This window comes from Heteronotia binoei, chromosome 3, assembly GCF_032191835.1.
Source record: "Heteronotia binoei isolate CCM8104 ecotype False Entrance Well chromosome 3, APGP_CSIRO_Hbin_v1, whole genome shotgun sequence".
Classification (NCBI taxonomy): domain Eukaryota; kingdom Metazoa; phylum Chordata; class Lepidosauria; order Squamata; family Gekkonidae; genus Heteronotia; species Heteronotia binoei.
In genome coordinates this window covers 57,600,739-58,056,707 of record NC_083225.1, presented here as the reverse complement: position 1 = coordinate 58,056,707, position 455,969 = coordinate 57,600,739, and the positions used below count along the sequence as shown (strand labels likewise).

The following is a 455,969-nucleotide window of genomic DNA, read 5'->3' as shown; positions in this document are numbered from 1 at the left end:
ATTGTCTTTTAGGTACGCGGGCTTGCAATGCTCTCGTGTTGACCGCCTGAGCGCTGGTGTGGGCGGGGATGCGGTGGCAGCTTCCGGTGTCCTGGACGCAGGGCTTGGCGCCGAGGGGCTCTCAGCTGGTGGAGCCGGGTTCCCCACGGTCTCTTGCTCTGGTGGTAGTCCTAGCTGCTCCGCTGTCTCGGGTGCTGGCAGGGGTGTTGCTGCTGGTCTTTCTGCTTCCTCTGGCTTGTACAATGTGGCATCTGGCGTGGCTATCGGATTTGCAACGTTCTCATCCCCCTCCCCTCCGGGCGACTCACGTGCCTGTGATAGGTCAATGTGCCGCCTCATCGTGAACCCCTCCATCGGTTGTAACCTTGTACATAACAGCACCCAATACTCTGGAAACTCATGCTGGTATCCATGCTGACCCACCCCCGAAGTTTTTAGCAAACACTAAGTCTCCTGTGTCAAACCCCCAGAGCGCCCGAACTGCTTCTGGCACCTCTTGTAGGTCGGGAGCTCGGTCCGGGTGCATGTGGTCTAGCAGGGTGGTCAACTGCCGACCCATGAGCAGCTCGGCTGGGCTACAGCTGGTGACGGAGCTGGGGGTGGAATGTTATGCCAGGAGGCACTCTGCTAAGCAGCTTCCCACTCTCCATGTATGATGCGGCAGAGCACTTCCTTCGTAACCCGCATCATCCTCTCAGCTTGCCTGTTAGTGGCAGGATGAAAAGGGTTCGACTGTATGTGCTTTATTAAGTTCCGGCCACAGAAATCCTGGAACTCTGCCAAGGTGAAAGCCGTCCCATTATCCGATACTAACGTATTAGGGAGGCCATGTGTGGTGAAAACCCTGCGGAGGGCCCCTAGTGCCACCCATGTGGATGTGGACGCTACCGGAACTACCTCCATCTATTTAGAATAGGAGTCCACAATAATGAAGAATACCTGCCCCGAAATGGCCCTGCAAAGTCAAGGTGCAAACGGGACCAGGGGTTGAGAGTGGACTCGCAATGTTGTGCTGGGTCCATTGAGGGCAGCGGCAGGTGGCTCAGGGCATCGGGTGGCCCATCGCCTTCCCCGGGCGGTACTTAAGGTCATACTGGTACCCTGCGAGGAAGATAGACCACCTCAACACCCACGGTGAAAGCATTTGGGGCGTTTGGTGGTCCGCGACGAATGGGCCCAGTAGGGGCTTGTGGTCCATAAATATGGTGAAGGGTTGGCCGTACAAGAAATCGTGGAACTTTTTAACCCTCACCACGATGGCCAGGCCTTCTTTGTCTTTTTGAGCGCAGTTTCACTCCGGTTTCTGTAGAGTCCTTGAATAATATGCTACCGGAACCTTGTGGCCATCTGGTAGGACATGGGCCAGCATGGCGCCCACCCCGTAGGGCGAAGTATCGCACGCTAAAACGACGGGCAGCCTCTTGTTGAAGTGCGCCAGCAAGCTGTTGGAAGTTAAAATGTTCTTTACAGCCTGAAAAGCAGCAGCTTGCCTGCGACCCCAAACCCATGGTGCCCGTTTGTCCAACACTCTGTGTAAGGGCTCTGCTACCACCACCTTGTGAGGGAGGAAGGCGTTGTAGAAATTGAGGATTTCCAAGAAAGATTGTAATTCCGCCCTGTTGGTGGGCGCCAGCGCATCACAAATGGCCTTTATTTTATCCTGGGCCGGGTGAATGCCGCTATCGTCCACCGTATACCCCAGGAAGTCAATGGAGGGCACCCCCAACTCACATTTCTCCTGTTTCAGCTTCAACCCTGCCCTATCGAACCTCTGCAACACAGCCCAGAGGCGGCTGGCGAACTTCTCTTCGGCGGCAGTGGCTATCAGCACATCGTCGAAGAACGGCTGGACCCCGCGAATACCTTTAAGAAGAGAGTCCATCAGGTTCTCAAAGATTCTTGGAGCCACACTGACTCTGAACTGCAAGCGCTTTACTCTGAAAGCCCCCTATGTGTAATGATCGTTTGCGCCTCTGCTGTGGTGGCGTCCACAGGGAGCTGTTGGTACGCCTGTGCCAGATCCAGTTTCCCAAAAATCCTTGCCCCTGCTAATGATGCTAGTACGTGACTCACCACTGGAACCGGGTAGGCGTGGCCCTGCAACGCCTTATTAATCATGCATTTGTAATCCACACAGATGCGGATGCTGCCATTAGCCTTGATCAGGGTGACGATGGGAGTTTCCCATTTCGCGTTCGCTACTGGTTCAAGGACACCTTGGGCCATAAGGCGGTCCAGCTCCTCTTCAATCTTGGGTCTCAACACTAGGGGCACGCGCCTGACCTTCAGCCGTATGGGGGTTTAGCTGTAGTGCTATGGGGTCCCTAGTGTATGTTCCCAGGGTTCTGTCGAACACAGCGGGAAATTCCTCGCACACAGTTTGGAAGTCTCTTTGAATAGGGGCGTGATGGATACCTGTTACTCGTATCCCTAAGATCTCGAACAAGGCCTGCCCCAGGAGGCTACTCAGGTCCCTCTCCGCTACGATTAGGGGAAGCTTGCCCTTGAACCTTCCGTATGCAACCTGGACCAGGCCCACTCCCAGGACTGCAGCCTTCCACTTTTGAAAATCATGGACTATGAATGGGGATGGTTGTAGTTGGGCCTCACCCCCTGGGCATAATCCCCAAAATGTGCGGGCTGAAATGACTGCCTGGCCAGCCCCCGAGTCTACTTCCATGTTGCAGGGGTTGCTGTCAATTAACACAGTCACGTGGTACTTATCGGGGGATGGAAGGGACAGTTGGCATACCTGGGTCCCTGTCGTGGAGAGTGCCTGGATGTCGGCCACAAGTGTGACCTCATGGCAGCAGCCATTTTGTTGGCCCTTGCTGCTGCGCCAACGACTGGCAGACCCGGGCCTGATGCCTGGCCTTTCTGCACGTGTGGCAGGTCATGCTCTGGAATCTGCAGGTGCATCGCTCGTGTGGCTCCCTGCAACTTGCGCAGGTCTTGGGGGTGGTCGCTTCCATTGCCCGTGCCCGTGGCTTTTGTCGACTCACCTCGTGCATCTCCATTGGAGTTTTCCAACTCTGTGGCCGGTCACAGCGAGCACTGGTGCCCGGGCGGCAGGCCTTCTCCTTACTCACATCCTCGACGGCGGTGGCTATCTGTAGGACCTTCACCAGGGTAGGATCATCTTTCGTAACAATTTTCCTATGTGCCTTCGAGTCCCGGAGGCCGCAAGTGAATTTCACAATCAGGGCATCTTCCAGTTGCATGCGTAGTCTGCCTTCCTCCCCATGTCACGCAGGCAGGCCAGGAAGGTTGCGGCATCTCATTTGGTTCCTGGAATCTGTCAAGGAACTGTAGCCGTCGGGTGAGGCGGGTAGGCTTTGGAACTAAATGGCTGGTCAGCACCTTGAAGATCTCGTCGAAGGAGGATGCTTTGAGTGTTCCTGGCGCGACCAGGCCCTCCATGAGCTGTAGGGTTGCGATCCCTATAATCTATAATATAGTGGGTTCTATGCATGGAGGAGTCATCAGTTGAGTGATAACAAGCTCTTTAATAGACATGATATAGGTGCTACATTACAAGATTGGGAATGGGGGCCTACTGGCCCAACTTATATACATCTCTGGATTCCCGCGCTAGTACATCATTGGATCATTGAAACCGGTGGGGCTTGTGATTGGTCTAGGGCTGCAGAGATTTGGATCCTGCAGCCCTTTGTTCCCAAGTCCCCAAGCTCAGTCCGTATGGCTCCAATGAACCTGGCAGGCACACCCAAAGTCTTCACTTGGGTCCACATATATAACAAAATCTGTGAATCAACATCAAAATATGAGTCAAGGGTAGGGTTGCCAAATTCCAGGTAGAACCTGGAAAGCTTCTGGAATTACAACTGATTTCTTGGCGACAAAGATCAGTTTTGGAGAAAATGGCTGCTTTGAAGGGTGGACTCTTATCGCATTATATTCTGCTGAGGTCCCTCCTCTCCCCACCCTCCCCAAACTTCACCCCCCAAATCTCCAGGAATGTTTTAACTTGGATTTGGCAACCCTAATCCACAGGTACTTTGTTGGTCTTTAATGTGCTGCTAGACTTTAATTTTGTTGTACCAATACAGACTAACAGGGCTACCTACCTGGAAATAGCATGCATTTTTTGTTGGGTTACCAATCTCCAGGTCTCCCCCCCCCCAAAAAAAATCTCCAGGAATCCCCGGTGTCTCTCCCACAAATCTCTATGAGTATCCCAACCCAGAATTGGCAAACCTTATATACCTCAAATAGTATTTTAGCTTCTAAAATCAAATAGCTTTTCACAACATCCAAACAATCTGGTGTGCATCAATTGTGCATAGTGCATGTTTTTAAAGGTTGTACTTCCCAGATTTTTTGTACATGGTCAAAGCCAAATACTTTCAATGCAGAAATACCCAAGATATAGCTATCTAAAATCTACAACAGTTTTCTTTTTCTTCGTGATTTTCCAATGCATCTTCTGCATTTTGTCCAGTTTGTAAATATAGTATGGTGAGAAAAGATTACAATAGAAAAGAAGCTTTTGTGATGCTGAAAAAAGTCTGAATAAAAAAGTCTAAGAGAAGTCATGTTGGATCAGGCCAGTGATCCATCCAGTCAAATACTCTGCACAGCAACATTTGCAAGTGGATTTCGTTATTCCTATGCAGTAAAAACCTAGTTGCAAAGTTGCAAAGTGTGTGTTAACGCACCCAGTGTGTCACACAGTGGCCAAAATACAGGTACCATCAGCAAGTCTACCAGCGGGACTAGAACTCCAGAAGACCTCCCACTGTTGCCCCCCAAGCACCAAGAACACAGAGCATCACTGCCCCAGACATTCCCTGCCATGAAAGCTTATAGACCAGTAGCTTTCATCATAATTTGTATCTAGCAATACATATAAAGTATAAGTGCACAGACAAGCATTTCAGAAAGTTTAGCAGTGACCCCCAAATAGCAATCACTTCCTACTAAATATGGCCATATGAAGCACTTGCTGCCAAAAAGAAGCTTGTGCAATACATTTTCTTCCATCAAGCAAATTAACTTGCCTAAAATAATTTGGTGGCCAGTACTGATCCCAGCACTTGGCAATTCTAATGTGTACATCTTTCCAGCATGGTTGGCTGATTGCCCTTTGTGCTGGTTCTGCTACTTGTCTAACTTTAAAAGACCTGGGACCCTCCCATCTGTAAGACCACCACCTCCCAGATGTGCCCAGGCAGCTCTGATCACAGACCAGGGATTATTAATGACTCCTGCACTGAGGTTGTAGAGAGGAACTGTTTCTGCGTGGACTCAGACTTTCTAAATGGTTGCACCTGTTTTATGGAATAGGCTTACTGTAGGGTTGCCAACCTCCAGGTGCAGCCTGGAGATCTGCTTTTACAACTGATCTCATCAGCTTTCCTGGAGAAAATGGCTGTTTTGAAGGGTGGACTCTATGGCATTGTATCATGCTGAGGCCACTCCTCTTCCCAAATCCTCCTCTCCCCCAGATCCACCCCCCAAATCTCCAAGTTTTCCAACCCAGGCGTGGCGATTCTAGTTTCCTGAGAACATCAGAAAGACTCCAACCTTGCACAATCTGAGTCTGTCTAAGGCTGAGTTTTGCCAATATGGTTTTAATCAAAAAATACAACAGAGAGAATCACGGAACAGGATGAGAACCCAAAGGAAAACCGTGACAAATAACGAATACAATCATAAAGTCTCTTATAATTATTAGTATATGAAACTTCAATGTATTTGATTGTCATGATCCATTTCAATAATTAGTATTGTAAGGTAAGTACATATAATTCATTTACAAAATGCATCTAAGCACAATTACATTAGAACAAATAGTTGCCAACTTGTTTGTGGCAAAACTGGAGGAAGAGTATATCAACCATCCCCAACTCAATTTGTTTTTCACTGATATTCTAATTTATTATCGTTATATTTATGACCTTTTTTATTTTAAGAGATAGGTCAAAGTTTGAACCGTTTGTGGAGTGGCTGAACAATATTCATCCAACGATAAAATTTTCTGGTAAAACAAATTTTGAGTGCGTGCCTTTTCTATACCTTATGGTCTATCGAGATTTTGAGCACAAAATAGCTGTAAAACCTTATTCCAAGGACATGGACTTGGGCTCATATTTACATTTTTCTTCTTTTCATCCGTACCACCTGCGGGCAAATTTGCCGTACTTACAGTTTTTAAGATTAAAAAAAAACTCAACAGCTGAGATAGAGTATAAACAGCATAGAGATCTCATGACTGAGAGCTTTTTACAGAGAGGGTTTCCTGCTGAAGTTATTGCCAAGGCAACTTGCAGAGCACAGGGTGTACAGAGAACCACTTTATTACAGCGGAAAAATAAATATAACCATCATGGTATTACTTGTGCTATTGATTATACGCCACATGTGTTTGCAATTAAAAAAAATCATTATTAAACATTGGCACCTCTTGTCGGAAATGCCGGGCTGTAAGGAATTGCCTTTCGTAGGCTTCCATAGAACGAGATCCTTTAAGGACATTCTTATCCATTCGGATTTAACAGCACCTGTGGTGCCATCTGGTGGCCCTTTGGGACATTACTGATGTGGGAACTGTACTATGTGCCCTATGGCAATTCAGACAAAAATCATTGCACCACCTGACAGAGATATACAATATAAGTTACCTCATTTCAGTAATTGCAACTCTGCATATGTGATGTATGCAATATTGTGCAGTTGTAATCAATTTTTTGTAGGTAATACCACCCGCCCCATTAGAGTTCGAGTGGCGGAACACCATTCTCATGTGAGAATGAAAAATTTTGAAGCTCCTTTAACTAATCATTACATAGAGATGAATCACAGCATTGATGACATGAAATTTACTGTTTTATTTAAGTATTCTGGCCGCATAGATGACTCTGCTAAGAAGTGTCTGCAGCGGGAAGAAACCTTCTGGATCTTCCAGTTGCAATCACTGGCCCCTAAGGGGTTAAATAATTACATAGATTTTTCATGTTATTTATAAATGATATTCATAATTTTTGTAGTCAATAATTTCTGTAGTGTTTGCATTGTTTTCCTGGCTTGTCAAATCGCATGCAGGTGTTGAAAACTTGTTGGTAAATGTACCTTTAAATATTGCTTGTAGTTTAATGTACGTTGCGGTAATGTGCTTGGGAATGGTATTGCGTGCTTGTATTAGCTTCAGTCTTTGTCCTTGTGTGGTGTAATTATTGCTAATATGAATTTTGTATTGAGATAAAAAAAATGTTATTGAAGATGTACATGTCTGCTTTATGTAGCCATTGTGAAAAACAACTTGTTGGATATCCCTCTTTGATAAAGACGGTGGAAACGGTGTGACAAGCATCCTGCTGGTTCCAGGCTCCGTCAGATGGATGTCAGGGAATCTTCAGATATATTCCTTTTGGAAGATAAATCTGCACAGGCACTTTGACTTATAAGCACTTTGTAGCACTTTAAACTATTTGTTCTAATATGGTTTTGGTGGCTGGTGAGGGAAGGTACTATAAAGGGATAAAATACTTGGTCTTTTAATTTATGTTTTGGTTCAATGAAATTTTAGCTGGTTTTAACTATTGAAGTTGCTTTGAGTCCTGTTGGTCAGGAGAGGAGTAGTATATAGATATTAGCCTGTAGGTAAAAAAAAAAAAATCTGAAGAAAGCTAGACAATATCTCACAAAAGAACAGACACATGGAGACTACCTGAAAAGGATACTATTTGGCAGCTAATCAGTTGTATCCTTGCCACACAGATCAGCCGCCATCATATAGCTGGTCTCCATGTTGTCATTGGATTCTGTGAACAATTTTTGGTTGTAGCAAGATTATATCACATGATTATAGTGAGCTGGAACATGTAAGCAGCTAACTGCTTGGAGCACCTACCACAGGGAGGCAATTCCAACTCTCTTCCATGTGCTGATCAATCCTATGCACATTTACTTGGAAGGAATTCCTGGTCTGTGTGGTAACCACCTTAAGTGGCACAATGGATGGATTTACTTCATAATGCACGTAGTGAATTGTTTTATTTCTTTAATTCATTTATATGTAACCTTTCTTGCCAATGGAGACCCTAAAGGCATTCTCCCTGCCTGCATTTTATCCTTTCAACAACAATCCTATGGGGTAGGCTAGACTGGGAGTGTGTAACAGGCCCAAGGTCACCCAGCAAGCTTCCTTGACAGAATGGGGGTTTGAACCTGGCTTTCCCAGATCCCAGTCCAAAACTCTAACCACTACAGACTCTTCTGTGTGGCTCTCTAGTTTTAAATACTCCCCTCTATAAACAAACTCCTGCAAATTAAAAAAGAGAGTGTAGTTCTACAAGCAGAAAGATTCTCATGCAGCCAACTTTCTATTCTTCCATTTTCAGAATATTTAAATAGAAAGCATTTATAAATGTGATTCCCCCACCTGTGTATTCTGTCATGTCAGGAGTCTACCACCTCATTCTACTAAATATGTAGATGAGGTCTAAAAGTTTATCATACATCTTGGTTAGTGTCCCACATGTATCAGTTCCCTATGGATCTTAATGACACTTGGGGCTTTTTTTCTGCCAAAGCCCACAGGAGCGGAGCTGCACCTGAGCTGGCCTGGGCTTCAGCTGGCTGGATCCACCATGTGGCAGTCACATGCTCCCAGACTAAGCTGTATGGCCTTATATGCAAATGAGCTCCTGGGCTTTTTTCTACAAAAAAACCACTGATGACATTTAAGTTGTTTATAAGCTTTTGCTCCATCTTCTTTTCCGTTGGGAGTTTATTGTATGGTTATTTGTCCCCTCTTCTTCTTTTTCAAGATAATCTGCTGTCCCTAGAACAACGTTCCCTCTAAGCTGCAGAGTCTTGTGAGCAAAAATTCCACTTTGTGAGCCTATTGGCATTAAAGTTGTGAGCTACTGCATAGTTTATTGTGCTCCGGGGGTCATTTTTCCTGAGCTAAGACAAAAATGTGTGAGCTGGAGGCTAAAAATCTGTGAGCTAGCTCACACTAACTCAGCTTAGAGGGAACACTGCCCTAGAAGTAAATTCCTGTTCAAAGTTTGCCTGTAAATAGGCAAAAATAGCAGCAATTGCCTTGGTGAGTTTTCTGTTGCACTTTTTGAAATCTAACAAAAGATGACATTATCTGCAGGACTGGCACAACACATAAAGAACATGGGTATGATTATTCCCACCCATTGCATCTAAAGGAGATAATCTAGGCAGGCATGATACCTCAACCATGCTTTTTAAAAAAAAAACGCTCTCATGTAGCATTTATGCAAAAAACCTGATGAACCAGTAGTTCCACAAGATAATCTTGTTAAGTGAATCTAAGAGCACAATCCAAAGGGGTGGTGGTGGAAAGTCTTTTGGGAGCAGACGGTCCGCTACATGGCAGGAAGCATTTGCGGCCACATATGGCTGGCGCCACCACAGCGGAGGGGAGTTATGTGAAAGTGGGGCCACCAGAGTGCTGCTCCGCCTGAGAGCAGTGGCGCCTGAGGGCAACGCCCGAGCGTTAGCGGAAGTGAGGCGGAACGCAGAGCTCAGGTGCAGGAGGGGGTGGAGTTGGTGGCACTGCCAGGCTTAGGCAGCTTCCTGAGCAGTTTGGGCCATGACACCCCCCCCCCCCGAGAGACGCAATGTTACGTCTGCAAAAACAGCAGCGTGTCCCATAGGCACCCCTTGAAACCAAAAACAAAGGTTGGCTCCGTTGCTCTGCCGCTGCTGAAGCTCACAAACCACTTAGGGGAATGGTGTGATTGCCTCACCAATCCCCTCCTGCCTCGGGCTGAGCCCCCTCCTCAGCACCCAATCGCGGCCCCCCCTCCTAGAAATACTTCCACTCTGGCCTTGCACAACTCAGTTATTAGGGAGGAGAACTCGTGGCCGGAAGCTCTGCCGGCGAGCTCCCTGCCATACAGACTTAGAGTGAGGGACAGGCAGGCACGTTGGTGATGGGTTTTGCACTGTGTGGTTGCTTCTACAGTATCTTTGACTTGCGAGGGGGAGAGAGGTCTCTTCCCTGAGGCTAACTGCTTTTGTTTCCAGGTCTCCACAGGTTCCAGGCTCCTGGAGGCTCTGCATGCGAGGACTGTCACCCATGGCTGGGTAAGTTGCACTGTGCCCCCTCACTGTCCTCCCCCTCCCCTCGCTCTCGACCACTCGGTGTGCGTCTCTGGCACTTGAACCTGGCAGTGGGCTCCGGCAGGGGGCGTTTGCTGACTCCACTCCCCTGTGCTGCTGCCTGCTCCCGTACCTTGGTCTGCCCTCTGCCGCTTTCCCAATCACTGGCAGGGCACGGTGTGTGTGTGTGTGGCAGTTGCCCCGATGTGGGGAGGTGGGTCAGAGAGTGTCCCTTTAAATGAGCAGCCAGCTGAAACACAGCCTGCTCCTCCAGCTGCCGCCCCTGCAGGTGCTGTTGATCTCTGTCTTCGTTTTGCAGGTGGGAATCCAACACAGAGGCTTCCGTGTGTGTTGCTCCACCCCCCCTCCACTCCTTCAGCTGTTTCTGCACACCGCTTGGAATGAAGCCCCGCCCACAGCGAGACTGCCCAGCGCACACCAGGGAAACTGTTGTACTCTGTTCCGGAAAAATAAAGTCTGATCTGTACCGTCTGTTGTCTCTCCTGCTTGGCATCTGCTGCACATTCCCTGGGCAACCGCCCCCCATCTGTCAGTGGCCTCTCTGAGGGAATGCCTGGGAGGGTGGGCAGACTTGGGTCTTGGGGGAAGAGCGAGCTATGAGTCGCCACGCTGCCCCCACATGGCTGGACAGGGGAGGGGGGTGCCGCCCCTCAGCCTGCCCAGCCTGACAGCCTACCCGACCCCACAGGGTTGTGCGCAGGGCACAAAGTGTGTGGGGGGGCTGATGAAGTGGATGCATGCCCACTGGCTCGCACTCTGAGTTCTGCAGCCCTCGGGAGGTGTTCCTTGCACATAGCGGGGGGCAGCAGCAGGGCAACATCGGGGGGGGGGCTCCTGGTGGTGGTGGTGGGGGGTGTCTTTTGGACTTGGTGGTCTGCCCGCTCCCAAACACACATTCCAGCCACTGTTTAAAGCAGCAAATTCCTACACTTTATGGTTCTTGTTTGTCTGTGCATGCTTCTGCCCATCTGTCTGCTATTGGCAGAGTCTCTGATAGCAGGAAGGTGTGTGGAGATTGACGGCTTCTTGGGTGCGGGCTTTCCACCCCCTCTCCCGGTCACATGCAATGGGCTGGCCAATCCCATGGTCCCGCGTGAGCCTGTGCCTCTCCCACCCCCACCTCGGCAGCGGACCAATAGCGTGTGCATGGGCAGAATCACCATGGTGGCGGGTTCTCTCTCACTCGTCGGGTTCATGCTCCCACTCCATGTGTGGCGTAACGTTTCCTCTTTGGGAGCCGACTGGGTGCCTATGCTAGTTCTGCACTCGAGCGCAGCTACACGGTGGTTCTCTGGATTGGGCTTCCCGTCTCACAAACTTCAGTAATATCTTATTCCAAATAAGCGGGCATAGAATTGCTGCCCTGCTCCCACTGGAATCAATAACACTGTAGAATACAAGCTGATTTAAATGGAATTTGGTAGATAAAATTTCCTCTGAATCATGACCTACATGTTCCCTTCCCATATCTATTCCAAAAAGGGCTTGGAATGGCCAGAAAGCTGCCTTGGAGACTGGAAAGAAAATATTTCATGCCTTTGTTGCCTCTTCAAGAAAATGGGAATATTGCCTGTTTAAAAGGGAAAGCAATATAAAATGGTATCTAGATATCTGCCTATGAAGGGAATTTGCATGGCAGCCTTTAGTCGCAGGGTTGTGATATATAATATACACACTATGCATTCTGCACAGTCATATAACTCTGAAGAGGATTGCCCTGCATGTGCAGTCCTTTAATGTGTCTTAAACAGGCAACATCAATTTTGACCAGTATTATTACACAGTACAGACCTTGGCGGGTTGTTCTCTCAGACTCTTTTTCTGAGTCCAATATGCTGATCAAGTAATTTTTCACTCCAGAAATTTGTTCTAAGTTTTAGCCAGATCATTTTCATGACGCAGGGAGATTTCACCCTGATATTTGTCATTGAATATTTGAAAGTCATCCAGATGTAGTGCATGCATCACCACTTTATCAAATTTTACAAGCCCTGATAATTTTGAAAATATATCATCTTGAAATAAAAAATTGAGTGGATGATGTAACTGAAAACAACTCACGTAAAAAGCCACTGGATCATAAGACTGACATATATTCATTTGACCTTTCTATCTATTTATTTTATTATTTTATTTAAAACAGCCATCTTTTGCCCTTGCAGAACTCAACGCAACTTAAAAACACAATGAAAACAAGAGTTATTAAACCTATAAAAGTTGCAGATTAAAAATTCCAATTATAACTGCCAATAATAAATGCAAAATAAAATATATGTACTGGAAGTCCTCCTAGTCATATTTGTTTACATAAAACTTTGTTTTTGCTTCCAAATAGGAAGCTAAAGGACGCAGCAACTTAATGTGTATCAATAGTAACCAGGGCTTCTTTTAAAAAACAACAACAGGAATGCACAGGAATGCAGTTCCAGCTGGTTTGGTGTCAGGGGTGCGTGGCCTAATATGCAAATAGGTTCCTGCTGGGCTTTTTCTACAAAAAAGCCCTGATAGTAACTATCAAAGCAAAACAATATTCTTTGTCAAGAAGTGGGACTTTATTAATTTTAAAAATCAAATCCTAGCTGTTTTTATTAAAAGCCAAAAGCAACTAAGAAGTTTTCTTCTAGACCTCCCTAGGGATGAAGTTTCATGGTTGTAGTGAACCAATGATGTTTTCCTGCTTCATGAAATCACAGATAGGCCTAGATAATTGCTTAGTTTGATTCCAAACATTTTTAAATGCACCAAATGTAATATACATAATGAACAATACAGTAGAACTCAGCTAAATATCAAGTCTGAAGAACATGGTGTATAGATGTGTATAGACCTTTTTGGCATCAGCTTTTGTGGAAGGTGATTGTTCCAGGGACTGGTGCAGGAGGAGCGATGGTTTTGGGATGATATAATTGTGCACTTTATTTCTAGAAAAATTGTGCACTTTATTTCTACTCCCCACCCCCCTCCACACACAATTTTTTACTTTAAATACAAACCTACTTAAAACATTAACAATTTTGCAATACTTTGTTGCTGATGCCCCAGTGCTGTGTGGAATGGGGGAGTCTACCAAACTAAACTGGAGTGTTTGTCTACAAAACTAGTCTTCCCCAGAAAAATAGCTACAACTCCTAAGAGGCAGTACAATAATAGAGAGACAGCTAGGTATAGTGGTCAGTATGAACCTACAATTTGGAAGGCTTAAAATCAAAATCCCCAGGCTATAAAACAAAATGTGCTGGGTGAACTCACATCACACAAACAGAGAGAGAGGGAGGGAAAGAGAAAGACTCCAACTTTCCCTTGCAAACAGAGATGGGGGGATGGGAAAGGAAGGGAAGGGCCACTGGGCTCCAATTTACCTTTGCAAACTGAGACGGGGAGGGGGGGAGAGGAAGGGAAATGGAACTTAACTCTCAAGTTTTTCACAAGGCAGGAAGCCTAAGCAGGACCAGGAGCTGAGGCCAGTGCTTGCATAGCTTTCAAGCATTGTAGTACTCCCCTAACCACACTCAGGCTTCCTGTGACCTGGGAAACTGAGTGGGGCCAGGGTCGGCACTTGCATAGCATGCTCCTTGCAAGGAACGCGCTACGCAAGCGTCACAGCACCCCTGACTCCTATCAAGCTTCCTGCAATGCAGGAAGCCTGAGTGGGGCCAGGAGCCAGGGTCAGAGTTTGTGTAGCATGCTCCTTGCATGTTATACAAGCATTGTAGTGCTCCCCCGACCCCACTCAGGCGGCTCTAACTTTCCTTTACAAACAGAGGGGGTGGGGAGGAATATCAGCTCTTGTGCGGCCCAGTTGCCAACAGTCCATTCCGCGGACTGGGGACCCCTGCCCTAAGATACTGTGATTCCGGGACCTTGCATTTTGTTTTTTAGCTCTAATAATTTCAGAAAAATTGTTGTATTTATCCAAGAACAAATTTGTCGCCTACACTTCCTGGAGTCAAAAAGCTGAACATAAGAGCAGGCAAGAAGCCTGAACAGTGTTAAACATGGGCTGTTCAGAGAAAAGAGATATGGTAAAAATCAATATTATCTTGGTGCATAAGGACCAACATGAAAATTCCAAAATTGTCATAGTTGTACTAGCATGGAATTTATTTATTTATTTATTTACTTACTTTGATTTTCAAACCGCCGTCACCCTGAATATGGTTTAGTGTGGGAATCATGCACCTAAAAGGCTACTTGATTCCTGGGTCCCACAAAGGCCGCAGACAGGAACGTGGGCGAGACCATGTGTCTGGCATACCAGCCTGGAACACCTAGGTTCCCCATTGTGTCCGAAGAGCCAAAAGGGCACAGGCATCTCACATCCATGTTCACTCACATTCTCACTTCCTTATGCTGACACATGCACTATTGACAAATTGATGACTGTATTGAATCCTGTAAATTGTATAGTCTGCTTCGCATTGAACAGATGTTTCCTGTTTAAGTGATATGTACTAGGGTAAATTTAGCTTCTAGACAACATGTATAGCATGTCACTTGCATATGTCCCTTATGTGTTTTAGAAATTGAGATGAGTTTTGTATTTTTGCATCATAGCTCGTAATGTTTATTGATAAAAGAATTGTCAGTACCAAGACACATAGCTTTCCCTCATACATGAAGAGCTTACTTTTTGGTGGTTGACATTTCTAAGCCCTTTCCCCTGGTCCCAACTGTGTCTCAACCCTGGTTGTATGAAGTCTGAATGGCAGCACATCATGAAAAAGTGGCACACATCATCCAAGGATTAGGCAGTACAAAAATGGGGGGGGGGGATTGATACCAGAGCGCTGTCAAATAAAGAGGGTAGCCCTGAAAGCCATAGTGGGCCCTCTCAAACTAGTCTGTGCGCCCAGAAAAGTCTCATGATGGAGACCAGGAAACTCCACACTGAAAAGCTGGCATGCCTCTGAGTGACTTTTTCCCCTCCACACATCCACATATCTTTTCTAGATGGAACAAACACATCTTCTCTACATGGAACACTCCTGAACTGTGCCAGTGTAAGTGAATAATCCTATCAGTGTCTTTCCTCCTGTGGTCCATCTTTACCCTGTCTTTGTCTTTACCCTATTGTAGTGTCATTTCAGTCTTTCCGGGGAATGTCGAAAACCAAATTGTCACTTAACTGCCCTTCCTGAGTGGTCACACAGAATTATGATCACACAAAATTGCCTTAATAAAATAAGCTTTCAATAAATAAAAGAAAAAAGAGTGGAATGTGGGAATCATGCACCTGAAAGGCTACTTGATTCCTGGGTCCCACAAAGGCCGCAGACAGGAACGTGGGTGAGACCATAATAATAATAATAATAAATTTTATTTGTACCCCGCCCTCCCCTGCCGAAGCAGGCTCAGGGCGGCTAACAATACGGTGCCCAATGGTGCACCAACAATAAAACAGTTACGTTGGAAACATTACATTAAATTAACCTTAAAAGCCTGAATTAAAACAATTAACTAAAACATATTATAACGCTATCCTTGACACTCTTCTAGTTGATGCTGATGGCGGATTTCCAGTTATTCATAAGCTAATTTAAAAAGGGTGGTCTTGCAGGCCCTGCGGAACTGATCAAGGTTCCGCAGGGCCCGCACCTCCTCTGGGAGTTGGTTCCAGAGATGTGGGGCTGCGGCCGAAAAGGCCCGAGAGCGAGTGTTCTGTAGTTTAATTTGTCTTGGCCCAGGGGTAGTCAGTCTGTTCTTTCCTACTGACCTCAGTGCTCTCTGGGGTTCATACGGGGAGAGACGGTCCTTCAGGTAGGCTGGTCCTCGGCCATATAGGGCTTTAAAGGTGATAACCAGCACTTTGTACTGGACCCGGTATACAATCGGTAACCTGTGCAGTTCGCGTAGCCCTGGCCGTACATGTTCCCATCTTGGGAGACCAAGCAACAGCCTGGCCGCCGCGTTCTGCACTAGCTGTAACTTCCGGGTCCGGCACAGAGGCAGCCCCATGTAGAGGGCGTTACAGTAGTCCAATCGTGAGGTGACCGTCGCATGGATCACCGTTGCTAGGTCCCGACGCTCCAGGAAAGGGGCCAGCTGCTTTGCCCGCCTCAGATGGAAGAAAGCTGACTTGGCAGTGGCTGTTATCTGGGCCTCCATTGATAATGAAGGCTCCAGTAAGACACCCAGACTCTTCACCTGCTGCGCCGCCTTTAGCTGCACACCATCGAAGGTCGGGAGGGATATTTCCCCCCCTGGAGCGCCGCGACCCACACAGAGAACCTCTGTCTTTGCCGGATTCAGCTTCAGCCCACTCAGTCTAAGCCACGTTGCAATAGCCTGTAACGCCCGATCCAGGTCTTCCGGGGGGGAGGCGGGCCGGCCGTCCATTAGCAGATAGAGCTGGGTGTCATCTGCATATTGGTGGCAGCCCAGCCCAAACCTCCTGGCAATCTGGGCAAGGGGGCGCATATAGATGTTAAATAACATCGGGGAGAGGACTGCTCCCTGAGGCACCCCGCAATCTAGTGTGCGCCTCTGGGATCGTTCACCCCCGATCGCCACCCTTTGTCCCCGACCCATGAGGAAAGAGGAGAGCCATTGTAAAGCAGACCCCTTAACCCCAATGTCGGCGAGGCGGTGGATCAGTAGCCGATGGTCGACCGTATCAAATGCAGCCGACAGATCTAATAACATCAGCACTGCTACACCGCCTCGATCCAGTTGCCGTTGGAGGTCATCTGCCAAGGCGACCAAGACCGTCTCCGTCCCGTGGCCCGGTCGGAAGCCAGACTGGCACGGGTCTAGGACAGAAGCGTCATCTAGAAATCTCTGTAGCTGCAACGCCACTGCCCTCTCGATGATTTTACCTAAAAATGGTAAATTAGACACCGGTCGATAGTTCGCCAATTCGGCCGGGTCTGCTGTTGATTTTTTCAAGAGGGGGCGGACCAAGGCCTCTTTCAGAGGCGTTGGAAAACGCCCCTCTAAGAGGGATCTATTTATGATGTCCCGTAAAGGACATCTAAGCTCCCTCTGGCAAGATTTAATCAGCCAGGAGGGGCAAGGGTCCAGATCGCATGTTGTTGGGCGAGCAGCGGAGAGAATTGTGTCTGGCATACCAGCCTGGAATGCCTATATTCCCCATTGTGTCTGAAGAGCCAAAAGGGCACAGGCATCTCATATCCGTGTTCACTCACATTCCCACTTCCTTATGCTGACACATGCACTATTGACAAATTGATGACTGTATTGAATCCTGTAAAATGTATAGATATGGTCTGCTTCGCATTGAAGAGATGTTTCCTGTTTAAGTGATATGTACTAGGGTAAATTTAGCTTCAAGACAACATGTATAAATAAAATAAGGGTTGGCTGAAGAGTCAGACCTCTCTGCTTCCTCAAAATACATGAGTCGACGGATCATTCCTACAGTTTAGGGTGGTGTACATAATAAAAGCATTGACATATTTAAAACTTATTTTTAACTGTTGTCAGCCACCCTGAGTCTGTTGGGGGGGCGGGATATAAATCTGATAAAATAAAATAAATATACATCAGTTTAAATAATAACATTCCCAATATATTAAAACAGTAGTACACCAATAATGTGATAGCATAGACTGAATAAGCCCAAGGCCTAAATGAGTGTTATTTCATAGATCTTTGGGAAATCTCCTGGACCAGGATTTGGGCCTCTAGAAAGCAGTTGACAACAGTAATTAGCTGTCCATAAACTATACAGTGCAACTCACTTATGAGATGTTAAAATGGGAAATTTATGGTTTAATTTTCTGAACAGACAAAATTAACTTGGCAAAATGCTCTTTCTTTATTTGAGGGGGATCACAGTTTCAAAAGGCGAATTAAATTTTAAAGTTCCTCAATATTGCTTATAGCCCATAATATTTTAATATTAGCTAAGAAATTTGTTGCTTATAGTTTAGATTGTGAGAAAGTATATAAAATAATAGTTTTGAGCATTATGGATTAAAAGAAATTATATCCAATTAAAAGTCTCTGAATCAGCAGGCAACAGGAGAGGCTTTGCTAGTTAATATGATTTATTAGCACTCAAATGTGGAATAATAAATTCTATAAATTCTTCTACCGCATGTTTATCACAAGGCTTCTAAATGTTTAATACTGTGTTATATTTGTTAGAAAATTATTATATTTAGCTAAGGAAATGCATGGTTTGAGCATTTTTGATCATTTAATCCACTAGACTCTATGATGGTAGCAAGAAATTAAAAAGCTTTGCAATCAGCATTATTATTTTAACAAGCAAAGGTAAACCTTGTTATTGGAAAGTATTTTCAGCCAAGATGCCAAGGCCAGTAGACTGGGACTTTTGCCAATTAAAAGATACTTCTAACAGAATATTTATGGTTCCTATCTAGAACCTTTGAAATACGTGAAAATAAATTATCAAGTTTTGAAGGCTAATTAAAATAGTAATTAGAACATCAGAAATGATTTCTATACAAAGAGTGGTTAAGAAGAAAAGTGTTTTATTTACAGTTTTTGCAGAAAATATAAACTTAAATATCTTGAAAAATCAGATAAGAAGAAGAAGAAGAAGAAGATATTGGATTTATATCCCGCCCTCCACTCCGAAGAGTCTCAGAGCGGCTCACAATCTCCTTTACCTTCCTCCCCCACAACAGACACCCTGTGAGGTGGGTGGGGCTGGAGAGGGCTCTCACAGCAGCTGTCCTTTCAAGGACAACCTCTGCCAGAGCTATGGCTGACCCAAGGCCAATCCAGCAGGTGCAAGTGGAGGAGTGGGGAATCAAACCTGGTTCTCCCAGATAAGAGTCCGCACACTTAACCACTACACCAAACTGGCTCTCTGATCAATTAGAGAATAAACAAGAATATGTATTCAAGAGAGAAAAATGAATTATTTCAGCATATGCTATTCTGAAGCTGAGAAGTCCATATAAAAGTTCAATTTTTCTAAGATGAGGGGCTCATCTTCCAGTGCCGTATCTTTTGTTACTGTCCATGGGGTTTTCTTGGCAAGGATACTGGTTTGCCATTTCCTTCTCCAGTGGATCAAATTTTGTCTGGGTTCTCAGCTGTGGCCTGTCCATCTTGGGTGGCCCTGCATGGCATAGCCCACAGCCTCATTGAACCGCGGAAGACCTCTTGCCATGTCAAGGCAGCAATCCAAGAGAAGGACTGTTATGATACCCATCTTAAAATACTTGAAGGGGTGTCATATAGAGGATGGTGCAGAATTGTTTTCTGTAACCCCAGAAGGTCAGACCAGAACCAGTGGGTTGAAATTAATCAAGAGTTTTAAACTAAACGTTAGGAAGAATTTCCTGACAGAGTGGTTCCTCAGTGGAACAGGCTTCCTTGAGAGATGGTGAGCTCTCCTTCTTTGGAGGTTTTTAAAGAGAGGCTAGATGGTCATCTGACAGCAATGCTGGTTCTGTGAACTTAGGTTCACAGAAGGAGGGCAGGAAGAGTTGCATTGTGCTTAGTTCTTGTGGCCTTCTTACATGCCTCAGGAAAATGCTGTTCACCAGTCTGGGGTCAGGTGACAAATTTTTTCTAGGCAGTTTGGTCAAGGATCTTGGAGTTTTTTGTGGGTTTTTTTGCCATCTTCTGAGCATGGAACAGGGATCAGTGGGTGTGTGGCGGGGGGCGGGGAGGCATTTGCGAGTTTCCTGCATTGTGGAAAGGGTTGATGACCCTGGGGGTCCCTTCCACTCAATGACTGTTTCCCCTAGTAGGGTTAATAGTAGATTGAGAGAGGAACAGTTTCTATTGGAAAATGCAGAAAGCTCCACCTCCAGTGCCTTGGCTTTGATCCAGATTGGCTTTCCTGCAGTTTTTTAAAACTTATACATTTTGCTGCTATAGATTGCCAATGTAATTAGTACTCCACTTACTCCACTAGACTCCACTTATTTTACAATACAACCACAGGATGTCACCAGAGCACAGCCTACCTACTAATGCTAGTACTATTTTTAGGTCTCACAGCTTCCAAACATTGACAAAGTTATTGGAGGAATGAAAACTTTAACCTGAAGACTTTACCTAAGCAAATTTTGCTCAGCCTTTAAAAATTCTTTAAATAAATACTGATGTACAATGCATAAACAGTTTGTGTATACTATAATTAAACAGAAAAAAATATTCTGAGAGTCAATCAACAGAAGGCTTTTTTCTGATTAAGTCACATATAGTAGATAAAAATGAAGTTTAAAATAGGCTTGACTAGAAAAAGCAGGCTGGTGACAGAAAAAAAGAATCCAAATTGTATGAGGTATGGTTTGATTTTAAAACAATGTATTTGAATGGTCAGCTTAATTCACCAAAGCTAAACATATTTTCAGTACTACAGCCATTATTTGATAAGGAATTCCCCCCCGAACTCTGAAATAATTTGCCTTCAACAAATCTTGAAAAACTGAACTCACTGTAGAGTATTACATTAGGAAAGTTTGTAGATGTGCTCAGAAGAGCTACACTTGAATCTACAAGGGCATCAGTGTGAAGAATTTTATGGATATCTGAGAAAAACTCTACCTAAAGTTTTTGAACTTCTGGGAACAGGATATTTGAAAATACATATTTTTCTATAGAGACCTGCTAGACCAGGGGAGGTCAAACTTGCTTAACACAAGAACCACATAGAATAAACATCAGATGTTTGAGAGCTGCAACACATAAATGTCAGATGTTTGAGAGCTGGCTGGCTGGCTGGCAGGCAGGAAGGAAGGCAGGCAGGCAGTCAGGCAAATAGATGGGGAGAGGGAGGAGGGGTGGAAAGAAAGCAGTGTTAACTTTAAATGCATTTTCCAAGCTGTCAGCTGGCTTGGCTTAGTGATTTAAAGAGACAAATGCCTTCTCCAAGCCAGCTGATGGGGTGGGGGGCTTCAAGAGCCACACAATATGTGTGAAAGAGCCACATGTGGCTCCCAAGCCAGTTTGGCCACCCCTGTGCTAGATTATGAAGATCCTCTTTGGAAGTGCTGTTCTGGGGTTCCTATATGTTTACTCTATTTCTGCCTCGCCCTGTATCCTGTCCCCTGCCATTTGCCTAGTACCTACTCTGTTGAACTTTAAACACAGGTAAAACCTTTTGTTTTACATTTTCAATGCCTTTTTGACAAATGAGAATCTTTTTACTGATGCTGTGGTGGTTTTGTGATGCCTTGTACTGGCATCAGAATCCTACTCAGTTATATTCAACAATGCTGAAACAAGGCTTACTACCAGAAAATGTTCTCTTAACAGTGCAGTCCTAAACAGCTGCACCATTCTAAGCCCACTGCATTCAAGGGTGTGAAGAAATGCATTTTTCCTTTGAAGGTTTAAAATGAGCAAAATCTTCACTCTGAGTTTTAAAAGGTTTTGTCCCCTGCTGAGCCAAGAATAGGCAAGAAGGGGGGGAAATAGTTTAATCGCTTTCCAGACGTACTTCAGCCCACCTTAATGCAAATGCTAATAGATCTAGCAGGAAAGAGACTGGTGGGTCAAGCTCTCCCCCTTTTCCAAGCAGGAAACAGAGATTTGGAGGACTTCACTAGAATGACTCCAGGAATGATCTCCAGGAAGACGCTCCAGGAAATGCTTTGTTGACCAGGCCTGACCTAATCAGTGGGAGGGGAAAGGGAGAAGATAACTTACTGCAGCAAAGAGGAGGGCTCTTGCATGCTGGGTGCATCAGTGAGACAACTCTTAGCTGAGGTCTGAAGGAGGCGGCCATTGACTATGCGGTAGTCTAAAGAGCTGCAAGAACCTTACAGGTAATGAAACTCTGTAGAGATTTCTAACTTTCTAAACTTTAGGGGCCTGCCCTATATTTTAACAACTGCTATAGCATGTATAAAAGAACAGAGGATTTATGTTTAACTGTTTTTTTTTTTTAAACCGTTGCTCAATCTGGTGCTGTGCTAAAAGTATGCTTGTGAACATTTTCTTTTAAATAAACACTTTGTAAGTTTTGATGCTGGTAGCAGTTCACTGTACCAAATAGATCTCCTCCATCTTGGACATGCTATTCTAGGAGTGCCAGGGGGAAGACTGGCAGTTGACAAGTGGCTACTTGTCCAGGGGTGCACAAGGCAGTAAACAGTCGCCATGGTGACTAAGGGAGAGGGACGGTGGCTCAGTGGTAGAGCATCTGCTTGGGAAGCAGAAGGTCCCAGGTTCAATCCCCGGCATCTCCAAAAAAAGGGTCCAGGCAAATAAGCGTGAAAAACCTCAGCTTGAGACCCTGGAGAGCCGCTGCCAGTCTGAGAAGACAATACCGACTTTGATGGACCAAAGGTCTGATTCAGTATAAGGCAGCTTCATATGTTCATATATGTGCTGGGCAAATAGAGGCACAGAGGCAAGGCCTCAGAACTTGGAAGAGAAGCTGGGAGCCCTGACTCTCCCAATGGGTAATTCCTGCAAAGGTCAGGTGGTGGTGCCAGGCTACCCAAGAGAGAAAGAAAAGCCTCCCCAGGTGTTGGGAAAACCTTGGAGGCAGGGTGGAACATGGCCTGAAGGCTCGTCCGCCACAGAAGTTATAATTCTACTTTGGGTTGTACTGCTAGTTCTTTTTATTGAAACTATTTTTTAAAAAATGTTTGTGAGCAATGCTGGCAGGTGTGTAGTTTATTACTGATCTAAAATATTTGCAAGCCCCCTGAAGACTAAGATGCTTCACCAGGACAAATCTACACCATGTGTTTTGCCAATACTTTTCAAAACATTTTATACCAAGGACATCAGTACGAAGCAAAACTGAGGACAGTGATCCCCATGTACTAAAATTCTTTATTTTTTAAAAGTCCAGCTTTTGCATCCAGAAGAATACAAATGATTTATGAAAACATTTATACCCTGCCTTTCTTTATGGTTCAGGGCACTTCAGCATTTATAAATCTTTGTTCTTCAGTTTGGAAGGACAAGCACTCGAACTTAAGTTTTCTTTCCTTAGTTGTAAACTTTCATTTGTCTCAATGTATATTTTTGCTGGGGGAAAAAAAAGAACAGAAAATTGAAAGACAAAAGCTGTAAAATCTCTTACAATCTAAAGTTCACCTTTCCCCAGTGTTTCTTTCCATAGGAACCAGTGCATGTTTAAAAACCTCATCCACACTACTACAATTCTGATGTAAAAATTAACAGAAGTAGGCTAATATCTAAGAGATCTCTGAAAGCACTCAGTTTGGAAAACAAAGCTGTTGTTAAAAGCGGATTAGGCCTTGTTTTAAACTTTCTTGTCTTTCTAACGTTCCCCATCCCCTTTCTGTTGTTAGCATAATGGCATCGACTCAAAAGATGTATATTTCATGCACCTGATAAAGAGTTATCTTACTCCCTAAAACTTACGCCGAAAAAGTTTTTTAAACTACCATCACACATGCTAAATAATGCAGCTTCAATGCACTTTCCAACTGGATTTTGCCAGTTCACACAGCAAAATCCAGTTGGAAAGTACGTTGAAACGGCATTGTATAGCATGTGCGATCGCAGCCTTAGTCTCTAACGTGCCACTGGACTCCAGTTTAAATTGGCTGCCACAGATTGTCACCAATCTGCTTTGTATTTTCATCCACCCAGCCTTCACTTCTCCTCACCGCAAAGCACCAAAACCTCTCACCGCTGAAGCGTACTGACTCTTCTTGCCGGCTCATCTCTATGATTTCTCCGCGAGGAGGAGAAGAAATATCCCGCCTCCTTCTCGCTTGGATTGGTGAAACCTGGACGGCCTGCGGTGTTTTGATTGGCCCGGAAAGGGACAAGGGGTTCCACCTCTATCCGGTTTGGCTGGGCATTGGGGGAGGGGAAGAGTCGGGGAGGGGGATTAGCTGGTGGGCGGCTGACAGGTCGCTCCTGGGGCCGCCGCCGCCGCCGCCCTCCCCTCACGGCCAAGGGGAGCGGGCTTGGTGAGTACATGAGAGACCCTCTGCAGGAGGCCTCCCCGAATCGGTGCAAGGAAGAGGAGGCGGCGGCCCCCACAGACCCCAGGGACGGGAGGCCCCATAGACCTCCTAGCTGTCTACGGGAGCCTGTAGGGAGCTGGGCCTCTCTCAAGGAGCCCTCGTTCTTCCCTGACGGGAGGAAAATCGGCGAGGGGGAGGAAAGCTTCTCGCTGGGAACAAGGCGTGTGTGTTTCTGCGCGTGCATTGTGTGCTCGGCCGCTTGGGGAAATGATTCGGGGGAGCTCAGACCTGAGCCTCGGTTTCCCTTTCTAATGGGTCTCTTCTGCTTTGGTTTTTTTTGGAGGGGGGGTTGGGTTTCATGTTTGCAACTGTGTTATCTTGGTTTTGGGGTGGCGGTTGCCATGTGTGAGGATTTCCTGCCTGTTTCTGACGGTGAGCAAGATGTTTTGTATTTGGAGCTTGTTCTGTGAGCTTGAGTAGGAGCCCTTACGTTCGCTGAGTGGGGAGAATCTGCTTTGATGCAGAGTGGTTTTTCCTAATCTTGGCTCCCTCCCTCCCTTTTTTGTTTTTAGAGATGCTCTGCAATTAGGCAAGCAATGTACTTTGAGGTTTGGGCCTTGCAGGTTGATGCCCCGGATTGCAAATCTCTTTCTTCTCCTTCCTTTTTGCTGATGAGCAGAAAGAAGTTTTTGCAGCTTGAAACAGTATAAAATCTGTGTGGTGAGAATATATTCGTCTCCTTTTGCAGTGTAGATGGTGGGACTGGAGAAGGCAGTGAAAATCTGTCCTTTTCTAGAGTTAGCTGTATTGCTTCCCTCTCTTTCATAATGGTTTTTTCAGGGTTAAGTAGGGTAAATGGTTTAGATTAGTTGACTTGCATAAGTATTAATCAATTATTTATTTTATGCACCAGTTACAAGTCTAAAGGATAGCACTGAAGGATAGTTTCTTAAGGAATGGTGCATCCAAGAGGAATATTTTTGATTTTAGTTCTTTGGGGAGGACATGAGTATAGACTGAATGGCTATATTGAGGCTGCTGTTTACCAGCTGTCAAACATTGAGTAGGTGTATGGTGTGTAGCCTGCTGTAGTAGCTTCTTCATGAGAATAGCTTTTAGGTCAGGTGGATATCAGCCGAGACAAGAGAATCATCTGTAGATTGTAATATCACCTTAATAATACACATATTTTTGTAACAGGTTGTCCAGCTAGCTGAAAAGTCTGGCTGTGGAAGGGAAGATGTCTTCTGAATCTTTTTGTTTGGCTGCTCAGACTAGATTTGACTCCAAATGGCTGAAGACAGACTTGCAGGTAAGAACTCCTTTTCATTGTTCAGGATAATATGGTGCATGATAGTGTACTAAAAGACACTGTTAAATACAGCCTGTTTTCTAATGAAAGAAAGTGACTGGAGTATCAGTACTGATGAACCATTTGAAAGCATATTGATGTTACAATTGCTCAACGCAACAAAGATGAAAAAATACAGTTGTGAAATGGGAGTACTTGAAATGTATTCAAAGCCATATTGAATTACATGTAATGTTCCTATTAAGCACCCTAGCTCATATTTAGACACTATACTATGATAGTTTTGGGAATATTACTATAAATAATTTTGGTCCATTGCTGATGTATTAATGGAACATTTATATTCTTCCATGTTATGGCTAAAAAATAGGTGAGCACTAGTGGCAGTGTATTTTGAATTGGTGGGTAGTGAGTGAAGGAAGGGTGATAAATAGTCAAGGTAGTCCTTGAACTTGTTGAGATCACTGTAACTGTTTACCCACTCCAATCATCTGAGACTTTGAAGTGGAATAACTGAGTACAAGTTTGCTGTGTCAATCTTCCTTTAAAAGTTGGTCTTTTTAAAACTTTTAATTAGATGGAAGCAGTGATGAAAAGGGAAATACATTTATTTTCTGCATGGATATGCATAATGTAAGCACACTAAGGTGGTGTTTATGCAGATACATTCTAATTATTACAGGTGATGGTGGAAGCAGATGTATTCTGCTTCCTGGTACTGGGCAAGATGGGGAAGGGGACAGCTTTTACAGCCACAGAATGAAATTAGCCAATTGTTTTAGGATCTATTTCTAAAACATCAAAAACTGTGTCTCATGTAGCTCGACCAGGGGAGTGGGCAACTTCTTTGTATCGTATGTTTACTCTTAGTAGGGTATAGTATAACTTTAATTCATTTATAATCTGCCTTTCTTGCTGAAACTGAACATGAATTATGCTATACATATCATTATATATTCTGTTTTCAACACTAATTATGGATTTTCAGTGCATTCTAAAACTCATTGATTTCAATGAACTTAGACATGAGTAATTTTGCGTACGCTTGCACTGTTAGTCTCTTTTAGTACAGTTTGTTGTGAGCCTGTTGAAAAACAAGACAGTTTTGATTCCTTCAATGTTTTTGCACTTTGTGGTGTCTAAAAAGACTGAAGGTACTTAAGGCTAGTTGGCTTTTCCATCTGACTTTAAAATTTAGCAGGCCTTGTGGGATGAGGCAACTGTGGTAAATCCTTCCCCCTTGAAATAAATACATAATGTCTTATAATGGTGCTGATGGGCAGCCCAATCCAGACATATGTGGCTGACGGCCGCTCGGGCATGGATGGATCTACAGCGCCACTCATAGGTTTCCAAAGGGGAGACATTACGCCACGCTTGGAGGGGGAAGAGCAGCCCGATGAGCGAGAGAGAACACGTTGCCATGGTGATTCCACGCAGGCGCACGCCATTGGCCCACTTCCGAGACAGGGGTGGGGGAGGCGCAGGCTTGCACGGGACCACGGGATTGACCAGCCCGTTGCACATCACCGGCGAGGGGGCGGAAAGCCCATGCCTGTGAGGCTGTCAATCCCCCCACTCCCTCCCGCTGTCAGAGACTCTGCCAATGGCAGGCAGGCGAGCAGAGGCATGTGCAAACAAGCAGGAAGTGCCAAGTGCAGGAGTTCGCTGTCCTAGACAGCAGCTGGAATGTGTGTCTTGGAGTGGCCAGACCAAGTCCGAAAGACACCCCCTGGAGCTCCCCCCGGTGTTGCCCTGCTGCTGCCCCCTGCTAATTGCAAGGAACACCTCCCCTGGGGGGCACAGAACTCAGAGTGCGAGCCGCTGGGCATGCATCCACTTCAGCGCTCCCCTGCCAAGTACCCAGCGCACAACAACTCTGTGCAGTCGGGTAGGCCATCAGCCCGGGCAGGCTGAGGGGCACCACCCCCCCTCCCCTGTCCAGCCATGCGGGGGGCAGTGTGGCGGCTCATAGCCCATTCCCCCCCCCAAGAACCAAGTCTGCCCACCCTCCCAGGCATTCCCTCGGAGAGGCCACTAACAGAGGGGGGGGGGTTGCCCTGGGAATGTGCAGCAGATGCCAAGCAGGAGAGACAACAGAAGGCGCAGCTTAGACTTTTATTTTTCCAGAACAGAGTGCAACAGTCTCCCTGGAGCGCGCTGGGCAGTCTTGCCGTGGGTGGTGCTCCATTCCAAGCGGCAGGCAGAAGCAGCTGAGGGAGTGGGGGGGGCAGTGGAGCAACACACGCGGAAGCCTCTGTGTTGGAGTCCCACCTGCAAAACGGAGACAGAGATCAAGAGTACCTGCAGGGGCGGCAGCTGGAAGAGCAGGCTGCATTTCACTTGAGTGCTCTTTTAAAGGGACAGTCTCTGACCCACCTCCCCACATCAGGGCAGCTGCCATACACCCCCTCCCCCCATGCCCTACAAGGGGTTGGGAATGTGGCAGAGGGCAGATCAAGGGGAAGGAGCAGACTGCAGCACAGAGAAGTGGGCTCAGCAAATGCCCCCTGCTGGAGCCCACTGCTGGATTCAAGTGCCAGAGACACTCGCATATTGAGCGGTTGAGAGCGAGGGGAGGGGGCGGATGGGGGTGGACAGTGAAACTTACCCAGCCATGGGCGACAGTCCTCTCATGCAGAGCCTCTGGGAGCCCGGAACCTGTGAAAACCTGGAAACGAGCAGTTAGCCCCAGGGGAGAGACCTCTCTCTCCCTCTCACAAGTCAAAATACTGTCAAAGCAACCGCATGGTGCAAAACCCGTCACCAACGTGCCTGCCTGTCCCTCACTCTAAGTCTGTATGGCAGGGAGCTCGCAGAGCTTCCCGCCATGTGAAGCTGCCCCTAACAACTGAGTTGTGCGAGGCAGAGCGGAAGTATTTGTGGGGGGGGGGCCTGAGATTGGGCGCCGGGGAGGAGGCTTGTCAAGCTGAGACACGTGGGGATTGGTGAGGCAATCAAGCTGCTCCCTAAGGGGTTTACGATCTTCTGCAGCAGTGGAGGCGACCTTTGTTTTTGGTTTCAATGAGTGCCTATGGGACATCCCGCTATTTTTGCTGGCATAACATTGTGCCTCTCGGGGGGGGGGGGGGCTGTCATGGGCCAAACTGCTCAGGAAGCCGCCTAATCCTGGTCACGCCCCCAACTTCACCCCTTCCTCTGCCTGAACATCGCGCTCTGCCTCACTTCCACCCACTTTTGGGTGCAGCCCTCAGGTGCCGCTGCCCTCGGGTGGCCCCCTGCCCACATAATTCCCCTCCACTGTGGTGGCGCCAGTCGTACGTTGGCGTAAGCCCCTCCTGCGCCCACGTAGCGGCTTTTCTGCTCCCAAAAGACTTTCCGCTCCCTCCCCCCTCTGGGTTGTGCTGTTAGTATCACCTTTACAAACAGAAGGCTTAGTATAAATGAGTACCTTACAAGATGCTGAAGGTTCAGTAAGGCTACATCATAAAGTTGAATAGCTAATTAAAAGTTTGTATGCATAAATAAAATACCGAACCTCCTTCCCATTTATGTCTTTTGTCTGTTCTTGTTTTTAAGAGTTTCATTTTTATAAATACATGTAATGAAAACAATTTTAACAATTTTAAATTAAAATATATGTACTTATCATTTGTTATTTTGTGTCTTCTGGGGACCCTAAGTTTAGTATAAAGATGGCATAAAACGTTGAAATACACAAGAAAATATGAAATTGGTTACGGAAGAGGTTGTATACCTGCATATTGGAAAAAATGCTTAGAATAGCGCATAGTTTCTAGTGTTTATTGTAGTGGAAACTGTTTTAAATATGATAGTATAAAATAAGGTGACCACTGCAAAAATCAAAAAAAGTTGTACAAATGCTGGTAAAAATGGAGCAAAATCAACATGTTATCTTAGGTGTTCCAAAATATACAAATATATTTCTCTTTAATTAATAGAGAAATGGTTTGAGTGTTGGTGGCATTCTCCTCGAAATGTAACTGGTAATGGTCTATTTAAATGTAGTAAGGACTGAAGATTCATATTAAGTAAAATGTTGTTGATACTTTGTTTAATGGTATACAGCTTGTTATTAATACACTTCTATAAAGATACCTTCTATAATGTATGCTGTATACTATCAAAATTGTCTTGTATGAGATACAACTTTTGTGTGTTCTGTTTTGTTTCTGTTCCTTGTATTGATTTTTTTTCTGTTCATAATTCACATTACCATTCTGTTGTCTCAATTTGATTATATTCTGGCGCTGATCTTATGCATTACATATCATGGCCAACCACAAGAAGCTGTGGCACAGAGGATTGCTCAAATTTATTTTGATAATGCATAAGTTTAATAAAAGAATGGACAAGATACTGAATAGTTATAGAACAAAATTTGAGTCCAGTGGCACTTTTAAGACCAATAAAGTTTTTACGTGCACGCAAACTTCTTCAGATACATTGAAATGGAAGTCATCAGTCTGTATATATAGGTAGAGGGCAAGCAGAAAAATTAGCAGACAACATGAAGATTAGCAAGGACCAAGCAGGAATAGCAAACTTAGTTTATATGGTCACCATTCGTTTGGATTTCATTATGGGAGAAAAACATAGTGAAGCAAATAAATATATCAAAATTGGAGATTGCTGTGTAGTTAGGTTTGTGCTGAATAGTGCTAGAATAAAATATATCATCAAACTACCATGCACCTGCTGTCTTGCCAGCTACCTGGTGAAATTCCATGTTTGCAGTTGTGGGCCCTGGAGAAGTCAGTCAAAGAATTTTAGATTTCAGATTAAAAGCCAACATGAAAATTGAGACTTGCTTTCATGCTTGTGATTTTTTGTGTGTGTATGTGTTAGGGTTGCCAATCCCCAGGTGGGGGCAGGGTATCCCCCGGTTTGGAGGCCCTCCCCCCGCTTCAGGGTCGTCAGAAAGCGGGGGGAGGGGAGGGAAATGTCTGCTGGGAACTCTGTTATTCCCTATGGAGATATATTCCCATAGAAAATCATGGAGAATTGATCCGCGGGTATCTGGGGCTCTGGGGGGGCTGTTTTTTGGGATAGAGGCACCAAATTTTCAGTATAGCATCTAGTGCCTTTCCCCAAAATACCCACCAAGTTTCAAAAAGATTGGAGCAGGGGGTCCAATTCTATGAGCCCCAAAAGAAGGTACCCCTATCCTTCATTATTTCCTATGAAAGGAAGGAATTGAAAAGGTGTGCTGTCCCTTTAAATGTGATGGCCAGAACTCCCCTTGGAGTTCAATTATGCTTGTCACAGCCTTGATCTTGGCTCCACCCCTAATGTCTCCTGGCTCCACCCCCAAAGTCCCCAGATATTTCTTGAATTGGACTTGGCAACCCTAGTATGTGTGTGTGCATCTTTCTGGAGTTTCCTTGACAGTTTTACATTGTGATGTAACTCATTTATATTACTCTCTTGCACTATATAATCTACCATTTTTGTAAGGTTGTATGAAACTTTTAATAGTTATTTTTTCAAATATTTTATTTAATTGCAGGAAAATACGTTCGTGCCATAGACTGTCTTACTATGGATTAGTGTAGAAGCCAGATTTGTTTTTGGGTAAATAGTGACCTTTCAGCTAAGAAGTTATTATTTGGTGGTAGTAGAATCTGCACACAGCACCAGAGTGGATGTAGGTGCTGAAAATTATGTCTCCTGATAAATTATACTTTAAAATTACTGAGCGCCCAGCTAGAAAACCAAAGCTCACTGAGCAATTGTTCAGTTTTACCAAGAAAACATTTTAAGTATGTTAGATGCTATTCTCAAAATATTGATGTTCAGTGATAATCTTATGCATCTTTGCTGAATATTTTTGTCTATGGTTAATGCAAATGTAAGTGGTTGTCCAAATATGAACAGGGTAAGGAAATTTCTAAAGGTCTTTAGGTTTCGTTTTCCCCTTCACTTTCATGTTGGGAATCTTTACTTAAGCAAAGCAATCATAACTCAGTTTTGCATTGAATTAACATTATTAGGATGAAAAAGTATGTAGTTGGTTAATATTGTTGGGGGGAAAAAGAGTTGCCTTTGCTGAGGTGTATGCAGGATTTTAATACCATTTGGTAAGAGGTTTTTTTTTGGGGGGGGTTCTCCTTGGTAACAGCTGGATCTGTCTTTGTTTTAAAACAGTTGGGTAGGCAGATACAGAAAAATGAAAGACTGTACTAATATTCATTTCTCCTTGCCTTCAGTTTACCATTATTGGGAGTATGGTGGTTCTTGGAATTGCTAGCAACTAGTTAATTGTTGCAAATAATACTGTACTTGAGTCTAAATGGAAGTTTAAATGCTTAAATTGATGATATTCATTATACCAAGGAAGAAGGAAGCATATTTCTAAGTGTAAGCTTGTAAAATTTTAAAAATCACACTGGATTAACGCAGTATAAAACTGAACAAAATACTCATTTCTAAGTGGAAATAAAAGTCCATGAATGTCTCAAACCTTGGGATATATGTGATTCTTTTCAGTATTCTGCATATCTGGTATTATGTCAAGCAAGTTAATTCATTCTGGACTGTTTAGTTTAAATAAAAGACATTTCATTCTTGACTCACTTCTTTAACATGAAATTAATGTTGTATATAACTGAAGATGGACCCCTTTTGATGCTCAATGTCACAAACACCTCTTCAGGAGATTCCTTTGCTGCTACTGCTTCCTTGGACTCTTCTCAAGGGAAGGGGCTGTAGCTCAGAAGTAGATCATATGCTTTGCATGCAGAAGGTATCAGGTTCAATCTTGGGCATCTCCAGTTAACTATGTCAAGTAGTGGGCAATGTAAAATACTTCTTGAAATCCTGGAGGCCCACTTCTAGGTAGAGGGGATAATTCCGACCTTGATAGACCTGCTATAAGGTATCTTGTGCAAGCATTTCCAAACACCATCGTATTTCCTTGACATTGTAGCCTTAATGTTAAGAGAGAGAGAGAGCGCCAATACTTACGACTGTAAAGGGCGCAATCCCATGTTAAACTAGAATTCCATATGCAGATTCCATTGCCCAAATGCCTAATGTGCAAAGAATGTGCATTAGACAGAACTATCCTGGCTTTTGATTCACCGTGGCTTATTAGATAAGTAGCTACTTAAAATGCTGCAAAACCATGGAACAATTTTCACTATTGTATTTATTTTTGATAAACCTGCTATATTTGTTACATTCTTCCTGTGAAATTTCCACTAAGAAAAGCACTAATTTGATGAAGCATTGCAGTGTAATAAATGAATGCCAGTATGAAGTCAGGCAAATTGGGCAGCTTCACAATTTTAATTAACATTATTTAGGTGGTTATCCCTAGGAAGTGCATATGCATTTGTATTGCCAACCCCTTTGATTTGTTAAAAAGGAGATGGGAATACAGTAAAACCAAAAATACAGATCATAATTCAAACTAGAACTTGAATTATGAATTCACTTATGCAGATCAAACAGAAATAACACTAAAGTTTTTATTCCATCTTGGATTGCAAATGGAATCTAAGCTGAAACTGTATGTGGTGTTCTTTTAATTTCCATCCAAGACATTATTTCATTTCTTTTGTTGAGTTTCAGGGGATGTATAAAATATATTGCCTTTTAAAGTGTAGTTGGCTATATTAAGATAGCATAAAAACAAAAGAACCTGGTATGTGACATCATTGATTCTTTTTGCTGGAGAATCAGCAGCCATAAGCACAGTTAGTGAAAAGGATGAAGTGTGCAGTAAGTTGTCCAGACTTTTAGACTTCTTAGCAGTACTCTCCTAGAATGTGGTTCAAGCAATTCTGAATCAGTTTTTGTGCCATGGTATCTAAAGAGAACCTCCATGTTCAAAAGCAGTAAACCTCCGAATGCCAGTGCCAGGAGGCATTGTGTGTCCATGTATGTAGGCTATTTATTTATTTATATCCTACCTTTCTCCCCAGGAGGACCTTCAAAAGCAACAAACTGTTCTCCTTTCTTCCATTTTATCCTTACAACAACCCTGTGAAGTATGTTATGCTTAGGGATTTCAGCCCTAGTCTATATCGCTTTCTCATCCCTTTCTTACTGGACACTCATATCATAGTTAGGAACTGCCAGAAACAGGACTTCAAGGGACATTTTGAGCTTGCATGTCGGTGGGAGCCAAGAAAGTTCTGCTCCATTTGTGGAGTCAGCCTTGGTTGGTATGGAGGAGGAAGAGGGAGAGGAATGTACACTCCACACGTCAGCTCTTCGCAGAAGTACATATAAAATGACACATGTAGGTAGATGAGTGCTCTTTGAAAATAAACAGGAGCCTTTTACAGCTCTTTAAGAGAAGCAAATAATCACATCAAATGAGAGTTTAGTGTTGCTGAGGTATATTATATCTTTATCAGTTCATTTTGAGTAACGTGTTGATACTGGCTTCTAAGTTTTGGGGATGGCTCCAAGTTCTGGACTAGGTTTGTTTAAGCATGGTAGTGTGGGCTCCCACATAATACATCCCAGATGCAGTAATGACTTAATTGCTGTTTGTGAAAGCTTGGTCTGAGTTGCTGCTGCATCATGGTGTAACATGTTTATTTTTAAATTCTTTGTTGTTGAGCTTAGCAGAGCACATGTTATCCCGTTCTTTGGGTGCCAGTTTAAGGTTCCAGATTACTTAATTGCACAGTTGGTTAACATCAGCAGATGCTTTAGTAACCAGAGGACTGGAGTCCAAAAAAAAATTGTTTGTAGTTTTCTAGGATGCAGGAGGTCACAACTCTTAATAGTTGATGATTTTTTTTCTCCCTCAAAAAAGCTTGCTTTTACACGGGATGGACTCTGTGGCTTGTGGAATGAAATGGTGAAAGATGGAGAAATTGTATACACTGGTTCTGAAATTTCCCAAAGTGGTGAAGCTTCTCCACGGAAAGGTGGGTCCCCTTTTCCTCCTCTACGCCAATTATAGAGGGAAAAAGTTTATTAATTAAGGAATTGTTCAGTTCAGCAGATACAAATGAGTATGATTTTTCCTGGAAGGTTAATTTTTAATGAGTACTGAGGATTCTCTATGATTTGCAATTTCCTGGGTTGGATTCTCATCTGTGAGTGCAGAGAGGATTTTTGTTGCCTTCTCCTTCCTTCTGTAGGTCCTTGACTCCACTCCCCGCCATAGCTGATTTGGTAGTAATAGAGAGCTGCTATTAATCTTGTGTTTAGAAGTTAAGTATCAAATACTTCTGCCTTCACCAATTACATGTGTATTGCTGTTTACTGTTATAGTTTGATTCCTTATATATTTGAATTTCTGTATTATAAATGGGAGTTGTTCTTTTGGGAATTAAATTCTTAAAAAAAAATCCTAATGCAGTGGATGTTTGTAATAATAATTGGGCGTATACTTCCATCACAATCTAAATTCATACGAATCTGTAGTTATTTATGCAGAGGTCTGAGGAGGTAAGCTGTTGCAAAACATTTGTGGGAGTCCAGTGGCAGGTTTTCCCTCTCTGCCTCCTGCATTGTATCACAGAGTGTTATTGATTTTGCTTTCCAGTCCAAAAGTAGATAGATTACGTAGAAATCTTTGACTTTCAGAACATGGCTTTAACAGTGTTACAGATTTTTAAGTAGAAGTGGTTGCAGAGTTACTCAGTGAAACAGGAGATGAGGCATCTGTGGCAGTAAAGTTAGTGCTTCTCTCTCCTTACTCCGTCCCGCTCTTTAGAGTGGATCTAAGGACACAAAATGACCTTTTCATTACTGAAGGTGAGAAATTCTTTTCTGCAAAAAAGCTTGCTTTATAAAAACAACAATTTACTTGGTTGCATTTCTTCTGTAGATGAAAGCACTGAAGGGCAAGCTGGATCAAAGAAAGAAGAACAGAATGACAAAGAAAGAAAAGATGACGAGGATACTCCGTTACCTACCTACAGAGCCAAATCAATTGTTGAAAGCTGGGTTTGGGGCAGACAGCCAGGTAATGTAATGTCTTCCCAGATTTTCTTCTTATGGAGTAGAGTTGTATATTATATTGTGACAGCCATATTGATCACATATCTGAAGAAGTGAGCTGTGACTAATTAAAATAAATGCTAGTTTTTAAGGTGTCAATAGACTGTTGCTCTACAATATTAAGTTGTGCAATTTAAGACCAGACATACTTGGTAGTATGATCCTCCATTTCTGCAGAAATGTTAGGTTATGTTAAGAAGCAGGACTTGGCTCTTGTACAAAAGTGTTGAGAGCCATGATGATTGTGTACAAGTGCTTGGAGACAGGAGGTGAGGTGCATGCTTTCTCCTTTGGGTGTGGGTTTCTAAGGTAGCCTTTCATCTGTAGTGGAAAGAACCAAACCCACAGCACTGATGTTGGACTCCAATGGGAAAGGGTTGTTTTGGTGAGATGATTAACTTGTGTTCAATATTGTTAAAAAGTGTTATATTATTTTATTGTATTTTTATCTCACCTTTGAGCCGAAAGTGATCCATAGGAATCGAAACATGATACAAACAATAATTAAAATTCAACGAAAAATGTTTGTTGTCATAAGGATTCTCAACTGAGCTAGATTTAGTCACACAGGCTAGAAGTTATTCTCTCAGCTTGATGTCCTCAACAGTTTTAGTTGATACTTAATGAGAACTGCATACTGTCACAGATCTTTTTCTGAGTATGGTGTAGCATGTTGAAGGTTGTAGAGGAACTCCACAACCACTTTTTCGAAGTGCCATGTGCTGTGTCTACTACATATATGGTGATGACCAAAGGTTACCATATGGTAACCTTTGAATGTGTATCAGCAGTGAACATGTACTAGAGAGCATGGACTGATTCTGGTTCCCTAGCTTTGGTCCTCTGTGTGCTTGTAGAAGTGTGTTTCCCATTAAAATATTATAATGTTTATTCTGTAGATTTATACTGTCTAGTCTGGTTATTCTGAGTCCCCTGTTCTTTCAGATTGTCAATAGCACTATCTTCTGTAAAATAACATTCTGACACCTTGGCTCATATAGAATGCCCCAAATTCAGTGAGGAAAGATAGAGATGGGTTACCTCGATACTTGAGGAAAATGAGCTCACAAATATTAATCAGAGCGTTTCTTTTCTTGTACAAGATAAGGACCCATATATCACCAGGTTACTGGAATCCTACCTTTTAGCAACCCAGCTTAAAACTAAAACAGTTTTGTGACTGCAGTGAGATTCCTTCCCCCTCCCCCTCATGTGGGATTAGGCTGAAGGCTGTGGTCAAAAGAGCCTTGTTATGAAAGGGAAGGAAATAGCATTCTGGCTTCGTTGGTTCTAAACTATTTGCCATCTTTCTTTATGGACATTTTGAAGTAAGAGGTCAGGGAATAGGTATTATAGTGGTACAGAACTGCATTATGATAATGGTTTAGATATGTCCAGAGCATATTTATGCATGAGCTCGAAAGACACATCATTAGATTAGTTACTAGTGTGCATGTATTTCTTGAATGCTCTTCAGAAAGAGTAGAGTCATGAGACCTGGTTGTATGGTGATCACATGGTGAATGTGTAAGTTTTTTGTGATACTTGAATTATGTACGCAAGATTTAAAAAATTAAGAAATATGAGTTATCTTTGGTTCAGTGGAATGTTATACTGCTTATAAGATGAACAGACTACATTAATAATTGCAGTTGATGATTAAGGCATAATTGGAAGGTATCACTGTGCTTGACATTTTGTGAAATATGGTAGTATAAATCTTAATCCTTTTTTGCTTCACTCACTGTTATAGAAAGTTTCAAAAATTTGTTTGAGGCATCTGTTTAATTTCCCTAGTGCACCTAAAAATTGACAAAGGCAGGCTGCAATCCTAAGAACATTTTCCTGAGAGTAAGCCTCATTGAACAAAATGGGACTTTATCCAAAGGGATAGGATTTTGCCCAGAGACTTCCTTTTGACAGTATGTACATATCGGAATTTGAAGTTATTAGATGGCATTGTATGAAAAACCTTCAAACTCTATAGGCTTTTCTTGTAGGGAATCAACACACAATGATCATCTTGGTTTCCCCATTTTTTGCACCGTTTCTAGTTCAGTAGTATCCTTTTTGAAGAGCCCTGTGGCACAGAGTGGTAAAGCTGCAGTACTGCAGTCCTAAGCTCTGCTCACGACCTGAGTTCGATCCTGGTGATTCAGGTAGCCGGCTCGAGGTTGACTCGGCCTTCCATCCTTCCGAGGTTGGTAAAATGAGTACCCAGCTTGCTAGGGAGAAAGTGTAGATGTCTGGGGAAGGCAATGGCAAACAACCCCGTAAAAAATCTGCTGTGAAAACGTTGTGAGAGCGATTTCACCCCAGAGTTGGAAATGACTGGTGCTGGCACAGGGGATTACTTTTACCTTTTAGTATCCTTTTCGAGATGGGCTGACTGAACCTATCCATTGTAGTGCAAATATGACCACACTGTAGATCTGTAAAAGGGCTTATTGACAGGCTTGTCTCTGTTTTTTTCCTGATAATTCCTAACATCTATTCATTTTTTTCACTGGTGCTGCACACTAAATCAACTTTTTAGTTGAATTATTTATCACAGTATTAAGGTCTCTTTCTTAGTTTAGACCCCATCAATGTATATGTAGCCTTAGTATTTTTGCACCAATATGCATCCCTTAAAACAGTTGCTTACACAGAATCTCATTTGCTATTTTGTTGTCTATGAACTGAGTTTGTAGAGTTCCTCTTGGAGCATTCTGCAACCTGTTTGTCTTTCACTATCCTGAAAAATTTGGTGTTATTTGCACACTTGGCCAGCTCAGTGTTTACCCCTATCAGAACATATATGAATAAATAATATCACTCGTAGTAATACCAATTCCAGGGAAATGCTGCTGCTTTCTCCTCTACATTGTGGAGATTTAGTTCTACCTACTGATTATTAACTAATCCATGAGCAGAACTGTCCTCTTCTTATTTTGTGGCATGTATTTTATATCTGCACGGTCATACTAATATATTTAAGAACAAAGAACTTCAGAAAGTTAGTGAGGCAGCACTACTATTTGGAGAAGCCATATTGATTCTTCTTCAGTAGGGCTTATTTTTTTGTATGCTAAATAATTCTTTCTTCAACTGTCTGATCAATTTACCCAGCACAGACTTTAGGTTTACAGTTCCAGATTACCCCTCTAAATCCCGTTTTAAAAAATTGGCACTCCATTTGTTGCTTTCTCATCTTCTGGTAGTGAGGCCAACTTTAGAAACTAGTTGAAGGTATTCATTGATAATACTTGAGCACTGCCTCTATACATACATGTGTTCAAGGTGGTTCACAGTATAGTGAAACATAATATAATTCCATCATCAGATAACCAGAACAAAAAAACAGGATAGCTATATGAATCAACTAGAGCAATAGCGGTACCCCAAAACTGCATTCACATCAGACCACTGCGAAGAGATGTGTAATTTTACATTTGAGTTCTTGAAATCATTGGTCATATATGGGAGTAACTCTACATTGTATTTTATTGCCAGAACTCTTCAAGAGTATGCTATCTGTACCAAGAGACTTGTTACTTTTTATTGGTTAGACCTATATATGTTTAGTCACATCTATTTGACTTAGTTCTTCTAGCTCCAAAAGGAGCGTCTCCATTGTGGGCAAGTACCCTGTATCTTCTGTAGTGAAGATAGAGAATGTATTCAGCTACTTGCACTTTCCACACCTTCCTGTATCAGATTTCATTCCTTTCTCATCCAGGGTCTCAACGGCCTTGCTTGATTGACTTCCTACTTCTGATCTGCCTAAATATAATCCATTATTTTTCCTCTAAAGGTAAAAAAGGTAGTTGCCTGTGCAAGCACCAGTCATTTCCAACTCTGGGGTGACATTGTATCACAACGTTTTTATGGCAGACTCTTTTTACGGGGTGGTTTGTCATTGCCTTCCCCAGTCATTTTACCAACCTCTGAAGGATGGAAGGCTGAGTCAGCCTCGAGGCAGCTACCTGAACCCAGCTTTTGTCAGGATCGAACTCAGGTCATGAGCAGAGCTTGGACTGCAGTACTGCAGCTTACCACTCTGTGCCATGGGGCTCTTACATTTTTCTTCTGCCTCCCTATAATAACCTTATCTTTTGTTTTCATCAGTCTGAGAGTGTACTGTTTTGCATCTTTTTTTAAAAAAATGAGAGTCTCTAAATTGCTTGCCACACATTTTGAAAAAAGATTTAATGCCCAGATTAGCAAGGGGAGATACTTGGTTTGAGCATTTTTTGTGGGTATATATTTTGGAGAGTGTGTTGAAGGAGAGCCCCTGAATAATTAATTAATACCCCTATAATAATGAAAAGAACATGCTTTGCCCCTCCAAAATTAAAATGTCTGATGTAACTTTTCCATTGAAATGCTGACCACCGCTCGGTGGGTGTGGGCCAAAGCTGGCCAGCTAAGAGAAACGGCCTCTTAGAGGCGTATTGCTATAGTAGATAAGTAAGGGAATGATGTCATGGGGAGGCCTCTGAAATCAGGGATCTTGAAATCAGATAAGCTTATGTGCCTGCCTGCTCGCTTCTGTGTGAATAAAGCTGTCTGTATACAGAATGACTGGAACTCAGTCTTTGGGGCGGGCAAGCCCGACTGGGTCCTACTTTTGGTACCAGAAGTAAACCTTGCTTCAAACCAGAATTCTGTGCGGCCCTCGCTATTTTTCTGCTACAGTGTGTGGCCCTTAAGAACAGCTTGATAGAGGCAGTTTGGTGAAAGTCTTGGCTATCAGATTAAATTGCTAATTAGGCTTGGACTGGACCATATAACTTCCAGGCCCCTGTGAGTTCAAAGGCAGTAAAGGCAAAAAAATACATTATATACATTTTAAAAAGTACATTATATTATTTTGGTTAATAGACACAAGGCAGTTTTTCTAGTTAGTGTTATGACTCAGCAGCCCATGAAATTTTTGATTTGTGAGATTGGAGGTGGTTTTCTTTATATTATATAGCACTTCTTGTAGCTGTTAAAAGAAATTGCATCAGGAAATCACATCAGAAGCCATGCTGACTATGGTTATAACAATTTCCAAAGTGGCTTTAGTGTGACATTGTAAACAATTATCTTAGCAGCTATAATAGTATATTTTAAGGCCTCCGTGAGGCAGACTTTCCAGAAGGTCCCTAGGTAACTAGTACAGCCTATTAATGGATTGAGGCTACAGTCCTAAGCACACTTAGAAGAAAATTCCACTGAAATCAATGGCACTTGCTTTCAGGCAAATGGCTTTTAGGATCATGGTCCAAGTTTGGTGCTGCATATGCATCCTTATATAGCTGCTGCCTAATTACATAATTTTTCACATTAAAAACTTTGATTTCCTATGGCGAATTTATCCTGCTCAGGAGAAGGGAGAGTGCATGAGCAAGCCTGAAGCTCTTTGCCTAGCCTGAATCTGACAAAAGGGGGGCACTATTTTCTAGCCAAGTGGATTTTTTGGGGTGGGTGGGCAGTTTCTGGCCTCTGTTACAATGTGGTGCAGAGTCTAGGAGCAAGCAGATAACAAGATCATACAGGGTAATGACTAGTACTGCTGGAAAGCTTTCCCATATTCATTCCCCACTTTAGGAAGATAAGGTAAGAGCTGAAGCTGTGGGACTTGGCTGGAAAATGCAAGGCAGGGTTATCAGCATATTGATGATGACTCCAAACTTCCCTAATGTTTTGTTCACTGATCTTGCATATGTCCTGAATGATAGATATTTTATCGTGAAAAGTAGTTAAATTGCATGTAATTTGAGTGATGGCCTTTAATATTTGTTTGGAGTCAAGATTATACCACATATGGCATGTAGTACTGAATTAGCACGTTCCTTTCTCAGACAGCTTACAGTCTGAGGCTTCTTGCTGAGTGTTGTTGGAACCACAGTTCTTGTCACTGGTAAATTTTGCACTGACAAATGAATATGCTCTGCTGTTTGGTGGCCATTAATATGTTAGAGAGTGGGCTGAAGCTAAGTATGTGTGGGGGTTGAGAACTGTGTTTGGACTTAGGAGATGGGGTAATATGTAGATAGATGTCTGAAGTATTGGTTAAAAACTTCAGAATGTAGAATGGTTATTGCTGGATGTATAATATATAGAGGTCTTTAAATGATAGCATATTTGTCTTGGGAGGTCAAGGGGAGTCATTACTGATGCAGCTGTTCACACTAGGCATCAGTGAACACATCCAATGGTCATCACTGTTATGAAATACTGGCATGCAGATGGCCATGTGCTAAAGTATGTTCCCTAGGGCTTTTGTTTACAAAGTAAAGTGCTATGGTTACAGTGACAAATAAGCTGGCTGTGTTGTGTCAAGTGGCCTTTATACAGCTTACCTTTTTACATTTTAAAATGCCTCTTATAAAGGAGCTACGTCAAATTTTATTCATCTAAGACGCAAAGAAAGTGGGGGAAAGCTTATTCTTGTGGGTTTCCTAATTTGGCTTAAGTAGATGTTTACACACTATGCCATTTCTGTTATGTTTAGTATGTATCAGTGCTTCATGTTGTAAAGGTTCCTCTTAATTAAAAAGAAATCACGTAGCCTTTTAGGTTAACTTGACACGCTGGTTGTGCTTCGTTTCACAGCATAGGAAAGATTAGTATTGCATAAAGCTTGGAAATGTTGAGATGATAGAGAGGAATCATTTTGTCATTTGAAAAATCCTAGGGGGAAAGGAAATAAAGAATTTTGTAGTTGAAAACTTTGCCCAGGGTTTGAACATTTTTTTACAGTGATAAAGCCCTATGAGGCATCTCTATCAGTTAACTAGGTTCTTGCTTGCTAATGTTACAGCTGTTGTGGACTGATACTGTGGGGTATGTAGCTGCTAAAAAAAGTGGCTCAGTTATGTATAATCAAATGAGATGTTTTCTCATGTTTCCAAAAAGCAAGTGCTTCAGTTTTCCCAACATTAGTTCAGAACAATACTGAATTTAATATAGAGTAAGTAATGTGGGCTGGATGTTTTGATGTACACTTGTTGTGACAGTATTGGTACTAGAGGGGGACGGTCAAAAGGTTGACTGATCCTTTGAGAAGTTCTGGAGGAAGATTGAGGCTCCTTTTTACCCTCTGTTTTCAAGTACTCCAAGCACCAGTAGTTTCAATATTTAGCTGTTCGTGAAGTGTCCATGTTTAAACTTCAGTTTGAAATATAATTGAAACATACTCTGCAATCTATATGGGGGTTGCTAGGTCCCCCCCCCCCCGGGTAGAGTTATCAGATCCAGGTTGGGAAACTGAGGAGGACAGGGACATCAGTGGGGTAAAATGCCACAACGTTCACCCTCCAGAGTATCCATTTCCTCCGAGGGAACTGATCTCTGTTGTCTGGAGATAAGCTGGAATTCTGGGGGATGCCCAGATCTCAACAGGAGGCTGGCATCTCTAATTCTGTAGCTTTTAAGAGCAGCTTTGTAAGGGTAAACCCCCCCCCCCCCCACCTCCCCTTAAAATAATACCAGTGGATAAAATGAAAGTAATGCTTGCTGTCCTTGCAAATGTGGTCTGTGGGCATGATTAGAATGTAGTGCTCATGGTCTTCCAATGATAAAAAAAAAAACCTGCTATGTAATTTTAGAGCAATCTAGGATGAGGTGGTTACCAGAGAGAGAAAGAAAAGAAACAAAAGGAAAGACATTTTAATCTTGAGGCTCTACTGTGGATTAGTTCAAAGTTGAATCATTTAGCTTGCAAGTCTATATTGAAGGCATCTGTGACCCATGTTCTATCTTGTAAACATCTGCCATATGGACTGCTGTCTGTTTGGTTCAGATGGTACCATTTGGGACAGATTTCCCTATTAAAGTGTAGTATAGTAGAAATATTTAAGGGACAGAAATTTGGCAATAAGAATGCCCTTAATCAGTGTGAATACTTTCTTTTGGTCAATGTGGGCAATATGTATGTCTTAAATAATAGCTCATATGTTCTGTTTGGAGCAACCACGTAATGACAAACAAAATCAAACACCTTCAGTTTCTAATAGAAATTTTGGGCGTTGCTTAGGATAGTAAACTTTCTCAATATCTCCCACACCTTCTGAACAAAGAAAGTGTAGTTCATAAATGACCAACTTCCACAGCACAGCTGAAGCAGATAATAGTAGGAGTTTGTGTTAGACCTGGACAGAAGCTGGAAAGCCCATGCACCTGACCAGGAGAGAGTTGGGCTTACAGTCCTGCTGTCTTCACTAGTACTTAAATACTTCTTGTTCACTAGAGGTAAAAAACAGCTCCAAGGTCGAGGACCAGTGGCACAAGCACTGCAGTATGCTCTGAGTGGCAGTGGCTTGAATGCACCAAAGAGATAGAGTTTTCATCCATGGAGCATGACTTTCTCATTTCACCCATTGTGTTGCAGCCCAAAATGCGTCCCAAAATTCTGCATTTTGTGAGGTATTTTGGGCTGCACTAGAAGGGGTTGAGATGAGAAAGTTATGCTCTGTGGTGGAAATCCTTCCAATCCAAGCAATTGTCCCATACTGTTAATTACTTTTCATGCATAGGTACTACATGCTTTGGAGTGCCTTTGTCTCATTCTATGGATAAATTGTGGTAGCCTTGCTAAAAGGGGAGGCCATCACTGTTTAATTTAACATTCTTTGTCTTGGCAAATTTCCTTTGTTATGATGAATTATCCAAATACTGCACATGAACAAAACAAGTTTTTTGTTTGGTGTGATATTTTGTGCCCTTCAAATGAACATAAGAACATAAGAACATAAGAGAAGCCATGTTGGATCAGGCCAACGGCCCATCAAGTCCAACACTCTGTGTCACACAGTGGCAAAAAATGTTATATACACACATACACTGTGGCTAATAGCCACTGATGGACCTGTGCTCCATACACTGTGGCTAATAGCCACTGATGGACCTGTGCTCCATACACTGTGGCTAATAGCCACTGATGGACCTGTGCTCCATATTTTTATCTAAACCCCTCTTGAAGGTGGCTATACTTGTGGCCGCCACCACCTCCTGTGGCAGTGAATTCCACATGTTAATCACCCTTTGGGTGAAGAAGTACTTCCTTTTATCCGTCTTAACCTGTCTGCTCAGCAATTTCATCGAATGCCCACGAGTTCTTGTATTGTGAGAAAGGGAGAAAAGTACTTCTTTCTCTACTTTCTCCATTCCATGCATTATCTTGTAAACCTCTATCATGTCACCCCGCAGTCGACGTTTCTCCAAGCTAAAGAGTCCCAAGCGTTTCAACCTTTCTTCATAGGGAAAGTGCTCCAGCCCTTTAATCATTCTAGTTGCCCTTCTCTGCACCTTCTCTAAAGCTATAATATCCTTTTTGAGGTGCGGCGACCAGAACTGCACACAGTACTCCAAATGAGACCGCACCATCGATTTATACAGGGGCATTATGATACTGGCTGATTTGTTTTCAATTCCCTTCCTAATAATTCCCAGCATGGCATTGGCCTTTTTTATTGCAAACGCACACTGTCTTGACACTTTCAGTGAGTTATCTATCATGACCCCAAGATCTCTCTCTTGATCAGTCTCTGCCAGTTCACACCCCATCAACTTGTATTTGTAGCTGGGATTCTTAGCCCCAATGTGCATTACTTTGCACTTGGCCACATTGAACCGCATCTGCCACGTTGACGCCCACTCACCCAGCCTCAACAGATCCCTTTGGAGTTCCTCACAATCCTCTCTGGATGCCTTTTTAATGTCTGGATTGGGTTAGTGTCTGAATTCTGCTGATGCTGGTGATACTGTAAATAAAAAACAAATAGATGCCCTAGTATGTGTGTGTACGAGCACACATGGAAATGCTGTCTAGCACACCAGATTTCTACACCAAAGGACTTGGTAAATGTTAGATTAAAGCATAGTATCATAGAGTTGGAAGAAATCTTCAGGATCATCTAGTCCAACCCCCTGCACAATGCAGGAACTTCACAAATACCTGCCCCGCTCCGGTGACCGCTGTTCCATGCCTAGAAGGTGGCAAAAAACCTCCATGATCCCTGGCCAAAATGGTAGGGATAAAATTGCTTCCTGACCAAAGTGGCATTCAGCAGTTCCCTGGATGTGTAAGAAAGGGCCACAAAAACTAAGCATAGATGGAACCGTTTCTGGCCTCCCACTTATGGAACCAGCATTGTTGTCAGATGGCCATCTAGCCTCTGTTTAAAAACCTCCAAAGGAGGAGAGCCCATCACCTCCTGAGGAAGCCTGCCCCACTGAGGAATGACTCTGACTGCCAGGAAGTTCTTCCTAATGTTTAGTTGAAAACACTTTTGAACCATTAACAAACACTCTTTGGGTGCGATCTGTCAACCAGTTACAGATCCACCTAATAGTAATGGTATCCAAACCACATTTTACCAATTTGTCTACAAGAAATATTGTGTGGAACCTTGTCAAAAGCCTTACTGAAATCAAGATTAATTATGTCTGCAGCATTCCCCTGATCCAGCAAGGTAATAACTTTCTCATAAAAGAGCTAAGATTAGTCTGACATGACTTGTTCTTGAGAAACTCATGCTGGCTCTTAGTAATCACAGCCATCTTTTCTAAATGCTCAAGGACTGATTGTTTGATTATTTATTCTGAAACTTTTCCAGTTATAGATGTCAAGCTGACGGGCCAGTAGTTACCCAGATGCTCCTTTTCCCCCTTCTTGAAGATGGGGACATTTACTTGTGTTCAGTCTTCTGGCTCCTCACCTGTTCTCTAAGAATTCTCAAAAATAATGGCCAGCGGCTCAGAAATTACATCCCCAATTTCTTTTAGTACCCTTGGAAACAGTTCATCTGGCTCTAACTACTTAATTTCGTTTAAGAAACTAGGTGTTTATGTATTACCCCGTGCTAATCCTAGACGGCAACTCCCTTCCCTCCTGTGTTTTGTTTTTTGCCATGTTGGGCACTATTTCCCTCTGTGGAGAAACGCCATTTTAATCCATGTTGGTGCTTCATTGGGAGGGATTGCTAAACTGCCAAGCAGGCTTGGGCCTAGCCTTCCCCTCCTTCCCCCCCCTCCCTTCCAGAGCCAAACCAACAACTCTAGGGGGAAAGTCTCCTAGAGAGGCAGGAAGTTCTTTTGTTCTCTGCATGTGAGTTAAGAGGAAGAGTTTTCAGTTCTCAGCTGCAGCTCGAAGGAAGAGGTTGCCAGTGGGGGAGCTCCTGCCTGTGCATGCGGCCTATTCAAAAGAGAATGAGGCCTCCAGGCAGTAAGACAAAGTAAGTCATCCAAAGGGGCAGGGCATGTTTAGATCAGGGCCAGCAGGATGCGTTTATAATCAACTTTTCTTTGTTATGCTGTGTGCTGTGCGGGTGCTGTGCTAACTTTTTAAATGCAACTGTTTTTGTTTTGTTTTTCTTTCCCTTTCTTTTTCTCTTGTAAATAAATTTTTTTTTCTGTTTTAAATGCTGGCAGTCAATCTCTGTACCACATAGATCCCCAAACCGCTTTAGACCACGCTGTTTTATAAAGGGGGCCCCGGGCAAGGGGGAAGGCATGCAGTTGGATAAGGTGCCAATCCTCCAGGGGTGCCCCAAAGAAGTGCTGAGGTCTCTGTGAAACCCAAGTACAGAGTGGCAGAGGACCTTGAGGCCTGGCCTCATAGCTGGAGAGGGGGATTGGGAGTCCTGTTCCTCTCAATCTGAACCCCTAGACTGAGCAGGTGGTGGCAGCGAGCCCAAGGGGCAGGAGGAGAAATAGCTCCCTCCAGGAGTTGGCGACTCAATAGGGAGCTGACGGGACCGGGTCTGAAGGCAGAATCGGGCCGGTTCCGTCACACCCTCACAAGAGAAGATTGAAGAAAAGTAAGAATCGAGCAGTTCTATCTTCTTGTCATTACCTGTTAAAATTTCACTTTCCTGTCCCCACAATGGGCCTACATAAGGAAACATAAGGAAAAAAACCTTTCTTGTTGCTTTTAGCATTTCTCACTAGCCTACATACTGAGTTTTAGCTTTCCTAACTCTCTCTCTACAAGCATGGTTATTTGCTTATATCCATCCTTGGTTATAAGGCCCTCCTTCCATTTCCTAAATGAATCTTTTTTTATTTTTAAGTCCTCAGAAAGCTTTTTATGAAGCAACCTTGATGACTTTAGGCTCTTCTCATTTTTCCTTCTCATAGGAATAGTGTTTGTGCCTTCAATATTTCATTTTTTAAAACTCCCACCCCTCTTGAACTCCCTTCTCCTTAAGTGTTTCTGGCCATCGGGTTCTACCCATTTATTTATTTATTTCATTCGATTTATATCCCGCCCTACCCCACCGAAGCAGGCTCAGGGCGGCTTATAACTTAGAGGCCCTGTTCACACAGTGTGTTGAGTCCGTGTTAAACTGACCTGGTTCTGTTCCGAATATTATCAATCAGACTGCCATATTGCAGTTCGAATCACTCTGCGGTGAAACTGTCTTCTGCCGTGCACACGATGTGGCATCATGCAGTTCTTTTTTTTGTTTCGCCCACTATTATGCATGTAAGCACATAATGCGCATAAGCACATTATGTGCATATGCACATAGGTCAGAAAACATTATGCGGTTATGCGCATCTCGCTAAGTAGTAAAAAAAATGATGACCGTAAACTGGATGTCTGAGGCTCCTTTTGCTCTGGGACAGCTTTCAGACATCCGGAAGTTGGTTAATATTGCAGCAGAACTATCCAAACAGAGAAAACTGTGAGGTGAAACCGAGGATGGACAACTCAGAAAACACAGCAAAGGAGTAGGTAACAAAATAATCCGGTTTGGAGCAGGATTGGAGGGGGGCGACAACGATTGACTACCGGGAGGCAGATATGAAACAGCAGTGACAAACTGTGTGTCTGAACAGGCCCTAAGTTTGTCAGAATTTGCTTTCCTGAAATCTAAACTATATGTCTGACTACATACAGCTTTCCGATGCCCCAGGTGGGGTTTTTTTTTGGTTTTTTTGTTTTGTGTGTGTGTGCGTCTGTGCCTGGAAGTCATGGAGTCCTCTGGCAACTTCTACTGAGGCATGGAAGTGAAATGGCTTAATAGCCTGCATCTGCCTCCTGACCCTGGTATTATCTGGAAGTCTTCCATCCAAATACTTGCCAGAATTGGCCTTGCGTAGCTTCTGAGATCTGACAAGATTGGGTTTGTCCGGCCTTTACAGGTCAGGGCAGCTTAAAGTAATATTTATCAATATATTTGTAATATCTTATGCAAGAATACTGAAACTTTCTCCTTCTAAGGTGGATTTTTTTTTGCATCTTAAAAGAAAAATAGCATGGTAACTCTAGTATGTTCTTTTGTGCTCATTTCAACTTTACACTGCACTGTACCCCAAGTATTCAGATGTTATTGTTCCTGAATAATAGAGTGGCATTGATGCAGTTCTCTTTTTAAATAAAACATCAGGTTATTTCAGTTATGTTCAGTTTTTGAATAGCTGTGTGTGTTGTGCCTACATTTTAGAATAGTAACCTTTTTCTGTTTTTCTTCTTTGCAGACGTGAATGAGCTTAAAGAGTGCCTTTATGTACTGGTAAAGGAGCAGCAAGTGCTAGCCAAAAAAACTGCCACCACCACTCTGTCTGCTCTGAGGCTAAAGCAGAGACTTGCCATCTTAGAACGCTATTTTATTGCATTAGATAGAGCAGTTCTACAGGATAATGTCAAGGTGAAATGGAAAAGCAGCAATATTCCCCTGCCTGCGGTGGACAAAAAAAGGTATTCTGGTTTCTTCCAGAAAATCTACCCCCTCTTTGCCATTTGCCCACTGGGTACACTTACTCAGCAAAATCATATCTCTAGTGGTGATTGTGAGTATGACTGTATACTAATATCACTTTATAATCTTGGTTTTGTACTAGCAAGATTATCAGTATTTTATGTAGCAACAGTTTAAAAAAATGGGTGTTAGAGCTTGGCTCTATGCAATTCCTTGGATCCTTTTGGGGTTTTTAGGATAATTCCCAAGTCTTTAACATCTAGAAAGAGACTGTATACTTTTGATCAAGAAATAGATACATTTTTCCTTAACTGATTTGTATTTGTTACAGCCCCAGGCCTGTAGGCAAAGGTGTAGAAGGTCTTGCACGTGTAGGATCCAGAGCAGCCCTTTCATTTGCATTTGCATTCCTACGTAGAGCTTGGAGATCAGGTACAGTAGAATGATTCTGTATAGCTGATAGGATTTGTGTAGTAATAGAATTGTCATTTAGCTATTGTATGTCCCTTCAGTGACTGTAGATGTATAAATTTAATCTTAGGAATTTTATTAATCAGTTCCTAGCTGACTCACTTTTTGAAGTTATGGCTCTGAGAGAGAATGATTTATTGTGCATGTGCTGCTTTTACACTGTGAAACAAAGAGGCATGTTTGAGACGTTCAAGGAGATGTGCAAATCCAGTGGGGTTTGACTTTGAACAGCAGATTTGCATGCTTTTGCACTTCCCTTCAGTTGCAACATCAGTTTGTTCTGAGGCAGGTAGACTGAGAAGCACAAGCCCAAAGCCTCCTTTGATGCGCAGAACTGGTTGCTTGAATATTTCATTTTGCAAGCGCCATATAATTTTATCTTTATTCTTACCCTTTTTTAGTTGTTATTGTCCCCCCTCCCCCAATTTTATCAGTATGGACTATAGCAGTAAGACTTCTGTTTATTCCATTTTATTGATATAAATTATAGCAGTAATGTTGCTTTGTAATCACCCAAACCTGCAGACCAGTTTTGATGAGATGCCTTTAACTTAAGTTGTATCGTATCTCCTATAATGCAAAATATTCTAACAGGACTAACACACACAACATTAACGTTAGGTGAGGATGCGGACCTTTGCAGCGAATTGTTACAGGAGTCACTGGATGCCCTTCGAGCATTGCCAGAAGCATCTCTCTTTGATGAAGGAACAGTATCATCTGTATGGTTGGAAGTTGTGGAGAGAGCAACTAAATTTCTAAGGTCTGTTGTAACTGGGTAAGTTACTTTAAATGCTGCTTGAGTGTTGCTTAGGCCAGAGTTCAAGTTTCACCTTGAAAAATTCCAGTCAGTAGTTGTAGTATGATGTTTGTTTGCATAACCCTCTCAGCAAATTGAAATTAGATATTTTAAGTGTTGCTTGGAAAACAATAAAAATGAGGAAGTATTCTGCTGTATTTTTTTCCATTTTTTTAATTGCACAACTGACGTTTAGATATGGAGTTTATTTTGTAAATGCAGCTCAAAGTAAAAGAGTAAAATGTTTGATTAACAATATGCTCTTGAAAAAATTAGGAAAGAGCAATCAACGGTTGAGGTAGATTTTGTGTGGCAACATTATATTATACACTGGTTTTTACTTACATGTATAGAACATTAATTATTTTCCTTTTTTCCTGTTGTTAAATTAGAGACATCCATGGAGCCCCAGGTTCAAAAGGATCAGGGAACATTCCATTGCAAGATCAGCACTTGGCACTTGCTATACTACTGGAATTGGCTGTCCAGAGAGGCACTCTAAGGTAGGCTACTGAAGAAATCTGTTGCTTCCTAGTCTGCGTAGGGGAATGTAAGCATGCCAGTCTTTATTACCTTGTCTTGAGGGCAAGCAGGGACTTTTAACCTCTCTGTTTGTGACAGAAATGGTAAAAAGGGTTACTTTCTCAGCATAGTCAATCTCGGTATGATTCTGTTTTCCAGCCAAATGTTGTCTGCTGTTATGCTGTTGCTTCAGCTTTGGGACAATGGCACTAGGGAAACAGACAATGAACGATCAGCACAGGGAACCAGTGCCCCTCTCCTTCCTTTGCTGCAAAGGTTTCAGAGTATAATTAGCAATAAGGACATGAACAGTACCGAAGAAGACCTTCAGGTATTCACTTTTATATTGAAATTAATTTAGACTGTGATCTGAAGCACACTGGCAGGCAATGACTTTTCACTGATGTTGATAGGATATGCTGCAATGAAATGTGTTTATGTGAAGATTGTGATGCCCACTGCAAGTTGCAACTTACTGTAATGCTATCCCTGTTAATGGTTATATCATGTGATGTGTCTTTATTGTGCTTGACCATCTGTTTTCCAAGAACAATAGGAAAAAACTCTTTAGTGTGAGATTGAAAATAAATTATATTTTAAATCATGCATTTCGTGCTTTCTTTCTCGCATCATTATGAACATGAGTGGAGAAAATTAGCTTAACTTGCATATTTGCATTGTCAGTTGAAATGAAAACTGAAAATGTTTTAATAACTATGCTGATAGCCAGAGAAAGACTTTCTTATGCTGCTGTGTTAATTACTGGATCATGTTATTATGCTTATTTTCATTTGCAAAGTGGAGGTTATTAGCTGTTAGCTGTTGTATCCTGTATTAAAGCTTCAAAAAAACTGAATTACTCTGTTTTAATGTTTTAACTGCTTAAATTATTTAACTGTTTTATATTTGAAATTGTTTACTTTTAAGTTTGATTAATTGTTGGAAGCCGCCCTGAGCCATTCGTGGGAAGGGCGGGATATAAATCCCAAATAAATAAATAAATAAATAAATAAAAAAACTTTTGAGTTGTGACAAGGAATTTTTGGAAGAATAAATAGTGAAATGTACTGTGGGTTGGAAATTCTGCCTGAAATGCTCTTAATATCTTTTAAAGATGTTGACCTACCCTCTGAGCCCCAATGAAAACTTTCTAAGATACCTAATACTGCCACAAGACAACGAGCTAGCAATTGATTTAAGACAAACAGCCGTTGTGATTATGGCTCATTTAGATCGCCTGGCAACTCCTTGCATGCCTCCACAGTGCAGCTCGCCTACATCTCATAAGGTAATGTGCACGAGTTGTGAATTTTGGTAATAGAAGATATTAGTATAAAACAGCAGTCTCTAAAGATCAGGTTAGAGCCTCTTTAGGCTGTGTTACAAAGTAATTTTTTGACATCTTCACTTTCAAAATTGTATCATATGGCATGGCTATATGAATATTTTGTATGTTTCCATCTACAGCAACGTCAAACTTTTTGTTTTTACGTGCCTTTCAATTTTCAGGGGATAATATGCTATTGAGAAACAACTTCTCTGTTAAACTGATACAAAAAGAAAATGTTAAAGCTTTTGCCCCATTATACTTCTACATGGCTTTGGAAATCCATCAATTCAGATACTTTTTACTTGTCTTGCTATGTGTGCATCCTTATCTCATGTGTTTCTAATTTTAATCATGTTCATAAAGCTGCATGTTGAAGCAGAAACTTGTAGAAACAAAATAACTCTTAATCTAGAATATCCTTAAGAGGATGGTTTTATTTTGAAATGTGTTCTAAAACAAATATTTGCCTTTCAGGGTTCTTTGCAAGAAGTCATAGCATGGGGGTTAATAGGATGGAAATATTATGCAAATGTAAGTGGCCCAATTCAGTGTGAAGGACTTGCTAATCTTGGGGTTACACAGATTGCTTGCTCAGAGAAACGCTTTTTGATCTTATCTAGAAATGGGCGTGTTTATACACAAGCATACAATAGTGACACACTGGTAAGTTTTTCTACTTGTTTCCCAGTATTTTCTTATTGTAGCTGTTAAAACTGTAGCTAATAAAATAAATCTTTGTATTGCAGGTAATATAATAGGGCTATGCTAACAAAATAACCAGTAGTTTGGTAATCTTGTCTTCATATCTGTTCTGTTAAATAGTGTTTCAGTAGTGTAGCTAATGAATTGTACTACAAATTGCTTTGGCAGTAGCTTGTTGTATTGTTTTTGCCTCCTTAGTTTATGTTAGAAATACTTGTAAAGTTTGTTTTGGCTAGTGGAAATGGTTGGTTGCTGTTTTCAATACACTGTTAGTGGAAATGTTAAACTGTAGAAAGGTCATTTCATTAATTTAATTGATTTTTTTTTATGCCTAGCCTATAATTTCTTTAAAGTAACAGTTTTCTTTGTGTTTATCTCCTCCTTTAGACATAAGACATGTTTTGATTGGGGTACATTGTATATTTTACACTTGTAGGTTCCACAGTTGGTACAGAGTCTTGCTTCTAGAATTATTGTGAAGATTGCAGCACATTCAGATGGTCACCACTACCTTGCACTGGCAGCTACTGGAGAAGTTTTCTCTTGGGGTTGTGGAGATGGTGGGCGATTGGGCCATGGAGATACTGTGTAAGTGTACTAAAGTTATAGTGACTAGGAACATAAAATGTGTTTCCCATAAATTTACATGCCAGTTAAGTAATGGGTTGTACTATGGCTATTCATGATGCACCAGTCTCTGGGAAGAAAAAATGCTTAAGATGTGTAAAAGTATGAGTTAATAAGTATATTGCATATTTTAAGTTCAGTAACATATAACCAGTTATGAACTTGCTAAAATCCTGCTTTCTGAATCTTCTTCTGTTTGCTAGGATACTCTTTACTCTTTTCCCTCCCAGCAACTCCTTTAGATATAAAGTGTGTTAAATCACTAATTGTCTCTTCGCCTTGGCTCCCTTGCATTTCTGGCACACACTGATACAGTCTGCTCAGCAGGGGAATCTCTTGCAACATGCAACTATAAGCCAATGTTTATGTCAAGCTTGTATTTGTGATATAGAGCAGGGGCAACATTCCGGAATCCAGCTTGCTGAGAATATCTGTATGTAGAAATTAATAGCTAAACTAGAGAAAGGATGAGTGTTTTCAGGAATTGCAGTGTATATTTCAAAGGGTTATGGGAAATTCTTCAGTTTAGAAAAGGATTTGGTGATGGATGGTCCAATCAAGATTTAAACTCACTGACTGCTTAAACACACTGGGTGTCTGGAAAGGTCTGTCAGCAAAATATGATCCTCAGTACGTGCATCAGTACTGAGAATGTATCAGTACTGAGAATCAGTACAGAATGTTAGTCCTATATATGCTTCTTGAGAGAGGGTAAATGGCTGAGGATATGTGGTAAGGCATAACTTGTGGCATTGGATAGGTTAGTGCTGCCTGGATGGCCATAGGGCATGAGATATGTACAGAAATTTACTGAGTGTAATACAGTTACTATTAAGGATACAACAAGAAAACAAACCAATATTAAGGAAATATAATTTTATAAATCCCTGAGATACTTATGGTTTTAAAAAATTACTGCTTTTCTGAAAAGTAATCCTCATTTTTGGCAAAAGGCTCTGCAGACTTCTAAATACTTGGTTTAAATCTTCATATATGAGGGATTGTAGAGAAAAATATGTGGTGTCTGTGTGTAGGCGCTGGATCCACCTCTGGCCTGGAGTGGGGAGGAGGGAGCATGTGTGCTCACAGAAGGCTGGGGTCTCCATGTCCCCCAAGTAAGGCACAGGGTATAGTCAACACTGCTTTTATTGCCAAAGATTGCTCTTGCCATCTCCTCCCACAGGGGGGAGTTATTTCACTTCTTTCACTGGCTGCATGGTGCTCTCTCACTGTCCTCTGCGTATCGTGTTAATTTTATCCTCCACATCCAACTCCTGTGTATTCTCATCTTTAAATACCTCTCCAACTGTTGCAGTGATCCAAGATACCAAATGATGGGGCCTTTGCTTCCCCCTGCCACCACTCCCACTAGCTCAATGGCACATCCTCTTCTCTCAGGATTGCAGAAGCACCCATCAGCCAGCTGTGTCTTGCTGGTTTAACCTTACTCTGCTGCCACCACCATGTCCTCACCCTGTAGGCATCTTCACTTGCCACATTATATAAAAAAAGAAATGTGGCACTTTGAATGCTGAAATGCACTCTCGCTTCGCTAGTCTGCTGTAGTGTATAGAAAAAAAATCAAAATGTTTCTTTAATTGGCATTTCTTTCAATTTCATCATCTTAATAAATGATTCTGCCATGTAATTTATGTGACCTGTTCAGTGCGATCACTTTTGAAACATTTGTACTTTTTCTTTTTCTTTTCTGAATAGACCTTTAGAAGAACCAAAGATGATTTCTGCTCTGTCTGGGAAGCAGGCTGGAAAGCATGTCATACATATTGCATGTGGAAGCACTTACAGTGCTGCAATCACTGCTGAAGGAGAGTTGTACACGTGGGGTCGAGGGAACTATGGCAGACTGGGCCATGGTATGTTGGAGATGGTTCCTTAACTGATCTTATGAAGTTATAGAGCTTAAATCTGACTCAGAGTGACTTGAACAAAGAAATGTAACACATATTTTTGTTTTTGCTTGTTCTGAAGGTTCCAGTGAAGATCAGACAATCCCAATGTTAGTTACGGGGCTGAAAGGACTCAAAGTTATTGATGTGGCCTGTGGGAGTGGTGATGCTCAGACTCTTGCAGTGACTGAAAATGGTAAGTTGCCCAAGCAAGAACATAATTAGGCCTGCCAGTTTTAGTTGCCCGTGGAATCATCATGAAACTATTTCTTTTGAATCTGTGTGAAATTTTGGGAGCTAGTCCAGCTGACACAATTGATGCCCTCAGCAGTTTTGAGAGGCTGTTATAGGAAAATCCTAGAATATATCGAACAATCTGATTTGGTTAGGAAGTATTCTGTATGCCACTGGAAGGCACTTCTGCTCATGTCAGGATGGTGGTGATGGGGGAAATGGCACAGTTAACTAAGGTCTCCCCTAGAGCTGTAGCTTCCACGTTGCATCCAGTTCTCATGTTCTTCTCAAGATTTCTGGTCAACCAAATGTATGTGGTGGAGGAATCATGGTATATTATGTTTTATGTTAAGCATATAAGATTTAAATAATTCAACCACTCATTTATGGAAAACTCCAGTGAAGTTATAAACTCCTTTTAATAATAATAATAACTTTATATTTCTATCCCGCCCTCCCCTCCAAGGCAGGCTCAGGGCGGCTCACAGCATAAAACTACATTATACATCAAGTTATACTTATAAAATCATGGTTAAAACAATTTACAGATTATATTAAAATTAACATTAACAATAACAATATGGTGCTATAGACATTAGATCTTCAATAGAATTCAGTAACTAAAAGCATTTTCAGCGGCACTTCCTAGCTTGTCGTTAGTTGAAAGGCTATTTTGAAGAGATGGGTCTTACAGGCCCTACAGAATTGATCTAAGCATCGTAGGGCCCGTACCTCCTCTGGGAGTTGATTCCACAGCAGTGGAGCTGCAATAGAGAAGGCCCGATCCCGGGTGGCCTTCAATCTGGCCTCCCTTGGCCCAGGGATATTCAGCTGGTTTTTTCCAGCTGACCTCAGCGCTCTCTGGGGCTCATATGGGGAGAGACGGTCCCTCAGGTAGGCAGGTCCTCGACCATATAGGGCTTTATAGGTAATAACCAGCACTTTGTAACGAACCCTGGCTGTATGTGCTCCCACCTTGGGAGCCCCAACAATAGCTTAGCCGCCGCGTTCTGCACCAGCTGCAGCCGCCGAGTTCGGCACAAGGGCAGCCCCATGTAGAGGGCGTTGCAGTAATCCAGTCTCGAGGTGACCGTAGCATGGATCACCATTGCTAGGTCACGGCGCTCCAGGAAGGGGGCCAACTGCTTCGCCCGTCAAAGATGAAAGAACGCGGACTTGGCAGCGGCCGCTATCTGTGCCTCCATTGATAATGAAGGCTCCAGAAGAACCCCCAAGCTCTTGACCTTATGGGCTGCTTTCAGCAGCACACCGTCAAAGACCGGCAAGGGGATTTCCCTTCCCAGGGGACCGCGACTCAAGCAAAGGACCTCTGTCTTCGTTGGATTCAAATTCAGCCCGCTCAGCCTGAGCCAACCTGCCACGTTTAACAAAAACGGATAGGAAAATTGCTGAAAGTGTTGCCTCCCAGCACTTTCCTGTTCTTGTAACTTTATTTTGTTAAAGTCAAAACAAGATTACTAAAACTTCAGATGAGATATCTACTTTTTCCAGGTCAAGTGTGGTCTTGGGGTGATGGAGATTACGGGAAATTAGGAAGAGGTGGCAGTGATGGCTGCAAGACTCCCAAACTAATAGAAAAACTGCAAGATTTGGATATTGTTAAAGTGCGTTGCGGGAGTCAGTTTTCAGTGGTTCTGACAAAAGACGGACAGGTCTACTCCTGGGGAAAAGGTGACAATCAGAGACTTGGCCATGGAACAGAAGAACATGTTCGATATCCCAAATTGCTTGAAGGTCTGCAAGGTAAGTAAAAAGGCTCCTACTAAAGATGTTAAAATGCATTGTAATTTTTTAAAAAAATTAGTTTAGGGAGAGAATATTTTGTATATTTGGGTTCCTGCTGGAACAGACTCAAGGGTTTCTTGCTAAATTTTCACTTTACTAAACAGTTCAAGGTTGGAATTAAAATTAACCTGTCATTATGACTTGGCTTTAATATTGGGCCATTCTAATCATTTGTGTATGACACTTGTTTTTTCCTCCAGGGAAAAAAGTAATAGATGTAGCAGCTGGATCTACACATTGTTTAGCACTCACAGAAGATAGTGAAGTATACAGCTGGGGTAGCAATGATCAATGCCAACATTTTGACACCCTGAGGATCACCAAACCCAAGCCTACTGCTCTTCCTGGGTTAGATTCCAAGCACATTGTTGGTATTGCTTGTGGGCCAGCTCAGGTAGGCTTCTGCTTAGCATTCATATATCTTTTGGGACTGATTCACACCATATTTTTTACTAAATTGCAGCATGTGGGAATGGGTCACCAAGGAACATTAGCAGTGCAGTCCTAAGCAGAATTTCATCTTTCTAAGTACATTGAAGTGAGTGGGTTTAGAAGGGTGTTACTTTGCGTAGGGTCGTGCCTATGGTATTTCTATATTATATATACTAAGGGGAGGGATGGTGGCTCAGTGGTAGAGCATTTGCTTGGTAAGCAGAAGGCCCCAGGTTCAATTCTCAGCATCTCCAACTAAAAAGGGTCCAAGCAAATAGGCGTGAAAAACCACAGCTTGAAACCCTGGAGAGTCGCTGCCAGTCTGAGTAGACAGTACTGACTTTGATGGACCAAGGGTCTGGTTCAGTATAAGGCAGCTTCATATGTTCATACTCTAGTAAAATTTTGCACTGCATATTCTAACTAATTCATTTTGTTTGCATATTATATATGCTTGTTTTAAATCTTGTGTGTGTGTGTGTGACTTCCAGCCTTTTGTAAAAAAATTGGTGTTGGTTGTGGAATATTCTTTTATATCTTTCGTTTGAGGACACTGAGGATTCAGTTAGGACATAGTCAGCTAAGGATGCATATACATGAAATGCTGAGTTGTAAGAGTGTTTCCTTGGAGTTTCTTTTTTTACCCAAAGATTCCATTTTGTGTAATTTATTTACTTCCTATATACCCTGCCCCTTTCTCCACAGAGGCCCAAAGCAGCTTGCATTGTTCTTTCCTCTATTATCCTCACAACAACTCTGTGACTGTGAGATAGGTTAAGGTGAGAGTGTATTACTGGCCCATGGTTATCCAGCAAGCTTCTATGGATGGGGAGTCAAATCTGGGTCTCCCAGATCCTAGTCAGACAATCTAACTACTACACCACTAATGCTTTCCTACAAAACTATCGCGTGTTTCCCTTTACATCACATTATTTTTCTTTCTGGACTGGAATTTGCAGTAACTGCCTTGTGTGAGTGACAGAAAAAACATTCACAAAGATTCATGCGATTGAGCATTATTTGAGGCCAGCAGCCTTCATTATATATTTCTTTTGTTTATCATGCGTTGGAACTGTTATGCTTGGTGGAGATGGGGAGAACTTGTGCTTTTGGGGAATACTGTTCTATGTTCTGAGCTCAGCAGTGGGAAGAAGTGATCCAGTCCTTGAACAGACTGAGTAAGGAAGAGGCACAGAATGTTTGCCATGCCTCACATAATTATTTGTTCCGCTTGGAACAAGTTTCCCTAAACTGGGTGACTTTCAGTACCTGGTTACTTTCCCTAAATATTCGTTTTAGGCTCTTTTTGAATAGGCTGTTAAGGGATGTATGTTTGATTATGGCAATTGGATTTAAAACTTCCTCTCATCTATATTTATATTAATTCTAGATTTTTATTAACTATTTCATTTAGAGCTTCGCCTGGTCCTCTTGTTCAGAATGGTCTATTGGTTTACGTGTGCCTTTTGTGGTAGATGTTTGTCCTATGACATTTGAACAACTGGATCTCTTACTGAGACAAGTGACTGAAGGAATGGATGGCACTTCAGATTGGCCACCCCCACAGGAGAAAGAATGTATGGCTGTGGCTACCCTGAACCTTCTAAGGCTACAGGTAGGTTGCATTTCAGCCAGTTGAACGATTCCTAAATAAAATCAGATCTAAATGCTTAGAAAAATAGCTCTGGCTTTTAAATATATCACAATCATGATATTTTCTGTAATTATATTTTGCATCTCCTCTCCACAATGAAGAAGGGTACATCTGCCCATCTATCTCCAATTTTTATATAGTTATTTCCTTTTCTATGGTTCCCCCTGGAATTAAACCCAAACAAATGGGGACCGTATTCCAGTTTGGTGCTTGCATCTTTTAAACACCTTTAATTATGCTTGTGCTGATTTGCTGCTTACCCTCTAATTATATATATGGGCTGGTAACTTCCATTTTCAGTATATCTGAAGAAGTGTGCATGTACACAAAAGCTTATACCTTGAATAAAACTTCGTTGGTCTTAAAAGTGCCACTGGATTCTAACTTTTTTCTGCTGCTTCACACCAGCATGGTGATCCACTTGAATCAATGCTGTTCACATTACTGCTCCTTACTGCTTTGCAATATTCAGCTATCACGTACTGATTAACAGCTTGCCATCACGGAATGTGTATCTTGATTATTAATCTCCGGTAGCTGTATGCAACTCTCTGTGAATACTATCAAATAATGGCTTTTATCTGTTTGGGCTTAGTTTGTTTCATTTTTACTACTGTTCAATTAAACTTTGTGATTTTGTCTTTCAGCTTCATGCTGCAATAAGTCACCAAGTAGACCCAGAGTGTCTTGGTTTGGGATTGGGCAGTGTTTTGCTGAACAGCTTAAAACAGACAGTGGTGACTTTAGCCAGTAATGCTGGCGTATTGAACACTGTTCAGTCAGCTGCCCAAGCAGTGTTGCAAAGTGGGTGGTCTGTGTTGCTCCCAACTGCTGAGGAAAGAGCGAGGGCTCTGTCAGCACTTTTGCCGAGTGCAGGTATGTTTCAGAAGGAAAAACGTGGTTGCCTAAATTTAAGTTTATTAAATTTATATCCCGCCCTCCGCACCAAGGCAGGCTCAGGGTGGCTTACAACAATAATCATAATAACAATAAGAAACTAACACATTAGTGCATCATCATAATAAAATTGAATTAAAATTTTTAAACAATTTAAAACAGTTGGTGTTAATAATACTTTGGTGTCATTCAATTTTGATGACATCAGTGTTTCCTAGAGTCCTCCTGCTGTTATAAGTCTCAAAATCAGCTGAAAGCAAGCCGGAAGAGTGTGGTCTTACAGGCCTTTGTGGAACTGGGTGAGGTCCCACAAGGCTCTAACCTCTTCCTGCAGCTGGTTCCACCAGTAGGGGGCTGCTACTGAGAAGGCTCGATCCCTGGTAGCCGTCAGTCTCACCTCTCCCGGCCCAGGGATCACTAAAAGATGTTGAGCTTCCGATCTTAGTACCCTCTGGGGAATGTGAGGGAACAGACAGTCCCTCAGATAAGCAGGTCCTCAGCCATAAAGGGTTTTGAAGGTAATGACCAGCACCTTGTAGTGAATCCGGTATACTATTGGCAGCCAGTGCAGTTCTTGCAGCGCCGACTGTATGTGTTCCCACCTGAGCAGTCCCAATAACAGCCTGGCCGCTGCGTTCTGCAGTAGCTGTAGTTTCCAGGTTTGTGACAAGGGCAGCCCCATGTAGAGGGCATTACAGTAGTCCAATCTTGAGGTGACAGTTGCATGGATCACAGTTGCCAGATCGCTATGGTCAAGGAAAGGAGCCAACTGTTTCACCTGCCTAAGGTGGAAAAAGGTGGATTTGCAGTTGCTGCTATCTGGGCCTCCATTGTCAAGGAGGACTCCAGTAGTACCCCCACGCTTCTGACCTTGTGTTTCATTGTCAGTGGCGCACCGTCAAATGTTGGTAGGGGAATTCTCCCACCCAGACTGCTGCGACTCAGGCAAAGGACCTCTGTCTTCATCGGATTCAGCTTCAGTCGGCTCAGTTTAAGCCATCCAGCCACAGCTTGCAATGCCTGGTCCAAGTTTTTTGGGACATTGTCAGATCGGCTGTCCATCAGTAGATAGAGCTGGGTGTCAGCATACTGGATTGTCATGCTTATATGCAAGCATTTGTTAGGTTTCCAGGCAAGTAACTTCTTTATGTATTTTCAGTTTCGGGGAATGAAACAAACGTAAGTCCTGGTCGTAGATTTATGATTGATCTGTTGGTTGGAAGCTTGATGGCTGATGGAGGTCTAGAGTCTGCATTGAATGCTGCTATCACTGCAGAAATTCAGGTATATTTTCACAGTGTACTGATACAGAAACAATAAAAACAAAATAGTTGGCAACATCTGCTAAGCAAGTTTGTTGCCAATAGGCCTCATTCAGTGGTAGAAGTTTGGACCAGAAATGTAGTTTCTTTATAGGACGATTAGGCAAGGCATATATACAGAGCATTAGTATGTGTGGGGTATTATAGAATGTATACTTTTGTTTAGGAAGATCAGATTTTCTCTCAATGTGGAGTTCAGCATGGTTTAGAACTCTGGGTCACTATATTTTAAACTCTTGAAAGTTTGTACTAACAAAGACTAGGGGAAAATAGTGGCCATTTACCATGTGTGTTGACTGTTGGAAACATAAGTTTATGTGCTAACTAAATGTCCTAAATATATTTTCAGCCAGTGGAGGGCACTTGTGGACTGATAGAGGTTACTGATCTTCACAAGTTTTCCCTCCTCCTCCCTTGCACTGTGCTGTTTCTGGGGGTTAACTGACCCCAAAGACAGGATTCCATGGATGTGATAGGCTGTGTCCTTACAAAAGCACTGCTGTGTTTGGGTTGCATAGAATCCAAGCCAGTGACTTGAATCCACTCGTGTATTTCTGTGCATAGAAGGATTTCAGCCTGTGGACTGCAGCTTTCTCATTTCTTTCTTCCTGCTGCAGCCCAAAATACTCTTAAGGAACAGTGTGTTGGGGGGGGGGGCGCATTTCAGACTGCGGCAGGAGGGAGAAGTGGGAAAGTCATGCTCTGAGTAGAGATTCTTCTGGCTGCAGAAATGCTCTGGTGGATCCAAGCCACCATTAATGCAGTCTTTCTGGCCAAACATTACTGTATATATCTTATTCAGTGCACAATTCCATTACTATGTTGTAGAAATAAAATTAATGTTTACTGTGAACTTCAAATTTTGTAGGACATAGAGGCAAAAAAAGAAGCCCAGAAAGAAAAAGAAATTGATGAGCAGGAAGCAAATGCATCATCACTTCATAGGAGCAGAACACCATTGGACAAAGACCTTATTAATACTGGGATTTATGAATCTGCAGGAAAACAAAGTTTACCTCTAGTGCAACTAATCCAGCAATTATTAAGGTAGGTTTTGTCAAGGCTCTGCCTGAGCCATTGTCCTCCTTTAGTTGAGATGCTATGAACAGTGTCTTCAGATGAATTCAGATAAATTAATAATCTAGGTGACTACGAACGCAGCCCTAAGAAAAATTACTTTAGTCTAAGCCCATTGATTTCAGTGGATTTAGACTGGAACTGTGGCACAGAGTGGAAATGACTTCTAGTGAAGGGGGTGATCCCTATTAAGTGATTAAGAAGGGTGTGTCTGAATGCTCCTGCCCTCATCCACTTAAGTGTTTTGGAGACAAAGGCATTTATGCTTGTTTATTGAAGCAGAAACTGCCAAGAAATCTTTCTCCTCAATTCAAAGACCTTTCTGAATAACATAAAAGCTATGTGGTTGTGACAAACTATCTATTATGTTTATACAAAGTTACCTCAGTCTTATTGCTTGTTCACCTCCTAAGCTCGAAACCTGATGCTTCCCTGTTTCCCCTCATAAGTAAAATAAAACTGTTTGATAGTTTTAAACTATCAGCCTCTCATATGCCATGTCACACTAAGAAAAAGAATTGTAGTTGGTCCCTCAGATACCTTGACTGGATTACATAATTCTGTATACATTTGAACAACTGGGTGGGACAGACACAAAAATGAAGAAGAAAGAAAAGGGGCTGCGCAGTCAGGAAGAAGATAAAGGGATCCTGGGGAATTTGTTATAGCTAGATATTCTTCTGTTGTATGGAAAACTGCTTTTGAAATTGAAAAGACTCTCAAAAACAGATTATGATACAGCAATGGGGAAAGCAAGTTTGTTGTTATCTTGGGCATAGCCAAGCTCTATGTCTTGCCTAAAGTAGCTCTTTGAATCCTGACCAATATTGTAAACTACCTCAATTAGATTTTTTTTGTACCTATCAGCAGGTATTCAACATTACTGTAAAACTGTAAGAATATCTTGTTACAAAACATTTCAGGATTGTACTTTCCAGTGTTTTATGTAGTCAACTTTGTTATTTCCAAAGGGGTCAGGGGGAAATTGCAAGCACTATATAATGATAATTTTTAGAAAAAAAAGATTATTTGAAAACATGGGGCTGTATTTACAATCATTACCCAAATGCTTGTGCTTTCTGACTTGTAAGAAAAAGCACAACAAAAGCTTAGTCAGTGTTCACTTGGCTTGGTACTTGTTTAATTGAGAGAGGTTTAAAAAGACTTTCTTTAAAAATTTCATTCCCATCCAGGAACATTGCTTCACAAACGATAGCTAAGCTTAAAGATGTGGCCCGTCGCATTTCTTCCTGCTTGGATCATGAACACTGCAATAAGGAAAGATCTGCTTCTTTGGACTTGCTGCTGCGTTTTCAGCGCTTGCTAGTTAGTAAGCTGTATCCAGGAGATGGTGCTGGTCAGATCCCTATTACTTATAGTAAGATGTTAAATTTTTTTTAACGAAATGAATATTTCTTGTATGTGACTAAAAAAAAATCTTAATTGATTAAGAAAGCTGTTTAAATGGCTGCTTTCCGTGCAACTTTAAGTATGGGTAAATGCTGTCTTTCTGAAATTAGCATTCTCCTTTCCCCCTTTCTGACAGGTCCTGAGCTTCTTGGAGTTGGTTCTTTGCTGAAGAAATACACAGCCCTTCTGTGTACACACATTGGAGACATACTTCCTGTAGCAACTAGCATTGCATCAACTACTCATAGGCATTTTGCAGAAGTATCTCGTGTTGTGGATGGAGACCTAACAGGTATAGGTTTGTCATGTTTACTGTTGAGCAAATATTAGAGAGATCTAAATGGCAATGTGTTAACAAGAATGCACGTATAAGTTCTTTATGGAGTACATTTTTCCCTCCTTTAGGAGTGCTCCTTCCAGAGTTAGTAGTATCTATTGTACTCCTCCTCAGTAAAAATGCTGGGCTAATACAGGAAGCGGGTGCAATTCCTTTGCTGGCTGGCCTATTAGAACATCTGGATAGATTTAATCATTTGGCTCCTGGAAAAGAGAGAGATGACAATGAAGACTTAGCTTGGCCTGGAATCATGGGTATGTTTTTACATGAAAATACATATAACACTTGCTAATTTTTTAGCATAAATTTTAGCTTATCTTTGTACATTCTGAGGCATGTAGACTAAATATAAGATTACAACATGTCACAAGAAAAACTACACTGTTGGAATTATCACATCATTTTGTGAACCATAGAAATAACATATTTTCTTTCAACTGTTAGGTTCCTTCTTTACAGGACAGAATTGCAGAAATAATGAGGAAGTTACACTTATACGGAAAGCTGATCTGGAAAACCACAATAAAGATGGCGGCTTCTGGACTGTGATTGATGGCAAAGTGTATGACATAAAGGATTTCCAAACTCAGTCATTAACTGGGAGCAGCATACTTGGTGAGATTTATTTCCCCAACAGATATAGAAACAGAGGACATTTATTTGAACACTGCCTTCTGAATATTTTTCTCTCTCTTGTAGCTCAGTTTGCAGGAGAGGATCCAGTTGTTGCTTTGGAAGCCGCTTTGCAATTTGAAGATACAAGAGAGTCAATGCATGCCTTCTGTGTTGGCCAGTATATGGAGGTAAAACTTAAGGGAAGCAGTCTCCAGTTTGTGTAGTTTGTTCCTGTCTTTGAGAACGCTGGGACACAAATCTTAAGGGATGACCTGTTTCTACTTCTTTGTGATGATCTCATTAGGTTAAGGGATAGATTCAAGTGTGTATGAGTATGCATTTGAAGGAAGTATCTGCTTTGATGTGCAGATGGTTGAAAGATCCTGAGTTTGTAGCAGATAATGCTGTCAGGGGCCTGGACTCTGTCAGTGCAGTTGTTCTACAGTATATGGACAGTGGCATCATATGCTACTTCGCAGTATCCTAAGGATATTGATTTTCATTTTTAAAGCAAATTCTGATAATTGTACTTGGAGATAAGAATCTGAAAACCTGTATTTTTAATGTCTTGCACTCTCTCTCTGGAGCAATAAACTTAGACTAGGACTTCCAGTTCCGGCTGACGAGGGAGGACATCTGAGTTGCAGTGCTGCTTGTTTGGAACTTGGACTGTGGGGACTTTTTCACAATACAACTAACAGCTGCTCTCTGTGGCCCTTACTAACCTTTTCTGCAACCTTCTTTCCTGTTCTTAATGTGATCCAGAGTACAAAGAATCTCAAGCAAATTGAATTCAGTTTTTTTTTTCCTGGTCAGTAATAGTATTTGATAGGTTGTGGATATTTGGTTTTAATCTTAAATCTGATGTTGCTTCCATTATAGCCTGACCAGGAAGTAATCACTACACCGGATATTGGTAGTCTGTCATCACCGCTCATAGATACCGAAAGAAACTTAGGGCTGCTTCTTGGACTGCATGCTTCCTACCTTGCAATGAGTACACCACTTTCTCCAGTGGAGGTTGAATGTGCCAGTAAGAATACATTTAATTAAATATATATTTATCAAATACAAAATCTGGAAAGCTTTGTCCTGTTTTTGTGGGCCTGTGGCTTAAAGTCACTCTGGCTAGATGATAGCTATAACTTCTGATAAAGGTAAAGTTACATAATTCCTGTGAGTGGATATAAAACTTCAGAACTGACCAAGCATGTTACAGCAATTTCTCCATATGTGCAGGGAAAATCACTGCAGGTTAAAGCAGTGAAGTGAAAATACAGAAGCAAGGGGTCAGTTAACCTTGAGCAAGTTAAATTCTTCATTAAACCTTTAGATATGATGCTAGTCTTTGATTGTGAAAGCAAGTAATGCAGTTGTGCATAAAAATTTACCATTCTTGGAAAATAATTGCCCTATTGCACTTAGTATATATTGATGACACAAAAGCACCCTACATGGAAAATGAAAGGAATTATCCATGCATGAATGGCTAAGTGCAGGGTTGAGTGAAGGATTAATAAAGGGTCAGTCTTCAGAATATGGGCTACTTGTAGACTGCATGCTTTTTGTGAGGTTTATTCCTGGGATGCGCATGAACCGACTTACAAACCAAAGTCTGTGACAAACTGGGACAGTTCGTTGGTTCTTGAACCACAATTTGAGCAGTTACATTGTTCGCAAACTGTCCATAAACTGCCATGTTTTTTGCTGTGGTTCATTTGATTGCTAGCCCTCTTTAAATGCCTTCCCTTCCCTTGCCGAGTTGCACCACTACAGCAGCACACCTCAGTGATTTTAAAATGCTTTCCCCCCACAAAAGTTCCCCCCAACTCATGAATCAATGACCCACAAATCAGTTCAGGAAACTGAAAACTTTGTGGAGGTTTTCATGAATCACTACAAACCTTCCTGGTTTGTGCCCATCCCTAATCCTTGGAATCTTCAGGTTAAAACAAAATAACCTTAGATATTAGAGCTGGGAGTGATCCCTGACCAAAAATCTGGAGGCCTTCTGCCATCTTCTTTTATTTAAACAGTTCATTTGATTTTTTTTGTACATATATAGCCAGCAACATAAAACACATTGACCTGCTACCATCTTGATAGATTGTACTGGATTAGTGGTATAAAACAATATACTTATGGTAATGTAAACAAAAATAATTATTTTAAATGACTTGAGACAAAAGTGATGTAAGGCATTTTTAGCCTGTTCCTTCTGTAACAGACTCAAGATGAGCACTGCCACAAGTGTAACGATCTTTGAAGGACTTCCATAACATTTTTGTGCTGGTCTTTCATGTAAGTTTGAAGATACTCAATGTTCTGAATAGCTTAATACCTTTTTAAACTGAGAATGGCATTGTCACCTGTGAAGCAATTTAGAATAGCTAATGTAGTATGATCAGATTTTCCATTCAGTGTACTTTGCTCCTTTTTGTAGAATGGCTGAAGTCTTCTATTTTCTCTGGAGGCTTGCAAACTAGTCAAATACATTACAGTTACAATGAGGAAAAGGATGAAGACCACTGCAGTTGTCCTGGTAATACCACTCCTAACAAATCAAAGCTGTATTCTCATCGACTCACCCTGAGTGACCACTCACAACCATTTCTGCAAGCTATAGCAGACAACAGTATCCAGGATCACACTGTGAAGGTAATGTTAAGGATTGGGGCTCGCAGACTGGGGACTTTCTCCCTTCCATTATCATGGCCAATTTGTCTAAAAGGTTGTATCATTCAGCCAGTGGGAACGTTGGTATCTGAAAAGACTTCACATCAGAAAAATCCATCCAGTTATAGAGCACACTGGAAATGATCCCCACACTGCTTCTCAGAGTCCAAAGTGGGAGCTGATTGAAGGTTATGGCTTTTAAAGTGTCGGCAAGGAAGGATTGGAGCTGCTTACCCCCACAACAGGGAAACAGAAGCTTCTCTACAAAAGCTGACAGCCAGTAGGAACCTAAGTTAATTGGCAATGTGGCTCTTGTATGGTTTGCTGAGTGTGTGGAAATGCTTCTGCTTGCCAGTGTAGATAGGTAAGCCTGAACAATGTAGAAAGCAGTGTTGCAAGTTAGGCAAGGTGCCAATGTCTGACCTCCAGTGTTTGTTCTGTTTCTCCTCCAGGCATCTGTCAGTTTTTTCTTTGCCTGGCTGCTCCTTTTAGTTCTGGAAGCATGGCTGGTTCTGGCCTGGTCCCATGCTATTCACTGATCAAGGTGGAACAGCAACAGCAGGCTTGATTCATCCTTCTCATACCCTGACTATGCCAAGCAATAGGCTAATGGCATTTGCTGCTTTTTTTTTAAAGTAGTACTGAAAGGGCATAAATAAAACTAAGATTTTGAAGTGTGCTGTTTGTTTGGCTGCCTCTTCTAAAACAATTTTTCTTTGCACCATTTGGTGGTTTTATTTATCTACAATATAGAATTAGGCAGTTTTCAAGTAATGATCTGCAATAATCAGCCTTATTCATGAGACAATCATGTTGTGGTCAACAAATAGTGAAAACAGGTAGGCTGTATGTCAAGCCTTTAAATGATTATTGTTAGTTTCCCATATACTGTGCTCATCTGGTATACTTCCAAGAAATAATAACCCCTGGGCTAATACTCTAAAAGGTGAGGAGAGGTTAGTGGAAGGATGAGAAAAATTAGATTACCTGGCCTAGAAGGATATAGGGTATTTAACAGGAAGAGATTACAAACTTTATTATTTCATAAATTTGCATAATTTTTTATTTTTTTATTTTTTAAATTTAATTTATTTACTTTGGACCTTTATTTGAATTCCTGGCCCTGGGCCACTTGAATTTCATGGCCTTGTCCCTACTGTTTACAATTTTATTTCTGTATGCATGTGTATGACTATGTAAGAAGAATCTTTATTGTTTAGGTTGATCTAGTGGATCATACACACAGCCTGGGTAAAATTGGGGCACAGTTGAGGATACTTGTTAATTTGTTAGCACAGTTAGGTTTGAGATGGTGATCAGCTACTTAGCCTGAAGTAGTTGTGTAAATTAAATATTTTTAAATGTGTATGATTTTATTTAAAACTGTAGTGTGTGGTTTATTAGACTCTAGTGATGTATTCTTTTAAGTGTACATTTTTTTGTTCAGGACTTCCTATGTCAAGTGGAGCGGTATTGCAAACAGTGCCATTTGACTACGCCAATTACATTCCCTCCGGAGCACCCAGTAGAAGAAGTTGGACGTCTGTTGTTATGTTGCTTGCTGAAGCATGAGGATTTAGGTATCTGTATTCGGCACAAAAATATTTTTCAGTTCTTACCTTAGTAGCATTAGTTATTTCTTTGACATTGACACTTATCTCTTTCTCCTTCATAAAGGTCATATAGCGCTGTCTCTTGTTCATCCTGCTATGCTAGGAGTTGACCAAGTTAAACACCGAACACTTCCAAAATCTGTAGCAGATGTATGTCGTGTTGTTTACCAAGCGAAGTGTTCACTTATCAAGGTAAGTATCAGATATGTAACTTGTTTCTTCAGCAGTATTAGCCATTTTAGTCCTCTCTTCTATGGTCTTTTTTTAAAAAATTGTATTTATATGTTAATGTGAGTATGTTTGAACCTGGAAGTCATGACAACCTCTGGTGACTGACCCCTGCTAGGTGCCTGGAAGATATTCAGTGAGGTGGCTGGATAAAGCCTGCCCCTGCCTCCCAACTTCTGGCATTCCAAGGAGGTCTCCCATCCAGCTACTTGCCAGAGTTGACCTTGCTTGGATTCGGCTATTTGATAAGATTAGGCTTGTCTGGGATCTATAGGCCAGGCCTCTTCTTTTCTGTTCTTTATTGTTTCCTTAGTGATATGCGACTTCTTTGCTCTATTACTTTAAGACTCACCAGGAACAAGGAAGGTCTTATAAAGAAGTCTGTGCTCCTGTTATTGAACGTTTGAGATTCCTCTTCAATGAATTGCGTCCAGCTGTATGCAATGACCTCTCCATTATGTCTAAGCTTAAAAGTCTAAGTTCTTTGCCTCGATGGCGAAGAATTGTTCAGAAGATAATTAGAGAGAGAAGAAAAAAGAGAGGTAAAAATATTTTTAAATGCACACTATATATTTTTAGTATAATTTTGTGGTGGAATGCACTGGATACTTGTTTTGTTCTAAAGCAAGAAGCTTGTAGCTCATTGAAAAACTGTGACAGAATTACAGGATTACTCAGCGATGGTATGTCGTTTTCTTCTTTATGTTACTAGTACCCAAAAAGTCTGAATCTTCTGATGTGGAAGAATCCAAAATTGGTAATGAGGGAAGTGATTTGGAGGAGCCGTGTGTCATATCTCACAGTCCTGTGGCAGTTGATAAAAGACCCTTGCCAGTCAAATCACCTAAGGTAGCATTTCTTGGTGTGGAATATACATAAGCCTTACAGTAGTCCTTGTACATCTGGAACATGTATGTGTGACAGGACAATATCATGATGATCATTCTGGTATTCCTTTTAGGAGTGAGTTGGATACACTGTATTTGAGGGCCCACGTTGGTGTTCATTGAGCTTCCCCTAAGCTTTTATATAAAAGAGTGGGGGAATCATGTATGCAAGAGTACATATGGGGAATCCTTGTCGCGAACTAGTGTGTTTTGTGTTGGTATGTATGATGGGTGGGCAGCATGCACAACTTATTCCTTCACTGTGTGAGGAGGATAAGAACATAGGAGAAGCCATGTTGGATCTGACCAATGGCTCATCCAGTCCAACACTTTGTGTCACACAGTGGCCCAAAAAACCCAAGTGCCATCAGCAGGTCCACCAGTGGGGCTAGAAGCCCTCCCACTGTGCCCCCCCCCAAGCACCGAGAATGCAGAGCATCACTGTTCCAGACAGAGAGTTCCAAGAGAGTTTCAGGATCTTGGAATATCTATGTGAACTGAGCCTGGATGGCTTTCCTTTTATGTGTTATAAAGATAGCTTTTAAATGTGAATGTTGACCTTTCCTTATTTGTAGCTAGAAATAATAATAGTTCATGCTGGCCATTAAATTCTAATTAAAAACTAAAAAAATGGAATAAGTGTTGGAGCTCACAGAAGTTTAATTCTGTGCAGCCCTTCCTAGGCCTTGGACTTTAAGGTTCTAAAGGTTTATATCATATGTAAAAGCACTAAAATGGAGCAAAAGCTATATTCTGACTGCTGGGATTATTAATTTGAGTGTGAATATGAATTTTCTTCTTATTTCCTAGGATAAATGGCAACCACTGATAAATACAGTCACAGGTGTTCACAAGTACAAATGGCTGAAACAAAATGTCCAAGGCTTATATCCCCAATCTGCTCTTCTCAACACCATTGTTGAGTTTGCTCTGAAAGAGGAACCTGTGGATGTAGAAAAAATGAGAAAGTGTTTACTGAAGCAGGTAAGGCATGTCTGGTGTCAAGCGAGGGGGGCCTTACTTCTCATGGCACTGACATCAATATCACAATGTTATGTCTCTGTTACCTTGCAGCTAGAAAGAGCTGAAGTTCGTTTAGAGGGGATAGATACAATTCTGAAGTTGGCAACCAAAAACTTTTTATTGCCTTCTGTGCAATATGCTATGTTCTGTGGATGGCAACGTCTTATTCCAGAAGGAAGCAACATAGGGTAACTTCCTCTTCTCTCTTCTCCAACCCTGGTCTGTTTTGTGGGCTTTTGCTATGCAGTGCTGGCAGAGCACAGGGTCAACTGCAGAGGTTGGGGAAATTTAAGGTCCTGCAAGGAAGGGGAAACTTAAGGTCCTAGCATAGCATTTTCTGTGCCACAGAAACATCTTATTAACTTCAGGGACAGTACCAAATTTGCACCAGTGAGCTATTATGGAGGTTGGGCCAGGGGAGGGAAGCCAAATCCTTTTGTCTGGTTTGGGATTCTCTTACTGGGCTATCATTTTTAAAACTTTGCAATTACCTTTTTTAATCAACAAAAGGGAACCTCTAACAGATTGCTTAAAGGATGTTGATTTGATTCCACCCTTCAATCGTATGCTGCTGGAAGTTACCTTTGGAAAGTTGTATTCATGGGCTATTCAGAATGTTCGAAATATACTGATTGACGCTAACAGCAGGTTTAAAGAACTAGGTGAGTACTTAACAGGTCTGTGTTGTAAACCACCTTTTGACAACTCTGTTGATGCAACTGTGTGTTAGTGAGATGCAACCTATTGGAATTCTATTATGTTACAGAAGTACTTCTGTATTTAATTTATGTGGTACCTGGTGTTTGATTCTTTGCTCCATAGCCAGTAGGTAGATGCTAGCAGAGAGCTGATACGTGTGGATTTGTCTTTGCTCTTCTACACTACTTATGAGGTGGATGAAGTAAGGCATGGAGAAGTTGAAGGGATTGTCATTCTTATACTGTCACTCTTATGATATGTCATTCTTATATCCTGAGTGGCGTCAGTGGCTTTGACTAATAATCATTTGGGTTGTTACTAGTTAATAAGCATGGGTTAAGAGAAATGTATTTTTTAAAAACTGCAAGCTTAATTCAGCTGAAATGCTATTAGGTGAATCAGTTTCTTCCATAGATTCTTTGGGAATGTATGAAAGCAGAAGAAAATGGCACCCACTTAGAAATAAACACTGGTCTTCTAAATAGGCAGGAGTTAAGTGTGTGACATTTGGAACAACTGAGCTCATAAGCAGCTGCTTGATTATATTTGTTAAAAGCTATTCTCTTCCGCCTCCAGGGATCCAGCCTGTTCCTCTGCAAACAATTACCAATGAGAATCCTGCAGGACCAAGTCTTGGGACCATTCCCCAAGCACGTTTCTTACTGGTCATGTTCAACATGTTAACCTTACAGCATGGTGCAAACACCTTGAACCTACTTCTCAACTCTGGCATGTTGGCACTGACACAAACCACACTGCGGCTGATAGGTAAAGACTTCAGAATACTTCCTACATGCCTATTTTGATAGTTTTATTTTTTTAAAACAAAACTAGCATACGCATCATTGTAGAGACTTTGCAGAAAGACTAAATAGTATGTGTGAAAAGGATCTAGGAGACCATGCACTGAATACAAGTCAGTGTTATGCAGTAGCTAAAAAGGCAAATGCAGTATCAACAGAAGTATAGTGGGCTGTATCAACAGAAGTATAGTGTCCAGATCATTAGAAGTGATGGTATTGCTTTATTTTGCTCTGGTTAGACCTCACCTAGAGTACTGAGTTTAGTTTTGGGCACCACAATTTAAAAAGGTTATAGACAAGCTGGAATGCATCCAGAAGAGGGCAATGAAGATGGTGAGGGGTCTGGAGGCCAAGTTGTATGAGGAAAGGCTGAAGGAGCTGGGTACATGTAGCCTGAAGATGAGATGACTGAGAGGTGATATGTTAATTATCTTCAAGTACTCAAAGAGCTGTCATATAGAGGATGGTGCAGAGTTGTTTTCTGTTGCCCCAAAAGGTTGGCCCAGAACCATCAAGGTTGAAATTAAATCAAAAGAGTTTTTGGATAAGCATTAGGAAGAACCTGACAGAGCGGTTCCTCATGGAACAGGTTTCCTTGGGAAGTGATGGGTTCTTCTTTTTCGGACTTTTTAAACAGAGGCTAGATGCCCCTTTTGACAGCAATGTTGATCCTGTGAACTTAGGGGGAGGTATTTGTGAATTTCCTGTATTGTGCAGGGGGTTGGACTAGATGACCCTGGAGATCCCTTCCAACTCTGTAATTCTATGATTCTAAATGCTTGCAAAACTAAAACAAGTTGAAGCAAGTGGTTCTCATAGTCATTCCATTGACAGAAATGGGAAGAGGAAGGATCTTGTGTGATATGCCTCTTGTGGCAGCAGCGTAGGCAATGTTGTTTCATCCTGTGGCCGCTTTCTGTTTGAGGGTTTTTGTTCCCTGGCAATGCTTATTTTAATGGTCACTTACCATGTTAATTCTAGTCTATGCCAATTCTTTGTTTTTTTCAATTGTATATATGTTGTGCATATTTTACAGTATTGTACTAGCTTATTGTTATAGGCACCTTTGTTTCAATACATCTTTTACTGAATCAGGGCCTAGTTCAGACAACATTGAAGAAGACATGCTTGCTTCATCCCGTGGTGCTTCTGCTACGGTCCTAGAAGAGTCAAGGAAGGAGATCACTCCAGTTCAGCTCCCTGTATCAGGGCCAGAACTGGCAGCCATGATGAAGATTGGCACCAGAGTAATGAGAGGTGTTGACTGGAAATGGGGTGATCAGGTACTCCTTGTTTTATTTTATTTATATCTCACTTTTCTTCCTTAGAATTTCAGGCATAGTATGATGGGTTCCCTAAACAGTCTTCCATCCAGGCACTGACCAGACTCAGAGTTGCTTTTAGCTATAGCAGAGTTGCCACGTCATGTACTTTGGCCTGTTTGGGTTTGGCCCTGTTTGGGTTGCTATAAGGGTGAGGTTTGGCTTTCTAAACAGCTGGGGAAGTTGTTGAGAATTTCTGAGTTTGTGTGACTGTGTGATTGTTGAAAATTCTGAACTGAGGAACTACTGTTTGGCTGGGGAACTACTGTTCGTTTGGTTTGAGTGGGCTGAAGGTGATTGTTGCTGATTGATTAGGAGTGGCTGTGTATGTCAGGCAATGTTTCATTGAAGTCATTTATGCTTTATAATTGTTTTTAATACATGCTTACCAACCCTATTGCTGAATAAAACTGTGCCATTAATACCTATGCCCTGCAAGAGAAAGAGGAGGGGTGGGAATGGAAGCTGCCAAAACTCCAAAGGCCAGCAATGCCTTTGAAGTGCAGAGCACCAAGCTAGCCTCCCTGGCGCCTCCCAAGAAAAAGCAAGTACATCACCAGGGGGGAGAAAGCAACCATCACCGGTGGGAGATAAGCGGGCATGAGAAAGTGTTACTTGCAGGGACAACTGTAGTTTTATTATGAGAAGTAGTTTAAAGCCCCAAGCCTTTGAAGTGTATTCATTAAAGCCAATGGTTCAAGCTACCTGTTCAAGACTGAGGCCCTACCCTCTTTGCATTATTAAGCTGCGCTTTGCCAGAGGCTGAGCACATTTCAAGAGCTCTGAGAGAGAGCAGATAAGAAGTGCTATAAGGATGAGGTTTGGCTTTCTAAACAGCTGGGGAAGTTGCTGAAAATTTCTGAGTTTTTGTGACTGATTGCTAAAAATTCTGAGTTTGTGGTTGCTGGGGAACTGCTGTTTGTTTTGTTTGAGTGGGCTGAAGGTGATTGTTGCTGATTGATTAGGAGTGACTGTGTTCCTGAGGCAGACTGAGACCCCACCCTCTTTGCATTATTAAGCTGTGTCTTGCCAGAGGTGCAAGCCTTTGGCGTGAGCCGAAGGGTGAGAGCTAAAGGGCTCTTGGCCTGGGGGCTGTGTAAGGACCAGGAACCCAGATCCCAATTTTCCTTGTGTTCTCAATAAGGTAAGTAGACCCTCCAGAAGGAGAGCCACATAAACAAATAGGATTTAAAAGGGGACTGTATAGTTTAAAAAAGCTATTATGAAGGTAGAATGCCAGCAGGGGGGCTTTCCAGTGTTTTGCACTGAGTCTCACATGTATGACTATCTGCCCACAGGACAGAAGTCTTGGGTGTGTGCTCGATGCAAGGAGCTCCTGGTCCTCAGGGAACGAGTTCATACCCTTGAGGCCGAGGTGACGAACCTGGAAAAGCAGAGACAGTCAGTTAGGCACTTGGAGAAGACCCTTGGGGACGTATTAGATGAGCCCCACTCTGAACAAGGCAGCCCCATTGCTGCCAGGGAGCATGAGGGTCGAGAGGGAACAGGGCACCGTTCTGAGGATAAGGGAAATGCGCCCTCAGAAGGGACCTCTTCAGTTGGTGAGCGGATATCCTTTCATGCCAAGGAACCATCCCTGGGCAGGGAGGGAGGGGGGGGGGTCTTGGTAGTTGGTGATTCGATTCTTAGGCAAGGAGACAGCTGGGTGACAAAACCGCGTACTGACTGTATGGTGATTTGCCTGCCTGGTGCGAAGGTAGTGGACATTACGCGTGTTGTAGATAGGCTGATAGACAGTGCTGGGGAGGAGCCCGTGGTCGTGGTGCATGTTGGCACCAATGATGTGGGGAAATGCAGTCGTAAGGTCCTGGAGGAAAAATTTAGGCTGCTAGGCAGGAGACTTAAGGCCAGGACCTCCAAGGTAGTCTTCTCAGAAGTGCTACATGTTCCACGTACAGGGCTGGAGAGACAGGCACAAATTAGAAGTCTCAATGTGTGGATGAGACGATGGTGTAGGGAGGAAGAGTTTAAGTTTGTTACGCACTGGGATGCTTTCTGGAACAAGCGGGAGCTGTACAAAAGAGACGGTCTCCACTTGTCCCCAGATGGTACCAGGCTTCTGGCAATTAAAATCAAAAAGGTGGCAGAGCAGTTTTTAAACTAAATCTTGGGGGAAAGCCGACAGGAGATGAAATGTCTCTGGTTTGGGAGGACTCATCTCAAAGAGATGAAAGGTTAGCTGTTACTTTTCTACCGGGTAATGGATCAGAGTTGTCCACTGAGATGGTGACAAACAGTATGGACTGTCTGCCAAAGTCTTGAGGCAGCAGGAGGAAGGTTGCAGGCCTAACTTGCCTGGGAAATTATAGATGTTTGTATACAAATTCTAGAAGTGTTCAAAGTAAAATTGGTGAGTTGGAATGTTTAGTGTTGGGGGAAAACATAGACATTGTGGGAATTTCAGAAACTTGGTGGAATGAGGAGAATCAGTGGGACACGGTGATTCCTGAATATAAATTATATCGGAATGATAGGGAGGGAAGGGTTGGAGGTGGGGTGGCTCTGTATGTCAGAGAGGGTATACAGTCCAGTAAGACTGAGGTCAGAGAATTAGATTCCCTTCTAGAAATGCTTTGGGTTGAAATAGAGGGCCCAAAAAGAAATTTAACTGTGGTAGTTATTGTCCACCAAATCAAAAGATAGAGGACGATTATAATATGATGGAAGTATTAAAGATAGTGGCTAAACATAAAAACTGTGTCATAATAGGTGATTTTAACTACCCGCAGATTGATTGAGTCAATATGTGTTCAGGTCGAGAGAAAGAGATTGAGTTTCTAGACACCCTCAATGACTGTGCTATGGAGCAGATGGTCACAGAACCTACCAGGAGTGGGGCGATCCTGGATTTGGTCCTAAGTAATGCCCAAGACTTGGTGAGAGTTGTAAAAGTGATCGCACCGCTTGGGAGCAGTGACCATAATGTTATTGATATCACCATTTGTATAAATAGGGAGTTGCCCCAAAAGACCAGCACAACCACGTTTAACTTTAAAAGGAATAAATTCTCTAAGATGAGGAGGCATGTGAAGAGGAAACTGAAAGGAAAGGTAAATACAGTCAAAACCCTTGGAGAAACTTGGAGGCTATTTAAAACTACAATCCTAGAAGCTCAAATAAAATATATACCACAAGTTAGGAAAGGCACAAACAGGTATAAGAGAAGGCCTGCATGGTTAACAAACAAAGTAATGGAAGCTGTAAAAGGTAAGAAGGACTCCTTTAAGCGGTGGAAAGCTAGTCCAAGTGAGTTTAATAAAAGGGAACACAGGCTGTGGCAAATCAAATGCAAGGCTGTGATCAGGCAGGCAAAAAGGGACTATGAGGAGCATATTGCAAAAAACATAAAGACCAACAATAAAAATTTCTTCAAATATATTAGAAGCAGAAAACCAGCCAGGGAGGCACTGGGGCCCTTGGATGACCAAGGGGTAAAAGGATTACTGAAGGAGGATAGGAAAATGGCTGAGAAGCTGAATGCATTTTTTGCCTCCCTCTTCACTGTGGAAGATGGAAAGTGTTTGCCTGCTCCAAAACCACTAATTTTGGAAGGGGTGTTGAAAGATCTGAGTCAGATTGAGGTGACAAGAGAGGAGGTCCAACAACTGATTGAGAAATTAAAAACTAATAAGTCACCAGGTCTGGATGGCATACATCCAAGAGTTCTGAAAGAACTCAAAGTTGAACTTGTGGATCTTCTGACAAAAATATGTAATCTTTCATTGAAATCTGCCTCCGTTCCTGAGGACTGGAAGTAGCAAATGTCACCCTCATCTTTAAAAAGGGTTCCAGAGGAGATCCGGGAAATTACAGGCCAGTCAGTCTGACTTCAATACCAGGAAAGTTGGTAGAAACCATTATCAAGGACAGAATGAATAGGCACATTGATGAACACAAGTTATTGAGGAAGACTCAGCATGGATTCTGTAAGGGAAGATCTTGCCTCACTGACCTGTTACAGTTCTTTGAGGGGTGAACAAACATGTGGACAAAGGGGACCCAATAGATGTTGTTTACGTTGACTTCCAGGAAGCTTTTCATAAAGTTCCTCATCAAAGGCTCCTTAGAAAGCTCGAGAGTCATGGAGTAAAAGGACAGGTCTTCTTGTGGATCAAAAACTGGCTAATTAATAGGAAGCAGAGAGTGAGTATAAATCAGCAGTCTTTGCAGTGGAGGACGGTAAGCAGTGGGGTGCCGCAGGGCTCAGTACTGGGTCCCATGCTCTTTAACTTGTTCGTTAATGATTTGGAGTTGGGAGTAAGCTGTGAAGTGGCCAGGTTTGCAGATGACACTAAATTGTTCAGGGTGGTGAGAACCAGAGAGGATTGTGAGGCACTCCAAAGGATCTGTTGAGGCTGGGTGAGTGGGTGTCAGTGTGGCAGATGAGGTTCAGTGTGGCCAAGTGCAAAGTAATGCCAAGAATCCCAGCTACAAATAAAAGTTGATGGGTTGTGAACTGGCAGAGACCGATCAAGAGAGTGATCTTGGGGTCGTGGTAGATAACTCACTGAAAATGTCAAGACAGTGTGTGATTGCAATAAAAAAGGCCAATGCCATGCTGGGAATTATTAGGAAGGGAACTGAAAACAAATCAGCCAGTATCATAATGCCCCTGTATAAATTGATGGTGCGGTCTCATTTGGAATACTGTGTACAATTTTGGTCACCGCACCTCAAAAAGGATATTATAACATTGAAAAAAGTCCAGAAAAGGGCAACTAGAATGATTAAAGGTTTGGAACACTTTCCCTATGAAGAAAGGTTAAAACGCTTGGGGCTCTTTAGCTTGGAGAAATATCGACTGTGGGGTGATATGATAGAGGTTTACAAGATTATGCATGGGATGGAGAAAGTAGAGAAAAAAGTCCTTTTCTCCCTTTCTCACAGTGCAAGAACTCGTGGGCATTCAATGAAATTGCTGAGCAGTCAGGTTAAAACGGATAAAAGGAAGTATTTCTTCACCCAAAGGGTGATTAACATGTGGAATTCACTGCCACAGGAGGTGGTGGCAGCTACAAGCATAGCCAGCTTCAAGAGGGGATTGGATAAAAATATGGAACAGAGGTCCATCAGTGGCTATTAGCCACAGTGTGTGTGTGTGTGTATATTTGGCCACTGTGTGACACAGAGTGTTGGACTGGATGGGCCATTGGCCTGATCCAACATGGCTTCTCTTATGTTCTTATGTTTTTATGCCCCCACCATCTGACTCTAAATGGGCTTTCTCAGTTGTGGCCAGGGAGATTAGTCTGTCTCTCTCTCTCTATCAGTGTCTTCCACCCGTGAGTGAAGATTTTTTTGTTTCATTTGGCAAACCCCCAGAACAGTTATTGGCCCTTCTTCTTGGTTCTAGTGTTGTACATTTATGTGTTTTTATTGAATTATTTTAAATTTATTTATTTACCTATCTTAAATTTGTATGCCGCCCACTCCACATGGACTCTGGGCTGCTCACAACAATAACAATAATAATACCTCATGATTTTAAAAGCACACAACAATAACAATACCTCATGATTTTAAAAGCAAAAACACATATAAACAATTTATAAATTTAAAATTTAAAAATGGTGCTATAAAATTTCTTACAAAGGCAGTCTAAAATTTCTTAGAAAATGCTGTTTTTAGCTGTTTGAATGTATTAATGTTTTCATGTTTGCTGCCTTGGAGACCCTGAATGAATGGAAAATGGCATTAAAATGTTTTAAATAAATAAATAAATGTGCCTTCCCTGCGTGGTATGCACTCATTTTGCTAGAGATCCGTAAAGTCAACTTTAGTTCTTACCCACATATTCGAAGCTTTATTGTTTTTCTAGAAGATTTTTTTTTTGCAAAGTAATACTTAAAGCCTGCTCCGTCACTGTCTGCATGCCTTTGATAGTTGGCCAGTTCACTGAATGCTGGCTATTGCAGTTTTTTGTTGTTGTGAAATCCTAATGTAGCTCCTAAAGTCATTCATTGACTTCTTTTGATTGTTGACTTGGTGTACTCTTCAGGATGGACCACCTCCAGGCTTGGGTCGTGTGATTGGAGAATTGGGTGAAGATGGCTGGATTAGAGTGCAGTGGGACACTGGCAGCACCAATTCTTACAGAATGGGAAAAGAGGGAAAGTATGACCTCAAGCTGGCTGAACCACCACCTGCTTCTCAGCCTGCAACAGAAGACTCGGATACAGAGGATGACTCTGGTAAGCCAGTCCCAAGTTGAACGTGGGGAAAGTCTTTGCCAGAGGCCAATCAGATTGTATCTCTATGCCCCCCCACTGCCAAGAAATAAGGCCTAATTATTAGGTCTGGAAATGCATGGGTCAGTGAAAGCTGTGTTATCAGGCATGTAGTTAAGCAGCACTCCTGACTACTGCTTGTTCTTGCTTGAGAGCAGATGGCACAAGAGTGGGCTCTAAGTCCCAGCTGTGAGCACCACCAACTCACATTGTTGCTGAGTAACTGATTCCTATGTTCAAGACTTGGTCTGTTTCTACTCCGTTTGCTCTCCTGCAAAAAAAGTCAGAAAATGCTATTAAGTCATAGGGCTGGTCCTAGGGTGTGGGGTGCCCCAGGCAGGCTTGCCGCCTCCCTGCCCCCCACACCCTCCCTGCCCACCACATTCCACAGAGCCTGCGCGCTGGCCAGGCACCCTCCCCGTTCGCTCTTTGATGATTGGAGCAAGTGGGGAGGGCACCCGGCTGGCGTACAGTCTCTGTAGCATCCTCTGAGCATCCTCTGCCCAAAAGCGGAGTCATCAGAGTGAGCAGGGAGGTTGCCTGGCCGGTGCACAGTCTCTGTAAAGTTCTCACAGCTCTCGTAGGAGTTGTCCTTGAAAGGTGCAGCTGCTATACGAGCTCTCTCAGCCCCACCTACCTCACAGGGTGTCTGTTGTGGGGCAAAAAGGTAAAGGAGATTGTGACCACTCTGAGACTCTGAGATTCAGAGTATAATGTGGGATTTAAATCCAATATCTTCTTCTGAGTGCCCTCTGCCCAAAAGCGGAGGACGCTCAGAGAACGTTACAGAGACTGCACGCCAGCCGAGCGCCGGCCCCACTCACTCTTTGATGATTGGAGTCATCAGAGAGTGGGTGGGGAGGGTGCCAAAATTTGGGCATTTGCCTATGGCACTGGGCCAGGTGGGCCCAATTTGGCGCCCTCCCCAGTGGTGCCCTAGGCAAATGCCTAATTTGCCTAGGGGGAGGGTCATAGGCTTGTGCTGCTGCTATGGGAACAGTGCGCATTGGTGGGAGGTAGCTGAGAAGCGCTCCTCGCTCAAACTTCCCCTGCTGTTAGGAGAGCACTAGGAAAGAGTGCTTCTCAGCCATGGGCAGTAGTTACTTGGCCATAGCACAAGCAGAGTGAAGTTCTTGGCCAAGAAGGGGTCCTTGCTGTTCCACTGCTTGCTGTTGTACAAAAGCAGATGGAGAAGGAGCAATGAACAGTCTTTGGCCAGGGATGCCACCTGCGCACACTGCGACCAGGTGGGTTCCTATGGCAGAAAGCCAGCAGGCTTGCTCTACCTGCTCTTTTTCCACCTGCTCTAATGGGAGGACTTGTGCCAGAGAACCACACAGTGGGTTCCACATGGTCCAGCCACAACTGCTGCTCACTCAACACTGCTGGGTTGTCTCGGCTTGGCTTCACGAACGAAGATTTAAGAAGGGTGCAATAGTCCATGTCTGCTGCAGGCTCGCTGGTGGCTGACAAGACCAATGCGGGACAGGCAGGTCCGGCCACAGTGGCTGCAGGGAAAAGTCTGATTTAGGGTTGGTGCTGTAGCAGTGCGATTCTTCCTCAATCTCCTTTTGTCCTCAAGACCAGCTATGCGTGCATTCTCAAAAGAAAAGACAGCCTGGTGGATGGTGTGCCTCCATGCTTTGCGATCTGAGGCTAGGTCAGACCACTGGTGATGGTTGATGCGACAGGTGCCAAGGGATTTCTTCAAGGAGTCCTTGTACCTCTTCTTTGGTGCCCCTCTATTTCGATGGCCGGTGGAGAGTTCGCCATACAGGGCAATCTTGGGAAGGCGGTGGTTTTCCATCCTAGAAATATGCCCTGTCCAGTGCAGCTGCGTCTTCAACAGCAGTGCCTCGATGCTGGTAACCTCCGCCCGCTTGAGAACTTCAGTGTTGGTCACAAAGTCACTCCAGTGGATGTTGAGGATGGTGCGAAGGCAGCGCTGATGAAAGCGCTCAAGGAGTCGCAGGTGATGGGTTGTAAAAATTATTTAACCAGCATATTGGCTTAACTGGCAACCCAAGATCCCTGTGGGCAATGAAGCTTTTACTGTATATATATCTAGCTATTATTAATCCAGGAATAGATCTGTTTACTTATAAAATGAATTTTAAGAGGTAAAAGATACAGAAAGATTGGAAACGTCAACATTTTTAATCATGATGGATTGTTTTATGTACTAGCTGTTAATGAGGGAAATAGGTTTATGTTCTGTGTGGCCTACAGAGGCCAAATACTGTTTACTTTTATTTCTGTGTCTTCTAATCTGTAATTGTTCACTTTTATCCATTAACTCTTAGTAAGCAGTAATGTTCTGCTGGTTAAACATCGCATTTAAAAGTGAATTTCAGATTGTCACATTTTCCTAGGCACTTGATTTCTTTATAACACGTTATGTTTCTTAATGCGCAAACGTCTTGTTCTCCCAACAAGAAATTAGAAGAGCCCTCCATCCCAGGAGACCATCCACACCAAATCCTGAGCCACACACAAATGTAGTTACAGCCTTCCTGCCCTACATAAAAATATGTCACCGACTGCATTGGCAAAATTCTCAAACGCCACAATGTTGACACAGTCTTCAAGCCCACACAACAGATCCGCCACATGCTGCGCTCGGCCAAAGATATGAGAGATCCACTTTCAACCCCTGGAGTCTACAAAATACCCTGCTCCTGTGGTGCAGTCTACATTGGCACTACCCAACGCAGTATCAACACCCGTCTCACCGAACACAAGAGACACTGTCGCTTGTTTCAGCCAGAAAAATCAGCTGTAGCTGAACATGGACTTCAAGAAGGAGACCACATCATCCACTTTGAAAGAACTGAAGTCCTTTCTATGGTCTCACATTATCATACCCACCTGAACAGAGAAGCTATTGAGATTTACAAACACCAGCACAATTTTAACAGAAAGGAAGAAGGCATTTTCATCCACCAATCTTGGTACCCAGCTCTGCAAAACACCCTACAGACTATAAATTGCAGAAAGTCACAGAACAACCAGTACATTACACAGAACAATCAGCACAGTCAACAACCATCTTCCTTATCTTCACACCCCTTCCAACCCTCCCAGCAATTAACACAGAAAAATGGTCACATTCAAAAGCCAGTTTCCTTATCGCTACCCTTTCAGGAAGCCCCACCAAACAGTGGGCACATCCACAAACCAATTGCCCTTTCACCACACCCCCTCCAGCCTAGAAATAGCAGCTCTCCAGCAGCCCTGGCCCCACTCAATGCACAGCAGCCAAGAAGGTCGGAGCGCCTGCTCCGGCTGCAACGCCACTGAGGATGTTCTCTGCAGCCTTTGGAAAATGTCTGGAAGGAAAACTTTCTCCAGTAGAACACGGCACTTGAGCCTGAAAGATTCTACAAACCTTAATGATGTTACCAGCCGTGAAAACCTGAAATCTTTGTTTGGGTGAAACTTAGATGTTTTCTCCTTTAACACTGCAAAGATATTTTAATAGTTTGCTTTCCCTTAAATGCGAGTCCAGTTGGACCTTAGAGACCACAAGTTTTTGTAAGTATAACTTTTGAAGAGTCAAAGCTCCCTTTGTTTGACAGAGAGAATTGTGACTCTTGAAAACGTATACCCTCAAATTTGTTGAACTCCTAAGTTGCTAGTGAACTCAAGTCTAGCTGTTCTACTGCAGACAAAAATGGCTGCCCTCTGAAACTGCTTTCCTTTAATCAACTCCATTACTGGTACAAGCACCTGAATGGTTTGTTCTTTACTACTATACTATTCTTTACAATGCTGTTCTTTAGTACAATATTCTGAAGCTGTGGCAAGTTTACCTGAGCTTGCTGGTAGGAGGGGTGGGATATAAATCAAATGAAATAAACGGATATTAAACAAAATAAAATTGAGTAGTTCCACTTCTTCTTTGACTGGCTCATTCAATATTGAACACATTTTGGAATGTCTTTATTCCAGATGTAGAATTGACTACAGCTGTAAAAGATATATTAATATGATTGTAAAATACTATGTAATGCTTTAACCAGCAATGTATCTAATTGCCTGCTGTCATTTATTTTGACTTTTGCTTCAGAAGGAGAACAAGTTGAAAGAAATCTCCATCCTACTTCCATGATGCTGACAAGTACAGTGAACCTGCTGCAAACTCTCTGCCTGTCTGCCGGAGTCCATGCAGAAGTCATGCAAAACGAAGCTACCAGAACTCTCTGTGGGCTGCTCCGCTTGCTGGTAGAGAGCGGAACTATAGACAAATCAAGTAAGTACTTGTGTGGGCTGCATCTAATGCTTTATTGTAATATCAATAAGACCCTTTTTGGTTTTTTAAGTTGAAATGCCATTCTGTGGCTGCGATTGCATACTTAGAGATCCACGAACTGAGTGCCCCCTTAAAAGCAAGCAATTGTTTGCATAACAAGTTCTCGACTATTTCACTTGGATGAACTCCTCCCCTCCCATTATTATGGTTGGCTAAAGGGAAGAAAGTATAAAATAGAATACAACAAACAATACAATGGTAAAGGGCCATTTTATTGGAACTAGTTTTCTTAAAAGCATTATTTTACGGGAAAAGCTTTCAGATGTCATATTGCATAAATTTAATACTGCTGGGCAGAGAGGAGCATTTAAGAAGACATTCTTATTTTTATTATTTATTTCTAGGTTCCTTGCCAAATGCATTGGTTAATAAAGAACAGCACAGGATTTGGTGTACCTTGGGATTCATCCGAAGTATAGCACTTATGCCTCAGATGTGCAGCACTCTTAGTACATCACAGTGGATAACTCTGCTAATGAAAATAGTCGAGGGACATGAATCATTCACTGCAGCTTCTCTACAGCGACAGGTAGTGTTTTACTTTACTGGAGGTACCCACTGAATTTTTAACAGTCAGTAGTTGAGTTACATCATAGTTTTAAAGCTCCGGCTTCTTGTGGACTCATCTAAAATAGTTACTATTCCATCTTTCAATCAGTAAAAGATATGTGAAACAGCTTTTAAAGTACTATTAAAAAAACAATACAATATGTAAAGTTGAAATGCATTGAAATCAAAAAGCAGCATCTGATAACCCGATACCAGTCAGAGAGCAGATGGAAACATTTGAGGCACATCTTCAGTTTGGCAGTGAGATTGCCAAAATGCTAAGCAGGCTGAATTTGATGTTGCTGCATTTAGCCCCCGTATGAAAAAGAAGAATATGGTTTATGGGGCCGAATTTTGCTGGTTGAGAAAGCATAGGCATTGGCCTGACCACATTATCAGTTCTGCATGCCCAAGGTAGTTTGATGTTGTTTCAGTAGCAGCCTCAATGTTGTTGTGGCAAATATCTCCTGAAACTCAGGAAAGTTTGGAAATCAGTTTTGGCATGGCATAACAAGTCTGCCATAGAAAGATAAAAAGTAAGGAATTCCACTGGTAAAGTAGTTTTTAAGATTTTTGCCATTATTCTCCTTATATGAAACCAAACTTGTATGCATACAACACTCTGTTTCTTCCAAATATGAGCCTTAAAATTAAACCTCACCATCTATAACCCCCTTTCCCCCTCAAGACTCATTTTTTTTTATCTTGACACCTTGTGAGGAAAAAGGGCTTAATTTTCTTTTTTAAAAAGAGGCGAATTAGAGGCCATTTTAGTAAGTTTATTTAATCTACTATGTAATACAATGTTTTTATTCTTAGTTAATTGGCATTTTCCCAGTAATTGAGTGTGTATCTCTTTCTCCCCTCTTCCTGCTTTAGATCCTTGCAGTTCACTTACTACAAGCAGTGCTTCCCTCCTGGGATAAAACTGAAAGGTCAAGGGATATGAAATTTCTTGTGGAAAAATTGTTCGGTTTCTTGGGTAGCCTCCTTACAACTTGTTCTTCAGATATCCCACTGCTCAGAGGTAAAAGAGAATTTAGTTTGTAACACTGGATTTTATTCTCTCTCTTAAATTCTGTTAGTGTTCAGGTTTTGCTTTGTTTCCTTCCTTTTTTGTCAGAATCTACTCTGAGGAGGAGGAAAGCCAGGCCTCAGGCCTCTCTTACAGCAACTCACAGTAGTACTCTGGCTGAAGAGATAGTGGCACTGCTGAGGACGTTGCATTCACTGAGCCAGTGGAATGGCCTCATAAACAAGTACATCAACTCTCAGCTAACCTCCATCACCCACATCTTTGCAGGAAAACAGTCAGAAGGGGTAGTTCTGGCATTTTCAAAATAAACTCAATTTTTAAAATTTAAAACAAGTAACTTGTTAAATCAATAAAGCATCCTTTTATTTTAATGTATTACAGATCCTTTCTGTAAAACGATTGTTTTAGTCAGTGTTAAATTGGCTTTAAATTAAAATATACCTTTTGTTTTTCAAATTGTATTTTAAAAATTGTACTTGTGTATATGACAATGTAAAGTCCACCCCACAGTTAATTCCACTGTTCTCCTTCCTCACTACTAGGCTGTGCTGGAAGACTTCTTTCCAGACTCTGAGAATCCAGAAGTAGGAGGTCTAATGGCTGTCCTGGCTGTGATTGGTGGAATAGACAGTCGCTTGCGGTTAGGTGGCCAAGTAGTTCATGATGAATTTGGAGAAGGCACGGTGACGAGAATCACCCCAAAAGGGAAAATCACAGTGCAATTTTGTGATATGCGAACATGTAGAATCTGTCCTCTTAGTCAGCTTAAACCAGTAAGTTTGCATTTATGTCATGTCTTTTGACAGGAATGTGAAAGGAAGAACAACTTTTCTTAAAATGTCAGTCTTCCACAAATACAACCCTTCAATCTTTAACTGGAGAGAAGAATCTTAAGTGTTTTCACCCATCTGCTGCCTTTTCTTCTTCAACTTGGCTTGATGCTTTGCTTTATACATTTCTAGAAATGTTAGCGATGGTTTCCAGGTTGTAAAAGCAAAGTAGGACACAATTTGCTCGCTAAGCAAAAGGAACCAAATTATAAACATATGCACTTTTCTTTCTAGCTTCCTGTGATTCCTTTTAATGTGAATAACTTGCCGTTCACTGAACCCATGCTATCTGTTTGGGCTCAGTTGGTAAACTTGGCTGGAAGTAAAGTAGAAAAACATAGGATGAAATCTCCCAATCAGGGTCTTTCAGGTATGTCTTCTCATTGTTCTCAGTTTCAGAAGGTAGATGTATTAATCTGCAGTAAAAGAGCTAGATGTCAGTATCTGACAAAACAATTTTCTTCTGGAAACAATTGAAGTACCATTTGTGCTTATCTGTTCCATCTTTCAGTTTTCAGGCTTCCTTTTAAGCTCTTTGACTATGAACTAAAATGTATTCGGTATCTGATGGTAAATTAACTAGTGCATGCTCATTTGTTGTACTGATATACCTATAATATGTCTTGAACAGGCCAAATAGATTTGGATCTGTTGAGATGCCAGCAGTTAAAATTATACATACTAAAAGCAGGTCGAGCTCTGCTTTCTCACCAGGATAAATTAAGGCAAATCTTATCTCAACCTGCAGTGCAAGAGACTGGCTCAGTTCCAACAGGTAATATCTTCTGCTCAATATAGTCCTCTTTTCTTCATGACAAAACTAAAATAATTTTCCATTTTAAATGACTGAAATGGCAGATTAATCAAAACTGAAACGTCCTATTGAGAAAGGAAAAAAAAAAGATTAGTGGGTAAGGGCCCAGATCTCTCCTTTCTCTACAGTCAGAATAATAGTTTGGCTGTGGTGAATGTACTTGAGCATTATCATCCCCAGCAAACAATTGTTGTACTATGCTTAGATTTTTAAAAAAGAAACTGTGAATGCAAGTAAGTGATTTCATTAGTAGTTAGGAGTATTGATTGTGAATAAGTCTGTTGTTTAACTAAATCTCTTAAGATATACAGACAATTCATATATAGGCTATGTCTTGAGACAGACAGGTAGACAAAACTGTTGTGCCTCTTCAGATGAAATCTGATTTGTTTTGTGGTTCTGTAGAGATAGAAGAAATTGATGTAGCCTTATTATATAATGTACAGTAAAAGCCACCGTGACATTCCTGCAAGGCTCAGAAAAAAACAGGACAGTCTGAGTTTTGCCCATAATGGGCTTGTTAGAAGGAGCTATATATACCTTTACTTATCCAGAACGGACCTATACCTGCTGCTCATATTGAAAATAGTAAGAGAGGCACATAGGTTTCCATTGAAGAATGGCTTCAGTAGTGTTCTGTTGCTGGAGTCCACATCATCCAGCTAAAGAACATGCAAGGGAAACTGTATAGTTTAAAGCATACTAGCCAGTGTAAAATAAAAGGAGTAAGAAACAATAGTGATATTGTGATGGTGGTCTGCTGTAGACCACCAAGCCAGGCAGACGACTGGATGAACAGATTACAAAGTTCTCAAAGAGATGGTACATGGTGGTCATAGGAGATTGCAAGGTCAGACAAATTTCTGTCGTCTCTTGCTGACAACTTCATTTTCTAGAAAATGCTATCTTGAACTTGATTCTCACCAACAAGGAAGAACTGGTTGATGAGGTGAAAGGACTCTGGCTAGTAGTGACCATGTCATTTTGGAATTTACAGTCTTGGGGAAGGGAAAAAGGTGTATGTAGTCAGACAAATAGATTGGACTTAAGGAAAGCAAATTCTGACAAAGTTATGCTGGGTAAAATACCATAGCCAGAAATACTTGAGAAGAGAATTCAAGAGAGGTGGGAGTTTCTTAAAAGTGACATATTGAAGGCACAATCAAAAATTATTCCAATTAGAAGAAACAATGGGAGAAGCCTAAAGGAGTCAAGGTGGCTCCATAAAAAGCTTTCTGAGGATTTAAAAATAATAATAAAAAAAATTAAATTAGAATCTTAAATCTAAATGTTATTAGTCAGTTTAGATTCAGGTAGGTAGCTGTGTGGGTCTGAGGTGACAGAACAAAGTTTGGGTCCAGTAGCATCTTTAAGACCAACAATGAAGTGTGCATTCACATGAAAGGTGCTACTGGACTCAAACTTTCTACTAGTATGTAAAGTATGAACCTGAGTTCTAGTATGAGCCTGAGTGTTTTCCTTGGGGTTCGTCTTGTCTGATTCTGCCACAGTGCTTTTTTCTTTTTCAATGTTAAACTCAATCAGTCAATCAATCAAAATACCTTTAATGGCATAACAGTATTAAAAAAGAGTACATTGCAACATACACTTCCAGCAATTAAAATTCATCCAAAAGAACAATTCATATGAAAAGCCTGTGTCTAAGAACAGCTGCTTCTGCTAAAAATTTAGCTACCATATAAGTGGTTTCTGTGAAAGTATCATTAAGCAGATATCGAACTGTACTATGTTGATTTCTAAATAGGTCAGAATATAAGGATAAAAGTTTGTTACGAGATTCTGTGTGTAATTGGCAATCAATTAGGCCCTCATGCAACTCCCCTGCTTCTATATGCAGTGTTAAACTTCTTGCCATAAAGTTCTGTTTTTGAAATTCAGGGAAAGGTTCTTATAATTCCTTTCCTTGAAATATTACTTCCATGCAAAACAAGACATGAACAAATGCACACTGTGGTAATTTGAAAGGTTTTTGTTTTTCTTTTCTGTATGGTAGCCTGTACAACTAACATCTGTTTTTATTGGCTTAAGATGATGGTGCAGTAGCATCACCTGATATAGGAGACATGTCTCCAGAAGGCCCTCAACCTCCCATGATCCTCTTGCAACAATTACTAACAGCAGCGACACAGCCATCACCTGTGAAAGCAATTTTTGATAAGCAAGAGCTTGAGGTAAATAGCTTACCTTTATTCCCTTTAGTTCTGTTCATATGAATGAATTGTATTGTTCTTGAGTGGTATTGTTCTTTGCTTGAAAGTTTGAACTTTATTTTGACTATGAGAAAACTTCTAGTTGTCTGCATAGATTACAAGGAGGGTCTTTTGTATTGTGAATGAACGCTCTTAAAGAAGTTTCTAAGAAGACATCTTTTAGTTATTATTCGTTTGATCCTAAGAATTGCAACCAGAGCTTGGGTTGTAGAATGGATTCTTTTCACCTCCATCTGCTGTTACAGTCCTCTTAATTTCCTGAAAAGTTGGTCCTGTTTGTTGAGGGATCATCAGGCATGTTAGGACATAGTGAGAGGGACTGAAGCTGGACGAGTGATATATGAAAATTGCTCACAGAGGGATGGGGCTTCATTGGACCTGTATATATTAAAACACAATATATTTACGATTGTTCGTCTCCTCTGCTAAGGATACATGAAAAGTCATATAGGTTTGTTTTTCAAGAGCTATTTGGCATTGTAGGCTATTAAAATAGCAGTAATGTTTTCTGTACTTGATAGCTTATTTATCTTAGTATGTTATTAATAAAAAAGTTACCAATATAAACAAATTACATGGAGAAAATGCAGCAAATTTTAAATGGAATTAATTTTGTTAAATAGTGTTCCTTAGGACACTAATTTTGAATTTTGTTCTGTGGATATTCTGATTATTCTAATCTAATGATACATTGGTTAAATACAAAATGCTGGTCATGTTGCATTCTGAACATATTTCAGTTACATAGAAGATGTCTGTGTCTTCTGTTAGGCTGCTGCACTGGCTGTGTGTCAGTATCTTGCTGTAGAGTCTGCACATCCTTCAACTCCAGTATTTGAGGAATGTAGCTCCAGTGAAGCTACTACCCCTGTTACAGTCCAGCATATTAGACCTGCAAAAGTGAAGAAACGTAAAGTGTCTCCTATTCCACCACTTCCAATTGTAGTACAACTTATGGAAATGGGATTTCCCAGGAAGAACATTGAATTTGCACTTAAATCGCTTTCAGGAACTTCTGGAACTGCCTCTGGGTTACCAGGTATTTCATATTTCAGTGCTAAACAAGAAATTGATGAAATTCCTGTGTACTTGACAGCCTTAGTTGAATAATAGAGTAGTAAGCATGAGGACAGTAGTGAAGTTGTGATGGTTCCATATAGTTGTCATAGAGATTTTGAGGAGATGGAGTTTCTTGATTTTTAGTGGAGCATCTCACCTTCAGGATATAGAGGATAGGCTCAGAGGAATGAAAGGATTTTAAACTCCAGATTTCCAAAATCTCTGTCTAGGAACAAGAGGAAAAGATGTTGAAGATCTTTCCAGGTTTGCATCCTTAACACATCAAAATGCTTGAGATTCAGAAATGTAAAATGAAAGTGTAGGAGCAGAGAGATTTCTGTAGAAAAATTGAGTTTTTTGATGATGATTTTTTGATGATTGGATGATGATTGAAGGCTAGGTGGAGTTTAGAGATGTGGGATTAAACAGAAGCTGATTAGTAAAGCAGGGTTCAATATTGTTGGTAGGCCAGTAGCTTTGAAAATCCAGAGAGTGAATTGAAGCACCTAAGGCTTCAGTTGAACAAAACACAAAAAGGGGCACTAGGAACTCTGTTCTGAATGTCAAAATGATAATGTTGTTGACAGCCATATCTGCCTTGTTCTGTTCTAGGGGTGGAAGCTTTGGTGGGCTGGCTTTTAGACCACCCTGATGTTCAGATTACTGATCTCTCAGATGCTGACACAGTATCCGACGAATATTCAGATGAAGAGGTAGTGGAAGATGTTGAAGAAGCAGAAGCTGCATATCCTGTGGTAAATGCTGGAGATAGAAATCATTTAAAAAAAAAAAAAAAGCCCGCATAGCCAGTATTTTCTTAACCTTTGGGTCAACAGAACTGTGCAATACATTTTATGCTAATAATGGAGAGATTGTGATTATGGGAGGTTTTTTTTTTTTCTTTCTTTCTTACAGTCCATTGGCGCTGTTGTAACTGAAAGCCAAACTTACAAGAAACGAGCTGATTTCTTAAGTAATGACGATTATGCTGTGTATGTGCGAGAAAACATTCAGGTAAGCTTGGCTGTGAAGCACGCATTGAATGGTGCTATTTCCTGTTTGCAGGGGTTTATGATGTTGGAGTAGAAATACTGTCAAGGGAAGACCTGTGCGAGAACAGCTCTAGAAGTTATGGATTGCTTTGATAACTGCCAAGATAAAAGCCGGCTTATGTTGCTCATTCCTCCATCCTTGCTGCTGCATTTGTTGTCACTTTGCTTAGTGCAGCTTCTAGTTATACTGAGGAATAATCAGCCCAGATAATCTTCTCTTCGCTTTATGTCCTTTGTTCACCCTCTCAGTGCAGTGGTAGTATTGTCCAGTTGTCAGATTAATACCTCTTCATTCCTGCTTTGATACCAGAACATGCACCTGTTCCATAGATAAGTATATGCTAAAAGTGCAGGTGCACTTTTGACAAATGTGTTATCCAATAATAACTTCTCCTAAATAATAGCAATTTGTTGTAAAGGAAACTTTATTTATCATGTTTCCTTGTTTACTCCTGAGCTTTGCTGAAAGTTCAAGTGTGCTGAAACTGAGTCTTTCCCTCCCATAGGTGGGGATGATGGTTAGGTGCTGCAGGACATATGAGGAAGTTTGCGAAGGTGATGTGGGCAAAGTTATTAAGTTGGACCGCGATGGACTGCATGACCTCAATGTTCAGTGTGACTGGCAACAAAAAGGTGGCACATACTGGGTTAGATATATCCATGTTGAGCTTATAGGTAAGCTGAGGGTTTTATTACTGTAATAATATCTTCACATATTCATAATCCAAGCAAATTAATCTTGTTCTTGTTTAATTTTAGGGTTTCCACCACAGAGCTCTCCTTCTCACATAAAGATTGGTGATAAAGTACGTGTAAAAACTTCTGTAACTACTCCCAAGTACAAGTGGGGATCTGTTACCCACAGGAGTGTGGGAGTTGTAAAAGGTAATTATTGAAATAAAATGTTGGTGGGATCAGATATGTGCAAGACTGGATTTTGCCATTGTTCTGTTGAGTCATCGTTTGGAAGAAGTGTATGATAGGTGCTATATAATGAACAGTTCACTTTATATTCTACCTTAAACATTCAGTATATCTGAACAAAATATCTTGTTCGAAATTACACTAGACAAGTATTCCATTGTTTTGTTATGGCTTCCTCTCTGGAGAAATCTTTCACCCAATTATTTTAACTTCCCAAATGTACAGTGGAGGGGTGAGTTAGTTTGCAGGGAGCTTTCAAACAATTCCTCCTTATGTATTTTGAGTTGTAATGTCTGCCTCACAGTTTTTATCTCTAAGAAGACATGATTATAGTTAGGTGTTTAAGATATAGTTGTTTTACCATGTGTAACATATGCAAGTTAAGGATAGTGTTAAATCTCTGTGCTACTCATGATTCAATTAAGCTGTTTCTTATACATATGTAAAAGTAATTTCTTACATATGTAACATTAATCTTTTACATATTACAATCACTCATTTGAAACCTGTGTACCAAATACCAGCATCTCAGAATGATTTGGTTGTGCTTATATCCCTTCTTCAGAGTTAATTGTAGTTTTCATACCTTTCCTCACAGCCTTTAGTGCCAATGGTAAGGATGTCATCGTTGACTTTCCTCAGCAGTCTCATTGGACTGGGCTATTATCAGAAATGGAACTGGTTCCCAGTATTCATCCAGGAGTTACGTAAGTTTTTTTTAAAAAAACATTTAGACGTTTTTCCTACTTTTAATAAATTTTCTTTTCTAAAGCTATATAGCATAAAACTTTGCTTGAAGTTGCCTATAGGGTGAAATCTGGTGAGCCTTTGTCATAACGAGACTTGTGAATAGAGATGCTTGTAATATATTGTTATGAATTTTAATGTAATAGATGATAGAATATTTCTTTTTGTTAAAATTAGGTGTGATGGCTGTCAGATGTTCCCGATCAATGGACCTAGGTTTAAATGCAGAAACTGTGATGATTTTGATTTCTGTGAAACCTGTTTCAAAAACAGAAAACATAACACACGGCATACTTTTGGCAGAATAAATGAACCAGGTATATTTTGGTTATAATTTTAACTCTGAAACTGCTGATGGAGGAGCCATTTATTTATAACTGTTTTAGTAGACTGGTATGGTAACCTATTTTTAATGTTTTAATGTTAGTATTTTATAATTATTTGTATTTTTATGTTGTTTTTACCTTATTGGTTGTTGTAAGTCACCATAAGACCCTTCATGTGAATGGTAGCACCCCCCAAAATCTAAGAAATAAGTAAATAAATTTTATGAAAATCTTTCCCCTAAAACTGCTCCTTGTTTGTATATATTGACTCTAGCAAACTTTCTAGTTGCTCAGAATTCTTCCTATACATAACTGTGCAACTCAGAGCTGCAAACCTCCAAACAAATTAGTCCATGTCAATTTATTGGGTCATTCCAGACTTAATATGAAACCATGCCTCATTTGTGCTTAGTGAAACTAGAATTTGGCCCACTCATAATCAGTGAATCATGTCTTGTTTTGGCAAATCCTGGTTTCAGTATTGTCATTCTTTTCTTCCCCCCTCCCAACCCAGTTGCTATCCCAGCCTGCTTTGCAGTGGCCAGCTGTGAGCAAAGCCATGATCACCTACTCACTATTGGCAATGGCAACACAAGATTAGGGGAACTTTGGTTAGTTTCAGAGTGGTAATTGTTAAGGCACATACCCCTGTTCATAGACTAGTGAAAAAAGCTAATAGGCTTTCTCTTTAACTGTTCTCAGTAAAAACTCAGGAAAACAACCTGCTGCTGCCAATTTCAGTGCCTTACCTACCCACAAAAAAACTAATCAAGTTCCTTGTCTCTGCCCTGTGCCGTACTTGCACTTGAAACAGATGCTGTATCCGTTCACCCATCAACTGAAGAAGAAGAAGACTGCAGATGTATACCCCGCCCTTCTCTCTGAATCAGAGACTCAGAGCAGTTTACAATCTCCTATATCTTCTCCCCCCCACAACAGACACCTTGTGAGGTGGGCGGGCTGAGAGGGCTCTCACAGCAGCTGCCCTTTCAAGGACCACTCCTGTGATAGCTATGGTTAACCCAAGGCCATTCCAGCAGGTGCAAGTGGAGGAGTGGGGAATCAAACCCAGTTCTCCCAGATAAGAGTCCACGCACTTAACCACTACACCAGACCATGACACTGTCATACCCTAGAAGACTTTTTACTCCCCAGAAATCAACCACAAGCTTACAGTGTTCACATGCAAAGTCCAAAATCCCAACAAAGCTTCTGAAAGAACCCACATCTTTCCCCATGTGTTAAAAAGGTGAAATGTGCTTTACTGAATGGAGAAAGCAGTCATAGTGGTGCATACTAACTTAGATGAGGGTCAGTGTTCCCTCTAAGCTGAGTTAGTGTAAGCTAACTCGGAGATTTTTAGCCTCCAGCTCACATTTTTGTCTTAGCTCAGGAAGGATGACTCCAGAGTACAATAATTTATGCAATAGCTCACAACTTTAATGCCAGTAGCTTACAAAGTAGAATTTTTGCTCAGAAGACTCTGCAGCTTAGAGGATGGGGGTAGCTTTACTTCAGTAGAGACTGAAAGGTAGCAAGTTTGCTTTTCCTCCTTACAACCTCCCCAACCATTTTAGTGTAAAAAAGGTGAGTAGGATGCCTGTGCAAACAGCTTTGTTGCTGTAACATTTAAATATACACGCAGTTAAATATACAGGGAACTATCAACACTGCTGTTGACACTGTTGTTTTCCATTTAAGATGCATGGAAGGAGCTTGCCACATTGTGCGTCTTTAAAAGGTAGTGGAGGTGGTTGCAGCGACAGGAGACTGTTGCCAGGCAGACTCAGGCTGAGGGTGAGAAGCAGCTTTGACGTTCAGTGAGAGCTGGCTGAGGGCAAAGAGTGGTTTTGTTTTTGAGCCATTGTTATCACGTACCTCTATAGGTGGGGCATGCACAAGCATAAGCAGGATAAAACCAGAGTACCACATCCCCATGTAAGATGAAATTGTAGTTGAGACTAATTATGGTAGGTTAAACCAGTGTCAAAATACCTGAACTAACTCCCATCAATGTAGTGTTGAATGATCAGTTTACTGGTGGAAAGAGCTGTCAAGTTGCAGGCATCTTCATACGGTTTTCAAGGGAAGGGAAAAACAGAGGTGGGTTTTTTTGCCATTGCCTGCAATTTACTACGGTAGGGTTATTAAACCATGGTTTCATGTTACCTCTGAACCAACCCATTATATTTAGACTTCTTTAAAATGTGTTTTTCTTTGGTACTAATGCAGCAGCCTATAATGGAATTAGAGAAATGTTGTAGCTCCTAAATATAGAACATCTAATGGGGTGGTCCTCCGGTAATGAACATATGAACATATGAAGCTGCCTTATACTGAATCAGACCCTTGGTCCATCTAAGTCAGTATTGTTTTCTCAGACTGGCAGCGGCTCTCCAGGGTCTCAAGCTGAGGCTTTTCACACCTATTTGCTGGACCCTTTTTGGAGATGCCAGGGATTGAACCTGGGACCTTCTGCTTCCCAAGCAGATGCTCTATCACTGAGCCACCGTCCCTCCCAATGGCTCCTTCTGGGAGTGGACACCAGTGAAGCCTTGGGCCTCCTGGCCCACTCAGGGTGCCCTCCCCCACTCAATTGGCCTGCTGCTCCTTGGTTCTTGTCTTGGAGCCCTGGCCCAATCACTGCTACCTGTGAGCCACTGCCGGGGAGCCAGGTATGAACTTCTTCCCAGGCTCTCTGACTGCAAAGACAGCCCCTGGTGAGTCTGAAGCTGTTGCTTTGCTCAGTTTGAAATTTAAATGAGTACCTAATAAAAATATCTCCTACAAGATTTCTGAAATAGGTAATGTTTGCACATCTTTAGGATTTAGATTACATTTTAAAAATCATAGTCTAGCTTCAATCTGCCAGTGCCTGCCCCAAAGCTTTGATACCTTCTCTGTCAGGCTTAGTTGACTTGGGGTTGATTGAGGCATAAAGATTCTGTATTAGTTCCTTTCCAGATCAGATTCTGTGGATTTCAGAACTTGCCTTTGTTTTTACTCACTGCTGAGTTCACAGCTGTAAACTTTCAATGCTAACTCCTTGCAAAAGGTCAATCTCCAGTATTTTGTGGCCGTTCCGGAAAGCAGCTGAAGAGACGTCACAGTAGCCAGCGAGGGATGCTACTAGATGATTGGTCAAGAATTGTTAAAAATTTGAACGTGTCATCTTCTGTGAATCAGGCCTCACGTTTGATTGATGGTAGCGAGCAATGTTGGCAGTCTTCTGGCTCCCAAGGAAAGGCAAGTTCAAAACAAAACAAAACTGTAAACATTTCTTCCTTTAAATGCTAACTTTTTGACACCACTTGTGTTCAAAGTATTCACAACTGTAGGTTTTTTAAAAAAAGACATGCAGGTTTTGATACTGATTTAAAACTACTTGAAATGCTTGAATGCTAAGAAATATCACATGTTGTTGTAGTTCATAATATGCCAGAGAATTTGAGAATTAAATAGCATCAATATTTTTTAGCACTGGATTCGTCTGGAAATTTTCCCTGATGTACTGGTGCACAGACTGAAAATGATAGTGGATCCTGCAGACAGCAGCTACATGCCATCTTTGGTTGTGGTTTCAGGTATGAGAATAATGTCATTGCCAAATAGAGAGAAAATAATTTTTGTTACTGATCTTTCATAATATATTTATCAATATAATACTGGAAAACTGACATGCCCTCTGTCGTACATAAAATAGATATTACATGAATCTTATTTAATTGTTATGTAGGTGGAAGTTCTTTAAACAACCTCATAGAGTTGAAGACGATTAATATTAATCCTACAGATACTACTGTTCCACTTCTTGGTGACTGCACAGAGGTATGTAGCTGTTGGCTATGGAAAAAGCTTGTGAAAAAGGTGCACAGTTTCTTCTGATTATGCAGCCCTTTCAGCATGAATAGCTCATTATCTAGCACAACAGGAAGCTTGTATTAACTACAAATTATAACTATACAAGAGTTGGCATTTCATTTCTTCTTACTTTGCTAGCAGGACTGTTAGAAGATGCTGCCGCAGGACAACTTATACAAAGTAGAAACCACATTTATCCCTTCACTGATCATCTAGTGGAAGAATGGTAGAGGGTTTGGTAGTCTGATTATTCAGTGGAGGTTTCGTTATGGTACACTATTTGACTGGGTTCAAGTTTTTTGCTGTCTTGAGCTCTTCCAGTTTAATTACATCCTTAATAGTTGTTCATTGCATAAAGCTTGAGAAAGTAAGCATTATACGCTTGGTGTTTCATTAAGCCTTCCTGCACTGTTTGGAACACAGATACGTCATAGTAAAGGCTTATAGCTGTTCTTTATTGGCTATATTAAGTGTATTAAGAACCATGATAGAAATGTATGCCATTTTCCTTTTTAGTATCACAGGTATATTGAGATTGCTATAAAGCAGTGCAGGAGTTCTGGAATAGATTGCAAAATACATGGTCTCAGCGTATTGGGACGTATCCGTGCAGAGGATGAAGATTTGGCTGCAGTTCCATTCCTTGCTTCTGATAATGAGGAAGAAGATGATAAAGCCAACACTGGAAGGTATGGAATATTCAAACCATCAACAAATTTTCCCCCAATAGTAGCTCTAGATGTGACTTCTGTAACAGCATCTTGGAAAAATCTGTATTTGAAAAAGGATGGGTATTTGAAGGGTAGGCAACCTTCTCTAGCTTGAGTGCCCCTCACTGCCCAAATGTAACATCTGTACATGAACATGTGTGATGGCAAACAAAATGAGGCATACACACAGCCCTCACTGTGTCATGATGCTTTCATATGTACATAATCAGCACAGAAAGCAGTTTATGTACAAAAACTTGCAATGCCCAGCACTTCATGTTTTTTCGTGGTCTTAGGCTTAGAGCATTGAGCATGAGATTACTGTAATGAATGTCAGTAAATCAAAAGTAGGCTTGCAGGTTATAGATACACACCTGAACAGCATGTTCAGGATTGCTACAGCACTGAGATTTTGATGCAGTAATTCAGAGCAAAGAGGTGTCAGTTATCAGAGACTGTTAAATAAATAAAATATTGTAAAGGTGCTAATGTTAAGCATATTTTAAGTTTTCTTTAAAAAATCTTTGTTTGTCTGTGTCCTCTATAAAGTTTATATCTCTGCTACCTGGCATTACATTTTATAAGATACGTGGCCTGGCCCAACAAAGACTCATTTATGTCATATCCAGCCCTCCTAACAAATGAGTTTGACACCCCTGGCTTAAAAATCCCCGGTTTAAAAAATTCCTCCAAAATTATGAGGGCCAGAAATTAAAGAACCTGACAATCTTCATCGTGGTCTCTGTGCAGTCCCACACATGAGTCTTGCCTTCGGCAACGGATCCTAACCTTGGAGACTCCAAAAGCTCGCTTGAGCATTATTTTTGGCGTGCTTTCCAGCTCGCCCTGGGGAGCAGGCACCAATTGCGCATGCCTGGAGTGAGCGGAAGGCGCCCCTCCCGCTCAGTTTCCTCCTAACCGCCACTAGGACAACACCTACCTTGTTGCGTTCCTCTCTTCAACTGGTTCTTCTCTTTATCTCCTGTGGTATCATATTATTCTTTCTTCCCTACTATTTTGTCCCTAACTGTTTTTTTTTTTAAAAGGAGCCTAATTCTGCGCTTTTCTTTTCTTTTCCCCTCCCCCCTCCTTGTCCGGAGTGTATGGAAGGGAAAACCACATTTAAAAAGTTCCGCCACTGCAGAGCTAAAATCTCATCCACTGATGGTCATTCCCACTATCTTTTCTGCCTTGGGAAAGCCCACAGGGTCGACTCTCGTACCCATTGTGCTAGTTTTGGCAAGCAGGCGCGAAAGAACAGGGCCACCAGACTTCAGAGCTTTCTCCTTGAAAAGTCTCTCTGGGCTATGCCCACTTCCAGCAATTCGCTGCCTCCCCCATCTAGAGAGGGAGATTCGGCTGCGTCCACTGCTGTGGCATTGCTACGAAAGCATAAGTCCGACAGATCTGCTTCTGGTCACAAGTCTAAGAAGTCGAGCTGTCACTTGGATTCATCTGCTTTGGTGCCCAAGAAACATTGGCAGTCTTCAGCCAAGACCAGCAAGCCTTCTACTAAGTCTGCACCTTCGGCTTCGATGGCCTCGACTTCGATGCAGCGTACAATTCCAACACTGTTGCCTGCAGAACTCACAGCTCCCACTGATGTCATCACTGAGATGCCCCAGCTCGCTCAACCTGCAGATGTGATTCCGATCCCATCCAGATCTCCATGGCTCCATGGTTCCCTGCTTCTGGATATCCTGGAACCGGACCCTAGGCATCTTTTGGATCTGAACGCATTCCGGGACATCGGGGTTTCTCCCCTGTATAGAGAACTGAGCACATATTGACACGTCAGGGTTTCTCCCCTGTATAGAGAGCTTCATGAGTCATCCACCCAAGTCTCAACCTAGCTTTATAGAGAAATGTCGACTCAATTCTCGACTCGGGACTACAGGACACCTCTTGACAGGACACAACTTTCTCACCGTTCTCGCTCACCCATCCGCACGGATCTCCGCCATGACTACCACTACCGTAGCGACTATTCTTCGGCCTTGAGATTGCTTTCGCCTCGGTACTGTAGGGCTTACAGGTTTTTCTCCAGATCTCCTTCGCATGAAAGGCTTCAGCACTCTCGGTACTATGATTATGTTGAGTACAGGCACTCTAGGAGTTAACATGCTTCACCCACATATGTACCTCAACTCCAAGCCTTGGCCTCCACCTCGGCTCAGCCTCCTAGGTCTCCGAACCGAGCTCCTCATTCACCGATCGTGGCAACTTCCTCGGCTCTGATCCGAGCCCCTCGCTCACCGGTGGTAACCATGCCCTTGGCTCCTATAGCGCATCTGATAACTTCGAACCAGCCTCTGCTACCTCCAGATGACTCCGACTCAAAAACGGTGAGTTCTAGGTCCTCCGGCTCCGATCAACCTAATTCTCCAGCCTCCCCCGGCTCCGACACGCCTCGCCCCAACCGCCTTTCTCCATCCGATGGCTCTAAGGCCTATCTCAACCTAATTTCCACCATGGCGGAGGCTTTTAATGTCACCTTACCCTCTGACACCCCGGCGGTCACTGATGTGGTGCATGACTTAGTGCAATCCAATCTGCCTGCTGGATCTTTACTGCCAATGCTCCCTGTACATCTTGAGGGACTTAAGGAAGCCTGGGACAAACCAGTTTCCATTGCACCTACTCCTAGGAGGTTTGACTCCCTTTATCGAGTCTATGCCCTGGATTCGAAGTTTCTCTCAGACTGCTTCCAATTCTATTATTGTTCACTCGGCTTTGAAGGCAAAACCCTCATGACACCCTGTTCCACCCGACCGGGAAGGGCGTAAACTCGACACCCTAGCACGAAAGATCTATGGCCTGGCTACCACCAACTCTAAGATTAATAATTATTTGGCTTACCTTTCAGCTTATGTTTTCTACCTTGCCAACCAATTCACACCCCTGATTCCAACTTTATCAGACGCTTCTCAAAAGTTGGTTCATCAACTGGTTTCAGAACTCACCAGAGTCAGTAAACAACAAATAAATACAGTTCTGCATGCAGTGTCCTCCAGGGTCTTTGCATCATCAGTAGCGCTTCAGCGCCATGCATGGTTTTGCTCATCTAACCTTCAGACTGACATCAAGCAAAAGATTGAGGATCTACCGTTTGAGGGTCAACGGTTGTTCCACGCATCCACAGATGAGGTCCTTACATCCGTTGACGATGGCCGTAAGTGAGCTAAACGCCTAGGTGTCACCCAGCAACAGCAGTCCCAAACTTTCAACTGCTCCTGGTCCTGGAAACAGCCTTTATTTGAAACGTCAATGTTCCCCTAAGCAATCAGAATACTGGTGTCGGAAGGGACCCCAAGGCAAGCAACCCTACCGGTCCTACCAACAAAAAACATGCCTGCTTCCGAGCAAGAAGACTACACCACCCTCCAAACAGTCTCTTTGACTTTCCCCTCCTGCTCTCTCCAGGCCACACAAGGCTTTCTCCGTTTCTCAGAACTTGGCAGAAGATCACCACAGACACCTGGGTACTCACTATAATTCGAATAGGCAACTCCATAGAGTTCATTTTGTCCCCTCACCATCACCGTTTCATCTTAACTCCTCCGTCCCCGTTTCTTCACGAGGAAATCCTAGATCTCCTTCACAAAGGGGCTATAGAACCCGTTCCCCTCCACCTTTGGAAGACAGGGTTCTATTCCAAATACTTTCTTGTCCCTAAACGAGATGGAGGCAGACATCCAATTCTAGATCTCAGGAAACTCAACAAACAGATAACTTACAAAAAAATCAGAATGATTTCTGTTCAGTCAGTCCTGCCGTTAATCCCCCAGAACACCTGGATGGCATCCCTGGATCTTCAGGATGCCTACCACATATCAATAGGGCCTCAACACCGGAAATATCTGAGATTCGCCATGGGTCACCACCACTTCCAATATCTAGCCCTCTCATTCAGGCTATCCACAGCCCATCGCATTTTCACAAAGTGTATGGCAGTGGTGGCTGCAGCTCTGCATTTTCGAGATATCACAATCTTCCTGTACCTGGACGACTGGCTCCTGACTGCTCAGTCAGCTCAACGGCTTGAACGGGACATTCAAGTCATGCTATTGCTTCTAGTATCACTCAACCCTGCACATCTTCACCACATCTTCCGTTACTTCAGGAGCACCAGTGTAGATGTCTTTGCCACACGACTCAACACCAAATGTCGTCACTTCTACGCGAGGGGGAGCAACGATGCATTTTTCACGTTTGGATGGGAGGGCTCCATTACCTGTTCCCTCCATTTCCACTCATCACACGCTCGATCCTCAAAATTGCCCGAGATCAGACAGACTGCATTCTCTTCACTCCGCGGTGGCCGAGACAACCGTGGTTCACGAGGCTTCTTTAGTCTCCGTATGGTACCCCACCAACTCACTCAACATCAAGGTCAGGTATGGCACCACAATTCTCAGATTCTACGCCTCACAGCGTGGAAGATCCGACCATAACACTGCCCCTGGAAGTGCAACAGGTTATCCTCAATGCTATGAAACCATCCACTAGACGTTCCTACCTTCTCAAATGGAAACGCTTCTCCACATATGTACAATCTCATGACATTAATCCTGACATCGCTCGTATCCCCTTTATTCTACAGTACTTATTGTCATTAAAAGCGTCAGGACTTAGTTACTCTTCACTAAAGGTTCACTTATCTGCCATCTCACTGTTCCATGTTCCTGTTGATGGTCAGACAGTTTATCTAAAGCTTTCCTCAAGGGACTTCTATGTCTACATCCTCCAGTTAAACCCATCATTCCTGCTTGGAGTTTATCTCTAGTTCTAGCTCAGCATGTTAAACCTCCTTTCGAGCCCTTAGTGTCTGTTGACATATGTTTACTTTCTTGGAAGACTGCCCTTTTGGTTGCCCTTACCACAGGTAAATGAGCAAGTGATTTGTGCGCCTTCCGCTCTGATCCTCCTTATACTGTCTTCCATAGTTCCAAGGTGGTCCTTTGGACGGACCCCACCTTTCTACTGAAGGTCGTCTCCCCTTTCCACCTTTCAAGTGCCACCTCCTTACCAGCTTTCTTCCCAGAACCCAAGGACTCAGGTCAAAGAATATACATACTCTCGATGTGAAGAGAGCCTTATCCTTCTATGTTGCACATACACAACCTTTCCAAAAGGACACTGTTTGTAGCCTATGGTAAGCCCCATAAAGGCTCCAAGATATCCACCGAAAGACTTTCCAAATGGGTGTCTAGTGCAATTCGGTTGTGTTATGAGACTGCTAAACAACCGTTACCTGTCGGACTCAGAGCTCATTCTACTAGAGCCGTCTCAATTTCTTCGGCATTTCTGCACATAGTATCCTTGGAGGACATTTGTGCTGCTGCAACCTGGTCTTCTCCGTCCACGTTCGTTGCTCATTATGCCCTGGACATTTGTGCTAGACATGACGCCTCCTTCAGCCAGGCAGTCCTCCACTCAGTCTTTCACTAATTCTGCTCCAGGTGAGTGCTCATATGTGAACTATTATATTTTGCCACCAATTGCCAGCACCCACCTCCTGTGTTTAGCTTGTGAATCACCCATTTGTGGGACTGTACAGAGACCACAATGAAGATAAACAGGTTGCTTACCCGTAACTGATGATCTTCAAGTGAGCTTTTGGAGTCTCCGAGGTTAGGATCCATTGCCGAAGGCAAGACCCATGTGTGTGACTGCACAGATGACCACTCGAAGATCATCAGTTACAGGTAAGCAACCTGTTTTTTTCAAAATGCCAAGTTAGTATCAAATACCAGATCTATACCACAAGGTACATATCAAATATATGATGAATATGCCTTCTCAATATTTAGCATATTGTTCTTTTAGCAGAAACAAAGTGAGAATACTAATCCCTCCTCAAACTATCTTACTTACAAAATTTCTTCTATTATACTTGGAGGCCATCATCTTAAGCACTTTTTGTGTGCACCTACATTTAATTGCATTTTTATGTTCTTTCACATGATACCTTTTGGATATAGACTGCTAGTTACTCAGGAAAAAAATGCTGAAGAAGTATTTGCAAATATAAATCAAGATGCATAGCTGAGTTAGTCTTTCTGTAACAGTAGAAAAGAGCAAGAGTCCAATAGCATCTTAAAAACTAACAATTTGTGGCAGGGTATGATCTTTCGTGAGTCACTGCTCACTTCAGATGCACTTGTATTTTTAGCAGATTATTTAGCAGATACACTTGTATGTGAAGAAATGAGCTCACGAAAGCTCAGGCCCTGCTGCAGATTTTGTTAGTTTTGAAGGTGCTACTGGACTCTTGCTCTTTTCAACTGCAAATATAAATGTTGGGTGGGATTCTGTACATCTTTCCAGTGGGGGAAAAGGGTGAGGAGGCAATCTGGCATGATTCCCCTCCTCACTTCACCCCATCCCTTGTGACCTTTTGTTCACATGAATTCTGTAGTCCCTGGCATAGGGTCAAATGAGGCCTTGGAGAAGTGTCAAAAGAGGCTTCTCTTTGTTGTGCCAACTGAAAGGCTGGTAGATCCTTTAGCTTAAGATCTAAAATCCTAGTGAATGTCCCCATGCTTCCTAGCTGATTTACTGTTTGTGTATTTAGTCTTGTCAGAAAGAAGACTGCAGGCTTGGAATCAGCAGCTACAATAAGGACTAAAGTTTTTGTTTGGGGCCTGAATGATAAAGACCAGCTGGGAGGATTAAAAGGTTCCAAGGTATTGGTTTTGTGTGAAAATTAATACATTGTGTGCTGTCTTTGACATGGGTGAAGAGGGATTGGGAGGAATGAGCAGTTTAGTGAGCAGTGCATTAAATGTCCATCCGTTCAACATGTTGTTTTGTATAGTAGGCCACCTTCTTATGGCAACAAATTGCAGGGGGGTTGGAACCCCTAAAACAGTTTCTGATCTACATTCAGAAATCTATTCCCATTTAGGAATTAGCATCAAAAGTGCAGAAAAGCTGAAACATTCTTAAATTTACAATATGAGATAACAGGACAGACATGCATCAGTTTTTTATTTTTGGATAGCATTGGCTATCTGCTGTGTGTAGGCTGCAAGATAACAACTTTAAAAAGCATTATTTCTACTGGCCTCTTTTTCTACTCCTGTTATGCACCTCCAGTCCTAAAGCATTAGCTCTTGGAACCACATAAGTGGAAGGACTTATGCAGACTTTATTGACCCAAAGAGGCGACCAGAGAGGATGTATCAATTTAACTAGTAAATAGATGTACCTTAGTATTATCTAGAAATGCCATTTGTTACCAAGAAAGTGAAAGATTGACTTTCAGTCATGAGCATATGTGCTAAATCAGATAGTGGAATGCTATGTAAGTTAAAATTAGTCTGTTGAGTAACATATTCTTGCAGTGAGCACTCGTGGTAATTGGAGAGTGGAATGGTACATGCATAGTGGCTACTCTCTTTTGACAGACACCTTACATCCATGCCTCAAATTGCCTTTCAAACTCCTTCAGTTTCAAAAGCATTTTGCCGTGTGCTATGGGAACCTTCTGTGACAGAAATGCAAAGGTAGTGCCTGATTGGAAACTATAGTTCTTTAGATCCTTCCTGGAAGTGAACTGATTTATGCATCTGGATAGCACACTTAGAGATGTCTAGAGGCCATATTTTTATTTTGTTTTCACATTTGTTTAAAAGAATGCCTCTACTTGATAATGGCTTTTTCATGGTCCTGTATTCCTCAGATTATTAATTTGGGGTGGGGGTGGGATTAATATATACAAATATATTAAACTGGACTGTGTTGTCAGTGTTCATTTCTGAAGGCATTAATGGGTAAACATACTTAAAAATATATTTCCATTGGAGCTACAGTAGCTGCTAACTATGTAAACTATCTGAAACCTCCACATTAGTGGTTAGAGGCAATCAGATGTCAAAGACAATAGATAATTTTGCTTTCTGCAAGCAGCATTTTCTAATCAAGAATTTTTTTTTTTTATTTACACTTTATAGATAAAGGTTCCTTCATTTTCTGAGACCCTCTCAGCCCTGAATGTGGTACAAGTAGCTGGGGGATCCAAAAGCCTTTTTGCTGGTAGGCATGCTCTCTGTTCTGTAGTAATCAAACATACCAGTGTATAAAGTATTAGGTTGGAGCCGAAGTTCATTTTCCATCAGTGGAAGGAAGAAGCTGGTTTCTTTTTGCTGACACCCTTCCCAGTTTGCATAGATCCCCAATTTGTTCCTGTTCTGAGGTTCCCTTCTCTTTCAGGAGTAGTATTTCAGGGAGTTCAGTGAGAAGAGGGAGGGAAAACTGAATTCTGCTGACAGAAATTCCTTCGGCCAGTGAAAATGAAATTTTGGATCCAACCCATTATTATTTCTTTTATTTTTTAAAAAGTCTTTTAAAAAGTGATTGTAGTTTTGTCTGATTGTTTTTTTTTAAAAAAATAACACTGTAAGCATCTATGTATTTTTAGTGACTGTGGAGGGTAAAGTGTATGCCTGCGGAGAGGCCACTAATGGAAGGCTGGGATTAGGCATATCAAGTGGAACTGTGCCTATTCCTCGACAGATCACAGCTCTCAGTAATTATGTAGTGAAGAAAGTTGCTGTTCATTCAGGTATCAATTCCATATTTTCTTGTGTTGTTGATCAAAAAGCATTTTGTGTTATTTCCTTATTTGTTCTGTTAGCCTCTCTCAATCTGTGTTAGTTGAAAATACTTCACTATCTGTGCCTAGCCGAAAGCACTTCACAGTTCTCACTCTGCACAGGGAACTGTACCTGTGAAAGGAGAACACCACATACCTTTTTTTTAGAAATTTACGTTAGTAAAGTACTTTCTCTGACTAGGTACAAAGAACAGTGTATAAAAATAGATTTGGTTTTGCCCTTTGAATATATGCCTCTGCATGATGGGGAGCACTGTACAAAGTGAATATAACTTCAGAATATATTTGCAGAGTTCTTGTCTGTATTGTTGTTTTCTTAAGTGTAATATTCTTTTTTCACGAAGATATTTCTGATTGGTTGAAATTTTGTTGACGTAAAAAAAATAAAACACTCAACATTATCAGAGATTGTTGCCAACATATTTGAACAAGAAACTGAATGGTTGGTTCTTTCCAAGGAGAGATTGTAGCTCAGTAGTAAAGCAAATGCTTTGCATACAGGAAAGTCCCAGGTTCAGTCCCTGATATCACCAGTTAAAATATCTTAGCAGAATTCTGAAAGATCACAGCCTCTGTAGATTTTGTAGATCTTCTGCCTCTCAAAGTAGATGCCATTAAGCTACTGTAACCAGTGGGTGAAGGGTGGCACTGTGTACTCATGTTTTTCCTATTGTTTACATTTAACTAATTTAATCAAAATGTTAACTTTGGGGGTATGGTTCTTGTTTGGGTTTAGTTATGATTTAAATTGTTTAGTTTGATGTGTTCAGTGTGGCACACATTAGTTTGACTAGGGTTCAGGTGAGAAATTTTTTTATTTACTATATTTGTATTCTGCCTTTCCTCTGAAGAGCTCAGGAGTGGAATACATTAGTCTCTTCCCTTCCAGTTTACCCTCTCAACAGCACTGTGAGGTAGGTTAGCCAGCGTGTATGTGACTGGCTCATGATCGCCTTGGGCCAGTCATACTCTCTCAGTGTAACCTACCTCACAAGGTTGTTGTGAGGATAAAATAGAATAAGGGAGAATGTTGTAAACCACTTTGAGTCCCCGTTGGGGAGAAATGTGGGATATAAATGAATTAAATAATAAATAAACAAATCTGGTTTCCCAGATCCTAGTCTTACATTCTAATAATGTTGACTTCATTCATTATGAGGTTGACTTATAAAGTAAGCCCACCTGCAGGGAAGGTGGAATAGAAATCAAATTAATAAAATAAATAAAAATAATAAAATAAGTAGGGTGGAGCAGATTGATGGGTCTAAACAACAAGTTCTCTACAAGTTAGATTCAGGGACAATGGATGGCAATTGCACCTGGCACTGTCCAAGATCTGTGTACAGTCTCTGCTTATTAAACAACGAGTTCTCTATATATGATGAACGCCGTGTCGCAGAGTGTTAAAGTTGCAGTACTACAGTCCTAAGCTCTACTAACGACCTGAGTTCGATCCCCGGTGGTAGCTGGGTTTTCAGGTAGCCGGCTCGAGGTTGACTCATCCTTCTGAGGTCGGCAAAATGAGTACCCAGCTTGCTGTGGGAAAAATGTAGATGACTGGGGAAGGCAATGGCAAACCACCCCGTAAAAAGTCTGCCGTGAAAACATTGTGAAAGCAACGTCACCCCAGAGTCTGAAATGACTGGTGCTTGCACAGGGGACCCTTTCTCTATATATACTTTGATTTCTTGGTTGGGGGAGAACTTAGGGCAGCTTTATATAACAGACATCATTGCTACAGTTTCACCAGTGTTTCCTGTAGCAAGCAAAGTTTGCACTGTATACATCAATCTTGAAACATCTCTGTAGCCATGTTGGAGAGCTGCCAATCTGTCAAGACACTTTGTGATGTATGTTCTCAATTCTTTGTTCTGTAATTGGAAACTGTGAGTTAACTGCAGCAGTCATTTTCTTTGCTGCTTTTTGAGTCAGAAGAAAACAACGTGCACAAGTTAAGTTCTTGAAAATTTGCCCAAAAATTGGCTTATGTTCTCATGATTCCTTCTGGTGGGGTCTAGTAAATGTACCACCCACACCTGTGTTCTGTTTTTAATTTAAAAAGCTAATCCTTGTTCTGAACCGAAAATCTTTTCTGCTCTGTTTTTGAGTTCATCATCTGAGACTTTCAGACATTGTTCACTGGTTCCAGTTCTTTTATGCTTTAAGGAAAGCAGTGATTCAGTCCAGTATTCACTGAGTTTCAGGATGACTTTCTGATTTGAAGCCATGGTGGAGATTAGAGTCATGTTGGAGATTAATATTAAGATAACTAGGTAATGCACATATCAAGGAACTTTGTTTCTAATGTACAGAGTAAGCTCCTTTGATTAGGCCTGAATTAGAGTGAATAAACTTTAAGATTGTTCTCATAACCAATTTAAAAATTTGTTTCCACTGCTGACCTTCTCAAATTCATGTCCAGGTGGCCGCCATGCTATGGCTTTGACGGTTGATGGGAAGGTATTCTCTTGGGGTGAAGGAGATGATGGGAAACTTGGACACTTCAGTAGAATGTAAGGATTTTCCCACGTACTTCTGAGCTTTCTAGATTTTGGAACACCCTTTTTAGTTTTGTGTGACTTTTAAATCAGCTAGTGGTAAGGTGTAAATATCTATATAAAAATACCAAAACAGAATTATTGCTAGATATAGCTTATTGGCCTTATGATTCATTGGGTTATGCTTCAACAGTGAAACTGGTTTCTAGTTTTCCTGTATTTAAAATATCTGACAGAGAAATATCTAGTTTTCCAAGTATTTAAAATATCTGACAGAGAAAAAAGCTGTTCTGTGGATGAGTATTTAGATTAAGTTTAAAATAAATGTTCATTGAGGAAATTCTTGATTAATAATCCCTTTTTCATCTTTCTGGGTTTTCAGGAACTGTGACAAACCAAGGCTCATAGAAGCACTGAAAACAAAACGTATCCGTGATATTGCTTGTGGCAGTTCTCACAGTGCTGCCATCACCTCTAGTGGTGAACTGTATTCTTGGGGCCTTGGTGAATATGGTCGGCTGGGACATGGGGACAATACTACGCAACTTAAACCAAAGATGGTAACATCATTAGCTGTTTCCTCTCTCTAGTGGAATGATTTTCTTAAATGATTGAGGTATCCGGCTGTTGATACTTACGGAAGTGTCAATCAAGATTCCTTCTAATGCTATGGCCAAGTTTTGCATTAGCAGTTTGTTTGTTTGTTTCCATGCCTTTTGTTTGTTCACAAATTTCCTTATGCTCAGTGAGTCTTGTTGATTCTGAGTCCTGAGACCTGAAATCAGAGCATGCTAACCTTTTGGGAAACTCAAAGCAGTTTTTCTGTTGATTTTTCACTGTGCCATTTTGATACTCTGGCTTGAACTATTTGTTAACTTAAATAAAAAGCCACATATAATTTTAAAGGGATATCCATCTTTCTGTTGTAGGTTAAAGTGCTCCTTGGTCATAGAGTCATTCAGGTTGCTTGTGGGAGCAGAGATGCTCAGACTTTGGCATTGACAGATGAAGGTAAGAAATGTCTATCTTATCACAACTTAACACATTGTGTCTGCTGTGCAATACTAAAGCTGGTTTGTTTTATTAGGGCTTGTGTTTTCCTGGGGAGATGGAGACTTTGGAAAACTGGGTCGAGGAGGAAGTGAAGGATGCAATATTCCTCAGAACATTGAAAGACTCAATGGCCAGGGAGTCTGTCAGATTGAGTGTGGAGCTCAGTTCTCTTTAGCTCTTACAAAGTCTGGAGTGGTGTGGACATGGTATGATATGTTTTGACTGAAAAGTTAAATGTGTAACTGCTGTTGTGACTAACTCGTAGTTTCTTAACTATTACCACAAATTCAGACAAATTGGTAGGTAAAATATAATTGAATAATAACTGCCTCATAACTAAATAAATCGTTTGTCAGATTTCAAGTAACTTTTAACATTGGATGTTCTTGAAAGTAAAGATATTACAGGGATTTTTATCTGTACTGAGAGAGCTGGTAGTCCCTTGGCCCAATATGTCCCCTTCATTATCCTTTCCCATTGCTGTCCCATAGGTAGAAGGTGTGCCTCAGTTTCTCCTCTTAATGTTATTGAAACAGCCTGTGGGATGGCAAAGAATAGGAGACATGAGAAGAGAAATTGTTCTGTCAGAGTACTCAGATCTCAGCTGACCCTAATTCCTAGTTTCAGTTCCGCTCAAGTGTAGATGGAAACTGTTTTCTTACACTTATATTCTCTTGTTAGCTCTAGTACCTGGTTACACATTTTGATTGTTTAGAGCAGCTTTTAATTCAAATATTTGCCTTTTTTAAAAATTCAGGGGCAAAGGTGACTATTTCAGGCTTGGACATGGTACTGATGTTCATGTGAGAAAACCGCAAGTAGTGGAAGGATTGAGGGGAAAGAAGATTGTGCATGTGGCTGTAGGTGCACTCCATTGTCTGGCTGTCACTGATACAGGTCAGGTAAGAACTTGTCGACTTTATGCTATCACTGTTACGAACCTTTTGAAAATAGTGGGATTTGCTGTTCAGGACTGAATGTTGAGAGCCTGCTAATAGGCAAAAAAACTACTAAATGCTGCAGTGGAATAGTGTAGCGAACGTCTTAACAGTATTAGATATTGTTGCTGTATGCTTATGCTGTATGCATCAAGTTTTTAAAAATAAACTGTGGGATATTTTTCAACCTGATTTTCATATTTTTGGTGACAAAATGGAGAGGCAATTGTTTTTGTACTGTGTCTCACAGTTTGTGGTAGATTGCTCATTATATGAAATGATGGAGGCCAAGCAGATCTGTTTTAGCCAATGGAATTTTTTTCCTTAGGCAGAAGAATAGAACAAATAATGTATTATATAATTCTCTTTAGTCAGCAAATGCCTCTGATATAAAATAGCAACCAGGAAGCTATGCTTTGAATTTGAATGAAATTATTTCGCTGAGAATCCACAATCAAGCACAAAAGCTACATAATACTTTCTATTAGGTGACTCCTTCCTTTGTTTTATATGGTGCCAGTCTATACCTCACCTTTTGCGAAAGAATATTAAAATAGGTTTTTTTAAAGGCATTGCATGGCTTTTGTTCTTGTTTTGGGGTTTTGCCTTGGTCTAGTGTGGTTGACTAGAACTTCTTTTTGCTCAGATAGTTTTAGGTTAGGAATTCTGTTCCAGATATGCTAAACAGTTCTTTTGTTTTGGTCCTGGCATTGTTCATTTTTTCCTGAGTGGAAGAAGATATTGTGGTGAGGGCTGCTTCTTTCATTCAACTTCATTGGCCAGGCTGTGCAAGTTAACCATTGTCCTTTCCATTCTACCTCTTCCTTTGCTACAATGCTGGAGCTGTTTTGGAGCTCTGCTCTTTTTTCAAAAGAAGAAAAACACCAGAGTTATTCTCTTCCCAAACCAGTAGACTAGAAAGGAAGACTACTCTTACATCAGCAAAATGCTTATCATGGCCTGCTCCTGTTTCTACCCAAGTGGCAACATGTTGGGAATCCTTGGGGACTCCAGGAAGAATGGCAGAAATTACACAGAAGAGTTATGGAGGGGCTTGTAAAGATGTGGCAGGAGTTGATTCTAGAAAAGACCAGGTGGTGGTGTTGGGGACTGTGTTGATGTGACCACTTGCGATCCCCATCAGACAGAGAAACTCTGACTCAGTTTCACTGCACTGCTCTGAAGCCTCAGCATAGATGATGTTCAGTTTTGGTAAAGGAGCAGGGGCTTGACATGGTGGCTGCTCTTCCAGACAAGGTAACCACCTATGAGGGCCACTTTCTCCTGCTAACCCACCCCTGGTTCCCTGGGATTCTTCTCCTACCCACAAACAGAAGTAGCCTCTCTGTATGCCAACTTCTGTTAATGGATTAAAAGAAAACTAGGCATCCAAACGAACTTCATAAAATGGGGGAAAGAAAAGGAGACAAAAATGAGGTATCAGAGGGAAGCTTTTTTCTTACTTTCATTCCAGAGGAGGAAGAGGAGAACTCATCAGATGCTAAAGTGAGTTTCTACTCATTCCTGGGTTTTGCCTTATCCTCATGAGACTGCTAGGGCCAGCTAACACAATATTCAATTATGTCCCACCTCTACCCATCTTTCCCAAACCAAATCATAACCACTTTATCAGTCAGGAAGAAGAAATGTTTTGGCCAGCAAATACAGATCGAATGCTTTATTTGTCTTGCTTATTCACCATGGGCCAAAAGGCTTCTAGAGGTACTGTCATGGCTCAGATTCATTGGGGCGGATACTGTCAGATTCATTGGGGGGGGGGGGGATACTGGAGAGCCAGTTTGGTGTAGTGGTTAAGTGTGCGGACTCTTATCTGGGAGAACCGGGTTTGATTCCCCACTCCTCCACTTGCACCTGCTAGCATGGCCTTGGGTCAGCCATAGCTCTGGCAGAGGTTGTCCTTGAAAGGGCAGCTGCTGCAAGAGCCCTCTCCAGCCCCACCCACCTCACAGGGTGTTTGTTGTGGGGGAGGAAGGTAAAGGAGATTGTGAGCCGCTCTGAGACTTTTCGGAGTGGAGGGCGGGATATAAATCCAATATCATCTTCATCTTCTTCTATCCACCAATGAGAAGAAATCCTTTTAGTAAGCAAATGTTTCAGTTGTTTAGTCTGCATTTTGGCTTTGTAACTAGCAGTTATTAAGTAAATTCATTGCTACTCTGCATTCTGTTTTAGTGAAATGGAAAATGAATAAAAGTTTCTCCGGGATTGGTTTTAGAATTACTTAGCTCCATTTTCCTTTAGACTGAACAGTATGAAGGTGTTTCTGACACTGGTTATTGGATGGTTCATTTGGCATCCACTTAACTGTAAACTTAACTTTTTAAATATCAAATTTCATCCCTAAAACAATTAATGGGCACGCAAATGTCAGCAAACAGCCTGGACCAAAAAAAATTATAATGAGATTTAAGGCATGATTCATATAAAATATTACAGCAAATATATTCTCCCTTTGATTTGGTATATCCTATAAGCTAAATGCTTGTTGAAAAGAGTAATGTGCAGCATTATTTGGGTTTCATTGGCAGGTTTATGCTTGGGGTGATAATGATCACGGTCAGCAAGGCAATGGGACTACTACAGTGAACAGAAAGCCCACCCTGGTGCAGGGTTTAGAAGGCCAGAAAATCACTCGTGTTGCTTGTGGATCTTCTCATAGCGTGGCATGGACGACAATGGACGTAGCAACACCATCTGTGCATGAACCAGTTCTCTTTCAAACAGCTAGAGACCCTTTAGGCGCATCCTATCTGGGTATTATAAATATAGCATTTTTTTTTCTGCTTTTTTAAAAAGTTGTGTAAATAGGGAAAGAAATATGGGAGGATCATGAGAGAATTACTGGTGTGTTTTTGGGAAAGGAGAGCGTATGTATGACGGGGTTCAAATAAGGCCCAAGAGTAACTCCATCTGGCCTACAACATAACTCCCGATCCCCACTGACCTGTCTAACTGTGAGCCCCAGCTGCTTTTCCTGTATGATCAGGAAAGGGTTTTTAATCCCTCACACGTGCTTGCACACATACACAGTAAACGGTATAGTAGCCATAGGTAATTTTTCTGGGTTTTCAGTCTTCATTTATAGAAAGCGTTTGCTGACCAGTGCCGTACTGGTTATCAGAATTTAAGTAAGGAAAGGGAAACCATACCAGTAATTATATCATAGGTGTGTTTTAGGCTGCATTTGGTGCTTAGATGTCTTGTTCAAAAGAGATTCCAGCATTAGTAGTATGGGTTATATGAATTTTGATGTGAATAGATGTTTTTATTCATAATGTGGCTCACTGTGTGCTAAATTTTTGTTTGGATCCTTTTAATATGTTAAGTGTTCAGCATAGTTAGTCAACTTATTTTAAATGGGAAGCATTTGGACAGTTTATTGTGTTTGGCAGGTGTTATTAATCTGCTGAGTCATTCTTATGCACAGACTCAAAAGCCCAAACCCTTTTTGAGCTTGTGGGCACTTTTGGACTTTTGACATGGTTTGGTGGGTGCAATCACAAAATGGCTGCTAAAAGAGCCAGAGCAAACTGCAAAATGTCAGGGAATGAGTTTATGCACAACTCTAATAGTAACTCTTAACATTTCAAGCAGAAGCTTTGTTTAACAAGATGGCTTTTAGAATGAACATATTGGTTTGAAATATTTTCTCTCATACACACATTCTTGCATAAATTCAGTTATATAGTGAAGATGTTTGTGTTGCAGTGGCAGCTGCTGCCAAAACAACACTTTTAAAAATCTGCATAGCCAGTCAGATCTTCCCTGGTTTGCCTACTGTTTCATTGCTGAGAATCCTGAATATGATTTTTTAATGGAAACTGTAATTTTAAAAATTTCCCATAGGTGTCCCATCCGATGCAGATTCTTCTGCTGTTAGTAACAAAATCAGTGGTGCAAACAGTTCCAAACCAAATCGCCCTTCACTTGCCAAAATCCTTTTGTCGCTAGATGGCAACCTAGCCAAGCAGCAAGCATTATCTCATATACTGACAGCATTACAGATCATGTATGCCAGGTAAGTTTGTGTGTCATCAGTATCAAACCAGTCTCAAGGTATTATAGACTCAGCTTTCTTGATCTCTTTTGGAGGTTCTGATAGACCAAAATTTAACAGGAGCGCCATTTGGAGTGAAGAAGTTAATTGACTCCATCTCATTTTCTGAAGGAGTATTCTTTTGTTAAACATTCATTTGATACTGGTATGGCTTTGCAGGCTGATGGCTTTTCTGCCACTTATTAACAAGGAATGCTTTATTGTTTTTTGCTAAAAAACATACTTGACAATGCAGAGTTCTCCTTAGCCAGCATAGACCAAGCAAAATACATAGTCAAGATCTTTCTGTGTTTGAAAATATCTATCTTCCTCAAATCCTTTGTGTATTGCTTGCTTGTAGAGAAGATGACGTTTTTCTGTTATGTGGTCTCATCTAAGAGGCATACTTAGATCAAGAGAGTCCTTTGTTAGTGCCAATATTGGATGCGTGCTTTAATTCTATGCCTCTTGCAGTCAGTTTAGTAAAAAAGTTTTTTGCATAATTATCGTCATATTCTGCTCAGTCTGGCAGAATAATACATGAGCAGTATAGCAGAAGTCTATTCTGAACAGTTTGGTTTGATTTAGGGATGCTGTTGTTGGAGCTTTGATGCCTGCAAGCATGATTGCACCAGTAGAATGTCTGTCATCGTCTCCTGCGCCACCTCCAGACATGTCATCCTCAAGCATTGCTCCCAGTGAAGAAGAAGGTATGCTAGCAGTGGACCTAGAAGAACGACTGAGTCCAACTCCATGGCAAGACAGGAGGGCGGAGGTAAATTCCGTCTTTTTTACTGTTAGAAATCTGCTTGCTTTACCAATTTTTCATAGCCCTGATATGTTAATTACAGCCATCTTAGATCAATAGGTTCACAATCCAGTTTGCTAGCTCTGAAAAATTGTTGACTGGGGAGTGTATGTATGTTTGTGTGTCTTGAGAGTAAAAGAAAAACATCTGGGGAAAAAACTATTTGGGACAATAAAACCATCAGTGGCTGAAGCAAGCCTACCAAAATGATGCTAAAATATGCTATACTTTCTATATTTCATTTATTAACTTATATCCCACTTTCCTACTGAAAGACTACAAGTTAAGAATGCAAAATCACAACCATAAATAAAATAATGAGCAATGAAAATGATAAAATTCCTTTTAGATTTATCCCTGTCTTGGAATAAAATTCTAATAGAGAAATTCTACTGAAATGCAGCCTTGCATTATTTGGATATTACTTCTGATGGCTGCATCTTGGCAAGATGATGGTCTTCTAGAGCAGGGGTGGCCAACGGTAGCTCTCCAGATGTTTTTTGCCTACAACTCCCATCAGCCCCAGCCAGCATGGCCAATGGCTGGGGCTGATGGGAGTTGTAGGCAAAAAACATCTGGAGAGCTACCGTTGGCCACCCGTGTTCTAGAGTATTGAGCATACTTTTTGGAATAGCCTCTAGTCCAGAGGTCCCTAACATGATGCCTGTGGGCACCATGGCACCCACCAACACCTTTCCTGGTGCTCACTTAGTGTTTTAAAAAAGTGGGATGGGCCAGATTGGGCTTTTGCCCAGCAAAACTGATTGGCCACTGGAGATTTGATTGGCTGTACACATTTTTAAAACCATTGCTTTGGAAAAAGCTGCCACCATACAAGAAGGATCTGCGCTGTGTGTTTAAAGGTAAGCTACAGCAGCCATTTTGTGGCTGTACCCACTACCCTGTATTGGCAGGTGCCCACAGACCCAAAAAGGTTGGGTACCCCTGCTGTAGGTGCTGTTGTAAAGTGTTTGTCTGTGCTGGTCATAAATTATACTCTTAAGGACATTGACAGTGCTTGAACAGAGTTAGCAGGTTGTATTTGCAAAACTCTCTTGCAGTTGTGCTGTTCTACTTGATTTAGGTGGCTTCTACAGAAGATGCTGTGACTCCCTCTGCTGTGACTCCTTCAGCTTCTGCAGCCTCCTCTCGTCCTTTCATTCCTGTCACAGATGATCCTGGAGCAGCCAGTATAATAGCAGAGACCATGACCAAAACCAAAGAGGTACTGTTGCTCGTTCTTACTGATAGAAGTGGAGATTAATGATATTTCTTCCAAAGTTCCTGAAAACAGGTGGTGATTCAGAGGCTATAATGCACATATTGGGTTGGATACAGTGTGGACATTTTATTTCCATTAAAGCACTTTAACAAGGCAAAATGCAAGAAGAATATTGTGGTGACCAGTTGGACTAAGTCAGACTTCTTATATCCTCACTTATTTTCCACTTGTGCAAGATTTTCTGTAAACAGTTTCTGGACACCATAATATACAGGGAGGACAGTGGTAGGTGTTGCACAAAATCTTGTGCAAGTGGAACTACACTAAGTCCATTTATATTCTGGTTTGTGCATCACTGGATCCAAACCCCTGAGTTCAAGGGTGTTTGTAGGGTGTGTTGCTGCTATAGAAACTTTCAGTAATTAGATTTTCTTAGGCCAAGCTTGTTGTGGACTAGTATTTTTTAAGAAAATCTCATTTTCTTTGTAGAAGAAAGGAGTTAGGATATATTTATCATTGCTGCCACAATGGTCTGTTAATAAATAATGTAACAGGAGGAACACTTGCTATTTATTTACCATCATGAAATTTTCACTTTAAAAATTCATAGCTTCATATTTTGAAGCACTAAAGGGGTACGGTGAAGAAAGTCTATCTAGTGGAACTGTAGCATTCATAGCTGTGGATGTTTGTTAGTTAATACTGCTTGGTCACATTACTGGTCTTTCACATCTAGAGCAAGTTTTGAGGCACCTGAACTAACTATAATATAGTAATATTATTAGTATAATATTGATATAATAATACAAGTATAATATTATTGTATAATATAGTAATATAGTTTCTTTCATACCCTCCTTTCTATTTTGCTTTGAAGGATGTGGAAAGCCAAAGTAAATCCTCTGGTCCAGAACCCCAGTACCTGGATGAGTTCACTGGCCTTTTGGTACCAGATGACACCAGAGTCATGGTTGACCTGCTGAAGCTTGCTGTGTCTAGCCGTGCTGGAGAGAAAGGAAAGGAAGTTCTTTCAGCTGTACTGTCGGGAATGGGCACTGCTTATCCCCAGGTTGGTCAGATCTATTGCCGTTTTCATTCATTGGTTACACCTTTGAGATTATTGACATTTATTCTAGCCGAAATTTTCATAAATGAGAGCTCAATTAATCAAATGCATGTCTATACCTGTAACACATTCTTAAGCATATTAAAATAAATACCCACTGGTAAAATTGCTTGTGACAAGGTAAAGTGTGGTGGTATGTTAATCTTTCACACTCATTCCCAGCAATCCATACTAGTCTGGTGGTCTTATTGGTATTTCTTCTGTTTTCTTTCCTGTGTGCGCTCATTATTGTTTCTGTAATACCATGTATTAGAAATTCATTTCCCCTGGTCTGGCACTGGGATTTTGGTTAGGCTGAGGGAAAACCTCTTTGAGCAGCAGAAGTACATTCTGAATTCCCAGTCAACACTTATACTGTGAAATACCAGAAGTTGCTGGGGGAAGAAGGTGATACCTGAACAACATGACTTCAATTCTCTCATCTTTCATGAACAACACTTTTTGTGTACTGTTACACAATATTTGTGTTTTCAGGTTGCTGATATGTTGTTGGAACTGTGTGTAACAGAGTTGGAAGATGTGGCTACGGATTCACAAAGTGGCCGCCTGTCTTCTCAACCAGTTGTGGTGGAAAGCAGTCACCCATATACAGATGATACTTCTACCAGTGGCACTGTTAAAATACCAGGTAATAATTTTTCAATAAGGTATACTCTGAAAGGTAGAAATATTTTCTGTGCCCTTACTATGGAATGCAGCTTTGGGGCCTTCAGTTTCCTTTAATTTTTTTAATATAAAGATTAATGGTTCCATCATAGTGATGTTTGAGGCTGCTGAAAAATCTTAAGCTTATTGATCAATACAGGCTACATACTATGTGAATTGTTGCTGAGATCAGGTAAAAATAGCTTGATTGTCCTTGAACACACATGTAATGGTTATCAAGTGATAAAATGATGATAGTTTCTCATTATGTTGCCAGCGTTTATGTAGTAAAGCGGTTCTAGTATTAGTACATGACTGAGGGATAGATATTTTGAACCAATTTCAATGTATTTGCTTAAAATCCCTTTTCTTGAAAATGGCAGATGTAATTTGCTGGGTTTTTGTTTGTTTTTTAAAACCCCATTCTTAATGCTTTAATAAACCTCAGCAAACACAAATTGTTTCAATTCAGAGTACAAGTAAGCTCAGCAGAAACATCTGTAAGAGCTAAAGTTCCAGCATGTTTTTACTTGTAAAGCAGTGCACAAATCTATAAATGCATTGATGCCTTCACCATATAAGATTGTCAGTTATCCTGCTAGAAAAGACTGAATAATTATGTGTGTTCAGCACCAAATACATGATTAAAATCAAAAGAACGTGCCTTGTTGAGTTTTACGAAGCGCTCTGGGGCTGATTTATTTTGAATATCAAACTACTATTTCTGTGGTTTTTAATCTTTAGGTGCTGAAGGACTCAGGGTAGAATTTGATCGGCAGTGTTCGACAGAACGACGCCATGACCCGCTTACCGTCATGGATGGTGTCAACAGGATAGTTTCAGTCAGATCTGGTAATGAGACCACATGTCAAAGCATTTCATTATGTATTCAATATTATTAGTCATGGACAAAAAGTGTGTAAGATCTGTTTTGTAGACTAATTTGAGGAAAACAGATGGAAAACAAATGTAAAATTAACAGTATGACAGATCAGTAATCATAATTTTAATTAACTAGCATCAAATTGATAGTTTTAAAGTAATGAAGTCAGACATATCATTTCATTGGGTATAGATAAAACCTTTTTACATATGTCACTACTTTATCAGCTACTTTGTCCAGTCTTTGGCATGCATACTGCTACCTTTAATTTGAAATTAATCATTTAGCACTTTCATTGTGCTTGCTTATCCAAAACTCATGTTTTAATATAGTTGTGAAATAGGACAACCGTTTGGATAAAGAGATCAGCTACTAGGTTTTCTAATACTGTTTCCTCTTTTTTTCTGTGTGTCTCAGAAGCAAGATCTAATACCACTTATTTTCTGCTTGCTTTAATCAATGTTCTGTTGAGGTAATAAAGCAACTAGTATCAAAGTCATGTTGTTTTGTATTTAAAGAAAGCACAATAAAAGGAGAAGGTGTTTTTGTTTATACAAGAAGAAATCATGGATGTCTGTGGATCTCCTACTCCTCTCATGAAGCCGCTCTGTCTCTTTTCATGTGATTCCATCAACCCCTCCACCCTCAAGAGTGACTTTTTAACAGGAACAAGAGAGTGGGAAGGTCAAGTTGTATAAGCCAAGCTCATCATTGAGAGCCAGTTTGGTATGGTGGTTAAGTGCGCAGAGTCTTATCTGGGAGAACTGTGTTTGATTCCCCACTCCTCCACTTGCACCTGCTGGAATGGCCTTGGGAGAGCCATAGCTCTCGCAAGAGTTGTCCTTGAAAGGGCAGCTTCTGTGAGAGCTCTCTCAGCCCCACCCACCTCACAGGGTGTCTGTTGTGGAGGAAGAAGATAAAAGAGATTGTAAGCCGCTCTGAGACTCTGATTCATAGAGAAGGGTGAGGTATAAATCTGCGGTCCTCTGTGGTGTTCTCCATCTCACTTTTGTTGGTACATATCAGGTTTTATGTATGACTTGTATAGTCATCGTGAAGTTGAAAACATAATATTGCCCATTACATCCCCTGCGTTCCCTTCAGTCATCCTCTAGGGGCCTCTTGCAGGTGCCTGGCCCCAGGACGGCTCAGTTAGCTGACACCAGGGAAAGGGCCTTCTCAGTTACAGCCCCTACCCTGTGAAATGCGCTCTTGGATGACAACTGTGGCCTGCCGGACTTGCTGTTTTCCACAGGGCATGCAAGGCCAAATTGTTTAGATTGGTCTTTGGAGGGTAACCACATGTTTGGCCTGCTTTTATTAGTGGTGTGGTGATAGCCACATGTTAATATTTTATATTGCTTTTTATATTGTTTTTACCTTATTGGTTTTAATGTTGTTCGTTGTCACAAGACTAAAAAAAATCAAATCCATCAATAAATTAATGTACATGGTACTTTATAGGGTACCAAAGAGATTGCAATCTAAATTGTGTATCTCATCCCAATCTTACAGGTCGTGAATGGTCTGATTGGTCTAGTGAACTGCGTATTCCAGGTGATGAATTAAAATGGAAGTTTATCAGTGATGGTTCTGTAAATGGATGGGGTTGGCGTTTCACTGTTTATCCTATCATGCCAGCTGCAGGTAAGTGCTATATTTGGCTTCAGGACTGATTCGTTTATTCAGCATTAACAAATATCTTTTACCCGAGCCTTGTTTTCAGAATAAGTTGTGCAAGCACTGTGAGAACTGGGGAAATAAGAGCTTGAATGCATCAGTGTTAGAGAACAGTTCCCATAATAAGTAGAACTACAGTGAGATTCCCCCCCACCCCGGCCCCGTTTTGATGACAGTCATATTCATGGGCTGCGAAGTGTATCACTGGAAGAGCCAAGACAAAGAAACCTTCAAGTGACCTAGTTATTATTTGATAATGGTAATTGTTACCGGAATAGCAACAGTCATATTAATCTAAACCAAATACAAATGCTTTATTCAGTAGATGCAATTAGAAATATCTGAGGAAGATCTCTTTGTGCTTACTGGAGCTACTATTGCCATTTTCCCTTTCTATGGAATATTAAATTGTGTTCAGTTCTGAAAGGTGGATGAGGTGAAGGAAGGTAACACTGTTCTTTTCATATACATAAAGGGTTTTGTGATATACAAATTCTGCAGATCAGATTTTTGTAGCTGAGGTTTCCTTTTGTGAATGTCCTCTGATAGTGTCCCTGTACATAAAATGCACTCTTGCCTTGTTACCTAGCCCCTGCCTTGTCAATATTGTCAGTATTTTTTGTCTTGCCTTTGTGAACTGTGTCAGTTTTGAGGCTCATATATGTGAAAGCAAAGAGATTAGCTGGCATCATCATCTCAGGATAAAGCACTCAAGCTATGCCTTGATTTTCGTTGTGTGTATTTAGATTTTTACTTTTTCCCTTCCCAGTGGCTCAGGATGAGTTACCATTAGTACTAGTTTGTTTCTCTTAACAGATATTAGAAGAATAATTGTTCATCTTATTATTTTCTGCCCACAGGGCCAAAAGACCTTCTTTCAGATCGCTGTATTCTTTCTTGTCCCTCAATGGATTTAGTAACATGTCTGCTGGATTTCCGTTTGAATTTTGCTTCTAACAGGAGCATAGTTCCCCGCTTGGCAGCTTCCCTGGCAGCATGTGCTCAGCTGAGTGCTCTAGGTACGTGCCAAGTCTTTGTGGAGAAGTTTCTGACCATTTATTTTAAAACATTTATTTAAGGCTAATTGTGTTTCTTTTTTCTTCCTGTGCATTTTTTTAGCTGCTGGCCACAGGATGTGGGCCTTACAGAGACTACGTAAACTGCTAACTACAGAGTTTGGCCAGTCTATTAACATTAACCGAATACTGGGAGATAATGACAGTGAAACACGAACTGTGGTAAGTTCAGACCTTCCAATGGACTGCTGAGGCTTCTGTAGCATTACTTAAATTGTTACTGGTTAAATCATTTTAGTCTTCCTATGCTAACCAGTCACATAATGTCATACATATCTTAAGGCTTTTTCAAGTCCTTGAATTGCATAATGTTTTGCTTCAAGAAATGCCATGTCATATGGATTTTTGATTGATGAACTTCATGTAGGTAACTAGCTTGTAGTCAGATTTTAGTTTTACTAAGGATGGCATGAGTATTTTTTTTCTGTACTACCATAAATTGTACTGTGTGAAGAAACAGGAAATAAACCAATCTGGAGTTATCTGTAGTATTTAGGTGGTATTAGATAATTTACCAAGCACTTCTGGTTTCCATGGTTATATTGGTGAAATGTATTATTTTCTGTATGCAGTGTAGTTTGCCAGTTAAACTAACACCTACTGGTTTCCATGGTTATATTGATGAAATGTATTATTCTCTGAATGCAGTGTAGTTTGCCAGTTAAATTACTACCTATTGATTGCAAAGTGCAAACATTATCAGGAACCATTTAGGAGCTATTAAAGATTTTTTCCCCCGAATACTTTTTCAGAGTTTCACAGGCAGCGCTTTAGCTGCTCTGGTTAAAGGCCTTCCTGAAGCTTTGCAGAGGCAATTTGATTATGAAGATCCCATTGTCAGAGGTGGCAAGCAGCTGCTCCACAGTCCTTTCTTTAAGGTAATATGATCAGAGATGCAAAAAGTTTTTGGAGTTTCGCGGCCAGAAATGGTGTGCACTTCATAATTCCTTACAAGAAGTTGGAGCCACAAACATGGAAAATTTTGTTTAGCACAGTCCTAAAAATATTGCGTGGGGTAGCCAGAGAGAGGGTAGGAGATAGGGAAGTGGTTTTATAGCAGATAAAGTAAGCTATAGGTCGAGGTTCTTAGCCTTTTTGAACTCATGGGCACCTTTAGAATTCTGACATAGCATGGTGGGTGCAGCAACAAAATGGCTGCTGCAGGAGGTAGAACCAGTCATAAAATGGCTGCCACAGCTTAACTTATGTCACACAGTGATTGTACTGTGGTGGCATCTACTGTAAAGCAACTTTCTAAACCCATACAACCAATAAAATCTCCAAGGACCAAGAAGAAACCTTGCTGAGCAAAAGTCCCACCTGGCCCTACCCACTTTCTAAAAACACTTGTTGGGTGCCAGTAAAGGTATTGGAGGGTGCCATGGTGTCCACAGACATCTCATTGGGAACCCTCACTGTAGGTTTATATTTTAAAATGAAATATTCATTTTAAAAGATTGACATTCAAGGGATAATTTTTAATCTTATTTCATGGTCCAGAAGAACCTTTGTGTTTTTGAATTATATTTCTTTTATCTGTAGGTTCTTGTAGCTCTTGCTTGTGATCTGGAACTGGATACTCTTCCCTGCTGTGCAGAGACACACAAATGGGCTTGGTTTAGAAGATACTGCATGGCCTCCAGGGTTGCTGTGGCCCTTGATAAAAGAACGCCATTGCCCCGACTCTTCCTTGATGAGGTACTGGAGAAATAGAGTACAACAATAACTGAATATGTAAATCTTAGTTTAAAAAAGAACTAAGCTGCAGCTTTCCTGGGAGATAGTCAAGCTTTACTCTCTTGAGACTTCTAAATAACACCTAGCCTTGCACTTGTAAAAGGTTATCCAAAAGAGTTATGTAAAGTATGAGAAAATTAAATATGTTGCTGGCCTCCAGTCAAAAACATTACCAGGACATAGCTTGAGCCTTTCCTGCTGTGACAGCCCTTCTCACTCAACCACACTCCAGATCTCTCTCTTGCAGGTTCAGAGTTATAGGTAGGTTAGCCAGTCATGTGTTGCTACCTTTTTTGCCTCTTTTAAAATATATAGAAAGCCATGACCATTTCACATCCCTAGTCTTGGTCTCTCACTCACAGAGACATCACGTGACAGGGGAGCCTAACCCTCTTTAATAATTGCCCCTTACCAGGGGTGGAAGTCTAGCAGGAGCTCCTTTGCATATTAGGCCACACACCCTTGATGTAGCCCATCCTCCAAGAGCTTACAGTAGGCCCTGTACGAAGAACTCTGTCAGTTTTTGGAAGATTGGCTTCATCAGGGGTGTGTGGCCTAATATGCAAAGGAGCTCCTGCTAGAATTCCACCCCTGCCCCTTACTTAGACACTGCACAGAGCTATTGGGGTTGGCAATTCAAACATTGTTTCATTCACATGCTATCACCATTTATATCCTAAAATGTACACAAACTGATACCTTTGCTTTCCTTTCTTTCCCACAGAGTTAAATAAATAAGGAGTTAACTTTTATTTATGGCTTGAATATAACACTCAAGAAAGTTAGCTAAAGGTTACAAAATTTCTTTTGAATTGAATTTTTGAACTGTTTCCCTATTCTAGCATTTGAGATTATTTGTTACAAACTGATCATTTTCATTCAGCTTTAAGCTGTGCTTTTCCATAGTTTTGCTCAGCTAGACTCACTCTCAATTCCATTAACGGCTGTTTTCAACTGTCTCCCTCACCAGCATCCTGTCAGTTCCCATTGGCCACTCTTAGGGAGAAACAAAACCTAACTGACATGTGACACTCCCATATGTGGTCTGGTTACCATTTTCTACATCATTCATTACTGCTCCAGCAGTCAAACAAAATGCAACAAATGGAGCAAGTTATACTGTGCTTTGTTTTACTAGCAGTGAGTTGTAGTGTGGTTTTATTTGTATTGTAGGTGGCCAAGAAAATTCGAGAATTAATGGCAGATAATGAGAACATGAATGTTCTGCATGAAAGTCATGATGTTTTTAAGAGAGAACAGGATGAACAACTTGTGCAGTGGATGAACAGGTAATTTTGGGGGGCTAGAAAGAACTACAGGTTTGAAGGGCTTATGAAATGTTCATTGGCAGTTCACTGGAGTATGCCACAAGGTTGAGGATGTCATGAATTTTGTTGCTATGCCACCTGTGGTTGTCTCAACAGGCGACCTGATGACTGGACTCTTTCTGCTGGGGGTAGTGGAACTATTTATGGTTGGGGCCATAATCATCGAGGACAGCTTGGAGGCATTGAAGGAGCAAAGGTCAAAGTTCCAACTCCCTGTGAAGCCCTTGCCACACTTAGACCAGTTCAGTTAATTGGTGGTGAGCAGACCCTTTTTGCAGTGACTGCTGATGGAAAGGTAAGGATATTTAACATGTTCAAGTAGCAAACAAAACCTGACATGGTCTATGAAAGGAAGATTTTGGTCTTTTAAATCTAAAATGGTTTTTAAAGACAAGGTTATTCATGTGGCAAGATTTTCTCTGTTGCAAGAATTCTGTAGCTGTTGTATTGGGGATATATCACCGTGACATACCATACACAGCACCTGGGATTTGCTTATTTTTATTAACAGCCCTTGAAACTATTCTGTTGATGTGCACCCTAAGGTGTCCTATAAAAAGATCTCAGCACCACTTATATAGTTATCAGTATGAATAAATCCAGAGACTGGGACCATCAACAGACAAGACAGAGCTTTCTGCAAACCTGAGAAAAGCCGCAGGTTTGCAGAAAAATCTAAAATCTTAAAAAAACACCCCAAAACATAGAGAGACCCCCCCCAAATAATAGAAATAGCTCTTGTAGCTTTAAGAAATGTCCTCAGTTAGGCAGATGAGAAGGAACAGTGTGCTGCCAGGAAGAGGAAAAGAGGAACTAGTGTGGGAAGGTGCACATACTGGTGAGATTGCTCCCATGCAAGTCTTTGGTTCTTCACTGTGCAACTTGGCCTATCTCAGCAGCTGGCACTACCAACTAGTTTTCTCAGAAGAGGCTGTCCAAGGATGGCAAGGAGGGAAAGCTGATGACAGGAAGGAAAGGAGATAAAGATAGATTGGCTTGTCGGTGGGAAGGAAAAAAGGAATCAGGAAAAAGGGGAGAGGCCAGGGGTCGTTTTGTAGAAAAATAGGAGGTGGAGCTCATCCAGGAATTGTTATGCAGCTGCACCTACTATTCAGTGAACTAGGTGGGGAGGAGGAGGGGGAACCTTCAGAAAGGTTCAGGAGCTATGCTCCTATGAGCTCCTGCTGAATCCAAGGTCATGGGAACTTTCAGGGAAGCAAAAGAGGAAACAGTGTGTGGGGGAGGGGAATAAAAAGTCCTTGAATGTTCTTGTGGGGCCTCCACTTCTATAATAGTTGCTTAATTCTGATGTTCAAATTATATGTGCTATTTGACTGTTCAGACCTTATGTGACGTCAGAGAGCTAAGCTAGCGGTTGTCTTGGGGGCTGTAAAACCTCCAACTTCCAATCCTGTTAGTGACATTAGAGACTGACCATCCTGTGGGGACTATCGATGCTGTTCATGGCTTCTGCACCTGTTAGTGGTGATATATGAGACTATGCTAATAATTTCATTCTGTTAGAATTGCTTGTTGTTGAAGATTTTCTGCTCATACTACATACATCTAACAACATGGGACCTAGCTCACCATATAAATTTATGCCACAGTACATTTATTGGTCTTTAAATATGCCATGAAACATTTCGGCTGGGTTCAGACATAATGAAAACTCATAATTTAATTAAACTAACCACAGTCAGTGTGACTATCTGAATGTTATTTTAGGGCAGGGATCCCCAACCTTTTTGAACCCACAGGTACCTTTGGAATACTGACACAAGGTGGTAGGTGCAACCATAATATGGCTGCTGTTGGAGGTAGAGCCCACCACAGCATGGCTGCCATAGGAGTAGGAGCCACACTCACTGAGAGGAAGACCAAGGGTAGGCAAAAAGAGGGGTAAAGAGGAGTAAGAGAGAATAAAACTGATGTTGTGATGGTAGCTCCCATTAGTTTAATCTGCAAAGCCAATCAAATCTCCAGTGGCTAGTCAGAAGCACTGTTGGGCAAGAACCGCACATATCCCTACCTACTTTCCAAAAATGCTTGGTGGGCATCAGGAAAGAAGTTAGTGGGCCCCTGATTTCGGATCTGTCAAACCAGGATCTGAAAACATAAAGTCAATTTATTTAATAGCAGATGGTCTTAATTATGGTTTAGGGATATGGCCATCTTGGTATACTTTGGCATCACTCTCATTTAGTTCCCAAGGCACTGATTCATGTGGCCAGAACAAAGGTGACAAAGCCTTCCTTTGTCCAAGCAAATCAGAATTTAAGTGTCCATAAAATGAATCCTGGTTTCCGGAACAAACCATCGTTCAATGTATGCTTATCCATTATGTCTGAACCAAACCTGTGTGGTTTCAGCCTGGAGTATGTCGAAGACGAGGTAAAGGCTGAGAGGTTCTGAGTGACACTGATTCTATTGCTGTCATGGCTGTCGTTTTCCTGTTGTCTGTTAGTTCTGGTCTATGTTGAATATTTTATATTATTCTGCTTGAATGTCTGACAGTTACTGGAGCTTCCTTGTTCTCTTTAGTTGTATGCCACTGGATACGGTGCAGGTGGAAGGCTTGGAATTGGAGGGACAGAGTCTGTTTCTACTCCAACATTATTAGAATCCATACAACATGTCTTTATAAAGAAAGTTGCTGTGAATTCTGGAGGAAAGCACTGCCTGGCACTGTCTTCAGAAGGAGAAGTCTATTCCTGGGGTGAGGCAGAAGATGGCAAACTAGGTCACGGGAACAGAAGGTAATTAAAAAAACACTTTTAAATAGAGAATATATTATATTTGTATTAGCATGTGAGGATCTAGAAACTCTAAAAACAAAATAACTGGCTTATTTAACAGATCGCAAGGTGGATACATCAAAGATAAAGTTTTAATATTTACATCAGTATTGCTGGTAATCTCATGACAGCCCAGTTGACTATCGTGAGTACGCTGCCAGTCATATTGTACTGGGATAACAGACTTGCCCCCTCCCTTCTCCTTTTGTCAGACTTCATCCACAGTACATAGCATAGTGGTGACGTACCCCTTCGCGGGCAAAGCTGCATCTAGAACTTTTGATGGATGTTAATTGGGCTCCTGCCTGCTCTGCCATGCCACTTCACAGATTTGGGGATGGAGCAAAATACTGAACTAACTAGCTGATAAAATGTTTGTTAGGGCTGTATTGCATGAGGTTTTAAAGTTGTGGTTTAAAGGGTCCTATTGGCTTTAGCTGTAGTTGTGTGGTGCAGAGTATAGTCCTGTGGCACAGAGTATAGCCCTGTGGTGCAGAGTGGTAAAGCTGCAGTACTGCAGTCCAAACTCTCTGCTCACAACCTGAGTTCAGTCCCGGTGGAAGCTGGGTTCAGGTAGCCGGCTCAAGGTTGACTCAGCCTTCCATCCTTCTGAGGTTGGTAAAATGAGTATCCAGCTTGCTGGGGGGGGGGGGGGGGGAAGTGTAGATGAATGGGAAAGGCAATGGCAAACTACTCCATTAAAAAGTCTGCTATGAACATGTCATGATGTGACGTCACCTCAGATTAGGAAACGACTGGTGCTTGCACAGGGGACTAACTTTACCTTTACGGGCTTTAGCTGCAAAATAAACGTTTGCAATACATTTACTAAGACACGTTATTTAAATAGACCAGGGGAGGATCAAAATTATTTTTCCACTTTTCTTTAAAATTGTTCTTTTTAGCCCCTGTGATCGTCCTCGTGTTATTGAATCTTTGAGAGGCATAGAAATTGTAGACATCGCAGCTGGTGGAGCACACAGTGCCTGTATTACTGCTGCAGGGGATCTTTACACGTGGGGCAAGGGAAGATATGGACGCCTTGGCCATGGGGACAGTGAAGATCAGCTAAAACCAAAACTGGTAAGGTGGTCTTTGAGTTAGTAATGTGCCTCACTTGTCTTTTTAATAGGTGCAGGATAATACCACTTTGAGATTTGGAAAAATATGGGTTGACTCCTGTAATGTTCTCCCACTAATTGGAGAACCTTGCCCCATTAGATGAGGAGGGGGAGCTCACTTGCTTACTTAACAAAATGGAATTGTAGGATAGAACCCCATCTCATTGAAATGAATTGCAGTGACAAACAAGAAAAATTGTTCTGCTTTATTTTTTTTGTTTTTGTTTCAGTGGTGTTTTTGTCTTGCAGACATTTGTAATAAATCACTATTGTCAGTTTGCTCCGGACTATAAACATTTGTGATGCAGCAATTAATTTCATTTAAATGCAAGACTCATGCCTGTATGTATGTTATGATAAGCAGGAGCAGGAATCCTTACGTATTCACTGGGAATGTGAATACCTTTCAGAAACAGAGAGCTCATTTTTTAATTTTTTGGTAGATAGCTGCATCTTAAGCTAACAAGAACATAAGAGAAGCCATGTTGGATCAGGCCAATGGCCCATCCAGTCCAACATTCTGTGTCACACAGTGGCCAAATATATATATAATTTTCATGTATTAGTCCTCGTAGTTTAATTTTATAATAAGCAAGTGCTAAAGTGTTGTTTGGATTCTGAGTTGAATCCAAAGGTTGCTTTGTTTTTTGTCAACAAAGTTGCAGTCCCCCCTCGCCCTGACCCCCATGATATTCCTGACCATATAAGTTCCCTAGAGAAGCACATAGAGTTTTAGAAAGGTGTTGTTAGTTACAGTGCCTTCTTTCAGTTTTACAAAATGCAAGAAGATATGTTTTGGTCCAGAAATTCAGTGGTGATGCTTATTATTCTTAGCATAAGTTAAACTGAAAGAATAGTGTCACAAGTTTTGCCCAGCGATAAGAGGATCTGCATACATTTGTGAGCTTCCTACTTACCTTTTTAAAGCTAATGTAACTGATTTACAGACAGGCTGTGTCTGTTCTTCAGGTGGAAGCACTCCAGGGCTACCGTGTGATTGACATAGCTTGTGGCAGTGGAGATGCGCAAACACTCTGCTTGACAGACGATGATACAGTCTGGTCATGGGGTGATGGAGACTATGGAAAACTTGGAAGAGGAGGCAGTGATGGCTGTAAAGTGCCAATGAAGGTATTGAGGTTTCTAATTCTCTTGTATTAAATCTATGCATGTCTGACAAACAGAGAATCAGCATCTTGTAAATGTAGAATTAGTTCCAAAGTAACATGAGCTTTACTTTGATTTTGGATCAGAACTTCCCTGAATTCTTATAGCTCCTGTTTCAGCTCACTTCACTGAAATGTGGTCTCAAAGTGTCCGGCAGAAGTGTGGGTATGGTATAGGGACTTGTAATGGGAGGGTAAATCAGTGAAAATGTCTCCCCCTCTCATTGGCAGAAATATCCTCCTGCCAATGGATTCAGCTTGTGCAATTCTCAAATTTTGAGTGTGGTGGGGGTGTTGATTTTTTTTAATGTTCGGCATTAGATGGCCAAGTAAGGGTAATGATGATTGCCATTGTTTTGAATTAGAATTAACATGGCAAAGAAGATGTTTCCTTATTGAGCATTTTTAAATTAAAAACTTCAGAGGTTTTTTATATGGGTGTTTGAGTAAACTGTTGTGCTCCTAAGAACCACAAGTAATCAACTGGTTGATATCTTGCTTTGCAAAGGGAGATTCTGCCTCACCAACCTTTTGGAGTTGTTGAGAAGGTTTGCATTTTATGAGGGTGATCTGGTAGACGTTATATACTTGGACTTCCAAAAAACTTTTGAAAAGATACCTGCCCAAAGACTCCTCTCATTTCAGCAGTCTTCCCCTTATAAAGTAGAAATTGGTTAAACAATGAAGCAGAGAGTAGGAATAAATGGAGAGTTCTTAAGGATCACTCTTGAGAGTGATGCTATTTAACCTGTTCATAAGTGAACTGGAAATGGGGGTGAGCAGTGTAGTGGCCATGTTTGTGGGTGATACCAAATTGTTCAGGATGGTAAAAACCAAAAATGGAAGAGCTCCAGGAGGATCTCTCTAAACTGGGTGAATGGGAAATAGTATTGCAAATGCAGTTCAATGTAGTCAAATATAAAGTGATAAACAAGAAATCCTAAGTCCAAATAAATCCTGATGGGATCTCAACTGACTAAAATGTTGTGGATAGTGTGATGAAAATATTGACTTCGTGCATGGCAGCGATGAAGAAGGCAAACTTCCATTCCAGTCAAAAAAACTCAGGTGCCATCAGGAGGTCCGTCAGTGAGGTCAGGATACTAGAAGCCCTCCCACTGTTGCCCCTCCCAAGCACCAAGAATACAGAGCATCACTGCCCCAGACAGAGAGTTCCAACAATATTCTGTGGCTAATAGCCACTGATGGACCTCTGCTCCATATGTTTATCCAATCCTCTCTTGAAGCTGGCTATGCTTGTCGCAGCCACCATCTCCTGTGGCAGTGAATTCCATGAGTTAATCACCCTTTGGGTGAAGAAGTACTTCCTTTTATCCATTCTAACCCAACTGCTCAGCAATTTCATTGAGTGCCCACAAGTTCTTGTATTGTGAGAAAAGGAGAAAAGTACTTCTTTTCCTGCCTTCTCTATCCCATGCATAATCCTGTAAGCCTCTATCATGTCACCCCTCTGTCAATGTTTCTCCCAGTGATGTTGATTGACTATGGGTTCAGAACTGTGTAATTAAGTTGTGGAATACGCTCCAGTAGACATGGTGATGGCCACAAACATAGATAGACTTGAAGCGGGATTAGACAGATCAATGGAGGCAGTAAACCTCTGGATACCAGTGCTAGGAGGCACATCAGAGGAAGGCTGTGGCCCTATTTAGCCCTGTGAGGTGACTTGTTAGCTCCTTGTGAAACAGGAAGCTGGACCAGATGGACCACTGGTTTGATCTAGAAGGAAAGACTCATCACAGATCTAAAATTAGTAAGTGTCTGTTGGCACCAATATTGACACACAGCTTTCAGTCAGAATTGTTTATATCACAGTGTCATCATGTTTGTTTAGCTCTAATTTCTGAAGCAGAACACATGGTATATGTCTAAACTGAAAAAGGCAAATTTAATATTCATTTCTTCAAGTTTGCCTCTTCAATTTCTTTCCCGTTTCTTAAACAGTACGCATGGGATAAACTTAAGCAGTGTTTGCTGTCCTTTCCATCACAGAAGTGTCTGTATTGCAGTCTGTTCTTATTTGAATAATTTCTAAGTGACAGATTCATTTTGATCCTATTAGAAGATGATGTGGAATGTTATAAGGCTGAAATGATTTGATTGTTCTGAGAGACTGTTTTATCCATCATCCTTTGTATTTAGATTTTTTTTAAAAAAAACCTCTTCATCTCTCCCCTCAAAAACTTAAAAACCAGAATGTCAAAATCTTCTAGATAGAATATAAAAAACGTTGAAGTCTTTGAAGACAAAAGCAAAAAAACCCTCTCCCCTTTCCATATTTTGGATTCTTTCTTCTTGATATTATCTCTTCTACTTCTGCAGAGTCAAATATATCCTTGTAGTTTTAAATCTCCAAGATACCATACCACATGTTATTACTTCTGACTTCTTGTGAGATTCACAACATGGCTATCACCTCCTTGCTTAGAAATCGCTTTGGTGAAAGAGCACTGGAGGTGCCTTTCCAGAAGTTGCTTTCATTGTCTCCTGTTTATTTTTCTGAGGGTGCATAAATATTGATTTTATAGGTCATATCCTCTTTAAAAAGAGATTACCGTAAGTAAATTGATATTATATGTAAACAGTAAGAGATCAGTTTATTTTAAATAACTTCTCTAAGCTGCACTGAAAATGAGTTTTGGTCAATTTTAAAAGTCTGATTAGATTGTAAGCTAGTTTTTATTTTAAGATATAAATCTATATACTGCAAAGGTCTGGAGTTGTCTTCTTTTTTGAGTTATGCTCAAATTGTCTTTCTAGATTGATTCTCTCACAGGAGTTGGTGTAGTTAAAGTAGAGTGTGGCTCTCAGTTTTCTGTGGCCCTTACCAAATCGGGAGCTGTGTATACCTGGTAAGGACATTTGCTGTTGATTGCAAACATATTCTCATTTTAAAATATTAAAGTATCTTCTTTTTACAAAGTTCATAATTGGGTTTTTTTTTTGATTTGAATGTAATAACCTGCTTTGAGAATATTTTATGGAGTGAGCAGGGATACTTAGATCTAGAGTCTGGAGTTCTGAGCAGGCAAGACAGATCTTTCTACAAACCTGAAAATAGCCCAAAGTTATCAGAAAAATCTGAAATCTAAAAAAAAAAAACCCATTGAGTTTTTAAATACAAGGTAATAGAAGCAGCACCTGTAGCTCAGTGGTGGTTGCTGGAGAAGGGGCAGCACTCCTTTGCCTTTGAGGGGAGGAGCAATCAGCAACAGGCTTGACAGCAACCACTAGTTGACTTGCATAACTCATCCAGGCCCAGCTGCTTCCTGCTGTTCAGAAGCTGCCCACTGCATGAAAGCCAGCATGGTGTAGTGTGTCAGGCTAGGGTCTAGGAGACTCAGATTCTAATACTCTGCCACTAAAGCCTCCTGAGTGACTTTGGGCCTGTTTGATATTGTCACCTTAATTTACCTCACAGATGAGGAGAGAAGAATGATATAAGCTGCTTAGGGCCCCCATTGTGGAGAAAGGTGTGGTATAAATGAAGTAAATAAATATACCTGAAGATGAGGGACAGATAACAGGATGGAAAGGAGTGAGGGAAGCTGAGTAAAGGGCCAAGAATATGGGGGTTGCTAGGGGGAGAGTAAGGGGAAATAGTTTGGGGGGGGGTACAGAGGAAAATGAGGTACCCTTCCAAATTTTGGGTTTCTAGCTATGAAACTAGGCCCAGTCTAGGAGACAGCACTGCACAATTGGGCCACAATTTTCCTGGGTAGAGACTATTCTGGAGAGAGAAGGAGGAACAGTTGAAGACAGGAGTGCAGACAAAAGTGGGTTGGCTCGTGGGGTTAGGAAGGAGAAGAAGCAGGAAAAGGGGAGAGGCTACTGGGGCTTGCAGGGAAGGGAAAGAGTGTGGGGAGGCAAAAATTATATGCCACTGCAAGTTGTTGTAAGGCTACTGCTTGTTGTAATTTAATGCGAGGCATTACATTAGTAGAACTCATATTTGTAATAGAAACTAAGAGGCACGGTGTGGTTACCCTTTTCTAATATTTGATGTTTAAATATATGGAGTGAATGCTTATAAAAAGTTAGAATTGTAAAAATTAAAAATTGTCTATCAATTAATGAAAACAAAACAATAATGTTTGTGTATTAAATGCAGGGGCAAAGGAGATTACCATCGACTAGGCCATGGATCTGATGATCATGTTAGGAGACCACGACAAGTCCAGGGATTGCAAGGAAAGAAAGTCATTGCCATTGCAACTGGCTCTTTACATTGTGTATGTTGCACTGAAGATGGTATGTAGCATAACTATTGTCCTCCCCTCTCCCAGTATTTAAATCTTTAAAGTGGGTATTTTGATGTGGTAATGGAACAAAGGAAAGGAAAAGGAATTGGAGTTAATTGGACTAAAAATGTATAGAGAGTAGTCATGCTTTATTTCAGACACTGGGCCAAAACATTTCTGGACACCCAGGCTTTTAATTGAGGAGTTGATTTAAAAAAAACAAAAAACAACTACTCTAGCTAGCCTGTAAACTGTTGTTTTAAGCTGCTTGTGGTCTGTTCCTATGTGTTATATTTTTATGCTGGGCTGGTTTACATTTAATGCTGGTTTAGGTAATATCTTTTAATGTTTTTACTATTTTTATTTCATAATCTGCCTGGTGCAGGTTCCTGGAGGGACAGTATAAAAATGTCCTAAATAAATAATGTGGCTTTTCCATTGGTCAAGTACTAAGACATATTTGCATCAAGCCCTGAAACATTTCATACCTTAAAAAATATCATGTCAATGATTGTGAAAGGATTTTTCTAACAGCCCCCTTTAAGTGTGAAAATTTCAGAACTGGTGACTTAATAAAACCTTAAATGCTGATGTGTGCCACAAACAGATATTTCCTTCTATATATGCTGCTGTGAGTTCAATACAGTTGACACAACCTTATAAACCTTATAATTGTCTCTTATTATTTACTTCTTCCTCTTTGCTATTTTTTTCTTCCACATTTCTATGTACCTTTGTTAGACATGTAATCCTCTTTCCCTGGCTGTTTTTTCTGTTCTCCATTCAGTATTTTCTTGGCCACTTCTTTCTCTTTGCTTTTACATCCTTTTTAATGTGCTCCTTTCCCCCTTTTCAATGTTTTCCTCCCTAGGAGGTTAAATTGAATCAAGAATTTTGAGGCAGTGCTAGTGTTCACATCTCAAAAATATGAAGCAGTAATTACCGTGTTGACTTTGAGTTTATTCTATTTACATTTCTTCATTACTCAATCTTAAACTGCAACCATTCACTGGAAGGGAGGACTCCCAGATCAGAGGCCACAGTTGTTGGATAGGCTTGAATGAGCCATAGTATTTCTCAATTAAGTACTGGTTCAAAAGTGTGGAAGAGATCAGAATGCCCCAGTGAGACCAGGATCTCTTGTAGACTGTTGTATTCAGTTCTCCATCAGCGGAGGAAGATACCCTTGTATAGGTTGTGCCTCCTCTTCCTCTATGAATGAGGCATATGTAAATTTTTGGAAAGACTTCCGTTATCCTGAGGAGGTGCCTGCCCCTCCTGAGTCAATGCTGTGTCCAGTCTCTGGATGGATGAGATTCCATAGTTGTCACCTCATTTGGGAAGGGGAAACAGACAAAATTGCTGAAACACCTTAAGAAATTAGCAGCTCTCTCTTGCACATCCACTCACTAACGATGGCCCATACAAGGATACCTTCTAATCCACTGATTAATAAAAACCCTCATGGTAAGTCCATTGTTTTGATCTCCTCCCACTCAGCTGGCGAAGAATGTGCCTCTCTTATAAATATGGAGCTGTATTTGTAATGTAAAGAGGAAGAGTGCCTGTGAATGCCAGACACTGTAGGAAAACAGTAGAAGAGTGATGCTGCCATGGAGCCCTTTTGGTGCGTTCCTTGGAAACATCTGGTTGACTGTTGTTTGAACAGGATAGTGGACTGAACAGATCCTTTGTCTGATCAATAGACTTTGTATTGTTTTCTTATACTTTTGATGAGGGGAAGACAAGATACCATGCAGCAGATGGTATCAGTCTCCTGACTTGACTTAAAATAACAAAATAAAAAAGTTGGCTTTCAATCACCCTTTCCCTACATTCTTTCACCTGTTGGGGAGCAGAAAAGGGGGGAAGCAGCTGAGGAGAGCAATTATAAGCAAATGTTGAGGGGAAAGGTTAAGATGTTCCACTTCCCGTCATAGTTTCTGAACGGTGGTTTTCATTTTTGAAAAGTTGAGAATGTGATCTTAGGAACAGCTGTGTTTTTATTTCAGCCCCTCATGTTAGAAATATAATTGATATTTTTAACTACCTGGAGAGCTGTCCATTAGTAAGCTTCCATTGTATGGAACTAAGCCGTATCAATGCTAATCCTATTTCGTTGTGACTCTCTGGGTTGTTATGCTGTGCTTCCCATGTGGCACACCTGGAAAGTGGCTAATTTTAATGTAGTTGCCACAAAGTGTTTTGTTTGGTATTCTGCCTAGTATACTGTGGGTTAAGTGAGATGGCTTCAATAGCTGGAGTAAGGAGATAGATAGGATTTAGAGCAGATTTGCAAGTGAGGAATGCTGCTGAAGAAGTGGAATTGGAGGGGCTGTCTGTGTATGCACACATTGAAAGTCACTGAAACATCAATAAACCATGGCCCTTCTTTATTTGAAAAATTTCCTTGACAATTTCCTAAGTGGATACCATTAATATTGCTTCTCCTATTTCTTAGGGTCCCTAGTCTTTTCTTCCTGTTCCGGTATTCCCACTTGTTTGTTCTGCATGTAATGAGATATTAATGCATAGGGACTATGAAAATAAACACCTGCGAGTTTTTAGCCAGTTTTCTTTTAAATTCAACCAAACAAATTGCATTTTTCTTGTCGGCCTTTCCTACAGATAGTTACAGTTTGGAATGGTGTGTAATGCTTTGTATGATTCAGCATTCCAAAGCTGTATTTGTAATCGCCGTCTTTGACATCTTATCACTCTAATACAACCATTTTGGTTGATTTAGGTGAAGTGTACACTTGGGGCGATAACGATGAAGGTCAGCTTGGCGATGGTACAACTAATGCTATCCAAAGACCACGGCTGGTTGCAGCACTTCAGGGTAAAAAGATCAACAGAGTGGCCTGTGGCTCAGCACATACCTTAGCCTGGTCCACCAGTAAGCCTGCTAACGCAGGCAAGCTCCCAACCCAGGTAAAATGCTCTCTTTATGATCAGGGTTTTTTAAACTCATGGTTGGCAAAACATCCTGTTGAGTACATTTTAAAGTAATTGGCTGTGTAACATTATTGTTAGGGTTGTCCGGCTTCAGTACAATTTGTAGTTTTTCTTTATTCCAGGATCATTTATATGGGCAGTTCTCAGTATTGGGATGTTGACTGATCTAGGATCATCATCATCATAAAACTGATGACTGTTGGGATGACATCGTGATACCATGCGGCCATCAGATATGGTGATGTGACGAAGTGGGTGGGAGAGGAGGATCCAGGCAGGTAAACAGGGAGCTGAAGTGGTATAGTGTTTGAAGTATTGGGTTAGGAGCTGGGACAACTGGTTTGAATCCCCACTCTGCTGTTGGAAGCTTGCTGACTGACTCTGGCCCTAACCTACCTTACAGGGTTGTTACAGTGAAGATGAGGTGGAGGACGGGAAAACAGTGTGATAAATCTCTTTAGATCCCAGTCAAAAAATGGATAGCAATAAAAAATGAACATAAAATTTTTTTGCAGGTCTTGCTGAAAAGTCACAAAATACAGAGAATTTGTTCAAGCTGTATTTGCTGTGCCTTGCATTTAGTTCTCTGTGTGCAGATGCAAGCTGTAAAATCACAGAAATGCCTAGAAAGCTTTAGTGGTTAGTATAGTGAGAACTACTGTCCTTCTGGCTGTTGTTAAATTAAACTCTAATACGAGGATGCTCAAATTTTACTGCAAAAGGGAGAATTATCTTCATTATGAGATGGAAATTGGTGAGAATAGGTATAAGGAGATTGGTTTCTCTTCTTTCACTTTTCACTTCACTGGCTTCCAGTGATATACCGAGTCCGGTACAAAGTGCTGGTTGTTACCTTTAAAGCCCTATATGGCCTGGGACCTGCCTACCTGAAGGACCGTCTCTCCCCACATGTTCCCCAGAGAGCACTGAGGTCGGGAACACAAAACCTCCTCACTATCCCTGGGCCAAAAGAAGCCCGCTTGAAATCCACCAGAGAAAGGGCCTTCTCCATTATGGCCCCTACATGGTGGAACCAGCTGCCGGAGGAGGTGAGGGGCCTGCGGGACCTTGTTCAGTTCCGCAGGGCCTGTAAGACGACCCTCTTCCGGTTAGCCTACACCTAGCTAAGATGAGAACTCAATGTAGCTTACCAGACGTCTGTTTTATATGTAACTGGAATGTTTATTGGTTTTAAGGTTTTAACTGTTTTAAATATTTAATTGCCTATATATTTAAAAGTGTTTAATTTTATGTTGACCAATTTTTGGAAGCCGCCCTGAGCCACTTGTGGGAAGGGCGGGATATAAATCCTAAATAAATAAAAAAAATAAAAAAATTATCTAAAGTGGCATTGCTGTCCGGCTCTCTAGGCAATGTTGACAGAAGTCCTTATGGCACAACTAACTAGACTTCAGAAATCCTATATGTCTGTGTCATGTGTAAAGCTTTGTTAATACCAAACAACAAACATAGTAAACTGAATTCTGGTAATATCTTATATAGCAATTGCATATTAATGGTTAAGCACACCTTAAACCCAAATAATGTGATTGTTCTAGGTTCCTATGGAATACAATCATCTGCAAGAAATTCCTATAATTTCCTTGAGGAACAGGTTGCTGTTGCTGCACCACATCTCTGAACTCTTTTGCCCTTGCATTCCCATGTTTGATCTTGAAGGACGCCTTGATGAGACTGGCCAGGGTCCATCAGTGGGATTTGATACATTACGTGGAATTTTGATATCTCAAGGAAAGGTATCTGTCAGACTTTAGCATTCCACTAAAAATCACATGCTAAGAAACTTTTGTTTGTTGAAGTAACAGTGTGTGAAGCTCTCAAGAGAAAAAGTATTATGTATAAATCCTAGGGTTTTCTGCGTAAGCTCCTTGTTGTAGCGATGTGGACTCTGATAATAATTATTAATGAAATTCCACTAGCACACTTTTGCATTTCTGGTCTTTTTACATGATCCAGTCTACCAAGGTGATGTAAACATCCATCCAGTGGAACAGCAGGGATAATAGCCTACAAGAGGTGTCAGGGGCTGTGGGGAGATTCCTTTTTACCATCATCAGAACAGATGCAGCAGAAATGACCACTGATTCACTGGTGGAATTAATTCTGACACCATCACAAAAGAATGAGATAGTCAACCATTTTGTTCTTGCAAGGTGTCTTCTTTTATCAGCTGAAGAATAACTGATGCAGCTGCTCCCATCAGTGCCCCTCTGTGCTGGGTGATGCTACAGCAGTTACAATACAGTCTGCAATAAAACGAACCGGGAAAAGCCCTGCTAGGGCAAAAAGAAGGCAACCCTATGAAGGATCCGCTACTTCCTCATTTTCAGTGGCAAGGCAGGGAGGGAATATCTTTTTCTCAGTTTGTTGAGTAGTTGCCTGGTTGCTTGTGGTGAGAGGCAAAAATGGCACAAGAACAGGAAATGATCCAAATGGCAGCAGTTGCAACTTGTGACAAGCTGCTTGTTAGGATTTCTTTTCAATGATGTTTACTACAAAATAGTAGCAGAACTAAGAAATCACAGTAATAAATAAAGCAATAAATCCTATAACGAAGAGGATACCATTACAAAATAAATTACCAACATAATCAACCAAAACATATCACCATCAGCTTTTGCACAAATCAACTTACTTGCAGTTAATGAGGCCAAAAGTTTACAAGTAGAGAATTTTTTTTAGCCTTGCATCCCTTATAGCATGAATTCTGTTAATTCTCAATGAATCCTTACAGGATACTTTGGAGAAAGTGCAAGACAATGCTGTTGCTTATGTGCTCTTCTGGTATGCCTTCAGGCATAGGTTGCCTTCATTTGCTGCCCCCATCCTGCCAGCACAACACTCTTGATCTAATTCTTTTGTCTCCTGCTTTGTGTCCCATTGTGCTCTGCCCATTCAAGAGACCATTCAAGAGACCTGAAAAACAGGCCCATACAGTAGAGACACACTTTTTTTTGTCTTCCTTAGGAGGCAGCTTTCAGAAAAGTTGTGCAAGCAACAATGGTGAGAGATCGTCAACATGGGCCAGTTGTAGAACTTAACAGAATACAGGTAAGAGAGTTGCAGTTTGAACCTGAGGCTGCTGTTAACATAAACACTTCCATTCAGTCTCCTGGTGTTTGATCTTGGGGATTGTCATGCCAGTGATTTCTTTTGCTGCCTCCTTTTGGAAGAGTGCAACTTCAAGTTCTCTCATCCACTCAATACTACTGAAGTGATATATTTTTATTAGGAGCTTAAGCCAGTCTTGAACTTCTTCTTTAACCAGATGCAAAAAGTAATCTGGAGTTTGCTGGCAAATTGCTCTCTACAATATTTTTATTAGAATATTAATACTTTTGATGGCAAATATGCTCTCATCCTCTCTACAACTTTATTTATTTATTTTTATTTGGAGCAAACCATTCCTATTTGACGGCAAAATGCTCAATGCCACTTAAGTTTATAATTTTGGGCAAACCAGTCCTGTACCTCTTCTCTAACTGGATACAAAAAACCCTCTAGAGCATGTTGGCACAAGCATACTCCTGCATTAAAGGAATGGCTTGCTTCTTATAAAAATATTGTAGAGAGCAATTTGCCATTAAACTCCAGAAGGCTTTTATTCTGGTTAAAGAAGAAGTTCAGGACTGAAGAAGAGAACTTGAAGAAGAAGATGCTGCAGAAGAGCATTTACATTGAATTGTTACAAGAGGCTGACAACTCAGAAAGAAATGGGAAGGACTACTCCTGAGGAAGTTCACTGACGAAATAAGCCTATATCCAGGTGCTCATTGACCTTTCTTGTAATATTGTAATAGGAGAATGGACCTTTCTTGTGCTGTTGTAATGTATAAAAGATTATAACGTTTTTCTAAAAAGGTTTTACTAAACATTGTTAGCCAGTACATCACAGTGGTTCTTATTAGGTCCATGCGTGGTAGAAGTCTAGAATTGTACTTTCCTTATTTGCGCATGAGAGCCTAATTTGTATAGCTGTGTCATTTGCCCCTCAAAGTTGGACCAGATGTGGCAGTAAACCTTGCTTAGATTGGGCACATGGAAATTCAACTCTGTGACTTTTAGAGGCAAGGCCCAGTTAAATCTGAATGCTTTTTCATCTGGTCTAAGCAATTAATATTGTAAATCTCTCTTAATATGTGATTTCTCCTTTGTTTTAGTATGATTGTTTTAAAAAGAGACACTAAACCTGGGGGAAAAGAGGAAGTCATCTGAGTGCAGCATAAAAAGGTCATTTGTTGATACCAGTATAATACATTTGTCTGTATTATACATTCATTAAAACACAAAGTAGGGATATGAAAAGGAAACTATGCTTTATTGCCATACCTTCTCTCTCACATGATTTTGATCAGTCTTTGCTTACATGACTCTGAGCACATCAAAATGGCCTCAAGTACAATTAAAGATCAGGAAACTGAACTCTTAGGCATCACATGTGGTCACATTGGTGAAGGAAGTGGTTATTATAAGAACTTTCTTCTCCATTCACTGACGTGGAAAAGTTTAATGTCAGGCCTTAGGCCAGAAGTGCCTTTTCAAAAAGAATTTCTTCAAGCCTGAATATAAAGTATTGTTTTATCATATGGATTGCACTTTGTAAAGGAAGCTTGGCCTGTTTCTATCAGAGTCATGGTGCATGTAACCAGGTTTCCCTTTATCTCATTGTTAGTTTTCCTAGTAGGCTGTTCTTTTTTTTTTCTTGGAGATTGGTTTTTCCTAGTATGCTGTTCTTTTTCCCTGGAGATTGAAAGAGGTGGACTGAGGGACAGAAAGGGAGAATGAAGTGCAGTTATGGAAGAGACAAGATTTTGTTAAGGCCAGAGAGTATATTGTATCCGGCATTGCATTCTTGAAACTTCTGTATATTTAAAAAGATAAAGGTAGTCCCCTGTGCAATCACCAGTTGTTTCCGACTCTGGGATGATGTCGCATCACGATGTTCTCATGGCAGACTTTTTACGGGGTGGTTTGCCATTGCCTTCCCCAGTCACCTACACTTTACCCCCAGCAAGCTGGGTGCTCATTTTACCGACTTTGGAAGGATGGAAGGCTGAGTCAACCTTGAGTCAGCTACCTGAACCCAGCTTCTGCTGGGATGAAACTCAAGTCATGAGCAGAGTTTGGACTGCAATACTGCAGCTTACCACTCTGCACCACGGGGCTCTTTTTTGTATATTTAAGAAGGTTTAAAGATCACAATAATGTTATTATGGAGTTCAAAAAGAGGACTAGGTAACACTATATTTACTGTGTCTTGAAAAAATAGAAAATGATATTTCCAGAAGGAAATTCTTAAGGAAATGCCTAATACAAAATCAGGCCAATAATCTATCATGTCTGAACACAACCAGTTTTCCTGGATGTATGAGAGGGGTCTTTTCTGCTGTATTTCAATTAGAAATGTTGAGGTGTAGAACCTGGAACTCAAATAAGTGCAATGTGTACATTACAGAAAACTGTTACAAGGAAGTTGCAGGGTTAAGGAGGCAGGAGACCTTGAAGTCCTTTGACAATGTGGACTACTGTGCTGTGAGACTAGACCCTTTTATGGGACTGGATAATCCTGTGTTGGTCCTGATTGGCTGTGTAGTCTGTTATGAGTTTTGCTCTCTTTTATTTATTCATGTATACATACCCCGCCTTTTTTGCTAGCAGGGATCCAAAGTGGTTTACATTGCTGTTCTGCCTTCCTTGTGAGATAGGTTAGGTTAAGTACGTGTGACTAGCTCAAGGTCACCTAGCAAGCTACTTTGACAGAACCAGGATCTTCTAGATGTCTAGCCTAATGCCACACTGGCATCAATGTGTGTGCCTTCAAAAATTCCTGCTGTAATGAGTGACTGGTAATTCATTGGACTAGTAACACGTAAGAGTTTTCTGTTTGTATAAAAGTATCCCAGTGCTGCAACATACAAACTTGCGTTTGTTGAAATGGCATTCTTCCCCCCACCCTCCCCAATCAGGTAAAGCGTTCTAGAAGTAAAGGAGGATTGGCTGGTCCAGATGGCACAAAATCTGTTTTTGGACAGATGTGCGCTAAAATGAGCTCATTCAGCCCTGACAGTCTTCTTCTACCTCATCGTGTTTGGAAAGTCAAGTTTGTCGGTAAGCTCTTTATTTTTCATATATTTTGCTTTTCTAACTTCACAATCAAAACAATTGCATGTTTGTCACATTGAAGGAGAAAGCCGTTCCAGCTAAAGTACTCATAGAAATTGCAAGTCAAACGTCTATAAGGTTAATTATGAGCCCCCTTCATTTATTTGTACCAAATAAAGTGTTTTCTGATTTCTTCTTTCACTTCGTGGTAATGGTGAAATACAAAATTGAATTTCAGATTAATTTGAAATAATATAACTCAAGGTTATATCAGCATTCTTGTAAGCATGCTGAAATAAATTACTAACACTGTAAAGGTTCCCGTATTTAATTTTCCATAATGCATTGTTAGGCTGGGTGTTCTCTTTTCATGGTAGTAATTTCTGTCCTGTGTCAGATGGGGGAAAATGCATCTCAATTATTGTGGCATTTGAAAGATGGAACATCTCTGGAACGTTAATTGAGATTGAGGGGGGAACTGTGTTTTTGAATATATAATGCTGATGGCACAGAATGTCTAGTTCTGTAGTTGGAGCACATGTTGTTGGGTCTAATGAATTCTTAATGAGCCACCAGTATTTTGAAATGTACTGCCTGTTAGGTTCCTTGAGATTAGCTGAGTGGCAAAATAAACACATTTGGCAACTATTCATTTATACTGAACATAATGGTTTTGACAGACACGGTTGTTTAATAGCTTTTAAATTAATTTGTCATTACCATTGACGTTCCCATAAAATATTTTTTTCCCTTCCCTTAGGTGAATCTGTAGATGACTGTGGGGGTGGTTACAGTGAATCAATAGCAGAAATGTGTGAAGAACTTCAGAACGGCCTGACGCCACTTCTGATCGTGACTCCCAATGGAAGGGATGAATCTGGCGCAAACAGAGACTGCTTCCTCCTGAACCCTGCAGCAAAATCATTGTTGCACATGAACATGTTTCGTTTCCTGGGTAATTTTTGTATAAACATTGCTGCAGCATCTTTACTAATTGTACAGTTTCGTAATGAATGGCATACCAATCTATATAAATGTTTTGTTTTAAAACACCCCAGGAGTTTTGCTTGGAATTGCAATTCGAACCGGGAGTCCTCTTAGCCTCAACCTGGCGGAACCCGTGTGGAAACAGTTGGCTGGAATGAATTTGACAATTGCTGATCTCAGTGAGGCAAGCCTAAAATTTAAATTCCTCCATGTAAAATTAGTAAAGTTCAAGATCAAGCCTAGTTCTAGCTTCTGTTGCTAGAGGACAGTATCCCTTGACAAGAAATATATTTGGTATTCAGCTACAGACAATGATTATTTTCTACCTGTGGTAAGGAAGGTAAGACAAGTGGAATGGCCAGTTGAGGACATGTGTGAGCCCATAGTCTTCTTCCTCTTATATCTCATTTACAAAATAATATCAGATCAGGGCATAACAGCACAGCCCTAAACATGTTTATGTTAGGGAATTTAGAAGTATAGGAACCTTTCCTAGGACTTCCATCCCACCTGGCTTGAAAAGGGCGGGGGGGGGGGTGAAACTGGCAGGAATCCCATAATTTGAGAGATAGAAAAAACCTGTTCCAAAGTATCTTTGATTTATTGAAATAAAACCATACTGCACAACTGTTCAAGCAAGAAGCAATTTCAGTATTCAGAAGGGAAAAGACAAATCAGTATAAACAAATAGTACAGTTATTATTCATGTAGGGATTATTATATATTTAGGAATGCATTCTGACTGCTCTGACAAGACCTAACCACAGTGTTGGCAGAGGGCCCTTAGCATCTCAAACACTGGTGTTAGATAACTTTAGAAGCCAGATTAGCTGTCAGTCTTCCCTTTTCTGACCAGTCACTCAGTTAAAATCACCCTCCCTGTCAGTGCAAGAGCTTGGAACCACAGACCCTAGATGTTTTGACTTTGAGGTTGGAACTCAGAAGCTTAAGCAGTTCTTTCAGAGCAGAATGCAGGGTGCCTTGTCAGGCTAAAGAGCCTCTTTTAGTGCCTTGTGGTAGAGAACCAAACAGAGAGGCCTGCTGACAGAACTGCCCTGTCTTGCCTATAATTCCTCCACAGTCTGTTTGGAAATAAACCATTTAATGGGATTTACTCACTAGACCTTGATAGCCTAGGCTAGCCCGATCTCAGAAGTTGAGCTGGTCAGCCCTGGTTAGTACTTTGATGGGAAATCACCAAGGATATCTGGAATTGCTTGCTATGTGGAGGCAGGCAATGGCAAACCACCTGTAAACATCTTTTGCCTTGTAAACCCTATGAAGTCGCCTTAAAGTTGGCTATGACTTGATGGCAAAAAAAAAAAGCTTAGAATTGCATACCACAAATGACAGCCCTTGTAAGAGAAGAAAAGTAGGATATAAATTTTGTAAATAAAATGAATAAATAATCGAATACAGTTTTTATGTTTGGATTTGGGTCCTGTCATAAGACTCCAAAGGCCCCCTCAGTTCACCAGCAGAAACATTCAAGCGTCAGTCATATTGTTTATATAATCACTGGTGGAGTTCTGGGTAAGAAGATAGAAACTGTAAAACCTATGTGTTATGTTCTGAATCCTACACATTAGAAAATAGGTTCCTTTTGAAAGATTTATTGTTAGGGAAGTTTCTTCTTAACCCATTGCTATGTATCTTTTCAGTCTACTACAGTTATCACTTAATTTTAGCTCCAAAGGATTAATTTTATATTTCTGTGCTGATTTTCTGTGCCTCAGTGGCAGACCATGTTCTGATTCTAACCAGGTAAGGTATTTTCATTTGGCTTGCAAAAATAATTAAAACTTGATGATACCTTAAGAAAAGCCCTGCTGGATGACTCCACCTAGTCAAATTTCCCACAGTGGCAAACTGTGTGTGCTCTGAGGGTCAGTGGCTGTTCCTTGTTGTTGCTGCTCCCAAGCAAGTGGTGCTTGGTAAAAAGTTAAAGGTCCCCTGTGCAAACACCAAGTCATTACCGATCCATGCGGTAATTTCGCATCATGACATTTTCACGGCAGACTTTTTATGGGGTGGTTTGCCATTGCCTTTCCCAGTCATCTACACTTTATCCCCAGCAAGCTGGGTGCTCATTTTACCGACTTTGGAGGGATGGAAGGCGGAGTCAACCTTGTGCCAGCTAGCTGAACCCAGCTTCCATCAGAATTGAACTCAGGTCGTGCGCAGAGCTTGGACTGCAGTACTGCAGCTTACCACTCTGTGCCCCATTTTAGCTACATGAGTAATAGCCACTAGACTTATATACTGTGTGAAGTACTTTCTTGTAGCAGCACTGAATCTGTTAGGGCATGCTAAACTTGTTAGGTGTATCCCAACCCTAAGCTTTTCTGGATGCTGGCTGGATTATGGCATCATAATAGTGTCATTGAAATTCCATATATACAAAAGGTATTCTGTGGGGAAAAAAAGCTTTATTTTTTTTTTTAATTTGAAAGGTTGATAAGGATTTTATTCCTGGGCTCATGTACATTCGAGACAATGAAGCTACTTCTGAAGAATTTGAAGCCATGAGTCTGCCTTTTACAGTGCCGAATGCCAGTGGTCAAGACATTCAGCTAAGTTCCAAGTATACCCACATAACACTGGATAATCGAGCAGAGTATGTGAGGCTGGCAATAAATTACAGGTTTGTGTAATTTTTAGAATGCAATTGTGTTGAGATGAAAATTGCATGATTTTGCTACTTGGACATAGTCCATGATTTTGCTACTTGAACAAGATTTTGCTTCTTTATTGAGAAGGGGGGGTATAGGTCTGAAAATACTATGGTAGAAAAAAACAAGAGAGTATCTAGGGGTTGAGATAGTTGATAGTATCTTGCTAGTTTGAGACCATTTTATTCTTGCATTTGCCTTTTCAACAGAAACCTGTAATTTTTTTTGTGATATTTTTCTTGTCTGGATTATCAGTCTTTATTTATCATCCTAATTTATTATGAAGACTTTCTCCAAAACTCATCTAAATAAATTTCATAGGAAATGCAGTGACCTTCTTTAGGTCTCTATAAGAGATTCTCACCTCATTGACATGCATTTTTTTCTGCAGACTCCATGAATTTGATGAGCAAGTTACTGCAGTTCGGGAAGGCATGGCTCGTGTTGTCCCTGTTCCTCTTCTTTCCCTTTTCACAGGATATGAACTGGAAACAATGGTGCGTATGTGTCACTTTCATCTCTGCTGCCTGGAATGATCAGATCATATGGCTTTACATCTTAGTGTCAGATCATGTACTTGAAACTCTTAAACTGCTTGTAGCAGGGCTTTTTTTGTAGCAGGAACTCCTTTGCATATTAGGCCACACATTCTTGATGTAGCCAGTCCTCCAAGAGCTTACAACAGGCCCTGTAAGAAGTGCCCTGTAAGTTCTTGGAGGATTGGCTACATCAGGGAGGTGTGGCCTAATATGTAAAGGAGTTCCTGTTACAAAAAAAGCCCTGGCTTGTAGTAAACATGCTGAATTTAGCAGGGGTCCATCAGTGACTATTAGCCACAGCATATTGTTGGAACTCTATCTGGGGCAGTGATGCTCTGTATTCTTGATTCTTGGGGGGGCACAGTGGGAGGGCTTCTAGTGTCCTGGCCCCACTGATGGACCTCCTGATGGCACCTTTTTTTTTTTTGGACACTGTGTGACACAGAGTATTGGAGTGGATGGGCCATTGGCCTGATCCAACATGGTTTCTCTTACGTTCTTATGACAAAAACATTACCAAACAAATTGCATAAGTGACCTATCCAAACATTGTTCAAGAACTGCTTGTGCATAAAAAGGGTGGGTTGAAGTTGGGAGGAACCTGGTGATTCACTTCTTTGAGAACTTTGCTGCTGTATCTTTAGGAGGATGAGAAATTTGCTGACATTTCTTTTATACTTGCCATGTTTAAGGGATAGTGAATGTTAATTTCTCTATGCCGTGTTCTTTCTGCTGCATAGGCCACTCTCAGTTGCGAGGTATGCTTTACAAGTGTAGAAGAAGGAGCTTCTTGCTAAGAGTCTTAGGCTGGTACCAGTGAATTACAATTCATACATCTTTAAACCTAAACACTAAAAAAAGAGGAACAGTCAGCATTATGGTGCATAGAAAGGGATGCTTGCACAGGAAATCTTGAATTTGGATCTCCAAGTCTTGTCATTCAGTAGTCTGCATTAAACACAACTATATCCACCTTAAAGTGTATGATTTGTGAGATCTTTTTCAGGACTAAAACATGCTTCATTTACTAGATTGCTGAGCCTATTATAGGGAAGGGTGGACTATAAATCTACTAAATAAAATAAAATAAAATTAATAGATTAGTAGCTATGAATTGGATGACATTACACAACATAGAAGGACCAAACTAGACAATACTGAGTCTCCTAGTTCTTCATGAGAATGTGGTGCCATTTTAGATCTTGTAGCTATGAATTGGATGACATTACACAACACAGAAGGACCAACTAGACAATACTGAGTCTCCTAGTTCTTCATGGGAATGTGGTGCCATTTTAGATCTTGTTCTTAAACTTTTCAAAATGTTGCAGACCTGTGGCATGAGGGGATGGCTCTTATCTGCACCCCACCCTGTCTTCAAGAGTAGTTAAGATAAAAGCCATCCCTCTCATGCCATGGTCTCCAGCAGTATCGTGGCCCCCATGTTTAAAAGCTTAAAAACAAGACACAAAATGGTTGGTGCCATGCTCCCTTGTTGGACTTGGAGAGGAGGTATAATTTAGCATGACCCATAGTGTGCAGACTGAATTTCTATGTCAAATGAGTAGAGGGTGTGGCCAGTAAATATTCCATTGCTGCAGAACTGAAGTCAGCTGGGAAAAGCTGTTGGGTTTTTAGTCTGTTGCAGAAGGTTGTCTTTGAGGAAACTAGGGCGGAATTGGTTGACTTCAAGGAGAGGTATGTAGGTGTTAGAATAATAATCGATACAGTAAGAGACATTGGTGTTTATATTTTATTTTATTCATCTGGTGACTTCCTATCTTGCTTTATATTAAATTCCTGTATTTACTTTTTCTCCCATGTGGGGGTTTGTCTCACCTGGCTACCTGGGTATGCTATGGGCTGCTATCTCTCTATCAAGAGGGAGCCTGTGGAAAGGGATCCTTCTGGTGCAAATCACAGAGAGGGAGGAAATCCAAGGTCTCCCTCTGTGCTATAAGTAACCCCCCCCCCCCCACAACCCTGTTGGTGGCATGTAGGTTTGCCATCTTCGGAGCTGAAAGGTTGGGTGTTAATGGGTGCCAGGGCAGGGCAAGTGGGGCCCTATCACACAACACTGGCAACGTCCCCTTAGAGAAGAGGCAGTGCTGTGTACCAGGCTACACTGGTTTAGTTTCGTTTTTTTGGCCCGGACCTTCACTTCCAGAGTTGTGACACTTCAGCACTCAAACTCCAACCTTCTCACTGTGTTTAACTCTCTTCTAATTGTTTTCCCTTCTGTTTCTGTTATATTCCTGTCTGAGAGAGGGATCCCAGTTTGACTAGCTGCCTCTTTAATTTCTTCATCTTTCTGCTTCTGTCCACTCTTATTCATTGGGTTTCTTTTCATCTCCTTGGCAGCCAAGTTGCTTTGCATTCTCTTTCCTTGTATCAGACAACTTTGTTTCCTGTTCAAGTTGGCATGACTTTAAACTCAGGATGTGCATAGAGAGTTTGGGGAGAGGGTAGTGGAGAGAAACAGGGCACGCAGAAGCAAATGCCAGCTCTAATAGATGTAGAGCCCAATGTAGAAAGTTCGCTGTAGATCCCTGAGCACTTATTAAGGAAATGAATAATGGAAAAACAACTTTGCATAGTGATACAGTTGTCAATACCTGTTCCTGATAATTCAGGGCAGTGGCAAGTGTAAGTAAAGCTCTGTGTGTGTGTGTGTGTTTTCTTATTGCATCAGAGGGGACCAGGGGTTATTTAATAGAAAAGGAGGTGCTGGAACTCATTTGCATAACTCATTTGCATATGCCACATCCCTGGCATCACCAGAAGGTATACTAAATTATATCAGCTCAGCAACTACTTTAAAAATGCTTCTTGACTTATAATTGTCATAATAAAACCTTCCTCCCATCATACTTTTTAAATTACTTTCTCCTCTGTGGCCACAAGTGGCATGAGGAAGATTTCCATCTGTCTGCTTTATATGTGTCCCAGGCAGGACTGCCTCCAGCACCACTGATGCCCCCCACCCCAGTGCAGTACCCCCACCCCAGGAAACAATGACCCCCCCCCACATACGCTTACCGGGGAAGAGGGGGAGCTGGCGCTTGCAACTCCATGGAACAGCAGGGAGGCAAATCACTGGAAAGAAGCAGGTGCCAGAAGTAGCCTGGCAGGAAGGTGGGCCCAGCCCTGGATCTGGGCGGCATTTCGCCCACCCCCCACATCAGCTCTGCAGGCCAACTGGGCTGTGTAGCACAGGAAGGGCCTGAGCACCAGGAAGCCCAGGAAGGCATGGTGGGAAGCCGAGGGGCTGAGGGTGAGCCCTCCCACGTTGTGGCAGGTTCTGCTGCATGGCCCAACAATGCTGCAGCAAGAGGTGGCAGGCCCAGCTAGTCGTGACCCAGGACTTGCTGGGTGTCCCACCTTAAATGGCGGGGGGCAGGATAGCAGCCAGTGGGGGAGGACGAGGGAGTGGGGAGGTGCATAAATGGGAGGAAGGGTGGCCACAAGGGAGGTCTGTGAGGAGGCTGGAGCCGGAGTATACCTGCAGGAAGCCAGAGAGAGAGCTCAAGAAGCAGGACCGGCTGAGACGAGCCAGCTAGAGGGGCAACAAGGTGATGCAACCAGGCCTGCCACCCATTCTGAGACCTCCTGGCCGCCCCAGGGTGGGACCCTGAAGCCAGTGGGGCGACTGCCGCATGAGGGATGGGGCACCCCAACGAGGCAGAACATGACTGTATGTTTTGGTTATTTTCCCATTTTTTTCTGGTGGAAAATTCAAATCTTAAAGTTCAACAAAGTTCTCACAGGGCGTTTGAACAGTGGAGCCCAGAAACAAGTATGAGGGAGGGGGTAAAAAAGAAAGAGCACAATAAAATGTATAGGTTCTGTGAGCTCCTGCCCAAAATAAGGCCTGGAGGGGACAAATCTGATGTTAAGAGAATTCCATTTCCAGGGGGTATTCCTGTTAACAAATTTTGTCACTTGAAGTATTATTGAATTCCATTAAAGCAGATGAATTCCATTAAAGAATACAGGTGATGTATTCCTCATTTTTTTTGTTCTGTATTATTTTTCAGGTGTGTGGGAGTCCAGATATCCCCCTCCACCTTCTGAAATCTGTGGCCACTTATAAAGGGATTGAGCCTACTGCTTCTCTTATACAGTGGTTCTGGGAAGTAATGGAATCCTTCTCCAACACAGAACGTTCTCTCTTTCTGCGCTTCGTATGGGGCAGGACCAGGCTACCTAGAACTATTGCAGATTTCAGAGGCAGGGACTTTGTTATCCAGGTAAGATGGTGAGCACTTACAGTTGGTGATATGTTACATCTAATTCATACATTGCAAGCAAATCCATTTTCCATCAGCCTCAATTCATATAGTCAGTTCTACCCTCAAGTTAGCAAGACAACACTCTCCATATGTAGAAATGCTTGTGTGTGTTTGTGTGTTATGTAATATTCAAAGAGCAGTAAAACTTATTTACATGAAGAAACCCAGTTTGGATTGTATTCATGGAAGAAATATACAGCTCCAAGCATATCTTAAATATACATTTGTAAATATTTTAACCTGGGCATTTCTTTCCTAGAGACAAAATATAATATTATTATGTTCATTGGTCTCCTTTACAACCAGAGCACACTAATATCCAAAAATAATTCTGGAGTGCATTATTTGTGATCACAACACTAAATTTTTTTCTTGATACTGATTTTTCTATGAATAAGTATACTGAATAGATTACTATGTGGCCTATATATTGCATTTAAATAAATATTGTTAAGGACTCATACTTCTAGTATTAATGGTTTAAATCAACCAGTAAAAAGAAAGTAAATTGTATGAAGACATCGGCAGGAAAAGTTCTTTTTCTCAACAGGAAACAAAAATAACATTTCTAGAGATTTTTAAGGAAAATGTGCAATATATACTGTGTGAATACTACAGCGGAAGTCATTTCTAGGGGAGCAGCTGTTGTACTTCCAGAAAACAGCACCTCAAAGAACTTCACATTGTATGATGAAGTCTTTTACATGGTTTAAAGATATTTGTATATTCCAGTTTATGTCAGCTAAATAGTGCAATTGAAACATTTCTCTTTTGATTGACAGGTTTTGGATAAATACAATCCTCCAGACCACTTCCTCCCCGAGTCATATACATGCTTCTTTTTGTTGAAGCTTCCCAGGTATTCTTGCAAACAGGTGCTAGAAGAAAAATTAAAATATGCCATCCATTTCTGTAAATCTATAGACACTGATGATTATGCTCGAATAGCCCTGACTGGAGAGCCCACTGCTGATGATAGTAGCGATGACTCCGACAATGAAGATGCAGACTCTTTTGCTTCAGATTCTACACAGGACTATTTAACGGGGCACTGAGGAGGAACACCCTTGTGGAGGGGTCAAGGTTGCAAGCACTGAGGCAAAATGCCACAAAGTAGCATTTGAGAAATGGACAGTTCAGCAAATAGAGTACAAAGTTGTATAATGAGAGAAGTACTAATTATCACTGAAGACAGTGTGTGTGTGTTACTTATTGTAGGAATAATGTCTGATAACTGAAGGTAACTTTCTTTAGGGCAAATTGGTGCCATTAAATGGGCAATGAACATCTATTTTGACAGCTGAGGGTTTCCTTCTTTTCGATGCTGCACTGCAGGTAGAATTTTGTGTTTTACTGATGTGTTGTAAATGTTTATAAAATATTGTTAGTGTGGAATTTAAACAAATGACATCTTTTAAATTGTGGGTGCAATAGATTTCTTTTTCCCAATTACATGTTGTGTTATTTGCATCTTCTTGATTGTATATTGGAACTACTGTGCAATGACTGAATAGTATTATAAATATTTCAATTAACTTTATTAGTTGTTTTATTAAAAAACTTTTTGGAACACTCAGTTATCAGTATTCCTTACATTCATCACTAGATTACTAACAAACACCTCATTAAGTTATCTCCACCTTTCAATGTCTATATTTTAGCATATGTATATATATATTATGTATCTTGAATTGATAACTTTCTGTGAACAACAGAATTTTTAACATGGGATGTATACTGTACATAACTGTGCCATGTATATGCAGAAATTAAAATTTCCTTCTGAATAAAAGATCTGTCACAAACAATTTAGTAAAGCTTTTTATGGTGAGAAGTATTCCATAGGGATTTTGTGTTTTCTGGCTTCTGAGCAGTCAGTACTTATGTTAGATAAATGTTGTGGCTTAGAGTGTCTAGACTTGTACAGGTATGAGCTTGTTGTTACATTCACCTCTCAAGTAAAACTCCCAAACTGGTTTTGAGTGATAGCTATGAGTGGCTGGACTTCTTCCTTATTTTTGTGCGCATTAAGGGGGAAGGGAGATTTACAAAGGAGGCTATTAAGGGAGAGCTGTTTGGAAAAGCTGCCAATGCCATTACTTTTTTTTTTAATTCCCAAGGAAGCCTTTTTTCAGTTTCTATACATTGACTTGTGCTTTGATTTATCCTTCACCAAAAGATACTTAAGTAAGCAGGTAAAGTGACGATGCTGAGTAATAATTTTATATAAGTCTAGTCTGAAACTCCCATAGCCACATGGCAAAATCACACCTCACAACTTTATCCTATACTTTAAAAAATATTGCAGGTGGTAGTGAGCCATTGACTGTGATGTGATCTTCCAAATGAACACTCTCACCATAGTGCTAAATATGCCACGGTGGCTTCATATCAGCTGTGTCTGAATCCTCATTTTCAGTGACATCGCCTTTCAATTTTCCATCTGCAGTTTGAGCACAAGAATAATTTTGATAATTCAAACTTTGTTCTGATGAGACTTATTACTTCAGCTGTTGACTGTGGGAAGCTGGTGAGGTCAGGTGTGCTCTGCTTTGTTCCATAATAGAACTGGAAACTATTCTGCCCAGTAGGATACTGGAGGACACTTATGTCTGGAGAATGTTAGCTGTTGTGTTGCTGGTGACATTGTGACAGAGAAGAACAGGGGTTAACTCTGTGGCATTTAGTAGTGTAAAATACCTTTCCAATTAAATGTGATTGAACTAACAAAAGAGTATTTTAAGCAGGTTCATGGTTAAGTCAACCAGGTGAAATGATCTTGATGTACTATAATGTGATGCTGGGATTTCAATTTAAGTCAAAGAATTTTTATCAGCATAGTTTATTTGTTAAGTTTGAGAACTGTCACATATATTTGAAAAAAGAAAGCTCTTTCCATTTAAAAATTGCCTTAGGGACAGTTCCTCTTATTGATAGAACTTCCCTTATCATAAAGCAAACTGCCTTATCCTATTCTGAAAGGTTAATCCTTAATTTGAGTTCATTGGCAAATTTCTGCTTTAATAATCCCTGACTTGTTCACTTCTGGAACATTGCAGTGTGGACTCAATGTGCTAATCAGTGCTTATTCTTCAATTTGTCTCTGTATAAGGTTTGGAAGGAAAAAGGCCCCGTGGTATCCTTGCTAGCTGAACTATGTAAATGGTGCTGTAAGGCAGGGGTAGCCAACGGTAGCTCTCCTGATGTTTTTTTGCCTACAACTCCCATCAGCCCCAGCCAGCATGACCAATGGCTGGGGCTGATGGGAGTTCTAGGCAAAAACATCTGGAGAGCTACCATTGGCCATCTCTGCTGTAAGGTTTCTGTTAACAATATTAGATTATCACATTCTTGTTTCTTTCCTGTTTTGATGTTTGGCCAAGCAGTGTGAGGCCCTTGCATTCACTATAAGGGCAAATTCCTCTGGCTTTTCTAAATGCATTAACTTTTTTTTTTAAATGCACACTTAGTTGAAAAACTAGAAGTGGCAAAGGGATTTTAATAAGGCTAATAATGCTAATAAAAAACAAATGAACGGAGGAAGTTTGGTGGCAGATGAGCTAGCAATGGGCTTCAAAATGTGAAGCTGTCTTGAACATCAGTAATAAGAATTCAAGACTTTCTTTGCTGTATTAGCCTACAGATTTAATTTATGTAGCAGTCAGCCTCTAACCATGGTTAAACTAGTCTAGAATAGCTCACAGGCATAGCCATCCCTGTTAGTTATTGTCCCTTATGTACATTTACCATATGCCAAGCTCTTAGGCCCACAGCTACTTCCTGAGAAAAAAATTTCAACATGGCAAAATGTGAGTAAAATAACTTCATTTTTTCCCCCTGAGGTAGGTGTGTTGTGGCTTTACTACAGAAATAAGATCCTTGTAGAAACTGCATCAAAATCGCTGGGGAGTCAAGTTTCTGTTGTGTTGGAGCATATACTTTGCATGTTACACCTGTCATCTGCAATTAAAGAATCAAGGATACTGCATACTATCCTTTTTTGTGCTGTACATCCTACAGCAGGGGCGTCAAACATGTGGCCTGTGTAGGCTAACCAGTCTCCAGGTCCCAGTGGGAGATCCCCCAGTTTTGCAGGCTCCTCCCCACTGCCAGCCAGCTGGCCAGTGAGGGGGGGGAGCCCCACCCCAATAGCTACAATGTGCCTTTCCACCTCCAAAGGCTTAGAAGAAGCTTGGAAACTAGGAAGGGTTGTGTACCTTTAAATCTCACTAGAAGCAAGACTGGATGGGGGGTGAGGTGAGCTGGCAGAGCCACCTGGCTGTTCCCATAGATGGTAAAGCTGTGAAAAAGGCCATCCCAGTCCCTTGTTTGTTTTACATTCCTTTCCGAAGTCATTTGGATAGTAAAGGGTAATCTAGAATCTTTCATTTTTCCTGATAGTTTGGAAGTTGCTGGAAATTCAGCAGATGGTTACATTCAACAGCTCGTGAGTAAATTGCTCCAGTGAAATCACAAAAGTGTGTGCTTGCTGTGTTTATTGCTTTGTAACTGTGTGTAAGTGTGTTAATGGAAGAGTAGCCAGCTGTGGAGGGATGAGGACATGGAGACTGTATTCAGGGGAACTCCACTGCTGTATTTTTATTTATCATAGGGAATGGGAAAGTTTGGCTCCAACCTCAAAGTCCCCCGCTATTTTCTGAGTTGGACCTGGGAACCCTAGACCTGTGGGATGCATCTGGTCTATGCAGGGTTACTGTTCAGCCCTTGAGCAACTGGCTAGTTCCTGCTTCCCTCTCCAGTTCTGCTTCCGTATTGCAGCTTGTTTTGCCAGACTCTTTCAATCACACAGGAGAGACAGATAGGCAAGCCTCTGTTCTTTGCTCTGGCTGAGGCTCCTCTCCCTTCTCCCAGGGGGAGGGAGGGAATAAGTCAGAGGTTGCTTGATGGCCAGGTTCCCTCAATCTCATAGAGGACAAAGGCAAACCTTTCTTCCTTTCCACTGGCTGAGGCTCCTCCCCTTCCTTTCCTTTGCTCAGCTGCCTCAATTGAATGGAAGAAATACAAAGCACCTTTAAGACCAACACAGTTTTATTCAAGGTATGAGCTTTTGTGTGTCTTGCTACTGTGTGTGTCTGTGTTTTGTTAGGCTTGTTATGCTGTAGCTGTCCTGGATGCAACTGGGTTTGCCTTCTCTTTTTCATTTTATTCATGCCCTCATGAGCCAGGCTTTCTCAGTAGGAAAGCAATGTTTAGGAATAACAACAAACCAAGGAGGTGGATTAGGCTGAAAGTGTCTGTCCAGAACAAGCCTAGCTAGCCCATTTCCTTTGTAGACTGGAGTTTTTGATCCTAGGCTTCTCAGATAGCAGGCTCACATTGACCACTATACATGGCTGTCTATTCTTGCACTGCCTCATAGGAGTTGCTGTTATTTTTCTGGGAAGTCTCTAGTTTTGTAGACGTACACATAGCCCTCACTCTGTGTCATGATACCTTCACATGTTCTTGACCAGCACACAAAGCAATTTATGTACAAAGACTCTCAGTGCCCATAAATCAAAAATAAGTTTGCAACTTACAGATGCCACCTGAACAGCATAGTCAAGATTGCTGCAATGTAAACATCCTTGGGCTAGATGGATTTACTGCTTGCCCAAACGTTGTAAAAGGAAGGGGGGCGGTGGATACTAGCGGCCTACTTTCTATCTAAGAAACCATCATGGCACTTAGAAATATGCATGCTTGACACTTTGTGTCCTTTATAAAGTTTATATCTCTGCTACCTGGCATTACATTTAGTGACACACATGGCCCAGCCTGACAAGGTCTCATTTTTGTCAAATGAGTTCAACATCCCTGCCCTACAGAGCTGCTGTCAGTCAGAGCAGAAAATACTAAATTTATTCTTTACAAAGAAGCTTCATACATTTCATATCAGATGAGCAGCTACAAAGACTACAGCTGCTTTGTAGTTTCTGTATTATCTAAAATGTAATTCTGGTACATTTCTTTCTGATATGAACAGTGATCCAATGGCTGATGGATTTCAAAGAAAGAGTCCCTTTGGTATTTTTGTGGTTAATTGAATGGAACCAAAAGAGTGAAGACATTCAAGTCATTTGAATTCTGAAGTAGTTCAAGTCCTGTATGAGAATTTAATATCTGCATATTTTTTCATGCTTTATTGACACAGGAATTAAGATCTTTGCGGTCTCTATACAAGCACAGAGAAGCATGCCTCCATATTCTGATCCTTCTAACCCTAGCGTCGGCCCCAGGAAACATTTCTGTTTTGCTTATTCTATAAATACAGGAAGTGCCAGACTCACCTCAACCTAGAGCATGTTAATGAACATTCTTGTTGAATTGATGGTACACTTTACCTTGCAAAGACTGGATTTCTTCTTTAATCAGAAGATATCAGTTCTCATCCAAATAAAAAGGAATAAATAATATTTAGACCTATTGTGTCAACTTCAGAGTTATTTCTACATTATCCAGCTGGCTAAAAGCACTGTTCCTCCTAGGTACACATGGGATGCTGGACTCCGGACAAAAGTGTGTTGAGAACATTCAAGATAACAATATGCACCAAGATTTTGGGCACAGCAAGATTTTAGAGTGTTAGGTCAACCACAAAGGGAGATTGTTTCTTGACAATCAGTGTGGTCTGACATTCTCATGGCTGCTTCATTGGCTTCTTCTAGTTTGTGATTGCAGAGCATTTATGCATGCAGGGTTTGGTCACTACCAGTGTGATTTTAACAACACTTTCTTGAGAGTAAGTTGCATGACTAGAGTAGGATTCTGAGTAGACCTGCTTTGGACTACTCTCTACATCACTTACATTGACTGTTCTAATCTCTGTTTAGCATAGGAATATACACAAGAACTTTAAAGACATGGAACTCACCTTCAGGAGTGGTTTTCTACAGATGTAGCAAAGAATTAACAGACATTAAAAGCAGCAAAGTTAGTGATCTAGGCTTCCAGGATCTCTTTTTTGCTATCAGATCACAGCTGATTTATGGTGATCAAGGCAAGAAATGTCTAGAAGTGGTTTGCCATTGCCTGCCTCCGTGTCACAACCCTGATACTTCTTGGTCTCCCCTCCAAATTATGGCTAAGGCCAACCCTGCTTAGCTTCTGAGAACTGATGAGACTGGGCTAGAGACTAATAATGGCTCTTCATTGGGCAAATGTCTGCAAAGGCCTATATCAATCACTGGAGAAGTATTGAGATCTCATTTTACAGTGCATAGCTAGGGAGATACATTTATCCACCTTTAGATAAATTTACCTAGTGTTATTTATTTAGAAAATGTATGTGTTCAAAACCAAATAAGCCACTGAAAACAAGACAGGACATAAAACAAACACTGAGCAGCCTGAAATGATTTCATAGAACACTTTTCAGATTTCTTGCAGACTATAAAATAGCTTTTAAAACAGAATGAAAACAATGGAAATGTGATTACCTCAGCAAATGGGCCATTCAAAGAAAAGTAGATGAGATAGAGATAATGAGTTTCTTTTAGAGGTAAATTTCAGGTGTGTGTGGCTTCAGTCTGTATCTTAAAACCCATATGTCTGGATAGATGTCGTACATTTTGATTTTCACAAAACCTGCACTTCATGGAAGGCACATGCAAAAATATATCTTACTGTTTCCAGGGGCTGTATTAGTCTACCATACTAGATTTTCAGTCACTAGAGTAGGTATGTTGCTCCTCAGGGAACTACTTGTTGGATTATTTGCCTCTGCAGTTTTAGGTGCATGTGTAAGGCAGCTGTTACCTGAATACATCTTTTCAAGACACCCTATGATGAAGCAGAGGTAGATAAGCTTATTGTTGGAACTCTCTGTCTGGGGCAGAGATGCTCTGTATTCTTGGTGCTTGTGGGGGGGCACAGTGAGAGGGCTTCTAGCCCCACTGGTGGACCTCCTGATGGCACTTGGGTTTTCTTTTTGCCACTGTGTGACACAGAGTGTTGGACTGGATGGGCCATTGGCTTCTCTTATGTTCTTATGTTCATAAAACAACTCCTTGGCCAAAGTAGCATTAAACAAAGTAGATGACAGTGATGCCCAGTGGTTAGAGCATCAAACTAGGATCTGGGAGATACAGGTTTGAGTCCCTGCTCTGCCACGGAAGCTCACAGGGTGACCTTGGGCCTGTCACACTCTTAGACTACCCTATCTTACAGCATTCTTGTGAGGATAAAATGGAGGCGAGAGGAATGATACAAGCCACTTTGGGACCCGAGAAATGTAGAATATAAATAATTTCAATCAAATCATTATGAGATCCACTTCATTGCTGATAACTGCTTGCCCCTGCCACCTCAAGAGAAAACTGGGCTTACCTGAATATTTCTGAGCTCACAGGGGGAATGCAGTTGTCCTATCCTACTGTGTGTTCAGTTATGAAATTTAGGGAATATCTTTCAGTTATGTCTTTGTTTTCCTTGAGTGTTTTTTATGGAAATATACTGTTGGATATGTTTTAAAGGCTTGAAGGTTGGTCTAGGAGAGTGGGTATCCCCTTCATTTGGAATTGTAGCAACTTTGTCCATACCAAGAATGGATATTCTCTACATAGCAAAATTACTTCTCCATAAACCTCTTGGAGTGGGAGATTACAAGTAAACTGATGAGGTATAGGCAGGGCTTTTTTTGTAGAAAAAGCCGAGCAGAAATTCATTTGCATATTAGGCCACACCCCCTGATGCTACCATTGTTTCACAAAGGGCTTTTTTGTAGAAAAAGCCCAGCATGAACTCACTTTCATATTAGGTCACACCCCTGATACCAAGCCAGTGGGAACTGCATTCCTGTGCATTCCTGCTCAAAAAACCCCCTGGGTATAGGCAAGATCACACAAGAATCACTGCAGTACTTCAGTGTAATGAAAATACAAATACTGTTGCAGGCGAAAGAGCAAAAGCTCTTGTGGTATCTTGGAGATTTACAAATATATTATTGATCTGACAAAGTGAGGTCTGGCCTACTGAATTTAGAAGATAAAAAACCTGGAAGTTATGTCTTCATAACATCACCCAAATAAGGTATAGAGTGTATCGCTTGGAACAGATCCAGTTGATAACACATATACGGAATTGTGTGCCCTCACAACCTATGTTTTCATTGATACCCTTTTGATCTTTGCAGGAGTTCCTCTCCCTTTCCTTGGTTGTCACCCCACCGAACACTTAGATTGTAGATAGCCTTCAGCTGTGAAGAGAGTATTTTGTTTCAGTAGGATGTCAAGGTCTCAGAACAGAATATAACTCCACTTTTTAGTTGAGAAATACTGTTCTGAAGCATTGGGGTACAGCAGACTGAAAATCAAAAATAGAAGTCCTTCAGTTTATTCTCCTTGGAGATGAGAGCACTGGAGAGCACAAGTGGAGGCAAAGAGGTTTTCTTTCAGGACAGCAGATTCCCTTCCCAATAGCATAAACCAAAATAGAGAGGTCCTGAATTCCCAAGACACTTCAGCCAAAGCTTCACAAAACTCACAGCACTGTTGCTACTAGACACAAATTGCTCTTCTTTATTTGAAATGCCACCCCCCCTCCCTGCTCCTTTCTGCTGGGCATAGACTGTCAACAGCTGTTGAAGAACCATCTCTGAATAATTAGGCCCTGTTGGGAAGTTTTAGCCAGTGTTCTGAGCCATTTACCTAACAAGGGAATGGCTAGTCAGTCTTCTTAAGGAGCAACTAAGGACAGAAGAAGAGTTTGAAACATGTAAAAATGCCAGAAAATACCTATCACTTAAATTAGGGCAAATGGAGTAGAAAGCTTAATCCTGCCAGGCCTGTCAACTGGGAATAACGCTAACCCTTATATTATGGCTTTAATTCAGTGTGTTTGAAGAAGACTATGCTATCTTGTAGTGGCTTTTACAAGCACACTCTGTTATGCCAACATCTTGGAAAGTGCTGCTCTTGATTGCAGAATGCAGGCATGAGAGAGCTCTAAAGTAGGGTCCCCCCTCCCCCTCCTCCCCCTCCCTCTGCTTTATCCCTTCTGCTTCATTGCACAGCACTCAAAGTCTGTCAGGAATGCAGACAGAGTTTTCTTTTGGCTCTGCTCACTTTGTGTGGTTCTCATAAGGTAGAAACTATAGTCTTAATATTGACTAAATGTTCTGAGTGCCTTTTCTCTCCCCACTTCCCAAACGGAAGCATTTCGGGCAGTTTTCTGGGTCAGGGAAAATGCTGTTCCAGTTTTGGAGACTTCTGCTTAGAAGTTCATTATGTCTTCTCACTTTCATTCCCCTCTCAATGCAACTGTGAGAATGTGTATTATTATGGGTAGGGTAGATCTGCTTATGTGGTAGAGAAAGTTGTCTGTCCTGAAAGAAGAGATGAAGGTATGTCATAGATTCAAGTCAGATTCTGTTTCTGTAATTTCGGCTGGCTATTTTAGGATCCCATCATCCCTCAAGACTAACAAACTAAATAAAAAATGGCAGCAAACCTTAAGGGCCTTAAAGGGGCCCTCACTCCAGTGAAATTAAGAAAGGGATGGGAGGTGACTTGGGCATGATAATTAGACTGCAAGTAGCTTCAGGAAGGACTCTGTATGTTATGCAGAAAACAGGGTAACTCAAGAAAGTGAATCCAGCCGCAGGTGAAATGATCTGCATACTTTACAAGGAAATAAGCACATAGAGAGCCTTTGCTCATTTTATAATGAGTAAACAATGATACTTTAAAGCATAAGCATCCCCTCTTATGGATCTTTGTTCCTCAGCAACCCATCTTCACTCAGAGAAAGACAACATGAAGACATCAGGGATACAAGGTCAGAACCTTCACAAATTCACACAGACATATTGACATTAACACAACAAAAAATGCAAGCTAGTGACCAATTTACTAAGAAGTATATAGAAATCAGTCCAAATGTCCAAAACATGTATATTCAAAGTCCCAAAATAGAGTGGTGACAAGCCGATCGATTAAGTACTTGTTTCTTTCTTCATCAGACCTGGGACCACTAACAAAAGAAAATATTATACAAAAATATCAGAAGGACATTCAGACACCACCAACCCTCTTCCAGTGAAAAAATATTTCATACTTAACATATTGATTCAATTATATGGATTTTTTACACAATTTTCAAAAAAGAGGGACGCGGAGCGTCTCCAGCATCAATTTCACCTCGGCTACAGCTTAGTATGTGGCTTCTTGTGCACCCTAATGGTGCAACTAACATGTTTAAAAAGGCAAACATCTCATTTACAGCTGCCATTACACAAACCTCTTAAAGGTAAAGTAACATATTTCTAATATAACATGCTAAAAGACACAAACACCACAAACTAGTATATCACAGCAGATACAACATACAAAATATTTCATACAAATAATGTCAAATCCCATAATTTATACAAAATTCTGTTATCACAAGGCAAATTATGCACAGCACTCATAATATTATAAAGAAGGCCATTCATAAAAAGCATGTCAAATCATTGGTCATATTCAGTCCATATGGAGAAATGCAATTCAACTGGTGTATCCAGTATGCCTCTTTTTACAGCAGAATCTTGTGCACGTCTTCATTTCTATCTGTTTGTTCATATTTGCATAAGGTGAAAAAACAAAAATCTTCACAGTCATGATTCATTTGCATAAAATGGCTGACCATAGGAGCTTCAATCACATGGTTCCTAAGTCTGCTCCTGTGTTCCAGAATACGTACTCTAAGGGCTCGAGTAGTGCTGCCAACATACCGTAGGCCACACCCACAAATGATCAAATACACAACACAGCGGGTAGCACATGTACAGTAATGACTTAGAACAAATGGTCTAGTCTTTTCAGCAAAATAATACTCTTTGACATTCATAGATAAATGACAAATTGCACACCTTTTACAAGCAAAGTGCCCTTTAAGAGTATGCTTGACCGATTGGTATTCTCTAGATCTTACCAATTTATCCCTAATGGAATAAGTGCGACACAATCCTATTTGTGGTGGCATTTCACAACCTCCAATATCACTTACAATGTGCCAGTGCTTCCTTACCACATTACAAATTCTGCTAGACAATCTGCTAAATTCTAGTCCCCATTGTAATCTAGTACTTCTCATCCTGGGATTCTGCTTTAGTAACTGTGTTCTATCTAGATTAGCAGCCCTTTTTCTGGCAATCCTAACATCTTTCTCTGGATAGCCTCTACCAGCAAAATGAGATGCCATTTTATCACTATCCTCAAGATAATCAGACATTAGGGTACTATTTTTTTTCAACCTTACAAACTGGCCATATGGTATATTCTTTTTCAAGGTACGTGGATGGAATGATGAATATTATAAAAAAGCATTCCTATCTGCTGGCTTTCTGTAGGTTTTAGTTACCAACTTATTCTCAGTAGTTTTGTATACAACTGTATCTAAAAAAGGTACATCATTAGTGCTTTCCTGGTAAGTAAATTTCACCTTGTCATGCATTGTGTTCATCCAGTTCATGAGCTCTGTCAGGTATTTTGTGTGGCTTATCACAAAGAAACAATCATCTATAAATCTGGTGTAAAAATTATCTGTTTCAAAAGAAGATTGCAATTTTCATTGAAAAATTTTTCCATCTCATGTTTGTTCATAAAGAGATTTGCTATGCTAGGGGCACAACTTGACCCCATAGCTACCCCAGACACTTGCAAATAAAAAGAATCTCTATATTGGAAATAATTCTTATCCAGGATTATGTCTAGCAGTTCCATAAGGAAATATGTAGGGGGCTCTTTAATTTTCCTCAACTCCAAAGTTTCTTCAACCACCAGCCTTGCATCTTCATGCGGTATAATTGTATATATATTTTATATATTTTGTATGTTGTATCTGCTGTGATATAGTTTGTGGTGTTTGTATCTTTTAGCATGTATTAGAAATATGTTACTTTACCTTTAAGAGGTTTGTGTAATGGCAGCTGTAAATGAGATGTTTGCCTTTTTAAATATGTTAGTTGCACCACTGGGGTGCACAAGAAGCCACATAATGAGCTGTAGCCAAAGTGAAATTGATGCTGGAGACGCTCCGCGTCCCTCTTTTTTGAAAATTGTGTAAAAAATCCATCTAATTGAATCAATATGTAAGTATGAAATATTTTTTCACTGGAAGAGGGCTGGTGGTGTCCTTCTGATATTATTGTATAATATTTTCTTTTGTTAGTGGTCCCACGTCTGATGAAGACTGGAAAGAAACAAGTACTTAATCGATTGGCTTGTCACCACTCTACTTGGGACTTTGAATATACATGTTTTGGACATTTGGACTGATTTCTATATACTTCTTAGTAAATTGGTCACTAGCTTGCATTTTTTGTTGTGTTATCCATTATAGTGACCTCTCTCAGATTGTACTCTTTTCCATATTGACATTAACAGCAGATGTTGCCTTATACTGAGTCAGACCATTGGTCTATCAAGGACGTTTATCATCATGTCAGGGCAACTGTAGAGATTAGATTTGCTAGCTTCTAGAAGTCAGAGTCCAGTGGCACTTTTAAGACCAACAATGTTTTATTCTAGGTATGAGTTTCAGATACCCAACTGGATCTAGCTTCTAGAAGGTTCGGCATTGTTTAGGAGTGCTCTCTGTCCCTCAACACAAGCCATGGTCAGGTCTTTTCTTGCCTAACTGGTTATGTGACAGGGTTAGGAAGGGTGTTCCTCCCTCAGTTCTTTCTTTGCTGCTATGGTGAGGATGCCTTGCTTCTAGCTCCTCTTCAACCGGAGATATTTGTGGTACCTCCTTAGAGCCGAAGTCCACTGACCCAATGCCAATCCCCAACCCTGCCTCAATACCTTAAGTTTCCTGATGTTGAAATTTGTCACCATTCAATGGGAAAGATAGGCACATTCAGCTCCAGGGGTTGGGGAGCACACTGGTTGTTTTCCTGTAACAGGACAATATTTGGACAATGTGACTAGACTACACATTCATCTATTGGAGCTCAGAATGATCAGGTATGCTATTGCCTCTTTTTTAGCCATGCTAGAAAGGAATGTCTGCTATTGGCCATGGACAACATGACAGCGAAGTTTTGTATCAACAATGGCCAAAAGGGTATGATTCATGCAGGGGCGTAGCTAGGGCTTTCGGGGCCCGGGGCCCAAGATTTATGTGGGCCCCCCTACGTGTGTGCACGCCGCCGGAAACAGGAAGTGACGTCACAAGCAAACAGACACACGCAAGGCTTCGATGAGCCTCCTCACAGACGTTACATGCCTCTTTTTTTGTAGCAAGAAAACTTTTTCTGGCACGCGCTTGCGCTTCTAGAAGGGTCACGCCGGGAGTCTTCCTCCCAGAACACTCCTGTGCCAGCTTTCAAGACCCACGGCGGCACGGGGTGGGGAGAAGAATCTATGGCGGAGGCCGATTCCATCGCCGAGGCTCCCTTTGGGCGCTGAAGAGCGAGGCAATGCTTTCCTGCGAAGAAGGCATCTCCCTCCTCCTCCTCATGCCATCACAGGCCACGTCTATTCAGCGGGTCCCTTGCTAAGGGCGTCAGGGAAGGCAATCACTTCCACGCCGCCAACCTTCTTCCCAGGGTGCAAGGGGAAATGCTATTTACACCCTCCAGGATTAGACAAATCACAGCGCCTCTCTTTGATGACAGATAAAAGCTAGCGGAGAGCGCTCAGCGTGGGTGGGAAGCGTGTTCCGAAAGGGGGCTTGGGGGAAAGGCTGGCAGGCTGACGCTGAACGCCATCCTGTGCAGGTCTCAGATGCCGCTAGTGAATGGAACTTGACGCCCACACAGTCCGCTCGCAATCAAAGCCGCCCCAATCAAGGGCTGCCTGCGTTTCAAATGCAGCAAACACCGTGGGTTCGCCTCCCCCTCCCTGCCAGCAATCGCTCTCCCCTTCCGTATCCCTCAGATCGCCGCTTTCCAGAAACTCAAGGGCGCCGTAGCCAGGTAGCTCTGCAAAAAGTGGGGCGGCCCCTGCGCCACACCCTCTTCTCCCCGGCTGCAATGTTAACTCGCTGGTTTCAAAGCCGATGGGAGGCGGCGAGGCCGCTGGAGCGCCTCCAGCGACCAGCGCCGGCTTCTCCGACGCCCTTCCCGGCCTCCGCCTGCACTGGAGGCCCGCGCGCGGTGCCCTGCGGCGGTCGCGGAGCCGGGGAAGCGTCGGAGAGGCCGGCACTGGTCGCTGGAGGCCCTCCAGCGACCAGCGCCGGCCTCTCCGCCGCTTCTCCGGCCTCCGCCACCGCCGCCGGGCCCCGCGCGCTGGCGGGGAAGGCGGCGAGTGCAGCCGGCTTCTGAGGGGCCCCTTGGCATTGCCAAGGGGCCCCCCAGACCGCCCAGACCTGGGGCGACCCGCCCTCCCCGCCCCCCCTCCTTACGCCACTGGATTCATGATACTTTGGGAACTAGCAGAAGGGGCATTCAAGATTCTTCCACCAGAGGAGGACTTACTCATAAACAGTCACCTCCTCCATCACAATGTGAGCTCCCTCCATCTGACTGCATGGTTAATTTGATAGTATTTTAGTGGTTGGACAGGGTGGCCAATGTGCCAGTACAAGACAAGAAACCCACTACACAGAAACAAGAGAAGAAACCCACTGCACAGAAACTGTATCGATCTGAGTGCTGCTATTTTATGCACTTGGCCCTTCAACAAGGACTTAGACCAGACAAGAGGACATTACCTGATGTTTTTGAGTATCTACTATCACTTAAAGATGCAGGTTTATCAACATTTTCAATAAAAGTTCATCTGGCTGCAATTTTGCCATTTCATATAGGATTAGATTCCTGCAATGTTTTTTCAGACTCATATTCAAAGAAATTTTTGAAAGGTCTTAATAATTATACTCCCCTATAAAATCTCCTGTACCTCAATGGAGTTTATCTTTAGTTCTATCACAGCTTATGTATAAACAGTTTGAACCCTTAGCATCTTGTGATTTGTTGCTTTTGTTATTTAAGAAAGCATTTAAGATAGCATTTTTAGCTATCACATTGGTTTGAAGGGCAGGAGAGCTGCAGGCTGTGCAATGTGACCACTCCCCCTTACCAGGATCCACCACAACAAAGTGGTATTGTGTCCTAGTATAGAGTTTCTTCCCAAGATAACTTCAAAATTCCACATAGTACAAGATATAAACTTGCCTGTGTTCTTCTCTGATTCCCAGACTGCGGCTGAAAGAACTTTACACACATTAGTACCAGAAGGCCATTATTGTTTTATTCATATTGTACAATGACTTTTAGAGAGGATAATACCTTTTCATATGCTTTAGGGTTCAAAAGAAAAGGGAGGCGATTTCACCCCAAACTCTGTACAGGTGAGTGGTGTCTACCAGTCTATGACAAGGCACAGTAGCCTGCCCCCTACCACTGAAAGCTCATTCCACCAGGGCCCAGCTTCCACCACAGCTTTCTGTCCTAAAACTGATCTATGAGACCTTCATAGAGCAGCAGCTTGGTCATCGCTTTCCACATTGATGAGGCACTATTCAATTGATGTAATTCCATAAATGAAGCCAATATCAGAAGAAGAGTGTTATAATCACTTTTTCAATGACTAGCCCATACCCATCTCCATGGTAAGTGAGCTTGTTTCTCTCCCATGTGGGACTGCACAGAAGACATGACAATGAAAACAAGATAGCACTTACCTGTAAATGTTCATATGGTGTCTTCTGTGCAAGCACACATCCCCGCCTCCTTTCTAAGCTATGGGCTGTATGGTTGCTCAACTGATACTTCCTCCTCCATGTGGTGAAGGGAGAACTGAGGGAGGAGCACCTTCCCTACCCAAGTCACATGATCATTTAGGCAGGAAAAGTCCTGGCTATGGCTTAAGAAAAGGGAGTGGGAGTGCTCCCAAACAATGCCAAACCTTCTAGAAGCTAGCAAATCTCCATAACTGGCCAGCACAGATGACACTTGGTGAAAAACTGTTACAGTTAAGTGCAACCCTGTTATATTGTCTCTTTTCTGACTTTTCAGGGATTCTAACATTTTTATGAGGTCTTTCCATTTCATCAGGGTCTACAAGGCAGTGAATGTAAAAAAATATCAAAATATTTAAACAATTAAAAACACAGTAGCCATTATTGGGGGTATGCCAGATGAAACAAAGAGGTCTTCACCTGCTGGTGACACTGATAGAGGAAGACAGACACATCTCCCTGGGGAAAGAGTTCCAGAGTTTTGGTGCTGTGACTAAGAAGGTCCTTTCTTAGGTTATCATCTGTCTAGTTTCAGTTGGCAGGGACAACTGAAGTAGGGTCTCCAAAGGTTGCTGCCTGATAGTTTTCACTGAAGATACCAGGGATTGAATCTGGGACCTTCTGTGTGCAAAGTAGATACTTTGTCTCTGAGCCACACTCTCTTCTCTTCTCATTCTCAGATCTGGAAAGGCAGGGATTACCTACTGATTAACATGAGAACTCTGAAGCAACAATCAAGCATAAACGTGGGTTTGCTGCCTTCCCCTCCCCCCCACCTGGGTTGTTGTCTCACCCTCACATCAGAGTTGCTATCACCATGACCTCTGTGATACAGTGTGATAACAGCGCCTCCTCACCAGCCACCACCATCCTATTACCACAATCAGAAATCTGAGAGACAGTGGCAGGTGGCATTTGAAATATATCTACATGCAACAGCCTCTGCACTTCCCTTGCCCAGTATAAGCATATATGCATGATAAATTAAATAGCATTTAAAAATAAATGTATTGTGAAGAGGAAAAGAAAGTTTGTGTGTGTGTGTGTGAACTTTCTTCCTCTCTTGACTTGCACATGGCCTATAAAGGAAAGGGGCCTGAGCCCAATTGTGTAAGATGAAACTAAATAAGCTAAGTTAGCTATCCCTTTACCTGTTTCACTTCAGTTTCTCATTCTGTCAACTGAAATCCAGGATTTCAGGGTTGCAGAAGGACTATGCATAGCTAGAATAATATTGTCAGGCAATTTACTTTTTTTGGTGGGGGGATCTTAAAACCTAAATACAGAGAGTTCATACCTGAAAAGCAAACATTCTTACTAAATGTTTATTATTTTTCTGTTCAGCCCCTTTTCTGTTTCTTTTTTTGTAAATAGTTTCAGAAGTGAGCTTCAGATTCTTATGGATACCCTAAAGGAATTAAAGTTCCGTCTCCAACACACTTTTACTTCAATATTAGAGATCAAACATAACTGGCTCCCCCCACCCCACCCCCGCCTACAGAATCAGCAACGGCTCATTTGCTGTGTTCCGTCTTTGCGCCTTTGTAACAACTGAGAGAGGATTAAAAGGAGCTTTATTAATGCACTGAATACAGCTAATAGCAAGTGCTAGCTTCTAAGTTCTGATCACATGATGGCAGACATAAGAATTCTTGTTTCATTTGTGTGTTGTTAATGCAGAGAACATAAAGAATACATGTAGATTTATAGATGCTGAACCAAGTTTGTCTGTGACCTATTTCTTCACTTATACATCAGCCTCTTTTTTTAATGGAAAATTTCTAACATTTTTATTTAACTTTGGGGATCTGATTGTGCTTTATACAATCCATTTTAAGAAGATTGGAAGAAATCTACAGAAACAGGTAAAAACACCTAGGAATATTATTGCATTGCTTAGTACACTAGATTCTTTCAGATGTGTAGTTAGAAATTGTTGTGAAAGTTAACTCAGAGGCACTAAAGCAACACTTTCAAGCATATGCTGTCTTTTTTGTGTTTGATTGTCAGATGTCCTTTTGTAAATTACAGTGTTTCAAATGAAATTTCGTTGATCATTGTATCTGTTCTCCCTATATAACCCAATAGGAAAAGTAATTCGCTGACTGTTTTTTGTTTGTTTTTTTAAAATAGAAATAGGAATTTATCTGGAAAGTGCATTCACATTCTAGCACAGCTATTTATGTACCTTTTTAAAGCATTACTTGTGATGCTGAGGGCCAACCAATTTTTAAGGTTTTCTAAAAATAATGTGCATATAATAGGATTGTGGAGCATTATGCACATTAATGTCTGGCTTTTAGACTTTCACACTAATTTACTTGAGTTAGACTGTACTGTTTTGAGCTCAATGTCTTGCTGTACTAAGCATTGTGGCCGGTACCACAATTTGACTTAGAAGCCGTGAAACTGAATGTATCTTTAGCACAGTACATTACTACCTGAGTCATCCTTTTAATGTGTTTGAGTTCTCGAGACAAACGGGGAAATATATTGCAAAGTTGTACAGTTATAGCAATGGCTATTTCAAATTTAATAGGAAAACATTCCATTTTAAGACAGTTGTTTGGGCTTTTTTAAAAAGTAAATCCTTAAAAATAAATCCAACAAAAATCAGAAGTCCAATGTGAACAGAAGCATTGGAAATGAGGGTCAGAGGATGAGGCTCGCCAGGTGCCTTTGGCTACAGTACACACACTATTTCCTTCTCTGTGTCTCACTTCTCTTTATAGTTTAGGAACGGCATGCATGAAACCATTTTGCTACTGCAGATTATAGCTGCTATATTCCCTAAAGAGAATTTGCTTTCTTTCCCCCATCTGAGCAACCAGATATGACTGGAGCATGTTCTAGGGGTGGTTGGTGGGCAGGGAAGACGCGAAAAGGCAATGACTAATCTTGTAAAACATGGAAAATATTTCTGAATTCCCAAACTCAGTCAAAATCATGTTTCCCTATACCTTTGTGCTGGCTATACCATGAATCTAGTCAACGATTTTAGCGCAAATTACTCTGACTTTCAAATCCACCTTGTTCCAAGCTTGACTATAAATAATGAAATAAGTCTTTCAATGCACTCAAATACTGGGCTGTATATTTGAAGTCTTACAGGGTAATAATGAAAGAGATTACCTATTGGGGATCTGGCCCATTATAACCAAGAGATTACCTTCACCCCTATGATCCACCATCTCTAAAAGTGGCACAAAGTGCCTTCTTAAACATATATTTCAAATGAGGGCTGTAATAGCATTCAGGAAACATGTTGTCTGAAATTTATCTGGAAAGTGCATTCACATTATATCTAGTACAGCTATTTATGTACCTTTTAAAAGCATTACTCAAGATGCTGAGGGCCAACCAAATCTGGAGAGCTATCTTGCTACCCTGAAGACCTGCCAAAGGCAAATTTTGAATGTCTTATGGAAATCCCAGGGGACTTTTCTATTTGTTTATGGTGGCTGGCCAGAGATAGTGTTCTGTGGGTTTTGTTTAACTATTTGTATGCCTTTTGCCTATTCATTTTTATCTGGTTTTATTTTTTCCATTGCTAACTACCCCCAGAGCCTTGAAATGATAAGGTCTACAAATCAGATAAATAAACTAATAGTATTGTTGCAGAACTAAGTTAGTTTGCAGAGGCTTTCTATGGTTTCTGAACAAAATCATTGCTGACTGTATTTCTTGCCTCGTTATTCTTTACTTACAAGTGGGGACCTGTGAGAAACTTGTGGGAGTAGCCATTCCTCTTTTCTTCTTCTGCTTTTCTCAGTGTCTCTCTATTTTAACCCATCCCCTCTTACTTTCTATATAGAATCACAGAATTGGAAGGGACCTCCAAAATCATCTAGTCCACTCTCCTGCACAATGCAGGAAATTCACAAATGCCTTCCCCCTTCACACATCCCTGGCCTCCCTGTTCTATGCTCAGAAGATGGCAAAACAATTAAAATCAATATATTCAAGAAATATTGGAGAAATATTGCTGCCTGACCCTAAAGTCGCAATCAGCATTTCCCTGTGAGTGTAAGAAGAATAATAAGAAGAATTGCAGATGTATATCCCGCCCATCTCCCTGAATCAGAGACTCAGAGCAGCTTACAATCTCTTTTATCTTCTTTCCCCACAACAGATACACTGTGAGATGGGTGGGCCTGAAAGGGCTCTCACAGCAGCTGCCCTTTCAAGGACAACCTCTTGCAGAGCTATGGCTAATCCAAGGCCATTCCAGCAGGTGCAAGTGGAGGAGTGGGGGAATCAAACCCACTCCTCCCAGATAAGAGTCCATGCACTTAACCATTACACCAAATTGGCTCTCCTTACACCAAACTGGCAATCACCTAGTTTCCCTGGGTATGTAAGAAAGGGCCATGAGAACTAAGAACCAGGGCTTTTTTTCTTCTTTAAGCAGGAATGCAGTTCCAGCTGGCTTAGTGTCAGGGGGTGTGGTCTAATATGCAAATGAGTTTCTGAAGGCCTTTTCCTACAAAAAAACCCAACTAAGCACTGATGCAACCCTTCCTGCCCTCCTTCTCATGATTTGCCTAATTCACAGAATCAGCATTGCTGTGAGATGGCCATCTAGCCTGTTTAAAAACCTCTAAGGAAGGAGAGTCCACCATCTCCTGAGGAAGCCTGTTCAACTGAGGAGCTGCTCTAACTGTCAGGAAGGTCTTCCTAATATTTAGCTGGAAACTCCTTTGATTTAATTTCAACCTGTTGGTTCTGGTCTGACCTTCTGGGGCAACATACAACAATTCTGCACCATCTTCTATATGACAGACCTTCATATACTTGAAGATGGTGATCATATCACCTCTCAGCAGGGCTACTTTTGTAGAAAAAGCCCAGCTGGAACTAATTTGCATATTAGACCACACCCCTAGGGTTGCCAAGTCCCCAGCCTTCCCCGGCCGGGGACTTTCACACACGTACAAAGCATGCGCATGATGCAATGACATCACCTGGAAGTGACATCATGGCACCAGCAACGTCATTCGCGGCCATTCTAGCCATTTGGGAGGGGGAAACTCTATGGTACCTATTGGGCTGGTGGGGGGATCCTCCCTTGATGTCTTCTGCATGATGATGTCACCTGGAAGTAATGTCATTGCGCCAGTACTGAGAATCTGGCCTCTGTGATGCATCCAGTGGTAACCTCTCGACTTGCCTACTGTAATGCCTGTTTCTGGGGCTGCCCATTAAGAAGTATGAAATTTTTCAACTGTTCCAGAAAGTGGAAGTTTTGCTCTTCTCTGGGGCTTACCAGGGCAAATAACCTATTTGAAAATGGCTAAAGTGTGTGACACTTAATTCTTCATGTGTTGCACTGTTTGCCACGTTATTTCTGGGCAAAATTCAAGGGAGTGGATTTTACCTTTTCAAACCTTAAATGACTTATCTAGGATACCCTAGCAAGCACCTTGTCCTGTGTGTACTTATTTCCTATGAACTGGGATCAACAGCAGAGATAAGGCTTTGGTTGCTGCTGCTATCTCTTAAGGTATGGTGCTCTGAAACAGGTCTCTTCCAGTGGTGCAGCCTGGTTTGTGGAATTCTTTCCCAGTAAGAATCCTCAGGTCCTGTCAATGTATAGTTAAGTTTCCGTTTACTTTTTAAATGAGCAATAATTTTGATGCTGATACTTAAAAAAATTCTTAAAGCAACTGATTTTAAAATGAAATGTTAAATTGTAATTGTTTTAAAATGATTTTAAATTTTTGCTTTGAATCAGTATTGATTAGGTAGAAGAAGGTACACAAATCTGAATAAACATAAATACAAAGCTGGATGATTTTTATGTAAAAGGAAGGCTTGGATCCCAATTGCAAAAGAAACTCTGGAAGCCATGTAGGCTAGAATCAGCTTGAGACCATTTCTGCAGTAGTGAAATTCTCCACATTGATGTTTTTAAAACTGTGTGTTATGTGAAATTTTCTGTCATAGATTTTTCCTCACCAAGTGCAAACTTGAAATTTTCTCCTTCTTAATCTGCACTTTCAGAACTTGCTAAAACTGAGGGTTTCAAAAATTGCAGGGTAAGAAGAAGAAAACTTTGGATTTGCACAGGTGAGGAAAAATCTACTGTGGGAAAATTTGATATAATTTTTAAAAGCAGTTTTAAAACATCAATGTGGGAATTTCACTTCTGCGGAAATGGTCTGAAGAAATGAATAGCTGGAATTTGTCAAGGGCTGACAATTCACATGCTGAAATTAGACATTTTCAAACCACAGTTTTAATTCACACTATGAATATGTCAATATCATTAGACTTATTGTCATCTATTGATGGTTTTTAATTCAACAGGCTTCATCATATCAGCCTGATGTTAATCATTAGAATGTCAAACTAAGATCTAAGTTTGAATCCCTGCTCTGCCATGAAGCTCACTGAGTAATCTTGGGCCAGTCACACCCTCCCAGCCTAACCTCTACCTTATAGGGTTGTTATGAGGATAAAATGTAGAAGGGAAGAATGATGCCATAAGCTTCTCTGGTCTCATTGAAGAGAAAAGTGAGGTATAAATATTTAAATAAATAATACCCTGCAAACCAGGGTATTGTGGTAGCCTGGATACTATAGTACCTGCTGAGGAGGCTTCCAGGTGTTCTTCCTAAAGAATCTCTTCAACAGAGCAGTTCTAGCTTTCCTCCACTTCAGAACTAGGAGGCAATGTTCCCTCTAAGTTGCAGTCTTGTGAATGAAAATTCTACTTTGTGAGCTACTGCATAAAATAGTGTGTTCTGGGGTCATCCTTCCTGAGCTAAGACAAAAATATTTGAGCTGCAGAGTAAAAATCTGTGAGCTAGCTCATGCTAACTCAGTTTAGAGGGAACACTGCTAGGAGGTACTTTAGAAGAACCCAGGAGGCATTTGTGCACAGTGCATACAGGGCATCCATTCAAGAACAGCTGCCTGCTCCATCTTGTATTCGCCGAACATTTTGTGAATGGTTCTAGAACCCCATAGCAGCTGATTTGTTGGGGGTTGCCAACCTCTAGGTGGGCCTGGTGATCCCTCAGAATTACAACTGATGTCCAGGCTACAGGAATCACCCCCTTCCCCAGAGAAAACAGTCATTTTGAAGGGTGGAGTCTATGGCATTATACTAGGGCTGTCAGGTCTGACTTCAGAAATATCTAGGGACTTTGGGGATGGAGCAGGAGCAAGGTTGTGACAAGCACGATTGAACTCCAAAGGGAGTTCTGACCATCAAGTTTAAAGGGTCCAGAATCCTTTTAAATGCCTTCTCTTCATTAAAAAATAATGGCGGATGGGGGCACCTCCTTTTGGGCCTCATAGAATGGGATCAACTGATCCAATTGTTTGAAACTTGGGTGGTGGTGGTTAGGAGAAATACCAGATGCTATGCTGAAAATTTCATTCCTCTACCTCAAAAAACAGCCCCCTCATCCCAGATACCCATGACTCAATTCTCCATTATTCCCTATGGATAGCAGTCTCCATAGGGTATAATGGAGTACCCAGCAGACATCCAACCCCCCTCCTTTCTTATAACCCTGAAGCAGGGGGAGGGTCTCCAAACCAGGGGATCCCCTGTCCTCAACTGGGGATAGGCAACCCTACATTAATATCCCACTGAGGTCCCTGCCCTCCCCAAGCCTCCACCCCCAAATCTCTAGAAATTTTCCAACCAGGAACTGGCAACCTTAGCCCTGTTTTCAGAACTCCAAAAGTGTCCAAAGGCTCACCAAGATTGGGAGCACTGCTATAAACTGTCAAATCCAAAATACAGCTACAAAATGTCATTGCAAGGAATAGTACAAGTTAAAAATTCTGTTACTTGTCATATAACACATACTGTTACTGTTGCATGCCAGCCATCATACTTTCTATACCAGTGGTTTTAAAATTGTCTTCATGGAAACTTATCAGGGGTTACTCAGTGAAAAAGGACAGCTGAAAGATGCAATGTGTAGCCACATGGGAATGTTGGACATATTCCAGGATACACTGTGTGTTCATAATGGGTCGTGGTGAGGGCAACAATGCTGTGTATGAATCATGTGCACTCTAAATGATGAATTCCAGATTCCTCTGCAACACATAATGTTTCTATTACAGACTCGTGGGCTCCTTGGCCAGTGTTAATGTAGAAAGTGTTTTCTGAGAGTAGAAAGTCTGAAAAGTATGGCATACCCAGTAGTATTGACAAATTGTAAATGCAACTGTAACACCACCAAATTAGTAAATGCAAAATATCAAATGTTGAAATCAAATGCTACTGGGCGGCAAGTGCAGTTTTCAGATAGAATATCTGCAGGACACACAAGCAATCAGAGAATAACTGGAGAATACTGAACATAAAGATTTGCAAAGGGAGACTTGCGGGAGTGTTTTGGGAACAAATTCATTTCACCTGTAGAATCTTGCTGTAAACCAACCCAGAGTCCATGTTCTATGACCTAGGATAAATTTTTTCCTGGGCAAATGACCTCCTGGCAATCTAAAAACAACAAACTAACTAGGCCAGTATATGTAGATCTATGATGCAATCTTCATTTAGGACACTGCTTCAGATAGAATGCATTTTTCTTATTTCTAAAGTTTAGGGCTTATGTGTTCTCAAAATAATATGTGTCTTTTACAGCACAATCCAGAAAGGGGGGGGGGGTGGAAAGACTTTTGGGAGCAGACAAGCCTCTAAGTGGGCACAGGAAGGGTTTGCGCCGACATACGACCAGCACTACCAAAGCGGGAGGGAGTAACGTGGGCGGCGGGCTGCCCGAGCGCTGCTCCGCCTGAGGACAGCGGTGCCTGAGGGCTGTGCCCGAGCATGGGCAGAAGTGAGCTGGAGTGCGGCGTTCAGGTGGAGAAGGGGGTGGAGTTGGGGGCGCAGCCAGGCTTAGGCGGCTTCCTGAGCAGTTTGGCCCATGACACGCCCCCCCTGAGAGGCGCAACTTTACGGCTGAAAAAACAGCGGCGTACCCCATAGGCACTCGTTGAAACCAAAAACAAAGGTTGCCTCCGCCGCTGCGGAAGCTCACAAACCCCTTAGGGAGTGGCGTGATTGCCTCGCCAATCCCCTCGCGCCTCGGGCTGATGAGCCCCCTCCCCAGCACTCAATCACGGTCTCCCCCCTCCTAGAAATACTTCCACTGGGGCCTCGCACAACTCAGTTGTTAGGGAGAGGAGCTCATGGTGGGAAGTTCTGCTGGTGAGCTCCTGGCCATACAGACTTTGAGTGAGGGAAAGGCAGGCACGTTGGTGAGGGGTTTTGCACCTCGCGGTTGCTTTGACAGTATCTTTGGCTTGCAAGGGGGAGAGAGAGGTCTCTCCCTTGGGGCTAACTGCTCTTGTTTCCAGATCTCCACAGGTTCTGGGCTCCTGGAGGCTCTGCATGTGAGGACTGTCACCCATGGTTGGTAAGTTCCACTGTCCCCCCCCCAGCCTCCCCCTCCCCTTGCTCTCAATCACTCGGTGTGCGAGCATCTCTGGCACTTGAACCAGGCAGTGGGCTCCGGCAGAGGGCATTTACTGACCCCGCTCCCCTGTGCTGCCGCCTGCACCCTTCGTCTGCCCTCTGCCACGTTCTCTGGGGGAGGTGTTCCATGCACATGGCAGAGGGCATCAGGGCAGCACAGGGGGTCTCTGGGTGGGGAGGGGGTGTCTGCTGCTGGGCTGCTCACTCCCAGACACACATGCCAGCTACTGTCTATGACAGTGAACTCCTGCACTTGGTACTTCCTGCTTGTCTTCTTGCCATTGGCAGAGTCTCTGACAGCAGGAGGGTGTGAGGGGATTGACCGCTTCTCCGTGGTACCGTGCGGGCCTGTGTCACCCCCACCCCCACCTTGCCACCAAGCCAGGCTTCTCATGTGCGCATGTCACTCCTGTTCCCTCCCCGTGTTAGTGGGACGTCTCTCCTTTGCCTGTGATGGTCTGCCCATCATTGGCTCCATTTTCTGTTTGGGGGCAGGTTGGGGATGGCTATCAGTCTCTCTGGGTCCGCCTCTCCCCATTCCTGACTGTCATGAGCCGCGGTGGATGCGCCAGGACTGGCCGATGGGGGGGTGGGGTGGACTGGCCCTCCCCTCCGGCTGCCTCCTCCTCCCTTCCATGCCTCTACCAGCGGTGTTGTCATGGTGACTGTCTTTCTCACGGCAAGCTACGCTCTCCCCTCCCCACGCTCCAGCGTGACAAAGTCCTCAGGAAGTCTACTAGTGGTGCGGCAGCTATGCCGTGGCCAGCCGCCCCTTATCTCTGGATTGGGCTGCCCAGAACTGATTTGTGATCCCTTTCTAGTTCTATTTTGAAATAAGGTTGTCACCCCTTAATTGCCTCTACTACTTAGGTGGATATAACCAACAAAACATTACATATGTTAGGATGTGAATAAAGAGACAAGAAAGGGCTCTGCATTTAAAATGGGAATAAATGCTTTGGATTTATGTCAATTCCAGATTAGCCCTTTTGGCTGTTAGCTATACAGGAATTGGTAACTGGCATCAACGTATTAGGTCGGGTTGTCTGTCTAATCTTTTTAATTTTTTAAACACCTCTGTGCATGAATGGGACTTGAAATGACTTGTTTTAGAAACTGGTCTTAATGAAAGTGACATGTATACTTCTAGTGAGAGAAATCTAGGAATACCTGTTAAACAGTAAAGTTACCATTTATGTTATATACTTTGTGACAGGAGGAAACATTGCTGTGGTAACATAGCCTTGCAGTATGAATCTAGATCTAGTCACTGGATTTGTTGGAGGGTATATTAGACATATTGGGGAGGCTGAATCAAATGCCCAAACTCCAAAATGAATCTGATAAAGAGCTAAAATTGTAAATTGCCCTCAAAAGAGGTTGGGGAATTAGTCTGATGGGCAAAGATGGCCAACTTAAGTGGGGTCAGAAACCTGTGTATACAGGAAGTGAACTCCCAAGAATTTCCCTATTAAATAATGAGGAGAATTTTGGTAAACTATAATTCATTTTATTAGAAAATTATTCAAACATAACAGAAAATAAAATCACTCACCAATCACACCGTTCCTAAGAAAAATAGAGAGGAAAATTACACAGAGAAACATATAAGGGAAAGACATACAGGGCTTATACTTTATCTATCTTGAAGACTGCAAAAGGAATGGTCCAGTAGTGAAAACAATAAGGGGAGGGGGAGCCAGAGATTACCAGCATATAGTAAGGGCCCAATTCAGCCATAATAGGACCATATTAGATAACTGGGGATGGCTCAGACAGCAAAATGGGGTTACTGTAAGAGACAAACCTGAGTGGTCAAGCACATGACTTTTTATAACCCAAATCATATCCTCAGGCCATGATATCAGGTGATACATGACACAGCGATCAGATGACCCATTACTATTCCATGTGGCCCCTGACATCACAGAGAGTCAGTCATGTTTGGAAAAAAAATTAGGAGTGTTGATGAACTTAACTTATTTAAACAAAATCTGATGGGATAATAGTGGGCCAAATCGCAACCTATGGTGACACCCGAGCTGAACACAATGGGGACGGTCTCTGTGGCTGGAGTTGTGTTGTGTACGTAACTGCTTTGGCTGTCTGGCAATAGCAGTCTTTTGTCCAGGTGAGAAGACAGAATTCACAAGTCCATGGTTCACCTAGATTTCCCCCATTTGCACCTCCAAGACATATCCTGAATAGTGGGGCTCCTGCTTGGCTCTCATGGCATCCAGAGAGGCTTGATGTTGTTTCAGGACAACACAGGCATATGACTTCTAGACGGCTTAATGGCTCCCAGGAACAGGAACGCAGTTAGGATCTGCAGGGCTGAACAGCTCAGAGAAGCACAATCTGGAGTCCTTTTGGGGGCAAGGGGGGCATGCAGTCACAGCAAGGGCAGGAACAGGCAGGAGGTTTCCCTCGGCTTGGAATATTTGTTATATAGCCTAGCTCAGAGTAGAACATCCATAGGGGCTGGTGCTCATATATTTTAATTGGACTCAAATATGTCTGAGAGTCCAATAGATCAGGCCACAAGTGTTTATAAGGATGCATAGTCCATAAATAATTAGGAGTCCAGACATCTGGCACCAGGGTCAGAATGAACGTTGTCCATTAAAGATGGAGGAGGGGGCTTGGGCTTACAAAATGGTCCAAGGGCTTTCCTCAGGCTTTTAGATCCACTGTACACACCTCATTAAGAAAGAGAGAAACTGCTTTTAATTTTGCCCAGGTACATTCCTCTGTGTCCATGTTCTGGGGTTGATGTTAGTGGAGGATGAATGACAAAGTCCTGCATGTACTTCATGATTGCCTCTGTGAGATGACAATCACAGATCAAGAACTACAGATGCTGCTTTACTATTGCCTAACTCTGATACAACTTGAAATGTGAGGGTTTTTGACAGAGGCAGTTGATTGATGAGTTAGCCCATAGTGTTTGAGAATGAAACCTTGTACACTGCCAACAGAAGTTAAAATTAACAGTATGCCACTAAGTTTAGAAAGGGCGGGGGGAGATTGAATATAAAAAGTCATGGGGAGCAAATGGAGGGTGATACTGGCCTGATCTATGTATGCTGCAGAATGGTATGATCCTGAGGTGATGGAGTGGTGTGTACCAGCAGGTGGGTGATGCCATTTTTGAATGCTTCCCTACAGAGCTTTTTTGGTATCAGGAACTCCTTTGCATATTAGGCCACACCCCCTGATGTAGCCAATCCTCCAAGAGCTTATAGGGCTCCTAGTACAGGGGCTATTGTAAACTCCAGGAGGACTGGCTACATCATGGGTGTGTGGTCTAATATGTAAAGGAATTCCTGCTAAAAAAAAAAGCCCTGCTACCCTATATAAATGCTGCCATTCAAGCAAAGAACTAGCACATCAGACAGACTGATTTTTTATTTACTTCAGTGCTAATTTTGTACTTCTGGAGATTTTAAAAAAATAGGGGACCATTTTACAAAGTGCCATTACACTAGCACTCTGAAATAGCACAGGATTTACTGTCTAAATCCATAGTGTCCATAGGCAAGGTTAGTCTGATAGGATCTTTACAAAGACCTGGAGAAAAGAATTAATTCAGTGAACCATTGCTTCTGAGAAGCTTCTCCACATTAATTCAGGACAGTAAAGCAATGCTGCAGTACTTATTGATAGGGCAGTAGTGCTACAGTTACAGAGTTTTCTGGAGAATGCTTCCGTTCTGGACCCCCATCAGTCCAGTTTTCACCCAGGTCATGAGGTGGAGACAGTACTGGTTGCCTTGGTGGATAATCTCCAGCGGAACCTGGACCAAGGCGGTTCAGTGATACTGATGTTGTTGGACCTGTTGGCTGCGTTTGACATGGTCAACCATCAGTTGCTGATTCATCCCCGCTGACACAGGGATTCAGGGGTTGGCCTTACAATGGCTCTCCTCTTTTCTCTGTGGTCTGGGACAAAGGGTGGCAATCGGGGGACAATTATCCACCCTGAGCCAATTTGGGAAAGGGCGGAATATAAATCCACAGAAATAAATAAATAAATAAAATCCCAGAGGCACCCACTTAACTGTGGTGTGCCTCAGGGGGTGGTGCTCTCCCTGATGCTGTTCAACATCTATATGCGCCCCCTTGCCCAGATTACTAGGAGGTATGGGTTGGGTTGCCATCAGTATGCTGATGACATCCAGCTCTGTCTACTGATAGATGGCCGGTCTGCCTGTACCCCAGAAAATCTGGATCTGGCATTGAAGGCTGTGGCAGGGTGGCTTAAGCTGAGTCGACTGAAGCTGAATCCAACAAAGACAGAGGTCCTTTGCCTGAATCATGGTGGCCCAGGAAGGGGAATCCCACTACCAGCTTTTGATGGTGCGCCACTTGCAACAGCACCCAAGTTCAGACGCTTGGAGGTGCTACTGGAACCTTCATTGACAATGAAGGCCCAGATAGCAACCACTGCCAAATCTGCCCTTTTCCATCTTAGGCGGGAAAGGCAGTTGGTCCCTTTCCTCGACTGTGGCGACCTGGCAACTGTGATCCATGTTACGGTCACCTCGAGATTGGACTACTGTAACGCTCTCTACATGGGGCTGCCCTTGTCTCAAATCTGGAGACTGCAGCCGGTGCAGAATGCAGCAGCTAGGCTGTTATTGGAACTCCCCATGCGGGAGCACTTACAGCCTGGGCTGTGGGAACTGCTCTGGCTGCCAATAGTGTACTGGATTTGCTACAAGGTGCTGGTTATCACCTTTAAAGCCCTATATGGCTGAGGACCTATGAACATATGAAGAACATATGAAGCTGCCTTATACTGAATCAGACCGTTGGTCCATCAAAGTCAGTCTTGTCTTCTCAGACTGGCAGCGGCTCTCCAGTGTCTACCTTAGGGACCGTCTCTTCCCATATGTTTCCCAGAGGGTACTTAGATCATGGACATGGAACCTGTTATCGATTCCTGGGCTGAGGGAGGCAAGATTGAAGACCACTTGGGAGAGAGCCTTCTCTATAGCGGCCCCCTATTGGTGGAACCAACTTCTGAAGACGTAAGAGCCTTGCGGGACCTTGTCCAGTTCTGCAAGGCTTGCAAAACAGCTTTATTTCAACTTGCTTTTGATTGATAGCTACATATGAGGATACTCAAGAAGACTGAAATTATTGGAATTTACCATTAGCACCAAATTGTTTCAATATGTTTTAATTGTTATACTGTTAAAGTTTTTAATTAGTTAATGCTCAGTATTTGTAAAAGTTTTTATTGTTGTAAGTCGCCCTGAGCCTTCTTTGGTGGGGAGGGTGGGATATAAATCCAATAAAATAAATAATAGAGAATTCCTGCAGATGGTGAGGGCCATTCCCAGGTGGCACCTCTTTAAATTGTTTGTGAATGGACCCCAGTGAAGCTGTAAACCTCCAGGATGCTGATTGGCCCCATTTTGGAGCCAAGGCCCACCCACTGCTGCCTGAGAGCTGCCACTGGGGAGGCAACTGAGCACCCCCTTCTCTTCCCCTGTTACCAAGTTCCCTGGCTACAGAAGCAGCCTCATTTCAGACTGGGGCTGTTACATTCTGTTGTTTGATACCCTCAGTAAGAAATTAGTGAACCATTGCTTCAGCAAAACTTCTCCACATTTATTCAGGACAGTAAAGCAATACGGCAGCACCTACTCAGCTCCACAAAAAGAGAGAGAGAGAGAGAGAGAGAGAGAGAGAGAGAGAGATGAAGTGGCGGCGGGGGGGGGGGAAGCCTTTACAATTGGGTGTTTTTTCTACTCCTTTTTCAGCAGATGGATTAAGTCCAAATCATGTGTGCATAAGTGCTGTCAAGTCAATTCTGAATTAATGACCTCCAAATCTCCTAATGTTAACAGCCTTGCTCAGGTTTTACAAACTGAGGGCCATGGTTTCCTTGACAGAGTCTGTCCATCTCATGCTGGGTCTTCCTTTTTGGCTGTTGCCTTCTGCTTCTCCTACCATCATTGTCTTTTCCAGTCTTGTCTGTAATCATTCTGCCTTGAGTGATTCTGTCTGGAGTTTCGCTGTCAGCTTTGCTGATACACCCAAACCCCCTCACCACATTAAAGGTATGTGTCCAAGGGGGGAGGGAGTCTGAATTAGAGTTAAATAGTAAATAAAACAATTATTAGTTAAAAGATAAAAGAGGAGTCCAGTGGACCCTTCAGAGACTAAATAAATTTATTCTTCCATAAACTTTTGTGAGCCAGAGCTCCAAACATTGTTGCTAAATCCTGTTAACAGCAGAAAACAGTAAGGAAATTAATCTTGAAGATTTAACAAATATCTTTCACATAGCAGAGTCATTTTCTCCCCTCCTGTCCCTCCCCCTGCTGATCTTTTGTAATGTTTTGCCTCAAAGACACTGAAATGTGCTTGTACTTTAACTAAGTTTAAGTGGATTGTAAAATGTGAGAAGTACTCTTGAGCATTACTTAAAGGTGGAAAAGAGGTTTTTTTAAAAAAAAATAATCCGCACTGTCTAGCAGTTTGCATAATGACTTTCTCTCAGAATCTTTCCAAATCCATGTAATCCTGTCATGCTTTAAGAGAATTTTCAGGCAGCAACATTTGTAAACTAAAAACTGAAGCAGTGGTTCATCCAGCTATTTTTCTGTCCCCTTTAATGCACATTTTCTTTTAGAAACTTTCCTAACTCCAGGTAACAGGACTGAGATTAATGACTTTGCTAGTTCCCTCCCACTCTTACCAACCCTCCTTTTCCCAAGTGTAATCTATGTTATTTGTGTTTATATCTGATTTATACACTCAGTATTTAATACTGAGGTTTACTACTGGGAATATCCCCATTATAGTTCCAGTATTTGCAACCCAACTAATGAATGTGCTCAAGTAACACAGAAATTTTGTTCTTCCTACTCATGTTTTGCACTGCAGTCTTGCTAGGAGTGCAAGAAAGACCCAAATAAATTTGAATTGAGCTCATTTGGATGTCTGAACCAAATTGCTGTTCATTCTGTATAGTAACTAGAGTAACTAACTGCAGTCAGCAACCCACCAGGAAGAACTGGAGCTGGAGACAAGCATGCCACTTCTGCCACAAAACAGCAAGTGACATCATCACGTTAGGACAACTCCCTAGAACTCACCCAAAACTCTATGGCTAACCACAGAGATGGCATGCCTCCCCATTTCCCGCTATTCCCTTCCATTGTCCTGCAAAATGCTGTCAAGGAATGGGGGAAATCTCCAGGATGTCTCCCTCTATAGTGGAAGATCTGCCCCTCCCCATGTGCCCCACTAGTTACAAACGTTCTTTCTTTACATGTATGCCACCATGTTTATTTCCCATTTAGTATCGTTACTAATCCAGGTGGCTGTGACAGCAACAGCAACTGCTAGTTGCTGCAAGAAGTAGGATGGACAGACAGCAAAACATCCTGTTGCTGGATACAGGGGCTGGGCATGATGGGTAGAGAACAGAGGGCAGCAGACCATAATAAAAGCAACTCACTGTGTAAAGTAGGGCTACACCAATGTTCCCTCTAAGCTGCAGAGTCTTGTGAGCAAAAATTCTACTTTGTGAGCTACTGGTATCAGAATTGTTAGCTGCTGCATAAATTATGGTGCTCTGGGGTCAATTTTCTTGAGCTAAGACAAAAATGCGTGAGCTGGAGGTTAAAAATCTGTGAGCTAGCTCACGCTAACTCAGCTTAGAGGGAACACTGGGCGACACCCACATGATTCTCTACTTTCTTGACACTTCTGCTAGTACTGCTTTTGTAGTAGCAATAGAGCACCCAATGAAGACTTTTTGTGGACTTCTCTTCATCAGCTGCCATTTCCCTGACTGTACCACCAGAGAGTTGGTTTTTCAAAAAAATCAGCAGTTGCTGTAGTTCAGCATCATAATGTATTTCAGCAATCTAGTCGTTCCCCTGAATTCCCAAGCTTTGATTTTTTAATGAAAGTTTACAGCCCTTTTCACTGTGGAACTGCTTATTGAACTATATAGTATTTAGGACTGGTAATATAGACAAGCAGCTTGTTTCTTTTGGAGATCTGGTTGTAACAGTGTGATCAGACCATGGTCTTAATGTGTTTCAGGCCATATGTTTGCCTTTGATTTTCATACAAACTGCCCATTGGTGTTGGTGGAATTCCTGCCTCAGTGTGCCATAATTTTAATTGAATTCAATAAAGTTGAATTTTACCACAGTTATTATCTTAGACTATTGACTTTGGTTAAAAGAGTTAATTCTTAGTATACTGGTTCTGAGCAATCACTTACTTACTTGGGAAGCCAGTATTGAATGTAAAGGCATTTAAACAATTCTTAGGATAATCTACAAAGAAGTCTTTCTTTATAATTTTCCCCAAGTAAGTTTGCTTTACAATGTCATGCTTTCTGGCTATTGTATATTTAACAATGCAAATACAGTTTTCTGTTGTAAACTATTTTCCATGGCAGATTAAAACTAAGAAGTGGTACAGTGGAATACAGATCTGAAATGAATGTGCAAATGAACAATCTGCTTTTGTCTGAGTTTACGTTGGCAGGGAAGGCTTGCTGTTTTGGATGACTCCACATGTGATAGTTTGGTCTTTTCAAAGGAGGTAGTTTCAGTGGTATGCAATGAACGTACGTGTGTGAGGGAGAGGGATGTGAGCACAAGACAAACCAGCTAAGGCTCTCATGAAGCAGTTTGAGTACCCAGCTGTTACTCAGAACACTCTCTTGTCTAACTGAGAAAGCTAATTAAAATCTTTGGCAATTTTATTTAAGTCCCAAGCTAGTCAGCTGAGAGCCATGGTCAGCCAAAAATGTTATATCTACTCTGCTATCAGAGCTTTTTGTCAGGCTCATTTCAGCTTTCTTTGAATGCAGCCTTCTGGACAGATTTGGATTCTGATTACTAGCCGCCCCTGCCCCCCCCCTGATAATACACAAACCTTTTTTTGGGGGGGGGGGAAGTCTTATTCCAGATCCAGCGAAACTTAATTATCCTCTAAACTGCACACCATATTTGCTGTGTCTTCTATGTAATCTGTAATGAGTGAATGTTTGTAAAAGCAGCATTTGTACCTTTACAAATGCCTTCTGCAGTAGCTGTTGTGAAGGTCGCTAGGCAAGACCCACTGAGTGAAGACCCACTGGAGCTAGGCATAGCAGAAACTACTGGCAAACCTAGTTGCTTGTTACTATTCAACAGTAGGCACCTCATGAATGCCAATGTTATGTGGTGGTTAGAATTTCAGTCTAGGATCTGGGAATCCCAAGTTTAAAGCACCAGTCTGCTCTGGAAGTTAATTAAGTTACCTTGGTCCAGTCAGGCACTCCCAGCCTAACTTGCTTCACAAATAGAATTATGCATTGTAATATTTTGTCATATTTTGTAATATTTTGTCATTGGCTTCACCTCCTGTGGCAGCCATTTTGCAGCCACCTGGCAACCAGAGGGAGGATGTGGGATACAGTGTATTTGGAGAAAAATTAAAAAGAAAAATAAGGCATCAGTTTGCAGGAAGTTCTTACCATAGAGTTACTGCTGATTCCTAGAATGATCCTGATGACAAATAGTAGTTCTAGGAACTGCTGGAAAATGCTTTGTAAAACTGAAAGTTCTTATATCATAGCATTTCCAGTGATCCCAAGAATTAGTCTTTTCACTTTCAGGTAGCTCTAGGAATTGTCAGGAACTCTAAGTAAATTTTTTGTAAGTAGACTGTTGTGTCTTGCTATGCAATCCGGAAGTACTGCACAGCGAACGCTACAGAGGTGACAAGAGGAAGTCCCTGGTCACTGGATGTAGCGCGCGAAACTACTCTGCCAATTAAGTTCTGTGGCGGGAAGTTTAACTGGCCAGGATTGGACCTGGCCAGTTCGAGGGTTGTTCCGGGCTTTGTATATAAAGCGGAACCCGGCCCGCGTTTCCCCCTCTTGTGATGTACCAGCTAATAAAGTATGTTGCCTTCAACTCATCTCGTCACTGAGTACATTACACTGGCAATGAAGGTGGGATCTAGCTAGGTAACTCCCCAAGCGGGAAGTTGATGACCTGGCTGGAGATGAGGAAGGCACGGAACGGCAAGAGACAGAAGCGCTCGCCGCCATGGCGAACCCGAGTGTAATGACGGGCCACCTTGCTGAGTTCGACCCAGCCAACCCCGAGAGGTGGGAGACCTACATGGAGCGGGTCGAATGCTACCTACGTGCAAACCTGATTACAGACAACAGCCGCATGAGAGACATACTCCTGAGCGTCTGTGGGGAGGCCACCTTCGAGATCGCCAAAGGTCTCTCGGCCCCCGCGAAGCTCACCGAGAGAATGTATGGGGAGATCGTCAGACTCCTCACCAGGCATTTCTTTCCCCAGCCTTCCATCATCGCCCGCCAATTTCTCTTCCACAAGAGAGATCAAGGGCCAGGAGAAACGGCTGCCGTATACCTAGCCGCTCTCCGCCAGATTGCAGAGAACTGTGGTTTCAACAAGCGGGAGGAAGCCTTGAGAGACCGATTCGTCTGGGGCCTCCGAGACGAAAGGCTGCAGCAAAAGCTCTTCGCAAAGGAGGAGCTCACCCTTCAACAAGCTTTCAACGAAGCAACCGCATTCGAGAGAACCACCAAAGCGTACAACAACCCGAGAGGAGAAGCAGTCCACCAGGAAGAGATGGCGCCTGGTGACCCAGAGGACAAAGAGGCATTCCAGCTCCGCTGCCAACAAGGAATGGGCCCGAGAGCCCCCACGCGGCAACGAGCAACAGAGAGACTGGCCAACAGCAAGTGTGCCAGCTGTGGCGACCCCCACGAGAGACGGGACTGCACCTATCACAACATGGACTGCAGGAACTGTGGGAAGGTGGGCCACATAGCGCGGGCTTGCCGGGCTAAGGCCAATTGCAGACACCAGACCTCTCACCACGATTCGACCGATGCTCACACGACAGCATCGACCAGCCTGCCGGTAATGAACTTGCTCCTCACCGCCCCTGACAAGGTCAGACTGTCGGTCATAATCGAGGGCGCTCCATGCCAAATGGAGGTGGACTCGGGCTCCTCCATCTCCATAATTTCGGAGGAGACCCTAAGAAAACTGTGCCCCCGTCGCTGGCTCCAATTGAGCCCAGCTAATTTTGTACTGCAGGACTTTCAGAAAAACCCCGTACACATCTTGGGTTGGGCCACGGTACAGGTAGAGAGACAGAGCTTCAGGGGACCACTGGACATTCTCGTGGTAAAGCGCCAGCTCACCACATTACTGGGACTGGTCTGGTTTCGACCGCTAGGTATTCAATTAGTGGGGGTGCAGCAGATACAAAAGACCAACTTCAAGAATGTGTGTTGGGAATTCCCCGAAGTTTTTGATGGGTCCCTGGGGAGTTACAAGGGGCTGCCCATCACCTTACCCCTCGATCCCCTCGTTAGACCAATCAGACTGAAGGCCAGGTGAGTTCCGTTCACTCTAAAACCTAAAATAGAAGCGGAGCTGGACCGACTCATGGCCCAGGGAGTTCTAGAACCAGTGTCCTATGCAGCCTGGGAAACACCCATAGTCATGCCAGTGAAGCCGAACGGAGATGTGCGAATATGCGCTGACTACAAGTGCACTATAAATAAGGCGCTCCAGGACAATCCCTACCCCGTTCCGGTGGTCAGCCACCTCCTGGCGGCCTTAGCAGGCTCTAAGATTTTTGGGAAACTGGACCTGGCCCAAGCGTACCAGCAACTTCCGGTAGACGCCAAGACAGCAGAAGCTCAGACCATTGTGGCCCACAGGGGAGCTTTTAGGGTACGGCGGCTACAATTTGTGGTTAGTGTAGCTCCGGGGATCTTTCAGAGCATAATGGACTCTCTCCTCAAAGGGATCCCCGGAGTGCAACCATTTTTCGATGACGTTCTGATCACAGCCCCGGACGCGGAGGAGTTCAGCAGCCGCCTGAGAGAGGTACTCCGCCGCTTCCAGGCAGCGGGTCTAAAAGTAAAGAAGGAAAAATGTTCACTAGGGGTGCCGAGGGTGGAGTTCTTGGGCTTTGCGGTAGACGCTGCGGGAATTCATCCGACAGAGGACAAGACCAGGGCGATAGTCCACGCCCTGCCCCCCATGTGCAAGGCGGAGCTACAATGTTTCTTGGGGTTATTAAATTTTTATCATTCATTCTTGCCCCACAAAGTGACTATCGCGGAACCCCTCTACAGGCTGCTCGATAAACAAGCCCTGTGGGTTTGGGGAAAGCAGCAGGCCACCGCCTTTCAGGCAGTCAAAGACATCCTTGTTTCCAATGCGGTGCTCCACCATTTCGACGAGGCCCTGCCACTGATTTTGGCTTGCGATGCTTCCCCGTACGGAGTGGGCGCTGTTCTGGGGCACCAACTCCCAGATGGGAGGGAGGTTCCTGTGGCCTACTATTCGAGAACCCTGACCCCTGCAGAGTGCAACTACGCTCAGATCGACAAGGAGGCTTTGGCAATCGTGGCGGGCGTTCACAAATTCAACGACTACCTGTATGGTAGGCGTTTCACAATTGCCACGGACCATAAGCCGCTCCTGGGCCTCCTTGCCCCAGACCATCAGACCCCGCAAATTTTGTCACAGCACGTCCTGAGGTGGAACCAGTTTCTGAACTCGTACACATACACCCTGGTGTACTGCCCGGGCAAAGCCATGGGGCACGCTGACGCCCTTAGCCACCTGCCGCTTCCCTCAATGGACCAAGATCCTGCCCCTGCCCACCATGCTTCTGGAGTCTTTGCCCGAGCGGCCCCTCCACGCCGCTGAAATGGCTCGGGCCACAGGCAAGGACCATATATTCGCACGAGTTTTGGACTGGGTGGGAAGGGGGTGGCCTATGAGCAAACTGGACACAACATAGACAATGTGTTATTTTTCTATTGAATTTCCCCCTTTTCTGCCACTTCCAGTAGTGGTGGTGTTGTTTCTTGCATTTCGGCCTCTGAATATAGTGCAACTATGGGTGTTGAGGTGACCAGCGGGGAACCCCAGATCACCTGATGTAAGGAACAAACTGCCTATGAAGATCTTTGGTGGGATTGGACCTGACCAGGAAGAGGGTTGTTCTGGGGAATGTATAAAATTGGGGACCCGGCCCCACCATGTTGTGTTTGTGATGTACTAGCTAATAAAGTATGTTGACTGTTACTCGTGTCCGAACACTGTACATTACAGGTGGGCAGCAGGACTTCAGGGCAGTGGATTCCCCTCTGGGTGGGGTTATTGTTAGGATAAAATAGAGGGCAGGGGAACAACGTAAGCTGCTTTGGTCCCTATTAGGGAAATAGATGGGGGATTGACTAAGTAAATAATATAGCTGGAGATGGGGGGAAGATTAAGGGTAGGCTAGCTGATGAGTGAGACAGAGAGAAGGAAGAAAAGAAAGGGGAGAAGATATGGAGACTTACACAAGAAGGGAAAGAGAAAAGTAGTTGGGTAGGGGAGACAGAGGGGGAAATTAGATGCCCTCTGCGAGTTCTTGCAGATCCCCTACTTGTTTTTAGTAATATTTGATACAGTTTTCTCCCTAAAGGGGATTCAAGCAGCTTACAACACTCTCCCCTCTTTTATCCCCAACCAACCCTGTGAAGTAGCTTAGGATGAAGGAATGTGACTGGGCAAGTTGACCCAGCAAGCACCATGGCAGAATGGAGATATGAACCTGAATCTCCAAGTTCCTGTCCAACACTTCAACCACTACACCATGTTGGTTTAATTGAATATGTGTGTGTCAATAGTAATTAGCTATGATCAATGGTGATCAGATATTGGAGGCAAACAATTCTTATACTTGTGACATCATGGGCTAGTATACCTAGGTCAAGATATAGCTCCAGCTAAGGGGGTTGCTGCTGAAGCCCAAGCATATGTTCTCACTCATTCTGTCACCATCAATGGAAGGGGATAGGGATAGCCTCTTGGTAGCCAAGGATGCTCATCCCCTCATTCCCAGTGAATTATTAAATTGTGCCCATGTTTCTAAGGTCAGCCACATTCCCTGAAAGTTAGTTTTCAAGACCTGTTACCTAGGGAGAGACAGAGGCAATAGGAAAGGAGAGGCTTGAAAACCTCAGTGAAGTGGTTTTCACTGAGGGAATCCAAAAACAAGGAGACATCATCCATTCTGGTTGGCTATGATCTATTAAGATCATAGCACCAAAATATTTTATGTATTTTATGTTTTATATTATTCTATGTTTTATGATTTTAATGTCATATCACTATGTCTACTCATGCATATGCGTGTCTATGTAAGCCGCCCTGAGCCTGCCTTGGCAGGGAGGACGGGATATAAATGGAATAAAATAAATAAATATTGTTAGTGGGGTTCCTGGCCTGCTCATCCTAAGCCCCTAAAGAAATGGTGAACATAACTGCGAACTTCACTTAGTATGTAGGTCAGCTGAGTAAGCCATCACAAAGTTTCAGCAGCTATTTGGGACTTCTGTGCCTGTGTCTTTATAGAGTATTGCACTATGGCACAGCCCAACTGCTAGGGAATGTCTTACATAGAATGGGTGTTTTCTTCACTGCTGTTTCTGGATATAAAGAACCATGTTGTGCGGATCTTCTCACTGTCTTTATAGTATCCACCGTAACTTTTCATGATATTTTAATGGTGTGATTAGATATTCTCTTTTTTTAATCCCAGGGTATGCAATGCTGATTTACTTCGCTCCTCCTGTTCCCACTGTTTAAGAAGAAAGCATAGTTACTAATCACACTGTGAAGCTCTGCTAAATCTGGCAATTTGGCCTGGAATGTTTCCCAGCTTATTGATGCTTTGCTCAGACACAAAAATGGGGGTACTCTTTTGCTTCAAAACAAAAATAATGTATGAAACAGTACTTGAATCCATATTCTCTTGCTCTATGTGCTAAGATAATTTAACAATCTCTCTGTGGTTCTGTTTCATGAAATACTGTTGTAGATTTTATACACAGCTGTTCACATTTATTTTAAAAAGAAATAATTCTGTGGGAAAATTTTTTTAAACAAAACTTCAGATGAAAAACAACAGACATATAAATGAAACCACTCCCTTCTCCTGGGGAATGTGGTTCAGTTTGTCTTGGTCATGCCAGCTGACACTGTGGTCCCATTACGTGGGCGGCTGCTGCTAATGTTTGTATTGGCATAACTGAAATTTGATCTGAAATTCAACAGGTAGTACAGAAATTCATCAGTCAGGTCCTGAAGATGAGCATTAGAAAGCAAAGTTAATGGAGCAACATCAACAGCTATTCCCACAGTGTCCCAAGCAACACTGTTGCCCTCCACCAATCAAAATGAAGCATCTTGATGATGGTTCCATATTGACCAATCAATACACAGTGATTACACAAATGCCCTGATGACATTATGGAACTCAGCCTCATGTTTGTCCTTTACCCAACATTTTCTTCTTGCAATGGCTGTTTTCTGCCCATGTTATACCTAATACTAATGCCTTAATGTGGAGATTCCCCTCAGTCACCATGGATAGTAACCATTGATAGACTTAGTAACCATACATAGAATTATAGCCTCATGGGTCAGAAGGCTGCTATGGAGAGGGGGAAGTAGGTGAAAATGATCCCTTCTGTCTTTTCCATCAGCAGAGCTCCAATTACATAAGAATCAGGAGGCAGGATTTCATACCCTCCCTACTTCAGTCTCCCATCCTGCATGACTATTATTACATCACAGGATCCAACCCATGGAGTTACTTTATTTTACCCTTAAGTTAAACTAGGCTGTGAAGACATTCATTAAAGACCCAGGGAAAAGCATAAAACAGCTGGGCATTGTGAGCTTTTGTACATAAGTTGCTTCATGTGCTGGTCAGCCAATGGAGAAAGTAGAGGCTTTGCTCTGTAGCTCTCGTGCGATTGAGCAAGCATGGCAAAGAAAGCTGTGATGCAGAAGGAAGCAAGAGAGAGAGAAGGAAGCAGATGACAGTGAGTTGCTTACGGACCTGATAGGAACCCCCATGGGCTACACATCTGACACCCTTGCAGCACTATGCTGTTGTCACACTGGCATTTTGGTTTGATAATTTTGACTTGGTAAGCAACTGCAGAAGAATTGCAACGGGTTGAAATGTTGTAACTAACCATTGAGCAGTGACTCTGTAAGCTCCAAATGGAATCTTTCTGAAGAAGCCTAATTATTTAAAATATTTATACTCTCCCCTTGTGGCTTAAGGCAACTTACAGTTCCAAAAACATACCCAACCCCTCTCAAAATTAGTCATCTTGCTAAGTTACAGCACTTATTTGGAGCTTGGTCTTTCCACTACTGCTCCCAAAACCTGATCACCACCACCAGCTTGCTACAACTTAAACTCCTTTTATAAGAGTCACTGTAAGGCCATTTAAAAAAATTTGTGAGGACTATTAAAATTGGTCCCCCTCTCAACTTGTCATGTAGCTTGTTCCACAATATATAAAAGGAATGAGCGACTATAAAAAAGGAACAGGCTCTAATGGATGCCAAGCGAGTCACCTAAAGTGGGGGAGCAGCTGGAAGATGGGACAACAGAAGACTGTAGTTGGCAAATGGGGACATATAGGGAGGGACAGTCTGTCAGAGTTGCGGTTTCTAGACTGTGGAAAGCTTTAATGGTTATAACTTGTGCATGGAACTGAACTCCAAAACATACTTTATTTTGTTCCAGTACTCTTCTCTGACAATTTCTGGGAAATACATAATTTTTATGTATGTTTATAGATGCATTTGTGTGTAGGTATGTATACATGTACGTGAAAGTGCACATATATGCATATTGCTTGTAATGTGTTCAGGGAAAATATGCAAATGAATCCTCACCAGAGCTTCACCATTGCCAAATATTGTGTGTCCCTATTTGTCATGAAGTGATGATATTTGTTATCCATTCTGATGTCCTGTTTTCAAATCTGCTTGAAGTCTTGTGGTTTAACTGCAATGCAACTCAATTCCTTGTATAATACTTAAAATACAAATTTCAGTTGCGAAAGGATTCTTCTTCAAGAGCTGATCTTATTTGCTCGTGTACGGTGGCAAGGGAACAGCATAGATTTATGCTTTAAACTTTGCTTGATTATTACCAAATGATATCCAACATATAGTACTAACACATAACTTAGTGACATACTACTAATTTTAATTTATGTTGACAGTGTCTTGTGGCTCTCAAACATCTGGTATTTATTGTACGTGGCTCTTACATTAAGCAAGTTTGCCCACTCCTGGCCTAGAGTATTCACATTTGTGAGCATTCACAAGATGGTTGCAACCTGACTTATGGGCTGCAATAGTGGTATCACCACCTTTTTTTAATGAGGGAGAGAAAGGCCTGTGGGAAAGGGAGATAGGGTTATTACACTTCAGCGGACACAATCTTTTCTCACCCAAGCATAGCAATCAACCCAAATTCCCTCTACTGGACCACTATATTATCATATATTAGCTGGACCAAGATTGGAATATGGAAGTTTTGATTTAAAAATGTTGCATGTTGTAGTTAAATATACATTTGGGTCTGAAAAGAATGACAGCAGATTCCTCAGTGACTTAAGCCATTTGGGATAAGTAGCCCACTTAAGCATCTTATTTTCCAAGAATGAAATGGAGGCTTTGGAGGGCTGGAGATGTGCAATACAAACCTTTTATTGCTCATTATTATGCTGCTGTCTCTGCTGCAAACTTGAAACACCTGCCGTTTATCAAGTTAGACATAAGGAAGATTGACACTTCAGAATAACAATAATCTGGAGGTGTCACTCTGGGTACAATAACACATTTTTCTTCGATGTATTTTAGAGAGCTTGCTGCTTGGTTTGAAAGGCTGTTGGGGCGTTTTTTTCAAGCCTTTTGCTTCTTTGTGTTCTCTCAGAAGCTTGAAGCAAAAAGGAAATAAGAGAGTGTCTGGGCAAGTGCTGCTGATTTTATATTTCTTCAGTACTTATTTTCTAGAAAACAAGATTATTGAAGGTCTGAAGTTTGTCTGGAAACACCACCCTCTATATCTGGAAACTTGCTGCCTCAATCCCTTGTATTTGCATTTATTCTTGATGAAGAAATGCCTGATGGGTACTGACAAGTACACATAAAGTTGCTATATGAGTCAGACCAGGCTCAGAGCAAAGTCTGTATTGTCTACTCTGACTGGCAGTAGCTGCCCATAGTCTCAGGAAGAGACAACCACTGCATTAAAAATGTTTTATTCCATCTTTACCTATGGCTTTTTTCTAGGCAAGGCCCCTTCTACTGACATGTGCCTTGTTTCAGTGGAAATTGAGTCTTGTACTAAAGACTGTGGGCATCAACAGAACAAAATAGTAGGATTCAGCACAAAATAGTAGGATTCAGCAAAAGTTGTTGGTAGGCTAGGATGAAATGTTTAGTGTACATTAATTTATTCATTTGGCTGTTCAGGGGGGTTTCTTTTCAGCTGGTGAATGGAAGTGCAATTTTAAAAAAATTCACCACCACCTCACCAGATTTTACAGCTGGCTTGGGTGATAGAGCACTCTTCCTTGGTGAGATGCCAGATAATTTCCATAATGTTAATGATTCACAATTAAAGACAAATGATTTGTGTTGGTTTCTGCAATAACACCAATGTGAACATGGTTGGTGAAGTGATTGTCCAAGTTAATGTGCCTGGAGCATGGAAACAATGTGTGATGCCCCCTGCAAGCAAGGTGACGTCATATTGTGGGCATCACAGGGCCTGAAAAGCAGAGATGTTCCTCCAGGCTTTCGCTTGAGGACAGCGATGGTTGCTGGGCTGGCACTCCTGTTCCCCTGTTCCCGATGCAGTGTAGAGAAAGCAGAAACTGGTAGCACTTCACAATAGACATCATTGGGTTAATAATTTGTATTTTAGTCAATTGGTTATACTGATTATTATATGTATTTTATTATTGTACATTGCCTAGATGCTGGCACTAGCCAGGATGAGGTGATCATAAATCAAATTAACAGCAACAACAATGTTAATGTCACTAGAACTCTTTAGGGGACCAGTCCTTCTATTGGCCAAGAGTTACAACTGAGGTAACTACTTAGCTCTGACAAGTTTCCCTTAGCTCTAATCTCTCTCTCTTCTCTGTGTGCTTCCCCCTGACCCTCTGTTCCAGGGTGGTTTCAAGAATGTCTCCTCCTGACAGACTCACTTTCCACTAGGTGTAGAAGAAGAGGACTGCAGACTTATACCCTGCCCTTCTCTCTGAAACAGAGACTCACAACAGCTTACAATCTCCTATATCTTCTCCCCCCACAACAGACACCCTGTGAGGTGGGTGGAGCAAAGAGGGCTCTCACAGCAGCTGCCCTTTCAAGGATAACTCCTGCGAGAGCTATGGATAACCCAAGGCCATTCCAGCAGCTGCGAGTGAAGGAGTGGGGAATCAAACCCGGTTCTCCCAGATAAGAGTCCGCACACTTAACCACTACACCAAACTGGCCCTCCAGTTCTTTGTGGGATATGCCCTTTGCTAATTATGGCATGCACTTAAAGAGTCAAAGTTCTATGGAAGGATGTTTTGGGACATCAGGAGATGGGGCCATAATCATAGTCTCTAAACTGGGGGTCATGGAATGGAGCAGAAGGGATAATATGGTGCACGTGGAAGAACAGGCTTCACCTACAACATGGTCCAAGGTGTAGACAGCCAGAATTCCTGTTGTTGGAAGAGGATATGGAAATGTTGTATGGGGCTGAGGCTACAATATGTAACTTCTGGGTTTGTTATATTTTCGTAGCACACCATAATGATAGCAGCAGTCAGCATTAGTAATATGTCTCAGTGTACTGTGTTTGAAAAATATATTATTTTTTTGTAAGACGACTCATATAATTGCAATTGAAGCTATTTTTATAGCATTATAGAAATATTACTTTTCCCTATATAATGCAAAATGCTTTCATGCATTTCAAATAGGAATAAAATCTGGTTATACAGTTGAGATGCAGTGAAAAGGAGATTATTTTTGTGTCTAGTCCTGCTGTGGCTCCTTGATCCTCCATAATCTTCAATATGGTATTCAGAGCAGGGTGTATACTTTGAATAGCTCAAGCAATACATTTGTAAACTGTGTCATAGGGAGCTGTTCCTTGTGCTGTCATTCTATAGGAATGTGGCTGTGTGGAGCTGTGTTCCCGTGTATACATCGCTGTGGAACCTTGTGCCTGGTGCCTCTCTCATTTTATTATTAGGGTTTACTTGATGTATTATACCCATGAAACTGATATGACTGTGTCCAATCACTGGTAACTTGATAAATATATACTTGTAGCAGGGGAAAAGGGGATAAACAAATTGTGTAGCAAGCCCCCCCTTAATACCTCTCCTGGTTCCTAACTACAGCACGTTGTTCTAGTCAGGTATAAACATATAGTGTTATGAAATTAACTGGTCCTGTCACTATGATTCCTAAGAGAAAGGCTCACTCCAATTCTAACCTGAATAAATTGAACTGTTTGAGGATAAGTTGTAGAAAAGCTCATTGTATTCATGTTGGAATATGAGCTCTCAAGGAGCTTGGAAGACTATGCTGTGCCTGATGATGTCACTAAGATGTTCACCCTGAATTTGCCTTCTCTTCTTCCACCCTACACCACCACAACATCTGCCCTGCATGTGTAACTTTAGCTAACTCTTTGGCCCCCTACTAGTGAACTCATGGTTACACATGCTGTGGAGTTAAGTCATACTGCAGTGAGACTACTGAAGCTGTCTCCACTTGTTCCTTTCTCCCAAGTGTATTCTGGGAATTGTAATGTTAAAACTCCTGATAGTTAATGCCAAACTGCAGACCATAAACTAGAATTCCCATAGTTAGTTAACCAGGAGAGCCAATTTGATGTAGTGGTTAAGTATGCAGACTCTTATCCGGAAGAACTGGGTTTGATTGTCCACTCTTCCACTTGCAGCTGCTAGAACGGCCTTAGGTCAACCATAGCTCTCGTAGGAGTTTTCCTTGAAAGGGCAGCTGGTGTAAGAGCTCTCTCAGCCCCACCCACCTCACAGGGTGTCTGTTGTGAGGTGGGGGAAGGTGTAGGAGATTGTGACCTCTCTGAGACTCTGAGATTCAGAGTATAGGGTGGGATATAAATCCAATATCATTGTCATCATTATCTTCTTCTTCTTCATTATTTATTTTTCAAAGGGTAAAGGTAATCACCTGTGCAAGCACCAGTCATTTCTCACTTTGGGGTGATGTTGCTTTCACAACATTTTCATGGCAGAGTTTTTACAGGGTGGTTTGCCATTGCCTTCCCCAGTCATTTACACTGTACCCCCAGCAAGCTGGATATTCATTTTACCAACCCCAGGAGGCTGGAAGGCTGAGTCAACCATGAGCCGGCTACCTGAACCCAGCTTCTGCCAGGATTGAGCTCAGGTCATGAGCAGAGCTTGGACTGCAGTACTGCAGCTTACCATTATATGCCATGGGGCTCTTCTGTGCCATGAGGCTCTTAGTTATTTATTTAGTATACTGTTATTCCATACTTCCTACAAGAAACTCAGGGAATTGAACATCACTCTCCTCTTCTTCATTTATTCTCCCAGTAACCCTGTGAGATAAGTAAGGCTGAGAGAGTTACTGGCCCATGGTCCCCCTGCAAAATTCATTTTAAGAATGAGGATTTGAACCTGGGTCTTCCAAAGCCTAGTGTGAAACCATGGGGCAGTCTGAGAATGTAGTTCCCAGGATGCTTGACTGTTAATGTCAGGCATTGTGCAGTTACAGCTCCCAGAATACACTGAAAGGATGGAAGTGGAGGACAATTTAAAAACTGTGGGATGGCACTGTAATTTTTTCCTGCTCTCTGCTATCTACACAACAACATACAATCAAAAGTGAACGAACTTACTTTGGGGTGGAGTGAAAATTGAGGGTTCGTGGTGAATTTTTCTCTTGCTCAGGTTTGCCATGGAGGACATTCTGCAGCTGGGAAGTCTGTTTCCCTTTAAACACAGGTGTTTTGGGTGGCTGAAGTAAAAAATGTGTGAACTTCTGTTCATCATGTCCTGAAGAATTATTTGGAAAGAGACTGCACTATGAAGAGGAATTATGGTACTGCTTTCTCTTTTTTTTAATAGTCTACATGTATGGGTATGTGGATGAACAATTAATCTTCTCACAGATTGGAAATATATCAATGTTTGAAGCTGCTTTATGTGGTCAGGTGATAATACTGTTTAACCTTATGAACAGCTGAACACTGGGGTATCAGGAAGAGGCCTTTTTCCAGAACTGGCAACTGAGGTGCTTTTACTTGGAGATGACCCAGGATTGCACCTGAGATCTTCTTCATGCCTTGTATATAGCACTGAGCTATGCCCCCCAGACAACCATTCTTAGCATGGTCCTTTGCAGGATAAGATTTCTATAAAACCGAGTTCCAAACCAATTCAAAAACTGCCCCAGGCATGATGGTGCCAGCCGACCTGAGTATGTTGGGAAGTAAGCACCTTGCTTGTCATGGACACTTTCTAGTCAATGACAGGAAAGCCTACATACATATTTCTTTCAATAGTTTTACTTTTGGGAACTCATTTTAGCTTTTTCTTGTGTTGCTTGTCATCCTACGGCAATCTGCAGAATCATTTTGATTAGAGACTCTCTTGGGACAGAAAGTCTGTCAGTGTACATTACAGACAATGACACTTCTAAAATATTACTTCTTTCTCCAAACAGCTGTTCCAGCAAGGGAGATTCATATAGGCAGCCAATGCAGATAAGGAGGCATGTTTGGTTGTAGATGTTAATTTGAAGTGTGATGCTTATTTGGGCCTCATTTAACTTAATGGATGCATCTGTTGATGTGTATGCGCATCCACTATGGGTTTTGCTCAACTAATTTTTTTAACTAGAGCTAGATTAGGGCCACTGTCTTCAGAAAGCCTGAACTGTCAGCTTCTATGGCTCCAACTGATGATATTCAGAGTAAATGTAATTAATAAGTCGTTGGGGTGTTTTTTTTAAGGTTTTCAAACTTTTTTTATTGAAATAAAAACTTACAAAAACAATATCCAATAGAGTGACATAAACTATTACAAAGAAAAAGTAACTGTACGGTGAAAGTAACTATTCATTTACATCAGCGTAATTTTCATGTATAAAGAACATACATTTATATAGTAACAATAAATATTCTGTATCCTAAACTCTGATATAACTCTTACAATGACTATACATCAAACAAATTATAACTATTCTTGCAACTGAGACCATTCATCTGAAATGATTTTTTGATTTGCCAAATATTGTAGTACTGGATAACATTTTTTCATCAAAATTTGAGTTTTAAGGAAATTGCATTGCTGTATTAACACGGTCTGTAATATAAGTGTTTGCGATGGACAGGCTGGCGCTAAAAATCTTTAAGGCTAAAGTGATACCGCAGCTTTTATATGGGGTCCCAGTGTGGATCACAGCCTTGGATAATAACATTGAAGGTGTCCAATCAAAATTCCTACAGAAAATTCTGGGATTCCCAAAGTGCGTACCATATGCAGTTTTGTGTTTAGAAACAGGGACGAATCTTGTGGAAACACAAGCATGGCTAATGTCACTTAAATACTGGCTACGGCTACATTTCCACTCAGACTCAGAGAGCCTTTTATATCAACTGCTCTCAGAATTTAATTTGTCAAATTGGCTAGTATTTATTGAGAGGAAAATAAAATCTATGGGCATTGATTTAGATTCACTTCTTATGCTATCCTTAAAAGAAGCTTATTTGAAACTTAAGCTCAGAATTCTAGATATTGAAATGCAAACGTTATATAGCCTGGCCAACAAGTCCTGCTCCCCGCTGAAGTTCGAACTTCCTCTCTCAGTAGGGAAATTAGCGTCGTATTCTCCTCTCAGCAACGGCGTGCGTTCTTGTTAACGAGATGTAATGTATTACCATCTGCTATCCTATTTGGTAGATTTAACAGGATTGAGTACTCTAATAGACACTTTCTTTGTAATTCCAAGTGTGTTGAAACTATTTCCCATGTATAACTGAACTGTCCTCTTTATGATGATATTCGTTGTATATACTTGGAAGATATCTTAGCAGATATGTTGGGCTGTGCTGATTCAGGCAAAGTCCACAAACTTTTAAATGACACTTGCGCTGAGGTAACTTTAATGGTGGCTAGATTTCTCCAACAGGCCATGGAAATACGACAGAGAATGGTTCTGGAATGACACATTTTATTTGTTTTCATTATTTAATTTGGCTAAACTATTTTACTTATTTTATGTATTTTAGCTCTCTATGTACTCTATAATCTAGGATTTTATATTATTTATATTGCTATTTTACTGCTAAATCTGTTTTATGCCAATAAAGGCTTGCTATTTGCTATTTGATAGGCTGGGTCCCACCTTTCACTAAAAGCAACCAATGAGAGTGGATGGAATGTTGAGAGGAGACTTGAAAAACAGGAGTTGAAAAACAACAGTTAGAGAGGGTAGCCGCAGAGAAAAACTGACAGCTTAGGGGATAAGGTGAAAACATTTTTTTTCTGGCTGAGGGGAACTCTATAGAAGAGCTGCTTGGAATAGGCTGAAAAGTGTAAATTTGCAATTGAAGGGTCCCAATTGTAGGTATAGGATCTCAGTTCAGAAGTTCAGTGGAAGTGAAATGTTTCTTAGACCTTACTTTCCTCAATGTTCTATTCTTATGAATAAAAGTTTCTTGTTTTGATTAACACTGTGGCCTCCATGTCTAAGGGAAGAAGCACCTACACACAATTTAATATCTTGGTCTACCTAGGTATTTTACAGGATGTGAATGAATGGTGGCAGTGGGTGATTGGAACAGTGTTTGAGCCCCAACCCCAATAGCTCGTGTGAGTGAGGGCTGATTATTAAAGGGGGCTAGGGTAATAATAATAATAATTTTTTATTTATATCCCGCCCTCCCCGCCAAGGCAGGCTCAGGGCGGCTTACAAGACATGGAATGAACCATGATTATAACAATACATTATATAATAAAATACAATAAAAAAAATTAATAAATTAATTAAAAAACCCCCACTACAGTTAAAGGTGCTACCATACAATGCGGTGTATATGTATATATCAGATGGTTAGGTGTCACTTCAGGATTCCATCTTATAGGCCATTTGAAAAAGGACAGTTTTGCAGGCCCTGCGGAACTGATTATAGTCTCACAGGGCCCGTACCTCTTCTGGTAGTTGATTCCACCAATGGGGGGCCGTTATTGAGAAGGCCTGCTCCCGTGTTGTTTTCAGTTTGGCCTCCCTTGGTCCAGGGATTTTTAAGAGATTTTGGGAGCTAGATCTCAGTGCTCTCTGGGGGATATATGGAGAGAGGCAGTCCCTAAGGTAGGCAGGTCCTCGGCCATATAGGGCTTTAAAGGTAATAACCAGCACCTTGTAACGAACTTGGAACACAATTGGCAGCCAGTGCAGCTCCCGCAGCCTAGGCTGTATGTGTTCCTGCCGAGGTAGTCCCACTAACAGCCTGGCCGCTGCATTCTGCACTAGCTGTAGTTTCCGAGTTCGGTACAGGGGCAGCCCCATGTAGAGGGCATTACAGTAGTCCAACCTCGAGGTGACCGTTGCATGGATCACTGTTGCTAGGTCTCCGCGTTCCAGCTGCTTCGCCCTCCTAAGGTGGAAAAAGGCGGCTTTAGCAGTGGCTGCTATCTGTGCCTCCATTGTCAAGGAAGGCTCCAGTAGCACTCCCAAGCTCTTGACCCTGCGCACTGGTATCAGCGACACACCGTCAAAGGCTGGTAGGGAGATCTCCTCTCCTAGCCCGCCGCAACCCACGCAAAGGACCTCTGTCTTCACTGGATTCAGCTTCAGCCCACTCAACTTGATCCACCCTGCCATGGCCTGCAATGCCCAGTCCAGATTTACCGGGACGTCGCCAGTCCGGCCGCCCATGAATAGATAGAGCTGGGTGTCATCAGCGTACTGGTGACAACCCAGTCCATGCCTTCGGGCAATCTGGGCAAGGGGAGTACACTGTTGGTAGCTGTCTCTGGAAGTAAGAGAGAGGACCCTGAGGTGTGAGATGGTAATAACTGTAGAATTAAAAAGAGACAAGAAGGTGGTGTGATATTCTGACCTGCAGATAACCTATAACCTGAAAAAGAGAGGTTGCAGAGGGCAGTAGGCACTGTGTGACTGAACAAAGGGAATCACAGTGGTGTTTATGAATTACCTTTTCTTCTGGATGTTTGCTGGTGATTTAAGAGGGTTCTACGAAGCCCTGAAGGCAGTATATGGCCTTCCTGTTGATCTCTGAAGAAGTCCTCGGGTTCTCCACAAGGAAAAACAAGGACTGGTTTGATGAGAACAATCAAGAGATCCAAGAATTACTAGCGAAAAAGAGATCTGCCTACCAAGCACATCTTGCTCAGCCCTCCTGTCCCGGGAAAAAAGCAATCTTTCGTGCTGCATGTAGCAACCTCCAGCGCAAGCTTCGAGACATTCAGAACGAGTGGTGGACCAAGCTTGCAGAGAGAACCCAGCTGTGTGCAGACACTGGTGATTTAAGAGGGTTCTACGAAGCCCTGAAGGCAGTATATGGCCCATCATATCAGGCTCAGAGTCCCTTGCGTAGTGCAGACGGCCAAGTGCTCCTCACAGACAAGGCATCCATACTGAACCGGTGGTCGGAGCATTTTCAGGCTCTCTTCAGTGCCAACCACGTAGTTCAAGATTCAGCAATCCACCTCACCCCACTTCAACCAGTGAAAACAGAGTTGGATGAGAACCCCACCCTAGAAGAGACTGTTAAAGCCATCAAGCAACTGAAAAGTGGCAAGGCAGCGGGAGTTGATGGAATCCCACCAGAGATCTGGAAGCATGGGGGCACAGTACTACATAGCACACTTCACAAAGTACTTGTCACCTGCTGGGAACAAGGCAAACTACCACAGGACTTTCGCGATGCAATCATCATCACTCTATACAAGAACAAAGGAGAAAAGTCAGACTGCTCCAACTACCGGGGGATAACCCTGCTCTCCATTGCAGGCAAAATCCTTGCCAGAATACTCCTGAACAGACTGGTGCCCACCATTGCAGAAGAACTCCTCCCAGAGAGCCAGTGCGGCTTCAGAGCTAACAGGAGCACCACCGACATGGTATTTGTTCTCAGGCAGCTCCAAGAGAAATGCAGGGAACAGAACAAGGGTCTATATGTGACTTTTGTCGACCTTACCAAAGCTTTCGATACTGTTAGCAGGAAAGGCCTGTGGCAAATCTTGGAACGTTTAGGATGTCCCCCAAGGTTCCTCAGCATGATCATCCAGCTACATGAAGACCAGCGAGGCCAAGTCAGACACTGCAACGACCTCTCGGAGCCCTTCCCAATAGGCACAGGTGTAAAGCAAGGCTGCGTTCTCGCGCCAACTCTCTTTACGATCTTCTTTAGCATGATGCTTCAAAGAGCCGCAGTAGATCTAGATGATGACGATGGTGTCTACATCCGCTATCACACTGATGGCAGCCTGTTCAACCTGAGGCGACTAAAGGTTCACTCCAAGAAAATGGAAAAACTTATCCGAGAGCTACTGTTTGCTGATGATGCTGCACTCGTCTCCCACTTGGTATCAGCTCTGCAGCATATGACATCCTGCTTTGCAGAGGCTGCCAAGCTATTCGGCCTAGAAGTTAGTCTGAAGAAGACAGAAGTTCTCCACCAGCCTGCACCCCAGGAAGATTATCACCCTCCCTGCATCACTGTGGGTGAATCAGTTCTGAAGACAGTCCAGCAGTTCAGCTACCTGGGGTGCATCATCTCCTCAGATGCCAAGATCGACAAGGAGATTGACAACAGGCTGGCAAAGGCAAACCGTGCATTTGGCCGACTGCACAAAAGAGTGTGGAGCAACAAGCATCTGAAAAAAGGCACAAAGATCAATGGCCGTTTTCCCACTAGCGTTTGCTCCGGCGTAGCGCCCCATTTACCTCCGGATCTTCTCTTGGATTTCGCACATGTTGCTCCGGCGCTGCGCTTTGCTCCGGCGCTTCAGGGATTTTACGCCGGAGTATGTTTTTCAGCAAGTTGCCGGAGTTTCCGAAAACCTCCGGATCCACTCCGGATCCACTCAGCGGAGTTTCCTGTGCGAAATCCATCCACGCCGGATCGACTGCTTTGGGGGCGTCACCCTCTCCCTTTCCGTCCTCCCACCCCATCCACCCGCTTGGCCAATCATCAGCATTTCGCGGCGCTTCCCCAAAGTGCCGGCACGGCCATTTTTTTTTTTTAAACTTCACAGTTTTGCGTAATAGCGATATTTCGAAATTAACAAATAGAAAAAAAAAAAACCCTCCTGGAATAGCCTCAATTGGCACTTCAATTGGTTTCGTTAGAATTTTTTTTTATTATTGACTTTAGTTGCGTTATTCCGCTGTTGCGTTATCTCGATAATGCGAAAACGACCATTGCTGGGGGGGGGGGGAATGTAGTGCCGGTGCGGGCCACAGCGTCCATGTGTGTGTGTTTTAAGAAGGGAATGCCTCCCTCAGCTGTGCCACCAGGATTTCTGGACCTGCACAAAATCGCCATGTATAAAATGGGAAGTTGGAGTCCTGCATTCTTCTCCCTGGCTACATTCCGCTCGGTTAGAAAGTAGACGCGACCGAGCTCCTCACACGCGCCACAGAAGGGGAAGGAGAGAATGGAGCGGGGGGGGGAGCTCTGGCAGCAGGAATCAGTCAGGTCCCCGTTGCAAGCGCCAGCCGGGGAGGGGAAAGAGAGCGGAGGAAATTTGGGGGGGGGGGATCTAGTGCTTCAGAATTTGGGGGGGGGGGAATCTAGTGCTAGGATTCTCCACTGTGAATGCTTCCGTTAATACATAAAGGGCTGTGGAGGATTCTACAGCTGCAGCCAATCCATAAGCAGCAGCAGCACACGTGATGCGGTTTGTCCAAGAAATGAAGGGGAGGCAGCAGCTCGATGTTACGTTAGTACGTTAGTACGTCATTACGCGACCAGACTTGCGCTTAAAAAAAAAATGATTGACAGGGCATCGGACTCAAGCCGATGCCAGTGGGAAAACGATTTGAGCCGGGGCTTCAGGGAAGGCGACGCCGCAAAGAGTCACTAGTGGGAAAACGAGAAAAATGCTCTGGACATAATTGCGCCGCGGAAAAAGGGGAGCAAACGCTAAGTGCGAAAACGGCCAATGTTTACAAAGCGGTTGTGATGACAACCCTCATCTACGGCTCCGAATCGTGGGTTTTATACCGTCATTACCTGCGACTCCTTGAGCGCTTTCATCAGCGCTGCCTTCGCACCATCCTCAACATCCACTGGAGTGACTTTGTGACCAACACTGAAGTCCTCAAGAGGGCGGAGGTTACAAGTATCGAGGCACTGCTGTTGAAGACGCAGCTGCGCTGGGCAGGGCATATTTCTAGGATGGAAAACCACCGCCTTCCCAAGATTGCTCTGTATGGCGAACTTTCCACCGGCCATCAAAATAGAGGGGCACCAAAGAAGAGGTACAAGGACTCCTTGAAGAAATCCCTTGGCACCTGTCGCATCAACCATCACCAGTGGTCTGACCTAGCCTCAGATCGCAAAGCATGGAGGCACACCATCCACCAGGCTGTCTCTTCCTTTGAGAACGCACGCATAGCTGGTCTTGAGGACAAAAGGAGATTGAGGAAGAATCGCACTGCTACAGCACCAACCCCAAATCAGACTTTTCCCTGCAGCCACTGTGGCCGGATCTGCCTGTCCCGCATTGGTCTTGTCAGCCACGAGCGAGCCTGCAGCAGACGTGGACTACTGCACCCTTCTTAAATCTTCGTTCGCGAAGTCAAGCCGAGAGAGAGAGGATGTTTGCACCCACCTTAGTTTTCTAAATCAGTAGTAGTTATTTAACAGTGCTATCCTAAACAAAGTTATATGTTTCATTGACGTTACTAGGCTTAAAAAGGTATAGCTGTTTAGATTCCACTGTGTAAAAGTGTTATTTTCTGAGTTGTTGGGTAATCAAAATTCAGAACCTAGACAATACTAGTAGTACATTTTAACAGACATTAGTCTAATTTTAAAAAGTAGCTTCTACATCAGTCTTTAAAAGCAACAGATTCAGTTTAGTATAGAGAGTTGTCATGCTGCTGGTTTGTTCTGCTGACAGAAACACACCCACTTACCTATTTTCTTCACCACAAATATACATTTAAATTGCAGACTTCTGAAAGCAGAGACTTATCTTGCTTATGCCGCTCTATAAAGCACTATATAGCCTGACAGAGCTGCATTAAAAATAATTTAACATGGTCACATGTTGGCCTGGACAGGTGCATTTTGCATAAGCTCTTTACCCAACATAGCAGTTTGAACATCTCTGTATGTTTACCACAAGAGGTCAGTGTATACTTGTTTGGTTTTTAAATTTGCCACACTGCTTGATGACATTAACAAATGAAACACTGTAAAGCAGGAGAAACGACAAATTCTAAATACATAGTATTTCTTGTTCTTCAGAATGCTATGATAATACAAATTACTAGACCGGTAGCACATTAAAGACCCACAGATTTTCCCAGGCCATAAGCTTTTACAGGTCAAAGTTCACTTTGTCAGATAATTGATTTGATGGCTCTGAGATGCAAATGGACTTGAATTTGTTTTTCTACTTTAGGCTTATATGGCTACTCATCTAAAACTACAAATTGGTAGCATGCTTATGCAAATATGTTTCCAGGCCAGTGCTGAAGGCACTTCTGTATTAACCATGGAGGTTCTAACAACTGTAGCAACATTCATAGGGGAAAGTCATAGGGACAAGAACTTTAATGAGCTAAGTAAAATGGGGAAGCTTCAACTAAGAAAAGGTGAAAGATAACAACTGGGTTCTAAAGAGACTGGAGGGGATGGGGGTTACCCTAATGGCCAGTTATGCTGCAATGTCATTTCCAGCTGCACAACCAGAACTGACATCACTGTGCTTCAGGGCACTCTAAGATCCACCTGAAAGACTATGGTGAATCCTTTGGACACCGTTTCTCCCATTTCTCCCCCACTGCCCCATTGAGTGCTGATGGGAGAGTGCCTACTGGCATTCCTTGTCAACAGCGGGCAAATGCCTCTTAGTTTAAAGGGTGAGCCTTCAACAAAGCCTTTTGTGCTTGCCAGTTAAGTAATAAGAGATCACTGACTCCAGGCCCTTTTTCCTTTGTTCTCATTACACTGTCCTTCTTAAATCTCTAACTGGAGCTTCAGTCTAACAGCAAGACTCTAAGAAGTTCTTCTTCAAATTCCACTGATGTCCTTCTGGCTCTTCCTGACTGCAGTCTTCCCACAGTCCTCTGTTTCTCTCATCTCCTCAGAAAAAGAGGCAACTCCACAATGTACCTAATTCCAGAAAGACAATTAGAGTTTAGAGAATTTGTTAATATTTAGTAACTATGCAACTTTAGGGTGATAAAATCTGAGGATGAGCTGTAGCTCATTGGTGGAGCATCTTTTTTTGTGTGAAGATGGTCCCAAATTACACCCCCAACAACTATTGCATATAGTACATAGCCTCTATGTTGGAAGAATTGCAGAATGAAAGTGGATTACATACATTGCTGAACTCTTTGCCCCCAAATCTGCAACTTCTGGGAACCAGTTTTGGAAGAATTAACTTAATCACAAATCTAGATACTAGTTTCAGTCCAGATCATTGGGGGAGGGCAGATTCTGGCAGATTGTGCACAGTACAAAAAAAGAAATGGTTTCCTTCCTCCCCGCTGCCTGAACAGCAGTTACCACATGGTAGAAGTCAGAGCTATCTCTTGACGTGACACTTTGGCACACACAAAAAATGTGGGATGCCAATTTTATGGCTTATATAGCTGATAATATTAGATGTACTGAACATCCAACATCAACATCAAATTTTAGTGCAGTCTGGTGGTTCCCAATTCTAGAATACTTAATGGAACAAAATGAAATTCCTAAAACAATAGATCAGGGGTGGCCAATGGTAGCTCTCCAGATGCTTTTTGCCTACAACTCCCATCAGCCCCAGCCATTGGCCATGCTGGCTGGGGCTGATGAGAGTTGTAGGCAAAAAAACTTCTGGAGAGCTATTGTTGGCCACCCCTGCAATAGATGATATGTCTCTTTGGTAGAATCCTGGTTAACCTTTATTTATATTGTTTCATTTTTATGCTTCTGCTTGATATATAACTGAATATATATGTACAAGGAACATTGAAGTATATCTAGTCCAAATTTATTTATTTATTATATTTTGCTTCATTTTGCCTCATGTATACAACATGTGTGGTGGAAATGCTTTTGTTAAATTCTAAATGTTATATTTGAATGCAAAAAATAATTAAAATGTATTTTAAAAAATGATGGTCCCAAATTTAATACTGGTATCTCCAGTTAAACAAATCAGGCACTATATAGCAGTCTGACTTGCCTAGAGAAGCAGATTCTTTCATCTGGTTTCATAACTAATATGGTGTGGAACAGCTGGTGTGGAAGAACTCTGCTTAAGATGCTGGAGAACCTCCACCAGTCAGAGTAGACAGAATTTGTCAATGGTATGACTTAGTGTAAGACAGGTCCATGTGTTCATGTAAACATTATATATTTCTGTACTTGTAGACATACAAGTTCTGTTCTTATTGACTCCTTTGCTTTGTATCCTTATTCAGGCAAGAAAACAGAATCCATCAAGTAATAGAGCTATGTACTTAGACAATAAAGATGACAGCGCAATCTCTAGAAAAGTAGATATGGAGTTGACGCAGGCCTCAGTCCCTCACCATGTGGATTTGCTTGGAGACATGGCAGCAGAACCCATTTCCAACAACTTCCGTGAGCTGAAGCTGCTGAAGGAAATGATGGCTGTTCAGGGAGAACCACAAAAACCCTATCCAAACAGCATTCATGAACCAGACTGTTGCATTACGCTGGGGAAAGATTTCAGTCCACTGGCTTTTCATGGGAGGTAAGACACACAACAAACAAAATCTGTTTCTTCAGATTCATCCTGTTTTTATTTTCAGACTCATTTATTAATAAATGTTTTGCTTAATATATCTTCCTGTAATATCAGGCATGGGGGGGGGGGAGTTTAGATAGGAAGCTACCAGCAGTCTGACTTGCCTAGAGAAGCAGATTCTTTCATTTGGTTTCATAACTAATATGCTTTTATGGCTTCTGTGGGTACATTTTTCTGTATTTTTCAATATCTCTTTTAAAACTGATCTTTTAGTTATGCACACAGAATCTTGCTCTGTAAAATTAAACAAATTACTGGTACACCATAAGTCTGTGTTAACAGAACAAATTCCATAATTGCTGTTGACTGCTCTGAACATAAGTGACCTATAATATTACAATTCAGACAGCAAGAGTAATACATGATGTTTCAAAGTTCATTATTTGCAGGGGTCATTTTGTAGAAAAATTGGTGGTGGCGCTCATCCAGGAATTGTTATGCAGCTGCACCTACTATTCAATGGATAAGGAGGTGCAACTCTCAGAAGGAGGAGGTGAAACTCTCAGAAAGGCTCAGAAGCTGTACTCCTGTGAGCTCCCACTGAATTTGAGGCCTGTTTATTTGTCATAATGAGAGTCTATGGGAGGATTCATAGTGCTGTCCACTGTGGATACTGAACAAGATTTCGCTCAAACCAAGTGTACCATTTTAATTTAATATTAGTTTTTAACAAGACAATCAAAATTACTGTGATTGGATGAGAGTTTGTAATCTGTGGAATCCCTCTGTGGAATAAAAGATTATAATTTCCTGGAAGGCTGAGTCTTGGAGCCTACCAGCTTTTTGCTGGAAGAAGCGGGTTATTTCCCACTTATCCTTTCTCCCAGTTAAGGTTGCCAGATGGTTTCAACCAAAATAATAGAGCATTACCAATTGTAGTCTTCAAGGAAGGCTCCATTGGTGACGAACGAGGACTAGGGGGAGGGGACCCTCAACTGATCAGGAATTCGGGGATGTATCTAGACAGCGGAACTGGGATACTGCTAGATGCATACCTGTGGGGAGCTGGGTCACAGGTTTTAAGGACTACCTTGAGCCCTTAGGGGATGGGAGGTACAGGGGCGGATGACAGTGGTCAGCTGGTGCATGACCTCAGAAAAAGGGGAGGCTCTGCAGTGACCATAAGGGCTGGACTTATGCAGTAGCCAATAGCCAGTTAATTGGCATTCCCTGATTGGATGCTCATAGCTAGCCAATGAGCAGACTTGGCCTTAGTTACCTAATTGGACTACCAGGTAACAATGGGCCAAGGGGGAGGCTCCAGGATGACCATTAAGGGAAAGAATGGGGAAAATTGTTAAGGTGGGGGGGTACTTAAGTCTATCAAGCTTATCTAAAAAGATGACAATAGATGGCCACATTGCTACCTAGGTAACACCCGGTCTATACAAAGAAACTTGGCTCTGGGTGAAGATGTTCTTCCTCCTCTTCAATCTTCTACTGGCACCAGTTTTTGTCTTGAGTTCACTGTGATGGAGTCTGGCACTGCAGGAAGATAGCTGCTGGTGGTGTTAGCCTCCCAAGATGGATTCTATGGTTGAGGCTGGAAACCGCTTGCCTGGACAGTTCCCAGCGGCGCACCTTCTTCTGCTGCTATGGCCAAGATGGGGGTTGCATGGAACGACTGGAAACCATCTGTTCTCCTGGTTAGCACTCCTCAAGAGACATGCAACGTTGTGGCTGTTAGTACTCATAAGTCCCTTACAGTTTGGTAGACAAAACCCATCCTCCTGGCAGATGCGTGTGAGTTGAGTCTCCAGGCACCCTGGCAACCAGGCGGGTGACTATGATGTTCTGGAAATAGGGGTATTATTCTCACAGCACACACTGGGCCTATATGTGCACAGGCCAGCCATGGAAAAGATTTCCAAAGCTTTCTAGTTGACTAGTAGCGTCCCTCCTCCATCTGGTGCTTTCTCGCCAAAATGATCACATGACTAGGATCAAAGATGCTACCTGCTCAGTTCTCTCCATGCCACCCCTGAACACCTGAAGAAACAAGGGTTCCATAGAGTTTGCAAAATGGCAGAAGACTATTCAATGAACAAGAGTTACAGGTAAGTACAATCCTGTTTTCATTGGAAGATTAGCAAGTTCATTGAGTGAAGAAGATGGGTGTGAAGCTCTCAAAGGAAAAGATCATGGAGGACTGCCTTCCCAACAATTATTTAGTGTCCCATATTGACCTTCACCCAGAACTGTTTTGTTGTGAGCTGCCCCGAGCACGCCAGAGGAGGGCAAGATACAAATATAAATGAATGAATGAATGAATGAATGAATGAATGAATGAAAAAAAGAGCAAAGGACTGTCTACAGATGCCCCAATTGAAATACTCAAGGCAGAGTGTGGTAGCCTCTACCAACACAGAAGGATTGTGTGAAGACACTTGGAGCCTATGATAACAATATAAAGTAGTGTTGGGTCTTTAGCAAACTAAAACCAAAGAAAAGGAATGTCAGGAGTGCACAGATGTTTAGCATCAGAAACAAGCATAAAGATAGCATTGTGCAACATGAGTACTGGGAAACAATCCCTGGGGCTAGGGCACTAGACACCCTAACCTTGTGAAACTTCATGAGTGGAGGGGACATAGGTTAGAATCCACAATGTACTCATTCTCCAGTTGGTTGTACTGTTTACTAAAAAATCCCTTTCATAAATGAAGCACCAGGGAAGTACAAAAAAATCAAATTGGGTTATGCTTCTCTTTCTATTATCTTTAGAAATCCAATAAGTTGTTTACTAGATGGTATTTAACCTCTTCAGTGTCATATTATTTTATTCACCAATAACTGTGTCAAACATACCAGTTTTTTCACCAAACTGTGTCAAATAGTGCAGACAGATTGCTACCTTTGTACACTCTTGGGGGTCATGCCCCTTAGTCCAACAGTATTGGACACAAATAGTACCAAACATAAACCAAATATTACAAACATGCCTTTCAAACCAGAAGTAATTTTACTGGACAACCGGAAATGTTCTGAAACTGACATATCAAAAAGAGAGATAATAGCAAAAACTTTGTTAGCTAATAAATAGAAAGACAGAATTATATCAAATTAAAACAAATTTTGGCATCCCCTGAAGAGTGAAATACACATCCAAATCCTGTTATTGTGTCACCTATAGATATGAAAAAGCCAGAAATTGCTGCTGATAAGGCAGGATAGGCATGGCTTACATAAACAAAGAAATATTAAGAGGCAGTATACTTCATTGATAGGTTCTCAATGACAGCAGCAGAGCAAAATGTTGGCCTGCAAATCCTGCTTGTGAAATTTTTAGAGGGCACCTGTCTACTAGAAACATAATTCTGGACTAAAAGAACCATGGGTCTGACCCAGGAGGGCTCTTCTTACGTTCTGAAGACACTTTCAATTAATGGGATAGCTGATAGTTGGGGAAAAAACAACCTTTAAACACAAGTCTTTTTGGCTGTTTGTTTTTAAAATAAGGGAGATGCTCCTCTTCAGAAAAACATACCCCTTCTCTCTCTCACTTTGAATTTTAGAAAAGGCACTGCTCTCCTGTTTCACAGTTCTCTTTCAAGAAGGCAGTGCTACAGGTGCACATGATTTGCAAACTAAATGCTCAGATGTGCATGGTTTGCAAATCAAGTAAAGATGCTTTTATCTCCCATTTGGGGAGAAAGGAAGGGCATAAATGAAATAAATAAATCAAGTATTATTTTATATGCAACTCAATGCAGAGTTTGTCAACTAAAATGTCCACAAGTAATCAGGCTAGCAACTAGTATTTCTACACATTCTCCTTTTGCCTCTCATGCAGTGGGAAAGAAAACATACCTTCCCCATTTCTTCCTCTGTCTACAACATGGGAGGGGGAGACAGAGAATGCAACTTGTGGCTATCTGCACCTATGGCTGATAGGGTTGCCAAATCCAATTTAAGAAATATCTGAGGACTTTGAGGGTGGAGCCAGGAGACACTGGGGGTGGAGCCAGGAGCAAGGTTGCAACAAGCATAATTGAATTCCAAAGAGAGTTCTGGCCATCACATTTAAAGGGACTGCACACTTTTTAAATGCCTTCCCTCCATTGGAAATAAGGATAGGGGCACCTTCTTTTGGGACTCATAGAATTGGACGCTATGGTCCAATACTTTTGAAACTTGGCAGGTATTTTGGGGAGAGGCACTGGATGTTATGCCGCAAATCTGGTGCCTCTACCACAAAAAACAGTCCCTCCAGAGCCCCAGATACCAGTGGATCAATTCTCCATTATACCCTATGGGAATCGGTCTGCATAGGGAATAATGGAGTGCCCAGCGGACATTTCCCTCCCTTCCCACTTTCTGATGACCCTGAAGTGGAGAGAGAGCCTCTAAACACGGGGGGGGGGGGGAATCCCCTGCCCCCATCTGGAGATTGGCAACCCTAATGGCTGAGCACCAGCATTAGAAGCCTTTTCAACCAAGATCCCCACCTGTGCTGCTGTGAAACAAGAAAACCACCACTTTCCCTTTCTTTTTCCTTACTTGGGAGCATCAAAGCTTACAGTCCACAGCTGCTGTTTTGCACTTTCTCCCTGCCACCTTCTTCACCTGCTGGACTCCTTCCCTGGGCCTGCAGCCATCTTTGGTTGGCAAGGGCTGCCAGAGCAGGCCAAGCTCCTCCACCTGCCTCCCTGCACTTCTCCCAGTCTGCTATCTACTGGCCCGGGCAACCCTAATTTTTTTTTCAGCTTTTGTTCTGGACAGTGAGTGAAAAAACTGGACTGCCTGGGACAATATTGGACACCTGGCAACTCTACTTGCAGTATCACTTTTTGACTCCCTCCCCCAAGAAGGGTAATTTTGAATCTTGTCTTCTAAACGTCAAGCTTGTAGGAAGAGAATCCCAGTTGTATAGAATATCAAAATAGCAGATATGGCAAGGATAAACAGATATGACTTGACTTGTGAGAGAGCTTTCCCCTCATTCCTGACATGATACTTGAATGAGATGCGGTGAGGTATTTGGAGTGCATAAGCAAGGGCAGCCAACCCCTGTCCTGCTTTTCCTTGTTGTGATCAGTTTCTTTTTCTCTCCCAGCTGAATGCTGAAACCAGAAGTCAGTCAGACTAGATGGGGGTGGTGGTGGTGGTGGCTTCAAGCACTGGAGTTTAGAGTTGCCAACCAGCAATGGGTGGTGAGGAAGAGGAGCAACTGGAGGGGCAGAGAGTTGGGGAAAAGGCATATTGTGATGCTCTAGGAATTTCCCAGATCTCTATGGTAAAAAATGTAGAGATATGGGGAATTCCCAGAACATCGCACAATGCTGTGCCCACTCAGTTTTGCTCCTGTTGCTCCACTGAGGGAAAGTGGGGGCTGAAGTAGCGAGGGAGGGAGCTTTGGTTGCAACATAGTAAGTCTAACTGGAGTGTGATGTGGGATGGGGCAATATTTAGTCTTCAAGATCCAAGCACTTTGTTTTTGCTTTTAAAAAGATATTACACATCAATGTGCAGGGTTGCCACTTCTTTCTCCTCCCCAGGGCTAACAGCAGCTGGGAGGAAGGTTGTACTGGGGAAAAGGTGCAGCTGCTTAGTGCTCTTTTCTGAAATTACAGATGGATCAACAGTTCTTTCTTGCCTAGAGAGATGATTTAATCCTTTTGTATCACTTAATATATCTAGTACAATGTGGACTGTGAAGACTGGCAGTGGATGTCTCCAAATTGTATGCATGGACATAATAGAAAACAAGATTCAGTGTGATGTACACTGATAAACATTAAGACATCAGGGCTTCTGATGAATTTTTCAGTGGTATGTATCATGATGCTTTATAGAAACCTACAAGTAGGGGACCTACAAGAACTTGAGGACATCTCATTTTCCCCTGAATCTCCCCTCCCCAACTATTCCTTTTTCCCTCCTCCAGGCAGCCCCCTATATCCTGTCTCCTTTCCCTGCTTCCTTTACTCATTCCCACTCACAAGACAACCTACCTTTTATCTGCCCCACAATCTCCAGTATTTATTTATTTACTTTATTTACACCCCCACCTTTCTCCCTAGTGGAGACCTAAAGTGACTTATATCATTCTCCTGGCTTCCATTTTATCCTCACAGCAACCCTGTGAAGTAAATTAGACTGGAAATGACTGACTGGTTTAAGGTCATTGAATAGGCTTCCCAATCCCCAGGTCCCAGCGGCGGATCCCCTGTTTTTACAGGCTTCTCCCCGACCCCAGGCAGCTGGCCGGTGGGGGAAGCCCTGCCCCCCACAATCACCATGTAGTTTTAGAGCTCCTGCAGGTCCGTTTTTAAAATATGTGCCTTTAAGGCTGAGCAGGAAGGGCTTTGGAGAACGGCCCCTCCCTTTGTTTTGCTTTTGTTTTCAGATCAAGTAAAGTTCTGCAGGAGCAAGAACCAGTAAGTATTTGTGTGTGTGAGAGAGGGAGGGGGCAGTGGATTCCCTGGTTTGGAGGCCCTTCCCCTGCTTTAGAAAGCGTGGTGGGGGGAGGGAAATGTCTGCTGGGTACTCTATTATTCCCTATGGAGAACGATTCCCATAGGGAATAATGGGGAATTGATCCACGGGTTTTGGGGGCTCTGGAGGAGAATATGTTTTGAGGTAGAGGCACCAAATTTTTAGTATAGCATCTAGTGCCTCTCCCCAAAATACCCCCCAAGTTTCAAAACGATTGGACCAGGGGGTCCAATTCTATGAGCCCCAAAAGATGGTACCCCTATCCTTCATTATTTCCTATGGAAGAAAGGCATTTAAAAAAGGTGTGCTGTCTCTTTAAATGTGAGGGCCAGAACTCCCTTGGAGTTCAATTATGCTTGTCACACCCTTGTTCCTGGCTCCACCCCCAATGTCTCCTGGCTCCACCCCAAAGTCTCCTGGCTCTGCCCCCAAAGTCCCCAGGTATTTCTTGAATTGGACTTGGCAACCCTATCACTGAATGAAGGCAGAGTGGGGATTTGAACTTGGATCTTCCCCACTCCTAGTCTGAAACCCTACCCACTGATCCACACTGATTTTTGTGTGGTGGCTCCTGTTGAATAGTAGCAAGCTAGATCTGGAGATGGCCCACCTGCTCATCCTCCCCTGCCTTTTAGAGACAAAAACCATGGTGTGAAAACTCACAGTATTGTTGTAGTTACCTAGCAATCTCCACAATACTTGCTGCAGAGAGTATTTTCTTCTTAAAGGTACAGGTGCTGCTATTATTTTGAGCTTTTAACCGCCAATAATTTTTTTTAAAGATTTCAGATTTCATGATAAGGAAACACGATGATAAAACTAAAGAATGGGGTCTGTGTGTTAGTTCAGAAAAAATATAGCTGGCAGGGTGCAATAAAAGTGTATAAAATTATACCAGTATTCAGCCAGTGAACAGAGGTCTCCCCCCCCCACACTCTTTGAACACTAGAATTTTGCAATGCAGTCCTAAACAGTCACACTTTCTGAGCTCATTGGCCTGTATGATGTATGTGTGTATCTATATATATATATATATATATGTGTGTGTGTGTGTATACCTTTACGTGAACCCTAGTTTCTTTTTTCTCTCAAAGCCTCTGTAGGAGGGACCTCACTTAGGTCTTGTGGTTGCAGCCTCCCACTGGGTGCATATTTATTGGTCCCACCTGTAAATGATTTCTCCCAGCTGGAACCTATAAAGAAGCCTGTTGGTGGAAGTATTGTACTTTCCTGTGTGCTGGCTAGTGGCTACAGAGCAAGAATGAAGGGTGATCAGAAGAAGGATAGGTATGTTCCTTTCTACTACAATCTCAATGGACTTTGAAAAAGCAAAACTCTGTTTAGGAATGCAATGCCAGACACCCAGTGATATTAACCAAAGGCAAACCCAAGAGTGTAGCATTTAAAAAAAAAAAAATCAAATAATTAGTAATGGACATGAGGGAACTTACAAAATTTGCAGGGGACATCTCACCACCCCTGTTTCTTCTTTTCCTTGCCTAAAAGCCCCTACGCCTCCTTATCCTGGGTCTCACTCTCAGCTTAATCTACTTCACAGTGTTCTTGTGAGACAAAATGGAGGAAAGCAGAACAATGCAAGCTGCTTTGAATCCTCATGGTGGAGACTAGAGGAAAGTAAATTAGGTACTGTATCTCAGTGCCTTCCTGATATGAACTAAATTAAATTAATGAACTGGATCCAGTACGTGAGGGAGTAGCCAAAATAATCCAGTTTATCCTGGGATCATGAGAGCATGGGAGCTAAGCAGGGTCAGCCACAGTTGGTACTTGGGTGGGAGATAGGGTTGCCAGGTTTGTGTTGGAAAATACCTGGAGACTTTGGGGGTGGAGCCAGGAGAGGGTGGGGTTTGGAAATGGGAGAGACTTCAGCATGGTACAATGCCGTAGAGTCCACCCTTCAAAGTAGCCATTTTCTCCAGGGGAACTGAGCTCTACCAGCTGAAGATCAGTTGTAAAAGTGGGAGATTTCCAGGCCCCACCTGGAGGCTGGCAACCCTAGTGGGAGACCACCAAGGAAGACTGGGGTTGCTATGTAGAAAAAGGCAATGGCAAACTACCTCTGCTCATCTCTTGCCTGGGATGGGGTTGCTATGAGTTGGTTGTGACTTGATGGTACCTTCTTCTTGCCCCATTAGAGTCTCAGTTTTTGGGTTCCATCCAAATAGTCACAATGACTCAATTTATAAAAAGTCTCAGGCTAGTTCCTTTTATTCTAATAGCAAAGTCATCCGAATCTTTGGATACTTAAATCTGGTGACTGGAGCTGTGAATGGGCAAGACAAATCTTTCTGCAAACCTGAACAAGGCTGCATGGTTGTAGAAAATTATGAAATCTAAATATATATATACATTGAGGAGTTTAAAAAATGCAAAAATGATAAAAGTGCCTGTAGCTTTAAGCAATGGACTGCCTCAGTGGCTGCTGTTAGGCCACCACAACATTCCGAGGCTGGGTTTCAGTGATTAAAAATCCAGGGGAAGGGGGCAAGGCCCTTTCCAGGCCTATTTTAACCTTTAAGGGGAGGATTCATTGGGACTAGGCCTGATTAGGCTTACCCGTTCCAGGCTGGAAAATTCCTGGAGATATTGTGGCCAAATTGGAAGCAGATAGGTTTTGGGGAGAGGAGCCAAATATAAATCCGCAGAGTCCAACCTCCAAATCAGGCACTTACTACTTTCAAGAGTTTGACTTTCCAGGGAACTGAAATGGCATCCGAAGTCTCATGAGAAGAGGTCTCTGGGGAGTTTGGGAACTAGCATGCATGGTTAGATATTTTTGAGAAAGTATGGGAACAGAAGGAAATAAGAAGGATGATCTCATTTGGCTTTTGGGAGGAGATGTCATTTAGGCAGGTAGACAGATAGCTGATGATAATAGGGTTGCCAAGTCAGACTCAAGAAATATCTGGGGACTTTGGGGGTGGAGCCAGGAACAAGGGTGTGACAAGCACGATTGAACTCTGAATGGAGTTCTGGCCATCACATCTAAAGGGACTGCACATCTTTTAAATGCCCTCCCACCATTTGGAAATAATGAAGGATGGGGCACCTTCTTTTGAGGCTCATAGAATTGGATCCCATGGTCCAAACTTTTTGGAACTTTGGGGGCTGTTTTGGATGTGGTGCCTCTACCTCAAAAAACAGTCCCCCCACAGATCAGTTCTCCATTATACCCCATGGTCTCCATGGATATAATGGAATACCCGGCAGACATTCAAGCCCCTTCCACTTTCTGATAACCCTGAAGAGGGAGGAGGGCCTCGAAACCAGAGGATCCCCTGCTCCCAAGTGGGAACTGGCAACCCTTGGTGATAAGCAAGATGGCAGGTTGCTGCCCCCAAATCTGCTTCTTGAGGTGACCTGAATATAGAGCTGACCCTGAATAGTACACCCACAGAGGCATATTTTCTGATTATTAGGTGAGGTAAAGTATATTATTTGTCTCTTGTTTGTAGGATGTGTTATGCAGTAGAAAAGCCCACGGTATCCTACATAAACCAGAAATAATGTATTTTTTCTAAATTCTTAGGATGATTACTTCACCCACAATAGTTGATTTATGTAATGTGTTCTTTGCAGGTTTTTTTTTAAATAAGCAAGCTCTGATAGATTCAGATTTTAATCTTTCTAGGAGTGATAGGAACAACTTTACCTCTTCAGTTATGCCAGTGACATGTGAAAACCAATCCTCTTCATTGACAGCTGTTTTCATCATGCAATCCTGAGACAGAAAATCACGGACCTGATGTTAATGAATATGCCTGAGAAAATGAATTGTGCTAATTGTCCAGTCCAGTCAAGGTGGAGTGGGGGAAAGGGGAGAAGGAATAGGGAAACAGGCCTGTGTTTACCAGATGTTTTGGTGTTCTTTATGAGGAAAAAGTTCTGCAGATTGTCAAAGTTGTTCAGATTTTTTAAAAATAGATATTTTACAGAATGGTAGTGTTTTTGTTTTTGTTTTGCCACGGGCATAGGATTGCTAGGTTTGCTTCAATTTACAAGAGATAGTACAAAATAGATAAAACACTGTAGAGATTGAAAGCTTGTATTCTTTCATTAAAAGAAGTCAAGAAAATCCCTTTTCTTTTCATGCCTCTTGTCTAAAATATACCACAGTAAAAGGCCCTTTTAAAAGTTCCAGTATTGTTGGGGTTTTTTTTTTTACTTGGGGTCAGTTAAAGCTTTATAAACGGCAATAATTGTGCCCCACACTTGTCAGGCAAATTTACAGAAAACAATTATTTTAAATGATAAATTCTATACCCTCAACTCCCCCCCAGCTATTAAAGAACTCATGTTTTTATCACATGTTAATAGTAACATGTATTCAGGAGGTTGCCATTAGAAATCTGTTCGTAGTTGTATAACAGTATTAAAAAAGATTATAGAGCCAGAAATATTTGTTCCAGTCCATTTCGCTAGAAAACAGAATATCTCCATACAGCAAGAAATATGGGCAGTTTATACAGTTCATGCATTTAATCTATAGGTAGTACTTTCTGCCCTCTAACAGAAGTACCCTGCATTAACTTGAAAAAAAAAGACATGCAAGACAGTTAAAAGAAAATCAACGCAGGGAACTTTTCAGACTTGTGTGTATCCTGCTTATGAAAGGAGCATTATTTGTTTGGCTTCAGATCTTGGACCTATTATTTCAGATTAGAACATGTGACATAATTATAATCTGTCTTTGAGCATACTAGAGAGTGCATTTCTTCTCATCTTGCTTATTGCAAATTGTCCCATTTGGAATTCATTGTAAGGACTTTTGAAGGGGAGACCCCTGAATAATTATGAACACCCCTATAATAATAATAATAATTGAAAATATGGTTGTGCCTTCAAAAGAGAATGTCTGATGCAACATTTAGAGTGACTGTTAAGAGGCCCCTCAGAGGAGCTTCTGCTAAACTGTTAAAACCAGACAGCCCAAATGGGTGTGAGTGACAGATGTGTATTGATGGCAGACACGTTTCTATAAGGAAACTCCTTGCTGAATAGATAAGCAGACACACTGGAAAACTACCAGGGAGAAAGGGGAGGGGGGAAGTGAATCAGATAATGTGTAAGGGGCCAACCTGCAGGTTTGCTTTTGCTTAAAGCAGATGGTCTGAGAAGTATGCGGGGTTCATTATTTTTGGCAGCCTTGATGCTCAAATGAACCTTGCTATTGGTGCCAAATAGTAAAATACCTCGTTTTCAATCAGTAATGTGCGCCTCGTTATTTCCCTGCTACACTTTCTGTATGAAGCCCATGATATTGGCAGACATATGTTTGCACTCTGAGTTCTTACTCAAAGTGTTCTTGGTGAAATGACATTCAATCTTCAGAATTTTAGTCAACAAACTGCTCTCTTGGATCTAATTTGAGGCTCTAGGGCTTTCAGAACATTTCACTGAGTAGGGATAAATAATGTGATATGTCCTTAGACCATTCAGTCTGAGGAGGGGGAAAAAAATACCACCATGGTATGGTGTGACTGGAAACCTGAAGGCCTATAATATGTACTAGGTATGTGTAGGGACGTCAGAATTTGATAATTGGGAATTTACTTGGGAGAACTTGGGAAGAGAAGAGTTTTGAGTATGAATGTTTTATAACCAGCACATTTTGTAACACTGAATGCCTGTGTTGCCAGTTCTCTGGTTGTTCCATAAATAAATACGAAATGTTGAGGACGACGATTACATTGAATCAGCTTGCTGCTCAGTCCCTTTTTTCAATCTGTTTTTTTAGCTCACTTTTCTGAGACTTCCACCGACATTAATTAGATTTGTGTCACTGATACTGGAGATGTGACTTTAAAGCAATGACTTGTGATTTAAATCAGTATCTTGCATCTCTTCTGAAAGGAGAATATACCAACTCTGGCACCAAATTATTTAAGAAATAGTAGATATCTAATTCAACTTTTAAATCCTCTTTTAACAATTATCTGAAGCAAAAGTTCTTCCTGCACCCCAGCTTTAATACAGTTATATCTGAGAACAAGCAGTTAGGTTGTCAGGCTAAGATAAGGGATCCACCTTTAACACCCAGGGATATTTTTCAGTGAGTCTAGATGACCCCTGGTGGCCAGGAGCAGGCAGTCAAATCCAACAATTTTGCCGAGGCCTCATGTGTCACTTGACTTGGTTCCACCAGAAGGAAAGGCTGTCCTGGGCCCAGTGCTGCTGCTGGCACCCAGGACCAAGCTAGCACCCTACTGACACCCTTGGCCTTAGAGCTGCTGCAAGAACTGGAAATGAGTTTGAACCTGAGCCATGCCTTGCTGCCAGGTTCAGTTTAGACAGAGACTGGCTTCAGCAGCAGTTAGCACCTGCAACAGCCTTGTGTTGTTGGCTGATGACATCATCAGCCTGCAGTAAGGAAATCCCAGCCTCCTTAGACAAGACGAGAGCTATCCAAAGGAATTTAGTTGGGCAGAGCTATCCAAAAGAATGCTGCTGCCTCCATCTGGTCTGCAAGTTTGGTGTAGTGGTTAAGTGTGCGGACTCTTATCTGGGAGAGCCAGGTTTGATTCCCCACTCCTCCACTTGCACCTGCTAGCATGGCCTTGGGTCAGCCTTATCTCTGGTAGGAGTTGTCCTTGAAAGGGCAGCTGCTGTGAGAGCCCTCTCCAGCCCCACCCGCCTCACAGGGTGTCTGTTGTCGGGGAGGAAGGTAAAGGAGATTGTGAGCTGCTCTGAGACTCTTCGGAGTGGAGGGCGGGATATAAATCCAATATCATCATCATCTTCTTCTTAATTGCGTCCCAATTAACTTGCTGACCAGATGTAGGCAGCAGCATTCCGATTATGCATGAATTTGTGAAAGAACTGAACATTGTGAATATTTTCTATACGTATCCTGCATGTTTTGCAAGATGCTCCCTGGAGGAAGGACCTGGCGGTCCGAAACGGGCTTTACTCTGCTAGTGGTCCATTGGAGCTCTTTTCTGGACTTATGATGTTTTGGACTTTTTGCACAATGGTGTATATATGTGCATAAATATGCACATGCAGTATGTAAAATTATGAGGTTGCTGAAATGCACTTTTTCTTGTTTGAATTATATTTTGTAATAGCATTTTTCACAGAGTGGTTTGTTTCATTTCGTCCCACCTGGAGATTGGCAACCCTAGCCTCCACAGAACTTGAGGTGTTTGTCAGTGGCTGGCAACCCTAGTTTTCCTTAAATCATAAAAAGTCCAAAGTGAACTACTGACATAATTTCGCTTCCTAGCAGTTGCACACCCCTGGAAGTAACTTAGTCTAATATCAAGTGAGTTAATATACTCTCTTCAATATATCGTTTTAGGAGGTGATTGCAGTTACGCTTAACTATTTGTTTTCTTTGTTTTTAAAGGTACCATTTTAGTTTGCCCAAATTCTTCTGCACAAGATCTAAAGACAGCTCTTTTACAGAAAGAACACCTCTGTTGAAAGTTTCTTCTGAAGAAAATGGGTAGGAAAATTGTATTTGACGTTAAGGTCTCAATATGTGTTAATCTTGAATGGTAAATTTCTGATTGCACATCTCTGATTTTATGTCCTTTTTGCCTATTTTGTAGACTTAGAGTCTCCATTCTGAAAATCTTTTCTGCATGGTGGTGCTACATGCATTTGAGAAGGGAATAATATATGTCTCATACTGTGAGTGATGGTCTGGAAACTTTCCGTGCTAGGACCACCAGAGCCACTAAGAGTATGTGGTATAGGGATGCCAATTTTGGATTGGGAAATTTCTGGAGATTTGGGAAGGGGAGGGACCTCAGCAAGGTGTAATGCAGTACAGTCCACCCTCCACTGCAGCTGTTTTCTTCAGGGAGCTGATCGATGTAGACAGTTGTAATTCCAGGAGATTTCCAGGCCCCACCTGGAGACTGGCAGCTCTATCTGCTTTAGCAGATAATGTTCATAGGCTTATAAACCCCATTTGGAATGTTGTCACAATGAAGTGCTTTTCAACATCCTTCATGCAAAGGACCTCTAGACAACATGAGCAAAAGCACGTTAAGGGCTTGTTAAAAAGAAATATGGTTTGTATCAGGCATAAATTTCCTCAGCTTGAAGTGATTTTTGTTTCTTCTAGAACAGTGTTCTCTTGAAATGAAAGAATTTATCAGGAGATCAGCTTGAAGCACACTGAGAACATTTTAACTGATCCTAGACAAATACAGATTGCCTTGCTAAGCACTCACGTCAAGGTTGTTCATCTTAATGCTAGTTATGAGAGAGGCTCTCCCACCCCCACACTCTTATGGAATGCAATATGTTTTTGGTTGCTGCTCTACTGTGAAGCAAATGAGAAGATTCCTGTTCCACAGTAGTGGCTAAAGTGTGGGCAATGTAATTTCAAAACTTTAGGAAAGACATTAAATAAATAAATTTATATACTAAGAATTGGTGTACTAATATCAGTAGTGTAAAAACATAGCAAGGAAATACTACTTCACCAGAAAAGATGGTGAAACTAATTTTCTTCCTAAAAGGTACTTAGGAAAGGAAAAGTCCCCTGTGCAAGCAACAATCATTTCCGACTCTGGGGTGACGTTGCTTTCACAACATTTTCATGGCAGACTTTCTACGGGGTGGTTTGCCATTGTCTTCCCCAGTCAGCTACACTTTCCCCCCAAGCTGGGTACTCATTTTACTGATCTTGGAAGGATGGCAGGCTGAGTCAACCTCAAGCCGGCTACCTGAAAACCCAGCTTCCGCCGGGGATTGAACTCAGGTCGTGAGCAGAGCTTAGGACTGCAGTACTGCAGCTTTAACACTCTGCGTCATGGGGCTCTTAAAAGGTACTTAATCAATGCACAATTCATTCCATAAACTCTTTCTACAGGTCCCTTCTTGTTTTCTCATCCCAGAATTCTTTCCTGTATTGTTGCCAATCTCCAGGTGGGGCCCGGGGACATCCTGGAATGAAAATTGATCTTCAGATGAAACAGCACCCCTGGAGAAAATGGCTGCTTTAAAGATGCCAGACTCCATATGGAACCTGGGGATCCCCCTGAATTAAAGCTCAGCTCCAAACTACAGAGATCAGTTTCCCTGAAGATGGATGCTTTGGAGGGTAGACTCATGGCATGGGGCCCTGTCCTCCCCAGACTCCATCCCCAAATCTCTCTACCCCACATCCCCCATAGGTAGCAAAGAGGGACCTGACAACCCTAAGGTGGACACAATGGCATTAAACCCAGCTGAGGCCCCTCTCCAGTTCCACTCCTCCAATATTCAGGTATTTCTCAACCTAGAGCTGGCAATTTACTCTCTGGTCATTTGGGTTTCTACCTTACTAGGTAAGCTCATTGCTGAATTGTGGTGGGCATAGTTCTGTTCTCAAAAGTGTAGTATCCTTAATCTTTGCTGTGTCCCAGGTTGTTAATACTACTGACGGGTCTGGTTTTAAAAAGTGGTGTGCACTGATGTTTGCCAATAATGTTTTGCAGGTTAACATGCATGGCTGTTCATAACACAGATTTCACCACAGATGATGATTCTTGGGAAAACAGTTCTGCTGAGTTTGAGCAAAGGTTTCAACCAGGAAGTAAAAGGACCAGCTTGTCCAAATCTGCTACCTCCTCAGAGAAATGTGAAATCTTGGACACCTTTCATGGCAAATTCAATTTACATAAAATGAGGTATATGTCCGCCTTATGTTTTTCCATTAATATTTCTGCAAATGTCAACAGCTAAGGGAAAGAGTAATGAAACTGATTTTTCCTTCAGCAAATGAGTAAAGCAACACTCCATATTTTTTGTCTTATCATGCCATTGATTTTCAGGCAGAACATCCAATGAAATAGATGATAAAATCCCTTCAGATTTATAGCCCCATGTAATGCTAGGGGCTAAGCAAACAATCCTCTTAAGCTTTCAGAGTTAGTTTATGTGAAGGGAAAACATGTCTATGTTTATAACCTTGGTTGGTCTTACAATCACTTATTTTTAAAAAATCCTATGAAACCACTTCCGTGGTGAACTTAATTATTGATGCTTGGGTAGTTTACTAAACCTTATTTAAGAAAATCTGGTATAGTTTCTGCATTTCACTTTTAACATATAATATAATATTAATCCTTAGGGTTAGTAATTTATGCTAAAGACTTTCTGGGTTCTTAACTTCCATGTAGAATTATGGCTGGAGAGAAAACATATTTCTGGCTTTTCTCTGTTACCTTTTATGGGTTACTGCACTATGGTAGCCACTTTAACTCTGGTCGCTCCCTCAGTGTTTCTGTTATGCACCATTGTGGGCAGTGTCAATTGTGAGGTTCTTTTCCCTGGAAATGGAACCCCTCCAATGGTTCTGAACCCTTCTCTTATTTTAGAATTTGATCCTAGCTTTCACACATACTGAATAACACATGGGCAGCCAAACCCAGACATATGTGGTGGCTGGCCGCTTGGGCATGGGCGGATCTACGGCGCCACTCGTTGGCTTCCAAAGGGGAGACATTATGCCACACTTGGAGAGGGAAGAGCGGCCTGACAAGCGAGAGACAACCCGTCGCAATGGTGATTCCATCCAGGCGCACGCCATTGGCTCGCTGCCAAGGTGGGGGAAGTGCAGGCTCATGTGGGACCATGGGATTGGCCAGCCCATTGCACGTGACCGGGCAAGGGGGTGGAAAGCCTGTGCCTGAGAGGCCGTCAATCCCCCCACTCCCTTCTGCTGTCAGAGACTCTGCCATACCATACCATACCAAACCTTTAATGGCATAATAGATTCAGATAAAAATACACAGAATATAAAAATTTAAACATTGGAGAGACTCTGCCAAAGGCAGGCTGGCGGGCAGAGGCATGCGCAGACAAGCAGGAAGTGCCAAGTGCAGGAGTTCCCTTGTAAGCCGAAATGCCCTCAAAATGAGGATGGGGAATTAGTCAGGTGGGCACCTGGCTCACTAGGGATCTTTTTCCAATGTATACAAGATTAACCATCCAGAGAGTAATGCTTAAAATAATAGGGACTCTAATTAAGTAAAACAATTACAATTTATTCTAGAAAATATAGGCACACATACAAGATAGAATACTCATACAATCATACATACAGTCCTAGGAAATATATAGAGAGATATAGAGGAACACATGGGTAGACAAACAGCGTGATATTTACCTATCGTAGTCTTCAAGAAGGCTCCAATAGCGACGTAAGAGGATGGGGGAAATGGACCCAAAACTGTGGCCAGAATTGGGGATGGATCTAGACAGCGGTACTGCTAGATGCACACATGAGTGGAGTTGGGTCAGAGGTTAAATAGACTACCTTAGACCCTCAGGGGCTGGGAGGTATGAGGGAGGAGAAAGGGGAGGCTCTGCAGTGGCCATAAGGGCTGGACTTCTGCAGTAGCCAATAGCAAGTTAATTGGTGGTACCTAATTGGGTGCCCATGACTGACCAATGAACAAGCTTGGTCCAGGAGTACCTGAGTAAACTTTCAGGTTGAAAAGGACCTGGGGGAGGCTCCAAAGTGACAGTTGGGAAGAAGAATAGAAGTGATTACTGGGTGGGGAATACTTAAGACTAAATGGACTTATCTAAAAGGGTGACAACAGAGAATCAAATGCTGGCCTAGGTAACACCCAGCTCATACAATGGAACTTGGCTGTGGCTGAAGATGGTCTTCCTCTTCTTCAGTCTTCTTCTTGGCACCAGTCTTTGTCTTGAGTTCTGTTAGACAAAGGCTTAGGCAGTCTGGCAGGATCCATGCCTGGTTAAGCTTGATTGCCTTATGTAGAAGTTGAAGCAGCTGTTGGATATGGAGTCAGGAAAACAAGATGGATTCTGGTGGTGTTAGCCTTTGGTTCATGGAAACAGGCTGGAAACTGTTTGCCTGTACAGTTCATGGTGGTGTGGCTTCTTCCACTGCAGCGGCCAAGACTGGGCACACAAGGAGCAGCTGGAAGCTCGTCTGTAGTTCTGGCTAACACCCATCCAGAGATGTAGAATGCTGCTGCAAAGCTGAGGCTTATAGTATCCACATAAGCCTTAGCAACCGTGGGCAAAGTCCACTTCTTAGAGCAGATGTGTGCAAGTCAAAACTCCAGGCACCCTGACAACCATACTGGTGATAACGATGTCCATGTGTATGAAAAGTAGGGGGCTTTTCATTACACCCTGACCTAGACAGTGGCTGGAATGTGTGCCTGGGAGCTATTTTTGCAGGTATGACGTTGCGCCTCTCGGGGGGGGGGGGCGGTGTGTCATGGGCCAAACTGTTTAGGAAGTTGCCTAAGCCTGGCCACATCTGGCCAAACTGCTTAGGAAGTTGCCTAAGCCTGGTTTGGAGGCCCTCTTCCTGCTTCAGGGTCATCAGAAAGGGAGGAGGGAAATGTCTGCTGGACACTCCATTATTCCCTATGGAGAATAATTCCCATAGACTTGAAGGCATTTAAAAGGAGCACAGTCCTTTTAAATGTGATTGTCAGAACTCCCTTTGGAGTTCAATCCCTGTTCCTGGCTCCACCCCCAAAGTCTCCTGGCTCCAGTGTTCCCTCTAAGCTGAGTTAGTGTGCGCTAGTTCACAATTTTTTAGCCTCCAGCTCACACATTTTTGTCTCAGCTCAGAAAAAATGGCCCTAGAGCAAACTAATTTATGCAGTAGCTCACAACTTTAATGCCAGTAGCTCACAAAGTAGAATTTTTGCTCACAAGACTCCACAGCTTAGAGGAAACATTGCCTGGCTCCACCCCCAAAGTCCCCAGATATTTCTTGAATTGGACTTGGCAACCCTGCCCCTACATGAGGCCCAACTTTCTAAGCACATAGTCAGGTGCATTCATTAAATGAGTAGTTCCAGGGATAAATGGTTACTTTCCATTTGATAGAAAATAACTGGAAGAATCCTCAGGTGGAAACCCCTGCATTAAGGGCAGAGAGAATTGGTATTTGCTGATGAAAGGAGGAAAGGACAAAAATGTTTGTGTGGTGATTAGGGACAGAGCCCTATGAACAGTTGCTACTATGTGATCCTAAGGTTTACTCAAGGATCATGAGAAGGACAAATGCTGTATATATTTCCAGAACAAGCATATGTGAATTCCCAAGGATTCCTAAGGGCTGGAACCCCTACATAGAGTTGGCAATCCTCAGGTGGGGGCAGGAGATCTCCTGGTTTGGAGGCCCTCCTCCTGCTTCAGAGTAATCAGAAAGCGAGGGTGTGGGGGAGGGAAGGAGGGAAATGTGCCCCTGGGGGGGGGAAGCTCAATTAAAATCAACCTCATTCCAAGTCTGGGACGTTCAGAAGTGGGAGGTTGCAATCTGGGGAGTGGCTCTGGTCCATGTTCGGTATGGAAAGTTCAAGGGCGAGAACCCCCTCATCATCCTAGACCCTTGCCAATACGGCTTTCGCCCGGGTTATGGGATGGAGACAGTACTGGTCGCCCTGGTAGATGATCTTCAACGGCATCTGGATCAGGGTGGTGTGGCGGTGCTGATGTTGTTGGACCTGTCGGCTGCGTTCGACATGGTCGACCATCGGCTACTGACCCGCCGCCTCGCCGACGTAGGGGTGAGGGGGTCTGCCTTACAATGGCTCTCCTCCTTCCTCGAGGATCGGGGACAAAGGGTGGCAATTGGGGGCGAGCGGTCCCAGAGGCGCACACTGGACTGTGGAGTGCCTCAGGGGGCAGTTCTCTCACCAATGTTATTTAATATCTATATGCGCCCCCTTGCCCAGATCGCCAGGAGACATGGACTTGGGTGCCATCAATATGCAGATGACACCCAACTCTATCTGCTAATGGACGGCTGGCCTGACTGCGTCCCAGAGAATTTGGGGTTCTTGTTTTAGTTTTTGTTGGTAAAAGGACTAGAGTCCCTTTACTTGCCCAAATTTGGGTGGGTGAGTACTGGGTGGGTAGCCTATTTGGGGTTGGGGTTAGGTTCTGCTGGGGGTGGGGGCCTGGGGTGGGGTTTTTTTGCTAATTTGCCCATATCTTAATTTAGTGAGAGGACTTTTAAAAATGCAGTGTCTATTTACTTCTACTGATTTGGGTGGCTTGGATTTCTTGGGGTTAGGGTGAAGGGTTTTTTTTGGGGGGGGGGGTTGGCAAAGTTCCTGTATTGTTAAAAGTTGAGGGTTTTTTTACTGTTTTAAAAGTATTCAGTGTTTGATTTGTTGCTGCTGTGTTGTGCTGCTGCTGTTACTTTTCTCTTCAGGTTATTGGGGGGGGGGTGCTGTTTGGCCTAATTTTCATTGTTTAAAAGGCCACTTTTGTCCCACTTTTCCTGGTTCTGGTTTTAGGGGTGGGGGTGTTGTTGTTGACTGATTTGGTCTGAGTTTTCTTATTGGTGAAAGGCCACTTTTTAAACACTTGAGTTGCTTGGCCTTTTTTCCTGTTGTCCCTTTTCCTGGTTTGGGGGTGGGGGACTGGGGGTGGGGGTGTTGTTGATTTATTTGGCCTGAGCTTTCTTGTTGGTGAAAAGGCCACTTTTTTAACACTTGGCCTTTTGTGATTCTACTGGTTTTGTTTTGTTTTTTTAAAATTACCTCTGGTTGGTGTGGGGGTTGGCGAGGGTGTGTGTGGGCTGTGTGGGCTGGGTCACTTTCTTGTTTTTTATAGAGTAGATTGTGTGTTCTGTGGCAGGGAAGCTGGCACCTGGGTGAGAGACCCAGAACCAGCAGGCTTGTTGTGGTTGGCCAGCTCTCCCCGTGTTGTTTGGGGCAGGGCTGGAGAGCTGGCATCTGGGTTTCCTGCAGCCAGGTCTGCAGAGCAGACCTTGAGCCGATTGTGTTTTCTGTGGCAGTGATATTGGCAACTGAGTTTATATTGGTTCCAGGCCTGCAGGGTTCATAGAGTTGATAGAGGGATGTAGTGCATTTGGGTCCTATAGAGATTCTCTGGTGTGAAGTTAGGTTTGGCTTTGGGTGCCCCAGGAATTGGACCCCCTGGTCCAATTTTTTTTTGCCTTGTGGGTTTTGTGTGGGACAGTGCCCTGAAGCTGCACAGCAGTTTGGGGGGCTCTCCTCAAAACACCCTGCTCCCCAGAGCCACTTTCCCCACGACAATTACAGTGAGGAAGTGGCTAATTGGGCTTTCCCCATTATTGTTGGCAATGGGCCTTTTGGGGAGCCCAAAGACAGGGACCCTCTGGCCCAATCTTTTTGGGACTTGGGGGTTTTGTAGGGGAGAGTCCCCTGTGGGCTCCCTGCAGTTTTTGTGGCTGGGTTCCCCTGCCCCCCCAGTAGCCTCTAATTATGCCCTATGTTGCCATTGATGTCAATGGCCCATAGGGTATAATGATGGAATAGGGGCACCCTCTTTGGGTGCCCCTGGAATGGGATCCCCTGGCCCAATCTTTTTGGGACTTTGGGGGGTTGGAGGGTGAGTCCCCTGCAGGTCCCCTGCAAATTTGGGGGCTCTCCCCTCCAGGTGGCTTCAAATATACCCTATTTGCCATTGCTTTCAATGGCCCATAGGGTATAATAGGGCCGTATATTCGGAAATAGCCGCGCATCTACCGTATATGCGGCTATTCCGAATGTGGTATTCAGGAGTATATGGGGATTCCGAATCCCCCCCCCCCCGTATACTTCCGAATCCGTGTAATACCGAATTTTTTTTTTTGCACATCCCTATGTGTGACTCACACTTCTGGGTAATGTACACAGAAAGGTATTCATTTGTTTTTGCAAGATACATAAATTCCACATACATATTTGGTTTTTGTGTATGTGGAGATATACATTGTTACTCCTTTTTCATATACTCAGATTATATTAGTTACTCAGATTGTATTAGTTACTAAGTTTTTCCTGTTAGAAAAGGCTTGCAGGATGCTATTGCCATAGTTTGTTCAGGTGCAGAAGGTCTATTGTCTGCACAATCAAAGTTCACTGTACTGAGGATTCAGTGTTTACGAGAGATTATTTTAGCTTTTCTTGTAGAAGCTACTGTTGTGAAGAAACTAAAAGCTCTTCTTGTTAAATAATTCACTGATCAAAGGATTATGTGTGGAGAGACAATGTGAACCTGAGCTATATTCCTTAAACATGCCTCCGTCCCCCAGGCTATTGACTTCTTTACTAAGTTTTCAAGCTAATGTGTAAAGATGCTGGCCAGGGGGAATTTTTTAAATAATAAAAAAGGTGCCGCCTTTGTTTTTTTCAGATCAGTATTCGTTGAGCTGGTCTTTTATTTTCTTTGAGCATGTCTATGTAACCTTAATATATAAACCTGGAATTTCAAGCTAGTATATATTTTGGTGCCAGAAACATGGGGGGAAATGAGTATTTTTCTTTTCTCTGCAGTGAATATTTTGAATTATCTTTCAGAAACTTTTATTTATAATGTTTAAGTGGCTGCCTGCTTTCTTCACTCTCTCTCTTCCTACAGAGAATTGAAGAAACCTACTCTTGTAGAGCATCTTGCTATGCAGAGACATACAAGTTGCCATCTTCCACATTGCCCAGGAGAATGAAAAATGGAAGCATGAATCACTGGCACATCCATTTTTTGTCACATTTCTTACTGTGTGAAAGGGTTTTTAGATAAAGTGGAACACATTATTTGAGGTTTTAAATTCCCATCGCTTTTGGCACAGAATGACATTACTATGTCAGATTAGAATTGCAGTGCAAGGTTATGGGTCGGTAAATACGTATAAGTCAGGCCTGAACATGGCTGGTTGCTAAGCTGTTAAAAGCACTGATTTCCGTAAATCTAAGCATCCAAAGGATAACAAGGGAGGGTGCAATGCTGTAAGTGCTGAAGTTTATTAATAAAATAATATTTCCTCTGTACTATATCATGCCAGCTTACTAAAATGGGTTAGTTATCTAAGGACAAAACACTTTTTGACTTCTAAAGCATTTGTTTAAAGGTTTTTATGGTCCATTCTTGGCCTTTATAGCAATCTTAATTTTAACCTTATTTTGAAAGAATGAAATTAATCTGTTTAATGCACTGGATACTGTTGTACAGAATTTCATTTTCTAAAACAAAATTATAACCTGTAACAATAATACAGTTATAGTAGGAATGTCTTTAAATGTGGAGAAGGGAGCCATAGGACAAACAAAAGCAGGTAGACAGGTCTATGATTAAAAAGTGCTATAGCAGATACTTGGAAAGACAATAATGCTAGGAAAAGTTGAAGGCAATAGGAAAAGAGGAAGACCCACCTTGAGAGGGATTGAGTCAATAAAGGAAGTGTGGCCTTTAGTTTTTAAGACTTAAACAAGGCTGTTAATTATAGGACATTTTGTAGGTCATTAATTCATAGTCACCATAAGGCAGAAGTGATTTGATGGCACATAACACACACACACTTGGTGGCACACTCCCTGCTATCAGCAATCCTATGATACTGGTGATCATCCCCTAAATTGCCTTTTTTATGGGTCGTGGCTGTGGCTCAGTGGAAAAGCCTCAACTTTGCATGCAGAAGGTCCCAGGTTCAATCCACAGCATCTCCAGTTAAAAGGACTGGGTAGTAAGTGATGTGGAAGACCTCTGCCAGCCTGAGTGGGTAATTCTGACCTTAATGGACTGAGAGTCTGATTCAGTATAAGGCAAGACAGCTTCATGTTTATTTCTACCCCATAGTGACTGATTTGTTTTTCAAATGACAGGAGAGTATAGTGTTATCAAACATACAAAGCTAGAATGTTAATGTATATTATATATACATGTACATAAGATACAGTGCCATATATCCAACTGCAGACTTTGTAGAGAAGGACTTACCTGCTTACCTTCCAGGTACAGCTCACTGACCACAGCCCCCCAACTGGTGTTGTTCCTGAAGGTCATTTGACTTTCAGTAACAGCATAAAAGGCAAAGTGGGGCTATTCATTCAAATCTGTCCCACTTTTCTGCAAATGAGTTGCCATTTGGTCAGAGAAGCTGCATTGTTGGATACATGTCACTGTTTTGGGGAAATAACAGCAATGAGTAGATCATCGATATCACCAGGTGAAGTTCAAACAAGACCATTATGTGTAGTTGTGAGGGCTGTGGCTTTAAATGCCATTTAAACAGAGGTAGCATGCTGTGCAATTTGACCAAAGTTGGACTATTGTGGTTAAACCACCTCTCTCCTCCCTCCAACCCTGAAGTTGAGTGATTTTGAGTTTTTGTTGTCACATTGTAACAATGGGCTTAGCAAATTCTCTGAATTACCAGCTTCCATTGAAAACAAGCAAATCTCTAACATCCCCCTTGTAAGAATATGTCTTTTCCCTTTTAGTTCTGCTCATCTTTTGAAAAGCGTACTAAGCATGTTGATTTGCCAACTGATGAAGAAAAGAGACTGAACTAGTAAAAGACTGTATGTGCAGAAAGCTGACAAATCTTTTTTTTTTTTGCAATGTGGAAATCAGCATTGATGTCTGAAGAGCAAGGTGCTCTTAAAGACATAGGAATAGTGCCTGATTGAAAAGTTAGCAACCCTACGCTAACCTGCTTTCCTACAAAAAGCAGAGTAAGACTTATAAAATCATCTGTGAAAGGATGAAAGAGTGAGACTTATAAAGTCACCTGTGAAAGGATGAAAGTTTATGGTAGGAATGGATGGAATACAAAATTTCTGCTTTTTTTCTCTATTAAGCTTTTTCTCTTTACATTTGCAGGTGCTGTTTAAGATTCCTAAAAGTTTCTGGCCTTTTCATCTTTGTAGTTGTATGCTCCGTAAGTATTGGATTTCTAAAATCTTGGAATTGTTATATAGAAGTTGTCCAAAATTAGGTCTCTGGTAGTATTTAAATAGTATCTGCTTTGCCAGATGAAAGTGACGCTAGTATCACAGTTTCCCACATTACTTATTTAGGTGAGCATAACTCAGGAGAAGGAAAGTGTCTCTTTTAAAAAATTTCCCCTTTGTTCCTGGACTGGTTTTTATTCTTTTTTATGGGTGCTGAGAAAGATCAGTAGACTGAAGAGTGGCATGTTTCATGTCACCTACATGAGGCGTATAGCCTAAAACTGCTACTTCTTTTCCCCAAAGGTCCCTCTGTGTTCCTAGTCCAGCATAATATATGGGATGGGCTATCCTGCAGCTACTCATGATTACTCTGGAATATTGGCTAGGAATATGGAATGAAGACTGCACAGAGGATCTTTTTACATGCTTTCAGAATACTGTAGCTGCTGTTTTTGCATGGTTATATTGCATGACATTCTGGTAGCAGCCCTTAAGGAGGAATTCAGTTGGTCAGGTGATGGATGTGGTAGCTTCCCACTATGCCAGGCCCAGATAATAGTTCCATGCTAGTCACCTATCAGGGCTTTCCTTCTCTCATTAGGCTTTACTGGATCAATCTGAGGCTTAAGCATGTGGAATGTGCTTCCTCACTGCTGTGGTAATATACGAATTAGATCTCTAGCAGCATAAGCTGCACTGCTTGAAATGGTCCTGCCACTGTTCCCATTAGTTAAGTAACCTGCGAGATAGATGTTGGTGGGCATAAAGCACATTGCAGTAATATACTGCGGAAATGGCTTCTGGAGGGTTAGCCATACTACTCTACTGCACCTTGATGGATCAAGAGTCTGATTCATGATAAGGCAGCTTCATATGTGTTCATTTTTGAACTACTCTATTGAAACTCAAATAACAAAGAGCTTGTTGTTAAAGTGTCATAGGACTCTTCATTGTTGTGCTGGTTTGCGCTGAGATGAAACAGATCTGTGAGTTAAATCCAAAAAGCTACACTTTTAGATCTATTCCAGATAGGAATACACTTAATACAAGTTAGCTGTAAATCAATCACTGTTAAAATTAACAGAGACAAATGTGTTCCTCAGCCTAAGAACATGGCTACAGCTGCAATCCTAAAAACACTTGTGTGATGAACAGCAGCAATATGCATGCTAAGGACCATTGAGGACAGCAGATAGAACTCACTCTCATTGGTGGACTGCTTTGGACTGTCAAAGGAGAGTGGCAGATAGGCAGTTAAGAAAAAGTCAGTTACAGAGCTGAGGAGAATTGAAGACTGACTGGAGAAGAGAGCAGAGGTCTTTTAGAAATGCTCTCAAGAGTGTAATGCAGAGCTCATGAAGTGGGGTTGTAAATCTTAGAGATTCTTGTGAGAGCCTGCTTTCAGAACAGCCTCTGTATCTGTCAATCAAATAAGCACATCTTGAGGGGGGAAACAGTCCTGTTATGAAGCTTAGTGTCCAAAGAGGGAAAAGACTGAAAGGCTGGAAAATCAGTCTCTGGAAAAGGGATTTTGAGGTGACAGTACAAGGTCCTCAAAAGGAGCCAAACACCCAGGTTATTAGTCTGAAGGGGCAGATAGTAACGATCGTGCTACCAGGAGAAGGTCTAGTGCAGAGACCGTGGTCTTTTACCTATCAGCACTCAAGTTTGTGTGAAACTGTGAAATGTAAATGTTAACCAGAAATATAGTCCAGTCATAAAAAGTTTAACCAGTGACATTTGTGAATCCTTGAGAGAAAGTTTAAATAACTTTAAGGGAAACACTGTATTGTGTGTAGCCAATCACCACAGAAGTGTTCTGTGTGCAGTTCTAAATGCTAAAGCCCAAACACCTGTGTATATATTAATCCCCTTTCCTGCCAGTCTGTTTTAATAAACCAACTTTTGTTTAATCCTTTCCTTTGTCTGCTGTGCCATTTTCTAAGGCATTATTTTTTAAAACAGAAAATAGTGATAGGGTGATTGATTTTTAGTGGAGTGCTGGTTAAATTGATTATGCCTGTCTCATAATTGGTGGCAGCAGTCGGGATTCAAAATCCCTCTTGTCATAATTGGTGGCAGCAGTCAGGATTCAAAACTCCCCCTTTGTCATAACTTGCCTGGGAGTAAGCCCCACTGAATAAAAAGGGAATTACTTCTGAGTAGAAAAGTTTAGGATTGCTTCCTATATGAACGTTCTTACTTTAAACATATCTTGTTTACGTGCGAGATCTCCCTATATGTGCCCTGCCTCGGCGGGGAGGGCGGGGTATAAATAAAATTTATTATTATTATTAGAGATTGTTGTGTTCTGCTTCGCAGCATCTTTTAACCATCCCTGACCCAAAGGATGTTCGGCTTGCCTCGACCAGGGCCAGGGCCTTTTTGGCCTTGGCCCTAGCCTGGTGGATTCAACTCCCTGTGGAGATCCAGGCCCTGCCTGATTTGATGCCGTTTCATAGGGCCTGCAAGACAGAGCTGTTTTGCCGGGCCTTCGGTTGAAGAAGTGGACATCCGTATTTCCGTCTGCTTGGCCTCCCTTGCCTGTCATGATGCTATCTTATCTTATCATTATTTCATTTCTGGACCTACTGCTTTACTTATATATAGAATGCGCCTAATGGAAACTACCGCCTGTGATATATGTGCTATTTGCTTTATTGTATTTTATGGTTTTAACTTATAGTTTTTAATTGTTTTAACTTGTGTTGTTATCCGCTCTGAGCCTGCTTGCAGGAAAGGGCAGAATTCAAATTAACAAAAATAAATCTTTAGAAATGTGAATGAATGGGAGTAGCAAAATTCCTTTGACTGAATCCCTTGACACTCCCGTTAAAGACTTTCTGTGGTAGAGAATGACTTCTCCAGCAGATCAAAGTCTCTCACTGCTGGAAGAAGTCTTGGTGAAAGGGAGTCATAGATCTTAGCCCCTTGCTGATTTCATAGACTGCAATTCAAATGTAAATCTCAAACTGACTAGAATGTACATTTAGTATAATCTTTCTTTTAAAATACCATATTAGCAACTGTCATATGTAGATACAAGTATCATGTGAGAGACTTATGGTGCAGAATAATCATAAATCGAGTTACATCTTTCTAAGTCTTTAGATGCCAATGGGTTTAGATTGGTATAACTGTTTTGGATTTTACTGTTTAAGGAGCTCTAAGTTTACATAGCAGTTCAGTGGGTATGGGCTTGGCATGCAGAAATCTGCAACAGGATTCTTGCTGTATGGAATCACTGTAGGCAGGCATTTAACTGACTTCAGAATTTTGCAGGTCATAGTATTTTTAAGATAAATTGTTTAATAGTTTTCTATTTCACCATATAATCACCTTATGCACCATCTCAGATTTTATTTAGCATTCATCCTGAAAGTGGAATGCTTTGGCAGATGCTGGCAGTGTCACCGATGGACAGCTACAGTATCCTTTATTTATTACTTGGTTTTTAAAAAAATATTGAGCAATGTAGTACAGAATCACTGATAATAGGCTGATTTGAAATGGCTGACTCGTTCACTAAATTAAATACTGACAGTGATTTATTTCTTTTGAACTCCAGGTACTGTCTCCTGGGATTACTTTATAGTAGTAAATGAATTCATTTGCAAATCTGTTTCCCAACTTTGTTATCTAAGTGGTAATGAAGAATACAAAAGGTCTGGTTTTTCTTCTATATCTCTTTTAGACATTTCCTGCTTATTTTTTTGAAAAATGAATTGGGTGCAGTCTGCATAATTTCCAGAAGCATAAGGAGGTATATGAGTAAATTTGGATGAAAAAGAGACTTCCAATTCAAATTGGAACACAGGTTACTTTTTAATATACCATCCAGGACCTTGTCCTGATGGTGGCATGTGAACAGCATAATGGAGGCTTGGTATTCTTGCATTTGAGAACACAACACAAATGGAACCCTATGTGCCACTCTATTTGTCCTTGACGATTAGAAGACCATCCTAGTGCACAGGAGGCCATAACATTGCATCTCAAGGCACTTTGCTATCCTAATCTAGGATCCCAGCTGCTGTACAGACTACTCAGGAATAGGAATAATATCTGTGCTCTTATAGTCCCAAGAGGCAGGTACTGGCCATTCAATGTAGACCATGCACAGCTAGGCTATCATTGCTAAACACTGATGAGTGGATGAAAGTTTGTACTCAACCTGGAGGCTGCATGATAATAGTGTGTGAGGGGTGGGGGCTGTGATGCCACCAGTGTCTAGTATAGCTCAATTACAACACTGGGTTGCCTTCCTTTGCTGGAGAGTCTGGTATTCAGCGGTAAGGTCTGTGCCACATGGCAAGGCTTAGCACCCTTCCTCCCAGCCCATTTACTAAGCAACCATAGCAGTGTTTTGCCCCCATAGTCAGAAATAACGAGGCAGACAACAGTTATTGGGAGAATCAGTTTGGTGTGGGAGAACCAGTTTGGTGTAGTGGTTAAGTGCGTGGACTTTTATCTGGGAGAACCGGGTTTGATTCCCCACTCCTCCACTTGCCCCTCTGGAATGGCCTTGGGTCAGCCATAGCTCTGGCAGAGGTTGTCCTTGAAAGGGCAGCTGCTGTGAGAGTCTTCTCAGCCCCATCCACCTCACAGGGTGTCTGTTGTGGGGGAGGGAGATAAAGGAGATTGTGAGCCGCTCTGAGACTCTTGAGTGGAGGGTGGAATATAAATTAAATGTCGTCGTCTTCTATAGGGCAGCTTTATTAAATATAACAGCAGCTGTTAACCAAATAAATGAAAGGGAGAAGCATGGGGATCCAACTAGGTCCCCCTCCTGCCCCAAACAGGGCAAGCATTGAACCCCTGGTGTGGGCCAAAAATTTGCCAGGCAGCTCACCATGTGAGTTGCCCCCAGACCAAGCCCCCCTCAAGCTGCAGAACTTGAGTGAGGACCTAGCCGGGGGGGGGGGGTGGGTCTTGCAGGCTACTAGCATAACACCTCTGAGGGCTTATCCACCAGATGGTTATTTTAAGATGGCCCATTGTGTGTGTGTGTGGGGGTTGCTACCCAGTGCTCCCCACCTTACCAATTCCTGTCTCCTTCCTGCCAAAGACCACTTATTTATTGGCACCACCTAAGCCTATTGCCCAAACTACTGCTCACAGAAAAGGTAGGCAGAAACACCTCCAGCTCCAGGCTAATTGAGTTAGAGGCAAAAATGTTTTACTCAACCCCAAATATGACAACCAGCATAAGCCCATTCTATTACATGACAGGCAGGTGAGCTGAGCGATCAGCCAAGATTGAAGTAAAATCCTGGGGGCAGAGCCACCAACTCTCTGCCCTGGAAATAGCCATGTATGTGACTAACCCAACAGTCTCGATCCTTCCATAGAGGCAAAGGAGACACTCCGTACTTAACAGCCTTGGGGCTGTTGTCTGGTAGGGCCATATTCCATTGTGCATCTGCAGTGGCACAGGACATGGGTACAGCTTGCTATTTGCATTTGCTAGGCTCATGCAGCCATCAAGTTAATTTGAAGCACCAGCAGATGGCCTTCCTCAGAACCCAGTGACCTCCATCTTTCATCCTAGACTGTGGTTTCCACAGAACTTTGAGACCTCCACCCAACCTAAAATCAGTTTCCTTCAGTCATGATCTCCAACCCTTTTCTATTTGATGTGTGCTGGGCTAGTTATTTCTGCTTCTGCTAACTCTCTCAGTGCAGTTTGGTATGAGAATAGGAAGGCAGAAAAAAGCCGATGAAAAGGTCTGTGTTCTTGTACTACATGGGGAACATAGAGAAAAAATGTGTTGTTAAAAATGTTTTGTCTATTTTCACTTTTGTTACTTAAAAAAAAACCTTTAGCCACAAGCTCTGGAATGTTGTATGTGTGTACTGTAGTTGATTTGGCAAAGCTTCATATCCCTCTGAATTTCCTTTTCTCTTTTCCTCTTTTGTTGAATATTCTCATCTGCCATCTCTCTCAACCATGCTGAAAGGAAGGCCATAGACAGTCTCAGGAGCAATATGGATATTACAATTAAAGAGGCAGACAAAGGAGGAGCTGTTGTCATCATGAACACATCAGACTACATCAAGGAGGCTCAAATACAACTCTCAGAACACTTCATTTTACAAACCACTGGACTCAGACCCCACACAGGAATATAAAAAGAATTGAACAAGATTACAAAATAATTACCACTGAGCATTCAGGAACATATCCTGTCAGACACATCACAGGAACCTCAACTTTTTATCTTCTACACAAAATACACAAACCAGGTAACCCAGGACGTCCCATTGTGTCGGGGATAGGCACTATCACTGAGGGGGTATCTGGATATATGGTCTCTGTTCTAAGACCCGCCACCAGTGTGCCTGGTTATGTCCTTGACACTACAGATTTTCTGAGGAAAATACAATCTTTGAACAACCTTCCAGAGAATACTATCTTAGCCACCATGGATGTGGACTTTTTATATACCAACATCCCACACCAAGATGGATTACAAGCTGTAAGTAATATAATCTCTGATAAAAACATAGCTGACTTTTCCACCAAACTGTGCCATTTTGTTCTCACCCATAACTACTTCAGATTTTTCAATGAACTTTTCCTACAGATCAATGGTACAGCCATGGGCACCCGCATGGCCCCACAATATGCAAACATCTTTATGGCTGACTTGGAGCAGTGCTTCCTAGACTCCCACCCACTCATACCTACCTTATACCCGTGTTACATTGATGAAATCTTTATGGTCTGGATACATGGTAAAGAAGCCCTGGATGCATTCCACCAGGCTTTCAATGACTTTCGCCCTACCATCAACCTGACAATGAACCAGTCTATGCAAGAAATACATTTTCTGGACACCACTGTAAAATAAACAATGGATGCATTGACACCACCTTATACTGGAAACCTACTGATGGGCAAACATACCTGCATGCCTCCAGCTACCGTCCCAAACATACCAAACGATCCATTGTATACAGCCAGGCTGTACGCTACAGCTGCATTTGCTCCAATCCTGCTGACAGAGATTCTCACCTGAGGGATCTACAACAAATGTTTTTGGAACTAAAGTACCCACCTGATGAAGTCAGGACACAGATTAACAAAGCCAGAATGATACCCAGAGAAAACCTGTTACAAGACAAACCCAAAAGAGATAATAAGAGAACACCACTAGTGGTCACACACAACTCTCAACTTAAAACAGTTCAATGTATCATCAACAACTTACAACCTCTATTGGACAGTGACAACTCTCTTTCAAAAGTACTGGGGGGGGGGGTAAACATTTTCTTGCACACAGACAGCACCCCAATCTCAAACAACTCCTCACCCACAACAATACAGCATCTCATCTGAACATGGACACCAGTACCAGAGCTTGCAGTAAACCCAAGTGCCAACTTTGCTGCCACATACACCCAGACAACACAATCACTGGGCCTTACAACATTAACTATACCAGGGGCGGCCAACGGTAGCTCTCCAGATGTTTTTTGCCTACAATTCCCATCAGCCCCAACCAGCATGCCAATGGCTGGGGCTGATGGGAGTTGTAGGCAAAAAACATCTGGAGAGCTACTGTTGGCCACCCCTGAACTATACCATCTCAGGCTCATTCACTTGTTCATCTTCTGACATTATATATGCCATTAAATGCCAACAATGCCTTTCAGTTCTCTACATAGGGCAAACAGGACAAACCCTACGCCAAAGGATAAATGGACACAAATCTGACATTAGGAATTACAGAACTGAGAAATTTGTGGGAGGACACTTTAACCTTCCAAAACATTCAATGGGTGACCTCAAGGTAGCTGTTTTACTGCAAAGGAACTTCAAGAACCAAATGGAGAGAGAAATTGCTGAATTACAAATTATTATGAAACTTTGAACAAACACCTCCCCAGGACTGAATAGGGATATTGGTTTTTTAACTTATTACATATGCTAAACCCACTCTCAGTGATTATAGCTATAAATCCACAGTATTCCAATGTATTTCTTTTATAATAGTGTATTAGAATAATGTTTTATATTGAAATACGCAAATAAGGGATATTGGCTATTTATCTCATTACATATACTTAATCCATTTTCATTTTATGTATTCTTGTTTTCTAATGGCAGACTAGAATGATGTTTATAATGTATAGATTGATGTTGATAAGTAAATTAGGTGGACTACAACTAGGAAATACATATCCTTTTTGTGATTTACCTAGATTTGCAGAAACACCAACTGGCAGGAAACTTTATTACCTTTTATGGCTATCCAGACCAAATGGCCAAGCCACACTGTTTTACCATGTGATCACAGTCAGTTTGCCCCCTTAATCAACAAACTGCATATATTTCAGCCCACTGTACCTGATCCTCTCATCTAATGAAGTGTGCTTAGAGAGCACACAAAAGCTTATGTTCTGAATAAAACTTGGTTGGTCTTAAAGATGCAACTTGACTCCTGCTTTGTTCAACTGCTTCAGACCAACATGGCTGCCCACTTGGATCTATCTTCCACGGTTAGTTCTCAGTACTGAAATGGATGGGATGTGGCTATTGACTGCAAAGCCAGCAGACCATGCCTCCCGCTATCCTGACCTTGAATTAATAGGAATTTTCCATGTCTGTTAAGATTTACTCTAAGGCTATTTTTGATCACAAATGCATTTGCTTTCAACACTGGCAACAATTCAAATTAAATAGCTTTAGTGCAATTTTCTGAAATGGCAAAGTTGCAGTTCCTTTTTCAGTCTGTGTCTTATTGGCTTAAAAGCTCAAAGTGTTTACTATAGAAGGTGTCTTGTGCCAGTACTCCTGGAGGCTTTCTTTGATTGGAAGTGAAGTTCTGTGTGTTTGGCTTGTTCTTGGAAAAGCATTTTCAGATACTTCATTCTGAACATAGACATTTGGATGGAACTATCAGTAATGAAGGAAGAAAACTTCCCTAAGTTTTGGCTCATAGGAACTCCCACCACAACCTTGTCTGTGCCTTTGGTAGGATCGAATATTTTGCCATATATCATCATGTGATTGTCTCCTACAGGGTTGTCATCAGCTCTGGGTTGGAAACACTTGGAGATCCATAGGTGGAACTTGGGGAAAGTGAGGTGTAGGGAGGGGAGGAACCCCAATGTGGTAATTCATCCCAGCTGGCTGGCAGCCTTGGCTCCATCAGGTGGAGTCACAGCAGAGGACTCTGGTCCAGATGCTATTACCTCACCTAATTGCATGCCAAAGACTTTACTCAAATGAGTGCAGCAGCTGTTACACAGGGAGCATATTTGGAGAGGTGGTCCTGCAGACAGACAGATCTTAAGTGCCCACACTCTCACCTTGCTAAGGTTGCCATTTCAGATTGAAGAAATTCCTGGAGATTTAAAAGCGCAGCCTGTGAGGGAGGGTGGGTTTGGGGAACAGAAATATGTTGGCAAAGTATAACACAAAGCAGCCATTTTTTCCAGGGAAGCTAATCTTTGTAATCTGGAGCGCAGTTTTAATTCTGGTAGATCTCCAGACCCCACCTGGAGCGTGGCAACCCTGTGTCATGTGGTGAAAGATTGCACAGTCAGAACATCTCCATAGGGCTGCTGGCTAACACTTACAAGATTGTAGATGGGATAGAGGGTAGAAGCAGGAAGAAAAGGGGAATTAATAACACAAATAACTGATGAAGGGGAAGGGACTAAGAAAAGTTGAACATGTTTGCTTGTTATCCTATATGTTTTGTCTTATGTTAAAGAAACCAGGACTGTAATTATAAGCGTATTCATTCCATGGAGGCTGATAGTGGAATGTTTGCTTTAAAATCCAGAAGTAACATTTGACACTATTTTGTAGACTTCTGAGTGCACTGGCCTAATTTAGCACATACGCCAAGTAATCTTCTGGTTAAGTGCTTACAATTAGTTTTACAAAGGATGTCACATTCAATGTGCTATATAGAGTAGGAGTTTCCAGCTAAAGCAGTACTGGCTAACTTTGTTTTATATGGGTATATATCTTGAAAGTAAAGTTAGATTTTCTTCTTAAAATTTTAAGTTTCATTTGTAATGGCTTCTGAATGGGCCATTTTGTGTAATTATAGGGTGTATTTTAGTCATAAAGGAAGCAGCTGTAATTATGTGCACCTGAAGCTTTTTGCAGTTAGAAATTATTGGCTATACTCATAAAATAGTCTACAGGCTGTCAAAGTGCTGCAGGCCATTAGGTTAATTAATACAGGTCAGCAAACCCTTTGAAACATAACCGTTCAAAATTGAAATAGGATCGAAATGAAGTGGGTAACTCATTTGATTACATTGGAAAATATAGTAGCCATCCTACTGCCCACCTCAAATTGCAATATAAAACTTTTCTTATGAACAATTTTCTTAAATGGATACAGTTATTGTCCTTCAGGATTATTAATCTTTCTGTGCATGTAGCAATTCAATTAGAAACAATTAAAAATGTAAGAGAATTGTGGAAAGGTCAGGCAGGAAATTGCAGGCTGTCTTAACAACATGTACTGTGAAAGACAGTGTGCAGTTCCTAAAATGCATACTATGAAAGGTCCTCCTGACATTAAAGCAAAAAACTCCAAAAACCCAGATCACTTCAAGAGCCAACTTCTGAGTGATAGCAGCCTGTGACAGGTAATGTATAGGTCAGCTATTATTTGAAAAAGCATCTGATTGGTAACTTGTACTGGCCACCTTTGTGAACTGTCATACTGTGAACCGTCATACCATTCTCCACTACATACACGATGAATTTCCATGCCAGCTCCATCTGTCACCAGAAACATGATGCTCTCTCATGGAAACTCCCAATAACTGTTGATAGAAAGTCTGCAGTTTGCCCTATTAGTAATATTGTGAGCACCAGGTAGTACTTAAATTTACTCTGTCTCATCTTGTGAAGCAATCATGGCACATGCCAATATCCTGCATTTATTCTGCTCAATTCTATTTACTTTGTAGTTTTCCCACATTAATTCAATAGCATTATGGGTATTATTGGTTGTGCTTCATTGTGTTCCTGTAGCAAAAAGCATTCACTTTTATGGGAGTGAAGGGGAAAAACTTGTCCTGTTTTTCATGGAAGTGACAAATATCATTTGTAAATACCATGTGATGTAGTCTTGTGGCTAAGAGTATGAACTGGGAAATCTTGCCTCAGCCATGAACTCCCTATCACTTCAGCTCCCTACCAAAATTATGCAGTAAAGTGGAACTTTTTTACAATGTTAAGGATTATATGAAGCACTTTGAACAAAAAAGTATAATGTAAAAACTGATATTATCCATGATCTCCTGCCTGCAGATATGGGGAGGGGTAGGGAAATGTTGATGTTGTGTTAAATGTCTTCCCATACTCCTAAATCCAGATCTTCTTTGTGGTCTCTGTGCAGTCCCACACATGGGTTTTTCCACTGGGACAAACCTGACCTTGGAGAATTCAAAGCTAGCCTAGGCATTTATTTTGGCACACATTCCCTCCCGCTCTGGGGAGCAGGCATCCACTGCGCATACCTAGAGCGAGGGGAAGGCGCTCCACCCACCCAGTTTCTTTCTAACTGCCGCCCGGGATAGTCCTTCCTTGCTGCGTCTCCTTCGTCAACCTAGCCTATTACCTCATCCTTGCGTCATCCCTGACTGACCTCTCCGTCTGATCTTCGCTTCTTTCTTCTACTTTCTTTGTGTGTGTGTGTGTGTGTGTGTGTGTATGTCTGTCTGTCTGTCTGTCTGTCTATCTATATCTATCTTTACCCGCTTTTCTATCGCTTTGCCTCCCTTCCCTCCCCCCTGGCCATATGGAAGGAAAAGATCTTAAAGTCACTTTTAAGAAGTGTACTCGTTGCGGGGCGAAAATCCCATTGTCCGACGGCCATTCTCAGTGTTTGTTCTGTTTGGGGGAACCCCACAGAACAGACACTTGTACTCACTGTAACCAGTTCGGAAAACAGGCAAGAAAAAACCGCGCCGTGAGGCTGAAGAGTTACCTCTTGGAATCCTCCTTGCGACCTGCTATGTCGTATGCTTCTGGGTCCCAAAGATCACCACCTTCCCTGCCTCCTCAGAGGGACATGGCGAAACCGGCAGCTTCAGTGGCCTTGGTTCCCAGCAAGCCCAAGTCCGGCAAACATACAAAGAAATCCCACGAATCCAAGAAGAAACACTTGGAATCGTCATCTAAGGGACATCAAGAACTGAGAGTTGTATCAAAGCTGACCCTACCAGATCCCAGAGCTTCTGACACTACGGCTACAACACCGACTTCTGTACCGAAATCGTCTCCAACTCCAGCCGTCTCAACGCAACTGTTGATACCGATGGACAGCATCGAAGAGGAAGTTATAAGGATTCGATCCCGATCACCATTGCCATCCATTCACGAATCCATGCCTGAACATTTCTTAACCGAGGAACTGACAGAAGTGTCATCTCATATCCAGATGCAGGAAAACCAACTCGACTTGCACTCCTTCTAGGATGTGTCGGCGCCAAGGAGATTTAAAGATGCTACTGTATCCCCACTACATATGGAATCCTCTCGACACCTAGAGCCCCGGACCTATCGGTACCGAGAGAGATCTCAGAGCCGAGGGAGAGATCGGGATTTACATGCCTGTCGGTACCGTGAAAGATCTTCGAGTCGGGAAAGAGATGGATATTGTTACTACAGCCGGTCTTGATCTCCATACAGACGTCACTATACACCTTCGAGATCCCCTTCTGTTGAATATCATCGTCATTGAGACTACCCTCGGCACCATATCGATCGATACCAAGATGTGGAACCTCAGTACCGTGGAGATTCTTCTCAACCAAAATATAAAGGAATGGTCCAGTCTCACCAGGATCCGATAAATATGTCACCGACTCCTTCAACATCGACTTCAAAACAACCTCCTCAACGGCCGAGTCAACCCACGACGAAGCCTCTGGCTACGATACCGATACTACACACCACACCACTTGACGCTCCAGAGGAGGAATCTGAAGCTGAAACTTCTGAATCATCTCATTCAGTCTCCTCTCCAGCATCACCAGCGGAACTGTCTCCATCAGAAGCCAAATCTTATTTCGACTTAATTTCTAACATGGCCACCACACTCAATATCAAACTAACAACTGACCTTCCAAAAATATCGGACATGGTCCATGACTTGGTTCATGCCGATCTACCTGCAGGATCTTCTTTACCTATGTTACCAGTCCATCTAGAAGCTCTGAAGGAAGCTTGGGATAAGCCAACCTCCATTCCTCCAACATTCAAACACGTTGAATCCCTATACAAGATTCATGCACCAGAATCCAAGTTCCTGTTTAATCATCCAGCTCTTAATTCGATGATCGTGTATTCGTCATCAAAGTCTAAGCAAACGCGTCATCCTGTACCACCAGAGAAAGAAGGAAGAAAGCTGGATACACTAGGCAGGAAGCTCTACTCTATCTCAACAGCCACAGCCAAAATAAATAACTATTAGCTTATTTTGCCGTCTACTCCTTTAATATCTCCTCACAACTGAGTAATTTGGTAACATCCCTGCCAGAAGCATCCCAAAAACAAGCCTCTAAGCTCCTACAAGAGCTTAATCGTCTAAGCAAGCAGCAAATTAACACCGTAAGACACGCTGTGGGCTGCTCCTCAAGATCGATGGCAGCCTCCGTAGCATTACACAGACATGCTTGGCTACGCTCATCTTCCCTCCAACCGGACATAAAATTCAAAATTGAAGATCTTCCTTTTGATGGACAAGGCTTATTCAATGCAACCACTGATGACATCCAAACCACAGTGGACGATAGTAGGAAAAGAGCCAAGAGATTAGGAGTTAACCAGCAACAATCTCAAACTAATAGACAAAGACCATGGAAGACACCGTTCTACAAGCGCCCCCGCTCTCCCAGACAAACCGACTACTGGAAGCATAAGGCCCCACCGGCTAAACAGCCATTTCACCAACGCCAACGACCTCAGCCAGCCAAGAAGACTGCTGCGGCTACGAAGCAGTCTCTTTGACTTGCTCATACTGCCACCACCACTAGTACGTCATTACCATCCAACTGCATTGAGGCTACTTCCCTTTTACCCCATGTGGAAGTCAATAACAACAGACTCATGGGTTCTAGCAATTGTCCACAGGGGCTACTCCATAGAGTTCGCTTTGCCCCCGAAGCACCATCACTTTATACCTACCCCTCCCTCCCTACCTCTCCAAGAAGAAATTGCCCCTTTGCTGGCCAAAGCGGCCATAGAACCAGTTCCACCTCAATACCATCGCACAGGGTTCTACTCCCGATACTTTCTCATTCCAAAGAAAGATGGAGGGCAGCACCCGATACTGGATCTTCACAAACTCAACAGACACATCCAATACAAAAAATTCCGCATGATCACTTTGCAGTCCATCCTCCCTCTCATTCCCAAAAATGCCTGGATAGCACTCATCGACCTCCAGGAGGCATATTTCCATTTTACGATCAACCATTGCCACAGAAGATTCCTGAGGTTTGCTGTCGGGAACAATCACTATCAGTTCCGGGCCCTTCCCTTTGGCCTATCCACAGCACCAAGGGTTTTCACGAAGTGCATGGCAATGGTTGTGGCGTCCCTTCGTCAACAGAAAATTGCAATTTATCCATATATAGACGACTGGCTCGTAGTGAGTCAATCAAAAGAACAACTAAAACGGGAAATTTCGACCATTCTGGAACTTTTGTCATCTCTAAGTCTACAAGTCAACCACCAAAAATCCAACCTTGTTCCAACACAAGACATTCAGTTTATAGGAGCACGTCTATCGACTGTAGATCACAAGGCATATCTGCCAGTGGACAGAGTCAGCAATATTCAAACATTGGCCAATGCTATCATATTTCACCCAACCCAGACAGCCCTTACCTTCCAATGCATGCTGGGTTTGATGGCGGCCACAACCTTGGTCCTTTATCATGCAAGACTTCGCATGAGACCCCTACAACTGTGGTTTGTTCCATCCTCATCATCAATCTCAGCGAACCCTACTGACAGTTCCACGTCACATTTTACCAGCTATAGAGTGGTGGACAATACAAGATCATCTCCTCATAGGGATGCCATCCCTAAGACAACCTCCATCAGCCATCATCACCACGGATGCCTCGAGATGGAGTTGGGGAGCCCATTTCGACACACTAACAGTGCAAGGACAGTGGACAGCATACGAGAAATCTCTCCACACCAACTGTTGGAACTCCTAGCAGTCCACAGAGTGCTCAAATCCTTCCTGCCATCACTTCACAGTCGACACATTCAAGTTACATCAGACAATGTGGCGACTGTGTTCTATATCAATCGACAAGGAGGGACCGCATCCACCCGTCTCTGCAAAAGAGCTCTAACCCTTTGGTATTGGAGCATTGCACACAACATACACCTGACAGCTGTACACTTACCTGGGGTCCAGAACATCCAAGCGGATACCCTAAGTCGACAACTCGTCAACGATCACAAGTGGACACTCGAACAGTCATACCTCCAACCAGTCTTCAAAAAATTTGGAGTTCCCCTTATTGATGTGTTTGCCTCTCCAGACAATGCCCAATGCACCCAATTCTATATGCGAGGCCCCTCTTCAATCCACTCTGTGGGAGATGCCTTTCTCCACCAATGGGACGGACCACTCCACTTTCTGTTCCCACCCATTCCACTAATAACAAGGACACTCCAAAAGATTCAACTGGATCAAACCAATTGCATACTAGTCACACCATGGTGGCCCCGTCAACCTTGGTTTACCACCCTTCTTCTTCTCTCCAACAGCTTATTCCACTGCTTCCCTCAAGCTCGGGACCTTCTTTCACAATAGAATGGCAAGGTCCTACATCACGACCCAGGTCGCCTACGGCTGACCACATGGAGGATCAATTTTTAAACTTTCCTGTGGAAGTCAGACACGTCCTGTTGAATGCCAGAAAACCATCTACTAGGAAGTCTTACTCCCTAAAATGGAAACGGTTCACTGAGTATGCTACTCATCACAATTTCCAACCTACATCATCTTCTATAGCTCAAATCCTGTCATACACCCTTTCTCTTTCTGAATCTGGTCTTACCTATTCCTCGTTGAAAGTGCACTTAGCTGCCATTTTGGCTTTCCATCCGCATATAGAAGGACGCACAGTATTCTCCCATCCTGCTGCAAAATCATTTCTCAAGGGCATTCTGTATCTCCGGCCACCAATCTGTTCATTACACCCCACTTGGAGTTTATCTTTGGTTCTAAGCCAACTAATGAAACCTCCCTTTGAACCAATGGCATCTATCCCACTGAATCTTTTATCGTGGAAAACAGCATTATTAGTGGCACTTACATCTGGCAAAAGGGCCAGTGATATATGCGCCTTTTGGACAGACCCTCCTTACACCGTTTTCCACCATGACAGAGTAGTTCTACGACCTGACCCTGCCTTTCTCCCGAAGGTTGTGTCACCCTTCCATTTAGGGAAACCGACTACCTTGCCTTCTTTTTTCCAAAATCCTACCGACAAGGGCCAACGAACTTTATGCAATCTTGATGTATGTCGAGCCCTTACTTACTATATAGACAGGACGGGTTCTTTTCGTAAGGACTTGAGACTTTTCATAGCCTACGGAACCCATAAAAAAGGACAAAGAATCTCTACACAGAGACTCTCTAAGTGGCTGGTGGCTGTCAACTGGCTAAACAACCTGCCCCAGAACATCTACGAGCCCATTCCACGAGAGCTCTTTCTACGTCCTCTGCCTTCTCCAGAGGCATGCCTATAGAAGACATCTGTGCTGCTACAGTCTGGTCTTCAACATTGACATTCACCACGCACTATGCATTAGATGTTCGTGCATGGCGAGACTCGTCCTTTGGACAGGCTGTACTCCGCTCTATCTTTGATTGAAGCCTACAGTCTCTCCACTGGTGAGTGCAATTATTTTTGTGTTTATGTGGATGTTTTTAACTGATATGTATAACCTCTGTAGTTTCTTTTCAGAACCAGCACCCACCTCTGTGCAGTTCAGCTTACTAGTCACCCATGTGTGGGACTGCACAGAGACCACAAAGAAGATAAACAGGTTGCTTACCTGTAACTGATGATCTTCGAGTGGTCATCTGTGCAGTCACACACGCCCGCCCAGCCATCCCCGCTGCTGGTTTTTAAGATAGTCTACACTTATACTACTATTCTACAGCGGCTAGAAGAAACTGGGTGGGTGGAGCGCCTTCCCCTTGCTCCAGGCATGCGCAGTGGATGCCTGCTCCCCAGAGCGGGAGGGAATGCACGCCAAAATAAACGTCTAGGCTAGCTTTGAATTCTCTGAGGTCAGGTTCGTCCCAGCGGGAAAACCCATGTGTGGGACTGCACAGATGACCACTCGAAGATAATCAGTTACAGGTAAGCAACCTGTTTTTATTGCTATAGGTTTATTTTATTAAAACATTTATACCCTGCCTTTCCTCATGGTTCCCTGAGGTTTCACTTGTGTGCTTCACTTCACAGCCAGGTAGCATCCATGGAAGTGAAGGTGAACATGCAGCTGTTAGCCTAGGCTAAGCTTAGCATTTGTGGTCGCTGAGGGAAATGAGGATGGGGGAATCCACACTATATTTTCTGCTAATGGAAGGTATTTCCATCACTGAAACTTCCCTTCCCCTGCCTTCCTGCTGCGGCATACTGATCTCCCTAAAATGCTGTTCCTGAGGAACAAGGGGTATGAGGCACAAATTGAGAAGGATTCAACAGGAATCGTCCCCCTCCTTCTGTGAATGGAAGACTTAGTGTAGATCCAATTCCCCATTTTGCTCATCTCAGCCAACATTAACACAGTAAATCCTTTCTCCATCAGTCTCATCAGGAATTATGAGATGTTAAGCCATCAGCTACATTATCTTGAAGCCCAAATTCCTCCTCAATTGTTACAGTGAGGGAAAAGGAAAGTTGAGTGTTCTCCTTCAGGTATGTGCGCACGTGTATGTGTATTCAGCAAAAAATGTTGCCCTTAACTGTTTGACTTTCAGCAATAAACTTTACAAATGCTCATGATTCTGCCCTTCTAAAGATAGAACTAGGAGGGCCGTTTGTAGCGGATGTGGTTGATCGGCGACCGGACGAATTTATTTTACTTCAGATTGGCCAAGTAGAAGACTTTGGGCCTAAAAGGAGACATCAACAGCAGGTAAAGTTTTAAAATGTGTTTTCCATTTTATATTCATAAAAGTTGTTAGTCCTTTTTAAAGGTAAAGGAGAAAAGATTAAGATTTCATTCTGGTTCCAACTGACATGAGTGTGCTGTCAATTGTCCAGAGCTGGCTCATACTGGAACTGCATGTTACAAGATAAACACAGAGTTCTGGAACCCAAGATTCATTTCTTATGCTGGAACCCAGGTGTTTGAAGTTCTGGTCAGAAACTCCAAGGTTTGCAGCAATCCCAAAAACTATAATATGCAAGTTCCAGGTTTGCTTAGAAGAAGATTTTACAGAAACAGAAGGCCAAGCTTCCATTTTCTGAGTCTCAAACACACACAGCAAAGTTAGCCAGAATCTGAGATAAGATACACAGCTAAAACTAAACATCTTATATCCTAATTGCTGGCTACAAGTCAAGAATATTGTCATCAAAGTTACATCCCTAAATGCTGAGAAAAGCCAAGCTATACCTTGCCCCTAGTACCCAGTGGCAGAGGAAAACAAGTTAGCTTTCTTAGGTAAGAACTCAGTAAAATACTAATGAAAACAAGCAGAAATATTCTCTGGAGAGTGGCCTGTTGGCCATCCTACCAGACAACCAGACATCCTACCAGGCACTAGCAAAAAAATGAAAATGGAATTACAGAGGTTATACAGTAGGCTGTTTTTAGAACTGAAGGGCTGGTGTTTCAGGAATTTCTTAGAGTACTCCTTTCTAATCAAGTATAAAGTTTGGTGATTTAGCCAACTTTCTCAACAATATTGCCTAAGGTAGGGTTGCCCGACATGGACTGGGAAATGGGGGAGGCAGAAACATATTGAAGGGATCATTGTCCCTTTGCAATGACACAACTTCCAGTGTGACCCAGAAGCAATGACAATGCATCTGGGGTGACACTCTAGCACTTACTCCCAAACTCTGTGGTTTCCATAAAGTCTTGGGCCAAGAGCTAGAGTGTCTACTTGGCACAATGCTATCACTTCTGGCTCATGTTGGAAGTCGTATCATCATGCAGGGATGATGATTGCTGCCCTCCATTTCTATCCATCAACCAGCTGTCAGTGGGCAGTGATAACCTAATTTAGGGTCAGAATATGGTTCTATTATGAAAAACACAAAGCAGTGCAGTGAATATTATTTTGCTGAGTGCATATAATTTATTTGCATGGTTATTAAAATTTATTTGCTGTCTGCATTTTATTTTGATTTTATATACTGAAGAATTGCTGTCAAAGGATCTGGTTTCTGAAGCAGCTGCCTCAGCTTCAACTTTTTGAATGAGTGCAGAGAGGTAGTGTTGTCTTCTCTAAATGGTCAACCAGAGAAGGCAGCTTTGGGGGTTTCTGGTTGGCAGCCAAGATCAAGCCTGCCTGGAGTGGATCCCAGCTGTAGGAGCTGCAGCCTGGTAACAGGAACAGAGAGCTAGGTAGCCAGGATCCTTTCTGCTGGAGCTCGCAAGGACTACCATGAGCTACGTTGAAACATTTCAGGGTTGAGCTCAACTGAAGGCTTATATAGGGTACTGATAATTCCACATCTTTCTATTCCAGAGTTGAATCCTGCAAAGATCTAGAGAGTTGTGCTTTCCTCCTGCATGTAGTGCAGTTTGCTTTGAGATGCCAGGTGTATGCTCCTTTGCTTGGCAGAAGCTTCACTTTCTTGGGTTTTGGTTCTGAGGGAGGCTGTGGGGGTGCTAGGGGTGGACAGATCCACTCAAGGGATTGTTGCTCTGCCTGTTCCACTGACCTTCAAATGAAAGCCAGTCGTGGTCTTCCCCTGGAGGCTCTGAGGAGTAGGGAGCCTTAGCTATAGTGGGGACCTAAGCCTTTGATGAGTCTTTCTCTGAAGAGTTTCCCAGTTGCTGGTGAACCACGGCTGATCCTTAGTAGGTGAAGGTTTTCTGCTCACTTCCCCTACTCCACAGCTCTTCTATCAAGCAATGGCAGCTTGTTGGCATTTTTTTTCTCTTAAAGGTTTGCAGGGAGCTATCTAAGAAGCCATTGTGGTTCTTCCATTCCCTGGTTATACTGAATATTTCAGAGTACATATTCTAGGGCATGGACACACTGAACATTTAGTATCATCAAGGAAGGAAAGTTTTGTACTTTTTTTTAAACTATTACTGGCTGTCTGCCATAGTTTAAAGAAAAATCTCTGTTAATAAGGATACTTATCTATCAGATTAGTAGCAGGTAAAGTGAATAGCAGAGTAATCAAGTAAAATTTTTCATATCCTTTTAAATTGTTGATGATGTGTAATTTTTTTTCCAGATCTTACACAACTGGACCTTGCCCTTAAATTCTAAAAAAAGTGAACAAATTATTGTGTCTAGGACCTTTGAGATGTTTAACAGGTTAGTCCACAAATTATAGAAAACCTAGAAATATTAGTTTTTGTACATTTTGTAGATACTAAAATGGTGAATATAGTTCATATCTAGATTTTTCTTCATATTCTATTCATATTCATGTGTACAAGAGACTATAGTAGGGCAATATATCCAAATAGTTATTCAGAGTTCTATAGTGCAATCCTATGCAGTTACTCCGGTCTAAGCCCACTGAAATTGTGTTTAGAAAGGAGGAATTCTGCAGAGAGTTGCACAGTCAATATAGGAGTTTGCTCAAACAGCAGGAGACTGTGTACTTGCTAAAGACTTTGTGGAGCCTGTGTTCCACTGTCCTTCCTGTTAGGAGGAAGATTGCCTCTCAGGCAACTTCTCCTTTTCTTACCTCATCTTAAAGTATTGTAATCTAACAACATGTAATCTTGCACATGGCAGAAAAGAATAAGGCAGAATTTTTCACAAGTGATGTTAGCTGGCTTTTTTACATTTACCACATCTTTTCCCTTTTAAAAGGACCCCCTCACAGTTTTGCAGAAAAATCTGAAAGTTTTAAGAATACATAGGAGGTTTAAATATCTCCCTCCTCCTCCAAAAAACCATGCTGCTGACCTCCAGGTACCTTCCTCCATCTTTGCTGCAGTTGTACCTACTGATGACCAGGCTAACGCTGCTGGTGCAGTTTGTGGGGACCCTGCTGGTACCATCATGGCCCCCAGCTACAAGACTGTGGTGGCAGTTCTCAGGGGACCTGTGGCCAGTGTAGTGGCTCCCAGGGGAACTGTGGCCAGTGCAGTGGCTCCCAGAAGCCTGGGAAAGGTCAAAGCAGGGCCAGAGAGAGTAGGCCTGGCACAACCAAACTGGGCAACAGTCTAAGGTCTATCATAGCCAGTGAAGGGGAGACAGCTGTGGGGTGCTGAAAATGTGGTGGGAGAGAAGGAGAGAGGGAGGAAGATTGACAAAGAAGGGGTGAGGGACAAAAAGAAGGGGGTAAGGGAAGATTGACAGAAAAAGTGTTGGGGAGAAAAAGATGGGGGAAAGGGAAGGAAACGAAGGTGGAATGGGATGCCCCCTCTCCACAAGTTCCTTATGGGCCTCACTTGTTACTCCTAAAATTTTGCAGTTTTTTTTCTAACATTAGAGCAATCTAGCTATTGCCATTTTTGCCTACCAAGCAGAATTTTTTCAACTCTCTTTCAACAGTAAAGAAAACTACATAAGTGTTCAGGCTTTTCTTCAGGAATCACAAATAGTTCCTCTTTCCATGACATATCGATACCTTCATGCAAACGTAGAGACGCAAGTAACGATTGCATCAGTCATCTTAGCAGGTGTTTATGTGCTGATCATATTTGAGGTAAGCCTGATATTCATCATTTCTTTTTTATTCAATGCCAGTAAGAAGAGAATTGTTTCTGACAGAATATATTTCAAAAATACTAAGCAGAAAAATAAAATAAATGGCAAGCTTCTTGCTGCTAAGTAAATGTACTGTGTTCCCTCAGTCTCAGCATATGATTGCTTTTCATTCTATTTTTAAATCCCACATTTTTATGGAATTGGAAGCTGACTGATAAGATCTCAATTCCACAACAAATTTACATTTTATTTAAAAATTGCTGGAGTCCCTAGTTTCTCTATGAAAACCCAAACTGATTGAGTGTTGAACTGGGCGAAGCAAAGTAAGCATTAATTTTAGGATCATCAGTGCTATACTATGCTGGCATGACAAAATGTTCCATGGGTAGTTGTTAGTACACTTCATCTGAAGCCTTTATTTCTTGGTGTAGGAAGTCACCAGACTAAGTTTTTATTCTGCAGCTCTCTGGTTCTTGTGTCATGGTGCCAAAATAAACTCTGCCTTTCTGAGTTCCATGGGGATAAAACAGGAACAGAACTTGTAAAAGACTGTAAGTTAATAAATTTCAAGCCAAAACCCTCCAACATAGAGAACAATCCAACAGGATTCATATAATGAAATAAAAAAGTGCGACAAAGAATAGAAACCTGCAGCATATAATGTCTTTGAATTTAAATAAGCCACTGGTGATTGCTTGATACAACTTCTCTGTCCACCAAGTGCTAGGGTCTTCTGGCACAGTCCTCTTCCTTAAAGGAACAAAATAAACACCACAGAAACCAAGTTTCAGTCTTCAGCTTGATAAGTACAATAATAAAATGATTCCAATAACACACTCACGTGAAATGTACCTGCCCTCCCAATTAACATTTCACCCGTATAAATTTCAGTTACCTTATGCAAGGTCATAAGAACCCAGAATTACATTTAGTTCCCTAGCAAACATACATTCACTGAACTGCTAGCTTCCATTCACAGACTCCACACTTACTGGGCTAAATCAATTAGTTCCTGGGATATACAACATGTAATCTCTGTAGTGATTGCATAATGTATATTCTATGATATGAATGATGCATCTGTTGGTACACTAGGGTACTATATAGCAAGGAGGCATCCAGAGCTAGGGTATGTCCACAGGAAGCAAGACGAGGAAGGCCAAACCAGCAAGTGTGGAAACAAAGCATGAGGAACTCTGATAAATTATACTTAAGTGAATTCACTCAGCCAGATTGAACTTGATAGCTGACCTGGATATGTGGCAGGCTAAAGTAATCAAGGTTTTGTGAACTCTTAGGGTGGAGAGAGTGCTATTCTTTAAGTCTAGAGCTGGAACTGGCTATTAGACAGTATTTGAATGTCTATATGGTTTTTTGCGCACAAACTATAGAAATTAAATGGGGTGCTGCAAGTAGCTTTGGCTGCTTTTAAAAACATTGGAAAAAACTGAAGATTTGTGATGAACACATAAGAAGAACTTCAGTGTTTAGAAACCATTTGTTCCTATTTTCTGCTCATAATCAATTGGATATTGTAACTGACCTCTTGTCACTGCCTTTTGGGAACCCACCTTTGGTCACTAAGGCAGATTCATCGAGGAAGGCCCAATGAGATAATATACCAAGGCTTGGCTGGGCATTTAAGAAGTGGTGTGAAAGTGAGCTGCTCTGCTAGCAAGTGTCTGTTCAGGACCAGCTTATACATGCCTGCATGCATACCTGACTTATGCACACCTGCAAGGATAAGTCTACAGTCTATACCTTCAGGTTTTAATGAGCCCCCGGCCTGACTTTGCCAAAAAAAGTATCCCAGAAACAGTAGGTGGAGCAGGACCTAAGGCTCCAAGGATGCAACAATACTGATAATTTGGCCCTGTGATGACAAGTCTTAAGAGATGGAAAAGAGCAAGGGTGGATTCCAGAGCTCTCTGAGGTAGTTGGGTGCACATTAATTCAGCTTCAGGAGTAGCAGTGGAAAAGATACCTAAAGAAGATCATTCCCTTTCAGTCATATAAATGAATGATGTTTTCCCCTCAAGAAGATAGGGAGTCTCTCCCTCCATGATCTTTCATCTTCAGAGTACAATCCATTTAGTATTGCTATTTTATTGCATCTCCAATTTCCCCCCTCTAGGTTTTAATTTTTTGAAATCATTGCCTTTGGATATTTCATTAATTCTTTTAACCATCCCATCCTTTCCCCATAATGTTATTTTCCCATCTATAATTTAGTGGAAACTGTAATTGGGGCTGAAGAATCAAGAACATTTTTGATATTTAGCCACTGGATGGTGCTGCTTGTTATTTTTAGATTTGGATACTCCTGCTCATGCTTTTGCCTGGCTTTCTCACACAGAGGGTGTTGTTTTCTAGCTACATTCAGCGTGTGATGATGCCTCTTCCCCCCACTCCAATGTAAATCAGAAAACCAACTTCCAAGGCTCCCCTGTGTTTGTATTTTCACCCGCCTCATAAAATTAATTTTCAGTTGTGTCATGTTTTCATAGGAGCTGTGCACGTGCCCTATCTTACAAAGTATTTGTGTTTTCTTTCTCTGTATAGAGGCAGGCAGTAGAATATTAAGCTAGGTTAATTGAATGCTACTGTACAGCTTCCAGTATGCCCAAGGCAACCAAGGGGAAAGAGAGCCATGAAGTTGTAAAAAATTTAATAAGAAATATCCCCCCCCCCAACAATATATTTGCCATGTATCCAAACTTTCAGCACCTTTTTATTCGACATAAGATTTCTTCTCATGAAGAACAAATGGTAGTAAAAGGAACTGCTGCTAAGGAAATGAGGTGCTAAAAGAGAGAACAATAAAACTACAAAGAACATAAAACTGTTTCAAAGAATAAGGTGAGACATTAAACTTTCCTTTGTTTGTCTTTTCCCTGGTTTGTTAATTTTTAAGAAAAAAGAAGAATGTACTTAGAGGTGAAAACTGAAAACCCAAGGTCAAGGATAGGCAGCCTTTTTGGTTAAAATGCCCAATGGAAGTTCACTCTGTGAAACAACAGAATGTGCTGGGACACAGAGATTAGGGTTGTACTGACCATAGAGGTGGCTCCCTATAAAGAGCAGTGGTGATAGCCATGATATCAGTACTCCAGGTCTAGAGACTGAAAGCTGTGCTCCAGCATGGCCTGGCTTCACTACCCTGCACCCCTACTTTTGGAGTGGCACAAGAAAAATGTGTTGTATAGGATGGTCTGGCATACTATTATTTGGCTTGTGTCCATGGTTGCCCTCGGTGTATGTTACTGGATTTAACAGGGGTGGCCAACGGTAGCTCTCCAGATGTTTTTGCCTACAACTCCCATCAACCCCAGCCATTGGCCATGCTGGCTGGGGCTGATGGGAGTTGTAGGCAAAAAAAACATCTGGAGAGCTACTGTTGGCCACCCCTGATCTAGAGGATTATATCTCACCTTTGCACATCTCCATCGACTGCAGGTAACACACGAAATATAACTAAGAACAAGTGTTAAAGTAATATTTGAAATGTAATAATAATAAAAAGAATAAAATCTGAATCAGGGAAGAGAGCAGCAAAATCAGCTAGCTACCCTTTACTATCTGGTACTTCGGCGGTGCTTCATTTTTTAAGAAACAGGATTAATTTAAATTTCTCTGGAACATATTGTTTTAATTTTGGCTGATTTTGCACTCTTCCTTATGAGAGCTACCAGCAGAATTTTGATTGAGAAGTAGTTCATGTTATCTTGGCGGGGTGGTGGGAAGCATGTCCTGAAAGTAAATTTACTGGTCTTGCCATATATTTACTGTTATAATTAATGTTGTTTTCACTGAAGTGGAAGAGCAGCATTCCATTCCAACAACAAATATTGCAGGTCTACACAATTGTTTACCATTCCACTTGCAACTCACTAGCTAAGGACTGTGTCTTGCCAGGTGTTTGATCACTACATTTCTTTGCTGTCAGGCTGCTTTTAACTGGGAGTTTCATACCTGTTGCACACTAGCTTCAAATGGCAGCCATGTATTCAACATTCTACTGTTGGAGTCACTTTAGATTTCTAGCATTGTACAGCTGCTTCTAGGATTTCCAGTCACTCTGAGAAGTAGGAAGCTGGACTGGATGTACATTTGGTCTGATCCTACAGGACTCTTCCTGTATTCTTACACGTTTGTCCACTAGATCAGCTCGAGAGATCCATTATCTGTCCTGTTTGCAGAGAGGCTAACATTGTAGGATATAGTGTTATATAAGATGATGGAAAAGAAAAAAAACCCTATGCTGGCAGAGAAACCTGATTAATGCATTGTTATGTGCAATTTGGGGACAGAGCCAGAACAGGATCTGCATCGATACAAGTACTATTTAACTTGTTCCTAAATTAACTGCAATCAGTGGTAAGCAGTGAAGTTTGCAGGTGATTCTAGATTATTCCAGGTGCTGAAAACCAAAGTGGATTGTGGTGATCTCCAAGAGGGTCTATCCAAACTGGATGCAAAGGCACCATGACAATAATGCTCAATTTAAGTCAGTGTAAATTGGTACACATTTTGGAGGAAATCCTAGCTTTACATATACATTGATATCATGGTGGCCACCCACCTGAGAAACAGGATGCTGGATTAGATGGATAATTGGTCGGATCCAGTATGAATCTTCTTATATTATAACAGCTATTCTAGATCTTCTTGTGATGTGTTACATTTATCATTATTTGAGATCTCACAGTTAAAGAATGTAACCGTATAACAGTGTGATCTCCCCCCCCCCCCCCCCAGTATTAATTTATTTATAGGTTAACAATGCCATTTTAAATGGATTTCAGCAAAAATGATCAGGCAAACAAAACAATAGGCATTTTCACTAAAATCTCTGAAAAGTACAACACTAATTCCTTAAGACTGATACAGCAGCAGCAACAACAAAAATTAGACTGTACTGGGTGAAATTTTTCAAGTATTGGCTCAACAGTCTTAAATTGATGCCATGTATAAAACTGTAGCAATACAAAAAGCACTTGTCAAAGCAGAACTGGATTCCTTAGGCTTTGTTTCTATGACTACTACCTCAAGAGGACTTCCTCAAATGTTTGGGGTCAGCCAGTTGTTTCTGTATCCAAAGACATCGTAAGAGTCTTTTCTATGCAAAGCTTCATTGCCTGTAACAGAAGGACTGAACAAAATTTAGCACAACACTCCACTGATGAAAACTATTTTAAAAATCTCATTAGGCAATGTTCTTTATCTGGATTAAAATCATTCTCTACTTATGATTTTGACTCTTAATGCTATATTACTAGCCACTTAGTCTTGCATTTAGTGCTCTATTTTTAGGATGCAATCAAGATAGTTTTGCATAGTCATGGACACCTGTTGAGGCCTCATCCATACATTTTAAAAAATATTTTCTTCCAGAAAAAGGTTACCCCTACAACTATGACAGTAACATCAAATGCCAATTAGTCCCCCTGAAAGAGATTATACTATTATTGCACTTTTGAATTTAGGCATTGAGGACATCCAGAAAGGCTGTCATACTGTGCAGCTAGAGGTAAAGGGGGAAGGGGACTGGAAGTCATTCCTCAGTGTGAGCAGTGGAGTTGGGAGTGTTTGGTGCTTACTCAGGGCTTTGAGGAACCTGTTCTTCTGCTCATACTGAGCTGAGAGGCTTAGCTTCATTGGCTCTTTGGCTGAGGACCCCCTCATTGGTCTTTGTGATTAGCACTTTCTTAGGGCACCTCTAGCCCACAGAGGGGCATTCTGTCACATCACAAATCTCACAAAATGAGCCAGTTTGGTAATTGTGAAGGTTCATGGTTTGTGTGGACTCACAAACCACAAACCAAAATGAACCTCTGTTTTCCCAGTTTGTGCCCATCCCTAATACAGATATCTGAAACCACTTCTTAGTAGCAATGCTCCTTTGAGATGAGAGCCTAAAAGAATTTAAATCAAAAGTAACAAAATGTTATACTTGTTTTTTGCTTTTGAACTGTCATCTATCTGAGTTACTTTACTTCACCGAATCTAATTTTCAAATAATTCTGACAGAGCTTCAGTCAGTCAGAACCTTTATTAGGCATTAATTACAAACTTATATAAAACAGTAGGTTAAAAGAGAGGGAGTTGGAATATCTAATACAGTATTACAAAGTAGAATATAAATTATCTGGATTTTTCCCCCAGTTTGTTGTTCAGAAAATTTAAAAGAAACTTAATTTCAATCAGATAAAAGGTAAAAGACAAACTGCTTGTCAGGGTGACTGATAAAATTACAATTAAAAGATTCTTTGCTCAAGATGATAGTGCTAGTAGAATAAAACATGGTTTCAGGGATTCTAACCTGGCATGGGCAGAGCCTTTTGGTATGAAATGTCCACAAGTATCTGCTGTAGAGAACCGCAGTAGGTGAGATGTCAGCCTTGGCTAGCATGAAAGCTCAGTGGATTTGTGTTGCTCTGAGATAGAAGAAATATTCAGCCAAAGTCCCATAGTCTGGGCCAATATCTAAGGCCAAGAGAGAGCAAGTTCTATTTGCTACTGCATACAGGGGACTGCCTATCAATATCCTTTAACTTCTGGTTCAGCAAGCAAAAGGAAAATGGCCACCCACAGTCCTGAAGGTAGGCACTAGGCTGTTCATAAAGAGGTTGAACAAGTAAGGGGCCAATCTTCTTCATGGTCCCTGTGCAGTCTACACGCTTGGGTTCATGCCCTTTGCTCAAAGCTGACCTTGGAGCGTGTTTTTGGTGGGCTCTTCCTCCGTTCTGAGGAGCAGGCACACAGTACACATGCCTAGAACAGGGGAGCAGCTCCGCCTCCCACTCAGGGTCTTTTTGCCACCGCCCTTACTGGCAATGTTCCCTCTAAGCTGCAGAGTCTTATGAACAAAAATTGTGCTCTATGAGCTACTGGCATTAAAGTTGTGAGAGACTGCATAAATTGACTGGGGTCAACATTCCTGTGCTATGACAATAATGCATGAACTGGAGGCTAAAAATCTGTGAGCTAGCTCATGCTAACTCAGCTTAGAGGGAACACTGCTTATCGGACCTCATTGCATTAGCTCCTTCCCTCAGTGTGCTCTTAACTATTTTTCCCTCATTGTCATTGTTCCTTTTTTGACCCCTCCCCCAGTTGGTGAGGATCTTGCTGATTAAGTCACCCTGGCCACTCTAGTACACCTGGCAGCTAGTTATAGAATACAGTTTGAAAATAAGAAAGAATAGTCTTTTGTCCTTGAGAACCTGATCCAATTTGCTAAATGTCAGTATATCAAATCAAAGACCTCCTTCAAGTTGATTCCCCCCTATCTTCATATTTCTCTGTTAAGTGGACAACTGTAATACAATGATAAAGCATGGATCTATCAGAGCAGAACCCAGACTGTTAAGGACCCAAAACATTTGGGTCACAAAGCCAAGAGATTAGTTTGTTCAGCAGGTGGTTGGTGTAGAGTTTGCCAACAATTGAAAGAAGGCTTATTGGACAATAATGCCCAGGATTTTTTATTATTATTTTAATTGGGACTACTATAGCTTTAGAGCAAAAGTCATGTATCCTTCCAGTTTTGCCAGTGAGAGTAAAGAGAGTCACTAAGGGGAGAGGCTCACCATTCCAGATGCTTCTTAAATAATCTGGGGGGAAGACCATGAGAGCCCTGGGGCTTCTCCATTTAGAAGTTTACTGATTTAGAAATTTAATTTGGAATGATGGAAAGCCTTTCGGGGAAATCATGAATGATGATGTTTTGGTTATCCAAAACTGTTTACTGTTGGATCATAGAATCAATCTGAGAAATCTGTTGAGGGACTGAAGAATCAAGAGTGCAACTTTTCTGACAAAATTTACAGGTTACCATCAGGTACCAATGGGTTGAAGTTAAATCAAAAGAATTTTCTGCTAAACATTAGTAAGAATTTCCTGACAAAGCAGTTCCTAATGGCTTTCTTGGGAAGTGGTGGACTTTGGAGTTTTTCAAACAGAGGCTAGATGGCCATCTGACAGCAATGCTGATTCTGTGAATTTAGGCAGGTCATGAGAGTTAGGGCAGGAAGGGTTACATCAATGTTTAGTTCTTGTTACACTTTCTTACATGCCCAGAGAAATGGTGTTTGCCACTTTGGAGGTCAGAATTTTGGGGCCTATGATTTTGTGATTCTATTATTACTGTTACAGGATAATGTTAAGCTTAATACTTATGTACTTTTTGGCCTGCCTATCTGAAAAAATAATTGGCTGCTTAAAATGAAACATTCTGAAGTGTTTAATAGTGACTGAAGAAAATGAAGCCAGGCATTCTCATGGTAAATCTCTAATGCTAGGGTATTGCAGTTCTTATCAATTAAAAATGAATTATTTGCTGGGAAAAATGCAATGTACTGAATACAGATTCTTGAGAATAAAACTGATAAGATATGGCTTTAAATGCATTTGAAACACTACATCAAAGTCACTGACAGACAATTTTTCATTGGCTCTTTATCATTGTTAGAAAGAAAGATGGATGGACAGAAGTTGTTTGATCCAATGCATCTTTTATCCAGAAGCACTGGAAAGCACATTAAAGATAAAAAGGATGCTCTGGTTTTTTTCCCTGTAAGACACTACTTTATGTATGGGAACCAGTATCAATTTAGAATGTTAATCAGACTTTTACAACCCAAGTTTTAACTTTGATCTATGAACTTTACAAGAAACATTCCTGAAAATGTATCAGAGCTTACCCAAGAGCTGATGAAATTGCGTTATATATTCTAAGTCCAACCCTACAGCAAAAACACAGAAGTCAGCTGCTTTTTCTTGCTTTCAGTCAGGAGATATTGGGGAAATGATGAGTCTCTGGGTTTTCATAGTGGTGAGGGTAGAACAAAATGGCTTGTTCTCACCTGATCAATGAAAAGAGAACTAGAAGTGACTGATACCCAGGCAGTACAAATCCAGGTACATTATGAGAGATTAAATAAAATTTGGGGGCATCATGAGAGGTATTTATAATTGCTTCAGCCCAGTCAATTGGTTCAGGTTGTGTTTAGGCTACCTGTTTAGCTGAATATTTGGAAGCAGGCTCTGTACACCATTGGTTTTTAGTCACACATTTTTGGGAGGAGGGGCAAGGAATGATAGAAAAGACAGAATTCTATTGCTCTGGGGATCACAGTTTTATAAATCCAGGTTGTTATACTGCTGTGGTTACATGAGGGCAGAGGACCCTAAAAGTACAGACAGGATAAATTGAACTATGTGAACAATAACTGTTTTGCTCGAGGAAGGGTTCTAAAGTGGCGTTTCCCATTTGCCGGGGTGTTTAAAAGAGGGGGGGTGGGGGGGAGAGGAGATTGCTGCCCTTTGCCATCTCCCTGCCAGGCAGGGAGATGGCAAAGGGAGCTCCAGGCTTCCCTCCCCCTTTTAAACACCCTGATGGAATGTTTAAAAGGGGGGGGAGGAGATTGCCTGCCTTTGTCGTCTCCCTGCCAGGCAGGGAGATGGCAAAGGGAGCTCCGACGGGGTGTTTAAAAGGGGGGGGGGGAGATCGCCTGCCTTTGCTGTCTCCCTGCAATGCAGGGAGATGGCAATATGGAGCTCCAGACTCCCCCCCCCTTTTAAACACCCGGGTGGGGTTTTAAATGGGTGGTGGTGGTGGGGAGAAGATTGCCTGCCTTTGGTGTCTCCCCACCAGGCAGGGAGATGGCAAAGGGAACTCCAAGTCCCTCCCCCCTTTTAAACACCCCCGGCAAGGTGTTTAAATGGTGTGTGCATGGCAGATCGTCTGCCTTTGCAGTATCCCCAGCACGTGGGAAGATATCATTTATTGTCTCCCGGTTCCACCCCCAAAGTCTCCTGGCTCCACCCCCAAGTTTTACTGGGCCAGGAAAGAGCAGTATAAAATAATCGGGCCAGGAATGGGAAAAGTTTGGGAAACACTGTTCTAAGGGAACAGACTTCAGTCTCTCTGGGCCTCCACTGAGCAGTTCAAAAAAGCCTTTGTTAAGAGCACAGCTGTTTGTTGATGCCCTCTCTGTAACAGGAGATCTCTTTAAATGACTATGGGTAGACACAATAAAACAACCTTCTGCCCTGTTGATCGGGGTAGAGATATATTAGCAACACGATTCCACCCCCCAGAACATTAGCAGTAATTTTGTGGGTTTATTAATTGTCATTAATTGTATTTATTTATGATAAATAGAGTTTATTATCAGAATCTATTTCTGGAGTGCTATGGGAGGGGGGTTGGAATAGAATTTAGTGGAAGGTTTAGGCAAAGTTAGATGTGTTTTTATAAAATGGGTTTTTTATTGTTGATAGGTTAAGGGTTGTGTTTCATACAAGCCCCATAAGATGTTATTGCAGCTTCATCATGAGTCCACTGCCATACTTGCTCTAGTTATCTCAGCTCCTGTTCATCCTCTGTAGCTCTATGGTATACCAACAAGTTTGAAATGGGAGCAAAGAGGGCATTGGGAGCTGATTTCATCAATGGCTTCAGAGAGACAGCCATGCTGTGTAATTGTGTAGACTCTTAAACAGCTATTGTGATCTACTATGGAAATGTGAGTGAAATGGTGCTGGGGAAGGCCATGATGGAATTGGGAATCCCAGTAATTGAGGGATGTGGGAGGATATGGTGTAATAAAGGAAGGAGGTGAAGATATGGTTATGCTTGATCTCCTTCCAACCTTTATATCATCCTGAGACATATTGGGAGTGGGGCTAGGAAAAAAAATCTTTCTCCAACAGGTCCTTTAATAATAAGATCATAATGCTGCAAAATTATTTTGCAGTGCAAATGGTGGACTTGGTATGTGTAACCAAGACTTGGGTGAGGGAGGATGAAATGATAACCCTAAGAGAGCTGTCCCTCTTGGTGCTTCATCAGTTTTAGACCAAAGGATTGGGGGGCGGGGAGTTGTGATGCTCATTCAAGAGTCTTTCTCCTTCAGGCTACTCCCTGCACCAAAGATTGCTGACATTGATTGCGTAGGCTTGGCATGGGAGGCTGAAGAGAGTTTGGCTATTTGGCTGGTGTACTGACTACCTATTGCACCAGCAGGTACCCGGCCAAACCTGTTGGAGGTGGTATCAGGCTGGGCTTTGTGGTATTCCAGACTCATAGTATGGGAGACTTCAACGTCCATGTCGATGAAGCTGCCTTTTCACAGGCAGCAGACCTACTGTCATTGATGGCAGCACTGGGACTGTCAGATTGTATCCGGCTCCACATATCAAGTAGGGCACACACTGAATTTTATCTTTGGGATGGGGATAAAGGTGGACCTTGATGCTATTGATGAAGTGCCATGGTTGGACCACTATGCCCTGAAGGCTCATCTGAGCATCTCAGTTCCATTATGTCTAGATGGCGAGCTGATTTATGCTTGCCCATGGAAACTGAAAAATCCAATTGGCTTCCAGAATGCTCTGTGAGATACAGTGTCCCCTTATGACTTGTTAGATGTACTGGTAGAGAACTGGCATGGCTGTCTCTCTGAAGCCATTGATGAAATCAGCTCCCAATGCCCTCTTTGCTCCCATTTCAAACTTGTTGGTATACCATAGAGCTACAGAGGATGAACAGGAGCTGAAATGACTAGAGCAAGTATGGCAGTGGACTCATGATGAAGCTGCAATAACATCTTATAGGGCGTGTATGAAATCTTATGAGATGACAGTGAAAGCCACAAAGACTTCCACAGCATCCACTAGCCCCTTCAGAGCCCCAGATACCAACAGATTGATTGAGTGTCCTGCAGACATCCCCCCCCACTTTCTGATAATCCTGAAGCGGGAGGGGGGGGCTTCTAACCCTGGGGATCTCTTGCCCTCAACTGGGATTGGCAAACCTACACTGTTCCAATGAGATCAGGTCTTCTGCTCTCCTAATACCTGCCTGTTTTGCCTACAGCTCAGCTGGGTGTAAGTGGGAAAATGCCAAGGAAATTCTATGGTTAAACCTAGAAGTTTAGAGAAGTGCTAGAGCATCTCCTGTATCAATGACATTACTGCTTGAAATGATGTCATGACACTAGTGTGACCAGAATCTTCTGCTAGTTACCAACCACAGGCTAGCAATCCTGTTCTGTTCAGTCTGTTGGAAATAGTGCTACTCAGATATGTTATACCAGCATGGTATACTGGTTAGAGTACTGATCTGGGAGACATAGGCTTCAGCTCCCACTTTAACATGGAAGCTTGCTGGATGACCTTATTGAGCCTGTCACTCTCTTTAATCCTAACCTACTTCACAGGAGTAAGAGGTAGGAATGGAAAATGACATTGTTAGTTGCTTTGAGTCCCCATTAGGGAAAAAAATCGGAATATATCTAAATAAATAATATTGCAACTTGATACCCAGTGGCCATATCTTTCCCCTTGAGGCCCATCAGTTGCCTTATCAATCATACCTTCATAACCATCTCCTTATACAAAGTCAAATATTTACTCCATCTTGCTCAATATTGTCTGCTTTGACAACAGTATATTTCTAGGTCCTCAGGCACAGAAAGCTTGTTTCCAGGTTTGGGATTCTTTTAACAGCAGTTGTGTGGGTAAAAACAGCTGTGAAACAGTGTGGGGGGCTCTGGAGATAGAGGGTGGACAGTGGGAAGGCTTCAGCCTTTTCTGTATGAAATTGATCCTTATCCTTCTTTTTACATAAAACTTTCCTCCCCTGTTTTATTCTTTTTTACATGACCCATGCTCTAACATAAAGCTGCTCAGACTTCTTCCTGATGTGATAGCAGTAAACAGCATATCCTATGGAGACTGGTCTCCATAGGGAATAATGGAGTGCCCAGCAGTATAACTTTTTCTTCAGCCAGTGCCATTTTAATGAAATTAGCAGTGAATGAGATTTTGTGAAATGATACTTTGATCAGAAATCTAACTGTCCTCTGAGTAATATTTTAATCATTCCAACTCATTTGAAGGCAATTCACTGACAGCAGTGAGTTATTTCAATTATATTAAACCTTTCACAATTGCATTTTGTTTAATGAGATTACATATTTCATGGTCAAAAGTGATTCAATTTGTAGAACCATTCTCCTGGACATAGGGGGAAGTAAGTCAATTCTGGGCATTTAAACAACAGACCATTTATTGAGACATTGTATCTTCCTTCTTTCTTCTCAGATATTTACAAAATGTGTCAAAGTAATGAAAATTCCAAGAAATTAGTTATCTTTGTTTTATGACTTGAACATCTGCAGCAGGATTATCAATTTGCAACTAAACTGAAGTTCTGTTTTTAAATTCATATTGTGAGAAATAAGACATGATCATGAATGCAACAATTTAATGTGCACTCCAAGGATATTAATGTATTTTATTCACTTTTTAAATGTGCTTTAAGATTTTTAGAAGGAAAATTTTATTTTGAGCATTGAGCAACTTCATACAGCTTCAGAAGCAGTGACGCAGAAAGTATGGCTTGTGTAACTTCTCTCCACTTCTTCAGGATTTGCCCAATGAAAAGAATGACTGTATCCCTTAATGTGGGAAGATTCTGGTGTGAGGGGCAGACCTCCACACTCCCTGTAGATGTAACCAATACATTTAAGTTACTCTTTTTTCGTGTCATTGAGCTTTTCCACATATGCAACTTCTGATTTTCTTGGTAGGTTCACAAGGATTGGGTTGGGCATGGTTATTTGGCATGTCTGGCCTCCCTCTGCATTTTCAGTTATTGAATCAGTTTAATTTTTGTGCATATGATTTTCAAGGAAGGCTGCTGTCATTGGTGGCATCATTAGTGGTGACCCAGCACCCCCTTCTATTATGTTGTGCAAGTTTTAATTGATATATCAATATAAAGGCTGCATTTCTTTAAAAAGGTACTAAAATATTGATATACAGTATAGCATTGTAATTAGGTGCTTAGCAGGTTCTCTGTATTCTCAACTTTCATTTTAAAAAAGAGTAAGTCTCTATGCTCTTCCCTTGTAGAGATATAAAGAAAAAGGCACCTCTCCTCTAGGAAAATGACTAGAGACTAAAAAAAATAAATTGAAAGCTGAGAATTCAGAGAACCTGCCAAATCTACCATCAGGGGTCATTTTGTAGAAAAATTGGTGGTGGCGCTCATCCAGGAATTGTTATGCAGCTGCACCTACTATTCAATGGACAAGGAGGTGGAACTCTCAGAAGGAGGAGGTGAAACTCTCAGAAAAGTTCAGGAGCTGTGCTCCTGTGAGCTCCCACTGAATTCGAGTCCTGCCTACCATTATAATACTATATCGATGTATCAATATTTTAGTACTGTTTAAAAATTGAAAACAAAACCACTCATCCTCATGGAGAGAAGGGTCGGGGGAGAGTATTTTGACAATAATGGCAGTCCAACCATGAAAAAGTGGACTGGAGATGTGTGAGAGTGAGAGGGACAAAGAAAACCAGCAGAAACATTCTGCACAAGGAAAGTGGCCTCAAGACAGAAAAATGCATGGAGAATTTGGTGGATAAACCTAAAGCTGGAACTGGAAAAGAAAACTGGAAAAGCCCATTGTTTGCTTTGAATTTCTGAAGAAATTCCTTTGAACTTCTGAAGAAGCTCATGCTTCACTTTTCCTCAGTTTTAACCACCCAACACTTATACAGTGTAGTGTTGCTTATTTTTTTCCCTATTTTTTTTCCTACTAAGAACCCACATTTAGAATTGTCATGTATCAGAAACTGCTTTTGTAGTAGCCTCTAATACTTGCTCAGGTTTTCCTCAGTCAGAAATTTGGCTTTTCCAAGCCCTTTCCGCCTTCTAAATACAGTGGCAGTCCTCTTCTCTATTTACATTCCAAATAATGCTTTTATTTTTTTTTCTGATTAACACACATGACATCCAGTACAAGGAAGTTTAGTGAACCCAACCACCAGTGTTCTGCAGTTTAGGTTTTAAATTGGTCTAAAAAATAAGAGTTCTTTTTGACTCATTTTGCATGGGTACTTTACATAACTTTCTTGTCAGAGTTCCCTCGGGTTTATTCAGTGGTTCTGCATCTAGTGCTGCTGTCAATGCACCTGTCTTGCAGGGCTCTGCATTCCTCTTTTGAATTTAGCATAAAACACACCCTCCACCCCTGTTTTATGTGGGTTAAACAACAGTGCTTTAACGACGAATTAAACCACTCCTCTGCTTAAGGATCACTGGAAGCAGACATGTTATTGCAATGTCTTCCCTCTTTTCATGCCCCTTGGTTCTCAGCCAATCCCTTGTGAAGCTCCTCCTCTTCTTCCATTCACTTGCCCTCCTGCAATTCACAAAAGGCTGATCTGACACCAGGGGGCAGCCTCGCTCCCCCTGTTTTTTAAAGTAACTTTTTTATCAATACAAGTTAATCAATAAACTCAGATGGGTTTACTGTATGCCTGCTTTACTATCCACACTTATCTCCAGCAAACCTTTCCCCAATCATGCAGACAGTACGCTGGCTGCTTTTCTCCCCCCTGTCTGGTAGCTGAGTTCAGCAGAGGTGATGGAAGTCGTACAATGAAGTGGGTGCATGCTGGCTGCTTTCTCCCCCCTCACTGGCAGAAAATCTCAGTGCTTTCAACACTGTGCAGAGTAAACAATTCCCTCTCAGAATCAAGAAAACCTTAAAGGGACACTTTCATGCAGAATGGTAGTGTTTAATGATAAATAAAATGAGACGAATCCAGAACTCAGAAAATCAGGAATACAGAGAGTGCAAAATGGGCCTTAAATGCAAAGTCTCCTGTGTCTTAACTACTCAGTGACTGTCTTTACTCATTAAAACAGCAATTGCGTTTAAAGTTATGTGATAATCTTAATTTTTCTTGCGTTTAAAGTTATGTGATAATCTTAATTTTTCTTGTGCATAGGGTTGTTAATCCTCAGGTGGGGGCAGGGGATGCCCTGGTTTGGAGGTTCTCTTTCTCCCCCCCCCCCCTTCAGGGTCATCAGAAAGTGTGTGTGTGTGGGGAAAATGTCTTCTGGGCACTCCATTATTCCATATGGAGACCAATTCCCATAGAGTATAATGGAGAATTGATCCATGGGCATCTGGGGCTCGGGGGGGGGCTGTTTTTTGAGGTAACATCCAGTGTCTCTCCCCAAAATACCCTCCAAGTTTCAAAAAGATTGGACTAGGAGGTTCAATTCTATGAGCTCCAAAAGAAGGTGCCCCCATCCTTCATTATTTCCAATGTAGGGAAGGCATTTAAAAGGTGTGCAGTCCCTTTAAATGTGATAACCAAAATTTCTTTTGGAGTTCAATTATGCTTGTCACAACCTTGCTCATGGCTCCACCCCCGAACTCTCCTGGCTCTATCCCAAAGTCACCAGACATTTCTTGGATTGGACTTGGCAACCTTACTTGTGCATAGGGTTGCCAAGTCCAATCCCAGAAATATCTGGGGACTTTGGGGGTGGAGCCAGGAGACTTTGGGGTGGAGCTAGGGGGAAGGGGGGGAACGGCGCTGGGGAGCGTGGCGAGCCGCCCGGTCTCGGAGCGGGCGACGCCGCCGCGCAGCTGCCGCCTCTTCTCCGCTCGCCGTGGCTGCTCCTCCGAGATGGGCTCAGCCTGAGCCCATCTCGGAGGAGCAGCTATGCTGGGGCGGGGGGGGGGAGCAGCGGCATGGCGGCCTCGCCGGCTCCGCTCCGCCTCTGGGGTGGAATCAGAGGGGGGGGGGGTGGAGGCAGGCCGGGGGCGTGGCGAGCCGTGAGTCTGGGTCCTAGAAGGGCCCGGATTCGTGGCTCGCCATGCTCCTGGCCTGCCTCAGCCCTCCCCTGGTTTTGCCTGCGCTGCTGCCGCCTCTTGGCTGCTCCTCCGAGATGGGCTCAGCCTGGGCCATTCTCGGAGGAGCAGCTGCGGTGGGCGGGGAGGGAGCGGCAGCAGCGGCGCGGCGGCCTCGCCCGCTCCGGGATGGGGTGGCTCACCATGCTCCCTGGCGCCGTTTCCCCCTCCCCCGCTTCTGTCTTTTTGGGGAGCGGGGGAAGAGGGTGGAAATCCTGGGGTCCCCCACCAGGGCGGGAGGGTTGGGAAGCCTACTTGTGCATTTGTGCTTAGGATTTCCCCCAGTGTCGAATAACTATTTTCAAAGCTATTACAGGCCTAATAAGTAAGTGAAATGAAAGTTCAGTTATAATAGCTATAAAATAACAGGTGTTCTAGTAGACATTGTCAATATTTGCCTTTAAGGCCTCATGAGGCAGCCTGGTTTGCTGCTGTGCTGATCTAACAGAGGTTCAAGAGTCTTAACAGAGAAGGTCTGAGCAGCATCTTTATATAATATTGAGAAAGGATTGGAAGATGGAGGGGATAAGCAGCCAGGCTGAATGCACAATTGGACTTTGGACAAAGGAAATCAGTAACTCCATGCCTTTTTTTGTAGATTGTTCACAGAACTTTAGCTGCGATGCTGGGGTCCCTGGCTGCCTTAGCTACACTGGCTGTAATTGGAGATGTAAGTTTAAAAAGTCATGATTCCTTTTGTTTTTATAGGTTTTTAGTTGGTTATCAGCACTGATACTTAGGCAAGGCAATAGCAGCAATATAACAATGTTAGTAACAACACTGACACACTTAGATGTCCCCACTTGCTCCCATTCCCTTAGTAAGAAATGGATTTCCACCTCCTTTTTTGTGTGAAACTTGTCATTTTTAAAACATTCTTTAAGCATGGTATAGTAGAATTCTGATGAACAGTTTCCATTTTTTAGGAAAACAAATTGTATATTGAAAACTAAAGTATTGTGCAGTTGGGATTTAATGCGGAGCTAGGCTGTTCATTTATTTGTAAGATACAGCTGAGCTCCTTTTTAAACTCTACATGCTCAACTGAATAACTTAGTTTTCACTGCAAAAAGAGAAAGAAAAAATAAGGTAAATGGAAAAAAGAAAATGAAGACCCACACTGTATTTATTGTTTTATTTTCATTTCCCCCCTTTCATTTTCTTTATTATTTTCCTTTCCTGCCTTGATGCTTAAGAGTCTGGATGAACCAAACCTAGCTTACATTTACCCATACCAGATATACAAAACTGATTCTTGTTCGACAAGTTGGGTCACTGTACGCTTCTTGTCGTGTACTTTTTGCTCCTTCTCTTCCTTGTTATTGATTATGTTCCAAAACTTACATTAAGTCTTTTATGTAGCAAAAAGATTTCTGTTAAAACTACTTAACTGTTTGAAACTTTTTAAATTTTTATCCTTTGTCCCTTTACCTTTCGAAATGCTGCTTCTATGAATTCCATCCAAGCATCCATGGAAGAAGTTGTATAGTATTACTGTATCAGCAGAAAGGCACCTAAACCAGTAATCCAATTTTCATCTGTTTCTATAAAGGTGGAACAACAACAGAATAAAAATTGCTTAGTGTAGGTATGCTGTAAATGAACCCTTCAAGTTGTCAGCATTTTACGGTGTCAATAGAAAAGTGCCTCCTTTGGGCTCCTTGTAAAAACACTAATTAATTTCATAGAAAGGAAATTTCATTGAAAAAATCAGTGTTTGTATTTTCAAAGCTGAAAGCTAGTTAGGAGATCCATGGGATTAAATTATAATTGCAGTCTTTAATTGCAGAAGCCAAGCCTGGTCAAAGTAGTGGAGTGGATTGATTTTGAAACTCTGGCATTACTTTTTGGAATGGTAATTAAAACTCTTTATGTATATCTTGTGCCTCCAAGGTCTAAAATGATTTTATAGAAAATATACTGGTATTGTTCACATTTGTTATTTTTGAGAGGAGTTGCAACAATGTTAGTTCCCATTATGTTACTACAGTACATCACTGGGATATCAAAACGTCATTTTCAGATGACTTTTAAAAACGGGCACCTCATCTGGAAGAGCCACTTAGGATGGAGGAAGGCTTAGTGGAATGGTAGGACAGTGTTTTTACTATAGTTGCCAACTTCAGATTGGGAAACTCCTGGAGATTTGGAGGTAGAATCTGGGGCCAATGAGGTTTGGGGATGGGAGGGGCCTCAACAGTATATAATGCTATAGAGGCCACCCTCCAAAGTTAAACCCTTTTAGGAAAACTGATCTTTGTAGTCTGAGAATCAGTTGTTATTCTGGGAGATCTCCAGGCCCCACCCAGAGGCTAATCAACCCTGGAGTACCACAGAATGGAGTAGAAACATCAAATATAGTTGTGGAATATTAACGAAATGCACTCAATGCAATACTTAATCAATATTAAATATACTTCTTTAATGTACTAAATCATAAACATCCAAAAATCACAACAACATTACAATATCAAAATAGAAATGTGTATTAAAGTTTTTACAATCCCATAATCAGTTAAAATGTACCAACAATCTTCCCAATTCAGACTTCCAAAACATCACAGAAACTTCACAGCCAATCTGCTTGCTCCTGTGGATGGATTTAAAGTGCTAGTGCTTGAAATTGAGTCCGTCATAGACAGTTACTTTCTGGTTCACAAAAACATTCGCCATTTTTCAAAGACATAATTTTGAACTTCTCACTTTTCCAAGATATTAAATTACATCAAGGTGGGAATCATACAGAGCCTCCAACGGGAAGGCTAGCCTGTGTTCAAAGAGGCATTATCCCACGTCGCCACTAAATGGACCATTCACAAAAACAGTAGTCATGGAGATAGCTCCCAGAGGCTGGCAATCATAGCTCTTGCTCAACAATTTTCAGTGGACTTTTCCTCCTTACTGCATCTATACTTTAGAACTGAGTGGATCCTGGGTACCACTCTATCCTGCCAGCATTGCATGAGTGCTTACATTGAATACATTGCAAGGGATTTAGGGAACCTTTCTCACCATGTGTAGTATCTTAGGTCAGTCTTGCTGTCTTTTTCCTAGTGAACATAGTGAGCAATTGCACTACAGAGGTACTTCCAGGAACATGGTTTTACAGAACTTGTAACTGGAGTGTATCTGCTAGTAACTGTAGCTTACTGTAGCAGGGCTTTTTTTTTTTGTAGAAAACTCCCAGCATGAACTCATTTGCATATTAGGCCACATACCCCCAACACCAAGTCAACTGGAACTGTGTTCCTGTGCATTCCTGCTCAAAAAAAGCCCTGAGTAAGAGAAACATGATTTTGAATTTAGGGGTGAAGGGGTTGGGTGGGATAGGAGGAGGAAGGCAACACATTATTTACTTTTTTGATTAAAATGCCTGCTTTCATTGCAAAATAGTTTTTATTTTCTTTAGATGCTTTTAGTTGCAATCTTCTCAGAAACTGGATTTTTTGATTATTGTGCAGTCAAGGTAAGTTAGCTTCTTTTTTAAAGTAAGCAGTTATATCCAGTTTTATCACTTGAGCTTAAAAATGCTCTGTATCTATATTGTATTGAAAAAAATAAATAAAAGCACACTTTAGTATTCCTCTCAAGGTTAATTACTTGCTTCGGCTAACCTAAGACATTAATGGTACATAGAACTTACCTGTTCCAAAAAGCCATTAATATCACTAAGATTAGAGATTGCTTTACAAATTAAGTGGTGTTGAATGGATCACTACATATACACTGGTGTATAGTCCATTCTAGGCTCTTTAAAAATCCAGGTGATACTTTGGTCCACCTGTTGCATTCTAGTATTACTTCGGCTGTTTTTCAGATCTGATTTAAATTTTTTTTAAATACAGCTGCAATATTAGCATGTGGATAGTAAAACAGTATTGAGACTTCCCAGAACTACTGCCACTTTCATTTTTCTCCTTTGAGCAGTTGCCTGGTATATGAATCTGTATAGCACTCATTTGCAATATTTTATATGTGTTTACAAATATGTAAAGTTAAGAATGCCTCACTTTCCCTAGCTAGTATTTCATAAATATATCTGAGCCTGTTTCTCATTAACGAAGAGGCATATCTTCTGTTAAGTAGTCCTTTTGCAGAAAGGAGCTGAACTCGCTAAGGGCTGATTCACTTAAAAGTCTCCCCCAACATCCAAGCAGTCACAAGGATTCAGTAAAATGGACAATCTCAATGTGACCAAGTTGGCTCAGAGAGCAGATAGATATTGCCATGCTGCCCCTACTTTTTAATAGTTACTGTTATAATGGGTCTCTCTCTATACCTCCCTTCTCAGGGCCAAACCTGATGAATGTTTTATGTTCAAAGCTTCCAATTATTTTTAGCTTCATTTTCAGGCATGTGGCAGTTTTCCATGCAGCGTGGGAATGGGGCTTAGTCTCTCCTGATATGTCCCCAATGAGTCATTTGGGCTAAACTTAACAGATACATTGAGAATAGCACTATGGGGAAACTCCCAGGTTGATATCCTGCTTCAGGTCAGGAAAACATCATAGAGGGAGAGATTTGAAACCTCCTGTCTCATAAACTGTGGTCCTGATCTCAGATGGCCTTCCTATGTTTGAAAAACAACTTTAAAAAAAATCACTGGGAGCTTCAGACATGGAACTGCCAGTGCATGTCTAGTTTGACCCTGTCAAAAGAATAAAAGTGATGAGAGATGCCAAAGGCTATAATTATTCCAAAGTTCTGACTTCTATTCAGAATGGAGTATGAGTTGCTCTTGTAGGCAGGCTGAGATAAAAGCACACTGAAGACAAGAGTGCTGGCATGAGCTACCATTTTTGTCTTCATCCTTTTTGTATGTATTTAAAGTATTTTCATTAATCTTGAGAAACTGACCTGATTTCTTTGAAACTGATGATTCTTAATAAATGGGCATTTTTTTTGGACACAATATGCAGCATGGCTCTTGATGTGAAATGATGCCCAAGGAAAGCTCCATGTTTAAGTGGCTCACCAAGAACTTGTCATATGTTGTTCACTCACTTCACCAATTTAATTTCTCTATGCCTGTTTTCATTAGGCTTACAGACTGTCTCGAGGCAAGGTGTGGGCGATGATTATCATTCTTTGCCTTATTGCTGCAATCCTTTCAGCCTTTTTGGACAATGTTACCACCATGCTGCTCTTTACTCCAGTAACCATAAGGTACATTTTAATGCTATATTTCAGGGGTGGCCAACAGTAGCTCTCCGGATGTTTTTTGCCTACAACTCCCATCAGCCCCAGGCAGCATGGCTGATGGGAGTTGTAGGCAAAAAACATCTGGAGAGCTACCATTGGCCACCCCTGCTACATTTTGTTTTATACTATGAGTAATCCAACTTGAGTGCCTGTGAAAAAGGTGGACTATAAGCAACTCAAATAATAAGATAATTAAACTTAGTAATGAAACAGTATTTATATTCTGGCTATCCATCTGGATGGGAAGTTCTGGGTTGAATACACATCGAAAGTACACAATATAACATAGTGTTAAAAATCTAAAACACATCAGTGGCAATCTCACCAGTCTATTTCACCAGTAAAATGTTTCATGTGTTTTCATTGTAGTGAGCAAGAGGTTTTACTACCAAGCATTGATACCATGACCATGGAGCAGAGAGGTTGATGAATTTGTGATAGTTAATCTGCTTATAATAGCTTGGATCCAGCAGTAACTTCTACTCACTGAAAGAATTTTCATTAGCAAAATGCAACACTCTCACCCCCTTCCTCCCTTGACAACCCAGAATGCCTCCTGAAACACTGCTTAAGGGAGCAAGGAAGACAGGGGATCCCTAGGAAAGAGCAAGAGCGGGGGTGGGGTGGGGGGACTCAGAGGAGGGAATCAGCAAAAATCACCACCCTTCCATCCACAAAAATCCTGCACTGACTCCAAACCAATTGATGAAGTTGGTTTTAATAATGTGGCTCCTTTTGTGTTTTGTGACTAAATGATGTTTATCAGAAGTAGGTTCAACCCTATCAAAGTTATTTAATTGAATTGTCACCAGAGAGTGTCATTGTTCTTTCAGTAATACTAGTTATATTATGTTTTCTGCTCTTTCATAACTCTCCTGCTCTTTCATAACTGTGTTTTGCAAGTTTGGGTCCTACTACGTTTTGTTTTTTATTCAGCACTTTAAAACTGCTCTGGAGATTTGGATAGCAATTATAGTAGGAACTGATAAACGTTCTACTAACAGCACTCTGCCTGAATGGCAATCACCATATCCCATACCAATAATAGATGGACCTCCTTGTGGCTGTAATAGGAATACTTATCTGTCAGTTTCTGATTTGATTTTGATTAAGTAGTTGCTAGTGCAACTATTCAGATATGCATCCTCACAGAATACAAATTACAGCAACCGTCCTTTAAAGTATGAATCCTAATACTTAACAAAAAGGATGAGTGTCCTTCAGATTAACGGATTTAGATGTTCACTGGCTTTCCAGTCCTTAAAAAAATACAACCTTTTATTCCTAAAGAGTTATGGTGGGTATTTACAGCACAGTTGTTCTAATAGGGCCTTGATTATTCAACAAAATAGACTTCACAAGCAGGGGACCCTCAAGGAAATGAGCAGGGTGGTGGATCTCATTCCCTCCACTATTTTCCCTTTCCCTTCCCTGAAAACTCCTACAGTCTCTCCTCCTTTCTTGTCCACACATAGTGCAATCACTTTTACCTGCCTCCTATCTCCAGCTTTCCCTCGCTCTTGCATCCTCTGCCTGGGACCACTATGGACCACTTGTGCAGGGTTGGCCACTGGTCTATTTGCATGGTAGGGAACCCGCAAGAGTTTGTTAATGGTATCTCCTTTCCCCCTGCATCACACTCCCCACACTATTTCCTTGTTTTCTTTTCCCCACCAACCTCATTAGTCTCTGCTTCTATATTCCCTGTTTTTAACTCTTCTCAGCTCCCCATCTTTGGCTACATTGCGTGCTCTCACTCTCACTCTCTCTCTCTCTCTCTCTCTCTCTCTCATTCATATATATCCTGCTTTTCTCCACAGTGGAGACCCAAAGCAGCTTACATCATTCTCCTCTCATCCATTTTATCTTCATAACAACCCTGTGTGAGAGAGGTTAGGCTGACAACATTTGGCCGGCCCAAGTCACTTAGTGAGCTTCTATTGCAGAATGGGAACTTGAACCTGGGTCTTGGTCTCCCAGATCTTTGTCTGACCACCATGTACACTGGTTTTCTGGTGGTGCCTGTTGTTGAATAGCAGTGATCAGCTGGACCTGGGTGAGTCATGCAAGTTGCATGATATCAAATTGCCTGATAGAGTTGCTGCTGTTCTTGGCCCTGTTGAGATCTCCTTCAAAATCTAAAACAACCCTGGAAAAGTCCCTGCCCCTTCTCCCCTGCCTTTTTCTGACAGAAACCAGGGCTTCAACTGGCCATACTGTTTTTGTTGTCTAGCAATGGCCACTGGGGCATACATTTCTTAAAACTACAGGTATCGTTTCTCTTATGGGGGGGAGGTAACACTCAAGACTATTGTTTTTAGATTTCAGTTTTTTTTCCAACAAAACTAGGGCTTTCCTCAGGTTTGTAGAAGGACTTGTCTGTTGATGCTTTCAGTTTGGACTCTACCCTCCAAAGCAGCCGTTTTATCCAGGGGAATTTATATTTGTAATCAGAACATAAGAGAAGCCATGTTAGATCAGGCCATACACACACACACACTGTGGCTAATAGCCACTGATGGACCTCTGCTCCATATTTTTATCTAACCCCTCTTGAAGGTGGCTATGCTTGTGGCCGCCACCACCTCCTGTGGCAGTGAATTCCACATGTTAATCACCCTTTGGGTGAAGAAGTACTTCCTTTTATCCATTTTAACCTGTCTGCTCAGCAATTTCATAGTTGTAATTGTAATTGTAAGATAGTTGTAATTCTGGGAAATTGGGCCCCACCTGGCAACCACCAAACAATGTACTAGAATTACAGAATTAATTAAAAATGCAACCAATATAACAATTCTTATTTATCTACTTTAGAGGCAGCAGATTACTTTCTCTCCATCCATCCAATACTCCTATCTTTGCAGTTCCAGCCTTCATAGCCACTCATCCTAGTTTCTGGAAAGGCAGAACATAACACAGATACAAGAAAATAATTAAACATTCTGTCTTCCTGCTTGCCTGATAGTGGGAAAATTAGTTAGGCAAAGGGAAGGGATAGAGGAAGGACCTGACAGGTCAGCCACAATCCAGGGGAAGGTGATCAAATCAACTTTAATGTAGTGTCTCTAAGTCATGGTGCTCTTTGTGTGCACTGACAGCATTTTGGACCTGTTTTCTTAAATATCAAGTGCTAAAAATTGTGTTTCAAGCTGAAAGTTTGTGTCCTGTGTGACTGAATATGTTGCAGTGAGTAACATATCTCAGTTTTTCTCCATAATTCTGGCTGATTGCTAACTTCCACATTGATTTTCCACTCACCTTACGCTGCTCTCACATTCCTCTTCTCAGCGGGGCTTCCTTCTGATTTCACACTATCTGCCCCAGGGCTGCAAGTAATGTCAGTATTTTTGCGCAGCAAACAAAAATCTCTAAAACCCAGGTTTTTTGCTGCATGAAAACACCAACGTTACTTGCAGCCCTGGGGCAGATAGTGTGAAATCGGAAGGAAGCCCCGCTGGGAAGAGGAATGTGAGAGCAGCTTAAGGAAGTGGGAAATCAATCCCAGTTAAAATACAGTTGATTGTGGGTTATATTCAACCATAGATGTTGGAGGCAAAACTTGCAGTCATAGAAAGATACATTCTGGTTTCAGAATGGAAAGGGTTCAGAATGAGTGTGGGGGGGGGGGCAATCTTCACTCAGTTCTTCTCTCACCACTGTGGAAGAGGAAGAATTAGTGACAGCTTTGCTCTCACTACTGGATACTTTGAGAAGAAAATTTACCTCAGATTATACCTTTTTATTTGCGATGGCATTATTTTAGAAATGCCTGGATTGTGACACTAAAATGGCTATTAACGATGAGCATTCACAATACCTAATTTGCTTAGATGAAGGGCATAATCTTGCTGTGCGTAAGGCCTGCACCCTTTTTATTTCCAAGGCCTGAAAAGATTGTGCCTTACGGTTAAAGGCTGCCCTCTGGGAGTAATCATTAGGGGTTCCGATTCATAGTTCATTTCAAACTCGTTCATTTGCTTGTGCCATGCCTGAAATGGAAAATAAGCCCCACTTTTTCTTTGTGCTTCATTTGTTTTGTTTTTGTGGTTCATTCTCCCAGACAGGCTAGTGCCATTTAAATAATTTCCTAGGCAGTGCTGGGGGTAGACTTCTGTGAGCCCTAGAAACACCCATAGCAATTGTCCGTAGCTTGATTGGGAACTCTGGGAGCCAATCACAGAGTCCCCATTCTGCTCTATGGGAACAGACACCCTGACTCCACTGCTTTCACTTTGCACTGCATCACAAAGAGAGAAGAGTTAGTTTTCATTGTAAGAGCTAAAGCTGAGTTTTCCTGGGGGCACCTGCTTTGGCGGGCTATAACTCAGACATTCAAAATCCAATCTTCACCAAACTTGGAGGTTGGGTGGAGGAGAGCCTGCTGAAGACTCTCAGTGAGTTTTACACCTTCTAAACAAAATGAAACTATGAACCATGAAGTAGTTAGAGCAACTGGAGAAATAATGAAATGAAACAATCCCATAGTTTGGAAAAATCACATGAACCAACACAAACCACCATTTTTGCTAGAGGTCCCCCTTTTTCCCCCTCCTCCTTCCACTGCTTGCTCATTCTACCTAGTGTTCCCTCTTTCTCTCATTGTTTACTCATGATTTTTCTGTGCTGCTTCCCTCCTCCTGCCAGTGCTGTTGTCGTCTCTTTTTCACTGCTGTAATCCTTCTCACCACCACCTTTCTGCTCCCATCCTTCCACCACTACTACCATCACCTCCCTGCCACCACTTTCTCCTTTCTTCTTTACCTTACCCCTTTCTTCCTACTGTGGCTCCACAGTTTCACCAGTGTTTATGGGCAATCCTCAAATAGTGATCTCATGATACAACATTGTGTAAGTTCTTTGCACAAGCCTGCCTTCCTATACCATATCTGTGAACAATATTAGCACCCATTCCCTCATGGCCTTTACCTTACTGTGGTCATCTCTTGTTATTGTCAACACCTGCTGTTTAGGAGGGTTTTATTTGTTGCATTTGCAGTGTGAGAAGAAATACAGTTTATGCAAGGGAGCTTTTCCCTCTTGGTGCTCTGAATGGGTCTGTGAGCAACCCTGTCAGAGGCTTTACTTGGGAGGGCGACCACTTTAAATTTCTCCCAGGTCACCTTCCCTCAGTCCCTCAGATACACTCTCCGAAATCCTGTCAGAACTCTTAATAATTGGCACCAGATGGTTTTAAAGTTAAAACCCACAAAATATTTATTAGGTAACAAAAGGCAAAGGGGGGGGGGGATGAAATAATATTGATTATAACTGTTCAATATTAAAAGGCAAATCAGTTGGCAGCTGGTTGACAGAATAAAATAATTACAAAGAGTAGAGACTTTTTCAGGCTGAGATAAAAATATAACAAGACTTTGGCAGAAGATCTTTAAAATAAACAATAAACCAGGCAAGTTTCAGAATCCCACTGGATTCTACTTCACACAGGCTGTGCCTTCTGGGCACTCCGAATGCTGTTCCTTCAGTTGTTTAAGCCCTAGCTTTGGCAGTGGTAAATCATATAAATAACAAACTTCAATCACTCTTCTACACACACATAGAGAACTACTGACTGGTGTCAGTATTCTCCCTCACAGACCCTTCCACTAGCTATCTTCCAGGACTCGCACCCCTCAATACTGATGCGTCTCAGCCCCACAGCTAGTCCTCTGGTCTGAGTCTTGGGTACCTCTGCTGACCACCAGAATACAGTTCTCCTCTCAGTGTGTATTTGTGTGATCTAGTTTGTACCTGGAGATTGCCTGATGCACTGGCAAAATCTCCCTCAGAGTTTCAAACCATCTGAAAACTCCCTCTTCCAGACAGAATCTACTCAGCTCTGTCTCCCACAAGGAGCTCAGCCACTCTGGCTACTCTCAGCCCCTTGTCCAGTTGGTTTTACAACTGCCCGGCCTAATCCCACTGTCTTCACTTCAGACTGGTATTCTGAAGACTTTTCTCAAAGACCCCCTGGCTAAGACGAAAAATCCTGAGATGATTTTCTGCTGAGCAAACCTCAAAAGGATACTTTTCTGTTGCTCAGGCAACGTTCCAGCCAATCGCTGTAAGCCTGTTTCTCAGCTACTCAGGCTAAGGGCCTGAGTCCATCACAGGGTCCTTTGTGATGACAAGGTGACCTGATAGAGCATTTTACACTGTTGCATGCTTGTTTTAAAAACAAGAGTGGGTGTGGTGTGTTGGGATCAAGGTGCCATTTTCATCTTATTCAAATAGGCAGAGGAAAAAGCAGCACAATAAATGTTGGGTACTGAATGCTGCACCCATAAAAAGATCTGCTTTCAAGTACTTTCCACCTGATAGTAGAAACAGCTCATCATCCCAACACATTTGGTATCTGATTAATGCAATGGTTGGGTCAGAAACACAAAAGTTTTCTATCTATAACTAAGCAAACAAAATGTGGATTTGTTTGGTTTCAAGCATATGTGGGTCCGGCACCTCCTGCATTGTCCCCAGTTTTGTGGCATCTACGTCTCTTGCATTGGAAGCCCTACAAGGTTGCCATAAGTCAGCTGCAACTTACAGTTTCTACTACTACCACCACAACCTGGGAGTTCTGACCATAGAACAAGTTGTCTTAGCATCTATGCACAATGCTGTGTGTGTGAAAATGCGGAACACAATATTACAGTCCCACTAAATATCATGGAACACTAAATAGTGGAAACCTGTACAAAGCTACTGTAGTCTAAGTCCATTGCTTTGTCAGGGCAGCTGTTACTATGTGGAGAAAAGTGGGCCTGAACTTAAGGGGTCCTGAAAATGTCAATAAGGCCCTTTTTGATGCATGTAGATTAATGGATGTTTGAGGCATGTGAAGAAAAGAAACAGGAAGATTTGCATAGAGAACCCAAATAAATAAATGGCAGTGCAGTTATTTTTAACTGTATTTTCTTTTCCTCCCTTTGATTACTAGGTTCTGCCCTTCAGCTCATAACAGAGCTGTTTATCAGTTGTTAAATATCAGTCATTAAAGACATGCTACAAAAAGTTTGTCCATTTAATCAGCAACGTTAAAAATACATAGATACCTTTCTATTACTTTGCATAGGCCACTGTGACATTACATTGTAATAATTTTTCTATCTGAATCTCACTGGCTGTATAGATATATTTTTATTTGCTTTGTTTCCAATACATTGGATTTTTTCCCTATTCTGTTATACAGTTGGGTAAGAGTCACTCAATTTATCTTGCTGCTTCCTCCTTTTGACCAATTTTGAAATGTGGTTCTAAGCTGCTATTACCATGGTGATGAAGCTTAGTAAACAATTTTACTGATTCTTTGACAATAAGACTTTAGCCTTTTACCAGCAATACATGAAAAACGATCTTATTTTCTTGTCACATTCGCTGATTAACTGAGATTTATATATTTTAAAAAACTAGCTTATGGCTTGTATTTTAAAATATTTTTGTTAAAAGAACCTACTCCCACGTACATTTATGGGGTGTTGTTATCCAGAATTGCTTCTCAAATGGGAAATAGTAAATCTTACCTAAGTGTAAGCATAACAGAGCCCTATAGCATCACTTAGCAGGCAAAATTTACTCCTCTTGTTAGTGTTGCTTTAGTTTAGACACTGATAGGGAATGCCCTTTTGCAAAATATGTCTATTTAAATGCCATCAGGAAAAGTCTGAGTTTTAATGAAAACAATAATATTAAGTCACACATATAACCACCATCTCTTGTAAGCTGGATTAGTCTCAAGAGGGGTGTGGGGGGAATTATTTATGTGGGCAAAGATGATAAAATATACAGGGTTGATAACATATGTATACAGAAGTCAGTCCTCCAAAGGAGCCCCTTTTAAATAACAAGGAGATTTTATACTAAATATAGATTTTTATTGAAAAACCACTCAAGCTCACAAGAAAAACACAATTATCAGCAATCACACAAGTCTAGGAAAATAGGCAGGAAAATTGATAGGGACATATAAGGGTACAGACAGGGCAATACTATACCTATCAACAATGGATGAAGGATGATCCTCCAGTGAAGATGGGGAGGCAAGAGATGACCAGTGTCACTTGCAATAATGGGCCCAGAAATTGGGGGTGGCTTGGGCAGCAAGTTAGGGTATCATCAGAGACACACCTGAATGGCCAAAAACCTGTCCACCTTATAGCCAATTTCATATCCTGAGGCAGGGTCATGTGATGGGTAACATCTACCCAGAGATGGGTCCCAGGAGATAAGACAAAAAAATTTGATGGACGATGATGGTTTGCTGAGTGCAAACCATATTCTACACAATGAAACTGGAGTGTTCAATTTAGGGCCAAATTTTCCTATTGTAACACCTTGGAGGGGAACAATGATAAAACAAAAGAAAGGGACATGCAGCAGGATGTGACTGTTGACAATCATCTTCAGTGATGCTTTATTGTGTAAGAAGCTTGTCTTGATGGGTGACAGGAAGATTCTTTCGTTTGGTGAGGAGATTTTGCAGCAGTTTATTTTTGACTGTTATTCCACAGCATCTGCATTTTCAAAGCATTGGCTGAGCTCTGGAATGTAGTACATGGTGAAGAAACCATTTCTGTCTGGCAGTTTGCTAGAGAAAGAGGTCTTCTTGGAACGTCTCAGGAACATGGCTTCTCTCAGGGCTGCTTCTGGTACTGTCTTCTAGATGACAAGGATGCAGTTGCTGTTCTGCAGCGCTGAGCAGCTTGTCAGTTTAGCAAAGTCTGGTATTCTCTTAATGTGGCAGGCCTAGGAAATTCATACAATAACAGGCAGGAAACTTGCTGAGGCCTGGCTTGAAGCAGTGCTGTAAGGTCCATAGAAACTAGATGTCCATAGTGAGGTTAGCATAGGAGCCAATTGATTATAGCCCATACTAGTTGGAGAGGGGGTCCAGGGTTAACTATCTTTGAAGAGTTCTATATTGCATTTCCAACTTAACCTCAAATTGTTTCCTAAATAATAAAGCTTCACAAAACAACATTTGTATATTTGCTTTTCTGTACTGCTTCAGTCTTCCTAATGCTGACATTAATTATCCAAATACAATAATCTTGCAGGGCAGGTTAGTAGCAATGTCTCCATGTTGCAGATGGGGAGGGCTGCTCTGAAGAGAATGACTTACTCAAAGCAATCTGGTAGATTCATTGCTCAAGTGATATTTGAACAAAGAACTTCATGGCTGGAACTTATTCAATAAGCTACCCTTGTCTGAAGACCAGAACTGAAGAGCTGGATTGGATCTAAATGCTCTTCTGTTTCACTGGTGCAAGTTTCTCCATATGAACACTGTGTGATCATGCAGATTTTACTTTGCCTGATGTACTTTGTAGGAGTACTGCCCTAAGCAGAATTTCACCTTTGCAAGCCTATTCACTTCAGTGGGCTTAGACCAGTATAGCTCAGATGAGAACTGAAAGAAGTAAGGTTAGGCTTTCTGGTGGATACTGGAACAAATAGATTAAAATGGAATTACAGACTCAGGATAACCCTGACCTGGACAGCCCAGAATAGCCTGATCTCAGCAGATCTCGGGAGTTAAATTGGGTTGGCCCTGGTTAGATCACTGGTGACTTCATGGCAACAACAAAAGACTCAGAAAAGAGCCAGTATAGGTTAAGAAAAAGGAGATAGAAGCACAAGAAAGCAGATTTTAATGGATAAGCAGGTAAAACAAAATAACTTCTTGGTTGATTTTTACAACTGAATTGTGTGTACTGTTCAATGCATGAAGTCTGCAATCCACTATTCAGATAATGCAATGGCAGTCCTCAGTAATTTATTCTGGAGAAGCCTGACAACATGATGTAGTGGTTAGAGTGTCAGATTAAGAGCTGAGGAACCTAGGTTTGAATTCCCCTTGGACTATGGAAGCTTTTTGGGTGGCCTTGGGCCAGTTGCTTTCTGTGAGCCTAACCTACTGCAGAGGGTCATTGTGAAGATTAAATGGAGAAGGGGACAATGGTGTTGTAAGCTGCTTAGAGTCCCTATTGAGGAGAAAATCAGGATATAAATATCAAAGAAAATAAATGAATAAAGCATGTCAATGGAACTATTCTGAGGATCCTCCCCTTATAAGAAAAGAGTTAAGATGATAGTGTTGAAATAGCAACAATTTCAGTATGTTTGCATTTGCTTTTATAGTTTAATCTTTAAAAAAAATCAAGCTAGTTGTTTGAAGAGAAAAAAAAATTAGATGCCATTTGTTTTGCTTTTAGGTTATGTGAAGTGCTTAATCTTGACCCCAGACATGTCCTGATTGCAGAAGTAATCTTCACAAATATTGGAGGGGCTTCTACAGCTATTGGAGATCCACCAAATGTGATTATTGTTTCAAAGCAGGAGTTGAGGAAGGCGGTACGTATTACTGTCTCTTGTGTTAATGAAAGAAATACAGATGTGTTCTCTGGTAATGCTGATCTGTTTTTCCTACTGTGTTGAAAATGAAAAGACAGTGTATTTGTTCTTCTGGCACAGAACTGTACCTCCCCACTCATTCTGTAAGGGACAAAATCAAAATGAATCTCTCCCCTCCCCCGCAATGTATAGTTACTTTCCTTTCATCTTTGGTGATTATTAATCAGCTTTAAATTAAACAATGGGAGTTGTTATGGAATTTTGCTTCCCAGAGATTGTGTCCAAGGGCATGTGATTCTGGCTTCCAGTTAAACAGAAGTGATAGTTTTATTGAAGATATGTCTGCCTTCTCACTTTCCTTCAATATCTTGATGTACTATTGATCTCAGAAGAGATTCACAATATATTGTTTAATCAGACACTCTTTACTAGGTAGATCAACACAAACTAGTTGTTATGACTTTTTGGTTTTGTTGAATATATACAAGTATACACTTTACTTATACTGAATACAACATGCACATGGGAAGATTCTTTGTTGTCCTGGGATACTTCCTTGTATTTACTTGAACATACATATGAACATATGAAGCTGCCTTATACTGAACCAGACCTTTGGTCCATCAAAGTCAGTATTGTCTTCTCAGACTGGCAGCGGCTCTCCAGGGTATCAAGCTGAGGTTTTTCACACCTATTTTCCTGGACCCTTTTTTGGAGATGCCAGGGATTGAACCTGGGACCTTCTGCTTCCCAAGCAGATGCTCTACCACTGAGCCACCGTCACTCCCCAACTGAAAATATGAAGTTGTCTTATAATACCTTTGATCTGTCTAACTCAGTAACATCTATGCACTGCACTCTCCAGTCTCAAGCAGGAAAACATCTTTCTTAATAGCTATTACCTGAATTCTTTTTAAGCAAAAGAGCCAGAGTTTAAATCTGCATTCAAAGCAAGTACTCTGCTGCTGAGACCTTTCCATGGCTGAGTATATCATGTGGGTGGGCAGAAATTGTGGGAAAATATCTGCCAGCTGTTTGTAAGATGCAGGCTTGAGGATATGTCTCCTACCTGTTGCAGGTACTTAGGTATTTAAGCCCTGGGCATGGCCAGAAGTGAGCTGAAGGATAGCTGAAGGATAGCCTTTGATGGACCAACCCAGTGGATATCAGACTAGGCCAGGGTCTTTTGCTTCTCTTTTTACACTGCATTTTGTTTGATTTAATAAACTATTTTTGTGAGGCCTTGGGTCCCCATTGGGGAGAAGAATAGGATAAGAAATATGCAAAAAAAAAAAAATGAAACAAGGATTATTTTTCTCATTTGCTTGAGAATTGATGGACCACAGCTCAGTGGCAGAGGTCTGCTTTGCTTGCAAAAGGTCCCATGGTTGATCCTTGGCATCTCCTGTTAAGTAGCTCAGAGTCTGAGCTCAGTAACAAATGGGGAACCAGTGAAAGGTCTGCTGAGTGGGAGGTAATATGCATGCTCTGTCTAGCTCTTGCTAAATAGTCAAACTGTGGCATCCTGGACCAGTTGGAGTTTCCAAGTTGATTTTGAGAGGAAACCAATGTACAGTGTCACCTCTCATGTGAGAACAGACCCTTTAACCAGTGTGATTCATGAACAATGGATTAAATAATTAGTGCTAAGTATACATGTGTCACATTAAATAATGTTATGAATGGTTCCTAAACTGAAATTATGGTGCATTGGACTGCTTTTTTTGTGTGTCATCGAGTCATAGCTGACTTATGGTGACCCAATAGAGTTCCAAGTCAAGAGACATTCAAAGCTGGTTTGCCATTGCCTGCCTCTGTGTAGTGACCCAGGTGTTCCTTGATGGTCTCTCATCCAAATGCAAGTTATGGACAACCTCTGCTTAGCTTCCGAGATCTGATGAGATCAGGCTGGCTTGGGCTATCTAGGTCAGGGTCTCTTTGTGTACATATACATAATTCTCATACCCTGATAGTTCCCATAGTTATACTTCTAAAACAACGTCTGATTGTTTAAAAGTTCTCATCAGAAAAACTAAATACCATGTCAAAAACTCTGTTTATACAGGCTGAAATCTGGAAGCAGTTTACTTTAAAATTAAATTAAAACAAAATGATTAAAAATGCATTTTCTGCTATGCTTGGAAGGACTCTTTCTTGTTTTACAGGTTCCACCTCATGTTAGTTTGAAAAAATATATGCTCAAAGCCTGTTGAAATAAATTTGGATATGGCACAATTTATTCATTAAATTACAGTGATAAGGATGTACTTTGTAGAAATACACAGATGAATTAAAGTGGGAAATATTTCCAATGGTGATTAATTTGTAATAGCCCCTTTCCCCCAGTCTACGAGGAAATTAAATTGTGGGCATCCATTTACATAACAGAAGAAATCTCTTTTTTGTGCCTTTTAATAAGTTTATAGCTTAGACTGTGATATGCTTTAAAAAGAAAGACTCTGAGACACTGTTATAGTTGTACTCGGACCGTTTTTTTCTGGGGGAATGCAGCAGAATTGAGTTTTTAAAATTTTATTTATTTAGATGATTTCCCAGAATGGGCTCAGGGTGATTAACATCATATTAAATAACAATTCAGATTATACGGTTAAAAACAGATAAAATACAGTTAAAACAGATAAAAATATATACACTATATTGTGGATGGTGGCGTGGTTTAATACATTTTCAGCATGCTAAGATCTGTGACTATAAATAAAATAAATGATGGTAACATAGCAGAACTTCTTTGTGGAAATAAAATTCTCAAAAAATGTTTAAAAGTTCATGAGGGGCACATGTGAGTTTCTCCTTCACTTCCCTCTTGAGAGTCCTGGCACTTCTTTTTCCAGAAAAAAAGCCCTGGTTGTACTAACATTATGAATCCAGAATGCTGTGATGAGGTGGTATTGCTACTCAACCAATAGCCACTCTTATTAGATGTGACACAGTATCCTTGTGAAATCTTGTTGTAAAGCATAGGATAGAGAGCCAGTTTGGTGCAGTGGTTAAGTGTGCGGTCTCTTATCTAGGAGAACCGGGTTTGATTCCCCACTCCTCCACATGGAAGCCAACCATAAAGCTTGTTATTAGCAATAGGTTATCCCCTGGGATTTTTCCTCTGCCCAGCTGAGTGGTTGCAAAAAGACTGGCAGGAAGTGAGATACTTGGCTTCTCTGAGTGCTCACCTGTTGAGCCTGTTAGTCATATAGTTAGGCATCACTATTCCTAATTGCTGTAAACACTTTTAGGTGACCAGGGAATAAATGTAGTCATACACTGGTTTATTCCTAGCATGGAGTACTTAGAAATATATTGTTTTAATAGGATTGTTTCAGCTGTCCAGGGTAAAGATTATGACATGGAAACCTGGAGGACAGTAATATCTAGAAATGCTCTAAAAGTTATGATTTACATGATGCAATTTCTTCATGTGGCTGACAAGTGCAACTCAGTCAGAAAATTGTAAATTTAATGCTGATGTTGGGGTCCAATGACATTCTTAAAAATTTTCTTGTTTTTCTCTAGAATAATTTGTATACTTGGAGAATCATAATGAAACTTAAAATACCACTGTGAATCCTGCTGTCCCTTACAACATTTATGTCACTTCCCCCAGCAAAAGTTAGAAGGGCGAAACCTTGTTGAGGTTGACATTGTAAATTTCAAGATATCTATTTTTCAACAGGAATTTATTTATTAATAGATTTACTTATTAAGTTTGATTTTAGACTCTCCCCCCCCCAGAGACTAGGCTCAGGGCAGTGTACAAGTTATAAATATCTTGAAGTCAGTGGGCTTATAACACTGAATGGCACAAATTCCTGACTTGTCTTGCTGACAACTTCATTATTGAGAAAGTGGAGAGGGAAACAAGGGGATCTGCTATCTTGGACTTGATTCTCACCAACAGAGAAGAACTGGTTTATGAGGTGGAAGCAGTGGGCTCTGTGGGTTGTGGTGACCATGTGATTTTGACATTTACAGTCTTGGGCACGGGAAAAGCTGTATGTAGACAGACATAGATGTTGGACTTCAGGAAAGCAAATTTTGACAAATTTAGTGTTTTGCTGGGTAAAATCTCATGGTCAGAAATATTTAAGGAGAAGGGAGCTCAAGAGGGGTGGGAGTGTCTTAAAAGCAAAATATTGAAAACACAATCACAAACAATTCCTAGGAGAAGGAAAACTGGGAGGATCCTAAAGTATCCAAGGTGGCTTCATAAACAGCTCTCTAAAGACTTGAGAAATAAAAAAAGACTCATTTAGGAAATGGATGGAGGGCCTTATAACTGGGGATGAATATAAACAAATAAATCAGCGCTTGTACAGAAAGAGTTGGGAAAACCAACTCAGTATGAGCTTTTCTTATGTACGAAGTAAGAAAAAGAACAAAGGCATGATAAGCCCATTGTGAGGACAGGAAAGTTAAATCATAACAGGTGATGAAGACAGGGCAGAACTGCTCAATTCCTATTTTTTCTAGTCTTCTCTTGTGAGGGAACATGCCAAAAAAGGGAAGGGAGTTGCAGTCTACGATCTGCGTAGGCGTAGTACATAAACACCTAGTTTGCCCCCCAAGTCGGAATGAAGAGACTGACACTCTGTTTTGGTCAAACGGGCCATTTTATTAAACCTAACTTTATTATAACTTGTACGGCAAGGGTTACCTGAAGCTAAACAAGCCCCGGGGTCATCACATGACCCTTCCTAGTCCAAGTATGGGCGAGCCCCACCAAGAAAATGGACCACTGTAGAACCCTGGGTGACAACTAAATCCTCAGGGCCATGGTCACCGGAATCAGCAGGAGCGGCGCTTGTGGTTTTCTCTACAACTTGCACACTCTCGAGCTGGTGTGTTTTTGGTTGCACGTGGCGGCTGGTGATTTGTGGTGGCGTGGTGGAGCTTGAGAGCATCGTCTCCCCCTGAGTAGTCCGGTTCTGAGGAGGATGAGACGGATTGGTGAGCTGCTGCCGCCATGTGGTCTACCCATGATTTCTCATAGGCGGTAGCTGCTTTGATTGTCTTGGGTAGGTCCATCTCATATTTCCCAAGCAACTTCCTCCTCAGCTGCTTGTCCCGCAGCCCAAAAATAAACCGGTCCCTCAGTCTTTCCTCCAATCGGTGAAACTCGCAGTGGAGTGACAGCCAGCGGAGGGCAATGTAGTCAACAGCAGACTCATTGGCAATTACGGAGGGCAATGTAGTCAACAGCAGACTCATTGGGCTACTGCCTGCACTCGGAAAAGTTGAAGTGATGGGTCAGGACTGACGACTGTGGTGCGAAATGGGTCGTCAGGGCGGCGTTGATGTCCGTGTAGGAGGCATTCTTGAGGACGGTGGGCGCTATTAGCTCCTGGGCTAGCTTCTGGGTGTTCATCCCGCACAAGCTGAGGAATAGCGATCTCTTTTTATCCCCCACAACTCCGTGGTAGCGGATGAAGTTCTCCAGTCGATCCAACCAGGTCTCTCATCGCTCTGGGCAGGTCACATCGAACTCAGGAGTCGTTCCTGGCATAGTGGCCATTGTCAGCGCTGGTGGTGCATGTGTAGCTGCTGGCCTCGCTTACCAGAATCCCACTTTCGTTGCCACTATAATATAGTAGGTTCTATATATTAATGAGGTGAGGTGGTAGTGATCATAGCTCTTTTATTGAATACAGCATGGTATAGCACTGCCTACGAAGACTGAAAACTAGGGCCGCAGGGGCCCCTATATATACACACCCAAAGTTCCTGAGCTGCCTGTGACTGGACCATTCAAACCAGTTGAGGGCTCTTGATTGGAGCAGGGCAGCAGGATTTGGATCCTGCTGTCTATTGTTCCCGAGTCCCCCAATAGGCAGCAGGCCCCAGTGAGTCAGGCAAGAACTCCAGCTTATAGATACAATTCTAAGCACATATACAACAGATGGCCATATGACAGCAAGGCTGATTCTGTGAATTAGGTAGATCATGAGAAGGAGAGAGCAGGAAGAGTTGCATCAGTTCTTAGATCTCATGGCCCTTTCTTACAAGCCCAGGAAAATCCTGATTGCCATTTGGGGTAAGGCAACAAGTCAGATGTATTTATTTTCATGATGTAGGATTAGCTAGGAAGAGAGTAATAAATAGTAGCATTGTGTACTCGTAAATTTTCAGTGTCTGTGTCTTCGAGGCTCCAGAGATTGTAGCAATTTCACATCATAGTTTAACCAATCCTGAGGGAATAATAAAATACTGGGCCAATAAAGCAGAAGTGTCAACTAAAGTTCCAGAGCATTTTTCCAGGATAACTCCATAATACTTTCAGCAACTTTGTAGATCCATTATTTATTTTTAATAGGCTGGTCTAGAACAGTCTGACTTTTTTAAACAGGCTTTGTGCTATTCATGATTTCCATTTTTCAAAGAAGCTGCAATGATTACTAATTCATTTCAAATGATTGCATCACTTTCCAAATTAAATATTCTCTGGTACATTGCCCGTTCTGTTCCACTTGACAACAAGAACTGTTTCTTTAATGCTAAAAGTTTAAACGTCTCCATTCTGTGTGAATGATTCCTGCAAAATATAGAGAGCATGGAAATGGCAGTCGCTATGCATTTGCCTTGCTGATACACAATTTAGAAGAATGCAGGGCTTTTTTGAGCAGGGATGCACAGGAACTCAGCTTTGGCTGGCTTGGCATCAGTGGGTGTGGCCTAATATGCAAACAAGTTCCTTCTGGAATTTTTCTACCAAAAAAGCCCGGTGTGAAACAATAGTGATGTTGGGGGTGTGGCCTAATATGCAAATAAGTTCCTGTTGGGCTTTTTCTACAAAAAAAGCTCTGGAAGAATGTCTCCAGTGCACAGAAAATGAATTTTCTAGAAATTTGACTCATTTCCTTATATGTGGCAGAATTACAAGCTGCTGCTTTTCTCACAAAATGCTCATTTGTATTAAAATGTCAAGGACATAATCCTTTTAAATGAGATGCTTGCACACATGGAATTCAATCAATACATGAATTCAGCTTTTACCCCTACCTGTTTCTGATAGTCATTGTCCCCATAGAGACTATAGTAAGCCATAACTGACAAAAAATCCCATTATATGTAAGTCTGAAAGATTTAATCACCTTTACTGATTCTAGACTGTAAATTTATTAGTTGACATCCTTTTACTTCAAGAATTCAGGCTTCCACTCTTCTTCTGCCTACCCTACTTTTTTTTTTACCAAGTCTGTAGTATCATAGGGATGATTAATGTCAAAGGTGAGCATCATGAGGTTTGCATCTTCCAAACCCCTTCCCTCCCCCCACCCCAAATCCAGGGTTAATATAGAAGATAATTAGGGATTTATTTGCTCTGATAATTTTTTTAGAAGGATTCCCCCCTGTGATTATTTATGTTTATTGTATATTGTGGTTAGCTTTGAACACTTTAAGCAAGATGTGTTTTAAAATACATAGAATAAATGTAAAGTGATTATCTTACAAAGTAGAGTAGAACTCTCTTGGCTGCTGTGCAAAGAATGAATAGTGAATGGAGGAGGTAAGGTGAGATAGTTTGTATTTCTTAGAAAAGTACAGTCCAATTATGTGCATAGTTACTTGGAAGTAAGTCCCACTGAGTTCAGTAAAGCATGAACTCAAGCGTGCATAAGATTTCAGACTTGTCTGGGTTTCATATATTTTCCTTTTCAGCACAGATTTATTTACTTTATAGTCCTCCTAAGTCCACCTGACTTAATTTTTATAGCCCTTCCTGAGTCCAAAGGCAAATGGTGAAGATCCAGACAAAAAGAATGTGCATCTTCTCAACTCTGAGTTTTTCAGTGTTGTCATATTTTCATATGTTGTTGTTGCTTTTGTTATTTGGCTCACAAAAAAGATCAGCATTTCCTAAATAGCAGTTAATTCTTATAAACAGAATAATTATATATGCTTAGTTTTAATAAACTTTTGACATATAGCCATATGGATTTCTATTCCAGTTTATTAATAAAAATGAATAAAGAGGAAGGGATTAAAATCCCTGTAGTGTTGAGATTCCAAGCAATTTTGAAAAATTGCAGAACTTGTCTGAATACAAATGAAAATTCAGTACTGTACTTTGTAGGGATGAAGAATTAGAAAACATGATCAATTCAAAGCACCTGGAAACCATTGAGTTTAATGGGAAAGAGTGAAGCAGTTGCTTGACTTTACTACTGGTAATTTTTTCTGGACAGTGGCCTGGGTACAAAATGGCAAATAACCTGTTATGATATTGTGCATGAGAAGCACTGCTTTTCACTGATTCTGCTTCCACCATGTTTTCCCTTCATCCCTCACAGGGACTGGACTTTGCAGCATTTACAGGACACATGTTTGTTGGAATTTGTCTCGTTCTTCTGGTCTCCTTTCCTTTCCTGCGGCTTCTCTACTGGAACAAAAAGCTTTACAACAAAGAGCCAAGTGAAATTGTTGGTAAGTTTATATATGAAATCTTCTGATTGATAGTTGTACATAAAAATGAACACTACTGAGATTTTGTTGTGATATTGGATAATTGCTAAATGCCTTCTGTCCCTCAGTGATCATATTTTCTTGTGCTTTTCTCTGTTTATTTTGAATTTTTTATTTTACATTATTAAATTATTCAGTTTTGAGATTTGTTATTGGCAGAAATGTGGTATACTGTGTGGAATGCTTCTACAGCAACTGGCCTAAAGCCTGAGGTTTTGTTCTAGGGTCTACTTCAGCTTAGATGAATGATGGCCTTTGAGATTTGCCTTTCTGGGACTGAATTCTTCTCAGACACTTCATAGCATGTTAAGCTATGATGAGAGAGCCAGTTTGGTGTAGTGGTTAAGTGCACAGGCTCTTATCTGGGAGAACCGGGTTTGATTCCCCACTCCTCCACTTGCACCTGCTGGCATGGCCTTGGGTCAGCCATAGCTCTGGCAGAGGTTGTCCTTGAAAGGGCAGCTGCTGTGAGAGCCCTCTCCAGCCCCACCCACCTCTCAGGGTGTCTGTTGTGGGGGAGGAAGGTAATAATAATAATAATAATTTTTTATTTCTATGCCGCCCTCCCCGCCGAGGCAGGCTCAGGGCGGCTCACAACATAAAATACACTGTACATCAATTATACTTATAAAATCATGGTTTGATTCCCCACTCCTCCACTTGCACCTGCTGGCATGGCCTTGGGTCAGCCATAGCTCTGGCAGAGGTTGTCCTTGAAAGGGCAGCTGCTGTGAGAGCCCTCTCCAGCCCCACCCACCTCTCAGGGTGTCTGTTGTGGGGGAGGAAGGTAATAATAATAATAATAATTTTTTATTTCTATGCCGCCCTCCCCGCCGAGGCAGGCTCAGGGCGGCTCACAACATAAAATACACTGTACATCAATTATACTTATAAAATCATGGTTAAAACAAATTACAAATTATTAAAATTAACATTAACAATGTGGCGTTATAAACATTAGATCTTCAGTGGAATTCAGTAACTAAAAGCATTTTCAGCAGCATTTCCTAGCTTGTCATTAGTTGAAGGCTATCTTGAAAAGGTGGGTCTTACAGGCCCTACGGAATTGATCTAAGCATTGTAGGGCCCGCACCTCCTCAGGGAGTTGATTCCACAGCAGTGGAGCTGCGACAGAGAAGGCCCGATCCCGGGTGGCCTTCAATCTGGCCTCCCTTGGCCCAGGGACATTCAGAGACCTCAGTGCTCTCTGGGGCTCATATGGGGAGAGACGGTCCCTCAGGTAGGTAGGTCCTCGGCCATATAGGGCTTTAAAGGTGATAACCAGCACTTTGTAGCGAACTCGGTATGCCACTGGCAGCCAGTGCAGTCCGTGTAGCCCCGGCTGTATGTGCTCCCATCTTGGGAGCCCCAGCAACAGCCTAGCCGCCGCGTTCTGCACCAGCTGCAGCCGCCGAGTTCGGCACAAGGGCAGCCCCACGTAGAGGGCGTTGCAGTAGTCCAGTCTCGAGGTGACCGTAGCATGGATCACCGTTGCTAGGTCACGGCGCTCCAGGAAGGGGGCCAACTGCTTCGCCCGTCGAAGGTGAAAGAATGCGGACTTGGCAGCGTAAAGGAGATTGTGAGCTGCTCTGAGACTCTTTGGAGGGAGGGCGGGATATAAATCCAATATCATCATCTTCTTAAGCTAGGATTAGGTAGCAAAAAAGGAGTCAACTCATTAGCATAAGGACTAGTTGTCAGTTCCCAGTTAGATGCTTCATGTATTCTCTTCCATTTCTTTTTTATTATTTATGTTTGTGTACAATACAACAATAAAATCATTAAAACATGATAGGTCATATATTTACATAGTTATAAATACATAGAAGATAAGTGATCATCAAAGCTTTTTTTGAGTAGGAACACAGTTCCAGCTAGCTTGGTGTCAGGGGGTGTGTCCTAATATGCAAATAGGCTCATGCTAGTTTTTTCCTACAAAAAGGCCTATGTGAAACAATGGTGACATCAGGGGGTGTGACCTAATATGCAAATGAGTTCCTGCTGGGCTTCTTCTACAAAAACAGCCCTGGTGATCATTAATCTGTCCTGTTCATTGATATGATGTGGAATGGGGAATCCAGAACATTGTAATATACTTTCAATTTCAATTTTATAACATTCCCCCATCTTAGCCAATCACCCTTAACCTGGATGTATCAAGTTATCCTCTACTTTCATATATTGTCTAAGAAGCTTCCAATAATTTTAATGTTATTTCCTGTTATGACTATAACTCTGGTTATCATAGAAGGACTAGTAGCCTATGTCACAAGTTTGAAGTGAGTTGCTTCCATGTACTCTCTTTCATTTCTGATCCTTACTCATACTTTGATCCCTCTGAATACTTAGGTCATTCCAAAGTCTTGGAAGCCAACAATCCACAATCCGACTTCACAGATTTCTTACCTTGATTTGAGCTAGACTTTGAACTGTATAATGTTCCATTTTCCTCATAAGTGATATAGTCAAACTTATTTAATTCAAACTTATCTTAACTTATCTTGGTCTAGAACAGGATGAAACTCACTTCTAGCTAATGTGGTTCTGATCTGACCAAAAATATGGATGTCTACCAAAATGCTATATTTTCATGCCAACCAATCAAATTCATATCTAGAATAATATTTTTCCCCAATCAATATATGTCACTTTATATTTGGAGTGATCACTGGGATAATTATGATAAGGATATTTTGTGGGATTTTCTGCTCATTTCCTATGCTTTATAACCAGGGCTTTTTTTGTAGCACAAATTCTTTGCATATTTGGCCACAGACCCCTGATGTAGCCAATTCTCCAAGAGCTTACAGTAGGCCCCATATGAAGAACCCTGGAAGCTCTTGGAGGATTGGCTTCATCAGGGGTGTGTGGCCTAATATACAAAGGAGTTCCTGCTACAAAAAAATCCTGTTTTGGGAAATGTTTATCTTTAGATTCAACCCTCTTATTACCATTCATTTAAAAATGAGATGGTCTTCTCTTCTAGACAATGGCTTCCAATCTCTTCTGCTTGTACTAAAAAAAGAAAAATCAACTGCTGTCTATGGGGAATAATTTCACTATCAGAGAGTCAATATATTATAGCATACTTTACAAACTGACTTCTCCCAGAGGCCAGTTCACACAGTTTCGCACTCCAGTAAAGTAGAATAATGGGTTAAAAAGTCCTTGCACACCCTAAAAGATAGGACACGGTATGGCAAGTATACATTTCTGCTCAGATTTTCAGGATCCTTCTAATCTTTTTAATGAAACATCTATGAGAATTGTATGTACATAGACATTGCATTTTAGGTGGTATAGGAGCAATGTAGTATTGATTCCCACTCCTTGTATATTTTAATGTAAAGAACTGCGATTGTTGCAACACAACATTCATAACTGTTGTGCACAGTCTGCATTTTGTGATTCAGTAACTGTATCTGAGAACAAAACTATTGGGAGAAGTGGTCTAAGACACTTGGGATTGAGGATTCAGTCCTGCAAGCACATTCCCCTGCAGAGCTGACTCCCCCGCCCACTCAGTTTGAGGTGTTTGATAGAAATGAAAAGTTGTATGATGCACTATTAGTTAAAATAGCACAATCATCCATTCATAGATGTTATATTTAACACGCCAAAAATTTGCAGCCCTTCAAAAAATAATAAAGTATATTTGTTCTCAAATTAGCTCTGCAATATATGGTACTCTTTCTCCCACTATCGTCAGATTCACCAGTTCTCATAATTAGAAAATGATGTTCCTTTTCTACAATCAACAGCAGCTACATCATGATGAAGCTAATCAGTACCTGCTCAATAAAACAAATGCAAAAGTGCTCCTTCTTTTAACATTTTCAATGAAATGGGATGAGAAGAGGTGATCAAAGAACATTTCATTAGAGGGTGTTGGAGTAATTTGGCTTTGGAGATGCAACCAGAATGTATGCAAGATTCCTTAATGGGTCTTTCTGATCTTTAATTGCCATGGTTTTGTGATAACCTTCAGTGGATTGTTTGAAGCAGCTGTTTTAATCAACTCAGTGGCTGTCATGTTGCCCTCTGATTACCAATCAAACAAGCACTGAATGTATATAAAAAGCACCACTTTACTGTTCTCCATTGCTATGATTTCTTTGCTTGTTATATCTTTTTTGAGTGTGTTGCTGTTTAGCTGCTTAAATTGGAATGGGTTCCCAAGAGCGGTTGTCTTGTGTGCTGTGAGAGATGTTTCTATGTACCTTATGCCTTTTCTTAAAATAATAATTTATTGAAAGTTTTTTGAACTATTTCAGAGTACTCTGTCACCATCTCTTCTGCAAATGCAGAGGTTGCACTCCCACAGATCCTCATTTATCCTAGTCCAATTTAAATTACTGTAATGATATAAATCTATGCGGACAGAATGAAGGGGAGAAAGGAGTGAGTGGAACAGTGTACTGTTTTAGATCAGTGAATACTTTCCTGGAAACAGATATTAATGCATCACAATAAACAATTTTTTTTAAAAAGTTGCTGGTCACACATTCCAGGTTTGTGTATGTATTTAGAGTAAAATCTGGGATTCAGCAGTCTTCAGATATTAAGAGTTTACACTGACTTATTCTAATGTATGTCACATTTCCGTCATGCTCAGATAATTTCTGCTTTCCTTATTGGGGTTTGATTCCCAACTCCTCTACATGCACCTACTGCTGTGACCTTGTGTCACTCACAAGTTCTCATAGAGCTGTTCCTCTCAAGAGCAGTTTCTGTCAGAGCACTCTCAGCTCTACCAACCTCACAATGTGTCTGTTGTGGGGAGGGGAAGGGAAAGGAGATTGTAAGCCATTCTAAGACTCCTTCGGGTAGTGAAGAGCAGGGTATAAATCCAATGTCGTCTTCTTTAATTGATTTGAGCTTGGGGGGGTTGGTACATTTTCCCTCTCTCTGCATCTTTCCAGTTGCTAACCCCCCTTTTATGTTACACACGGGCATTCCAAGCCCCTCTTATAACATGTGTAACTAAAATATTGCTATTAGATGAGTGTGTTTTTATAAAAATGAAAAATTGCTGACAAAGGAAATAAAAATTCCTCATTACCGAGGTAGGGGAAAGAAAGCAAAGGGTGGAGTTCAGTTCTCTCACAGACTTGATATAGTTAGAGGAAAGTGGGCAGGAAGTATGAGGAATCACCAGGAAACATTTTACATGTGAACACATGAGACTCAGATTTGATTGCTAGAAAATGATTGAGGTAAAAGTGGTCTCTAAAGAACCAGAAAAAAGGAGGGGGGGAATGCAAGGCGAAAGGTAGTGGCTCCAGATAAATGTGTAGAAGGCAGGAATAAACTGAAGGAGTAAGGTGCCAGAACTGGGGTCAATGATGCTGTGATAAAATCCCTTTTGTTTATAATCAGTCAGTAGGCCAGGATGCATGTACCTATCCATTATCAGGTGACAGCAAAAAAAGCCCTTTTGGATGGGAAAAAATATTGCAGGGAACAGGAGCAGGCACTGGGAGATCCTCCTATTATCAAAATATTCACAAGCTTTGCCTTTGTGGTAAATCTAAGAATGCATATTTGCTGGTAAAATATTTATATAAGAACATTGGGAAGAATGGAAAGAAGACTAAAACTAGTGATGGATGACCGCATTTGTGCTTATCTCAAATCAGAAATGCTACTAAATTTTGTAGTTCTACGATTTCAGTGTGAAAATTTCAGGTTTTGTTTTGCTTCTCCTTTGCACCAGTTGCACCTACAACTTTATTCTTCTGTAATTTTCTGTCCCTCAAATCATTTTTCTTTTTACTTTTCTATTATGCATTGTTTTTGTATCCATTGCATATCAATGGCATAAAAGAAACAAATGACTGAGGAACACTAACTACAAAGATGGGCAGATGAAAAGGTTCAAAACAATAGAAAAATAAAATAGGAAAAAGAGAATGTTGGTGGATCCCTACCTACCCTAACACTTCATATTTTTGTGAGCATCTTCTTGTCCAAAATGCAAAAATTGCCAGAAGGCATTTGTGATGTTTGCCAAATACCTCTATGTGTGCACTTTCTCTCATACTCACAACTTTGGAGGAAGTCTGTTTAAACACAGAATTTGATGTAATTAACCTCCAGCAATTTATCTTCCCAGTCTTCTCTGGCTACCTATGTAGGAGATTGATGAGAACTGTAGTGTTCATGGCCTCCTTCACTGAACTAGCATCCCAGCAGTTCAGTAATTTCTAAGTATGTGCCAAAAAACCACTATGAATGTGTCCAAATGTGCAGATGGGAAATATGCTCGAAATACTGTTCATTTTATATGGTAAATAAATAATCAACATGAGCATATATTGAAAGAGAAAAGGCAATGGCAGCTAAATAAGGTCAATTTTTTTATTCTTAACTGTAAAGTCTGTATTACTAGTTAAAAGCAACGTTAGGTTTGATGCTGCTTGTTTATTACTTATTTAGGTATTATATTCTTATTTATTTCAATATTTATTTAGATATTATGCCCCTGTTTATATAGGTACTACCAGGACTTTTTTTGTAGAAAAAGCCCAGCAGGAACTCATTTGCATATTAAGCCATACACCCAAATGTCGCCTTTTTTTCATACAGGGATTTTTTGTAGAAAAAGCCCAGCAGGAACTCATCTGCATATTAGGCCATGCTCCCTGATGCCAAGCTAGCCGGAACTGTGTTCCTGATCAAAAAAAGCCCTGGGTATTAAACCTCTGTTTTCTCCATAGTGGGGGGCAGGCCTCAGATTCAGTGTGAGCTCACAGGAGCTCAGCTCCTGAACCTTTCGAGAGTTCCACTTCCTCCTTCCTGCCTTGTCCACTGAATAGTAGATGCAGCTGCATAACAATTCCTGGATGAGCTCCACCACCTATTTTTCTACAAAACAACCCTTGGTGGGGGGGCCTAAGCAGCTCACAACATTTTATCCTCATAACAATGACTCCTTTGAGGTAGATTAAGGTCAGATACAAAATGGCATCTATGGCCTTCTAACCATGGCTGATAGGACCCTAGAGCTGAGTTCTGGGCCTGTGAGCCTTGTATCCAGCAGAGAGTCCCAGGCAAGTAAACTTTAAACAAAAATAACTGACAAATCCTATGTTGGCCTCACTCACACCTACCATCACCCAAGATTTGCCAGACCTAGCTCTATGTCCATGCTGCTGAAGCAGGAGAGTTCTTTGGCCTGTCTTTTGTAGGGGTGATAACATGATGGGATGGGTGGCTCTTCTTCTTTCTTTGCTTCCTTTAGCCTCCAAGTGAAAATGTGCCTCCTTCTTGCTAGATACCAGATGATCCTTATTGACAGCCAGATCATTGGGCTCCAACAGTTTCAGCTGCTTCAGAGTTGTTTCCTCCTTATCTTGCAGTGCTGTCTAGGGGGAGAGAAGGAGGCTCTCTCCTTCTCCCAGTGAGTTTTCTTGATACAGTAGAGATTTAAATGTGGGCCTCGCAGATCCTAATCAACACTTTAGCCATTAAATCATGAAGCTGGGTATCTTACACACACACACACAGCTCTTAAAATTAATAAGCTTCAAATAAATGTTCTGATTTCCTAACCTGATTATTTTTCTTTGCTGAACTAAAAGTAATAGCCTTGCAATTGTCTAGAAAACTGGGCAGCTGGTGCTTTCCTAGTAAATCAGAGTTTTTAAACTTGCTATATGCTTCAGCCGCCTTAGTGAATGTATAATGATTAGGTCTCTCTTGTACATCTTTTTCCTGTGATGTTTTCAGATTCCACCAGGGAATACAAAGTCATCTTTTGAAAAATAACTACATGCCTTTTGCAAAAAGACAACAGAAAAGCTTTCAGGATCTTTTAAATGTCATCATTATTGGAATATTTGCTTAATATAGCAGAGTTTACCTAGTCCTAGAAGCTTGATACTGTGCAGTAAATAAATTTCCTAAGAAATCTATCCTCCCCCCCCCCCCCCAAAAAAAAGTCAGTTTACACTTATTCAGGTAGATCCAATTTACATTCAGGTTACAGTCAAAAGAAGAGTAAAAAGCCTAATCTAAAGAGTACTTTTCCTATCACAAATGGCCAGCTTGTCCTGCATCATGTTTGTGAGAGTATGAGGGCACTGTATCTAAAGGAGAGACTTGTGTCTCTATAATATAGTGGGTTCAGTGCAAAGAGAAGATGTGGTTGCAGTGATGATAGCTCTCTTTATTAGTTACAGCATGGTAATGGGTGAACGAGAAGACTGCTTTACTGGGCCAATGGAGCCAACTATATACAGATCAAAGTTCCTGCGCTAGGGCACCATTTATCATTCACTGTGTAAACCAATTTTATTGTTTTGCAATAAATTGAAAAATATTAATCAAACATATACTTAAAAGTATTAACCAATACACTACAAAGTTCCCCCCTCCTCCCACCTCCTCTTTTTCATGACCTCCGCCGGTGTTCAAAACAATTAAAAAAGAAAATAAAGGTAAAATTCACAATTATAGAATCTTTACTAAAAATTGCAGTTACCTTAACACAAGATGAACCAAGACTATGTAATAATTATTACTATAATTAACCCTCTATTTATCTCATAATCTAGCCTTCTGCTAAATAACATATTAAAACAAGAGTCAATATATCTTGCAGCTTTATCTTCTCAATAAAAAAATCAATTAATGTTATCAAAAATCACTAAGTGTCTCTTCACTTTCCATTGTTTTTCAGTATATTTTTGAAATTTCTCCCAGTCATCTTTAAATTTTTCTGAATTAGTCTTTTAAGATTCTAGTAACCTTATCCATTTCACTCCAGTGTAGTACTTTTAAGATCCAGTCCCCATTTCTCTGGTGTTTTATCTCACTTTCACATTTGTGCATATAATGCCCTCGCAGCTGAAAGCAAATACCACACCAATGTTCTATCTCTCTTCAGAAAACTTTCCATTTGTAATCCCACCAGAAAGATCTCTGGTGCTCTCTTGATGTTATAACCCAAGATTTTTTGAAGTCTCTTGTTTAATCATTTGCCAAAATTGCTTTGCTTTTTTGCAAGTCCACCACATATGGTAGAAAGAACCTTCATGTATTTTGCACTTCCAACACCTGTCTGATACTTGGTTATTCATTTTTGCTAATTTCTTAGGTGTCATGTACCACCTATACAGCATTTTCAAACAGTTCTCATTTATATTGTAACACATCGATATTTTCATAGAGTTCTTCCATAGGTGTTCCCATGTCTCCATTTGTATTTCATCATATTTATTGCCCATTTTATCATTTGAGGTTTCACTACTTCATATTCTGTAGACCATTTCAATAGTAACATACATCCTCAAAATCAATTTTTAATCCTCGCCCAACAGCATTTTTTCCAGTTCTGTTTGATCTTGCCTTATCCCTGTAGTTCTAATATCATGCTCCACCAAGCTTTTAATTTGTCGCAATTGGTACCAATTAAATTTATCCTGCAATTCTTTCACCGATTTTAGTTCTACCTTGCCTCCCTGTATTTTTAGCAGTTGTTTATATGATAACCATTTATCTTCCTGTGGATCTGAAGACAACTTTATAACTTCTGTTGGCACAATCCATAATGGTTTTCTCTCGTCGCCATATTTATTATATTTTTTCCAAGTATTCAACAAGTTTCTTATATAATGATGTGAGAAAAATCCATCCATCTTCTCCTTTCCATAATATATATAAGCATGCCAACCAAAAATATTTCCATGGCCTTCTAAAGCCAATAATTTTCTATTAAGCACAGTTATCCAGTCCTTAATCCAAACCAAACAAATTGCATCATGATATAACTTAAAGTCAGGCAATTGGAAACCACCCCTTTCTTTCGCATCTGTCAGAATTTTCATTTTTATTCTTGGTTTTTTACCCGCCCATACAAATTCTGAAATCTTTTTTTGCCAAAAATTAAATTGTTTATTGTCTTTCACTATTGGATTGTTTGGAAAGGAAACATCATTCTTGGTAGAACATTCATTTCGATTGCAGAGATCCTACCCAGCATAGACATAGTCAGTTTGTTCCATTTTAACATATCTTCTTCAATTTTACGCCAAAGCTTTTCATAGTTATTTTTATACAAACCAATATTTCTCATCGTAACCTCTAAACCTAAATATTTTACTTTTGAGGTAATTTCACATCCAGTTAAGCTTTGTAATTCTTTCTGCTTGCTCAAGGACAGATTCTTACTTAAAATTTTCGATTTTTCTTTATTAATATGAAAGCTTGCCAACTCTCCATACTCTTTAATTTTATTTAATAATAATAATAATAATAATAATTTTTTATTTCTATCCCGCCCTCCCCGCCGGAGCGGGCTCAGGGCGGCTCACAACATAATGATACATTACATCGGTTTTACATAATAAAAACATAAAAGCATAATTAAAACAGTTATAAATTATTAAAATTAACATAACAGAGTGGCGTTATAGAACATTTCCAGCAGCATAACTAGCTTTGTCACTGATTCTGTCACTAGTTGAAGGCCATCCTGAAAAGGTGGGTCTTACAGGCCCTACGAAATTGATCTAAACATTTTAGGGCCCTCACCTCCTCAGGGAGTTGGTTCCATAGCATTGGAGCGGCGATAGAGAAGGCCCGATCCCGGGTGGCCTTCAGTCTGGCCTCCCTTGGCCCAGGGATATTCAACTGGTTTTTCCCAGATGACCTCAGTGCCCTCTGGGGCTCGTGTGGGGAGAGACGGTCCCTCAGGTAGGTAGGTCCTCGGCCATATAGGGCTTTAAAGGTAATTACCAGCACCTTGTACCGAACTCGGTATACCACTGGCAGCCAGTGCAGCCCGCGCAGCCCCGGCTGTATGTGCTCCCATCTTGGGAGCCCCAACAACAGCCTAGCCGCCGCGTTCTGCACCAGCTGCAGCCGCCGAGTTCGACACAAGGGCAGCCCCATGTAGAGGGCGTTGCAGTAGTCCAGTCTCGAGGTGACCGTAGCATGGATCACCATTGCTAGGTCACGGCGCTCCAGGAAGGGGGCCAACTGCTTCGCCCGTCGAAGATGAAAGAACGCGGACTTGGCAGCAGCCGCTATCTGTGCCTCCATCGATAATGAAGGCTCCAGAAGAACCCCCAGGCTCCTGACCCTATGTGCCGCTTTAAGCTGCACACCGTCAAGGACTGGTAAGGGGATTTCCCTTCCCAGGGGACCGCGACCCAAGCAAAGGACCTCTGTCTTCGTTGGATTCAACTTCAGCTCGCTCAGTCTGAGCCAACCTGCCACGGCTTGCAATGCTAGGTCCTTTAACAAGGGCGTCACTTGTAATGGGTTTTCATTAATGAACATCACATTGTCTATATTTGTAAGAAAAGCCTTTCAATTTTAGTCCCTCTATTTCTTTGTCCTCTTTGATTTGCATCAGCAAAATCTCTAAAGTCATTATGAATAACAACAGAGATAGAGGGCAACCTTGTCTTGTTCCTTTGCTAATTGTCATTTGTTCTGTCAAGTCTGCATTTACACAAAGTTTAGCTTGTTGTTCTGTATAAATTGCCTTGACCATTCTTATAAAATCATCTCCCAATTTCAATTTCTCCATCACTGCAAACATAAAGTCCCAATTCAGATTATCAAAAGCTTTCTCTGCATCAGTAAAGAATAATGCAACCTCTTTTTCCAGATGCTTTTCATAGTATTCTACAGTATCTATTACTGTTCTGATATTGTCTCTTATTTGCCTTCTGGGGAGGAAACCTGCTTGCTCCTCTTGTATAAAAATATTCAAATGCTGTTTGAGTCATTTTGCTGGTATCCTAGCATATATTTTATAGTCATTGTTAAGTAGCAGAATCGGTCTATAATTCTTAACATTTGTGGCATCTCTATCTTCTTTTGGTATCAATGAAATAACCGCTTCCTTCCATGTATTAGACACTTTCCCGACTTGTCTGATACTAGTCATACAAATGTCCCATCACCTCAGGGTTGTCTCCCATAAACTCAGCAGTGATTGTTGAAATGTACTTCTTTAAGTCCTCTTGATCTTTTTCAGGCACACCTCTTAAGCGAATCATGTTTTCCATTAGCTTACAGTCTTGTAATATTGCTTTCTCCTGCATCTTTTTAATAGTAGCATCTTGGTCCTTAACTTTAGCTTCTGTCTCCTATGTCTTCTGTGCTGTTGCTTGTGACTCTTTTCTGAGATCATCAATCTCTTTTTTAATCTCTTTCTTGACTTCCTCAGCACTGGAGTTTATTTCTTTAGTAAGTTTCTTCTCACTTCCAGTTATTAAATCTTTCATCACCTTCACCAGTCCTGCCTCCATAGCATCCAGTTGTTCTTGCACTTGTTTGAGCATTTTTCCTTCCCCCACAGAGGCTGCTCTCAGACGTGTAAGCCTTGGTCCCAACTTCTGGTCAGACATCACTGTCCTCCCATTGCATAAAATGGGTTCTTGAGTTGACTTCACCAATCAGCAATCTGATGACAGAGTTCAATAGATTAGAGCATGCCCTTTCCAACAAGCCTAAAATCACTGTCCTCTGAGCTTCCTAGCTTAAGATATTAATTTTTAAAGTTCTTAATTTTTCCAAAATGGCAGCCACGACTTTTCCAAGCCCCTTTTAAAAAAAGTTTTCCTTTTTCCAATACCCTTAAATTTTAATTTCAAACATATGGTCCAAAATATTTCATCTTTTTGGGATAACTTCTGCCGGTTTTATAAATGTTTAAAGTCCCGTTCTATTTAAAAAAGTTTAAAACCTTTGACCCTTCTTTAATGGCCGCCGCTGTTTGTCTATGGTTTTTGGTTGTAGAGGTGTCCAAGAGGCTTAAAGACTTCCCTTCTTTCAATATTCACTTCCTGACTTTCTGGCTGTGAAGTCTCATTCTCAATGGTTGGTAATCCCATGATAGTTGTAAACGTCACTTCCTGTGTTGTCTTGAAGATCAGCAACTCTGTTATGTCGGGGTTTTTTTTTCCAAAGCCACAGGTATTTCAAACATCAATTATTTTTCTGCACTTTCCTGCTTAGCTTAATTCCCAAAAGTTCCAAATTTACCCTCTTCTTCTTCTTCTTCTTCTTCTTCTTCTTCTTCTTCTTCTTCTTCTTCTTCTTCTTCTTCTTCTTCTTCTTCTTCTTCTTCTTCTTTTTCTTCTTTTTCTTCTTTTTCTTCTTTTTCTTCTTTTTCTTCTTTTTCTTCTTTTTCTTCTTTTTCTTCTTTTTCTTCTTCTTCTTCTTCTTCTTCTTTTTCTTCTTCTTCTTCTTCTTCTTTTTCTTTCTCTTTTTCTTCTTCTTCTTCTTCTTCTTTTTCTTCTTCTTCTTCTTTTTCTTCTTCTTCTTCTTTTTCTTCTTTTTCTTCTTCTTTTTCTTTTTCTTTTTCTTTTTCTTTTTCTTCTTCTTTTTCTTTTTCTTATTCTTTTTCTTTTTCTTCTTCTTCTTCTTCTTCTTCTTCTTCTTCTTCTTCTTCTTCTTCTTCTTCTTCTTCTTCTTCTTCTTCTTCTTCTTCTTCTTCTTCTTCTTCTTCTTCTTCTTCACTTGCAGTTAGTTCCAGATCTTAATCTTTTTATTTTAAAAGTCTTATTTTAGTCCCGGAGTGATAGATAAAGATCTTTTACCTTAATGACAGTCTATTCTGCTGTACACCGTTCCGTTCATTTTCAGATGTTATTGTAATCCATAGAAAGTTGGAGTCTTGATGAATTTAAGCCAATTTAATGACCCCAGAGACCCTTTGTAGATGATGGAATGCAATTTTTCATCAGGGACTCTTCAGAACTGGAAAGAAACCCCACTGGGACTCCTCGCCAGCCAAAGTAAATCCCCTCAAAATTCTTCAAGCACGTCTTAGACAGTTTCCTTTCTGGAAAATGTAGGCAGCAGGTGTTAAGATCACCTTTTATGCCCAAAACAAAGGCTCCAGTCTGTTCCTCCTAAAAGAAGCGGGTCAATTCACCATCTTCCAACTCTGGAAGTCAGGCACCATTGATCATTCAAACCAGCAGGGGGCTCATGATTGGAGCAGGGATTTGGATCCTACTGCCCATTGTTCCTGAGTCCCCAAGCTCAGTCTTCAAGGTTCCAATGAGCCAGGCAGGAACACTACTAATAACAGATACATTAGTCCACATACACAACAGCCTCCATGGAAGGCCATCTGAAATGAGAGAACAAAAAGAGAGAAGAGAGAGGTTAGAGGGCAGCTCCCAGGTTAAGACAAAGAGAGGCATTCCATTAAAAGAACTGATACCTATAAACACTTAAAAATGATGTAACATACCCCCCAACCTCGTCCAGGCATCCTGAATAACTCACTCCAACAATTCTGAGTAAAAATAGTTGCCCAGGGGAACATTAAAAATTTGCCACGAAAGGGAGTGAATGCATAAAGTGAACATGTCATCCCAACACAATTCCTTAGTTCCCTTCAGGGTAGCAAAGGGTGCTTATCCTAACAAGAGAATCTTTCTCCCAGACCGAGTTGACTGAAGGCTGGAACATATGCTGTATGGTACCAGAAATATTCCTTGGCAGAACAAGAATTAGAATTCAACAGAATGTTAAACCAATTTTGTGGGTTTGGGAAGAGGCAGGGCTCGTTCTGACCACTGCTATATTTCTGCAAGAGTAGGAGGTATCTACTCTTACAGCATTATTAGGGGTATAAACACTAAAGATCCTCCTCTACACTATCATTGCTATTTAAATAGATCCTTTAGTATATTAAGGAGAGACTTCCAGTAAATAAGTTAGAAACCGAATTCTTATTGCATAATTATCAGTGTTTTAAAGTGCACATGATTCCAGGGGGCTAACGAAGGCAGTTTATTGCAACAAAAATGAACAGGAGTCTAGATGCATCTTTAACAGGATTCTATTCTAGTATAACTTTCCATGAATAACTCACTTTGTCAGATGTTCCAGTCCATGAAGACTGGAATAACATCTTTTTTAGTTTTTAAAGTGACACTAGACTCTATTTTGAAATTGCATAGATAATAATTTAGTGACAGAAGACTGCAAATCAGGGTAGTTTTTTTTTCTGGAGAATGTGGCAGAACAGAGTTTCAGAACGTCTTTGTGAAAACAAAATTCTCAAAAAAAATGTTTAAAAGTTAATGAGAGGCACCTGTTTGTTTCATCGTCATTTTCCTCTTGAGAGTTCCAGCACCTCTTTTTCCAGAAAAAAAGCCCTGAACACAACTATGGTTTGGATCCAATAATTTCAGGGTCCAGAGACTCTCTTCTAAATTTATTTAATTATTTAATTGCCTCATTTATACCTTGCCTTTCTTTCCAATAGGGACTGAAAATAGCTTACTTCAGTCTCTTTTTCTCCATTTTATCCTCACAACAACTCTGAGGTAGGGTAGATTGACAAGTGTGTGACTGGCCCAAGGTCAGTCAGTAAGCTTCCATGGCAATTATGCAGACTTTATGGTGATGTTCAATTCCACTCATGTGAACAAGAGCTTACCAGTCATGCATTTTGGAAACATGTAATATGTGGTTGCCTGCCATATGGTGAAAAAAAGGGCAACAAGTGGATTTTCTACATGTATATCTTCCATTCATGTGAACCAGACTTCTGATTTTCTGGATTTCTGTTTTATGTGAATACACACTGTACATGCAAGAAAAATCCATGCATTTCCCAGTTCATAGGTTATGAGAACTCATGTATTGGGTGCATTATGGGGACCCATGTGTTTCTGATACACATGATTGGTGGTCTTCTGAGTGTGAACTGGAACACCACTATAATGTATGAAGAGGGTCTGTATCATCTTTGAAATTTTGGCTCTTCAGCTCCTTCATGTTGCCAATCCATTGATTCCCATTAACAAGGAAGGTAAGTTGGATGGGAACCAAGAGAAAAAGGTGAATCATGGGGGTATCTAGAACCCATTGGTACCCCTGATCACTTCACTAGGCATTCCCAAGTGTTCTGAGTTCTTGGATTTCAGCTCTAATGAAAAGCTTTTAAAAACAATTTCTTCTCAGAAAACTAAATTTGTTTCAAGTTTGAATCCAAGGTTAACTGGGTGAATATGCACATTTCTGCAAGTATCTGTTGTGTATAAGTAGCACATGCACAATGTAATGTCTAGAGAAGAAAATGCATGGAAGATTAATCAAAGATTAGAAAAAAAAACTGTAACATGGAGGAGGATCCATATGTTGTTGACCTCATTTGCATGAGTAGCGATTTTCACAGCTCAGTGGCAAGTCTGCTGCAGTAACATCCACACTACTTTTCTGTGTCAGACAGCTGCTTATGTCTTGTATCTAGAGGTATATCTCAGTAATACATTGAACACTATATATATAATTTGTTTCCCTAGAATGGCAAATCTAATGAAGTTGATAAAACTGCTAGAGGTGCTTTTAAATTGCACTCACTCTATATCGTCAAAGCAATTTTGATGTTGGATACACATGAAAGCTTATTATGTGACACAGACAATTTATTCTCTAGATAGAGATTGGAGTTGATACACCAGATTGTATGTGATCAGTGTCTGTAGGGTATTTTTCCCCCATGGATTAGACAGTGGTGTGCTAAAATCACCTCCAAATTTCAACCTTATGAATAGAAAACCCAAAAGGAAATATTTCATATAAAGAGGTAGTTCTGGTAGCAGAATATTTTGGCTGCTATAGCTGTCCAGGCACAGACCCTGCTGAATGTATGTACAGTGAACTAGGAAACTGACTATAAAAATGGGGAACCCCTCTCTTTGTTTCTGTAATTTATGGGCTATCAGAGTATGGATTTACAGGTTCATCATCCAAAAGTTGTGAGACCCAGAAGAGTCTTAAATGTTTGGAAAAGGTGCTTTTTCACTGGAAAGAAATTAATCTCTGCTGAACTGGAGAAAACAAATGACTGACATTCATTTGCACTTTTAAGTTTTACATGTATGTTGTAAAATCTTAAAAGTGTTTAAAAGAAAAGCAAACAAACCAGGAGCTCTATACACCAAAGTTCTCATCTGTTTTCAAACATTATACTGGAAATGTGAAAAATAGGTCAGCAAATAATATAACTACTTTCTATGCTGTCAAAACCCAATTTAAATGAAAAATCATGTTTGTGAACATATGAGAGACAGAATAAGATTACCTCTCCTGGCCCCATCTTGACATTTCTACATTGAGCTAAACCTGTACACAGAAGCTATCCAGTATAGGCTGTGTGCATATATCCTCTCTTTGTGTGATTCAGTACCCTGAAAAATCCAGTCAGCCAAGATGATAGAAACATTACTTCAGAAATTAAATTGCAAGATAACACACACACACACACACACACACACAACCTAGTCCATAGGGATAACATTGGATGAACAGTTGGTTATAATGTAGCTGTGACAGTGATTTCAAGTTACTTTAACTGTATTCCCTAATAAAATAATAAACTGGCAAACATTCAGAATAATTAAATAACATCTCAGTTGGCTATTGTCTGTACTTTATACAAATATAAATTTGGTAAATATGGAGAGGCTGCTGTTTCCATCTCATACAGAATACAAAGACTGTTACCATTTAGGTCAGCAAAAATGCCCTCTCAAATAGTAAAAGAAGAGTACTGGCTGAAAATTTCGGTAACACAGTTCAGCAAATCCTTGCTGATAGGAAGTAGATTGAGTTTAGATAGCTGATTGCGTCAGTTTTTCTTTCTTGACCTCTGTAGGTGCAAATATTTTTTCCTTTGTAGAACCGGGTTTGATTCGCCATTCCTCCACATGCACCTGCTGATGTGACCTTGAGTCAGTCACAAGTTCTTGAAGAGCTGTTCCTCCCAAGAGCAGTCAGAGTTCTTTCAACTCCACCCACCTTACAGGGTGTGTGTTGCGGGGAGGGGAAGGGAGATTGTAAGATGCTCTGAGACTCCTTTGGGTAGTGAAGGGTGGAGCATAAATCCAATCTCCTCATCCTCCTCAGCAGCAAATTAAACCATATAGCAAGAAATACAGTAAAATAAAATATTACCTGGGATACTTGGGAGCCATAGTGAAATGGCTCAGGCAGAGTCGACTGAAATTGAATCCAGCAAAGACGGAGGTCCTGTGCCTAAGTCTCAGTGGCCTGGGTAGGGAGAGCCCTCTGCTGGCCTTTGATGGGATGCCATTAGTGCCAGTTTCAAAGGTCAAGAGCTTAGGGGTGCGCCTGGAGCCTTCGCTGACAATGCAGGCCCGGGTAGCAGTCACTGCCAAATCTGCATTTTACCTTCTCAGGCAGATAAGGCAGTTGGTTCTGTACCTGGAGTACAATGACTTGGCAACAGTGATCCATGTGACAGCCACCGCAAGAATAGACTACTGCAATGCCCTCTGCATGGGGCTGCCCCTGACTCAAATTCAGAGGCTGCAGCTGGTGCAAAACGCATTAGCCAGGTTGTCAATGGAGCTACCTGAGTTCTTGGATTTCAGCTCTAATAAAAAGCTTCAACCTGTGCAGGAAACATTACACTGGCTGCCTGTGGCGTTCCAGATTCGTTTCAAGGTTCTGGTTATAACCATTAAAGCCCTATATGGCCTGGGACCTGTCTATCTTCAGGACTGCCTTTCTCCATACATACCTCAGAGAGTACTATGTTCGGGGTCCCAAAATCTTCTTAAGATCGCCAGACCAAAAGAAGCTCGATTATCTGTCACCAGAGCCAAAGCATTCTCGGTAATAGCCCCTGCTTTGTGGAATGCCCTCCCCAAAGACATCGGCCCTGCGGGACCTGCCACAGTTTCGCAAGGCCTGTAAGACTGAATTGAAAGAACCGAAACCAGAAACATCAGAATAATCAAAATTTCAATGTGCATCTTGAATGTAAGGATTGTAAAATTTATGAAAATGATTATACTGTATATCTTGTTTTAAAATTTTAAGTTTGTTTTTAACTGTTGTGAGCTGCCCTGAGCCCGTTAGGGGAGGGCAGGATATAAATTTGATTAAATAAAATAAATACTCAGATGTAAAGTAAGGATGATAAAATAGAGGCAAAATGGAGGCAATTAATTTCTGCAACTGAATGGAGGGGATAGTTTACTTGTGCAGAGACCATATGATGTGGGCATACATATTTTATGTGCTTAGGTTGTGGGCAATACTTCCTCTAAGCTGTGGAGTCTTGTGAGCAAAAATTCTACTTTGTGAGCTACCGGCATTAAAGTTGTGAGTTACTGGTTGTGGATACTGGCTTGTTGGGATGGGCTGGTAAAGGGAAAGGCAGGTGATTCTGTTCCTCAGCTCTACACATTCAGTGGATGATTCTTATTGATCTGAACAGGGTTATGAATGAAAAAAATTGACTTTAATCAGATACACTCGAGCACTTTCTTGATTTTGCCAGCTTGTTTAATCAGCATATTTTGAAACTGTTCATGCAATATTATTAATTACTGGATTTTAAAAAAAATCCTGAATGAATGTTGTTTTTAGCAACCTCAAATGACTGGCATTAGGTAAAATTATTCATTTCATGAGTTATTACTGAAACCATTTTTGAATCTTCCTTTCCCCCAGCACGTACATACTTGCTAATAGGAAGCATATTGAGTTTAGATAGCTGATTGCTTCTGTTATTCTTTTCTTGACCTCAGTAGATACAAATATTTTTTCTATGGTGAAAAATATATAGCCATTTCTGAAAGGAGTGTAAGGAATTGCAGTGACCCCTCCCCCTTTAGCTAGTTGTCAAACTGTAACCTTATAGTTGAATGAAAAATGTTAGCTAACTTGATTTCTAAATGCTGTGACCTAGAAGCCTGACACTTTGAGTTACAATTTCTTGGTAGGGAGTAAATGGGAATTGTTTTGATAGATTTCAAAGCTTATTCAATTTTCTGAGCAATGAATTACATTTTGAGGATTTCAGTTGAGTGAAGAATATAGTAATTTATGAGTCTGAACTTGCTCTGCTTGTGATGTTAAGGGACACAAAATATATATTACATTGTGCAAGTAAGAGGTAGGCAAAGAAGTGATGAAATTGTGTATCGAGCTGAAATATTAGATGGGATCATTTGTGTGGTTTTTTAAAACCCTTCATTAAAGGGAAAAGTATATTACTTACAATTAAAAATGGATTTCTGTGCAAATGTGATTATCCACAACAAGATGAAAGGCTCTGTGAAAAAGTTGGCAGCTTAGTTAATTTTTTTGTTAAGATCTTTGTTTTCCTTCTCTGTATGTTGGTTAAGCAAAAATCTGGATAAGTTGTGCAATAAGAAACCTGCTCATCTGGGAAACTCACTGTAGGGAGCCATGATCAGATCAAGTTAAACCATAGAGTTAATTGAGGGGGGAGGAAATGATAATTGTTATTGGGAATTGAGCAGAGCTTTTGGAAGGGATATTTGTCACTGGAATGATCACCTTGTCGTTGCTTCAGGTGTCAAAATTTACCTTTCAGAAAATGGCACAGTAGGCACAGGTAGCAATTTAAAACAAGTTTTGGTTTATTTAAACAGACTAGGATGGGATATTTACATATTTTCGGAATTTAGAAGATGTAGGCAGACAGTTAAAACTGAACACAGAACTACTTCTGAGGTAACTGACTTCAAAAGGTACAGTGTAACCCTTCAGTTGGTTTAACTTGATGTTAAAGGTTTCTCTTTTTATAGCTGTTCTAGATTTCTGGATAACTTTCCCACTTTCTGATCACACAATCTTGAGTGTACCCTGCTTTGTCCCTTGAGTTATAAGACTAAAGCCTCCCCATTAGACCTCTTTCTCTGGCAAGATTGTTACTATCTTCTCTTTAAGATAAATAACCTGGGCCTTTAGCACTGTTTGAGGACCTTTCACTGCCACCTCAAACCCCTTTGCCAAAGTCTGATCTTCCATACTTTCAGTCTTCCCCCCCCCCCATTTGGACACTAAGCAATACAGGAAACTGTTTTCCTTTTCAAGATGTGATATTTTGCTTTACAAATACAGAGACTGTTCTTAACTCCTGGGAACAGCCTTCTACCAGAGTCTCTACTATTCAAAGCCACCCCAAATGGGCTCTGAATGAGAGTCTGCTTTGTTTTTCTTGTCACACACTAGAGAGCATCACAAAGACCACCACTCTTTTCAAGTCGCTCTCCAACTCCCTCAGTCTGTAACTGCTTTCTCCCAACTGTCTAACTGCCACCCTCTTTTGGCAGTTAGAAGCAGATCACCAGTCAGAGTGAGTTCCATTAACTGTCACTCCCTTGCAGTTCCATTAGCTGTCACTCATATGCACTGCCTTTCAGCATGCATCTGATTGCTGCCTGTCACAGTAGCTTAGGCTGAGAATGTGTGAACGACCCAAGGTCACCTAGCAAGCTTTCATGGCAGTGTAGGCATCCTAGTCTAACACTCTAAACACAACCTCTACATCACAGTGATACTATAATTTCTTTTTCAAAAATCTACATGGCACAAAATTTGACCCTTTCAATAGAGTTGCCAAGGTCCCCTCTGGCCACTGTCGGGGGACTAAGGTGGGTAGGGTTGCCAGATCCAGGTTGGGAAACTCTTGGGAATTTGGGGATGGAGCCCAGGGGTCACCTCACTAGGGTACAATGCCATAGAGTTCACCCTCCTAAGCATCCATTTTCTCCAGGGGAACTGATCTCTATAGTCTGGAGATGAGCTGTAATTCTGGGGGGATCTCCAGGTCCCACCAGGAGGCTGGCATCTTTGCCCTCCCAAAATGCCTTTCGCTATTCCTGTGGCCTTTAACTTTAACCTCCATAAATTTGGATGTGGGAAAACTTGTGGACTTTACAAAAATTTGGAAATGGTTAATTTTTAAAACAGAGGTTACTTAAAATTCACCAGGAAATATTTGCCTGTCAACATTGCTGAACACAAATCTGCTTAAAGACTTCTGATTTTTCAAAAAATTAAATGCAGAGAAGAAACATTGCTAATATATATAAAACATCTCATAGAAGACCATATCCACTATCCATTATATCCACTATATCCATTATAGTCTGCATTTCCCCCTGACACTCATGGCGGATTACATAGTGTTAGTCAGATCAAGGGCAGCCATGTTGGTCTGAGGCAGTAGAACAAAGTTTGATTCCAGTGGCACCTTTAACACCAACAAAGTTTTATTCATGGTATGAGCTTTCATGTGCACATACAGTTCCTCAGATCCATTGAAATGGAAGTTAGTAGTCCATGCACATAAGCAGATAATAATAAAACTTTGATAATAATAGGCAGATAATAATAAAACTTGAATAAAACTTTGTTGGTCTTAAAAATGACATCTAGACTCAGACTTTGGTCTGTAGTGTAAGTCAGTACAGTCAACAGGGTGGGACATCCATCCAATAAACAATATAAGTAGGTTAGGATTACAGAAATCAAGCAGAAATCTGAGGCAAGGGTAAAACAAAGCATAAATATTAACGTGGCATTGACAATGCAGAAATTATTTATTTTAGTAGTATTTCTATATTACTTCTATTTTAATGGTACTACTTTTCCACTGGAAACTATATATGCTATTGTTTAAATTTGCTGTGCCTAGAGAAACATATTTATGTGTCATATCTTCATCTCCAGCCTAAATAATTATATTTCATTTTAGAACTGAAACATGAAATCCATGTATGGAGACTGACAGCACAACGAATTAACCCTGCCAGCAGAGAAGAAACTGCTGTTAAGTGTCTTTTAATGCAAAAAGTTCTTGCACTAGATATCTTGCTGAGGAAAAAATTGACAACATTTCATAGGTAGGACTTTTCTCAGTTCCATTCAAACTATCTTTTATATAAAGCCATGTACATAATTTAAATAATAAATGTGAATAAAAGTTTAGCGTTTAGAGCTATGTAAAAAGCCTAGTTCACTTATAATGTTTTACTAGCCCTGAAATGTAATATGTAAATACATTGGAAGCATGTATTATAAAGTTAAGAGTGACTTCTGCTTAAGGTGATAGCTGTATGAGCCGTACTAGATAGATAGAAGTTAAGAGTGAGGTACCTGTGAAAACTTTTGTATGGTAAAAATATAATTCCCCCCAATACCTTCCTGTGCTACCTACACATTCTCTTCATCTGATGGAAATCAGAATGGAATGATTGGTGCACTGCCATTATGAATATGTTAATATTATTTTATTAATTGTTTTAAATGTTTTAAAATTGTAACTGTAGCTATAGTTTTAATTCATTTTATGTATTTAAATTTGCCTGAGCTTGCTTTGGCAGGGAGATCGGGATATAAATAAAACTAAACAAATAAATCCATCTTCCTCACAGCCCCTTCTACTAGGGATAGGAATGAACTGGCTCTCAAACCGAATTTTGTGTCAAAAATTGCCTGGTTTGCGGTTTGGGAGACAAGCATCGTGCAATTGTTCCTGTGAACAATGAATCTTCATGATTTTCACAGAAACGAAGGTTCATGTTGGCAATTCATGCGCGAGTGAAGTCCAAGCAGTTGGTGAAGTACAGAAGAAAGTGAAATTACTGCCTGGACTTCACTCATGCGTGGTGTGGCATATAGAAGCTATTTAGGGGAAATGTTCTCTTAAATGGCTTTTGCAAGATCTTCTCTCCTTTAATTCTGTTGGCCTCAGGGAGCTGCTGCCAGCAGAAAGCAGGGAGGAAATATCTCAGATCTTTCCCACCACTGTATCACACACCTCATGAAATGAACCAGTTTGGTTAAGGAGGAGGCTCATGAAAGTTTGTGGTTTGTGTGACCCCACAAATAGAGACAAACCTCCACTTTTCTGGTTCATGCCCATCCTTATCTTCTGTCCTTTCCTTGCTTTCCCTTTCTCAGTCCCCCATCTGCTACTTTTCTTACAGAACTTCATCTCTTTCTGCTTCTTCCTTTTTTGTTTTTTTCCCTCCCACCTTAAATTCCCTTCTATCTTCCTTTCCCCCTTTCCTGCTGTTGTGTCTTGCATTTCAGTCCTGAAGTTACAACGCAGTGAACGCTACAGAGGTGACCAGTGGGAGTCCTCTGGTCCCTGAATGTAGCTTGCAAATACGCTCCGCCAATCAAGATCTGTGGCGGGAAGTTTAACTGGCCAGGATTGGACCTGGCCAGGCTGAGGGTTGTTCCGGGGTATGTATATAATCGGGACCCAGCCCGCGTTTCTCTTTCTTGTGATGTACTCGCTAACAAAGCATGTTGCCTTCAAAACGTCTCGTCACTCAGTACATTACATTGGCGACGAAGGTGGAATCCTAGCCAGGTAACTCCCCAAGCAGGACTTCGCTGACCTGGCCGGAGACGAGGAAGGCACGCAGAATGAAGAAACAGAACAGTGGACAAAAAGGAATACATTGTATTCACAAAACAAAAAGGAATACATTGTATTCACTCTATGTACCCTAAAGTGTTTCGCTCAGTGCTTCCTCAGAGGAATTGATATAAACATTTCTATGGGATAACATCTTATCATGATGTGAGACGGCCAGGCTGGACAATATGCGACGATATGGAAAATATTCTGAGTGCTATTGAATTGTTTGTTTATAAAATGTTTTTATTGTATTTTATTGTTTTATCATATGTTGTACTTTTGCCCTGAGCCCTACAGGGAATGGGCGGAATAGAAATATACTAAAATAAATAAATAAATAAATAAACAAACAAAGACATAAGATTTCCTAATACTAAAAGACATGTTAAAAGATTATATGTGTACAGAATTTTTAAATTGTAAATATATTTAATAAAGACAAGGCTCTTGAGCATGTACAAAGTGCATTATGATGTCTTGAAAACTTGTACACTAAGCAAAGGAAAAAAATTAGGAACAATAGATCACTCAAATTACATCTGACTGAGTACAGTCATCCAAGACTAACAGAAAAGTTAGCAAAACTAACCTGCACAGTTTTGAAGTGTCACTATTATTCCCAATCAGCCAGGTGTAAACAAAAAAATCTTTCTGTCATTGTACACATTTATTTATGTCAGGGCAGGCCAAGTAATGCTCTCAATTAACCCATGGGGTGCCATAGTTGTCACCTGAAAAATCCACTTAGCCTTCTTTCTAGGGAGGGCCCTATCTTTATGGCTGTGTGATCTATAAACTGCCCAAAAGGAAAAATTGGAGGGAGTATTGTTCTGTTAAAAAAAATGGTACCCCAGTTTTTAATGCAAGATGTTATGCTTGTGTTCACCAACACACACCCCTGATTTCTTTTTAGTTTGGTTTTAGTATAAATTTTGTTGTATTTACATTTGATTAAGTACACCAAATATAATATGAATTGCATTTTGTGAAATGGTTAGTGTATAATTTACTATCAAACAAAAAGGAATTTAAAAGTACATATTGGTCCTCAATGACTTGTGGGTGCATGCATTTCCTCTTGTGTCCCCTCTTCCACTATTTTCCTTCCTCCTGGCAGCCCCATATTCTTTCCCCTTTCCCCACATTATTTCCCCTTTTTTTTGTTTCCTTTTCTCTTTTCCACCCACCAACTAACCCACCTTTTATCTGTCCCCATCTGTCTCCTCAGTGGGAACTCAAAGAAGCTTACATTGTTCTCTTGTAGTACATTTAACCCGCACAATCACCCAAGAGGTAGGTTAGGCTGGGACTGTGTGGCTTGCCCAATATCATACAGTGAGCTTCCATGGTAGCATGGGGATTTAAATGTAAGCCTCCCTGATCCTAGTCTCAAACTCTAATGACTACATCGCAATGACTTTTGTGTGGTGGCTGTTTTTGAATAGTGGCAATCAGCTTAGCTATCCAGCTAGATTTCAGTTTCTCCTCTGGAAACTCATGTGTCATTCAGGTTTGCAGAAAGATCTGTCTTGTCTGTTCATGGTTCTAATAAAGTATCCACAGATGGAGCCATGTTGAGAATTAGATATATTGAAATAGAGCAGGTATCCAAGATTATGCTGAATGAAGCACCCAGTGTCAAACTAGCCATTGTTGCATGTGCATTATGTGGAATGGCCCTGAGTTAAGGACCTTAAAAATCATGTTCAATTTAAAATGGGTGGATGAGTTTGAACTATACAGGACAAGTGGGAACCTCTATGAATTCCTAGGGGAATATCATCCTCCTTTCCCCACTGTTTCCTCTTTCCCTTCCCTTAAAAAGCCCCAATAGCCTCTTCCCTTTTCCTCCTTCCTTCTTTCCTTGCCATCCAGCACCTAACTGACCATTATACAGATACTTTTATCTTCAATTTTCTCTCCCCCTATAGCCTCTACCTAGGAAAACTGTGGCCCAGTTGTGTGGTTCTTGCTGCTAGGCCAGCCCACGTAATGGTAGGGAACCTTAAAGGAATTGTGGTGGGGGATATCACTTTCCTCTGTATCCTCTCCCCACATTATTCCCATTCCCCCTTCTCCTGGCAATCTTCATTATCTCCCCTTTCCCAGCCTTATTCTCTCCTTCTAAGCCATTCACCAACCTCCTGTTTATTTGCCTCCCATCTTCATCTAGATTTATTATTTATTTACTTAATTTATTTCCTGTCTTTCTTCACAGCAGGGACTATAGCAGTTTACATCCTTTTTTTCTTGACAACAACCATGTGAAATAGGTTAGGCTGAATATATGAAACTGGCACAACATCACCTAATGAGCTTTCATGGCAGACTGGTGATTTGAACCTGGTTCTCTAACACTCTAACTGCTACACCACACTAGGTTTCATAGGATAGCTACTGTTGAATAGTAGCAAGCACCTAGGCCTAGATGAGTCAAGCAAGTCAGGTGGTATTAAGTTATCCAGTGGCTGCTGCCAGACCTGGCTCTGTTGAGTGCTTCTTCAGAGTCTGAAATAGTCCTGAAAGGGCTCTGTTTCTTCCCACTGCCTTTTACTGACAGAAACCAAGCCTAGAATGCTATGGTTGCCTAGCAAAGGACACTCAGGGCTTCAATTTCGTAAAGTTACAGGTAGTCCTTTTATCATTTTGGGTTTTTTTTTAACCCCCAGTGGGGGTTTTTTTGAGGGGGGGGGGGAGGTAGAGTTCAGATTTTTCTGCAAACCTGCAGTGTTTCTCAGGTTTATAGGAAGATCTGCTTTATCTATCTGCTTTATTCACAGCTACAACACCAGATTTAAGTATCCTCAGATCTGACTGACTTTTCTATTAAAATACACAAATGAGGACCCATAATAAAATGTTATTATGTTCTGTTGTGGTTAGTTAGTACTATAATTTTGGGGCGGGGTGTTCCTCTTTTCTGTGCTACTTTTGCATTGTTATGTTTTAGAGTCCTGCTTAATTAATTTTGACATAACTGTATACAGGTTTTAGAAAGGGTTTTTCCTGGCTCTAGTGTCTTACTGTTGCTGCTAATTCAGTCAGATAGGAGGGAAGGACGAGAGATGGAGATTCTTTCTTTAAATTGTTCCCAGATTCTGTGACTGGAGGAAGGAGGCAGCACTGTAAGAGCCTTATGGATGGAGAGCAAGGGAAAAGCAGTAAAGCCTAGAGCTGATCTCTACCTTTCCCCTTTTATTATGGTTTGCTTTGGGCACAGTGTTCGTTTGTTTTATCTTGCCCCTATTTAAAGAGTTTTTTGCAAGCCTGGGGTGTCCCCCAGGTTTGCTGAAAAGTTTTACTTCTGCATAAATGGCCCTGATCCACAGATTTTGGTATCCACAGATTGGGGTATATACATGATTAAAAGAAGGTGGAAGTATTGAACAGAGGCCATTGCGTAATATATGCAGTTAAAGTTTCCGAATCCTTTCCTGCTGATCCATGTAGCTACCCGGGGCGGGGTGGTGGTGGCGGTGGTGGCAATTGCCATATTCCTGAGGTGCCTCCCCTCTGTTGAAGTTTTCAGGATAGTTTAAAAAGGTATTGTGCCTAGCAACCTGGAGTTAAAAGAATGTGTTATTCGTCTATGGCTAATTACTAGCCTGGTTCTGCCTTTGTCCATAGCCTCTGCTGCTTTCTGTTGCTTGTATTTCGGCGCTGAACATCTTAATGATAGTATTATATCAAATGCTTTCTACTGATAGTTCAGTTTGGGGGCTCCTTTCAATCTTTCCTTCTTATTGGATCCCAGGTGGAAGCCAGCTGCAATCCTTTTCCCACCCAGCAAACTCCTTCCTATCTCCATGTTCTGACTCATGTTATTCTTAGTCTGGAATTCTAAATAATTTCTGCAAGTGAGCAAAAAGAAAATGCATTTTGATAATGAAGCAGAGAAATAACGAGGTCCGCACACATTACTGGTATGAAACGAGATTTACTTTGGTACCAAAGAAGAACTTAGCCGGCCATAAGCCCCCAAAATGACTAAATTACAATTATCCCACATGCAGCCAGTTTTATCCACATCCAAAACAAGCAGGCAGCCCCCCCAGGCTTATCTGATTCAACATTCTCCACTCCCTTGTAACTCTTTCTAATACTTTTCCATACCTCCTGTCTCCATGCGTTATCAGCTCCAGCAAGAAGCTTCTCTGAGACCCCTTTGTTATCTAATACATATCCAGAGCCTCAATGAAGTCACTGTCTCTTTATCTAATATGAAATCTTGAATTCACACCCTCTTGGGGCTGTCTGTGCTTCTAATGAAGGGTTGCATCAGACATCCTCTTTTTAAAGGCATAAGCATGCTTTTATTCTTTATTATAGGGGTATTTATTAATTATTCAGGGGTCCCCCTTCAATAACTGTCAATTAACAACCAGTCCATATTTTCTGGTTTGTGGTCTTTTGAATTCCTGAGAGTCCCCTCCCCCCTTTTGCAAACTGGATAAGAAGAGTAGAACAAAATAGGAGTTGATGGCACCTTTAAGACCAACTTAGTTTTATTCAGAACATAAGCTTTCGTGTGCATGCACACTTCTTCAGACGTGGAATGAGGTACAGTAAGCAGAGCCACATATAGCTGGTGGGGTTTGGAATAGTGGTACAAAGTTAAAATCCAATAGCAGAATAGTAAAATTAACAAATTCAGAAAACCTTTGATCTGGGTTGCATTACCGAGGGGAAACCATAAAAACAGTAACATGTCAGAATGTGAGAATGCTGCCTACTTGGTTAAGAAGAGTGTTCCAGTTGTTATGTTATGGTTTCAAGTGATCTAATGGTTAAGAGATATTTTCCTGAATATTTCAATTTTCAGCCAAATGTCTGTTCTCCATTTTATCCTCACAACATATATTCTACCTGCGTGTTGCTTATGTGAGTGCGTTTTGGATTAATGAAAATTAATGCTAGCTTTAGGCCAGCTGGTTATGATGCCTCCTGGGCATGTTTTTGCTTCTTGGGAACTATTACCAAAATTAGCACTGTGTTCTGTTTTAACAGTCCTCTGAATCAAACACCCAACACCATCTCTGGAAATTCTCAGTTGGAGAAATGGGGAGAACTGAGCTTCCTTTTTTGTAATGATATTGTCTGCCACCTGATTACTGTTAATGGATCACTTTTTAACAGTGTGATTTTTGTCTCAGATGTCACTGGTTGGATATCTGGGCCATTGACATAAGAATACTAATGTTCTTTAATGGCTGTAGATTTTACTTCACTGGGAATGATTAAGAGATGATTTTCTTTAATGAAATACTCTTACCTGCTGGATGTCCAGGTCTTTGATAAAAGAATATTGTGGATCCAGAGGCAAGAGGTAGCAAGGGGAGAACAACGTAACATTGACACAGTGCTAGAGTAAACAATGGCCACAGCTTTATTGATTAAAGCCACTGGAGCATTGGCAAGTCATGAAGGACAAATCATGCATCAGGCAACCCACCTGCTGTTTGATAGCAAACCCTCCCCTCCCCCAGCCTAGCTGCTAGGTGAATGTCTGGTCTTGATATTCCACATGGATACAAGCCACTGTGTGGTTCCCCTGCTATCAGGGAGTGAAGCAGGAGAAAAACCCTGAACTCAGCATGCCCCCTAATGGCACCATCCCCAGGATCCCCAGGTGGAGGGAGATGGGCATGCAGACAGTATTCCCCCCCCCCCACAATGAAGCTGGCCCCATATCCAAAAAGTCTACTACAGAGTTGTGATGAGAACATAAAAACTGTATAATCAGCAAAAATGCCCTGCAACGTCCACAAATTTAGAAGGAAGGATGGGGAAGCTGAGAGAAATGACTGTGGGCCCCACGGTGGGGAGGGCTAAAAGGGGACCAGGTAAACTAGAGGGGGAACCTTGTTCTTCTAGTCCACCTGACTAACCCTGCTCCAAGTTTGCAGTGCCATCTATTGTTATGAGGAAGACAGGAGAGGTATCTCCAGCTCCTCATGTCCCACTCCCTGTCCCATGCTTCAAGACACCCTCCAAGTAAGTCTTGAGAGCCTTGCTTAATGTTCTTTAATAGCTGTGGATTTTACTTCAATAAGAATTAATTATTAACAGATAGTTTTCTTAAATGAAATACTCATCAGAACCTTAAGCAGGTGTCACCCTTCAGCTTAGGTGAGGAAACATGTTTTGTGTGTATGCATGTTTGTATGACAAAGAGAGAAGAAAACAGTTGGAACAGATGGTGAGAGAAACAGGCTAACAGAATTTTCAGTGGGCTAAATGCAAGACATCTTAGGGAGTATATCTCTTCAGAGAGGCAACAACAAAAGAAATAAGAACAAAACAAAAAGAACAGTCAATCTCGGCCAACATTACTGTATTAACATCATGAGTGCCATATCTGACAAGATCTCGGATAGTACTGACGATGCTATTGTTTACTGACTTTGTAATTTTAATTGATTATTTATTGTATAGTATTTTGTCGATTGTTTTAAGTTTTATGATCTGATGTTGTGTTTTTATTGGTTGTTAGCTGCCCCTGAGCCCATTACAGGGTGGACAGGACATAAATCTAATAAAATATAAACAAATAAATACATTTTCTCTCAGGGAAGCCATTTATTTAATTTTATATATCATATATTCAAGGAAATTTTATATAATTTTATATATTAAGGTCATATCAGTATCTTTTTTTTCTTGTGGGAAGTCTGTTATCACCATCCTGAAATTCGTCTTTCTTGATGGAATACAGTTGTAGTGGAACACAAGCCCTAAGAGAATGAAACAAAAGGAATGCAGACATCTCTAGCATTATTGTTCCATGACAACTTTGACAGAGCTGTCTTTTTATTTGTGCATATGTGGACTTTTCTTTCAGACAAATATCACAAGAAGATAAAAACTGGGAAACAAACATCCAGGAGCTTCAAAAAAAGGTAAATGAATTCTTTTCACATTTCTGAGAAGCAGCCCACTCTAATTGATTATTCTTCACGCTACGTTTCTGTCACAAAGTGCTGCACAGTTCTTACAATCAGAACTGTTCTAGTAGTTTAGGTTGAATGTTACTCGAATTCATGATTTAAGCATAATCTTCCATTTTGAAAGGCAGGAGGAAGCCCGTTTCAGGCCTGTTTGGTCCTTTTAGGGTCAGTACTAGGGGGCCAGGCTCACTGGCAATCACTAGGAGCGTTTTCGCACTCACCTTCAGCCAGCGCGACCCCCCTCTTCACTGCGCAGGATCTGCGCGGATTTCGCACTAAACGCCGCGGAGCAGCCTTTTGCGCCGGAAACTCCTGGCGCAAAAGCCGCTCAAACAGAAACTGCTTTTTGGCGGTTTCCATTTGAGCGGCTTTTGCGCCGGGAGTTTCCGGTGCAAAAGGCTGCTCCGCGGCTTTTAGTGCGAAATCCGCGCAGATCCTGCGCGGTGAAGAGGGGGGTCGCGCCGGCTGAAGGTGAGTGCGAAAACGCCCTAAGTGATTTGCTACCACCTGACTTGCATGACTCACCCAGGACCAGCTGTCTGCTACTGTTGAACAGCAACTACCCTACAAAAGGGTCTGGGAGACCCAAGTTTGAAATCTCTCTACCATCACTGGTTGACCTTGGGCCAGTTACACATTCTCAGTCTAATTTATCTTCTGGGGTTGTTGAGAGGATAAAATAGGCAAGACAGATGGAAGCTGTTTTGTGTAATGATTGTGGAGGAAGGTGGGATATAAATGAAATAATAAATATAGCTGAAGATGGGGTGGCAGGTAAAAGATAGATTTGCTGGTGGTAGGAAGGAGACAAGGAAGCAGGGAAAGGTGATGATAAGAAGTTTGTCAAGAGGAGGGCAATGCATGGAGGAGCATGGAGGATACAGGAGGGAAATGAGGTGCTCTCCACAAGACTTTACAGGTTCCCCACTGCACATCTGGGCCAAGCCTGGCAGCTGAAATTGAATGACTGGGTCATAGTTTTCTCTGGGAGAGGCTGGCAGGGTGGAGTGGAGAGAAAGCTGGATGGCAGTAGATAAAGGTAGGTTGGCTGTTGGGTGGGAAGGAGAGCAGGAAAGGGGAACAGGCTATTGGGACTTTCCTGAAAGGGAAAGAAAAAAATAGGAGGGGAGGGGAAAATGAGATGCCCCTCAAGTCCTTGCATGACTGCCGTTTGTTGTTTCTACTTAATATTCAGTAAATGAAGAGGCAGCTGGGAATTAACAAATGGAATCAGGCATATGCCCATCATAAGATGTTTTTTTAAATCATTTTTTTTTTGTGGAACTCAGGGCATTGTACACCCCCCTCCTTCAGAAATCCCTTATATATGTTATACTGAGAAAAAGTGATTGGCACAAGGTCAGTCAATATACTTCATGGCAGGGTAAGAATTTGAACTTGGATCCTTCCAGTCCCATACATCATCTTGGGCTCCCTAAAAGAAGGCAAGATAAAAATATAATTGATATACAATATATTTTCTTCTGTTAACATGAGCCATATATTTGTTCTCCTCAACAGCACAGAATAACAGACAAGATGCTTCTCATCAAATGCCTGACTGTTTTGGGATTTGTCATTCTCATGTTCTTTCTCAATTCATTTGTTCCAGGCATTCACTTGGATCTTGGTAAGCTCAGTTTGTCTTTGTTGTGGTTGTATATTAGAAATACAGTATTTAATGGACTGTTACACAGAGGGTTTGGAAATATGTAGTTAGGTAGTGATGCTGTATACTGGGTTGGATTCTAAAGTGTTCTTTGTTCTTCCCACCCCAGCAGCCATTTTTGACACTATGAAAATTTATTCTTGGGCTTGTGGGCCCATTAGGGGAGCGTGTGGGGCTAGAGGCAGGTTGGAGAAGGGAACACTAATTAAAGACATTAGGGCCTCCTTCCCCATCCCCACTTCAGTTTCCTGACCTATAAGGCTGTTATTCCATGAGGATCCCACACCCCTAGGAATAAACTTTCTTGGTGTCAGAAATGGCTTCTGGGGGAGAGAGCCTGGGAGTGCAAGGAGTCCTTGAGTACACCTCACATTGCTGCACTCTCAGTGAAATACTGAAATCAGAAAACGTCCATGTATCTGATTGAAAAGCAACCTTGAATAGCTTTGCCTATGCTACCCTACACAATGTCTTTCCAAACTTGGGTTGGTTTTTTCTGTACTTAGATTGAGCAAATGCTTCAGCCATTGCAAAGAGTCATTGTAGGAATGAAAATAAAAAAGGGAAAAGTCAGAAGCATTTTTCATTATTCTCTACCTGTGTATGAGAGGTGGAAAATATGTGTGAATGAATGATCATATGCAATTGGAACTGCCTTCCTCTCACACAGAGAGAGCCATCCCATAGGTATTTGTTGGGAACAGAGCCCAGACTCCAACATGACAAATCAAAGACTTAACCAATTAGTTGCAGTCTGATTTGAGGGCTCTACTGGCACAGTGCTGCAGTACTAGACAACTCAAATGCATGCAGTCCGCTGCTTCAGTGTTTTTTGCATACTGGTAAACAGATTCCCAGATGTCAGAGTGCTGTTCTTACAGTCAGCAACTTAATGAAAAAACAACTTCAATTACATTCAAAGAAAAAGAATGCCATGTATTATTCATTGCTATGCAGATTTTTAAAAATGGAGCCCTGCATTCAGAACCCCATTCTCATAATCCTAGGCCATACACATTCATCACTTGTTGACTGTGGCATAATATGACATCTTATATTCAGGAATCGCCCATCAGAGATGTATCACAGTACTTTTTGACTCATTCCGTAATTCACAGTGCTCCATTCTTCTGTCTGTCTTTCTGTTTGTCACATTTTATTCCACCCTTTCTGCAATTAGCACAGAGTGAGTCTCCCCCCAGTCTGTTTCTAAAGTAATGTTTGATATAGGGATGTGCCAAAAAAAAAAAAAAATTCGGTAGTACACGGATTCGGAAGTATATGAGGGAAAAAAATACGGAATCCCGTATATTTCTGAATTCTGTAGTCGGAATAGCCGCATATACGGTAGATGCACGGCTATTTCCGATTATACGGCCCCATTATACCCTATGGGCCATTGAAATCAATGGCAAATAGGGTATATTTGAAGCCGCCTGGAGGGGAGGGGGTTTGAGGGAGAGCCCCCAAATTTCCGATTATATGGCCCCATTATACCCTATGGGCCATTGAAATCAATGGCAAATAGGGTATATTTGAAGCCACCTGGAGGGGAGGGGGTTTGAGGGAGAGCCCCCAAATTTGCAGGGGACCTGCAGGGGACTCTTCCCTACGAACCCGCGAAGTCCCAAAAAGATTGAGCCAGGGGGTCCCATTCCAGGGACACCCAAAGAGGGTGCCCCTATTCCACCATTATACCCTATGGACCATTGAAATCAATTGCAACATAGGGCATAATTAGAGGCTACTGGGGGGCAGGGGGTTTGAGGGAGAGCCCCCAAAACTGCAGGGAACCCGCAGGGGACTCTCCCCTACAAAACCCCCAAGTCCCAAAAAGATTGGGCCAGGGGGTCCCTGTCTTTGGGCTCCCCAAAAGGCCCATTGCCAACAATGAAGGGGAAAGCCCAATTAGCCACTTCTTCCACTATAATTGCTGTGGGGAAAGTGGCTCTGGCCAGAGGGGAGTTTGAGGGAGTGGCCCGAAAACTGCAGGGCAGCTTCAGGGAACTCCCCAGCATGAAACCCCCCTGGCCCAAAAAGACTGCACCCATCTGTGGGCACCCCAAAAGGAACACTGCTCCCAATGGTGAGAAAAAAACAATTAGAGCCACTTCCTCACTGTAATTGTCATGGGAAAAGTGGCTCTGGGGAGCAGGAGGTTTTGAGGAGAGCCCCCCAAACTGCTGTGCAGCTTAAGGGCACTGTCCCACACAAAACCCACAAGGCCAAAAAAAAAAAAAATTGGACCAGGGGGTCCAATTCCTGGGGCACCCAAAGCCAAACCTAACTTCAAACCAGAGAATCTCTATAGGACCCAAATGCACTACACACACACACACCCTCACCAACCCCCACACCAACCAGAGGTAATTTAAAAAAACCAAAACATGACAGAAAGAAACTTAACTTTTAACCTAACCCCCCCCCCCAAAAAAAAAAACCCCAGCACAATCAAAAAAGACCAAGCAACTCAACTGTTAAAAAAGTGGCCTTTTCACCATTAAGAAACCTCAGGCCAAATCAGTCGACAACACCCCCCCCCCCCCCTAAAAACAGAACCAGGAAAAGGGGGACAACAGGACAGGAGGATGCAAAACCTTCAGCAATAGAGAATAGATCCAAACAGAAGGCCAACACAAACTCAACTGTTAAAAAAGTGGCCTTTTAAACAATGAAAATTAGGCCAAACAGCACCCCCCCCCCCACAAGAACCAGAACCAGGAGAGAAAAGGAACAACAGCAGCACAACACAGCAGCAACAAATCAAACACAGAATCCTTTTAAAACAGTAAAAAACTTAATTTTTAACAATACAGGAACTTTACCAACCCCTACCCCCCAAAAAAACCCTTCACCCTAACCCCAAGAAATCCAAGCCACCCAAATCAGGAAAAGTAAAAGGACACTGCACTTTTAAAAGTCCTCTCACTAAAGTCAGATATGGGCAAATTGGCAAAAAAACCCCACCCCAGGCCCCCTCCCCCAGCAGAACCCCCTAACCCCAAATAAGCTACCCACCACCCAAATCTGGATAAGTAAAGGGACTCTGAGTCTTAAAAAGTCCTTTTACCAACTAAAATAAAAACAAGAACCCCAAGACTGTCTTACCTTAGACGTCTTCTCTACTCCAGGCAAGTCTGGTAAGGCTGAGAGAGAGCAGCAGCAGCTGAGGCCAAGGGCCAGCACAGCACACACTCTCACACCAACACACACCAACACAGCAGCAATGGAGGAGTCCAGCCAGGCAGACTCCTTAAATCAGCTACACAGGGGGATCAGCTACACAGCAGCCCTGCAAAGCATGCATATGCAATTCATTTTGCAAATGTATGCTTTGGATTAGCTGCTGGGGCTTCTCTTCCCCCTCCCCCCCTCCCTGATCCCAGGGAGGCTATGGGAGAGGCGGGAAAAGGCTACCAAAGGCGGGAAAGTAGGCAAGCAGCTTCCCTGAGGCTGCAGAAGCCCCTTTCCCGCCTTTTCCATTGACTTCCGTATACTTCCGAATATCTATACGGAAGTATACGGGGAGCCATACTCGGCTCCCACATAATGGGCCCCAATTGGATTTGGCTGTATGCGGTTCCGTATACAGCCGAACCAGGGGTGATTCGGTGGTTGATTCGGTTCGGCCGAATCAAATGCACACCCCTAGTTTGATAAGCTAGGCAGAGAGCAAGAGTGGGTGTATGCATGTGATGGGTCTGAAGTTACTAACAGTGCCTTGCCATCCTATGCAAAGTGGTACCCATCTTAGACCAGTGATTTCAGTGAGTTTAGAATGAATTTACAGAGGAAGACATGTGTCTTTAGTTAAAGGAGAGTGCTGAAATTCTCCTGGAAACTTTTCCCAACCCAATGTGGTCTTTCTGCCACATGTAGTCTCTATGCAAAGCGATTGTAACTAAATAGCAGCTTTCTTGATCATTATAGGGGCTGAAACTAAGGGATAACAACAAACATACAGTTTTGCTTGCTAATCAACATCTCCCTGGCAACCTTTGCTGCCTGTCACTAGTGTATCACCCAGTGGAGAAAAAATTAAGGGGAAAAACAGGGAAGTGAGCCTCTTTAGGAATCACTATGGTAAAGCCTCTCTAGGTTACAACATAACATTTCCAGTGGCTTAAAGAGAGGCATGATGTCACTTCTGAGTTTTCACCCAGAAGTGAGGTAACACCATTATGCTGATAGAGCCCCTCCTCTGGTTGCCAGTTGCTGGCTGGCAAAAAACTCTGAATGCAGCTGATGAGGAAAAATAGCTCTGAAGGCCTGGGATATCCATGTTTAATCCAGCCAAAATTCTGCTTCCCCCATGCTAATCTAACCAAGCTACCAATAAATATAGGCAATCTCATGAGTTAAATGTGAGTGTAAGCATGATATCCTTTAGACACATGTTTTGTTATAGAGAAAAGCCTGAGTAAACAGCAAAACTAAAGGCTTCTTTAGGTCGATGCATTTCTTCTCTGCTTTGATATGATCACTAAGAAAGGCTCAAAATGTGCAGTGTCAAAGTCATTTGTATAGGGCATATCAAAGAGACCAAAATGGAAGTGACTGCTTAGTTTTACTACTCACGGCACTAAAGAGTTCCAACTAAGCTATATGTCTTGTAGGCATCAGGTAGACTTATCAGGAAAGACAGATTTCATATGTCTATCCTCTTAAAATAACATCCCACCTTGGCAACCAGAGCAGACCTTCATGTCACCCATGACTTTGGAACACTGAGAAAATCGCAAAAACTGCTCTGAGCTGCCTAGAAGAGGCATAGAGAGAATTCGAAAACTTGTTTCCTGTAGTTGGTAGACTGCTGACTATGGTGGGATGCATCAGGTTAGAAAAAGGAAATGAAACATGCATTCATATGCCAGTGTGGTATAGTAACCCAGAATAGTTAGATTTAGCATGAGAGCCTATGCATTCCATCTTTGCCTTCTGACACCCTTTCTAATAGCTGGTGAGATTTCTTCAGACTTCAGAATATGACACTGGATGGGACTGGTGGGGAAAGCCGATTTTAATTGTTGTTAGCTGCCCTGAGTCCGTTAGGGGAGGGCGGGATATAGTTATGATAAAATAAATAAAGTGCCTAGATATTTCATTGTACTAGGTTACAGTGCTAGGTTTGCTTCTGGCTGCTTCAGTTAGGGTTGCCAGGCATGATTTTTGTGCCAGCAGGGGGATTTGGGTGGCAGTCCAGGAGTCATCGCATGAGAGACATCATGCACCAATACTGCTGTTTGGGGTGGGGCTTCCCCCTCTGGCAAGCAGCTGGTAGCAGACAAAAGCCCTGAAAATCAGGGGATCTCCCACCTGGATTGGGGATTTGGGAATCCTAGATCCAGTTCAGACCTGCACACATGAGTGTTTTCACTGCCTAAGGGACTGCTTAGGCTACCAGAGTGACAAGGAAGATGTGACTTCTGCCTGCCATTGCCTGCCACTGGTTGGACTGCCTTCTAGGATCCAAGGGGCTTCCTCTGCAAACCTTCCTTGGATTTTGCTAATGCAACTGCAGCAAGAGAGGAGGGATGCAACTTGAATCCATGCAGAGCATGCTGCACCGAAGTGGCTAACAGGCTTGAGCCATCACTGCATGTACAATCCATCACTCACCATTCTGAATGTAAACTATCCATCACTTTTAGTAGCCCATTGGAATTCAACAAATTTCCCAGCCTGCCTGATGATGGCATAAGACCATGGGTGGGCCATTAGACCTGTCTGGAAGGTTGCTTTTGTCTTTGTGGGTTACAAGTAAAATTGTTCTCTATGTATGTATGTACCGTCAAGTTAATAGTTGACTTATGAAAACTCCAGCAAGGGCCTTTCAAGGCAAGTGAGAAGCAGATCTGGGTTGCCACTGCCTTCCTCTGAAAAGCCTTCCTGGTAGTCTCCCATCCAGGAACTGATTTCGCTTAGCGTCTAAGATCTGACAAAATCAGGCTATATTCCAACCAGTTTGCAAACCCATAATATGATCTTATCGTTGACATATTCCTTGTGTAAGAATGGGATATAGCACCATCTGAAGTATAACTTTAGGTGTCCTTCACAATGCATGCACATCATTAGATGTGTTGAATAATGTAGCTGATAGTTTTGTGATTGTGCCTTATTATTTTACTGTGCTGTTTTCTGATGTCTTTTTGGAGTTGTTTCAGTTCCTGGTTTGGATGCTTCTTATTGGTGATTATTTTTATTAATGACGTCTTTTTGGTTCCACTTGCTTAGATTTAGTTCAGTATTTGCTTAGTAGTTGCAGCTAATGTTACGGTTGTTGCTGTTTTTTAATTCTTTTTTAATTGTTATTTTATTTTGTGTGGGTTTTTTCCATTTGTATTTTGCATTTTTGTGTTTGGCAACTCCTATTGGGGCTTTGATAGCCTGCCATTGCCTCCCAACCCTAGTATTTTCTGGAGGTGTCCCATCCAAATACTTGCCAGGGTTGACCCTGCTTAGCTTCCAGGATCTGATGAGATCAGGCTTGCCTGGGCCTGTTCAAGGTTGTTGTTGTTTTTAAAATGTTTTTATTATTTTACTGGTCACATTGTGAGATATTCTGAGGACTGATTTTATTAAGAAGAAAGGCAGGATGGATACATGTGAAACAGAGGTGAAAATTTCTTACTAGACTGTCTTTCTCAGGGTGCTCAACACAGATGATAGGAGGCAACACTAAAGCTTCTTTCCTTCTGGAACTTCATACTGGCCTGTACTGACTTACTGTCATCCCTGGTTTTTCAAATAAGCAAAATAAAAGTAGCCAAACCTGATTATCTGTGTTGATTGAAAACCATTTTAGAGATGATATTAGGAGGTATGAAAACTCTTCCTGAAGTATTTGATCTGTGATCTACAAGTGTTTCACTTGGATTTGTTTGATTTATAAAAACAGAGAAGCAAACCTTTATATATGAACTGATTATGCCATGGACATTCTTCAAAAGAGGTAGGAGAAAAATGATTAATTATGAAACTGACACCCAGGTGATGGAATTTTTAAAAAGCAGAGATAGCAAAACAAGTTTTCTTTGGATAGAGGAGAGCAGGCCTCAAGGGAGTTTGTTAATTGGTAACTAATGTGTATTTATACCAGTTGTAAACAATCCTCTGCATATAACATCTTACTACAACCGGTCATATTTGATGACCTTACATTTTCTGAAACATTTTGTACTTGTAGACTGCATTTCTAATATGTGCCCTAAGCACTGTAAGATGTCTTTATGGTACTTAATCTGGTAAAATATATTATATAGGTATCTGTGTTTCAATTAGAAATAGATTCAATTAGAAATGGGCTGAAGTACTATGATTAGGATGTCCCTGGCTTATATTGTTACTTGTTTGGAAACCAATTGGTATGTTTATTGATTCATTTGCATAATCCCCAAGATTTTTTGGAGAAAATTCACCAGAGAAATTAAACACTGTAATTGCAAAGGACACCAACAGACCTGTTTGGCAGCAATTTCTCCCTCATTAAACAAATGATGTTGAATACTTTATGTTAAAAATAAGGAGTGAGGTGGTATTTTGTCAATACACAAATGAATGCCAGAACAACAGCCAGCCCTACAACCACGGGCAGCTAGATAGCACATTAAAGCTGCTACAGGACACAGTTCCCCCTTTGAACGGGCACACAAACTAATAGTGTTTCCCCCGCTGCAACTGGTCAGTCTTAGAATGACACACTGTGGTATATGCTGCTCCATCAGCAATACGAATATCTTGGACCAATAAAGCCCTTCCAGAAACATCCCCTCTGGACTGAGTTACCAGCTCACTCACCTGAAGAGCCCCAAAAATGCCACCAGGGAGGCAGCATGAAAGAGAAGTGTTTCATACTCCAACCAACATACCTGGCCCCAGACTGACTGTAAACCCCTAAGAATTATGGGTGAAATCGGCTGCCTTGCATCCGACCTAACCCCAGCCTATCTGGCCCACCATTGGAGCATCTTCCGAATGCGGAAATCACTAGTTAGTTTCTGTAACCCCATGGCTGTACTGGCAAAAGCCAAAGCTGATAACTGGCCAGCCCCGAATGGATTGAACTGCCAGGCCCCTGCGCTGCAATGATATGCAATAGTGGAGTAAATGCTCCACTGGAAGAGGCCATTCCATGCTGTAACCTACGGTGCTCCTAAAGTTCTCAAACTGGCTCACTGCCCTTGTGTATGATTTTATAGTGCTAGGAGCAATAGCGATACTTATTGCTCTGCCAGCCTCGACCTGCCAATCGTCCAAATCTCCAGGGGCATCCTTGTAGGAAGAAGATCTGCGTCTGGGGCGAGTTGACTAAACCTCTGCATCTGTTTGTGAGAGAGAGCATCAGCCATCCCATTATCCACCCCAGGCACATGCCTGGCAAAAAATTAAAATATTTCGCCGCAGGCATTGCAGTGTGAAAGCCTGAACTAACCTCATAACCCTGGGTGGTTTAGAAGTAAGGGAATTGATGACATGCACCACAGCTAAATTGTCACACCAAAAGTGGACTGTATGGTCCGCCAACTCATTTCCCCACAACCAAATGGCCATCAAGATCGGGAAGAACTTTAAGAAGGCCAAGTCCCTGGTCCACCTGGCATTTACCCATTCCATAGGCCAGTCCTCCGCGCACCAGTGGCCTTGAAAATAGACACCAAATCCCAAGGACCCTGCAGCATCGGATGTAATTTGAAGCTTGGCTTCCAACCTCAAATCCTCCCTCCAAAAGGAGACACCATTAAATGAGGTCAAAAACTTCTGCCACAAGAAGAGGTCCTCCCGTATGCAGCTGGAAATCCTAATTCGGTGATGTGGCTGACGTAGACCAGCCATTGCATCACACAGTCGCCTCAAGAAAGGATGACCAGGAGTGACCACCTTACAAGCAAAGTTTAGGTGTCCCACTAACTGCTGCAACTCCTTCAAGGTTGCTTTCTGCCACAACAAAACCTGGGCAACCAGCCCCTGGAGCCTCAAATCCCCCCCCCCCCCGGAGGCGAGAGGTTTGCTGCAAGGAATCTAGTTCAACACCTAAGAATGTCAGTTGCTGGGTAGGCACAATGCCCAAAGGAGAGACCTCACAGGAGGTGCAGGAAACAGACCAATCACCCTGCCCTCAGCCAATTCTTTCCCTATTTTTTGTTGAACTATATGCTCCATACCTGTAACTGACTTCAGGTTATTGGCCTTCTGGGTCCCTGACAAGGAATTCTGAAACCGAACTTAAAATCGTTGAACAAGTAAACTCTATCCTCAACCTTAGGATAATTACGGAGCCAGGCCTCAAGCACTGTCACCCTTATTGGGCTGGGGCCCTTTTCCAAAAGGCTTATTTGTCCCACCTGAGCCCTGCCTGCGCAGCCCCCTCCTGGGTTTACCCCGGGAACAATTCGTAAAGGAGTGAGACCCTCCGCACAGAGGGCACTTGTGCTTAAATGGGCAGTTTTTCCTTCCACACACCCCCTGTGATGCAAACTCCCAGCAGAGCAAGCAGGGTTGACACGCCTGCCCCGCATTACTGCGGGAGCCGGAAGCAGCGGATGTGTGCTGCACAACATGGCCGCTGTCTGACCTATCTCCGAGATTAGGTCTCTCTGGAGACATAACCTGCAGCCACAACTGTGGCTGAATTTGATCCCATTGAAGGGATGGGTTCAAGGTGGCCCTCATCCTGAATTCCTCGTCGTACTGAAGCCAGGCAGGGCAACTAAAGCTGGTGTAGTTCTTGCATATGATATCAAAATACTGGAAAAGGGAAGTGACCCTCCATGGATGAGACCTGGAAATTATTCCGGCATAAATAATGAAAACGGGCACCCAATTTGCCCAAGTCCTATCAACTTTATGCTGTTTGATTTTCTCCTTTTCCCTATCATCAAGGTCCTCCTTATCTTTTTTTCTCAAGCTCCCCATAGAGCAGAGAAAAAAGGTCCACAAATTCACACTTTAATATTTTATCCTTGGTGGCTGGCAACAAGTGATCCCCTAAGGGAAGAACCAGATCACCAAAAGGTAAGGCTGTAGCAGGAACCAAAGAGTAAGGGGCCGAGGACAGTCCAGGAAACTGGCCAGGCAGGCCAACCCAAGACACTAGCTGAATTAAAACCCCAAGACCAAGGCTGAGGATTAGTAAACACTGCAGACTGGCTATTGGCCACAGGCCCAAATGTATCTGACTGCCCCCACGGCCCCCAGGGCCAAGCTACATTAGTGCGGTGTACAGACTCACCCCTACCAAACTGCACACCTTGCCGGGCGTCCACATCAGGAACTTCCACGGGAGAGGTGATGCTCCATCCATCTCAACAGGGCTGAACCTGCTCTCAAGAGAATACAAGCGGTTAAGAATCTCTTCTTGCAACCGTTTCCTATCAGCCTTGACAGCTTTGGATGAAATGCCCTTCTTACCCCCAACCTTTGTGATATGGGGCTTGCCACTAGAACCCTCCAAAGCAGCCAACCTAGCTAATACAGACTGCTCAAAGGAGTCATTGTCCTCAGATGACATAGGCTGAGGTGCCAGAAGCTTATAAGAAACTGGCCGGCGAGGCTGGGATTTTGGTGCTGGGCTCTTGCCCTTTGATTTTCTTTGCCCCTTAGACATGGCTAGCAAACCCAATATCTAGCCTGCAAAAAATGGAGGGGGAGGGTGGCTCTAAGCAGAGACAAACAAAAAAATGGTTGCTGCCCTGTCTAGCAACAGGGAAGTAATAAGCAGAGAAAATGGCCACCGCCCTGCCCAGCAACAGGGAAGTAATAAGCAGCAAAAATGGCCACCGCCTCGCCCAGCAACAGGGAAGTAATAAACAGGGAAAATGGCCACTGCCCCTCCCAGAAACAGTGCAGACCACCCCAACAATAGGTTGGGGGGACCTAAGAGGGCCCCAAAGCTAGACCCAATATTTCCAGCTACACAGGGGGAAAAACCCCTGGGAAAAGGCAGAGAAAAAACATTGGCTGAGCTAAAAGACCCAGCCAGCAGCAAACCGCCATGCCAAAAAGTGCTCCCGCCGCCTCCACGCAGCTGAAAACCGGGTGCTCTCTGTCCCTTAACACCGAAAAGTGGCTGTGGCCACCAGGAAACTGCCATCACTAAGCTACAGGCCCCTCCTCTGAAGCTCAGCCGAGGAATCGCTGCCATGGCACGAAAAGGCCTCATGCCGGGCAGGACAGAAGGAGCTCATCCAAGCTCTCGCTCCCCAAGCACGAGGCGAAGACTGGGAGGCAGAAGGCATGCCTGCTCCACCCTCACCTCCCATAATGCCCTGCCTGCTCCTCCTCCTTACGAAGGGGCAAAACAGCCTCTGGAGACAAGGCTGTGCAGCCTGCCTCTGGTTGGGAGCCGCATTCCATGCTTAGTTGAATAAACATACTAGCAGGTAGCTAAGTAGTCTTGTGCAACCCATGGCAGCAGGAGCAGTGCTGAGTAATGATAAAGTGTTTACTCTGGGGTGCATCATACTCCTGACTAGAAATTATTTCTGAAGATTTGAAATGGGGTTTAGTTGTAATCTGCAGCAGAACTTTTCAAGTTTAGAATTAGTTCACTCCCACAATCTATATTGTAATGTGGCTTTGAAGGAAAAGGAAAGGTTCCCTGTGCAAGCACCAGTCGTTTCCGACTCTGGGGTGATGTTGCTTTTATGGCAGACTTTTTACGGGGTGGTTTGCCATTGTCTTCTCCAGTCTTTTACGCTTTCCCCCCAGCATGCTGGGTACTCATTTTACCAATCTCGAAAGGATGGAAGGCTGAGTCAACCTTGGGCTGACTACCTGAATCCAGCTTCTGCCAGAATCTAACTCAGGTTGTGAGCAGAGAGTTCAGACCTCAGTTTTGCAGTATTGCTGCTTTACCACTCTTTGCCATGGGGCCTTGAAGCCTACCTATAAATTGTGTGTACATGACCAAGGCTAGATGCCTCCAGCTGGGAATAGTGGAAAGAAAGTGCAGCAAAAATGTGACCCTTTCACTTCCTCTATGAGGAAGGTTGTATCCTGGATACAGTGAAAATACTCAAACTGCTCTCTTCAGCTCCCTTGCATGTCTTAGAGAAGGATACTGATAACCTTGTGCTTTGCAGTGAAAGCACCTTCTCTTCTTACTCATCTGTGCAAAGCAAAAGGCTTCATCAGCCTCGTCTACCTTTAGCTTGTGGGGGAAAGGCTTCTAAGAACATAAGAGAAGCCATGTTGGATCAGGCCAATGGCCCATCCAGTTCAACACTCTGTCACACGGTGGAAAAAAACCCCCAGTTGCCATCAGGCTGTCCATTAGTGGGGCCAGGACACTAGAAGCCCTCCCACTATTGCCCTCCCAAGCACCAAGAATACAGAGCATCACTGCCTCAGACAGAGAGTTCCATCTATACCCTGTGACTAATAGCCACTGATGGGCCTCTGTTTCATATGTTTATCCAATCTCCTCTTGAAAGCCATCTATGCTTGTAGCTGCCACCACCGCCTGTGGCAAGTGAATGTCATGTGTTAATTACTGTTTGGATGAAGAAGTACTTCCTTTTAGCCATTCTAACCTGACTGCTCAGCAATTTCATTGAGTGTCCATGAGTTCTTGTATTGTGAGAAAGGGAGAAAAGTACTTCTTTCCCTACCTTCTCTATCGCATACGTAACCTTGTAAACCTCTATCATGTTACCTCTCAGCTGATGTTTTTCCAGGCTAAAGAGTCCCAAGTGCTTTAACCTTTCTTCATAGGGAAACTATTCCAACCATTTAATCATTCTAGTTGTCCTTTTCTGGACTTTTTCCAATGCTATAATATGTTTTTTTAAGTGTGGTGACCAGAATTGTACACAGTACTCCAAATGAGGCCGCACCATCAATTTATACAGAGGCATTATGATACTGGCTGATTTGTTTTCAGTTCCCTTCCTAAAAATCCCCAACATAGCATTGGCCTTTTTTATTGCAGTTGCACACTGTCTTGACATTTTCAGTGAGTTATCTAAGATGTCTCTTATGCCATTCCTAGCTATAGGTGGAGGAGGGCCACTGGAAGTGACTAACAGGTGAGCAAGTGAAGCGGAAGAACTAGCCTAGGTCACAGGGTACTACGGATAAAGCTTACAGAATGCTTATACTTCCCACAGCAGAGATTAGCTTGAACCCTTTCAATTTCCAACTGTAGCCCTTGAGGGATAGTGAGACAATGTGTCCCACTTGTGGGTGTGTCAGAAACACCATCTTATTCTCCTTCCAGATGAATAGCCAAGCATTCTTCTCAGTACACAAATAGTTGTGCCTTATTCCATGCAATGTTATTAATAGCTAGCTAATAGATAGGAGAACAAGGCCATTGAGATCAGTAGAACATCATTGAGCTTAGTAGACCACTGAGATCAATAGAGCTCCATTGAACTTAGCAGGACTTCACTCTAAATAAGCGTGTGCAGTACAGTCAGAATGTTACTTATTTTGGGATTGATGATTCTTGCCACAAATCTTTCCTTTCCCCCTCTGGGCATGTAGTACCTTGTACTTCCTCACCATTAAAGAATTCATTTGTTCTGGCAACTGTAGTCTAAGGCTTCAACACTCAAAACAAAATTTGTGAAACTCTGGGTCACTGACTATAAAGAGGTGGACTGCAGCTGGAGGAATTGGATTTTGATTGTAAATTCCTAGCAAAATATTCAGCTGTAGCATTTAATTTGTTTTACAACTCTTGGTAGTAGCAGTGTTCTTTTAGAAACCAGGACTCAATGAACTGTATTGCTATGTATGCTGTAGGGTTAGAGTGCTTGCCACATGTTTCCCTTCTGTTGGTAATTAACTGAGAACACTTTTGTGAGAAGAAAGAAACCTCATTCACATTACCTTCTGATTCTGTGACTGATACAGGTTTTTATGTCCAGTCATACTGTCAAAGAATGAGCTAATAATGTGATTGCAGCCTGGACGCACTGAACCCAGTATAGAAATAGTTGGACACATGAAATTAACTTTATATCAGAGTTTTGGTCCATTTTGTCCAGCAGCCAACTGATCTTTTGTTTTGACACCATCATACTGAATATTTTCACAACAGTCTTCAGAGCGATCATGATGATAGGGATATGAGGTGAATTGAAGATAATATTATGGAGTGGGATAAGGAGAACTTGGCATGGACTGTCATTTTCAGCGGTAGGTCTGTGTTTTTGTAGTGTGTGGCTCTGTTTCTGTTCTTTGTAGGATTCCTATGGGTTGGCTTACAAGGTGTATTTTGCGCAAATGTGATCAACATCAAAGTACTTGAGATAAAATCCATACTCTTGTTACAATAACATTTCTTTTACCCAGGCCTCAGATTCAGTGGGAGCTCACAGGAGCACAGCTCCCGAACCTTTCTGAGCTCCACCTCTTCCTTCTGAGAGTTCCACATCCTTATCCATTGAATAGTATTGCAGCTGCATAACAATCCCTGGATGAGCTCCACCACCTATTTTTCTACAAAATGATCCCTGCTTTTACCTGGTCTTTGTGCTTGTAAGCAGAAGCAATTACAATTTGCAATTAAACAAAGCAGGAGTCAAGTTTTACCTTTAAGACCAACCAATTTTTATTTAGCAAGCATGTTGTAAGTGTGAGGAGAGAAAATGAGAGTCGCTATGGAGCAAGTTTAAATACTATTATGCTTTGTGCTACAACTCTCTAGAATATGTGGAAACCTGTCTGTAGATATTTACTAAATAAGCTCCTGTCCAGTTCTCTAATTTACCAAGTTCCATGGGAATATATTAGCAAGAAAGATGGTGCCAAATGGAATATCAGTACTTAACAATTCACATCCCATTGAGGATTCAGTCCTTTTTGAAAAGTTACTTTACAGTGAAACTCTGTAAATTCACTTCTGTTGGAGATCATACCTATTATACCCCTTGATACCTCAAAAAGAAAGTCTTATATTATGTAAAAGATTAAAGAGAGTATATCACTTTGTATGTAACCTGTATATTGGAAATAGGATATGAATACTGAATGAACCCAGAGGATTTTTCACTTCGGCAAAAAGCCCTCACCTTCTTTAACCCATGTCAAACTGTAAGAATCACTACAAGCTTTTACAGAATATTTGATGAAAACCCATCCTATCCTACCTTCCACAAGTTTAAATAATTTATTTCAGACTTCTTGCTAAACATTTTAGAGAACGAAATACAGGCTGGCGCAATCCTTTTTGTTATTTTTTTATTACCTTAAGAATTTTCTAAGCTTGGAAATAACATTTGTGTTTAAAATTACAAAACTACTGAAATTCCACAAACTCAGTTCAAAGTTGCATACATCATTAAAAAAAGAAATGCATTATACCTTAGAATATTTTCCAAGTAATTCAGCTACATTTGTTTTGGGAAATACTGGGCATATTATATGTATTGGCTGACTAGCATTTTTCAAGACCTTTAGACAGGAACAGACAGTTAATGTCATAAATAAACTTATTTTCTAATATTTATGTATGATATTTTTATTTTGCCTCTTCAGTCTCATGTTCAAGGTGGCTTACAATTAAAAACTATAGTATAAAAACAAGACATATGCAGCATAAAAACTGTCTATAAAACACAGCAGAGCATTAAAAATCTGATAAGATTCGAAAGCTTATAAAATACAGTTCCTAATTAAAAGCCTAGGTAAAAAGATGTGTTTAGCCTGGTACCTAAAGGCAGGGCCTTTTTTGAACAGGAATGCACAGGAATGCAGTTCTGGGCTGGCTAGCTTGGCTTCAGGGTGTGTGGCCTAATATGCAAATAGGCTTTGTCTACAAAAAACCCCCTGATAAAATGAGTACCCAGCTTGCTGGGACTAAAGTGTAGATGACTGGGGAAGGCAATGGCAAACCACTGTGTAAAAAGTCTGCCATTAAAACATCATGATGTGATGTCACCCCAGAGTCAGAAATGACTGGTGCTTTACCTTTTTAAAGAAAGTACTGTAGGCACCAGGCAAGCCTCAAAGGGAGGGCACTCAAAGGCAAAGTATCATGACAAAAAATGCCCTGTCTCTAAGTTGTCACATACCTCATCTCTGAAGGGTAAGGTCACAGAGATCAGGGCTTGAGAGGCAGATCTTAACCTGCAGGTGAGATAGTATAGGACGAGATGGTTCTTCAGGTACCCTGGTCTCAAGCTGATTACAGTCTTAAAGGTAAGAACTAGCACTTTGATTTGTACCTAGAAACAGATGGGTGGCCAGTGCAGATTTTTCATCACAGGAGTGATACAGTCCCTCTAACCAGCCCCTGTCAGAATAATTATTATAAATAATTGCCATTGTGTGTTTGTTCTACATGCATGAAGAGTATAATGTCTGAGAAACTTATTCATCCAGAAGTAGCTTCCAGGGACAGGTCACAGAATCTACCACAGTCTTCAATGGGTAACGAGTTGTAGGGCCGCCAACTGAGTGCTGGCCAGAGATGTTGGGGAGCAGAGATAATGAAAGTAGCTTTGCATCTTTTTGATTTTTTGGTGAACCGTAGGACACTGCCTCATGGTGGTGATGTCATTTCTACATTTGTGCCTTAAGTGGGTTCACTGTAACACTGGGATCCCCCCCACAAAAAAAAATTGGCCAGGGCAGGAAGTCTCCCATTCTAACAGGAGGCCTGGCCACCTTAGAGATGCACAAGGCTCTGAACAGTTATTTTTTCCCCGTCTTCCAAGAGGTCATGAGGTCATGGGGGTGTATATGGTCCCCATCCTTTTGTCTTTATAAGAGGCATGATAACCTTGTTCTGAAAGATCATGACTGGTCCAAGGAGAAATTGGGCGCCCTTTGGGTGGGTGGGAGGGAACTGGAATTTTGATTTATGTATTTTAATAATCAGCTACCTAAGACAGAGCTTGTGCCAGTATTGTGTAGTGAATAATGATTAAGAGTGGTGGAATAGTATTTGGGAGACTCAGGTTCAACTCTTCACTCACACCATGAAATCTTCTGGGTGTTCTTGGACAGGTCATACTCTTGTAGGCTAACCTTGCTCAAAGGGTTGTGGTGAGGGTAAAATGAAGACGAGAACAATGTAAGCCACTTTCCCCACTGGAGAGAAAAGTGAGGTATAAATGATTTAAATAAAAAAATGTAGAAAAGTAGACTTCACAAATCTTGGAACAGGAACAGCTAATTTGTGTGCTAGGAAAGAACTGTTAAGGAGCCTACCATGGCCTGGGCATAGGGTTGGCAGGTCCCCTTGCAGGTTCTTGGGCCGACTCTATGGTTAAACTGGGGTTCAGCCATAGAGTTTGCCCCAAAACCAGAGCACCACAAGCAATGTTCCTGAAAGGGTGATGCTGTCATGTTGAGGATGTTAAGCAGCAACATCCCTGTATTGGGGAGGGTTTCCCCCCCGCCAGCTAGCTGGTCCCCTGCTGGGACATATATGAACATATGAAGCTGCCTTCTACTGAATCAGACCCTCGGTCCATCAAAGTCACTATTGTCTACTCAGAGTGGCAGCGGCTCTCCATGGTCTCAAGCTGAGCTTTTTCACGCTTATTTGCCTGGACCCTATTTTAGTGGAGATGCCAGGGATTGAACCTGGGACCTTCTGCTTACCCAAGCAGATGCTCTACCACTGAGCCACCATGCCTCCCCAATCGACCTGGGGGCTTGTAGAAACACTGCAGCAGTATTTGAATCTTGTTTCAAATCAATTTTGCATAAGTTGCCTTCTGTAAAGTACATTTGATCCCAGTTCAACCTGGAATGAATGTATAGTTTAATTGCTTTAGTAATCCCTTGCCTGATGAAAGAAGAGTCAAGTCAATGGTCGTTACAACTAATTTGGGATTATAAGCTATTTGGAATGAAAATCATGAAATTGAACTATTTAAGAATACATTATCCAATGGAATATTGATTATTTTGGAAGAAACAAGGATTTTGTACCTGTTTTTTGGATTCTTCTGTGTAATTGCTATTGAAAACTTTGAAAATTGGATTCTCTTAAATGATTGGTATTATATGTAAAATTTTTGCATATTTTTATGTACTTTGCAGGTAGTACTTTCTTGTTGTAGAGAGTTATAGTATCAGTTCTTAGTCAATACAGTCACAGTGTTATTTACTTTCTACAAGCTTGGTTGTGATGACTCTCCTCATGTTGGGACCTGGGGGCTGGCAACCCTACTTGGACAACCCCAATCAGATATAAAGTGGTGAGTGGGAAGCATCTAATTTTAAAGGCAAAAGAAATAATATGTGTGTGTATATGAGGAGGAGCTGGGAGATCATTTTGCAGGAACTGTGTAAGGGAACAAGCAAAGAGAAAGTAAATTGAGCAACACCCACATATTTTATTCTTAAAAGTGGATTCTCCCTCTCTGAATAAAGTAGACAAGATGGATTATTTGCTGAGAATGTTTTGCCTCAGTATCCTCTTTGACATTAGAAGCGGGGAGGGCTTGACTTTACTGCAGCCCAACTTTTGCACACAAGGAAGTAGAGGAGAGAGTTGGCTGGAGACTGGGGGCAGGGCATAGAGAGATGGGGAAATTGAGCCTTCTCTCTCTCCCAGGGTCCAATTGCTAGGTCTCAGGGTCCCTGCAGGTGGGCTGTGAAAGGTGGCTCCTGCTGTGGTGAGGTTCATCCACCCATCCCTCCCTAGAGCTCTAGCTTTACGATACTGCCAGTCTGTAAAGTGATCTAGGGCAATTTGATTTAATCATAGTTAGTTTGATATTGTTAGCCGAATGACATTGTTTGATGCTTTTCTCTGCTTTATTCCTTGTGACACCTTTTGGTGGTAACAGCATGGAAACCTTTTGTAACAGCATACATTTATGGAAATTGGCCTGTGTGCCATTTTCTGGTTATGGGGGCCCCCTTACAGGGTCTTGGTGTGAGGGCAGTGTGCAGGCTTGCTCTGGGACTGTCAGTGATTGCCCTCACAAGCAGATGGCAGGAGAGATCACTGAGGGGCACTTGTCCATGTGGGCTCCTGGAACCTGCCATCCCATGGTTCTCTACTCAAGCTGGCTGGCTGGGTGTGACGATGTACATCGACTGGTATGAGCCAGCTGATGTTCTAGATCTGGGGGGCCCATGATGTGCCAATGCTTCTTACAACTGTTACCAATAAAGTTTTATTTTATTCCACAAAATTTTACAAATCTGGTGTGAGTCTTATTTATTTTTCTGGGGGTCTGTTACATGCCGGCAGGACAACTCTCTCTATACCTAAAAGCTGTGGCTGCAATGCATTCTGGAATATTTGTATTGAAATATTTTCATTTGCATTGGTAAAGCTAATGTCCCCAAATGACCACTCTGATATAAGGTTCCTAATAATTTCCTATTTTCCAAGAGTGTCCTGATGGCATGTGAAATAATCTGACCTTGCTGTTAATGTCATCAAGGATGGCAACAAGCAGGGATTTTTTGTAGGAGAAACTCCTTTGCATATTAGACCACACTGGAGCTTACAGTAGGCCCTGTAAGGATTGGAGGATTGGCTACATCAGGGGTGTGTGGCCTAATATGCAAAGGAGTTCCTTCTACAAAAAAAAGCCCTGGCAACAAGCAATAGAAATGGCATGCCTTTTAAATATTCACATCAAAAATTAATTTCAAATTGTAGTGGTTTCTAAGGGTTTGAGATTTAGATTGATTTCTTTTTTCAGCTGTTCAATTTCGATGTAAACCAAAGAAGAGTTGGTATATTAAAGAAGGCAGCCTTTTCTTAATTAGTCATTTTGAAAGACTCCAGCTGTTAGTATAATCTGTTGTTCCATTTTTCTTCTGTATTTTATCCTTTCCTGCTTTCATAGACCAATGTTTGAATATTCCCTTTAGAAATTGTTGATGCTGGCTACAATAATTTTATATCTTATCTTGAGAAATCTGTCAATTTCTTTTTCTTCTGGGTAAGAACACGACAGCTCCTCCCCAACAAAATCATAGCACAGCTGTTATTTTTGTTACATATATATTTCCTTTGAGCCTGCAATAAAATATACAAACTATCTGCACTGGAGATATTTTAAAATTCACAGAAAGGCACAACATAATAAATTTTCATGGAATCCCTCTGCATCTAGTGCTCATTATAAATTGTCACTGAACAAAAGAGATATTTGCACTCTAGTCTCATGAGAAACCATATCAGCAACAGCATACGAAGAAGTAATACAGCAACATAATTTGGGGTGGTGGTGGTCAGGGCATGAATTTGGCTGAAGGGTATCAATATATTGTCATCAATCTGCTACCATCACTGTGAGTGGGTCTATCACTGCAGTTTTGCCTAAAGTGGCCCTAGGTGATAAACAGGTTCTCTAAAGTTTTCTTGTCAGAGTTCTTTGTGGGTGTGGATAGTTCCTGAATAGGATTTTCACTGGTAAGGCTGGTGTTCAAGATAAACATTGCTTGAGAAAAAGTAGTTTGGAATAGATCAAAAATAGGGGTTATGGGGCCAGGGGGGATTAATGTGTACTGATAGTTTAAGTTTATCAGATTTAAGGAGCCCTATACCATTAATTCCCAAATAGTAATTCAACATTTTTTTGGTTTGTAGAGGCCTCTCTTAATATGAGTAGCTGCAGCTTTCTTAGCTTGTGCCTAAACCTAGCTCTGTGATGGGGCTTAATTCCAATCAGGGTGATAGCACAAGTTCAAATAACCTTAACACTAGGGTTGCCAAGTTCCAAGTGTTCCATGGTGGGGGACTTTTGTGCACACACACTGCAATGTCGTCACCCAGAAGTGACATCATCGTGCCAGCAACATCACTTGCAGCCACTCTAGGCATTTCTGGGAAAACTCTATGGTTTCCCCAGACGCTCTAGCCATTCAGAAGGAAAAAAAATCCAAAATGCCTAGAGCGGCTGTGAGCAGCATCGCTGGTGCGATGATGTTACTTCTTGGTTATGTCGTCGTGCTAACGACATCAGGGGAGGTTCCTCCCCGCTGGCCCAATGTGGTGGTGGTCAGAGCATGGATTTGGCTGAAGGCTGGGTGGGGGAATCCCTGCCTGGACCGAGGGCTTGGCAGCCCTACTTAACACTTCGCCTCTGTTGTTTTACCAACCTCAAACAATCCCTAGAGCTAATGTTTACAGTACAGGGATTGGCTTCAGTGTTTTACTCAATGGAACAAATACTAGTTTGGGTGTGAGAAAAAGGCATGCCATCCTACACTGCAATCCTGTAAGTTAGAATCCCCCCGTAGCTACCTGCCTTAGTAGTAAAATTATATTAGAGGGGCCCATTCACAGATTTTTCCACCATTTCATCAGGTTTGACATAGAGAAAGCAGAAAGACAGCACTGTGAATTTGCTGAAGGTAAAGCACTTATAGGGAATGTCTACCCTGAAGGAATCCCTCTTCGCTTCCGCTTAAACTCCACTTACTATAAGGACTGTAGTTTCAGATGGGTAGCCATGTTGGTCTGCAGTAGAAGAGCAAGATCCAAGTCCTGTGGCATCTTAAACACCAACAAGATTTCCAGAGTATAAGGTTTGATGAGAGTCAAAGCTGATGAAAGGCACTTTAACTCCTGGAAGCTTATATCCTGGAGTTCTTTTTGATCTTTAAAGTGCTACTGGATTCAGATCATGCTCAAAATACCTCAGTTTTCTCTCAAATGAAATTAAACCACATTGGACTCCACTGGGAATTCATGCAACACTTGGAATTGGTTTCAAAGCCTTTCAGCATGTCTAAGGACTAATTTTTGGGAATGCAAGATACGAGTCTAAGGCTTTGCGGACAATAAATATGTTACAGACAACATAATATGTGCAAGATATCTCTGCTATCTTTTTTCCCAGCTGGATGCAGACTTGAAATTATTATGTATACTTAGCACTGTTTATTAAAGACAGCTGTCTTGCCACAAAGTTTCCTTCAGGTCTGTTTAACATATATTCTGCACATCTGGAGTTTTTATTTGTGAACCAAACTTCAGGATAAGGATGTTTCCTTTGAGATGTTGAATTTATCCCAAGCTGCTCAGTTTGCCTTCTCTTGCTTCACTAGTTCCAGTGCAAAGATTGATAGTGATGGCGAAATCTGAGCATCTTTGTGGAAGTGCTGCCTAATTGAAGCAGCTCCATGTTCATTTTTGGCTTACATCTGAGAAATTTAGTGTTGGATGAAATACAAAGTTAGAACAAATGTAGGGCTGCTGCTTTTTTCATGTTTTGGTAGCAGATGACAGGCAACATTCAACGAGTGCAGTTTCTTCCTAAAGATGCAGAACTTCTACTTGTTGTAATGTTAGTTACTAAAGCCACTAGAACCTTGTCAGGAAAATACTGCATCAAGCATAGGCTGATATTACTTCTAAGCATGTACTGTGTAGGCAATGAGCAAGTTGTCTATGTTAATAAGATGCAAACAGGTGTAAAAAGTAGACAAGGCTGTACTGATGCTGTTTTTTCCCTCCTTTTGTGCAGGGTGGATTGCTATGTTGGGGGCTATATGGCTTCTTGTATTAGCCAACATCCATGATTTTGAGATGATTTTGAACAGAGTGGAATGGGCAACACTCCTTTTCTTTGCAGCATTGTTTGTTTTAATGGAGGTAAGGAGAATGAAGAAAAAAGCATATTAAAATCTTGCATCCTAAATTTTGGTAATTTAAACTAAGACTCAAAAATAGTTATGTGGATGAGATAGAAGCCTTTGTACACACTCAGTAGTAATAGAATCAAAGGATATTCTGTTGGCATATAGAGTTGCCAACCTTCAGGCGGGGTCTGGAGATCACCCAGAATTACAACTGATCTCCAGACTTCAGAGATCAGTTCCCCTGGAGAAAATGGCTGCTTTGGAAGGTGGACTCTGTGGCATTGTACCCCACTGAGATCCCTCCCATCCTCAAACCCCAACTTCCCAGGCTCCACCCCCAAATCTCCAGAGTTTTCCAACCCAGCATTGGCAGCCCTATTTCAGTCTATCCTGTGCTTAGAGTGGCTGTTTTATTTTGAATGTGGGCATTTCGTCTAGTAACAATTTGCCTCTTATCCAGCCAAGATTTCTCATTCTTTCCGAAAAAGTAAGTTTTCTACCTGATTTGTGCACTGGAAACAGACCCATTTTGCCTCCCCTTTGTTCTAGCCAGTGAGGGAAGTCGCAGCTGTGATTTACAGATATAGAAAGCTCAAAGGAATGCTTTTCCTATTGCCAGGAGCTACTACATCTGAGCTGGTAGAAGGCCTGCAGCTCTGTCTGTGTTTTCTGCTTCTTTGGCTTTAACTGGCTTCTTAAAAGTAAGAAAGTCTAAGGAAAACAGTCTCCTTGTGAATTTCCAAATATTGCAAGAGAGAAGAAGAAAACAAGCAACACAAACAAGCTCCCCCCCCCCCCCAAAAAAAGAAATGTAATAAAAATTGAGCCTCTCCTTTCGTAAAATATAGAGGCAATGTGTCAGTCCTTTTTCCAGGTCTACCTATAAGTCTTAAAGTAGCAGATCTTTATGTTTTCAAACTGGAAAATAATTTTAGATGGCCCATTTGTAGGCCAAAAGGAGTAAAATTGGATAGATTGGCATATAATTAGTCCAGACTTTCAACTGCCTTTGCCTTTAGAAGCTGTGGATATTTGAGAGAATCAGCTTATATCTAAATAAAAGTGGCCCTGGTCTGGATAGCCAAGGCTGGCCTCATCTTGTCAGATCTTGGAAACGAAGGAAGTATTTTGATGAGAGACCACCAAGGAATTCCAGGGTCACTCTGCAGAGGAAGATTACAGAAGTCCACCTTTTTAAGACTCTAAACTCTCTAACCTCTGTTAGTGTTGTGAAGTCACCATAGGTCATCTGCAACTTGATGGCACTTCACACACATAAATAAAAGTGAGTTTTTAGCTGCCTCTACAAGATACACAGGGTTTTGGCCAGTATGGGATGCAAAAAGTTCTTGCGTTAAAGGGAATGTCCACATTACACATTAATTGAATACATGATTCATGCAATTCCCAGGGCTTTCTCCTTTAACTATACAGGGGTAATCATGTTAGTCTGTTGTAGTGAAATAAAACCCATTTAAACTGGAGAAAAAACAAGTAGAGCTCAAAGGGAATGATGCAGAGTGGTTGCAGGGAAAATGAACGCTGAGGAGAAGAGGTGGAACTGAAATGGCAGCCAACTCTTCCCATTTACTTTTTAAAGGGCTCAGTCACTTTTTTTTCTGGGCTGCAGTGTAGAGCTCCTGCACCCATTGAGAGAATGGGAAGGCAGGGACATGGAGGTACAGTCAACACTGACATGACATCATTTCCGGGGAATACTCAGAAGTTATGTCATTCTTTTCTAGGAGTCACCATGAATTCTAAGGTAAAACCATAAAGTTTCTAGCAATTCATGGAAAAAACTAGTATACTTCAAAGTTTCTCCTGGAAGTGACATCACACCTTTGCTCAGTGATGGCAGGAAAGGAGAGTTGGAGGCTGGAGCTTCTGTACTCCCAGCAGATAACTGCCAACTCTGCTGATATAGTGTGTCATATTTCAAAAGAGGGGGAAAGGGAAGGTTCCTTTGCTGTGGGATGTTGCAGTGAAAAAAGGGAAGGAGTGGCAGAGGGAGATGACAGCCGAAATGAGCAACAAAGGAATTCCTACTTGTCCCTGCACCACTTGCTGCTGCTGTGGTGCAGGCATATTTTTGCATCCTGTAATTATTTTCCTTTTTTTTACAAAGCCATGTCTTGTTTCTTGGGGGAGGGGGAGCAGGATTCCATAACCCAGAATGCTCACAAAATCTATAAGATTCAGATTAACCTTTCTGCACAGTGGAACCCTATTCCTTCTAGCTGTATATTGAATATTCTGGAAAAAGAGACAGAAACCCTCTCCAGGTTGGAATTTGGCCACCATTTATAGACTTCATTCTGCAGAACAGGAGCAGAGACATAGATTGACTATATATTTTACCCGGATATATCCCAGTGAGCAATTGCCCTGGAGGGCTACTTGTTCCATAGACTTCACTGTGCACTGCGGTGCAGCTGACAAAGAAAAGCACAGTAGTACTTGCTTTGCTGGACACAAAGCAGCCAATGAAGAAGAGTCCAGAAAAGCCTGGCTTTGTCCTGCCACTCTAGACAGTGTGACCAGTGAGGAGGAGCCAGTTCTTTGGCCCTCCATCTGGTGAGGGAATGTTGAAGCTGAGTGGGGGCTGAGGCTGTTTTGGCCTCTGAGTCCACCTTTAATTGGTAACAATATTGCAGCTCCAACTTTCTGCTAGGCACAATGGGAGGAAGAGTTCTTTAAGTGGCATTTGTATTGTTTGCACCAACAGCTAACTTGGCAATTTAAAAATCTGTATAGGCCTCTCAGATTCCAGGCAAGTCGCAAACCTAGTTTAGAAACAATGATTCTTAGACATTTTTCTCCATTATCTGTTTACTTCTGGGGTATCAGTGCCACAGTGCTTCTTCTGATGCAGAGTTCCAGTTATTAGCACAAGATATCCTGACATTTATTAGCTGTGGCTTGAAGACAGTTTCTCAGTATGGAACATAATGAGATAGTGTTTTAATGTATTGCTTTAAGTTCAGCTTAGCAGTTTTTAGTATGTTGTGATTGCACTGTTGTAAAATTAGATGAAAGCTATTTTGTCTCTTATTGCCCCTTCATTCTGCCTAAAATGATTAGCTTCTTGCAGTGTTCTGAAATTGTTTCTAGGAGAAAATAGTCAACATGGGGGGATGTCTTTGTTGTACTAGACCTTTGTTGTACTGGACCTGACCTCCTCCTTACAAAATAGAATTGAACATAGTGAGACAGAATACAAACTGAAGAATTTATGTATGCATAATCTTCAAAACTGACCTTAGAATACCTGCAAGAAATTTCCCTTGTCTTCTGGATGCCATAACTTTTTTCTTCTGGATGATATAACTATAAAGGGAAATTGTTTAGGCATTTTTATAGAAGATAAAATACAATCTTGTAATTTTTTGACTCTCAGACATGATTTAGCATGCAATAGATAAAAAGCAAAGATTCATATCCTGACTGTAGAAATAGGCTTCTACCAAGAATAAAAGTAGATATACAAGGATGGAATACAAAGCTATATTTACAATAGATATGTAGACTTTTTATTCTTATCAGATTAGAACCGAATAGCTTTTATCCATATAAGACTCTCCACAAATTTCATTGGATGAGTTAGCCCCTTATGATCAATGGATTGTAAAACTGGCTGCTCTGTCCAGCAATGGGATTTGTTTCAGACTTGTGGGGGCAACTTGCCTTGGCTGAGATAACCATACACAGCTGGCAGCTGCAGCAGGATGACAGGGCTGCAGACTTTAGGTTAAGTAATGGAGTTTGGGGCCAGATAGAATCACTCACATTATCAAGCCCTGTCTGGGACAGGAAACAATCTAGGATACAGCTGCAGATGAGACAGAGACTCCTGGTTGGATAAGAAGGTGAAGTGAAGGAGTAAGCCAGGGAGGGGATTGGAAGGGTGGCCTATTTAAGGAGGATCTGTAGCAGATTACAGATTATTCCTACTTAGTGTGTAAGAGTAGAGGGTATGGAGAGGAATAATAATACTGATGATAATCAAGTGGTGCAACCCCTTTTCCAATAAGAGGCCTTGCAGGGAAGACTACTTCAGGGGAGGTTGTACCAGAGCAAGGACAATGCAGCCTTGACCAGGGGAAGCAACCATCACACCCTCCAATGTAGTGAATGAAGCTGGAGTGTGCAGCAGCATTACCTTCTGAGCATCTGGATTGGTGGTTTCGTGCATACTGAAAATCAGTTCCCCTTAGTCAAGCAGATATATATTTTAAACAGCATTTTTGACTATGTGGTTAGGGATGTAGACTGCATGTTTTAAGCAAGATGGGTAGCTGTATAAATCTGTCTGTAGTAGTAGAAAAGAGCAAGAGTCCAAGTATCTTAAAGAATAACAGAATTTTCAGCAAGACATGAGCTTCCATTTGAGCAATGATTCATGAAAGCCTCACATTTTTAGTCTTAAAGGTACTACTGGATTCTTGCTCTTTTCTATTGTTTTAAGCAATGTTTTTAAATGCTTATTTAACTTTTGCTCTTAGCTGTCCTACAGTGCAGTCCTAAACAGAGTTTTAGATAATCTAAGCCTATTGATTGTATAGGATTGCATGGTTCAAAGCTTACTCAAGAAGGTGAGATAATAAACTTAAATGAATTGCATAAATGTCTCCTGTCTTGGGTATTAGGGCATTGTCCCTTGGGAGAAATAGAGTACTTTTCCTAGTGACAGCAGCCCAACTAAACTGGGATAACTGCAGCATGACTGCTACCTCTCTTTAGCCTTCAAAGATTGGTTTGGTCAGAATAGATTCACCTGTCCTAGTGAATGTTATTTACCTAGTTTTATATCTGGCTTAGGAGCCCCGTGGCGCAGAGTGGTAAAGCTGCAGTACTGCAGTCCTAAGCTTTGCTCACGACCTGAGTTAGATCCTGGCAGAAGCTGGGTTCAGATAGCTGGCTCTAGGTCAACTCAGCCTTCCATCCTTCTGAGGTCGGTAAAATGAGTACCCAGCTTTCTGGGGGGAAAGTGTAGATGACTGGGGAAGGCAATGGCGAGCCACCCCGTAAAAAGTCTGCCGTGAAAACGTGAAAGCAACGTCACCCCAGAGTTGGAAAAGACTGGTGTTTGCACAGGGGACTACCTTTACCTTTTAAAAATATCTGGCTTACAACATAGAGGCGTTTTCCCGACTGCAGTCGCCTTTAGGGTTTTTGTGGATGTTGTGCTGGTTCTGATGATCATGTTATTGGTGCAGTCAGTTTGTGTTCTCTCTCTCTCCAGTATGTCACAGAAGTGAGTACACCCTGTCACATTTTGTAAATATTTAAGTATATCTTTTCATGTGACAACACTAAGAAGTGACACTTGGCTACAATGTAAAGTAGTGAGTCTGTAGCTTATATAACAGTGTAAATGTGCTGTCCCCGGCACTGGGGAGTTACAGTTCATTGAGGGAACCATTAATGCCAACATGTACTATAACATACTGAAGCACAGCATGATCCCCTCCCTTCAGAGACTGGGCCGCAGGGCAGTATTCCAACATGATAATGACCCCAAACACACCTCCAAAACAACCACTGTGTTGCTAAAGAAGCTGAGGGTAAAGGTGATGGACTGGCCAAGCATGTCTCCAGACCTAAACCCTATTGAGCATCTGTGGGGCATCCTGAAATGGAAGATGGAGGTGTGCAAGGTCTCTAACATCCACCAGTTACGTGACGTCATCATGGAGGAGTGGAAGTGGACTCCAGTGGCAACCTGTGAAGCTCTGGTGAACTCTATGCCCAAGAGGGTTAAGGCAGTGCTGGAAAATAATGGTGGCCACACAAAATATTGACACTTTGAGCCCCATTTGAACATTATCACTTAGGGGTGTACTCACTTTTGTTGCCAGCAGTTTAGACATTAATGGCTGTGTGTTGCATAATTTTGAGGGGGCAGCACATTTACACTGTTATGCAAGCTGTAGACTCACTACTTTACATTGTAGCCAAGTGTCATTTTTTCAGTGTTGTCACATGAAAAGATATACTTAAATATTTACAAAATGTGGGGGGGTGTACTCACTTCTGTGACATACTGTATAAGTGTGTGTGTAGTTTTTTTCCCCCTGTCACAGACCCACCTGTTCACATTAAGGATTTGATTTTCTAGGTTTTTTGTTTGTTTGCACATGTATTGAAGCATTGAGGCTGCTGAAATGCTGCAATGGGGCTGAGCAAGCCCTGTTAAAATATGTTCCCTTCCCATCACACTACAACTGAGGGCTGTTCCTGGTATATGTGTCTCACCCCTTATTAGTTGCCTCTTTTCCCATGTTTGAGTAGTTTCTCTGATTAGCACCCCCCTCAAAATTCTGTATTTCTTTATCTGACTTGAATCAGGTATACAGCTCTAGTGGTGTATGTAGTGTATTTGACACCCAGAGTAAATCATTTTTCATACATACAAGCACACCTTTCTCTCTACAACCAAATTGTCCAGATCCGGGCTCGTGGACTTACTCTCAATGGGGCTTATGCTTAAGTAAGCATGTGTGGAGAAAGGCGCTTTCAGGATGAGCTTGCCCTGGTCTCCAGCCTGTGTGCCCTTTCTTGGATGAGAGGCTCCATGAAGCCCCCTCCTCACTTTGCTCTACCTAGCTGTTTTTGCATGGAGCAGTGACTGACCTCCCAAGAGAAACTCTGCATTTATGCACACAAACATGCACCCCTCTGGATGGGTCTGTGGCCAAACAAGATTCTTTCATGCTTCCATGAGGGCCAAGGACCTCCAGGCTTTTGATGCAGAATAGTCCCACTGAACACCTTGAAATCTGCTACCGCCAATGCATACATAAGATAGATCGGGCTGCGAAGAAAATAAATAGGCAATGATTGGCTGCTGGTGTCAGGCTTCCCAGTGGGACTGACCATTTGTTTCAGCACAGGTGCCCTCCAGCTCTGAAATGTTTCATTGCTGGTTTGCAAATAAAGATACAGGTAGTCCCCTGTGCAAGCACCAGTCGTTTCTGACTCTGGGGTGACATCACATCACAACGTTTTCATGGAAGACTTTTTTTATGGGGTGGTTTGCCATTGTTTTCCCCAGTCATCTACATTTTACCCCCAGCATGCCTGGTCCTCATTTTACTGACCTTGGAAGGATGGAAGGCTGAGTCACATACACACAAATTGCTGCCCAACCCCTTCCTTTCTCTGCAAGCTTTGGGTGGCAATCCATGAGGCTGGAAAAAAAAATCCAAGCAAGAGGCTATCTTGTGAATTCATTCCTTAATTTAAAAAGAAAAGTACAGGAAAAACTAGTCTAGAAAAGTATGGGAAAAAAACAAGGAAAGGCTGGGACATCACGGGGATGTTAATGAGGTTGTCTGTACACAAAAAACAACAGTAACGCTGGGAAATGAAAATGGAACATTAAGGCAACTTGGAAAATGCCAGACTTTAGAGACAAGTGATATTGGCTATAGTAAAAGAAAACAGAATTAACATTAATTAATTAATGTTAACAGAACAGTAACATTAATGGAAGGCACTCTTCAATGAGCTCTATTGGTTGCCTTTGTTTCTCACAATATGAGCCTGAGAGGCAAGTCACAGAAAGGTGGAAAGCCGTTAAGAGAGGAGAGGCTCTGCATCCATTAACTGAATGTTACTTAGCAGTAGTCCTTATGCAATATGAATCTCTGACATAACTACTTGGGTAGTTCAGAGCAGTTTTCCTTTTAATGTTTTCTAAATGGAAAGCTTTATATTTTTAATTACCAGAAAACTGTTTCCTTTGATATGTCTTGTCATTACTCTCTTATTTATCAAACAGGGGTATGTAGCACCCTGCAGTCTTTAATGAAGAACATCTGATGGACTCCCTCCTAATTAGGACTCCCTCATTTAGTACCCCCTTTCAATGACTCTGCCTCTTCAGCTCCTTTGTGGTGCACAGAAACCCTATTGAACTGATATAAAGAGGGAGAGGTTGAGACATGCAGAGAGGAACATTTATGGGCAGGTAGGAGTAGTGCTTAATCCCTCTGGTACCAGCCTGCCAACAGGGCCAGCCCTAGAGTGTCTGGCACCCTAGGCAAGGTTAACTCCCCCCCCCCCCACTGTTAACAGCACCAAGTCACATGGGGGGCACCCAATTTTGTGCCTCCAGAAGGCTGGTGCCCCTGGCAATCACCTAGTTTGCCTAGTGGCAGGGCCGGCCCTGCCTTCCAATTCTCCATTCCAGTTCATCTTTTCTTACTTTCACTTCTTTCCAACTGTGAAGCCTAGTTAAGGGGAAAGATTGAAATGGCATGATGGTTGCTTGCAGGTGAGAATCAGCGGTTTAATTTTCCCACCTGCATTTTATCCTTTAATTTGCCCCTCTTCAGTTCTTGCCTTGACAGTAGAAGATGAACACTATGCTAATATCCATATTCCCTTCATAACTAGAAATATGTAAAAAGTAAAATAAAAACTGGTTTGAGATCTGATCATATGTCATTTTAAAAAATTGAATCTGATTCTTATGAATGGATTTAGAGCTAGTAGTAGTAACAATAAATGCATTTCTAGGTGCAGAATTTATCCCATTATACTAAAATACTCAGGAATTGTAGCACTCCCATCCAAGCTATCCTTCCTCTCAAATTTCAGGCAGGCAGAAAGCATCCATTGTTCAGTGAGTTCAATCAGGCAAGAATTGGCAGGATACATTTCCCTTTCTTTGCTGGGATCCTCAACTATAGAGTTTTTTTTTCAATTTTTTTTTTTTTACAAAACTTCAGCATTTATTTGGATGAGGAGGACTGAATACTGCCTTTATGTCCCACTACTTTCTTTCATTCAGCTTTTTTCTTCAAGCCCAGCTATTCTCCTTTACTAGAACTTGTCCAGGTAGGGTTGCCAATCCCTAGTTGGGGGCAGAGGATCCTCTGGTTTGGAGGCCCTCACCAGGGATGTAGTTAGGATTTTTTGGGTTGGGGGGCACTCAATTTTTTTTAAAAAAGGCCTCCTGACCAAAAAAGATGGGCTAGCAGGCAAGCAAAGGAGGGTCCACTAGGAAGGGCAGCTAACTGGCCGGAAGACACCCAGAGCACCTGAAAGGAGCATGGCCTGCGACTCATAGGGGCAACTTGGAGAGGTTTCTCAATGGTTGTGGCATGGTGGGGTGGGCATCCTTGGGGCAGTCGTGCCACTTCCCTGCCCATCAGTAGCAGTAGAAAAGAGCATGAGTCCAGTAACACCTTAAAGTATGAGAAGATTTGGCTCCACCCCCCATAGTCTCCTGGCTCCTTCCCCAAAGTCCCCAGATATTTCCTGGGAAGCCTCTGGCCAGGAGAAAAATATTTCTCATTTCAGAGTGAATGCCGTGGTGAACTTTGGCTCCCCTAACTGCAAACACTTCAGTTTTGTTTTAAAATTGACACCCCCAGCTTGGATAAGAAGGGCTGCCACTAGGATTGCCAAATCCAATTCAAGAAATATCTGGGGACTTTGGGGGTGGAGCCAGGAGACATTGGGGCAGAGCCAGGAGCAAGGGTGTGACAAGCATAATTGACCTCCAAGGGAGTTCCGGCCATCACATTTAAAGGGACAGCACACCTTTTAAAATACCTTCCTTCCATAGGAAATAATGAAGAGTAGGGGCACCTTCTTTTGGGGCTCATAGAATTGGACCCCCTGGTCCAATTGTTTTGAAACGTGGGGGGTATTTTGGGGAGAGGCACTGGATGCTATACTGAAAATTTGGTGCATCTACCTCAAAACACACCCAAGCCCCCGATACCTGCGGATCAATTTCCCATTATTCCCTAAGGGAATCATTCTCCACAGGGAATAATTGCCCGGTAGACATTTCCCTCCCCCCTCTCTGCTGCTTTCTGATGACCCTAAAGTGTGTGTGTGTGTGGGGGGGGAGGGCCTCCAAACCTGGGGATTGGCAACCCTCTCTCACACACAAACTTACTAGGTCTGGTTCTTCCACAATGACATCTGAAAAGAACAGGGGCTACACTGCTCTCTCCTTCTCTCTCTCTCTCTCTCTCTCTCTCTCTCTCACACACACACACACACACACACACACAGTTGCTCTGAAACGAAAGCAAAACAAACCTAGGGACTGTGTTGCCCATAAAGTACTTCCTGCTCAACTTTAAAGGCACAGAGACACACACACACATTTTGAAAGGGACCTGTTTGCAGGTTTCTAAGCCTGCCCAAGATCTAGAGCTGCATGCTGGCTGTAGGGGTGGGGCTTCCCTCGCCAGCCAGCTGGCTGGGGGCTGGAGGAAGCCTGTAAAACCACGGGATCCCCTGCTGGGACCTGGGGATTGGGAAGCCTAGCTGCCAGTCTTTCACCTACCTTTCTAGTTCATATGCAGGCCCAGATAGAACAGCTAAAGCTATAATCCTTGTATAGGATTAAAAAGAGCATAACTAAGACAATGAGCCAGTATAATGATTGGTAGAAACTGGAAAGCTGAACTCAGAAACAGGAGTTGGCAAGATCCTGTTGTATGTCCTTCCATTGCCTAGGAAAATAAAGCCAGACGTTGAGACACCAGAACAATAATTCAGATCAGAAGATTTCAGAGCACTCCTGAATGTCAGAAATCACTCCCCCCAGCCCCCAGTTTAGGGTACATACAATATTTATTAATGAATTTTACTTGGGCCAAACTTTAATTAGTAAATTTTTATCTAGAAATCTCTACTTGTAAGGTCTCATTTCTATCCTAAGATTTATATGGGATTAAGATGTGAAATTGGTACATGTCTGTGAAACATTCTAATTAGTGAGTGCCTTGTACCACAGAATTCATTTGCCCTTATCTTTCAAAACAGCATTCCTTTACACAGGCACTAAAATACTGAACACCCATATCACTTATTTCTGGCTAGGAATTAGCTCTACTACAACAGGAGCACATCAAGTAGCAGTTTTAGTAGGAAATTGCCAGTGCTAATATACTTGTAATATTTGCAAACCAGTAAACTGTTTTGTTGTTATTAGAAATTTTCCTTTTAATAATGTCAGTGGGTTGATTACAACACTTCCTTTGGTGCTTTGTGGCAGAAAGTAGAAGAAATATAGATCAAACGGAGTGAGAATATAATTTGAAGAAATCAGACAGTAATGGAGCCTCTGTGAGGTAGCTTCAAATGAAATATAGTCATCAGAGTTAGGCCACCAAGATTCCTGGAGTGACAGCATGAAATAACATCTTCGGATTGACTCTGCCCATTTTTGTAGTAATTCTTGCATGTCAGCATGTTTGCCAAGTTCAATTTCCATCTGGAAAATTGAACATTCAACCTCTTGTCTCTGTAGGGATTTTATTACCAGCTGAGCCACACAAATACCTTCCAGTTGAGTTGTATTTCTCAGGTTGTGTTGCATAGGCTTGACTGATTGTGGCTTCCAGTTGTGATGGTGTTCTTAAAGTTATGCGTTGTTGAGTATTCACTATCCTGATTTAATGGGGGAAACTGAGAAAAAAGCTTCAACAGGTTAGAGCTGTTGGGAATTAAGGTTATGTTTGAGTTTACTGTTCTGTCAGAAGCATATTCCCTCTGTCTTTTATATCACTGCTGGTATGATGTTTGCTTTTTTGCTTTCTGTGCTCTTTCAGTTACCCACTGGAGCAGTTAATAGATACAAAATGATAGTTGGGTTTGGACCATCTACCAAAAAATATAATATTTGAGAATATATAAGGATACACTGTGTGGGTCTTCATTGTAGGTGGCAAGCTGGTCCATTGGCGTTCCACTGATATTTTTAGCAAAGAACACACAAAGTATCAATGAGAAATTTACATTTCAAAAATGTTGGTGAATGTGTGCCTTGGAATTGGGCTACCTGCCTATCCTTGAATGTTTGGAGGCAAACATTAGTGGCTCTAGGTTGCCACATAAAATACGAAGTAAATGACTGTGGACAGTTCAGTGCAGGAAAAGATCCATGCTAATTCTCACCGAAAGTCTTGGGTAGAGAACCAGTTATTGACTACATGTGACTACCACATTTAAACATTAGCAGTTTATATTTACAGAGATTAAAAGGCCAGTTTTAACTATGTAACAGGAATTGTCTGAGCTTCTGAAGTGTTACAGAATGATCAAATATATTCTGCTTCAGGTGGAAAAAAAGGCTAAGTATGATAAACCTGGGAATCAGTGCAGCTTGAAAGTTGCTTCTGGAGTAAGGAAAATTCACATAAGGCCTTGAAGACAAAAGATGTTATATGTGTTCTGTGAGAAGAACTGAATACTACTTCAGGAGAGGTAGCCAGATTTTTGACTGTCAAACATTAGTTTACCTTATAAAATGGAAATTTTGAGTTAAGGTTATTTAATAGCCTCAATTTAATTTTAAAATTTAATTTAATAGCCTTGATTTAATGTTGAGCTAAGGCTATTAAACCTTTTAAATAGGCTGTTCTGCATTCCTATTTTCTTCACTTGTAAGTTCTTGTTTCTTTATTCTGCACCTGTTTTGTTCCCTTGATTTGATTTGATATTATACCACTATTTCACTGGTTTAAGTCCAGCATAGTTCCCTATAGATTTAAAATGTAGGTTTTTATACTGGACATAAATTGGTGTTTCCCCTGATTAAGTTTCAAGCTGTGACTTGGAAAAATATATTTAGTCCTAGAAAAGACTTGATTTTTAGACTTTAGAATGCTGCCCTAAATGGGAATAAAATACTTGCATTATTACATTTTTTTATAAAATGTGGTTTCTAGTGTAGCAGTTGCCAACCAATGTATTTACTACTGTAATTTCTGGTCTAATGAACTTTCCTGGTGATTCAAAATTCTTGATGTTGTCCTCTGTGAGGTTTTCTTTCCTTCTGTGAACTGTGATAGCCAAGATTATTCCATAAGTGGTTGTAAATTTCTTTCTGCTTTATGGCAAATCATTAACCTGATTTTATAATTTCTAATTTATGCTCAAAACCAAATACCAATTTCACACTAGACCTTTAATCCTGGTTTTAGCTCTCTCCCCAAACTGACATTCTACACCAGAATGAGAGAAACCAACTCTATGACTGTACGATTCTAAGTTTTCAGTGCAGAATGTCAGTTTGGGACAGCACTAAACTAGTATTAAAAGTCCAGTGCGAAATCAGTCAGAGTTAATGGCTTTGTTCAATGTCACTTGTGAACTGCATGTTTTGTTTAGACTCTTACCATTCTGAAATGTAACCAGATTTTATAGCCCTTTAACCTACTGGATGTACATTTTGAGGCAGAACCCTCTGCCCTGAGCCTCTCTGAAGATGTTATTAAAAACTGGACATGGATGGGCGCATTTCAGACCTGAATTGAACCTTCATCACTCAAGTGGTTTTCCCTGAGAGATTCCCTGTCAGGGGGGCAAAATATGCAATTTGACCCCGTTCAGGGATGAAAACTTGAGTTCTTTGCTGCTCTGTTTGAGAAGAGGAACTCTGGCAGCCATCAGAACTCTGGAGCTCAATTCTTTGTCAGATCAATATCTTCCTTTCCTAGAGGCTCCTACTGCAGAGTCTGATGCAGATGCATAAACTTGTACCATCAACTATTTTTATTTTTCAAGAAGGAAGGATGGACAGACCTTTTTTTGTATGTCTTTGACTCTAGCTAAAGATCTGATTTAGTAGTACTCTGTGGCTCCTGAACTGCAGGGTTTTTTTTTTTTAAGCTAATGATTGCTATCTTTGGATGATAATGGAAACAAGCCCCTCCATAAGGAAATGTGGATATGAGAGGGTTATTCTCACATGATATGTGCAAATTTATGTCTTTCAGTGAACCAGTTTATCTTGATAAGTAATAGTGTGTGTGTGTGGTGGTGGTGGTGGTGGGGAGATACTGAAGAACATTTTTAGGAGACTAATTTTAGGGGACTTATTTTAACTAAACTTTTTTTTTTAGGCTTTGGCGCACCTTCACTTAATAGAATATATAGGAGAACAGACTGCTTCGTTAATAAAGGTATGTTTTTAATAATGAAATCTCATCACAGGCATAAGTTGCCAGGTCTGGGATGGAAAATACTAGGAGATAATAATGGCTGATAAGTGTGTTATATAATTATAACACTCATGTATTAAGGATTCATATAACAACATTTCTAACAGGTTTGTTTCTTATTTAAATATTTCAGCTGAGAGACAGTTATTGTGCTGCTTTTACTTTTTATACATTATATTATTTTTGCTTTTTATTCATTTGGATTTTCAATTGGTATTTGAAACACTGGGGTTAGCTTATATGGAGAATCCACACAGTTTTCATCCCAGCAAATAAAACTAGCAATCAACATGATAATTTTACTTGGGAAAAAAGACAGCTTCCAGGACAGAGAGGACTCTTATTTATTTGTTTTTAATGCTAGGTGGTACCTGAGGAACAACGCTTGACAGTTGCTATTATTTTAGTACTCTGGGTCTCTGCTCTAGCATCATCTCTAATTGACAATATTCCATTCACTGCTACAATGGTAAGTTGCTGTGCTGTTGTTTCCTTTTGTTATGGATAAAAAAAATGTGACCCCACAGTATTTTCACAGTCCTAGCTACCAAAAATTCCCTCTTCCAGACCTCCTACAGTTGCTTTGCCATCAAGAAGGCTCTTTCTTCTCCGTGGAAGGAACAGGAAGGTAGCTGTGGTGGTCTGAAGTGGAAGAGCTGCAATAGAAGTCCCAGAAGCACCTTCGACATAAGAACATAAGAGAATCCATGTTGGATCAGGCCAGTGGCCCATCCAGTCCAACACTCTGTGTCACACGGTGGCCAAAAAACCCAGGTGCCATCAGGAGGTCCATCAGTGAGGTCAGGACACTCGAAGCCCTCCCATTGTTGCACCCCCAAGGACCAAGAATACAGAGCATCACTGCCCCAGACAGAGAGTTCCAACAGTATGCTGTGGCTAATAGCCACTGATGGACTTCAGCACCTTAGAGACCAACATGTTTTTCAGAATATAAGCTTCTAAGAGTTTGATGAAGGGAGATTTGAATCTTGAAACCTTATACCCCAAAATTATTGTTGATCTCTAAGATGCTACTGGACTCAAATCTAGCTCTTTAGAAGGCACAGTTATCATTAGTGCTATGCGGGGGGGGGGGGGGGGGGGGGTTGTAGCAGGAACTCTTTGCTGAGCTCGATTCAGGTTTTTTTTTTTTTTTGTGGCAGGAACTCCTTTGCCACATACCCCGAGGTAGCCAATCCTCCTGGAGCTTACAGTAGGCCCTGTACTAAGAGCCCTGTAAGTTTTTGGAGGGTTGACTACATCAGGGATATGTGGCCTAATATGCAAAGGAGTTTCTGCTAGAAAAAAAGCCCTGACTGGATCCATTTAATCCAAGGCTGATGATCCAGAAATTAAGATTTAAGTGAGCTCTAACTGAACACAGTAAGTCTGTCATAAACCGCCCTGAGGATAGTGCTGATGTCTGAGGATAAAATGGTGGAGTAATAGGGAACTTAAGCAGAGCTCTGAAAGAAAACAACGAAAAATAAGGCCATGGAGAGTTACTCTTTTGTTCCAAGGAGACATTCCAGTGTTCCAAAAGGAAGATGATGAGGAGGAAGAGTTTGGGTTTATACCCTGCCCTTCACTCAGTCTCAGAGTGGTTTACAATCTCCTTTTCCTTCCCCTCTCCACAACAGATATCCTGTGAGGTAGTTGGGGCTCAGAGAGCTCTGGAGAAAACTGCTTTTGAGAAAACAGCTCTAATAAGAACTTGTGACTGACTCAGCAGCTGCATGTGGAAGAGTGAGGAATCAAACCTGGTTCTCTTGAATTAGATTCCGCACTCTTAACCACTCCACCAAACAGACTTTCAAAAACAATGCTGGTAATTTCTGATTTAGTGGAGGAATGAGACTACCAAACTTTTGACTGGCAGAGAAGCAATAATTATAGGAGCCAGCACAAGAAATCATTGGGAAAATAAAGACATTCAGGGTGATTCAAGTCCAGTAGAACTTTAGAAACCAACAAGATTTGGGGAACTGAGGAGGGCATCCAGATTTCCAAGCCCTTGAAACTACAAATAGGCATGTAAATGCCCTATCAGTGGGTCCAGAGATTTTGGCTACTCATTAGTGTAACGGAGGGGAGATAGCATGCATAGCCTGATTAAGGAGAGCCATGATTTCACTGTCTACAAAGCGACGCATTGGAACTCTTAAAATGGTTGCCAAGATGGAGTAGGAACTGACAGAACAAGTCCAGGAAAGGGATCACTGATAATGTCTTATACTGTATTGTATTTTTATATACTTTGGGTTTTTTTTTTAAATTATGAACTTTGGACAGTGTCTCTCTAAAGCCCATTGGAAAGGCCACAAAATTATCATTCGTATTATATATAGAAAGTTGGCTTAGTTTTTTTTTTAAAAAAGGAATTAGTGTTAGAGTTCATAAGAGAAGCACTGTCTCTGTTCAGTGTTAATAATGGATGAACTGCCAACTGCCACTAGAGCAGCAGTGGGTAGAAGGCCACTCAGGAGTGATGAACCACTCTCCAAGCAATTAAAAGTAGCTCTCCACCCCTCCTCCAGTGCTGCTGTAGTCTCTTTCTTATCCTTTTATTTAAACTATCACAGGAGTTTCTGTCTTTGTGGAAATGAGAAGACACATGAATTTGTGTTTGGGATGGGGAAATGACAGCACCCTTCCCTACCTGCCTCTCCTCCACCTCTTTCACATGCACACATGTACCCTTGCAATGGACAGGAGAGGTGTGTGCTATTGACACTTCTTCCACTGCATCAAAATTGCTATTTGCCTCTTCCGAGGAAAACACAGATGTACCAGTGTGATTGTTCACCTTCAGGGAAAGTTACAGTTTGGGGTAATAGTGGTGGATTGCTTGGTAATATAGCAGCAGAAGAAAGGTTTTCCCATTTAAGCACTGTAGATCTGCCCTGAAACATGGAATTTTTTGTACAAGCTGCCTTCTTATTATTGGCTCCACCTATTGGCTCCAGTTTTGTAATTGGTAGCTCCAAAGGCTCTTAAAAAGTTGTTCCCAGAAGATAAAGTCTGCCCTACCCTGTACTAGAGCACAGGTTAGAATAAGGGATTGGTTCAAGTAGAATGGAATAGAAATAAAAAGCACTGTAGATCAGAACAAGGAAATCAGAGGTTATACCTATTCATATGGTAATTAGAGTCAGATATGCAGTCATGTATCAACAGTGCAATTCTGAGAACATTGAACCGGAGTCTTCTGTGGGTGTGTATGTGATGTCTACTGATTCCTCCCTCTCACTGCAGACCTTCACTCTGATACTGATGTTGCCCCAGGAACAAATGCATGGGTGGCTCAAAGATCTGGGGTGGGAGGAGGAAGTGGGAAATACTTGCTCTGGTTTCATACAATTTACATATGGTTTCATACAACTTAGTAACAAAAAGTCAGCTATGAAAGATGTAAGCCAAAATGCCCTCAAAACGAGGTTGGGAGAATTGTCAGGTGGGCACCTGGCTCACTCAGGATCTTTTTACCTATGTATACAGGATTCCATGTCCAGAAAAGTAATGCTTAAAATATTAGGGACTCTAATTAAGTAAAACAATTATAATTTATAAAGAACAATATAGGCTTCCATACAAGATAAAATACTCATAAAAACACACATTTAATCCTAGGAAACATAGATAGAGAGATAGGGGAACACATGGGTAGACGAACAGGGTGATATTTACCTATCGTAGTCTTTGAGGAAGGCTCCAATGGTGACGAGCAAGGAAGTGGGAGAAGGGACCCAAAACTGATCAGGAATCGGGGATGGATCTATGCAGTGGAAGTTGGGATACTGATAGAAGCACACCTGTGGGTAGCTAGTCTACAGGTTGTAAGGACTCTCTTGAGCCCTTAGAGGATGGGAGGTACGAGGGAGGAGAAAGGGGGTCAGCTGGTGCATGATCTCACGAAAAGGGGAGGTTTCACAGTGACAATAAGGGCTGGACTACTGCAACAACCAATAGAAAGTTCATTGGTGGCACCTAATTGGGTGCTTGCTCTTGACCAATGGACTGGCCTGGATCATGCATACCTGAGTGAACTTTCAGGTTGAAATGGACCAGGGGGAGGCTCCAAAATGACAGTTGGGAAGAAGAATAGAGAGATTACTGGGTGGGGAGATGATTATTACTAATGGACTTATCTAAAAGGGTGACAATAGAGAGTCAAATCATGGCCTAGGTAACACCCAGTTTGTACAAAGGAACTTGGCTCTGGCTGAAGATGGTATGCCTCTTTTTCTGTCTTCTCCTTGGCACTAGTCTTTGTCTTGAGTTCCGTCAAACAAAGAAAGTGGTGGTTGGATGATTAACCACTACTGGGGTGGGTAGGTTGCTTGCAGGCATAGGTGACATTTGGTGTGTACATGAGCTGTCCACTTCGCTGGAAGGGAGTCAAGCCTGGTAGGAAGATGGTAGGAAGATGGCAGGAAGATGGCTGCTTGTGGTGTTAGCCCTCCACGGTGGATTCCATGGTCAGAACTTCAAAACCGTTCTCCTGGATAGCTCCTGGCGGCGCAGTCCCTTCCGTTCCATGGCTGAGATGGACATCATACGGAACGACAGGAAGTCTCCGTTCTCCTGGTGGGCACTCTTGTACTGGTCTAGAGTGCCTTTGTAGCGTTATGGCTGCTAGTACTGCATAAGTCCCTTTTGCCCCTGGATAGGTTTACCCACACTCTCTGGCCAGACGTGTGTGAGTCACTTCCCAGGTGTTCTGGCAACCAAGCTGGTAATCACGATGTTCAGTAAGGGGGTTTTTCCTCACAAAGGTGTGAGATTGTTCTTCTAAATACAATGCCCAGAAACACTTCTTTACATGGAACAAAAGCATGGAGGATGCTAATTGAACATTTATTTTATGGAGGAGAAAAGTTGTTGCTCTGAATCTGGAAACTAGTCGTATTGTTTCTAACTGTAAGAAGAGTTATGCATTCAAGGGACCACTGTAAATGCAGCTGAAGCGTTTGTTATGGTATCTGCCAAACAGGGTTGTCTGGCTGCCAGTGGGGGATGGGGCAAGGTTGCCAAGTTGGGAAACTCCTGGAGATTTGAGGGTGGATGCTGGGCAAGACAGGGGACCACTGTGAGGTACAATGCCATGGAGGCCATCTTCCAATGCATCCATTTTCTCCATGGGAACTGATCTCCGTAATCTGGAGATGAATTGTATTTCCGGGGGATCCCTAGGTCCCACCTGGAGGCTAGCATCCCTACGTCCCAAAGTGGATCCCACTGTGGAAGAGGGATGATGCTGTTCAGTTTAAAATTAAGCTTGCTGCTTCAGCAATGGCTGTGGTAGAAAAAGCTCCCAAAGTGGTATTCTGTTTTAAGGATCCTTTTGTCTACTCTTTTAAAATAATATTTATATGGATATGCTGGAAGTGTGATTAACACATGGAATTCACTGCCACAGGAGGTGGTGGCGGCAACAAGCATAGACAGCTTCAAGAGGGGATTGGATAGCACACTGACATTGATCGATTGATATTTTAGTTGTTTTAATTATGTAAATTATTATGTATTTTAATTCTTAAATTCTATTGTTAAAACTTCTATGTTGTAAGCTGCCCTGAGCCCACCTCGGTGGGGTAGGGCGGGATATAAATGAAATGAAATAAGCATATGGAGCAGAGGTCTATCAGCCACAGTTTATCATTGCAACTCTCTGTCTGGGGCAGTGATGCTCTGTATTCTTGGTGTTTGGGGTGGGGGGGGGGACAGTGGGAGGGTTTCTAGTGTCCTGGTGGACCTCCTGATGGCACTTGGTTTTTTTGGCCACTGTGTGACATAGAGCGTTGGACTGGATGGGCCATTGGCCTGATCCAACATGGATTCTCTTATGTTAAGTGATTGTTGAATTTTTCAGTGTAACTCAATTTGATTGAACACCAAACTACCATTAATGAAGTGGGAACCCTGCCATGGATTATTCTACTAGTTTTTCAGCATCAAACTGCCAATGAAGTGGATTATGTGGGCATAGTTAGGTCTCCTTTGTAAAGGTGCCTCTTGTATTTCTATATTTACAACTTTTGCTTTTACAATTAGCATTTTAGGTTATGAAATGTTATCATGTATTTAAGTAATTTCCTGAATGTGTTTGAGATTTCCACTTTATAATTTTTTTAATGCTGGAGAGGCCCTGAACCTAGCTTAAATATTGTATTAATTCATTTTAAATTATGGGTTCTTGACAGTAAAAGCTTAATTGTCAAATAGTGCTGCCTTAAAAATGTTAGGTGACAAAATTTTATTTTCATCACGTTCTTCATTTTAATAGAACACTGTTATGGGCTGCATATGCTGAGCCATCTGTCTCCTCCCCCCTTTTCATTACTAGGGCCTAGCAATTGAGTCATAATAAATTAATGTTTCATGCTTTCTCCTTAACACTGTGTAAGAAAGCATTGTGGCAAACAGCACTGTGCAGTACATATTCTTTGGCTAAGTGGCTTCTTCTTTCTGTTTTCCTGCATTTCCACTTTAGATCTAAATCATGATTGCATACCTATAGTAGAGAAACCTGCAGTTTCAGATTATGGTTGTATTTCACCTGAATGGTTGCAAGGTAGAAACTGCAGTACTGAGACAGTGTAACTATGTTTTTTGTATTGCTTTTAAACAGAGAAAATGGGATAGAAGACAAATATAAACTCATAATGCAGAATCTGCACAGTGCTGTTACTACAGAAGGGGGAGGCATTAAAGGCTAGTAGTGCCAGACAAAACTAATATTCTATTGATAAAGTACCCACATAATTACAGTGTGGCATTGTTAGAGCAGAGAACACAGAGCTTTTGTGACTCAGAGGAAAGTCAGTTTGCTGGATTGAGGTTGATAAATTCATATAGAAGTAAATTTTCTGTCTTACAAGAACAAATTGTAAAAATAGGGCATTTCAACTTCATTTTAAAACAGAGCGCTCCCTTTACATCAAGTATATTATTATTTATTATTTTCATTAAATGATTATTTTGTCTCTTTGTAAGGTTTACCGTATTGTTTAGTCCCAGCAAAGGCCTGTTTTAATGCAATCAAACAGGTAGACTTATGATAGTCCTAGGTTCTTCTTTGTGATTTCCTTTACCTGCATTTTTATATAATAGCTATCAGTCAAGAAAATCCTGTTATCAGTGTTGAACCTGTCCCACATTCTGATCTTTATAAAGACAGATAAAGAAAAATATAGGTCAAGTGATGGGGAGGAAGAATCTGCAAGCTGAAATTTATACAAAGCTCTTCACCAGGATTCATTGTTATCTCCTGTCCTTTTTAGTATTTTGTGTTAACAATATGTTGATGGCACTAGCTGTTATATGTATGAATATGCCTTCAGATGCAGTGGCTTCTGTTCTGAACCAGTTGCATATGGCTGCTGTGATCCAGTGGCTGATCCAGAACAAGCTGATAAAAAATCCTGATAACACAAACATAATCCTGATCAGTAAGAATAAAGTTTTGGTTAGGTGGGCACATTACCTATTGTAGAATTGGTGAATATTTTATTTGGTAGTCTCAACTCAGAACTCTTTTGGATATCACCCTTATGTTTGTGAATACGTTTGTGCTTGGCATGGAAAATTTCTTGGCTTGCCTGATCCAGCTACTGTAATCCATGCTTCAATAACTTTGAGACTTGACTACTTTAAAAGTGCTATTTCTATTAATTTGTTTTTACAGATTCCTGTTCTTCTTAACTTGAGTCAAGACCCTGATGTTAACTTACCTGTGAAGCCTCTGGTTTTTTCACTGGCCATGGGTGCTTGTCTTGGAGGTAAGGGATAATATTATTTATTTCAGTGGCTGCTTTAAAAGTATGCATCAGTAATTGTAGTGGAAAGTGCCATATTTAAAACATATAAATTGTAGTTGTAACAGACATTCTAAACTATATCCATTAAAAGAGGTTGAATCTTTTTTCAGATTCATGGAGTGGGCATAAAATTTATTATATAGACTTGAGTAGGCTTCTGAGTAGACCTGCTTAGGATGGTACTGTTGGATTAGTAAAATACTAGAATTAAATTATTAACAGAAGGTACAACTGCACCAGAGATACATAAGTTACCCAAATATTTTGGTTTATTCTTTGGTTTTGGAGCTATTATAATGTTATGGTTGAAAGCATGAGCTGTGAACAGGAAAGACTGATTCACAAAACATATTCCTCTAACGGGGGGGAGGGGTGGGCTCCCTCTGGGGTATCCTGCCCCCCAGGGAAAGTGTATGCGCAATACATAGCCTCTCCTTCCCGGTGTAGTGAACGCCGCGTGGTCACTGTCCGGCTATGCCTGGCAGATGGTCACTGCAATGGCCTCTCCTGCATTACTGCATCCGTGGCAACACCTTCCCGCTGGTCCCCCCTGTTTCTCATAGAGTTTGCCACGTCATGGTGCGACCGAATGTCCGGCGGTATAACCGGATGGGCAGGCTGGGCTCACCAACCACGCCAGCCAAGAGAAGGAAAACTCCAACATCAAACCCGGGCAGATAGAGCTCGTTAATGTAACACCTACCACCTGGAGGACTCGCTGCCGGCGTCCCGGCTTACTGGGCCATGGCAGATGACCCCAAGGTGAAAGGGTGGAGTCAATACCGCGCACACTGTGCTTCACCTAAAAATTCCTCTGCGCAGGCCTGAAGGGCATATCCACATCCACAACCCACAACACACCAAGTCCTGCAGCGATGGGCAAGGGGCAAAATGGCAGGTGGAAGATGCCACTGGAAGCCGCAGTCCCGATCCTGCATGTAGGCGGTTCAGGGTATTGGTCGCCTGATGCTGACCCGGAGATGAAAGCATCTTTCGGCAGCACCCTGAATGACCAAGCAGCCTTATCTAGGGTCAGCGCTGCTTGCTCCACACAGAGAGGGGCCTAGAAAAGGTGGCCTAAACAAAGCTCGTCTCCCCCACCCCAGTTGGCTAGCCGCGGTCAACGGGCATCCTTACTTGCGGTCAAAAAATAACAACAAAGAAAAGGCATGCACCTGCCTCACAAAGTGTGCAAAGACCTAAGCTTGCATGTTGGAACATCAGAACCATGCTTGACACAGTAGACAGTGGTCGCCCTGAACGACGCTCTGCTCTAGTTGCCCACGAACTTCTCAGGTTGAATATTGACATAGCAGCTCTCAGTGAGGTCCGTTTCCCTGAGGAAGGTAGTCTTCAAGAACATGGTGCTGGCTATACCCTCTACTGGTCGGGTAAGTCAAAGGCTGAGAGCCGCCTTTCTGGCGTTGGCTTCATGGTCAGGAACTCCATTGCCTCCAAACTCGAAAACCTGCCAACAGGTCACTCAGATCGCATCATGTCCATGCGCCTCCCACTTCAAAACAAGCAGCATGCAACACTCTTCAGTGTGTATGCCCCAACCCTTCAAGCAGATCCTGCAGAAAAGAACAAGTTCTATGCTGATCTACACAACCTTGTACGGAAGACCCCTACAGAGGACAAGGTGATCATCCTTGGCGATTTCAATGCCAGAGTAGGTAAAGACTTGGAAGCCTGGAAAGGAGTACTTGGCAAACACGGCATTGGTAACTGCAATGATAACGGGCGCCTTCTGCTAGAATTCTGCACGGAGCACCAGCTCACCATCAACAACACTATCTTTCAGCAGAAGAACAGCCTGAAGACAACCTGGATGCACCCACGGTCCAAGCACTGGCACCTTATCGACTACATTCTGGTGCGCCAGAGAGACCTTCGAGATGTCTTACACACCCGAGTAATGCCCAGTGCGGAATGTCATACGGATCATTGTCTTGTACGCTGCAATCTCCGTCTTCACTTTAAACCCACACCCAGGAGAGGAGGTAGCCCTCGGAGGAAGCTTCAGGTTGGCAGCCTTCAGTCAGCCGAAGTTAAAGCTGCCTTCCAGGCAAAACTCCAGTCAAGAATTGAGGACCCCAGTTGCCCCACAGACCCTTCTCCAGAAGCACTCTGGGAACACCTAAAAACTACCATCCTGTTGATCTCTGAAGAAGTCCTCGGGTTCTCCACAAGGAAAAACAAGGACTGGTTTGACGAGAACAATCAAGAGATCCAAGAATTACTAGCGAAAAAGAGATCTGCCTACCAAGCACATCTTGCTTAGCCCTCCTGTTCTGGGAAAAAAGCAATCTTTCGCGCTGCATGTAGCAACCTCCAGCGCAAGCTTCGAGACATTCAGAACGAGTGGTGGACCAAGCTTGCAGAGAGAACCCAGCTGTGTGCGGACACTGGTGATTTAAGAGGGTTCTACGAAGCCCTGAAGGCAGTATATGGCCCATCATATCAGGCTCAGAGTCCCTTGCATAGTGCAGACAGCCAAGTGCTCCTCACAGACAAGGCATCCATACTGAACCGGTGGTCGGGGTATTTTCAGGCTCTCTTCAGTGCCAACCGCGTAGTTCAAGATTCAGCAATCCACCTCACCCCACTTCAACCAGTGAAAACAGAGTTGGATGAGATCCCCACCCTAGAAGAGACTGTTAAAGCCATCAAGCAACTGAAAAGTGGCAAGGCAGCGGGAGTTGATGGAATCCCACCAGAGATCTGGAAGCATGGGGGCACAGTACTACATAGCACACTTCACAAAGTACTTGTCACCTGCTGGGAACAAGGCAAACTACCACAGGACTTTCGCGATGCAATCATCATCACTCTACACAAGAACAAAGGAGAAAAGTCAGACTGCTCCAACTACCGGGGGATAACCCTGCTCTCCATCGCAGGCAAAATCCTTGCCAGAATACTCCTGAACAGACTGGTGCCCACCATTGCAGAAGAACTCCTCCCAGAGAGCCAGTGCGGCTTCAGAGCTAACAGGAGCACCACCGACATGGTATTTGTTCTCAGGCAGCTCCAAGAGAAATGCAGGGAACAGAACAAGGGTCTATATGTGACTTTTGTCGACCTTACCAAAGCTTTCGATACTGTTAGCAGGAAAGGCCTGTGGCAAATCTTGGAACGTTTAGGATGTCCCCCAAGGTTCCTCAGCATGATCATCCAGCTACATGAAGACCAGCGAGGCCAAGTCAGACACTGCAACGACCTCTCAAAGCCCTTACCAATAGGCACAGGTGTAAAGCAAGGCTGCGTACTCGCACCAACTCTCTTTACGATCTTCTTTAGCATGATGCTTCAAAGAGCCGCAGTAGATCTAGATGATGATGATGGTGTCTACATCCGCTATCACACTGATGGCAGCCTGTTCAACCTGAGGCGACTAAAGGCTCACTCCAAGACAATGGAAAAACTCATCCAAGAGCTACTATTTGCTGATGATGCTGCACTCGTCTCCCACTCGGTATCAGCTCTGCAGCATATGACGTCCTGCTTTGCAGAGGCTGCCAAGCTATTCGGCCTAGAAGTTAGTCTGAAGAAGACAGAAGTTCTCCATCAGCCTGCACCCCAGGAAGATTATCACCCTCCCTGCATCACTGTGGGTGAATCAGTTCTGAAGACAGTTCAGCAGTCCAGCTACCTGGGGTGCATCATCTCCTCAGATGCCAAGATCGACAAGGAGATTGACAACAGGCTGGCAAAGGCAAACCGTGCATTTGGCCGACTGCACAAAAGAGTGTGGAGCAACAAGCATCTGAAAAAAGGCACAAAGATCAATGTTTACAAAGCGGTTGTGATGACAACCCTCATCTACGGCTCCGAAACGTGGGTTTTATACCGTCATCACCTGCGACTCCTTGAGCGCTTTCATCTGCGCTGCCTTCGCACCATCCTCAACATCCACTGGAGTGACTTTGTGACCAACACTGAAGTCCTCAAGAGGGCGGAGGTTACAAGCATCGAAGCACTGCTGTTGAAGACGCAGCTGCACTGGGCAGGGCATATTTCTAGGATGGAAAACCACCGCCTTCCTAAGATTGCTGTGTATGGCGAACTTTCCACCGGCCATCGAAATAGAGGGGCACCAAAGAAGAGGTACAAGGACTCCTTGAAGAAATCCCTTGGCACCTGTCACATCAACCATCACCAGTGGTCTGACCTAGCTTCAGATCGCAAAGCATGGAGGCACACCATCCACCAGGCTGTCTCTTCCTTTGAGAACGCACGCATAGCTGGTCTTGAGGACAAAAGGAGATTGAGGAAGAATTGCACTGCTACAGCACCAACCCCAAATCAGACTTTCCCCTGCAGCCACTGTGGCCGGATCTGCCTGTCCCGCATTGGTCTTGTCAGCCACCAGCGAGCCTGCAGCAGACGTGGACTACTGCACCCTTCTTAAATCTTCGTTCGTGAAGTCAAGCCGAGAGAGAGAGAGAGATTCCTCTAACATTGGTCTAAAATAGGACTGGAGACTGGAGGGCACGTAGACTTAACCCAAATGGTGTCCCATGACTCTGTGATGTCAATTCCGACTGCATAGCTGAAAGATTTTACCATATTGTGGGAACCTCTAGGATAACCCTGAAACTCTGGTAAAAACATATTATTTCAGAGGAATTGTAGAGCATCCCACTATACAGTGATTTCAGTTAGAGTTATGCTGATAGATGTGATGTTGCGGTGGCATGGGATACTGAACCCCCATTCCCTCCTGCCACCGTATTGAAGTGACAGGGCACTAAGGCTGAGTGCCAAAGTTGTTGATCTGGCCTCATAGATTTACTATGTGGTCTTAGGCAAGCCACTATCTGTGCAACAGGGCTGCTTCCCAGACTTACGTTGTTTCTCAGACATGTTGTTTTTCACACATTTTCTGTTTCCTGTCTTATTTACTGCTATATAGCTCAAGTTTTGTTGTGCCATTGCTCATCTTATTATGTTCTGACTCTATAGGAATTGATTTCTCTGATGTTTTGAGATCCAGAAATACGATGTTGTCTGCTTGTGTTGGTTAGCTGCTTTAAATTGCTTCAATTTGGTGGATATTTCTAACTCATCATTTTGCTTCTTATGAACCCTTAATCTCAGTGTACTACCACATGGTCTGCCTACTGCTAAGAGTTATACTTGGGCACATGCTGCAGACCCAGCTGAGTGCACAATACAGTATATGGTTAAACCATAGAGTTTTGAGTGAATCCTAGAAAGTCATCCTGACAAAACAATGCCACTTCCAGGTTTTTGCCAGAATCATGTCACATGTCAGTGCTATGTTAGAAATCTGCCATTAAATTAAAGGGAACTGGTTGCTGCTCCACAATGCCATATTTGTCAATGAGGTTTAGTTTCACTTGCTATTAAAATACCCTGTGAAAATGCTGTGAAGATAATCAAACCACTTCTTTCTTTTACTTTACATATTGCTTCTGGGTCAGTAGAAAAAATGGCTGCACTAGCCCACAACTTGATGTTACTCAAACAGCCTCTTGGGACAGTTGTGCAGAAAGATTCTTACTATCTGGAAATTAATAAAATTGAAGAGGCAGTATGCATAAGCCCTAGCTGGAATGCTGGTTGGAGAATATGGAGAGCAGGGACAATCTAAGATGAACAATATAAATGTGCACAAAAGGCACTTTAATAATCCAAAGCTTCTACCTTAAATAGACTGCAGTATGAAACACAAGAGTGCATGCAGGCACTTGGACATCACCTCTATTCTCAAAATGCCCTCAAAATGAGGTTAGGGAATTGACAGGTGGGCACCTGGCTTAAAAAGGATCTTTTAATCTATGTATACAGGACACACATCCAGAAATTATTTCTTAAAATTACCAGGGACACTAATTCTTAAAATTACCAGGGACACCCCTTCAAGAGGGGTTTAGATAAAAATATGGAGCAGAGGTCCATCAGTGGCTATTAGCCACAGTGTGTGTGTGTGTGTGTATTATATAATTTTTTTGCCACTGTGTGACACAGAGTGTTGGACTGGATGGGCCATTGGCCTGATCTAACATGGCTTCTCTTATGTTCTTATTTTAATTAAGTAACAACAATTAAAATGTATTCCATAAAAATATAGGCACACATACAAGATAATAAACTCATAAAACATACATACAGTCCTAAGAAAAATAGAGAGAGATTCAGAGACAACACAAGGATGGACAAACAGGGTGATAATTACCGATCGTAGTCTTCAAGGAGGGCTCCAATGGTGACGAACGAGGACTAGGGGGAGGGGAACCTCAACTGGCCAAGAATTGGGGATGTATCTAGACAGTGGAACTGGGGTACTGCTAGATGCACACCTGTGAGGAGCTGGGTCACAGGTTATAGGGACTACCTTGAGCCCTTAGGGGATGGAGGTACAGGGGCGGATGACAGTGGTCAGCTGGTACATGACCTCAGAAAAAGGGGAGGCTCTGCAATGACCATAAGGTCTGGACTTATGCAGTAGCCAATAGCCAGTTAATTGGCGTTCCCTGATTGGATGCTCATAGCTAGCCAATGATCAGACTTGGCCTTAGTTACCTGATTGGACTACCAGGTAACAATGGGTCAAGGGGGAGGCTCCAGGATGACCATTAAAGGAAAGAATGGGAAAATTGTTAAGGTGGGGGGTATTTAAGTCTATCAAACTTATCTAAAAAGATGACAATAGATGGCCAAATTGCTACCTAGGTAACTCTCGGTCTATACAACGAAACTTGGCTCTGGGTGAAGATGTTCTTCCTCCTCTTCGATCTTCTACTGGCACCAGTCTTTGTCTTGAGTTCTGTTGGACTAAGGCTTAGGCGGTCTGACAGGATCCATGCCTAAGATAAGCTTGATGGCCCTTATGCATGGGTGACATCTGTTGAGTACGTGAGCCTCCCGCTTCGCTGTGATGGAGTCTGGCACTGCAGGAAGATAGCTGCTTGTTGTGTTAGCCTCCCAAGATGGATTCTATGGTTGAGGCTGGAAACCGTTTGCCTGGACAGTTCCTGGCGGTGCACCTTCTTCCGCTTCTAAGGCCAAGATGAGGATTGCACGAAGCGACTGGAAACCATCTGTTCTCCTGGTTAGCACTCCTCCAGAGACACGGAGTGCTACTGCAACGTTGTGGCTGTTAGTACTCATAAGTCCCTTCCAGTTTGGTAAACAAAACCCCCATTCTCCAGGCAGATGTGTGTGAGTTGAGTCTCCAGGCACTCTGGCAACCAAGCGGGTGACTACGATGTTCTGGAATTAGGGGTATTTTTCTCACACCTGCACCATAATGAATTCAAAACAGTCTGCAGAATAATAAATCCAAGTGCACACAGGTACTTTTAAAGTGCACACAGGCACTTTTAGAAAGTTAAGAGTCTGCGGTTGACTCATAAACCAAAATCATAAGAGAACAGTCTGTAATGAATTCTACCATCCAGATTGCACACAGAAACGTAAAGAAACAAATTATTCCACTTCACAGTCTTGCTTGTTCAGTTCGCTGTTTTCTGAGGTGTAGGATAAAGAATTAGTTAATCCACATAAAGTCCACGTTAGCTGGGGTCAAACGTTTCGTTGCCTTTTTCAAGACTGATGACTTTTAAGTGGAACCCCAAAATCCTGTTTCTTCCTCACAAGGCTCTAGCTCATTCTTTATAAGGACTGAGTGGGATTTACATATTGCCAAATTTATTATTCAAGAAGTTCTACAAAAGAGTGTTGTAGTTTTATTTTCAATTTATTAGAACAGCCAGCTGACCTCTTTAATTCATCTGTACGCTGATTATTCTGTTCTATATTCCACAAATATTGACTATGAATAAATTACAACAAACAAAACTTGGTGGGAAAAAAACAAAGGGTTTTTTTTCCCATTGTCCAAGCAAGAAGTACAAATCTCTTGCCAGTAGTTTGCAGTTTGTTGTGCTGTTTGAAGTGTAATCCCTGGGTATTAATGATATAAAGATGTTTGCAGTCAGTTTATTATTACCACCCATTTAATTTTGATGCTTCACCTGCACAGCTGTACCTCCAACAGATAGCAAGAAGATCTGAGCCCCTGCTAAACACCTCAGCTTTTATCAGCTGCCTTGGCAGTCAGTGCTTGTGCATTATAACCACAGGAGGCTTGGAATTTGTTTGTTACTTTATTTTTCTTCATATGCCTAGCCCTATTTTGGTAGAAAATCAGACTCTTATTGGGCTGGCTTTCCTGCTACTTATGCCAAAGAAACCAGCTACAATCCTGAAGTAAATTTCCTCCTGAGGGAAGCACACATTGGGCTGCATTTGTGAAATAAGCAAATTATTTCCTCATTTGTATATTATAAACATCATTGCCTAATCAATGAAATAAATGTTTCCTGCCTTGTTAATGAAATCCAAGGAGGTGTTTTGTTCCAGTTCCTGAAACTGAAGTGTTTGTTCTAATTAGGCTTCCCAAACCTCCTACTCTGGCGGGAGACTTCTGGATTCGCAGCCTCATCTCCCGCTCTTCAAAACTCTGGAAGCGGGGGTGGGGGTGGAGGGGGGGAGAACATACCTTTAGGCTTCATGTTGTAGAGCTCCTGAGCCGTTTGCAAAATGTCTGCCCCTTTAAGGCTGGGCAGGAAGCAGAAAGGGCTTCTGAGAACGTCCCCTCCCTTTCTTTTGCTTTCGTTTTCACAGGAAGTAGAGTTGTCCGGAGGAAGATCTGGTAAGTGTGTGTGTGTGAGAGGGAGGGGGCAGAGGATTCCCTAGTTTGGAGGCCATCCCCCCCTTTAGAAAGCGTGGGTGGGGGGAGGGAAATGTCTACTAGGCACTCTATTATTCCCTATGGAGAACAATTCCCATAGGGAATAATAGGAAATTGATCTGTGGGTATTGGGGGCTCTGGGGGGGCTATATTTTGAGGTAGAGGCACCAAATTTTTAGTATAGCATCTAGTGCCTCTCCCCAAAATACCCCCCAAGTTTCAAAACGATTGGACCAGAGGGTCCAATTCTATGAGCCCCAAAATATGGTGCCCCTATCCTTAATTATTTCCTATGGAAGAAAGGCATTTTAAAAGGTGTGCTGTCTCTTTAAATGTGATGGCAAGAACTCCCTTGGAGTTCAATTATGCTTGTCACATCCTTGTTCTTGGCTCCACCCCAAAGTCTCCTGGCTCCACCCCCAAAGTCCCCAGATTTTTCTTTAATTGGACTTGGCAACCCTAGTTCTAATTCATGATGCGAAAACTCCTTTACTTTATTTTATGGACAAGCCTGCTTCTTTCTTGAATTGGACCAATTTAATTTCTCAGGCAAAGTACAAATGACTTGTGTGATTTAAAAATTAGGTAGGGACTTTGCAACTGGGGACTTCTTAGGAGGCAAGTTCAATTGTTGGGAGATGCATCCATTTTGAAAAGGACAGAGAATGCCTTATGCTTTAGGTACAGAACTGAGTTTGTGTGATAGATATCACTGATCTTGTGACTTCCATAAAAAACAAAACTACTCAGGTATGTGACTAATTTGCTAATCATATGCACACTGTTAAAGCTACAAAAATGTAGCTTGTACATACCAATGTATCAAAGTGTGTGTGGGAGTACTTCAGTAAAAAAAAAAAAGTCTTTATGCAGTCAGGTATGTATGCACACATTTCTTGTGCAGCATTTCACCAACCCACACGTGTATCAGGATTACAGAACCTAAGAATAGGCAGAAACCACCTAAAGCAGAGGTGGGGAACCTCCATCCTGAGGTCACTTGGTGTGGCCCTCGGGGATTGCTGGGCTGAATAGAGCCATGTGGCCATCTCCCTGGGGCCTGGCTGGCCAGTGAGGCTCGTGGGGCCCAGCCGTGCTGTGCAGCAGCCTCCCTGGGGCCTGGCTGGCTGGCCAGAATTGCTGCAGGGCCTGGAAAAGTTAATGTCACAGTTCAGTTTGCACTTGATTATCCCAGATGGTGTGACCTAATATGCTATTGAGTGTGTGACTTAATATGCTAATATTAGGGGATGTGGTCTAATATGCTACTGAGTTCCTGCTGGGCTTTTTCTACAAAAAAGCCCTGGACCTATGCATTTGCCTAGGGCGGCAGTCCATGTGTGTGTGTGTGCCAGATTAGGCTCTTCCCACATTACTTCAAATAGAAAAACAATTATTTGCATTAATTTTGCTGGCTTGAATCATTCTTCCTTGATGGAGCACTGTTTTTTAAGCTGATAATTTTTATGGCCTGCGAATGATGTTATAAATATCCATATGGCTCTTGGCAGAAAAAAGGTTCCTTACCTCTGACCTAAAGGATCTGAAAGTGGAAGCAATCTGCACCCACTTCAGCCTCCTATCCAGAAATCTGGTCATAGCCCAGCATGGCTTCAGCTGAAAGAGCCAACTCATTGGTCTAGATGTGGTTATCTCAGCTAGATCATGCATTTTGAATAGGTCAGGCTTCACTTCTTTTGAACAAGCTAATGTTTTTCTAATCGATCTCTCAAATTCTGAGGAGAACAATGGGCAGAATGTTTTAACTTGATAAAAAAAAAAATCAGTTTATAAGCAAGAAATGTAAATACCAGTTTGGTAAGGCCATACCCCCTCTTAATTTACTCTCTTGAAGAACTTTTAACTTAATCCTTGGCTTCTTATTTTGCCATACAAAAGTCATAATCATTTTATTAAGCTTTTGAAAGAACAAGTTGGGTAGTTGGACTGGAATCATCTGAAATAAGAATAGGATTCTGGGCAGAATGTTCATCTTAGTTGTGGCTACTCTTCCCAGAAGGGAAATTTGCAGGTCTCGCCATTTCTCCAAATCCATTTCAATTTCCTTTAAAATCTTCTCATAGTTGTCACAATAGAGAGATTTCACATCATTTGTTAAGTAAATTCCCAAATATCGAATTCTTTTCTCATTTTTAAAGCCCGACTTATCTGCTAATTGCTTAATTTGCTCTTTGGTCATATTTTTAGCTAGGAATTTAGTTTTCTGTGTGTTAACTTTAAATCCAGAGACTTCTCCAAATTGTTGCAGATTCATTTTTAGTTTATCAATCGAAGAGATAGGATCCTCCAGAAAGAACAACAGGTCATCTGCAAATGCTTGAATCTTAAATTCTTCGTTCTTTATCTTCAAGCCTCTAATTTCAGTATCCTCTCTTATTTTTTGAATCAAGAATTCTATTATAGTCACAAAAAGAAGAGGGGAAAGAGGACACCCTTGTCTGGTCCCCTGTTCTATTTCCACAAATTCTGAGTTGTTCCCATTAATATTAATTCTTGCATTTTGTTTGGTATATATAGCCTCAATGAGCTTCCTAAAATTCTTGCCACAACCAATAGCCTCCAATGCTTTGCTCATAAAATTCCAATTCACATTGTCGAATGCTTTTTCGGCATCCAATGAGATTCCTGCAAATTGTTTATTAGGATGATCCTTATAGTATTCTAAGATGTTCAAAAAATATCTTAAGTTCTGCCGCATCATTCTTCCCGGTATGAATCCAGTTTGATCTTCCTGTACTATATTGGTTACTACTTTCTTAAATCTATTTGTCAGTATCGTTGCAAAAATTTTGTAGTCTGCGTTTAGGAGAGAAATTGGTCTATAATTCTTAATTTCCGTTAACTCCGTTCTTTCTTTATGAATTAATGTAATCAACGCCTCTCTCCAAGAAGTTGGTATTATAGCTGATTCCTGAATTTTCTCCAACAATTTTTTATAGGGAATTAAAAGTACATCTTCAAGAGATTTATATACTTCCACCGGAAGACCATCCAAACCGGGCGTTTTGTTAGGTTTCTGTTGCTTAATTGCTTCAATTATCTCATGGATTGTGATAGAGCTATCTAATGAATCCTGTTGTTCTTTCGTAATTTGTTTCACATTAACGCTTTGGATATATTCTTCTTGCCTTTGCTCTTCAATTTCCTGTTTTTTGTATAGATTTTGATAAAAGCTTTTGACAATTCGTTCCATTTGATCTTCTTGTGTGGTCTCTTCACCTTCTTGATTCTTAAGTGATCTTATAATTTTTTTCCCCCTCTCCTTTTTAAGTTTGTAGGCTAACCATCTACTTGTTTTATTGGCATTTTCAAAAAAGTTTTGTTTAGTCCATTTCATTTTCCTTTCCAATTCTTCTGTTAGCCATAAGTTAATTCTATGTTGCGTAGCTTGTATTTTTACTTTTATCTCTTTCGTATTACTAATTTTCTGCTGCTTCTCTTGCTCTTTTAGATCTTTCACTAAATCATTAAATAGCTTCATACGTTCCCGGTTTCTTTTCGCCGAATAGCTAATAGCCATACCTCTAAAAAAGGCTTTGAAAGTATCCCAAATATTCTGGATGCTAGTATCTTCTTCCACATTACGCTGAAAAAATTCTTTTATTTCTTTTTTCGCCCCTTCCAGAAATGCTGTCTCTTTTAAAATTTGGGTATTCAAAGTCCAACGACTATTCCTTGATGGATGATGTATCATCACTTGCAATGGATTATGGTCAGCAAATGTTTTCGGGAGAATATTGGCTTGATTAACTTGCGGAATCAAGCTTATCGTCATCCAACACATGTCGATTCTAGACCAACACCTGTGAGCTTGTGAGAAATGTGTAAAATCTTCTGTTTGTGGGTTCTTAACCCTCCAGATATCAATAAGACTTAATTCCTCTGCCATCTTGAGAAAAGTCTTAGGCAAGACATTGCGTGATGGATTTTTCTTTAGCTTTTCGAATTTTTTTATCTTTTTGAGCATCAAATACCGCATTGAAATCTCCTACAATGCAACAAGTTTCCGTCTGTAACTCCACTAATTTCTCATGTACATTTTTATAGAAATTTTCTTGTTTGTCATTCAGGGCGTATATGTTTACAAGCAAAATCTTTTTTTTGTTGATTGTTATTTCTATTATCAGGATCCTTCCCAATTCATCTCTATAGATCAGTTTAGCCTCTATATTATGGTGAACATATATGGCTACTCCTCTTCTCTTCCCTTCATCACACGAACAATATAACTGCCCCAATTTCTTATTTTGTAGAAACTTAGTATCACTTTCCTTTATATGCGTTTCTTGAAGACAAATTATTTGGGCTTTAGTTTTCTGAAGCAGTAGAAAGGTCTTCCTTCTCTTCTTCGGTTCATTTAAACCGTTCACATTTACCGATATAATCTGCAATCCCGTCTTTTTGTTCATCCTAATATCGTTTTACTTTCTTCTATTGTTCTTTGGTTCCTTTTAGTGAATTGTCTTGTCCTGACTCCTTCTCTTCTGAGCTTGCAGGTATCCTCTACTTCCTTTCCATACAAGTCTGTTTCTTCCTCTTGATCTTCCCCTACATCAGAACTCTGGTTGCTTGAAGCTGCAAAACTGTCCCAGAAGTCTTCCATTTTTCCCAGGGTAGTAATATTGTACCTCTTTGCTTGGTAAGTAAAAAAGACTCCTTCTGGCACCAGCCATCTAAATTGAATTGACTGCTTTAATAGCCAACTGGTCAACTTCTTATATCCCTGTCTTCTTTGGCGAATTGTCCAGGGATCATCTTTCAAAACTTTGATGTTGGTATTTTGCCAAGATAAACCTTCATCTCTTGCCTTTTTTTGAATCTTTTCGCAGATCGCTATTCGAACAAACCTTACTAAAACTTCTCTTGGCAGATTATGTCTTCTGGAGTAGGAGGAAGATATTCTCCTAACCCAGTCAATCTCACTCTTTCCTCCCTCCAGTAATTTCTCTTCCTCTGTATTTAGTATCTCCAGGATACTTTTGTCCTCTAAGTTCTCTCCCCTAACTTCTGGGATATTCTGGAACCTTAGTACATATGCCGCTTTTTCCATTTCTAATTTCGCTACTTTGTCTTCCAAATCCACTAGTTCAGTTTGATTCTCCCGCACCGTCACTGTGGTGACTTTACTTTGATCTTCCAGTCTTTCAACTTTGGCAACCAAACTATGCACTTGCTGTGTGTTTGCTAATAATTGTTTTTGAAAATCGTCCATTTTATCATTTGTTTTTTTAATCTCCCCCATCAGTTCCATTTTCATCCCTGCCAGGGCTTCTTGGTTTTGCTTAAAGCTTGCCACCATTATCGCTTGCAGTTTCTCTATAGCTTCCTGATTATCTGTTGGTGGTATGGGTCTTTGACCTCCCGGTGAGGTGCCCTGGCCCACTTTTTTGACTTTGGCCTCCATCTGTCTTTCTTTTTTCTCTTTGTCTCCCATACCCTTGATACTTCTAATCACTAAGACAATGTAGAATAACTTTCTCTTGGCTTTATATTGTTTCTATTTCAGTTATTACCCACAACACACACCACTTACTTCAGCGTATTAATAGGTATTGACCACTCAGAAGTTATAAGCCACTTTAACTATTACTACTAGTAATTACCTGAATCAAACCCCACCATTTCATTTTGTTGTATCTCCCCCACAATCAATAGATCAATCCCTTGGTAAATCAATTCCACATTTCATCAATACCTAAACAAATAATAAATAATAAATCAATATCTCTTCCCCCAACCTTTCTTCACGTTAACAATTCATTCTTTGGCACTGATATTACTCTAAATTCATAAGACACAACTCTGAATTCAATATAATCATTACAGTTAGGACCCACAATTATTTTAAGGCTCAGTCTTATTAATTTTACTTTGCTTTCTTTCTTCTTTCTTCTTATTAACTTCTTTCTTCTTCTTTCTTTCTTCTGTCTTCTTTCTCCCTTTTTATTTAACCGCCTACGGTCTGTCCCAGGAGAATTTCTGTATATAGTCTTAGTCTCTGTCTCTATTTCACTGATTTTTACATCCTTTTGTTTCTCACCCCTTCTTCAAGGGAGGGACAGCCGCAGACTTCCCTGCTAAGAACTGTCTCTCCCTCTCTTTATTAAGCCTTAGTTCTACTTCTCCTTCTCTTTCCGTCTTATTATCCGTTCTTCTCTTTCCAGCCACCGTCTATATTTCCAGTTACTATTCTTTGGCTCTTGGCCCGCTCTCTATCACCGCTCTCCCCTTCACTCACCACTCAGCGCCATCTTCCGCCATGCTGCCTCGCTCCGGTATTTATACTATAAAGCCTCTTGTCTAGCCTGGGCGAGAGATTGGTGTCTGTTAGAAAACAAAAGATTACTAGTATTAGAGGGGGCAGGACTGACTAAAGGCTGGCATGCATACATTTGGTACCAGACTTCGCCAAAAAGTACCAATTTCCAGACGCATGAAGTTCGCAAGGCAATTTATAAGATTTGGTTGGAGACTAAAAAGAAAATTTACACATATACTCCATTGTGGGTTTCACCAGTGGAAGCAGCTACCCACCCTAACTTATATGACTGGAAAACTCCTCAAAATTATGCAACACTGCTAGATACCAAAAACAACCTAAATCTGGAAGTAAACATAATCCCGGACTGGTGGGTCAGGTGTCAAATCAAGTCGACGTACCAATCTGACAAAAGCGTGGGCTTTCCTAAAGACGCCAAAGTAAATGAATTTGATACTATGATACATGAACCCAAAAATCTTATTTCCAAAATTTATAGCTGGTTATTAGAGATGGAAATGCAGTCGGAAACGGTTAAAGAGAGCTGGATAAGATGGCTACAGGACTTTGGCTATTCGATCGAACTGGAGGAATGGGAAAAGATTTGGAAATATAACATCAAATTGACTAAATCGATAGTCTTTAAAGAAAACTTATACAAAATGATGTATAGGTGGTATCTGACTCCTGCGAGATTAGCCAGAATGAACCCAACCTATAATGACAAATGTTGGAAATGTAAAAAAGTTAAAGGGACACTCTATCACATTTGGTGGAACTGTGAGATTGCTAGAAAATTTTGGACACAAATAAGTATATGGGTCCAAAAGGTATTAAAGAAAAGGCTGAAACACTCCCCCGAACTATATTTGTTGAGTGTATGTAGAGAAAACTTAACTCAGGGTGAGAAAAAACTGGTAATATATATGATTACAACTGCCAGAATTCTCTTTGCAAAATATTGGAAATCCCCCCAAATCCCGTGTAAGGAAGAATTTTTGTTTAAATTACTGGAGTCTGCCGAAATGGATGTCTTAACCATAAGGTTGAGAGACGGAAATTGGCAAGAATGTATAAAAACTTGGGAACCAGTGTATATATGGGCGAAAAGTATGGGATATGATATGAGACAGTAGATTTAATATTTCTATATGCTCCTAAAGCTCCTTTCACATGTGGTGGTGGTTGATGGGTGGGTAGGGGATATATGTATTTTTTGTATTTTCTCATATTTTTTTTTTGTAATGTTATTTCTTGGTGGTGTCTTTGGTGTCTTTGTTTTGTTTGTTTTGTTTGTACTTTTTGTTTGAACTTCAATAAATGTTTAAATAAAAAAATATATATATATAAGCAAGAAATGTTCGCATTCTTGACAGAGGTTACTGCAGAAGGAGGAAAAAAACCAAATTGGATGTAATCAGTTTTCAATTACTACTGGGATTAGTGCCATTCAGGAACTGTCAGACTTTCCTCAAGTACAGCATGCCATGCTAACCTTTTGTTGGCCACAATGTTCCAATCATGAACTTGTGCAAAATGAGATGCTGTTGCTGCCTGTCTTTCTAGGTCTCCTGTCCTATGCTATAAACTGCAGGTTTGTGATCCAAGTCCGCCTTGTTTGTGTCAGGATGCCATTTATCGCAGGTCTCGCAGTTTTTGTGGAATTGATTTGAACCTAATTAAAAGCTGATTTTAAAAAAAGCTTTGAACAAATGACACATAATTTCACTGATGGGAACAGGAGTTTTCCACCAGTAAGGAGAGGATGATGTATGTAGATATTGTAACTAAGCATTAGGATAATTTCCATTAATTTTTATTATGTGATTTTTTTTTTCAAAATCTCCTATGGGATCCCTGGGACAGGGGATGCTTAAGTCCCCACTCCCAACAGCAGCCATGCTAGTGTGTTTCAGTTCTGTAAAGAAATGCTTCAGTAACTTGTGAATTGTTCTTGACAAACAATACATCTGAGTGCTTTAGCCATATTACTCATGCAGAGATATGTGCTTTATGCTACACATGTGCATAGGATTGAAATACAAGACATAAACAAGAGTGATCTCTCCTCAGATATTCCTAAATGCAAAAAGTTCTGTTCTGAACAATGCCTATGCTATAGCATTTTGTATTTAGTGGGTGTGGGTGTGGGAGTGGGAGTGGGGAAGGATAGTGATTGTACATATACATCAAGGACACATTCAGAAAGCAACTTGTATTGGTCTTGCATGCATTTCAGGAAATAAAAACCCATCTGTTTTTATTGTTCACTCAATCAGTAGCCCAACACATTTTTACTACTTCTATATTTCCTCACCTTGGTTTCATTTGGCTTTCTGCCACCTTTTTTGTACATGAAATAAAATAATCAGCAAATTTCTCTGAATACAGATGGAAAGTGTTATTTTGACAACACGATACTATATTTCTTTTTTCTCACTGAGATTGCTTTGCCTTTGAAAATGTCCAGCTATTTATAGACAGGGAGGTTATTGTGTTCAGGCTATTTCTTTCAGGTGTATGTAAAATGATTGATTTCCCCCCTCCGTTTGTGTCATTTCTGCAAGCTGATCTAATAGAGTGGCAAAAAGCAAAAATATCAGTTGGAATTTGTTTTTTGAATTGTAGGTAATGGGACATTGATTGGAGCATCTGCAAATGTCGTCTGTGCGGGAATTGCTGAGCAACATGGTTATGGCTTCTCCTTCATGGAATTTTTCAGGTACATTTTACAGTTATTTTAATTAGCCTTTGTAGTATGAAAGCTCATTTGTGATATTAACCAAAACAAATAAAGCAACAGGTCTATCTGGTATTTGAAAGAATATTGAAGAGATATAATTCAGCTTTAGTGGCACAAATAATGGCTTTATTTAATGGATTTGGCTCAAAGGAACAGAATTTTCAAATCTACCCTGTTCAGATTAAGTTATTTCCCTATCTTCTAGGAAAGTCTTCATCTGGGACAGGATGTGTCTGTGTTGCAGATCTAAAATAGATCCAAGCATGCTTCACTGTCATGTTTGCCATTCAGTGATTTGATTGAAGGAGTCACAGTTCTGTGAAAAAGCTGGGAATGCTGATTTTAAAAAAAGCTCAGTTCTTTCACTAAAATGAAATGTCCTACAGTTCTTCTGGGGGAAAGTCATAATAATTAGACTACTTCAACCACATTTATTCATTAAATTGTTATTTAGCAAACGTATAGGTTGTTTGTGTACTTAAGATCTATCAAGGGCTGCATAGGAAAATCAAAATTAAAAACAAAAAAGCAGAAAATTCATAGAAGATTAAAATACAATAGACTAGCAAAGCATAAATTAATAGCAAAAACCATGGGGGGAAAGTAAAGGCTTAACTTGATGCCCCAAGTAATTTAAAATAGGAATCTTATTAATATGTCTGCAGAGGGTGGAGAATCTCCATAAAAAGGCTATCTGATGGGTTTCTACCTATTTGATATCAGGGACCCTGAAAAGACTTTCAGATAACAAATTTGTAGACTGATCAAGTTCATAAAGGACAAGGTGGTACTTTATGATTCCAGGCACTTTGTAGGGCTCTATAGTTCAATGCCCATACCTAGAATGTGCAGAGAAACATACTGGCAGCCTTTTCAAAACTTTCAGCACTGGAGAGAGATGCTGAAAACAGCCTAATCTAGCTAATAACATGTATTAAATCAACAGTTAAATCAGCAATATGGATTTCCTTTACCAGATTCTTATCATACTGCTTTGTGAGTGTGACTCAAAGACTGACATCTAGGCTGACATGCAAGGGAGCTACTGTTTTGAAGCCAACTTTTTAATCCCCTCCCCTGCTTTAAATATCTGCCCATCAAGATAATTATGAAACTCCCCTGTGGTCTTGGAAGGCAGAGGAAAACTATTACTAGAGGAGAACGTTCTAACAATGCTATTCTATCCAGGGTTACTCTAAGATAAGATAATTGAAAGCTACTCTAAGCTAAATTACACTAAACTAAGCTGAAAGGTTTAGACTAGAGTAGAGGTGTCAAACTCACTTGTTACGAGGGCCAGATCCAACATAAATGTCACTTTGTCTGGCTGGGTCATGTGTTCCATAAAAAGTAACAATGAGGTACCAGAGATATAAACTTTATAAATATGATTTCAGATGCTGAATGACTGTAGCAGGCTTGATTGGGATTAGGTGCGATATGCAGAGGGGTAGTAGGCCTGGAGATATCAGCATTGGTAATGACACAGGAAACCTAGGTCTCAATTTGCTCCAGGAAGATTATGGGCAGGAAGATGCAAAGAAAAATGGAAATAAACCTAAGCAAGTGAGCAGTGACTAAAAAAAAAACACATACCCTATCACAAATTTTGTTAGTATTTAAGGTGCTAATGGAGTCTTACTTTTTCTACTGCTATTAGAAACTGCAACATTCAAAAACTAGTGGGGGGAATTTTAATCTTTCAGGACATTAAGTTGTTGACCTAAGAGTAGCAGCTCTCTTACATAGGAATTTCAAAGGGAGATTAGAGAGACTGCTGAATTGCAAGGTTTCTTTTCTCATTACCAATGCCTGCTATTGTCATTCAACATCTGAAATCACTTCAAGATATAAGTATAGATGGACTCACATTCTAACTGTATCTGAAGAAGTGAGCAGTGACTTATGAAAGCTCATGCCCTGCCACAAATTTTGTTAGTCATTAAGGGACTACTGGACTCTTGTTCTCTTCTACTAATTTATTTATTTACTTTCAATTTATATCCCGCCCATTCCAAACGGATTCAGGGCGGCTAACAATCAGAATAAAACCAACATCTCAATTTCAAGTATAAAACAAGACATAAACAATTTTCAATTTAAAACAATTTAAAACAAAATATTGGTGCTATACAGAATGTTAAAACATAGGCAATCAGGTCATACTAAACCTTCCATTTATCCTTATGGTAGAATTGCCAAACAGCATAAAAGCAGCAGCTTTCTCCCCTAGTTGTTATAGGCCTGTTTAAAAAGTTCAGTTTTACAAGCCCTGCAGGGCTCTTATGGCCTCAAGGTGAGCATTCCACAGCATTGGTGCTGCCACTGAGAAGGCCCTGGCCTGTGTAGCGCCCAGTCTGGCCTCCCTGGTCTGGGGATGGATAGTAGATTTTGAGTTCCCAAACGCAGTTCTCCCTGGGGAACATATGGGGAAAGGCGGTCCCTTAGATAGACAGGTCCTCAACCATATAGGGCTTTAAAGGTCAATACTAGCTCTTTGAAATGGACTCAGTACACAATAGGCAGCCAGTGCAGCTCTTTCAACACTGGTTGAATGTGCTCCAATCGAGGGAGTCCCATTATCAACTGAGCTGCAGCATTCTGCACTAGCTGCAGTCTCTGAGTCAGAGTCAAGGGCAGCCCCATGTAGAGGGCATTACAGTAGTCTATTCTCAAGGTGCCTGTAGCATGGACCACCATTGCAAAGTTGCAGTGCTCCAGGAAAGAGGCCAATTGCTGTACCTGCCGCAGATGGAAAAAGGTGGACTTGGCAGTGGTTGCTACCTGGGCCTCCATAGACAAGGAGGGCCCCAGGAGCACTCCCAGGCTCTTGGCCTTCAGGGCCAGAATAAGTGGCACCCCGTCAAAAGTTGGCAAGGGGACCTCCCTTCCTGGGTCACCATGGCTCAGATAAAGAACCTCCATCTTCATTGGATTCAACTTCAGTCAACTTAGTCTGAGCCAAGATGTCACGGCTTGTAATGCCAGATCCAAGTTGTCCGGGGCGCAGCTGGATTGGCCACCCATCAATAGATAGTGCTGGGTGTCATCCGCATGTTGATGGAACAGGAAGTAGGAAAGGCTGTAATCTCAAAGGCTGTACAACAGATATAAGTACAGATGGTTACAGAAAATTTAGTGCAGTGCTCAGTTAGGATGTTTAGTCTGTGAACAGACAACAACTTTTCTAAGGTCAAATATGCAACCAACTTTTTCCAAAGTACACTTTTTTGGGGGGGGGAGGGGGTTCTGCAGTGATCAGTGGTCAGATAAATTTTGCTGATTTTGTGTTTAGAATTTCAAAAACCTAGGAGTAGAGTAGAACAGAAAATCACAAATGTGTCACACAAAGATGTACTACATCATACTCCTTTATGAAAAACATTCATCTGTAGATGTATGCTGAAGTGTGCCAAACAGCATTTATAATAAAATCTGTGACACAGCATGTGATATGTGCAATTACCAGTATTTTAATATGATGCTTCCCCCCCCCCAACAAGTTGAACAATACAATTTCTTTTATACATTCATTTGTTCATTCAACGTGACTCCTAAATGAATCAGTTGGTAATGGAAAGCTGTCCCATGCTAATGTTGACACATTTACCACATCATCCTTCCTGAATACCCTTCACCAGGGAAAATGATTTTGACATTACATTCATCATTTCTAGAAACACTCTTTTTTGGGGAAGCAATAAGTATCTGTCTTTCCTTTGTTCTTTCTACTATCACATTTATTGTTTTGTTATGCTGGAGTTTTGTAATAAGAGTTTATTAATCATGATACTTTGCTGACTTTTAAACTTCCCTGTATGTGAAAACGGTAATAATTGGGCAGAAAAGTTAGACTTCATAAAGACTTAACAATTAATTGTATCATGAGCTTTTGCAGGTTTCATTCTCCATTATAAAATGCACAGGGTGGACATGACGTCCAGAAAGTGATTTCAGAGTCATTGAGTTCACATTCACTGAGGATGACCATACTGTTGATTTCTGGTTTGTCATATATCATCTATTTTAGCAAACAATGGGAGCAATCCTAAGGAGATCTACTCAAAATTGGGGCTTATTCCCAGGAAAGTGTTCTCAGGATTGCATTGAAACTAATTGAATAGGGTAACATTCTGTTCTAGGCTAATGCCTTAATTATCTTATATGTTTTTTAGAGACATTTCTGTGATTTCTATAGAGGTATTTACATGGAAGCTGTGACATTATAGTTTAATATTGTTTTTCCATGAACATTTTTTTAAAAAAGACAGGAAAGTGTAGTAGATCATGGCTAGTCTCTGCTAAATGCCCTTCCTAAATGAATAATAAAATCTGTGCAGAAAGTGAATTCTGTTGTAACCTTTTCCACAAGACTCCATGGGAGTCTTTCTGTAAGCACTCCCAAGAAGAAAAGCATTATGCTGTAAAAGGCAGAGCCTTTCCAGTGATCCCTGATTTTGAGTAAACATGTTTTTGCTAAATGCTTTAGAGTCAAGCAGTAAAGGTCATGTGGATCATTATGTTGAGATACTTGTCATTACTGTAGTAAGGAAATTCAGAGAAAACATAGTTGAAAGAGGGGTGTTTGCTTTTAGCTAAAGGACATCTTTTAGATAATCTAGGTTCCATCAAGTGGTTTTCAAGAAACGTTTGCTATCAATGCATGTATGTGACTGTATGTTGGCAATCTGGATCAATTCTACCATAACGTTACATGGTTGCGTTATTGTTGTTGTTAATTGTCTTATCCTTGCTTATGCAGGGCTCTAGGCGATGTACAGCAAGAGGCATAGAGCCATAAAATAAATATACAAAAACATTAACATTCCAATGTGACAAGATTAGAACAAAAGTTTTAAAAGAACAGATTAAAAAGAAGTTCAAGATGGCAGAATTGAGGAGGGAGAAAGAGGCAGGGTGCCAGCAATGATAGAAAACTGTTGCTGTCCTCAACCAAAAGCCATTAATTGAGGCATTAATTGACACATATACCATCAGTCTAGTGGAATACACTTAAATAATTACTATAAAATGTGTTTAATATAAATAAGTCATGAAACGGACTTGTTGTAAAGCATTATTTTTCATTGATGTAGGGCTGAGATGAGATGTAGGGTTGAGATGTAGGTGGGTGGGCGCTGCTGGTTCTTCTTGGCCTATCAGCAGCATTTGACATGGTTGAATATGATCTATTGACCCACCGCCTTGCCGTCACTGGAATACAGCGGGTAGCCTTGCAATGGTTATTCTCCTTTCTCCAGGGATGGGGACAAAGGGTGATGTTTGCTGAGCAAACCTCCCTGCAACAGCCACTTATGTGTGGAGTGCAGCAGGGAGCTATTCTCTCACCCATATTATATAACATCTATATGTGCCCACTTGCCCAGGTTGCCTGAGGTTTTGGACTGGGTTGCCACCAGAATGCTGATGACACCCAGCTCTATCTGCTGATGGATAGCAGACCGTCTTCCGTCCCTGAATGTCTGTCCAAGGCATTAGGTGCCGTGGCAGGATGGCTGCAGCAAAGCCGATTGAAGTTAAATCCAACTAAGACAGAGGTCCTGTGCCTTAGTTGAGGGGGGTGGGTAGGTGTGTGCACCCAACTCCCAGCCTTGGACGGACACCTGTTTTAGTGCTGACGCAACAGGTGAAGAGTTTGAGAGTGGTCCTGGATGCCTTACTTTCTGTGGAGGCCCAGGTCACGGCGGCTGCCAGGTCTGCCTTTTAACCACCTATGGCAGATCAGACAGCTAGCACCATATCTATTCCCCCAAGACCTGGCCACAGTGACCCATGCAATGGTCACTTTCAGGCTAGAACTCGCTCTGTGCTGGCTTGCCCTTGAAACTGATCTGGAAACTGCAGCGGGTGCAGAATGCGGCAGCTCGCCTGCTGGTGGCATCACCTATATGAGTGAGCATACGGCTGGTGCTCCGCGGCCTACACTGCTGCCTATAGAGTACTGGATCCATTTCAAGGTGTTAGTTTTGACTTTTAAAGCCTTAGACGGCCTGTGGGACTGTCTCTTCCCATATATGCCCAGGAGGTTGCTTCATTTGGCCTCCCAAGATAAGTTGACCATCCCCCAGCCCAAGAGATGACCGTCTTGCCTCTACCAGGGCCAGGTCCTTTTCGATCCTGGCCCCAACCTGGTGGATTCAGCTCCCTATGGAGATCTGGGCCCTACCTGGCTTGTTAGCCTTCCATAGGGCCTGTAAAATGGAGCTGTTCTGCCAGGTTTTCAGGTGAGGCAGTGGGCATCTATCCATTAGATCGGTTGACCTCTCCTACTGTACTATCCTACTGCACTGATTTACTGTACTGCTTGGACTATCCTGTTGCACTAAATATTGTAATTGGTTTTCATTATGACGTTGTGATTTTATTATTTATGATGTACTGCACTCTGAGCCCCTTACAATTGTGTTATGGAGGTTTTACACTGGAATTGCAGGCATACACATGGGTTTCTAATTAGGCTGGCCATGTAGCAAGCAGAAGAATTTTGATGTCAGAGAGAATTGACCAGGGGTGGCCAAACTTGGTTAATGTAAGTGCCTCATAGAATAACTCTCAGATGTTTGAGAGCAGAAGGCAGGCAAATAGATGGGGGAAAGAGGTGGAGAGAAAGCAGCTTTAACACCGTGTCTGAAAGCAGAATGAACTGCAATCCTCTTTCCTAAGAGTAAGCCCAATTGAACAAGATGGGGCTTAATTTCGAGTAGATCAGCTTAGGACAGCACTCTTAGTCCCCAGAAACTGGAATCACAATCCACAGAGTAGAATTATAGTCGCTGGGCCTGGAATGAGTGCTTTTTCAGGACTGCTTTGGCCTCCCAGTCCACCCTTAAGCTGGTCTGTTCATATATGTCTCCTGGTATTCAGTGAGTTCCTTATTCTACTCGTAGACACTTTATTAGACTCATTCCCATGATTTTCTTGTACAATTCTTGTTATAGAGGAAACTAGAACCCCTATCATATTCTTGTTACAGTTATATCATTCTCACTCTTATCTTCTTAGCTGCAATGTTGCAGTTATATAGTAAACTGGAACCTCCTTTAGCAGCACCAGCTGAAGATGAGCTCCACTGAAGAACTGCAAAGGAGCAAATAAAATGAGGAATGAGTCAAACTGTCCCTGACAGTTGAATGAACTGCAGTCCTCTTTTCTGGGAGTAAGTCTTGTTGAATACAAAGGGCCCCAGTAGGTTTTGCTCTCAAGGAAGTATACAATAGAATTGCAGCCAGCAGCATAGAGCCCACCAGAATTCAAAATGCCCAATCCAGTTGAAGCAGCAAGCATGCTTGCCCCAGGCTCCTGCTTCTGTCTGCTGCCAGCCTGCTGGGGTGTGTGTGAGAAGGCCTCCTCCTCGGGACCAGTGTTCCCTCTAAGCTGAATTAGTGTGAGTTAGCTCACAGTTTTTTAGCCTCCAGATCACACATTTTTGTCTTAGCTCAGAGCAAATTAATTTATGCAGTAGCTCACAACTTTAATGCTAGTAGCTCACAAAGTAGAATTTTTGCTCACAAGACTCCACAGCGCAGAGGGAGCATTGCTGTGGATCTCTCCTGCCCACACAGCAGTCCAGCCTTTGCAGGTTAATCTTGGCTGTGTACTACTTTGCAAAACTGCAACCACGCTGGAAAAGCATGCCAGGTAGTCAGCTGAGATCTGTTTTAAAATAAGTTCATTGTAGAAGACATTGAGATTGCTTTAAATGTTACAGGGAAAAGAATTATGAGGTAACACCATAAAGCTGTAAGAGGCAACAGACATGCCTGAAAACTGAGTGTTTGTAAGCACTGTTGTGCAGTCACTGCAACCAGCAAACTCCAGTGAATGATGCACTGATTAGCTGATCCAGCTGTTGAAAAAATCAGCAGTGTATTTGCACCTGGTGATTATGAGGTGATCCTAGCCACAGAAGTTCAGGCATCCCAAGTTCAGTTAAAGATACTCAGGTAGCAAGTCTTGGGAACAGCCTGTGCTGCTGCTAGTGACAATATAGGGCTAGATAGGCTAGTGATCTGATTTAATTAAGCTTCATATGTTCACAGATCATCTCCTAATTTTAAAGGTTAGGTCCCATTGAGAAAACATCCACAGCATTACCAATCCTTTGTCATGATCCTAGTCCTTTCAGGTCAGCCATTCACATTAATCAGACTAAACAAAAGCTGCATCTGCACATTGATGCATATTGTATAGCCATTTTATTATCAATTATTTGCTACTGGATCAACTTGCCAATACAGGAAAATCCAGTTACAAGTGATTTCTATAATGTGGTATTAGCACAATACCCAATGACATAGATGCAAGTTTACCAGTGTATCTTGGTTTGAGGAAACAGCAAGAGTACCTTATGGGATGCAATATATCACATTGATCAAAGTAATTAAAAAACCTGACTATGTTACATGTATTAACAAAAGACAGCAAATATATATAATGGTACTTTTGATGAATGATTGAGCTGAAGTTCATTAAAACAGAGTTTTAATTACTTTGAAGGAAAGCTAATCCAACCCACATCTGTCTTAAAATAACTTTAGATATGAAATTCATCTTCTAAAATATTTAAACATAACAGGAAACTACAAATTAAATGCATCTAAATGAGACAGCCACCTCTATTCTTCTTTAATAGTTTTCTAGATAATATAATTAATCAATATCACAATTAGTATAAGAGCCATTTAATAGCTTGCCGTGCTGTTTAGATCTTAATGGAACTGAATGGCTATATATTTCCCTCTAAACTTCAAAAAATTTAGTAGGGTGCATCTTAGTCAGGGAAAATAATTTATGCATAGGTGTAAGATGGCTGAGTTCCTGGAAACCTATTTTGAATTTTTAGAACACCAAAGTTTCACTATATAACTTCATATGTTTACAAATGGTTGGCAGCTGATTCTTTTTCTGACAATGGTAATCAATTGTTTTAAATACAAGTGAAAGCTTTTTATGGGAAGAGATTTTCCACAGTATATATGCCAATACTTGTCTGAAGAATGTGGCACACAGAAGCCTGTACAATGAGAATAACTGTTTTTACACACATCCAGCTGTGTATATGCATTGCAAATCTGTCATAAGTTTGATTAATTGTATGGCCATGTCAGAAACACTCTTGGTGCTGAGGAATAATGCTTCAGGTATGGTTCTTGTTCAAACGCTCTTCCTGCTGTGAATGGTAAGCTTTTTCTTTCCTATATTTGGTACAAATGTTCCCAGAGAGAAAACTTAGGAACCTAAATTGAGATCAAAGGGGAAAGCAGCTTTTATCAAATGGAGGACCAAGAGAATGAAAGATCCATTTCTGTAGCGAGCTAGCTGCCTGCTTTTGTTCTGTGGGATAAATTTACCCGAGAGAGGTTTATGGGATCATGATAAAGATGAGTTGTCTAAAGCAAATCTACACACAATCACATAAAAGGGAAACATTCGAAGTAGCCTGTTTTGCAAAAAAAGGCTAAAACCAAAATATTTTCTATAATAAACTTTTTGCAGACCAGAAGTCTCCTAAAATGAATTCAGTCCTTCAGCAGTTTACAGTGTGTCTAAAATAATTCTGTTTCTAGAGGTCTTTCTGTTCAGATTACTAGTTGTTGTAGAGTCTCTGCTTAGTTGATTAAAATTCATAGGCAGTAGGATTCACAGATATTCACTGAAAAGTGTATCACTTAAGATCTGTCCTGAACAATGTCATTCATAAATATAGCAATTACTCTGAATCAAAATAGAATTATTTATGACACACAGGAGTGGTTGGAAATCTTCTGAACTGACGTTTAACATAGTGTCTGACAGTGTTTCCCCCCCAAGCCCAGAGAAGGGACATCAGTGGGAGAAAATGACTCAGGAGGAAAGTGCCTCTCAAGGACATCGCCATCCAGAATTCCCATCTTCCCCCTGAACAGGCTCATTCCAATAGGCATTTCTGTGCACAATGTTTCCAGTTTCTGCCAATTATTGCACTGCCACTTGGTGGTTTCCTGATGCCACCTAAGTACAGGTCTTGTGTGTGTGTGAGCCGTTTCATTATCTAGGGCTGCACCTGCTAGGCTGGGGCTTTGCTTGCATACAGTGGCATATGGGGGGGGGATAAAGGGAGAGGCTTATGTTCAGCCCACATTTATCCCATCCTCCATCATAAAAAGCCCATCATCTGCACAATCTTTTTCTAACTTTCTCTGACATGCCATCTTCTGTCCATCTGTGTTGTGATCATAAGAGTGTGGGAAAGGAATCTGGGAATGATATCTGCAATTAAAACATGTAATACATACAATAAACAACACAGTAAGAGCTGATTTACAAAATTAGAATTCAATGTAAAAATAGCAAGCAGTGGAATAAACTGGGGTGCAAAATTTGGAAAAAATACAACGAAGACAGGACAGCACAGAAAACAGAGGAATAAAAACGGTCAGAAATCCCCCCATACATTAAAATGCTTTATAAAAATGCCCTCATGAGCTTTCCATCTTAAACATTCTGTTGACTGATAGAAGCATCTTCCCAGACTCATAGAAGCATCTTCCCAGCCTCATAAGGCAGGCTATTTCATCAGGTGGTGGCCCCAACAGAGAAAGTTTGGGTGTGAGCAGATACTGATTTTTTTTTTCAATTACTGGTTTTAAATGGCCAAGTTGAACTTGCAGATGCTGCCTAAGGTTTGCATAGTTGCAATCCTGTGTGCCACTTCTGCTGCTCTCCTGTGTCATGAGCCCTGAGAAGGGGGAGCTGCAAAGGTTAACAGACCAGGAAGAATGGCCTTCCAGGGCCTCAGCCGAACAACCAACAGCTGGCCCATCATTCACTCTCCTCACATTCCAGGCATCAGTGCAGGCTGTTGACGATCTCCTCCAAGCTTTCCCCCTCCCGTTTCAAGAATGTGGAGCCAACTTCGGAAAACACTCTCAGAATGCAGGCATGAGGCGCACCAGTGCTTCCGATCTCTTAGCCTCGAGTTCTAGGAGAATTACGGCCACCCAGGGAGCAGGCTGATTGAGACCCCCATATAACTCATACCTGGGACTTGGCAACCTCATGGAAGCAGCAAGTCAATTCCCTGGCTTGCATCCGTGCTCTTTCCTGATTCCAGCTCCTGACTGGTTTGAATTCCTTGGTGTCCTGACCCTTTGGCTTTGACTTCTGCTTCTGGTTTGCGATTTTGCTTTGGTGACTCGGCTCCTGTTTGACTTCCTGGACTTTGACCTCAGACCAGCTTTGGACTCCTGCCTGCCTGCGCCCCGAGAACGTGACATCCTGCACTGGACTCAAAAGTATCTGCATCCTCTAAAACAGGGGTGTCAAACAAGCAACCCTGGGCTGAATCAGGCCCTTGGGGGGCTCCTATCAGGCTCCCGAGCAACTGGCTCTTGTTTGCTTCCTTCTCCCTCTCTCTTGCTTCCTTCTGCATCACAGAGGATACCCGGTTAGTATATGGCAAAAAATATACAATCTGAGTAGCACATACAAACTCTATTGCGATAAAAATCACACTATAAAGACACAAGCACAAGAATTTGGACTGAATAGTATATTTAGTGTACTGGGACTTTTGGAAAAATTTTGGAAATTTATGTGATGCTGTGTCTTTATAGTGTGATTTTTATCACAATAGAGTTTATATGTGCTACTTGGATTGTGTATTTTTTGCCATCCTTCTGCATCATAGCTTGCTTTGCAAGGCTTGCTCAATCACACAGGAGCTACAGAACAAAGCCTCTATTTTCTCCATTGGCTTAGGCTCTTCCCTTGGGGAAGGGGGGGGGGGAGGGAGAGTTTGCTTTGCCAGGCTCTCTCAATTGCACAGCAAAGCTACTGAGCCAAGCCTCTCTTCCTTCTATTGGCTGAGGTTCCTCCCCCTCCTGGTTCCCTGGGGAAGGAAGAAAAGAGCCCAAGCTTCCTTTGCCCAGTTTCCTGGATCCCATGGGAGAGATACAAAGAAAGCCCAATAAGTGCTAATGTTTTAATCAGTTTTTTTTAAAATTGTGTTTGTCTGTGTCCTTTAAAAAGTTTATATCTCTGCTACCTAATCTTACATAGGTATACAAATGGCCTGGCCTGACATGGCTCGGCCCAACAAGGTCTCATTTATGTCAGATCCAGCCCTCATAACAAATGAGTTTGACACTCCTGCTCTAGAAGTTCATACATTTGGATAAACTCTTGGATATTTATTCAAAGTATTTACGTCTTGCTTTTCCCTATGAATTTTGGCAAGGTGGCTTAGAACAGTAAATTAGCAAAACATTAAGATTAACAACATAAAATCAACTGCAGAAACTGAAATAAAGAATATTTCAGCAAATCCAACAGGGTACAATTTCTATGCATGCCGAGTAAGCAAAATAAAATATAGCCTATTATCTGAAGCCATCCTTGTCTCACCAAAATAAGACATACTGAAATACTTGTCGATTTTGCTCTCTCAACTTTTTTTGCTAACCCCAATCTTTTCTAGATATCAGTAAACTGAACAGTGACAAAAGACATACTTGAAAATGGGGAAAAAAAGAGTCTATCTTGATAAGGCTTTCTTCAAGCTTTTTCTTTAATGCTTTCTCTGCCTGGAAATGCTTAATAATATCAATGTGTAGGAAGTGCAAATTTTGAAATGTTGTTTTGCTCAATTGGCATCAAGGTGTCAGATTATCTAATATATCTTTAAAAAGGAGAAAAAGAAGTCTTGTTTCTGAATTGGTTGACAGTGATCATTTATCTTGTTTATGAGACAGGCTTTGAAAAAGTGAGAATACTGGAGCATCTAATAGAGTGATTAATGCCTTTGCAAATCAAATGTGTTTTGCTTACTTTAATGTGCTATTGTGTATCTTAATAGCTGTATATTTCCAGCTGGTACAGTTGAACATCCAGGTAGCTGAAGGGAAATCCCGGGTCACAGAGAAACCAACACTGAGTGTGTTTCTGTCCAGCTTTGGTCAATTTTGTCTTCCAGTAGCAGTCTGAGATGCAGGAAACAAAGACTTACACGTCTACAGGATAGAAATTAGTATAGTAGCTGTTTCAGCATATGGTTTCCAGAGGGATTGAAAATATATTTTTTTATAAAGACAGAAAAGCATGATGCCTAGAATATGCATGGGGTGCTTGCCCACCCCTCTTCCTCCAAATGGTCTTTGACCAAAATAAGTGAATGCAAATTTTTGGAGAGATGAGTGAAAGACCTTGCCTTTACAACCATCATTAGCTAAAGGAACATGCCAATGGTTTTTCTGTGAACCCATGGGTTAAAGTGGATTGTATTACTAATCTAATAATGGGAAGAGAGTTGATATAATATTTTTTCTTTTAGTTAATCCTTACCAATTTAGCTTTAATTTGACTGATCTGGCAGGCAGTTCCATAGTATGCTTTCATTGATTTATATTTCTCAAAAGTTGTTCAGCAACTAGAACTGTAACATAAGCAACAAACAGTGGCCTGGATCCAGTGGTAATTTCTGCAGATGGAAGAGATTTCCATTGACAAAGCAGGATTTTTGCACTTCCCTTTTACACACTGCAAAGCCAAAATGCCTCCTCTGAAATGGTGCTCCTGGAGGACAGGAGATGTTTATGAACAGCATGAGGAGAGAATTGGTGAAAATTGCCTCCCTTGTCCATTCACAGAATTTATTTATTTATTTAGATTTATATCCTGTCCTACCCCACCGAAGCGGGCTCAGGCCGGCTCACAACATAAAAATTCTAAAAATAAAATTAAGAATTAAAATACATTAATAATTTACACAATAAAATAAATGCAATTCATCAGTGTGCTATCCCACAGTCTTCCTTAAAATATTCAGATGCTGGTCAGTTGTATGCCAACCGGAAGAGGACTGTCTTACAGGCCCTGTGGAACTGCCCAAGGTTCCGCAGGGCCCTCACCTCTTCCGGCAGCTGGTTCCACCAGCAAGGGGCTGTGATCAAAAAAGCCCTGTCCCTAGTTGACTTCAGATGGGCCTCCTTTGGCCCGGGGATTGTAAGGAGATTTTGAGAACCCGATCTCAGTACTCTCTGGGAACAGATGGGGAGAGATGGTCCCTAAGGTCCTAGGCCATATAGGGCTTTAAAGGTAATAACCAGCACCTTGTACCAAACTCGGTATATTATTGGCAGCCAGTGCAGTTCCCGAAGCCCCGGCTGAATGTGCTCCCATCTAGGGAGCCCTAATAACAGCTGGGCGGTGGCGTTCTGCACTAGCTGCAACTTCCAGGTTCAGCACAGGGGCAGCCCCATGTAGAGGGCATTATAGTAATCCAACCTTGAGGTGACCGTTGCATGGATCACTGTTGCCAGATCGTCATGTTCCAGGAAAGGGGCCAACTGCCTTGCCCACCTGAGATGAAAAAATGCGGACTTGGCAGTGGCTGCTATTTGGGCCTCCATAGTTAGGGCAGGCTCCAATAGTACCCCCAAGCTCCTGACCCTGTGTGCCGCTGTCAGGGGCACACCGTCAAAGGCTGGTAAGGGAATTTCCCCTCCCGGACAATGCCGATCCAAGCAAAGGACCTTTGTCTTCGCTGGATTTAGTTTCAATCCACTCAGCCTGAGCCATCTAGCCACGGCTTGTAATGCCAGGTCCAGATTTTCTGGGGCACAGCCAGGCCGGCTGTCCATGAGTAGATAGAGCTGGGTGTCATCAGCGTACTGGTGGCAACCCAGCCCATACCTCTGGGCAATCTGGGCAAGGGGGCGCATGTAGATGTTGAACAACATCGGAGAGAGCACTGCCTCTTGAGGCACCCCGCAATCAAGCGTGCGCCTCTGGGACAATTTACCCCCAATCACCACCCTTTGTCCCCGACCATCAAGGAAAGAGGAAAGCCATTGTAAGGCCAACCCCTGAATCCCTGCATCAGTGAGACGGCAGGTCAGCAACCGATGGTCGACCGATAGGTCTAACAACATCAGTACCGCCGAGCCGCCTCAATCCAGATGCCGCTGAAGATCATCCACCAGAGCAACCAGCACTGTCTCTGTCCCATGACCCGGACGAAAGCCTTGCTGATGGGGATCAAGAACGGAAGCATCCTCCAGGAAACTCTGCAACTGCAACGCCACTGCCCTCTCAATAAGTTTACCCCAAAAGGGTAAATTCGAGACTGGCCGATAATGTGCCAATTCGGCCAGATCGGTTTTTTCAAGAGGGGGCGGACCACCGCCTCTTTAAGAGGTGCTGGAAAATGCCCTTCCATCAGGGATCTATTTATGATATCCTGTACAGGATACCTAAGCTCCCTCTGGCAGGTTTTAATGAGCCAGGAGGGGCAAGGGTCCAAATTACAAGTTGTAGGGCGTGCAGACAAGAGGATCCTGTCAACTTCCTCCAGACTGAGAGCATTGAAACCATCCAGAATACAATCCGAACAGAGCCTCAGGTTCACATACTGTCTCCAATGTGGTGGGGAAGTCGCGGCGGAGTGACGTGACCTTATTTGCAATAAAGTTCGCAAAAGCCTCACAGCCAGTCTCCAATTGATTAAAATTTGGACTGCCCTGTGGCAGCGTTATAAGAGTCCGAATTGTGTTGAATAGTTGTGCCGGGCGCAAAATTGCAGACGCAATCTTAGCCGCAAAGTATGTTTTCTTTGCGGCTTTGACTGCCATCTCATAGGACTTCATAAATTCTCTATAAGATGTACTAGTCATTTCATCTCGAGTACGCCACCATTGCCTCTCTAGTTGTCTGAGTCCACGCTTTAATTGCCACAACTCCTGGTTGTACCAAGGTGCTAGCTTTAGACGAGGATGCCTAGGTGCGATCTCGTCGATGGCCCTGGAGAGTCCATCATTCCAAGACTCCACCAGGTCATCCAGGGAATTGCCAGAGGGCCAGGAATCCCGTAGAGCCATCTGGAACCATTCAGGGTCCATCTGGCTCCGCGGGCGAGCTAAAATACGCTCGCCGCTTAAACGGGCTTGGGGTGGAGCATCCACATGAGCCTTGAGGGCATAGTGGTCCGACCATGGCACTGCTTCAGCAGTAATATCGTCCACTAAAATTCCCACCACGAAGATCAAGTCTAACATGTGCCCTGCCTGGTGAGTGGGCATTGTAACAATTTGGGAGAGTCCTAGCATTGCCATGGATGACACCAGGTCTGTCACCTGGAGGTCGCGTCATCAGCATGGACATTGAAGTCACACAGGATCAAAAGCCTTGGGTACTCCAATATCCAACCTGCTACGGCCTCCATCAGGGATGGTAAGGCGCCAGCTGGTGCATTAGGCAGTCGGTACACCAGCCAGACCGCCAACCCATCCCCAACGTCCCACGCCAGACCGGTACATTCAATGCCATTGATCTCCGGGGCCAGGAAAGCCCAGAAGGAGTAAACCTCTTGTATGAATAGAGCCAAACCTCCCCCCTGCCCGCTAGTCCAAGACTGGTGAAAGACTGAGTATCCTGGGGGCGCCAACTGGGAGAGAGCTACAGTCTCCCCATCGTGCACCCAGGTCTCGGTCACACATGCCAGGTCCATATCCTGTTCAAGCAGGAACTCCCGAAGGGTAGAGGTCTTATTATTTATGGACCTGCCATTGAATAACACCAGTGACGGCGGTGAGTAATTTAACCTGGTTCCACTAACTGCCACTGTTGGGATGAGACACAGGCTGGAAGGGGGTCGAGCACTGTCATGAAACAGGAGAGAGAGATAGAGGCAGTTGTCCCATCGGCAGCCTCAGCCACCTTGGTACTTCGCCCCGTTGCCTCTCCCTGCACTCGACCGTCGCCGCTCCCACCAGCTCGGCCGACACCGCTGCCTCCGCCTCCCACTGGTGTCCTCCAGCTTCTCAGCTGTGGTTCTTAGACTCCGGACAAGCTCTCCTCAACTCTCGGCACTCGCTCGGCTCCCCCATCCTCGGTCACACCCAGCCCGCACTCCCAACGCAAGCATGGCTCAAAGCATGGCTAGTAGCAAACCATGCTGTCCTCTGCTCCGACCCAGGCACAGCTGGTAAATACTTACTTTTTTCCGAGGGGAAGACGGGGCGAAAAGGTTCTAAAATCGCCACTTGCCTCCCCCAACAGCATATCATTCAGCATAGGCAGCTAAAGGAAGTATAATATGTACGGTGGTAAAAAGCTGTTATTCGAGGATCACTAGCACTTCTGGGTCACTTATTTGTTTTATTTTGCCAAACATATTTCCTGCACTTATAACTTTAAAGTTTTGTAGTCTTTTTGCAGTGTTGTGCATTCCATTAACTCATGAGTAAGAGAGCATTCTCCCTTTATGGTTGGACTTTTTCATCCACTGGAGGACTGTATTCTGTCACTCTGTGTCAGTTTAATAGAATCACATAACCCAGGAGCTACGGCCATCAGTTTAAGAGAAGAAATTCTTTTCTGCCAGAGGAAGCAGAACTTCATTAGTAGCAAATTGCCTGAGCTGCTTAAAATTCAGCAGGCAGGTCTCCTGGGCAGCTGTCCAGGAGCTGTTGTCTAGCTCAGCAGTATTGTAGTGGCAGTATTAACACTGCTTTGTTCACAGCTGGCACTTGACAAATGTTTTGTTTAGAAAGACACTAGAACATTACGTGTGCAAGGGTGGCATGCCCCATCGCTTACCACCATTCATATTTATAATGCAGTCATTTGTAGGCCTTGGCATCTGTTCTAATTATATCTGAACTTCTGTTTATCCAGCAGTGGGCTTTTCCCTGCCAGAAAGACTGTCCCAGACTGACGGTTTGTGTTGCTTTCCTGATCAGTTAGTCAAGGCTTCCCTTCATCTGTCATTCCAATAAGTATTTCTTTAAATTAGTTTTTAATTTGTGGATAAATTAGGGAGGCATGAGAGGATGGAAGGAGACAGAAAATTTATTTATTCATAATCACAAAACTTTTCTCCCTAATAGAGACCCAAAGCAATTTACAGTAGCATTTTCTCCTCCTTCCTTTGATCTCTACAACAATAACCTAGTGAAATAGGTTAGGCTGAGAGAGGGAGTGACTTGGTCACCTATTGAGCTTCCAAGGCAGAGTGTGGAATTGAATTTGGTCTTTTAGATTTTGTGCAGTGCTTTATACATGCTGGGATGTATCCTATGAACCATTCCTCTTTCCTTTATCGAAAGATTCCTATGCCAGTGCAAGAGACTCTTTCACTGGCTCTGACATTTGTAGAACAGAGCTGTAGGATAAAATTTTTGTCTTTGCCAATTTGGAGTGTCCAAAATTATGAGCTGTGCCCCCCCCCCCTCCGGAACACATTGATGTTGGCTTTAGGATATAGCATCAAAAACATTGGTTTTTTAAAAAAAGAAAAGAGAAAAGAAAGGAAGAACAAATACAAAAGAAAGATCAAATACAAAAAGGAATATTCATTACAGTATCAAAAACACAAAAACAACATAATTAATCGTATCATTCCTTGACTTTATAAAGAAATCCCATCTTTCTGTAGCTTTATCGAATGTTAAATCTTCTTGATTTGCACTTCAGTATGTAATTTTGGACGTGGTAAGAGCAATGTCCATGCTATCAGAATCCACTCATATTGGGAACCTAGGATTTCCAGCAGCACTTCAATGTCACATTGTTTTGCGGTAGTTAACAAGTTTATTTAAAACTATCTGAGGCAGGTACATGGCCTTTTAAATGCCATAATAAAGCAACCACAGGATCAAACAGTAAATCACAGCCTGTTGATTCAAAAATACAAAAAAAGATCAGGTGCTAAAATGATTCCAATTTGGAACAGTGCCAAAGAGCATGTATTATGTTTTCCTGACTTGTCTGACATGCCCAACATAAGTTGTGGTATCCAAGATATATACAAAATCTGTGGAGAAAGATAGTTGTCACAATATGTTTTTTTAAATCAGTTTAAATAAGTGTTTGATACACCTATGTCCAAAACCATTCCCCAAATGTCTTTTGATAACTCTAAAGATTAGTTTATTCCAGCTCTCAGTTTTCTAGGCTATTATCTTCATTTTCATCAATAATTTATAGAATCCTGAAAACAGCCCTTGAGGGAACCACTAGTTATCAGTACTTCAAGCTCTGTTTTATTTCAGCTTCCTTATATTCCTTTAACAATTAAGTTATTACACATCTAATTTGCAGAAAATGGGAGTCGTAAACTATTCATTAGGTGAGTTATCTCTTCATAAGGTAATATTTCACCTCTATTCTGCAATTCTATGCATGCATATAAAAGATTGGTCATTTTCTTGTTCTTAAGGGTTGGTAAATAGGGAAAGTCCAGGATTTACATGTGTCTTTAATTTATATTGTATCTTTAAATCTTCACTAAAGGAGGAAATATCCCAGCTAAAATTTCTTTGTTCATACCACAGCAAATCCATAACTCCACATTTTAGCTTTTTAGAGATAGCTAAAGAATGCTTCCTTTGGGTAAGCTGTTCTTTAAAAGAAGTTAACCTTGTTATTTTATATTATAGTCTAACATTTAGAGCCCCTAGGCTTCCTTGAGAAATAACTGTATATGTAATGTTTGCAGCAACTCTAGAAGCTTTTCATTGCACATAAAATTTAAAATAATTTGCTGCCACTTCCTTAAAGTATCAATCTTCACATGAAGAAGAATATTTCAAAATAAAATAGTTTTTTAAGGTAATAAACCATTTATCTGATAGCTATTTTGCCTAGCTGTGAAATAGGGAGAGACAACTAAAAGGATAATAAGAATCTCAGACTGCATTTTAACATTGTTGTAATCTGACATTGCTTTAATTCCTTGGGGGTGTGTGATCTAATTCTCTAGATAATGTATCTGGTTGCTTTAAATTCAGCATGTAATACCACTGATAGTTCTTACTGAGGGGATAATAAGTGAAAGCTGGTCCCTTTGGATTTTTAAAGATTTATTCTATAATCTGCTAATTTACTAAACACTTGAAGAGTCTGAATAACTTCTTTATCTGATAAAAACAGCTGATTTAAAATACAAGTATATATTAGATGCACATAATGGTAATTTTTTTTAAAAAATGTAAATGAACTGCATACTTTTAATAATACTATTGTTTCTAGTGGCAATAGCAAGGGGCACAGTAACCAATGCAAACAAGAAAGGAAATAATGGCCAACCTTGTCTAGTGCCTCTTTTAATTAATATTCTTTCAAATAAGCAACTATCCACTGGGTCACTTGTTGAAGTTTTATCAATTTTAACCAGTTTTAAAATCAGACTCCTATACCAAAAGACTCCATTAACTACCACAAGTAGTCCCAGTGAATTTGATCAAAGGCTTTTTCAGAATCCAGAAACAACAAAGAACATGTTACGTAGTTTTTAAAAAATAACCTCAGAGAGTCTGAAACCTGACAATCTTTTAATTCTTTGGTAAGAGATTTCTCATTTTTATTTTCTCTATCTACAAAACAAATCCATCCTTCCATTTGCTTCAAAAATACTTGCTTCTGATTTTGTTCACTTTTGAAGGTGCCTTTTGTGTATCAAATATCTTAGATGTGGCTTCACATAGTGAATTGCTATCCAATCAATATAACATTGTTTAGTCTGAATTCTCCCAAGATGTACATATTAGCAAAAGGAAGCATGCAGAGGCTGCCAGATAACAAAACAGGAAGAGACTCTTAAGACTCAATAGGATATAGACTCAGGAGATGATATTAGTTACTGAAACACAAATGTATGGTCTCAAGAGCAGAAACGTGAACTTTGTGTCTTTTGCAGAGGTCTAGAGCAGGGTGTCAAGTTCATTTGTTATGAGGGATGGATCTGACATAAAATGCCATAAACTATAATGCCAGGCAGTGGAGATATAAACTTTAAAAATTATACAGACAAACACAATTAAAGATTTTTAAATTTAAAATACAAACATGCTTTAAACTCTTGCAGTATTTTGTTTAACATGGAAAGGTGGAGGAATAGCAGGATCTGGCGATGTAATTTTTAAAAGAAAACATAAAGAAAAGTACAAGAATCACAGCAGAAACTAAAAATATAAAATGTTCTGAGCCTAGGAAAACATGAAATGGCTGGGCATTGCAAGCTTCTCCCCCACCCCTGGATCTACTCAGATTGGCAATGGGTCTCCAGTGTAATATCCCCCTTCAGCTGTGGGTTCCCAGGTTAGAGTACTCACTAGGTACCAGTTCTCAGGTCCATTCAGCAGAGACAAGCTGGCTCAAATCATCAACCCTTTATTTGCAAGGAGACAACTTCAGCAAGCAATAGCTTCAGCTGGCCATACAGACACTGGGAAAAAAACCCTACTTGAGTGCCACTCAGTTGAAACTACTTGAGCTCTGCATCCACTACATTGCAGCACAAAGTTGCAAGGAAAATGTGGAATGGATTTTCATTATGGTCTCTGGGCCCAGATAGACTACTCCCAGAGTAATCTTTCTGGGCCAAGAGACCTGAATGGAAAATCCATTTCGTATTTTCTTTGCAAGCCCAGAAGAGCCTCCTGTTGAATCAGGCAAAGACAAGGTAGAAGGAGCTGGGAACTTTGGCAGACTTGGAGCTTCAAAAGGTTTGGACAGGAGGGGGAGAAGCAGGAAGAAAAGAGCCATGGGCCTGATTAAAGGCTTGGGAGGGGCAGTTGTGGCCCGTGGGCCATAAGTTTGACACCCCTAGTCTAGAGGTTTTCAACTGTTTCTAAAAACAGAGAAACCTTAAATGATCCAGTGCACAACAGTAGGAAGGAGCAAACTGCTTGCATTTTTATTGCGTAAAGCACTGGAAATTTTCATGACATTTTGGAACAGTTCTCTGGGTTTTTTGAAAGGAGTTTAGGTAAGGCTGGCCTACAAAGAGCTGGGTACAATATACAGGGAAGGAATATTCTCATTCTGTCTTCTGAATATTAGTATTTTAATGATATGTTTCTGTCCAATGATTCTCATATAATGGCAATATTCAGAAAACAGAGGGAAAACATTTTAATCTTCTAAGATATTCTGTTATGACCTGAAAGTCACCATTGCCCAACAGAATAATTTCATTGGGACACTGCAGTGTGACACTCCAGAATTAGAATTTATCAAGCAATGTGATTACATTCCCTGAAATTTTAATAAAGATTTGGGATTCCTTAGCCATTGCAAGTGTTAACCAGCTTACCCAACCTTGGAAGACTAGCAATAGACTTTAGTCAATAGAATAGCATTTACTGCTATTGTAAAATGTCACTGTATTTCTCTTAACTATATGTGAATTCTACATAATAATAGCATGCCATGTATTTGCATCCCATGGGGTTTTTTGCTGTGCTCTTTTGACTTTTTCATCTTCATAGACCTGACCTGGATGGTTTACAAGATAATGCATGGAATGGAGAAAGCAGAGAAAGAAGTACTTTTCTCCCTTTCTCACAATACAAGAACTCGTGGGCATTCGATGAAATTGCTGAGCAGACAGGTTAAGACGGATAAAAGGAAGTACTTCTTCACCCAAAGGGTGATTAACATGTGGAATTCACTGCCACAGGAGGTGGTGGCGGCCACAAGTATAGCCACCTTCAAGAGGGGTTTAGATAAAAATATGGAGCACAGGTCCATCAGTGGCTATTAGCCACAGTGTATGGAGCACAGGTCCATCAGTGGCTATTAGCCACAGTGTATGTGTGTATATAACATTTTTTGCCACTGTGTGACACAGAGTGTTGGACTTGATGGGCCGTTGGCCTGATCCAACATGGCTTCTCTTATGTTCTTATGTTCTTATGTCCAGAGTTACCTGATCTCTTCAGATCTTAGCAGCTAAACAGAATCAGCCCTGATTAGTATTTGGATGGAAGACCCCTCAAAGAAGTCTAGTCCAGTGTTGCTATGTAGAGGTGGGCAATGGTAAACTACCTGTGTTCATCTCTTGCCTTGAAAATCCTACAGGGTCACCATAAATTGGCTGTGACTTGATGGTGCTTTCCCCCATCAATATAGATTTATAGCATTTGTTCTATTTCCACCAATGTTAATAGTTTTAGCCTGGAATTCATTTTTTGCAAAATCACATGGCAGCTGCATCTATTATTGCTGTTAAACAAAAGTTTTTAATTTAGATGAAACAAATACTTTTCCAGCTATGCTTAACCAGATACAGCATTTTGTTAATTTGCAAAGTTTTAAAGACATAGAGAGCAGATGCATAATAACATCCTGTACTGTGGTTCTTTTTGCAGTTCAAATTTAGAAACTTCTTCCTCAGATGAAGCTTCAAATGTACATATAATAGCTGCTATATGCCAGAATTATAATTACATAATCACACCAATCTTAGCCTGAGTGTATCTAAGAAACAGTTATTAGGAGACCATAAAAAGCATGCCAAATAAACAAGGGAAAGCTTGTAAACTTTGTTGTTTTATCTTTTCAGAATAGTGTGATGCAATAGTTAGGTTGCCTTCAAACAAAAGTTAAAAAAGAGGAAAATGTTTAGGGGAAGGTTGTATGTGCACCTTAACATATTAGTTTGGCACCAAGCAAAATATTTATATATTTTATTTTGTTATATATTTATAATATATGTAGTTTACTGAGTGTTTTTATTAGGTGACCAGCCTGAGAAAGGAAGTTGGAGAGCAGATAAAGGCAGGTTGCCTTGTGGGTGGAAAGTGGGAAAGGAAGCAGGAAAAGGGGAGAATCTATGGGGCTTGTCAAGAAAGGGAAAGAAGAAATAGTGTGGCAGGAGATAGAGGGGAAATGAGAAAAATTCCACAAGTTCTTTTTGGTCCCCTGCTTTTTCCAGTCCAAGCCCTTGGAAATCAATGAATTTAATTTAGAGTAACTCTGCATAGGATTGCAATTTTGGGTAGAATAAAGCTCCTTCCAGATATCATTATCATTGCCCAGTTCTAGGAAAGTAGTTCCTGGCAGCCCCCTAATTTGAATCGGCAATGTTAACCCCCCCCGACCTCTGAAGCAATGTTTGATTTTCCATCTCCCAATGGTTGGGTGCATGTTCAATGAAAACCCCACAGCAGGAATCACCGTTTGATTGCTTAACAACTGAAAGTGATGACTTTGGATATGCTTGATCAGTTGTGCACATGCTCCAAGAAAAAAGCATGATAGCATTCAATGCCTGATCATTCAACAACAGGACGAGATCGGGATAAGTCTCATTCTTGGATGCTCATCTGATCGGCCCCACATCGAATCAATATTCAGCAGTTCAAATTTGAGTGTTGCATGCCCGCTTTTAATGTGACATGTGACCACACCCTCACTACTACTACATTGCTGCTGCTGCTGCTACTACTATTATTACTTGAATTTATCTATAATGCCTCCCCAAGAAAGCATTATACCATCTGTCAGGTAGAAACAGTGCAAGGATTATTGTCCTTAGTTAGAGACCAAGGTTGTGGTGGGATTTGAACCTGTGCAAGAAACCTCACATTACAGAAGTACAGTTTATTCATATAATGGAATGTAACAAAAATATAATAAATAAAAGGAAAGAATGTGGCTGGTTTGTATCAAATGGTAGATTTTACATTTCCATAACCTTCCAGCAACAATTATGCTTTTTAAATGCAAGTCTACTGGAACCTATTCAAGGCATTTGATTCAGATCTTCAGTTCACAACCAGGACAGCATATTTTCAGTATATACAAATTACAAATGTACATGTTCTTTCTCTTTCAACTATTCCAAACACTTATTCTCATTGCTCTTGTATATTTCTTGGCTGCTTCCTAGTACTGTTGTTGGATTGACCAACCTTTATGTATCATTAAAATGTCTGCCTATTTTTAGCTTCTTCTATCTGATTGTTGGACTTCAGCATTCATTTTAGCAATGTGCTTTATCACTGAATTCCTCTAACAGTATTTTTATTTCATTCCCTTTTTAATTCATGTTGCCACCTACCCCTGCCTTTTACTACTGAGCCAAGCAAATGGCCATCTTCTTCAGCAGAAGTAGCCTGTTGTCCAGGGGCGCAGTCCCAACACTCTCAGACTCACTTAAGGGATCCAGGTGGGCAAAAGCAGGAGCCAGAATGCGGGTGCATGAGTGGTACTGTCCCTGGAAACCTGTTTAAAAAGCCACTGTTTTTTCCCCTGAGGTCTTTTATTCCGTTTTTCTGATGGGAAAAATTGGAACACTTTGGAGAATGCTGAAAAGAAACCGCTATGCAATATTTTCTCTTTTAGAATGAGCTTAGTGCTTCTTAAGGCAAGGTTTGTCACATTCAAAATGCATGGCATGAAAATTCCCCAACAGAAAAATTGGTTAATGTGAGTAGCACTGAAAATAACCTCCTATGAAATATGTTCTCTTTTTGAGAAAAGAAAAATGTTGTCTTACAATGCATTCCACTCATTCCAGAAGTGTATAGCATGAAAAGTTGGAGCACTTTCTCATTTTTTCCTGTGAAAAAATAGGGAAATTCCAATGAGCATTGGCTATTTTTAAAACCTCATTTTTTTTGTTTAAATGTAAATAGTTCTGGCGACAATTAATATTACAGGAGTCAATTTGCACCTTTAAGACCAACCAAGTTTTATTCAGAACGTAAGCTTTTGTGCGCTCTCTAAGCACACTTCATCAGACGAGGGGATCAGGTGTAGTGGGCTATACCTGATCCCCTCATCTGACGAAGTGTGCTTAGAGAGCACACGAAAGTTTACGTTCTGAATAAAACTTGGTTGGTCTTAAAGGTGCGAATTGACTCCTCCTCTGTTCAACTGCTTCAGACCAACACGACTGCCCACTTGGATCTAATTAATATTACAATTACAAACAATATTACAATTAATACTAATGTGCACATTATAGTATATTAATTGTTCCATAACTATTTACATTTAAATAACAACAAAAAAGGAAAATATTGTACATGTCTCCTGAAGAATAATGCATTATTAAAGAGTTTTGTGTTCTTGATGTTTTAAAGTTTAGATTAATGTTCAACCGGGTTGGCATTTTGACCTATTGTAACTCTATGAGAGCATTTCTGTACAAACAATAAACTTTCAGTATACTTTCTCCATTCAACTTTTTCTTTCTGCCTCTCAGATTCCAAAAATTAAGATACATGTATTGCGGTAGTTTGCAATTCAAGTACTGGGTATAATTGTGATTTTTATTATAGAAGATGAAGTTATTTGTACTTCTAAATTCCATAAATACACCAAATGGTACAGTTTTATATGTTAAATTACAAAACATGCAGTTCATACTGTTTGGTGGGAAAGCAAGTGTTGCATATGTTTCATTGTTTCCCAAAATGCCAATTTTTTTCTGAGAAAAAGTGGGGGAATCTCTCCTGGTCCCAACTATTGAGGAAAATCCAACCAGCAAGCAAGTCCCAGGGTGTCAGTGCTGCTGTCAGGGTTGGGCAGGCAACACTGCCACCTTCACTCTGGATCTTCCAAGGCTGTCACTGGGCTTGAAGAAAAGCAACACCTTTCTTTTGTGCACTTGTGGGACTGGCAACCCTTGTAAAGGGCAGAGGAAGCAGACAGAGTGGGTGCATCTCAGAACACTAGCTTCATAAACACCTGGGACACAGATTAAGGAAGAGCTGCTCCAGGTAGCATCAGGAGGGAACAATGGAGAGAAAGACCCCCATTTTTGTTTTTGTATTTCGCAAAAGTGGGAAAACTTGTTTTTTTAGAACATTCAACTGAATGAAGATCTAGAAACAACTAGATATAAAGCAATGCTGTTTTAGAGGATAACATAGATTTTTTTGCAAAATGAAACTCAGCAAAAGCAACTTCTAACAAAAAAAAAAATGCCTAGTAACATTCCTTTAAAATTCCTAAAGCTAGAGACCCTAACTTTTAACTCCTTCCCCTCTTTGGACTGAGACCTGATCTGTCTTGCTGACAGCTTCATTTTCCAGAAAGCAGATAGGGAAACCAGGGGATCTGTTATCTTGGACTTGATTATCACCAAAAGGGAAGAACTGGTTGATGAGGTAAAAGTAGTGGGCACTATGGGTAGTAGCGACCATGTAATTTTGGAATTTACAGTCTTGGGGAAGGGAAAAGCTTAACATAGTCAGACATATAGGTTGGACTTCAGGAAAGCATTTTGACAAACTTAAAGTTATGCTAGGTAGAATCCCATGGTCAGAAATACTTAAGGAGAAGAAGGTTCAAGAGGGGTGGGAGTTTCTTCAAAGTAAAATATTGAAGGCACAATCACAAATGATTTCTATGAGAAGGAAAAATGGGAGGAGCCTAAAGAAGCCAAGGTGGCTCCATAAACAACTTTCTAAGGACTTGAGAAATAAAAAAAGACTCATTTAGGAAATGGAATGAGGGCCTTATAACCAAGGAATAATATAAACAAATAAGCAGTTCTTGTAGAAAGAAAGATAGAAAGCTAAAGCTCAGTATGAGCTTAGGCTAGCAAAAAATGCTAAAAACAAAAAAGTTATTTTCTTATGTTCAAAGTAAGAAAAAGAGTAAGGACATTATAAGCCCATTGCAAGGACAGGAAGGTGAAATTATAACAGGTGATAAGAGAGAGCTAAACTGCTCAATTGCTACTTTTCCTAAGTCTTCTCTTGTGAGGGAAAAAGTGCTCAACATGGCAAAAACAGAATACATGATGAGGGAAGGCAGCTAGGATTGGCGTAGGGGTAGTACATAAAAACTGAGAACAAAGTTGTAGTCCAGTAGCACCTTTAAGACCAACAAAGTTTTATTGAGAATGTAAGCTTTCATGCACATGTGCACTTCCATCAGACAATGAAATGGGGTACAGTTAGCAGTGCTACACGTAGCCTGTGGGTAGTGGTTATGCATGAAAAATAGTACAAAGTTAGAATCCAGTGGCAAAACCTAGTTTCTTTAAATGAAATATAGTCCTCTAGGCTGGATGAACTGCATCCAAGGGTACTTAAAGAACTTGCAGATGTAATTTCTGAGCCTCTGGCCATTATTTTTGAGAATTCTAGGAGAACAGGTGAGGTGCTAGAAGACTGGAAATGACCAAATGTTGTCCTCATCTTCAAGAAGGGGAAGAAGGAAGATCTGGATAACTACCAACCCATCAGCTTGATGTCTATTCCTGGAAAAGTTTCAGAACAAATAATCAAACAGTCAGCCCTTGAGCATTTAGAAAGGATGACTGTGATTACTAAGAGCCAGCATGGTTTTCTCAAGAACAAGTCATGTCAGACTAACCTTATCTCTTTTTTTCTAGAAAGTTATTACCTTACTGGATTAGGGGAATGCTGTAGACATAGTTTATTTGATTTCAGTAAGGCTTTTGATAAGGTTTCACATAATATTCTTGTTGGCAATTTGGTAAAATGTGGTTTGGATCCTATTAGTGTTAGGTGAATCTATAATTGGTTGATAACCACAACCTATTTAAACTGATTTGTACTGGTCACATACTGAAATGTACTATTTGGATTTGGACAGTTCTCACCCAAAGACTGCTTGTTAATGGTTTTTCATCCTCTTGGAGAGGAGTGACAAGTGGAGTGCCTGTTTTGTTCAACATCTTTATAAATTATTTGGATGAAGGAATAGAGGGAATGCTTATTAAATTTGCAGATGATACTAAATTGGGAGGGGTAGCAAATACAGTATAAGACAGAGACAGGCTGAAAAACTAGGCTAACACAACTAAAATGAATTTTAATGGGGATAAGTATAAAAAGGTAGGAAAAATCCAATGCATAATTATAGGATGGGTGAGACTTGTCTTGGCAGTAGTATGTGTGAAAAGGATCTAGCGGTCTTAGTGAACCATACACTGAACATGAGTCATGTTGACTGAAAGCAGTTTGCCTGGGTGAGTGTGTAACAACTCACTCTGATTGGCTGAGCCATTTCCATGGATATGAATGTATAGAGTGGAAGGAGTCTGGCGGGGGAGAAATCTCTCTTCAGGGTTAGTTCAGAGGGAAATCTACTGAAGAAAGAAGCTAAGGGCAGTCAGTTAATGAGCTAAGGGCAGTCTATAGTTTCTGTCTCAAGGAACTGAGCTGATAGACTGCCCCTTAGCTTCTTTCCTCAGTTGATCTCTCACTGAACTAACTCTGAGGAGAGATTCCCCACCCCCACCAACAGCCTTCTTCCACTTGATACATTCATATCCATGGAAGCTGCTCAGCCAATCAGAGTGAGTTGTTACACACTCACCCAGGCAAACTGCTTTCAGTCCATCACAGATGTGGTAGCTAAAAAGGCAAATTCAGTTTTGGGCTATATCAACAGAAGTATAGTGTCCCGATCAAGTGAAGTGATGTTATTGCTTTGCTCTGGTTATACCTGACAGAGTATTGTGTTCAGTTTTGGGCACCACAATTTAAGAAGGGTATAAGCAAATTGGAACATGTCCAGAGGAGGGCAAGGAAGATGTTGAGGGGTCTATGAGGAGAGGTTGAAAGAGCTGGATATATTTAGCCTGGAGAGGATATGACTGAGAGGTGATATGTACTTCAAGTACTTGAAAGGCTGTCATATTGAGGATGGTGCAGAGTTGTTTTCTCTTGCCCCAGAAGGTCGGACCAAAACCAATGACCTGAAATTAAATCAAAAGTTTTTGAATAAACATTAGGAAGAACTTCCTGACAGAGTGGTTCCTCAGTGGAACAGTGGGCCAACAGTGAGAGATGGTGGGCTCTCCTTTGGAGGTTTTTACACCTCTCTTTTGGAGGTTTTTACACCTCTCTTTTGGAGGTTTTTACACCTCTCTTTTGGAGGTTTTTACACCTCTCCTTTGGAGGTTTTTAAACATCTGACAGCAATGTTGATTCTTTGAACTTAGACAGATTATGAGGAGGAGGACAGGAAGGGTTGCATCAGTGCTTTGTTCTCATGGCCCTCTCTTACATGCCCAGGGAAATGCTGATTGCCACTTTGGGGTCAGGCAGCTATTTTTCTCCAGGCAAGTTTTGCCAGGGATTCTGGAGAGGGTTGTTTTTTTTTTTTTTGTCATTGGAGCAGGGGTCACTATGTGGGGGGGGGGGGGTAGAGGTACTTGTGAATTTCCTGCATTGTGCAGGGGGTTGGACTAAATGATGCTTGAGGTCTCATCCAACTCTATGATACTATGAAGTCCCATAGAGAGAAGGCTCTGGGTGGTGAACTCTGCCAACCTCTGTGAGACTCCCCTAGTTCTATGGCTAGAATTACTTTGTTTATAGTTAACAATGTTTTCAAAGAATCAGCTATATTATGACATAATGTAGGAGTTTAAAATCCATTGTAAAGACTTGAACTCTTCAAAATCTAAGGATATATGTTTGTTTTCTTTCTGCTTTGTCATAAATATACTGACAACTAGAAAAGTCAACAAGTTTAGCCTTCCAAGCTTTTTTTAATCAACAAATTTGACATGTTTTTTATTATAGTAAATATCAGTAATCCAAAATACTACTTGAACTCCAATCTTTTTGTTTTTGTAAGTATGTTAGACCCATGGCTCTTAACATCTTGCTCATTTGTTTTTTTAAACTAAGATTTTCTTTCTGCAAGCCTGGGCACTATTCTTGATTTGCAGAATTCTAAATAGTTCTTTGTGGAACTAGAGAAAGTAAAGTACTGAAGGAACTGGATACAATCCAGCAAACTATAGTTTGTGTTTTCTCTGCACCAGAATTTCAAACAGTGGTTTGATCCTGGTTTGGAATCCTGGTTTCCAAAAGTCTGCTGCTTTGGATAGTTTGCCAGACAAGTCTGCTGCTTTGGATAGTTTGCCAGAAATGACTTTTAACTAGTATTGTGCCATGGAAAGGGAAGTAGGGATCGTGCCCATGATCTGGTCCTTCTTAAACAATTCTTGTTTTGTTGATGCTGAACACTGAACTATATTATGAAATCACCATATATACTGATGTAGCAAACCTATACCATGAAATAACCATCACATATGATTTATCTATTTTTGTTTGTATGCACAGACTTCTGCTTCTAGTTCTGTAGTCCTTGGGTGTGCATCTCTGATAACATGACAAAAAACTGATTCAGTGGCCAGAATGACATACAATCTAACTATATCTTTTGTGCAATCAAATTCTTGTTCTTTATACCTCTTGGCTTGCAAATTTCTGTAAATTTTCTGACCTCATAGATGTCAGCTGAAATTATTTACTTTGCATAGAACTGTGGATTTTAATTTTGACAGCAAGGTCACAGGAGTCACCAGCTGCGGTTGCTATTTCATCATCATTTCTGCTTACTCTGCATTACTTGCAATTCTTCAGCTGGGCATTCTTGTATATGTCACAGAAATTGTACATGGTTTTATTTTTCTTCCTTCTCCAGTCTTTAGAATAGCTTTAAGAGTAATTATTTTGAAGATGTCTGACATCTAACATGCATATTTTGTTAGAAATCCTCAACAGGATTCTAACAATTGTAAACTCAAGCTCACAAAAAAAAATCCTGTGAATATTCATATGTGATGAATAAAGTCACTGTTCAGTGACTTTATTCGTTATGTGGCTGATCTGTTAATGTGCATGCAAAGAAGCAGTTGATCTTGCACCCTTGCTTTCTATGCATGCCCACCACTTGAAGTCTACAAATGAGATGAAAGTGGTGAAAAGGGTTCCTCACATCAGTTGTCTTGGTGCTGCAGGAACCAGAGAAACTGTACATAGTAATGGAAAACAATCCATGCTCAGTGTCACATCCTGGAAAGATTGCCATGTGAATACACTTTCAAGATCTATGTAGAAGTGAAGTGGGTGATTATTTGCCCCCCAAGTCGGAAGGAAGAGTCGGACACAAAGTATTGTATAACTAAGGGCCACTTTATTAAGTATAATAATAAACGGCAAGGGCAACAAGAACTGCGGCCTGGTTGGGGCCAGGGGTCTCAACAGACCGCTCCCCTGCCATTAGCTAGCTGCTGGAGGTCAAGCAATGTGACCTTTTCCTTAGATGTGAGTTTTATGTATATTTATGTATTTTATATATTTTATTGTATAATCATTAATGTATTTTAAACTGATTTACTGTTAGCATTCTGTATTGTAAGCCGCCCTGAGCCCGCTTTGGTGGGGTAGGGCGGGATATAAATCAATCGAATAAATAAATAAGGAAGGAATTAATCCTACTCTTCAAATCTTTCACTCTTTTTTTTTGTTTAAACCAATTTTATTTACTGCAATATATTGTAATAATATTTATCATTTATTATTAAAAAGTTAATACAAATACATTACATTTTTCTCTTCCCTCCCCCCTTTTCATGACCCCCGACGGTGTATTTTAATTAAATTGCTAAAAATGAAAGGTAATTTTATCAATTAAAGAATCTTCATAAAAAAATCTTAAGAAAAAGGAAAGAAAAAACCATATGTTATAATCTCTCTTCATTATAATCCTTTAGTCCTTATCGGGGAAAAAATATGTTCACGTAGTCTTGCTTTTTGACTGTAATCCATTTATTATTCCTCTAAAGTTCAACCATTGTCAAAAATCGCCAAATATCCTTTAATCTTCCATTGTTTTTCAACATATTTTTGAAATTTTCCCCACTCATTTCCAAACCTCTCTAGATTATATTCTCTCAAGATTCTTGTAAGCTTGTCCATTTCACTCCAATGCATAACTTTTAAAGTCCAGTCCCACTTTTCTGGTATTTTATCTTGCTTCCACATCTGCGCATATAATGTTTGTGCAGCTGAAAGCATGTACCAAACCATCACTCTATCTTGTTTTGGAAATTTTATTAGTTTACAGTCTTTTAGCACTGCTTTCTCCTGCATTTTTTTTATAGTGGAATCCACTATGTCAATTCTTGAGTCTTGGTCTTTCACCTTTTCTTCAACCTCCTGCACTTTCTTTAACGGTGCTTGGGAGTCTTTTCTGAGATCGTCAATTTCTTTTTTAAATTCTTTTTTAATCACCTCTGCAGTGGTTTCAGTGTCTTTTTTTAAATTCTTTCTTACTCTCTGTTATTGAATCCTTTATTACTTTTACCAATCTTGCCTCCATGGCCTCTATTGCCTCCTGCCATTTAGACATTTTTGCTTCTTCAAGTGTTTTAACCCTCGTACGTATCTGCTTTGCTTCTGATTTATACACAGACATCACTGCCTGCCCATTGCTGAAATAGGCTCTGAAGTTGACCTAATCAAATTAATTTTCAATATCAGTCTTATAGATTAAGGCATGCCCTTTTAGATGAGCCTAAAATGGCCGTTCTCAGAAGCTCCTAAGTCGAGATATTATTTTTTTTTAAGTTTTATTTTCTTCAAAATGGCATTCGCGGCTTTTCTGTTCCGTTTTAAAAAAATGTTTCCTTTTTCTCCTGGAGTGCTTCAAAATTAATTCAAAACATATAGTCCAATAGATCTCACCTTTTAATGATGATATCTGCTGGCTCCACTATTTTTTAAAGTCCCGTCTACTTTTAAATCTTTTTTAAGTTTTTGACCTTCTTTTAATGGCCACCGGTACTTCTCTATGATTTATAGTCCAAGAGAGGGCTAGGAGGCTTGCAGTTTTCCCTTTTCTTAATGGCCACTTCCTTCCTTCCTTGCCACGAAGTCTCATTTTCAATGGTTGAGAAATCTCGCGTTAGTTCTATAATGTCATTTCCTGTGACATCCCACAAGTCAGCAGATCTGTTTCGGAGGGGGTTGTCTAGCCCAACCACAGGTAATCAAAACAACAGTTGTTTTCCTTCTTTTAACCTTATTTCTCCAAGTTCATTACTCCCAAATTTACCCCCTCCTTTATCTTCCTTACTTTAACATAACATAGTTGGATCCAGACCTTTATCTTTATTTCAAATAAGTCTTATTTTAGTCCCGGAGTGATAGATAAAGATCTTTTACCTTTAGAATTGCGATCCTTTTAAACACCGTTCTCTTCAAAAATAGATGTTATTCGGTTCCAAAGAAGCTTTGAATCCTGGTGAATTTAATTCAATTTAATGAGCTCAGAGATCCTCTGTAGACGTTGGAATGCAATCCTTCTCCGGGGACTCTTCAAAGCCAAAAAGGAACCCCACTGGGATTCCTTGTCAGTCAAAGTAAATCCCCTCAGAATTTAAAATGCATGTCTTGGCCTTTTCCCTGCCTGGAAGAAGTAGGCAGCAGGTGTTAGAATCACCTTCTCTGCCCAGAACAGAGGCTCTGGTCTGCTTCTCTACTGAGATGCACCTCAATCCTCCATGACTCAAAACCAGAAGCCTGTAAATCTTTCACTTTTTGAATAGGAATTCTGGACAATTGCGCCAGGGTAGCCAGTTTAATCCCTAAAAAAATAAATTTTTGGGCCAGACCTTCCATTTTTTCCTGCACCAATGGAACCCCCAGTTCTGCAGTCAGCTCAATGAAGCCAGACAGCAGCCATGCGCAATGCCCAGTCCCTGCAGGACTCACAAAGAGGAAGTCATCCAAATAATGAACAACATCCTGAGATCCAACTTTTTCATGAACAGCCCATTCTGAGAACATGCTGAAACACTCAAAAGCTGCACATGAGACAGAACAGCCCATTGGCAAAGCTCTGTCCATGTAAAATTGCCCCTTAAAGGAAAATCCTAAAAGCTCAAAATCAGCTGGATGGACAGGTAGAAGGCGAAACGCAGACTTAATATTGCATTTAGCCATCTCTGCCCCCTTTCCACAGCGTCGTACAACGCCCACGGCCTGATCAAAGTTGGTATACCTAACTTAGCATAAATGCTCAGGAATCCCATCATTAACTGACGCACCCTTGGGGTAGGAAAGGTGGTGAATCAAACGAAATTCACCAGGTGCCTTCTTTGGCACCACTCCCAAGGGGGAAACCCTCAGGTTAGGCACTGGAGGATTAAGAAATGGGCCCAAAATCCTGCCCTCTGCTAACTCCTTGGCAATCTTATCCTTAACTACATGCTCTAAACCTTTAAGAGAACTAAGGTTCCCAGACCGAAATGCAACCCGGGGACCCTTAAAAGGAATTCTAAAATCAAATGTGAAACCATTTAACAAGTAAACCCTATCAGCCCTTCGCGGGTACCTATTCAACCACTGCTCAAGAGGTCCCACCTTTATCGGACTGGGCCCCTTTCCAGTACTTCCACCCCCACCTTGTCTCTTTTGGCCCTTACGTGGCTGGGCTCTGGGGCAGTTACTAAAGGAGTGCGGGCCATCACACATGGGGCATTCATGCTTGAACTGACAAGCTTTCCTGCTGCACACTCCTTGGGAGCCAAACTCCCAGCAAAGCGAGCAGGGTTGAACCACCTGCCCTGCAGAACTGCCAGAAGAGGATGACGAAGCAGAAGAAGTAGCCGATGTCCTAGCAACCAAATGACCACTGTCAGAACACTTACCCAAATTTGGTCGTGCCGGAGACATGACCTGAAGCCACAACTGCTGGTAGATGCGATCCCACTGAAGGTAAGGGTACAAAGCGGCCCTCATCCTGAATTCTTCATCATATTGAATCCAGGAAGGCCCACTAAACATCGTGTACCCTTTATAAATGATATCCATATACTGGATGAGCACAGCCACCCGCCAAGGCTGGGCGCGTGCAATCACGTCAGCATATATAAAAAACCTAGGCAGCCAATTGGCCCAAGTCTGGTCCACTTTGCGCTTCTTCAGTTTCTCTTTTTCTTTGTCATCCAACTCCTCTTTATCTTTCTTCTCCAACTCACAGAAGAGGAGGGAGAAAATGTCAACATACTCACCCTTTAGGATCTTATCCTTTGTTGCAGGCAACAAATGATCGCCTAAAGATAACACTACGTCCCCAAAAGGCATGGCAATAAATGGGACCGACCCATATGCAGCACCGAACTGAGGGGAACAGCCCCATCCCCCCGAAAGTGGAGCGGAGGCTGCAGGCCAGGGTCCATAGGGGCCAAACTGGCCTGTTGGCCATGACCAAGCTTGCTGCGGAACAGTGCCCATGGACGGAGAGGTACCTGAAGCCCCAGCAGCAGCACCTGGCACCGCTTGAGAAGCAAGGGCCCAAGGACCCATGGCCAAGCTATGCCCGAGTATGACTGTGTAGTGCTCCCAGCCTTACCCCTGGATCCAATCGACACCAGTGCTGACCCTGCTCCAGCATCCACTGGAAACAAAGCTGCACCTCCATCTGCACTGCCGGTGCCTCGACTCTTCCAGCGCCGAGTCCTGCAGACCTGCCCTCAAGGATGGACAACCTAGTTAATATATCAGCCTGAAATGCCACCTTAGAGGTTTTTCCCAGGCCCAAACCTGACCTCTGCGAGGAAGGAATGCCCACCACCTTTTCCAATGCTGAAAGCCTTTGCAGAATAGCTGTATTAACCCCCTCATTGCCCTCCACATCGAAAGAAGATGAAAGGGGGGCTGGCCTTTTTGGCAGGGCCTTAGGGGCCTTGGGTGCTGGCTGCTTGCCTTTAGGCTTCCCAGACCCTTTCTTCCCAGGCATTTTGCAAACCGAGATAAAAATAAAAACTAATAAAATGCCCATAAAAATGGTTGCCCTTGAATTAACTAAAACTGATCTAAAATGGCTGCTGCCAGGCACCACTTAAAATGACTGCCTACACCTTCACAAAGAACAACCACCAGAAACTGATCCTGGATGCCTATATGAAGCTGCCTTATACTGAAACAGACTCCCAAAATGGCCTCCACTTCACTGCCTCCAAAATGGTTGCTGTCCTTATGAAGAAGAACAAATATGGCCGACCCAGCCTGAAGCAGCTCAGAAAACAAAATTTTGTCCCCGTACAAAATCCCCCCCCTTGGCCAAACTAAAAGGGAAAGGTGCGCAGAAAAACACCACCACCCTGAGAACCCTCAGTGGGGGGGGGGGAGGAGAAGGGGAAGAAACAACAGGCCATGAAATGGAGCTCCTCTTCCAAAATGCCACCAGTCCAACACTGAGAAACAGCCAGCCGCGGGGCCTTATCAGAGGCCTGATCACAGCAGCTGAACTTGAGACAAGCCCCTACAGCCTCCGTCCAGGCCGCTCTTCAGGAGTGTGCCTTATCTATGATCCGATCAGCCAGTAGAGGAGCAAGCAAATGCGCTGCTCAGCCTCCCAGCCCTGAAACTGACAAACACAGCAGAGCTGCCAAAGGAGCTCCATCTGCCCCGATCTCAGCCTGGAGACTGAGGTAGGGGGCAGATGGTGCTGCTGCAAGCCCCGCCCCTTCAAAAAGCACACCCAAATGGGCTGCAAAAGTCCTCCCTTTCCTCCCAGGGAGGCAAAGACGTTCCAGCAGCCTAGCAGCATGCTGCTGGCTGCTAGAAATGAATTCCCTGGATAGAAAATGGCCTTATGAATTCTTAGCCCCAAAATTAAATTGCAGTGGTAAATAGAGAGGTCCTTCTATTGCTTTCTCTGGAAGGCCTGTACAATATTTAGTACACCTGTTGTCTAGAAAAAAGTACAGATTTCAACAAAATAAATCCCAAAGGATTCTGCAAATGCCAAGAGTAAAAACTAGCTTTTAATTTGGCCGTTTTCGCACTAGCGTTTACTCCGGCGTAGCACCCCATTTACCTCCGGATCTTTTCCTGGTTTTCCCACCTGTTGCTCCGGCGCTGCGGTTTGCTCCGGCGCTGCAGGGGTTTCACGCCGGAGTATCTAGATCCACCTCCTTCCGGAGTTTTTGAAAACCTCCGGATCCACTCCGGATCCACTCCGCGGAGTTTTCTGTGGGAAATCCATCCACGCCGGATCGACTGCTGTGTGGGCGGCACCCTCTCCCTTTCCGTCCTCCCACCCCATCCACCCCCTTGGCCAATCATCAGCCTTTCGCGGCGCTTCCCCAAAGTGCCGGCACGGCCATTTTTTTTTAAACTTCACAGTTTTGCGTAATAGCGATATTTCGAAATTAACAAATAGGAAAAAAAAAACCCTCCTGGAATAGCCTCAATTGCCACTTCAATTGGTTTCGTTAGAATTTTTTTTTATTATTATTGACTTTAGTTGCGTTATTTCGCTGTTTCGTTATCTCGATAATGCGAAAACGACCATTGTTGGGGGGGGGAATCTCGTGCCGGTGCGGGCCAAAGCGTTCATGTGTGTGTGTTTTAAAAAGGGAATGCCTCCCTCAGCTGTGCCACCAGGATTTCTGGACCTGCACAAAATCGCCATGTATAAAATGGGAAGTTGGAGTCCTGCATTCTTCTCCCTGGCTACATTCCGCTCGGTTAGAAAATAGACGCGAGCTCGCTCTTCACACGCGCCACAGAAGGGGAAGGAGAGAATGGGGCGGGGGGGGGGAGCTCTGGCAGCAGGAATCAGTCAGGTCCCCGTTGCAAGCGCCAGCCGGGGAGGGGAAAGAGAGCGGAGGAAATTTGGGGGGGGAATCTAGTGCTTCAGAATTTGGGGGGGGATCTAGTGCTAGGATTCTCCACTGTGAATGCTTCTGTTAATACATAAAGGGCTGTGGAGGATTCTACAGCTGCAGCCAATCCATAAGCAGCAGCAGCACACGTGATGCGGTTTGTCCACGAAAAGAAGGGGAGGGAACAGCTCGATGTTACGTTAGTATGTTAGTACGTCATTACGCAACCAGACTTCCGCTTAAAAAAAAAATGATTGACAGGGCATCAAACTCAAGTCGATGCCAGTGGGAAAACGATTTGAGCCAGGGCTTCAGGGAAGGCGACTCCGCAAAGAGTCACTAGTGGGAAAACGAGAAAAATGATCCGGACATAATTGCGCCGCGGAATAAGGGGAGCAAACGCTAAGTGCGAAAACGACCTTTGTGTTTCTTGAAATCTGTCCCCCTCAACTCATTATGTAAATAGACCCGCCAGTTTTCAGGTGAGGCCTGGAGATCTCCTGTTTTTACAACTGATCTCCAGATAGCAGAGATCAGCTCCCCTGGCTGCTCTAATGGGTAGACTCTATGGCACTGTATCATGTTGATGTCCCTGTCCTCTGCTGGATCCACCCCCCAAAGTCTCCAAGTATTTCCCAATACAGATCTGGCAACCCTAGAAAGGTTATCGCTGACAGCAGTTGCATAGAAAAAATGTGAGCACAGTCTCAAAAGACAGAAAACCAAGAAAAGCAAGTCTTATAATTTTCTCTAACAAAATAGGATTATAGATTTTATTCAGTGATTTCAATTCACTGGTGTAGTGGTTAAGTGTGTGGATTCTTATCTGGGAGAACCAGGTTTGATTCCCCACTCCTCCACTTGCACCTGCTGGAATGGCCTTGGGTCCGCCATAGCTCTGGCAGAGGTTGTCCTTGAAAAGGCAGTTGCTGTGAGAGTCCTCTCAGCCCCACCCACCTCACAGGGTGTCTGTTGTGGGGGAGGAAGGTAAAGGAGATTGTGAGTCGCTCTGAGATTCGGAGTGGAGGGTGGGATATAAATCCAATATCATCTTCTTCTTCCTTGGTAAGCATTATGTATGTAACTAGTAGGTAAGCACACAGTATTCTAATGCAAATCTCTGCTTTCTGGCATCCATAGCAATTTTGATGTTACATTAATGATCACAAAAGAGCTTCAGCCACTAGCAATATCTGGCAGAACAGGTGTCTAAAGTTTGATGATGATACAGTTTCATCAAAAATGTCAAAACCAATTGAACTGTAAAGGAAGAAGGGGGTGGTAGGAAAGGGAATATTTTGGATGAACACATTGGAGTTGCTTGTAGGATTTTTCAGATAAACAATAAATCAGAAATAAGTAAAAAATAAAACTTAACCAGAAAAACCAGAAATAAACCAACTTTTTTCTTTTTTAAAATACTCGTAATAATTTCAATAGGTAACTGCCATTGATTCAGTTTATAGTTGCATGATGCTATAGAGTATAGATATTGCAAAGAAGTGCCTTAAGGAAAGAGAGTGAGTATTCATTCCAGGCAAAGCACCAGGGCTGCTGTTGGGGAGGAACTGGGGGGACAAAATTCAGGTAGCTCAAGTCAGCCGTACTCAGCAGCTACTAGGAGCACAGTAAAATTTATTCTGACTATGAACATATGAAGCTGCCTTATACTGAATCAGACCCTTGGTCCAGCAAAGTCAGTATTGTCTTCTCAGACTGGCAGCGGCTCTCCAGGGTCTCAAGCTGAGGTTTTTCACACCTATTTGCCTGGACCCTTTTTTGGAGATGCCAGGGATTGAACCTAGGACCTTCTGCTTCCCAAGCAGATGCTCTACCACTGAGCTACCGTCCCTCCCCTATGACTAGATTGCCTTTCTGCAAAACTGAAGCAAAGTGGTAGCGTGTTGCAGCAAGATAAAACAACCTTTCCCTCTTTTTCTCATAATTTCTGACCCTCTTTCCCACTCTTTTCTCATTAATTTCTTTCTCCTTCCACCTGATTGTTCCCCTGTTCCCCATTTTATCCTCAAAGCAAACCACCCAGCAGCCTTCTATGGTGGGTTAGGTACTGAGTATTAAGAGGCATGTGGAAAAGGAAAGGTCCCCTGTGCAAGCACCAGTCGTTTTTTACTCTGAGGTGACATTTTCATGGCAGACTTTTTACGGGGTGGCCTTTGCCTCCCCCGGTCTTTTACACTTTCTCCCCAGCAAGTTGGGTACTCATTTGACTGACCTCGGAAGGATGGAAGGCTGAATCAACCTTGGGCCAGCTACCTGAATTCAGCTTCTGCTGGAATCGAACTCAGGTCGTGAGCAGAGAGTTCAGATCACAGTACTGCTGCTTTACCACTCTGCGCCAGGTTGCTTAAAGGCTCTTGTGCCTATTGTGAAGATAACCTGTTTCTAATTCCCTTCATTTTCCCCTTTATTTTCCCATCATCATTCTGGTATTGGCAGCCAGTTTTCCCTTCATTTTCCCATTATTATTCTAGAACTGGTGGCCAGTTTTCAAATGTAGGGTATTATTTTATAATGCCACAAACAGACTCTTAGCTTCCATTGCAAATAGCACCATGGGTGGGGCCAGGGCTGGCCTGTCTCCTAGGCAAACTAGACATTTGCCTAGTGTGCCGGCAGGGTGGGGGTGCCAAATTCGGCCCTCACCCCACCCCATCTTCTAGACAGATCCCTATTTGCCTCCCCCTCCCTTCCTTCCCTGAAGAGCCAGTTTGGTGTAGTGGTTAAATGTGCAGACTTATCTGGAAGAACTGGGTTTGATTCCCCACTCCTCCACTTGCAGCTGTTGGAATGGCCTTTGTAAAAGTTGTCCTTGAAAGGGCAGCAGCTGTAAGAGCCCTCTCAGCCCCACTCACCTCACAGGGTGACTGTTGTGGGGGGAGAAGATATAGAAGATTGTAAGCCACTCTGAGTTTCTGGTTCAGAGAGAAGGGTGGGGTATAAATCTGCAGTCATTGTCTTCTTCCTTACAATTTTAATGCCCAGAAGTGCATTAAAGTGCCATGCTCCTCTGGCTCTTTAACGGTTGCCCCCTGTCGATCAGCTGATCATTGGGTAAAACCACACCAGAGGCCACCAGCAGCTCCTATGCTGGCCCTCAGGTGCGCTCATGATCAGGGTGGGGCAGCAGTGATGGGAAGGACTAGCGAGCCACCAGACGAGTGAGTCGCTGCCTTCTCCCCACTTCCTTCCCATGCAATCCAGGAAGGAAATGGGGAGGAAGCAGCAGTGGCAGCTCGCTCTTCCAGCTGCTCGCTCGTCCTTCCTGCTGCTGCTGCCCCTGTGCTGGTTGTGAGCATGCTTGAGGGCCACCATGGGTGGGGGTGACCTTTAAAGAGCCTGCAAGCGTGGCACTTCACCACCCGTTCTCAGGCATAAAATTGTGAGGAAGGGAGGGAGAGGTAGGAGGTACCTTGAAGGGAGGAAGGGTGGCGGGGCACAATGCAGGGGGGTGGTGGGCACCAAGGCTGCCTTGGGCACCATGCGCCATAGGGCTTGCCCTGGGTGGGGTCAGGATATTCCCATGCTTTTCAGTTTTGGCCCTAGAACTCCCACAATCAACCTGAAGTTGGTGGCTAATTCTGAATCTCGCAGCTTTATTCTCTGAGTTATGTCTAGTATAAATGTACAGATGGATAGACAGGCTGATTCTTTTTGTTACTCTAGATTCGTGGTAATAGCAAGCAAAGTGATTTGTTATAATATTTGGTTTGGATCAAGGTCATATGGAGGGCCCAGGTGGCCACTTTGTCCAGAGGCCCATGGTAGCTCTTGACTGCCGAGCAAGGCACAAGGGAGAAAAGGGAAATTGATAGCAGGAAAGATAGGAATATTCCTTTATGGGACAAATTTTAGATGGTTTATGAGTTTAACTTGTATGCATTGTTTCAGCAGTAACAAGCTTACAAATTGTGAAATTAGATTCAGGTGGATAGTCATGTTTGTCTGAAGTAACAGAACAAAGTTTGAGCCCAGAGGGACCTCTGACCAACAAAGTTTAATTCTGGATATACGCTTTTGTGCGTATGCACACTTCATCAGCTATCCCTCTCCCATAGTGCTCTTTGCTCTGGAAGCAAAGAATTGCAGCATGGTTAACTCATCAGAAAATAGCGTTAAATGTTCCTATAGAGAACTAGCAGACAAGGAAAACAAAATGAGCCTTTTAACGTAAAAAGATTTGGTGTCATATGAAGCTGTTTATATTCAAAGATATCTCCAATTGATTCCTGCCGATAAATCTAGTGTTTAAACCCAAAATAATTCAGTTCTGTAACATCCTTTCAAGCATTTAAGTTGATAATATGCAGTGATTCTGCTTATGATTACATGATGTTATAGCTCATGTTTAAAGTCTGTAGATGGTTGTTTCTGTTAACACTTGAACACATATTGCTGTATTAACCATAAGTGAGATTACTGATGGATCAGATGACAAAACAACATAAACAAGCAAAACGTGTGTGTGTGTGTTTGTCTGTAAATGACACTTGCCAGGATGGCCTAAGCCATTTGCTTTTGAAGATTTGTTTGCTCTTCTCAAATGTTACATATGTTTCACACATCAACTGAACTGTAATATGCATATAAAATATCAACATATACCTGTTGTCCCCTCTGTTGTAGTGTACATCAGGTTGCGCTATGGTACATCAGGTTGCACTACAGGTAGCACAAGAAACATACATGCGTAGAACTTGTTCAGGAAAGCAAGGATATAATTTTCTTGGATAGTCAAGAGCACAGCGAGGCAGAAGCAGAAAACTGTGGAATGAAAGGAACAGGTTTTGTATATTACTAGCTTGGATCCACGGATGATTTCTACAAATGGAAGGGCAAGCCGTTTTCAGAAATCCCCCATCATGCTTTTCCTGGGGAACCCCTCATCCCCTGGAGCAGCATTTTGGTAGGTATTAGGAGCTACAGCAGAAGGGGCAAGGAGAGAAAGCTGAAGTACATATATGGAGGTTCTTTACTTGTGCAGAAATCACAAGTGGGTTAAAGCCATAATCTTCCCTAAATGGTTCCTCAAAAATTTTTCACTTGCCTGTTATGAATAACCTCTGGCTTATGTTCAAGCTATTTTGCAATAAATTAGAGATGTAAAATGATTTTGAACATTTGCTGACTTGAACTTTAGTTTGAACGATTCTTTTATGCTGATAGATGAAATTGCTGTTGCCAAACATGTTTGATTCAGGGCCAAACTAGAAATAATGCTGTAAATTCTGTGAATGGGGCTCTCAGCATTTTTTTATTTAAAAGCAGCAGTCTTTAAAACACTGATTCATATTAAGATCATGATGTGTTTGTAGTGGAGGGGAAGTAGAGCTCTCCACTGTGCCATTTTCCTTACTGAATTTACTATTTGCATCAGTGGAGTGAACATAAAAAGTGTTCATATCAGTAGTTGTGTTTTCATTAATTGAGCAAACAGTACCTCTGCAGGACAGCTTCAGGTTGTGAAAATGCTACTGGGAGGCGACTTAACCTATCCTGCACATTATACTGTGGACAGTATTTATTTAAAAGATTTATACTGTTCCTTATCCCCATAAAATGAAGGTGGCTAACAGAACAGTATTTTAAAAGAGCAAATATAATGGGTCCTGTAATGGTCGTTGCAGGTGGACTGTCAGGAGGAAAAAAGCCAGATATTCAAACTGATGTATTTCATTCAGGATTTGGGAATTAATAATTAACATTTAGAATCTGAAATTATGAGGTAATGACAGGTAGATAAAATGTGTATGAACATTTTAAATTCTTAGTTGTGTAATTCCATGCAAAAAAGCACTGAAAAAATGTTGAGTGATTTTTCAGAAATGCAAAGTGAATATATCAGTACTTTTTGCCATGGCTTGTTCAACTCTAAAATGTTATAGAAAATGAAATCGCAGAAAATGAAATTCAGCCTTTTTCCACAAGCACTTTTGGTGTTGATTGTTCAAAATGATTTTATTGATAATTTTGTTTCTTACTGAAATAGTGTAGAATGCTGATGAAGCTACTGCCCTCAAATAAGTCCATTTCAACAATTTGGAATGATGTGTTTCAGTAATGGAAAGGTTTGTTAAGTTTTCTCTTCCATCCCATTTGCTTAAAGGTGAGATAGCAGACCTGAGGAAGATTGTGTGCAATGAAATGTGAGGAAAAGGATTTTCATTATGTGAATAGCAGTAAGCACTAAATTAATCTTTTATTTCATAAAACACCACTGTAAAATTCAAAATACTGTTCATGATTTTAGTTATAATTATGTGCAAAACTAGAGGAGGTAACTATTCAGAAACTAGGAAGTGACCTGTAAGAGAATTTGATAACATTCCATTGAAAAACAATACATGTTTTAACTAAATGAACAAAGAAACTTTACTTTACTTAGAAATATAAAAGAAATGAATGGTAAAGCTACTAATGATCAACCAAGTAAAAGACGGTTAAATTTGTAGTTCATTCTAATTTGTACATAACCAGTACAGCCGGTTGGAGCAGCCGCCACAGTTGCCCGCTTCCCCACTTCCTCAGAGGAAATCACGGAGTGGAATGAGTCTATGCAGGCTCACCATGGGAAATTTGGACAATCGGGGTGGCTGGCTGGCCATGTCTGGCAGCGGCTGCCATCCCCTGAGCAATCTGGCCCAGTGCGAGCTTGGAGGTGGACGTGCACATGGAAGCAGAGCTGATCAGACCATGTGGAATTCATTGGAGTGAAAATGCAAATATGCCAGCCAAGAAGGCATTACAGAAGAAGGGTGGCCAGGCTAAGAAAGCATCCAAGCAGGCGCCGTTAGCCATATCCTCTGAAGATGAGGAGGGGCTCTCTTTAAGGGACCTGGCAGCCAAGATTGAAGCAATGGAGAAGGCCAAGGCTGAAAAACAAAAGAGGGATGACACTGGCAGGTCTAGGACAGATGCCCGGTCTAAGTGCATCAGGTCTGCAGCACACAGGCAGGAGCTGCAAGTCCTCTATGCCAGGTTGGCACAGCTGGAAGAGTCAGAAGATGAGACAGACACAGGGGCTGCAACAACTAACCAGGCATGGAAAGGTGAGTCAGCTGGCATGGGGGGCAATGGACTGTCACCAGCTATGACTCTTGCCACACCCATACCTGGGGGGCAACCATGGGGTCATTATCAACCTGCCACTGGGCTATCGGGAGCCTGGTCAAGGGCAGGGGGTGGTGGCTCAGTGGGATAAGTGTGGAGAGACCAGGAACCTCAAGTGAGATGACTGAGCAGATGGGCCACCACACTATATGGCAGCAGACCATCCCATGTAGTGTTTGCTTTCCCATCATGGAATGGTCGCTCCCCCTGGGGGACCACCTGCTGCCCAACACAAATGCTAAGATTTGGAGGGGGGAGTATGTGGAGATCTTCAGGCTCCTATTCAGGGACGTTGAGCTTAAAGCAAGCTTAAGGGATGACCCCAGGAAATTAGAAAAAATTAAGCACATGCAGATAGACAAAAACTTTGACAATTGGCTGTCAGCCTATACCATTTACATGGGTGTGGTCTTGGAGGTCTATCCCCATCTGGGGTCTGTGTTGGTGAAATACCTGGACCTCATTCATAGAGCATACAAAGAATACGCTGGGGCTGCCTGGCTGTGTTATGATGAAATGTTCCACTCACATGCAGCATTGAATCCAGCCTTGCCTTGGGATAGGGAGCACCAACAGCTCTGGTCCCAATGCCTGGGCTCCACAGCAGCAGTGCAGGGGAGGTATGCAGACAGTGGGCACCTGGTGGCATGGTCGCGTACTGAGGTAGGGCAAGGAGCTGGCAACAAGTCGTGGGTTCAACCCCACCTTGTCTGTTGGGACTTCAATGTGGCAAAATGCTCCATGAAGCAGTGCAAATTTAAGCACACTTGCAGCACATGCGGAGGCTATCACCTAGCAACTTCCTGCAGGAGAGGTGAGGGCCAGCAAACTGGTGTGGGGGATGAAGGTGGCCCCAAGAAGTCCAAGGGAGGTGCTCCGGGGAAGGACATGCAGTCCAATCAGGCTTGAGATTTTACAGGACTGGTTACAGGAGTACCCGGTAGGAGGGATGTGGTTTACCTAGAAGAGAGGTTCTGGGTGGTGTTCCGAATCCCTTTCTAAGGGGAAAGCAAACACTACATGGCTAATAATCTATGGTCTGTTAAAGGGTTGGAACACATAGTGCAAAGAAAATTGATAAGGAAGGGAGGGTGGCTGGGCCCTTCAGGGAATTACCCATGGCTATGCTGCCATATCACCCCTGGGGGTGGTGCCTAATAAGTCCCCTGGGGAGTATGGGCTGATTCATCAAATATTCCACCCACACGGGAGCTCAGTGAATGATGGGATCCTGGATGCCCTGGCCATTGTGCGCTATGCATCATTTGATAGTGCAGTGAAGATAGTGGCCCGCTGTGGGAAGGGAGCGCTTATCGGAAAGTGCAATATTAAATCGGCTTTCTGCCTGTTGCTGATACACCCAGATGATGTTGAGCTGCTGGATTTTGCATTTGGGGGACAGTTCTTCTATGACATGGCTCTGCCCATGGTATGTGCCATTTCATGTTCAGCCTTTGAGAAGTTTAGCTCCTTTCTGGAATGGGCCTTCAAGTACAGGGCGGGCACTGATCGAGTCACTCACTACTTAGATGATTTTTTGTTTGCAGGGAGGGTGGGGACTAATGAGTGTCACAGTTGCATGGATATTTTTCAGTACATGGCTGTAGAGCTGGGGGTCCCCCTGGCGCAGGAGAAGATGGAGGGACCTACCACTAGATTGTCCTATCTAGGCATTTTAATTGACTCCGAGAGGGAGCTTTGCACCTTGCTGGCGAATAAGGTGGCAGGGCTGGTAACACTGCTCAAGCGGGCTTGTTCTTTGGAAAAAGACCCTGAACCCCAGGCTATCTGCAGCATCTGAGGATATCTGTAAGGAATATTTGGCGCAATGTGGTGCTGCGCCAAAAGGACACTCCCAGGCATACCGGCGGGTGTATGTGAGGAAATAGTAAAGGCTGACACTGTGTTTCTTTGCAGGATGTGGCACAAGGACAAAGACTACTAGTATATTGATTTTGTGGGCACTCAATCATGTATTAGGCAGGCAAGAGGGCCAGAAGCTCCAGCATCAGTACCCAGCTAAGCATTGGAAACGGTGCTGCCATTGAGTGGCTGGGGAAGCGAGGCATGCGCTGGAGCCAGCTGTTGCCTCTTCTCCATACTCATCTCTCAACAGGAGTGCCTCCCCGGGTCATGGTCGTGCATTTGGGTGAAAACAATCTGGGCACTAGAACAGCAGTCTCGTTGTTGGCAGAGGTTTCAAGACTCTGTGACAGTGGCTCCCTGACACACTGTGGGTCAGGTCTAACATGTTTCCCCAGAGGGTTTGGAGGGGGATGTATTGCCCAGCCCGGGTGGACAAGGCACAATGGTGGCTGAACAATGTCATAGGTGGGTCAGTGGTCTCGGTGGGGAAGGGGTGGTGGTGGACACATCATTCCACACCTCGGGATCCAGTTCTTGTTGCCGCATCTCTTCAGATCTGATGGAGTGCATCTCTTGGAAGCTGGGGCTGACATTTTCTTGGCTGATCTGCAGGGTGGTCTGCATGACCTGGTGGTCCCTGGTTGGCAGGAGGGGAGTTAAGCCGAGGCTAGCCCCCTCTGTGGCAGAAAAGCATGGGTTAAAGGGGTTTTTGAAATGGCAAGCACCCTGAGACAGCGGAAATGGGATCCACAATAGGGCTACCTAGAGACTTGGCAGTACAGGTGGCCTAGTTGGGGGCCCCTTCGGGGATGGCGGAGCATATTACCAGCCTTAGGGCTTCACAGTCATGGGCCAGGGTGTGTGCTCCCATCCCCTCTATGCACTAGCATGCAGGCCGTTATGGCTAAGGTATGGAGCATTCCAGACCTTGCCCTGAGCCGGAGTGGGTTTGTCCTGTCAGGGAGCTTGTTTTGCAAGCTCAGTGCAACCCGTGCTTTATGATGCATGTAATGGTGCAGATCAGCTTAAGTGTAAATAAAGACCCAGTTTATCCCATAACTTGTGTGGTGTTTTCATTCGAGGGGTGGGTGGGCAATAAAATTATATTGCAAAGCTCATTTTGGATTTTAGGGAAATATGATCTGTGACATATTTTATGTAACCTGATTCATCCAAATTAATCAGATCATACATTTCTCTAGTCCTGAAGACTTCATAATCTTTGACGAAAATGAATCAGGTAGTGTGTGATGTGAATGACTTCTGCTTGGGATTTTAGAGAGGCACTAGCCAAGGTAGAGAATACTGACCTTTGATACCCATGGTCTGCCATAGTATAAGGCAGGGTTATGTGTTCATGAGCTGCTGTGGCACTATTTTTTTAATCTGAAAATTTTCTTCACTCTCATTTCCAATTTGAAATTTTCTGCTGGTGACTGAGAAAGTCAGCATGGTATAGTGATCAGAGGGTCAGAGTTAGATCTGAGAAGCTTGCTGGGTGACATTGGGCCCGTCATAAATGCTCAGCTTGACTTCTCTCACAGGGTTGTTGTGCAGATAAAATGAAGAAGAAAGGAATTATGTAAGCCAAAGGGATGGGTACAAACCGAACCACAAAGCAAAATTTATGAGAAAGTTTCATGGTTCATGAACCAAAGTTTGTGATGAGTCTAACCTTACAAACTTTCATAAACTTTTGAAGCAGTCCATGGGGTTCATGACAGTTTATGTATAGAGCAGAAATCAGGGGTTTAAAGGGACTCTGAGTTTTTTAAACCCCTACTTTCTGTTCCCTGTGAAAGCCTCAAAAACAGCTGAGCAGTGGGAGCAGCCTGCTTCCCACCACTCAGCTGTTTGGGGCTGTCTTCTGCAGTCTCTTTAAAATTTGGCTACTTTTCAGGCTTTCTGCAAACGCTTTTTAAAGGGATTGTGGTTCCTTTCAATGAGGTTTGTAGGTCCACAAACTGTTTTGGTTCATGAACACAGTTCCCAGTTTAGTTTGTGGTTCGGCCACAAACAACTGAACCAACACAAATCACATTTTTGTTTGTGCCCATCTCTTGTAAAATACCCATGGAGAGAAAGGCAGGATATATAAATGAGGTAAATAACTATTGTGTATTCTCATGCTCACTAAAAAAAATTAACTTGTCCTGTCGACTGATGTGTGTGAATTTTAAAAATCATTTGTCATGGGTTTGGTTTTAATTGTTCAAGACTTTGGTCTAAAATTGAGGGGGGAAGAAGACAAAAAAATCATTTGTGTGATTCACAGTGCAATGGGGGGGGGGCTGAAAGCACTGTGGAAACGGACTTACCGCTACGCCGGCAAATACTCCTCCACGCCAGCGAAAATGGGGCGTGCACCACTCTCTGGCTGCCACAGCATGCTGCCGTGGGCTGATGGTGGAGCACTGCGGTGCTGCACTTGGGGCGCAGCAGAGGTGTGGGGCAGCACTTCGGCATAGAAGGGGGCTGACCCAGGGCTGTATCCACTGCTGGTCGGCTCCCAGAGAACTTTTGGTGCAGGAACACCCCCCTCACCAGGCACAAACTTGCACCACACAAAATGCTGGCATACCCCGTACGCACTAGTGGAAGCAGAAAGCACACGGCTCCGTTTGGGAGCCGTGTTATTGCCCCACCAATCTCCTCCTGCTCTGGGCTGGGCATGGGCCCCCTCCCACACCCAATCAGTGCCCCCCCTCCCTACAAAGGTTTCAACTCCTGCCATGCACAACTCAGAGAGGTCAGGGCACACGGCACAACACTCTGCACTGGAGGGCCATGCCATGCGGACTTAGCGAGAGGAGGGGTGCACTTGGTGGAGGAAACGGCACAGAGAAGGATGTTAGTTAAGTTAGAGCAGTTAGTTAAGTTAGAGCAGTTAGTTAAGTTAGAGCAGTTGGACTTGGGGGGAGGTTGGCTAATTTTGGGCTGCCTGCTTAACCACTTGTGCTTCCCAGTCCTAACAGGTCTCACTACGAAAGCCCCCTGTATGGACAGGTAAGTCCGGCTAGGAGTCCCCGTGGCCCCCAGGATCGTCCAGCATGGTTGCGGCTTCGGCCGGGTGCACATTTGCGGATGTCTCAGGCATCTCCGTGCTGAGGTGAAGGGGGTGTGACACGTGTCCCAGCTTTCCGCAGCCCAGCCAGCAACTTACCATCTAGTGCAGGTCCTGCCGCTTGAACCAGCCCCCTCCGCGGCTGCCATGATTGCGGATTTGCATGTGATTTAGCTGGCCCATTATGCAGGACAGCTGGAATTGTGTGAGATGGCTCCACTGGAGGCAGCCAGGACACTCGCCCTGCTCCCCACAGGCTTGCCCAGGGGTGGAGTCCTATGCTTGCAACTGGCAAGTCTCCCCCCCATCTCTCTGTCTTTCAGGTGTGTGCGCTGCACTTCAGCCTCTGTGGCCACCAGAGCACAGCTGGCCAGTCTCATCAGCCCCGCAGCTGTTGGTGCATCCTCTGACAATGGCATTTTGGACTGCGGAAGCCAGGAACCTCCACACGCAAGCTTGCTATCTCTGCTTGCAGATCAATAAACTTAGCCCAGCATGCCCATCTCGTCTTCTGTGTCTTTCACTTTTCCCACCTTGCCCCGGCCCCCTGTATCCCCCGCAAACTCTGTTCATGGCCATCCCAAGGGCATGGCTCTGTGGCTGGGGGGACTCTTGGGCACCCACTTAGTGCAATTGTGTGGGAGATGCAGTGGGTGATAGCGGTGAAGGGCGGAGGTTGATAGGTGGCAAAACAGACACTTGTCCAGGGCTGCACCATGTGTCCACACTGCCTGAGTCTGCGATGCAGCTGATAGGGGGGCTGAGTTCAGGGTGGGTGCTCACAGGAAACGGGGGTGGCCCAGGTAGTTGACTTGGCCACCCCAAAATAATGGCGGTTGTATGGCAAGTTCAATAAAGAGGGAAGCTGGCCATGTGAGCAGTCCTGCTGCAGGGCGGCCTCGAACCCACAGACCCAGCATTATGAGGCGGGGGACCAGCTCGCTAAGGCAGGCCACCTCTGCTGTGTTCTGCGGTGGCTTACAGCTGCTACATGCCGCGGGTGGGGTTGGTCCTGGCTGAGAGTGTCGGCATGATCGGCTCCTCCCAGCCCCCTTTGGAGCAGGCTCGGTGGGGTCACGCAGGGGCCACAAGCAGAGGGTGGCGAGGGCCATCGCGGGGGCTTCTGGATATGCAAATGAGATAAACCTGTGGACTTGAAGGTGCTCCTGCTCTGCCCAGAGAGCATGTGGGGAGGTGTGAATGGCAGCTATTGTCTCCATTGGTTGCTGTTTGCCGAGGGACGGCTTCAGCTGGGAGTTGAGTCTGTGGCCACTCACACCTCACAGAATGCCTGCCGTGGTACCCTGTCTGACAGTCCTACGGCCATGGCATGCGGGAACCCTGCTGAGGCACGCTGGCATTGCACAGGGGTTCCCGGGTCCCCTCCCTAGGTTTTTCTACCTTGTCTTTCTTTTTTGTGTCTCCCCCCAGGACTTCAGCTCTGCCTGCCATTTCATCATCTTCCCTGTGCCTTTTCCAACAAGTGCATGAAGGGGAAGGTCCTGGGGGGCCAGCAGGCATTGACGGGTGGCGATATTGTGTCGCATGACACACACAGCGACTAGCTTAGCTGCAGGCAGGGGCTGCATGCTGCGTCAGCTACCTGTGTGGTGCAGGCAGTGGAACCTCATCTTCAGCTGCCTGAAGGCACGCTTGATGACCATGCAAGTGGCCCTGTGTGCCTGGTTGTATTCTGCCCAGTCCTCGGGCGTGTCCTCCTGGTACGACGTCAGCAGGTAGGGCAGCAACGGGTACCTTCAGTCACCTGTGGAGGACAGGGAGGTGAGGACAGGATGAGAGGGGTGCCTCATGCCGCCACCTGGTGGCCTCACCTAGCAACCACCCCTGCCCATCCGGCCAGACTGCCACGAGGCGATTGAGGCTTGAGTACATGAAGATCTGGGCATCGTGTATACTCCCTGCGAACTTCACCACCAGATCTGTGAAGAGTCCCTGGTGGTCCCAGGATGCCTGCACGTTGAGGTTGTACAAGTGCTGCCTGTTCCGGTACACCATGGGATCCTCCTGCGGGGACACCAGGGCAACGTGTGGGCAATCCACAGCCCCCATGATATTGGGGAGCCCTGCGACCGCCGCGAAGCCAGCTCTGGCAGTCCACAGCTCCTCCTCACTTGTTGGGAACCACACATGCTGCTGGAGGTGCTGAAGCATGGCGTCTAGAAAGGAGTGAAGGCAGCAGCTGGCCAAGTACTGGGAGACCTCCAGGACCTCAGCCACCACACCCTGGAAGGAGCCAGTCACCAGGAAGCGCAGGGAGATGAGGCCCCACTGCAGGACGGGGATGGGGTGGGGGCCAGTCACTTAGCTGCAGAGGCTCACTCCGAGCTGCTCACACAGGTCCTGGATAGTCCAGGCAAAAGTGGTCCAGGCAGGTGGCATCCTCAAGAGGCAAAATGCTCAGATGTTCCCCGTATCTGTGCGCCCAACAGCGTCTCCGCCACCACCATGCTACCCACACATAGAGAGTGGGGAGGATGTGCAACAGCTGCACCTGGGGGGGGCTCTGGTTGTGGGATGAGGGGGCACCACCTGCCATGGGTCCCCATGGTTTGCGTGCTGTGGCGTGGGCTGCGGTGGCTCTGCAGCCGCCCCGAGGTGCTCCACCACAGCTTCCAGACACCGCTGGAGCTGTGAGGGGCCCTGCATGAGTGGTGGCGTGGGGCCGTCGAGGCCAACAGATGCCCTGCTGGTGTCCCATAGGAAAGCTGAGCAGGGCGGCGTGAGAGTGACCACTGTCAGCCAGCTGCAATCAGCAGCCCCCGCATTCCATTGCCCATGGGAGGAATGGCAGCAGACAGATAGGCATCAACTGAGATTCACTGCCAACCGAACTGGACTGAGGCAGAGAAGGTGCTCCTCTTTGGCTTGGTGGCCAGGAACACTGCGGTGGTGCTCGCTGCCACTAAAGCCGGTGGGGCGAACTCCTGTCGGTGGGGTTTCTGTCATATGGCAGCAGAACGAGTGTCCACTGTGAGCCAGGTCCCCCGCACAGAGCAGTCCACCCTGAAGCATTGGAATGACACATTCAGCCCTGCCAAGAAGCAAGTCCAGCGTCTCATCGCTGAGGGCTCAACCTACAAGGAGGCGATGGCCCGGGTCCTGACCGGCTCTGTGGCAATCATGGGACCCCTCATCCACCTGGTGGCTGTAGGTGGCCACGGCATTGAGGTGATCCATGGTAGGTTAGCAGCCTCACCACCGTGGGACTGCCAGATTCTGATGGCAACACCCTTTGCCCCCCCAGGTGACTCCCAGGAATTGTCACAGGCTGCCATGAGCTCCACTGTGAATTTGGAGGCGGGAGGCTGCTCTAGCGAGACTGCCGAGGACTCGAGCTGGCCGCCCAGCACCTGCGCGACAGGAGGTCAGCAGGTCCAGTGCCCCCCAATGGCCCCAGGATGTCCGGACAGCCATCAGGAGGCGCCAAATTGGGAGGATGCATCGAGTGAGGTCATGGATGCCGTGGTGGGTGACCTCCATCTGTCCACAGATGATGAGTGGCCTGAGTTCTCTCAAGGTGCAACAATGAGCGTGGGGTGTGGGGTATCCACAACTGGCTGCTCGTGCCAGCATCTGACCCCTATCCCATTCTGCTGGTAGCCACACTGTGACATTGAGGGCCGACGTGGTGGAGAACCTACGGAGGGCATCCCCACGCAGATGGTCGGCCCTAGCTGCCTCCCTCATGCTGTGGACTCTGGATCTGCCCACATCTCCTCCCCATGCCCCAGAGGCTGGAAATGCAGAGGGGCCGGGCATGGCAGACTTGTGTGAGGGGCGGCCCCCCGCCCCTAACCAGGGAGAGCTGTTGGGAGATCAAGAAGGTGGCAGCGATGCAGAAGGCTGTGCAGGTGGTGGGGAACCAGGACCCAGGGTGCGAGGACCTCATCCAGCTCAAAGAATCCCCGCCACCCTGTCCTTCACGTGGGCAGCTGGAGGGGCACCGGGATTTGCAGGAGGCCACAGGCCAACACTGGATGGCGGGGATGGAGGGGACCATGTCCATGGCCACTGGCCGCCCATCCAGTTTCCTGGCCATAGCGAGGCAGTCGCAGGAGTGGGGCATGAGGGTGGAGCAGCTGCTCACCAATATCGACCAGTCCCTGGTAGCTGGTGGAGGGGCTGCTCCTGCCGCTCCTGAGGTGGCCCCCCTGGTGAGGTGGGCAGGGAGACACTGCACATGGGCACTGTCGGGGACGTCCAGGACACCGTGCCTACCCCTGATGGGACCAGCTGCCTCATGGCTCCGCCCCTTGGGCGGCCGTCTCTGCCCACCGTGGCTCAAGGCAGGTTCCTGCAAGATGGCTGGGCGGCAGCCCCTCTGCAGCCCGGCGCTTTAATAAATCTTATCCCTGAACATTGCATTGAGTCCTTATTCAAGGGGGATCTGGGGGTGGGGGGAGGTGAGTCCTGCATACGGCCACTTTGAAACCGCCTCGCGCCCCTCATGGGTGTCCCAATTCTTTGCGGGTGGGCACGAGTGCAAGCCATCGCTGCAACTGTTGCTGGCACCTTTGGTTTATGGGCGGCTGCAGCGGGTGGCCTACTGTGTCCTGGCAGGGGGCCCCCGCGGCATCTGGGATGCCATCCAGCCATGCAGCCCAAGGGAGGGACACTGACAGGGGCTCTGCTCCATGGAGGCTAGCAGGTAGGCTGCTCCATGGAGCTAGCAGTAAGTGCTGAATGGATGCTTCCCCAAGGATTACACAGCCACACCATGTGTGCGCGTGAGGGGGGTGAAGCATGAGGGCAGCCTATAACTGGGGAGCGCTCTCTCTGCTGCTGAATGTCATGTGGCGTCCCTGTGGAAGCTCCCCTTCCTGTCCCCGTCCTCGCACCGCTCTGGGAGCCCACGCTCCATAGTATTTTACACATCTACAGGCAGCGGCCTGGGCTTGGGTGCGTTGTGCTCCAGCACCTCAAACCACTTTGGAAGCTAACGAGTGGCGCCGTAGATCCGCCCATGCACGAGCGGCCGGCTGCCACGTATGTCTGGATTGGGTTACCCAACTCTTTAAACCCCTTTGCCATGTATATTCCGTATTTGAAACAGTTATAACAAGTGTTATAAATATGTGAAATTTAAAAACCCCTGTCTTTCATATTTCCCTTGAAAAACCTGTTCAAATGGGGGAAATCCTTTTTTGGAATGCAAAACGAGTTGCAAAGAGTGGGTTTTTTTTGCTATGTTCTTGAGTATTGATGGAAATTTCATTATTGTTTCATTGGAAGCCGCTTTAAAATATATAGGCCATTATGTAAGGGAGCTTCACCTAGCCCCATGCTATGGACATGGATTGCAACCGAAGTACCATTGGCAAGGAATATACTGGATAGCATTAACAGAAGTTGCTGGAGAAACTGTAGAGGGACTTTCTATACTATGACACTGAGCATTTTAGCAAGATGTCCTATTACATGGAGTAGAGGGAGAATGAGGACAAGCTGCAGGTCATACTGGCATAAAGTACTGCCTTCAAATTTCCATTATCTCTGTATATCTTCATTTGTTATACGGACTTAGATTGTACTAATAAATATTCAAAATTTTTGTCCACAGAGGTAAAAGATCAACTTATTTTTTAAAAGCCACCACAGAATTAACAAAACTTGCAGCATGCCAGATTTTGCACTACATATCAGATTCCATGCTTTTACAGCCATCTCATGAATGTACGGAATACATAGTCCTGTGCTCTGGAGTCTCTAGACTGTTAAGTTTTGTTTTCCTGTGATGAATGCTTATGCTAAGTGACTGCAGAAGCAGATATGAACACTAAATGTGAACACCAATGTTTGGGTCGCATTAAGTGGGTTGTCTCTGGTGTAATATGATATGGAAGCTATGTATTCCAAAAGCTATGTATTGTTTCTTCCAGTTTTTAAAAGTTCTTTTTAGTTTGAAGAAATTTAAACTTCAGTGAAATCTGGAGAGGTAGAATGTAATATACAAAAACCTTGGCCACGCATCGCTGCTTTTTGCCATTTTGGAGTGTCCGAGGAGGCTTTACAAGTTATGTGATAATTGCTCTCTTTAAAATAGCTGTCTGCAAAGAAGGATTTTTATAAGCAAAGCAATCTCTTTAATGCTTCCCAGACTAGCCAAAGGGATTTTCTTATTAAGGAAATTGTTTGTTGTCTGCAGCTCTTTGTCACTTCAGTTCTGTGGTTAGCTTTCTAAGTAGATTTGCTATCATTTCAAGCACATAGGGAACTGATACTGGGTGATCAGCACGAGACATGAAAAATAGGGTCAAGCCAGTACCAAAATGGATGCAGCAGCATATAAATTCATTGGGCAACACTGGGCAAATCCATAATTCAAGAGCTATATCTCTAGCCTGTGAATTGACTTTAAAAAAAAAAAAAGCTAATTCCTTCTTCTGTACTCTTTTGACTTGCACAGGACTAATCCTTCCTGGCCAAAGTGAAGCTCAGGTCTTACGTGACTGTAAAACTTTTTTGCTCTTGTTTTCTCAATTATGGTTCAAAACAGCAATATCAATTAATATTTACCCTAATAAAGTTAAACCTTGTTGTAAGGATGGCACATGGTGACTGTTCAGAAAAACTTTTCAAATTCCTGTTGTTTTAATGTGATGTCCAGAGTACCTGTATATATACAAATATACTTTATGAACAGCTTAATGTTCATAATGACAAAAATAGTTTCTATATATCATTAACATGTCAACCAATATAGCCATTAATTAGAATAATGCTCCTGGTGTACAGAGGCAAGGTGAGCTTGCTCATGTTATCTTGTTTCAAGTGGTATTGTTTTCTGTATTTTGTAAATCACTCTAGTGGCTTAATTATATAAAAGTATGATGAAATAAGTTTTAATGTGGGCTAATAGTCACAGTTCCTTTCTCCACATCTGGAAAAGCCATATTATGAAATAGTAGCATAGAAATCTAGTCCATAAACTAAAATGAAACCAGTAGTTAATGAACTGCAATGAACTATGAAATCTGTGAGTTGTTGCTGCTTTGCAAATTGTGGGCAGAATCCAGCAAAATCTTGTTATGTGTGACAATGGAGTTCTATGAGTGAATGCTTCACATTATTTGGCTCTAAAGAGCAGGTGAATGGGGCTAACTGGTTTAGTGCCATGGCCCTGAGGAAGGAGGAGTTAATTTCTTCCATAATACTTCCCTAATTGGCACAGTTTGGATAACTCTCCACCCCAGTAGGATCTATACAACCCAGGCAAATTATTTTTAATAGGGAATTGGCACTGAAGAAGGAGAATTAACTTGTCCTTTTCCCCCAGTGTACAGCAACAACCCAGATTTGGTCTCTGCTTTTTAAGGCCTAAAACCCAGAATTCCAGTTTAGCCCTAAACGCCAATGAGATTAGTAATATTTATCAACCCTAAACAGTTCTTCTCAGAAGTAAGCCCCGTTTTATTTTTAGGAGATTACTCTAAGAAAAGCGTTCTTAATACTGCAGCCTTAGTCAAATCCCATTCCATTGCTCTTAATGGGAATGAATCATGGCTACCTTTGTGTCAGATTGTTTCCACTGTGTGCATGTGTGTGTGTATTTCTTTGATGGGGATACAGATGTATAAATGTGCATAAAAAGTAACCAGCAAACCAGATATTCCACTTTAACTGGATCTATAATGCCTTTGTAGCCTGTAGTTCTAAGTTTACGTATCTGCAAGTGTTGTTTTGAGACTGAAAGTTAACTTACATGTTCCTGACATTTAAATCTTCAGGAAGAGAATGTGTCCAACTGATCTCTGTTCCTTTTTATTGTTTCAGGTTGGGTTTCCCAATGATGATCATGTCCTGTACCATTGGAATGTGCTACCTCCTTGTTTCCCATGTTGTATTGGGTTGGACCTAAGAATGCTCGTATTAATATAGCATATTCAGTATGTGTGTATATTGATGACCAAAAGAGACTTTTAAATCTTTTCTATACTTTCCAAAGGCCAAATGAAAGCAAAAACCCTGAAACACACACAAAGAAAGCTCTCACATTATTCCAATATCATGCTTCTGTTTCATGTACAGAAATACCATTTTCTGCATGGAAGTTTCTACATGGAAAAACATTGTCTTACATTTCAGTGCATGAAGAGGATCCCCATTTGGTCTAGAATTGCATCCTACTAAATTAAATAGATGCCATTATGAATGGAAGAAAATATATGTTCATTATCTGATTGCATATGGATATCTAGATCAGTGCTACTGGGTTTAAAGACTGACAACAAAAAAGACTGAGACACATGGTCAAAAGTTTTACAGTTTTGAAAGTTTTCTGAAAGTTTTACAGTTTTAGAGTGCATGGGGAAAACTATGATGTGGCTGCTCTAAAAAATAGAAGCTAGCATGGCATGGATAAAAACTAACCTTAAAGGCCTTTCCCTATTTTTGTGTATGCAATACAGTTGACAAATGTGATTGCTAACTTGCAGTCTAAAAATGATGAACAAACAAATGCTATCATGATTCACATGTTTCAGCTCTTAGCAATGTCCCTCATTGTTTTTTCCACAGTAGAATCATATGATTTGAGCACCCTGAATAAAGTCTGAGCATATGCTTTCCAGGAGTGTGGTATTCAGCCCAAAATTGTGATTGGAGGGCTTCCTCAAAAAGTCTTTTAATTCTTCCATTATTTTACTATTTACTATTGTTTCGTGTCATTTCCTCCCCTCTGCTGCTGCTTTGGGGACTTTTTAAAAAAATGTTCAGTTCTTAAGTGATGCCAGCCAGTTGGGGACAAAATAGTATATACTATGTAGCCAATCAGATGCTGGTGTCACTAATGGCAAATGTAACATGTTTAGAGGGAGCACAGCACTTTGCATATACATGGGAATATAAAATCACATAGGCAATCACAGCCATTCAGGGATTACTCTAAAACAAAAAAAACACTTTCACAGCCTGTTCTCAATGAACGCTGCAAATTATTGAAAGAGAAAGGCCTCATTCGTTTTTACAGATTGTAAAATCTTTGTAAAGCTCAGCCTTAATTGCTATGTATATAAACACTAACTGAAACATTAATATCACAAGGGACTATATCTTCTCCTGAAATAATGTACTGCTATAGTCTGTGAGATAGTCATAGATGAAAAGCTCACTTGCAAAGGCAGATGTTCAGTAGTTTCTCATTAGAACTTGCTTTGTCTTTGTCAATGCAATTTAGCTATTTATATTAAGGCATCTGATATTCAACCCTGCTTGGTGTGGTAGATATGTAAATAGGCAAGCTGTGCTGCGCATCATGAAATATATAACACTGTATTTTTAAAATAAAGACATTAAAATGGGATTTGAAATAAAAACAGTCGTCCCTTTTTAACTGGCTAATGGCTTTCTACAGATATGTGTTTTCAACCGGAAGTATTATTCTGCACATAGAGATTTATCTAAATAAAACATTTGGGGTAATTAGCATGTCAGAAAAATACCACGGCAGTTTAGCTAGGACTTAATGTTGGGGGTATATAGTATTTGCAGTATTTAAGCTAGCCATGCATGCATACATGTGTTGCTATTGCTAGGGCCAAAATAACAAAATCTTCACCATTTCTGTACATTCCTTTGAGAAGAGAGAATTATTCAGTGATTGCAATTACAGAACCAAGGAGTAATGACTATACAGAATGAATGGATCTGGAATTGAAGTTTGTGTTGTTATCTCCTTTCCTAACTAATGTTATCCAATTACTGCTTCAGTAGCTGCCACCATCAAAGAGACAACTGTTAGTTCAGATTTAAATACATTTTCTCTTCAGCCGACAATACTTATAACACTATAAAATGTTGCTACCAGTATGGTTCCTTCTTGTATTCACATAATACATCACTGGACAATTATCCAGAGGCTTTTAACAACTTAGAGGAAACCCAAAATGTGCCTGTATCCTCTATCACTACAGTACCATGTATGGAAGATAAGGAACTAGCAATATTTTTTGTTTGTTTTGGCTAATGAGGATTATATTGCAAGTGCATTCCTTGGTTATTATTTGATAAATAAACTTTGAATAATACTTCAAGATATGTCCATGCTTTTATATTATTATCATGTTCTGGGCATGTATTTAGTGACACACTGGCTATTAGAGAAGGTCCATTAGTTTACTGTATCTGATAAGTTCAACTAAGGATCTCCAACCAATTTTCACACTTCTTTTTGAAATTTCTGACAAAGATCAGGTCATTCTGAATGACTGAAATATTTACTGGATTAGATAAACTTTACAGTATTTTGCGTTATGATGCTTTACTGACAGACTAAAATATATTGAGTTGGAGCCTTTGAGTATTCTGTTAATAATGGAGTTCTCTCCAGCATGTACAAACAACTTTCTGAATACCAGAAGTTTTGTTTTAAGCTGAGGAGAGTCACAGAATCCAACCTGCTGGTACTTAATGGCTGTAATATCACTGTTGCC

The 455,969-nt window shown here is 42.1% G+C and overlaps 2 protein-coding genes across 7 annotated transcripts; both read left to right on the top strand.

Annotated features, from left to right (window-relative positions):
• Positions 1-24,658: 24,658 nt before the first annotated feature.
• On the top strand, positions 24,659-155,400 carry LOC132568251 (E3 ubiquitin-protein ligase HERC2). Of its 5 annotated transcripts, XM_060233872.1 has the most exons (93): positions 24,659-24,692; positions 25,173-25,284; positions 34,040-34,154; positions 35,063-35,200; positions 48,694-48,913; positions 49,246-49,346; positions 49,980-50,163; positions 50,577-50,687; positions 50,866-51,037; positions 51,821-51,994; positions 52,511-52,699; positions 53,175-53,326; positions 55,082-55,239; positions 55,355-55,468; positions 57,019-57,270; positions 57,513-57,706; positions 59,159-59,359; positions 60,046-60,274; positions 61,455-61,579; positions 62,486-62,664; positions 63,888-64,072; positions 64,241-64,396; positions 64,510-64,695; positions 64,886-65,056; positions 65,141-65,244; positions 65,939-66,089; positions 67,500-67,714; positions 69,180-69,312; positions 69,410-69,537; positions 69,920-70,115; positions 70,286-70,422; positions 71,271-71,444; positions 71,535-71,671; positions 71,994-72,145; positions 72,759-72,950; positions 74,081-74,268; positions 80,327-80,519; positions 84,625-84,807; positions 85,212-85,396; positions 86,296-86,443; positions 86,540-86,736; positions 86,995-87,225; positions 87,517-87,652; positions 87,914-88,057; positions 90,146-90,288; positions 91,099-91,366; positions 91,999-92,141; positions 92,302-92,400; positions 92,945-93,113; positions 93,198-93,323; positions 93,961-94,069; positions 94,287-94,426; positions 97,491-97,681; positions 97,914-98,019; positions 98,172-98,263; positions 98,813-98,985; positions 105,584-105,695; positions 106,965-107,046; positions 107,432-107,575; positions 110,049-110,139; positions 110,507-110,684; positions 111,054-111,135; positions 111,212-111,383; positions 111,935-112,079; positions 114,665-114,890; positions 115,983-116,154; positions 116,761-116,947; positions 118,065-118,205; positions 119,080-119,271; positions 119,803-119,956; positions 120,718-120,825; positions 122,372-122,503; positions 123,397-123,555; positions 123,656-123,774; positions 124,365-124,490; positions 125,155-125,310; positions 126,523-126,638; positions 126,774-126,972; positions 129,222-129,436; positions 130,381-130,558; positions 131,566-131,727; positions 134,544-134,635; positions 135,895-136,034; positions 138,771-138,958; positions 140,542-140,739; positions 141,971-142,054; positions 144,970-145,111; positions 145,866-146,060; positions 146,164-146,276; positions 148,546-148,736; positions 149,156-149,261; positions 153,341-153,553; positions 154,378-155,400. In XM_060233872.1, the coding sequence occupies exons 2-93, from the start codon at positions 25,213-25,215 to the stop codon at positions 154,648-154,650; spliced, it is 14,544 nt and encodes a 4,847-aa protein (XP_060089855.1). In that variant the 5' UTR covers positions 24,659-24,692; positions 25,173-25,212; the 3' UTR covers positions 154,651-155,400. The 5 variants fall into 5 exon arrangements, with proteins under 5 accessions (XP_060089855.1, XP_060089859.1, XP_060089858.1 ...); XM_060233876.1 differs by lacking the exon at positions 24,659-24,692 and having other exon boundaries at positions 50,007-50,148; XM_060233875.1 differs by lacking the exon at positions 24,659-24,692 and having other exon boundaries at positions 50,007-50,163.
• Positions 155,401-166,561: 11,161 nt separating this feature from the next.
• OCA2 (OCA2 melanosomal transmembrane protein) lies at positions 166,562-455,570 on the top strand. 2 transcript variants are annotated; one of them, XM_060233870.1, is made up of 24 exons: positions 166,562-166,667; positions 212,314-212,609; positions 226,471-226,569; positions 228,557-228,748; positions 237,690-237,747; positions 241,117-241,189; positions 255,766-255,923; positions 258,209-258,291; positions 259,486-259,639; positions 276,967-277,038; positions 278,158-278,223; positions 279,778-279,834; positions 281,410-281,534; positions 291,779-291,917; positions 300,221-300,353; positions 322,918-323,065; positions 331,436-331,493; positions 333,063-333,171; positions 355,611-355,738; positions 369,606-369,665; positions 370,069-370,173; positions 377,392-377,485; positions 395,158-395,251; positions 453,313-455,570. In XM_060233870.1, exons 2-24 carry the CDS (start codon positions 212,347-212,349, stop codon positions 453,395-453,397), a joined length of 2,553 nt encoding a protein of 850 aa, XP_060089853.1. In that variant the 5' UTR covers positions 166,562-166,667; positions 212,314-212,346; the 3' UTR covers positions 453,398-455,570. The 2 variants fall into 2 exon arrangements, with proteins under 2 accessions (XP_060089853.1, XP_060089854.1); XM_060233871.1 differs by lacking the exons at positions 166,562-166,667; positions 212,314-212,609 and adding an exon at positions 220,250-220,388.
• The last annotated feature ends 399 nt before the right edge of the window (positions 455,571-455,969 follow it).

Coding starts and splice junctions, on each gene's coding strand:
- LOC132568251 (XM_060233872.1), top strand. CDS start 25,213: ATGTCTTCTGAATCTTTTTGTTTGGCTGCTCAGACTAGATTTGACTCC. Junction 59,360..60,045: donor TGAACCTTCTAAGGCTACAG/GTAGGTTGCATT, acceptor TTTGTCTTTCAG/CTTCATGCTGCAATAAGTCA. Junction 65,245..65,938: donor GTGTTGGCCAGTATATGGAG/GTAAAACTTAAG, acceptor CTTCCATTATAG/CCTGACCAGGAAGTAATCAC.
- OCA2 (XM_060233870.1), top strand. CDS start 212,347: ATGTACTTAGACAATAAAGATGACAGCGCAATCTCTAGAAAAGTAGAT. Junction 277,039..278,157: donor CACTGGCTGTAATTGGAGAT/GTAAGTTTAAAA, acceptor CTTTAATTGCAG/AAGCCAAGCCTGGTCAAAGT. Junction 333,172..355,610: donor AGGCATTCACTTGGATCTTG/GTAAGCTCAGTT, acceptor CCTTTTGTGCAG/GGTGGATTGCTATGTTGGGG.